Raw genomic sequence first — 576,716 nt, forward strand, 5'->3', positions numbered from 1 at the left:
GATTCTCCAGGCAAGAACACTGGAGTGGGTTGCCATTTCCTTCTCCAATGCATGAAAGTGAAAAAATAAAGTGAAGTCGCTCAGTCGTGTCCGACTCCTAGCAACACCATGGACTGCAGCCCGCCAGGCCCCTCCGTCCATGGGATTTTCCAGGTAAGAGTACTGGAGTGGGTTGCCATTGCCTTCTCTACCTAAAGAAACTAAAGACCTATATATAGAAAACTATAAAACACTGGTGAAAGAAATCAAAGAGGACACTAATAGATGGAGAAATATACCATGTTCATGGATTGGAAGAATCAATATAGTGAAAATGAGTATACTACCCAAAGCAATTTATAGATTCAATGCAATCCCTATCAAGCTACCAACGGTATTCTTTGTAGAGCTAGAACAAATAATTTCACAATTTGTATGGAAATACAAAAAACCTCGAATAGCCAAAGCTATCTTGAGAAAGAAGAATGGAATTGGAGGAATCAACCTGCCTGACTTCAGGCTCTACTACAAAGCCACAGTTATGAAGACAGTATGGTACTGGCACAAAGACAGAAATATAGATCAATGGAACAAAATAGAAAGCCCAGAGATAAATCCATGCACCTATGAACACCTTATCTTTGACAAAGGAGGCAAGAATATACAATGGATTAAAGACAATCTCTTTAACAAGTGGTGCTGGGGAAACTGGTCAACCACTTGTAAAAGAATGAAACTAGAACACTTTCTAACACCATACACAAAAATAAGCTCAAAATGGATTAAAGATCTAAATGTAAGACCAGAAACTATAAAACTCCTAGAGGAGAACATAGGCAAAACACTCTCCGACATACATCACAGCAGGATCCTCTATGACCCACCTCCCAGAATATTGGAAATAAAAGCAAAAATAAACAAATTGGACCTAATTAAACTTAAAAGCTTCTACACAACAAAGAAAACTATTAGCAAGGTGAAAAGACAACCTTCAGAATGGGAGAAAATAATAGCAAATGAAGCAACTGACAAACAACTAATCTCAAAAATATACAAGCAACTCCTACAGCTCAACTCCAGAAAAATAAATGACCCAATCAAAAAATGGGCCAAAGAACTAAATAGACATTTCTCCAAAGAAGACATACAGATGGCTAACAAACACATGAAAAGATGCTCAACATCACTCATTATCAGAGAAATGCAAATCAAAACCACTATGAGGTACCATTTCATGCCAGTCAGAATGGCTGCGATCCAAAATCTACAAGCAATAAATGCTGGAGAGGGTGTGGAGAAAAGGGAACCCTCCTACACTGTTGGTGGGAATGCAAACTAGTACAGCCACTATGGAGAACAGTGTGGAGATTCCTTAAAAAACTGGAAATAGAACTGCCATATGACCCAGCAATCCCACTGCTGGGCATACACACTGAGGAAACCAGAAGGGAAAGAGACACGTGTACCCCAATGTTCACTGCAGCACTGTTTATAATAGCCAGGACATGGAAGCAACCTAGATGTCCATCAGCAGATGAATGGATAAGAAAGCAGTGGTACATATACACAATGGAGTATTACTCAGCCATTAAAAAGAATACATTTGAATCAGTTCTAATGAGGTGGATGAAACTGGAGCCTATTATACAGAGTGAAGTAAGCCAGAAAGAAAAACACCAATACCGTATACTAACGCATATATATGGAATTTAGAAAGATGGTAACAATAACCCTGTATACGAGACAGCAAAAGAGACGCTGATGGATACAACAGTCTTTTGGACTCTGTGGGAGAGGAAGAGGGTGGGATGATTTGGGAGAATGGCATTGAAATATGTATAATATCATATATGAAACGAGTCCCCATTCCAGGTTTGATGCACGATACTGGATGCTTGGGGCTGGAGCACTGGGACGACCCAGAGGGATGGTATGGGGAGGGAGGAGGGAGGAAGGTTCAGGATGGGGAACACATGTATACCCGTGGCAGATTCATTTTGATATATGGCAAAACCAATGCAATATTGTAAAATTAAATAAAATTAAATTAAAAAGAAAAATAAAGAGGCTTTCCAGGTTGCTCTGCTGTTTAAGAATCTTGCCAATGCAGAAGGTGCAAGAGACTGCGGGTTTGATCCCTGGGTCAGGCAGATCCCCTGGAGGAGGAAAAGGTAACCCATTCTACTATTCTTGCCTGGAAAATTACATAAACAGATGAGTCTGTCGGGCTGCAGTGTATGGGGTCACAAACAGTCAGACATGATTGAGTGGCTGAGCACACAATGACATAAAGTTATTAATAAAATGTATAGTTCTGCTGAATGTATTTGATATTATGCAGAGATGCTGTCTGAAAATCAGGATACACACAAAATTACTCTCTTCAGTAACAGGATTTGTGATGAAGTTTAAAATTCCAGATTCCCTAGAGTTGTGGAACCAAGTACTTTTTGTGATGACTCCATTATTATATGTGCAATCGACAGCCAACTACTTTAGGGGTATTCAACTCTTTGGAGTTAAGAAACAGGCCCAGGTGATAGCTGCAGGGCCGTTTCAATATTTAGATTCTTTGATTCATTGCTGTCAAGATGCAACCCTACCCCAAAGCTACTTTCTGTTTATCCATATTTTATCATTCCATGAATATGATTCAGATTGTGCATTTGCATTCCAGGTAAACATATGGGCAAAGGCAAACATACACACCACACTCTTTAAATTGTTAAATAAATAAATGACAAATCAGCCATTTTGATACTGAAAATAATGCATTACTAAAGACTGAGGTTGGAAGGAAAAATAACCTGAATATGAATTACTTTGAGATTCCCTTTGCTTTGAAAATGATCTCCAGAGGCATTGAAAATGGAAATTAAATTCTAAGGAAGTTTTAGGTGGTCTTTTTCCCTACAATAAATAAAATTATCCAAGTCATTTTGATTTCAATGATTTCATCTACTGAATCTATAAATTGCAAAATAGAGGCAAAGTGACTCTCAGTTTTCTTTAGCCAAAATTGCATACATAAAATAAATCAGAGCAATACGTACCTGTGGCAGATTCATGTTAATATATGGCAAAACCAATACAATATTGTAAAGTTAAAAAATAAAAAAAAGAAAAAATAAATCGATAATTGGTCATTTTCAAGCTCTGCCTCTTACTGAATGAAGAGAGACATAAAGAGTATCAGTGTGCAATATCACATGAGCTTTGACATTGACCATGCAACTTAAAAAAAAAAAGATTCAAAGATGAACAGAAACATTTAATATTTAGAATTTGTTATTTCCTAATTAGAGAGAAGAAAAAGAATCAGAGAAACCATATGAATAAAATATGTAAACACATTAAATGAAATGTAATATCCTTCTTTTCCATTCATCTTACAGCAAATGCAAAATTTATCTCAATGTTCCATGGGTTAGTTGCTTTATCTTTTTAAAAAAGTGCATAAAATCATCATTTTTCAGGTGTTATTTTGACACGTCTTTTAATAAGTTCTAATTAAATCTCTGTTTAAAATTAATAGACAAAAATAAACCAGAAAACCTTACTCAAAACAAACAAAAATAATACACTGAAGGTCTTTTGAATGTCTTATAGGAAACAGTCCTGTTTTCTCTTCTAGAACTGTCATTTTTCAGAATTCTCAGATCAAAATTCCATAGGAAAGAGAACGTCCTTGATTTACCTTGATGCAAACTTACACCTAAGAGACCCATTTCTTTCATTTTGCTTTCTATTGTATCTTTTAGAGTTAATATTTACCACCCTTTCTTCTCTCATTCTTTTTTGTCTATCTCTCAATAGATGATAGATAAATACATAGATAGTTTTCTTCTAGATATTAAACATCTCTCTTCTAATCCACACTCCTGATATTATCTGGGAATTGCTTAAATATATTTGCAGCCACGATTAGAAAAATAATTAAACCTCTCCTATTTTACTAAGGGAGAAGGCAATGGTATCCAACTCCAGTACTCTTGCCTGGGAAATCCCATGGATGGAGGAGCCTACTGGGATGCAGTGCATGGAGTCGCTAAGAGTTGGACATGACTGAGCAGCTTCACTTTAACTTTTCACTTTCATGCATTGGAGAAGGAAATGGTAATCCACTCCAGTGTTCTTGCCTGGAGAATCCCAGGAACAGGGGAGCCTGGTGAGCTACCGTCTATGGGGTCGCACAGAGTCGGACATGACTGAAGCGACTTAGCAGCAGCAGCAGCAGCATTTTACTGAGGACAAAGTAAAACCGGCATAAACAAATAATCATCAAATAATAGATGTTATTGACACATTTATATTCCTCAACCTGAAATATTTTCCTCTTCTAGCCTTATCCCTTGGTCCAACACCATTTAGGTATCAAATAAAATATAATTTCTCTTATATAGTTCTAAAGAAGGCTGAGCAATGAAGAACTGATGCTTTGAACTGTGAATATTCATTAGAAAGACTGATATATTCCTAGTGAAATAGGAGAATGAAAATATGGCTTAACATTCAAAAAATGAAGATCATTACATCTGGTTGTATCACTTCATTGCAAATAGATGGGGAAAGAATGTAACCACTGACAGATTTTATTTTCCCAGGCTCCAGAATCACTGCAAATGATGACTGCAGCCTTGAAATTAAAAGACACTTGCTCCTTGGAAGAAAAGCTATGACCAACCTAGACAGCATATTAAAAAGCAGAGACATTACCAACAAAGGTCCATCTAGTCAAGGCTATGGTTTTTCTAGTGTGAGTTGGACCATAAAGAAAGCTGAGCGCTGAAGAACTGATGCTTTTGAACTGTTGTTGGAGAAGACTCCTGAGAGTCCCTTGGACTACAAGGAGGTCCAACCAGTCCATCCTAAAGGAGATCAGTCCTGGGTGTTCTTTGGAAGGACTTATGCTGAAGCTGAATCTCCCAGTACTTTGGCCACCTGATGCCAAGAACTGACTCATTGGAAAAGATCCGGATAATGGGAAATTTTGAAGGCAGGAGGAGAAGGGGATGACAGAGGATGAAACGGTTGGATGGCATCACTGACTCGATGAATATGAGTTTGAGCAAGTTCTGAGACATGGTAAAAGACAGAGAAACCTGGCATGCTGCAGTCCACGAGGTCAAAAAGAGTCAGACATGACTGAGGAACTGAACAACAACAATTGAAAAAAATCTGGCTGCAATGCAAGAGACCCGGGTTTGATCCCTGGATCAGGAAGACGACCTGAAGAAGGGGATGACTACCCAGTCTAATATTCTTGCCTCGAGAATTCCATGGACAGAGGGGCCTAGTGAGCTGTATATTCCATGGCATCACAGAGGGTTGGATGTGACTAACACTTTCATGCGACTAACACTGGAGTGGTGGTGAAATGGTGCAGGAGCCGCTGTGAGGAGATACCCCAGTCCAAGGACAGAGAAGCTCCAGCAAGACAGTAGGCACTGGAGCGACTTTGAGGAGATACATAGCAGAAGCCCCAGCAAGATGGGAGGAGGGGCAAAATCACATTTAGAATCAAATTCCATACCCACCAGAGGTGCTCAGATGGCTCAAACAAACCTTGTGTGAACCAGGACCCAGAGACCCCACAGAGACTGAGAGAGAACTGTGCTTGAGTGTCTCCTGTGGTGGTATGGGTCAACAATGCACTGCCACAGAGTCAGGGGCTTTGGGTGAAGTACACCTGGGTATGGCATAAGCCCTCTTGGAGGAGTTTCCCATTAATCCCACCATAGAGCTGCTAGAACTTACACAGGACTGAGGAAATAGACTCTTGGAGGGCACAAATAGAACTTTGTGTGCATCAGAACCCAGAAGAAAGGAGCAGTGACCTAACAAAAGACTGACCCAGCCTTGCTCATGAGTGTCCAGGAGTGTCCGGCAGAGACATGGGTCAGCGGTAGTCTGCTGCAGGGTTGGGGGCACTGAGTGTAGCAGTGCATGCATGGGACCTTTTGAAGGAAGTCGCCATTACTCTCATTACCTCCACCATAGTTTGGTCTCAGGGCAAACAACATGGAGGGAACACAGCCCCACTCATCAGGAGAAAATTGGATTAAAGATTTACTGAGCATGGCCCCTCCCATCAGAAGAAGACCCAGTTTCCCCCTCAGTCAGGCTCTCCCATCAGAAAGCATCCATAAGCCTCTTATCCTCCTCCATCAGAGGGCAGATAGACTGAAAATCACAATCACAGAAAAGTAACCAATCTGATCACATGGAACTCAGCCTTCTCTAACTCAGTGAAACTATGAACCATGCCATGTAGGGCCATCCAAGATGGAGAGATCATGGTGGAGAGTTCTGACAAAACATGGTTCACTGGAAAAGGGAATGGCAGACCACTTCAGTATTCTTGCCTTGAGAACCCCATGAACAGTATGAAAAGGAAAAAAGATAGGACACTGAAAGATGAACTCTCTAGGTTGGTAAGTGCCCAATATGCTGCTGGGGATCAGTGGAGAAATCACTCCAGAAAGAATAAAGAAATGAGGCCAAAGCCAAAACAACACCCAGCTGTGGATGGGACTGGTGATAGAAGTAAAGTGCATGCTGTGGGAGCAATATTGCATAAGAACCTGGAATGTTAGGCCCATGAATCAAGGCAAATTGGAAGTGCTCAAACAGGAGGTGGCAAGAGTGAACATTGACATTTTAGGAATCAGTGAACTAAAATGGACTGGAATGGGTGAATTTAACTCAGATGACAATTATGTCTACTACTGTGAGCAAGAATCCCTTAGAAAAAATGGAGTAGCCATCATAGTCATCAAAAGAGTCCGAAATATAGTACTTGGATGCAATCTCAAAAACAGCAGAATGATCTCTAACTTTTCAAGGTAAACCATTAAATACCAGAGTAATCCAAGTCTATGCACTGACCAGTAATGCAATGCTGAAGAAGGTGAAGTTGAACCATTCTATGAAGACCTACAAGACCTTCTAGAACTAAAACCCCCAAAAGATGTCATTTTCATTATAGGGGACTGGAATGAAAAAGTAGGAAGTCAAGAAATACCTGGAGTAACAGGCAAATTTGGTCTTGGAGTACAGAATGAAACAAGGGAAAGGTTAATAGAGTTTTGCCAAGAGGACACACTGGTCATAACAAACATCCTCTTCCAGTAACGAAAGAGAAGACTACACATGGACAGCACCAAATGGACAATACTGAAATCACATTGATTCTATTCTTTATGGCCAAAGATGGAGAAGCTCTATACAGTCAGCAAAAATAAGACCAGGAGCTGACTGTGGCTCAGATCATGAACACCTTTTTGCCAAATTCAGACTTAAATTGAAGAAAGTAGGGAAAACCACTAGACCAGTCAGGTATGACTTAAATCAAATCCCTTACAATTATACAGTCAAAGTGACAAATAGATTCAAGGGATTAGATCTGATAGAGCGCCTGAAGAACGATGGTCAGAGGTTTGTGACATTGTACAGGAGACGGGGATCAAGAAAATCCCCAAGAAAAAGAAATGCATAAAGGCAAAATGGTTGTCTGAGGAGGCCTTACAAATAGCTGAGAAAAGAAGAGAAGTGAAAAGCAAAGGATAAAAGAAAAGATATACTCACTTGAACGCAGAGCTCCAAAGAATAGCAAGGAGAGATCAGAAAGCCTTCCTCAGTGATCAATACAAAGAAATAGAGGGAAACAACAGAATGCTGAAAGACTAGAGATCTTTTCAAGAAAATTAGAGATGACAAGGGAACATTTCATGTAAAGATGGGCACAATAAAGGACAGAAATTGTATTGGCCTAACAGGAAGAATTCAGTATCTCTTCTAAATATATGCTGAGTGCTGTTATTACATGTTGGTTTTTAAAAATACAAAATTAATTATGTGCTTCAAACAAATTTTTAATTTATTAGATATTTCACCTTTTTTGATCAGTCTGAAGCTTTTCAATAGATTTTACAGTAAATGCTGCATATGTACAATTTGTTAAAGTATGTGTATTTAATGAGATTTCACCCATAGCTGTTTTAGTTTCTGTCTTCAGGAACTCAGGATAAATACTAATTTATTCTCTTTTGCCCTTAGAGGCACTCAGCCAAGCAGTTAGAAAAACTATGTTCCCTTCCAGCTATGTAACTTTATAATAGGTTACTTGCTTTGTTAATTTACAGAATTACAGCATGCTATACTTTTGACAAATTAAATCAAAAATAGCAAATGTAAAGAGAAGAAGTAGTAAATTTAAGAAGGTTAATGATACTGTACCATGGCAAAAACTTATAGAATTCATTGTTCACATGTCACATCATGAGTTACATGTCAGTATATGAATGTGTCATAACAAGTTTAACTCATAAATATATGATAAAGAATCTAGTAGTAATTCCATAAGTTAAAGAATTTGAAATCATAGAAAATTTGTCTCCCAAGAGCATTCTTCTGTCAGTCAGAGGAGTAGTTTTGGGAAATATAAAAATGAAGTCTTGTTCAAGGGTTTCAAAAAGCTTGCCCTGAATGTAAATATAATGGTTTATGATCTGAATTTCAATGTAGGCCACCTATCAAGTACAGTGGTTTGTCTGATGCCAGATGATTGTTTTTGCTGTTAAACCATAATCATCATTAGCATTTTAATTCTAATCATACAGACATAATTTATAATTTTTATTAGAATGTCCTTATAGACACAGTGGGAGAAGGCAGTGGCACCCCACTCCAGTACTCTTGCCTGGAAAATCCCATGGATGGTGGAGCCTGCTGGGATGCAGTCCATGGTGTCGCTAAAAGTCGGACATGACTGAGGGACTTAACTTTAACTTTTCACTTTGATGCATTGGAGAAGGAAATGGCAACCCACTCCAGTGTTCTTGCCTGGAGAATCCCAGGGATGGGGGAGCCTGGTGGGCTGCTGTCTATGAGGTCGCACAGAGTCAGACACGACTGAAGCGACTTAGCAGCAGCATAGACACAGTACAGGGCTTCTTTCGCTTATAACTTTGATAGTTAACTGGGAAAATGACTTATTTGACCAGTGGTATTCCTAATAGGGTCAAGGGATAAAGCTAAGGTGTTTGGTTCCATAATTATTTAAAATGCCCTCAATTCAAGATTGAGCCCATCTTTGCATGAAATGTTCCCTTGGTGTCTCTAATTTTCTTGAACAGATCTCTAGTCTTTCCCATTCTACTGTTTTCCTCTATTTCTTTGTATTGATGACTGAGGAAGGCTTTCTGATCTCTCCTTTGGAACTCTGCATTCAAATGGGTATATCTTTCCTTTTCTCCTTTGCTTTTCACTTCCCTTCTTTTCACAGCTACTTGTAAGGCCTCCTCAGAGTGCCACTTTGCTTTTTTGCATTTCTTTTTCTTGGGGATGGTCTTTATTCCTGTCTCGTACAATGTCATGAACCTCCATCCATAGTTCATCAGGCACTCTGTCTATCAAATCTAGTCCCTTAAATCTATTTCTCACTTCCACTGTATAGTCATAAGGGATTTTATTTAGGTCATACCTAAATGGTTTAGTGGTTTTCTCCACTTTGTTCAATTTCATTCTGTATTTGGCAATAAGGAGTTCATGATCTGAGCCACAGTCAGCTTCCAGTCTTGTTTTTGCTGACTGTATAGAGCTTCTCCATCTTTGGCTGCAAAGAATATAATCAATCTGATTTTGGTGTTGACCATCTGGTGATGTCCATGTGTAGAGTCTTCGTGTGGATCACAATACACTGTGGAAAATTCTGAAAGCGATAGGAATACCAGACCACCTGACGTGCCTTTTGAGAAACCTATATGCAGTTCAGGAAGCAACAGTTAGAAATGGACATGAAATAACAGAATGGTTCCAAATAGGAAAAGGAGTATGTGAAGGCTGTATATTGTCACCCTCCTTATTTAATTTATATGCAGAATACATCATGAGAAACACTGGCCTGGAAGAAGCACAAGCTGGAATCAAGATTGCCATGAGAAATATCAATAACCTCAGATATGCAGATGACACCACCCTTATGGCAGAAAGTGAAGAGGAACTAAAAAGCCTCTTGATGAAAGTGAAAGAGGAGAGTGAAAAAGTTGGCTTAAAGCTCAACATTCAGAAAACGAAGATCATGGCATCTGGTCCCATCACTTCATGGCAAATAGATGGGGAAACAGTGGAAACAGTGACTGACTTTGTTTTTTGGGGCTCCAAAATCATTGCAGATGGTGACTGTAGCCCGGAAATTAAAAGATGCTTACTCCTTGGAAGGAAAGTTATGACCAACCTAGATAGCCTATTCAAAAGCAGAGACATTACTTTGCCAAAAAAGGTCTGTCTAGTTAAGGCTATGGTTTTTCCAGTGGTCATGTATGGAAGTGAGAATTGGACTATAAAGAAAGGTGAGCGCCAAAGAATTGATGCTTTTGAACTGTGGTGTTGGAGAATACTCTTAAGAGTTCCTTGGACTGCAAGGAGATCCAACCAGTCCATCATAAAGGAGATCATTCCTGGGTGTTCATTGGAAGGACTGATGTTGAAGCTGAAACTCCAATACTTTGGCCATCTGATGTGAAGAGCTGACTCATTTGAAAAGACCCTGATGCTGGGAAAGATTGAGGGCAGGAGGAGAAGGGGACAACAGGGGATGAGATGGTTGGGTGGCATCACTGACTTGATGGACATGGGTTTGAGTGGACTTTGGGATTTGGTGATATGTAGGGAGGCCTGGCGTGCTGTGGTTCATGGGGTCGCAAAAAGTCAGACATGACTGAAGGGCTGAACTGAACTGAATAGTTCAAGATTGATCTCACTTTTTAAAATGATCAATCTATGTCTATTACATGATACAGAATAAGGTGATCTATTAATATTCTGAAAGCAAAATGCCATGTGAATGCCCATTTTTACAGAATCCAGGAAATAATTCTCAAAAGGGTTCATAAAGTTTCAAATATGTTAGAGTTCACAAGAACTCTTTTTAAAAAGCATTTCCAGAATTGGTTCTTCTGATTTGAGGAAACCCAGAGAGTGATGAAACCTTAGAAATATAAACCAAACTATGTGAGAGCCTTATAGTACTAGCAGACTTGTAACGATGATTAAAGATTTCAGTTACAGGCCATCCTGTTAAAGTCACATACATATGATACTGCAAAACTAGTGACCTCCAGTTCATGTTTTTATAATGTGTGTTAAATGCATCATTGGTTAAATAATCAGATATTGTTTTTCATTAGCGTAACAACATGCTGTTTGTTTTACCAGACTATCAGTAGTCTTCATGTTTATTCACTTGCTCATTTTTTGAGAAAATATTTATTGAACAAGGCATGATAACTATGTCAGTCATGGTAGACAGACTCTGCTTTCTTGCTCAGAATATTGATAAAGAAATATGATTAAAAAGCAATGACAATCAACTATAGTAAATGTCACAAGGGAAATATAATTACATTATATTATTTTCTAACTGTTTCATGGAGTGATAAAGACTACTCTTGTTGCTGTTTAGTTGTTCATTCCTGTATGACTCTTTGTGAGCCCATGGACTGCAACACACCAGATTCCCCTGTCCATCCCCACCTCCTGGAGCTTGCTGAAATTTATGTTCATCGAGTTGGTGATGCCATCCAATTATTTCATTCCCTTCTCCTCCTGCATTCAAAATTTCCCAGCATCAGGGTCTTTTCCAATGAGTCAGTTCTTGGCAACAGGTGGACAAAGTCCTGGGAGATTCAGCTTCAGCATCAGTCCTTCCAATGAACATAAAGGATTGATCACCTTTAGGATTGACTGGTTTGATCTCCCTGCAGTCCAAGGGACTCTCAAGAGTCTTCTCCAAAACTACAGTTCAAAAGCATCAATTCTTCAGTACTCAGCTTTCTTTATGGCCCAACTCTCACATCCATACATGACCACAGGAAAAACCATAGCCTTGACTAGATGGATCTTTGTTGGCAAAGTAATGCCTCTGCTTTTTAATATGCTGTCTAGGTTGGTCATAGCTTTTCTTCCAAAGAGCAAGCATCTTTTAATTTCAAGGCTGCAGTCACCATCTGCAGTGATTCTGGAGGCTTGGAAAATAAAATCTGTCACTGGTTTCCATTATTTCCCCATCTATTTGCAATGAAATGATGGGATCAGCATATTAAAACCAATACTCCAGTACTTTAGCCACCTTATGTGAAGAACTGACTCATTTGAAAAGACCCTGATGCTGGGAAAGATTGAAGGCAGGAGGAGAAGGGGATGACAGAGCATGAGATGGTTGGATGGCATCACCAACTCAATGGACATGAGTTTGAGTAAACTCTAGGAGTTGGTGATGGATAGGGAGGCCTGGTGTGCTGCAGTTCATAGGGTCTCAAAGAATTGGACACCACTGAGCGACTGAATTGAACTGATGGGACCAGATGCTATGATCTTCATTTTCTGAATCTTGAGTTTGTAGCCAGTGTTTCATTCTCCTCTTTCACTTTCATCAAGAGGCTCTTTAGTTCCTCTTTGGTTTCTGCCATAAGGGTGGTGTCATCTGCATATCTGAGGTTACTGATATTTCTCCAAGCAGTCTTTATTCCAGCTTGTGCTTCATCCAGCTCAGCATTTTTCATGATGTACTCTGTATATAGGTTAAGTAAGCAGGGTGACAGTATACAGCCTTGATGTACTCCTTTCCCAATTTAGAATCACTCTGTTTTTCCATGTCCGGTTCTCACTGTTGCTTCTTGACCTGCATATAGATTTCTCAGGAGGCAGATATGGTGGTCTGGTATTTCCATCTCTTTAAGAATTTTGGTTATCATTATGGTTATCCAGGACATTATGACCTTTTTTGTAGAAATGGCAACCCACTCCAGTACTCTTGCCTGGAAAATCCCATGGACGGAGGCACCTTGTAGGCTACAGTCCATGGGGTCACAAAGAGTCAGACACGACTGAGTGATGACACATTTGACAAGACACTTCTGTGTATTTTTGCCATCTCTTCTTAATATCTTCAGCTTCTGTTATGTCCATACCACTTCTGTCCTTTATTGTGCCCATCTTTGCATGAAATGTTGTCTTGGTGTCTCTCATTTTCTTGAAGTGATCTCTAATCTTTCCCATTCTATTGTTTTCATCTATTTCTTTGCACTGATCACTGAGAAAGGCTTTCTGATCTCTCCCTGCTATTCTTTGGAACTCTACATTCTAATGGGTATATCTTTTCTTTTCTCCTTTGCCTTTCACTTGTCTTCTTTTCACAGCTATTTGTAAGGCCCCCTTAGACAACCATTTCACTTTTTTGAATTTCTTTTCCTTGGGGATGCTCTTGATCACTGCCTCCTGTACAATGTCACTAAACTCCATCCATAGCTCTTCACGCACTCTGTCTATCAGATCTAATCCCTTGAAAATATTTGTCACTTCCATTATATAGTCAAAAGGGATTTGATTTAGGTCACAGCTGAATAGCCTAGTGGTTTTCCCTACTTTCTTCAATTTAAGTCTGAATTTTTCCATAAGGTGTTCCTGAGATTCTTCAATATTCATATAAATTGACACATCAAGATCTGGTGCAAGTGGCCGTCCTTTATTCATTCCATATTCTAATAAGTTTCGACACATTTGTTCAATGGTTTTTTGGATACCTTGGAAAGTTATCTCCTACCCCCATGAATGCTAAAGCCTCAGTTCAAGGAGTACAGAATGAATAGGATCCCAGGTATTTAAAAGAGGAATAGAATGTGCCAGTGACACTTGAACTCACTTAATCCAGGTAATACAGCACCTAACTAGAAATAGAGTTCATAAGCTATTAAGGATTTACTGTTTTTCATCAGAACAAATTAATAATCAGAATCTCTCATTTTAGTAGCATGCTACTGCTAAGTCACTTCAGTCGTGTCCGACTCTGTGCAGCCCCATAGACGGCAGTCCACCAGGCTCCCTTCCCGGGGATTCTCCAGGCAAGAGTACTGGAGTGGGGTGCCATTGCCTTCTCCGTTTAGTAGCATAGATGTTAGGAAATAGAGAGAACTAGAAACTAATGGGAAGAGCTTTTTAGAAATCAATTTAAATATGTGAAAGCCTGCCTTGACTATATCTCCAGCTGTATGGGACACTGCCAATACATTTCAGATATTGTCATTTGTTTTTAGATATTGTAAAATGATTTATAACAATTTTGGCTGCTTGTGATTTTTCTTACTTAGTAGTGCTTTCTTCCAGATTTTGAGAACATTTTATTCTTTATTATTTGATTTATGTGCGGTGGTAATCTCATCAATGCTAAGATTGGCTAATAAGTGTTTTGAAGTGCTTTTTTTTTCTTCTATCTTATGTTTCATCTATTAAAGAAAAACAATTTCCAGAAATACATAAATTTTGGACTTCTTGAAATTGCTAAATGAAATATTTCCTGAAAAACTTTGTTCTTTGTTGGATTTTCTTTAATCTCCAATGTATTTAATGTGGGTGTTCGTGTTTTTATTTTCTATACGTCTCCAACGTTTAGTGAGACATATTTATCCTAAAAATAGTTCACTTTATAATCAGAAATTCACATTTAACTGAGTATCCTGTATTTCACCTCACAATCTCATGCTAACTAAATAATATATCCTAAATATATTCATGATTAAAGCTGTTCTTCAAAAATAATTCTTTAGGGGACTTCCCTGATGGCCCAGTGTTTAAGATTCTGTGCTTCCACTGAAGAGGACACAGGTTCAATCCCCATGACAAATTAAAGCCTCATAACATGTTAAAATGCAATTCTTTTAAATTAAGAGTATATAATAATATATATAACAAAATATATGATCAGTATAAAATATAACCCTGAGCACCAGAATCCTGTTTTTTCAGAATTTCCTCAGAGATGTAGTTATTATTATTTTGTTGTTGTTCTTGTTGGTTCTCCTGGTAATAAGAATTTATCACCTGCATGGAGAGTAAATGGAGAAATTTTTTCAAAACATCTCAAAAAATTAAACATCATATAACTGTAGATTATGAATAGATGATCAAAGAGTAAGGGCAGGTTTTGGAGAAGCCAAATCAAAACCATTCACTCTTAAGGAAGTGTCTTGCTGTTCTTATTGTTCAGTTGCTAAACTGTGTCCTACTCTTTGCATCTAAATGGACTGCAGCATGCCATTGTTCCTGTCTTTCACTATCTTCTAGAGTTTGCTCAAATTCATGTCCATTGAGTTAGTGATGCTATATAACCATCTTATCCTCTGCTACCCCTTCTCCTTTTGCCTTCAGTCTTCCTTAGCTACAGGGTCTTTTCCAATGAGTTGGCTCTTCCCATCAGGTGGCCAAAGTGTTGGAGCTTCGGCTTTAGCGTCAGTCCTTTCACTAAATATTTAGGATTTATTTCTTTTAGGATTGACTGCTTTGATGTCCTTGCAGTCCAAGGGACTCTCAAGTCTTCTGCAGCACCACATTTCAAAAGCATCAATTCTTCTGTGCTTAACCATCTTAATGGTCCAACTCACACATCTGTACATGACTATTGGAAAAACTATAGCTTTGACTATATCTTTGTCAGCAAAGTGATATCTTTGTTTTTTTAAAACACAAGTGTCTAAGCTTAAGTAAACACTAGCAGCAACAAGAGAAGCTTGAAAAAAAAAATTCTAGGGCAAATCCCCCAAGTCAATTTGGGAACAAAGAAAATATTTGGGATAACAAAATAGTGTAAAAATAATTGAAAGATGGAAGTCAATGGAATAGCACAAGCTTTATGTAGGATATTATTAAACTTTGAGAGGGAAAAGAGTCCTATATGAAACTACCCCAAGGACAGAAAAACTCAAGAATCTCATCTGTTCACTCCTGCAACATAAGTAGGAAGCTTAACTACCACCACCTTCAGAAAACCATAGCTGTTCTACAGAAACAGCTTCCAGAAAATACCTTGGAGAGAAAAAGCAGAACATATCAGAAGTTAAAATATAGTACAGAATTCAAGAACTAGAGGACAAAATCCAAAAAAAAGTTAAAGTCTCATAAAACTCTTCTGTTTTAAAATGATAGTCCATGGTTACTTAATTACTCTTAATATTTTAGAAAGAACTCTTTCTGGAGAGAGACACCAGTTGCCAACTTGGAGAGACATATTGAGATAAGTGAACTGGAATGTGGTTCTGCTTCAAAGGCAATATCCTAGAAAGTATGTTTATCACATATTTTCAGAGAAAGGAGCTCTAAGCTATGGGGACTTTATATTTCTTTTTCCCACCATCACTGATGTGCTACTCTATACTTTTTACTTCTTAATGAAATGCATGAGTCTGTGTTGCAAAATATTGGTCAGTGTCAGGTCCAGTAGAATATCTACCTTGGATTTGGAAATTGGGGAGGCTATATTACATCCTTTTTACATGAAAAATAGTGTGTGTTACAATGATGCCCAAACCCCAGATCTTTGCAAACATGTCTTTTATTAATTGTCCACAGATGGCACTCCCCTCTTTATGAGTTTGGACTTTCTACTCAACCATGGAAATCTAGATCCCCATCCCTCCCTCCACCTCTGATTTCAGTGACCTGCCTTCACCTGGGCATAGTCTTTATGAAATTTTACCTGGAATAAGGGGTCTGACTTAGAATCTTTAAGTGTATATACATAAACACATACCTTAGAATTTCAACTCTAAAGTTTGCAGTTACAGTAAATAAAAAGAAAACATTCATCACACACGAAGATCACTTTAAATTTTAGAATCTTATGGATTTAGCTACTCAATACAATTTGTATCCTGTACCTCATGTAAACAAAGATATTTAGAAATTATAATAATTATACTCATACGTATATGCTTTGTACTCTTGCCTTCAAAATGATTGCAAATGATATATTTAACTCAGAAACTGAACTTGTTTCTTTGAACATTAAATAAATCCGTATTTGTAGATTCTAATACACCTGCTGAAAAATCTTTTGCATTAAAGATGCATATTTGATTTGTTATGCATACCTCAGATTAGTGGCTTTAACCTGATTTCCCAGCCAACAAATAATCTCAATTTTTGTATTTACAGTAGATAAATCATCCTCTGTTCTTCCCTTAAAAATACTTTACAATAAATAAAAGGTAGTTGTCTTCTGAAGCACAATCATTTGCTGCTAAAATTTAGTGTACAAAGCCTCAAATGGTGAAATGGTAGACATAAAGAACAAATGATGCTTTAATTCCTTCACCTTAAATGTTTATAAGAAAAAGTATTGCAGGCCTGATGCGGGGACGTCTTGTTTCTTTTACTGCAATCTCCAGCAAAATTATTGTTAAATGCTTGGCTAAACTGCCCCATTTACAAAATAAGTTCTTATATTACTGCAATTTCTTAGTTTGATGGAGCTATACATCCCTGGGTATGTGCTGAAACAGAGCCTATTCATGTTATTAAAGCTATATGACCAAGTTGTCAAATAATTTGTGTCCTAACTACTACAACATCTAAGGGAATGTGCTTCTTTGAGTTTTTCTGAGTCAGGCCCTAGAATAAGAAAATGGCAATGTTGAAAATAATCTTTGAGCTCCTTATGGGTATAGACAATATTATCTGTTGTACATAGTCATGTTAGAATAAACAAAAGCAAGCCCATCCAAAGAACTTTGTAGGTATTTAAGTTTAGCTTGGGTCTCTAAAGCAAATGGATCATATTCTGCTGTAGGATACATGCATATGCTATACTCTATAATTATCTTCTATCATCTTTACTCAGATATAATTAGCATTACCATTGGAGCATTTTGTTGGCAGAACCAATAAAAAAAAAAGGGGTATAATATTTAAAGGCCAGTAAAATTCTGCACGCTTACTATTGAGAAGAATTATTTTTATTTAACCTAAAAATAAATCTATTTGTTTTGTTATCTTTAAAAATACTTTCTTACTTTCTAAAATTTTCCATAGACTAGTCAAATAAAGCCAAATCTTGTTATATTATTTGCTAAATATAAAGACGTCAATATGAATAGCATTCTCTATTTTGACTTACTAAATTTTCAAGGTATTTTATCTATATTAAGGGTCACTTGAATGTTTACTATTAACATTCCCACCTAACCATGTTTTTCTTTGAGTTAGTGATAACCCTTGTGTTGTGGATCTCTAGAAAAATATGTATATATATATGCATACACATGTACATACACGATTACATCTGAACATGACCTAAATACACCTAAACTCAGTACAGAGGAAAAAGCTTATAAGACTCAGTGTCAAAGTAGGGAATGGAAAAGATGTATCTTCTAGCAATCATGAACAAAGGAATTTTATACAAAGAATGAAGTGCTCACAAACTCTTACAAAAGATGGAGGAACAAAATTCAGGCAAAGTCATCTCCAGCTCTCAGGCTGGCCTTAGAGCTGAGGGAACATCAATGGTGAGAGGTGACTGTAATCCACGAAAATCACTGAGACTACTCTAAAACTATGTATCTGCCAAACCCTTCCATATATCCTGAGGCTTGTAGAAAGAGAATGATAACTTCTTTCTCTCTTTTGTCTTCCAAATGTCTCACTAGTACTTTCTCATTAGAGCATTTGGTTTCCAGACATCCAACCCCTTCGATACAGGAAGTATTTTGAAAGGGGTGGAGACCAAATAGTGAGGAACATCCATGGCAACATGTGTCAGATTCTCAACACCAAACTTGACAAATAGTAAGGAATAAAAACAGTAGTGTGTGATTTTATGTCCTCAGTTCTCTGATGGGTTGAAAAAAAATAAACTGTTTTTTTTGGAGTTTTTGCCTGATCAGCTAATTCTCATTATAAAACAGTTTTGGTCTACTGAAACTTTATACAATAACAATTAACTGTGGAATCAACAGCTTGCAAAATCAGTTTTGATTCTAGGTCTATCACTTAGTTTGAGAGCCACTTTTACTGTATGGTGTTTTCTTTTATCTGCATTTTCATTCTTTCCTGCTATTAATAAGTACATATTTTCTGTGTATATGCTCAATAAATGTTTATAAAACTAAATTACAAACTAATGTTGTGGCCCTTCTACTGAGAGATAAAGGAATCAAACCTGGGGATGACAGAAACCTCAGAATGTCTCATACAAAGCTGGATTAAACACAGAGTTAAATGGGATATTTTTGAGATAATCTGAATAATTCATAATTTTCAACAATTTGCAATATCTCAGTCAAAGTGGCCTTTTTTTTTGTCTTTCATTTAAGAAGGTCTTATTTCGGCTCTTTCTTTTACTTTGAAGAAAATATCTTCACACCTATGGCTAGAAGAGTCAATTCACACCCATTTTTAATGCAATTTTGAGAAATACATCCTTTGTTTTTCACTTTAAAATCCTTGAATTCAATAGTGTTCATGTTTTTAAGAAGCCTTATTAAAGAAAGAGGAAGTGAAGTTGTTCAGTTGTGTCCAACTCTTTGCGACCCCATGGACTGTAGCTTGCCAGGCTTCTCCATCCATGGAATTTTCCAGGCAAGAATACTGGAGTGGTTTGCCATTTCCTTCTCCAGGGGATCATCCTGACCCAGGAATCGAACCCGGGTCTCCTGGGCTGCAGGGAGACTCTTTACTGAGCCACTAGGGAAGCCTTATTAAATAAATAGTCAAAAAGTTAATAGTGATTTTGATATAAAAAATAGAAAGTGGTTTGCTCCATATCTTACTTCTATCACCCTAACTTGCTTTTATGGCATGTTATGCTATTTATTTTATCTTTTTATGGAAGTTTATTTTTAGTATAGATTGTTGAATTTCAGGCAGGTGTATAGATTTGGTTTTTGCTAAGAATGACAAATTATCTTTTGCAACAGAGAAGTTCATCTGTATCTTGCTGTCAAGCGTGGTTATAATAATTATTGATGCAAATAAAGAGGAAATTAGCCTAGAAAATAAAACATAATAACGTTGCAAGCAGTTACATAAATTGAGATAGAAGTCTGAATTGGTAATGTAGCTAAAGCAGTCTTAAAAGAGATATGTTTAAATTGTGTTGATCGTTGGAATTCTCTGGAAAATAAATAACTGCATTCTAATTACCATATCTAAACCAAAATATTTGGGGGTAACTACAGGGTTTACTCATAAAAGTAGATCTTAAATTTTACTTAGAGATGAAAATCAGTCAAGACAGGGAAATTTTTCTAGTTGAACGAGAAATCTTTTGTTAATTACCACATAGCATTTAACATAAATCAATGTGAGGCATCAATAAAAGGACCATAAAACAAAGACTTTTTAAATTTTACTATTTTGATCCACCTTATATAAAACAAACTGCAAATGCATTATACTTTATTTGTTAAAAATCTACAGGATGCTTATCATTCAAAGGCAGTGTTTATCATATTCAATTTGTGGGCAGACCTAAGTATTTCTCAAACTCTTGTCAGATTACTACCTGTATCAAAAGCATCTGCTTTGCTAATTTATTGTGTTGACTTTTTGACTCCTTCCTAGACTTATGAAATGAGAATGTGTGGGATATGTACTGAAATTCTAGACTGTCAGCAGACTGACTTTCCTTATCACACTGAAGTTGAGAATTACTATTCTATAAAAGACTGACTATTTGGTTTCTATCAATTCAGGCATATTTGTAAATCAGCAAGATTTCGTAATAAAAGTGATAATATAAGGTAACTTTCAGATGGAAAAAAAATCCACAAATTATAGACACCTTATGTATTAGATATAAATAGATATAATACTGAAGGGAGAAGAACAAAAGTAAGTAGTACTTATTTATTCATTTATTCAAGAAATATTTATTAACCTCCCACTGAGGGCAGTGTTATAGAAAGTGGTGTTCAGCATTAAAAAGAGTACTATGCTCTTATGACACTTACAGAAAAAATTCAGATAATAAAAAAGACAATAAAATGGGAAAGAGAAGAAAATGGAACTGAGTAAGGATCATCAAGACTGTCAGGGAGACAAGGTAGTAGAATTTAAAACAGTGATCAAAGGTGACCATGTTGAGAAAATCTTTGAATCAAAATTTGAAGAAAGTGATGGGTTTAGTCATGATGAGCATTCCAAGAAGAAGAAGCAATCCATGCAAAGGCCTTATAGACTATACCTTCTTTATAGATAGCCATATCTTTTTTGATTATCACTCATTTCACCAAAGGAAAATAACTTTTGACATATATTCTCTTGATCAAAGACCCCTTTGATGCTGCTGTAGTTTTTCATTTATGTGAATTTCTTCCTGGAGGATTTCAAATACCAATTAAAGACTGATCTATCTTTCCTAGGAACAGAGCAAGGTTAAGTTATATACTCTTGCTATATACTCTGCAAATCTAAACTGCATTATAAACAGTATAATAGATGCTAACTTAGGGGTTCATTGATGAGAACAGCTGCTGCTGCTGCTAAGTCACTTCAGTCGTGTCCGACTCTGTGCAACCCCATAGACGGCAGCCCACCAGGCTCCCCCGTCCCTGGGATTCTCCAGGCAAGAACACTGGAGTGGGTTGCCATTTCCTTCTCTAACGAAGAAAAGTGAAAAGTGAAAGTGAAGTCGCTCAGTTGTGTCTGACTCTTAGCGACCCCATGGACTGCAGCCCACCAGGCTCCTCTGTCCATGGGATTTTCCAGGCAACAGTACTGGAGTGGGTTGCCATTTCCTTCTTCAATACATGAAAGTGAAAAGTGAAAGTGAAGTTGAGAACAGCAGACATAACTGTGAATTATGCACACAATGTAAATTCTTTATGATTGTCTTGCTCTTCTCTTTTTATATTTTAATATCTCTTCACATAAAGTATAGTTAGATTTTAGTGCATTAAATGTTTATATGATGACAAACCATTTTACCAATGGCCTGAGCAAAAGTAAATAGCTCTTTACCTATGGATGATATTGTGTTAATCAGAACCCATGTAAAGTATATGTTCAAATTCAGTGACAGATTTTTTTTATTTGTGACAAAATCAGATATATAAAGAATATAAGAAGCATAGTAAGATGAAGAAGAAAATAGAAGAAATATGTATCTTGAAAAATAGCATTAGTTTTCACATGTCAATCCTTAAAGTTAGAATTTATTTTATTGACTCTTCATCACCATAATGAAATCAACATGTCTCCCAGGATAGTTTTTCTTAAAGATTTATAGTACTAGTAATATTCTAGTAACTATATGGAACAAACTAATTTAAGTCCATGATGAAACATTTATTCACAATCTTGATTAACAGTATCATCAACTCAGAAAAAGAATGGAAAATCTTTTCATTCTCATTTTTCAAATAAAAAAATTAGTCTCAAAAATTAAATTAAATTGTGATATAATAGTTGATTTTCAAACTGAAGTCTTTCCACTTAACAGCTGCACATTTTATGTTTGCAAACTGATTTTGATTGTGATTTATAGTAAAGGAAATATTTTATCTTGTGATAATCTGTGGTAGCCAGTCTCCAAGAAGGTACACATTTCCTTCATTTATGAAATTATGACACAACATTAAGTTTCCAATGAAGCCTGAAAGAGAATCACTAACTCCTGCCATTTTCACCATCCATAGTTCTTTTCCACATTAAATAGGGATGACTTTTCTAACTGAAAGGAAATGATGAAATTGATGGAGTGTGCAGTCAAAGGTGACTCACAAATGACATCAAGGATTCTATCTTGCTTTTTCTTTTGATCATCATGCTCTGGAGGATCAGCTGTTATGTCAAAAGGAACTGAGGCTTCCTGTGAAAACTACTTGAGTGTGCCATCCTGGAAACAGATCATCCAGTCTGAGTCAAGCCATCATATGGCTCCAACTCTGGCCATCATCTTTAAAAAAAAAAAAAAAAAAAATTATTGGCTGTGCTGGGCTTTTGCTGCTGCACAGGCTTTTCTCTAGTTGTGGTTAGCAGGGGCTACTCTTTGTTGCAGTGTGTGGGCTTCTTATTGTGGTGATCTCTCTTGTTGTGAAGCACAGGCTGTAGGAGCGAGGGCTTCAGTAGATGCAGTACCTGGGCTCTACAGCACAGGCTCAACAGTTGTGGTGCACGAGCTTACTTGATCCCCAGCATATGGGACCTTCCTGGACCAGGGATGGAAACCGTGTCTCCTGCATTGTCAGGCAGATTCTTTACCACTAAGCCACCAGGGAAGCCACTGACCATCATCCTGATCGAACCTCATGAAAGAATCTGCATTGGATCTACCACATAAACCATTCCCAAACTCCTGACTGAATGACTCACTGTGAGTGGGTCATTTATTTTATTTTAAGCCACTATTTTGGAGGATAATTTGTTATAAAGAAATATATAACTACTATTATCTATTTGCGCATATGTAAAAATGTAAATAAAGTAAACATTTCCCCAAATCAATACTTTCCCTTAAAATGTATAATTTATTTTTCAATCCTATTCTCTTATATTAAAATTATTCTGTTTATGACTCCTAAAAAGGCATTATTCCATGGGTTGATCATCATTATCATTACTATTCCACAAAGAGATTCAGTTGAATGAAGCTTCAAGTCTTGTTATAACTAGTTTAATGTTCTTGAACCATTTCCTCAGAGACCTTTTGGGTATTCACTGCTTGCCATTTATATCATTTGTTTATGAAATTGTGACATAAGATTACATTTCCAATGAAGTGCAAAACTAAAAGAAAAAAACAGTTCCTTCCTTAGGAAATATTTTATGTTGAATTGAAATGTAACTTTTAACCACTGGTTCAACTCTTTTTATGGGAATAGCACAGTAGAAAACTATTCAATTTTACATGTCAGTTATGCATGTATTCAGGTCTCCCTGGTGGCTCAGATAGTAAAGAATCTGCCTGCAATGCCGGAGATCTGGGTTCAATCCCTGGGTTGGGAAGTTCCCCTGAAGAAGGGAAGGACTAGCCATTCCAGTATTCTGGCATGGAGAATTCCATGGACAGAGGAGCCTGGAATGTACTTAATTACTCTTCTGCTTTCCTTGAGATGTCTTTACAAGAACTGACTTCAGAAGTCTTCCTTTCCTTGGTCCACATATTTTGGAGTTATCTTTGTTGATTTTCTTTTTTATTTTTTTATAGTGTATCTTAGATGATAAAGATATTCTCTGGTAGCTCGGCTTGAAAAGAATCTACCTGCAATGCAGGAGACCCCGGTTCAATTCCTGGATTAGGAAGTTCCTGTGAAGAAAGGATAGGATACCCACTCCAGTATTCCTGGGCTTCCCTGGTGGCTCAGATGGTAAAGAATCTGCCTGCAGTGTGGGAGACCTGGATTCGATCCCTGGGTTTGGAAGATCCCCTAGAGAAGGAAATGGCAACCCATTCCAGTACTCTTGCCTGGAAAATCCCATGGGCAGAGGAGCCTGGTAGGCTACAGTCCATGGGGTTGCAAAGAGTCAGACACGACTAAGCGACTTTACTTTATTTTACTTTACAGGAGAAGGAAACAGCTACCCACTCTAGTAATCTTGACTGGAGAGTTCCATAGACAGTGGAACCTGGCAGGCTACAGTGCACTGAGTTATGAAGAGTTGGACACAACTGAGTGACTTTCACTTCACTTCTTAGATGATAAAAGATTGGCAAAAATCATGCTAGAATTAGAATTTTAATATGAATCCCAATCATATGAATGCCTTCTGAGGCAATTTTCTTCATTATAAAGTGGCTTGAAATGGCAACCCACTCCAGTACTCTTGCCTGGAAAATCCCATGGATGCAGACGCCTGGTAGGCTACAGTCCATGTGGTCACAAAGGGTTGAACACTACGGAGTGACTTCACTTTTCTTTCATGCTGCTGACTAATATTAAATTATGGCAAATCAGTAATTGTAGCCATACTTTTTTCCCATATTAGAAATCATCATGTACTTTCCTGGTAGTCCAGTGATTAAGAATCTGCCTGCCAACGAAGGGGACAAGGGTTTGATCCTGGTCTGGGAAGATCTTATATGCCTCAGGGCAACTAAGCCTGCGTGCTGCAACTGCTGAAGCCCATGCACCCTAGAGCCTGTGCTCTGCAACAGGAGAAGCCACTTCAGTATGAAACCCAGGCACCACAACAAGAGAGAACTACCTACTTGCTGCAAAAAGAGAAAGCCCTGGTGCAGCAAAGAAGATTCAGCACAGCCAAAATGAATAAATTAACTGAATAATTAATTAAATTAAAAATCAATTATCAATTAATGGTACCCTTTTCGTTTACTTGAACACTATCTTTTTAGCCTAGTTTTACGTTTTTTTGTCAAGCAAGTGACTAGTGTCAATTACAACTCCTGAGCAATGAGAATTTACTATTGTAGAGACAAAATGATATTGTGGTTAAACACTTGCACTCTGATGTCAGACTTCTTGAGTTGAATCCTTAGTCTTCCATCAAGAAGTAGCGTTAAGTGTTGGGGAATTACTTATATGTGTTTTATATGTGTACAATGAGAATAATAATAGCTGCCTCTTGGTATTGTTACAAAGTTTCTACATTTTTTAAAAGCAGTTTGTCATCATCTTTCATCTTAAAAAAGGTCATGGGATTGGTTCCCATTCAAGTGAGCTTAAGAAAGAAATATACCAAATGCAGTCTGTCAAATGTAAAGTACATTTGATATTTGGCCTTATCATGTTTCTCGCTCAACTCACCTTATAAAATAGCTAGTAATTACTTAATTTATGTTAATAATAGACACTACTGAATGTTCTATATGTGTTACTTACTTTAAAATTCAATCTTGTAAGAAAATCATTATTCCCATTTTCTAGATAAGGACATTAAAACTTAAAAAATTTAAATCACCTTAAAGATGACTTTTAAAGGACAGTTCAACAAACTCAGTATAATTTGTAAATTGTCTAGATTATCCAGAAGATCAGCTACTGATAACCTGAGACTCAGTTTGAAGATAATGAAAAGTTAACCCAGAACTACTGGGAAAGTCAGAGAAAGCCTGTTCCAGTTCATGCTAGGGATCCTCCCAGCTCTTGGTCTGGAACCCCTGCATTTTCTAGGTAAACCTAGGGTGGTTAAAAAATCTCTTCTCTATTTATCTTCAGTGATATCACTTCAAAATACTTGGGGTGAAGAAGCAGAATAAATTTTGAAAGAAATAAAAAAAGGAAATCTTGTTGAAAAATGCAGGTCAGATTATCCAGATAATCTTATTGAAAAAAAATTACACATTAATAAGAAACTTTCAGATTAAAATATTATTAGGTTGTGTATCTGAATGATGGACTACTGTGGTTACTTACTATTCTCAGAGAGACCATTTGCTTTTTATTTATAGAAACTTGGCCATCATCCCTTTTTGGAATTTACTGAATTCATTCCCCCTTCGAGTGTCAGCCTGCATCCAGTAATTGATCCATGTGGGAACACAAATGCTTGAGTCTTTTCCCAATTTGGGACAGCTTTGAAGGGTTATTCCATCTTAACAATTATCCATCTGTAGCATTAGTTCAGACTTTCCACAGATACCCTCTCACTGCTTTACTTATCCTCTGCCCACTCTTTCCTTCATTTCCTTTCTGCAGATGTTAATCATAAGACATTGCTAATAGATCTTTGGCATGCTAATCATATCAGAATTCATTTCCCAGAGATCCCAAGCTGACTAGAGCATGGTTATTAGTAAAGTATATTTTCTCTCTAAGCAAACCTTTCACCAAACAAGTTTTATTATCAAATATTTTACAGGCCATGAGCTAAGTGGTATAGATTTGGAGCAGTACTTCACTGAAATACTTTATTTTGTTGTTTCATTTTGATTTTCAGTGTTTTTTTTTTTTTTAACATGTCAAACTAGCTTAATTGACTTAGAGCATTAGACTTAAAGGAGTTTAATGCTTCTTTAACTTCTTGGTACACTGAAGGCTGTTTCTGCTTCTAATTTTTGCAAATTCCAGATAATCTTTCTTCATAAATTGTTTTCTTGATAATTTCTAACTTTGGATTTCAGCCACCCGTAACAGAGAGTTTTGAAATATATATCATGTTTGTATAATAGAGAGATTTGGAAAGACAATATTAATATCTATCTCCTATAGAAAATTTAGATATTACAAATCCAATTTAGTTTATATTTCTTTTTATTTGGAATTTCAATTATATATAAATCTAAGCCTTTTGGCAGAGGCTAAAATTCATTTCTTGCTTTTGAATTTATGTTTAGCTTTAAAAAAATCCCTTGTGATCTGATCTTTCCTAATTCTTAACAACTTATTCCCACTGTTATAAATACCAAGCCACCATAAGAAGAAGAATTTGCTTTCTGCTCATTTTTTAAAATTTCATGTTAATAAGAAACAGAATTGGATTTTAATGACTCAACATAAGCAGAAGGCAAAGGCACAATCTTCTAATCTTGTAATATGAAGGCTAATTACGTGGAAGGTGATGGCCAGATGTCCCCTCTTCCCATTAGGCACAGAACAAGGATAAGGAAGCTTAAGCCTAACATGAGGGATTCAGAAAATCACACTCAGAAAATCATTAAGCATCTAGGCTATTCTCAGAGATGACTGCACTGAAACTTCACAGAAAGAGGAAAAAACAATCCTTTGCTGCAAACCCTTATTTAAATGAAATCCTACATTCAAGGCAAGACAAATGAAAAAGAATTGACATATAGAAAAATGTGTGTGGATTGCCGAGTAGAAGGGCTACTGAATTTTTCTAAGTATTGTTCATAATATATTACATTGGTTCAAATTTTAATGAATCATGATTGTTGCATTACTATTTATTCAATTTTATACTAGGGAAAGGAATAGAAGTACTTCGGATTTTTCCGACACTTGTAATGTAATGTTCAATTTCAGCGCTTATTTGAAAATAAAATAATGGAGTCTAAATTACCTTCTGGATATAAAGCAAAAGAGACTATTTTCTAGACACTGTATGAGAGGGCTTCCCTGGTTGTCCAGTGTTTAAGAATCCACCTTGCAATGAAAGGGACACCGGTTCTCACCCTGGTCTGGGAATATCCCGCAAGGAGTGGACCAAGTCCATACTGCACAACTACTGAGATGCAGCTCTAGAGCCCACGAGCTGCAATTACTGAGTCCACTTGGTGCAGTGACTGAAACCCTGCACCTAGAGCCTGTGCTCCACAAGAGAAGCCACTACAATAAGACGACCACAATAAAAAGTAGCCCCTGCTTGCCGCAACTAGAGAAAGCCTATGTGCAGTAATGAAAACCCACTACAGCCAAAAAATAAAATAAATAAATAAGTCTTCTAAAAAAGAAACCATATGAAAAAATATTGCCACAAACGATGATGAAAGGAAGTATATAACACCTAAAGGGTTAAAATCAATGATGAACAATGAGTTTGTTTCAATACATAATCAATACAAAACACTCAGTAGAAAAATTGGCAATAAAAAAGGTAAATTACTTGACAGATTGGTAAATTTATAGGTAATATTAAAATGTACTTGGGAGAAAATATTTGCAAACAAAGTGACCAATGAGGGATTGCTGTTGTTCAGTCACTAAGTCATGTCCGACTCTTTGCAACCCATGGGCTGCAGCATACCATGCTCCCCTGTCCTTCACTGTTTCCTGGAGTTTGCTCAAATCCATGCCCATTGAGTCAGTGATGCTATATAACTGTTTGATCTTCTGCTGTCCTTTTGCCTTTGTACTTTCTCCTTTTGCCTTCAGTCTTTACTAACATCGGGGTTTTTTTGAACTAGTCAACTCTTTTCATTAGGTGGCCAAAGTATTGGAGTTTCAGCATCAGTCCTTCCAATGAATATTCAGAGTCAATTTCCTTTAGGATTGACTGGTTTGAGCTCCTTGCTGTCCAAGGGATTCTCAAGAGTCTTCTCCAGCAGCACAATTTGAAAGCAAAAATTCTTCAGTGCCCAGCCTTCTTTATGGTCCTAGTCTCATATCCATCTTTGACTATATGAACCTTTGTCAGCAAAGCAATGTTTCTGTTAAAGAACGTTTAGTCTCCAAGATATTCAAGCAGCTCAATATCAAGAAAAAAAAAAAAAAACAACAAATCAAAGAATGGGTGAAGACCTAAATAGACATTTCTCCAAAGAAGATGGCCCAAAAGCAAAAAATACATAAAAATATGTTCAGCATCATTAATATTGTTGTTGTTCTTCAATCACCAAGTTGTGTCTGACTCCAAGACCCCATGGACTGCAGCATGCCAGGCTTCCCCGTCCCTCTCCATCTCCTGGAGTTTGCCCAAGTTCATGTCCATTGAGTCAATGATGGCATCCAACCATCTGAACATCTGTTGCCCTCTTCTTCAGCCTTCAAGCTTTCCCAGCACCAGTGTCTTTTCTAATGAGTTGGCTTTTCGCATCAGGTGGCCAAAGTATTGGAGCTTCAACTTCAGCATCAGTTCTTCCAAAGAGTATTCAGGGTTGATTTCCTTTAGGATTGACTGGTTTGATATCCTTGCAGTCCAAGGGACTCTCAAGAGTCTTCTCCAACACTACAGTTCAAAAACAACAGTCTGCCTTCTTTATCATCCAGCTGTCACATCTGTACATGACTACTGCAAAGATCATAGCCTTAACTATATGGACCTTTGTTTGGAAATGTGATGTGTTTGATTTTTAACACATTGTCTAGGTTTGTCAAGTTTTTATGTCAAGAAGCAATTGTCTCCTAATTTCAAGCCTGCAGTTGCCATCCACAGTGATTTTAGATACCAAGAAAAGGAAATCTGTCACTGCTTCCACCTTTTCCTCTTCCATTTGCCATGAAGTGATGGGACCAGATGCCATGATCTTATTTTTTTTAAATATTCAGTTCTATGCTGGCTTTTTCACTCTCCTCCTTCATCTTCATCAAGAGGCTCTTCAGTTCCTCTTTGCTTTCTGCTGTAAGGGTGGTGTCATCTGAATATCCAAAGTTATTGGTATTTCTCGCAGCAGTCTTGATTCCAGCTTGTAATTCATCCAGCCTGACATTTCTCATGATATACTCGGTATATAAATTAAGTAAACAGGATGACAACATATGGCCTTGACATACTGCTGCAAGGAGATCAAACCAGTCGATCTTAAAGGAAATCAGTCCTGAATATACATGGGAAAGACTGATACTGAATCTGAAGCTCCAATACTTCGGCCACCTGATTCAAAGAACTGCTGCTAAGTCACTTCAGTCGTGTCCGACTCTGTGCAACCCCATAGATGGCAGCCCACCAGGCTCCCCCATCCCTGGGATTCTCCATGCAAGAACACTGCTGTGGTTTGCCATTTCCTTCTCCAATGTATGAAAGTGAAAAGTGAAAGTGAAGTCACTCATTCATATCCGACTCTTAGAGACCCCATGGACTGCAGCCTACCAGGCTCCTCCATCCACGGGATTTTCCAAGCAAGAATATTGGAGTGGGGTGCCATTGCCTTCTCTGCAAAGAACTGACTCATTGGAAAAGACCCTGATGCTGGGAAAGATTAAAGGCAGGAGGAGAAGAGGACGATAGAGGATGAGATGGTTGGATGGCATCACTGACTCAATGGACATGAATTTGAGCAAGCTCCAGGAGTTGGTGACGGGCATGGAAGCATGGCATGCTTCGGTCTATTGGGTCTCAAAGAGTCAGACACTACTGAGCAACTGAACTGAACTGATCTTAAAACATGTGGCTTCAATGGTCATTTTCAGCTAAGAAAAATAAGAAGGAGGTGTGGAGATTTGGAGCATAGGATATTTATATTGCCCAAGCTTAGAGATGGTGTATCTTCCTATTTTATCAAAGCATGTCTATGATGCAGCAGCAGTAGCTCCCCTGAGGGTTTGCATAAATTCAATTGTAAAAGCTTCATTCCAGAACTACTGAATCAAAGTCTGCATTTTAATATGATCCCAGTAATAATAGAAGCACGCCGGCTGCAACGGACCGCACAAAAGCGTGGCCAAGAGGAGCTACCCCACGTCTGAAGTCAGGGGCCGCAGCCGAGAGTGCCAGGCTGTGACAGCACAGGAGCTACCCCACATCCGAGGTCAGGAGCAGCGGCCAGGAGGAGCTACCCCACGTCCAAGGCCAGGGGCGGCTGCCGAGAGGAGGAACTCCACGTCCAAGGAGCGGTGGCTGCATGGGCGCAAGAGGGCTGAGAGGAGCTACTCACTATTCAAGGTCAGGAGGGGTGGCTGTGAGGAGATACCCCTTGTCTAAGGTAAGGAGCAGTGGCTGCACTTTGCTGGAGCAGCCGTGAAGAGATACCCCACGTCCAAGGTAAGAGAAACCCAAGTAAGACAGCAGGTGTTGCAAGAGGGCATCAAAGGGCAGACACACTGAAACCATAATCACAGAAAACTAGTCAATCTAATTGCACAGACCACAGCCTTGTCTCAATCACTGAAACTAAGCCATGCCGTGTGGGGCCACCCAAGACGGGCCAGTCATGGTGGAGAGGTCTGACAGAATGTGGTCCACTGGAGAAGGGAATGGCAAACCACTTCAGTATTCTTGCCATGAGAACCCCATGAACAGTATGAAAAGGCAAAAAGATAGGACACTGAAAGAGGAACTCCCCAGGTTGGTAGGTACCCAATATGCTCCTGGAGATCAGTGGAGAAATAACTCAGAAAGAATGAAGGGATGGAGCCAAAACAAAAACAATACACAATTGTGGATGTGACTGGTGATAGAGGCAAGGTCTGATGCTGTAAGAACAATAATGCATAGAAACCTGGAATGTCAGGTCCATGAATCAAGGCAAATTGGAAGTGGTCAAATAGGAGATGGCAAGAGTGAACATTGACATTCTAGGAATCAGCGAACTGAAATGGACTGGAATGGGTGAATTTAACTCAGATGACCATTATATCTACTACTGCGGGCAGGAATCCCTCAGAAGAAATGGAATAGCCATCATGGTCAACAAAAGAGTCTGAAATGCAGTACTTGGATGCAATCTCAAAAACGACAGAATGATCTCTGTTTCCAAGGCAAACCATTCAATATCACAATAATCCAAATCTATGCCCCAAACAGTAATGCTGAAGAAGCTGAAGTTGAATGGTTCTATGAAGATCTACAAGACCTTTTAGAACTAACACCCAGAAAAAGATGTCCTTTTCATTATAGAGGACTGGAATGCAAAAGTAGGAAGTCAAGAAACACCTGGAGTAACAGGCAAATTTGGCCTTGAATAGGGAATGAAGCAGGGAAAATACAGTTTTGCCAAGAGAATTCACTGGTCATAGCAAACACCCTCTTCCAACAACACAAGAGAAGACTTTACATATGGACATCACCACATGGTCAACACCGAAATCGGATGATTCTATTCTTTGCAGCCAAAGATGGAGAAGCTCTATACAGTCAGCAAAAACAAGACCAGGAGCTGACTGTGGCTGAGATCATGAACTCCTTATTGCCAAATTCAGACTTAAATTGAAGAAAGTAGGGAAAATCACTAGACCATTCAGATGTGACCTAAATGAAATCCCTCATGATTATACAGTGGAAGTGAGAAATAGATTTAAGGGACTAGATCTGATAGAATGCCTGATGAACTATGGATGGAGGTTCGTGACATTGTACAGGAGACAGGGATCAAGACCATCCCTGTGGGAAAGAAATGCAAAAAAGCCAAATGGCTGTCTGAGGAGGCCTTAAAAAAGCTGTGAAAAGAGAAGTGAAAAGCAAAGGATAAAAGGAAAGATATAAGCATCTGAATGCAGAGTTCCAAAGAATATCAAGGAGAAATAAGAAAACCTTCCTCAGTGATCAATGCAAAGAAATAGAGGAAAACAACAGAATGGGAAAGACTAGAGATCTCTTCAAGAAAATTAGAGATACCAAGGGAATATTTCATGCAAAGATGGGCTTAATAAAGGACAGAAAGGGTATGGACCTAACAGAAGCAGAAGATATTAAGAAGAGGTGACAAGAATACACAGAAGAACCATACAAAAAAGATCTTCATGACCCAGATAATCACGATGGTGTGATCACTCACCTAGAGCCTGACATCCTGGAATGTGAAGTCAAGTGGGCCTTAGATAGTGTCACTATGAACAAAGCTAGTGGAGGTGATAGTATTCCAGTTGAGCTATGCCAAATCCTGAAAGATGATGCTGTGAAAGTGCTGCACTCAATATGCCAGAAAATTGGAAAACTCAGCAGTGGCCACAGGACTGGAAAAGGTCAGTTTTCATTCCAATCCCAAAGAAAGACAATGCCAAAGAATGCTCAGACTACCGCACAATTGCACTCGTTTCACATGCTAGTAAAGTAATGCTCAAAATTCTCCAAGCCAGGCTTCAGCAATACGTGAACTGTGAACTTCCAGATGTTCAAGCTGGTTTTAGAAAAGGCAGAGGAACTGGAGATCAAATTGCCAACATCTGCTGGATCATAGAAAAAGCAAGAGAGTTCAAGAAAAACATCTATTTTTGCTTTATTGACTATGCCAAAGCCTTTGAGTGTGTGGATCACAATAAACTGTGGAAAATTCTGAAAGAGATGGGAATACCAGACCACCTGACCTGCCTCTTGAGAAACCTATATGCAGGTCAGGAAGCAACAGTTAGAAGTGGACATGGAACAACAGAATGGTTCCAAATAGGAAAAGGAGTACATCAAGGCTGTATATTGTCACCCTGCTTATTTAACTTACATGCAGAGTACATCATGAGAAACGCTGGGCTGGAAGATGCACAGCTGGAATCAAGATTGCCGGGAGAAATATCAGTAACCTCAGATATGCAGATGACACTACCCTTATGGCAGAAAGTGAAGAGGAGCTAAAAAACCTCTTGATGAAAGTGAAAGAGGAGAGTGAAAAAGTTGGCTTAAAACTCAACATTCAAAAAACTAAGATCATGGCATCTGGTCCCATCACTTCATGGGAAATAGATGGGGAAATAGTGGAAACAGTGTCAGACTTTATTTTTTGGGGCTCCAAAATCACTGCAGATGGTGATTGCAGCCATGAAATTAAGAGATGCTTACTCCTTGGAAGGAAAGTTATGACCAACCTAGATAGCATATTCAAAAGCAGAGACATTACTTTGTCCACAAAGATCTGTCTAGTCAAGACTATGGTTTTCCAGAGGTCATGTATGGATGTGAGAATTGTACTATAAAGAAAGCTGAACACAGAAGAATTGATGCTTTGACATGTGGTGTTGGAGAAGACTCTTGAGAGTCCCTTGGACTGCAAGGAGATCCAACCAGTCCATTCTAAAGGAGATCAGCCCTGGGATTTCTTTGGAAGGAATGATGCTAAAGCTGAAAGTCCAGTACTTTGGCCACCTCATGCGAAGAGTTGACTCATTGGAAAAGACTCTGATGCTGGGAGGGATTGGGGGCAGGAGGAGAAGGGGATGGCAGAGGATGAGATGGCTGGATGGCATCACTGACTCAATGGACGTGAAGTTGAGTGAACTTCAGGAGTTGGTGATAGACAGGGAGGCCTGGAGTGCTGCAACTCATGGGGTCACAAATAGTCAGACACGACTGAGTGATTGAACTGAACTGAACTGAACTGCAAGTTTGCTTACTTTCAACATTTAAAGGAAACTTTTGTAACAATCATGGTTCATTTATTATTTAACATACTCATATATTGTGGATATTCTTAATCAAAGGCTAGGATAATTCTAATTTTGAATATAAATCGCATGAGCCATTTGTTTGTAAAATAAAATTTAGTGAATTGATTTTTGGTCAAACTAAATATTTTATTTAACTGCCTGGCTATTTTTGTAAGTGGTTATCCCACCACTTGGCCATGTGAAAGAAAAACCAATGATCAAAAAGTTTAGAAAATTCAAACTAAAAGGACTACTCTATTTCAGTGCCCCACTTCACCCACAATTTTATAAGGAATTCAGCTTCAAATTAGAATTGCCTTTAATTTCTAAAATAATTTTATTTGCACATGTTGACATCTGAAAAATATCTTATAAAAAATAAATAAAAGTGATTTCCCATAGAGCAAAAGGGTGAACACCATTCTTTTCTGGTCCATTTTAAATGTGTCACCATTTCTTGGAAATAATAAGGTAGTAAAACTTTACTACAGTAAGGGTGTAAAGGGTATCCTATCAAAGGCTTTTCACCCACCCCCCACCTTTGTATTGTGGTAGTTATTTGGAATCATTAGGAAAGACTCATTTTAGGATAAAGAGCATATATGTGTATATGAATCAGCCAATAAGTGCTTTTTATTGTAAATATCCTTTCCTTATCCCAGGTTTTATGACAAGGTAAGACAGTAGACTTGTAAACATAAATATTCAATTCCATCATGATATCTGGGTCTCTGAAAAGCTTTCTTTATAATAGAAGATATATTTCAGTGGTAAAGCTTGTATGTTTACAAAGCATTTCATCAGCAATGACAGGAAAATGGAATAGAAAATTTCTAGATGAAACTTGCATATTAAGAGTGTGATTGCATTCAAAATGATGAAGCTGACAGTGTATAAGAAGTTATTCACCAACAATGAAATTATATTATCTATCAGCAAAGAAGAGAAACTGACAAATCTGAAATGAATTGATGCATAATTCTTGGCCTCCTAGGAAAACACAAGTTACCTGGGAAAAAAAAACAGTAGCTATATATTTAATTCAATATTAAATAATGGAATGAAAACTTGTGAAAAGAGACTGCAGTTTTTGTTCAAAAGAATCAGTTCTACTAAAGCAGATTAGACACACAAACAAAACTGAGGCAGTCATATTTTTTAAAAAAGACCAAGAAGCCATTGAAAACATGCAGAAAATGACCCTAACCACGCCCGTCAGTTGTATAAGTGAAGTCGTTCAGCGTGTCTGACTCTTTGGAACCCCATGGACCTCCTACCATGGAGTCTGGTAGGAGGAGCCTACCAGACTCCTCCTTCATTGGAATTTTCAGGCAAGAGTACTGGAGTGGGTTGCCATTTCCTCCTCCAGGAGATCTTCCCAACCCAGGGATTGAACCTGGGTCTCCTGCATTGCAGGCAGACGGTTTACCGTCTGAGCCACTAGGGAAGCCCTCAGATATTTAGTATAGAGAAAATCAAAATAGAGGACTTGCAGGATATGTTCTATGGGCAAATGTTACAAAAAATAAAGCCAAGAATATACATTTGGAAAAATTAAGTTTTAAAATTTAAATTTACTTTGAAACATAAACCATGCATACTCTTCTTAGAGAGCTTTCCCAGGGCTAAGACTTGTTTCTCAGTAAACTCAGGAGAGGTAAGCAAAAGAGATTCAAGCAGCTGAGAATCTTGTCTTAAGCTTCAATTGCAAGTAAAGGTTTCTTGACTCAGGATATGTATGTGTGTGTGTGTGTGTGTGTTAGTGGCTCAGTTGTGTCCAAATCTTTGGGACCCCATAAACTGCAGCTCACCAGGATCCTTTTAACAGTGCCTTTGTTTGAGCATACTGATTAGAAGGTTATCTAGTGAAAGAAGACATTTAGAAAAGGCTGTTTTGCCAATGTTTCCAAAGTAATAAAGAGATCAAAGTGGTACAGATCTCATTGGAAATTCTATTCACTTATAACTGCTATTCTGCTTTAATCATCTTGTCCTTAAGGGCAGAGGGGTCAAGTGAGTTTCTGAAAATTTGGTACTTAGCTAAAGGTGCAAACTTATGCTAAAGTTAATTTTTTCCTTTGAATAATTAAATCTCCCTTTTTCATACCAGGAGGTTTTTATCTCTGATATGCTCAAGAGTGATAATTTTTCAGTTAATTAAAAAGTTAATCTAGAAAATCACAACTCTCAGTACATAAATACATATTTTATTTTAAATTTAAACAAACACAGATATACACAAATACAAAAATACTATTTGATGTACTGCTAAGGCCAGTCTAGGGCTGTTAAGTCCCCAGTTGGAATGCTACATGATTTTACATTATCTAGTGTCGCTCATCATTTATAAATTAATTTTTTAAAATAGAGTAAGAAACAAAAGATTATTGCAAAGCAATCTGAGGGAAAAAAATCATCTAGAATTTTGTTTGTCTCCAACCTCTAATATTTTACAACAAAATCAGCCATACTTCAGTCAATAGATTTTTTTTTCTATTTGTCTTTATTGAGTAAGCTCAAAACATTGCATTAAGTTTTCATAGAACAACTCTTTCCAGTGTTACATGTGTGTGATTTGCACAAAATAATCAAATTACATAATTTCAAATAGTTTGTGTAACTGGCTTAGTGACCAAGATAGTTTGAATATTCATTAGTAAACATTACCTTACCTCTCCCTCCTACTGTGAACATAGCCTGCTTCTATATTCCATTGAGACTGGGCTTGGGTATAGGACATGATTTGGTCAATGAGATGTTAGTGGATGTGATTTCAGTATAGGCTTGACATACGCTTGCTCTCTTGTCCTTCTGTCATCACATCGAGAATAACATGCCTTGTGTAGCTGCTTCTGCCAGAAAAATGAGAAAAGATTTGAGTAGAGCCACCCTTATGAACCCACAAATGCATAAAGTGTATAAGAAATACTACTGCTGTATACCACTGAGTTTTGAGGAATTTGTCAGCACTAGTAGATGGAAAGTAGAGAAATAAACTCAAATGACTATAAGGAAGCATTCTATTCAGCTTGTTAAAGCATATATATATATATATATGCTTTAACAAGCTGAATATATATATTAATTTGGACTTCCCTGGTGGCTCAGACAGTAAAAAATCTGCCTGCAATGCAAAAGACCTCCATCCAATCCCTGGGTCTGGAAGATTCCCTGGAGAAGGGAATGGCTACCCACCCCAGTGTTCTTGCCTGGAGAAATCCATGGACAGAGAAGCCTGGAGGGCTTCAGTCCACAGAGTTGCAAAAAGTTGGAAAAAAACTGAGAGACTAAGCATACCTGCAAGCACATCATGGAATTAAAAAAAAAAAAAAAAACTAAGAGAAATTTATTTCTATTTATCTCAGGCCTTTGTATCCTTTGCTTGCATAACTCTTCTGCTGCTGCTGCTGCTGCTAAGTCGCTTCAGTTGTGTCTGACTCTGTGGGACCCCATAGACGGCAGCCCACCAGGCCCCGCAGTCCCTGGGATTCTCTAGGCAAGAACACTGGAGTGGGTTGCCATTTCCTCCTCCAGTGCATGAAAGTGAAAAGTGAAAAGTGAAAGTGAAGTCGCTCAGTTGTGTCCAACTCTTAGCGACCCCATGGACTGCAGCCTACCACGCTCCTCTGTCCATGGGATTTTCCAGGCAAGAGTACTGGAGTGGGGTGCCATATAACTCTTCTAATAAAAAGTAATTTGGCCAGAAGTGTTTACCATCATAGTGGGTCTTTAGATTGGGTCTAAAGTGTGGCTCAGCTGGTAAAGAATCCTCCTGCAATGCTGTAGACCTGGGTTGGGAAGATTCCCTGGAGAAGGGAAAGGCTACCCACTCCAGTATTCTGGCCTGGAGAATTCCATGGACTGTATAGTCCATGGGGTCACAAAGAATTGTACATGACTAAGAGACTTTCACTTTCACTTTCAAAAATACAGGACACACATATGATGATACAATGTTATTTGAAAGTTAATGAAAAGAAAACACTTTAAATTTTTTTTTTTTTGCTACAGCCATTATTGGTAAAGTCTGTCACTGGAGTTGCCTTCTCAAAATCTTAGGGAGCTTGGGATCTTTGTTGAAAATAGCCACATAATCTTTCTCTGTAAAATTTTTATAAAAGTATGTGTGAAGAGATGCAAGAACTCAGATATTGTAGGATATTATTTTAGCCTTGAGACAACACAGCATATCCATAAAAAGTCACAGTTTTTTTTTTTCTATAGTTCATCTAATGTGATATTAAGACACCATTGCCCATTTTGCTTTTTCTATGGATAAGTACTAGAAAGATATAAATATATATTAATTATGACCAAATATTAACATTCATTCAATATGCTTATGATTCATATTAAAGTAATGTATTCATTTAGTTATGGCCCTTTTGTTCAATTTAAAGACAATTTTAAAGAACAATATTTTGAGGAAAATTGGAAGTCTTCATGTTTTTCTGTCTCAAATATAAATGTTAAATATGTAAGAAAATACAAAATTCAGGATATTGACCTGAAACCAACTGCCAAATATTTCTCTAGAAATAACAGATTTACTTGGGATCGACAGAGAATTGCGATTTGGGGTCTGCAACCATGAACAGGCATGTTCTCTATGTAAGAACATGCAAGTTCTCACATAGAGGGGTAAAGGAAGTTAAGAGGGACATAGCAAACACAGAGTCCATGCCTTTTTGTTGGGTGAGTCCTTGCTAGGAAAGGACTGTCTTTTTCCTACTGAGCGCTGTTATCCTCACAGAGCATAGGATCCCCTTCTTGTCTCTCAATTATATTTAATTGAGGTTTGTGTTTATTACATTACATTTCCCCTTTCTGATCAAGGTCTTTCTCTGAAGCATCACTGGTCAACAGGAATGTCAATGTCAGGAAAGACCTTTCCTGAATGTAATGTCTCACATAGGAAGGAAACCTATTAAGGCCACGTTTGAAAAATAAGGAGGGGTAAGAGGGAAAACTCTTAGGTCCTCTTTATCTAAAGTTCATCTGTTATTAAGATCCCAGACACTAGAGACAGTCTGAATTGTTATGTCATCAGCAAAGTTTTGGCGACAAACTTCCAACAGCCTATTCGGGATATATTGGGAGAGCTGTCTTATCAAATGTCATCTGCTTCAACTCTGGGAAATCTTTACTTTCAGGTCACCGGATAATGGACAAGTCCAATCAGGGTTCTGTGCTTTCCTCAGGTGTGCCATGTAAATACAAGGGTCTATCCCTTGGAGTTTAACGTCACAAGGATTGATTAGCAGTACCTGAGAGGAGCATTTCTAGTGAGGTTAAAGAGAGTTCCTCTGGAGGTATTATTATTATTTTTTTTAACTAGAAAAAACCTCCAAGTTGCAAACTGTGATGATTAAGGTCTTCATCTCTTGAGAGCATACAACAGAAAGGTTACTCTATGAAAGCAAAGTTATTTTTAATAGAAGCAATTAGACTTCTGCAATATTGGAGTATCTCACCTTTATCACCTGTGGGTCAGAAGAAGCAGGAACCAAATGCACTGGGCATCCTGTGATTATCGCAAAGGGTGAAAGTTCATGAGTTCCAAAAAGGGTGGATCTGAGGTTAAGAAGGACCAGCAGCAATAATTCTGGTGATGGCTCATCAGTAAAGAATCCACATGCAATGCACAAGATGTGAGTTTGACCCTTGGGTCAGGAAGATCCTCTAGGGAAGGAAATTGCAGCTCACTCCAGTATTCTTGCTGGAAAATCCCATGAATGGAGGAGCCTGAAGGACTACAGTCCATGGGGTCACAAAACAGTAAGACACAACTAAACAACAGCACATTTTGCCAGCTGAGTGTTAATAACTGAGACCAAATGATTGAGTCTTACTGTGTCTGAGTAAATCAGAGGATTGAGGTTGGTAAACACAATCAAAGTATTGTAAAACGGCAAGACTTCTCAGTAAAACAGGATCCTCAATCACGGTACAGTTTGAGAGACTTCCCCAGGTGGAGAAAATCTTTTCCAAGACAACTTTAGCTACAAAGGATACAGTAGCCTGGCTACAAAGGAAGGCTTCAGTCCAGTGTGAAAATATACACACCATGACTAAAATATATTTATATGCTTAGATGTAGGAAGTTGTAAGGAATTTATTTGCTAGACCTCTAAAGGTTCATTAGGCAAGTATCTTGTTAGAGCTTTTTAGCAACTATTCCGTTTTCATCTTCAATTTCATCATATTCTTTCAACTTCATTAAGAGTGTTTTATCAATTGAATATACAACATTGGTTTATTCTACCTTATATTGGGAATATATTCCTTGCTGCTGCTGCTAAGCCGCTTCAGTCGTGTCCAACTCTGTGCGACCCCAGAGACTGCAGCCCTCGAGGCTCCCCCGTCCCTGGGATTCTCCAGGCAAGAACACTGGAGTGGGTTGCCATTTCCTTCTCCCGTGCCTGAAAGGGAAAAGTGGAAGTGAAGTCACTCAGTCGTGTCCGACTCTTAGCGATCCCATGGACTGCAGCTTACCAGGCTCCTCTGTCCATGGGATTTTCCAGGCAAGAGTACTGGAGTGGGGTGCCATTGCCTTCTCTGAATATATTCCTTAGGCAACTTATTTTTCTTTCTTTAAGAGCACAGGTATCGTTGTACATGAAATGGCAAGTGGTATCCTAACAATACTTTATTGTTCTTTGTTTTCCGACAGATGAACTAAAACTATATCTTTGTGGAGAATATCTCATCAATATTCAAGAGATCAGATCAGTTGCTCAGTCATGTCTGACTCTTTGCGACCTCATGAATCGCAGCACGCCAGGCCTCCCTGTCCATCACCAACTCCCGGAGTTCACTCAGACTCACGTCCATGGAGTCAGTGAGGCCATCCAGCCATCTCATCCTCTGTTGTCTCCTTCTCCTCTTGCCCCCAATCCCTCCCAGCATCAGAGTCTTTTCCAATGAGTCAACTCTTCGCATGAGGTGGCCAAAGTACTGGAGTTTCAGCTTTAGCATCATTCCTTCCAAAGAAATCCCAGGGCTGATCTCCTTCAGAAAGGACTGGTTGGATCTCCTTGCAGTCCAAGGGACTCTCAAGAGTCTTCTCCAACACCACAGTTCAAAAGCATCAATTCTTTGGCACTCAGCCTTCTTCACAGTCCAACTCTCACATCCATACATGACCACAGGAAAAACCATAGCCTTGACTAGATGAACTTTGTTGGCAAAGTAATGTCTCTGCTTTTGAATATGCTATCTAGGTTGGTCATAACTTTCCTTCCAAGGAGTAAACATCTTTTAAATTCATGGCTGCAATCACGATCTGCAGTGATTTTGGGGCCCAGAAAAATAAAGTCTGACACTGTTTCCACTCTTTCCCCATCTATTTCCCATGAAGTGATGGGAACGGATGCCATGATCTTCATTTTCTGAATGTTGAGCTTTACCAACTTTTTCACTTATCACTTTCACTTTCATCAAGAGGCTTTTTAGTTCCTCTTCACTTTCTGCCATAAGGGTGGTGTCATCTGCATATCTGAGGTTATTGATATTTCTCCAGGCAATCTTGATTCCAGCTTGTGCTTCTTCCAGTCCAGCATTTCTCATGATGTACTCTGCATATAGGTTAAATAAACAGGGTGACAATATACAGCCTTGACGTACTCCTTTTCCTATTTGGAACCAGTCTGTTGTTCCATGTCCAGTTCTAACTGTTGCTTCCTGACTTGCATATAGGTTTCTCAAGAGGCAGGTCAGGTGGTCTGGTATTCCCAACTCTTTCAGAATTTTCCAGAGTTTATTGTGATCCACAGAGTCAAAGGCTTTGGCATAGTCAATAAAGTAGAAATAGACGTTTTTCTGGAACTCTCTTGCTTTTTCCATGATCCAGCAGATGTTGGCAATTTGATCTCTGGTTCCTCTGCCTTTTCTAAAACCAGCTTGAACATCAGGAAGTTCACGGTTCACATATTGCTGAAGCCTGGCTTGGAGAATTTTGAGCATTACTTTACTAGTGTGTGAGATGAGTGCAATTGTGCGGTAGTTTGAGCATTCTTTGGCATTGCCTTTCTTTGGGATTGGAATGAAAACTGATCTTTTCCAGTCCTGTGGCCACTGCTGAGTTTTCCAAATTTGCTGGCATATTGAGTGCAGCACTTGCACAGCATCATCTTTCAGGATTTGAAATAGCTCAACTGGAATTCTATCACTTCTACTAGCTTTGTTCGTAGTGATGCTTTCTAAGGCCCACTTGACTTCACATTCCAGAATGTCTGGTTCTAGGTGAGTGGTCACACCATCGTGATTATCTGGGTCATGAAGATCTTTTTTGTACAGTTCTTCTGCGTATTCTTGCCACCTCTTCTTAATATCTTCTGCTTCTGTCAGGTCCATACCATTTCTGTCCTTTATCAAGCCCATCTTTGCATGAAATGTTCCCTTGGTATCTCTGATTTTCTTGAAGAGATCTCTAGTCTTTCCCATTCTGTTGTTTTCCTCTATTTCTTTGCATTGATCGCTGAGGAAGGCTTTCTTATTTCTTCCTGCTATTCTTTGGAACTCTTTATTCAGATGTTTATATCTTTCCTTTTCTCCTTTGCTTTTTGCTTCTCTTCTTTTCACAGCTATTTGTAAGGCCTCCCCAGACAGCCATTTTGCTTTTTTGTATTTCTTTTCCATGGGGATGGTCTTGATCTCTGTCTCCTGTACAATGTAATGAACCTCATTCCATAGTTCATCAGGCACTCTGTTAGATCTAGGCCCTTAAATCTATTTCTCACTTCCACTGTATAATCATGAGGGCTTTGATTTAGGTCATACCTGAATGGTCTAATGGTTTTCCCTACTTTCTTCAATTTAAGTCTGAATTTGGCAATAAGGAGTTCATGGTCTGAGCCACAGTCAGCTCCTGGTCTTGGTTTTGCTGACTGTATAGAGCTTCTCCATCTTTGGCTGCAAAGAATATAATCAATCTGATTTTGGTGTTGACCATCTGGTGATGTCCATGTATAGAGTCTTCTCTTGTGTTGTTGGAAGAGGGTGTTTGTTATGACCAGTGCATTTTCTTGGCAAACCTCTATTAGTCTTTGCCCTGCTTCATTCTGTATTCCAAGGCCAAATTTACCTGTTACTCCAGGTGTTTCTTGACTTCCTACTTTTGCATTCCAGTCCCCTATAATGAAAGGGACATCTGTTTTGGGTGTTACTTCTATAACGTCTTGTAGGTCTTCATAGAACCTTTCAACTTCAGATTCTTCAGCATTACTGGTTAGGGCATAGACTTGGATTACTGTGATATTGAATGGTTTGCCTTGGAAATGAACAGAGATCATTCTGTCATTTTTGAGATTGCATCCAAGTACTGCATTTCGGACTCTTGTTGACCATGATGGCTACTCCACTTCTTCTGAGGGATTCCTGCCTGCAGTAGTAGATATAATGGTCATCTGAGTTAAATTCACCCATTCCAGTCCATTTGAGTTCGCTGATTCCTAGAATGTTGACATTCTCTCTTGCCATCTCTTATTTGACTACTTCCAATTTGCCTTGATTCATGGACCTGACATTCCAGGTTCCTATGCAATATTGCTCTTTACAGCATTGGACCTTGCTTCTATCACCAGTCACATCCATAGCTGGGGAAATGTTTTTGCTTTGGCTCCATCCCTTCATTCTTTCTGGAGTTATTTCTCCACTGATCTCCAGTAGCATATTGGGCACCTACTGACCTAGGGAGTTCCTCTTTCAGTATCCTACCATTTTGCCTTTTCATACTGTTCACGGGATTCTCAAGGCAAGAATATTGAAGTGGTTTGCCATTCCCTTCTCCAGTGGACCACATTCTGTCAGATTTCTCCACCATGACCCGCCTGTCTTGGGTTGCCCCACGGGCATGGCTTAGTTTCATTGAGTTAGACAAGGCTGTGGTCCTAGTGTGATTAGATTGAATAGTTTCCTGCGAGTTTGGTTTCAGTGTGTCTGCCGTCTGATGCCCTCTTGCAACACCTACCATCTTACTTGGGTTTCTCTTACCTTGGGTGTGGGGTATCTCTTCACGGCTGCTCCAGCAAAGCACAGCTGCTGCTCCTTTCCTTGGACGAGGAGTATCTCCTCACTGCCGCCCTTCGTGACCTTCAACGTGGGATAGCTCCTCTACGCCCTCCTGCTCCGCCCAGCCACAGCTCCTTTGACGTGGGGTTGCTCCTCCCACCCGCCGCCCCTGGCCTCCGGCGTGGGGGCGTGGGGGTAGGTCCTCTCGGTGGTCGCCCCTGACCTCGGAGGCAGGGTAGCTCCTCTCAGCTGCCGCCACTGACCTTGGAATTGGGTAGATCTTCTCCGCCATTCCTGCGCTGTTGCAGCCTGGCACTCTCTGCTGCTGCCCATGACCTCGGACGTGGGGTAAGTCCTCTTGGCTGCCGCCCTTTGGGCATGGGGTCCTCCCGGCTTCTGCCCCTGACCTCGGACGTGGGTAGCTCCCCTTGGCCGCGCTTAGTGTGCCGGTGGCAGCCACCCGCACTTATTCTGATGCTTATTACGCCTTAAATGGACAAACTCAGATTATGAAGCATAGAATTATGTGTCAAGTATGAGTGCCAGAGTCTTTTGGTATAGTGGATATTCCTTCAATATGTATGATTGATGAATTTTAGTGCATTATGTCTAATGACACCAGTATTTTTTTCTTGGTAGTCATTAGTTATTTGCTTTGCTCTATTATATAATATTTGGAGAAGGAAATGGCAACCCATTCCAGTGTTCTTTCCTGGAGAATCCCAGGGATGGGGGAGCCTGGTGGGCTGCCATCTATGGGGTCGCACAGAGTCAGACATGACTCAAGCGACTTAGCAGCAGCAGCAGAATTATATAATATTGTGGGAGAATGTCTACATATATGATTCATTACTATTCTATTATACACATTAAATTTTGTATTCTGGAATGTTTCTAACAATAGAGTTGTGATTCCTTTTGTCTCTTAAAGCTATCAAGTTTGAGGGCATAGAAAACATAAAAATATTGTGTGCTTGGGATTTGTAAAAAAATTAATAAAGGATAGACATTCCCATAGAAAGCCAGAATGACAGGTGTTAAAGAGCCCATATCTTGGCATCAACAGATCTGACTTTCAGTCTTAGATCCACTACTGACTAACAGAGAGACTGGGGAAGATATTTCATGTCTTTGAATAACTTCCTTTCTGTGAAGTGGTAATGAAAATAACTCACCTCCTTTTTATGATAATTACACAATAATATAAAAAAGTGTAAAAATAGCTGTGAATTCTGAAGACTTTTTTTGGTTAAATGATTGGTTAAATGTTCTACAAAATAAACATTTTTCAACATAATCCACAACAGTGCACTCCTGTATCTTTGAGAGGATAAGTCATTACTTAGCTCTTTATATTACCTACTGTTCTTTTGTGAAACTTTTGATTTCTCAAGGTTGGTTTTGAATTAGAATCACAGATTTGTGGCTTGCATTTATTGAGTGTCTTGCATCCCATGATTAAAGTGAGTACTAGAGAGTGACAAGCACAGAAAATCTACTCCTTATGTTGGCTCTATGTTCTGGCAATTTACAGCACCAATGGATGATCTCTTAGTCCTGGTTAGAAACTACTATTCATAATCCTTATCAGTTGAAGTGTTAAAAGGATCAGTATTTGTAAAACACCTTTAAAATCCCAGTCTAAAGCTATTTTATGAGTATCAACAAAATCATTGCAGGAGTTTAATTTGCAATTCCACTGGAAAGGATATACAAGGACTCTATTATTAAATAAAAGTGTTAGATGACCCAGCTTAGTTTGATCTTAAGTGCCTACTGACTAATGTAAATTTCATTCTTATAATGTTTATTGATGGAGGCTTTTACACTACACACTGCACAAACAACTGGGATAATAAAACTGGACATTGAACCAGAGTGTTCAAAGCAGTGATGGGCAAAATTCTCTAAAAGGATTTCTGTGAGAAATTGCAAACAGAAGTCTGTTATTCCTAAAGTTAACCTTTAAAAGGGAAATTATACCATAGCACGAGTTTGTCTAGTCTCGAGACTTGAATAAACTTTCAAATGTACATATACTTATAATGCTCCATTCCCTATCATTCACACAAAGCTTTATTCTTTTTTTTTTAAATTTCTATGTGATAAGTAAATACAAATCATTTTATATGGAAAACAAAAGAGTAAATGAAAAGAGTAAGTGAAACAAGAAGGGAGATAATATTGCAGATGTACTAAAGAGAGTGATTTTTATTTATAAAAACCAAGACTGATTTAAAATAAATCATGAAAATGAAAACTGTAGAAACATTAATTAGGTTAGAAGGGAATTTCATTATGTACACTGCAAGCCATGTGAAGTGATCAAAACCATCTCATACAGTTGGTGGTTGGAAATAAAAACTAAATTTTATGTGAGGATATTATGTAAATAAGAGATAGTAAACATTATGTGAAAATATATTCAATTTTATATTACAAAGAAGAAATTTTAAAAATAAGAATACACTTGAAAGACATAAAATAGAACAGTATAAAAGCAGAAGTCCCACACCCCATCCCATTACTCCTCAATCTTATCCAATGATTTACTAGATTTTGAGTGCATTATCATGATTAAAAAAAAAGAAAGAAAGTTAAAGAGCCCTTAACCATTACTGCATCAGAAATTTAATTCCAAGTGAACTCATGGAAAAGCATATATTTTCAGGCAAGGACAAATATGAAAAATAAACAACATAATTACAATACCTCAAAAACAGGTGAATATAATGAGTATTTAACTGAAAATCCATAGGTTTTTATTTAGATTCATATCTACTCATATTTTAGTGATGTTTATTTTGGGGGGCTCCAAAATCACTGCAGATGGTGACTGCAGCCATGAAATTAAAAGATGCTTACTCTTTGGAAGAAAAGTTATGACCAACATAAATAGCATATTCAAAAGCAGAGACATTACTTTGCCAATAAAGGTCCATCTAGTCAAGGCTATGGTTTTTCCAGTAGTCATGTATAGATGTGAGAGTTGGACTGTGAAGACAGCTGAGCACTGAAGAATTGATGCTTTTGAGCTGTGGTGTTGGAGAAGACTCTTGAGAGTCCCTTGGACTGCAAGGAGATCCAACCAGTCCATTCTGAAGGAGATCAGCCCTGGGATTTCTTTGGAAGGAATGATGCTGAAGCTGAAACTCCAGTACTTTGGCCACCTTATGTGAAGAGTTGACTCATTGGAAAAGACTTTGATGCTGGGAGGGATTGGGGGCAAGAGGAAAAGGGGACGACAGAGGATGAGATGGCTGGATGGTATCACTTACTCAATGGACGTGAGTTTGAGTGAACTCCAGGAGTTGGTGATGGACAGGGAGGCCTGGAGTGCTGCGATTCATGGGGTCACAAAGAGTCGGACACGACTGAGTGACTGAACTGAACTGAACTGAGACTGTTCTTTAATAGTTCAACCTCAGACTTTTTGTAGGTAAAATAGAAATGATAATTGCTGTATTATCAGAGTAGCAGGACTGATGTGAGAATGCAATAAAATAATAGGTGGGAAATTACTTTGGAAAGAAAATTATAATATTTACATGATCTAGATAAGGCTACATGATAAATTCTCTGTAGAATACATGGGAACTCTGTAGTATCTATGTAACTTTTCTATAATTCTACATAGGTTTCTGAGCATCAGATTCCATTTTATACTCAATTGATTTAGGCAGGAATTTTAGGCCAAAGAAAATATTTGAGAAATATGTTTGCTACACTCTACATGCAAAGATTGGATTGTGTTCTCAAGACAAACTCTTGGAAACTTTGTGGTTACTTTGTCTCTTTCTTTTTGTTTACCTGCAGGGGATTTTGTAATTTTATCCTATCAGTACATACCAACTTTTCAATTGACTTTTTTTTTTTTTTTAATTAGGAACAAACATAGGTCCAAGCTATTTCTCAATAGCCTCTTATCCCTATTGATCAGAGGGCAGACAAAATGAACACCAAAATACAGAAAATTAACCAAACTTATCACATGGACCACAGCCTTGTCTAACTCAATGAAACTATGAGCCACCCAAGATGGGTGAAACTAGGGCCACCCAAGATGGACGGGTCATGGTGAAAAGTTCTGACAAAACGTGGTCCACTGGAAAAGGGAATGGCAAACCACTTCAGTATTCTTGCCTTGAAAACCCTATGAACAGTATGAAAAGCAAAAAAGATAGGACAGTGAAAGATGAACTCCCAAGGTCAGTAGGTGCCCAATATGCTACCGGAGATCAGTGCACAAATAACTCCAGAACGAATGAAAAGATGGAGCCAAAACAACAACACCACCCAGTGTGGATGTGACTGTTGATGAAAGTAAAGTCTGATGCTATAAAGAGCAATATTGCATAGGAATCTGGAATGTTAGGTCCATGAATCAAGGCAAATTGGAAGTGGTCAAAAAGGAGATGGCAGGAGTGAACATCAACATTTAAGGAATCAGTGAACTAAAATGGTCCAGAATGGGGGATTTAATTCAGATGACCATTATATCTACTACTGTGGGAAAGAATCCCTTAGAAGAAATGGAGTAGCCATTATAGTCAACAAGAGAGTCCAAAATGCAGTACTTGGATGCAATCTCAAAAATGACAGAATGATCTCTGTTCCTTTCAAAGGCAAACCATTCAGTATCACAGTAATCCAAGGCTATGCCCCTACCAGTAATGCTGAATAAGCTGAATTTCAATGGATCCATGAAGACCTACAAGATCTTCTAGAACTAACACCCCCCAAAGATGTCCTTTCCATTATAGGGGACTGGAATGAAAAAGTAGAAGTCAAGAAAAACCTGGAGTAACAGGCAAATTTGGCCTTGGACAACAAAACAAAGTTGATCAAAGGCTAACAGAGTTTTGCCAAAAGAACACACTGGTCATAGAGAATACCCATTTCCAACAACACAAGACAAGGTTCTACATAAGGACATCACCAGATGGCCAATACTGAAATAAGATTGATTATATTCTTTGCAGCCAAAGATGGAGAAGCTCTATACAGTCAGCAAAAACAAGACCAGAAGCTGACTGTGGCTCAGATCATGAACACCTTATTGCCAAATTCAGACTGAAATTGAAGAAAGTAGGGAAAACCACTAGACCATTCAGGTATGACCTAAATCAAACCCCTAGAGGTTATACAGTGGAAGTGACAAATAGATTCAAGGGATTAGATCTGATAGACAGAGTGCCTGAGGAACTATGGTCAGAGGTTCAGAACTTTTCATAGGAGGCAGTGATCAATATCATCCCCAGGAAAAAGAAATGCAAAAGGAAAATGGTTGTCTGAGGAGGCCTTACAAATAGAAGAGAAAAGAAAATAAGCTAAGGCAAAAGAGAAAAGAAAAGATATACCCATTTGAATGCAGAGTTCCAAAGAATAGCAAGGAGAGATAAGAAAGCCTTCCTCATTGATCAGTGCAAAGAAATAGAGGAAAACAATATAATGGGAAAGACCAGAGATCTCTTCAAGAAAATTAGAGATACCAAGGGGACATTTCATAAAGATGGGCACAATAAAGTACAATAATGGCACGGAACTAATAGAAGTAGAAGATATTTTAAAAAGGTGGCAAGAAGACACACAAAAACTACACAAAAAAGATCTCCAGTTGAGCTATTACAAATCCCAAAAGATGATGCTGTGAAAGTTGCACAGTCAATATGCCAGCAAATCTGGAAAAGTCAGCTTTGGCCACAGGACTGGAAAAGGTCAGTTTTCATTCCAATTCCAAAGAAGGACAATTCCAAAGAATTCTCAGACTACAGGACAATTGCACTCTTCTCACACACTACTAAAGTAATGCTGAAAATTCTCCAAGCCAGACTCAACTGGAATTCTATCCACCTCCACTAGTTTTGTTCGTAGTGATGCTTCCTAAGGCCCACTTTGCATTCTAGGATGTCTGGTTCTAGGTGAGTGATCACACCATCATGGTTATCTTGGTCATGGAGATCTTTTTTGTATAGTTTTTCTGTGTATACTGTATGTGAACCTTGAACTTCCAGATGTTCAAACTGGATTTAGAAAAGGCAGAGGAACCAGAGATCAAATTGCCAACCTCTGTTGGATCATCGGAAAAGCAAGAGAATTCAAGAAAAATATCTATTTCTGCCTTATTGACTATCCCAAAGCTGGCTGTGTAGAACACAACAAACTGTGGAACATTCTTAAAGAGATGTGAATACCAGACCACCTGACCTGCCTCCTGAGAAATCATATGCAGGTCAGGAAGGAACAGTTTGACTGGACATGGAACAACAGACTGGTTCCAATAGGGAAAGGAGTATGCCGAGGCTGTATATTCTCACACTGTTTATTTAAATTATATGCAGAGTATATCATGAGAAACACTGGAGTGGATGAAGCACAAGCTGGAATCAAGATTACCAGTAGAAATAATCTCCTATATGCATATAACACCACCCTTATGGCAGAAAGCAAAAATGAACTAAAGATCCTCTTGATGAAAGTAAGAAAGTTGAGTTAAAGCTCAACATTCAGAAAACCAAGATAATGGCATCTGGTCCCATCACTTCATTGCAAGTAGATGGGGAAACAGTGGAAACACTGACAAACTTTACTTTTGGGCTCCAAAATAACTGCAGATATTGAATGCAGCCATGATATTAATAGATACTATTTCCTTGGAACAAAAGTTATGACCAACAAAGGTACATCTAGTACCAACTTTGCCAACAAAGGTACATCTAGTCAAAGCTATGGTTTTTCCACTAGTCATGTATGGATGTGAGAGTTGGACTATGAAGAAAACTGAGTGCCAAATAATTTTGATGTTTTTGAACTTTTTGTTGGAGAAGACTCTTGAGAGTCCTTTGGACTGCAAGGAGATCCAACCAGTCCATCCTAAAGGAAATCAGTCCTGAATGTTCATTGATGAAGCTGTTCAGTTCAGTTCAGTTCAGTTCAGTCTCTCAGTCATGTCTGACTCTTTGCAGCCCCATGAATAGCAGCACGCCAGGCCTCCCTGTCCATCACCAACTCCTGGAGTTCACTCAGACTCAGGTCCATCAAGTCAGTGATGCCATTCAGCCATCTCATCCTCTGTCATCCCCTTCTCCTCCTGCCCCCAAACCCTCCCAGCATTAGAGTCTTTTCCAATGAGTCAACTCTTCGCATGAGGTGGCCAAAGTACTGGAGTTTCAGCTTTAGCATCATTCATTCCAAAGAAATCCCAGGGCTGATCTCCTTTAGAATGGACTGGTTGGATCTCCTTGCAGTCCAAGGGATTCTCAAGAGTCTTCTCCAACACTGAAGCTCCAATAATTTGGCCACCTGATGTGAAGAATTGACTCATTGGAAAAGACCCTGATCCTAGAAGAGATTGAAGGCATGAAGAGAAGGGGACCACAGAGGATGAGATGGTTGGATGGTATCACTGACTCAATGGACATAAGTTTGAGTAAATTCAGGGAGTTGCTAATGGACAGGGAAGCCAGGCTTGCTTCAGTCCATGGGGTTGCAAAGAGTTGGACAGGACTGTGCAACTGAACTGAACTGCTTTATTGAGTATTCCAAAGCCTTAGACTGTGTGGATCACAGTCTAAGTGATGGGAATACCATACCACATGACTTGCCTCCCGAGAAATCTATATGAAGATCAAGAGGCAACAGTTGTATGGAAAAGCAGACTGGATTCAAATCAGGAAAGGAGAACATGAAGGCTGTATATTGGCACTCTGCTTATTTAACTTATATGCAGAGTACATTATTTGAAATGCTGGGGTGGATAAAACAAGTTGGAATCAAGATTGCCAGGAGAAATATCAATAACCTCAGATAGGCAGACACCACCCTTATTGCAGAAAGAGAAGAACTAAAGATCCGCTTGATGAAATTGAAAGAGCAGAGTGAAAATGTCAGCTTAAGACTCAACATTCAGAAAACTAAGATCATGGAATATGGTCCCATCACTTCATGGCAAATAGATGGGGAAACAATGGAAACAGTGAGATACTTTATTTTCTTGGGCTCCAAAATCACTGCCAATGGTGACTGTAGCCATGAGTTTAAAAGACTCCTTAAAAAACTGGAAATAGAACTGCCTTATGATCCAGCAATCCCATTGCTGGGCATACACACTAAGGAAATGAAAATTGAAAGAGACACATGTACCCCAATGTTCATCGCAGCACTGTTTATAATAGCCAGGACATGGAAGCAACCTAGATGCCCATCAGCAGATGAATGGGTAAGAAAGCTGTGGTACATATACACAATGGAGTGTTACTCAGCCATTAAAAAGAATACATTTGAATCAGTTCTAATGAGGTGGATGAAACTGGAGCCTATTATACAGAGTGAAGTAAGCCAGAAGGAAAAACACCAATACAGTATACTAATGCATATATATGGAGTTTAGAAAGATGCTAACAACAACCCTGTATACGAGACAGCAAAAGAGACACTGATGTATAGAACAGTCTTTTGGACTCTGTGGGAGAGGGAGAGGGTGGGATGATTTGGGAGAATGGCATTGAAATATGTATAATATCATATATGAAATGAGTCGCCAGTCCAGGTTCGATGCACAATACTGGATGCTTGGGGCTGGTGCACTGGGACGACCCAGAGGGATGGTATGGGGAGGGAGGAGGGAGGAGGGTTCAGGATGGGGAACACATGTATATCTGTGGTGGATTCATTTCGATATATGGCAAAACCAATACAATATTGTAAAGTTAAAAAATAAAATTAAATTAAAAAACAACCAAAAAGAAATAAATAAAAGACTCTTACTCCTAGGAAGAAGAGCTATGATCAACCTAGACATCTTATTAATAAACAGAGACATTACTTTGCCAACAAAGATCCAAAAGCCATAGTTTTTGGTCAAAGCTATGGCTTTTCCAGTAGTATGTACAGATGTGAGATTTGGACTATAAAGAAAGCTAAGCGCTGAAGAACTGGTGCTTTTGAACTGTGGTGTTGAGAAGACTCTTGAGAGTCCTTGGACAGCAAGGAGATCCAACCAGTCAATCCTAAAAGAAAACAGTCCTGAATATTCATTGGAAGAACAGATGCTGAAGCTGAAATTCCAATACTTTGGCCACCTGATGGGAAAAACTGACTCATTGGTAAAAACCCTCATGCTGGGAAAGATCTAAGTTGGGAGGGGAAGGGGAGGACAGAAGATGACATGGTTGAATGGGATCATGGACTCAATGGACATAAGTTTGAGTAAGCTCTGGAAGTTGGTGATGGACAGAGTCCTGGCATGCTGCAGTCCATTGGATCGCAAAGAGTTGAACATGACTGAGCGACTGAACTAAACTAAACTGATTTCTGAATAGTTATTTGTGGATATGTTTCTCTCTTTTTTCAATATCTCTTTGGGCTGCTCCAGATTCTTTTATCTTTTTATAAAGGAGATACTCATTATTTGTGATTGTTCTTTCTTCTTTATATACCTTTTTTTTTTTAATCAGTGTATCAACCTCACTTTATTTTGTTTTTAATTTTATTTTTAAACTTTACAAATTGTATTAGTTTTGCCAAATATCAAAATGAATCCGCCACAGGTATACATGTGTTCCCCATCCTGAACCCTCCTCCCTCCTCCCTCCCCATACCATCCCTCTGGGTCGTCCCAGTGCACTAGCCCCAAGCATCCAGTATCGTGCATCAAACCTGGACTGGCAACTCGTTTCATACATGATATTATACATGTTTCAATGCCATTCTCCCAAATCTTCCCACCCTCTCCCTCTGCAACAGAATCCATAAGACTGTTCTATACATCAGTGTCTCTTTTGCTGTCTCATACACACTTGTAAAAGAATGAAACTAGAACACTTTCTAACACCATACACAAAAATAAACTCAAAATGGATTAAAGATCTAAACATAAGACCAGAAACTATAAAACTCCTAGAGGAGAACATAGGCAAAACACTCTCTGACATACATCACACCAGGATCCTCTATGACCCACCTCCCAGAATACTGGAAATAAAAGCAAAAATAAACAAATGGGACCTAATTAAACTTAAAAGTTTCTGCACATCAAAGGAAACTATTAGCAAGGTGAAAAGGCAGCCTTCAGAATGGGAGAAAATAATAGCAAATGAAGCAACTGACAAACAACTAATCTCAAAAATATACAAGCAACTCCTACAGCTCAACTCCAGAAAAATAAATGACCCAATCAAAAAATGGGCCAAAGAACTAAATAGACATTTCTCCAAAGAAGACATACAGATGGCTAACAAACACATGAAAAGATGCTCAACATCACTCATTATCAGAGAAATGCAAATCAAAACCACTATGAGGTACCATTTCACACCAGTCAGAATGGCTGCAATCCAAAAGTCTACAAGCAATAAATGCTGGAGAGGGTGTGGAGAAAAGGGAACCCTCTTACACTGTTGGTGGGAATGCAAACTAGTACAGCCACTATGGAGAAAGTGTGGAGATTCCTTAAAAAACTGGAAATTGAACTGCCTTATGATCCAGCAATCCCATTGCTGGGCATACACACTGAGGAAACCAGAAGGGAAAGAGACACGTGTACCCCAATGTTCATCGCAGCACTGTTTATAATAGCCAGGACATGGAAGCAACCTAGATGTCCATCAGCAGATGAATGGATAAGAAAGCAGTGGTACATATACACAATGGAGTATTACTCAGCCATTAAAAAGAATACATTTGAATCAGTTCTAATGAGGTGGATGAAACTTGAGCCTATTATACAGAGTGAAGTAAGCCAGAAAGAAAAACACCAATACAGTGTACTAACGCTTATATATGGAATTTGGAAAGATGCTAACAATAACCCTGTGTATATACCTCTTTTTAAAGTAAACTCATTTGAATGAGATCGAGGGCATTCCTTGCAAGGTATATGAGATTATTTTCAGAACAAATATTTTAAATTTGGATTATTCTAGAAGCCAGCAGTTTACAAATGAGTGAAATAGTCTTAATTTAAAATAAATGTCAGCTTTCCATCCATATTAGAAATTTAAAAGTCTTCATTGAATTAGAGTGTTCACCAATCCTCCTTACAATAATGCAGCCTGTAAGTCTAGTTATTATTTTTCTATTAGTGATAGAGATTTTGATATAGAGAAATATATTTTTACTATAGAAATCATTGTTTAAGAAAAAACAATAAGTGAAAATTGATATTTCACATCAGCTGCTGGATAGCTAATAAGGAATTTTGAAGAATGTTTTGAACTGATATGCACATTGCACTTTCTTAAGAGGGCAGTCTTTATTTATTTAATATGAGCACATTTTTGCTTTCCTGAAATAGAAGCCTAGTGATGCCAAACTGCCTGCTATTTCAAAAAAAGATAAGAAATATTATTATTTTTTTAATTGAAATTCAATGTGAATAATCCAAGTGTTGAAAATATGCCCTCCACTTATTTTGAAACACCTTGAAGGCCAAGCAAAATATTCATTTACATCAGTTATAGCCCTTAGAGCAACAATTTTCAGCCTTTGTTATTGAATATAGATTATATGAAACAAATCACCATGCCATCACTTAACATCGGCAGTTCAACTGTTTAAGAAACAAGTGTTTAATAGAGTCATGAGCATAATGGTCCAGCCCATGAGCTACCAATGTTCACAGTTCACCAACCCACAACCAGTCAGCATTCAGTTGTATATATGAAGAAATATATGAAATGACTCATTGGGACAATATTGTTCACAGTAAAGTTGTAAATGAAAATATTGAGCTCTTTGCAACCCGTTGCCTCTTGTTAATCTGTCCTATCATGTTACAAGTTGTTTTCTTGTCATAAATAAAAAAAAGATATTGTGCAAAATCAGTGTTTCCAAATTCATTTAAACTCATATTAATATGAATACATTAAATTTAATCAGATGATGTGACTGATTCATTCCTCTAGATTTCTTGCAAAAAACAAAAATGTATTATCCTCCAATTAAAATAAATTCATTAAAATAATTTGTACTGAAAACCTATTTCTGTACAAAAGTACATGACTCTATTTTTCATCAGAGCTTCATATTTTAAACAAGTTATTAATATGCAATATACATCAAATGGGAGAACAATTGTAACTGTACATCTTGACTTTATACCCATGTAGCCAGCATCCAGATTACCAGAGGCACAGAAATCTTCAGTCACTTTTCTATACCTAGGAACACCTCTATCTTGATTTTAACACTTCTTATGCTGCTTTTGATTATTATATTAATGGAGTCATATCTTAGTTATTTTAATCATTTTGAGTGATTCAAGTATGATGTAAGTAGAAGCATTGCACAGTTGTTGCTCCATACACGATCAATACATTGCATTGTCTTTTTCACATGAGCCATACTACTGAGTTTGTAGTAACATAAAATTATAGTTTCAATTGGCATTTTCCTGTTCACTAGTGAAATTGGTCATCTTTCCATATGTTTACTGGACATTTGGATATCTTTTGTAAAAATTGTTCATCTTTTATTATTTCCTACTTGCATTTTTGTATTTGTATTAATATTCATATTTTAATTACATACAATGACACTTATTTCTTTATAAAGTTTTATTATTTAATTCAATAACCTAAAACACAATAATTTATTATATTAGTAATAGTGGCCCACTCTTTACTCCCATGAAAAAGGCTAGAAACCATTAGTGGTTTATTTTTCCTTTTAAAATTACAGTTCTCAGAATTATTTATCCATATCTGGAGTCTCTAGAAGCAAAATTATGAAAAAGAGAAAACTAGAACTAGAGTATCAGTTCAGTTCAGTTGTTCAGTCGTGTCCGACTCTTTGAGACCCCATGAACCACAGCATGCCAGGCCTCCCTGTCTATCACCAACTTCCGGAGTCCACCCAAACCCATATCCATTGAGTCAGTGATTCCATCCAACCATCTCATCCTCTGTCATCCCCTTCTCCTCCTGCCCTCAATCTTTCCCAGCATCAGGGTCTTTTCAAATGAGTCAGCTCTTCACATCAGGTGGCCAAAGTATTGGAGTTTCAGCTTCAACATCAGTCCTACCAATGAACACCCAGGACTGATCTCCTTTAGGATGGACTGGTTGGATCTCCTTGCAGTCCAAGGGACTCTCAAGAGTCTTCTCCGACACCACAGTTCAAAAACATCAATTCTTCTGTGAACTAGAGTTTAATGAAGATTAATTTATAGTTTCAATTTTAATTTATAAGATATTTGAGTGGCAGTTTAAAGACAGCTTCTTAAGGATTGGGGACATAGTCATTCACAAATTCTTGTCCAAGCTATGAGCAGATTACTTAAACCAATTCAATCACCATTAGAACTAAACTAATATTCTGTATAGAAATCAAAGAAAAATTATTAAACACTCTTCAAATCTAACCCCGAATGGTATTATAAAAACAGAATCCTGAATTAAATGAACTAAATGAAGTCTCTTCTGTAGCTTTTATTTTTGTCACTTGAATTTCCCATAGTCCCAAGTAATCTGTGTCCTGAAAGAGAGAGAGATAAGGTTAGGGAGGCATTGACTGCAGCACTGCATTGATTTCCTATGAACAAATTGCTTGTGATGGTTTGTGATGATGAGTTATGTTCTGTTCAAAGAAGTCCTGCTTCCCTCTAATTTTTCTTGAGGGTTGATAAATCTCCATTGCCTCAGTCCCTGCACTGATTACTGAATGTCTTTTAACCTGTCTCTGGCTCAAAACTCAGGTTGTATATGAGAAAAGACAAAGTATCCAATGTGGAAAAGAAGAAACAAAGAGTGAATATTAGTCACTCTTTTTCACATTAAAGAGCAAGGTTAGTCACAGGTTTTCTGAGTCATTAAAACTAATTAGTTTTGAGATAGCAACTAGCTACTTTGAGACGTGTAAAAAGAAAGACTACATAGAAAAAATTTTAGAATCTTACTCATACTAATGCAGATTCAGTTGTTTAAAAAAATCACACTTATCTAGGATTTAGCAATCATTTCTTGTTTATGACTAGTTTTCTGTTGTTTGTTCTTTGATGATTTACTTTTTAAAAAGAATTTTCAAAAGTATTTTAGGTTTCAGAAAAATTAAAAATACAGAAATTCCTCATGCATTCCCTAACCCACACACTCAGTGCCTCACCAATTATCAACTCACAAGACTGGCATATTTATCACAATTGATGACACTACACTGACACAGTATAATCACCCAAAGGCTGTAGTTCCCTTAGGATTCACTATCAGTATTATAGATGTTTAAAAACATATCCATCATTATAACATCAAACAGAATATTTTCACTAATCTAAAATCCTCTGTGCTTCACCTATTCTTGGCAAAGAATCTACCTGCCAATGCAGAGCAGAAGTTCTTCATTTTAATAGAATCCAGTTGATCAATTATTTCTTTCATAGGTCATGCTTTTGGTGCTGCATTTGAAAAGTCAAACTCGAGCTCACCTAGGTTTTTTTCCAGTGTTACCTTCCAGGAGTTTTAGCTTTTTGCACTTGAGGCTAAAGATCCATGATAATAACATACATATATGTTAAGTTGATTTGACACAATGAAACTTATTTGCAACATATTATCTATCTTGTTTTATTTATTCAAAGCCCTGGAAATACCTTAAATTGTAATTTGTATTGATGCTTGAAATTTTGAATGGTTTTCCAAATACTGTAAGTAGTTGCTAGGTAGAATGTCTCCAGAAACATTCTCACCTTCTCAATTTTTTCATTTACCTCTTTCATCTTTCCATATTACAATTATGTGCCACTATTTATTCTAGACAGGAATATCGTGTTTTCAAATTTGTAGCTATTTTTTTATTTTTTATTTTATTTTTTAACTTTACAATATTGTATTGGTTTTGCCATATATCAACATGAATCCGCCACAGGTATACACGTGTTCCCCATCCTGAACCCTCCTCCCTCCTCCCTCCCCATACCATCCCTCTGGGTCATCCAGTGAAAGAGACACTGATGTATAGAAAATTTGCAGCTATTTTTAAATGACTGTATCATTAGAAAACAAATAAGTTGTCAGTACTCATTCTATTTAATTTTGAACAATAGTATTTTAATTAAAATAATTCCTATATAATGGGGGAAAATGTTTGGACGGACACGACTAAGCGACTGATCTGATCTGAAGTATATTTTTGCATATTATTCATATTTCAATCTCCTTTCTTTAGTGGAGGTGAGGTAATCTCTTATTCTGGAAGATGTCCCCAATTTCCATTGCTGCTGCTGCTAAGTCGCTTCAGTCGTGTCCAACTCTGTGCGACCCCACAGACGGCAGCCCACCAGGCTCCCCCGTCCCTGGGATTCTTCAGGCAAGAACACTGGAGTGGGTTGCCATTTCCTTCTCCAATGCATGAAAGTGAAAAGTGAAAGTGAAGTCGCTCAGTCGTGCCCGACTCCTAGCGACCCCATGGATTGCAGCCTACCAGGGCCCTCCTTCCATGGGATTTTCCAGGCAAGAGTATCGGAGTGGGGTGCCATTGCCTTCTGTTAATTCCACTTTGATTTTAATAAATTGGCAAACCTGAAATGGTGTCATTCTAAGCTATCTGTTAGCAATCTTGAATTACAAACACTGTGCTACTTAATACTAATCAAAACTTTAGGTCATAGATAAACATAAGGATTACTTAAGTGGTCTGAAATCCTTCATTATCTGTATGCAAGTAGTTTACCTTGTATCTTTGCATTATTCCACATCACAACTCCTGTATTTAATAATTAAGCTTTTTGTTCCCTAGATTTATTAAGTTGTGTTTTGCTATTACATAAAAGACATACACTGGAGAATATAATGACAAATACCATGTTATTTTGGTTTGTGTATTTATGGTAAGAAATGTCATTGTCATATCTTTTAATTGTATAGCTCTTTAATAGAAATGAAGAAACATTTTACTTTAGGTTCTAGTAAAGGTAAGTTTTGCTTCTCCTGAGCAAGTTTCATTTTTATTTATTTATTTACTTTTTGTTTTTACACCTTGGATCTTGTAAATCAATGTGTTTATTTTTTTAGAGCAGCTATGAAATACAAAGTCAAAATTTTTATGTAAAGCTGACAAGTTACAGGATTTCCTGACATGTACCTTGAGGGTTAAATTTTATTACTATCTTCATCTGAATCTGATACTCTCACCTTTACATTTTTTGTGTCTCTCAAATCTCACCTACAAATAAAAATTTTAAATCTTGTTTTATTTTTCTTTTGTAAAACTCACAAAATAATTTTTTAAATAAGGAAGAAGGCAAAAAATAAATGTATAAGCTGTTTGTACTCGTCTATCTATTTAAAAATCAAACAATCAAAAAATTGTAACTCAATCATTTCAAATCCCACCAGGAAGAGTTTTAAATAATTTAGTTACTGTCCCTTGAAATTTGTTGATATAGAACATGGAGCACAATAGCAATCTCAGAAGTGATTTAATAGACCATTGATGTAACCCAGAAAAAAGTGGTTTTCCATGTTTTCAAATTATGATTTCTTTGGTAGTATAGACTGAGTCACAAAAGAAAGCAGTGAGTATGAGTGAAGAGACTACTCAAATTTGATTATTGTTCATATGTTTATCAAAACATACTCTGTGCTCAGTTACACAGTTGTGTCTGACTTTAGCAACCTCATGGACTGTAGCCCTCCAGGTTCCTGTCTATGCAATTTTCCAACCAGAGCACTGGAGTGGGTTGCCATTTTCTACTCCAAAACATACTCTAATGTACCTTTATTTAGTTAATCTAAAGCAGCACTGTCAAACAGGAATGTAATGTGAACCGCAGACATAATTTTCTGGTAGCCACGTTAAAGCAAGTAAGAGTTTACATTCTTTGTCTATTTCTTTTTTTTCCCCCTTTGAGCTCTGTGGAGAAGGCAATGGCACCCCACTTCAGTACTCTTGCCTGGAAAACCCCATGGACTGAGGGCCCTGGTAGGCTGCAGTCCAGGGGGTCGCTAGAAGTCAGACACGACCGAGTGACTTCACTTTCACTTTTCACTTTCATGCATTGGAGAAGGAAATGGCAACCCACTCCAGTGTTCTTGCCTGGAGAATCCCAGGGACGGGGGAGCCTGGTGGGCTGCCATCTATGGGGTCGCACAGCGTTGGACACGACTGAAGTGACTTAGCAGTAGCAGTTGAGCTCTGTAAGTCTTGCTTTATGTGTTTTTAAGGTATGTTATTTGCTGTATAACATTTAAGATTGGCATATTTTCTTGGTAAATTACTCTTTATTTATTTTTGTTTCTTTGTTCCTCTGCTGCTTTCTTTCATTGTGATTTGATGATTTTGGTAGTGATATGCTTTGATTCATTTTTTTTTATAGTTTGCATATCTACTATAAGTTTTGCATTGTTGTTACATGGGATAAAAGCATGGTTCTTTTGATAAGCTTGTACTAAAATCTTGATTTTTCAAATTTCTATTAACTCTATCATTTTACCTAACTTGGTTTATGTTTCTTTAACAGTAGGAAAAAAAATGCTTTTCTTTCTTTCCTTCTTTTCACAAATATGCTCGGAATGCCTTATATGTTCAAGGGATATTTCCTTCTCTTCATTAATATTACCTATATATTAGTTTTAACTGTATTGCATTGCTAGTGGATTGTTTGCATATCGTGCAGCAAGTTTACAGTTCATCTTTAGCCCAAGTTGAACCCTCAGCCTTTTATTTTTTTTAATTCTCTGTGTGCTTAGTCACTCAGTCATGTCCAACTCTTTGCAACCCCTGGACTGTAGCCTGCCAGGCTCCTTGACCAGTGGGGATTCTCTAGGCAAGAATACTGGAGTGGGTTGCCATGCCCTCCTCCAGGGCATCTTCCCAACCCAGGAATCAAACCAAGGTCTCCAGGATCATGTGGATTCTTTATCAGCTGAGCTACCAGGGAATCCCTTTGTTGAAAGAAAAGGTAAGACTAACTTTAGAGGGGCTTAGTAAAGCAATCAAGTCCACTATGCATTAGTCACCATAATAAAGACTCAACTTATCTGAAGTTATTCTTCAAAACATGCAATTTTTAGGGTTAATATGAATGTTAACTAAGGTACAGTGTATCTGTAGGACACAGACTATGATTTTCCCTTTTTTCCAGCTTCTAAGAAGCCATACGCATAAAGTGAACTGAAACCTTCCTAAAAGTCCGTCTAAAGCCAAAGATGCTCTGTACACAATATCTCATTTTGCTCCTTTGTACTTCTCAGCCCTCCTCCCTGACAATCTCAATCTTTTAGATAAAGAGAGTTATTGTATTTTTAATATTCTTTTAAAAATCATGTTCTTCTTGCCTACTCTGTGTGCTAAGAATTATAAACATGATAATAAAAACAGGCAAAATGACTAGAAAGAATGTGTAAGTCCTCTGTTCTTGGGTGTGATAGGCTTAGTTGGATTTTATAATATGAACAGCAGGAATAAAGGATTTTTTTTCTTTAACATGCAGCACACCTGGAGGTTCATAACCACTTAGTGTTACAACAAACCATAAACGATTAACATTCTTCACATTGTCTATTTCACTACTGAAATGTACTATGAACTTACTGGCTGTTTCTCTATCCTCAAAAATGAAAAAAAAAATGTATTGTAATTGTAAAACAATAATAGAATTAAAATAAAAAATATAAGACAAGTAAGAGGACATAAATTTGGATTTAAAAAAATTTTTCCCTACAAAATGGTAGAATTTGATGTAGTCTTTTATTGTGCTTGTTTTGTTTTATTTTAGCTGATTTAATATAATAGAACCCTGAAAGAGGATTCTCTATGTTTTGCCTGTTTAAAATGTGCCAAGAACTAAGTAAGTTTTCATTAACCATCTATAATTTTTATTCTCTGCCTTATTACCTTATAGGAAGAATTTTGATAGCACTATTCAATGAAACATTCAAAGAAGTTTACCCTCATGGGTTTACCCATGATACATTCAAAGCAGTTCACCCTCATGGGGGTTTAAGTAAAATTTATATGAACAATGTACTAAAACTTTTATAGTTATATGCCTGGAAGCAGAAATAGACATCAGATTGGTTCCTCAACATCCTTTCACATATTCAAATTGTGTTTTTTGGCGTGCCGTGTAAATTGTTTTTGATAGCTGAACATGATGGACCCCGTAGCAGGGACTGGTATAAATCAGTCTATTTTTAATATGATGGTGCCTTATGGGGGTGGGGAAAAGATTCTGCAGTCTATGATTAAGTGTCACTCCTTTAGTGAGTCTATGCCTCTGAACTGTGAACTTCACAAGTGTTTCTGCTTTTACCCCTCCTTTTGTGTGACAGTATGACTAGAGTCAATAAAGCAGAAATAGATGTTTTTGTGGAACTCTCTTGCTTTTCCATGATCCAGCGGATATTGGCAATTTGATCTCTGGTTCCTCTGCCGTTTCTAAAACCAGCTTGAACATCTGGACGTTCATGGTTCATGTATTGCTGAAGCCTGGCTTGCAGAATTTTGAGCATTACTTTACTAGCGTGTGAGATGAGTGCAATTGTGTGATACTTTGAGAATTCTTCAGCGTTGCCTTTCTTTGGGATTGGAATGAAACTGACCTTTTCCAGTCCTGTGGCCACTGCTGAGTTTTCCAAATTTGCTGGCATATTGAGTGCAGCACTTGCACAGCATCATCTTTCAGGATTTGAAATAACTCAACTGGAATTCCATCACCTCTGCTAGCTTTGTTCGTAGTGATGCTTTCTAATGCCCACTTGACTTCACATTCCAGAATGTCTGGCTCTAGGTCAATGATCACACCATCGTGATTATGTGGGTCATGAAGATCTTTTTTGTATAGTTCTTCTGTGTATTCTTGCCACCTCTTCTTAAAATCTTCTGCTTCTGTTAGGTCCCTACCATTTCTGTCCTTTATCAAGCCCATCTTTGCATGAAATGTTCCCTTGGTATCTCTGATTTTCTTGAAGAGATCTCTAGTCTTTCCCATTCTGTTGTTTTCCTCTATTTCTTTGCACTGATGGCTGAGGAAAGCTTTCTTATCTCTCCTTGCTATTCTTTGGAACTCTGCATTCAAGTGGGAATATCTTTCCTTTTCTCCTTTGCTTTTCACTTCTCTTCTTTTCACAGCTATTTGTAAGGCCTCCTCAGACAGCCATTTTGCTTTTTTGCATTTCTTTTCCATGGGGATGGTCTTGATCCCTGTCTCCTGCACAATGTCACAAACCTCATTCCATAGTTCATCAGGCACTCTATCTATCAGATCTATGACCTTAAATCTATTTCTCACTTCCACTGTATAATCATAAGGGATTTGATTTAGGTCATACCTGAATGGTCTAGTGGTTTTCCCTATTTTCTTCAATTTAAGTCTGAATTTGGCAATAAGGAGTTCATGATCTGAGCCAGGTCAAGAAGCAACAGTTAGAACTCGATATGGAACAGCAGACTGGTTCCAAATATGAAAAGGAGTACTTCATGGCTGTATATTGTCACCCTGCTTATTTAACTTATATGCAGAGTACATCATGAGAAATGCTGGGCCAGAGGAAGCACAAGCTGAAATCAAGATTGCCAGGAGAAATATCAATAACCTCAGATATGCAGATGACACCGCCCTTATGGCAGAAAGTGAAGAGGAACTAAAGAGACTTTTGATGAAAGTGAAAGAGGAGAGTGAAAAAGTTGGCTTAAAACTCAACATTCAGAAAACTAAGATCATGGGATCTGGTCCAATCACTTCATGGGAAATAGATGGGGAAACAGCAGAAACAGTGTCAGTCTTTATTTTGGGGGCTCCAAAATCACTGCAGGTGGTGATTGCAGCCATGAAATTAAAAGATGCTTACTCCTTGGAAGGAAAGTTATGACCAACCTAGATAGCATATTCAAAAGCAGAGACATTACTTTGCCAACAAAGGCCCATCTAGTCAAGGCTATGGTTTTTCCTGTGGTCATGTATGGATGTGAGAGTTGGACTGTGAAGAAAGCTGAGTGCCAAAGATTTGATGCTTTTGAACTGCAGTGCTGGAGAAGACTCTTGCAGTCCCTTGGACTAGTGCATCCTAAAGGAGACCAGTGCTGGGTGTTCATTGGAAGGACTGATGCTGAGGTTGAAACTCCAATACTTTGGCCACCTCATGCAAAGAGTTGACTCATTGGAAAAGACCCTGATGCTGGGAAGGATTGGGAGCAGGAGGAGAAGGGGATGACAGAGGACATGGCTGGATAGTATCACCGACTCGACGCACATGAGTTTGGTTGAATTCGGGAGTTGGTGATGGACAGGGAGGCCTGGCGTGCTGCGATTCATGGGGTCAAAAAGAGTCAGACACGACTGAGTGACTGATGCCTAGAGTGACTTGGAGCTGGGTATTTCCCTTCTCCCAAGTCAGTGAATTTCATATTAACTAGTTTCCCTGAAACCAGGCCTTGTTAAGAGGAAGGAGTTCTTTGCTGTATTCCAAAATGGTTTCTTTTTCCTCCTTTCAGAAGCAGAAGGGAATTTGTGTCAAATATTTTCTGTGGGAAACTGGCCAAGTTCTAGGACGTAAATTTTACAATATTGTGGAAGCATCTATATGACTGGATCCCCTTGGAGATTTTTAACTCTCAGAGTTGTTTACCCTAATTTTTCAGCAATTAATCAACAGTAGTTCAGGTTTTCCCACCCTGGCTCTGTTTTCTCCCATGGCTCAGCTCTTCAGTCTCTACTCAAGTAAGTCATTACCCCCTGTATTTACCTGTCTGTCTCTAATCTTGAGGGCAATGGGTTGCCCTGTGTGCTCTCCTCTCTAGTGGATCCAAGAATTGTTGATTGTTGAGTTTGTCTGCTAATTTTTTCACTTGATGTTAGTAAAGAGTGGCAACTTCCAAGCTCCTTACATGTGGAATAAAAAACCCTCAGTGATGTTCTTTAAATGTAAAATTACCAATGTCACTCCTTGGATTAAAGACTTTAATGATTTATGAAATGTTGATGTAATTTTTTAGGAAACCACTTGTTTCTAACCTACCCAAATCACATTAATTCACATTATTGCTTCTTCTCTATTTATATTCATCTTTGCTGAATATTAGCTCCTCAAATTTGTCATAAGCAAATATTGCTTATCTGTGCAAATAATATGCTGTGATTGGTGGAATCATGAACATGTTTTTATATTGAATTTATAATTTTTTAAAATTTTCTCATTATTCTAAGCATTGCAAATCTGGGTTTCAAAATTATTATATCTCCCAAGTGGTATATTTCATAATAAAATATTAATTTTTCATTGTTATTAATGTCTATGCTCAAAGCAAGATGGGAAGAGCTTTAGGAAAGCCAGAAGTAAAAGCTACCTTTAAGTAGGAACATTCTCTCCTAGGAATAATCTCTTTATTACATCAATAGCTTAGTTCATCCACTAACCCTTTGACTATCAGCACAATTATATCATAGTGAATCAGTGTTTTAAACTGTGTGTGATAGTAACTCAGTTCATAGCACTTTGTACAATAGTACATCAAAAATTCTCAAAAACAAGGAATATGGAGGTAGGCAATTGGGACTAATGCAGGTGATAAAGGACATACTCCACAATCTTTTTTTTTTTTTTCATTCCATCCTGTCATCCTCTCTATGGTGCGCATGTGTGTGTGTGTTTGTAACTCATGCAGAAGAAAAAAAAATCAGCTGTTGTAGCCTCAAGAATCACATCTGTAATCTAAATAATAAAAAGAAATGAGTGTGTCTGTTGCTTAAGTCTAGGATCCTATCATTAGGATCCTATCACCTAATCACTTCTCAGTGTGTTAATCAGAACTATCACTTAGACAGTGAAGTCCAGCCTCAAGGCAAAATATTTTTTAATAGAGGTAAAGTACGGGGGATAGGTTTATTGCCTCAAAACACTACTTCTAATGGAAAGTTACTTGACATTCCTGACTAGGTCAGGCTTCTCTATATGCTTTAACAATAGTAAATCATTGTTCTTATTAGCATGGAATGTCATGTAAATTAGCTATCAGTCAGTTCAGTTCAGTTGCACAGTCATATCAGACTCTTTGCAACCCCATGAACCACAGCACGCCAGGCCTCCCTGTATATCACCAACTCCCAGAGTTTACCCAAACTCATGTCCATTGAGTTGGTGATGTCATCCAACCATCTCATCCTCTGTCCTCCCCTTCTCATCCTGCCCTCAATCTTTCCCAGCATCAGGGTCTTTTGTATTGGAGTTTCAGCTTCATCATCAGTCCTTCCAATGAACACCCAGGACTTATCTCCTTTAGGATGGCCTGGTTGGATCTGCTTGCAGTCCAAGGGACTCTCAAGAGTCTTCTCCAACACCACTGTTCAAAAGCATCAATTCTTTGGCACTCAGCCCTCTTTATAGTCCAACTCTCACATCATACATGACCACTGGAAAAACCATAGCCTTGACTAGACGGAACTTTGTTGAAAAAGTAATGTCTCTGCTTTTCAATATGCTGTCTAGGTGGGTCATAACTTTCCTTTCAAGGAGTAAGTGTCTTTTAATTTGATGGCTGTAGTCACCATCTGCAGTGATTTTGGAGCCCCCAAAAATAAAGTCAGCCACTGTTTCCACTGTTTTCCCATTTACTTGCAATGAAGTGATGGGACCAGATGCCATGATCTTAGTTTTCTGAATGTTGAGCTTTAAGCCAACATTTTCAGTCTCCTCTTTCACTTTCATCAAGAGACTCTTTAATTCTTCTTTGCTTTCTGCCATAAGGGTAGTGTCATCTGCATATCTGAGGTTATTGATATTTCTTCCAGCAATCTTGATTCCAGCTTGTGCTTCTTCCAGCCAAGTGTTTCTCATGGGTTGCATGCTATTTTATAAAGATCTGTCCCCAATAAATTGCAATCTGTAGAAGACACGAATGTGTTTCTTTGTTGTTTTTCTTTATCTTACTATTTTAGCCATAAGTTTTCATATATATTAACATTTAATTGTTTGATTAATACATGCTATGTGCTCAGTTGCTCAGTCATGTCTGATTCTTTGGGATCTCATGGACTGTGGTCTGCCAGGCTCCACTGTCCATAGGATTTTCCAGGCAAGAATACTGTAGTAAGTTGCCATTTCCTTCTCTAGGGGATCTTCCCATCCCCGGGATTGAACTTGCATCTCGTACATCTCCTGCATTGGTAAGTGGATTCTTTGCCACTGAGCCACCTGGGAAGCCCAATTAATACATAGTATATGCTTAAAACAGCCTACTGAAGAGATTGGTTAACATCTGCTTCCATACCCCATTTTCTTTTGAAATTTTCGTATTTTGATCATCACAGAATGTATAGTTTCATATTGTTTGTGTACATGCCACTTAAATTATTCTTATATATCCAATATACTCTAAGTTATTTAAAAGTGAAATAAGACCCTGTTTCTAATAGTTTATTAGTTTTACTATAGCACCTCCTACCTTGCTTAGAGCATAGCAAAAAACACCTTTAAAAACCAATATTTTATTTTAAAGCATTGTTTTTAGTGATATTTAATAAGTTTGAACCTTAAATTTAAGATGCCCAGAATAATAAGAAAAGCTATATTAAAATACAAAAGGGAGGAAATACATGTACACCTATGGCTGATTCATGTTGAGACAGAAAACTACATTTTGACAGAAACAACAAAATTCTGTAAAGCAATTATTCTTCAATTAAAAAATAAATAAATTTTTTAAAATACCATGAAAATTATGGTGATTGCCCCATAGCAAGCATGTGTATAGTTCTACCATTTGAGTATGTTGCTTGGATTATTTTTCCTACATGGACATTTTGATAAATGATCACCTAATTCAATCATACAAGAACAGCTATAGGATGGAAAATATAAATCACTAGTGAGATTGCTTATGTCCAGGTACCAGCAACAATAGATGATTAAATGTATATTTTTAGTTTAGACTAGAATCAAAGTAATAGATGAAAATCAAAATACTGCTGAGGTAATCATTTACCACATTTGGAGGTAAATGAACTAGTTATAGAAAAATAACCAAAAAATCTACCTAGTCTCTAAGCTAAGTGGAAACTCTCCACACACATATCTGATCCCAACTAATATATGAGATTAAAGAACAAATTGGGTAGAGCAGAATCCAAACCTTATATTAGCGTAGTTACCAGGCCAAGGGTAGCATATTCAAAGTAAGAGGAATGACTGAACTTAAATTCATAGGGAAAACCAGTAAGGAGAATGGTTTATTAATTTATTCATTCAAAATGGTTTATTTATTCATTATCTACTACTATATTTGGTCTTAATTATACAAAGGACATCAAGATGCTACCATCTCAGCTATAGTAAAGTTCTCATTTTAGAATAAGAGATTTTTAAATGTTACAAAAGAGAAAATTAAGATGCAAAGTTTTGGGTAGTAAGGTACTGTAACTGGAAAGCTAGCGAAATGTGAAATTAAATGGCTTATCTGAGAAGTAATCATGGGACCGTGCCATTTGTAAGATGTAAGATGAAGGGTGAGGAAAAGAAAAGGCAGGCTGGGTATGGTCAGACTGTAGAGAGCTGTGAATGGCAGCCTAGTTGATGTACATTTCATCTCAGGATGTTTTAAACAAGCTTAAGCAGAAAAGCATTGCCTGAATTGAAGCATTGCCTGAATTGAGCTGTGTAAACATATCTAATTATTGTGGTGACACTGCTCAGGTGAGAATCGCTGAGAAGAACAGTAAGAAGGTAGATCTGGGTAGGAAATCTATTTGAAAATGAATACCCAGAGTTTTTTTGACCTATAATGAAAAGGATCTGTGTAACTGTTTTATCATAAGTCAGAGTAACACCAAAATTAAATGACTCTTGTGGCCTCACATAATCTATGTTGCCTATTAAGCTTATTTTTTACTAGAGCTAGAGATATGGAGAGAAAAGGAGAGAAAGTAGGAAGAAGGAGTGAGATAAAGAGGTTCTGAAGTAAAATATATATTGTACTGAATGGTATGCAGGTCAAGTAGCAACAGTGAGAACCGGACATGGACAATGGACTGGTTCCATATTGGGAAAGGAGTATGTCGAGTCTATATATTGTCACCCTGCATACTTAACTTATATGCAGAGTACATCATGCGAAATGCCAAGCTGGATGGAGCATAAGCTGGAAGCAAGATTGCTGGGAGAGAAATATCAACAACCTCAGATATGAAGATGACACCACCTTTATGACATAAAGTAAAGAGGAACTAAAGAGCCTCTTGATGGAAGTGAGAGAGGAGAGTGAAAAAGCTGGCTTAAAACTCAACATTCAAAAAACAAAGATAATTGCATCCAGTCCCATCACTTCATGGCGAATAGATGGGGAAACAATGGAAACAGTGAGAGACTTTATTTTCATGAACTCCGAAATATCTTTAGATAGTGACTGCGGTCACGAAGTTAAAAGATGCTTGCTCCTTGGAAGAAAGCCTATGATCAGCCTAGACAGCATATTAAAAAGCAGAGCTATTACTTTGTTGACAAAGGTCTATCTAGTCAAAGATATGGTTTTTCCAGTAGTCATGTGTGGACTCAGAATTGGACCATAAAAAAAGCTGAGACCCAAAGAATTGGTGCTTTTAAATTGTGGTATTGGAGAAGACTCTTTTTTTTTTTTTTTAACTTTACAATATTGTATTAGTTTTGCCAAATATCAAAATGAATCTGCCACAGGTATACCTGTGTTCCCCATCCTGAACCCTCCTCCCTCCTCCCTCCCCATACCCTCCCTCTGGGTCATCCCAGTGCACCAGCCCCAAGCATCCAGTATCGTGCATCAAACCTGGACTGGCGACTCGTTTCGTACATGATATTATACATCCCCTGGACTGCAAGGAGACCCAACCAGTCCATCCTAAAGGAAATCAGTCCTGAATATTCACTGGAAGGACTGATGCTGAAGCTCCAATACTTTGGTCACTTGATGGGAAGTACTGACTCATTGGAAAAGACCCTGATGCTTTGAACTATTGAAGGCAGGAGGAGAAAGGGACAGCAGAGAATGGAATGGTTGGATGGCATCACCGACTCAAAGGACATGAGTTTGAGCAAGTTCAGGGAGTTGGTGAAGGACAGAGAAACCTGACGTGCTGCAGTCCATGGGGTTACAAAACAGTCAGACACGACTGAGAGACTGAACTGTACTGAATGGTATAATATTAAGGAAAAACAAAACAAAACTATATAGTTCAAAGAAGTAAGGAATTATATTTGGGGAAACCAAACTCATTAAAAATGCCAATTTTGTTTCTATCCAGAGTGTTATAGGATCCATATTGATGAAAACTGAGAGATGGTATCAAATACTATTTACAAGGAATACTTTAGGAATACATTAATTCTTCACAATATTTTGAACAAAATTTCTTCTACATTAAGTTCTAAAATTATTAAAATTTAAGTTCTAAAATTTGTTTATTGATCTGTGCTTTCTTAAGCCCCAAATTGGCTTTGAAAAACAAATCTGGTGTTTTTTTAAAGTGAAATATATCAGTCCTGTTCAAACCAGGAATGTTCATCTCCATTGTTCCATGTCCAGTTCTAAAATCAGATGCATCCAAAATAAATAAACACAAATAAATAATTTTTTTAAAGCTGTCTATTAGTAACCTGACTATAATCATCACTTCTTCAGGATGGCCCAAAATGCAATGATTATTAAAAAAAAAAAAAAAAAAAAACATCAGGAAACAGATTGACTATTGCTTTTGCCCCTATCCTTTTTGTTTTGTTTTTTTTTTTGCATATTTCCATCTGAATAACCTATCAAATTTGTGAAATGAACATGTTTGCTATAGATGTGGTTCATGGGTGTACTGCTCCTGGCTGTGTGTCACTTTCAATTGTTTTGCTGATGTAACAAATCAATGTGCATGTGGAAATATGTATGATTTCCATTTTACCAAATAATACGGTGTGGCATATTGGTCTTGCTCAAGGTCATAATATATATTTGGGGACAGTGCCATAAAAGTGGCTTCTCACAAAAGAATATGAGGAAAAATAATGTAAGGTGCTATTTTGCCAATAGCACCTGTATAAATATAAAGATTTTTATAAATATAAAGATGTATATTTGTATTATTTGCATATAAATATATTTTATTTATCTACATATATATTTTAATCCTATTTTTAATCAACTTCCTCAAGCTTGAATAATGAATAGATCATTTTAACAAAACACAATTATATTGTTTCCTTTAGAGTAACTTAAATTATATTTATTTTAATGTTAATATTATATGAATAATTAAATGCTTATTCAACTATAAGGCCAAAATAAATGAACAAAGGTATCACAAAACCAGAAAAGCATGTAAAATTCTAATTAACAACAATATTTTGGCATGATGGATGATGTTTTAATTGGAAATAAATCACTGATTTTGGACATAAATAAAAAAATTGTACCATGTCTTATTCTATCTTTAATCATTTGTCTTTACTTTGACTTCAGTAGTATTGTATTTTATACTTTTTGCAAATATGCTACACAACATAAAATTAGTAACTTCAAGTCTTTTTCTGCTAGGTAAAAAGTCAAGCTTCAAACTCACCAAAACCGCATTAAGAAACAATTGCCATTTTTAATGGTGCACTGGGATGACCCAAAGGGATGGTATGGGGAGGGAGGTGGGAGGGGGGTTCAGGATTGGGAACACGTGTACACCCTTGGCAGATTCATGTTGATGTATGCCAAAACAAAAGCAATATTGTAAAGTAATTAGCCTCTAAATAAAAAAAATAAAAATAAAAATGTGCCCTTTGATTACACTGAAGTTGTGCTTTCTAGTAACATACCATTAGACGGTAGTGTTAATGGAAAGTATAGTAATTGAATGTCTAATCTAAATTTTGTTTTAGGAACAAAAATCTATCTCTTTTCCAAGCGTGTATGTTTTATTTTCCAAGGGTATATGCCCAAACTAACTGCCTAGATTACTGTAGCTTGATGTTTTTGAACTGTGGTATTGGAAAAGACTCTTGAGAGTCTCTTGGACTGCAAGGAGATCCAACCAGTCCATTCTAAAGGAGATAAGCCCTGGGTGTTCTTTGGAAGGAATGATGCTAAAGCTGAAACTCCAGTACTTTGGCCACCTCATGTGAAGAGTTGACTCATTGGAAAACACTCTGATGCTGGGAGGGATTGGGGGCAGGAGGAGAAGGGGACGACAGAGGATGAGATGGCTGGATGGCATCACCGACTTGATGGACGTGAGTTTGAATGAACTCCAGGAGATGGTGATGGACAGGGAGGCCTGGCGTGCTGCGATTCATAGGGTCACAAAGAGTTGGACACGACTGAGTGATTGAATTCAACTGAACTGAACTGGCTATTTCTTTTCAAAGTTGTTTTAGCTAGGTTAGGTCCTTGGGCTCTATACACATTTTAGATTCTACTTGTCAATTTCTACAAAAATAAAATTCTAGGATTTTGATTGTGATTGACATGGATTTATGTATCATTTTGGTAGAATTAACATCTTAATAACTTTGAGTCTTCATATCTATGAGTGTAGTATATCTTTGCATTTGGGTCTTTAATTTCACTCAGAGAGGTCTTATGCTTTTTAGTTTACTCTGGTACATGTATTTTGTTAAATCTTTAATATGTAAATTAATTTATAATATATTTGATATTTTAAAATATATTTTTAGTTTTAATTTTCAACTTTTGTCACTAGCAAAAAAATATAATTGACTTCTATATGTTAATCTTTTATCCTTTGATTTTACAAAACTTTCTTAGTAGTTTTAGTAATAATTTTAAAAAGGAATTATTTAATATCAGAGTAGGCATAGTATCACAGTGTATTCTGTTCTCAGACAATGAATGTTCCTTTCTTTTCAAAAATCATATTAGTTACTTCAATGATTTTTTTTCTTTAAATAATTTTTTTAAGATTATATATCTTCTTCAAGCACCCATTTGATGAAACAGGAATAACTATATTGGCCTCAGGAGGAGGCAACAAAAACATAAATATCTTCCAGTGGAACATAGAGTAGTTTCTTCCTGACTCTCTAAGGTAGGTTTCTATAGGATTACATAGGGTGAAAACTGGTCCTTTGAAAACAGTGATATAGAAATCACATAAATAACTAATAGAGGAAAGTTATTGTGCAAAAAATATAAATCAATTAAATGAATCTTTTCCCAAGGACCATTTTATTGTACAGGCCTTGCATTTTCAAACTTCGGGGGAAAAATATGTGGTATTTTAGGTAGGCGAGAGAGAGGTAGCAGTTTAATAAGAACGTATCACCTAAACAACATATAAAATATCCCCAATCAAAAAAATGAGCATATCAACCAAACAATTAAGAAATAGGCAATTCATAAATGTGTGAATAGGTCTAAATAACAGCTATAAATTATTAAAATAATAATTATATTAAAACTTCTACATAGCACTTAGCAACATAAAGCAATTACTCTTTGGGGATCCTCAAGGCAAGCTTAATTACATTGAATTTGACATTAAGGATATTGCTTATCATAATAACAATGGTGTAGAATCTACTATCTGAGCTCAAAACCCTGAGCATCAAGTGGTGACTCTGCAATGACACACAGTACTAATAAACAAACAAAGTGACTTCTTTGCTCCACAGTGTTCTCTTAAAATGTGACACTTGGCCATGCATTATTAAAGAATCATTGTACCAGTGATGTATTGAATAGAACGAACACCAGAGAGTCATTTCCTTTGTGATGTATTGCACCTTCACAGGGTCTTGGAGATCTAAGAACACATTTCCATAGCCAGTCCATGGGCCTATTTAAAGAATAAAATTCATTTTTTCCCTAATAATTTTAAGATTGCAATGACTGCCTATGATAGCCACAATCTCAAGCAATCTAAACTCATAAATAATTCATTTTGCTTGTATTGTGTATATATATGAAAATTTAGTTAACTTTTAGAGGAAAGAAGTTTACAGTAAAGGGCAGACAGAATGAACAAGATGAAGTGTGATTATGGTCCAGGAGATTTATGAAAGCAATATATACGAACATGGGAAAAATAGTCCCCCTAAGAGCTCAGAACTACCATGGGGGAGAAATGATACAATGAAAGGTCTTTAACTTTAAAATAAGTTGGAAACCTCTCTGCCCAAAGCCTAAAATCTGTGGATTCAAACTCACACATTGGTCTTGTAAATGAAACTAAGGACAGCACAAAAAATATGAAGACGAGATGAATAATTTAGTGTGCTTAGCAAAACTCGATATATGTAAAGGTTGTGAATTCTGCCTGGCTCCTCCTCAGTTGCTCAGATAAAACCTATATACACAGATGGATTACTCCATGTCAATATAACCAGTTAGTAGAATCAACTCAGTCAAACTCTGAACGTCATGAATAAAATGGGGACTCATCATAGTCACTGTGTACAAATGCGTGGGTTGGCTCCTGCACGGGAACAAAAAGACAAGGTCTTAGGAGGGTGATGACCAAGGTGGCAGGCGATGTTTGAAATCCAAACCACAGTCTGTTTTACAAGTCCTTGGCTAGGAGGTTCAGCTGAGAAGGGGGACCTTCTTCTAGGTTTTCTAGATGAAGATTTATTCTGGGGTTTTGTTTCCTTCTGGAGTGTCTGTTTGTAATTGTAACAAAAGTATCTTATCTGCCTGTTGGCCCCTGAAATTATTTATGAGTCATGGTCCCCAGGTGGTGACCTGTGTCATGCCAACTTTATAAAGTTTACATCATTGCTTCTTGCTTTGGTGGAATCAGGAATAATATTAAAACGTATAAAATTTCAAAACAATATGAATTTGTGATAATGGCACACTATTTAGGGCTAGAGTTGGGGCCTACAGGCTCCCTGTTTCACAGGAAGCCTTGAATTGACGAGTCATACAGAATCAAGAGATTCCTACAGATAATGTAGAGAGGTTTTAGTTACAGAGGAAATTTGATAGTCTGAGAGAGGCAATCTTTTTTTTTTTTTAATTTTACCAAGAACTCGAAAATATTTTAATATTTTAACAACTACTACAGCTGTTCTGATGCATATTGTAGGATATAAACAATATGAAAGTATCCTAGTTCTTGTATACCACGTCTTTCTTCTATTTATAGTTTAGTTCCCTTTTTTTTGCAGACATTCCTCAATTTTCACTAGCATTACTTTTCCATTTTCTTATCTGGAAAAAATCTTAATTCCTTTCCTAACTAGAAATTGTGAGTCAGCATATATCTTTATATATATATATATATATATATATATATATATATATATATATAAAATTTGGCTTGATTTCATTTAATTTGGATTCTTGTTCTGTAATATAGAAATTCCTGGCTGGTATACCTACTTACTACGCAGAGTTTAATCGAGCAATTAGATGCATTTTTCCTTATGTATATCCAGTATCTCCTTCTACGTTTATTTTTGTCTTCTGTCTACAAACAAAATCAGCTTTTCTCCATCCTAAAATTTTCCTTCATGCCTTCCAAGATGCATGGAGGTGTAGAGCAGGTCTGGAGCTACAGTTTGCTTCTAATGTAGAATAATTGTAAGGATGTAAAGTTGAAGTCAAAATAAATAAGTTAGAAAACTAGAATAATAGTTCATGTGACAAACAGTAAGTGTTGATCACTAGTTTACTAAGACAGTTGGTGTTTAAAACAGATATCAACAAATTATGGCATGTGAGTCACGTTTGGTCCTCTGACCAAATTAAAATTTTATAAATTTATACATTATAAATAAAATTTTACTGGAAGATAGTCATGCGCACTAATTTATGTCATGTTCTTTATGCCATATGCCGCAAAGGACAAGTTGAGTAATTATGGAAGACACCGTATGGTCTTTAAAATTCTCAGATACTTGCCTAGCCTACATGAAGCTTGCCAATGCCTACTTTAAAATCTCTTCCTGTGATTTTCGATACTGTCTATATCTACCAGTTTTGTATATCAGCCATGAACTCTACTCTTGGGTGCAGACTTTCATATAAGACTGCTTTATTTATGATTCCTTTTAGGTGTCATGAAAGTATTTCAACCTAATATGTCCAAATAAATTTTTCATCCTTTTTTCTCCTCTTCTTCATTTCAAGCTGTTTCCACAATAGTCTTTTATAACTTTAAAAACTGTCATGTAAACGGAGTGTTCTCGTCTTGGAATGTACTCTCACTATTTTTAAGACTAAGCTCACATATCACTTTCTCCACGGTCCTACCCTAACCTCTGCCTCAGCATTAAGGATTTACCCTTAGTATTATCTTTTTTATTTTCTAAAGTCTTCATTATTATATGCTTCATATTATCATTTTTGCTTTTCAACTCCTTTTGTCCTTACTAGACTTTGATCTCCAGGAGTAGAAGAACTATTTAAAATACATATCCATCCTACTATAATAGGTGATATTTAATAAGTATATTGGACTTCCCTTTTGGTTCACCTGGTAAAGAATCTTCCTGCAATGAAGAAGACCTGGGTTCGATCATGTTGGGAAGATCCCCTGGAGAAGGGAAAGGCTAACCACTCCAGTATTCTGGCCTTAAAAATTCCAGAAAGATTGAAGGCAGGAAGAGAAGGGGACAACAGAGGATGGGAAGGTTGGATGGCATCAGCGACTCAATGGACATGAATTTGAGTAAGCTCTGGGAGTTGGTGAAGGACAGGGAAGCCTGGCATGCTCCAGTCCATTGGGTCTCAAAGAGTCAGACACGACTGAGCGACTGACCTGAACTGAATAAATATATTTGAACATAAATTTAAGTATTATTCCAAAATATGCCATCTCTTTAAAATATGGGCTTCCCTGATAGCTCAATTGGTAAAAAATCTGCCTGCAATGCAGGATACCCCAGTTCAATTCCTGGGTCAGGAAGACCCACTGAAGAAGGGATGGGCTACCCACTCCTGTATTCTTGGGTTTCCCTTGTAGTTCAGCTGGTAAAGAATCTGCCTGCAATGCAGGAGACATGGGTTTGAACCCTGGGTTGGGAAGATGCCCTGGAGAAGAGAATTCTGGCCTGGAGAATTCCATAGACTGTGTAGTCCACAAGGTCACAAAGCGTCAGACACGACTGAGTGACTTGCACTTTGACTTCTTTAAAATATGCACTGTAGAGTGAATATGTGTGAAGGTGAAGTCACTCAGTCATGTTCGACTCTCTGTGACCCCATGGACTGTAGGCTTCTCTGTCTCCTAGGCTCCTCTGTCCATGGGATTTTCCAGGCAATAGTACTGGAGTAGATTGTCATTTCCTTCTCCAGGGGAACTTCCCGAACCAGGGACTGAACTCAGGTCTCCTGCATTGTAGACAGACACTTTACCACATCCCTCCAAAATTATATGTTGTGGCTAGCACCCAATTTGATGATATTGGGAGGTGGTTAGGTTTAGATTAGGTCATGAGGGAAGGATCCTCGTGATCAGATTAGGGCCCTTATAAGCACGTGAACATTCTTTGGCATTGCCTTTCTTTGGGATTGAGAAAAACATCTATTTCTGCTTTATTGACTATGCCAAAGCCTTTGACTGTGTGGATCACAGTAAACTGTGGGAAATTCTGAAAGAGATGGGAATACCAGACCACCTGATCTGCCTCTTGAGAAATTTATATGCAGGACAGGAATAAACAGTTAGAACTGGATATGGAACGACAGACTGGTTCCAAATAGGAAAAGGAGTACGTCAAGGCTGTATATTGTCACCCTGTTTATTTAACTTATACACAGAGTACATCATGAGAAACACTGGGCTGGAAGAAACACAACCTGGAATCAAGATTGCCGGGAGGAATATCAATAACCTCAGATATGCAGATGACACCACCCTTATGGCAGAAAGTGAAGAGGAACTCAAAAGCCTCTTGATGAAAGTGAAAGTGGAGAGTGAAAAAGTTGGCTTAAAGCTCAACATTCAGAAAATGAAGATCATGGCATCCAGTCCCATCACTTCGTGGGAAATAGATGGGGAAACAGTGGAAACAGTGTCAGACTTTATTTTTCTGGGCTCCAAAATCACTGCAGATGGTGACTGCAGCCATGAAATTAAAAGATGCTTACTCCTTGGAAGGAAAGTTATGACCAGCCTAGATAGCATATTCAAAAGCAGAGATATTACTTTGCCAACAAAGGTTCGTCTAGTCAAGGCTATGGTTTTTCCAGTGGTCATGTATGGATGTGAGAGTTGGACTGTGAAGAAAGCTGAGCACCGAAATATTGATGCTTTTGAACTGTGGTGTTGGAGAAGACTCTTGAGAGTCCCTTGGACTGCAAGGAGATCCAACCAGTCCATTCTGAAGGAGATCAGCCCTGGGATTTCTTTGGAAGGAATGATGCTAAAGCTGAAACTCCAGTACTTTGGCCACCTCATGCGAAGAGTTGACTCATTGGAAAAGACTCTGATGCTGGGAGAGATTGGGGGCAGGAGGAGAAGGGGACGACAGAGGATGAGATGGCTGGATGGCATCACCGACTTGATGGACGTGAGTCTGAGTGAACTCCGGGAGTTGGTGATGGACAGGGAGGCCTGGTGTGCTGCGATTCATGGGGTTGCAAAGAGTCAGACACGACTGAGCGACTGATCTGATCTGATCTGATCTGAAGCACGTGAAAAGATAGAGTTCTGTCTTTCTTTCACTAAGTGACTGCGTTAAGAAATGGTTGGGTGAACCACAGCAAGAAGGCATTTCTCTGCAAGCCAGGAAGAAGGTCTTACCGGAACCAAACCATTCTAGAACTCTGATCTCAGACTTCCAGCCTCCTTTTATATGAGAAAATAAATACTAGCCAATCTATAGTATTTTGTATAGCAGCCTGAGCAGACTAAGACAATATGTAATCCAATAATAGTTATTTCTTCACCACTGGTTTTTGAAGAGGTACATTTTGAAGTGTTATGTATATTTTTACTAAAGAGCATTGTTAACTGAGACTGATAATCATCTATCAGATCAGATCAGATCAGTCGCTCAGTCGTGTCCAACTCTTTGCAACCCCATGAATCACAGCACGCCAAGCCTCCCTGTCCATCACCAACTCCCGGAGTTCACTCAGACTCACGTCCATCAAGTCGGTGATGCCATCCAGCCATCTCATCCTCTGTCGTCCCCTTCTCCTCCTGCCCCCAATCTCTCCCAGCATCAGAGTCTTTTCCAATGAGTCAACTCTTCGCATGAGGTGGCCAAAGTACTGGAGTTTCAGCTTTAGCATCATTCCTTCCAAAGAAATCCCAGGGCTGATCTCTTTCAGAATGGACTGGTTGGATCTCCTTGCAGTCCAAGGGACTCTCAAGAGTCTTCTCCAACACCACAGTTCAAAAGCATCAATTCTTCGGCGCTCAGAAGGCTTCAGAAATCCAAGCATTAATGACATAAGGGCATAGCAAATTACCCATATTGATGGTAAAATATCCATATTAGAACAAATTTTCTGGAGGAAATGACACACTTCATAAAGTTATACCCCACTTGCCACAACTAGAGAAAATCCCAAGCCTCAACAAAAACCCAGCCATCATAAATAGATAAAAAAAATTTAGTTTAACAATTTGGAAAACCTAAAATTTATATTTTATATATTAAAATCACAATCATTTATTGCATAAAAATTAAACTCTAAGGCATGCTTATGGATAAAATGACATGAATTCAACTCAGATTTTTATCTCTGTATTTATAAATAAAATAGCATATTAAGATGACACCACTTTTATACAGATGACACCACCCTTATGGCAGAAAGTGAAGAACTAAAGAGCCTCTTAATGAAAGTGAAAGAAGAGAGTGAAAAAGTTGGCTTAAAACTCAACATTCAGAAAACTATGATTATGGCTTCTGGTCCTATCACTTCACATCAAATAGATGGGGAAACAATGGAAAGAGTGACAGACTTTATTTTTTGGCTCCAAAATCACTGTAAATGTTGACTGCAGCCATAAAATTAAAAGACACTTGCTCCTTGGAAGAAAAGTTATGACCAACCTAGACAGTATATTAAAAAGCAGAGAAATTATTTTGCCAACAAAGGTCCATTTAGTCAAAGCTGTGGTTTTTCCAGTAGTCGTGTATTGTGAAAGCTGAGCACCAAAGAATTGATGCTTTTGAACTGTGGTGTTGGAGAAGACTCTTGAGAGTCCCTTGGACTGCAAGGGGATCCAACCAGTTCATCCTAAAGGACATCAGTCCTGAATATTCATTGGAAGGACTGATGTTGAAGCTGAAATTCCAATAATTTGGCCACCTGAAGGGAAGAACTGACTCATTTGAAAAGACCCTAATGCTGGGAAAGATTGAGGCAGGAGGAGAAGGGGACGACAGAAGATGAGATAGTTGGAGGGCATCACCATCTCAATGGACATGAGTTTGAGTAAACTCTGGGAGTTGGTGATGGACTGGGAGGCCTGGTGTGCTACAGTCCGTGGGGTGGCAAAGAATCAGACATGAATGAGCAACTGAGCTGAACTGAAGATGATACTTTTACTTCTTGCCCATGTTGCATTCATGGACAAAAATGAGAAGAAGAAAGGAGAACTTAGAGATATTTTAGTATTTTTTCATTCTTGTTCTATTAGAAGTTTTTCTTTCCTAGTTAACAAAAAGGATCATTATTATAGCTAATAATGCCAACTACTTTAAAAAGGAAAATAGCATTTATAATAGTGGGAAGTCCTTGAAATCATACACAGTTTGACCGTGATATAGATAAAATAAATTTACAAAAATATCCGTCATCTAGGTGAGAAATTAAATGTAGTTTTCTGTATACTGTGTTTTAAACTGAGTACTCAAATTCTACTTTTTTGTTGCCATTTCTTTTATTCTCAGATTCCTTCAAAGAGATTTATAGTCAGTGCAAATTAAGACTTTTCCAATTATTTGCTCAGGCTAATATTTCAGTGCATTAAACATCACAAATTTTAAGATAATTATTAATAATAAACATCTAAAACAGAAGGAAACATATATTAGAGAGTCAATTCAGCTAAACAGCAATTTTCATCAAAATGTTATTAGAGATTTATGTGTTCCATAGTACTGAGGTAATGATTTCATTTCAAACATCCCAGTTTCCATTTAGATCATAATGTGCTGTTAATGACACTACTAAATTAACACTTTAAGGTGACACTACTAAAATGACACTACTAATAAAGATTCTTTCTGAAACAGACACAAGTGAAAGGAAAGCAATTTGTTAATATTAGAAAATCTGGGCTGAAAATATCCTGATAATTCTTCCCAGTATGACCTAATAATCATTGCCTCTGCTAATTAATATAAAATTATTAAGACTTCATGAAATAGTTTTATATTATTTTAGTTACTCTGGATAAGCAATATTCCCTCCTCGAAAGTTAATGAGCAACTTGAGGCACGAGTTTGGCTGGGTAATTCTAGGCACATCTATCCAATACATATTGCCTCTCCCTAAAAATACCTCTAGGATGCACGCTAAACAATAATGTTTGCACATAGTTCAAAGAGACGTGACACTAAAGTTTAGCATTTGAAATTTGAAAATACTGTAGTGCACATAAATATTTTGATGAAAGATGGTATTAAACATAATCAGACATTAGTTCATGAAAGCTGTGCCATCCTTAGTAGATACGTTTTTCCTATTGTGGCATGATAAGAAATAATTGATGCTTTCATACTGTGGTGCTGGAGAAGGCCCTTGAGAGTCCTCTGGACAGCAAGGAGGTCAAACCAATCAATCCTAAAGAAAATCAATCCTGAATATTCATTGGAAGGACTGATACTGAAGCTCAAGCTCCAATACTTTGGCTGCCTGATGCAAAGAGCGACTCATTGGAAAATACCCTGATGCTGGGAAAGATTGAGGCCAAAAGGAGAAGGGGGTGACAGAGGATGAGATGGATGGATAGCTTCACTGACTCAGTAAACATGTGTCTGAGCAAATTCCGGGAGATAGTGAAGGACAGAGAAGCCTGGAGTGCTGTTGTTCATGGTATCACAAGGAGTCAGATGCAACTTAGCAACTGAATAACAAAAAACAAGATATACCAAGACTATAAAGTGGTGAGATTAGAACCTTCCTTCATATCATACAGAAAATAAAATGCTTCAAAGACCTAAATGTAATACCTGAAATCATAAATCTCCTATAAGTTGAACACAAGCATAACACTTTTTGATGTAACTCATAGCAATATTTTCTTGAATCGATCTCCGAGGCAAAAGAAAAGTAAAATTAAACAAAAAGGACCTAATTAAATTTAAAAGGTGTTTCACAGCAAAGGAAATCATCAACAAAAGAAAAAGACACCCTATAATATGAAATGGGATAAAATATTTGCAAATGAAGTGACAAGGGGTTAATACAAAAATATACAAGCATCTCATAATACTCAATATTAAAAAAATCCAATCAAAATAGATAGAAAATCTGAATAGACATTTCTCCAAAGAAGATATATACTTGGCTAATGGGCACATGAAAATATACTCAACATTACTAATTATTAGAGAAATGCAAATCAAAACCACAATGAAATGTCACCTTACATCTATAAAAATGTCTGTCATCAAAAAACCTAAAAGTAACGAAGAATACGGAGAAAAGGGAATCTTTGTACACTCTTGGTGGAAATGAAAATGGATGAAGCCATTATGGAAAATAGTATGGAAGCTCCTTAAAAAAAAAAAGAAAGAAAGAAAAAGAACTACTATATGATCCAGCAATTCCACACCTGTGTATACAGCTGGAAAAATGAAAACACTAGTTCAAAAACACACACACCCAATGTTCATAGCAGCTCTATTTACAAGAACCTAGCTATGAAAGCAACCCAAGTGCCCAGTAATAAATAAGTGGACTAAAAAGATGTGGAATCTATCTATCTATACACAATGGAATATTGCTCAGTCATAAAAAAGAATGAAATATTGACATTGCAGCAATATAGATGAATCTAGATATTATTGTACTTAGTGGAATAAATCAGACAGGCAAAGTGCAAAACCAGTTCACAAGTGACCTGAATTACTAGCAGTGCTAAAATATACTTAAAAAATGAAGATCACTTAAAATTTTCTTTATTTAGGTTTTTCAATATGTAAGAAAATTTAAGTGCTAAATATGAACATTTGAGCAGTTCAAATGTTTGCCTTTTTATGGAGACCATATACCCCATGGTGAAATTCTTATGTTCTAGATGGGAAATTATAATAATAATGTTATTATAATGTTATTAATGTTATAATGTTATTAATTATAACATTATTATAATTATAACATTATTATAATAATGTAATTAATAATGTTATAATTTTATTATAAATTATATGTATTATATATAATTATATATAATAATATTAATAATTAATAATAATGTTTAAAATACACATATTGTTATTACCTATCAATTATAAAATAGACTCAGATAGGTTAGATATTTTACTAATATTTCATGACTTTCAATAAATCATAAGTATTTAAGGATAATGATTACATTATGTGTAACTGCACACATTATTTAACCACATAAAGAATAGCCATAAAATTTTTCAAAGTGGTAAAACACATATTTGAATGAATGATTGATTTAGCTTTTTTACCCCACAAATTAGAATCCCACATTTTCAATGTACATTATATAATATCAAAAATATTTAATGGTTAAGTTTATGATTGTTTACTTGTTGTTAAATCATGAGACTATAACTACCCAGACAAGTGAAGAAAATAAACAGCAAAGTAACATTTAAATTCTGAAAGTAAATATTTTTCATTACTCATCATATGATGTATATGTAATAATTTCAGAAGCAATAAATTCACAGTGATGCACCTTATTACTATGTTGTAAAATCACAACTAAAATTTTCTATCCGCAGTAGTTAGTATGTATTATCACACATCTTGCTGCTAACTGCAAAACTCCTTTGACTAGGAAAAAGAGGAAGACTGTTGGATACAGGTGACTAATGAAAAGATAACCTAGCTATGTTAGACAGCTCTAGTTTCTCAGCCTTGTTTGAATAATGTAACAAGATAATGGCCCTGCTACTTTACTGAACACCATATAAAGTCAACCATTCAATATTTCTGAAGAATGCCCTGAATTGTATTGGGAATATTTTACTGTCATAATAATGATGAAAATTTTGAGTTCAAATATCTGAAATTTAGATCTGAGAGGGCTTTTTTGGCTCTATAAGATTTACTGATGGGAAAATTAATTATTATGGAAACTGAATCACACATATGCCAAAATACTGACAATAGATTTTTTAAAGTGTTTCCCTGAATCACTGCTCACAAAAAAGAAAATGACATCTAGTCCCAAACTGACTAAATAATATGCATATTAATTTCACTTGATAGTTAACCATGGTTCTGCTGGTGATAGGTTTCAAATCAGTGCCAAATTTAGTACCCATTTTATTTTTCAGACCTTATTATCTTTGCAAGTAATTGATTTTTTATTCTTTGGTTTTGTCTTAATGCATTCAGCTCTGATATTACATCCTTCTCCAATTAAACATCTGTGCTATGCAACTTTGCACTAATCTATTGTGAAAAGTTCCAAAAGGATACATTAATGGTTTATGGATTATCTACACTACTCCCATTAAAATTAATGGGAATTACATAGCTAATTCCCTAAGTGCCAGAATGAAAATTGTCCCATGCTATTCAAAAGCCAACAGTTCTCAATTCTGACCCGGCATTCCAAATGCTAAGTAAATGGTGGTACCTGCTTTAATTACATATTTAAGTAGAAAATAAAAGAATAAAGGTGCAGTACGATTTCACTTGTCATATTTGAATTGAAACCACTTTACAGGCTGGGAATATATTTTGAAATTAATTTTATTGTGAGAAAATTCCTAAAGAACATTCAATTCTAAGCAACACATAAATCATAATACTTTTAGAATATGGGAAAAATATGCACCTTACCATGAAAGATATGTTTGTCTTTGTTACCAACTATGACAGCCAAACATTTGATGTATTGGTTATTGAGACCAGTCCTTATCATCTTACACTTAACTTATTACTTGCTCCTTGACAATTTTTGAGTTATTGGCTCAAAACAAATAGTTTTTGGTGGGTTAGTCATTAAGTTCTGTCCTACTCTTATGAACCTGTGACTGTAGCCTGCCATGATATTAGTCCATGGAATTTTCCAGGCAAGAGTACTGGAGTGGGTTGCTGGTTCCTTCTCCAGGAGCTCTTCTCAACCCAGGGATTGAACTGAAGTCTCCTGCAATGCAGGCATATTCTTTACTGACTGAGTCATGAGGGAAAACAAATAGACTGTCATTTATTTTTTTCAGGAAAAAAACCAGATTTATTCAAGATCAACAATGACTTGAAAATCAGGGTCTGCAACCATGGTGAGTTCCCAAAAAAAAGTAGAGTGGAGATCTCTTTTATATAAGAGGAAATGTAAGTTAAAAGGGCTATATTCAAGGAAGGGTCTATGGCTTCACAATGGCTAAGCTGTGACAATCTCTCATTTGCTGAGTTCTTGTCAGGAAAGAAGTGCAAGCCTTTCTTCCTCCTGGGCTCTCCTATCATTGCAGAGCATGAGAACTCCTTGTTCTGGGCCCTGAATCTATTTAATTGAAGTTTCTGTTTAATAGTTTTTTACAGAATACAAATACATTTATATTAAATGTTAAAAAAAAAAAAGAAACACTAAAAGTTGGCATGATAGTGGCATGAAATTCTCCCTTTGTCCCTTCCCTTCAATCCATAGCCAATAAAACATTCATAGCTCAACAAAGGCAACTACGCTTAACACTACCAAAACAACAGAGAATTTCATATCCTGTATATATAAAGGTGATTGGACTGGAAACAGCAGACATAGGTGAAACTCTGAAAACTGAGAAATTATACTTTTGTTAGAGCAATTTACATTTATAAGGGAAATCTCTATTTGTAAATGTGTGTCTTTCTCCACGTGTACCTGGATGATTAAACCTCAGGAACTCTTATTAATGGAGAAGGCAGAAAGTTAAATCTGCAACATGCAATTGTTTATTTGATTTTTCCTAGTTAGCCAATCAAAACTGCAATGCGGGAAACCCCAGTTCCATCCATGAGCAACTAACACTTTTACTTTCAAGCATAACTAGCCTCTGTCTTCCACCCTCCACCCTCCACCCTCACATACCAACACTTTCTTTTGTTCTTTAGCTAGAGATGGTATTCAAGCAGTGGCTTGGGCCACTTCCAGGAGCTACTCGGTTTTCTGGGCTATCTCCCCTGTATACAGGAGGTATGAAAAGTGAAAAGTGAAAGTGTAAGTCACTCTGTCCTGTCTGACTCTGTGAGCACATGTACTGTAGCCAGCAAGGCTCCTCTGTCCATGGAATTCTCCAGGCAAGAATACTGGAGCGGGTAGCCATTTTCTTCTTGAGGTGATCTTCCCAACCCAGAGTTGAACCTGGGTCTCCTGCATTGCAGGCAGACTCTTTATCATCGGGGCCACCAGAATAACCATACAGGAGGTGCACATGTTATTAAACTTCTGTTTGCTTTTCTCCTGTTATTCTGTCTTTTATTATGGGAGAGGGTCTAAACCAAGAACCTAGTTGAGTAGATGAAAGCATTTTTTTTCCCTACACATACCCCATATCCTTTTCAAGATAAAATATTTTCATCATCCCAGAAAATTATTTCTTATTCCTCCCCAGCCAAACCATGCCCTTCATCCAAGCAAATAATATTTCCATTTCTTTCAACATAGATTCCACATACAGAAATTATGCAATATTCCTTATATCTATTTTCAATTGTTTAGCATGTTTTTAAAATTTATTAATGTTCCATGTGTTAGTACTATTGTTGAACAATATTCAGTGCATGAATATAGTGAAATTTATTTATCAATTCTATTGATACCTCATTTCAGTTTTGACCGTTATGAATAAAACTGCTGTAAATATTCTATACAGTTCATGTATAGACCCATGTAATCAATTCTGAATGGCAAAGTAATTATCCTTCAATTAAAAAAATTAAGAAAAAAGTTTTGAATGGCAAATAACTAGGAGTAGAACTACTGGATCACAAAGGAGGTGCATGTGTAACTTTATAATAAATCCAACGATTTTCCAAAGTGGTGCTACCATTTTACACTCTCATCAGGAAGCTATAAGAGTTGCAAATTGACTCCTAATCATTATTTGAGGTTTTCAAGCTTTTTAATTGACTCTAACCGGTGTGAATTAGCATTTCCTTGTATCTTTAATTTGCACCTCTAGGTGAGTAATTATGGCAAGTACCGTTTAGTGTTCTTACAGACCATCTGATGTTTTCTTTTGCTAAGGAAGTGAAGTCTTTTAACTTCTTCCATTCAAGACTTTTGCCCAATTTAAATTTAGAATAAAGTATAAAAACATTTTGGTTGATGTGCACTTAAGACTAACTTTTTATTGTTTTTGTTTTTAATTTGATTTTACATTTAGTATTTATTTTGTATTTTATTTTGTGTGCTAAGCCCTCTCAATTAGGTTGTTGATATAATCGTTCCAATCTTCACTATACTTCTTAATTTCTAATTGTATCAAATATTGAGAGAGATGTACTGAGACATGTTCGAGATCAAGATGTCCAAACAATTATAAAAAATGAAAAATGCCAAAAGTTTTCATTTGGAATCACAAAGCATAATATCTAACAGTGAGATTCTAGGACAGTAATGCAGTAGTGATGAAAATGGTTCTTTTGGAAGGAAAAGGTATTTAGCAATGAACAAAAATTAAAGGATCTTCCTGACCCAGGGATGTGGGTTTCATCCCTGGGTCAGGAAGATCCTCTGGAGGAGGGCATGGTAGCCCACTCCAGTATTCTTGTCTGGAGAATCCCATGGGAGGGTTACAGTCCATAGGGTTGCAAAGAGTTGGACACAACTGAAAGGACTTAACACATGCATATGGTGGTAAAAAAAAAAAAAAAAAAAAAAAACTGACTTTCTATGTTGAAGCCAAGATTTTACTTACCATCCAATGAGATTGTACATAAGTTTTGCAATCTGGCTTATAATTTCTAAAAATGAAACAAAGTTTACATCAGTTCAGTTCAGTCACTCAATCATGTCTGACTCTGCCATCTCATGGGTTGCATGCAGCACTCCAGGCCTCCCTGTCCATCACTGACTCCCGGAGCTTGCTCAAATTCATTTCAATCGAGTCAGTGATGCCATCCAATCATCTCATCCTCTGTCATACCCTTCTCTTCCTGCCTTCAATCTTTCCCAGCATCAGGATCTTTTCCAATGAGTCAGTTCTTCTCATCAGGTGGCCAAAGTATTGTCGCTTCAGCTCCAGCATCAGTCTTTCCAATGAATATTCAGTGATGATTTCTTTAGGATTGACTGGTTTGATCTCCTTGCAGTCCAAGGGCCTCTCAAGAATCTTCTCCAACACGACAAATTAGTTTTTGAATGTTGATACTGAATCACGTATTAGTCAATTTCTTCAGAGTATTTAGTAACATAACATTCTACCATTTAAAGATAAACATCAGAATCATACACTGCTACTTAAAGGTAATTTCTTATCTATAATTCATAGTTATTTTATGATTTTAAATTTCCCCTAGTTTCAATGTTGGTGTTTTTAAAGCTGTGATTTACTTTTATTTAGAAATATGTGTTGTATTCAAAGGTCAGTATATTTTCATTTCTATAGTATTACTGCTGCTACTGCTCTGTCGCTTCAGTCATGTCCGACTCTGTGTGACCCCATAGACAGCAGACCACCAGGCTCTCCCGTCCCTGGGATTCTCCAGGCAAGAACTCCGGAGTGGGTTGCCATTTCCTTCTCCAATAGTATTACTAAGTCCTTACAAAACGGCTTAAAATATTTATGTATTTGTATGTTTGACATACTTTTTTTCAACAAAAATAAAAAGAGCTAGTATAAAGTACAATACTCAGTGTTGGTGTAGCATTATAATTTATGAGGAGGGAATAGTCTGTTCATGAAATCTCACCATGCTGAACAAGATCCTCTGGGCTTATGCATTGCAAGTACTTTTTGAATCACCTGTTAAGCTTGTTATATTGAGTTCAGGAGAGGAATTATAAAGTCCTCTCTGTACTTTATTTCAGTAAGAATGCTAAGTTATATTACTTTCTTGCACATAGCTAAGGTCTCATTCAATGCAATATAATGATGCCTCCAGCTGGTATGAAAACCAAATGGATAACTGCCTGCTGAGCAAATTGAGTCCAAGATAGAGAAAGTAAGAAAGCTAACATTGTTAAATTCTAGCCTTGAAAGTAGAGGCTTTTTTTAACTAAAATAATCCAAAAGATGGGTAACCTGTGTTAAAGAATAAAGTAGTTTATGCTCCCTAGGGTTTTAAGCAGTTGGAAAAAATATCCAAAATGGTAGAAACTCTGTAATTATATGCATAATTTTACAAGCCCCAATATTCTCACTTCCTCAACCATTCACTATTTTTAAGGTAGACAGCCCAAAGATAACCCTGTATGTTTTACTAAATGTAACGTATACTGAAAGCATGGACCACGATGACAGAATCCAGAATCAGACATTTCAATCAGGCTCCAAGTTAGTTGTTAATACACTGCTTTATTTTAGGGTATGGAAACATAAAATTTCTGAAAAAAAATAAGTCTGTTTCTATATACTTTCTTACATAGGAATGTTACTGACCAAGAGTAGCAATGTACTTAGGCAAATGATTTTATAAAATTGGAACCATGTGGCAGTGCTGGGTGCTGAGTTGATGGAGAAAAAAAAGGATAGAGGTCAAAAAAGAGGCAGGAGGACTAAGTACCCTGAGAATAAGAAGTAGTCCAAATTGAAGCAGAAATAATTTTGTCTTTTTGCTCAAGGCTATTTAGTTATCCCTGTGCCATTTATTTGACTTCCCTGGTGGCTCAGATGGTAAAGCATCTGCCTACAATGAGGGAAACCTGTGTTCAATCCCTGGGTTGGGAAGATCTCCTGGAGAAGGAAATGGCAACCCACTCCAGTATTTTTGCCTGGAAAATCCCATGGATTGTGGAGCTTGGTAGGCTGCAGTCCATGGGTCACAAAGAGTCAGACACGACTGAGTGACTTCACATGCCATTTATTTAAAAATTCATCTTTTCCCACTGGTTTGAAATACATTGTTATCATTAAATTTCCAAATGTGCTTTTCAGATTTTGTGTAAATTTTATTACAATTTGTATATCTCCAAGCAACAAAATCTGGATTTAATTATAAAATTTTTAGTATTTCTTTTAATTAATGATACTGTTAGCCTTATTTTTCAACTAATTTCCAGATAAGGTTGTTTGTGTTTTTCTTCTAGATTAGCATGTTAGTTCTCTGACCTAATTCTTGAAAAAAGAGTTATTTGGGGATCATTTTGGGGTTGTATTAAATTTACAAATAATTTTTGGGAAAAAAAGATGTGAACGCTCCTAGCTAAAAGTCATAATATGGGCTTCCACTGTGTAAATCTACTTTCATGTGCTTCATAACAGTTTTATCATTTTTCTTGTCTAGAAAATATTATGCTAATTTGTTTTTTCTTGTTTGTAAAGCAAAGAAGAACTAAAGATCCTCTTGATGAAAGTGAAGGAGGAGACTGAAAAAGTTGGCTTAAAGCTCAATATTCAGAAAACTAAGATCATGGCATCCGGTTCCATTACTTCAGGCAAATATATGCAGAAACAGTGGAAACAGTGGCTCACTTTATTTTTGGGGGCTCCAAAATCACTGCAGATGGTGATTGCAGCTATGAAATTAAAAGACGCTTACTCCTTGGAAGGAAAGTTATGACCAACCTGCTGCTAAGTCACTTCAGTCGTGTCCGACTCTGTGTGACCCCATAGACGGCAGCCCACCAGGCTCCCCTGTCCCTGGGGTTCTCCAGGCAAGAACACTGGAGTGGGTTGCCAATTCCTTCTCCAATGCATGAAAGTGAAAAGTGAAAGTGAAGTCGCTCAGTCGTGCCCGACTCTTAGTGACCCTATGGACTGCAGCCCACCAGGCTCCTCTGTCCACGGGATTCTCCAGGCAAGAGCACTGGAGTGGGGTGCCATTGCCCTAGACAGCATATTAAAAAGCAGAGACATTACTTTGTCAACAAAGGTCCATCTAGTTCAGTCTATAGTTTTTCCAGTGGTCATGTATGGATGTGAGAGTTGGACTATAAAGAAAGCTGAGTGCCAAATAATTGATGCTTTTGAACTGTGGTGTTGGAGAAGACTCTTGAGAATCCCTTGGACTGCAAGGAGATCCAACCAGTCCATCCTAAAGGAGAACAGTCCAGGGTATTCATTGGAAGGGCTGATGTTGAAGCTGAAACTCCAATACTTTGGCCACCTGATGTAAAGAGATGACTCATTTGAAAAGTCTGTGGTTCTGGGAAAGATTGAAGCTGGGAGGAGACGAGGACGACAGAGGATAAGATGGTTGGATGGCATCACCGACTTGATGGACATGAGTTTGGGTAAACTCCAGCAGTTGGTGATGGACAGGGAGGTTCATGGGGTCGCAAAGAGTTGGACACAGCTGAGGAACTGAACAGAACTGAACAGAACGTGTGCTGTTTATATTTGCTAAATAGTGGTAGAGGAGTGTTATCTTTTACATTAGTACTACAGCTTTCTTTCTTCCTTATTACTAGGTTCTGTTTCTATGCATCAAGTGATTTCATAACATTCTCAGTTCAGTTCAGTCGCTTAGTGGTGTCCGACTCTTTGGGACCCCATGAATTGCAGCATGCCAGGCCTCCCTGTTCATCACCAACTCCCGAAGTTCACTCAAACTCATGTCCATCGAGTCAGTGATGCCATCCAGCCATCTCATCCTCTGTCATCCCCTTCTCCTCCTGCCCCCAAACCCTCCCAGCATTAGAGTCTTTTCCAATGAGTCAACACTTCGCATCTGATGGCCAAAGTATTGGAGTTTCAGCTTTAGCATCATTCCTTCCAAAGAACACCCAGGACTGATCTCCTTTAGAATGGACTGGTTGGATCTCCTTGCAGTCCAAGGGACTCTCAAGAGTCATCTCCAACACCACAGTTCAAAAGCATCAATTCGGCGCTCAGCTTTCTTCACAGTCCAACTCTCGCATCCATATACGACCACTGGAAAAATCATAGCCCTGACTAGATGGACCTTTGTTGGCAAAGTAACGTCTCTGCTTTTCAATATGCTATCTAGGTTGGTCATAACTTTCCTTCCAAGGAGCAAGTATCTTTTAATTTCATGGCTGCAATCACCATCTGCAGTGATTTTGGAGCCCCCAAAAATAAAGTCTGACACTGTTTCCACTGTTTTCCCATGTATTTTCCATGACGTGACAGGACCAGATGCCATGATCTTTGTTTTCTGAATGTTGAGCTTTAAGCCAACTTTTTCACTCTCCACTTTCATTTTCATCAAGAGGCTCTTCAGTTCCTCTTCACTTTCTGCCATAAGGGTGGTGTCATCTGCATATCTGAGGTTATTGATATTTCTCCTGGCAATCTTGATTCCAGCTTGTGGGTCTTCCAACCCAGCGTTTCTCATGATGTACTCTGCATAGAAGTTAAATAAGTAGGGTGACAATATACAGTGTTGACGTACTCCTTTTCCTATTTGGAACCAGTCTGTTGTTCCATGTCCAGTTCTAACGGTTGCTTCCTTACCTGCATATAGGTTTCTCAAGAGGCAGGTCAGGTGTTCTGGTATTCCCATCTCTTTAAGAATTTTCCACAATTTATTGTGATCCACACAGTCAAAGGCTTTGGCATAGTCAGTAAAGCAGAAATAGATGTTTTTCTGGAACTCTCTTGCTTGTTTGATGATCCAGCAGATATTGGCAATTTGATCATAACATTATACATCATTAAGTTATATTATTGAATGCAGCAATATTTCCATAGATATTTTTATTTTCTAAATATAAAATTATATGATCTACAAAATATATAGTTGTACTTCTTTTCCATTTCTTACAACTCTGATTGCTTTTACTTGTCTAATTGAATTAGCTAATAGATCCAACATAAAGTTAAGTAATAGTGGAGAGAATGGTGATCCTTGTCTTGTCCCTCATATTTTTAAATTTTTTGACTGAGGAAAATAAATCATGCTGCAAGTGCATTTGTCTATTTCTGTTTCACTGAGTATGTTTATATGAATGAGTGTTGAATTCCATACAAATTCCTTTTGGCATCTAAGGAGATAATTACATGACTTTTCTCTTTAGTTCTATTCTTAAGTGGATAAGGTGAATTAATTGCCTAACATTGAACCACCTTTTTAGTCATAAAATAAATTCTGCTTTTTCATGGCTTAGTATTTTTTTTAATGTACTGTTGGTTTGGTTTTTGACTGCTAATATAATTTTATTATTTTACATCAATATACATGAGTGAAATTTGGCAGAAGTTTTATATTTTGATATAAACTGCAACAGTTTTCAAAACCAACATCAATCTTTTAAAATGGAAACTTCCACTTAATGTTTGGAGTATTTAAGTCATACAGGCATTATCTGATCTTTAAAAGAAAAAAATAAAGCAATTTTAGCCTGGTCCTTCTTTGGTGAAGAATTATTTGGTATTCAGCAATATTCTCCATTTATTTTTCATAATTAATCTGTTTATAATTATTTCTCTACAAAATTCAATTTTGGAAAGCTTTATTTTTTTCTAGGAAAAAAATGTTTTTTTCATCTATGTTTTCAAATGTGTTCAAGATAAAGAGTTGAACAAATTGGTCTATTATGATTTAAAGATTTTTCTGTATCATAAAATAGAGAAAATACAATGACGAGTGCACTATTCATTTGTATTTTTTCCTAAGAACTAACTCTTGGATTATATGATACATCTACCATTTTTTTCCCTTTCATTACCATAATTATGTGTTTATCTTTATGAATTACTTACTGCTGCTTTCTTTTGGTTTACTCTTCTTTTTACCACCTCTTTTGAGCTGTATTGATCTTGACAAATTGATAAAATGAGACATTTATATCAGGAGTCTTAGTATTTGTAATTGTTTGGAATCTAGAACATCAAAGAGCTCCTACCTATTGAGGCACAAGCATTTCTATAGTTTAAACATTAAGACCAGTTTAAATCTTGGTCAACAGTTCATAGGCATATCCACTTTATCATATACCTTAATTACATCATTGCAGCATGTATTAAAATAACTTGGTCTGAGACTGTTTTTCTATTCAAGTGACCAGGGCAGGGGAAAAGTAATTGGTGTCTAGAGAAACCTTAAGCAATTCTATGTATGAAAAGAGGACACAAGAATCACTACCCCCAAGATGTTTGTAGGAAATCAGATTAGGGGTTTGGATCACATTTATCACAAGCAAAACTAACACCAAAATTTCTTCAGAAATATACCACAACTGTTCCCTTGCGTCTTAAACGAAAGTACAAATTAGCCTTCCTGAATTGTCCACTATGGTGTTTGTGAAACTTCTGTTTTCCTGGATAACCATTTTGATTACACTCGAATCTCTGTCTCCCCACCACTATATATCACATGGACACCTCTCCTCTGTCAGCACCATCACCGTCAATTGCCTAGTAAGGAGAACTCCAGCTAAGTCTGTTGAGAGTTAGGCATCAGAGCTCAGATTTGCTCTTAAGCCTAAACGTGTCTAACTGTTTTACTTCTTTCATCCTGACCAAGAAAATATTGAAAACCAGGAGGTGGGGGGAATGGATGAAAATGAAAAAGGAAAGATAAACTCCCATAAGTCTTGTGCAAAGTAATATCTTGCCCCTTGAACTGAACAATCAAAAAACCACTGATTGGGAGGAGGGTTCAGGATGGGGAACACATGTATACCTGTGGCGGATTCATTTTGATATTTGGCAAAACTAATACAATTTTGTAAAGTTTAAAAATAAAAAAAAAGAGGAAACAAACAAACACACAAACAAACAAACAAACAAAAAAACCACTGATCACCAAACTTTTTTCTATAATTTATGCACTGGAGAATAAATTTAAAAAATTTTTTGAATCTATGTTTGAATGATAGTGTTATTAACTAACATTATGCAAAGAATACCTAAATGCCAATCTTCTGTGCATATTAATATTATTAATATTACTTAAGGAAGAAGAAGAAATGGGGGGAGAGAGAACGGTTAAAAACATGCAATTAAAAAAAAAAAGCAAAAGTTCTCAATATTATCCTCATCAGATGCAAAGAAGCATGTGATAAGTTGCTCAAAGTTAAGGTTTAGGTAATTGTAAATGTAAACAATAATGCTGCTGCTGCTGCTAAGTCACTTCAGTCGTGTCCGACTCTGTGAGACCCCAGAGATGGCAGCCCACCAGGCTCCCCCATCCCTGGGATTCTCCAGGCAAGATCACTGGAGTGGGTTGCCATTTCCTTCTCCAATGCATGAAAGTGAGAAGTGAAAGTGAAGTCGCTCAGTCGTGTCCCAACCCCATGGACTGCAGCCTACCAGGCTCCTCCATCCATGGGATTTTCCAGGCAAGAATGCTGGAGTAGCGTGCCATTGCCTTCTCCAAACAACAATGAGACACTGCTAAACATCAATTTTAAAGGTAAAATTTAAAACACAACACCAAATTCTAGTGAGGATGGCGAAAATAAGAACTCTCATTCATTGCTGTGGGGGAAGCAAAATGGTACAGGTACTCCAGAAGAAAGCTTGACTGTTTCTTAAAAGTTAAATCCCTTTTTACCATGGGATCCAGAAATTGTATCCTTGATCTTTATACAAAACAGTTAACATGTCCAATACATGCTCAGTCCTGTACTCTACTCAGTCCAGTAAACAGTTCAGTTGTGTCCGACTCTTTGTGACCCCATGGACTATACAGTCCATGGACTTCTCCAGGCCAGAATGCTGGAGTAGGTAGCCATTCCCTATTTCAGAGGATCTTCTCAACCCAGGGATCGAATCCACGCCTCCCACATTGTGGGCAGATTCCTTACCTGCTGAGCCACAAAGGAAGCCCAAGGATATTGGAGTGAGTAGTCCATCCCTTCTCCAGTAGATCTTCTAGGAATCCAACCCAGGTCTCCTGCATTGCAGGTGGGTTCTTTACCAACGGAGAAGGCAATGGCACCCCACTCCAGTACTCTTGCCTGGAAAATCCCATGGATGGAGGAGCCTGGTGGGCTGCAGTCCATGGGGTCGCTAAGAGTCAGACACAACTGAGCGACTTCACTTTCTTTACCAACTGAGCTATCAGGGAAGCCTGTCCAGTACACTGCTAGAAGTGCTTAAAGGGAAATTAATGGGTGGATCAAATATACTAGAAAAGAAAAAAGATTTAAAAGCAATAATCTAATTGAATCTATCATCAGATCAGATCAGATCAGTCGCTCAGTCATGTCCGACTCTTTGCGACCCCATGAATCACAGCACACCAGGCCTCCCTGTCTATCACCAACTCCCGGAGTTCACTCAGACTCACGTCCATTGAGTCGGTAATGCCATCCAGCCATCTCATCCTCTGTCATCCCCTTCTCCTTCTGCCCCCAATCCCTCCCAGCATCAGAGTCTTTTCCAATGAGTCAACTCTTCACATGAGGTGGCCAAAGTACTGGAGTTTCAGCTTTAGTATCATTCCTTCCAAAGAAATCCCAGGGCTAATCTCCTTCAGAATGGACTGGTTGGATCTCCTTGCAGTCCAAGGGACTCTCAAGAGTCTTCTCCAACACCACAGTTCAAATGCATCAATTTTTCGGCACTCAGACTTCTTCACAGTCCAACTCTCACATCCATACATGACCACAGGAAAAACTTCGCCTTGACTAGATGAACCTTTGTTGGCAAAGTAATGTCTCTGCTTTTGAATATGCTATCTAGGTTGGTCATAACTTTCCTTCCAAGGAGTAAGTAGAAAACAAAGCAAATTAAGTCTAAAGCAAACAGAAGAAAAAGAGTAAGAAGAATTAGAGCAGAAATAGGTGAAACTGAACACAGGAAATCACTAGAGAAAGTCAACAAACACAAAACCAAGTTCATTGGAAAGATTCATAAAATAACTTAGTCTCAAGCCAGGCTGACTACCAAAAAAAGAGAGAGAGAATATGAATTACTAATACCAAGAAATAAAGAGGAAACAGCGTTACAGAGCCCACAGACATGAAAAGGATGATAAGGGAATATTCTGCACAACTCTGCCCAGCAATTTGACAACCTTGATGAAATGAACCAGTTCCTTTAAACACAATCTGTACAAAATCATTTTAAAAGATATAGACAATCTGAATAAGCCTATATCTATTAAACAACTTGAATCATTAAGTAATAATCTTCTAAAACAGAAAATACTAGGTCTAGATGAGCCATAAACTAAAAGTCCATTTTAACACAAAATATTTTTTTCAAATTTTATTTTTCATTCAGAGTTAATAAACAAAGGCTTCTGAAGTACAATGACTCACCTCCTGTTCATATCTCTGACAATATTAAGGTCAAGAAGTATTTAGTGTCTATGGTGAGTTCACAGCAATGAAACTGTATTGATATTGCACCGACATTTTTTTCTTCTATGCATAAAGCATTATTATTTAGAAATAATTATTTTATGTTGACTGAGCATTTTTTATTCTTTTCTTTTAGTCTGTATATTTATTTGATGTTTTAATTTATGGAAGAAAAGAAGGTAATAGGGTAACTTCATTCATTCAGCAGCCAAATGAAACACCACTGTTAGAAATAGAGTTAGACTAAATGGCTTATTATGATAATACCATGTTCTTTACATACATTTTTTAAACTTAATATAGTGTTCATTTCCCTCACAGCTCAATTGGTAAAGAATCTGCCTGCAATTCAGGAGACCCTGGTTCCATTCCTGGGTCGGGAAGATCTGCTGGAGGAGATGGAGAAGGAAATGGCAACCCATTCCAGTATTCTTGCCTAGAGAATTCTGTGGACAGAGGAGCCTGGTGGGCTTCTGTCCATGGGGTCACATAGAGTCGGACACGACTGAAACGACTTAGCATGCATGAATGCATTGGAGAAGGAAATGGCAACCTACTCCAGTATTCTTGCCTGGAGAATCCCACGGACAAAGGAGCCTGGTGGGCTGCTGTCCATGGGGTCGCACAGAGTCGGACACTACTGAAGAGATTTAGCAGCAGCAGCAGCTGGAGAAGGGATAGGCTACCCATTCCAGTATTCTTGGGATTCCCTTGTGGCTCAGCTAGCAAAGAATCAGCCCGCGATGTGGGAGACCCCGGTTCGATCCCTGGAGAAGGGACAGACTACCCACTCCAGTATTCTGGCCTGGAGGATTCCATGGACTAGTCCACGGGTTGCAAAGAGTCGGACACAACTGAGCGACTTTCACTTTTCATCGTTCATTTCAAAGCAGTACTGCTTGCAGTAAAGCAAGCATCTTGCAGACCATTTATGCAGATCATATTAAAAGAGTAAGATAATTCCTTTTAGCATTGAGATTTCAGTAGAAAGTACAACAGTTTTCTCATATCAATGTTATTTTTTAGCATATCCCCAATTAGGTTGCCTCAGGTTCCAAAGAGACCCCTGGGAAGATGCTTTGTCATGTGTAGAGTGAGCCAATAAAAAAGTAGTTGGTATTTAACTTTATGAGAGGAAAAATTAAAAAGCTTCAACTTTATGTAGAGCTGGTTAATGCCTTTTTTTTTTTAACCAAAAAGACACTAAACCTACTATTATCTCCCTTCCCAGTGTCTACTATTGAAATGAAAATGAAACTAAAAAAAAGAGTAGATAAGAAACCCAAACTGAGTTTGAAGGGAAGCCAATATGGTGTTTTAGCTGAATGTGCCATTAGTTCTTTCATTTTTCTCTGTGCTTTTCAAAAAATATTAGGTTCAATAGGCCAGCATGAAGCATTGCTCTTTCCAAATAATACAGTGTTACATGACACAGTGTCTGTTAGACAATCTAAGATAGAAAATATTCCTGAGTTAGTTATTAAAAATACAAAGAAGTAGCAGACTGGAAGGGAATGAGAAACAAAAGAGGTTCAAGGATGAAGTTGAATTTATTTTAAAAATAGTTATATGTACCATGAATAAAACTGAAATTTGTTGAATCTTCAGAACATTTGAATCCAATTGTTGTCCAACAACATAAAGGCATGATTCTACATTACATCCTTTTATCTTGGCTTTATAGGATGTGTAGATCCATCACTGACTTCTTACGTATGAAGTCATTGCTAAAATTTAATAGAATTTTGCATATTTTAATTTTGTATTTTTGCACAAAACTAGGAGTTAATGAATTTCAAATTTATTGGGAATCTAGTAAGAAAAATATTTAATTTGCTATTATAATCACTTTGGGTTTCCCCTGTGGCTCAGCTGGTAAAGAATCCACCTGCAATGCGGAAGACTGGGGTTTGATCCCTGAGTTGGGAAGATCCCCTGGAGAAGGGAAAGGCTACCCACTCCAGTATTCTGGCCTGTAGAATTCCATGGACTGTATAGTCAATGGGGTCACAAAGATTTGGACACAGACTGAGAGACTTTCACACTTCACTTATAACCATTTTGATCTGCATACCTGAAATCTACATTCATATCTACATTCAATGAATTCATGAGTCCATTCTTTTCTCTTTGTCTCAATTGCTGCCATCCAAGGCATCATCACTTATCTGATGGAGGATTATCATAGTCCCTGCATATATGCTATATGTATATATGGGCTTGCCTGGTGGCTCAGTGGTAAAGAATCTGCCTGCCAATGCAGGAGATGTGGGTTCAATCCCTGGGTAAGGGAAATGAGAGCCCGCTCTAGTATTCTTGTCTGGGAAATCCCATGGACAGAGGAGGATGACAGGCTACAATGCATGGGGTCGCAAAGAGTTGCGCATGACTTAGCGACTGCATAATAAAAACAATATGTATATATAGTATGTTTACTATGTGTGTGTGTGTGTGCTAGTTGCTCAGTTGTGTCTGACTCTTCACAATCCTATTGACTGTAGCACACCAGGCTCCTCTGTTTATGGGATTCTCCAGGCAAGAATACTGGAGTGGGTTGCCATGCCCTCCTCCAGGGAATACGTATCCTATATACACACTACATATGTGTAATCTTTATCTATATTAATTACATATACAAAAAAATAAAATTTTCTTTTTAGACTTCCACCTTCAATCCATTCTCCAGTCAGATCAGTCGCTCAGTCGTGTCTGACTCTTTGGGACCCCATGAATCGCAGCACGCCAGGCCTCCCTGTCCATCACCAACTCCCGGAGTTCACTCAGACTCACATCCTTCGAGTCAGTGATGCCATCCAGCCATCTCATCCTCTGTCGTCCCCTTCTCCTCTCGCCCCCAATCCCTCCCAGCATCTGAGTCTTTTCCAATGAGTCAACTCTTCACATGAGGTGGCCAAAGTACTGGAGTTTCAGCTTTAGCATCATTCCTTCCAAAGAAATCCCAGGGCTGATCTCCTTCAGAATGGACTGGTTGGATCTCCTTGCAGTCCAAGGGACTCTCAAGAGTCTTCTCCAACACCACAGTTCAAAAGCATCAATTCTTCGGCGCTCAGCCTTCTTCACAGTCCAACTCTCACATCCATACATGACCACAGGAAAAACCATAGCCTTGACTAGACGAACCTTTGTTGGCAAAGTAATGTCTCTGCTTTTGAATATGCTATCTAGGTTGGTCATAACTTTCCTTCCAAGGAGTAAGCGTCTTTTAATTTCATGGCTGCAGTCACCATCTGCAGTGAATAGCACATAGCACAAATACTTTAAAAAACTTGCAGCTGCACTAGTAACAGCAATGCACCAGGCTAAACAGAGCACCGTGTTTTCACCCTGTCTTTATCTCTGTCCTAAACATGGGCAACCTCTCTACTCACCTGTCTTGCCAGCCAGTTTACCTTTTCTCAGTTCTTCTAAAATATTATGCTGACCCCTGCTTAAAGACCTTCTTATATTTATTTCCTCTATCAGGATTGCTCTTCCTAAACTCTTCACACTAATGTGTCCTTATCTTTCAGGTAACAGATTAGGTATCACCTTTCCCCAAAAAACTTTTTCTAACCAGTTCCCCATGGTTAACAACTAAAGTAGAAATGTGGTCCATTTATTTCACAACATTTACAGTAATTTGTAATGATATCTATGCCTATTTTTCTTAACATTTTTATTTTGTGTCTCTTAACAGCAATGATTCAGCTGGGTCTGGTCTTTATTGAGGTCTTTTTCATTTACTTGGATGCAGAAAGCCTAGGACATTGGAAGTATTTAGAAACTCAGAAATGCCTTTTACCAGCTGAAAAGATTTGAGATTAGAGGAGATAATTACTAAAAGCTTTTAATGCCTTAAAAGCATAAAGAAGTCCATCATAAATCTAGTGACTTTAGCTTCATCATATCTTTGCTATTCTTTATTGCCGTATCTAAGATTGTTTACAATAAAAATGGTCAATATAATATATCATTATAGGAACTCTCTGTTTTGTAAAACTGTTTTTATATTTTCATAATTTAATAACACTACCAATTTTTAAATGAGAAACTCTGTTGAACCAGAGTCTTGCTCCTTTCCTTATTTTCTTTTTTTAAAAAATTTAAATTAATTAATATATGGCTGTGCTGGGTCTTTGTTGCTGCACAGGCTTCACTCTAGTTGCGATGCTCAGGCTTCTCACTGCGGTGGCTTCTCTTCCCAATGGAGCATAGGCTCTGGGGTGCAGGCTTCAGAAGTTGTGGCACATGGGCTCAAGAGCTGCACCTTCTGGGCTCTAGAGCACAGGCTCAATAGTTGTGGGGCAGGGATTAGTTGCTTGGCAGCTTGTGGGGTCTTCCCAGATAAGGGAACAATTGAGCAAACAAGGAAGTCCCTTCTTCTTGTTTAATTTGTAAAATTCTCTTTGATTGGCTTAGGTTGGATTGGCTTTTGTTACTTTTTTCTTATATTTGGAACTTCTTCACATCTAAAATATAGTAAACATTGCCAGCTCAGTACCATAATTGGTCATGCCAAGGCTATCTTACTAGTTAGAGAGACTAAATGTAAACATGTGGAATGCTCAGTAACAGCACAAAGAAGACAGAAAACTTTGTTTCAGAAGAAATTGTACTCGTTTGTCGTTATTTTACTCTTTAGTACATATTAGTGAGTTATTTCAGGTGGATGCTTTCCTTTGATGATATAACACAGATATGTTGCAATCATGCATTTTACTAAAAGAGAAGCTCAAGGCAGTTTCAATAAAATATGACAAATCTGTGAAGACAAACTTTTATGAAACACCTCTAACTATATATAGAAAAACTAAATTTAAGACAATAAAAATGATTATGATGTTTATTCAAAAACCCCAGCCATAATATTAAAAAATATCCCCTTTTCTATATGTTACCAGTATTTTTATATCAAGCCATTAATTAATCCATATGTTGCAACTCTGTCATAATTTTCAGTTTACTAATATGAAATCTTTGCTTGATTTTAAAACTGTAGGGAAAGAAGTATTTTAGGGCTAGGTGAATAATTACTGTCTCTGTCCTTTACATGTTTTTCAAAGATAAAGAAAGTAAAAATTTGTGTTTATAAGTATACATTATAGAAATTAAATAATGTAATCTAAAAATAATGTAAACATTTTTTAAAAGTCTGTTTTTTTTTTTTTCAGATTCTATTTATAATGCTATGTTAAGCATCCAGTTCTTTTTTGAGTTCAATGTAGATAATAAGCAACCAAAACCTTGAGAAGATTTTTTAAAAGTCACTGAATTTATTGAAATGTTTTTAGGTGCTCTCTGATCTCATTAATAATTTTTATTTTTATTTATGAAATGAAATTCTCTTCAAATATAACTAAAACAGATGAGATTCTCTACTGACAGTTGTTAATATGTTTTACTACTACATTATCATTACCTGGGAGACCATATGATTCAGCAGAAAAAACATGGTCAAAGTTAAAGAGGCTTAGGATTTTGCCTTGATTAACTTTGAGACTACAGGGAAATATTTTTTCCTCTATATGTTTTATTGATAATGTTATTTTTGTTTGGATCATCATTATAAATAGTCTTCACTGTATATGTGAACAGCACCATATTCTGTAAAACCTATAACTTTTACAAGAAAATACAGAACAAATTTCTGTGACTTTGATTCAAACATGCAAAAAAATCACAAACCACTGAAAAGTGATAAATTCTGATAAATTGACATTCATTTAAGTTTATGAAATATATTCTTCAAATAATACTGTTAAGAAAACTAAGAAAGAGAAACTGATGTACATTTAAAATACCTACCAGGTAAATGATTTAATGTATATAAAAAACATATGCATTAATATAATATATACAACATATCCACACACATATATACAAATACATAATTATGTGAAAAATATGTGTCAGGCATTTCACCAGAAAGGAGAAACAAATAGCAATAGGAAATATGCTCAAAATAATTATTAATGAAATGTGAATTAAAGTCACTATTAAATATCAAACAAATCTATTAAAATGGCAAAACTAAACAAAAGCAAACAAAAACTAAGCAAGGCACAAGAAAACTCTAGCTAACAATGCCTTACTGGAGAAGATGAGGAAAACCTAGAATTGTTACTTTGCTCTACTACAAAGTTGGAAAATAGTTGGACAGTTTCTTATTAAGATACCACGTGTTGTTCTTAGTTGCTCAGTTGTGTCTGACTCTTTGCGACCCCATGGACTATATACCGTATAACACAGTAATTCCACTGCTAGCTGTTTTCTTAGGAAGAGTGAAAATATATGTCTACAAAAAGACTTGTGTTGGAAAAAAAAAAACAAATTTCCATCAGTTTGTAGATGGGTAAACATATATGGCATATTCCTAAATGGAATATAACTCAGAAAAAAAAAGCAAATAAATGAATGGATGAAACTGAATAATCAACAAACTGGGTATATCTCAAAAGTATTATGCTCAATTAAAGAAAACAAAGATAGGAAAATGTATGCTCTGTAATTCCGTTTATATGATGTTCCGAGGAAAAAGGCAATATTAAAAAAGAGCAATAATTGTCAAGAATTGAGGGCAGAGGCAGAGGATTGACTAAAAAGGAGCATTAAGCATCTCTTTGAAGTAATGGAAGTATTCTCCATTTTTTATTGTGATGGTGGTTACAGCTGTAAATGTTTGCCAGCACTCAGAATTGTGTCATTAAAAGGGTACTTTTAATAGGATGCAAATTATACCCCAAACTCCAGGAGAAATAGTAGTGATTATGTTAGTCATATAATTTTCAGTAGCAAGAATATACTACAAAATAATATAGTGTCATGTAACTAAAAGATGTTTATTTGCTATACTGTATGAGGAACTTTCCAGTAGACCCTGCTGGAAGTGATGATGGTGCTATCCTAATAGATGTGTTTCATATCTCATTGTGATTTTAGTTTGCATCTCAAGGGGAAGTGGGTAGAGTACTATGAAAAGCTATGTGGGAAGAAGATGCTGGGATTTAGATTATTCCTATTATTGTGACATTTTTCAGACCCACAAGTATTAAAGCCTGGGGAAAAGTGAAGTTGCTCAGTCATGTATGTCCAACCTGGCAGGCCACCGTCCATGGGATTTTCCAGGCAAGAATTCTAGAGTGAGTTGCCGTTTCTTTCTCTAGATCTTTCCAACCCAGAGATTGAACCCAGGTCTTCCGCATCGTGCTGCTGCTGCTGCTAAGTCGCTGCAGTCGTGTCCGACTCTGTGCGGCCCCATAGACGGCAGCCCACCAGGCTCTGCCGTCCCTGGGATTCTCCAGGCAAGAACACTGGAATGGGTTGCCATTGCCTTCTCCATTGTGTGAAAGTGAAAATTGAAAGTGAAGCTTCCGCATTGTAGGCAGATGCTTTACCGTTTGAGCCACCAGGGAAGTCAAAAGCCTCGAGAAGCTAAGGCCAAATTCACAGGAGAAGGACCTCAAATTAGTAGTGGCTTAAAATTATAGATAAAATATCTTTCCTCTATAAAGCTTTCAGATTCTACAAACCATAAATCTATCAATGAGAAAATATTCAAATAACTGAATAGCAGTTCATGTTTTCATGCTTACCAAAGCAAACAAAGCAAGGGTGAGAAAATAGGGTTTATACAAAATGCTGGACTGTATCCTAAGACTGGTTTTCCTGGCAGCATTTAAACACAACTAGGAAACATTCCATAGCCTAGTGATGGCTCAGTAAACATCTCTGGGCAGACTCATTTCTGCTGTATCAAAACATTTCAGGCTGTGCTAATGCAGCCCTGCAAATAAGCATTGCTGAGGGAATGTCAGTGTGTGTCATGGTACTGACAAGTTAAAAGGAACTGGGCTATTCAAGCCTTTTAAATCCAGCCAACACAGGATAATACCTGATTTGTTTTTTCTTTTAAGTCCATCAAATATTCAGCCTGAAATGCCTTCCCTATAATTTCTGTCTAGTGAAGGACACTTCCTGAGTCTCAGATATCACATACACTCTTTGTCCCATTACCTGATCCCTCTTTTCAATCCACAAATCCCACAATTAATGACTTCCTTCAAATATACCTGTATTAGGGCACTTAATGTGATTAATTGTATCTGATCTCTTGTAATGATGGTTATTTACTGCTGCTAATATATTTATTTTTGGCAGTTTTATTGACCATTGTAATAAGTGATTGCTATTTTTCATGCTTAATATTATAATTAACTGATATTTTTCATACTTGATGTACTTCAAATCTATTCTATTATTTGCTTCTAATCTAAATATTTCTACTCTTTCAATAAAAATATACATTTATTCTAAGAGCAAAATATAGAAGGAAAGAAATTCTCACCATTTTGACCTGTTTGAAATAAAATTGTTGCTGGAACCACATCAAGGCTGTTGCTAAAGATTTTCTGCTTATATCATTTTTATTTACAAGAAGTCAGAGTACGGTTTGAATTGAATCCTCCCAATTAATGAACTATAGCAATAAAATCAGCTTCTCTCCATCTATAGTAATCATTTACTTTTCTGTAAAGGGATCTTCATTTAAAGTGGGAAAAGGCAGGTGTTAGAAGAAATTGCTGTCAATTATTTGAACACATTCAGCATCATGGCACAACAGGGAGTCTATTCCATAGTAAGACCTCTTTGAACTGAACATTGGTGGTGGTCATTCAGTCGCTAAGTTGTGTCCTACTCTTGAGACCCTATAGTTTGTAGCCAGTCAGGCTCCTCTGTCCATGGGACTCTCCAGGCAAGAATATTGGAGTGGGTTGCCATTTCCTTCTCCAGGGGATCTTTTAGACCCAGGAATTGAACCTGTGTCTTCTGCATTGCAGGCCGATTCTTTAAAAACTGAGCTACAAGGAAAGTCCAACTGAACAATATTACTGTTTTAATCATTTAGAAAAAAAACATAGGCTTGTCTCAGAGAAAGAAAAGCCAATTAGATAGATGACTCTGATTTCTACCCTACAGCCTAACTTACACACAGATAAATATACTACCATTTACATTATATATTTGTGAGAAATATTGAGTAGATTTTATTTGCCCTTAAGATCACCCTTGCATCTATCCTAAAACCTCACTACTACCTTGATTGTTATTCTCTGCTTTGGACCTTGAGCATCATACTATTTTAATTGCCCTGGAAGCCACACAACAATGAACTTTCTAGATCACATTTCAAGCCACATTAGGCTACATTTTACATTATGTTACACTCCATCTGCTTTTGAATTTCCAATGAGGAGAGAGTACCTTAAAATATAGATAGAAGTTCTAGAAGACTATGTATTAATATTTCACAATACACAGATGCTAATACACATGGAGACCTCATGAGAGAGAGGGGTTAGAACATATGAGTTCAACCCTGTTGACTCCAGGCAAGCTCTTCTAGACTAGAACAATAGACAGTATGTCAATACTTATTCTACAGTGGTTCATACTGTTCTTCCTTGGGTAACATTTGAAGACTACAAATTACTCCTTACTATTGCACTCAGCAACTATTCATTTCCTTGTGCCATATTCCAGTCACACTGAGCCAGCATCTAAAACATTAAAAGTATGAAGGCAGTCACCACACATACTCAAGTAATTTAATTAACTCTAACTCAACACTTTACTAATATAACAAATGCTTATTGAACACGTGCTATTTTCCAGTTACTTGACTATGTAGTGAAGATACAAAAAGATATTCAGTATCTCCCAGAAAAGGCACCATAAAAACAAGTCCTTCAGGTTGCACAGATAATTGCACTCTTCATAAGTTTCGGGTATGCATTCTCAAGGCCACGGATACCACAGTGCTCTTATCAGCCTGCAGTAACTAAGTGCCCAGGTGAACACACTCAGTACACAGGTACTTATCTATCCAGGAAAATAATTTCAGTTAACTAAAAGCTGTAGGCAATCCCAACTACACATCAGATGTGCCCAGATATATCTGGATCCTCAGTTCAGTTCAGTCGCTCAGTTGTGTCTGACTCTTTGTGACCCCATGGACTGCAGCACTCCAGGCTTCCCTGTCCAGGACCAATTCACAGAACCTACTCAAACTCATGTCCATTGAGTCAGTGATGCCATCCAACCATCTCATCCTCTATCATCCCCTTCTCCTCCCGTCTTCAATCTCTACCAGCATCAGGGTCTTTTCAAATGAGTCATTTCTTCACATCAGGTAACCAAATATTGGAGTTTCAGTGTCAGCATCAATCCTCCCAGTAAATATTCAGGACTGATTTCCTTTAGGATTGACTGGCTGGATCGCCTCACAGTCCAAGGAACTCTCAATTCTGGATCCTAGAGAAAGACAAATATTTTATGTTAAACCTCTATCAGTCCCTCTGTATGTGTCTGCTTGGGCATGTATACATTTCTCTTGCATAAGCAAAAAATGTATCAGAAATTTTCCTGAGATAGTTTTCTTGATATGAAAAAAATAAAAAGAAACAATTTATTAAAAGATGAAAAAAGTCATTAACTCTGAAAAAAACTAGCAGAAAAACACTTTCTGATTCTAAAGCTCATTTGGCAGGAACAAATTTTCCTCCAAGGCACAGGTTTTTTTTAAGGTAGTTGAAAAAAAGCAATTTACTTAGAAAAATTGCTATACATTGCAGTAACTATCTTCCAAACCATTAATGTTAATGTAAACATTTGTTTTGATTGTTAGTAATAGCACAATAAAATTCCACAGAAGGATGTAAATAGATTGCTTTTCATGTAATGGGAAATAGACAATTTCCCAGAAACCATCAACAATATTTCACTGATTACAATATTTTACAATAGGAAACCCATCAAAATCCTGTAGTTCATATCACACTGGAGATATTGATCATGGAAAAAAAAAAAAAAGGCCCAGAGGAAATTACTTTCCATATTATCCTGTAATAACCTGCTGTGAATTATGGTTTGTGATTAATAAAGATTCAGTTTGCTAAGATTACAATCCATGGAAGGGAAGCATTGGAAGAAAAGTCTAGACCTAAAGCTGAACTATAATATTTAATTCAATAGGATGGAGGAAATCTAAATAAGAGGAAAGAGAAATCATTAGGAGGATCTAAATTAAAGTAGATGCTTACTGTTTGTATTTAGGAGGCTCTGTACCTTTATATCCATTAAATAATTGCATGTAAATTGAGTCATGTGGAAAGGATAAAGTTTAATAATTTTATGTATCACAAGTATAGAGCTAACCTATCGATCATCTATTGTAATTGAGAGCATCCTTTGCTTCAAATGAACACAGTGGTTCAATCTATGCTCTAATTGCTCTTAACATCTCTCCTAATGGAAACAGGCCAAATCATCTGTCATATGGAGTCAACTTCTCATATTATGATGCATATTTTGATTAAAAGCCCTTTTTTAAAATAAAAACACAGTTTGCTAATAATACCAAAACACTTCAATCTTTTTTTTTTTTTTTTTGTCATGGAAGCTCCCCTTCCAGTTACATTGTATACTGAAAAATAAAGTTAACTGACAAATGTGGAAATGCAACTATTTTTGATAGAGAAATTTTCAGCATGTAAGAGAAGGCTGTTAACATGGAATTTTTGTTTCTGTCCTATATTTTTTTTCTGTCATCTCACTCTATCCTGCCTCAGAACAGACAGAAAATGCTGCACAGTGACTTATTTATAGGGCAAGACTTGATGAATTAAAATATGCAAGTGTCTCTTCATCTAACAGTATGTACATCGGTGGCATTCTTTTTGTGATTGGTATAGCCTTTAAGTGAAGGTTTCATCACCCCTGCTGCTTATATTCCTGTCTTTGAAAGAGATTTAAGGATGGTACAGCCATTGAGGAGAATAGTATGGAGATGCTTTAAAAACTAAAGAGAGCTGCTCTATGATCCAGCAACCCCACTCCTGGGTATATGTCCAGAGAAAACTGTAATTAGAAAAGACACATGCACTCAAATATTCATTAATAAGAGGTGGCAAGAATACACAGAAGAACCATACAGAACAGGTCTTTAATGACATGTATAACCACAGTGATGCGATCACTCACCTAGATTCAGACATCCTGGAGTGTGAAGTCAAGTGGGCCTTAGAAAGCATTACTATGAACAAAGCTAACAGCTGAGTTACTTCAAATCCTAAAAGATGATGCTGTTCAAGTGCTGCACTCAATATTCCAGCAAATTTGGAAAACTCAGCAGTGGCCACAGGACTGGAAAATGTCCGTTTTCATTTCAATCCAAAAGAAGGACAATGGCAAAGAATGTTCAAACTACCTCAAAATTGTGCTCATTTCACATACTAGCAAGGTAATGCTCAAAATCCTTCAATCTAGGCTTTAGTAGTACATTAACCAAGAACTTTCAAATGTACAAGCTAGATTTTGAAGATGCAGAGGATCCATTTATGCAATCCATAAATTGCCAGCATTGGTTGGATCATGGAGAAAGCAAAAGAATTTCAGAAAAAGAATCTACTTCTGCTTAATTGACTATGCTAAAGCCTTTGATGGTGTGGACCAAAACATACTGTGAAAATTCTTAAAGAGATGGGAGTATCAGATCACCTTACCTGCCTCTTAAGAAACCTGTATGCAGGTCAAGAAGCGACAGCTAGAATTGGACATGGAACAACTGACTGGTTCAAAATTGGGAAAGGAGTAAAACAAAGCTGTATATTGTCACCCTGCTTATTTAACTTACATGCAGAGTATACCATGCAAAATGCTGGGCTGGATGAACCAGAGGCTGGAATCAAGATTGCTAGGAGAGATATCAACAACCTCAGATATGCAGATGATACCACTCTAATGGCAGAAAGTAAAGAGGAACTAAAGAACATCTTGAATGATAGTGAAAAGTAGAGAGTAAGAAAACTGGCTTAAAACTCAACATTCAAAAAAACTAATATGGCATCAGGACCCATCACTTCATGGCGAATAAAAGGGAAAAGGTGGAAGCAGTGACAGATTTTGTTTTCTTGGGCTCCAAAATCTCTGCAGACGGTGACTGCAGCCTTGAAATTAAAAGACACTTGCTCCTTGGAAGGGAAGGGATGACAAACCTAGTCAGCATATTAAAAATCAGAGATATCACTTTGCTGACAAAGGTCCATATGAATTTTCCAGTAGTCATGTACAGGAGAGTTAGACCATAGAGAAGGCTGAGCAGTGAAGAACTGATGTTTTTTAATTGTGGTGTTGGAGAAGACCCTTGAGAGTCCCTTGGACTGCAAGGAGATCAAACCAATCAATCTGAAAGGAAATGAACCCTGAATATTTATTGGAATGACAGATACTGAAGCTGAAGCCCCAATACTTTGGTCACCTGAAGAGAAGAGCAGACTCATTGGAAAAGACCCTGATCCTGGGAAAGACTGAAGGCAAGAGGAGAATAAGGTGGCAGAGGATGAGACAGTTAGATAATATCATCAAGTCAAAGCACATGAATTGGGCAAACTCTGGGATATAGTGAAGGAGAGAGGAGCCTGGCCTGCTACAGTCCGTGAGGTCACAAATAGACAGGTTTGATGCAGGATACAGGATGCTTGGGGTTGGTGCCCTGGGATGACCCAGAGGGATGGTATGGGGAGGGAGGTCGGAGGGGGGTTCAGGATGTGGAACAAGTGTACACCCATGGTGGATTCATGTTGATGTATGGCAAAACCAATACAATATTGTAAAATAAAATAATAATAATAAATAAAAATTAAAAAAACAATAATTTAAAAAAACAAAGAGTCAGACATTGTTTAGCAACTGAATGCCCCCAGCATTGAAATAGATAACTACTGAGGACCTGCTGCATAGTACAGTGAACTCCACTCAACATTCTGTAATGACCTATATGGAAAAAGAATCTAAAAATGAGTAGATATGTGTATATGTATAACTGATTCACTTTGTTGTACAGCAGAAACTAATACAGCATTCTAAATTAACTATATTCCAATAAAAAATGTTTCCAGTTAATAAAAAAAAATAAAAGCAGAAAACAAAACAAACAAAAACATGTGCTTGTATTCCCCGAGAGAGAAGACAGTGGCAGAGTTGTAGCTAAAGTTTGACAAAGGCTGGTGGTTTGGTCCTCTGTGATGTGCTTGCATTCTGAGTCCTCCCTGGTGCCAGCACACTATGATGATTAGTCACAGCATTTTACCAGGTCAGTGTAATCTATCATCAACTATTTTCTAACCAGTATTTCTGAGATATGAACCTAAGCCTTCAAAATGAGTTTTCAGTTTAAATAAAAACAGAGCTTTTTTTTTTTTTTCTTATGGAGAAAACATCAGGTCTCTTTTTTTACAAAATTACAAATCCTATACCACAAGAGGTTTGGACTGAATTTCTCTAAATGTGCATAGCTTCCATCTTCTTAACATGTTCATTTTCCTCCTGCCTCCTGTGTGGCATGATTTTGAGAGTCTTATGAGCTAAATCAGCCCACTCCCTCCCAGGAAGTTATTCCAGCTTGTTCTAGCCTGCAAAATGAACCAAAATTATAACTGCCCTTGTACTTAACATTTAAGTTTTTATTTTTTTTTCATGCAGTCTCACTTTGCCAAGTTTTACTGCTTTGATATAGAGGTACAGAAGTCAGACTTTTTAAAATGGTTACTCCATGTCAAGAGCTTTATACTTTTATAATAGATTATATCTTCTTGTAAAATTACTGTAATTATATCTACTGTTTAAAAAAAGGAAGTAGGAATTCAGAAAGATCATGTGAAACAGTTCAGGTCTCTGAATAAGTCTGTTTTTTGTTCACTCAAGAGCTCATGCTCTTGCAGTATGGATGCACATTGATTCTTATAAAATATAAAATTTCTATGTTTTCATTCAAGCGCCTGCTAAGCCATGCCACATTATTATTATTTTTTTACATTCATCTATCTAGACACAAACAAAGAAACTTATATTTACTTTAGTCATATATTCTATATTTGGTTTTGATACATTCTTTCCATATATCAATGCCATTAAAGTATTTGAATATCCCTACTTATTAACTAGCAGTATATCTCATCCTTCTTGTTTCAGATCTCCTGAAATACAAAACGAAGCAGGGCAAGGCTAATAGAGTTTTGCCAAGAATGCACTGGTCAAAGCAAACACCCTCTTCCAGCAACACAAGAGACGACTCTACACATGAACATTACCAGATGGTCAATACCAAAATCAGATTGATTATGTCCTTTGCAGCCCAAAATGGAGAAGCTCTATACAGTTGGCAAAAATAAGACTGGGGCTGACTGTGGATCAAACTATGAACCCTTATTGCAAAATTCAGACTTAAATTCAACAAAGTAGGGGAAACCACTAGGCCATTAAGTTATGACCTAAATCAATCCTTTTCAATTATATGTGGAAATGACAAATAGACTCAAGATATTGGATCTGATAGACAGAGTGCCTGAAGAATTATGGACAGAGGTTCATAACAATGTACAGGAGACTGTGATCAAAACCATTCCCAAGAAAAATAAATGCAAAACGGCAAAATGGTTGTCTGAAATGGGCTTGCAAATAGCTGAGAAAAGAAGAGAAGCAAAAGGCAAAGGAGAAAAGGAAAGATGATATATCCATCTGAATGCAGAGTTTCAAAGAATAGCAAGGAGAGATAAGAAAGCCCTCCTAAGTGATCGATGCAAAGAAATAGAGAAAAACAACAAATAGGAAAGACTAGAGATCTTTTCAAGAAAATTAGAGATACCAAGGGAACATTTCATGCAAAGATGGCCTCAATAAAAGACAGAAATGGTATGAACCTAACAAAACCAGAAGATATTTTTAAAAAGGTGGCAAGAATGCACAGAAGAACTATACAAAAAAGATCTTCATGACCCAGATAACTATGATGGTGTGTTGACTCACCAAGATAGAGCTAGATATCCTGGAATGCGAAGTCAAGTGGGCCTTAGGAAGAATGACTATGAACAAAGCTTGGGGAAGTGATGGAATTCTAGCTGAGCTATTTCAAATCCTAGAAGATGATGTTGTGAAAGTGCTGCACTCAATATGCTAGCAAATTTAAAAAACTCAGCAGTGACCACAGGACTGGAAAGATCAGTTTTCATTCCAATCCCAAAGAAAAGCAATGCCAAATTATATTCAAACTACAGCACAATTACACTCCTCTCACACAGTAGCAAAGTAATGCTCAAAATTCTCCAAGCCAGGCTTTAATAGTATGTGAACCATAAATTTCCAGATGTACAAGATGGAATTAGAAAATGCAGAGGAAGTAGGGATCGAACTGCCAACATCTGTTGGATCATCAAAAAAGCAAGAGAGTTCCAAAAAAAAAAATCCACTTCTGCTTCATTGACTATGCCAAAGCATTTTACTGTTTGAATCACAATGAATTGTGGAAAATTTACCTAAAGAGTTGGGAATACCAGACCACCTTACCTGTATCCTGCAAAATCTCTGTGAAGGTTAAGGAGGAACAGTTAGAACTGGACATGGAACAACAAACTGGTTCCAAACTGAGAAAGGAGTACCTCAAGGCTCTATATAGACACGCTGCTTAGTTAATTTATATAGTCATCATGTGAAATGCCAGGCTGGATGAAGTACAAACTGAAATTAAGATTTCTGGGAGAAATATCAATAACCTCAGCTATGCAGATGACACCACCCTTATGGCAGAAAGTGAAGAAGAACTAAAGAGTCTCTTGATGAAAGTGAAAGAGGAGAGTGACAAAATTGCTTAAAATTCTACATTCAAAAAACGATGATCACGGCATCAGGTCCCATCACTTCATAGCAAATAGAAGAGAAACAATGGAAACAGTGACAGATTTTATTTTCTTGGGCTCCAAAATCACTGCAGATGGTGACTGAATTCATCAAATTAAAAGACGCTTGCTCCTTGGAAGAAAAGGTATGACCAACCTAGACAGCATATTAAAAAGCAAAGACATAATTTTGCCAACAAAGGTCCATCTAGTCAAAGCTATGATTTTTCTAGTAGTCATGTGTGGATGTGAGAGTTGGATCATAAAGAAGGCTGAGCACCGAAGAACTGATGCTTTTGAACTATGGTGCTGGAGAAGACACTTGGGAGTTCCTTGGACTGCAAGGAGATAAAACCTGTTTATTGTAAAGGAAATCAGTCCTGAATATTCTTTGGAAGGACTGATGCTGAAGTTGAAGCTCCAATATTTTGGCCACCTGATGTGAAGAACTGACTCATTGGAAAAGACCCTGCTGCTGGGAAAGATTGAAGGAAGGAGGAGAAGCGGGCAACAGAAGACGAGATGGTTGGATGGCATCACCAACTCAATGGACATGAGTTTGAGGAAACTCTTTGAGTTGGTGATGGTCAGGGCAGCCTGGCATGCTGAAGTCCATGGGGGTCATAAAGAGTCAAATACAACTGAACTGAACTTAAATGTTCTGCCAGTGATTTCTCCACATGAGTCATAATTGACATGTGGAGAGAACTTGGTCTCCCAGGTATGGATCATATGATGTATATGTCCAAAACTTGGTGAAAATTCTTGCTAAGAGTCATTCTTCCAGAAGGGATAAGAAAGGAAATAAAAGTGGGACATGTGTGAGAGACTGCCAGGCTCGTGTACATCACAGAGACTTCCTCAAACTTTGCCTTTTCTTTTACATGTTAAGGGCAAAAAAACTGTCTTAGTCCCAAATTTTCAAAACTGTAACTTCTCTTGAAATATTTCTTTTTATTAAAATTCTACTCTCCTCAATATAGATGCTCTAAATTTAGTCTAAACTGTAAAGCATTTCTGGATTTCTAAATAAACAAGTAACAACCTCCCTCCCCAAACAACTTTTTCCTTCTCCTTGTAATGTGATATATTTCAGTGGTTAATTTTGAGCTTTGGGATCAGAGAGATTTTCTCTAATTCTCTAGTTTTGATACTTAGCTGTTGTACAATTTCATAAAACCTACTTAATCTCTAAATGCCAAAATGTTCAATAAGCAGTTATTGTATATCCCAATCATGATGGTAAGAGTAGCAGAGCTTCAATATTATTAGCACTAAATCAATGCATAAATATTGACAGTCTTCTCACTCTAATCTCACAGATCACTTCTCAGACTGGATCCTATGCTTGTTGCTTCTGACATAAGAATTCTAAATGCTAGTTGTCTCACTATAAGATTCTTTTTCACTTAAAAAAAAAAAAAGATAATATGAAACAGAAAGTAGGGAAAACAAGTAAGGCGAGAGAAAGGAAGAAGAGAAGGAAGAAGGGAAAGAAAAAGAGGAGGAGGAGAATAAGGAGGAATAGTTGACAATTTACATTTGATTTTTTTTTTTTTATTCTTCCAATTTTATTTTATTTTTAAACTTTACATAATTGTATTAGTTTTGCCAAATATCAAAATAAATCCACCACAGGTATACATGTGTTCCCCATCCCGAACCCGCCTCCCTCCTCCCTCCCCATACCATCCCTCTGGGCTGTCCCAGTGCACCAGCCCCAAGCATCCAGCATCGTGCATCGAACCTGGACTGGCAACTCGTTTCCTACATGATATTTTACATGTTTCATTGCCATTCTCCCAAATCTTCCCACCCTCTCCCTCTCCCACAGAGTCCATAAGACTGTTCTAACATTTGATTTTAACATCTATTGAATAATGACACCAGAAGCCGGAGCTACTTTATTTCTGCACAGTTGCTATTTTTATTCACTTAATGCACTTAATTTTTGGTCTTGACATTGTTCATAAGGGTAATTATTTGTTAATTAGCATTCCTGAGTAATTTTACAACTCTAGACCTCTGTGAATTTCTTTCTAGTGACTTGAATGTCATTTCATATTTTGTGCATATTCCTGTTTTTCTCTGAGTTCATTAGAAGCTCTCTGTTCAGCCATATTGCTTTCTGGAATTTGTTCTAGGGATTTCATCAAGGACAATAAGAAAATTTTTGAAATTCTTCATGAATACTTGTGGAAAAAATCCTCTACTTTATTTATAAATAATGTGAATTCATCTTTCATTCCTCTGTCCTTGTTAAGAGGTCAGCTGAATAAGATTTCCCAACAATTTGTCTCTCTTTTTAGAATACTACAGACATTCAAATGAATTTCCTTTTTCAGAGTGTTAATGGCTTGTGAAATTGGACTCAGTGAGATAGCCTGCCCAGCTATATAAAATTCCCCTCCCATACAGACTTTGTGAATGATGGACAGGTTTTCTTCTGTTTAAGAGATGTGTGATAGTTACCAAGAGGATCTGAGAACTATATAAAACAGGGGGAAAAATTTTAAAGTATGACTTTAATTATTTAAGTGGGAGAAGTTATAATATTAAGCTAAATAAAATATAAATATCTGAATTATGATAACCTTAAAGAATGCACAATCACTGTAATACTGAAAAGCAGCAACAACAGAATCTAGATTTTGAGTATGCTGTCTATAAAGTAGAAAAAAAAATAACTTTTAGATATTTCTTATTCCTTCAAAATCAGTATAAGTTGGGAAGTTGTATGTAAAAGCATTTCCATGTCATAGGAATAAAAAATATGAGGCATTAGAAAATGTTCTCAAAGGAGAAAACGACATCTTAGCCTGCAACCTCCACATTAAATTGCCCTGTGCTGGAAGGAAATCTCTTAATTTGCACCACATCACACAAATCAAATGAATATATAGTAAAGGAGCTGAGATTTGCAAGTTTTTGTACTAAAAGCTAAAAGACTTAGGAAACTGAGATATGATTTTGTTAGAATTAATATTTTATATAAAAACCAAATTGCTTTTTATAATGTATCTCACAAGCAAGACCCATTTTTATGAGGGGGTAGTGTCTCTCAAGCCAGTCATTATCCCTAGTTATGAATAATACAGGTAGATTATCCTTAAGAATGAAAGACTCAATCAAATCTGACTCTTCTGGAAAATGCATTTATCCAATATGCTAAGCTGAAGAAGGAAGGCAGGCTGTCATTGTGACTCTTTTCATAAGGTTCTTCTAACTAACAGGTGGAAAATTTTGGAAAAAAAATGACTACATTATCTTAGTTACTGTTAGTACTGTATGGGCTCTATCCCTAGATCAGTTTCATGCTGAGCAAATTTGAATGAATGGAAAATAATTAAATAAATAAAATGAAAATAATTCCCCCAACCATATGATAATATGTACTAATTCTTAGGGTTGTCTCTCATCTCCTGCATTCAGGAGACATATGGTTCTGAATGGAACCTCAACTGAGCCTGTCATACTTGAACAGCTCATCAGTGGGAGGGCCAACACTTCTGGCAATCATACCATGAATCCTGGCAGGAAATTAATAATAGCACTGTCTGAGATTTGCAAGTTTCTAAGTATAAATCAGCAGGAGTACATAAAATGAGGAAACTTAACTCTGAAGTGTGTGAAGTGCTAGCTACTGTGTCATGTCCAACTCATGTGACCCCACGGACTGTAGCCTGCCTATCTCTTCTGTGCATGGAATTCTCCAGGAAAAAATACTGGAGTGAGTAGCCATTCCCTTCTCCAGGGATCTTCCCAATCCAGGGATTGAACCTGGGTTTCCTGCATTGCAGATGGATTCTTTACCATTTGAGCAATCAGGGAAGTCCCCCAACTATGATGCAACTGGCTATTTCTCTGGATGATGTGAACACTTTACTATCCCTGCAATTACTTGTCATGCATTGTGAATATCACAGGAAAATTACAAAAATTAGTCAGCCTCCTAAAATTTCCATTGGCCCATGTACTCTATTAATGACATTTATGAGCACAGTTAAGGGAAAAAAAAGAAAGGAATTGGAAGTGACCATGAAAAATACTTGCCATGATTAGAGAGTTTCTTCCCTTCAGTGAAATAGTTTCAGCTAGATGTACTTAGAAATTTTTTAACACATTTGCATCTCATTCTTCCCTGGTAATTACATGTGCATGCATACACACACACACACACACACACACACACAATCTGTGATTCTTCATTAAGGAAGTATTTGGTGAAATCTTACATATTTCAGTCATAGTCCTAGGTTCTTCTGTGGGAAATAAATGAATAAGGAAAGATCATTGGTCTTCAGATGTCACAACTATGTTACCTATTACTTTATTCTGCAGGTTAATTAATGGAAATGATTCATATCCATCAAAGTTAAGGCATACATTTTGTAGCATTTTTTCTTCTATGGACTTACTTCAAATGTATTGGGATATATTTTCAACCACATTTAAACTATCCATTCTACAATGAAAGGTGTCCATAAATTTAGTTACTGATAGTTTAAATAGAAAGAAAAAGTTAATAAGAATAAAAAAAATATCATTTAACATTTATATGTACAAGTTCTTTAAACAGGTATTATCCATCAAATTAAGAAATACTAGTTGAGCTTCTCTGGTAGCTCAGATGGTAAGGTGTCTGCCTACAACGTGGGAGACCTGGGTTCGATCCCTGGGTCGGGAAGATCCCCTGGAGAAGGAAATGGCAACCCACTCCAGTATTCATGCCTGGAAAATCCCATGGACCAAGGAGCCTGGTAGGCTGCAGTCCATGGGGTCGCAAAGAGTCAGACAAGACTGAGCGACTTCACTTCACTACTAGTTGTCAATTCTTCCTTAAACTATGAGAAGACAGTGATTACATAGAGGTGAATATTGTCATCCTATGGCTCTTGGGAGATCTGACAGCTCTAGTACTCTCACAGAAACAAACACAAACATGATAGACAACTCAGATATTCACTCACATTTAATCCCCTTGGGGTTTCAAGCAACATTTCCATTCTGGATATTTCAAATTATCTAATTAAAATATGTAAATCCAGTTCAACCTATACTTTGTAGTAGTAAGAAACAAATTTGAGAAATTTTAAAAATAAATATAATGAATATGCTAAAAGAGTATTTGATGGAAATGTGCAAAAGTGAAATGAAAGTTGCTCCTAGACAACTTATTAAAAGGCAGAGACATCACTGTGCCAACAAAGTTTCATATAGTAAAAGCTATGGTTTTTCCAGTAGTCATGTTTCGGTGTGAGTGTTGGACCATAAAGAAAGCTGAGCACCGAATCACTGATGCTATTGAATTGTTGTACTGGAGAAGACTCCTGAGAGTTCCTTGGACTGCAAGGAGATCAAACCAGTCAATCCTAAAGGAAACCAGTCCTGAATATTCATTGGAAGGACTGATGCTGATGCTAAAACTCCAATGCTGATGCAAAGAACTGTCTCATTGGCAAAGACCCCTATGCTGGGAAAGATTGAAGGCAGGAGGAGAAGGGGTCAACAGAGGATGAGATGGTTGGATGGCATCACCAACTCAATGCACATGAGTATGAGTAAACTCTGGGAGTTGGTGATGGACAGGGAAGCCTGGTGTGCTGCAGTCCATGCTCTCACAAACAGTAGGATATGACTGAGTGACTGAACTGAACTGAACTGAACTGAACTACCTCGGCTTACCAGGTGAATCACTAGATTTGTTATGCTCTGTGCTGCCACTGGATTGATCTTTTTTTTTTTTTTTTTTCTCCTTGACTTTTACGTAAAAGTAAATGATTTCTGCAGTATCACACACGATTCAATGGGGATGCTGTCATCTCTGTTTAGGTTTATTATCATGGATTTAGGACATATCCTTTTAAAAGGACCCAGAATGCTTCCCTGGTGGCTCAGTTGGTAAACAGTCTGCCTGCAATGTGGATGACCTGGGTTTGATCCCTGGGTTGGGAAGATCCCCTGGAGAAGGATACCCTGAATATTCATTGGAAGGACTGATGCTGAAGCTCCAATACTTCTGCCACCTGATGCAAAGAGCTGACTCATTGGAAAAGACCTTTATGCTGGGAAAGATGGAAGGCAAAAGGAGAAGAGGGTGGTAGAGGATGAAATGGTTAAATAGCATCACTGACTCAATGGACATAAATTTTAGCAAACTCCAGGAGATAGTGAAAGACTGAGGAGCCTGGAGTGATACAGTCCATGGGCTCACAAAGAGTTGGATATGACCAGGGACTGAACAGCAAGAACGGTAAAGAATCTGCCTGCCAATGCAGGAGACATAGGAGACGTGGTTTTGATCCTTGGGCCAGGAAGTAGGAAATGGCAACTGGAGTAGGAAATGGCAACATAATCCAGTATTTTTGCCTGGGAAATTCCATGGACAGAGGAGCCTGGTGGGCTACAGTCCATGGGGTTGCAAAGAGTAGGACATGACTGAGCGACTGAGAGCACACACATGCACAAAGGTGATTAGGGATGAGGAGAGAGGGAAAAGTAGAAGAAGAAATATCAATTTGCATCCAGCTTCCTACTTAAAGAGGTAAAATCACTTGCTGATTTTCCATAGTAGGGATTAAATGATCATGGTTGTATGTTACCTGCAATGGCTTCATGCCTTTGTGGAATCACTTTTTAAAAGCACCCAGGTGGCATATAATGTATTTACATTGAAGGGATGCAAGTCACAGACAAATGTTTATCAAGAGATTTGTTTATTCATGCACCATGTATCCCTATGTGTCTACCCTTGATCTATCAGTACATTTCCCTGATCCTGGGATGTTTCCAACATTGAAAAAAAATATGTTTTTCTTATAAGTGTGATAATGATACATTCCTTTTTGATTTTGCTTTATTTTATACTTGCTTGTTTATTCCTTGAACATTTACTCAATATTTGAATCAGTACCAATATCTATGCCAAATGGTGGATCAGGACTTAAACATTGGTCTGCATGGCTCTAAATTCATTCTGTTAATTATTATGTTAGAAGGTTTCACTGGAGAACAGAATGAAAAAGAGTTCCATCACTTAATGGTGTGACCATGGACTATAATTTTCTTTTATGTGAATGAGGGTTAGCAATAGTGCTTATCTGAGAGGGTTGTGGTATGTATTAAATGAATTGATATATGTAAACCTTAAGGATTCAGTATGTGTTAAGTAAGTCTTCCCTGGTAGCTTAATGGTAAGGAACCCATCTGCAACGCAGGAGACCCAGGTTTGATTCCTGGGTCAGGAAGATCCCTTGAGAAGGGATAGGCTACCCACTCCAGTATCGGGCTTCTCTGGTGGCTCAGATGGCAAAGAATCTGCCTGCAATGAGGGAGACCAGGGTTCAAAAATCCTTGGGTGGGAAGATCACCTGGATGAGGGCATGGCAACCCACTCCAGTATTCTTGCCTGGAGAATCCCCGTGGATGAAGGAGCCTGACAGGCGACAACCCATGGTGTCACAAAGAGTTGGACACAACTGAGCAACTAAGCACAGTACATCTGTTTGGTATTATTTTTATTACCTTATTTTCTTTTTTTAAATTTATTTATTTTAATTGGAGGTTAATTACTTTACAATATTGTATTGGTTTTGCCATACATCAACATGAATCTGCCACAGGTTTACACGTGTTCCCCATCCTGACCCCCCCTCCCTCATCCCTCCCAATACCATCCCTCTCATCCTTTCATATTCTGTAATGAAATCAGTCTTATTTAAACCACAAAATGGTGGCAAAAATGTACTTTCCAGTAAAACACTTCACAGGTATTGCTTACTTGGAACATAAGAGTTGCTGAAACACATGAAAGATGAATTTGGCAAATTAGGTCACAATTCTGCTTGGCACTGACAACTATTAATCAGGGGGTGATTTTCATCATCTGGATGAAAAATACTTATAACACAGACTAGAGTATAGGAGTGAAACTGGAAAAAAAAAAAAGATAATCCAGTGAATGATTTAGGAAGGAGAAATGACAGAATTTAGTGATTGTTGTGACTTTAGAGGGTGAGAAACAGATCCATTACATTAAACAAGAGGCTCAGCTCAGTTCAGTCGCTCAGTCATGTCCGACTCTTTGCAACCCATGGACTGCAGCATGCCAAGCCTCCCTGTCCATCACCAACTTCCAGAATTTACTCAAACTCAAGTCCATTGAGCCAGTGATGCCATCCAACCATCTCATCCTCTGTCATCCCCTTCTCCTCCCACCTTGAATCTTTCCAGCATCAGGGTCTTTCCCAATGAATCAGGTCTTTACATCAGGTGACCAAATTATTGGAGTTTCAGTGTCAGCATCAGTCCTTCCAATGAATATTCAAGACTTATTTTCCTTTAGGATGGACTGGTTGGACCTTCTTGCTGTCCAAAGGCCTCTCAAGAGTATTCTCCAACATCACACTTCAAAAGCATTAATTCTTCAGGCCTCAACTTTCTTTATAGTCCAATTCTCACATCCATACATGACTACTGGAAAAACCATAGCTTTGACTAGATAGACCTTTCTTGACTACTCAGTATATAACCTGAAAGAGAAAGCATCACTACAAACTAGGCTACTGGAGGTGATGGAATTCCAGTTGAACTATTCCAAATCCTGAAAGATGATGCTGTGAAAGTGCTGCACTCAATATGCCAGAAAATTTGGAAAACTCAGCAGTGGCCACAGGACTGGAAAAGTCAGTTTTCATTCCAATTCCAAAGAAAGGCAATTCCAAAGAATGCTCAAACTACTTCACAATTGCACTTATCTCACACGCTGGTAAAGTAATGCTCAAAATTCTCCAAGCCAGGCTTCAGCAATATGTGAACCGTGAAATTCCTGATGTTCAAGCTGATTTTAGAAAAGGCAGAGGAACCAGAGATCAAATTGCCAACATCTGCTGGATCATGGAAAAAGCAAGAGAGTTCCAGAAAAACATCTATTTCTGCTTTATTGACTATGCCAAAGCCTTTGACAGTGTGAATCACACAGAAAATTCTTCAAGAGATGGGAGTACCAGACGACCTGATCTGCCTCTTGAGAAATTTGTATGCAGGTCAGGAAGCAACAGTTAGAACTGGACATGGAACAACAGACTGGTTCCAAATAGGAAAAGGAGTTCGTCAAGGCTGTATATTGTCACCCTGTTTATTTAACTTATATGCAGAGTACATCATGAGAAACGCTGGACTGGAAGAAACACAAGCTGGAATCAAGATTGCCGGGAGAAATATCAATAACCTCAGATATGCAGATATTGCTGGGAGAAATATCAGTAACTTTAGATATGCAGATGACACCACCCTTATGGCAGAAAGTGAAGAGGAACTAAAAAGCCTCTTGATGAGAGTGAAAGTGGAGAGTGAAAAAGTTGGCTTAAAGCTCAACATTCAGAAAACGAAGATCATGGCATCTGGTCCCATCACTTCATGGGAAATAGATGGGGAAACAGTGGAAACAGTGTCAGACTTTATTTTGGGGGGCTCCAAAATCACTGCAGATGGTGACTGCAGCCATGAAATTAAAAGACACTTACTCCTTGGAAGGAAAGTTATGACCAACCTAGATAGTATATTGAAAAGCAGAGACATTACTTTGCCAACAAAGGTTCGTCTAGTCAAGGCTATGGTTTTTCCTGTGGTCATGTATGATGTGAGAGTTGGACTGTGAAGAAGGCTGAGAGCCTAAGAATTGATGCTTTTGAACTGTGGTGTTGGAGAAGACTCTTGAGAGTCCCTTGGACTGCAAGGAGATCCAACCAGTGCATTCTGAAGGAGATCAGCCCTGGGATTTCTTTGGAAGGAATGATGCTGAAGCTGAAACTCCAGTACTTTGGCCACCTCATGTGAAGAGTTGACTCATTGGAAAATACTCTGATGCTGGGAGGGATTGGGGGCAGGAGGAGAAGGGGACGACAGAGAATGAGATGGCTGGATGGCATCACTGACTTGATGGACGTGAGTCTGAGTGAACTCTGGGAGTTGGTGATGGACAGGGAGGCCTGGCGTGCTGCCATTCATGGGCTCGCAAAGAGTCGGACACGACTGAGCGACTGATCTGATCTCATCTGATCTGAAGTAGAAATTTAAGTAGTGACAGGGAATACTCCCATAAGCCATAAAACACCTCTGATATTACTAGAACATGTGTACTTGAATGTAGCAGCTTCCTAAATTATGAAAAGCATTTAAGTAAAAAAAAAAAAAAAAGCTATGTGTTTGGCCATTTGGCTGAAACTTTGCATTTAGTCCACTAACTTTTTGAATTTTTACATTAATTTATTTGTTTTAAGTTTGATGTTGTGGTCTGAGTTAAGATGTTTTATTCAATATTCAAAAAACTAATTTGTTCAATCATTTTGGAGTAGAGGATTTTAAGAATATATTGCTTTTGTTCATTTGAAAGCTATTTCTCTTTGCACAGTAGCGTCTATGGAGTTCCCTTCCTAATGCCTGTACATTAATGCACAAGAGAACATTTATAAATAATGCTCTGCAGCTCATCCATGTTTCAGAACACAGACATATGCACAGTGCAGTGGTAAATCAAAGATTCTGTTGTTAACATTAAAGAAAGCTATAAAAGAGAATGAAATGATCCTTAAAAATAGAACTCTAATAAAAGGTCCAGATAAAGATCTAGACCCCTGGGTTAGGAAGATTCCCTGAAGAAAGAAATGACAACCCACTCCAGTATTCTTACCTGGAGAATTCCATGAACAGAGGTCCCTGGCGGGCCCCAGTCAATATGGTGGCAAAGAGTCAGACATGACAGAGTGACTGATGCTTTCAGTTTCACTAAAAACTACACAATGATTATACAGTAGTTTCTTATGCTCAGCTAGCCCAACTAGTTCAAGAGCCTTAGTTGGTGTAGAGCTTGTAGGAAGACTGTCCCTATGGGGTGAGAGGGTGAGGTCGAGGGATATATGGGAAAATCTCCTTGTTTCTCCTCTACCCACATAGAACTATGCTTCACTTTTCAGACCAAATGTGTGATTTTTCCATCTTTCAAGCAATTCTGTAACACAGGATTTTTATAAGGTTTCATCATATAGGCATGATTATTCATTAACTCCATCTCAAGCCCCTGTCTCCCCTCTGGGGAATGGATAAAGGGCTAAAAGTTCCAAGCTTCTAAACAAGATTTGATCTTTCTAGTGACCATCCCCCATCCAAGAGCCTGTAAGAGTCTTTTCATTAGGGGAAAAAAAAAAATAGATGCTCCTATCATCCAGGAAATTCTAAGAGATTTAGGAACTCTACGTTAGACATTCCTATCACTCAGGAAATTACAAAGATCAGAGACCAATGCATATTTTTTCTCCTATTTCATATGGACGGCATTGTTAACTATGGCAATATCATACCTCTCATAATTGAGAAAATCATTAAAGAGAACTATTGCAAGCTATAAAAGAAAAAAAATGTTCTCTTAATGAGTCAAAGATGCTAGAAAAAGGAACAGAAGTTATAGGTGGTTCCAGTGTATGTAGAGAAACATTTGGCCCTACTAAAGATGTAGTTTACTCACATGCTGTCCCAGTCCTTATGCACACTTGCTTCCTTTGAAAATCCTATGACTCCTGACAGTGAGGTTAAAAGCTGTTACCATGTGATCCCAAGTTCCAAGCAAGATACACTTTCCCTGCTGTCACTCATAAAGTACCAGTTACCTGTGATTAGTAATTTAGCTCCTCTATCCACGAAAGTGAAAACTTTCTCATAAAGTGTAAGACTTTTTCTGTTTTTGTTGTTATTTTTCTTAGCACTGCAGTCTCTCTAGTACTTAAAACACCATCTAACATTTATTGACCATTGTTAATTAAAGACAGATTTATATCCACTCCATAAAGTATTTGCATTCCTTTTCATGGCAGTCTACATTCTCTAAATTCTCTCTCCTTCTAAGCCCTAGGTCAACATTCACAGAAGCTCATGAGATTCACAGAGGTTTGGTTCTCCTCTGATCTCCTACAGTTAGCTATATAAATCACAAATGCCAAATTTCCCAAGATGGGCTCGTGTTTGAGTAAGTTTATTACTTTTATAGACAAGCAAGTTTCAGTCCGTCTGCTATATTGTCCTTCAAAAGTGACTAAAGACACTTTGACCAAATTTGGGATAGGCTACCAAAGACTCTGATGCTGGGAGGGATTGGAGGCAAGAGGAAAAGGGGACAAAAGAGGATGAGATGGCTGGATGGCATCACCGACTCGATGGACGTGAGTTTGAGTGAACTCCGGGAATTGGTGATGGACAGGGAGGCCTGGCATGCTGCAATTCATGGGGTCGAAAAGAGTCAGACACGACTGAGTGACTGAACTGAAATGAACTGAACATGATATGCACACACACACACATACAACACTTCACTTTGTAGGGACAGGGACTTCAAGAAATTATTAACTCACCAAAAGAACTTGCAAGCACAGACTGTGGAAAATCGCTTCACTCAATGGTGTGTGATACTCCAAGGTAATAACAGCAAAATTTCCTTATTCACAAAAGTTAAGAAGCAACATAGAGGAAAGTCAGGTTGTTTTCACTAATGAGATTAAGTATATATAACCTATGCAAATTCTGTATTTCACAATGCGTTTTTCATCCTGGGATCATGTTGGTCTAGCACAGAGCCTGGCACATTATGAATGATTACTTATTGAGTTGTTAGAATGGATCACACAGTGTAGTCTTTGATTTATCTAATTAACTCTAAGCTGTTAGCTATTATTATCCCTTCCTACAGATAAGAAAACTGAGATTAAACTTCTTTCCCTATAAGATACAGTTCTAAGCAATAGAATTAGAATTTGAATCCAGGTGAATCTAACTCTCAGTTCATTCAGTTGCTCAGTCGTGTCCGACTCTCTGCAACCCCATGGACTGCAGCACGTCAGGCCTCCCTGTCCATTGCCAACTCCTAGAGTTTCCTCAAACTCATGTCCATTGAGTAGGTGATGCCATACAACCATCTCATCCTCTGTTGTCTCCTTCTCTCCTGCCTTCAATCTTTCCAAGTATCAGGGTCTTTTCCAATGAGTTAACTCTTTACATCAGGTGGCTAAAATATTGGAGCTTTAGCTTCAGCATCAGTGCTTCCAATGAATATTCAGGACTGGTTTCCTTTAGGATGGACTTGTTGAATCTCCTTGCAGTCCGAGGGACTCTCAAGAGTCTTCTCCAGCACCAAAATTCAAAAGCATCAATTCTTCAGCACTTAGCTTTCTTTATAGTCCAGTTCTCACGTCCATACATGACTACTAGAAAAACCATAGCTTTGACTAGACAGACCTTTGTTGGCAAAATAATGTCTCTGCTTTTGAATATGCTGTCTAGGTTGGTCATAACTTTTCTTCCAAGAAGCAAGCATCTTTTAATTTCATAGCAGCAGTCACCATCTGTAGTGATTTTGGAGCAAAATAAAATAAAGTCTGTCACTGTTGCCATTGTTTCCCCATCTACTTGCCATGAAGTGATGGGACCAGATACCATGATCTTAGTTTTCTGAATTTTGAGCTTTAAGCCAACTTTCCCTCTCCTCTTTCACTTTCATCAAGAGGCTTTTTACTTCTTCTTCACTTTTTGCCATAAGTGTGGTGTAAACTGCATATCTGATGTTATTGATATTTCTCCCACAATCTCAATTCCAGGTTGTGCTTCATCCAGTCCAGTGTTTCCGGATTTGGAAAGTCTGTTGTTTCATGTCCAGCTCTAACTGTTGCTTCCTGACCTGCATATAGATTTATCAAGAGGCAGGTCAGGTGATCTGGTATTCCCATCTCTTTAAGAATTTTCCAGTTTGTTGTGGTCCACACAATCAAAGGCTTTGGCATAGTCAATAAAGTAGAAGTATATATTTTTCTGGAACTCTCTTGTTTCGATGATCCAACGGATGTTGGCAATTTGATCTCTGGTTCCTCTGCCTTTCCTAAATCCAGCTTGAGTATATGAAAGTTCATGTTTCGTGTATTTTTGAAGCGCTTGGACAACTTTGAGCATTAATTTCCTAGCATGTGAGGTGAGTGCAATTGTGCAGTAGTTCGAGCATTCTTTGACATTGTCTTTCTTTGGGATTGAAATGAAAACTGACCTTTTCCAGTCCTGTGGCCACTGCTGAGTTTTCCAAATGTGCTGGCATATTGAATGCAGCACTTTCACAGCATCATCTTTCAGGATCTGAAACAGCTCAACTGGAAATCCATCACTTCCACTAGCTTTGTTCATAGTGATGCTTCCTAAGGCCCACTTGACTTCCCATTCCAGGATGTCTGGCTCTAGGTGAGTGATCACACCATTGTGATTATCTGGGTCATGAAGATAATTTCTGTATAGTTCTTCTGTGTATTCTTGCCACCTCTTCTTAATATCTTCTGTTTCTGTTTGTTCCATACCATTTCTGTCCTTTATTGTGCCCATCTTTTCATGAAATATTCCCTTGATATCTTTAGTTTTCTTGAAGAGATCTCTAGACTTTTTCATTCTATTGTTTTCCACTATTTCTTTGCATTGAACCCTGAGGAAGGCTTTCTTATCTCTTCTCGCCACTCTTTGGATCTCTGCATTCAAATGGGTATATCTTTCCTTTTCTCCTTGTCCTGTTGCTTGTCTTCTAGTCACAGCTATTTATAAGGCCTCCTTAGAGTTTAACTCAATGTCCTTTTAAAGGCAATACAATAAAGCTTTGAATTTCAATATAACTTTCAGAATCAATGAATTAACAAAAACATGCAATTATATAAATTAAAGCAGAGTAAAGGCCCATATTTAAAATGTATGGATTCCATGGCTAGATTTTTTTTAAACCATTCATTTAGTAAATATTGAATACTTGCTGCTTTTTCTTACTAATTTATTTTTATGTCTTATCTTTTCAATTGTTTTCAATGTTCTTTAAAGATTTGTCTTATTTTGTGCCTCATTATTTCATCTTCATTTTGAAAAAGAGACTTCTACCTATTCATCCTTAAACCCTTTTTTGTTGACTATATCTATTTCAACTTAGTAAACTTTTAGAACTGAAACATCTTGTGAATCTTTTTAAATCAAAGCAAATAGATATTTTGTTCAATTGGAGAAAGCAATGTCACCTGGTCATTTCTTAATTCAGGATTGAAACAGACTTTTAAATATATTACCAAAGTTTGAAAAGTATTTTCTAATTTAGCTCTCACAAAAACTGTATTTTAACTTTGCCATGATTCTGCCTTTTCTAGTGTCAAAATCCGAAATCAGTGAAATAAGTCAATTAGTAAAACTAACTTATTCTTTTTGTCACAGGCAAAGATAGGAATTAAGCAATTGTTTAAGAGTATTTCCAGACGGGGTTTGTCTGAAATTGTAGATGCTTTTGAATGGAAAACCCATGACACACATATTAAATTAGTCACATTTAAAAACCAAATCATGAAAGAACAGAAAGGACAAAATAATCCAATGTACTCAGAATTGTGAGTCTTTAATGTCTTATTCATCCATGCAAAGAGTACATTCCTAGTCAGTCAAAAAAACTTGATAGACACTGATCAATTTAAATTTTTCTCCAACAAAAGTAGCTAAAGAAGTGTATGGGGATTAAAGCTACTTAACACTTATGGGAGTCTCCTTTGAAAATCACATGACTATTGTGAAAAATAAGTAGACATAACTAAATAAATGTGCCTTTACTTTTTATATACATTGAAATTAAGAGAAAAACTATAATTCATGTGGTTTCCCTTAATCATGATAAATGGTACTTCAAAGATTGATTAATGTGCTTTCCAAACAAACTTAATCCAAAATAACATTGCCAGCAGCTTCTCTTTCTTTCTTTCTTTTTTTTATTTAGAAAATTCCTTGGCCTGGTTCACATTCTCTGAGTTGTTTTATAAAATCTGTAACTGCCACCAGAGGGGAGATCGAAACTGACTGCATGATGACCCAACTGTAGTTACGACATAAACTGCTCCATCTTGAGCAATATTGAGTCTATGGCTAGCACAGTTCCAAGAACTGGTAAGAGAATAAGATTAACACTGTTGCTCATAATAATCTATATCTTTGTGGCCATCCAAATAACTATAGTTTGTTCTGTCCACATATGTAAATAGGCAACTACAACTGTCAGCCAAGAAATGCTACAGACCCATGGTGACATCTTCCACTCTAAGAATAGGACACCCTATGTCAGCATGAAGAAGTTACAGAAGACGGACCTTTGTCCATGATCTCATAGAAATGGAATAATGTTCTGAGTTATTACAGGTGGGAATCATAAGAAGCTTTGGGCAGGAAAGAGCACTTTGCAAGGAAGAGCTCTCTGCAAGATTCCCCTTTTGTTTTGTCACTAACCAAAACCAAGCATCCCCGTGCTCTACTTCTCTCCAACCCTAGCACATCTTTCACATATTTTTATCACACAACACCTTGCATATCTTATCAGTTCATTCCATACATTGAAGAAGTAGAAATAAACAATAAGTAATTAACAGATGACCAGATCTATTCTCTATCTTCCCCTTTGGTAATCTCACAAATAACTAGTATGAACAACATACCATCAAAAGGAAAATCACAAGAAGTTGACTAGCCTGCAACACGCCTGCACACAGTGATGGATGGCGATGACTCTGACCTCCTATCTCAATGATTTGCTGAGATTTCTTCCCTTTTTCCCTTTAAAAGCTTTCATGACAGAGCAGAATCTTCAGAGGTGACTTCTGGGAGTACTTGAACCCACTGTCTCCCCAGATTGCTGGCATTATGATTCAAAGAAACTTTCCTTTCTACCAACGACTGCTTCTTTGGTATTGATATTTGAGTGGCAAGCAGCCAGATCTGATTGGGTAATAGATCTGGGATCATTTTCAGGTGAAACTGTCAAAAATTTATTGGAAATGATGAATATGCAACTTATTTCTTAAAAACTCATTCTGATAATTTTCTATGTCATATAGTAATATAGGCATTAGTTCATAGAAGAGTCAGATTGGGAAATAAATACATTTTCAATAAGTCAGAAAAACATATCTAAGGAAGAATGGTAGTCATAAGCTTTCAGTTTATTGATAACAATTAAGACACCATTATATATAAAATAAGCTGATAAAGCAATATTAAACTGTGAACTCCTGATTCACACGATATAATATTTCCTTTGCACAGATGGTAAGCTCAGGATGACTGCCAAGAAGAATCTAAGGTCAGTTCACCCAGCAAATGAAAACAAAATATGCTTTTGGCTCCATTTGCTATTGTCCTTATCTTCCCCAAGGCCAGATGATTGGAACAGAACTACAGTGTCATGGGCCAGCTCACTATGTTACAATAAAATTAATCAAATACACAACCAAAATTTTCTCTCATTATTTTATTTCAAAAACTTAACTACCAGGGAAATTTAATGTCTGGCAAAACCAAACCACTTCAATATTCTTACCCTGAGAACCCCATGAACAGTATGAAAAGGCAAAATGATAGGATACTGAAAGAGGAACTCCCCAGGTCAGTAGGTGCCCAATATGCTACTGGAAGTCAGTGGAGAAATAATTACAGAAAAAATGAAGGGATGGAGCCAAAGCAAAAACAATACCCAGTTGTGGATGTGACTGGTGACAGAAGCAAGGTCCGATGCTGTAAACAGCAACATTGCATAGGATCTGGAATGTTAGGGCCATGAATCAAGGCCAATGGGAAGTGGTCAAAGAGATGGCAAGAGTGAATGTTGACATTTTAGGAATCAGTGAACTAAAATGGACTGGAATGGGTGAATTTAACTCAGATTACCATTATATCTACTACTGTGGGCAGGAATTTCTTAGAAGAAATGGAGTAGCCATCATGGTCAACAAGAGTTAAAAATGCAGTACATGGATGCAATCTCAAAAACGACAGAATAATCTCTGTTCATTTCAAGGCAAACCATTCAATTTCATGAAATCCAAGCCTATGCCCCAACCAGTAACACTAGAGAAGCTGAATTTGAACTGTTCTATGAAGACCTACAAGAACTTTTGGAATGAACACCTAAAAAAGATGTCCTTTTCATTATAGGGGACTGGAATGCAAAAGTAGGAAGTCAAGAAACACCTGGAGTAACAGGAAAATTTGGCCCTGGAGTACGGAATGAAGCAGAGCAAAGGCTAATAGAGTTTTGCCAAGAGAACTCACTGGTCATAGCAAGCACCCTCTTCCAACAACACAAGAGAAGACTCTACACATGGACATTACCAGATGGTCAACACCGAAATCAGATTGATTATATTCTTTGCAGTCAAAGATGGAGAAGCTCTATACAGTCAGCAAAAAACAAGACTGGGAGCTGACTGTGGCTAAGATCATGAACTCCTTATTGCCAAATTCAGACTTAAATTGAAGAAAACAGGGAAAACCACTTGACCATTCAGGTATGACCTAAATCAAATCCTTTATGATCATACAGTGGAAGTGAGGAATAGATTTAAAGGCCTAGATTTGATAGACAGAGTGGCTGATGAACTATGGACAGCGGTTCATGACATTGTACAGGAGACAGGGATCAAGATCATCCCCATGGAAAGGAGATGCAAAAAAGCAAAATGGCTGTCTGAGGAGGCCTTAGAAATAGCTTTGAAAAGAAGAGAATTGAAAACAAAGGAGAAAAGGAAAGATATAAGCATCTGATTGCAGAGTTCCAAAGAATAGCAAGGAGAGATAAGAAACCTTCCTTAGTGATCAATGCAAAGAAATAGAGGAAAACAACAGAATAGGAAAGACTAGAGATCTCTTCAAGAAAATTAGAGATACCAAGGGAACATTTCATGCAAAGATGGGCTCGATAAAGGACAGAAATGGTATGGACCCAACAGAAGCAGAAGATATTAAGAAGAGATGGCAAGAATACACAGAAGAACTGTACAAAACAAAATGATCTCAAGACTCAGATAATCACGATGGTGTGATCACTCACCTAGAGCCAGACATCCTGGAATGTGAAGTCAAGTGGGCCTTAGAAAGCATCACTACGAACAAAGCTAGTGGAGGTGATGGAATTCCCATTGAGCTATTTCAAATCCTGAAAGATGATGCTGTGAAAGTGCTGCACTCAATATGCCAGCAAATTTGGAACTCTGCAGTGGCCACAGGACTGGAAAAGGGCAGTTTTCATTCCAATCCCAAAGAAAGGCAATGCCAAAGAATGCTCAAACTACCACACAATGGCACTCATTTCACATGCTAGTAAAGTAATGCTCAAAATTCTCCAAGCCAGGCTTCAGCAATATGTGAACCATGAACTTCCAGATGTTCAAGCTGGTTTTAGAAAAGGCAGTGGAACCAGAGATCAAATTGCCAACATCCACTGGCTCATGGAAAAAGCAAGAGAGTTCCAGAAAAACATCTATTTCTGCTTTATTGACTATGCCAAAGCCTTTGAGTGTGTGGATCACAATAAACTGTGGAAAATTCTGAAAGAGATGGGAATACCAGACCACCTGACCTGCCTCTTGAGAAACCTATATGCAGGTCAGGAAGGAACAGTTAGAAGTGGACCTGGAACAACAGACTGGTTCCAAATAGGAAAAGGAGTATGTCAAGGCTGCATATTGTCATCCTGCTTATTGAACTTATATGCAGAGTACATCATGAGAAATGCTGGGCTGGAAGAAGCACAAGCTGGACTCAGGATTGCCAGGAGAAATATCAATAACCTCAGATATGCAGATGACACCACCCTTATGGCAGTGAAGAGGAACTAAAAAGCCTCTTGATGAAGGTGAAAGAGGAGAGTGAAAAAGTTGGCTTAAAGCTTAACATTCAGAAAACTAAGGTCATGGCATCTGGTCCCATCACTTCATGGGAAACAGATGGGGAAACAGTGTCAGACTTTATTTTTTTGGGCTCCAGAATCGCTGCAAATGGTGATTACAGCTATGAAATTAAACGACGCTGACTCCTTGGAAGGAAAGTTATGACCAACCTAGACAGCATATTGAAAAGCAGAGACATTACTTTGCCAACAAAGGTCCATCTAGTCAAGGCTATATTTTTTCCAGTGGTCATGTATGGATGTGAGAGTTGGACTGTGAAGAAGGCTGAGCAACAAAAAATTGATGCTTTTGAACTGTGGTGTTGGAGAAGACTCTTGAGAGTCCCTTGTACTGCAAGGAGATCCAACTGGTCCATTCTAAAGATCAGTCCTGGGTGTTCATTGGAAGTACTGATGCTAAAGCTGAAACTCCAATATTTTGGCCACCTCATGCAAAGAGTTGACTTACTGGAAATGACTCTGATGCTGGAAAGGATTGGGGGCAGGAGGAGAAGTGGACAGCAGAGGATGAGATGGCTGGTTAAGTTTGGGTGAATTCCGGGAGTCCAAGGTGGACAGGGAGGCCTGGTATGCTGCGATTCATGGTGTTGCAAAGAGTCGGATGTGAATTTTCAAAACTTCTTCCACAACTGTTATTACCATAGCCTAAGGCAATTCAGAGATATCCAGACTTTTGTAAAGTCCTACCTAGTGGATATCTATCCCCTTATTGCTTTAAATACACTGTAATACACTCTTGGTTCAACATATACTGTTTTTTTTTCTTTTTTTTTACTATTTTACTCTGGCACCCATATAAAGTTGCACCCTTTCTGTGATTTCATGCCAAATCACTTGTGAAGCCAAGAAACTTTACTGACGTCTTAGGGAAGAAAAAGCAAACGTTCTATAATAAAAACTACTACCAAACAGTGAAATATTCACCTTTTTTAAAATCTCCTTCAGCTGGACAATTATAAACTTTGATATTACAGGATCCATGGCAGTGAAAGCCCCAAGTCTTAACCACTGAATTGTCAGGGATTTTCCTGAGTTTCTCTTTACTCCTTTTATCTTTGCTCCACTTTCTTTCCTTTATTAGTTTTCTTGTTTTCCATTTCACTGATAAGTTTGTTTCATCTATGCTCTTCACCCTTTTTAAAAATTTTGGGGGACATTTGAAGCAAGTCATTGTAATTCTATTTTTGTTAGTTATCCTTGCTAAGTTGCTTCAGTCGTGTCCGACTCTGTGCGACCCCATAGACTGCAGCCTACGAGGCTCCCCTATCCCTGGGCTTCTCCAGGCAAGAACACTGGAGTGGGTTGCCATTTCCTTCTCCAAAGCATGAAAGTGAAAAGTGAAAGTGAAGACGTTGAGTCGTATCCGAATCTTAGGGAGGCCACGGACTGCAGCCTACCAGGCTCCTCCATCCATGGGATTTTCCAGGCAAGAGTACTGGAGTGGGTTGCCATTGCCTTCTCCTAGTTCTCCTTATGTATACTTAATTTTAAAGTCTAAATTGTAAAACAGCTTATCTTCCTCTCAATAAGAAAAGAAGTTGTCAATTTATTTACTTAGTTATTTAGCATTCATTTCCCAGGCCTTCCCCACATACTTCATTACTATTAAAAAATTTACAGTCACATTTTTTCTAATAGCCAATTTTATCAGCATTTCTATAGATGCATTCATTCCACTGTGTCTTTGGGGTTCAATTCTACTTACTAAAGTTAATCATTTAATACTTTTTCCAAAAAAGTTCTGTGTGTATTTTGTTTGATTTTTTAAGTATATATCAAAATGCTTTTAATTTTGCTTTTATTCTAGTCTGCTATCCTCCCGGGTTATAAACTTCTATTACACTTTAGCCCTTTCGATTGGTCAGTGTTTCCTGGAACCTAATAATCCTGATGAGGAGAAATCTAAAGTCATTCAAATTGTTTTAATATCTTCTTCACTGTGATAATATTCACAATGATGTCCTGCAGTTTCAATTCATTATGAGTCTGGGTGTATTTATTATGTTTTTTATTGACTGGTAATTAGCCAATTATTATTTTTTATTGAAATTATTATATTTTTCATTTTGAGATTTGCAATTGTTTTTCATATTCATCTCAATACTATTTCCTTCTTATCTTTTAATCTTTGTTTAGATTGTATTATTATTTTTTTCATGGCTTTTTAAATTTACTTCAGAGACTATACATATTGATTTTAAATTCATTTTCTAATTTCACTATTATTTTCATGTTGTTCTGAGTGAATAAATATCCAGAATATTATTTTATATGAGTTTACTATTCTTCATCTCCTTACGAATTTTAGATCTTTTACCTCTTGATTTCTGTAACTAGTCTTCCCTGTGTGTGTGCTAAGTCACTTCAGTTGTGTCCAGCTCTTTGCAACCCCATGAACTATAGCCCGCCAGACTCCTCTGTCCATGGGATTCTCCAGGGAAGAATACTAGAATGTGTTGCCATGCCCTCCTCCAGGGTATCTTCCCAACTCAGGAACAGAGCCCTTGTCTCTTGTGTCTCCTACATTGGCAGGTTGGTTCTTTATCACTAGCACCACTTGGGAAGCCCTAGCCTTCCTTATCTAGTACTTATGTTGCAACTTCCAGGTGTCGCTAGTGGTAAAGAACCTGCCTGCCAATGCAGGAGACATGAAAGGGTTTGATTCCTTTGTCAGGAAGGTCGCCTGGAGGAGGGCATGGCAACCCACTCCATTATTCTTGCCTGGAGAATCCCATGGATGCTACTGAAGCGACTTAGCATGCATGCAGGATCCTTGAGTTACTGGCCTAGTAAGCCTATTACAGTGCAATACTGGGACTATGTCAGATCGAGTATTTCAGTTAACAATAATGTTATTCCAAATTTAGGCTGCTAATCTATGTCAGCTTTCTAATGCTGCCTTAAGTAGGAGACTTTGTCAAAACATTAACCTTCTGTTAGTGGATCTATCTCACTTTCAAAAAGTGAGCCTGGATTTTTGATTGCTTCAGATGGGTCGTTTTCTTTAAATAAGACCTTGTATCTGCTCTTTGGACTCAAAGTACAAGATAGCAGTTGCCAATTCTCACATTTGGTGATTAATTTGTTTGTTTCTACCTTCTTCATTTTTCTGCTTGTTTTCTATCACTGCAATCCACTTGGACAAATGGAGTGAGTATAATCCTTTAAACATTAAAATTACCAAAGTTAAAAACCACATTTTTGATAAACTCATTTAATAAAACATATATTAAGCATCATCTCTTCTATATTTCATATCTCCATTCTAAAATAATCAATTATTCCAAAAAGGAAAAAAATGATCAATTCAAGTTTCCAAATCTTGAACTGCTTCAATTTCCCAATTACTAAACTTGGGCATGTTTAGTAATTGAAGAGAATCCCTCTACTACTGCCTGTATCCAGTTGAACAAATCCTTCCTATTAGAGGCTCACCAAAGATAAAACATCATTTTCATTCTTTGCCAGGTCTGTTTAATCTAAATTTACACTGTTGTCTAAACCAAAAATATTTGGTTTGTTTTAGGAATTCTTTTGTTCTTAATTCTATCTCTTGTCAGCAAAAGATGATGCTGCGTGTTAGCAGAAGCTGTTCACCTTCCAGACACTAAGTGATTCAGAAGCATCCTACAACTGCAAATAAAACAGTAAAATGAGTGCAAGCCTCTAAGTAAACTTAATCAAATATTACTTTATTTACTATTTCCATTCAAGTTTTGCTGACTCGAGCAGTCACCAGACCCTGATAACTGCAGTCTTCTGTAATTACTCTGTATCCATGAACAGTTCCAGTTCTATGCCTAAAAGCATTTATTGCCTGGTCACAGAAGGACTATTGTTGACAAGTCCCTTTGTTCCACACCTCCTGGCAGATTGTCTCATCAAACCTATATTTTTATAGACTTTAGTTAATCCTTCTCTGTTTAGAGCTGGTGTCTCACCTGTCATTTCATCATTTAAATTGCCGGAAAAACCACATCTCTAACATGGCCACTTGCCTGGTGTTAATTAGTACAGATCAGAAACAACAGGGTATTTTTATTTTCCAACCAAGAAATTCAATTGCCACTCTAACTGCCACTCTAGTATCCATATCCTGGATACTCTGTCACATTAACTCAAAGAAGTATCTATTGCTTTCAACTTTGCTTTGTCTCCTGTGTTTGAGCTCGAGTTCTATGACTTAACCCTGTCTTTCCATTCCTGTGACAGGCCTTCCTTCCCAAACTGATTAATTTCCATGCTAGTAAATGTAAATGAATTATTCACATGTGAATATTAGCTCCTGCTCTTCCTCAGTAAGCATAAGAATAAATGTGTGTCCTAATCCAGGGGAAAAGTGCAATATCTATTATATATCTTCAATTCAATATTCTTTTTTGTAATATATCACATATTATTGCTTCATAGTCATTAGGGTTTAATTCGCAGTACAGAACAAAAGATACATGGGAAGTCAACAAATAAAAAAGCAAGATACTTACATACATAAACTTATGTATTAGCTATGAATAAAAAGTGTTGCCTGCCCTATCAGTAGTAAAGAAAGGATGTGGAAGCCATAAAGCCACTATAGCTACTCCTACCATGAGCTTTGAGGGAAATCCTGACAGAAATGAACAGGATGCCCTCAATCAATCCCTCAGCCACGGCAACCACTTCCAAAGGTACACCTTGAAGGGACTCAGGATGGGAAAGAACAGAATACTGGCTTTAGATATCTAAAGTTCATATAAAAAGGATGATTTCAATGAACTCAGACTCTGACACTGTCCCAAACTTAGAAAAGTGTTAAATTCATTAACTTGAAATAGCTGATTTTCTTTTAACAGTAATCTTTCAATGGCTACCTTGTCTTGAGTGCAAAAACTCCTATCCATAGTGGCTCTTGCGTCTTCAGAACAGACCCTCAGAGCTATCTGAAAGGCTGTCTTCCAGGTTTGGAAGTTCTCAGAAGGACCATTGAGCGAAACATAATTCTCAACTTTTATGTTTCTCATATTTTTTTGTAGATATGGCCCTTTTAATTTATGATGCTTTAATTTTGTATTCAAATAACTGAATATATTTGCATTTATCACTTGAGTTTCAAGTTATATTTTTTTCCTTCCAGTTTCATTAAGCTATAAATGACATAGAGTACAATAAAAGTTTAAGGTGTATGGCATAATAGTTTTAATATATATATTATGTTATTACCACAGTAAGTTTAGTGAATATCCATCATCTCATGTAAATACAACATTAAAGAAAAATGGAAAATGTACATTTTTCTTGTGATTAAAAAATCTCATGACCTACTCTTAACAACTTTCATACATAACATATGGTGATAGTGGTTTAGTTGTTAAGGTGTGTCTGATACTTTTGCGATCCCATGAACTGTAGCCTGCCAGGTTCCTCTGTCCATGGGATTTCCCAGGTAAGAATACTGGAGTAGATTGCCATTTCCTTCTCCAGGGGGTTTTCCCCACCCAGGAATTGGACCGAGTGTCCTGTATTGCAGACTGTCTTCTGCACTGCAGGTGGATTCTTTATCAGCTAAGCCAACAGACACTCTATATAACATATACTAGTGCTAATTATGTGAAATGCCAGGCTGGATGAAGCACAAGCTGAAATCAAAATTGCAGAGAGACATATCAATAACCTTAGATATACAGATGACACCACCCTTATGGCAAAAGCCAAAGAGGAACCAAAGGGGCTCCTGAAAAAGTGGAAGAGAAGAGTGAAAAAGCTGGCTTAAAACTCAACATTAAAAAAATGATCATGGCATCGAGTCCCATCACTTCATGGCCAATAGATGGGGAAACAATGGAGACAGTGACAGCCTTTATTTTCTTGGGCTCCAAAATCACTGCAGCTGGTGACTGCAGCCATGAAATTAAAAGACACTTGTTCCTTGGAAGAAAATCTATGACAAACCTAGACAGCATATTGAAAAGCAGAGACATTACTTTGCTGACCAAGGTCCATCTAGTCAAAGCTATGGTTTTTCCAGTAGTCATGTATGGATATGAGAGTTGGACTATAAAAAAAGCTGAATGCTGAAGAATTGATGCTTTTGAAGTGTGGTGTTGGAGAATACTCTTGAGAGTCCCTTGGATTGCAAGGGGATCCAACCAGTCTATCCTAAAGGAAATCAGTCCTGAATATTCACTGGTCGCACTGATGCTGAAGCTGAAGCTCCAATACTTTGGCCACCTAATGTGAAGAACTGACTCACTGGAAAAGATCCTGATTCTGGGAAAGATTGAAGGCAGGAGGAGAAGGGGAGAACAGAGAATGAGATGGTTGGAGGGATCACCAACTGGATGGACATGAATTTGAGTAAGCTCTAGGATTTGGTGATGAACAGGGAGGCCTGGCTTACTGCAGTCCTTGGGGTGAGAAAGAGTTGGACACGACTGAGTGACTGAACTGAATGTTAACTATATTTATCATGTTGCACTTTATATCTCTTGTACCTATTTATCTTATAATTGAAAGCTTGTGAAACTGAGCCAGGACCCTGAGGGGTCCTCTTGGGCACAAAAGCCTTTCTGCATCACCAATTACTTGATTGTAGGAAATAGGCTTCTTTTGGCCTTCTTCACTTTCCCTGCATTTCGCAGTGCAAATTCAAACAGTTGCTCATCAGGGAATGGAGAAACAAGGGAGGAGCATACTCAAGAAAAGATAGTGCTGGCTTGAGGTACAGTCCTGGTTTCTCCTCAAGAAATATGTTGTACATAACAGTATCTTGAGTTCTGCAGGAACTAAGGCTCCCACCCACATGGAGGATAGTTAACTTCATGAAGACCACCAGATTTCTGGAGCTTTTCCCTGTTACTTCACCAATAATCAATCAGAATATATGCTGCAGCCCTCACCCCACATTTTGCCTTTTCTCTGAAAACTCACTGGAGAGTTTCAGATTTTTTAGCATCAACCACCTGTTCTCCTTGCTTTGCCTTGCAATAAACCTTTCTCTGTTCCAAACTCTGATGCCTGGATTCGTTTGGCCTTACTGTGTCAAGCACACAAACTTGTGTTAGGTAACATTTGTACCTTTTGATTGCATTCATCCAATTCTCCCTCTGAAACCAGCCTCTGGTAACCACAAATCTGATCTCTTTTTCTACTAGTTTGTTCTTTATAGGTTTCCTTACTTATAAAATAGGGATAATATTACCTATTTCATTCTATTGAAATAATAATTGAATGAAGGAATGTGTCACAGTTTCTTAAACTTTAGTCTGCTGAAAAATCACCTGATATACATGTTAAAATGCAGAATTGGTACTAGCCCATATATTCTCATGCAGGATCCCTGGGATACATATAAGAAAATGAATTTTTAGTAAACCATTGTGATTTTAATGTATGTAGCTAGAGGGAAGTTTGAGAATAATTAAAAAGTGCAATTAAATTACCACAATGTCTCACATATTAAGGATTCTATAGATGCTAATTAATAGGGTTATTTTTAATAAGTACCATGGTGTTGGAACTCTCTATATAACATATATATATAACATATAATATTATATATTATAACTATAACTATAATACTATATAGCTGATGATATCTATGAGTCTTCCATCACCAGACAGTAGGCTCTCCACAAAAGTGGATTTGAAGTGACCCTTGTACTTAGTTATTGTCCTGTCCATTTATGAGTCATAATCCCTGTGCTGAGTGTCTAATCATGCTCTCTAATTGTGAATCTCAAATTCTTCTTGTGTTAATGTTGATATGCTCAATACAAAAGTCTCAGTCTATTCACAGTTGCCCGAAATTACATCCTTAAATATTTAATTAGATTTGGACAACACAGAATTCAGCAACTGAATGTGCATTTTTCTGCTATTTGTGTTTTTAAATGTTTGGAGCAAGTTTGAATGTCTTTGGAAGTAAATCAAGCACTCCTCTCCTGACTGTCTCACTTTGATTTTCTAAATGCCTGAGAATGGCCTCTTATTCTTTGCCTCATCACTCCATTTTGTTTTTTTCACTACAGCCCCACTGATAAAGAAAGTTCTTTCACTGGGAGTAAAATAAAGGTAGCCTGTTTAATCTAGGTAGTGGCCTGATATATGCTCTGTTTTCATGCAAATATTTTCATCATATTAAAATAGTTAGAAAAGCATATTTGGTAGAAAAATCGTTGATTATTACATAAATTAGTATGCTATAGACTTGATTTCCTATGAACTAGAATGGTAATTGGAGAAGGCAATGGCACCCCATGTACTCTTGCCTGGAAAATCCCATGGATGGAGGAGCCTGGAAGGCTGCAGTCCATGGGGTCGCTAAGAGTTGGACACAACTGAGCAACTTCACTTTCACTTTTCACGTTCATGCATTGGAGAAGGAAATGGCAACCCACTCCAGTGTTCTTGCCTGAAGAATCCCAGGGACGGGGGAGCCTGCTGGGCTGCCGTCTATGGGGTCACACAGAGTCTGACATGACTGAAGCGACTTAGCAGCAGCAGCAGAATGGTAATTAATAGAATCATGGAATTTATTGATTTCAAAAACTTTAATAGAACCACTCAAAAGTATAAGTAGAATTCGATAAAACCAAAATTATGCGATTTCTGGGAATTATTCACAGATCATTCTTCATGTGACATTAAACATCCATGTGTAGGTGATGATTTCCTTGACTGAACACACTGCAATTAGATGAACCCCTTATTATTGAAAGCAGAATATTATAACAGGTTGACCCCTTAGAAAAATATGTCTGAAAGTTTGTCTTAAGGCAATTATTTATTCACTGGAAAAGAGTATAGGAAGGTGTGGTTCCTAGTCACTGACTAACCCCTCAGAATGGCATGGACAGAGTTGTCTTGTGGCATCATGTGCCTGGAAGAAGGGAATAATGAGCCAGAAGTAGGGAGATGAACATTGGGGAAAAAAGTTGACTAGATTCATAAAGAAGGCTTAATTACTTCACAGTTGTGTCCAGGTTTTTCTCTGCTCCTAAATAATCTTAAGCAACACATTCAACTGTGAGCTATGCCCAAGAGCTGGTTAGTAGAATTATCCCTACCCTCTGGCCCTATCCATTGGGTAGAAAACATTAGAACAACTAAAAATGAAATTAATGTGCTTTGAAATTGATTTTAGCAAGAGGAGAAATGTAATTATTTGCTAATATTAAATTTGAAAGTATCATTTATTGATACCTTTATTTTTAAAACTTTTAAGTTAAGATGATCAAAAGAATATTTAGAAATCATAAATATAAACCAAGTTGAAGAACTTACACAGCTACTTATATTCTGTCTAGTATCTCCTATATTATGATATTGATAAATGGCCTTCAAAAATAATTGTTATTTATTTGACACCCCATTCATTATATAGAGACATGATGGATTAGATACCTGAAACATATTCATACGAGTTGACTGTAATGGAATGAGAGAACATGAGGAGAGCTGAAATTGGACAAGACCGAGAACTGATCTAGAGTCTAGGCTAGGGGAACTGACGGAATAATAACACTGTACCCTTCAAAAAATTCTTACTTGAATTTCAAAACCATGATAATAGGAGCATACTCTCATCTAATCTGGGCTGATATATACAGCTAAAAGGTCAGATCTTTTAGTTCAGTACACTATACTACGTTAATATTTGTAATTAGAAAAGTAGCCCAGGCCTGTTTCCTGGAATGTGAACCTAGTATGAAGTATGCATTGCCAGGCAACTGGAACAGGAGAAGCCTAAAGTCTTTGTGAGATTGAATGCTACAAAAGAATTTTTGCTTTGAATTATTTTAGCTTGTGACTTTCAAATCCTACAAAATATAACCACATTCTAGTGATAAGATAAATGTCACCTCAGCCAAATTTAGCCAATGAGGATGCCCAGCCTTTAACTAAGGCCTTTATCAGAGCCCCAGAAAATCATCGTCTTCTTTCAAATATGGAGAAAAAAAATAGTATAGGTAAAATTGACTGAATCTTTGAATTGCATAAAAAAAGAAAAATAATTTATGTATTTCAGAAAGAAAGGGGAACTATAGAGGATGAAGTTACTCTTTCTATTGAAGTAATGTTGTGTCTGCACCACAGCTGTTGAGCCAATATCTATTATTATTGGCTTCAGTTTTTGTATGAGCTTCAACAAAAGTTTCATTCTATTAGATCTCACTTTTTCACATTTTTAAATTTTTTTTTAAATTTTATATTATTTAACTTTCACATTTTTAAATATAGATTTTATTCTACTTTCTTTTCAACCTATATTCGTGAAGAGATGATGAATGACATGACTTGATGGGGAACAGTCTGTCAGTGTACCTAACAAGGGATAATGCCTTGATCAAATTATGGTTTAGTGTCCAGATTTCATCCACAGGATAAATTATACTAACAGCTGCTTGAAGTATAGTAGATAATCCTAAGATATGCTTAATAGAGAAGTAGCAGCACCTCTGTAGTTAATACTTAAAAACAAAACATGCCATAGAGGGAAGTGTAAATTAGGAAAAGTCATCAATTTGTGTGTCAAGGTAAATTATGCAAACAGAAGCATAACTAGAAAACACTCTGGATAAGAGACAGGTTGGAGGGACTGTGGAAAGTATAATATGGAAAAATGAAAGCAACTATAAAAATATCTGAAGATATTTCTATGAATATTGAATCTCCTCCAAAATGTTTTATATAGAGGTAAAAAGACTTGCCTTCTTTGGAGGTGAACTCCCTAAAGAGGTGTAAAGGGCTAGAGAGACAATATTTCAGGGTGCTCTTTAACATGTGAATCCAGTAACCTCACTGTCTTGGATGGCTATTTCATGGGGAAGGTTATCAGCTTCACAAAAGACAGTTTAATCTGACTTTCTGAAATAATGCAGCTGTCTGCTCTAAGCATACCACAAAAATACTTTTGGGAGAGAGTAACTTCTTCATTGGAATTTGATTTGGACAATCTTCTTGAAAAACCATTTATTTTCAATATTTGCAGTTGAATTGATGTTTTTGAACTGTAGTGTTGGAGAAGACTCTTGAGAGTCCCTTGGACTGCAAGGAGATGCAACCAGTCCATTCTAAAGGAGATCAGCTGTGGGTGTTCTTTGGAAGGAATGATGCTAAAGCTGAAACTCCAGTGCTTTGGCCACCTCATGCGAAGACTTGACAAATTGGAAAAGACTCTGATACTGGGAGGGATTGGGGGCAGGAGGAAAAGGGGACGATAGAGGATGAGCTGGCTAGATGGCATCACCGACTCGATGGACATGAGCCTGAGTGAACTCCAGGAGATGGTGATGGACAGGGAGGCCTGGCATGCTGGGATTCATGGGGTTGCAATGAGTCGGACATGACTGAGAGACTGAACTAAACTGAACTGAACTGAGGGCATAATGACTCAGTCAAATAATTCCTAAGTTTTTAAATTAGCTGTATTTATATTCTAAGTAAATATTGTCTTAACAATTATATACCATTTAATAAAACAAGCAAAAAGTACCCAGGGTACAGGAATTGTACTATACTCATCCAGAAGAAATGCTATGGCCAACCTGAAAAGCATTTTTAAAAGTAGAGATGTTACTTTACTGACAAAGGTCCATCTAGTCAAAGCTATGGTTTTTCTACCATGGTAGTCATATATGGATGTGAGATTTGGGCCATCAAGAAAGCTGAGAACTGAAGAGTTGATGCTTTTGAACTGTGGTTTTGGAGAAAACTCTTGAGAGTTCCTTGGACTGCAAGGAGATCAAACCAGTCAATCCTAAGGAAATCAGTCTTGAATATTCATTGGAAGGACTGATACTGAAGCTGAAGCTCTAATTCTTTGGCCACCTGATGTGAAGAACTGAGTCATTGGAAAAGACCCTGATGCTGGGAAAGATTGAAGGCAGGAGAAGAAATGGATGATAGAGGATGAGATGGTTGGATGGCATCACCAAGTCGATGGACATGAGTTTGAGCAAGCTCCAGGATTTAGTGACGGACAAGGAATCCTGGTGTGCTGCAATCCATGGGGCTTCAGAGTCGGACATGACTGAGTGACTGAACTGAATCCAGAAATGCTACTCATCTCTTCAGGGCCAAATTCTGCAAGGAAGGATGAGTGGTTAGAATGAACAATACAGCAAATATTATAATAATGATGATGTTTCTGATGAAGTTATTAGTCAGTACTTTATATGAATATCACTTTATGAATGTTATCTAATAAAATCTGTCAAATATATTTATGAAAATATTACATTATCCTAATTATACAAAATAAAAATAGAAGTAAAACATCTATTAACTTTAGCAAGTGTAAGTTTGGTCAAGGATGGAATTGTCTTAATTAATGTAGTTGTAACTATAATCATTTACTTAAAGAAATAGAATGTCACAATTTCTATTGTCAAACTGCTACTAAGGTGTACTGAATATGGAACAATTATTTATAAACTTGTAAATACCTAATACAATAGAATATTTCAAAATGTATTTTATTCCACATCAATAAACTTATCAGAAGCGTCATACATAAATTTGAACTAATATATATTGCAATAAAGTGGTACCAGAGTGTTGAATGACAGGAGGGCTGCCCTGTTTTATTTTTTGTATTGACCAGTTCAAAATTCATGGCTATTCATACTTTAGGTGCTATCGTTAATATGACATAGTAATAATGAAGACAAATGTTTCCTTTTATAAAATAACCCAAGAATGTTACTACTCTTAGTTATAAATGCTCACTTTTTGTTTTGTTTTGGTATTTGCAATTTATTTTGAATATTACACTGGAGCTACTTGATATTCAAATTTTTTAAAGGTAATATTCCAAATCATCCCACATTGAAACATACACATTACTATATGTAAAATAGATAGCAAGTATGGGGTTGCTGTATGACAAAGGAAACTCAAAGCCCTCTGTGACAATCTGGAGGGGTGGGAGGGGGAGGGGGAGCTAGGGGATTATCAGAGGGAGGGGATATATATATACCTATGACTGATTCATGTTGATGCATGGCCAAAGCATCATTGTAATTATCCTACAATTAAAAATAAAATATAATTTTTAGAAAAGCTAATATTCCAAGAGCAATTAAATTTAGTCATTCTACATCACTGATGAAAACAGTGATCTAAATATTTTATAGCAATTTTGTGTTTACTTTTTGCCTCATGATTATGAGTTCCATTTATTCAGCCACACTAGAAATCGACAAGTGTGGCTGTTGCTAGAAAGTAGCACTGTAAATATCATTTTTCTCTCTTGACCCTTCAAGAATCAAATAGTGTTCTTTAATGTGTTCATTCATTTTCAAGCCACTATCTAATGATTACTATGTACCATACCTGATTTTCAACACAGAAATGAAGTAATGAATATGTGGTTCATTCAATAAGCAGTTACTGATCTTTTTCTGGAACTGTAATGTCCTAAACACAAAAGAAAGGGCCCAACAGATAACAGCTTCTGATTAAGTAACTATTGATTCAGTAACTCCCAAAAGAAATACCAAATGCCTGCTCAAACATTCCAAAGATTACAATTTACCAGTACATACAAAAGCTCCTTTTAAAAGAAAGAAAGTAAAAGTCACTCAGTCATGTCCAGCTCTTTGTGACCCCATGGACTGCAGCACGCCAGGCTTCCCTGTCCATTACTAACTCCCAGAGTTTACTCAAACTCATGTCCATTGAGTCGTTGTTGCCATCCAACCATCTCATCCTCTGTTGACCCCTTCTCCTCCTGCCTTCAATCTTTCCCAGCATTAGGGTCTCTTCCAATGATTCAGTTCGTCACATCAGGTGGACAAAGTATTGGAGTTTTAGCATCAGCAGCAGTCCTTCCAATGAATATTCAGGACTGATTTCCTTTAGGATTGACTGGTTGGATCTCCCAGCAGTCCAAGGGACTCTCAAGAGTCTTTTCCAACACCACAGTTCAAAAGCATCAATTCTTCAGTTCTCAACTTTCTTTGTGGCCCAACTCTCATATCCATACATGACTACTTGAAAAACCATAGCTTTGATTAGATGGACCTTTGTTGGCAAAGTAATGTTTCTGCAGAGGTGAGGAAGATATAATAATAGCCATTTCATACATATGGGAGGAAGTTGTAAACTTATTTTGTAAAGGCAATATTTGACAGAATTGCTTGAACCAATTTTAATTTAAAAATTATTTAGAATTACAGATTTGCAGGTCAAAATATTCAATAATTCCAACAGAGCCAGTTATGTTTGTTTGTTTCGTGTATGCACAACTGATCTAATTAAACTTCCTTCATCTGAGTAGCAAATGAAATTATTAAACAATGTGGTAGCTATGCTAGACTTAGAAATTGACTGTAATTCCATTACACATAAATATAGATGTAATTAAAGAATGAGAGAGGAGTATAAACAGAGATGAATTGTGAAAAAACAAGAGTTATGACAACCACCTCATACTCCGTAGAAATTTCATTGGGTAGAGTTGTGAACGTAGTTGATATTCCATTTCTTTGATTTTTATTTACTTTCCTTTTGTTTTCTCTTTTTGGTTAATGGTATTTTTGAAAGTCATAGCTCAGAATGTAGCTGTTTCAGAGTCAGATAAAAATCATGATCATTTCTTTTCACTCAGAACAAAGAAGTGTGAAGAAGTAAACCACATACAGAGTTGAAGCATAATGACAAATCAGTTTCAAAAACAGAAAAAAAAAAAAAAAGACCATTATATTACTAAATATCAAAGTCCACCATTAAATGTCCTGCTAAGTCGCTTCAGACGTGTCCTACTCTGTGTGACTCCATAGATGGCAGCCCACCAGGCTCCTCCGTCCATGGGATTTTCCAGGCAAGAGTACTGGAGTGGGGTGCCATTGCCTTCTCCAACCATTAAACATAGGTAGTACTTAATTGTTACAGAATAGGTTCAAGCAGGGGAATAAAGGGTAGTTCATAAATATCTGAGTACAATAGCAATCATAGATCTGAATACAAAGATGGATTAATTAACTGAATAACATTCAGAGCAGTGGGTTTTACAGTATTATTTCCTGTTCTTAAAATTATTTCTAATATTAACCTGTATTTTTAAATTACATTAAAAAGTAGCAGTGTTTATTCTAGTTATCTTATTTTAAAGTAGTGGTATAAAAGCAATCAGATTCTGACTTTACTTTTGGTAAGCATATGTTCCATTGCTTCAAAACTAATTATTTCAGGTATGAAATTATTATAAGCTGAAGAAACCTTTTACACAGAAATATTGAGTCCATGATTAGGTAATTAGCTTGTGACACACAGGGCCACTGCTTGCCTTTATGATGCCTTTCTAGTAATTTGTAAAAGGTATGAACTCCTCAAGACAGAAGCAGTTCCAATCAGGGGACATGACCTAGAAAATGCTATGTTAGCTGGATTTCAAAACCCTCATCTGGGCTCCGTGGTATTAATGTTAGTTGCTCAGTCGTGTCTGACTCTTTGAAACCCCATGGACTGTAGTCCTCCAGGCTTCTCAGTCCTTGGAATTTCCAGGCAAGAATACTGGAGTGGGTAACCAGTCCCTTCTCCAGGGGATCTTCCCAACCCAGGGATCAAACCTGGGTCTCCTGTATTGCAGGCAGATTCTTTACTGTCTGAGCCATCAGGGAAACTCAAGGATCCAAGGGAACAAACTGCCTAATTGAGTCCAAAAACCCAAAGATACTTTCCCAGTGTTTTAACCTGTGGTTAGATTTGTATTTCACTGCAAGAAATTAACTGTAGACTTCTAATTTTTTTCTGGATTCTTCCAAAGGGCCAGAAGTGAAGTCATGTCAAACACTCTTTTTTAACCTACATGATTATCAATGACTTTCTCTTGTTTATGTTCAAGTATAGATGAGACAACTGAGGCTTAAAGAGTTTATCTCTTTCCTGAGATTACCAGTGATATCAGGGTTATACTGAGGCCTAGCAACTTCAAATTCAGAGGTCTCTATACTAAAGCTCAACCATCTCAAAGAGGCAATGAAAAATGAAGTAATCAATCTTCTTTTATATTTGAAAGAAGTTCCCTAGTGAAATTATTCTTACTGTTTAGTACCTAAATGGATACTTTATGATATATTGTAACCAAGACAATTCAGTAAAACTTTATACTTGATTACCATCTTTCACTCAATAGATGCAAGCAGTTATTTAATTTTTCCATAAACATAGCACTGGGATTTTTCTATAATGATTTTGGGGAATATGTATCAACTAGTTTTGACTTTTCAAAGGGTCAATAATTCTCCAGAGATAAACCAAAAAACTTTTGAACTTTGAATTTTAAAAATAATAAGATAGAAATTAGCTTAATATTTTAAGTAGAAAAGTGTGGTATCTGTTTAAAAATAATGGTAAAACATCAATTACAGATATTGTGATAAGATAAGGCAAGATTCAGTTCACTTCAGTCGCTCAGTCGTGTCCGACTCTTGGTGACCTCATGAATTGCAGCACTCCAGGCCTCCCTGTCCATCACCAACCCCCCGGAGTTCATTCAAACTCACCTCCATCGACTCAGTGATGCCATCCAACCAGCTCATCCTCTGTCGTCCCCTTCTCCTCCTGCCCCCAATCCCTCCCAGCATCAGAGTCTTTTCCAATGAATCAACTCTTCGCATAAGGTGGCCAATCTTTAGCATCATTCCTTCCAAAGAAATCCCAGGGCTGATCTCCTTTAGAATGGACTGGTTGGATCTCTTTGCAGTACAAGGGACTCTCAAGAGTCTTCTCCAACACCACGGTTCAAAAGCATCAATTCTTCGGCACTCAGCCTTCTTCACAGGCCAACTCTCACATCCATACATGACCACAGGAAAAACCATAGCCTTGACTAGATGGACCTTTGTTGGCAAAGTAATGTCTCTGCTTTTCAATATGCTATCTAGGTTGGTCATAACTTTCCTTCCAAGGAGTAAGTATCTTTTAATTTCACGGCTGCGATCACCATCTGCAGTGATTTTGGAGCCCAAAAAAATAAAGTCTGACACTGTTTCCACTCTTTCCCCATCTATTTCCCATGAATGATGGCTCCAGATGCCATGACCTTCATTTTCTGAATGTTGAGCTTGAAGCCAACTTTTTCACTCTCCTCTTTCACTTGCATCAAGAGGCTTTTTAATTCCTCTTCACTTTCTGCCATAAGGGTGGTGTCATCTGCATATCTGAGGTTATTGATATTTCTCCTGGCAATCTGAACTCCAGCTTGTGCTTCTTCCAGCCCAGCATTTCTCATGATGTACTCTGCATATAAGTTCAATAAGCAGGGTGACAATATACAACCTTGACGTACTCCTTTTAGTATTTGGAACCAGTCTGTTGTTCCATGTCCACTTCTAACTGTTGCTTCCTGACCTGAATATAGGTTTCTCAAGAGTCAGGTCAGGTGGTCTGGTATTCCCATCTCTTTCAGAATTTTCCACAGTTTATTGTGATCCACACAGTCAAAGGTTTTGGCATAGTCAATAAAGCAGAAATAGATGTTTTTCTGGAACTCTCTTGCTTTTTTGATGATCCAGCAGATGTTGGTAATTTGATCTCTGGTTCCTCTGCCTTTTCTAAAACCGGCTTGAACATCTGGAAGTTCATGGTTCACGAATTGCTGAAGCCTGGCTTGGAGAATTTTGAGCATTACTTTACTAGCGTGTGAGATGAGTGCAATTGTGCGATAGTTTGAGCATTCTTTGGCATTGCCTTTCTTTGGGATTGGAATGAAAACTGACCTTTTCCAGTCCTGTGGCCACTGCTGAGCTTTCCAAATTTTCTGGCATATTGAGTGCAGCACTTTCACGGCATCATCTTTCAGGATTTGAAATAGCTCAACTGGAATTCCATCACCTCCACCAGCTTTGTTTGCAGTGATGCTTTCTAAGGCCTACTTGACTTCACATTCCAGGATGTCTGGTTCTAGGTCAGTGATCACACCATCGTGATTATCTTGGTCATGAAGATATTTTTTGTACAGTTTTCTGTGTATTCTTGCCACCTCTTCTTAATATCTTCTGCTTCTGTTAGTTCCATACCATTTCTGTCCTTTATTGAGCCCATCTTTGCATGAAATATTCCCTTGGTATCTCTAATTTTCTTGAAGAGATCTCTAGTCTTTCCTATTATGTTGTTTTCCTCTATTTCTTTGCATTGATCGCCAAGGAAGGCTTTCTTATCTCTTTGCTATTCTTTGGAACCCTGCATTCAGATGCTTATATCTTTCCTTTTATCTTTTGCTTTTGCCTCTCTTCTTTTCACAGCTATTTGTAAGGCCTCCCAGGGCAAGATTAGATCATCAAAAATTATGATACTATTAAAACTGTTAAACTGTGATTGATAGTATCTTTTCTCAAGATTAACTGAATTTTCTAAGCAGATACTGAATTTCATGTATAGAAGGTATTGAATTCAATAGTTTATACCTAAATAATCTTAATTCAGTGAATGTAGAAAGATGGATGTCTAATATTTGCCTTGACAGGAAATTTCAATTGCTTAAACTTCCCAAAGAGTATTTGTTTGCAATTTGAAAAATCTATAATGGAAAAGGGTTAGGAAGACCACACATTCACATAAAATGTGCTTTCTTTTGTTGTTTAATCAACAGCTTTTGAGTTCTGGGAAAATGCCACATTTGCAACCAGCAAGCTCTCTGTGCCTTTTGTGATTTTTCACTCCAGGACTATGTATGTGGAACTGAACAAGCTTGTTATAAGTAGTTAGTCATCATCTTTGGCACTGACTATCTATTGTAGCTATTATTGTACTGTCAAGCAAAAGAACTATGAACAATAAACAAGCAAAAGGGTAGTTTACTTGGGGTTTTATAATTACAATTTGGGGATCAGAAATTCTGGAAGAATTGAGAACAGTGTCCCCATTGGGGGTGGAGGGGAGGTGATGAGTAGGATTTTGAAAGAGGAAAAGAAACAAGTTAATTCAGGCCTTTGTGAGTTGTTTACTAATAATTTGGATTAGCGAGTAAAATTGTTCTGCACATCTCAGCGTTACAAGGGAAAAGTATATTTTCTTTAGGCCAGAAAAAGTCCAGTTCTCAGCATTATTCTTTCCTTTTGACAACTCAGCATCTATTCAGCAGTTTTAATTTAGTTATTCGGCATAAGTCAGGCACAGGAAGCAAACATGGAGGTCTTTGGTCACAGCTCAGTCTTTCCTGACACTGTTCTTTTCACAGTTACCTAGCAAATAATCCCATGTCTTAGTGGTTGACAGATTCTATGAGTTAGGAGTTCAGGTAGGTCCAGAAGCAACGGCTTCTTGTCTTGCTCCATGATGTGCTGACAAGTCAAGAAGACTAACTGCTCAGAGTGACTCAATAGCTAGAAAAGAATATGATCTAGAAACTTCCTCACTCTCATGTCTGGTGGTTAATGACAGCTGTCTTCTGTCAGCCTAAATACATACATGTGATCTTTCTATGTGACTTGAGCTTCCTCATAGCATGGTGTTCTCAGTTAGTCAGACTTCTTAAGATGATAACATAGGTCTCTAAAGTCAGTATTCCAACTAGTAAGGCAATTATTTTTCTACAGCAAATCAGACACACATGTAAATCAACCCATACAAACACACACACACACACACACACACACAAAATACATGTGGCTTCTCCAGTAGCTCAGTGGAAAAGAATCTGCCTGCAATGCAGGAGATTCAGGAGATGTGGGTTAGATCCCTAGGTTGGGAAGATCCCCTGGAGGGCATGGCAACCCACTCGAGTATTTTTGCCTGGAGAATTCCAAGGACAGAGGAGCCTCACAGGTTACAATACATAGAGTTGCAAAGAGTTTGACAAGACTGAAGCGACTCAGCACAACACATACAAATTTATATAGAGCTAATCATTTAAATTATTTGGTTTCATAAGCCAGTTTTCTCTTTTAAGCTGTAGTTATTAGAGAGAAATAAGCTATTTTGAGAAAACTGTCCCTCTCATTTTTCAGCTAGCCTGTCATCTTTCCCCCAGCAATTGGCTGAATGTTCCTTATGATCCTACTCATGAGGAACACAAGGAAGATAAGACTGTCAACATAATCCAGGAACACCATGATTCTCTTACAATCCCTCATATATAAATTTAACATAATAAAATATTAAAGGATCCTTTTATCTCTGAGATTTGGCCAATAAGTTCAGAGTTCCTCAGTCAATATACATCTTTGGCATCTGTCTAGTGTAGCTCAGGTGAGTTTAGAACAGAGTGCTTGAAGTTAATTAAAAACTGCATCACAGAGCTACTTGTTGGTTGATGCAGCATTGACGCATCTTGTTTCTTGCATGCAAGTTTCTCTGCTTACATTGACATACCACATTTCTGTATATAAACAGGATCGATTATGTGTAATTACATATAAAATAAGGATATTATCATCATTGTTTTGAGCACCTACGTTGTACTAGGGCTTGACAGCATAGTGATTAAGAAAGTATAATATGAAAACACACTATCTTTGGGAGGATGCCAACTAATATGATCTTAGGCAAATTATTAAACTTTCAGGGACACAGTTTCCTTATAGGTAAAATGGAAGAGAAATAATAGCATTTAACCACATGGTCTCATTAAAAGTATGAGATGAATTAACACATACAAATTGCTTAGAACAAGTGTCAATAAGTATTTAGGATATGTTAACTGTTAAAATTTTATGAATGATGGAATAGCTGCAGTAAGTTTAAGGCACACAGTTAAAAACAGTGGAGCCAAGATTCAGTATTAGGTTTCCTTAGCACTAAAATCACACTCTTCTATATATATGTTTTTAACTTCTTCATTGCCAATGATTTTACTGCCTTGTAATTTCTGATAGTGAACAGACTATCAAGTCAGACTGCTGAGGTTTAAATCTCAGCCTGATATCTACCAGCTGTGCAACCTTGAAAAAATTTAACTCTTTCTACATCGGGTAACATGTTTCTAAACAGTGGATAACAATAACACCTAGATTGGTTGTGATAATAAATTAAATAACTGAAGTGACAAAAATAGTTCCCCATGCATAGTAAGTGCTATGTATCATACTTACATCATCAAGTAATTATCATCCTTATTTACCACTTTTTTTTTAGAATTGTTTTAGGTATCACTTAATCTCAATGATGATTTATTGTCTTTAAGAGAAAAAAAAAATCTCACATAATTCATTGTTGTTATTTAGTTGATCAGTCATGTCTGACTCTTAGCGACTGCCGTGGACTGTAACCCACCAGGCTCCCCTGTCCATGGGATTTCTCAGGCAAGAACACTAGAGTGGGTTGTCATTTCATGCTCCAAGGGATCTTCCCAAACCAGGGAATGAACACTTGTCCTGCACTGCAGGCAGATTCTTTATCACTGAGCCACTGGGGAAACCCCACATAATTCATAGAGTCCTCATTATTCCTATCAATAGGTATTTGGTAAGTATTTATCAAATGATGTTAATTTTCTGATGCTAAAATATGTTATCAGAATATTGATTTTTTTAAAAATTTCTTGACAGTAAAATGATTACAGTGTGGTTTTTAACAACATTTGATAGATCTAAATTTCTAATACTTTGGTTTTCTAAAATGATTACAATTTCTTGAGTTCCAGAAATCAATTCCATAATATTTAAAATCCTTATCATCTCACACTAATACTATACTTTGGTCCCTAGAAATCCCATAATGCAGTTTTCAAAAAGAATTAATGTATTTGATGGGATGGAGAAATCCTTTCAGAGTGCATGTGTATATCAGATCATCACATTGTATACTTAAATATCTTAGAATTTTATTTGTCAATTATATCTCAATGAAGCTGGAAAATAAGCAAATTAATATACTCTATCAAATATCCTGGTCTTAACTGTAGGAATTGCTTAGATACAATGAGAATATGATTCAATGAGAATTCAGAGGAATATTAGCTAACCTTTAACTAATTTTTCCATTCCTTCTTATACTCACACAAAAGCAGAAAAGAGTCATTTTTCAAGGATACAATTATAGTTATTTTTGCCATAAGAATAACCTCTTCAGGAGCTCTTAGTAATGATGCTGGTGAGTTGCAGAAACCTAAGTCCCAAAACAGTAACTTGTTAGATTGTCAATGCCAAGGACATAATCTTTTCTTCTGGGGGAAATTTTTCCAAGTGTAATCAGAGCTTCTTAAAGTTCAACAGGGAGCTGACTTAGACTGGAGAACTTGGGCAAGTTCATATACTAGTACTCAAGAGGAAATACAGAGAAACACTAAAAGAAATGCCTTAAGCTATAAAATCAGCTTCTGCTTGAATGGTATTGCTGTTGTTTTTATTTCAAAGGGAATAGCATAATGAGCTCATTTCTTTCCAGGTTTATTTTATATTCACTAGGAGAAAGGAAAGAAAGAATAGGAGCTTAGAGACTCTTGAGTATGGGTCTAGATAAATCCATTTAAAGTTAGGGAACATGCCTTCAGCAATGGAATGAAACCACCACATTCAAGAAACACATGGCATTTCATTTTACTCACGGGGAAGATAGCAGATGCCCATGAAATGATGGCTTGTCAACAATTAGACAATTTAGACTACAAAGAGAGAGATTATGTCTGAATTCCTTTATAACTTCCAAAAGCATTCAGGGTATTTTACATACTCTGAGATTACATTCACATAAAAATGAGGCATATAAATCACGTGGGAAGTATTAATTGATCAATGACAAAGGCATCCCATAGAATAAATTGAATATGGGAGACTATTTGGTGGTATCTTTGTTCTAGATTTAAAGATTTATTTTACTTATTATTTTTTTCAGAAAGTTTCCCACTACTTTAAAGTAATTTAAATAAATACTTAATACTTAAATAATATTATCTTTGTCATCTCTTTCTTTATAAAAATTGAGAACATTTCCTATTTCTCACATCCTTCTTTTAACTCTTTACTGATAAGCTATGATTTTACCTTTCCAAAACATAAAATATGCAATTATTTGTATGTTTTATTTAAATCCTTCTGGACCAGCTCTTTCTGGGAACACAACCCACCATGCCTCTAATTCATGCTTTCCAAATAAAATAGAAAATATTTGCATATAGTTGCTGATAATAGTCTCTTATGATCCTATGTATTCTGTGTTGTCTGTTGTAATCTCTCCATTTTCATTTCTAATTTTGTTATTTGATTTTTCTCCCTTTGTTTCTTGATGAGTCTGGCTAATGGTTTGTCAATTTTATTTATCTTCCCAAAGAACCAGCTTTTGGCTTTGTTGATTTTTTTCTATGGTCTCTTTTGTTTCTTTTACATTTGTTTCTGCCTTAATTTTTAAGATTTCTTTCCTTCTACTAACCCTGGGGTTCTTCATTTCTTCCTTTTCTAGTTGCTTTAGGGGTAGAGTTAGGTTATTTATTTGACTTTTTTTCTCATTTCTCGAGGTAAGCCTGTATTGCTATGAACCTTCCCCTTAGCACTGCTTTTACAGTGTCCCATAGGTTTTGGGTTGTTGTGTTTTCATTTTCACTTGTTTCTATACATATTTGAATTTCTTTTTTGATTTCTTCTGCGATTTGTTGGTTATTCAGCAGCGTCTTGTTCAGCCTCCATATGTTGGAATTTTTAATAGTTTTTCTCCTGTAATTGACATCTAATCTTACTGCATTGTGGTCAGAAAAGATGCTTGGAATGATTTCATTTTTTTTTTTTTTTTAATTTACCAAGGCTAGATTTATGGCCCAGGATGTGATCTATCCTGGAGAAGATTCTGTGTGCACTTGAGAAAAGGTGAAATTCATTGTTTTGGTGTGAAATGTCCTATAGATATCAATTAGGTCTAATTGGTCTATTGTATCATTTAAAGTTTGTGTTTCCTTGTTATTTTTCTGTTTAGTTGATCTATCCATAGGTGTGAGTGGGGTATTAAAGTCTCCCATTATTATTGTGTTATTGTTAATTTCCCCTTTCATATTTGTTAGCATTTGTCTTACATATTGCAGTGCTCCTATGCATTCCTATACACTAACAATGAGAAAACATAAGGACAAATTAAGGAAACAATCCCATTCACCATTGCAATGAAAAGAATAAAATACTTAGGAATATATCTACCTAAATAAACAAAAAACCTATATATATAAAACTATAAAATACTGGTGAAAGAAATCAAAGAGGACACAAATAGATGGAGAAATATACAGTGTTCACAGATCAGAAGAATCAATATAGTGAAAATGAGTACACTACCCAAAGAAAACTATACATTAAATGCAATCCCTATCAAGCTACCAATGGTATTTTTCAGAGAACTAGAACAAATAATTTCACAATTTGTATGGAAATACAAAAAATCTCAAATAGCCAAAGCAATCTTGAGAAAGAAGAATGGAAATGGAGGAATCAACCTGCCTGACTTTGGTCTCTAGTACAAAGCAACAAGACAGTATGATACTGGCACAAAGACAGAACTATAGATCAATGGAACACAACAGAAAGCACAGAAAGAGATCCATGCACCTATGGAACCTTACCCTTGACAAAGGAGGCAAGAATATACAATGGAGAAAAGACAATCTCTTTAACAAGTGGTGCTGGGAAAACTGGTCAACCACTTGTAAAAGAATGAAACTAGAACACTTTCTAACACCATACACAAAAATAAAGTCAAAATGGATTAAACATCTAACTGAAAGACCAGAAACTATAAAACTCCTAGAGGAGAACATAGGCAAAACACTCTCTGACATAAATCACTGCAGGATATTCTATGTCCCACCTCTCAGAATATTGGAAATTAAAGCAAAAATAAACAAATGGGACCTAATTAAAATTAAAAGCTTCTGCACAACAAAGGAAACTATAAGCAACTACAGCTTTCAGAATGGGAGAAAATAATAGCAAAGAAAGCAACGGACAAAGAATTAATCTCAAAAATACACAAGCAACTCCTGCAGCTCAATTCTAGAAAAATAAATGATCCAATCCAAAAGTGGGCCAAAGAACTGAACAGACATTTCTCCAAAGAAGACATACAGATGGCTAACAAACACATGAAAAGATGCTCAACATCACTCATTATCAGAGAAATGCAAATCAAAACCACTACGAGGTACCATTTCACGCCAGTCAGAATGGCTGTGATCCAAAAGTCTACAAGCAATAAATGCTGGAGAGGGTGTGGAGAAAAGGGAACCCTCTTACACTGTTGGGTGGGAATCCAAACTAGTACAGCCACTATGGAGAACAGTGTGGAGATTCCTTAAAAAACTGGAAATAGAACTGCCTTATGACCCAGCAATCCCACTACTGGGCATACACACCAAGGAAACTAGAATTGATGGAGACACATGTACCCCAATGTTCATCGCAGCACTGTTTATAATAGCCAGGACATGGAAGCAACCTAGATGTCCATCAGCAGATGAATGGATAAGAAAGCTATGTACATATACACAATGCAGTATTACTCAGCCGTTAAAAAGAATACATTTGAATCAGTTCTAATGAGGTGGATGAAACTGGAGCCTATTATACAGAGTGAAGTAAGCCAGAAAGAAAAACACCAATACAGTATACTAATGTATATATATGGAATTTAGAAAGATGGTAACAATAACCCTGTATGAGAGACAGCAAAAGAGACACAGATGTATAGAACAGTCTTTTGGACTCTGTGGGAGAGGGCGAGGGTGGGATATTATGGGAGAATGGCATTGAAACATGTAGATTATCATATGTGAAATGAATCACCAGTCCAGGTTCGATGCAGGATACAAGGTGCTCGGGGCTGATGCACTGGGATGACCCAGAGGGATGGGATGGGGTGGAGGTGGGCGGGGGGTTCAGGATGGGGAACACATATACACCCATGGAGTATCCATGTCAATGTATGGCAAAACCAATACAATATTGTAAAGTAAAAAAATAAAACAAATAATTAAAAAATTAAAACATAAGCTTAGTATTAAAAAAAAAAGAAAACATTTGAACTCAAATTATCTATTTCTTTTCTGTAGATACTGAAGAAAACATTCATTCTCAATAAATCTCAGTTTCTGCATTACATAGTCCCTCAATTTTTTTCTTAATCTATTTCATGCAGCATAATTCATCATCCTCTTTCATCCCTCTATTCCATCTTCAAGCCTCAGCAGGCAGCATGTTTCTCATGTAACTCCCTAATTTGATATCTACATATGCAGGTCTTTCAAGTAGGTCTTATTACTCAGTAAGTTTCATGGGCCAGGAAAATAGCAGGCAGATAGTAAGTCAAGAGAAACCAAAAGATACTTCCTTGATGAGAAAAGGAGTACAATAATAAAATGTGAAGTTCACTATTATGAGGAATTATACAACTGCCTAAAGGGAACAATCCACATAAAACCACTTTTACTTATGACTCCTATAGCACGTTTGAGGGTTTCCCAAAATCACCATCAGTTTTAATTCACTAGAAGTACTCACAGAACTCACTGAAAGCTTTCATACTCACAATTATGGTTATTGCCATAACAAATGAAAATTTGTCAGAAGACTCATGGAGCAGAATCTTGTCCCGTCTTTCTCTCCCTGTGAAGTCAGGCCAGTGTTATTCTACTGACATTGGTATGTGGCTACACATGAAGTATTACTAGATAGAGGTGCTCCTCTGAGCCTTGATCTCTAGAGATTTTATGGAGATTCTACCACATATGCATGGATGACTGGCAATGTGAGTAAATTTAGCCTCTAGTCACTTATGAGGTTTAATTTTTATTGATTTACTATTCCTCCATCAAATCACTTTGAACAAATACAAAGATAAATAAAGTAAGACAAGTTTAATTAGTCAACTCAAATCTTACTTGGGGAAACAGAAATGCAAATATTTCAGGATTAAATGCACAAAGATTCTACAGGAAATCATCTATCATACTTTGTGTGTTTGTGAGTGGTTTGGGAAGATTTCCAAAAATACTCTGCATGCAGTAGTAGAGAAACACTGTTAGGTGGAGGATGCTATGGAAGACACAGATGTCTTAGCATCTGGAAAAGAGGCAATAGCCCTGGTAATGTGCATATAAATGGATCACTGATAAGAGGGTCATAATTAATGAAGTTATAAGAATATTGAATATTAAGATGTTCTTTTCATGGAGATTCAGCTGTCTTGTGAAACTAGCACTGTGCACATAAAAAAGACCACACAAGTGATTTAATAATTTCTATTAGGAATTTTCATTAAGTTGTCAGTAGCTATTGTTTGCTAGGTGATTAATGAGGGCCATGCAATTAAAAGATGGCTTTCACAAAATATTGTAATTTATCTTTTGGGGAGTGTGTTAGTTCAGAGAATAGACCACTTACAACTGCTTCCATTATATTACAAAGATGTCTTTTAGAGGCAGCCATTTTCAGATTGCTTTAATTATATTTTAGGACAGTTTTAATTTGATTAAGATTTATGGAATACAATTCACCACCTTTCAAAGAAAATGAGAGACTCAGTAGACTTGCAATTAAATATAACAACAGAGAAAACAGAGAAAGCAATGTGCAAGGCATATTACTAGACACATACCCATTTTTAAACTTGCAAACATTTTGTCAGAAGTAGAGAAAACTACATTTTGCATGGCCATTGCTTACAGAATTATTTTATCACAGGAATATTTCCTATCTTTAAAAATGAAGATGAGAAATAGAAAAAGTAGCTTATTTTATAGCCAATGTCAAGTCGTATAAGGAGATTATATGTTAAAAAAAAAAAAGCAAAGATTTATCAGAGTTCAGACAATGGTAAATAGTATGGCAAATTGAGCTCTATCTGCATTTTTTTCTTTTCATTTACATTATACATAAAGCAACACTGAGAAAGCAGTTAGTGCTCGGTAACTCTTTAATAATATTTTGTGCTAATCTTGGACATTGGTAGTTTAAAGAAAGAAAGAAAAAGAAAGGTCTATACATTTAAAAAAAAACTAAAACTTATCATTTTCTATGTCATGGAGCCAAGGGATTATTTTGATACAACTAACTGAGCTGATGAGTTGTTTTGGTATCATTTAGACTATTTTTTCAAATGCAGGGTAATAATTCAATAGCATGTGGTAAATTAAATTTAGTAAAATAAATTTAGTGTAGTAAGATAATATAGCATGAAGTAAAGTAAATTTAGTGAAACAATAGACACAAGACTATAATAGATGTCTAAACATTAAAAAAAATTAAGAGAAAAAATAATAGAAAGTATCAGGAGACAGCATAATATGTAAGGGAAAGGGTAATGTAATGAATTGTTATTTTAGGTCTATGGAAGTGTGAGGTGTGTATCTTTGTGGAACAAAGAGAGAGAGGTTTTCCTATAGCAAAACCTTATTTATAGACTTGTATTTATGAAGTTAAACCTTGGGAACAAAAGTGAAGGACAAAAGAGAATGGAATAGAAAAGGAGAAAAAGTTAATGTAATGTAGCATTAGGGATTAACACCACCAGAAATTTTCTGAAGAGCATAAGAATCCCTCTGAGCTTTATCAAGATTGCCAGGAGAAATATCAATAACCTCAGATATGCAGATGACAGCACACTTATGGCAGAAAGCAAAGAAGACTAAAGAGCCTCTTAATGAAAGTGAAAGAAGGGAGTGAAAAAGTGGGCTTAAAACTCAACATTCAGAAAACTAAGCTCATGGCATCTGGTACTATCACTTCATGGCAAATAGATGGGGAAACAATGGAAACAGTAGAGATTTAACTTTGGGGGCTCCAAAATTACTGCAGATGGTGACTGCAGCCATGAAATTAAAAGATGCTTGCTCCTTGGAAGAGAAGTTATGACCAACAACAAAGGTCCATCTAGGCAATGCTATGGTTTTACCAATAGTCATGTACAGATGTGAGAATTGGAGTATAAAGAAGCTAAACACTGAAGAACTGATGCTTTTGAACTGTGGTGTTGGAGAAGACTCTTGAGAGTCCCTTGGGCAGTGAAGAGATTCAACCAGTCCATCCTAAAAGAAATCAATCCTGAATATTCATTGGAAGGACTGATGCTGAAGCTGAAACTCCAATATTTGGCCACCTGATGTGAAGAACTGACTCATTTGAAAAGACCCTGAGGCTAGGAAAGATTGAAGGCAGGAGGAGAAGGGGACGACAGAGAATGAGACGATTGAATGGCATCACTGACTCAATGAACATGAGTTTGAGTAGGTTCCAGGAGTTGGTGACAGACAGGGAATCCTGGCATGCTGCAGTCCATGGCATCCCAAAGGGTCGGACACAACTGAGCAACTGAACTGAACTGAACTGAGCATTATCTTCATAAGGTCAGAGAGAAACCTGTCTCACTTCACTCTTTACTCCACATATGCAGATGATACCTCCCTAAGGACAGTGAAGAGGAACTAAAGAATCTTTTGATGAGGGTGAAAGAGCAGAGTGAAAAGCTAGCTTCAAATGCAGCATTAAAAAACAAACAAAAAAACTAAGATCATGGCATCCAGTCTCATCACTTCATGCAAATAGAAGAGGAAAAAGTGGAAATAGTGACAGATTTTATTTTCTTGGGCTCCAAAATCACTGCAGGCAGTGACAGCAGCCATGAAATTAAAAGATAACTTCCTCCTTGGAAGAAAAGCTATGACAAACCTAGACAGCATATTAAAAAGCAGAGACATCACTTTGCTGACAAAAGTCTGTACAGTCAAAACTATGATTTTTCCAGCTGTTGTCATTGTTCAGTATCTCAGTCATGTCTAACCCTCTGTGAACCCATGGACTGCAGCATGCCAGGCTTCCTTCACTGTCTTTCACTTTCAGATTTTACTCAAACTCATGTCCATTGAGTTGATAATTCCATCAAACCATCTCATCTTCTATCACCCACTTCTCCTTTTGCCCTCAATCTTTCCCAGCCTCAGGGTCTTTTCCAGTGAGTTGGCTCTTTGCATCTAGTAGCCAAAGTATTCGGAGAAGGCAATGGCACCCCACTCCAGTACTCTTGCCTGGAAAAATCTCATGGACGGAGGAGCCTGGTGGGCTGCAGTCCATGGGGTCGTGAAGAGTCAGACACAACTGAGTGACTTCATTTTCACTTTTCACTTTCATGCATTGGAGGAGGAAATGGCAACCCACTCCAGTGTTCTTGCCTGGAGAATCCCAGGGACGGGGGATTCTGATGGGCTGCTGTCTATGTGGTCGCACAGAGTTGGACACAAATGAAGCGACTTAGCAGCAGCAGCCAAAGTATTGGAGTTTCAGCTCAGCATCAGTCCTTCCAATGAATATCTAGGGTTGATTTCCTTTAGGATTGACTGGTTTGATCTCCTTGCTGTCCAAATGGCTCTCAAGAGTCTTCTCCAACACCACAGCTCAAAAGCATCAATTCTTCACCTCTCAGCCTTCTTTATGGTCCACTCTCATATCTATTTTTCCAGTAGTCATGTATGCATGTGAAAGATGGACTGTAAAGAAGGCTGAGAACTGAAGAATTGATGCTTTTGAATTGTAATGCCAGAGAAGACTCTTGAGAGTCCCTTGGACTGCAAGAAGATTAAACTATTAGGTTGGTGGAAAAGTAATGATGATTTCGGACCATGAATTTTAAATCATTATAACTAGGCTCAAACACATATTTATTAATCAAAATAGGAACAATTACAATCAAGACATTTTTGCCAATGAGAAATGTTAGTTTATTCCTGTAGCATAAAAATTCATCAGGATTCGATGAACTCATGGAAAGTATTTTTTGCCTTCTGCTGGTTGTGGAAGCATTTTCCCCACAAAAAGTTGTCCAGATGCTTGAAGAAGTGGTAGTAGATTGGTAAGAGGTCAAGAGAATATAGTGGATGAGCAAAGCTTTGTAACCCAATTAGTTCAACTTTTGAAGTGTTTTTTTTGTGCGATGTGCAGTTATGCATTGTCATGCAGAAGAATTGGGCCCATTCTGTTCATTAATGCTGGCTGTAGATCTTGCAATTTTCAGTGCATCTCATTGATTTGTTGAGCATAGTTCTCAGTTGTAATGGTTTTGCTAGAATTCAGAAAACCATGGATCAAATGGGCAGCAGACCACCTAACAGTGGTCTTTTTTTTTTTTTGGTGCAGTTTTGCTTTAGGAAGAGCTTTGGGGTTTCTTCTCAATCCAACCACTGAAATGATCAGTGCCAGTTGTCTTATAAAATCCAGTTTTCATTGCACAATCAGATCAAGAAATGGTTTGCTGTTGCTACACAGAATAAGAGAAGACAGCAATTTAAAATGACTATGTTTTTTGATGTGTCGTCAGCTCATGAAGCACCCGTTTATGGAGCTTTTTCACCTTTCCAATTTACTTCAAATGCTGAATGACCTTAGAATTGTTGATGCTGAATTAATTGGCAACTTCTTGTGTTGTTATAAGAGGATCAGCTTCAACGATCCCTTCAACTGGTCATTGTCAACTTCTGATGGTCAGCCACTGAACAGCGTATCTTCAAGCTTCTTGTCTCCTTTGCAAAACTTCTTGAGCCACCACTGCACTGTATGTTCCTTAGCAGTTTCTGGACTAAATGCATTGTTAATGTTGAGAGTTGTCTCCACTGCCTTATGACTCATTTTGAACTTGAATAAGAAAATCACTCAAATTTGCTTTTTCCTAACATCATTCCCCTAGTCTAAAATAAATATAACCAGCAAATAAAGCAAAGAGTTGGATATGACTGAGCAACTAACACTAATAAGGCATTAGCAAAAAAGCATAAAGTGAGAAATGTACATTGAAATGTTGTATAACATAATCACATTTATTTAAAAATAAATTCCAATATCAAACAGCAAAGTTCAACAATGCAAAACTACAATTACTTAAGGAAATGGCAACCCACTCCAGTGTTCTTGCCTGGAGAATCCCAGGGACGGGGAAGCCTGGTGGGCTGCCATCTATGGGGTCACACAGAGTTGGACACGACTGAAGTGACTTAGCAGTAGCAGTAATAATCAATTCTAAAGGAAATCAACCCTGAATATTCAATGGAAGGACTGATGCTGAAAACGCAGTGCCAATACTTTGGTTGCTTGATGCTAAGAGCTAACTCATTTGGAAAAGACCATGATGCTGGGAAAGATTGAAGGTAAAAGGAGAAGGGGTGGCAGAGGGACAGATGGCTAGATAGCATCACTGACTAGGATCAGTGGACAAGAATTTGAGCAAACTCCAGGAGATAATGAAGGACAGAGGAGTCTGGCGTGCTGCAGTCCATGGGGGTCACAAAGATTTGGACATGATTTAGTGACTGAACAACTACCACCACTGGTTGGAGATTGTTCTCAGTACATTAATTCATTCCCACTTCAACGAGGTTTTCTGTTGGTATTCACTACACTGGAGAAATCCCAGGGCAACAAATATAAGGTAGGAGGAATGTGCCTGTGCAAGATTTCTACAGCACAAAGTGAATGAATGCCTAGGCATGAATATCTGCTGAGGTTGAAGATGAAATCAAAGGTGAGACCAAGATACTATGAGGCAGGCACCAGTGGTATCAGATAGGATTTTTTCCTAACTACTGAGGTCCATTCATATCTTACACTAAGTTAAATATTTACACCTAAGTTTATCTTACACCTAAGTTTTTCAGGTGATAGCCAGTAGCACAGAATATACTGCTTAGTGATTCTTAAACAATTTTTAAAAGCTAGTTGATATTTTGTGTTATTTTCTCTTCATAGTCACAATATCTATAAACTTCTGATTTCCAGCATTTTGTCATGTTTTTAAAATTTTGCTTACATTATTCTATAGCCCCTGTAATAAGTTATCTGTCGATTCTCAAACCAAAAAGCAGCTATAAGAAAAACAGGAAGCACATTTATTTAAATAGCATTATATTTTCATGATTTTTACAGTTAATTTTTGTGGTATCTTTAAAAGTTATGGCAGACTTTGTTTCTTCACCATCAAAATGCCAAAGATGAAATACTAATTTACCATATCTAGTAAATGCCAAATTGATATATTTTATTTATTTCTGTATGATCATGATATGTGGAAATGAGTTTCCTTGATTGTTTTTATTGTTCTTCTAGTTAGGGATCTAGTATAATCAGGTAGATACTGTGTGGATTATTAAGATTTGCCTCTTTTTTATTCTCATATTTTTCATTTTTTAAAAATATCATGTTTTAGTCTTGTATGTAATTTTAACATTTCTTTGTTCTTTTCCAAGAACTTACTTAAAGAAAAATTAATGACAATCACATAAAATTGATTGGTTAAGATCGAAATGTTGTTTCAGGCTAATTCCTTTTCCTTCCTAGTTTTCATATTTCAAATCCTATAATGATAATTGCTTGTCAGGGTCATCCAGTATCTTTATTTTATTTTTATTAATTTTATTATTACTAATACTTTGAACTTACACATTAAGTAAAATTATTTATATTATATTTAACCATCCTTTACCCAGTAAAACAGTTATTTTAAGAACATTAATGTTGCCAACTTCACAAGATAAAAGAGAAGACAAATATGAATTCCAAACAGAGGAAAAACATCCAAGATAGTTCAAAATTCTACATTTTTCAGAAGCCTTGAAATCTGGTAAATTTTTTTTAAAATTATTTAGGAGGTTAGCTTTACACCTGTTTTGATACTAAAGAAAAGTGGCACAATTATATTTTTTCTTAAACTTTCCAACAATTTCTAAGTACTTTCCAAATATTATTCAAATGATCGTTTTTTTAAGAAATAAAAAGCTCCTTGAGGCTGTACAGAAAATTTATACCTTTAAGCTATCATCTTCCAGTATTGCTATACATTCTTACATATAATGAAAGCAGAAACTTAGCACATGCTATCAACAATGTATTTGGAAATGGGTCAGCACATATGAGAAATATGGCAATAGCCATCAGTCCATTGCGTTTCCTGTGTTACTGTGGATTTCTACTAAATGCATACTCACCTTGTGCTTGGATACCAACACTAACACACAATTTATTGTTTATACTCTGTCTCAAGTGGTTGATTAGAGCTTATTATAAGAGGTATGAGATAATCATTATACCTGGGCTCCTAGCTATGCAATCTGTACCATAGCTTGTCCAGAGTATTGGCTGATGGATAAGGTGTCCTTAACTGCCAGTTCCATCCTAATTATTCCTTGGTCACTGCCCAAAGCTCATTTTGTTCATTGGCTTTATTCCTCAAGCTACTGCTTAACACTTTGTCCAACTCCCTGGTTAAAATTGCAAGCTCACTCTCGCCCCTACACAGTCCCAAACTGCCCATTCAGACACAAAACTGGACCCTATCCTGTGCTGTGCTGTGCTCTGCTAAGTCACTTCAGTTGTGTCCAACTCTTTGCAACCCCATGGACTATAGTCTGCCAGGTTCTCCTGTCCATAGGATTCTCCAGGCAAGAATACTGGAATGGGTTGCCATTTCCTTCTCCAGGGGATCTTCCCGACCCAAGGATCGAACCCACATTTCTTATGTCTCCTGCATCCGCAGGCAGGGTTTTTAGCATGAGCACCACCTGAGAAGCCCAGCACCCTATCCTCTTTAGACCTAAATTTTAAGCTCAGGATAGGGAAGGTGTATCCTAATGATTTATGGATGACCTGGAAGGTCAAGCTTTGCATGACCTTGCTAAGCCCCAAATAGGACTCTCCCTTTGAATGCTATAGATATAGCTAAAAATAATTTTTTAAAAAGACCACTGAATGCCAGAAAAACATGCTTTTATTTTATATACTTTAAAATGTTTTAAGCCTGGAATTTTAATAGTTGCTGCCAGTATAAGATATAAATGGATTTGGCAGTAACAGAATTATTGCAGTGATTCACAGTACTGTTGGAACTGTGAGCTGGAAGAGTAGAAAAGTAGCATGAATTCAGAGATAAGTAAAGTCTCCATATTTTTCAAAAAGGCTATGTATAATTTGGTAATAAACGATTAAAATAATAAGAAAAGATACAATCACCACTCCAGCATGATAAACTTAACAAAAAAAATGGACATTTGGAGAAAAATATAATTGGAAGACAATATAGACCTGCTGATTTTGATTTTGCTAATATTGACTAAGATATGATGAATGGCAAGTCTCTAAGCTGGAAAGGTGAAAATTTCTAAATTTAATACCCTACCTCACAGCATATACAAAAATAAAGTTAAACGTGAATCATTGACTAAAATATGAGATCTAATAATAAAAAATTTCTAGAGAAAAAAATTGGAACAACTATCTTAACTTTATTTTTGTGAAAGCCTAGGGCGTTCTCAATTCTTATCTGATCATCTCATGCCTTGGGCATGAGTGTGGCTTTTTAAATTTCTCAGTGCATGCAGGTGTTTTAGAATGCCCTAATTTCCTAAAGAAACTCTCCCTACCTTTTCATTCTGGGCTTCAGGCCTTCTATTGTGTGTCTCAGTTGTAGTCTTTAGCCCCAGGCGGCTGCAGGTTTTTTTTAATTTATTTTCTTTTTAAACAAGCGGCTGCAGGTTTTTAATTTGCTTGCAATGTTTTCGAGAAATGCCCGCTGCTTCTCTATCCTGAGTGAATTCCATGGTAGGCAAAACAGAAAACTATCATCTTGTGTCAGCCCCTCAGATAATTCAGAATAGTCAAACATAATTACAAATAAGTTCCACCCTACTTCATTTAAAACCAGGGACAAAGGTCCCACACTCGAAACACAGGCTGCCAGCTTCAAGAAGACCATTGTGCCAGGAAGGGAGTGAGACAAGGCCAAAAAAAAAGAGTCAACAATTTCTTAGTTTCCTTTTTCCTAATTTATTGTTCACTTGGTTTCTGTAAACCTTTGCCTATTTCCAGAGTTCTGACAAATTGATTCTGACAGTTTCAACTTGCTTTTCAATATTTCTGTGGAAAGCTGGGAGTTGAAGTTGCTTACTCCAACATTTTTTTCCCCTAAGCTATGTTGTTGTTTTCTAAGCTCAGACATTTTTCTTTAGACTTCACTAAAATTTTGTAGGCAATTTGGGAGTGATAGCATCACCTGTGAACTTTTTTCAGAAGGGCATCTGCTAACCTACATTTCAGTTGTTTATTCCCCTTCCAGCAAGAATTTCAACCTTTACTAACACTAATATATTGACAAATATGATACCTTCTCTTTCTTCTCAAGGAGCAGAGACTGTATATAGCAGGGTGATAGAGGTCTGTGTGTCACAGAGCTTAGGATCAACATCTATCCCTTTCTTTGGGAATTTACAAATTTCAGGGATGGCTATATGGCAATAATAACCAGCTTGGATATATGACAGCTACGCCTTTGTGATTGACTGATAAACAGAGCATTTCTAGTTGAGAAACAGAGTGTTAAAGTTGGTGCAGTTACGTGCTTAGGAATCACTAGTTTTGCGACACTGAACATTTTTAATCTAAAACACAGGTTTTCAAATCATTGCCTATTTTAAAAATCAAAGTTTAAATTTTCATAAAGACGTCATATTATTTGTTTTCATCTTGTGTTGAATATTTAAGTCTGTATAGATGCATTCTTTATATATGTATCTTAGTATATAAAGCCAAGATCATACTAAAAAAAAAAATCAAAGGCTGTCAGTAACTTGGTAAAAGTTTCTGTGAGGGGGTGATTCACAGAACAAGTGGATTGCTGTAATTTCAATTAATTGATCTCTACTTCATTTATTTCATAAGGTTTTTGTGAAGAGCTTTAAAAGAGTGATTTTTCATATACCATTCTCTCTTTGATAGAGGGGAAAAATAAAAGCCCTTTATCAACTAATTGAATTAAAAAATTCAACTCAACCATAATCATGTAGGTGATTATAATTGCACAAACTTAAATGTAATTTCTCATAAATGATTTCTTTTCAAATCAGAATCTGTAGTGATTGACAGTAGGAATTAATTTTACATGTGGGAATTAAATCGCAAAATATTTCAATATAACCAAAGTACATCTTTTTCTAAACCCAGAAGTGCTTTTGTTTCAATAATGGAAAGACATATTTGTATTAATTAAATCAATGAAATCAGATAGCTTTAATACAAGCTATTTTCCAAGGTCATGATCCTGAAAATCATTTGTGTTAGTTTGTATTATATTTTTTGAGAATCTTTATGGATACTAAATTTATGTAAGCATTTGTTTATTTAGTCACTTAGAGTTATTTAACAAATAAATTCAGTAATACCATTCAGTTCAGTTCAGTTCAGTTCAGTCGTTCAGTCATGTCTGACTACAACTCCATGGACTATAGCTCGCCAGGATTCCCTGTCCATAACCAACTCCCAGAACTTACTCAAACTCGTGTCCATCGAGTCAGTGATGCCATCCAACCATACCATCCTCTGTAGTTCCATTATCCTACCCACCTTCAATCTTTCTCAGCATCAGGGTCTTTTCCAATGAGTCAGTATTCACATCAGGTGGACAAAATATTGGAGTTTTGGCTTCAGCATGAGTTCTTCCAGTGAATATTCAGGGTTTATTTCCTTTAGGATGGACAGGTTGGATCTCCTTGCAGTCCAAGGAACTGTCGAGAGTCTTCTCCAACACCAAAGCTCAAAGCATCAATTCTTTAGCACTCAGCTTTCTTTATAGTCCAAAAATCATATCCATACATGACTACTGGAAAAACCATAGCTTTGACTCGACAGACCTTTGTTGACAAAGTAATGTCTCTACTTTTTAATATGCTGTCTAGGTTGGTCATAACTTTTCTTCCAAGAAGCAAGTGTCTTTTAATTTCATGGCTGCAGGCACCATCTGCAGTGATTTTGGAGCCCCCTAAAATAAACTCTCTCACTGTTTCCATTGTTTCCCTATATATTTGCCATGAAGTGATGGGACCAGATGCCATGATCTTGGTTTTCTGAATGGTGAGCTTTAAGCCAACTTTTTCAATCTTTTCTTTCACTTTCATCAAGAGGCTCTTTAGTTCTTTTTCACTTTCTACCATAATGGTGATGTTATCTGCATATCTGAGGTGATTGATATTTCTCCAGGCAATGTTGATCTCAGCTTGTGCTCACCCACCCCAACATTAAGCATGATGCACTCCGCATATTAGTTAAATAAGCAGGGTAACAATATACAGCCTTGATGTTCTCCTTTCCAGATTTGGAACCAGTCTGTTGTTTCATGTCCAGTTCTACATGTTGCTTCCTGACTTGCATACAGATTTCTCAGGAGGCAGGTTAGGTGATCTACTATTCCCATCTCTTTAAGAATGTTTTACAGTTTGTTGTGACCCACACAGTCAAATAATTTGGTGTAGTCAATAAAGCAGAAGTAGATATTTTTCTGAAATTCTCTTGCTTTTTTGATGATCCAACGGATGTTGGCAATTTGATCTCTGGTTCCCCTGCCTTTTCTAAATCCAACACGAACATCTGGAGGTTCACAGTTCAGGTACTGCTGAAGCCTGGCTTGGAGAATTTTGAACATTACTTTACTAGTGTGTGCTGCTGCTGCTGCTGCTAAGTTGCTTCAGTTGTGTCCAACTCTGTGCGACCCCATAGATAGCAGCCCACCAGACTCCTTTGTCCCTGGAATTCTCCAAGTAAGAACACTGGAGTGGGTTGCCATTTCCTTCTCCAATGCATGCATACATGCTATGTTGCTTCAGTCCTGTCTGACTCTGTGGAACCCATAAACAGCAGCCCACCAGGCTCCTCTGTCCACAGGATTCTCTAGACAAGAATACTGGAGTGGGTTGCCATTTCCTTCTCCACTAATGGTGTGAGATGAATGCAATTGTGTAATAGTTTGAGCATTCTTTGGCATTGCCTTTCTTTAGGATTGGAATTAAACTGACCTTTAATCCTGTGGCCACTGCTGAGCTTTCCAAATGTGCTGGCAGATTGAATGCAGCACTTTCACAGCATCATCTTTTAGGATTTGAAATAGCTTAACTGGAATTCCATTGCCTCCACTAGCTTTGTTCATAGTGATGCTTCTTAAGACCCACTTGACTTTGTATTCCAGGATGTCTGGCTCTAGGTGAGTGATGACATTACCGTGGTTATCTGGGTTATGAAGATCTTTTTTGTATAGATTTTCTGTGTATTTTTGACACCTCTTCTTAATATTTTTTGCTTCTGTTAGGTCCATACTATTTCTGTCCTTTATTCTGCCCATCTTTGCATGAAATGTTCCCTTGGGTCTCTAGTTTTTTTTGAAGAGATCTCTAGTCTTTCCCATTCTATTATTTTCCTCTATTTCTTTGTATTAATCACTTAGGAAGGCTTTCTTACCTCTCTGTGCTATTCTTTGGAACTCTGCATTCAAATGGGTATATCTTTCCTTTTCTCCTTTGCCTTTTGCATCATTTCTCTTCTCAGAGCTATTTATAAGACCTCCTCAGACAACCATTTTACCTTTGACATTTCTTTTTATTGGGGATGGTCTTGATCCCTGCCTTCTGTACAATGTCATGAACCTCCGACCATAATTTTTCAGGCACTCTGTCTATCATATCTAATCTCTTGAATCTATTTGTCACTTCCACTGTATAATTGTAAGTGATTTGATTTAGGTCATTGCTGAATGGTCTAGTGATTTTCCCAACTTTCTTCCATTTAAGTCTGAATTTGGCAATTAGGAGTTCATGATCTGAGCCACAGTCAATTCCCGGTCTTGTTTTTACTAATAATATAGAGCTTTTCCATCTTCAGCTGCAAAGAATATAATCAGTCTGATTTTGGTGTTGGCCATCTGGTGATGTCCATGTGTAGAGTCTTCTCTTGTGTTGTTGGAAGAGGGTGTTTGCTATGACCAGTGCATTCTCTTGGCAAAACTCTTGTTAGCCTTTGCCCTGCTTTGTTTTGTACTCCAAGGCCAAAGTTGCCTGTTACTCCAGGTATCTCTTGGCTGTCTACTTTTGTGTTCTGGTCCCCTATAATGAAAAGGACACCTTTTTTTGGCTGTTAGTTCCAGAAGGTCTTATAGGTCTTCATGGAACCATTGAACTTCAGCTTCTTCAGCATTACTGGTCGGGGAATAGAGTTGGATTCTGAATACTCTGATACTGAATGGTTTGCCTTGGAAATGAACAGAGATCATTCTGTCATTTTTAAGATTGCATCCTAGAACTACATTTCAAACTCTTGTTGACTATGATGACTAATCCATTTCTCCTAAGGGATTCTTGCCCACAGTAGTAGATATAATGGTCATCTGAATTAAATTCCCCCATTCTGGTCCATTTTGGTTCACTGATTCCTAAAATGTTGATGTTCACTCTTGCCATCTCCTGTTTGACCACTTCCAATTGCTTTGATTCACAGAACTAACATTCCAGGTTCCTATGCAGTATTGCTCTTTACAGCATTGGACTTACTCCTATCACCAGTCACATCCACAACTGGGTGGTGGTGTTGCTTTGGCTCCATCTCTTCATTCTTTTCGGAGTTATTTCTCCACTTACCTCAAGCAGCATATTGGGCACCTACCGACCTGGGGAGTTCATCTTTCCGTGTCCTATCTTTTTGCCTTTTCATACTGTTCATGGGCAAGAATATTGAAGTGGTTTGCCATTCCCTTCTCCAGTGGGCCACATTTTGTCAGAACTCTCCGCCATGGCCCTTCCTTCTTTGGTTGCCATATGTGGGATGGCTCATAGTTTCATTAAGTTAAAGAAGGCTGAGGTCCATGTGATCAGATTGGTTAGTTTTCTGTGACTGTGGTTTTCATTCATCTGCCCTCTGATGGAGAAGGATAAGAGGTTTATGGAAGCTTCCTGATGGGAGAGGCTGATTGAGGAGGAAACTAGGTCTTGTCCTGATGGGTAGCACCATGCTCAGAAAAATTTCAATCCAATTTTCTGTTGATGGATGGGACTGTGTTCCCTCCCTGTTGTTTTACCTGAGGCCAAACTATGGTGGAGGTAATGAAGATAATGTCAAAATGTCCCATGCTGCCAATACTGTACTCAGTGCCCCCAATCCTGCAGCAGGCCACCTCTTACCCATGCCTCTGCTGGAGACTCCTGGACACTCATGGGCAAGGTTGAGTCAGTCTCTTTTATGGTCACTGCTCCTTACACCTGGGTCCTGGTGCACAAAAGGTTTTGTTTGTGCCTTCCAAGAGTCTGTTTCCCCAGTCCTGTGTAAGTTCTGGTGGCTCTATGGTGGATTAACAGTGACCTCCTTCAAGGGGTCCTATGCCATACCCAGGTCTACAGCACCCAGAGCTCCTGCCCATGCAGCAGTGCACTATTGACCCATACCTCCACAGGAGACACTCAGACACAGTTCTGGCTCAGTCTCGGTGGGGTCTCTGGGTCCTAGTGCACACAAGGCTTGTTTGAGCCCTCTGAGCAACTCTGGTGAGTATGGGGTCTGATTCTAAATTCAATTTAGCCCTTTCTACCATCTTGCTGAGGCTTCTTCTTTGCCTTGGATGTGGGATATCTTTTTTTGGTGGGATCCAACATTCTCCTGTCAACAGTAGTTCAGCACTGAGTTGTGATTTTGGAGTTTTCTCAGGAGAAGATGAGTGTATGTCCTTCTACTCCACCATCTTGGAGTCATTTTAGAATTATACCATTCAGTTCAGTTCGATTCAGTCCCTCAGTTGTGTCCGACTCTTTGCAAGAGAGTCCATGAACTGCAGCAAGCCAGGACTCCCTGTCCATCACCAACCCCCGGAGTTAACCCAAACTCTTGTCCATCGAGTCAGTGATGCCATCCAGCCATCTAGTCGTCTGTCGTCCCCTTCTCCTCCTGCCCTCAATCCCTCCCAGCATCAGAGTCTTTTCCAATGAGTCAACTCTTTGCATGAGGTGGCCAAAGAATTGGAGTTTCAGCTTAAGCATCATTCCTTCCAAAGAACACCCAGGACTTATCTCCTTTAGAATGGACTGGGTTGGATCTCCTTGCAGTCCAAGGGACTCTCAGGACTCTTCTCCAACACCACAGTTCAAAAGCATCAATTCTTTGGCGCTCAGCTTTCTTCACAGTCCAACTCTCACATCCATACATGACCACTGGAAAAACCATAGCCTTGACTAGATGAACCTTTGTTGGCAAAGTAATGTCTCTGCTTTTCAATATACTATCTAGATTGGTCATAACTTTCCTTCCAAGGAGTAAGTGTCTTTTAATTTCATGGCTGCAGTCACCATCTGCAGTGATTTTGGAGCCCAGAAAAATAAAGTCTGACACTGTTTCCACTGTTTCCCCATCTATTTCCCATGAAGTGATGGGACCAGATGCCATGATCTTCGTTTTCTGAATGTTGAGCTTTAAGCCAACTTTTTCACTCTCCACTTTCACTTTCATCAAGAGGCTTTTTAGTTCCTCTTCACTTTCTGCCATAAGGGTGGTGTCATCTGCATATCTAAAGTTACTGATATTTCTCCCAGAAATCTTGATTCCAACTTGTGCTTCTTCCAGCCCAGCATTTCTCATGATGTACTCTGCATAGAAGTTAAATAAGCAGGGTGACAATATACAGCCTTGACGTACTCCTTTTCCTATTTGAAACCAGTCTGTTGTTCCAGGTCCACTTCTAACTGTTCCTTCCTGACCTGCATATAGGTTTCTCAAGAGGCAGGTCAGGTGGTCTGGTATTCCCATCTCTTGAAGAATTTTCCACAGTTTATTGTGATCCACACAGTCAAAGGCTTTGGCATAGTCAAGAAAGCAGAAATAGATGTTTTTCTGGAACTTTCTTGCTTTTTTGATGATCCAGCAGTTGTTGGCAATTTGATCTCTGGTTCCTCTGCCTTTTCTAAAACCGGCTTGAACATCTGGAAGTTCATGGTTCACATAGTGCTGAAGCCTGACTTGGAGAATTTTGAACATTACTTTACTAGCGTGTGAGATGAGTGCAATTGTGAGGTAATTTGAGCATTCTTTGGCATTGCCTTTCTTTGGGATTGGAATGAAAACTGACCTTTTCCAGTCCTGTGGCCACTGCTGAGCTTTCCAAATTTTCTGGCATATTGAGTGCAGCACTTTCATAGCATCATCTTTCAGGATTTGAAATAGCTCAACTGGGATTCTGTCACCTCCACTAGCTTTGTTCATACTGATGCTTTCTAAGGCCCACTTGACTTCACATTCCAGGATGTCTGGCTCTAGGTGAGTGATTATAGCATCGTGATTATCTGGGTCGTGAAGATCTTTTTTGTGCAGCTCTTCTGTGTATTCTTGCCACCTCTTCTTGCAAATCAAAACTACAATGAGATATCTCACACTGGTCAGAATTGCCTTCATCAAATAGTCTACAAAAATGAATCCTGGAGAGGGTGTGGAGAAAACGGAATGTTCTTGCATTGTTGGTGGGAATGTAAATTGATACAGCCACTATAGAAGACAGTTTGGAGATTCCTTAAAAAAACTACAAATAAAACCACCATATGACCCAGCAATCCCACTCCTAGGCATAGACTAGGAGTAATAAATCAAAATTTAAAAAGACACATGTATCCCATTGTTCATTGCAGTACTATTTACAATAGCTAGAACATGGAAGCAACCTAGATGTCCATTGACAAATGAATGGATAAAGAAGTTGTGGTATATATACACAAAGGAATATTACTCAGCTATAAAAAGAACTGCATTTGAGTCAGCTCTCTAGGTGGATGAACCTAGAACCTATTATACAGAGTGAAGTAAGTCATAAAGAGAAAGATAAATCTCTTATTCTAATGCATATATACAGAATCTAGAAAAATGGTACTGAAGAATTTATTTACAGACCAGAAATGGTGAAAGAGACATAGAGAATAGACCAATGGACATGGGGAGAGGGGAGGAGAGGGTGAGGTGTACAAAAAGAGTAACATGGAAACTTACATTACCATATGTAAAGTATATAGCCAATGGGAATTTGCTGTATGACTCAGGAAACGCAAACAGGGGCTCTGTATCAACTTAGAGGGGTGGAAGGGGAGTGAGATGGGAGGGAGGTTCAAAAGGGAGGGGATATATGTATACCTATGGCTGATACATGTTGAGGTTTGACAGAAAACAGCAAAATTCTGTAAAGCAATTATGCTTTAATACAAAATTAATTAATTTAAAAAGATCCAGAAAATAATTATAAAGATTTTCTTTAATGGCTAGTTAATGAAAGAAAAGTCAACTTATTCAAGATTTATTGTTTCATATTTTATTGGATAATTGGCATATGTATTTAATATATTTTATGTGCTTATAAGTATGCCTTAGACCACTTCATAATTTTTTATTGAATGTAAGAATTTCCATTTAGATAATAGTTTATGTATTCTTAATATCCTAAGCTTTTTTTTTTCCTTATAGGAAATTGTACTTGTTTTCTTTGTGTGAAATTGTTTGGCATAACTGTTAATAGGGTAAAAATGATGAAATATTGGTGCTTCAACACTTTGCAGAGAAGTTGAGAGTTTTGATTTTTAGGATGCTTTTGGACTGTGGTGTTGGAGAAGACTCTTGAGAGTCCCTTGGAGTACAAGGAGATCCAACCAGTCCATTCTAAAGGAGATCAGTCCTGGATGTTCATTGGAAGGAATGATGCTAAAGCTGAAACTCCAGTACTTTGGCCACCTCATGCAAAGAGTTGACTCATTGGAAAAGACTCTGATGCTGGGAGGGATTGGGGGCAGGAGGAGATGACAACAGAGGATGAGCTGGCTGGATGGCATCACCGACTCGATGGATGTGAGTTTGAGTGAACTCCGGGAGTTGGTGATGGACAGGGAAGCCTGGCGTGCTGCAATTCATGGGGTCGCAAAGAGTCAGACATGACTGAGTGACTGAACTGAACTGAACTGAAATGTAGATTTTGCTGTGATTTCAAATCTTCAACTCTCTTTACTGTTCTACACACAGCATGATGTAAGAGTTGGAAACCTGACACAAGCAACAAATGCCAAGCTCAATTTTTCTGGCTTTATACTTTAGATTAACCCTATATCTAACATTTTTCAATAGATCCCTACCTGTGGATATTATAATTCTCCCAATATTAAGCACTGTTTTATTATTTCTTCTCCATTTGCATTATAGACATTATCAACCAATCAATGCAAAAACTTGTTGAGTAACATTTTTGCATGACAATGGGCAAAGATACACTTGGAGATGGAGAGAAGACTCAGTTTTGTAAGAACTTGCAATTTTTTTCAAATAGCTGAGATCAATGATCACTTTAACCAAAGCAAGACATGTTTGTATCAATATGTAATTTTTTTTGATAACAATTTGCTTTGGCTTCAATCATAGCATCAAGAATTGACAAAGTTCTGCTTATTTTGTAGGAGATGTAATATAGTGAATAGAGATAGACTGTTGGTGTTTATTTATCCACAATGTCACCAGCACTACAGATCAACAGTATGTATTATACTTGCAAAGAATATGCCCAGCTAGTAATTCATGTGCTGGAGGAAATCCAAAAAAATAAAATAAAATATGATGCCTTTGTCCTCAAAATGCCTGTTTGTTGATGTATCTCTCATGTTGTTTGATCTAGAGTGGACCTTTATTGCATCTAGTTGAAAATCTTTCACTTACCATAATCCCCTGTGGTAGGGAATGGTGTGCCTGAAATTGGTGGTGGAGGATGATTTGCTATACCTTCAGCCTGGTCTACAATTCAGGCCTTCTAATTCTCTTGACTGTATTCCTCTTCCAATGTCACACTGCCTTTCAGGCCTGAAGTTATAAAAAGGTATTTTCCAGGACTTGGAAGCCTCACAAACCCAAGGTAGCTCCATCTGGTATGCATGTAAACACACACACACACACATACACACATACACACACACACACACACACACTGTTTCTTGGCTCACTAGGCAGAAGTGCATTAAGATTTGAACATGAAACAGCTCAAGAAGAAAGTGAAAAGTGAAAGTGAAGTCACTCAGTCGTGTCCAGTTCTTTGTGACTCTGTGTAGCCTACCAGGCTCCTCCCTCCATGGGATTTTCCAGGCAAGAACATTGGAGTGGGTTGCCATTTCCTTCTCCAGGGGATCTTCCCAACCCAGGGATCAAACCCAGCTGTCCTGCACTGCAGGCAGATATTTTACCCTCTGAGCCACCAGGGAAGTCCTGCGGAAGAATAAATACAAACAAAATATACATTGTAAGATACCAGAGAAGGCCATTTTTCACAGAAGGAAGAGATAAGAATGGCCTGGAGTATTTGGAGCAGCCAGTCCATTTCTTTTCAGAGATAAATTTCAAAATATCATCTGGCTGAGAGATTGATTCTCTTGTGGGAAGTGCTATCCATTTATATGGTATTTAATTTGAATTCAGTAAAAAGGACTCTCTCTGGAGTAATCTTTTCTGTATATTTATACCTCAGGGAGTGACAGAGTATGATGTGAACGGGTTCAGTGGCTGACTGTCATGAGGATTTTCATACTAATTTAACTCATTACCATTATCAGCTGCTGTCAAGGGGAGTCTTTAACTTAACAATAGGAAACATGCCTCTGGACAGCACATTTGCAGCATTCATAAACGTCCTCATAATACTTCTAGAAAGGGAAAATCTAATTTCACTGTAAAATTGCTTCTATTGTGTGTATGTTTATTTCAAGTTTGTCAGGTTTTGCCTCAAATTTTAGTTTCAAGAACTCTTCTAATCCATAGCTTTTATGGGTCAGTTAATTAAAAAGTGGTAATATATTTCAATTAGTGTGTATAAATGACTATCCAATGATATACACCATTTACCAGATGACTATATAAATATATATGCTATTTATTCTTATTATTCTCTTTATAAGAATTCATCCCACTGATGTAAAATTAAGTTTAAAAAATATTAACTATTTTATTAAATTATTTTCAATGGTAAATACATTATGGTAGATTCTTGACATTCTCAGGAAATACATATTAATGTTACTAATCCTATTACTTGTTTCCTCTCTGATTCATATTCTTAAATATAACAATTTATATAGCATAATTCCGATGTATAATATAATTAAAAGAAAAAAAAAAAACCACTCTGAGATATGGATGCTGGCAGTAGCTGGATTCACTCACAAATCCTGACACTTCCTTTCACTTAATGGTTTTGCTGTGTGATTACATTTTATGCCTCTGCCAGAAAGCAAGTAATTGCATAATATTGACTCAGGCTCACCCTCAAAAATCAATGATAGAAAAGCTAAAAATCTGAAAATTAGTTTGATTGCTCATAATCACTTTCTAGTGACGCCTTATTTTCAGTCATGATCTAGAGGACTGAGCTTTCCTGAAGACAATCATTAAGTATGTGAACTGTTGCTGCTTCAGAAATTGATTTTACAGAATTTTTAAATGAAAAATTTAAGTATTTGCGTGAGGGAGTTTTAAAGGAGATTTCTCTAAATATTTCACTAAGATGCTCAATAAGCTTGAAATAAAAATCAGTACAAGGTGATAATGACATGCTCACACATTCTTGAACTAAGCAATCTAAAGTAGAGTTTCACATTTTTATAGGTCAAAATTATTTAGTATTAATTAAAATGTGTATATTAAGCATAATGATTAATAACAGCATAGCATAGCATTTGATAGCACAAGTTCTGCAATCAAATAGATAGGGGTTCATTTTCTGACATCAGTATTAACTGGCTGTATGACTTGAAATGTATTAATCAATTCCCTTAAGTCCAGTTTCTTCAGGCAATATATGGATATAATAATCATTTTATCACAGAGTTGAGGGAAAAATAAATCTACATATATACAAATTATTTGTAAAGTAAATTATTTATATATATATATATATATATATATATATATATTATATAGGCATAGACATATACATGGCTTCCCTGGTAGCTAAGATGATAAAAAATCCACCTGCAATGAAGGAGACCTGGGTTCCATTCCTGGGTTGGGAAGGCATGGCAATCCTCTCTAGTATTTTTGCCTGGAGAATCCCCATGGGCAGAGAAGCCTGGCAGGCTACAGTCCATAGGGTCGCAAAGAGTTGGATACGACTGAGAGACTCAGCTCAGCACAGAACATACATCTATAAGGGGCTTCCCTGATGGCTCAGCAGTAAAGCATCCACCTACAAGGCAGGAGACTCAGGAGATGTGGGTTTGATTCCTGGGTCGGGAAGATTCCATGGAGGAGGAAATGACACCCCACTCCAGTATTCTTGCCTGGAAGAATTCCATGGACAGAGGAGCCTGGCAGGCTAGAGTCCATAGGGTCACAAAAACTTGTACATGACTGAGCTGCTAAGCACACATACGTACATATATGTGGGTGGTAGTCTCTCAGTCATGTCCGACTCTTTGTGACCCCATGGACTGTAGCCACCAGGCTCCTCTGTCCATGGGATTTCCCAGGCAAGAATACTGGAGTAGGCTGCCACTTCCTTCTCCAGGGGATCTTCCCAACCCAGGAATCGAACCCAGGTCTCCCGCATTGTGGACAGACTCTTTACCGTTTGAGTCACCAGGGAAGCCCCACATATATAAACTCCATTAAAATATATTTCACATATATATAGTGCATATATATATATATATATAGTTTTTATTTATATTTTTATATACGAAGTTCTTAGAAACCTGCCTGTCACATATTCAGCACTCAAATTGCTAAAATATATGTTCACACTATGTAATTTCACTAAAGTATTAGGGAAAATAGAAAAATATATAGAGAAATGTCTAGTGCCTATTGTAATCTGAATAGGATATAATAATTGCATATATTATTATATATGTGTATACATATATAAATACACATATGTATATTTTATATAGATTTATACATAAATTACTAAGATTTTTCCTATTGTCTTCTTCAAAACTCTACCAACTTCTGCCTATTGCCAATTCCATAGTTACTTCTATATTTTCAGATATTTATTACAGCTTTATCTCACTCCAGGTACCACAATCTATCATTCGCCCATCACTGCTGTAGAAGATTACCAAAGAGTGTTCTAACAATATAAATGTACTATCATTCAGATCCAGAGATCAGAACTATAAAACGGATTACTTTCTTCCTGGAGACTCTAGAGGAAAATCCATTTCCTTTTTCCAGCTTCTAGGTGCTGACTTGATTCCTTGACTCACTGTTATTTATCACTTCTACTCTTATTCCACCATCCCATCTTCTTCTCTAGCTAATTCTTTTGTCTCCTTTTCTTTCCTCCCCTTATAAAGATTTTGTGGATATATTAAGCAGATCTGCTTTATCCCAGTTAATCCCCCATCTCAAGATCCTTGACTTAGTTGGATAAGCAAAGTCCCTTTTCCCATATAAAGTTGCATAATCACAGATTCTGGGGATTAAGATGTGGGAATCTTTGGGGGACCATTATTCTGCATACTATAATAATGATGCATAATTAAAGTAAAATTTTTGTAGTGGAAATCACAGCGATTCTGAATTTGAGAAAAAAAAAGTCATGTTTCTTTGTGATATTCTGAAAAGCATTTTTAAATAGTTGTATAATAGAAAATAGAGAGAAACTAGGAAAGGCTTCAACAAATATAAGGCACAGGAGTCCATAAATGTCTTTAGCCCTTTTTTGCCTTAATAGATAATGGTCTAAATCTTTCTCCCAATTTTTTTTTTTCAATCATGCTACAAGTTCTGTGAATCAAAGCTGCTATGGCCAGTCACTCTTGAACATTCCCTGCTTCCTGAAATCCAGTCAATCAACTCCCTGTTTTTTACTCATCAGCAACTGTACTGCAGTTTTGGAATGACCAACAAGCAAATAGCCAACTGATACTTTGAGTAGAAGCCTTTCAGGTCTGCAGAAACCATAACAATTTCCCAAACAATGACTCTTGAAATCACTAGTTTCTATGACCTTTCCTCTCATCATCAGAGCAACAGTCTTCTTTCTTCACTCAGTCCTTGTATGTTAGAAGTCAGAATGTCAGTGATTATAACTGGAAAGAAGTATGCAAGTTCTTGACAGCCTCTTAATTATTATATTTAATAATGTGCTACTCCAAAAGACACCAGGTTTGGTATTTTTGCTTTTAGGAAACTCATATTTTCAGTGAATGATAATATAAAAATGTGAGACTTTCTTTGTTCATGATCAGTGAGGACCTAAATATATAGACATAAATACTGCAGTTGGTGACTGCAGCCATGAAATTAAAAGATGCTTGCTCCTTGGAGGAAAAGCTATGACAAACCTAGACAACATATTAAAAAGCATAGACATAATTTTGCCAACAAAGGTCCAAGTAGTCAAAGCTATGGTTTTTCCAGTAGTCATGTATGGATGTGAGAGTTAGACCATAAAGAAAGCTGAGCACCGAAGAATTGATGCTTTTAAACTGTGGTGTTGGAGAAAACTCCTGAGAGTCTCTTGAACTGCAAGATCAAGCCAGTCAATCCTAAAGGAAATAAGTCCTGAATATTCATTGGAAGGACTGATGCTGAAGCTGAAGCTCCAATACTTTGGCCACCTGATGCAAAGAACTGACTCATTGAGAAAGCCCCTGATGCTGGGAAAGATTTAAGGCAGAAGGAGAAGGGGACGACAGAGGATGAGATGGTTGGATGGCATCACCGACTCGATGGACATGAGTTTGAGCAACTCCAGGAGCTGGTGATGAACAGGGAAGTCTGCTATGCTGTAGTACATGGGGTCGCAAAGAATCAGACATGACTGAAGGATTGAACTGAGCTGAACTGAACTGAATTATACAGAGGAAATTTAAACAGGACAATAGGATTTAACCTAAAGCTACAATGCTTGATAGAAATTATGATGTTATAAAAAGAAGATAATGCAAAGGGTAAGAATAAATAAAAATGATGATGATGGTGGTGGTGACAGTGGTAATTAAATATTTACATGAATGATCTCAACAAATGTGTAAGTGCTATTACATAAATCCTTTGACACATGAGAAAACTGGGATTCAGAGACTCTGTGTCTTTCTCAAAGTTGTATCACTAGTACATCACATTAAAATAAGTTGATGATTCTCATTTAAAAGAGCTATTTCTCATTCCCTGAATTTCATAATTAAAAATCATAAAGATTTTTGCTATATATAGGATAGAAATAAGAACAGGCAAAATAAGGCAGTGGTTGACCATATTTCTGCACATATTCAACATTTAAACACCTTCATCACAAACGATGACTAACTTGGATTTCATATTTCCTGACTAGCTATTAGAATGTTTATTTATGAGATTCTACAAATGTACTGATTCATTCACCTTAGACAAGTTGGTCTCTATAACTCTTTACTGTTAAACTGTTTTCTAAGTGGGTACAATAATAGGTCTGAATTAATGGTAGGTACTTATCACAGTGTCACCAATATGAACTAAAGGCATTAATTATCACAATCCCTTATATACTATAAACATTCATTTAAAGATAGTTGCTGTTAATAGTAATATCATCATCACTGTTGTAATGTTAAATTATAAATGGATAGTGTCATTTATCTATACCAAGCTCAGCTTCCAGATACATACAGCACTTTGGACTCTGGCACCTGACTGAGATAACTTCTGCTAAATAACCTATTCAGCCCTAGAATTTCTTTGGAAGGAATGATGCTAAAGCTGAAACTCCAGTACTTTGGCCACCTCATGCGAAGAGTTGACTCACTGGAAAAGACTCTGATGCTGGGAGGGATTGGGGGCAGGATGAGAAGGGGATGACAGAGGATGAGATGGCTGGATGGCATCACTGACTCGATGGATGTGAATCTGAGTGAACTCCGGGAGTTGGTGATGGGCGGAGAGGCCTGGCGTGCTGTGATTCATGGGGTCGCAAAGAGTCGGACACGACAGTGGCTTAACTGAAGTGAACTGAAATGAAATAACCTATGCCCATATTTCAAAATTCTGTTCAGTTTTTGTTTCACTTAGTTTTCGCTCTTATTTCCTTCTGAGGTATGTGTTCAACTCAGCATACACATTCTAATTAAGCTGGATTTTAACAGTGTGGCTTGCACTTTCGAGCCCCACTTAGTGTTGATACAGCAATAATACCTTGCAACCTGATATTCTTGTACAGTGAAATTTTGCCCTATACTTGGACAGTCTAGATTATGTCTTCAGCCTTTAGCCTGTATGATTATGCCTTACTTTCACCATTGCTGATCAACCTCCTTTTATGTTTCAATTAAATAAAAATTTGGAAATCACTCTCTACTAACATTTTCACTTTCTTGTGCATATAAACCTCTTAGTCTTCTGAGGTATCTCAAATAGAATCCTGAGAAAGGCTCATCCAGATAATGCTAAAGAAAGAAACAACACTCAACCTTGTATACTTGTCTTTAATTGAGGCTACGATAAATAGAATTGTGGGATTCTGTTGCAATCTAGTTCTTCAAATGTTCTACCAAAAGGGTGTTCAATGTGTAAATACATTATATTCTATCTTCTTGTTTTGGATATGTATTTTTAATATTTGACTAAGCTTTTCATCTTGAGAGAAATGTAGATTCACAGACAATTGTAAGAAATAATACAGAGAGATACTATGTACACTTTTCCCAGTTTTCTCCATGGGTAATGTCTTTAAAAAACAGTATAATTTCATGACCAGGTTATTGAAATCTATTCAGTCAAGATAAAGACTATTTCCATCATCACAGGAACACTAAAATTTCCCTTTTGTACCCACATCCATTTTTCTCTCAACTTTATCCTTTGTAACTCCTGACAACCACTGGTCTGTTTTCCATTTTTATAATTCATCATTTCAAGAAAGTTATATAAATGGAATCATACCATATGAATCTTTTGAGATTGATAGAATAATTTTATCATTTAGTAATTCTCTGGATATTTATTCAAGTTGCTGAGTGTAGCAAGTATTCATTTCCTTTATTTTGGGTTCATATTTTGAAAGATGGATGTAACAGTTTGTTTAACCATTTGCCCACTGAAAGACATCTGGGTTGACTGCAATTTTTTGCTATTAAAAATAAACTGCTATAAATACTCATATTTTTGTTTGAACACAAGTAAGTCATACTTCTCTGAAATAAATACCTAAAAGTGTAGTTGCTGGGTAGTTATATATTTAGTTTTATAAGAAATTGATGAATATTCTCTGAATTATTGTATCTTTACATGTTCTTACCAGCAATGTATAAATGATTCCATTTCTCCACATCCTTGAAAGCATTTTCTGTTGTGACTATATTTTATTTTAGATATTCTGATAGGTTTGTAGAGAATTCTCATTGTGGTTTTAACATGCATTTCTCTAAAGGTCAATGCTGAATATTTTTTTTATGCTGAATATTTTTAATTGTGATTAGTTGCCATCTCTAGATCCTCTCAACTGAAATGTTTCTTCATGTCTCTTCCCATTTTCTAATTGAATTATTTGTTGTGTTACTACTGACGTGAGAATTCCTCATATAATCCAGATATTAGTCTTCTATGAGCTATGTTATTCACAAAAATTTTTCCTTATGCTATAGCCTATCTTTTAATTTTATTAACAAGGTCTTATTAATTTTGATAAAGTGTGATATATCACTTTTTCCTTTTATGGATCTTACTTTGGGTTTCAAGTCTAAGAACTCTATGCCAGACCTTAGAAGTCAAAGATTTTCTCTGATGTGTTATTCTAAGATTTGAATATTTTTACAATTTTGTCTTTAAGTGTGTCAACCATATTAAGTGAGTTTTGATATTGCTTGTGAGAGTAAGGTTTAGAGTCATTTTTTCTGCACAACTTACAGTTACAGTAATGAATACTATATGTGATTATCAGAGGGATAGATCAAAAGAATAAATCCTCTGATAATAAACTTATTATCTAACATAGATCAAGAGAACAAGACAGAAAACCCCAAAATAGAATCATACAAATATGCCCAACTGATTTTTTATAAAGGATCAAGAGTAGTTCAGTGAAGGAAAGGCTTTTCAATAAATGGTACTGTAGCATTTGCTCATCCCGCTGGGACTGTAACAGAGATTAAACCGGTTATATCATTTTAGGGAGAATTGCCCTCTTTTAGTATGCAGACTCTTCCAATCTATGAACAAGATACATCTCCACATTTCTTTATATCATCTTTGATTATGTTCATTAGTATGGTATGGTTTTTATCATATACGTTCTGTACAGGCTTCTTTTTTTTTTGCATTTATATCTTGAGTATTCCTTTTTCATCAGGTTTTGATATATATTCCTGCTGTCCTGAATCCTCGTCTGACTTTATTATGAGACTTCACTTTGACCTGTGGTTTCCTTTGGATTTCTTACACCTAAGAGTTCTTGATGTGCTCCTTTCATTATCGCCTAGGTCCCTCACTCATGATGATACAGGTCAAATATGATGCCAGAAGGGCACTCTCATTTATTATAAATAACTACTCTTATTAGTTACCCATTTCAGCTCCTCTTAGACTCCCAACATCCATGCTCTTTCATTTTCATTTTAATTAGTTCCAGAAGCAGATATCAAGAATGATTGAAAATTGAGAGACCAACTAGTTTGGCATTTCTGAAACTTTATTTTATTCTTTAGTAAAATACTGCTAGAAAAACTTCAATTCTTTTGTTAAATAATGTGCAGAGTGGAAGAAGCAAAAGTGCTAAAATATGTTTTTGTTTTGTTTGTTTTTGCTTCCTAAAATAAAGTCTTAAAATATCGATTCACTGAGAAAGAGAGAAATAGTACTAGTTTCACAGTTTGTCAGGTTCTGAAAGCAGTAATAGAAAAATTTTGTTCATGAAAGTCAGATAAGATTTTTCTGCCCCATTCCAGAATAGAGTAAATGCTTTTTATGAAGACTAGATTTGAGAAATGAAAGAGATATTTAGTCGAGTGATTTGTGTGTCCAGAACAGAGCTAGGAAGGGATGAGAATAAAATCAGGGCAGACTCCAGAATAGTTTGGGAAAATAAAACGGGGCTGGAGAAAACTGCTTTGTGCTATATGTCAGTACAGTATGTACATAAATGTAAATTGTTCAGCTTTTATGAGTGTATTTTGTTAACTGACTTTTATCATGAGCCTTCACTACCAACTTATGATATTAGACCCTTCACTGTGGATATATTTTTGTAGTTCTTATTCTTTATTCAGGTTTTTGATAAACTTTTGCTGAAAATTTACTCATCCCAAATTGAGACATCCCCACAAGTGTTTGGAGTAGTGAAAATAGGCCAGTTGTCAAGGAAAGAGGCACACAATGAAGGAGAATATATGTGACACACACCACATATGTGGAAAGTAGAACTAAATAAACCTTAGATATTTGAATTTATTTTCATTGAGGGATTGAAGCCTAATGTAAATGACAGAGTCAGATACTCCTAGCTTCCCATATACAACTTTCAAAATCAGCAAAGCCATAATCACAAATGACTGAATTTGTAGGAAGGATTTGCGAAATATACTGTGACTCTTCTCTATCGAAGAATGATCTTGAAATTCAAAAGGAGAGATACTAATTCCAGAAGTGAGCCAAGATAAGATTAGGAGAGAACAGTGAAAAGCCATGAAGGCTTGTCCGTAGATACCAGGTTTTGGCACAGACAGTAAGATTTACAGTGAGAGTTTTCAATGACCTACATTTATGTCAAAATTTAGTCATTGAAAATTGTCTCAATGAGATACTAGGAAGAGAACACGTGACAAAAAACAGATTCAAATCACCAAGGGAGAAAAGGAGGACAAAAAAGAAAAACATTACCTGCAGAAGAGTTTGCCATTTCCAAACAGGTTCATTTTCGAGGAGCTTGGAACCGGGGTTAAGTGGTCTCAGTCTCAATCTTCTGGTTTCAGGAACAGAGAAAATATAAACCTTGAAACTGTGGACAAACATTTATGCTGTCCGGCAGGTCTTTTAAAATATTGGGTTGGCAAGCACAGAAATTGAGCATATGGCTTAGCACAGCTGTACACAAGAAAGAATATATAGCTACTAAGAATATAAGTTCAGAATTTAAAAAGAGTTCGGTTCAAATGTCAGGCAAACGTCACTAGCTTATCTTGAAATCTTGAACAAATTGTGCTGTGTTCTCTGATGGTCAGTTATGTCCAGTTCTTTGCACCATGTGGACTGTTGCCTGATAGGCTCCTCTGTGCATGGGATTCTCCCAGCAAGAATACTGGAGTAGGGTACCATCTCCTCCTCCAGGGGATCTTCCTGACCCAGGGATCAAATTCATGTCTCTTGAGCTGGCAGGTGAATTCTAGTACTCTTGCCTGGAAAATCCCATGGATGGAGGAGCCTGGTAGGCCGCAGTCCATGGGGTCGCTAAGGGTCGGACACGACTGAGCGACTTCACTTTCACTTTTCACTTTCATGCATTGGAGAAGGAAATGGCAACCCACTCCAGTGTTCTTGCCTGGAGAATCCCAGGGATGGGGGAGCCTGGTGGGCTGCCGTCTCTGGGGTCACACAGAGTCGGACATGACTGAAGTGACTTAGCAGTAGCAGCAGCATAAGCAGCACCAACTAATGTTAAATAATACCATTTATATTTCCCTAGCATTCAGAACAATAGATCTACTACAAAGTAGGAGCATATGTCATGTGCAAGTTTTATCATATATCTGACACACAGTAGTGCTAAATAAATTTTAACAAAAATAAGACAAAACAAAAATGAAAGACCAGAACTGGCAGGAATTGGGCCTTGTTAAGAATGTAGAGGTGCATGAGGGGTGGAGGAAGATAGTCAAGAGCAGTGAATATGATGAGAGGAAGACCTGAAAAAGATAGAAGGGGATATAAAAGAGTAGAATATTAGTTTTTCAGGGTTTTTCTAAGAATAACTTTTTTATGCTATTTCCCTAAAATGTTGCTTACTAATAAACTATTCTCTAGTTTTCTGAAAATAAGACTGTCCTCTTAAAATGGCTTAGTCTGACAGTTATTCCACTAGAGTTTTACCTCTTTCTGTTCAGTTTATCTAATACTCTGTCCATATTATAATATTTAGTGTGTTGGTCATTTTCTTCCCTAGTGTTCAGCTGAATTATAGAAAGCCTCAACTCAAATTTCATTTCCTGCCTCACTGAGTAAAATAGAAAAAAAAAAAAAAGATAGTTTAGCACCGCTATCCACAAGAGCAGTTGTGATGAAATTAGACTTAATTGTCTCACATATTCATACTTCTCCATCTTTTGCTGCCAGCAATCATTGAAGATTAAAATAGCAGAAACTGAAGCAACGAAATATACCTGACATGGATGATAATAATTGAATTTGGATTTATAGAAATTGCAGAGTCAACTTTGGTTAGGCAAAAGGGTGCGTGTGTGTGTGTGTGTGTGTGTGTGTGTGTGTGTGTGTTTTGCCCACGGTTATAATTTTTCTAAGAGAAGTGGCTTGGTTGTGAAAGATATGCTGCAGCAGAAACTGCTTATTAAGCTATAAGAAAATAGTTTTAGATCACAACATATAACTAACATGGAAACGTGACTTCTTCAGAATCAGGAACTTACTGACAATGACTAAGTATGAGGAGCAACTACACTTCTATGTGACTCTCCCCAGATTTTGAGCTACATAGATTTTTGTTCTGGAAAAAAGTATTCAAAGATGTTCCTTCTGTGCACATAATTGACCTGGATTTCTCTTTCAGGTATTCTGAGAGAATCAATAGCAATATCCTAACTCATCATGTATTCTGAAACATATAACTTTAAGCTATAAAACCATTTTGTTAAATATAAGTCTTGTCCACTGGCATGTGGTATCTAGAAGGTAAAATGAAGGCCATACTGGATCACTATGATTGAAGGAGTGCAAGAGTGTCTGGGATCTGTTCACCCCTATATAGAAGAGCAACATAGTCCACATATTTTTTTTCATCAGTCAGTTGTCAGAATTTACCTTCTTTATTTAACCTCACATAAATGTAGGTTTTGTTTATTACTATGATTCTGAAGATAATTACTAAATCATTTTATCTTGATATATAGAGTTTCTTATAGAATATTTGGGCTCCACAATCACTGCAGATGGTGATTGCAGCTATGAAATTAAAAGACACTTACTCCTTGGAAGGAAAGTTATGACCAACCTAGATAGCATACTCAAAAACAGAGATATTACTTTGCCAAAAAAGGTCCATCTAGTCAGGCTATGGTTTTTCCAGTGGTCATGTATGGATGTGAGAGTTGGACTATGAAGAAAGCTGAGCACTGAATAATTGATGCTTTTGAACTGTGGTGTTGGAGAAGACCCTTGAGAGTCCCTTGGACTGCAAGGAGATCCAACCAGTCCATCCTAAAGGTGACCAGTCCTGGGTGTTCATTGGAAGGATTGATGCTGAGGCTGAAACTCTAATACTTTGGCCACCTCATGCGAAGAGTTGACTCATTGGAAAAGACCCTGATGCTGGGAGGGATTGGGGGCAGGAAGAGAAGAAGACGACAGAGGATGAGATGGCTGGATGGCATCACCGACTCAATGCACATGAGTTTGGGTAAACTCCTGGAGCTGGTAATGGACAGGGAGGCTTGGTGTGCTGCAATTCATGGGGTCACAAAGAGTCGAAAACAACTGAGCGACTGAACTGAACTGAATGATAATAACCTATTAGAAAGTTTTGTAAACTTAAAAAAAAAACAACTCATGCTTGACTTTCAAGATTTATTGTTATGGTTTCCCATGTTTGCAAAGTTGTGTATTTTCTTATTTCCTGACATTTACTTCTGCATAAATTCTGATGCCGTTGCATCATCTAGTCCCTGAGAACTTGCCCCCTTATTGACTTATGGTGTGCCAAGAATTCCAGCTTTTATGTATGTATCATTTCATTCAGGACTGGTTTATATAACAGAATGCCTCCATTTGTTAATTGCACCACAGTATGAAATGCAACAATAATTATACTTCATTATACAAGTATCTAATAAGATGGCTTGCAAAAATCCTCTTAACTTAATTTCTACCACTTTATTTCAAAACAAGAAAATACACTTATCAGACAAACCAAGGTACCATATAATATTATTTTCAAGTACTCTTTCTGCATAGGACCTGAGTTCAAAACCTAATTCTACCATCCTTTAATCTGTGATCTTGAAGGAATTCTTTATATTTCTCATGAGTATTAGATGGCACTGATTTTAAGTTGAGGCATAAATAGATTTCTTTATAAGATACAAGGTTATCAAAGGGGATGGGAGGAATTTTTATGTATCATATGACATATTTTATTACTTGTGTTTCTATTCTGGGCTTCCCCAGCAGCTTAGCAGTAAATAATCCACCTGCAATGCAGGAGATGAGGCATAGGAGATACTGATTCGATCCCTGGGTTGGGAAAATCCCCTGGAAGAGGGCATGGCAACCCACTCCAGTATTCTTGCCTGGAAGAATCCCATGTGCAGAGGAGACTAGCAGGTTATATTCCATAGGGTCGTAAAGAGTTGGACAAGACTGAAGTGACTGAGCACACACGCAAGTGTTTGTGTTCTCAATTTATTTAAAGAGGTATGTTAGTCTTATTTAGATCTATATACATACCATTCTTGTACAGACATAAAGGAAATAAAAATAAATTTGTGATATATTTGTAATTGCTTCTTATTCAGAAACTGAATTTGGGGAATTGCTTTTAGATTTAGAGAAAATGTATAAATAAATAAATATATATATATATATATATATATATACATATATTTCACAATAATGTCACTTGTGCCATAAAGAACACTGGCAACCCAGCATTTCTTTAAAGTGTATTTCATTATTCCACCTGGGGCTGCCTTGTAAATTATTACTGGTGCCACCAACCAAAATGCAAGCTTTCACTTTGAAGTTTTCTTGATCATATGAGAGAGTTACCATGACAAATGCTGTGGAAGACTATACAGTCTTTTTTATTGTGTTGTGAACTCATCCACCAGCTGCAGAGGATGTTGAATGCTCACAACTCACATCCATACTGCTCCCCAAAGGATTAAACTCAGATGATAGAGCCACCTAGCCCAGAGATATCCTGGGGATGCTCCAGTTCAGGGACTTGTGGATACACAAGTATAGCAGTTCTAGCCCCTTGACCCTGGGTAGGACAACTTCTTGATATACTTAGGCATTTCCTATGGATACAGGCTAAGACTTGTCCTACTGTGTAACTACAGGTTAGTCTAGCTCCTTCCAGTATTCTATCCAGCTTCTCTTCTAATCCAAGTGGTTTATCTTGAAAAAAACTCAGTAAATCACTAGTGATTTCCATCTTTTAAGCTTATCATCTAGTTACATGTGTGCTTAGTCACTCAGTCATGTCCGACTCTTTGTGACCCCATGGATTTCAGCCTCCCAGGCTCCTCTGTCCATGGAATTTTTCCGGGAAAGTATACTTAAATGGGTTGTCAATAACTCCTCCAGGGGATCTTCCTGACCCAGGGATCGAACCTGTGTCTCCTGCGTCTCCTGCATTGGCAGGCAGATTCTTTATCACTGAGCCAACTGGGAGGTCCCTAGTATCTAGTTACCTGACCTAAATCAGTAACTTGAAGAACCTTAAGATTACAACCAGAATTCATATTTCTTTTCTCAAAGAGAGTACTTGTGACTTGCTGATTGAAACCCAGTTATTGCAGTTCTCCATTTATGGCCCCAGGCATAACAACAGAGTTGAGCATGTTAGGTGTAAAAATACTCTGGCTTGCTGCTATTAGAGAAAGCCATTAATTGTGAGAAACATTCTTATTTAAAAGATTTTTAAATTGTAAAATATGTGCATCTTAGTATTGAAGAAATATGGTACTTAACATTTTATTACTCAGTTTCCTTATCTGGACATGGAAAAACAGACTGGCTCCAAATTGGGTAAGGAGTATGTCAAGGCTATATATTTTCACCCTGCTTATTTAACTTATATGCAAAGTACATCATACAAAATGCCTGGCTGGATGAAGCACAAGCTGGTATCAAGATTCCCAGGGGAAATATCAACAACCTCAGATCTGCAGCAGATGACACTAACCTTATTGCAGAAAGAGAAAAAGAACTAAAGAGCTTCTTGAAGAAAGTGCAAGAGGAGACTGAAAAAGCTGGCTTAAAACTCAACATTCAAAAAGCTAAAATTGTGGCATCCAGGCCCATCACTTCAATACCAGTAGATGGAGAAACAATGGAAACAAAGACAGACTTTATTTTCTTTGGCTCTAAAATCACTACAGATGGTGACTGCACCCATGAAAATAAAGACGCTTTTTGGAAGAAAAGCCAGGACAAACCTAGACAGCATATTAAAATGCAGAGATATTACTTTAGCAACAAGGGTCCATATAGTCAAAGCTATGGTTTTTAGTTTTTCCAGTAGTCATGTATGGATGTGAGAGTTGGACTATGAAGAAAGCTGAACACTGAACACTGATGCTTTTGAACTGTGATGTTGGAGAAAACTCTTGAGAGTCCCTTGGACTGCAAGATCAAACCATTCACTCCTAAAGGAAATCAACCTTGAATATGCATTGGAAGGATTGATGCTGAAGCTGAAGCTCCAATAATTTGGCCACCTGATTCAAAGAGCCAACTCATTAGAAAAGACCCTGATGCTGGGAAAGATTAATGCTGGGAAAGATTGAAGGTAGGAGGACAAGGGTACAACAGAGGATGAGATGTTTGAATGGCATCATCGGCTCAATAGATACGAGTTTGAGCAAGCTCCTGGGGTTGGCGATGGACAGGAAAGCCTGGTGTGCTGCAGTCCACAGGGTCTCAAAGAGTCGGACACGACTGAGCAACTGAACTGAACTGAACCTCTTTATGGGTAATATAGGTCATTCATTGCTCCTACCTTGTATGATTGTGGTTAAGTATTGCATTAGTAAATGTATATAATGCACTCAGAAAAGTGTCTGGAACAGAGTAATCAATGTTTCATTACTAGTAGTCATACTGTTGTTTATGTTTAGTCGCTAAGTTGTGTCGAACTCTTTGTGACCCCATGAACTAATGTGTCAGGCTCCTCTGTCCATAGGATTTTCCAGGCAATAATACTGGAGTGGGTTACCATTTCCTTCTCCAGGGAATCTTCCTGACCCAGAAACCTGTCCCCTGCATTGGCCTGTAATACTGGCAGATTCTTTATCACTGAGCCACCAGGGAAGCCCCAGTAATAGTTCTATTAATATATAAAAATTTTGGTGTAGAGGTTTACTTTAAGATATATTTCTTATTCAGTTTAGAATAATTTTTTTTTTATCCCAAATCCAAATATATTCATATTTATTTCATTTCTTGTATTATTTCACTTCAAGTTGTGACAGAATCCTTTTAAATCAAGTAAAACTTGTTGATAACCTAGTCCTTGATAAAGGATAAGAAATTGGACAAGAGTTATCTCTGATACATAATTTTTAAAAAATCCCTTGTTTCACGGATTAGAAATGTTAATGTTTCCAAGCAGATTAAGATGCTCATTAGAACTGGAGAGCCCTTTCACCCCAAGAGTTATCCAAGGATGAATTCAGGTATCCAAATTGGAGCCTATTTGGAGGACCCATTATTCTCTTTCTACCTAGGCCATAATTTCTCGGGTTTTATAATCACCTCGTCTTCCTTACTATAGTTCTAAGTGGTATTCCTATTTTAAATTATTAATATATAGTGTAAAAATCAATAGCCTTCATACACACAGAGTGACTAATTAAAAAATGCAATATTAGAGAAAACTCTATTTATTATTGAGAAAAGTATTAAATACTAAAAATGAAACTTAAGAATTCTTCAAAGCTTACAAGAAATAATTCTAACACTCCTAAGAGATGAAAAGTAGATGCTACCAAACGGAATTCAGTTCAGTTCAGTCGCTCGTTGAGTCCGACTCTTTGCGACCCCATGAATCGCAGCACGCCAGGCCTCCCTGTCCATCACCAGCTCCCAGAGTTCACTCAGACTCACGTCCATCGAGTCAGTGATGCCTTCCAGCCATCTCATTGGAATAATACCCCTTAATTTTGGATAGGATTACACAACATCCAGTCCAAAGGCTTCCCTTGTGGCTCAGCTAGTAAAGAATCCATCTACAATGCGGGAGACTCTGGTTCTGTCCCTGAGTTGGGAAGATCCCTGGAGAAGGGAAAGTCTACCCGCTCTAGTATTCTGGCCTGGAGAATTCCGTGGACTAGTTCACGGGTCGCAAAGAGTCGGACACGACTGAGTGACTTTCACTTCACTTCACTTACACAACATTATAAAGATGTCTGCGGCGGCGGCTGCTGCTAAGTCGCTTCAGTTGTGTCCGACTACTCTATGCGACCCCATAGACGGCAGCTCACCAGGCTCCCTCGTCCCTGGGATTCTCCAGGCAAGAACACTGGAGTGGGTTGCCATTTTCTTCTCCAATGCGTGAAAGTGAAAAGTGAAAGTGAAAAGTCAAAGTGAAGTCGCTCAATTGTTCTCAAATCATAGGTTTCATGCTTATTTGTACACAATACAAAGTAAAGCTTTTTTTAATAGAATGGAAATGTTTATCGTAAAATGCATACAAAAAGAAAACCACGCAAAATGACAGCCAGAAAAGCATGAAAAAGGAAAACTGGAAACGGTGACCAGCCCTAGAGATGTCTGGATGTCATCACCGACTCGATGGACATGAGTTTGAGTAAACTCCGGGAGTTGGTGATGAACAGGGAGGCCTGGCGTGCTGCAATTCATGGGGTCACAAAGAGTCGGACACGACTGAGCGACTGAACTAAATTGATTAGACTTGTATGACTAAAACGGGGTGGTGCGTGCATGCATGCACGCTCCCTAGCTTCAGTCGTGTCTGACTCTTTGCAACCCTATGGGCTATAGCTCGCTAGGCTCTTCTGTCCGTGGGATTCTCTAAGCGAGAATACTCTAGTGGGTTGCTATTTTCTCCTCCAGGGGATCTGGCATACAAATAGAAAATAAACCAATGGAATAGAATCTAAAACCCAGAAATGGATTGAATTACAAAAATGGTGACATCTCAAATTACTAGGGCAAAGATGGGCTTTTTACTAAATCATGCTGAAACAACCAGGTAGCCACTTGGGAAGTTACATGTAAACCTTATGTTATACACAAGTTTAGCTTCAAATGGATTAGAGACCTAAATGTCAAAAAAGGATCATGTAGGTACTAGAGTCCTTTGCTGTTGGAGAAAGAAGTTGTAAATAAAGTAAGAAAAGGCTAAAACAGACTGAAGTATTGGATCAGAATTGGAAGCATAGGCATGAACTTATGGTTTTTAATATATTTTAAACATAATATATATAAAATATACAAAATAATATATACACACAAGGGCACAAGAATAAAGCCTCTTTTTATTTGATAGCAACATATACTTAATTTGTCCTTGGGGAATAATATTTTATTTCTCGACTGCAAGTTTTCACCTAGACATGCATGTTACCCAAAGATTTAATATATTTTAATTGTCTAAAAATGAAAAAATGTCACACTAGGCTGCCTCTCAACATTTCTAAAACTAGTTTTTAATGTATTTAAACAAGGTTAAGTATTCATATTTAATGTATTTGGGGAGATGATGACAATGCAATAGTGTAAATAAAAGATTTATAGAAACGTTAAAGCACAATACAAATATATGGCATTTTTGCTACTAAGATCATAAAATGATCTGTGCTCCCTATATCGAGTTTATAATCTTTAGTACAGTTGGCTTATAGGTCACATCTTTGTAGTGAGTTCACTAGGTTTCAAGGCTAAAGAAGTCCAAGTGAAAATATGAGACCCCAGAGGTCATTACAAGTCAATATCTGAGCAGATGAGGAAGCACTGATGTTTCTGTCTGAGCTGTTTAAAATGATTCCCCAGTGATACCCCACCAGATTTTGTCTCCCTTTTCCTCTTTTTAAATTTTTGATCTTGGTCTGGTTTTGAGATTGTATTTCCTTTCTCTCAAGATGTATTGTATTCATAAACATCAATTCAAAAAAAGTGTGGTATAATCTTTAAATATCTAAAATATATATGTATATTTTTAGAATTCCACAACAATGAAAACTAAATCATAAATCTCTGTTGGACATTTTAAAATTATTTATCATCATGTTTTTCTGAGAAAGATAAATTTGAGTGTACATTCAATGGATTAGAAATAAAATGTTCTAAGTGGTTGGCCCAAGGACCTAGGCCCTATGCATTGCATATAAAAGTAGAGGGAATCTATTAGTAGTGTATATGCACCAATCCAAAGTAGAAAGCTTTTTTTTTTTTTTCTAAAATGTCTCTATAAGGGAGACTGTGTAAAAGGTCTGGTTACCAATATTAGGCAATAGTATTCCTGAAAATCGTATTAAGTAAGGCTCATATTCTCTTGCAAATAAGCATGCTGACACAGAAATTCATACAAATATATAAACAGATACATGTTTAACACTGATATATATTTAAGCTATAGAAACATGGTCATAGGTATAGATATACATATAGATCTTATAATAGGATTACTTGGAGGACGCTTTTGAACTGTGGTGTTGGAGAAGACTCTTGAGAGTCCCTTGGACTGCAAGGAGATCCAACCAGTCCATTCTAAAGGAGATCAGCCCCTGGGATTTCTTTGGAAGGAATGATGCTAAAGCTGAAACTCCAGTACTTTGGCCACCTCATGCGAAGAGTTGACTCATTGGAAAAGACTCTGATGCTGGGAGGGATTGAGGGCAAGGGGAGAAGGGGACGACAGAGGATGAGATGGCTGGATGGCATCACTGACTTGATGGACGTGAGTCTGGGTGAACTCTGGGAGTTGGTGATGGACAGGGAGGCGTGGCGTGCTGTGATTCATGGGGTTGCAAAGAGTTGGACACGACTGAGTGACTGAACTGAACTGGAGGACTATTGTCTTTCAAGACTTCATGAAAATAACAAAATTATTTTTTTAGAAAGACTAGAAAGAGAGTAAACGGGCAGGAAATAATAGCACATTAAAATTTTCATTATTGGGTTTCCCTGTTAGCTCAGCAATAAAGAATCTGCCTACAGTGTGGGAGACACAAGTTTGACCCCTGAGTCTGGAAGATCCCCTGGAGGAGGGCATGGCAACCCACTCCAGTACTGTTGTCTGGAGAATCCCATGGACAGAGGAGGCTGGCAGGCTACAGTCCATCGGGTAACATAGAGATGGATACAACTGAAGCAACTTAGCACTACACACACACACACACACACACAATTCACTGTGAGTAATTTATGGAAATGAAAGCAAATGATGGTTTATTTGTTATTTTCCTGGAAAGTGAATAAAAATCTGGCAACACTTAACACTGGACTGCAGAAAACAGACTCTAGCTGTGCATAGTGGAACTTAGAACTGTATGAACAAGGAAGTGCCTTCCCTCTGGTTCATCACATCCTAAAATTAAATCATTTTATGAACCAGATCTAATCCACCATTTGGTGTCCATGGTTGAGAAGGAGTTAGCCTGTCCCCTGGTGTGATAAGGAGGCTAGGTACAAAGCCTGACTGTTGCCTCTCCTGACTAGTATCTGCAAGCCTTTCTTAGCCCTCTACTGGGATTGGAGATTGATGGCTTAGGCATCTAGTTGTAACTAATATCCATGGATATCTGAAGAAGGCCAATTCCCAATTTGGAAGTCCGGCCTATGGGGTATTGTTTTAGACAAATTAACCCTGACCACTCACTGTATCATATTTATATTAATAAAATATGTATAAATAAAATAAAGTGAAAAATATAATATCCAGCTCAGTTCAGTTGCTCAGTCGTGTCCAACTTTTGCAACCCCAAGCACTGCAGCTTGCCAGGCATCCCTGTCCTTCACCATCTCACAGAGCTTGATCAAACTCATGTCCATCAAGTCAGTGATGCCATGCAACCATCTCATCCTCTGTCATCCTCTTCTGTCTTGAATCTTTCCCAGCATCAGGATCTTTTCCAATGAGTCAGTTCTTCATATCAGATGGCCAAAGTATTGGAGCTTCAGCTTCAGCATCAGAGTTTCCAATGAATATTCAGGACTGATTTCCTTTAGGATTGAACGGTTTGATCTTCTTGCAGTCCAAGGGACTCTCAAGAGTCTTCTCCAACACCACAGTTCAAAAGTATCAATTTTTCGGTGCTCAGCTTTCTCTATGTTCCAACTCTCACATCCATATGTGACTACTGGAAAAAGATAGCTTTGACGCTATGGACATTTGTTGGCAATGTTTCTACTTTTTAATACACTGTCTAGTTTTGTCATAGCTTTTCCTCCAAGGAGCAAGCATCTTTTAATTTCATGGCTGCAGTCACCATCTGCAATGATTTTGAATCCCAAGAAAATAAAGTGTGGCACTGTTTCCATTGTTTCCCCATCTATTTGCCATGAAGTGATAGGACAGGATGCCATGATAGTTTTTCGAATGTTGTGTCTTAAGCCAGCTTTTCACCCTCCTCTTTCACTTTCAAGAGCCTTTTCAGTTCTTCTTCACTTTCTGCCATAAGGGTGGTACCATCTGGATATCTGAGGTTACTGAAGTTTCTCCCTACAATCTTGATTCCGGTTTGTGTTTCATCCAACTTGGCATTTTGCATGATGTACCCAGCATATAAGTTTAATAAGAAGGGTAACAATGTATAGCTTTGATGTACTTTCCCAACTTGGAACCAGTCTGTGGTTCCATGTCTGGTTCTAACTGTTGCTTCTTGACCTGCATACAGGTTTCTCAGAAGCCAAGTAAGGTGGTCTGGTATTCCCATCTTTTCAAGACTTTTCCACAATTTGTTGCTATACACTGTCAATAGCTTTGGCATAGTCTTTAGTAAAAATTGAAGCAGAAGTAGATGTTTTTCTGGATTTTTCTTGCTTTTTCTATGATCCAAAGGATGCTGGTGATTTGATCTCTACATCATGAGAAATGCTGGACTGGAAGAAGCACAAGCTGGAATCAAGATTGCTGGGAGAAATATCAATAACCTCAGATATGCAGATGACACCACCCTTATGGCAGAAAGTGAAGAGGAACTCAAAAGCCTCTTGATGAAAGTGAAAGTGGAGAGTGAAAAAGTTGGCTTAAAACTCAACATTCAGAAAACGAAAATCATAGCATCCAGTCCCATCACTTCATGGGAAATAGATGGGGAGACAGTGGAAACAGTGTCAGACTTTATTTTTTGGGGCTCCAAAATCACTGCAGATGGTGACTGCAGCCATGAAATTAAAAGACACTTACTCCTTGGAAGGAAAGTTATGACCAACCTAGATAGCATATTCAAAAGCAGAGACATTACTTTGCCAACAAAGGTTCGTCTAGTCAAGTCTATGGTTTTTCCAGTGGTCATGTATGGATGTGAGAGTTGGACTGTGAAGAAGGCTGAGTGCTGAAGAATTGATGCTTTTGAACTGTGGTGTTGGAGAAGACACTTGAGAGTCCCTTGGACTGCAAGGAGATCCAACCAGTCCATTCTGAAGGAGACCAGTCCTGGGATTTCTTTGGAAGGGATGATGCTAAAGCTGAAACTCCACTACTTTGGCCACCTCATGCGAAGAGTTGACTCATTGTAAAAGACTCTGATCCTGGGAGGGATTGGGGGCAGGAGGAGAAGGGGACGACAGAGGATGAGATGGCTGGATGGCATCACTGACTCCATGGACGTGAGTCTGTGTGAACTCCAGGAGTTGGTGATGGACAGGGAGGCTGTCATGCTGCGATTCACGGAGTCGCACAGAGTCGGACACAACTGAGCGACTGAACTGAACTGCCTTTTCTAAATCCATCTTGAACATATGGAAGTTCTCGGTTCATGTACTATGAAAGCATAGGTTGCAGAATTTTGAGCATTACTTTGCTAACATGTGAATTGAGTGCATTGTGTGGTTGTTTAATCATTCTTTGGCATTGCCTTTCTTTGGTATTGGAATGAAAACTGACCTTTTCCAGTCCTGTGGCCACTGCTGAGTTTTCCACATCATCTGGCTTATTGAGTGCAGCATTTTAACAACATCATCCTTTAGGATTTGAAATAGCTAAACTGGAATTCCATCACCTCCTCTAGTTTTGTTTGTACTGATGCTTCCTAAGGCCCACTTGGCTTTGTGCTCCATGATGTCTGGCTCTAGCTCAGTGATCACACCATTGTGGTTATCTGGGTCATGAAGTTCTTTTTGTATAGTTCTTCTATGTATTCTTGTCACATCTTCTTAATATCTTCTGCTTCTGTTAGGCAGAAGATACCATTCCTGTCCTTTATTGTGCCCATTTTAGCATAAAAGTTTCCTTGGATATCTCTAATTTTCTTTAAGAGATCTCTAATCTTTCCCATTCTGTTGCTTTCCTCTATTTCTTTGCACTGATTTGCCTTTAGCTTCTCTTCTTTTCTCAGTTATGTGTAAGGCCTCCTCAGACAGCCATTTTGCCTTTTTGCATTTCTTTTTCTTTGGGATAGACTTGATCACTGCCTCCTGCCCAATGTCACAAATCTCCATCCATAGTTCTTCAGGCACTCTGTCTATCAGATCTAATCCCTTGAATCTATTTGCCACTTCCACTGTATAATCATAAGGGATTTGATTTAGATCATATCTGAATGGTCTAGTGGTTTCCCCTACTTTCTTCAATTTAAGTCTGAATTTGGAATTTGGCAATAAGGAGTTCATGATCTGAGCCACAGTCAGCTCCCAGTCTTGTTTTTGCTGACTGTATAGAGCTTCTCCATCTCTGGCTGCAAAGAATATAATCAATCTGATCTCGGTGTTGGCCATCTGGTAATATCCATGTGTAGAGTCATCTCTTGTGTTGTTGGAAGAGTGTATTTTCTATGACCAGTGTGTTCTCTTGGCAAAACTCTGTTAGCCTTTGCCTTGATTCATTTTGTACTCATTTTGGCCTGTTACTCCAGGTGTTTCCTGACTTCCTACTTTTGCATACCTTATGCTGAAAAGGTCCCTTATGATGAAAAGGACATCTGTTTTTGGTGTTAGTTCTAGAAGGTCCTGTCAGTCATCATACAGCCATTCAACTTCAGCTGTGATATTGAGTGGTTTGCCTTGGAAAGGAGCAGTGATCGTTCTGTCATTTTTGAGATTGCACCCATGTCCTACGTTTCAGACTCTTTTGTTGAGTGTGAGGGCTACTCCATTTCTTCTACGGGATTCTTGCCCACAGTATTAGAAATAATGGTCATCTGAATTAAATTCCCCCATTCCAGTCCATTTTAGTTCACGAATTACTAAACTGTTGATATTCAGTTCTGCCATCTCCAATTTATCTTGATTCATGGACCTAACATCCAGGTTCCTATGCAGTATTGGCCTTTACAGCATCGGACTTTACTGCCGTCACCAGTCACATCCACAACTGGGCATTGTTTTCCCTTGGCTCCATCTTCATTGTTTCTGGAGTTATTCTTCCACTCTTCTCCAGTAGCATATTGGGCACCTACTGACACGGAAAGTTAGTCTTTCAGTGTCATATCTTTTTGCCTTTTCATACTGTTCATGGGGTTCTCGAGGCAAGAATACTGAAGTGGCTTGCCATTTCCCCTTCCAGTGAGCCACTTTTTCCAGAATTCTCCACCATGACCTGTCAGTCTTATGTAGCCCTACACAGCATGGCTCATAGTTTGTGATCCATGTGTTCAGTTTGGTTAGCTTTCTGTGATTTTCATTCTATCTGCCCTCTGATGAAAAAAGATAAGAGGATTGTGGAAGCTTCCTGATGGAAGAGACTGACTGTGGGGCAATCTGGTTTTTCACTATAACTAAAACTAATATTCTCATTTAGTCCCCAAGATGATATTCTAGAATAATATTATTTTTAATGCAACTTTTATGCTTTATGGACATGTTTTCTAATTCATGATATTGGACTGGATGCCAATGACTACTTAAAATCTTTGGCTAAAGAATCATGTTGGGTCATGTTATTTTGAGTAATTAAATTGCAACCTTCTAAGACAGTCTGAAAAGTTGTACATTTAAAATGATACAAAACAAATTTAGCAATTATATATCTTTAAAATATATTTTTATAATTTTACATTAGAACTCTTCATTAATAATTGTAAAGAAAAATACCATTAAGGCAAGTGAAATTATTTTTATATTAAAACTACTCATATATTCAGTACCTTTAAAATATGCCTCAATCGACCTTCTTATCAAATTAGAAAGGAGTGTAGAATTATCATGTTTGTTCTACTTCCATCAGAAAGTCAAATTTAAATTTTGTCAGACTCTAAGAATTTAACAACTTCAAGCAGCTAGGTGAATTAGTAATAATTCTGCTTGAAGCTGGAAGTCACAGACTGTAGCATCCTCCATCCCAAAGTGTGATGATAGAAGCTTACATTTGGTGTGCATTTTCAGAGAACACTCAAAATTTTTATTGCATTAGACATTAAGAAACCCATTAATACAAGTCCCAGGAATTATCTGTATCTTTTGGATTCCAGTGAGACTAATTGCTGGGCTAGTAAGCTTTTGTCTCTCCAGGTAAAATTCTTAGAAGAACACATGATAATGGGTGAGGGAGACAACAAGATAGATTTTTATTTTTTTAATCAGAGAGTATGATACAATACCTTCACTTTGTTTCAAAGGAAAGGTACCAAAGGATTATTTCAATTATGTGCATAGTCAGGAGCAGGGATGCAACAATGGATTATATGCAGACTGAAAGAATTAAAAAGTTGGCCAACATACATTTAGATGATTTTTTCCCCCTCCATGAAACTGCAAAGAAATCTGTTACTTCTTTGAGTATTTCCAAAGGAGAATCATTCCGTATTTTAAAATACTAACAGTGAATTCAAAACAGGTGTTCTTTTCAAACAAACAAACTAAACTCTTCTGGAGCCAGCCATCTTTAAAAAAATTTTTTTTGGAGGGAAGAAATAAATATTTATTAACTTCTGCGGACATGCTCTTCATTTTACACATATTCTCCCATTTACTTGCTACAGGGAAATCTGTGAAGGAGCCTATATTCCACACCCCCCAGAAAACAAACAAACACAGAAAAAATGCCTTAGGCTCAAGAAGGTTAAGCAATTTAACCGAAGTCACACAGTAAGGAAGCACCAAATCTAGATTTGAACCTCCTCTGTTTTTTTTTTTTTTTTATCCCATTTTACCCTTAGTAGACTTAGACCTGAAAAGTTTTTATCAGTAAACTGCTGTCTTTATGAAAGTAAAATATCTCCTTCTTTTTTTTTTGGATAATTTTGAACAAATGTCATTGTTCTTCATTTTAAATAAAATTGTGCAAATTTAAATTGACTTCCCTTTGCTGTTGCTTCTTTCTCTTTTTCTTTCCCTTCTTTTACTTAGTCTTCATCATTCCTAAATCGATACACCATGGTTTGAGTGCTTTTTTCCTAGAGCATATCTTGCACTTTCAGTTATGTAAACCCTTAGGAGGCTCATAATATCTCTCATATAGGGAGTATTTGGCTCCAGCTGAGCATTTAAACAGCTGCCGATCTACACCACTTCAGTAGCTCACAACTGTACTCAAGCTGGGCCAAATATTTTAATACTTTATGGCTTCATCATTATTTTCCAAATGTGTACATGTCATAGAGGATAAGAATGGGGAAAGAATAAATGGAAAATAATTATGTGATTCAGTCTGTCTCCTAATTCTGTGAAAAAGTCCAGAAAGCATTACAAAGTATTATACTACATAACATGTAATTTATAACACCTATCATACAAAATACTAAGTACATAGATGATTTTTTTTTAATTTTTCCTTCCTATTTTAATCTGTTATATTTTCTAAAGAAAACTCATCAACAAGCTTTGAAAGAGGGATAAATAAGAAATGTGTTTCTGGTGATTAAAGACTGTCTTTGTCTGAGTGAGGCAGATTTAGTTAGAGAAAGAGATTTGACCCAGAAAGCAATGGAAAACAGATTTGTCACATCACCTTTCATGACCCAGTGCAAAGAATGTAGCTTTCGGAATTGTGACCTTGAGCAACTTAATCAATATATAATTTTTTCTCATTTATCAAGTGGGGATAATGAAGATGTGCAAGTTTATTCTGAAGAAGTAAGCTACATTTTTAAAGCTTTTTGATTTGGCACATAATAGATATTTAATACATTTTATCCCCCGTTTCTCCCTCTTTCTGCCAGTCTAATTTTGGGGTCATAGTTAAACACAGCTAGAACCTAAAGAGTTAGAGAACTATTTTGAAAACCATTAATTTTGTTAAAAGTCCAGTATATAATAGAGTTCATATGTTTCCTACTATCAAGAACATTTGAAATTGCATTCAAGCTGAATGTAACTGATTACCTTTAATTTTTGGTTCTCTTATTTCATTTTTATTATCAGCTAAAATTATAATTTAAAAATTATTACTATATTTCCTTAAAACAAAGTTTCAGAATTCCTGAGAGGTCCAGCAATTAGGACTCTAAGCTTCCACTGTAGGTTTGATCCCTAGTCAGCAAACTAGCATCCAGCATGTTGTGCAGCATGGGCAAAACAAAAAAAAGTTTAAGTACAGATATCCATGTTAAAAGCTTAATATTTCCTTGTGACATCTGTTATTGCTCTACTAGGAATTACGATTCTAAATCAGAACTTTTGTTTAGTGTTAGCTACTACTCTCCTTCTCTGAAACTTTCAAATAATAATATCTCATATCTTTATGAAGTTTGATCATGCTTAATATCTAAATTGTAGATCCCAGAGTAATGCTTACCATGGCTTGCTAGATCCATACAGATAGATTCTAACTTATGTAATGCCAGTTTCCTCCAATATCAAGGCAATTTGGATGTGGAGCATCCGAATTAGACATCAAGATTAACATGAGAAACAATATCTCCTCATAAATGCCCTGAAGTCTTGTGACTCTTTTCTAATTATGATCTAACTCTCTAAGTTCTTTTTCCCTTATTTAGATATAATTGTCATATAAGTGTAAGTTTATGATGTACAACATGTTGATTTAGTACATTCATACATTGCAATATGTTATCATCAAAACTTTAGCTAACACCTTTAGCACATCACATAATAATGTGCTTGAATTCTCTCAGTGTTGGATGGGGCTTATTAGCTGCTAGACACCATCAGAAGGCTTTTAGATAGGGAGTTTGACATTTTGTTGATAATCTCTAATTTTCACTTATCAGTCTCCCCATAAGAAATCTACTAGACTCCTATGCTGGTGGGAGGAGAAAGGGCCTAAATCTGGCAGCCAGAACTGGAGAACCCAATCAAGGAAGAGCTTTGGGTATCCCATTCTTATTTCCTTTCAATAAATTTTTCCTATTCCCAATATGGTTCTCTCACCCACAAGCACAGCTCACCTCAGTGTCCCTGAGCCCAGATTTTATACAGAAAGTAAACTTCTGCTTGTATGGGAGAAGGTGGTTATTGAGAAACTTGGTATCTGGGAGGATATCTAAGGATCAAACTAATTATCTTGATGAGCCAGATATGCCTCCTGCATAGCCCAAATTTAAACGCTTAGGTTTCAGTTTCTCTTGCTTGCTAAATCAATTAGCATAGGTCCGCCTGCTTTCTTATAAAATTTTGTAATCTCTCTTGTTATTCACTGCTTCTGGCCTTCTCTACCACTCCTTAGTTACACAAAATTCCCCAGATACCTCATCCCGAGACTCTGTTTAATTTGGAGAACTGAAAATTTTCTTTCAACCAAGAGTAGCAGTTTGTTGGAATGAAGAATACTCCATATAGTTCTCTCATATTAACCATATTATTTTTGTGTGTGTGTTAGATGGTTTAATTCAAGCTAGTTTACTAAATAAATAATTTAAAATCTGCTTTCCTTTTGAAATATGTATATCTTTGGAAATAAATCTGTGTACATATTACATACTCCAGATTTTTCTTTCCTTTTTCTCAACTGAGTATATTATTAAAAAGAAAAGATGAAATTATGACTTTTTAAATATTCACAAGTACTTGGACAAGCAACTCAATCATATTCATTTCATATGTCAAATTGCACGATTAATAGTGGAAATTCTGGAACCATACAGATCAGTGTTCAAGTCTGAGTACCAGAGCCCTTGCTGGCACAGTTAGTTTTGTCTTGGTACAAGTTAGGCAAAGGTTTCCCAGGTGGCACAGTGGTTAAGATTCCACCTGCAATGCAGGAGACGCAGGTTTGATCCCTGGGTTGGGAAGATCCCCTGAAGTAGGAAATGGCAACACACTCCAGTATTCCCGCCTGCAGAATTCCATGGGCAGAGGAACTTGGACGTCTACAGAGCTGGACACAACTCTGCATGTGTACAATTTACAGCAACAAATTAAGCAAAGGTATTCCCTCTGAGTGAAGGCATCCCCAAGAGAGAAGGGGTCAGGAGAGGAATGGGGTTGGATTTAGTTTCCTGTCAAAGACACATTTAAAAGATAAGAATACCAAGAAAAGCATTGGATAGCTGAAAGATAGCCCACCCACAATGTATATTAATATATAGCATAACCAATTCTGACATATTAGATATTAAATGGAATATAATTCACTTCTGCCATTGTCAACCTGGATCACTATTTGATATGCAATTTACATTGAAATGATGCAGAATGAAATTTCTGCTTCAATTTCTTGGCTTTTAACACAATGCACAATGTTTTACAGATGTCTGACTTTTGAATTTTAATTTGTATGCTGTTTTCTCTGAACAAAGACCGACATAAAAAAGTTGCTCTTTCATACAAGAACAATTCCATAATGAGCACATAAAAGATCCTATGCAATGCAATTTTTTCTTAAAAAAAAAAAAAACATGTCTAATATAGCTGTTTCTATAAGTGTTTCAGAATTTGCAGGTAAATATATAAAAGGCAGGATTTGGTAGCAAAGATCCATATTTTTCTTTTTAAGTTTAGCTGATTGGGAAGAAATGTTTAAAGATCCTGATCTTGATTCTAGTTCTTCAGAAAACCTGTCAGCTTTTCTTATACTTTACTTTCCTCATTATCTGTCACTTAGGCCCAGTGATTTTTTTGTTTTGTTTTGTTTTTCTTCTTCCTTCTGCCTTGTTATTCTTATTTCACCTTACCTACCTGTTTAAGATGTTACTATCATTCTTATACTCTTTTCCACATCCCTTAAGATTTCACTATGGGTTGTTCATCTTTGCTGCTTTCTTTCATAGCCTCTTTGTCATAGATTTGCAAATTAATGCCAATAACATTGAAGAGAAAAGCCATGTTCTTTCATATTACTGCATGAATTGTAAGAGATGCTTTTATATGGATGAATAGACTACATATTAATACTTTAAAGAATTTTTTATTGTGGATGATGACATGTATGGAATAATTCTGGGATTTCTCTATATTTAAATAATAACTTTATTAAGAAAAAATTCACATATCTTAAAATTCACTCCCTTAACTTATTCAACTCAGTGTTTTTTGGTATATTCACAGAGTTGTGCAACAATTACCACTATCTAATAACAGAGAATTTTTATTACCCTGCCTACATAGCCATATACGCACTAGCAGTAACTTCCCATTTACCCTTCCCACTCCTAGAAACCATTAATCTGTGTTCTGACTGTATGGATCTGCCTGCTCTGGACAATTCATATCAATGAAACCATACAATATTTGACCTTTTTTGTTTGAAAGTGATTTGTTATATTTTTTTCTCATATAATCACTTTTTAAAGTTTCCCTGACTGACACTAGTCAGTGAAAGTCTTTTAAAAAAAATCAGTTTTTATTGAAAAAAACTGCCCTCACTTTCTGCCCTCATGTAAACACCATAATTTTAATATCTATATCTGCTATAACAAATTTGCATTTATTTGGGAGGCAGTTTCCACTATTTCTGTTGATGGTTTCTCTTTTGATCCATTTCTTATTTGTTCAGATGTATTTTGGCTTAGACTTGGACACTTCCTCACCCACAGAGGGCTTCCCTCATATCTCAGTTGGTAAAGAATCCGCCTGCAATGCAGGGGACCCCAGTTCCATTCCTGGGTCAGGAAGATCCACTGGAGAAGAGATAAGCTTACCCATTCCAGTATTCTTGGGCTTTCCTGGTGGTTCAACTGCTAAAGAATCTGCCTGCAATGCGAAGACCTGGGTTCAATCTCTGGGTTGGGAAGATCCCCTGGAGAAGGGAAAGGCTATCCACTCAAGTATTCTGTCTGGACAATTCCATGGACTGTATAGTTCACGGGGTCGCAAACAGTGGGGCACGACTGAGTGACTTTCACTTCACTTCGCTTCGCTTCACCCATAGAAGCCACTTCCTTTAATTTTTATACTCAAAGCCATCCACTGAATGGTTCACTTTGATGTTATCTTCACAGAAGCTCAGAATTGACTTCTCTCGGAAGCCAGTATCTGCCCTAGTGAGTCTGTTGCATCGTCACCCTTCGTTTCTGAGCAGACTGCCTGGTGCATCTGTTCTTCTGGCTTCTTCACTTCACTTAGCTCCCAGGTCTTTCCTCCCACTCGCCTCCTTGTTGTGACACTCTCCTGCTCCTGTGGTACCTAGGTAACTTTGCTCCGCAAGATATTCTGACACAGCTGCTTGCATAATATCCAACACTAGGTTACTGCTGACTTTTCTGTTGCTCTGCATCAGCCTGTCAATAGCTGTCTATTCCTTTGGACTTAGAATTGCCCCTACTTACATTGCATCTTAATCACAGTTTCACAGCCTGGTTTTGTCCAGAATTAAAATATTTATGTAAAATTTTGCTTTTATTCAAATACCACTTTTTGTGTATATTCCTCACCAAAATTAACCTTAAAATTTTTTTTTCTTAGGATATATTGTTCCAAATTTCTGCCCTAATTATTGCATTTTCCCCTGTTCTGACCAGTGTTATAATACTATTTCCCATCAGCAGGTATTATCCAGTTAATTTTCACCTCAGTGTATGAGCTATTTCGCCTAATACCTAGACTCTGGGCGTGGTTTATGTTGCAGTTATTTCAATTCCAGGTTCAATAATGTTTTCTATGTTGCACATTCAATTTGTTCTATTTATAATCTTACTTCAATGGTTCATTTAATAAAAATTTCCTTTTTTTCTATTATTTCTCAAACTTCTATTCTTCTTTAATTTTTTCTCAATTGTTATTTCAGGTCAATCTTAAAATTTTATATTTTAGCATAAACGTTTTTGATAGTATTATCATTGTCTATCTTTTAAAAAATCAGTTCAATTCAGTTCAGTAGCTCAGTCGTGTCTGACTCTGCAACCCATGGACTGCAGCACTCCAGGCTTCCCTGTACACTGCCAACTCCCAGAGCTTGCTCAAATTCATGTCCATCGAGTTGGTGATGCCATCCAACTATCTCACGCTCTGTTGTCCCCTTCTCCTCCTACCTTTGATCTTTTCCAGCATCAAGGTCTTTTCCAATGAGTCAGTTCTTCACATCAGGTGGCCAAAGTATTGGAGTTTCAGCTTCAACATCAGGCCTTCTAATGAATATTCAGGACTGATTCTCTTTAGGATTGAATGGTTTGATCTCCTTGCAGTCCAAGGGACTCTCAAAATTCTTCTCCACCACCACAGTTGAAAAGCATCAATTCTTCAACACTCAGCTTTCTTTATAGTCCAACTCTCACATCCGTAAATGACTACCGGAAAAACCATAGCTTTGATTAGATGGACCTTCATTGGCAAACTAATGTCTCTGCTTTTTTAATATGCTGTCTAGGCTGGTGATAGCTTTTCTTCCAAGGAGCAAGCGTCTTTTAATTTCATGGCTGCAGTTACCATCTGCAGTGATTTTGGAGCCCAAGAAAATAAAGGCTGTCACTGTTTCCATTGTTTCCCCACCTATTTGTGCTGAAGTGATGGGACCAGATGCCATGATCTTTGTTCTTTGAATGTTGAATTTTAAGCCAGCTTTTTCACTCTACTCTTTCACTTTCATCAAGAGGCTTTTGAGTTCCTCTTCACTTTTAAAATATACACGCTTTTAAATTTATCACAGTTTTGTCGCATACCTGCCATAGCCCAGGGAATTTCCTAGGAGCTAGAGATAAAGAGTCAAGTTGAAAACACTGCACTTTCATATGAACAAGAGTATTCAAGCCCACTCAGGACTTCACTATTAGCATAAGCTATTCCTTTTGACTAAATTATATATAAATGTACATATATAAGAAAAAAGATAAATCATTACCTCAATTCAGGCATACTTTGATGAGATCAATGTGTATTTTTAAATAAGCTCTCCCTTATCTTGCTTTCAAAGAAGCTGATATAAAGATCCCTACATTATTAATTGTGAGGAAAAACAATAGTAATTCTTAAGATTTGTTCATTAGAGGAAAGTGACAGCTTGTTAGACATTTACCAAAATAACCCTTTTTATCTTACAAAGTAATCTGAATCTCCATTTAGAGATCTCCTTTAATAAATGTGTGCCCAGGATATTAGATTTCTATTCTCAGTGTGCTTTCATCAAGTGAAATCCAACAAACTTTTTCTGGTAGAAAATACATCTGCTTTCCAATCAGAAAAAGAATGAGTGAGAGAACAGAAATGAAAATGTGGTCTAGTGCCACCTATGAATGTCTCTTATGATATCATGATATGCCATCCTGGAAGGAAAAAAAAATAAATAAAGATAATGAGAAGAAAATTTGCTGCGATGTACATCGGTTTAGAAATGAGATGCTTTAGAAATGAGATGCTACTCAGAATTATTCTTGATATTGTTATAAACAACAGAAGAGCAAAATAAGTATGCAAAGAGAAGATAATTTATTAATATTTGGTATAGAGTAATATTACATCCTGGCTTGCTGTAAATAGTCCTGGTTTAGAAACGTTATCTAGCATCTTCAATGTATGTTTTTTCCCTCATGCTCTTTCAAAATTGTTCCAAACTGGGTAATAAATTAAACACTAATTACACAAAATGGCATTTAGAATGATACAACTACTTTTAAGCCAATAGTTTTGATCATTACTAATTTTTTCTTTGCTCTCAAATTTTTAAAGTCTCAGTACAAATAAATTATTTTTAAAAAGAATTTTGCTCGGTGTTCCCACATTTTCTGGGATGGTCTTAGCTTTGGGTACTTCCAAAGAAAGGAGCTTGACATGTTTTCATCCTATTCTGATACAATTAATAAATATCTATTTTTATTGTACTGTCCGTTAAATTTTTTCTTCTGCTGTTTTCTAGATATGATTAGAAATGAATCTCATTTCAGTAATGTTCTCCCTTTTACACAGAATGGGTTAGACATAAACAAAACAGCTGGTTAATGTGATTTATTACAGTTTACAATAAATAATTGACAAGAAAAGGACTAGAGATTGTGAATTCTAATTGAAAATAAATTGTAGATGTGGTATTGATAATATATTTATTCAAATCTTGGGTCTACTAATATTAGCTCTATAGTGAAGCGAAGTCGCTCAGTCGTGTCTGACTCTTTGCGACCCTGTGGACTGTAGCCTGCCAGGCTCCTCTGTCCACGGGATTCTCCAGGCAAGAATACTGGACTGGGTTGCAATTGCCTTCTCCAGAGGATCTTCCCAACCCAGGGATCAAACCCAAGTCTACTGCATTGCACACAGACGCTTTATCCTCTGAGCCACCAGGGAAGCCCCGATATTAGCTCTATAAGTCTGTGCAAATTATTTAACATTTAATTCCTTATTTTCCTTATAGTCTTAAGGCTATACCTTCCTTCAAATGGAAAAAGCAAGAGAGCTCCAGAAAAACATCTATTTCTGCTTTATTGACTATGCCAAAGCCTCTGACTGTGTGGATCACAATAAACTGTGGAAAATTCTGAAAGAGATGGGAATACCAGACCATCTGACCTGCCTCTTGAGAAACCTATATGCAGGTCAGGAAGCAACAGTTAGAACTAGACATGGAACAACAGACTGGTTCCAAATAGGAAAAGGAGTACGTCAAGGCTGTATATTGTCACCCTGCTTATTTAACTTCTATGCAGAGTGCATCATGAGAAACGCTGGGCTGGAAGAAGCACAAGCTGGAATCAAGATTGCCGGGGAGAAATATCAATAACCTCAGATATGCAGATGACACCACCCTTATGGCAGAGAATGAAGAGGAACTAAAAAGCCTATTGATGAAAGTAAAAGAGGAGAGTGAAAAAGTTGGCTTAAAGCTCAACATTCAGAAAACGAAGATCATGGCATCCGGTCCCACCACTTCATGGGAAATAGATGGGGAAACAGTGGAAACAGTGTCAGACTTTATTTTTCTGGGCTCCAAAATCACTGCTGATGGTGACTGCAGCCATGAAATTAAAAGATGCTTACTCCTTGGAAGAAAAGCTATGACCAACCTAGACAGCACATTGAAAACAGAGACATTACTTTGCCAACAAAGGTCTGTTTAGTCAAGGCTATGGTTTTTCCAGTGGTCATGTATGGATGTAAGAGTTGGACTGTGAAGAAAGCTGAGCGCTGAAGAATTGATGCTTTTGAACTGTGGTGTTGGAGAAGACTCTTGAGAGTCCCTTGGACTGCAAGGAGATCCAACTAGTCCATTCTAAAGAAGATCAGTCCTGGGTGTTCTTTGGAAGGAATGATGCTAAAGCTGAAACTCCAGTACTTTGGCCACCTCATGGGAAGAGTTGACTCATTGGAAAAGACTCTGATGCTGGGAGGGATTGGTGGCAGCAGGAAAAGGGGACGGCAGAGGATAAGATGGCTGGATGGCACCACCGAGTGATGTTTGAGTGAGTTTGAGTGAACTCTGGGAGTTGGTGATGAACAGGGAGGCCTGGCTTGCTGCAATTCATGGAGTCGCAAAGAGTCGGACACCACTGAGCGACTGAACTGAACTGAACTGATACCTTCCTTACAGATCTGATATGAGAGATAGAAATGACTGTAAATTTCTTAGTATGGAAGAACTCATTAAATTTCTGATCTTTAAAGATAAATGTCAGTCTGTTTTTTCATGTTAGAGTCATGTTCTATATCTAACTCAATTGCAAATTCAACGCACTCTTCCATAATATGACACTGAACCCAGGGCTGGAGAAGAAAATGTGTACATCTGAAATTAAAGAAGAATTCTCCCTTATTCTTTCTGCCCTTCAGAAACGAGAACTCAATTTCTTATCTCCTCAGTGTCCAAGCACCCTCAAGTCGGGTGGTAACAGCTGGAATGGGAGCAAACTTATGGATGTTCCCCATCCTAATGCTGAGGAAGGACATCTTCACTTATTCCTGAGCATTAATATGATTAAAATGATTGTTTATAGACCCACTTCAGGCTTCCCCAGTGGTTCAGAGGTTAAAGAATCTGCCCGCCATGCGGGAAACCTGGGTTCGATCCATGGGTTGGGAAGATTCCGTGGAGAAGGAAGTGGCAACCCACTCCAGTATTCTTCCTGGAGAATCCCATGGATGGAGGAGCCTGGTGGGCTACAGTCCACAATGTCACAAAGAGTCGGACACAACTGAGCGGCTTTACTTTCACTTTCACTTTTCACTTTACTTTCAGACGCACTTCATCCTTGTGTAACAGGCGAGAGGAGTCTCTCCCATAGTATGGTAAGCTGGGCCCTCTACCCAGACTCTTTCCTACCTCTGCCAACAAAGCTGCAATGGAACTCCATGTGGAGTTAAGCTACTCAGAGGTGATGCAGCAAAAGGACCCCTCAATTAGAAGTCCAAAAATTGTTTTGGTTTTATCACAGATTTTCACTGTTTTTTCTACCTTGAGCAATCTTTCTCAAGAGTGGGTCATTTTTTTAAAATTATTATTTTTGTTTTTTCCCCCACATGGTTAAGATCAACTTAAGCATCATAAAATAGGAGCTACTTTTATCCTTTTTTTCCCATGAAGACATCAGGAGTCTAAATCCTGAGTTTCTGATTTACTGTTCTGAGTTACTGAACAGACTGTGATGCTACCAACTAAGATTAAAGTGAAAGTCGCTCAGTCGTGTCTGACTCTTTGTGACCCCCATGGACTGTAGTCCATGGAATTGTCCAGACCAGAATACTGGAATGGGTAGCCTTTCCTTTTTTGAGGAGATCTTCCTGACCCAGGGATGGAACCCAGGTCTCCCGCATTGTGGGCAGATTCTTTAGCAGCTGAGCCACTGGGGAAGCCCAAGAGTACTGAAGTGGGGAGCCTATCCCTTCTCCAGTAGATCTTCCTGACCCAGGAATCCAACCAGGATCTCCTGCATTACAGGCGGCTGCTAAGTCACTTCAGTCATGTCCAACTCTGTGTGACCCCATAGACGGCAGCCCACTAGGCTCCCCTGTCCCTGGGATTCTCCAGGCAAGAACACTGGAGTGGGTTGCCATTTCCTTCTCCAATGCATGAAAGTGAAAAGTGACAGTGAAGTCGCTCAGTCATGTCCGACTCTTAGCGACCCCGTGGACCGTGCCTACCAGGTTCCTCCATCCATGGGATTTTCAAGGCAAGAGTACTGGAGTGGGGTGCCATTGCCTTCTCCCAATTCAGGAGGATTCTTTACCAACTGAACTATCAGGGAAGCCCAACTAAGGTGAGGGGGAGAAAATAATAACTATTTTTACAAAGGATACTTTGAAGTTCATATGAATTTATGAGTTTAAAATTCCATGGAGCATCCTGGCTGGAGATACATATATATTTTTTAAAGTTTCAGTTTTATAAGGCTTTTATCATCTAGGATAGTTCCACCTATGTAATTACTGCTTTAGACTATTACACCATAGATGTAAGTTAGAAATAAGTTCTTACATAAGTTAGCCAAACCATTTTCTGCCTCTCATAATTGCTAGACTTTAGCTGAGCTTATCAATTTTATTAAACTAGCTATCTTTGCAGAAATCAATATACATGGCCTTGTCTCATGCAGCACAATCAGTGCTGAAGTCCTATACTCAGTAAATGGTGAAGAAATATTTAAATATTGACAAAAATTTGAATTTGATACCTCTACAAATAAATTAACAATGTCAAAAACATATTTCATCAGGATAAATCTCTTCAGGCAATAGTAATCAGTATGGTGTACATCTGAATTTTGATATGTATTTTGTTTCTACTAATAATTTCCCATACTACTTTTTAAAATCTGTGATAAGTAAGGTTTCACTCTGAACCTTGAGTCATAAAATACAGTATTTTAGAGATTAAATAATATATAAAAACCTAAATTATGTCACAAATCCAGTGACAAAAACTGACAGCTCTTGAGCTTAAGAAAATTATGACAGACATAAAGGTCACTGATGAAATGTGTAAGATCTGAATAACCAAACCAAAATTCTCATTTTATGTAAATGAATGGTCTTTCCAACCTAGGAATTCCTTCAACAAAAGTCACCAGGTAATATGCCATACATATCAGGAGGATAACAGCAGAGGCTCCAAAAAAACCAATTGTTAAAAATTTTGAGGAGAAAATAATCTCCCCTCTCTGTCCCCAAGCATGTGGGTGATCGCCTTGCTTTCCTTGATTTGGCATCTTAATTTACTAATGCTGGAGAAGGCAATGGCACCCCACTCTTGCCTGGAAAATCCCATGGACTGAGGAGCCTGGTAGGCTGCAGTCCATGGGGTCTCGAAGAGTCGGACACGACTGAGCGATTTCACTTTCACTTTTCATTTTCATGCATTGGAGAAGGAAATGGCAACCCACTCCAGTGTTCTTGCCTGGAGAATCCCAGGGATGGCGGAGCCTGGTGGGCTGCCGTCTCTGGGGTCGCACAGAGTCGGACACGGCTGAAGCAACTTAGCATCAGCAGCAGCAGGGCTATTTTGGAAATAAATGAGAATAATCTCAACTTCAAAGTGAAAGGAAAGGATAGAATCAGACTTTTTATTAGGTAGAAATCATTGTCTTTGGGAAATCAGATAACCTGTCTACTTCATAAATCAACTGCCTTTAAAAAAAACATAGATAAGCACAGTATTTTTCCCCTACAGTAATTTACCCTTAGGGTAAAATACAAAAGCATCAATTATAAATGTTAATCCAGATAAAAAGAATAAAATATAAAATCAAAAGTAGCTGTTAGTAAGTCTTTTATATAGTTTGAAGACAGGTAATTTTATCTATACTAGAGATCCAACTATACAATTAAAACCAAAAAAAAGTCAAACAAAAATCCAACAAAAATTCATTGATAAAATATAAAAATAAGAAAATAACAGAAGCATCATTTTATGAAATCTTCAAGCAATCCAAAAATGTATAGTCCTAAATTTATTTCCTCTTTGGCTTAATTAAAAACATCTAGGAAAGACACTTCCCTTCTGGTCCAGTGGTTAAGATTTTGCTCTTGTTATATGGGGAGTGGGTTTGATCCCTGGTTGGGAAATTAAGATCCTCTATGCTGCACAGTGTGGCTAATTTTTTTTTTTAATCTAGAAAATGTCCTTCTTGCTTTCTTATTCAATATTATATTTTATACGTAACATTGATGCACTTTAGTCACTCCTGGTAGCCTGTACAACTTCTAAAAACTAGCCGATGAAGTATTAGAGAAGCAAGATGTGAGAAATCCAAGAAAGCTGCACAAGTTTGTGCTGTCTAGTATATAACTACAGGAATTAGAAACCAAATTACATTTTAGATGATTATGTTAACTCATTCTACTTAGCAAATCTGCTGCTGTTTTTCTACAAGATTTTATGCCTATGGGGAAAGCACAAGAATAACCTAATTTTCATTAAGATATGTGTACTCTTTTCATATTATTATTTTATCACATATATGGTTTTTCCAGTAGTCATGTATGGATGTAAGAGTTGGATTCTGATTCCCTTCCTATAAATATATAATTTGAAAGTATTTTCCACTTCTTCATATTTGATATTGTATGATCTTGGGACTATAGCATTATATTTTAATCTCTGTTGGAGAAGAAAAAAAAGTCCATCTTTAAACAGAGATTAGTAACTGTGTTTTTACTTTCCAAAATCTCCAAATAAATATAACCAAAAAAGGACTTCATTTAATTTTGTTCTTTTTTATTTTAAAGATAACTTGGAGACTAATAATCTTCTATATCCAAAAAATCTCACTTTCTGAATATGTAAAAAAAATCAAGTCATGGGCTCAGATATAGTGTGCAAGTGACATTTATAAAATAATCACAGGCACGCACCAGGTGAAATTTATCACATATGTCAGAACAACAATAAAACAAGTCAGATAGAAAGAAGACAGGAATACCATTTGCAACAAGCTTAACATCAAGTATGAGTAATAAGGATTATGCCCCAAACAATAAATGGACTTTAGAAGTAATGAATATCATTGCTTTTCTGCTCCAACTAGATGTAGGATGATGGTCTGCCTGAACCTGAAGAGAAAAATCAATGGTGGCAGGTTTTGCAATTGATAAGGGTATATCCTCAATCTGAAGTGGTGTCACAAGACTGCGTGAGAAAAATTTTGGAAGAACAGACAAAACATAATACTGGTGTTTATTTGGTATAATATTTAAAATTGGTGTAATATTTAAAACACTGAAGACATTGTCATACTGTATTCTGAATCAAAAGCATATTAAAGGTAATTTTTTAAATCTTTCACATATTGAAGAAATTTGCTACCACAAAACCCAGAAAAAATAACTAGAAGAGGACACTCAGGGAGTGAACAGTCATCTTTTTGTCGCAAGAAACTGAAACACGAACTGCATAAATACACTTAGATATTTTTCCCCTAGATCCAGTTAAGCAAAAGCATTAATATCTGTTGACCTATCATTGAGAAAAGATAATGTAGCTTTATCAATTTTCTATCAGTGCTGTTTAAAAATTGCAACATATTTAGTGACATAAGAGCACACAAAGTCACTGTATTGCAAGTTCTAGAAGTTAGAAGTTCAAAATAAGTCTTACGAGAGTAAGAGTAGAGTACAGGCAGAGTGGCATTCTGGAGGAGAGAATACATTTCTTGCCTTTTCCAGCTTCTAGAGTCTGCATACCTTCCTGGCTCATGGCTGTATCACTCATTTCTACTTCTATTGTCATATCTCCTTCTGTTATTCTGAATTTCTTGTCTCCTTCTTTAGAAGGACATTTGTGATTACATCCACCTGAAAAGTCCCCACATTAGAAGATCTTTAAACATAATCACATCTATTGAGTCCCTTCTGCCAGACAAGGTAGTCACAGGTTCCAGGGGTTGGGGTGAACATTTCAAGGAAGGAAAATTACGTGTCATAAGGGTACAGAAGTTTTTCAAACAAAGTGAAAATTCATTATATTGTTAGAACCTAACTGCATTGTCAGTCCTCTATTTTACATTTTCCCTACTTAGGATTAGCAATCCTAAAGTCTTTTTGATTCTTTCCTAGAAAAATGTCTTTTTCCTTGCAAGCCCACATCTGCAATCCAGCACCACTTCTAGTCCTTGGTAGAAGTGTCCAAGGCTTTCCCTATTCAAAATTGTTTTTCCTTGCCTGACTCTGAGTTTCTTATCCCTCTTCTCTTCTGGCCATTAACTAGCTGCTGAATCCCAAGACTTTAAAATATTAAAATTGAATACCATGTATTATTTTATGTCTTCAAATTTTTCTTGGCTGTTAGGATGTCTGTCTCTGTATATATGTCAAAGGGTGACAGCTATTTAAGCCTTGGGCTTAGTTTTACATATTGAAATTCCAAAATTCCTCATTTGTTCCTGAGTTCTAGTATCTAGCTTAAGGTCCTCTGACTAAAGGCTGCACAGGATAATCATTGCCCTGCATGCATCTCATTATGCTATTTCTGAATAACCTGAGAGTTGAAACAATTGACTCCATCTGCTGTCAGAGATACTTGAAAATATACAGGCAGTCTGAAAAAACATTTGTGCTAGAGAAATCTGAATATTAAATTTAAATATCTTAAATACAGATAATTTGAAAGTTATGTTTTCTATATTTACTTGTTAATTTGAATGGGCTCATTAATAAAAGCCTAGCTAATAGTCTACATCCAGTTTTGGATTTCGGTGCCTATGCTTTATTATAAAATTTTATAGCTCTATTAAAGAAAAAAAGCATTATAATTGCTGTGATGACCATCTGCTTAATTACCCTCACACTTAATGAGAGATTTTATATGCCAAATATGAATATTAACTTGTGTGCATGAGTGTGAGTGTCTGTGTGTAAAATGTATTCCTTTTCAATGCCAAAGTATAAAAAGTAATTGCTGACTAAACAATAAGGAAATTGATACTTGGAAATATGTGTGTGTGTTTCCCATATGACTCTTTAAATAATCTTTTGCAGAAAAATTTTTTCAATGTCATTGATTTGTTTGAATACCAAGAAACTAGAATTAAAATTATTTTTGGCTGCGGTGATATTTGTGTAGAGGAATGTTTTATTTTCTATTAACAAATACTATTTTCAGAGAAATTCAAATGATAGATACATTCATTTTTTTTATGTTGCTTTTTTTAAATTTATTTTTAAACTTTAAAATATTGTATTAGTTTTGCCAAATATCGAAATGAATCTGCCACAGGTATACATGTGTTCCCCATCCTGAACCCACCTCCGTCCTCCCTCCCCATTCCATCCCTCTGGGTCGTCCCAGGGCACCAGCCCCAAGCATCCAGTATCGTGTATCGAACCTGGATGGCAACTTGTTTCTTACATGATATTTCACATGTTTCAATGTCATTCTCCCAAATCTTCCCACCCTCTCCCTCTCCCATAGAGTCCATAAGACTGTTCTATACATCAGTGTCTCTTTTGCTGTCTCGTACACAGGGTTATTGTTGCCATCTTTCTAAATTCCATATATATGCATTAGTATACTCTATTGGTGTTTTTCCTTCTGGCTTACTTCACTCTGTACAATAGGCTCCAGTTTCATCCACCTCATTAGAACTGATTCAAATGTATTCTTTTTAATGGCTGAGTAATACTCCATTGTGTATATGTACCACTGCTTTCTGACAGTAATATTTCTCCCTTCCCAGTTTAGATACCTTTTATTTCATTTTCTTGTTTGATTCCTATGGCTAGGACTCCCAATACTATGTTGAATAAAAGCAGCTGAAAAGACAGCCTTCAGAATGGGAGAAAATAATAGCAAATGAAGCAACTGACAAACAACTAATCTCAAAAATATACAAGCAACTCCTACAGCTCAACTCCAGAAAAATAAATGACCCAATCAAAAAATGGGCCAAAGAACTAAATAGACATTTCTCCAAAGAAGACATACAGATGGCTAACAAACACATGAAAAGATGCTCAACATCACTCGTTATCAGAGAAATGCAAATCAAATCCACTATGAGGTACCATTTCACACCAATCAGAATGGCTGCGATCCAAAAGTCTACAAATAATAAATGCTGGAGAGGGTGTGGAGAAAAGGGAACCCTCTTACACTGTTGGTGGGAATGCAAACTAGTACAGCCACTATGGAGAACAGTGTGGAGATTCCTTAAAAAACTGGAAATAGAACTGCCTTATGATCCAGCAATCCCACTGCTGGGCATACACACCAAGGAAACCAGAAGGGAAAGAGACACGTGTACCCCAATGTTCATCGAAGCACTGTTTATAATAGCCAGGGCATGGAAGCAACCTAGATGTCCATCAGCAGATGAATGGATAAGAAAGCAGTGGTACATATACACAATGGAGTATTACTCAGCCATTAAAAAGAATACATTTGAATCAGCTCTAATGAGGTGGATGAAACTGGAGCCTGTTATACAGAGTGAAGTAAGCCAGAAGCAAAAACACCAATAGAGTATACTAATGCATATATATGGAATTTAGAAAGATGGCAACAATAACCCTGTGTACGAGACAGCAAAAGAGACACTGATGTATAGAACAGTCTTATGGACTCTGTGGGAGAGGGAGAGGGTGGGAAGATTTGGGAGAATGGCATTGAAACATGTAAAATATCATGTATGAAACGAGTTGCCAGTCCAGGTTCGATGCACGAAACTGGATGCTTGGGGCTAGTGCACTGGGACGACCCAGAGGGATGGTATGGGGAGGGAGGAGAGAGAAGGGTTCAGGATGAGGAACACAGGTACACCTGTGGCAGATTCATTTTGATATTTGGCAAAACTAATACAATTATGTAAAGTTTAAAAATAAAATAAAGTTTAAAAAAAATAAAAATTAAAAAAAGAAAAAAAAAGAAATTAAAGAATTTATATTATTAACAGTCCCATCAAAAAAATGAAATACCTAAAAATAAATTTAACTAAAGAGATAAAAGATATTTACTCAGAAAATTATAAGAAACTGATGAAAGAAACTTAAGACAACACAAACAGATGTAAAGATATATCATGCTCATAGATTGGAAGAATTAATATTTTTAAAATGATCGTACTACTACTCAAGTGTAGTTGCTCAGCCATGTCCAACTCTTTGTAAACCATGGACTGTAGCCTGCCAGGGTCCTTTGTCCATGGAATTCTCCAGGCAAGAATACTGTAGTGGGTTACCGTTATGTTCTCTAGAGGGTCTTCCCAACCCAGGAGTCAAACACAGGCCTCCTGCATTGCAGACAGATTCTTTACCATCTGCACCATCAGGGAAGCCAAGGAAGTCCTTATCAAAATATCAAAGGAATTTTTTCAAAAGTGGAACAAACAACTTTAAAATTGTCAGGAAACACAAAAGACTCCAATAGCCAAAACAATCTTGAGAAAGAAAAGAGCTGAAGGAAACATGCTCCCTGACTTCAGGCTATACTATAAAGCTATAGTAATCAAGACACTTGCTCCTTGAAAGGAAAGCTATGACAAAACTAGACAGCATATTAAAAAGCAGAGACATCACTTTGCTGACAAAGGTCTGTATAGTCAAACCTATGGATTTTCCAGTAGTCATATATGGATGATAATCTGGACAATAAATAAAGCTGAACGCCAAAGAATTGATTCTTTAGAACTGTGGTGCTGGAGAAGACTCTTGAGAGTCCCCTGGACTGCAAGGAGATCAAGTCAGTAAATTCTAAAGGAAATCAACCTGGAATATTCATTGGATTGAAATGTACACACAAATTAAATATTATGCAGTCATAAAAAGGATATCCTGTCATTTGCAGTAATATGAATAGATCTAGAAGGGTGTTATGTTACATGAAATACTTAAGATAGAGAAAGACAAATACTGTATGATATAACTTATATGTGGAATCTAAAAAAGAAAAATTCAGAAAAATAAAGAGGACAGAGGTGGTTACCAAGAATTAGACAGTAGGGGAAAAGGGGAAAAGTGTCAAAAAGTACCAACTTGTACTTATAACATGATTAAGTTCTGGAGGTATAGCATGGTGATTATATTTAATAATACTGTTTGTATATTTATAATTTCCTAAGAGGTAGATTGCTGGGAGAAATATCAATAACCTCAGATATGCAGATGACACCACCCTTATGGCAGAAATTGAAGAGGAACTAAAAAGTCTCTTGATGAAAGTGAAAGAGGAGAGTGAAAATGTTGGCTTAAAGCTCAACATTCAGAAAACGAAGATCATGGCATCTGATCCCATCACGTCATGGCAAATAGATGGGGAAACAGTGGAAACACTGTCAGACTTTACTTTTTGGGCTCCAAAATCACTGCAGATGGTGATTGCAGCCATGAAATTAAAAGATGCTTACTCCTTGGAAGGAAAGTCATGGCCAACCTAGATAGCATATTCAAAAGCAGAGACATTGCTTTGCCAACAAATGTCAATCTAGTCAAGGCTATGGTTTTTCCAGTGGTCACACATGGATGTGAGAGTTGGACTGTGAAGAAAGCTGTGCACCGAAGAATTGATGCTTTTGAACTGTGGTGTTGGAGAAGATTCTTGAGAGTCCCTTGGACTGTAAGGAGATCCAACCAGTCCATACTAAAGGATATCAGTCCTGGGTGTTCATTGGAAGGAATGATGCTGAGGCTGAAACGCCAATACTTTGGCCACCTCATGCAACAAGTTGACTCACTGGAAAAGACCTTGATGCTGGGAGGGATTGGGGGCAGGAGGAGAAGGGAATGACAGAGGATGAGATGGCTGGATGGCATCACCGACTCTATGCATATGAGTTTGGATGAACTCTGGGTGTTGGTGATGGACAGGGAGGCCTGCGATTCATGGGGTCGCAAAGAGTCGGACACGACTAAGTGGCTGAACTGAACTGAGGAGGTAGATCTTAAATGTTATCAACACCCACACAGAGACACAAAATGGTAACTATAGGAGGTAATGAATGTGGTAACTAACAACAACAACAAAAACTATGTGAGGTGATGGGTGATGAGTGTGTTTACAAGCCTTATTCTATAATCACTTGGCAGTATATACCTATGTCAAATCATTATAGCATATGTCAGTTATATTGCAATACATCTGGAGAAAAAATGAATTCAGCTTTTTATGGGGGATTGTTGTCATTACAACATGATTACAATAGTACTGCAAATTAATTTGGCTGAGTTAAAGTAAAACAAAGGAACACATAATAAGATGTAGTTTGGCAAATATTTCCGTACCAAAAGAATTATTTTGAAGTCAAAATTGCTATTAAATTGTATTTTATTAGCTGAATTTGTAATTTGTGGTGACGTTTATCCTTTGATTTTAACCCATGTTCAAGCCACATCTTAAGAAAACTATAATATTTTTTATGTCTATGCCAATTTCCTTCTCACTTCAATTTTCTACACTTCTTTTATTCTGACTTACATGATTTCATAAACTAATTATGCAGTTGCCTTTCTTTCATCTTTTATGTCTCATCTCAAATGCTCCGTGCTCTGAGAGCCATCACACCTTTTGCTGATAGTCATTCTGAATTAGAGCATCCCCACAACTAGCTCAGTGCCTTGATTTATTATCTTCCCAGCACTTATTCATTGTCTAATGCCTTCCAAGAGAATGTAAGCACAATGAGAGGAGGAATCTTGTCTTTTATTCTCTGTATTGTCTGCCACATAAACAGAGTTCACTGTCAATAATTATTGTTACATGAATCAAATGAGCCTTTTTATAGACAGCAAAGGTTAATGCAGTTAGTGTTTATCTCCTCCTTGCAGGTGCCTAGGATACACAAGAGAAGAAAAAGTATCTACAAATGTACATTAGTAACTCTTTGACCTGCTGAGATTTAGTGTAGCACTCTTATCTCTAAGATAATTATTACCATTTGCACAGTCTATTACAGCCAGGCAGGTTCTTTCGGAAAAAGTCAAATAGGCTGTGGGAAAAATAACTTAGAGATAACTAAACTGAAACATAAAAGCTATTTTACACCTTGCCTCCAAAAATAAAAATAAAAAACCCTGATTTATTTTTTAAACTTTGGAAAAATAAGTCTAAAGATAAGGTAAAAGGTAATTCACACTTATTCATATAATATTCTCTTTACAAATAGAAACGTAGAATTTGATTTAGTTATTAGAAGACCTAAAAGGCAATAAAAAGAGCTGTCCACATTTTAATACAATTTTTTATTACACATACTTTTTTCCTTTCATATTTTTGTCTACACAATATTTCATGTAATTCTTAAACATTTTGAAGTGGATGAAATTGTTATTTTGGTCTTTCTTGCAATGAAAGAGTGCTCAAATCAGTGAATGAAGCTGCTGAAGTGATGGATAAATCCCACTGAATTTAAGAGGAGGATAAGAAAGCCAGGCCTTTTAGCAAATGAGTGTATTGAAAACTAGAAATTTTGTAACTAAGAATACTTTCTTTGGTATTAGTTGTATATTGTCAGTTTTACTTCCCTTTTATTCTTTCTCTGTCTTTATTATTATTTTTTTTTTATTTTACAATATTGGATCGGTTTTGCCATACATCAACATGAACCCACCACGGTGTACATGTGTTCCCCATCCTGAACCCTCCTCCCTCCTCCCTCCCCGTATCATCCCTCTGGGTCATCCCGGTGCACCAGCCCCGAGCATCCTGTATCATGCATCGAACCTGGACTGGTGATTCATTTCATATATGATATTATACATGTTTCAATGCCATTCTTCCAAATCATCCCACCCTCTCCCTCTCCCACAGAGTCCAAAAGACTGTTCTATACATCTGTGTCTCTTTTGCTGTCTCACACAGGGTTATCATTACCATCTTTCTAAATTGCATATATATGCGTTAGTATACTGTATTGGTGTTTTTCTTTCTGGCTTACTTCACTCTGTATAATAGGCTCCAGTTTCATCCACCTCATTAGAACTGATTCAAATGTATTCTTTTTAATGGCTGAGTAATACTCCATTGTGTATATGTACCACTGCTTTCTTATCCATTCATCTGCTGATGGACATCTAGGTTGCTTCCATGTCCTGGCTATTATAAACAGTGCTGCAATGAACATTGGGGTACACATGTCTCTTTCAATTCTGGTTTCCTCGCTGTGTATGCCCAGCAGTGGGATTGCTGGGTCATAAGGCAGTTCTATTTCCAGGTTTTTAAGGAAACTCCACACCGTTCTCCATAGTGGCTGTACTAGTTTGCATTCCCACCAACAGTGTAAGAGGGTTCCCTTTTCACCACACCCTCGCCAGCATTTATTGCTTGTAGACTTTTGGATCATAGCAATTCTGACTGGCATGAAATGGTACCTCATAGTGGTTTTGATTTGCATTTCTCAGATAATGAGTGATGTTGAGCATCTTCTCATGTATTTGATAGCCATCTGTATGTCTTCTTTGGAGAAATGTCTGTTTAGTTCTTTGGCCCACTTTTGGATTGGGTCATTTATTTTTCTGGAATTGAGCTGCAGGAGTTGCTTGTATATTTTTGAGATTAGTTGTTTGTCAGTTGCTTCATTTGCTCTTATTTTCTCCCGTTCTGAAGGCTGTCTTTTCCCATGATTTGTCACCAAATATCTTCGATCTCTCTCCACTTATTATTTTATATTCTATTTCTTCAGCAATGAATGATAATCCAGAATCAAAGTGCCTGTATTTATGTAAAAGCCTATATTTATATTTAATATTTGTACATTTTCATAGTTAAGACAGCTCATTAAACTGTCAATAAATTCATTCTCCATATATGGTTATGATATGGTTTATACTTATAAACTTTTCTTGAAATTCCTATATGAATCCTTTGTATAGATATACCATAATGTCTTTTGCTTCTGTCTCTTTGAACTTTTTGTTTAAATATCAATTTTTATTTAGTTTTATTTACTCCCTCCTCTATGGACTGACTAAATTTGAAGAGCAAGAAAACCTATTTAACATGCACTGGGACCAAATAGAAATGAAAAAAAAATAATGAGCCTTTAATGCTTTCTAATTAACATAGAATATTTAGATTAGTTATAACCTCTGCTGTCAAAGATCTGCCCAAACAAGATTCACATCAAACAAAGGTCTAATGTTTATTTGTTTTCCTGAATGACGTCCATAGTAATGTTAATCTGTTTCAGCCCACTGCTTGGGCACCTCAAATTATTAAAAATGTGAAGTTATTATAGACACTAACAGACTATTTTCATTGTCACCAAAGGATGAGAAGAGTCAGGAACTAACAAAGATACAGGTTATTAGGGCCCAGAGATTGTGACTGGCTTACTAAAAGCAACCAGCGAACAGCAAAGGCAATGCTGTAAACTAAGTCCATTTCCTCAGGATCAGGGTTTACAAAACTATGCACTCTCTGAAGCAGCGCTCTCTAAGGAAATACTGTTACCCATTTCTCTTGTCATTCAGCTAAAAGGAATAGACATGAGCACTGACTATAATCTAATAGATGTTACAGGAACTTAAGCAGAACTCTGATTGACCTAAGAGAGATAAATGAAACTCATTCCACCCACCATCCTTTGTCACTGCATCTATGTAATGTTAGAAAGAAAGGCAGAAAGAAATGGGATAGAGACTCCCAGCATTGTCTTGGGAATCAGATTCATACAGAGAAGGATGCAATGCATGCCTCCAACATTTCTGGGAAAAAAATAAAGTCACATGTGAAGAACTCCTGCTACTGCTGCTGCTAAGTCACTTCAGTAGTGCCTGACTCTGTGCAACCCCATAGACGGCAGCCCACCAAGCTCCCCCGTCCCTGGGATTCTCCAGGCAAGAACACTGGAGTGGATTACCATTTCCTTCTCTAATGCATGAAAGTGAAAAGTGAAAGTGAAGTCACTCAGTCGTGTCCGACTCTTCACAACCCCATGGACTGCAGCCTACCAAGCCACTCCATCCATGGGATTTTCCAGGCAAGAGTACTGGAGTGGGGTGCCACTGCCTTTTCCGAAGAACTCCTAGTATTGTTTTATTTGGAGATCTGATTTGTAGGAAATACAACTAAGAATGGAAGATCTGTAATACCACATGTGAACTTTACTTTCCTGCACTCCTTCAAAACCAGTCAAACGTTCCCCACCTTTTGCCAAGGATTTATTACTACCATGAAATTACACCAGATTCTTCATGTAGCAAGAGGATGCACCAGAAATATTGTATTAAGTATTATTTGTATTATTTGTATTAAGTATTGTATTATAAGTATATTATTTGTATTTGTTAATCTTCTAGTTGTTTTTAATTTTAATACTAGTATCATGGTGCTAGTGGTAAAGAAACTGCCTGCCAATGCAGGAGACATAAGAAATGCAGGTTTGATCCCTGGGTTGGGAAGATCCCCTGGAGAAGGGAACAGCAACCCACTCCAGTACTGTTGTGTGGAGAATCTCATGGACAGAGCAGCCTGGTGGGCTACAGTCCATGGGGTTGCAAAAAGTCAGACACAAATTGGACATGACTGAAGTGACATAGCACACAAAGAAACTGATGTAATACAAAATCTTAGAATTTATCAAAACAGTTTATAAAGATGGCAAAGCAACTTCTACCAATTCAATGATAAATATACTTCTCAGAAAGGATAAGATCCATTATACATTGACTAACATTTATGAACCTTTACTCTTAAGGCACTAAATATTTCCTGGTACAACCTGTTGGTGCCAACCAATCCCAGAATTGCCCATGAGTTGATCACACCCAGCTCCTTGAACACTATAAAACTCTTTACCACTCTTTCCAGGGTAGGTCACACAGTCTTGAGGACATTAACATGCTGTAGCCCCCACTGTGGCCTTTGCCCAGCAAAGCAGTAAAAGCTACTCTTTTCTATTTACCCCAAATTCTGTCTCTGTGTTTATATCTGGCATAGGTGAACAGAGGCCAAATTTTGCCAACATATCAGCCAAAGAAAATTCCTTAAAGGTATCATGTGATTAGGTTAGGCCCACAGAGGTAGTTTTCCTTAAAATAAACTGAGACATATATGCTAATCATTGGAGTGAAATTCATTACATTTAAAGTCCTGGAGATTATGCAGAGTATGTGTATTGGGGAGAGAGGTGAGAAATCCTGTAGACCATTTTAGAATTTGGCTTGCTACAGTCCGTAAGGTCTCTGAACTTTCAACAGTATTTCTAAGAGAAATCACTAATTCCTTTACCAGCATTGGAAAAGGAAGATATTTGCATATGTTTTTCACATACCTAAACTGAAAGCTGTATCAGGAAATATCCTACCTATTGATTTCAGCTTTTTAAAACAGAATGTGCTTGCTATATCACAACACATTTTTACATCAAGTTTCAGTTCAGTCAGTTCAGTTGCTCAGTTGTGTCCGACTCTTTGTGACCCCTCTTTGTAGCACAGCAGGCCATCATGTTTAAGGCTGTCTTTTATTTTTGTGGGGCTCATCATCTTTGGAGATAAAGGACAGAAAAAATTTCCTGCTGCTACAAGTAGATGACAGCAAAGCAAATTGATCATTCCCCATGTATACCTGGGAGGGCTTTCCTCAGTGGGCTTAGAGAACAGCAAATCATGCCAAATAAGTCTGTTGTTTATTTATTTTTTAAATACTCCTATCTCTAACTGACTACTGTACTCAGTGGCTCCCGGAGGCCTAGTATTATCAAAAATCCATATATTTTCTGCCATTAAAAAGTCAAACTACTCATCTGTGGTAGATATTATGTCTATATTTCATTTTACAAAAACACATGACCATGTTGGCCTTTTTCATGAACTGTGTTAAAATTCAGTTCAGTTCAGTCGCTCAGTCGTGTCCGACTCTCTGCAACCCCATGAATCGCAGCACACCAGGCCTTCTTGTCCATCACTAACTCCCGGAATTCACTCAAACTCACGTCCATCGAGTCGGTGATGCCATCCAGCCATCTCATCCTCTGTCGTCCCCTTTTCCTCCTGCCCCCAATCCCTCCCAGCATCAGAGCCTTTTCCAATGAGTCAACTCTTTACATGAGGTGGCCAAAGTACTGGAGTTTCAGCTTCAGCATCATTCCTTCCAAAGAAATCCCAGGGCTGATCTCCTTCAGAATGGACTGGTTGGATCTCCTTGCAGTCCAAGGGACTCTCAAGAGTCTTCTCCAACACCACAGTTCAATAGCATCAATTCTTCAGTGATTAAAAATAGTAATGATTAAATGTATCATCATTACATTTTTCATATACCAAGAAAAGTAACAATGTGACTTAAATTAGCGATTCAGCAAATTTAGTTTGCTAAATCTTCAGAAGCTGTCAGTTTAATGACCCATTCTAATAAAAAAGAGCATTGATCAGTAGATCAATATCAAGTTGACAAAAGAACAAGAGAAGAAGAAAATGTTAATTAATCAGTTAAAGCATCCATTCAACAAATGGGTGCTGACAGCCTTCTGTGTGCCTGGTAGACAGAGGGCTTACAATGGTGAATAAGACAAGGCCCTTGACCTTAAGTCATTTTTCACCTGTTTTATAGAAATGAACAAGCAAACCATCAATTACAACAACAATTAAAAATGTGACTAAGGGATTATATGCTCTGTGGCTATGTATTATGAACATCTGGTGTTATATTAAGGACCACTGGGAGAGGCTTGAGCTGACAGTGAAGGTATAACAATTTGCAAGTGTCCTGTGCTTTTGAGTGTATCCTTAGTTAACATGGATGAAAATAGCAAAGGCATGCCTATCAAATTTCTGGGTAATTCAAAACTGAGAATGATTGCTGCTTGTAAAAAGAATTATATTTCAAAATATACTTCAAAATAACTAGCTCACTTCAGCTAAAATAAATGTCCACTACCAGGAAAAGAAAACCTAGAATAGAAAGAAAGATAAGAATCATTAGTTTTAAATCATTACACTTATATATAATGATATTTAAGGATAATAGGAACTTGTGATGATTTCTTTGCAGCCAAAGATGGAGAAGCTCTATACAGTCAGCAAAAACAAGACCAGGAGCTGACTGTGGCTCAGACCATGAATTCCTTATTGCCAAATTCAGACTTAAATTGAAGAAAGTAGGGAAAACCACTAGACCATTCAGGTATGACCTAAATCAAATCCCTTATGATTATACAGTGGAAGTGAGAAATAGATTTAAGGGCCTAGATCTGATAGACAGAGTGCCTGATGAACTATGGAATGAGGTTCGTGACACTGTACAGGAGACAGGGATCAAGAACGTGCCCACGGAAAAGAAATGCAAAAAAGCAAAATGGCTGTCTAGGGAGGCCTTACAAATAGCTGTGGAAAGAACAGAAGCAAAAAGCAAAGGAGAAAAGGAAAAATATAAGCATCTGAATGGAAAATTCCAAAGAATAGCAAGAGATAAGAAAGTCTTCTTCAGTGATCAATGCAAAGAACTAGAGGAAAACAACAGAATGGGAAAGACTAGGGATCTCTTCAAGAAATCAGAGATACCAAAGGAACATTTCATGCAAAGATGGGCTCAATAAATGACAGAAATGGTATGGACCTAACAGAAGCAGAAGATATTAAGATGAGATGGCAAGAATACACAGAAGAACTGGGAAAAAAAAAAGATCTTCATGACCCAGATAATCACGATGGTGTGATCACTGACCTAGAGCCAGACATCATGGAATGTGAAGTCAAGTGGGCCTTAGAAAGCATCACTACGAACAAAGCTAGTGGAGGTGATGGAATTCCAGTTGAGCTATTCCAAATCCTGAAAGATGATGCTGTGAAAGTGCTGTACTCAATATGCCAGCAAATTTGGAAAACTCTGCAGTGGCCACAGGACTGGAAAAGGGCAGTTTTCATTCCAATCCCAAAGAAAGGCAATGCCAAAGAATGCTCAAACTACCACACAATTGCACTCATCTCACATGCTAGTAAAGTAATGCTCAAAATTCTCCAAGCCAGGCTTCGGCAATATGTGAACTGCGAACTTCCAGATGTTCAAGCTGGTTTTAGAAAAGGCAGAGGAACCAGAGATCAAATTGCCAACATCCGCTGGATCATGGAAAAAGCAAAAGAGTTCCAAAAAAACATCTATTTCTGCTTTCTTGACTATGCCAAAGCCTTTGACTGTGTAGATCACAATAAACTGTGGAAAATTCTTCAAGAGATGGGAATACCAGACCACCTGACCTGCCTCTTGAGAAATCTGTATGCAGGTCAGGAAGCAACAGTTAGAACTGGACATCGAACAACAGACTGGTTCCAATTAGGAAAAGGAGTTCGTCAAGGCTGTATATTGTCACCCTGTTTATTTAACTTATATGCAGAGTACATCATGAGAATTGCTGGACTGGAAGAAACACAAGCTGGAATCAAGATTGCTGGGAGAAATATCAATAACTTCAGATATGCAGATGACACCACCCTTAAAGCAGAAAGTGAAGAGGAACTAAAAAGCCTCTTGATGAAAGTGAAAGAGGAGAGTGAAAAAGTTGGCTTAAAGCTCAACATTCAGAAAACGAAGATCATGGCATCTGGTCCCATCACTTCATGGGTAATAGATGGGGAAACAGTGTCAGACTTTATTTTTCTGGGCTCCAAAATCACTACAGATGGTGACTGCAGACATGAAATTAAAAGACGCTTACTCCTTGGAAGGAAAGTTATGACCAACCTAGATAGCACATTCAAAAGCAGAGACATTACTTTGCCAACAAATGTTCATCTAGTCAAGGCTATGGTTTTTCCTGTGGTCATGTATGGATGTGAGAGTTGGACTGTGAAGAAGGCTGAGTGCCGAAGAATTGAATTGAAGCTTTTGAACTGTGGTGTTGGAGAAGATTCTTGAGAGTCCCTTGGACAACAAGGAGATCCAACCAGTCCATTCTGAAGGAGATCAGCCCTGGGATTTCTTTGGAAGGAATGATGCTGAAGCTGAAACTCCAGTACTTTGGCCACCTCATGCAAAGAGTTGACTCATTGGAAAAGACTCTGATGCTGGGAGGGATTGGGGGCAGGAGGAGAAGGGGACGACAGAGGATGAGATGGCTGGATGGCATCATCGACTCGATGGATGTGAGTCTGAGTGAACTCCGGGAGTTGGTGATGGACAGGTAGGCCTGGGGTCACAAAGAGTCGGACACGACTGAGTGACTGATCTGATCTGATCTGTGACATTTGGTTTGAAGAGTGAGACAAAGATGAAGAGAAGTTGGGCTGTAAATCAATCAAATAATAGCTACCATGTATGCAAAACCTATCTTATACTTACCTCACCAATTTATAGGTCAGTAAATTAATAAATTTCTATAAGACATATTGGCGGTAATTCCTGAAACCAGTATTTGAGTCTAAATCTTTCAGTGACAGACATGGATTGATAACATAATTTAGGAGGTAATTTATGGTATTAAAATAGAAGAAATTACAGTACATTAAAACAATACAGACTGTACTTGATAAAATATACTTGAATAGGAATACTGTATGGGTTTATAGACAGTAAGGGGTATTTTATGTGACATATATAGTCAGTGTAAGCTATATTATGCCATGTAGTAGAGAATATATGTTTCAGGACATGAGGAATTGATTTAAAAAAAAACAAATTTGGAGGACAAGGCTACAAATTACAAATAGAGGAATGATATGAGCTGACCTCACAGCTAATAATTCAGTCATATGAAGCAAATGTTCCAGCTAAAACTAATTCCATTCCAAGATGGCCATGATGTAAGAAGCTCTCTTCAGGCTGATGATACAATAATTTGAAAATTTATAGAAAATTACCATTTCCCATTCAAGAAATTGTGTGAGATGAGTTTAACAGTGTTTTGTGCAACAACAACAACAACAAAAATAAATGAACTGAGAACAGGTATGGTTTATCTATCAGAAGGACAACAGAGTCTGTGACATTGAAAATTTCTTAAATAATTGAAGACTGTTTTAACTATACTGTCAATGTCAGTAAGGTCAGTGTCAGTAAGTCAAGTTTCATGAAACATGTTCCACTGGATGGAATTGCAACAAGGAAAAGCCCCTGCCTTGGTAAATAGGGATGCTCATTGTCTTGACTCCTTTCTGTGAAATGCCTTGTGTTGCTATCAAATACGGCAGCTTACAGTCTTGATTGTTTCCCTGCCCTTTGCTAAGACAAAAGATGGAACTAAGAATTTGGGGTAGTGAAGGAATCCAAAATAGTCTAAATACAAGAGGTTTAGAAGGTATACAATGGGCCTCTTTAGATGTATAATTACCTTTTTTGAGTGTGCAGCAGTGCATTTCTTAAAGTTATTCTTGCTTCAGAAGGTAGAACAAAACCAATGGGTGAATTTTATAAAAGAGTAGTAAAGAGTAATATTTTAGATAAATACTGTGTTAATTTTGAATACTTTCATTTTTCAATAAGACTGTAAGTCCTTTGACCTGTTCCATTTTCCCCATCATTGAAGTAATTAATCAGAAAGGGAATGGAGTGCTTTGTCAGGAAGCTGTGCAGGAAATTTCTCCTTTAGATAGACAGTTATATAAATTGATGTTAAAACCCCTTCAGACTCCAAATAATATTATTCCAAGTGTATTTTCTTCATAATGAAAAAAATAAATTACACAAGTTAATGAATAAATAATTAGATGTCAAACAATGTGGGTGGAAAGGAAAATTACCAGTTCTGTAAATAAAGCCTATAATAAAATCTACTTCCTTTATATGAATATGTTGCCAAGGGGCCTGGATTCATTATTTAGAATAAAGAAACATTCTCTTCTTTTCACTGAAATACCTCTTAATAGAGAATTATTAGGCAGAGAAATGAAAAAGTATGTAATACCATGGTAACCATTAGAGTAACTAGGAAAAAAGACTCACTAAATTAATCAAAATGCTAACACAATCATCTCAGGAAGAGTTCAGGACAGACAGGAGGAAAAGTGTTCATTTATATGAGTAATCATATTTAACTCATTATACTAAAGGTTCTTTCCATTTAGATGACCTAAAAAATTGCTTACATCTCATGGAAAGACTTTAGCATTCCATTAGTAAAATATTTAATTTTCATTAAAGCTGTATATTGGTGAAAATCATTCAAATAAACTTTGAAGCTCACTCTGATACATACAAATTTGATCTAACATCACCACATTTATCCTAGCCTTTTTCCTGTCTACATTTGTTAAGTCTCTTCTCTGAAAGTGAGAAACTTGGCAACTCCGGACCCATTTAATCTCAGTAAGTTTATACTTACTGGTTTAGCACCACTGTATATATTTAAACTTCAAGCTGGTTTCACCCAAAGTTCATTCAGACACCCTGCCCACCACTGATCTCCATTTGGTGAGCTCTAGAGATATCACTCTCTATCTCCTCAGAAGGCATATCAGACTAAATCTGGATCCTAATCAACCTGACACCTTTACATCAGGTATACTGAGTTGGTTGATAGCTCAATTCTGATAAATGAGAAGTGCAAGAAATATTAGGTTAAATTTTTATGCAAAAACATTTAAAGATTTCCAAAGGTTAACCTGCTAATTAGGTTACCTTTGCCAACTGCTTTATTACCATAAGTTAATGTCCATGTCTGAACATTCTTTGGCATTGCCTTCTTAGGGACTGGAATCAAAACTGACCTTTTCCAGTCCTGTGGCCAATGCTGTTTTCCAGATTTGTTGGCATATTGAGTGCAACACTTTCACAGCATCATCTTTTAAGATTTGAAATAGCTTAACTGGAATTCCATCAAATACACTAGTTTTGTTCATAGTGATGCTTACTAAAGTCAACTTGACTTCACATTCTAGGATGTCTGGCTCTAGGTGAGTGATCACATCATCATGGTTATCTAGGTAATGAAGATCTCTTTTCTATAGTTCTTCTGTGTATTCTGCCACCTCTTCTTAATATCTTCTGCTTCTGTTAGGTCTCCATCATTCCAAGTCAGGCTTCAACAATATGTGAACCATGAACTTCCAGATGTACAATCTGGATTTAGAAAAGGCAGAGGAACCATAGATCAAACTGTTAATATCCATTGGATCATAGAAAAAGCAAGAAAATTCCAGAAAAACATCTACTTCTGCTTTATAGGTTATGCCAAAGCCTTTGACTGTGTCCATCACAACAAACTGCAGAAAATTATTCAAGATATGGGAATATCAGATCACGTTACCTGCCTCCTGAGAAATCTGTATGCAGGTCAAGAAGTAACAAGTAGAATGGGACACGAAACAACATACTGGTTCCAAATTGGGAAATGAGTACGTCAAGGCTGTATATTGTCACCCTACTTATTTAAATTGTATACAGAGTACATCCTGTGAAATCCCTGGCTGGATGAAGAACAAACTGGAATCAAGATATCCTGGAGAAATATCAATAACCTCAGATATGCAGAGGACATCACCCTTATGGCAGAAAGCAAAGAGGAACTAAAGAGCCTCCTGATGAAAGTGAAAGAGGAGAGTGAAAAAGCTGGCTTAAACCTCAACATTCAAAAAACTAAGTTCATAATATCTGGTCCCATCATTCCATGCAAATAGATGGAGAAAAAGTGGAAACTGAGAAACTTTATTTTTTAGGCTCAAAAATCACAGCAGATCATGACTACAGCCATGAAATCAAAAGATACTTACTTTTTGGAAAAAAAAAAAAAACAAACAAACAGCTATGATCAACCTAGACAGCATATTAAGAAGCGGAGACATTACTTTGCTAACAAAGGTCCATCTAGTCAAGGCTATGGTTTTTCCAGTAGTCATGTATGGATGTGAGAGTTGGACTATAAAGAACGCTGAGAGCCGAAGTCTGAATTTGGCAATAAGGAGTTCATGATCTGAGCCACAGTAACCTCCCAGTCTTGTTTATGCTGACTGTATAGAGCTTCTTCATCTTTGGTTGCAAAGAATATAATCAATCTGATTTCGGTGTTGACCATCTGGTGATGTCCATGTGTAGAGTCTTCTCTTGTGTTGTCAGAAGACGGTGTTTGCTATGACCAGTGTGTTCTCTTGGAAAAATTCTCTTAGCCTTTGTCCTGCTTCATTCTGTACTCCAAGGCCAAATTTGCCCATTATTCCAGGTGTTTCCTGACTTTCTTCTACTTTTGAATTACAGTCTCATATAATAAAAAGGACATCTTTTTTGGGGTGTTAGTTCTAGAAGATCTTATAGGTCTTCATAGAACTGTTCAACTTCAGCTTCTTCAGCGTTACTGGTTGGGGCATAGACTTGGATTACTGGGATATTGAATGGCTTGCCTTGGAAACAAAAAGAGATCATTCTGTCATTTTTGAGATTGCATCCAAATGCCAACATCTGCTCGATCATCAAAAGAGCAAGAGAGTTCCAGAAAAACATCCATTTCTGCTTTATTGACTATGCCAAAGCCTTTGACTGTGTGGATCACAATAAACTGTAGAAGATTCTGAAAGAGATGGGAATACCAGACCACCTGACCTGCCTCTTGAGAAACCTGTATGCAGGTCAGGAAGCAACAGTTAGAACTGGACATGGAACAACATACTGGTTCCAAATAGGAAAAGGAGTACGTCAACTCTGTATATTGTCACCCTGCTTATTTAACTTATATGCAAAGTACATCATGACAAACGTTGTGCTGGAAGATGCACAAGCTGGAATCAAGATTGCTGGGAGAAATATCAATAACCTTAGATATGCAGATGACACCACCCTTATGGCAGAAAGTGAAGAGGAACTCAAAAGCCTCTTGATGAAAGTGAAAGAGGAGAGTGGAAAAAGTTGGCTTAAAGCTCAACATTCAGAAAACAAAGATCATGGCATCTGGTCCCATAACTTCATGGGAAATAGATGGGGAAACAGTGAAAACAGTGGCAGACTTTATTTTTTGGGGCTCCAAAATCATTACAGATGGTGATTGTAGCCATGAAATTAAAAGACGCTTACTCCTTGGAAGGAAAGTTATGACCAACCTAGATAGCATATTCAAAAGCAGAGACATTACTTTGTCAACAAATGTCCATCTAGTCAAGGCTATGGTTTTTCCAGTAGTCATGTATGGATGTGAGAGTTGGACTGTGAAGAAAGCTGAGCATCTAAGAATTGATGCTTTTGAACTGTTTTCTTGGAGACTCTTGAGAGTCCCTTGGAGTGCAAGGAGGTCCAACCAGTCCATCCTAAAGGAGATCAGTCTTGGGTGTTTATTGGAAGGACTGATGTTGAAGCTGAAACTCCATTACTTTGGCCACCTCATGCAAAGAGTTGACTCATTGGAAAAGACCCTGATGCTGGGAAAGACTGAAGGCAGGAGGAGAAGGGGACGACAGAGGATGAGATGGCTGGATGGCATCACTGACTCGATGGACATGAGTTTGAGTGAACTCCGGGAGTTGGTAATGGATAGGGAGGCCTGGCATGCTGCGATTCATGGGGTCACAAATAGTCAGACATGACTAAGTGACTGAACTGAACTGAACTGAACTGCATTTTGGACTCTTTTGTTGACTATCATGGCTACTCCATTTCTTCTAAGGGATTCTTGCCCACAGTAGTAAATATAATGGTCATCTGAATTAAATTCCTCATTCTGGTCCATTTTGGTGCACTGATTCCTAAAATGTTGATGTTCACTCTTGCCATCTCCTGTTTGACCACTTCCAATTTGTCTTGATTCATGGACCTAATATTCCAGGTTCCTATGCAATATTGCTGTTTACAGCATTGGACTGTGCTTCCATCATCAGTCACATCCACAACTGGGTTTTTTTGTTTTTTTTTTTTTTACTTTGGCTCCATCTCTTTATTCTTTCTTGAGTTATTTCTCCACTGATCTCCAATGGCATATTGGGCACCTACTGACCTGGGGGGTTCATCTTTCAGTGTCATACCTTTTTACCTTTTCATACTGTTCATGGGGTTCTCAAGGCAAGAATACTGAAGTAGTTTGCCATTGCCTTCTCCAGTGGACCACATTTTGTCAAAACTCTCCACCATGACCTATATCCATCTTGGGTGGCCCTACAGGGCATGGCTCATAGTTTCATTGAGTTAGACAAGGCTGGGGCCCATGTGATTAGATTGGTTAGTTTTCTTGATTGTGATTTTCAGTCTGTCTGTCCTCTGATGGAGAATGATGAGGCTTATTGAAGCTTCCTGGGGAGAGAGGCCAGGAATTGATTGGCAGGGCCATGCTCAGTAAATTGTTAATCCAATTTTCTGTTTATGTGTGGAGCTGTGTTCCCTCCCTGCTATTTACCTGGGGCCAAACTACAGTCAAGGTAATGAAGATACTGGTGGCCTTCCTCAAAAGATCCCATGCATATAGTGCTATACTCAATGCCCCCAATCCTGCAGCAAGCCACCACCGACCCACGCCTCTGCTGAAGACTCCCTGACACCCACAGGCAAGTCTGGGGCAGTCTCCTGCTGGGTCACTGCTCCTTTCTTCTGGGCCCTGGTGCAAAAGATTTTGTTCTGCCTTCTGAGAGTCTATCTCCCAGTCCTGTGTAAGTTCTGGCAGCTCTATGGTGGGGTTAATGGTGACCTCCTCCAAGAGGGCTTATGCCATACCCAAGTCTGCTACACCCAGAGCCTCTGTCCCTGTGGCAGACCACCCCCAACCTGTACCTCCACAGGAGACACTCAAGCACAGTTTTGTCTCAGTCTCTGTGGGTTTCAGGGTCCTGGTGCACACAAGGCTTGTTTGGGCCCTCAGAGTGTCTCTGGCTGGAATGGGGTTTGATTCTAAATGCGAATTCGCTTCTCCTACCATCTTGATGGGGCTTCTGCTTTACCCTTGGCTGTGGTGTATCTCTCACAGCTGCTCCAGTGCCTACTGTCATACTGCGGCTTCTCTGACTTGGACTTAGGATATCTCCACACTGCTGGCCCAGGGAAGCATAGCTGCTGCTCCTGACCTTGGACGTGGGGAATCTTCTCTCAGCGCTCACCAGTCCAGCAAAGTGAGAAATAGGTTTAAGGGACTAGATTTGATAGACAGAGTGGCTGATGAACTACGGACAGAGCTTCATGACACTGAGGAGACAGGGAGCAAGAACATCCCCAAGACAAACAAATGCAAAAAAGCAAAATGGCTGTCTGAGGAGGCTTTATAAATAGCTGTGAATAGAAGAGAAGCAAAAAGGAAACGAGAAAAGGAAAGATATATCCATTTAAATGCAGAGTTTCAAAGAAGAGCAAGGAGAGATCAGAAAGCCTTCCTCAGTGATCACTGCAAAGAAATAGAGGAAGACAACAGAATGGGAAAGACTAGAGATCTATTCAAGATGATTAGAGAAACCAAGGGAACATTTCATGCAAACACAGGCTCAATAAAGGACAGAAATGGTACGGACCTAACAGAAGCAGAAGATATTAAGAAGAGGTGGAAAGAACACAGAAGAACTGCACAAAAAAATTTTCATGAACCAGATAACCATGATGGTATGATTATTCACGTAGACTCAGACATCCTGGAATGTGAAGTGAAGTGGGCCTTAGGAAGCATCACTACGAACAAAGTTAGTGGAGGTGATGGAATTCCAGTTGAGCTATTTCAAATCCTGAAAGATGATGCTGTGAAAGTGCTGCACTCAATATGCCAGCAAATTTGGAAAACTCAGCAGTGGCCACAGGACTGGAAAAGGTCAGTTTTCATTCCAATCCCAAAGAAAGGCAATGCCAAAGAATGCTCAAACTGCCAAACAATGGCACTCATCTCACACACTAGGAAAGTAATGCTCAAAATTCTCCAAGCCAGGCTTCAACAATACATGAACCGTGAACTTCCAGATGGTCAAGATGGATTTAGAAAAGGCAGAGGAACCAGAGATCAAACTGCCAACATCTGCTGAATCATCAAAAATGCAAGAGAGTTCCAGAAAAACATCTATTTCTGCTTTATTGACTATGCCAAAGCCTTTGACTGTGTGGATTACAATAAACTGTGAAAAATTCTGAAAGAGATGGGAATACTAGACTGCCTGACCTCCCTCTTGAGAAACATGTATGCCAGAGAGGAAGCAACAGTCTTAGAACTGGACATGGAACAACAGACTGGTTCCAAATAGGAAAAGGAAAATGGCAAGGCTGTATATTGTCACCCTGCTTATTTAACTTATATGCAATGTACATCATGAGAAACGCTGGGCTGGCTTAAGCACAAGCTGGAATCCAGACTGCTGAGAGAAATATCAATAACCTCAGATATGCAGATGATACCACTGTTATGGCAGACAGTGAAGAGGAACTAAAGAGCCTCTTGACGAAAGTGAAAGAGGAGAGTGAAAAAGTTGGCTTAAAGCTCAACATTCAGAAAACTAAGATCATGGCATCCAGTCCCATCACTTCATGGCAAATAGATGGAGAAACAGTGGTAACAGTGTCAGACTCTCTTTTTGGGGTCTCCAAAATGACTGCAGATGGTGACTGCAGCCATGAAATTAAAAGACACTTACTCCTTGGAAGAAAAGTTATGACCAACCTAGACAGCATATTAAAAAGCAGAGACATTAATTTGTCAACAAAGATCCATCTAGTTAAGGCTGTAGTTATTCTAGTAGTCTTGTATGGATATGTGAGTTGGACTATAAAAAGAGCTGAGTGCCAATAATTGATGCTTTGAACTATGGTGTTGGAGAAAACTCTTGACAGTCCCTTGGAGTGTAACGAATCCAACAAGTCAATCCTAAATGAAATCAGTCCTGAATATTCATTGGAAGGACTGATACTGAAGCTGGACCTACAATACTTTGGCCACCTGATGTGAAGAGCTGATTCATTTGAAAAGACCCTGATGCTGGGAAAGTTGAAGGTGGGAGGAGAAGGGGATGACAGAGGATGAGATGATTGGATGGCATCACTAACTCAATGGATATGAATTTGAGCAAACTCTGGGAGTTGGTGATGGACAGGGAGGCCTGCATTCCATGCGGTCGCAAAGAGTCGGACATGACTGAGTGACTGAACTGAACCGAGCACTGAAGGATTGATGTTTTTGAACTTGGGTGTTGGAGAATACTCTTGAGAGTCCCTTCGACTGCAAGGAGATCAAACCTGTCAGTCTAAATGAATTCAGTTCTGTATATTCATTGGATGGACTGATGCTAAAGCAGAAGCTCCAATACTTTGGCCACCTGATGCAAAGACCTTATTCATTGGAAAAGACCCTGATGCTGGGAAAGATTGAAGGCAGGAGGAGAAGGGAACAATAGAGGATGAGATGGTTGGATGTCATCACCGAATCGATGGACATAAGTTTGTGCAAACTCTGGGAGTTGGTGATGGGCAAGGAAATCTGGCATGCGGCTGTCCATGGGATCACAAAGGATTGGACAGGACTGAATGACTGAACAAATGTCCACATTGACTCTAACTCACCAACTAAATATTTTTAAGAATATCAAATTCAATATGCCAAAGGAAGGGGTCATTAACATTTAAATTTTGTATTAATAATACCATTGACCTTCCAGTTTTCTAAGATAAATTATTTCACTTCAGTTCAGTTCAGTCTCTCAGTCATGTCCGACTCTTTGAAACCCCAAGAACCACAGCATGCCAGGCCTCCCTGTTCATCACTAACTCCCAGAGTCCACCCAAACCCATGTCCATCAAGTCAATGATGCCACCCAACTGTCTCATGCTCTGTCATCCCCTTCTCCTCCTGCCCTCAATCTTTACCAGCATCAGGGTCTTTTCCAATGAGTCAGCTCTTCACATCAGGTGGCCAAAGTATTGGAGTTTCAGTTTCAGCATCAGTCCTTCCAATGAAAACTGATCTCCTTTAGGATGGACTTGTTGGATCTCCTAGCAGTCCAAGGGACTCTCAAGAGTCTTCTCCAACACCACAGTTCAAAAGCATCAATTCTTCAGCACTCAGCTTTCTATATAGTGCAACTCTCATATCCACACCTGACCACTGGAAAAACCATAGACTTGACTAGACGGACCTTTGTTGGCAAAGTAATGTCTCTGCTTTTGAATATGCTATCTAGGTTGGTCATAACTTTCCTTCCAAGGAGTAAGCGTCTTTTAATTTCATGGCTGCAATCACCATCTGCAACGATTTTGGAGCCCAAAAAAATAAAGTCTGACACTGTTTCCCCATCTATTTGCCATGAAGTGATGGAACCGGATGCCATGATCTTAGTTTTCTGAATGTTGAGCTTTAAGCCAACTTTTCCACTCTACTCTTTCACTTTCATCAAAAGGCTTTTTAGTTCCTCTTCACTTTCTGCCATAAGGGTGGTATCATCTGTATATCTGAGGTTATTGATACTTCTCCAAGCAATCTTGATTCCAGCTTGTGCTTCTCTTTCAGCCCAGCGTTTCTCATGATGTACTCTGCATATAAGTTAAATAAGCAGGGTGACAATATACAGCCTTGCCATACTCCTTTTCCTATTTGGAACCAGTCTGTTGTTCCATGTCCAGTTCTAACTGTTGCTTCCTTACCTGCATACATGTTTCTCAAGAGGGAGGTCAGGCAGTCTGGCATTCCCATCTCTTTCAGAATTTTCCACAGTTTATTGTGATCCACACAGTCAAAGGCTTTGGCATAGTCAATAAAGCAGAAATAGATGTTTTTCTGGAACTCTCTTGCTTTTTCGATGATCCAGAGCATGTTTTCAATTTGACATCTGATTCCTCTGCCTTTTCTAAAACCAGTTTGAACATCTGGAAGTTCACAGTTCATGTATTGTTGAAGCCTGGCTTGGAGAATTTTGAGCATTACTTTCCTAGTGTGTGAGATGAGTGCAATCGTGCGGTAGTTTGAGCATTTTTTGGCATTGCCTTTCTTTGGGATTGGAATGGAAACTGACCTTTTCCTGTCCTGTGGCCACTGCTGAGTTTTCCATATTTGCTGGCATATTGAGTGCAGCACTTTCACAGCATCATCTTTCAGGATTTGAAATAGCTCAACTGGAATTCCATCACCTCCCCTAGCTTTGTTCGTAGTGCTGCTTCCTAAGGCCCACTTGACTTCACATTCCAGGATTTCTCCGTCTACGTGAGTGATTACACCGTCGTGATTATCTGGGTCATGAAGATTGTTTTTGTACAGTTCTTCTGTGTATTCTTATTTGACTTAGTCCTCTCTTTATCTTCTATATTCAGATGGTTGTCAAAACCTGGATGGTTTTAATTCATTGACCATATCTATCAAACATTTGTAGGGTATTGTTTTAGCTGATCTAAAAAATAGATTTTCCTAACTAAATCATTGCTTAATGAAGATCACCATTCATATCTCTAGCACTTGTAACTCAGTACAGCTATTCCAGAAATACATAAAGTGACTTGATTGTCTTTAGGGCCTAAGTCTCTAACCCTGATTGATCTGAACTATATCCCCAGTTTTCCTAGATCTCCAGATTATAGATGGCCACCATGAAACTTCCCAACTCCATATTTGTATGTGCCAGTTCTTTATAATCTATCTCTCTTCTGCTATCTTTTTCTGGAGAATCCTAATACAGCATATTGTATGCAATGGGATTGTTATTATTATCACCATTCTTACAATTATTATTAACATTATGTTGCACATTCTACTAGTTGCTTTGGGAAAACAGAAATAAACAAAGCATGACCATGGTTCACCAGGAATTTATAGACTTATAAAAGAGGGGAAAAAAACTGAGTAAAATTTGATATTAATTATTTTTTAAAAAATAAAAGTGATGAATAAATAGAAGAAGTTATATCCAAGTAAATGCCTAATATTTGGTTGTATATACAAAGAAAAACAATATTACATATCTAACTTCTGTAGTTAGATATTCAAGGAGGAGCAATTTTTTCTGTTTAATGGTACCTGAATAAAAGTCACTGACTCTTACCTTGTACTCAGAGGGATTTATTCTACAATTATTATGAAACTGATCAAAGAAGTGCACTTCTGTGTAAAGGGGGTATTGATAATTGCTTTGGAACAACAGAAACTAAGACGGCCTTGGGCAAATGAGAATACTTATGTCTCACATCAGTCTTTCGGCTTCTAACCCTGCTCTAGAAGATGGAACATCATCTTCAAACAAAATCATCTCCAGTTCTCCAAATCTGTCACTTCAGTTATTTTGGCTTATAAAAATAATGGAATGAGTCAAACAGTACAAGTTAAAGTTAAAACCAGAGGACAAAGATATCTCAAATTTGGCACAGGCAAAATGAAATATTAAGAATATATTATAGTAAAGGTCAAAACTCATGTTTAATTTCAAGCCCTCTAAATTTGTAAGGCATTCATTGAAGTACTTTGATATGAAGTCACCAACCTGACAGAAAAAAAGTAAGAACTGGATCCTACGGATGGGTTTCAACTGAGCTACTGCTATTGTGTGCTTGGGATGAGAAGAAAGAACTGACTTTATTTACAGTCCTGCCAAAGAACTAATTGTGCTCAACTGTCTGTTTTATTGCCATTGAAATGCCCAGTGGTGAAATAAAGTCTGTATATAACACATTAGCATAAATGTTTTAGAAACTATTGATTTGTACAGAAATGAAACCTCCAGGAAGGAATAAGGGTTTTGATACCTGAGTTTCTATCACCCTGAATTTTCCAGGAAAGTGTGGGTTCCTCAAACATTTTCTGGACTCTTGAAAAGAGAAGAGACACAGTGATATGCTTGCCTATTCACTTTAGAAAAATAACTACTTGGCTATTCTGCATTTTGTTAGTCTTACTTTTCCCCTGGGCATCTAAATATATTTTGTCAATTTATATAATGAAATACAACCATGTGTGCATTCTCAGTTGCTCAGTCATGTCCGATTCTTCACAACCCCATGGACTGTACCTGCCAAGTTCCTCTGGCCGTGGGATTATTCTGGCATGAATACTGGAGTGGGTTGCCATTTCCTTCCCCAGAGTATCTTCTCCACCTAGGGATCAAACCCACATCTTCTGCAGCTCTGACATTGGCAAGTCACCTGGGAAGCCCAAATACAAGATACTCACAAATCTTTCCTAACTAAATAGGATACTTCTTCTGGACCATATGGATTTAAAAAATACAACAAACAAAAAACAAACCTTCAGATATCACATCATAAAAAGAATACATACTCAATATCCCATCTCTGGTAAGAGCTAAGAACCTAGGAAGAGAACTTCATTAAAAAAAAAAAATCCTTTCTGAAATGTTAGTTAGAGACCATCAATTTAAGACAATATGTTTTTCTCTATATTTACACTTTTAAAAGGTATAAACTAGAATTTTAGAATACCAGGGATTACTTCTATTTTAAAAACTTTATCCTGTACTACCCCATTCCCAGAATAAAATCTAGAGATAAGAGAGGAAGCCTATTTATTCTAATGGTAGGAAGAAAATAACTAATTTTAAAATGACATAGCAGAATTAAATTGATAAAAATGAGCATTTTCCTCTATATTTTTCCTTTGATTAAACATAATCACATTAGCCTGACCCCTTTTCCCAAGTGTTGATGGAGTATGGGTTTCTGCCTTGTCTGAGATACGTTCTTTGAAGAATCTTCAGAGTATGAGGTCACATACTTCAGAGTATGAGGTCACAAGTCTATATCCTCTATAGTCTATATGAGGTCTATATAGTCTATATGAGGTCTATATAGTCTATATAGTCTATATGAGGTCACATACTTCAGAGTATGAGGTCACAAGTCTATATCCTCCATAATGGCAAGTTAACACTTAGCCAAACTTGCTTCTGAGGCTACTGGAAGATTGGAAGCTTTGCATCATCACCATCATAGTCTATTCTTGCCTTAAAAGACTCCAGCCATCCTTCTTTTCCTTCAGGGTTATGGCATATCAAAATATCCAATGACAGAATTTAACCTTACATGTACCGCAGGGAAGAGTCATATGTCTTCTACTATAGTCAGGGGTGTTTGCAGTTCTCTCACTCAGCATATATTGTCTTAATCTGGGAAAATACTTGACAAAGACAAGTGTTAGTTAGGTAACTCAAATGTGTTAAAGTAACTCTTGTCTCAGCTTATATTCATTACATACTAAGGTTTGTCTAGTCAAGGCTATGGTTTCTCCTGTGGTCATGTATGGATGTGAGAGTTGGACTTTGAAGAAGGCTGAGCGCTGAAGAATTGATGCTTTTGAACTGTGGTGTTGGAGAAGACTCTTGAGAGTCCCTTGGAATGCAAGGAGATCCAACCAGTCCATTCTGAAGGAGATCAACCCTTGGATTTCTTTGGAAGGAATGATGCTAAAGCTGAAACTCCAGTACTTTGGCCACCTCATGTGAAGAGTTGACTCATTGGAAAAGACTCTGATGCTGGGAGGGATTGGATGCAGGAGGAGAAGGGGATGACAGAGGATGAGATCGCTGGATGGCATCACTGATTCGATGGATGTGAGTCTGGGTGAACTCCGGGAGTTGGTGATGGACAGGGAGGCCTGGCATGCTGTGACTCATGGGGTCGCAAAGAGTGGGACACGACTGAGCGACTGAACTGAATTGAACTGATGCAGTTTTCAGTGGCAGAATTCAGCCATAGATCAAAAAGCTATATATTTAATCTTATAAAAGTCTACAAGGCACAGAGAAAACATCATAATTCTACTTGTATAGTGAAACTATTTATATTCCAGAATGTAATTAGCATGTCCATATACATTTTGATTCCTGATAGAAATGGGACTTTTCTTGTTATCTCTGCATATTTGCTGGAATGCAAATACAAGATTAAGAGATGATAAATCACCCTTACCTACAACCACACAAAACACAAATTCTGAAGAAAGGTCTTACAGAAAGACAGCCAAAACCATTTTTGCAATACTACTCTTTACCCTGCTGTTGTTTAGTTGCTAAGTTGTGTTCGACTCTTTTGAGATCCCATCAACTATAGCCCACCAGGCTCCTCTGTCCATGGGATTTCCCAGGTAAAAACACTGGAGTGGGTTGCCATTTCCTTCTCCAGGGAATCTTCCTTACCCAAGGATCAAACCCATGTCTCTTGCATTGACAGACAGGTTCTTTATCACTGAGTCACCAGGGAAACTCCACTCTTTATCCCACCTCAGGCTTTACATGGGAAAAATAGAGGCTTTTATCCTTCGAAGGACTATGTGGGTATGTGTGTTTGTGTGAGATATTGTGTGTGTGTGTGTGTGTGTGTGTGTGTGTGTGTGTAGAGGTGAGGGGAGATGTCTTTCTCTTACCGGCTAGAAACTAGTTTGAATATGAATTTTCCTTTAAGAGAAAAGAATGCCATGTGGCTGATATCATTGGCTGGAAAACTGTTGAGACCCGAATTTCACTGGCTAGACCAACTTCTTGCACTAGAAACACCCAGCAAAAAAGTTTTATGAGTGCCCATCACTTTGAGGGTTGGGCGCAACAAGAATGTATACAATTTCAAATGGGCATAGCGAACACCACAGAAGCAGTCAGCCTTGCTTGTCTGGAAGGACCCTACTAGAGAATGCTATGTAGTGAATATTGGTAGCTTCAGCATAAATAAGCTAAGAAGTGCTGGGATTTTACTGGAAAGTTGTAGTGGTCAGCCTAAATAATGAAATCATATAATTTAAAATTATCTAGAACTAAATTAAAAACTTAGCTAATTTCATTAATTGCTCAGTTTTGTCCAAATCTGTGATCACGTTCATTGCAGCTAATTTAAATCAATCATGGAATGAAAAAAGAAAAATCTAGTAATCTACCTCAGTGTTTCCAAATACCAACATAAGGAGACTTTACTGGAATTGCCGCCTTGTGTTTTAGTTACATTTCACTGTGTGTATGCTGCAGGAATATAAAATGCTTTAGGGCAACATTATGTTCAGATGTGTTTGTAGCTTATAATGCTTAACACAGTATTACTAATTCTATAGTTATTCAGTTATTCTTATTGACTTGACACTATACATTATACATTGCAGGAAGCTTTCTGTGTCATCAGATATTTTCACAACTGATAAAATACACAATTTATATGGCAAGAGAATTATTTGGTTTTGCTTGTACCATGCTTTACGTGTGTGTGACTAGGTGTGTTTGAACTATTGTATACATGTGCATGTATATGTATGTTAGTAATTTTATAATCTATCAGTCCTGAAGAGCACCAGTTCCTTTTTTTCCTCCTGAATATATGGGATATTATGGGATATTACAATGATTTTTATTAGTTTTGATAATCAGATGAGTTTCTGTATTTCTAAAATACATAAAAAGTGTAATGCTTTTATTCATGGTAATATAAAATGAGCCACCTATGCAAAGTTCCTGGTACAAAATATGTCTACTATTATAGAAGGAGGAGAAAGAAGAACCATAACAATGCACTATAAAGTTCAAAGATAAGTAAAGCATCACTTTTATTCTGATCTAGTAATCAGCTATAGGAGACAAAACCACAAAACTCAGTAATTTTCATTACTGATGGTAGTTATTAATATATTCTATACTCACTGTAAACAATTAATGAATACCAAATCATTCCTCTTAGTGGAAATAGAGTTAGTATTCTAAAAGCCTTTGGTCACATTTTTATCAATGTATCAATTCATAATCTTACCATATATGCATGCATATATATATATATGTGTGTATATATATATATAAGTGTGTATATATATATATATATCTGTTTAAAGACACTTTATTGCTAATAATTAGCTTGGAACTCATAGCCAACAGCACTATAACTCATGCCTGAATGAACCTTATATAATACATGTATATTCTTCTTATGGCATATAACAGTCTTCCTGCACTTAAAAACACTAGACAGGACTTAGGTACTACCCTGGGGAGAGATTTTAAATGGCAAAATCACCAATAATAGACATAAAATATAAAAAATGTAGTACTAAATAAAAATGAAAAGAATGCTTGTTTGTATGAACTGAACCAAGAAGGCAGAGTGTTGCCTTGTCCATCCTCAACTGGGAATGTACCTTTAGATGATTCAGATATTTTGCCACTCTGTTCATGTCTGCAAATTACTGCAAAAGTTTCATAAGTATTGATTTGGGGGTTACAAATTTAGCAAGTAAGTAAATCTGGAAATAACAAAGACCATATTTTTTTTAAAAAATGCAAATTCTGATTGGTAGAAAAATCTACAGTAAGTGTCTCCCTACCTCTTATTTAATGCTAGAATATGCAGTGTAGATATGCCTACAAATATCTAGAAAATCTTTTTTATGCAATTTTATTTACACACTATTATTTAAAAACTATAGCTTGGTTATACCAAAAATGTAGTTTAAGCTTCTGAAATCTATCCATTATTGAATCTTAAATTCAGATTAGCTGTTTTCATTGACATATATTTATCATGTTTTTGGTTGTTCTTGTTTGTTTTCAATAATGTGTAACAGTTGACTATTTTACAGGTTACTTGAAATTAACACTTCTAATACAATAGTTAAAAATATGAAAATGATGTTGGGGCTGGTGCACTGGGATGGCCCAGAGGGATGGTATGGGGAGGGAGGAGGGAGGAGGGTTCGGGATGGGGAACACATGTATACCTGTGGCGAATTCATTTTGATATTTGGCAAAACTAATACAATTATGTAAAGTTTAAAAATAAAATAAAATTAGAAAAAAAAAAAAAAGAAATAGATTGGTCTACCAATAGCTGTACTTACAATATAGCTTATGGAGAATAAAAAAAAAAAGAAAAGAAATTGAAATCATTATCTTCTCTCCATTACTTTCAATGAACATTTCTTTGCCTCTTCATATAAAACCAAAAGGCATTTCAACCCAGTTATCCGTAGTAAAGTGCATTGATGACCATTCAAAAGTACAGCTGAATCCGCAACTTGAAAATTAGCCTAATGATCTCACCACCTGTCCAACTGTTAGTGAAAGTAAATGGGCCTTCATAAGCAGCTAGAAAAATTCAATTACCTGTATTACATCCCCCATGAGGATAAACCAACTAAGCCATGCAATTCAATTTGGCCAAATATTTATTACATGTCTACAATTTGCCGCTATGGTAGACACTGAAAAGGGTTCAAAGCTGAGTAAGCTATGTATCCTTAGAAAACTCATCTTCTGGTTATAGAGATCAGAGACATATAAAAGACTAGAATGCAGGACAACCTAAGAAGATTGGCATAGAAGAAGCTCATGCAAATTTTTGCAGCAACTCAGAGGGGAAGGAATATTCCATTTGGGAAACAAAAAATATTTCATGGGTAAAGGTATGCACAATGGACCTTCAGTAGTTGGAATAAACTTTCATCTGAAAGGTTGGGAAAGAGGAGTTCAGTTAGTGATAAAGGTTTAACTTAATATGTAGAAACATGGAACACTGGGGGTGCTTAGGGAGGACATGCAATCTAAAAAGAGGTTTTATGGGAGATGTGTATGTGTGTGTGTACTGGGAACTTGTCAAGATTTGTCAAAGACTTTCAATGCCAGAATGAAAAATTAAAACCCAAATTGGAAAAATAAAGCTAGTGTTTTGAATAGGAGAATAAAATAACAGTCAGGAGCAATGTGTCAGAATTATTTATCAGGGATAAAATAGTAGGCAAGTTTAGAAGAGAAAGATATAAAGGAGTATAAATATATAAGTAGGAGATAAGTTTTAGATACAATGTGCTTTACATTTATTTTTCTGTTGGATGTCCCTCAAACCCTTTTTAAAAGTTGCAAAAATTATTCCTGTTTTATAAAGGCTTAAAGACTTTTAAGTAAGTTTCTCAAAGCAATAGAGCTAATAAATGATGAGCTGAAACATAAACTATAGTCTTTCAACTAAAGGGCATAGAAAGTCAATGTTGTTTGAATAACTAAGGAAATGAATGAATAAATATTTTGTGAGTGAGTATAATTCCTTAATAAGTTTATTTCCTGTCTCCAAGTAAATTTGTAATTGATTTTTCTTGAAAATATTTCCCTTTATACTTTTCTTATACAGAGAACTGTAGGAAGGTTCCCAGCAAATCAAGTGACTTTTTAGAATCTCAGCATGTTTCTTGGGTTTCAGTTCAGTTCAGTTCAGTCGCTCAGTCGTGTCTGACTCCTTACCACCCCATGAATCACAGCACGCCAGGCCTTCCTGTCCATCACCAATTCCTGGAGTTCACTCAGACTCATGTCTATCGAGTCGGTGATGCAATCCAGCCAGCTCATCCTCTGTTGTCCCCTTCTCTTCCTGTCCCCAATCCCTCCCAGCATCAGAGTCTTTTCCAATGAGTCAACTCTTCGCATGATGTGGCCAAAGTACTGGAGTTTCAGCTTTAGCATCATTCCTTCCAAAGAAATCCCAGGGCTGATCTCCTTCAGAATGGACTGGTTGGATCTCCTTGCAGTCCAAGGGACTCTCAAGAGTCTTCTCCAACACCACAGTTCAAAAGCATCAATTCTTCAGCGCTCAGCCTTCTTCACAGTCCAACTCTCACATCCATACATGACCACAGGAAAAACCATAGCCTTGATTAGACGAACCTTTGTTGACAAAGTAATGTCTCTGCTTTTGAATATGCTATCTATGTTGGTCATAACTTTCCTTACAAGGAATAAGCATCCTTTAATTTCTTGGGTTTAGACACAGTTAAAGATTTCAAACTACAATTATTTCCAAAAGCTCTGTTTATTTGCATTGTCTTTACTAAGTGAGTGATTCCTAAGAAATTCTTGAATTTCATCTCCTCTGAGCTTTCATGCAGTAAGAGCCCTAGAGAAACACTCCAAGGTACTGCTTGGACTCTAGAAAAGGGCTTCCCTTCAGCATGACTCAGTAAGTCTAGGACATGGGATTCAAACAAAAAAAAAAAAAAAGGGAAAAAACACTCAGAAAAAATAAAAACAAAACAAGCAACTTGTTGTAAAAGGTTAAAATCCAATGATCATCCAAAAATAATATTAATATTTCATTGAAAGTCCCAGTATATTGCTTGAAAGTTGCATTCGAGTGAGTACATGAGAGGGAGACAGGTTTATCCAGAAACTAATTCCCTCAAAGGAGTCCACATTAGGTACATGAGCTACATTTTATGGGTTCCTTTAAAACACTAAAACATTTGATTCCTCATAGGAACAGGAAATCTGACCCTACAAAGCAAATGAAACACAGTGAATCTCAGTGAGGATGACTATCATAGAAACACTCCTGCTGTTCTTCAAAGGAGCTATGAAAGAAACAAATTTGTCACTGACTAAACTAATCCCCAGAGAAAATAGCATTAGAGTTTAGTTCTTGGTCTCATATTTATTTTTCATATTCATCACATTAGAACTATAATTTTCCTTAAAAATCATTTTTTTAGAAAAAAATTTTTAAAGTATTATGAGCAATTACCTGTGGCATAAGCCTTCCATAAAACTAAAAGGAAAGATGCAGTTGGTGAAAAAAATTTTCAAGAGGCACTATCCAGCAAAGATGTTGAATTACAGAGCTAATATATATTGAAACATTCCTATTTTAGACACAGTGTTTCATTATCTTTTCATTTCTCCATTAGTACAACTCTCTCGATTTACTAGTAAAATTTGTGAAAATAAACAGCCATCATCTATGGAAGATAAATAATTATAATACCACTTTCTTTTAAAAATATCCATGAACTTTGTGAACAAATCTTTATTTTTAAAAGAAGTATTATTTAAAAATCTTTAAAATAATATTTTTACTTATAGGTGAAGCAAAATATGTAGTAGTTTTTATAAAAAGTATTACCAGGACATACCAGTTGAAGAGGTATCCTACAGAAGGTGATATAAATTTGCTCAATTTATATATATATAAATTTGCTCAATTTAGCTCAATTGTTGCTAAAAAAGATGGTTACATTTAAAATGTAACAAAATGCAGGATTTGAGAACATAAGACAGAACTTTCTTAAAACTGGATTTCTCCCATAATTAGAAAAAAAACCACTAAAGTTTACTTATACCAGATTTATATTAAATGCTTTATTATTATCTCCTTTCCTATGAACAACCTGTATGCAAAGGACTATATCTCTTCTTTATATAAAAGAAAAAACTGACACATGGATAGTTTAATAAGTTTGTTCAAATGTCATATGATTTTCTTTTTTTTTTCTTTTTTTTTAATGTTCATTTTATTTTTTTTATTTTATTTTATTTTTAAACTTTACAATATTGTATTAGTTTTGCCAAATATCAAAATGAATCCATCACAGGTATACATGTGCTCCCCATCCTGAACCCTCCTCCCTCCTCCCTCCTCCCTCCCCATACCATCCCTCTGGGTCGTCCCAGTGCACTAGCCCCAAGCATCCAGTATCGTGCATTGAACCTGGACTGGCATCTTGTTTCATACATGATATTTTACATGTTTCAATGCCATTCTCCCAAATCTTCCCACCCTCTCCCTCTCCCACAGAGTCCATAAGACTGTTCCATACATCAGCGTCACTTTTGCTGTCTCGTACACAGGGTTATTGTTATCATCTTTCTAAATTCCATATATATGCGTTAGTATACTGTATTGGTGTTTTTCCTTCTGGCTTACTTCACTCTGTACAATAGGCTCCAGTTTCATCCACCTCATTAGAACTGATTCAAATGTATTCTTTTTAATGGCTGAGTAATACTCCATTGTGTATATGTACCACTGCTTTCTTATCCATTCATCTGCTGATGGACATCTAGGTTGCTTCTATGTCCTGGCTATTATAAACAGTGCTGCGATGAACATTGGGGTACACGTGTCTCTTTCCCTTCTGGTTTCCTCAGTGTGTATGCCCAGCAGTGGGATTGCTGGATCATAAGGCAGTTCTATTTCCAGTTTTTTAAGGAATCTCCACACTGTTCTCCATAGTGGCTGTACTAGTTTGCATTCCCACCAACAGTGTAAGAGGGTTCCCTTTCCTCCACACCCTATCCAACATTTATTATTTGTAGACTTTTGGATCGCAGCCATTCTGACTGGTGTGAAATGGTACCTCATAGTGGTCTTGATTTGCATTTCTCTGATAATGAGTGATGTTGAGCATCTTTTCATGTGTTTGTTAGCCATCTGTATGTCTTCTTTGGAGAAATGTCTATTTAGTTCTTTGGTCCATTTTTTGATTGGGTCATTTATTTTTCTGGAGTTGAGCTGGAGGAGTTGCTTGTATATTTTTGAGATTAGTTGTTTGACAGTTGCTTCATTTGCTATTATTTTCTCCCATTCTGAAGGCTGTCTTTTCACCTTGATGATAGTTTCCTTTGATGTGCAGAAGCTTTTAAGGTTAATTAGGTCCCATTTGTTTATTTTTGCTTTTATTTCCGATATTCTGGGAGGTGGGTCATAGAGGATCCTGCTGTGATGTATGTCAGAGAGCGTTTTGCCTATGTTCTCCTCTAGGAGTTTTATAGTTTCTGGTCTTATGTTTAGATCTTTAATCCATTTTGAGTTTATTTTTGTGTATGGTGTTAGAAAGTGGCCTAGTTTCATTCTTTTACAAGTGGTTGACCAGTTTTCCCAGCACCACTTGTTAAAGAGATTGTCTTTAATCCATTGTATATCCTTGCCTCCTTTGTCAAAGATAAGGTGTCCATATGTGCGTGGATTTATCTCTGGGCTTTCTATTTTGTTCCATTGATCTATATTTCTGTCTTTGTGCCAGTACCATACTGTCTTGATAACTGTGGCTTTGTAGTAGAGCCTGAAGTCAGGTAGGTTGATTCCTCCAGTTCCATTCTTCTTTCTCAAGATAGCTTTGGCTATTCGAGGTGTTTTGTATTTCCATACAAATTGTGAAATTATTTGTTCTAGCTCTGTGAAGAATACTGTTGGTAGCTTGATAGGGATTGCATTGAATCTATAGATTGCTTTGGGTAGTATACTCATTTTCACTATATTGATTCTTCCAATCCATGAACATGGTATATTTCTCCAATTATTAGTGTCCTCTTTGATTTCTTTCACCAGTGTTTTATAGTTTTCTATATATAGGTCTTTAGTTTCTTTAGGTAGATATATTCCTAAGTATTTTATTCTTTCCGTTGCAATGGTGAATGGAATTGTTTCCTTAATTTCTCTTTCTGTTTTCTCATTATTAGTGTATAGGAATGCAAGGGATTTCTGTGTGTTGATTTTATATCCTGCAACTTTACTATAGTCATTGATTAGTTCTAGTAATTTTCTGGTGGAGTCTTTAGGGTTTTCTATGTAGAGGATCATGTCATCTGCAAATAGTGAGAGTTTTACTTCTTCTTTTCCAATTTGGATTCCTTTTATTTCTTTTTCTGCTCTGATTGCTGTGAACCTTCTCCAGGATAGATCACATCCTGGGCCATAAAGCTAGCCTTGGTAAATTCAAAAAAATAGAAATCATTCCAAGCATCTTTTCTGACCACAATGCAGTAAGATTAGATCTCAACTACAGGAGAAAAACTATTAAAAATTCCAACATATGGAGGCTGAACAACACGCTGCTGAATAACCACAAATCACAGAAGAAATCAAAAAAGAAATCAAAATTTGCATGGAAACGAATGAAAATGAAAACACAACAACCCAAAACCTGTGGGACACGGTAAAAGCAGTCCTAAGGGGAAAGTTCATAGCAATACAGGCACACCTCAAGAAACAAGAAAAAAGTCAAATAAACAACCTAACTCTACACCTAAAGCAACTAGAAAAGGAAGAAATGAAGAACCCCAGGGTTAGTAGAAGGAAAGAAATCTTAAAAATTAGAGCAGAAATAAATGCAAATGTCATATGATTTTAATACCTGATTTGAGATGAAGTCAGTATTTGAACTAAGCTGATTATTAGACCACTAAACAAATCCATGACTTTGTCTCTGAGACCTTAGCATTGACATGTTAGGCAGAAGAGTCACTGAAAATTTCTGAAAAGACAGCTAACAATGAGGAAAAGACACTTCTGGGAGGTCGGTATACAGGAAAAAATTGAGAGAGAGAAAGGGAAAGAGAGAGGTCTTGGGGTCAGTCTGGGTGTTACCAAGGCTATGCAGTGATACAGGATTGAAGGAACACTGAATAATAACATATAAACACTTTATATTCCTACGAGATTTTGACAGCATCTCCTCACAACAACCTTATAGGACAGGCACAATGTTATCCAACTTAAAAGATAAATAAACTAAAGCTTTTAAAAGGTTTAGGTATCATTCAAGGCTGCACAGCTAATAAAAGATGAAGGTTACTAGGCCTGGGTTCAAAACCAGGCCTATCTGATTCTATTAAGTACCAAGCTATACTGATCATATTATTAAGTCTATTAAGTACCAAGCTATACTGATCATATTATTAATATGTTATATAGATAAAACTGTTCTGAGACTCACACCATACTTTGAAGTACACTGAGCCTTGGAAAGTTTAAGGGACTTTGAAGTCACATAATTCAGATTCAAACTAAGGCTTATTTATGGTTTTGAGTCTATTAAGTACCAAGCTATACTGATCATATTATTAATATATTATATAGATAAAACTGTTCTGAGACTCACACCATACTTTGAAGTACACTGAGACTTGGAAAGTTTAAGGGACTTTGAAGTCACATAATTCAGATTCAAACTAAGGCTTATTTATGATTTTGAGTGGAGTTATATAAAATATACAATTGATGTAAACTACTTTCAAGCAAATTATTAAGCTAAGAAAGTATCTAATGTTCTTTCTTCATAAAAGACTGGATCTCAGTTCTAAGACCAAACATTCCTTTAGGGTTCAGTTCAGTCACTCAGTCATGTCCGACTCTTTGCGACCCCATGAATCACAGCACGCCAGGCCTCCCTGTCCATCACCAACTCCGAGAGTTCACTCAAACTCATGCCCATCGAGTCGGTGATGCCATCCAGCCAGCTCATCCGCTGTCGTCCCCTTCTCCTCCTGCCCCCAACCCCTCCCAGCATCAAGGTCTTTTCCAATGAGTCAACTCGTCGCATGAGGTGGCCAAAGTATCGGAGTTTCAGCCTCAGCATCAGTCCTTCCAATGAACACCCAGGACTGATCTCCTTTAGGATGGACTGGTTGGATCTTCTTGCAGTCCTTTAGGGTAGTTTCAACAATAAAAAAATGTTCCCCACCACCCCCCCGCCGCCCCAAGACCGTTTTATATTTATCATCTGAAAGTTCTCATGTACTTATTGCTGAGTTCACTGAGGGTAGCATTCCTGAAATGAAGGCATTAATCCCAACAGCACTGGGGTATGGAGGAGCCTAGTAGGCTGCAGTCCATGGCGTCGCTGAGGGTCAGACACAACTGAGTGACTTCACTTTCACTCTTCACTCTCATGCATTGGAGAAGGAAATGGCAACCCACTCCAGTGTTCTTGCCTGGAGAATCCCAGGGACTGGGGAGCCTGGTGGGCTGCCGTCTATGGGGTCGCACAGAGTCGGACACAACTGAAGTGACTTAGCAGCAGCAGCAGCAGCAGCAGCACTGGGGTACTGTTGTTGTTTGTTTCTTTTTTCCATAAAAGGAGGGGGAAAAAAGCCATAAAAACTAAACTGTGTTTCTCATGATGTTTTTCTATAAATTACATGAAGAATTCTTATATGAGAAGCTGCAATGCCAGTCCCAGCTTATCTCAGACCATACATGTACATGCTACCCTCCCATACTGAAAAAACGGAATAGCTGTGTCATGTTATAGCAAGACCCACCATCAGGGTTGATGAACTTACATATGGGATAAATACTGGAGGGATCTGAAATTAGAGAATCAGAGTAAGTCAACAAAAGGAAAACAACAACACTATACTTCTTGGAGGTTGGTAGGGACTTCTCTTGTGCTGGTCAACTTGATCCCTTCTTTGTCTTTCTGCATTTGGAAATTGCAGGGCAGTTTGCTCAAGCATACCATGCTGTGACTGGATGGATTGACAAGTCTACTAAGATAGTAATTGGCCTTGGCTTCCTGCCTACTAACAGCTGCAAGCACAATTTAGAGTCTGACCCAACACTTGACTCCATGTTTCCTTGACTTATGTTTTCCCAGAACAGTAGGATTTTTGTTGTTATTCTTAAAGTCATGTTTCAAATAGTGTATTGTAAGGTTAACCACTTTAACTCAAAACTTGTAAGTCCTGTTAAGCATTATAGAAGGGTTTCCCTAGTGACTCAGTAGTAAAGTATCCACCTGCGGTGCAGGAGATGTAGGTTCAATCCCTGGGTCTGGAAGATCCCTGGAGAAGGAAATGGCCGCCCATTCCAGTATTCTTGCCTGACAAATCCCATGGTCAGAGGAGTCTGGTGGCCTACAGTCCATGGGGTCACAAAAGACTTGGACATGACTTAGTGACTAAACAACAACAACACAAAGCATTATAGAATGACTACAAAATTATACATGTATAAAACTCATTGAAAATAGTTATTAGGATTTCTTCTAAATTTCTCTTTGGCATGAAAAATTCTCTCCAGTTGCTCCTTGCCCCTTTCAGAACTATGACAGATAGATACTGCAATGGATCCTGATGCTGGTTTTCCTGAACTTGAACATGGCAGTCATGTCCAGGCAGCTAAGTATGTATCTATTTATTATCCTTGCTCTTGTTCATGCCAAAATACACAGCGCAAACAACAGACATGGCTATACTGAAAAAACTCAATTTCTGAAATCCTGGAGGGAAGGGTTAACTGTACACTTAGAATCACCTTTAAGTCAACATAGCTTTTTTCTTTATACCAAATCCAAATGATTTTATGGTTTCCTCTGATACAAAATTAGCCATAGCTGTATGGGTTTATTTCTGGAATCAATTCTATTGCTTGGATATATATGATTATCTTTATGCCAGCATCATGCTGTTTCAATTACAGGAGATTTTCAGTAAGTTTTGAGATTGGGAATTATAAGCCCTCCCCGCCAACCTTGATCTCTTTTAAAGGTCCTTTGGACTATTCTAAATCCCTTGCCTTTATATATAGCTTTTAGAATTAATTTGTTAATTCCTACATAAAAGTTATCTGGGATTTGATAGTGATTGCATTATATATTTTCCTTTTTATATATTGCTGAATATGATTTGCAGTTTTTAAAAAATATATATTTTTGTTTCCATGATTCTGAGGTATATTGATCCACAGGATTTGTTTCTTTAATTGATTATTAGGTTTTGTTATTACACTCATGAAAAGTCAAGTGAAAGTGTTAGTCACTCAGTCATGTCTGACTCATTGCAACCCATGGATTGTGGCCAGCCAAGCTCCTCTGTTCATGGAATTTTCCAGGCAAGAATACTGGAATGGGTAGCCATTCCCTTCACTAGGGGATCTCCCAGACCCAGGGACTGAACCCAGGTCTCCTGCCCTTCAGGTAGACTCTTTACCATCTGAGTCACCAGGGAAGCCCATCATACTAACAAGGACCTCTTAAAACTATTAATAGTTGAGAATTATCCCACATCTTCCATTTCTGGCCTTGGGTAAGATTGGGCATATTTCTTACATTAAATATTTAATAAAGTTTACCAATGAAAGCATCTGGTCTTGAAACTTTCTTTATTGAAAAACTGACAAAGATTGAAAACATTAATGCATATAGGAATACTTCAATTTTCTATTTCAGCTTGGTTTTATGTTATAATTTTCAAGGATTATATGGCATTTAAGTTTGAATTAATCAAAGTTTTTTTGTACTGTCTTACTGTGCTTTTCATAGTTCTAGGATCTGCAGTGATGTCCCATTTTATTCCTTTTACTGATAATTTTGTGTATTCTATCTTATGGTTTAGTGTTTCTAGTGTTTTATTGATTTGATTTTGTAATTAAAATTGCTTGTCTTTATTAATTTTCTTTATTATAATCTATTCTTTAATTTCTTTTTTTTTTCATACTATTCTGCTTTTAATTTGCTCATTTTTTAAAAAACCTCAATGTGGGAGTTTAGATAATTAATTTTTAATATATTTTATTTTCTGAGGCAAGTACATTTTTAAAGTCTCATCTAAATACTACTTTATCAACATCTTCAGCATTATGATATGTTATATTTTTATTATTTAGTTCAAAATATTTTTAATATGGTTGTCTAGATGGGTTACATAATTCTCAATTATTTGAGTCTTTTCTATTTATTTTGTTTTTGTTTATTTCTATTTAATTATATTAACTGGTAAGACATCTTACTCTATATCTTTCAAATTTTGAAATTTAAATCTAAAATACATCAATGTCTATTTCATAAGAAAAAGTATACTCTCTTTTAAACTTATAAGACTTTTATCAAAATCCACAAATAACACTAATATGATGATATTATCTAATCTTAAAACCATATTAATATTTTACTAGTTATCGTATCAATGATCCATAAAGCCAAAACAAACAAAAAACTGAACTTAGTTTACATTTAGGATTACATACTGCATTTAAATACCATGGCACTTCATTCTTCCTTAATCACAGCTTCTCAATCTTTTTTTCAGTAACATTGCTGTTTCTCTGATATTTCTCATGACTAAATTCAAATTACGCATTTTAGGAAGTAATACGGAGAAGGCAATGGCACCCCACTCCAGTACTCTTGCTTGGAAAATCCCATGGACGGAGGAGCCTGTTAGGCTGCAGTCCATGGGGTCGCTAAGACTCGGACACGACTGAGCGACTTCACTTTTACTTTTCACTTTCATGCATTGGAGAAGGAAATGGCAGCCCACTCCAGTGTTCTTGCCTGGAGAATCCCAGGGACAGGGGAGCCTGGTGGGCTGCCATCTATGGGGTCGCACAAAGTTGGAAACAACTGAAATGACTTAGCATAGGAAGTAATAACACAAAATTGTTGATATCTTCTTCTCTGTGCATCCCATCATCGTGAAGATGATAGTTTTATCTTATTACTATACTATATATATCATAATACATAAGTTATATACAACATAAGTTTAAGTCTATTAGAAGAATTATGTAAATTCTTGTAAAGAATTAACAGTGCCTGGAACAGAGTAAATGCTCAATGAAAATGAGCTATCATTTTTATGATGGTTCTGCCTTCTTAATATTATCTTTATATGTCCTTTATTCACTATTACTTTCTATTTTCTCTGCTATCTTACTCTGACTTTCTTATTTGATTTGATCATAACAGGTATGATATACATATATTATAGTAATATATTTAATTCCCACATCCAGTAAAATTTTTATGCCATATTTTCCTAATTTTTCAGTTTCCTTATTCACCACCGCTAGCTTTTTAGGCTCCAATTATATTTTATCTGACCTAGAGGATAAGCTTCTAATTAATCCTATAATAATCATTCTGTACTCTACTTCAGACTGTTATGAGTAAATCATAGAATGCGTAATTTTTTCCTTAGATCTCAAACTTATGAAAGGTACTTACTTAGACTACCTTTTAAATTCTTTTATGATCTAATCTAAGTATATCATACCAGCCTATTTCTCATAAAACTTAAATGAGAATATGGAATTCCAGTTGAGCTATTCCAAATCCTGAAAGATGATGCTGTGAAAGTGCTGCACTCAATATGCAAGCAAATTTGGAAAACTCAGCAGTAGCCACAGGACTGCAAAAGGTCAGTTTTCATTCCAATCCCAAAGAAAGGCAATGCCAAAAAATGCTCAAACTACCACACAATTGCACTCATCTCACACGCTAGTAAAGTAATGCTCAAAATTCTCCAAGCCAGGCTTCAGCAATATGTGAACCGTGAACTTCCTGATGTTCAAGCTGGTTTTAGAAAAGGCAGAGGAACCAGAGATCAAATTGCCAACATCTGCTGGATCATAGAAAAAGCAAGAGAGTTCCAGAAAAACATCTATTTCTGCTTTCTTGACTATGCCAAAACCTTTGACTGTGTGGATCACAATAAACTGTGGAAAATTCTGAAAGAGATGGGAATACCAGACCACCTGATCTGCCTCTTGAGAAATTTGTATGCAGGTCAGGAAACAACAGTTAGAACTGGACATGGAACAACAGACTGGTTCCAAATAGGAAAAGGAGTAGGTCAAGGCTGTATATTGTCACCCTGTTTATTTAACTTATATGCAGAGTACATCATGAGAAACGCTGGACTGGAAGAAACACAAACTGGAATCAGGATTGCTGGGAGAAATATCAATAACCTCAGATATGCAGATGACAGCACCCTTATGGCAGAAAGTGAAGAGGAACTAAAAAGCCTCTTGATGAAAGTGAAAGTGGAGAGTGAAAAAGTTGGCTTAAAGCTCAACATTCAGAAAACGAAGATCATGGCATCTGGTCCCATCACTTCATGGGAAATAGATGGGGAAACAGTGGAAACAGTGTCAGACTTTATTTTTCTGGGCTCCAAAATCACTACAGATGGTGACTGCAGCCATGAAATTAAAAGACGCTTACTCCTTGGAAGGAAAGTTATGACCAACCTAGATAGCATATTCAAAAGCAGAGACATTACTTTGCCAACAAAGGTCCATCTAGTTAAGGCTATGGTTTTTCCTGTGGTCATGTATGGATGTGAGAGTTGGACTGTGAAGAAGGCTGAGTGCCGAAGAATTGATGCTTTTGAACTGTGGTGTTGGAGAAGACACTTGAGAGTCCCTTGGACTGCAAGGAGATCCAACCAGTCCATTTTGAAGGAGATCAGCCCTGGGATTTCTTTGGAAGGAATGATGCTAAAGCTGAAACTCCAGTACTTTGGCCACGTCATGTGAAGAGTTGACTCATTGGAAAATACTCTGATGCTGGGAGGGATTGGGGGCAGGAGGAGAAGGGGACGACAGAGGATGAGATGGCTGGATGGCATCGCTGACTTGATGGACGTGAGTCTCACTGAACTCCGGCAGTTGGTGATGGACAGGGAGGCCTGGCGTGCTGTGATTCATGGGGTCACAGAGTCGGACACAACTGAGCTACTGATCTGATCACTTATTTCTGTAAAAAGTATTGGATAATGCAATACTTCTGTTCAAAACTCACTGCAAAACTCCTTCCCCACCCACCAGAAAAAGTTTCCATAAATTCTTTTTTATATTTTATTGTATTTTCAAACTTTACAATATTGTATTGGTTTTGCCATATATCAACATGAATCCTTAACTTTGTGTATTTAATTACGTCTATAATGAACTTTGGAGAAGGCAATGGCACCCCACTCTGGTACTCTTGCCTGGAAAATCCCATGGAGGAGCCTGGTAGGCTGCAGTCCTTGGGATCGCTAAGAGTCGGGCACGACAGAGTGACTTCACTTTCACTTTTCACTTTCACGCATTGGAGAAGGAAATGGCAACCCACTCCAGTGTTCTTGCCTGGAGAATCCCAGGGATGGCGGAGCCTGGTGGGCTGCCGTCTCTGGGGTCACACAGAGTTGGACACGACTGAAGCAACTTAGCAGCAGCAGCAGAATGAACTTCTCACATATTTCACTTGTTGAAATCTTGGTACTTACTAAAGCCTATTTCTATTAACATTTCTATATTGAAGCCTTTTCCTGTTTCTTTAATCATTTTTCCCCTAAGCTATCATAATTTTATGATAATTATTACATACATAATTATTTAATCAACCACAAAGTCCTATTGTGCTTATAAAGGCAGTATACATAAATTAGTGATTAGGAGAAATGTGGACTGAAGTAAAATATCTTATGCATAAAACCAGCACTACCACTTCTAACTATATAATGGGAACTCTCACTTTTCTGTGACTTAGAGAGGTTACAAACAACGTTAAGTTTAAGTCTATTACAAGAATTAAGTAAATTCTTATAAAGAAGTTAACACAGTGCCCTGAACAGAGTAAATCCTCAATCAAAATGAGCTATCATTTTTATGATGGTTCTGCCTTCTTAATATCATCTTTAAATGTCCTTTCTTCACTATTACTATTTTCTCTGCTATCTTACTCTGACTTTCTTATTTGATGATATGCTCTCAGGGCAGTTTCCTGAGCTTCCTGCTGTACAAGTGAAAGCCACTCAGTTGTGTCCAGGTTTTGCTACCCTAAGGACCATACAGTCCATGGAATTCTTCAGGCCAGAGTAGGTAGCCTTTCCCTTTCCAGGGGATCTTCCCAATCCAGGGATCAAACCCCTGTCTCCCACATTGTAGACAGATTCTTTACCAGCTGAGCCACAAGGGAAGTCTTTGCTGTAAAAACTGCATTCTAATCTATACTGATGTCACAGTGGTTTTTTCAAGTGTTAGTCTCATCCTGTTTCTCAAGTATTCTCTTGCTTAAAATAGTTTAGAGCATCCACATGGCTCATAAGATAAAGTTAAATTCCCTCAGCATGACTATTTATCTTCATTTTACTTTCATTTTGCAATTTTACCACTCTTGTTAGATTCCTGAATTTTCTATAATGTTTCAGAAGACTTGTCTTTGCTGACGAATCTGCCTTTTTGGCACTGCTGTTTTAGAGGCATATTCTTTACCCATCTCTCCTATTAAATCCAATGGAGGGATCTTGCACACATTCCAAGTTTCACTGAAACATCACCTTCCTTATCATTTCTTTTGAACTCTGAGAAGTCAATCAGTTTGTCTTACGATTGCATGCTATACCACATGCCTACTGCTAACAATGAACCTACAACTTTACTATATACATATCTATCTACTCCTACTAGCCCATCAAAACTTGAAGATAACAATTGTATCCAATTCGACATTTCATCCCTGGTTCTTATTATGCTTAATATGGTGGTTTGGCCAGAATACTCAGCATTTTCTGAATGAATAAATAAAGTTAATAGTGTAATTATCTTGGTCAATTTTTTTGGTCAGGATGGGCTCAAGGAATTTGAACTTCCTTTAATCAGAAGGGGTCCATGCTAGGTTATACCTTCACTTAAAAACTCAGCTTGTTGGGGGCCCTAGATCTGTAATATCGTTGGTTATTAGAGAAGAGGAAGGAGCATGGTGAATACACACGGATGCTTAAAGACTGTCACTTGAAGTGACAGGGCGCACTGCTGTCATATGTCACTAGAATGGCTCAATTCTACTATGAAAAGAAGTAGAATATTGTAAAACAGATCTATTTTTTGTAAAATCACCACGTACCACGTTAGGCCACGAACTTCCTAAGGGCAAAAAATACATTCCGTGAGTCCTTGTATGTTTCAAAAAAAAAAAAAAAAAAATGAAATGCTGCCCAAGCAATTACGCAGCAAATGCTTTTGTAATGAGTGAACAAGTGATCTCATATTGATCTTAAACATCAGTCGAAATAATGATGATGATTTCAGCGAAGAAAATATATCAATAAAATTAACTAATTCAGAGGGCTTCGTTTAACTACCATGTTCATTGACTCACTTCACTTTGATTTCCCATTTTCTTAAATTTCAGCAGTTTCAATCCAGCAAACATTAATTGTATTATATGGAGCCTCTACTCTAGAGTATAATGAAAATAATCCTTGGGATTTTGCCAAAGCTCTTCGTTATTATTTTGTCTATAAATAGCTGAACTTCTGATGGTAAAACACTGTCATCAACAGACATTAATCATGTGTCACTAAGTCACTTCAGTAGTGTCCGACTCTGTGTGACCCCACAGACGGCAGCCCACCAGGCTCCCCCGTCCCTGGGACTTTCCAGACAAGAACACTGGAGTGGGTTGCCATTTCCTTCTCCAGTGCATGAAAGTGAAAAGTGAAAGTGAAGTCACTCAGTCGTGTCCGACTCTTAGCGAATCCATGGACTGCAGCCTACCAGGCTCCTCTGTCCATGGGATTTTTCCAGGCAGGAGTGCTGGAGTGGGGTGTCATTGCCTTCTCCGTTAATCGTGTGTGGAATGGCTTAAAAGCACTTTTTTTCTGTGGGAAATTAGGTGTTTGTTTCAGTGTATACTAAATATAAACCTCTTTCAATCTAACAGTCACTGTGGATTTAATTACATTTATGTAGAAAAATTACTATTTGAACCCCCATTGTAGATTCTTTCCAAACATTTGATTCTTTTCAAATTCTACTCTAATGAGTCATGAATGGGTAGAACCGTACTGAAAATGGTATGATAAATATTTCCAAGTTTTACACTTCAACATTGATAATGTATAATTAATGTGCTGTGACAAGAATTTCTTTCTTGATATAAAACTCTCAATATTTTTAAGTGATTCAAAGAAAAGTACAATAAAAGAAGAAAATTACACAATAATTTTAATGTCACAAGTGACTGTCCTATATTAAAATATATTAATACAAAGGGGAAAATTGTCTAAACACTTTTCTCCCCAGATAATGTTCCATGATAATCTCTTCCCTCTGATATTTTGTTTACTTAAATTTAGAATGGCATACCTGACATACATTATGTGATTTCTGATTCTGCTACCTATGTAATAGTGTAATAGGGAAGAGTCAATTTCGACTCTTCCATGCTAAAACTATTTCTTTAATTTTAACTCTTTTTTTTTTCTGCTTTGTTATTAATATAATCATACATAATGGCTTACCTCAGAGAACTCCCTCCCCTCATCCTCCTGATCCATAAAGTGCCTTAGTTTAGCTCGCAGGGAGATAATCTGACATCTGCCCACCTGTAAATGACTGTAAGAAAAAGAAAAACATTCCCCTGCCCAAGGTGTGCGAATCTAGGAAATATCTTTAAGAATTAAATATTGGGGGTTTTTTGTTGTTTTTTTTTTTAACTTTGCTTCCTCACCTCTCCTCATATCTGTTCCATAAAAGACCTGGCGTCCAGACCCAGGGAAAATGGTTATTTTGAGACATTAGTCTGCCATTTTCTCAGTAAGCCATATTTCTGAATAAAGTCATATTCCTTGCTTCAATACCTCATCTCTCTCGGATTCATTGGCCTCTCATGTGGAGAGTGGAGAGAGCTTGGAACTTGCTTTCACTGGTAGCAATAAGGCTAAACACAAAATTAGTGATAATATGAATAATATTATTATTATTGTCTCCTTACAAGTTTACTTTTAAATATTTGAAACTAAGATATAGGTAGTTTGGTTCAGGGAGAAATTGGATCATAAAATGTTCTTCCTTCTTTTCCAGGCTTCTTCTCTATTCAGTGGGCTTCCCTGGTGGCTCAGATGGTAAAGAACTTGCCTGCAGTGCAGGAGACTGGGATTCAATCCCTAGGTCAGGAAAATTCCCTGAAGAAGTACCCATTCCAGTACCCTTTCCTGGAAAATTCCATGTACAGAGGAGCCTGGTGGGCTACAGTTCATGGGATCACATATAGTTTTACTCAACTGAGCAACTAACATTTCTGCTTTCATTCTTCTCTATTCAATAACACCAAATGGTAGCAAATTGCCATCTCAGTTAGAACCCACACAACAACCACAAAAAAAGAAAAAATTGGAAAGCAGCACATATCAAGTATTGACTAGGCAAGAAACAGTTTTTCTGGCAGGGGCAGAAATGTGTTGATAAAACCATTTGGGAAAGTATTACTAGAAGTTAGTATGCATATACATAATGGAACAATTGCTTGTTCTTTGATATAAATTCTAGAAAATCTTGAAAACATAAGTATAAAGACAAGTACAGATGAAAAAACATCATCAAGGCATTGTATGTAATAGCAGAGAGCTAACTAGGAAATGGATACATAAATATGGTAGATGCACACTGCAATGCTTCTATAAAATGCAGTAGTCAAAAGAGTGAAGAAGGTGTACACATAGAAGCATAGAGCTTAAAAATAAAGAGTTGAATGAGAGAGGTATGGGGAAATACATAAAATTTATTATTTACTCTTAAATGTTAAATATTAAAATTGATCTAAAAACTCCACCACCTGATATACAAGCATGGTTTATATGAAGGGCATATTTGCAAACCATTAGAGTGATTTGATTCTGATTAACTGAGTCATTCCTATGAACCCTTTCATTAAGAAAAACTAGATTAAGTGGACACACTGTCACTGAACAAAACTATAATAAATGGATAATTTTTTAAAAAAACTTTTTTTAAGAAGATACTGGACAAGTATCAAAGCAGAAAATAATTACAGTGTATAGAACTGGGAAGCTCATAGATAGTTTTTTTAACATAATCAAATGTCCACACACCTGGGAGTACAAAAATTGAAATGTACAACCTTAAAAAGTGGCATACAGTACTGCAGATTTCAATCTGTGTCTTAGAGGAGGAGCTGTTGTCAACAGGTTGGCTATGATCTTGCTCAAGCTCTGATTTGCTCAGAAAAATGCTAGAGAGCTTTCCTCAGTAGACTGCTGCTAAGTCACTTCAGTCATGTCCAACTCTGTGCGACCCCATAGATGGCAGCCCACCAGGCTCCCCCGTCCCTGGGATTCTCCAGGCAAGAACACTGGAGTGGGGTGCCATTGCTGCCGGGGTCCAGCCCCGGCTGATCCAGGGTATTCGAAGGGGAGACGGCTTCAGCGACTATTTAAATATTCATCAAAGATATAAAGAGTAATAGAATGAGGATAGATAGCTCAGTAGGAAAATTCAGTGGAGAAAAGAGGCTGAGTAGCTTGGTTTACGCGGGAGACCAATAAAACTTCAAGACAAGAAGCTTGCACCACTTACGTAGGCCGCAGGCGTCCTTCCGTTCTCCCGAAGAAGAGGAGACACTGAGGCCTCCCCGGTCAGATCTTAGAAGCCCACGCATAATTAGTAAGCATGGCCGGTTCCGCGCTCCAGATGGAGACTCAGCCAGAGTGAGAGAGAGAGAGACATGGGGAGACCAGTCTTTCGAGGAACTGATCCCAATTCTTTATTTTCCAGAGTCTGTTTTTATACACTGAGATGTTATGCAAAAGTCATGTGGGGACAGCAGTCCTGACTTTTATTAAAGTCAGGTGCTTCACACAAATGTATACAGAGGTCTTAGGGGTGTTACATCATCTTCTGGCCAGGGGGGCCTGCTGACAATTTATGACCCTCTCCTTGTGACAGTGGTCAGTCAACCAGGACACTTATTTCTCCAAGGGTGAGTATTCTTAAAACAGACGCCACCCAAATAAAGTTACATTCCTATAGGGTGAGGGTGTAGTGGGTTTTAGTTAAGGAAAGAATTTACTTAGCCTAAGGTCTAATGTGATTTATATCAAAGGTTAATACTTATTTCTTCTATATATTCATTAATGTGTGTAAGGGCAGGGGATGTGGAGACTTAGCAACAAACATTGGCTCAACAAATGAAAAACCCTTCACCAATACAATTTCTAATCAGCCCATTATACTTATACTAATAGTTTTCTAACTTTTCTAAGGAACCTGTTTTTAGAAGGTTTAAAGCATCTCGTGCCTCTCACGGTTGGGAGGCTGTGAGCAATCACATGTGGCCGGACAAGCCTGTCAGGCAGGCTAGAGAACCTTCAGAGGAGTTTGTAGGTTAAAACACTCTTATCACGCCCAGGAATTATTATTAACTGGAGCTCTAAGTTAACTCCTTCTCCGAAAGAGGTGGTGGGGGACAGCCCCCCATAAAGTCAGAGGTGTAAGTGAGAGCACAAAGTAGTAAAGTAGGCAGGCTCTGGTTATGGGGGTAGATGCTTGAGAATTTCCAGGGGGACTCCTGAGGCTCAATCCCGCCTTTGCATATGTCGAGCCTCCTTCCTCATGACCTTTGTCATGGGCAGAGTGCCTCACGCCGGCCCCCAACACATTGCCTTCTCCATTCCTCGATAGATCTGGGGTCAAAGACTAATACACTGATATATGCCTGTCCCCAAGGTAGGTGGGGTCTACATAATATCCACACTGACAAACAAGTTATAACAGTATAACAAAAATAGCCACTCCTCAGCATAACCCTGCAATCACTTGGAAAGGGACAGCAAATTTCTGTAGTATTGAATGCTCTAAATGGTACTGAAATTACTCTGACAAAATTTGCCACGGGGTGCAAAAAGGTATACTAATTGAATGAATTCTAATGACTATAATCAAATGGATCCTATTTGTTTTTGTGGTTCACTTGCTAAGTCCCATCTGACTTTTTGTGGCCCCATGGACTGCAGCATGCCAGGCTCCCCTTTTCTTCACCATCTCCACAAGTTTGCCCAGATTTGTGTCCATTGACTCAATGACGCTATCAAACCATCTCATCCTCTGCCACCAGTCTCCTTTTGCCTTCAGTCTTTCCTCGCATCAAGGTCTTTTCCAATGAGTCAGAAGAGACTATATATCAGACACCAATTGAAATGTCTACACTAGAATCTAACCAAAGTCCTCTTCTCCCATCTAGTGACAAATTTGGAGAATGCAGAATTAAAATCCCTGAGATAGTTAAATACAGATTGGTGTACCATGGTAGATGAGAGGCTTTAAAAGTACAACCCAGAAGGATGCAGTCAGAGATTTTGCAAAAAGTTTGTCTCTAAAATACATAATCAGAATCACTACTCAGAAAGTGTTTTCCTAACATTGGATATCTCAAAATTGTTTACAACAAATCATTGAAAATGCCTTTAAGATACCACAGAGTTGGTTTGTTTACAACAAATCATTGAAAATGCCTTTAAGATACCACAGAGTTGGTTCAGAGAAACAAACCTAGAAGCCCAGTGTGAAATATACAATTTCTGATCACCCTATCATTCAAATGTTTTTAATTTGATTTTCTTTTCAAAAGGTCTTATTGAGAATGTGCTCTTATTGAGAATACTCTAGTTGACTATTTTCAAATAAGCTACATCTAGAGTTATCTTGGCAATATTTACATTGATCTTTTTTAGTTTTTTCATGTATTCTGAATCTCTTTGAAAATGACAATCTTAGTTTAGAATTTAACCTTCCAAATGGTCATTATAAGTATAGTCCTTTGATCTAATAATTCCCTATTACTGAACAATAAATGATATACACTGATATTAATATAAAAATATCCATCATCAATCTTTTCCATAATTATGAAAAGCTAGAAGTTAAATAATAATCAGTAACTATCGCAAGGGTTTCCCCGGTGCCTCAATGGTAAAGAATCTGCCTGCCAATGCAGGAGGGGAGGGTTTGACCACTGCGTTGGGAAGATACCCAGAAGAAGGAAATGGCAACCCCCTCCAGTGTTCTTGCCTGGGAAATTCCATGGACAGAGGAGCCTGGCAGGCTACAGTCCATTGGGTCACAAAAGAGTCAGACACGACTTAGCAACTAAACAACAACAGCTGTTAAACAAATTATACTTTCTAAATAATAAAATAATAAAATTATATTTTTTATATAACATGGGAAAGTGCTTTTGATATAGTAAATGAATACAAAACAGAATGGATTACTGTATGAATCAATTTTATAATAAGTAAAATATGTGTATGGGAAATATATTTATGAACATAAATATGTATGGAAATATATAATATGTAAAATACATAGCTGAGTGGTATACATTTGTATAACAAGATCAAAGTAAATACACAATAACATTATTATACTGATTTTTTTCTAAGTTGTGAAATTATAAGTGATTTTAGGCTTTTTTGTACTTATCTTCTAGTTTTTCAATATTGATACATATTAATTTTAGAATTTTTTAAAAAGAAACTTAGATGCCATCTTTTGCAATCAACCCATTTTATAGGAGATAGAAATTAAGGCCTGAAGTCACATAGATAATTCATGACATGGCCAGTATTTGAATTGATTTCTACTGATACCAGAGGTCTGTAGGTTTTTTACAGTCCAAAACCAAGCTGTAAAACCCAAAGTTATGATGCCTGACTTTGTGATCTTCTCCCACATCCATTTACAATTGGACTTTTTCCTGAAATAGTAACAAACATTGCTCAATTCTGCATCTAGCAGATGCTTTTCAGAGGATGGAATAAAAACCATAACTCACATTTCAAGAGCCCACCAGTCATCAGACATTGATATCCCTGAAAACTGCTGCAAACTTAAATCTAACACAGTCAGCTGGAAGGAAAAGCTCTCTGGAGCCCTTCCTCTGCTTTAAGATCCATATTACAATTATTTGAGATGCTGTTAAAATAGAGTGTAAAATTGTAGAAAATTCACTTGCTTTTCTAAAGGTGTTATTTACACAAAATAATGTGTAATTTGGGAAAAAAGTGAAACAAGAGTATGAATAATTTAGCATATTTATCTTTGTTTAAAATTTTTAAATATTCTCCCCCATTTTAATCATTTAAATATATATTTATTTATTTATTTATTTATTTTGGCCACACCACACAGCGTTTGAGATCTCAGTTCCCTGACCAAAGATTAAACCTGTGCCCTCTGCAGTCCTAACCACTAGACCACCAAGGAATTCCCTCATTATTAAATAGAGAGTTAAATGATTTGACAGGGCTGGAAGGATTGGAAGAGGAAACTTATACAAAGACTAGTTAACATTCTTCCCTCAAAGAAGAGAGTCTTTGTTTTGCTGTTTAAATGAGTATTATATTCTACTGAATCTCAATTTTGTTTTGCTGCAAAACCCTCTCTTAAGCTAGGATTATAGATTCTAGAGCTAGAGACCCCACAAAACACCATCTGTTCTCTCTTTCTAGTTTAAGTCAAGTTATACTATTATAACATATTGCAGATAAAATAACAGAAGTCCATAAAGATCAAGTGAAACACTTAATTATCAATAATAAAAAATGGAGAGAAAGAAACCAGTACCCATATCTGCTTCTTTCTTCCAATTTATTGTTTATTCCATTATATGCTATTGAATATTTTAAAAATTCTACAACTTCAAAATCTAGAGAAGTAAAATATTGGTAACAGGATGAATTTGAGCAGGCTAGAGAGAATATGTAAATGAAATAAAAAAAATCAGAATCCACTGTTTCTTTAAAACTGCATTATAATTATGTAATATGTATTATAATTGTTTAAAAATCATATTCTAGTCAAGATAGTCTAAATAGTTAACATTTAACATTGCAGAGGTGGAGCTTTGAGGATCTAGGTGGGAAAAGCCAGAAAGTAATACAGCTTATGTTCATACACTAAAGTATTCTTAAGGTTTCCAACTGTATCCAGGCTTGTGGAGGGAATCTAATTGAGACATGGATAAGAAAGCAGTAGGAAACTATACTCGTATGAATATCAGAATCTAAAAAGTGATTCATTTAGTCATAATCCTGATGCCAGGAACCTGGAGAAAATAGATGAGAAAGAAAAACTAACTGTAATGACAGTTTGACCATGAATAAAAGTATTAAAAATTTTAGTAGCTGCTACAACTATCAATTCTAAATAAAAATAAGAGGGATGCATTTTCTAATAGTGGGATCATATTAATTAAAACTATATGCGTGTTACCATTTATGCTTACTATAACCCATGAAGATATCTATTTCCTCTAATATTAGCTGAGTGTATACTATATACCACTTACATGTTATCACAGACTACAAAGAGGTAAACAAGATAAATATAGTCTCTATGTTTAGGGAATTTAAATTTTAAAGAGAGACAAGATATTATACTGGTACTCATCAACGTGAGTAGCAACAAAAACAACAACAACAAAATACTCCACAGCGGAGAAAAAAAAAGTATGAAAGAATACAGGAGGGAATCTAAGTTTAGATTTTCACATAAGAGTAGGGACCTAAAAATGGAAAAGAGACTAGCTTCTAAAGTGTGTGTGTGTGTGTGTGTGTGTGTGTGCATGAGTGTCCAATAGGGTGCAGAGATAACAACATTGTATGAGGTTATCTAACTCAAGAACTTTGAACGTTGTCTGCTGGGGAACACAGTATGTTTCTTAGCATTCTGAGGCTAAAATGATAGGCAAAGACAAGATTATGCAAGATCTTGTGGACTATATATGAATTATTTAATGTTTCTATTTAATGATAGAAATTTATTTAGCTATTTTTAAAGGAGATTTTTGGAGAGGGAAATGACAATCCACTCCCGTATTCTTACCTGGAGAATCCAATGGACGGAGGGTCCTGGTGGGCCACAGCCCATGGAGTCACAAAGAGTTGGACACGATTGAAGTGACTGAGCACACAAAGGAGGCTTTGGGCTTCCCTGATGGTGCTAGTGGTAAAGAATCCACTTGCCAATGCAGGAGACAGACATAAGAGACATGGGTTCTATCCCTGGAGGAAGGCATGGCAAACTACTCCAGTATTCTTGCCTGGGAAATTCCATGGACAATGAATTCTGGTGGGCTACAGTCTGTGGGGTCGCAGAGTCAGACAGGACTGAAGTGAATTAACACAGAGGAAGGCTTGTCTAATTCATGGTATAGCTAATTATCGTTGTTAATACACAAACAACTTAGAGAAGAATAAAATTCCTTGGTGGGTAAGCAAATCCGTAAGAAGTCTGTGAAACACACAGCCACTTCCAGTTTTACTTACAGAGAAGAGAACAGACCCAAACCTGAGACATATGTTGCTATCAGCCACAGAAACGTGCCCCAGGAACCTATGACTCCCCAATAGTGTTAGAATTGCACTGCTGTTCTGCTCAACCTATCCTATGCCCTCTGGAGATTTTTTTTTTTTTTCAAGAAAAAACCAACACAGTTAATAAACAATCTACATGATTGTCATTTTCAAAAAGCCTTTAATTACAACTATCAGTCATTAAAGCCTACTTGCTACTTCTCTCCATTCCTACTTCATATATTCCATTCTACAGCCCCTTCCTTAAGTTTCAAAATTTGTAACTACCTTTTTTTTTTTCAGAAAACACTGAAAATCCTAACATATATAAAAAACAAAACAACTTCAAATATCTTTCAAATGAGATAGGAAAGATTCCTGGAAAAAGCATGGTGTTTGGACTCTTGTGATAACTGAATTTGACAGTTGAAAAAAATTAGTCATTTGCTTCCCTGAATAAAAAATACAAAAAATAACTTCTACTCACTCAGAGTATACAGCAGGAAAACTATTGACTTGCTTTATTAGATTAAAACATTATAAAATACTAAGTTTAGAGGTATAAATAGAAGAGTGGATAATTAGAACTTGTACAGTAATCAAAAAACTATTTCTGAATCACATGTTTAGCAAAGTGTAGGATAACTTCATCTTTTGATTCACCCCAAAAATTCTCAGTTTATGCCTAAGGTCTTCGCATAATTATTAATAAACCATTTATTCTCAAAAGTTTCCCAGTTTGGACTATAAATTGCATGCTTCCTGTGCTAGTGATAATTATGGGCATATGAGAACTTGGATAATAATAATATTAATTATAATAAAGGTACTAGATATAACTATTACTTTGAAAATTTTGACAATGAGTTATTAGATAACTATTACTACTAACTCATAATTCTTTATTGTCAAAGTTTTCATTTATAAAATGAGGAAAATAATTCCTACATCATAAAATGTTTATTTTGGGTGTTAAATGAGATCTATTTTGTGTTTGGCCATTTTGTACCAAAAAATGGAAGCTACTTTAGAAAATGCATAAGTTTTAAAAGGTTCTTTTTCCATATATTTGAGTGAGATACACTTCTTGGAAGGTCAACTTTTAGTTTACCCTCCTAATGTAGACTTCCCTCATAGGAGAGGTCAGCTCTTTTTACTCTGGTGGAAGTGATGTGGTACCTTCTGCCTTGAACCTCCCCCCTTCAGTTTCATGAGAGGGATTACCATTCACAGATGTGACTGAGACAAGGGAAAGAAAGTACGAGGACTGTTAAACAAAAACGTGGACATTTCCCCAGGAGTTCTGTTCCTTTTGTTCTTCTCTTTTCTAAAAGTATTAAGTGCTATACTTATCCTTAAGGAGCATGTCTAAAAAAGGGTTAGAAGAGAAAATTTCGCTCTTCCAAAGCTTCCAGAATTTCATTTTAGTTCCTAATGGATTTTGAACTAAGAGCAGAAATAGAATCCTCAGCTAAAAGCTCAAACACAAGCCAGAAAATCATATTTCCTTTAAACCATAAACACTTATGGCTATTTTCTCCAACTCTGTTTCGTAAAAAAATGGTCAATTGGTCATTTTAATCAAATTGGTCAATTTCATATAAAATAGTCAGTTTAAAAATAAGTTTTCATTCTCTACTCTGTGAAAAGCACTTTACTTAATAAATACTAAGTGGTTAAAAAAAAAGAGCTCATGTCATAGTTATGACTTGAATCCTTAAGTTCAAATAGGGTGCAAAAAGATTGGTGAAAATCACTGTGAGATAAAATAGATGAAATAAACCCCACAATAATTGTGAAGATAAAAATTTAGTACAGCTCAGGGAAAGGATGGGTAACTTCTGACTGTAGAATTTGTTTAAGGAGATGGCATTTAAGCTGTATTATAAAACTGTTAACATGTGACGATGGAGAAAAAAGGCATCACAATTGTAGAGTGCTTATAAATTCAAATCTCAAAGTTGAGAAATTGAAGAGAATTTATTGGGAGGAAGTAAGAAGCTCAGTTTCACTTAGAACTTGAAGCAAGTATGATAAAAGAACAGTGCATAAGGATGGATCTACTTCTGTTCTGGAGTCAATTGTAGGATAAGTTTTTAGAAAGTGAGAAAAATTCATTTGAAGGTTTTATTTTTGCTTTTATTATGCCAATGCTATTTAAGTTATTGCAAAAAGGTAAACATGGCAAATGTTCAGAATGGCTTGGGCATCTGAGTCATTAAAAACGGAGTAAGCTTAATTAGGTCCCATTTGCTTATTTTTGCTTTTATTTCCAATATTCTGGGAGGTGGGTCATAGAGGATCCTGCTGTGATGTATGTCAGAAAGTGTTTTGCCTATGTTCTCCTCGAGGAGTTTTATAGTTTCTGGTCTTACGTTTAGATCTTTAATCCATTTTGAGTTTATTTTTGTGTAAGGTGTTAGAAAGTGTTCTAGTTTCATTCTTTTACAAGTGGTTGACCAGATTTCCCAGCACCACTTGTTAAAGAGATTGTCTTTAATCCATTGTATATTCTTGCCTCCTTTGTCAAAGATAAGGTGTCCATATGTGCGTGGATTTATCTCTGGGCTTTCTATTTTGTTCCATTGATCAATATTTCTGTCTTTGTGCCAGTACCATACTGTCTTGATGACTGTGGCTTTGTAATAGAGTCTGAAGTCAGGTAGGTTGATTCCTCCAGTTCCATTCTTCTTTCTCAAGATAGCTTTGGCTATTCGAGGTTTTTTGTATTTCCATACAAATTGTGAAATTATTTGTCTACAAGCAATGAATGCTGGAGAGGGTGTGGAGAAAAGGGAACCCTCTTACACTGTTGGTGGGAATGCAAACTAGTACAGCCACTATGGAGAACAGTGTGGAGATTCCTTAAAAAACTGGAAATAGAACTGCCTTATGATCCAGCAATCCCACTGCTGGGCATACACACTGAGGAAACCAGAAGGGAAAGAGACACGTGTACCCCAATGTTCATTGCAGCACTGTTTATAATAGCCAGGACATGGAAGCAACCTAGATGCCCATCAGCAGATGAATGGATAAGAAAGCAGTGGTACATATACACAATGGAGTATTACTCAGCCATTAAAAAGAATACATTTGAATCAGTTCTAATGAGATGGATAAAACTGGAACCTATTATACAGAGTGAAGTAAGCCAGAAAGAAAAACACCAATACAGTATACTAACACATATATATGGAATTTAGAAAGATGATAACAATAACCCTGTGTACGAGACAGCAAAAGAGACACCGATGTATAGATCAGTCTTATGGACTCTGTGGGAGAGGGAGAGGGTGGGGAGATTTGGGAGAATAGCATTGAAACATGTATAATATCATGTATGAAACGAGTCGCCAGTCCAGGTTCGATGCACGGTACTCGATGCTTGGGGCTGGTGCACTGGGACGACCCAGAGGGAGGGTAGGGGAGGGAGGAGGGAGGAGGGTTCAGGATGGGGAACACGGGTATACCTGTGGCGGATTCGTTTCGATGTTTGGCAAAACTAATACAATATTGTAAAGTTTAAAAATAAAATAAAAGTTAAAAAAATAAAAATAAAAATGTAAATCAGAAAAAAAAAAAACGGAGTAAGCTTTTTTACTATGAGATAGATAAAGAGAATTTGAAATAGGAAAATGTTAGTGGAATTGTGAGAAGAGCGGTAATTTTTGTAATATCAGAGAGGTAGAATAAGAAAGGATATGAAGAGAGGACGAAATTCAAAGATATTTTCAGTGGTTCAAATTTCAGTTGTTGGAAAGATCTAATCTGAAAGAAAGCAGTCAAGACAAGGAACAAAGGTAAGTTTTGTTCAAAGAGCTGGGAGAGTTATTCTCAGTATTATCCATGTTGAGTTTGAGATGATTACTGCAGAAGGAAATCCAGAAAAACATTCTGCAGGTTATTGTATTTCTATTTTCTTCAATTTTTTTATTATCTAGAAGCTTCCAAATTATACTGATCAGCAAGGATGATAGTAATAAATTTATCTTTTTAAAAACATTATTTTTAACAGGAATGGTTGTTAAGTCATTATTTCAAAAGCAGTTGCTGTTGTTTTTTAGTAGTAGGCAGATTCTTTACCATCTGAGCCACCAGGGAAGCCCAGTAGGTTGCCATATTTAGTATCCTATTTATGCCATATTTATTATCCTCTTAGACTTAATTTTATTTGTAAATACATGTATGCATGGGTCTAGAGTTCTCAGGAGAAGTCTTGGTGGGAATATGAGTATTATCACATGAAAGAGGGAGTGCTGAATTTATGAGACTAAATCAGGGATAATATAATACCTCTTGGGGGTAAGGTAGAGAGAGAAGATAAGAAAGCCAAGGGAAGATACTTATGCATTTTTAAAGTGGAAGAATAAAAATAAGACAGAGATATAACAAGAATATTAAAACAGAAGAGAATAACAGATCTTCAAATTTTGGAAACAGAGAGCATCATGAAAACATACCACATTTATTTGCATATGGTTAAATGAAAATGGGAATAATTTTAGAAATTCTTTCTACTTTATCAATATATTTTGTTAATGCTTTTTAGAGTATGACTTAAGAAGAATGAATTTATATAAAAATAAACAAATCATAAAATTTTTGAAGTGACTTTTTGGAAGATATTAATATCTTTTGCATAAATTTTATTATATATGTTACATTTTGAATATTTCATTATTTCTTGCCACATGTTGACATGACTTAAAATAGTCTCTTTAGTTGTTTATAGATATATACATGTGGAGATATTAATATATTTGTCTTTTTTCTTCAAATTTATATTTTATTTTCATTATATTATCTAAAACCTCTAAACAATAATAAATATCAATTTTAAGAGATATTTGCCTTATTTTCCTTTTAATGGTTTTCTAGTCATAATTTCTTACAAAATTGCTCTTGGCCTTTTTTATGGTTGCTGGTATATTTTAGCAATTTTTTCTACACTTATTTTGTAAAGTCATTTGATTAGGGATGTTTTCTATTTCTTAGTCACTTGATATCTGTTGATATTATAATTTATTATCTAATATTTATTTTATTTCTTCATATTAAGGGTCATCAGATTTAATTAACTTTGGCATGTCTTCCCCATACACATACTTCATGTCACACCATGACAGTTTCCCCTGTTCAGGAAATAGAATATCTTTACTGGAGTAAGGGATGCACAATACTGGATGCTTGGGGCTAGTGCACCGGGATGACCCAGAAGGATGGTATGGGGAGGGAGGAGGGAGGTTCAGGATGGGGAACACATGTATACCTGTGGTGGATTCATTTTGATATTTGGCAAAACTAATACAATTATGTAAAGTTTAAAAATAAAATAAAATTAAAAAAAAAGAATAAAATGAAAGAAAGAAACATAGAAATCAATAAAGTTAACACTTTGCTCCTATATTGTAAATGTCTAAGCTTTGAAAGACTCAAGGCATGAGTAACATATTTCAAAAGAAAAAAAAAAAGATTAAGAGAAAAGGTATTCTCATTCCATGGTGAAATTAGACTCTCTGGAGTAAACGAAATAAAAGATTTTCAGGGAAACATTGAAGTATGTCCTTGGGAAAGAGGTCTATACCCTGACTTATCCCTATACATTGAGCCAATCAATATGTGTGTGGGAGGGTAGAGGAGACTAGAGGACTTCTAGTGTAGTGGAAAGCCCATAGAGATTTTAGTTCTACCACAGTAAAGGGAAAGTTGCCTTCTTTCTCAGAAAGTCTGTGAATATGTATCTGATTACCTATGTTTTACTTTGCAAAGGGTCCTATAAACAAAAGCAATAAATGATAGTTTAAAAAGAAATAACGACTCTTTATATGTGAAACAAGAGAATGCCATATTCGGTACAGTTCAGTTCAGTCGCTCAGTTGTGTCTGACTCTTTGCAAACCCATGAATTGCAGCACACCAGGCCTCCCTGTCCATCACCAACTGCCGGAGTTCACCCAAACTCATGTCCATTAAGTTGGTGATGCCATCCAGCCATCTCATCCTCTGTCGTCCCTTTATCCTCCTGCCCCCAATCCCTCCCATCATCAGAGTCTTTTCCAATGAGTCAACGCTTCGTATCAGGTGGCCAAAGTCTTGGAGTTTCAGCTTTAGCATCAGCCCTTCCAAAGAACACCCAGGACTGACCTCCTTTAGAATGGACTGGCTGGATCTCCTTGCAGTCCAAGGCACTCTCAAGAGTCTTCTCCAATACCATAGTTTAAAAGCATCAATTCTTCAGCATTCAGCTTTCTTCACAGTCCAACTCTAACATCCATAAATGACCACTGGAAAAAACATAGCCTTGATTAGATGGATCTTTGTTGGCAAAGTAATGTCTCCGCTTTTGAAAATGCTATCTAGGTTGGTCATAACTTTCCTTCCAAGGAGTAAGCATCTTTTAATTTCATAGCTGCAATCACCATCTACAGTGATTTTGGAGCCCCCAAAATACAGTCTGACATTGTTTCTAATGCTTTGCCATTTATTTCCCACGAAGTGATGGAACCAGTTGCCATGATCTTAGTTTTCTGAATGCTGAGCTTTAAGCCAACTTTTTCACTCTGCTCTTTCACTTTCATCAAGAGGCTTTTGAGTTCCTCTTCACTTTCTGCCATAAGGGTGGTGCCATCTGAGTATATGAGGTTACTGATATTTCTCCTGGCAATCTTGATTCCAGCTTGTGCTTCTTGCAGCCCAGCGTTTCTCGTGATGTACTCTGCATATAAGTTCAATAAGCAGGGTGACAATAGACAGCCTTGAGTTACTCCTTTTCCTATTTGGAACCAGTCTGTTATTCCATGTCCAGTTCTACCTGTTGCTTCCTGACTTGCATGCGTGTTTCTCAAGAGGCAGGTCAGGTGGTCTGGTATTCCCATCTCTTTCAGAATTTTCCACAGTTTACTGTGATTCACACAGTCAAAGGCTTTGGCATAGTCAATAAAGCAGAAATAGATGTTTTTCTGGAACTCTCTTCCTTTTTCAATGATCCAGCAGATGGTGGCAATTTGATCTCTGGTTCCTCTGACTTTTCTAAAACCAGCTTGAACATCTGGAAGTTCACGGTTCACATATTGCTGAAGCCTGGCTTGGATAATTCTGAGAATTACTTTACTAGCATGTGAGATGAGTGCCATTGTGCAGTAGTTTGAGCATTCTTTGGCATTGCCTTTCTTTGGGATTGGAATGAAAACTGACCTTTTCCAGTCCTGTGGCCACTGCTGAGTTTTCCAAATTTGCTGGCATATTGAGTGCAGCACTTGCACAGCATCATCTTTCAGGATTTGGAATAGCTCAACTGGAATTCTGTCACCTCCACTAGCTTTGTTCGTAGTGATGCTTTCTAAGGCCCACTTGACGTCACATTCCAGGATGTCTGGCTCTAGGTCAGTGATCACACCATCGTGATTATCTGGGTCATGAAGATCTTTTTTGTACAGTTATTCTGTGTATTCTTGCCATCTCTTCTTAATATCTTCTGCTTCTGTTAGGTCCATACCATTTCTGTCCTTTATCGAGCCCATCTTTGCATGAAATGTTCCTTTGGTATCTCTGATTTTCTTGAAGAGATCCCTAGTCTTTCCCATTCTGTTGTTTTCCTCTATTTCTTTGCATTGATCACTGAAGAAGGCTTTCTTATCTCTTCTTGCTATTCTTTGGAACTCTGCATTCAGATGTTTATATTTTTCCTTTTCTCCTTTGCTTCTCGCTTCTCTTCTTTTCACAGCTATTTTTAAGCCCCCCCCCCCAGACAGCCATTTTGCTTTTTTGCATTTCTTTTCCATGGGGATGGTCTTGATCCCTGTCTCCTGTACAATGTCATGAACCTCATTCCATAGTTCATCAGGCACTCTATCTATCAGATCTACGCCCTTAAATCTATTTCTCACTTCCACTGTATAATCATAAGGGATTTGATTTAGGTCATACCTGAATAGTCTAGTGGTTTTCCCTACTTTCTTCAATTTAAGTCTGAATTTGACTTGGAAAAACCAATGACCCATACTAAATAGAGATACTAGAGATACCATGGAAGGCAAAGGAAGAAGGGAATAAAAATAACTCATCCAAGATAGCAAAGGAATATGACAGGGAGACCACTTTCTTCCCCACAAATTCATCAAAAGATCATTTGAATACTGAGCAACTTCCAGAAAACTACTTCTGAACACTGGCAGAGGACACCAGGAACCCAGAAAGGCAGCCCATTTGTCTTCAAAAGGAGGCAGGACAAAATATAAAAGACAAAAATAGAGACAGAAGAGTTAGGTATGGAGACCTGTCCTACGGAAGGAGTAGTGAAGGAGAAGTTTTCACACAGTAGCAAATCCTCTCACAGGTGGGTCTGTGGGGAGTTTTGGAAATCTCAGAAGGAAACATAACCGGGAGAAAAATTAAAAAATAAAAAGCCCACAGAACACATGCCTAACCACAACTGTGGAAAAGAGAACTTTCCCACGAAACACTCTAACCTAACAACCTAATGCACAGCCTGGCCTGCTCACAGAACAAAGGATTGAGAGAGTACCAAAGGAGAGTTAGCAGGGCTGCTTACCAGGCCCTCCCCAGAGGCAGAGAGGCAACATTGCAACAGTTGGAGCCAGAAGGCAAGGGCTGGTGCAATCTCAAAATTAGAGAATGCATCTTCCGCTGAACTGAGCAGGTTCTCAGCTGCTAACCACATCTTCCTGAGATCCTGGATGGTTGACATCTGCCAGGAGGGTCGAAGCCCGAGATAAGCTCACCAGAGGAGACATGCGACACACCTGAGACAGTGCTCTTGCAGTGTGCCCAGAAAACCTAGTGTCTGGGACTGGGGAGGTGATTAAGATACACAGCCCACCTGGGAAAGTGTGCTAGCCAAGCACCTGGTACCCTGAGCTGCTCAGACCTAGAAAGGGCAAAAATCACACTCCCAACCCACAAAGACTGAGCCAGAACTGTGGCTGAGTGTCTCCTGTGGAGGTATGGTTCAGCAGTGGCCTGCTGCAGGGGCAGGCACTCTAGGTGCAGCAGACCTGGGTATGGCATAAGCCCTCTTGGAAGAGGTAACCACTAACCCCACCAAGAGCCACCAGAACTTACATAGAACTGGGGAAACAGAATCTTGGAGGGCACAAACAAAGCCTTGTGTGCACCAGTACCTGGGAGAAAGGAGCAGTGACCACACAAGAAACTGACCCAGACATGCTCATGAGTGTCCAGGAGTCTCTGGCAAAGGTGTGGGTTGGTGGTGGCCTGCTGTAGGGTCAGGAACACTTAGTACAGCAGTGCATGCATGTGACCATTTGAAGGAGGTTGCCATTATCTTCATTACCTCCACTATCTTCAGTTCATTCTAAAGGAAATCAGTCCTGAATATTCATTGGAAGGACTGATACTGAAGCTGAAACTCCAATACTATGGCCACCTGATGCGAAGAACTGAATCATTGGAAAAGACCTGATGCTGGGAAAGATTGAAGGCAGGTGGAGAAGGGGATGACAGAGGATGAGATGATTGGATGGCATCACTGACTCAATAGATACGAGTTTGAGTAAACTCCAGGAGTTGGTGATGGACAGGGAGGCCTGGTGTACTGCAGTCGTTGGGATCGAAAAGTGTCAGACATGACTGAGTGACTGAATTGAGCTGAGCTGATCTTCATTTGATTTAGGTCGTACCTGAATGGTTCAGTGGTTTGCCCTACTTTCTTATATTTAAGTCTGAATTTGGCAATAAGGAGTTCATGATCTGAGCCACAGTCAGTTCCCTGTCTTGTTTTTCTTGACTGTATAGAGCTTCTCCATCTTTGGCTGCAAAGAATATAATCAATCTGATTTTGGTGTTGACTATCTGGTGATGTCCAGGTGTAGAGTCTTCTCTTGTGTTGTTGGAAGAGGATGTTTGCTACGACCAATGCGTTCTCTTGGCAAAACTCTACTAGCCTTTGCCCTGCTTCATTCCGTCATCCAAGGCCAAATTTGCCGGTTATCCCAGGTGTTTCTTGACTTCCTACTTTTGCATTTCAGTCCCTTATAATGAAAAGGACATCTTTTTTGGGTGTTAGTTCTAAAAGGTCTTGTAGGTCTTCATAGAATGGTTCAACTTCAGCTTCTTCAGCATTATTGGTTGGGCATAGTCTTGGGTCAACGTGATATTGAATGGTTTGCCTTGGAAATGAACAGAGATCATTCTGTCACTTTTGAGATTGCATCCAAGTACTGCATTTTGGACTCTTGTTGACCATGATGCCTACTCCATTTCTTCTAAGGGATTCCTGCCCACAGTAGTAGATATAATGGTCATCTGAGTTAAACTCACCCATTCCAGTCCATTTTAGTTCACTGATTCCTAGAATATCGACGTTCAATCTTACCATCTCCTGTTTGACCACTTCCAACTTACCTTGATTCATGGTAAACTGTGGAAAATTTTGAAAGAGATGGGAATACCAGACCACCTGACCTGCCTCTTGACAAACCTATATGCAGGTCAGGAAGGAATAGTTAGAACTGGACATGGGACAACAGAATGGATCCAAATAGGAAAAGGAGTACGTCAAGACTGTATATTGTCACCCTGTTTATTTAATTTATATGCAGAGTACATCATGAGAAACACTGGGCTGGAAGAAGCACAAGCTGGAATCAGATTGCTGGGAGAAATATCAATAACCTCAGATATGCAGATGACACCACCCTTATGGCAGAAAGTGAAGAGGAACTAAAAAGCCTCAATGAAAGTGAAAGAGGAGAGTGAAAAAGTTGACTTAAATCTCAGTATTCAGAAAACGAAGATCATGGCATCTGGTCCCATCACTTCATGGCAAATAGATGGGGAAACAGTGTCAGACTTTATATTTGCGGGCTCCAAAATCACTGCAGATGGTGATTGCAGCCATGAAATTAAAAGACACTTACTCCTTGGAAGGAAAGTTATGACCAACCTAGATAGCATATTCAAAAGCAGAGACATTACTTTGCCAACAAGGTCCATCTAGTCAAGGCTATGGTTTTTCCAATGGTCATGTATGGACGTGAGAGTTGGACTGTAAAGAAAGCTGAGCATCAAAGAATTGATGCTTTTGAGTTGTGGTGCTGGAGAAGACTCTTGAGAGTCCCTTGGTCTGCAAGGAGATCCAACCAGTCCATCCTAAAGGAGACCAGTTCTGGGTGTTCATTGGAAGGATTGATGCTGAGGCTGAAACTCCAATACTTTGGCCACCTCATGCGAAAAGTTGACTCATTGGAAAAGACTCTGATGCTGGGAGGGACTGGGGACAGGAGGAGAAGGGGGACAACAGCATGAGATGGCTGGATGGCATTACTGACTTGATGGACATGAGTTTGGGTGAACTCTGGGAGTTGGTGATGGACAGGGAGGCCTGGCGTGCTGCAAAGAGTTGCAAAGAGTTGGACATGACTGAGCGACTGAACTGAACTGAACTGATCTTCATTACCTCCACCATAGTTTGGCCTCAGATCAAGCAACTGGAAGGAAATAGAGCCCTGCCCCTCAACAAAAAATTGGATTAAAGATTTACTGAACATGGCCCTGCCCATCAGAACAAGACCCAATTTCCTCCTCAGTCAGGAAGCTTCCAAAAGCCTCTTATTGTTATCCATCAGAGTGCAGACAGAATGAAAACCACAATCACAGAAAACTAACAAAACTGATCACATGAACCACAGCCTTGCCTAGCTCAATGAAACTATGAGCCATGCCATGTAGGTCTCCCCAAGTTGGATACGTCATGGTGAAAAGTTCTGTCAAATGTGGTCCACTGGAAAAGGGAATGGCAAACCACTTCAGTATTCTTGCCTTGAGAACCCCATGAACAGTATGAAAAGGCAAAAAGGTTTGACACTGAAAGATGAATTCCCCAGGTTGGTAGGTGCCCATATACAACTAGAGAACAATAGAGAAAAAACTCCAGAAAGAATGAAGAGACAGAGCCAAAGAAAAAACAACACCCAGTTGTGGATGTGACAGCCGATGTAAGTAAAATCAGATGCCATAAAGAGCAATATTGCATAGGAACCTGGAATGTTAGGTCCATGAATCAAGGCATTTGGAAGTGATTAAACAGGAGATGACAAGAGTGAATATCGACGTATTAGGAATCAGCAAACTAAAATGGACTGGAATGGGTGAATTTAACTTAAATGCCCATTATATCTACTATTGTGGACGAGAAACACATAGAAGAAATGGAGTAACCATCATGGTCAACAAGAGTCCAAAATGCAGTACTTGGATGCAGTCAAAAAAGACAGAATGACCTCTGTTCATTTCCAAGGCAAACCATTCAATATCACAGTAACTCAAGTCTATGCCCCGACCAATAATGCTGAAGAAGCTGAAGTTGAACAGTTCTATGAAGACTTACAAGACCTTCTAGAACTAACACCCAAAAAAGATGTGCTTTTCATTATAGGGGACTGGAATGTAAAAGTAGGAAGTCATGAAATATATGGAGTAACAGGCAAATTTGGCCTTCGAGTAGAAAACAAAGCAGATCAAAGGCTTATAGAGTTCTGCCAAGAGAACACATGGGTCATAGCAAACACCCTCTTCCAACAACACAAGAGAAGACTCTACATATGAACATCACCTGATGGTCAATACTGAAATAAGACTGATTATATGCTTTGTAAAGATGGAGAAGCTCTATACAGTCAGCAAAAACAAGACTTGGAGTTGACTGTGGCTCAGATCATGAACTCCTTATTTCCAAATTCAGACTTATACTGAAGAAAGTAGGGAAAACCACTAGACCATTCAGGTATGACCTAAATAAACTCCTTTATGGTTATACAGTTGAAGTGATAAATAGAATCAAGGGATTAGATCTGATAGAGTGCCTGAAGAAATAAGGAAGGAGGTTCATGACATTGTACAGGAGGCAGTGATCAAGACGATCCCCAAGAAAAAGAAATTCAAAAAGGCAAAATGGTTGTCTGAGGAGGCCTTACAAAGGGCTAATAAGATAAAAGATGTGAAGTAAAAGGAGAAAAGGAAATATATACCCATTTGAAAGCAGAGTCCCAAAGAAGAGCAACGAGAGATAAGAAAGATTTCCTCAGCAATCAATGCAAAGAAATAGACAAAATCAATAGAATGGGAGAGACTAGCAATCTCTTCAAAAAATTAGAGATACCAAGAGAACATTTCATGCAAAGATGAGCACAATAAAGGACAGAAATGGTATGGACCTAAGAGAAGCAGAAGATATTAAGAAGAGGTGGCAAGAATACACAGAAGGACTGTATAAAAAAGATCTTCATGACCGAGATAATCACGATGGTGTGACCAGTCATGTAGAGCCAACATCCTGGAATGTGACGTCAAGTCATAAAGAAAGCTGAGTGCTGAAGAATTGATGCTTTTGAAATGTGGTGTTGGAGAAGACTCTTGAGAATCCCTTGGACTTCAAGGAGATTCAACCAGTCCATCCTAAAGGAAATCAGTCCTTAATATTCATTGAAAGGACTGATGCTGAAGCCAAAACTCCAATACTTTGGCCACCTGATGGGAAGAACTGATTCATTTGAAAAGACCCTGATGCTGGGAAAGGTGGAAGGCGGAAGGAGGATAAGGGGACAACAGAGGATGAATAGCTGGATGGCATCACTGACTTGATGGACATGAGTTTGAGTATGCTCCAGGAGTTGGTGATGGCCAGGGAAGCCTGTCATGCTGCAGTCCATGGGGTTGCAAAGAGTCGGACATGACTGAGCAACTGGACTGAACTGAGAATAGTTATATCACATAAGAATGAAAATCTTTCACACGAAGGATCACCTAACACTGGGTTTACCAAGCAATGAGGAATGTACTCATGAGAAGATACCTTCATCACTGACAAGCTTAAATGTGCCTATCCTCCCCAGGCCAGAACTAAGACTGGAAAATGACATCACTAAAGTTGGCCTCCTGAGAAACTAAAAGTATAAGAAATGCAAGAAATATTAGAGACTTTGTGGCAATATTTAATCATTAGAAGGAAGTCAGATACAATTATTACAGTGAGTTACATACAGTGGTCATCAACCTTTTTTGCCACTTAAATCAATTTTGTGGAAGACAGTTGCTTTCATGGAATAGCATTGGGAGCGGGGGAGGATGGTTTTGAGATGATTCAGACACATTACATTTATCATGCTCTTTTTTCTAATTGAATGCCACTGCCCATCTGACAGTAGATATCAGTCCACCACCTGGAGGTTGGGTAGCCCTGAGTTACAAGATTAGACTAGGAGTCAGGAACACCTGAACCACACAGAGCTCCAGAGATGTTACTAGAACATGGCATATTATGGACAAGACGTATGTCTAACCAACAAGGATTTTTTCAATTTATAGAACCAAAGGAAATTATTACATATATAATCAGATGACTGAGGGAAGATAATAAACGATCACCAGACCTTGCTATGGAGAAGGCAATGGCACCCCATTCCAGTACTTCTGCCTGTAAAATCCCATGGATGGAGGAGCCTGGAAGGCTGCAGTCCATGGGGTCGCTAAGAGTCGGACTCGACTGAGCGACTTCACTTTCACTTTTCACTTTCATGCAATGGAGAAGGAAATGGCAACCCACTCCAGTGTTCTTGCCTGGAGAATCCCAGGGACGGGGGAGCCTGGTGGGCTGCCTTCTATGGGGTCTTACAGAATTGGACACGACTGAAGCGACTTAGCAGCAGCAGCAGCAGACCTTGCTATTTAGTTCTTTGATTTGTGGGATAAGAGATATGGTAGTATGAGAAGGCAAGTTGAAGCCTCTGAAGCCAACATAGAAAAACAAAATGGATAGTTCCTTCCTATCCTGGAAGGCACTGCAGACTTTATCATTACAGTTAAAAACCTAAAGGATGTAGGGATAGTGAGCCTCATTATGTCCTTGTTCAGTTCACTAGTCTTGCTCCAGCAAAAGCCAGGCAGCATAAAGGATAGCAGTGGCCTTTCATAAACTCAACCAAGAAGCAAATGCCTATAACAGCATAGGCTTATGCACTAACTTTGCTGAAATATATGAACACTGCCTCATGCACATGATATTGGGCCGTTGATATAGCAAATGTATGGCTGTCACAAAACAAACCAGAAACAGTGTGCACTCACTTGGGATAAATGAAAGTATACATCTATGGTCATTTCCCAGGCCTTTGTTACTTTTCCACTCTCTATGATAATAGAGACTAACAGAACATATGCTATTTGGCCATGCAACATAATATCATAATTGGTTCAATAAAAGTACACTGATGCTGCTGTTTAGTCACTAAGTCATGGTCAAATCTTTGTGACCACATGGACTATAGCCCGCCAGGCTCCTGTGTCCATGGAATTTTCCAGGCAAGAATACTGCAGTGGGTTGCCATTGCCTTCTCCAGGGTATCTTCCCAACTCAGGGATTGAATCTGCATCTCCTGCCTAGCAGGCAGATCCTTACCAGCAGGCAGATCCTGAAATACCTGGGAAGCCACTAAATCATACCACGTAAGCCGCTGCCGCCAAGTTGCTTCAGTGTCTGACTCTGTGCGACCCCATAGAGGATAGCCCACACGGCTCCCCCGTCCCTGGGATTCTCCAGGCAAGAACACTGGAGTGGGTTGCCATTTCCTTCTCCAATGCATGAAAGTGAAAAGTGAAAGTGAAATCTTTCAGTCGTGTCTGACTCTTTGCGACCCCATGGACTGCAGCCCACCAGGCTCCTCCGTCCATGGGGTTTTCCAGGCAAGAGTACTGGAGTGGGGTGCCATTGCCTTCTCCAACCATGTGAGCAAGAGGTAGCAAATACATTGGAGGCCTTGGTTAGACACACTTCAGAGGATGAGAGATAAAGTTTGTGAAGATTCATGGTTCTGTCATATTTGTGCCATTTTAGGAGTATAGTGGTTCAGGGGATGCTGGTGTACTCCCTCCAAGGTAAAGGATAAAATATTGCATCTCTATTATAATACCAATACATTCTTAGGAAAGAAGTTATTATTTGCAAAATAGCTTTAGAAGTATAACCTAAAGTTTTTGTAATTAACATAAATCAAGTAATGACAGGCAATTTGGAGGCATAATTCTTATATATTTCCCTCCTTTTGAGGGGAAAATATTGTTAACAGAAAAATGTCAAATGGGATTCTACATAATAGCCCAGCATAGATATCATAAATCTATATATGTCTGAAAATTTTGAAATGCTATTTTTTTAATGTATAGCTCTGGAATATTCAGAGATCCAGGAAAATTCTGCAAAGGGACAGTTACTGTTTACTGGGAACAAAGGCAGCAATAGTGTCTCTGATTTAAGAAGTTCTACAAAGAAAAAAAAGTGAAACAGCAGTTTAATAAAAATAAGAGCTAAAGTTTATAGAGAACTTAACACTGGGGCTTCCCTGGTGGCTCACAGGGTAAGGGATTTGCCTGCCATGCAGGAGGCCCAGGTTCGATCCCTGGGACAGGAAGATCCCCTGGAGAAGAGCATGGCAACCCACTCCAGTAGTTTCGCCTTGAGAAGCCCGTGGACAGAGGAATCTGGTGGGCTATAGTCCATGTGGTCACAAAGAGTTGGACACGACCGAGTGACTAACACACAATCAAGTCTCAAGCACTGCCCTAAATACAGCTTTACATTCATTACCTCCTTTAAGTCCCACAACTCCACGAGATAGTTCATTCATTAGTTCCACCCTTTTATAAGGTGGCAACCAAGTTAGATGACTCCCGTGTAACCTATCCACATTCCCACATGTAAGAGGTGGTAAAGCATGGATTGGTACCAAACAATTTAATTCTTATGTATACATATATATGAAAGTGAAACTCGCTCAGTTGTGTTGACTCTTTGTGACCCTGTGGACTGTACAGTCCATGGAATTCTCTAGGCTGCAATACTGGTGTGGGTAACCTTTCCCTTCTGCAGGGGATCTTCCCAATCCAGGGTTCAAACCCAGGTCTCCTGCATTGCAGGCAGATTCTTTACCAGCTGAGCCACCAGGGAAGCCCATATATATATATATATATATATATATATATACATACATACATACATACATACATACACATACATACATATACATACATGGAACATTACAGATATATGCAACCTTACATATATATGGAACATTACATATATTTGGAACATAACACTTCAATTTTCACTATTGAAAACAATAATAATTAAAAAAATATTCAGGAGATATGGGGATAACAAAGTAAATCTATCAAAACAACAACAGAGTCACATATATTCTGAATGTGGCTAAATAAATACTATACTCCTTTATGTTCTGTCCCTAGCATTTTGATTGTCTTCAACATAATTAAACCAGTGTTTTCCTGTGAACTCTGGAGGCCTTGTAAGACACTATACCAGAAGCAAAACTGTTTGCTGGTGAAGTGAAAAGTCTCCTTTGAGATTTTATTCTTTGGGTAGTTAGCATTCAGAAATGTAGGTGTCAGTGTTGGTTGACTCTCCCAGGACTTATTTTTTCCTTGTATTAAGGACATTTCCAGTGTACCCTCTCTCACCTGCCATTCAAAACTTCCACATGCATGCATTTCTTTTGGGGAATTATTTCCTCATGTCCTATTCCATATTATTTTCATGGGGTTCAAGGCAAGTCTTTAGCTGACTGCAATCTATTTCCCCACCTCATATAACTGTGCAGGGAAAGGTTGTCTGCAGTAAAAGAGTGCAAGATGAGGTCTAGAAAAAGAGAGAGAGAGAAAATTTAAGTCCCTATTTCATATAGTGTGAAGGTCACTTCATTCCTAAATTTTCCTTATTACACTATTCTTTAAATTCTCTTTTTCCCTAAACTAACCCCAGTTTTTCTCACTTTTAAACAAAAGGGAAGTAAAAGGAAAAAGGGTAAAATATTTCAGTTCCAGTGACAAATTCTTATAATGTTTCTGGCTGCAATGAATATATTGGTGACTTCTCACCATTACTGTGCACCTAATATCATTTAACATCTACGAAACATGTTATGTCCAAATTAAAAATGGGCACAAAACAAAGCCCATGGCTTTACTCTATCATAACAAAACAAAACGCAGCATTAGTTACTACTGTCCATTCCTCGATGGCACATTCTGTGGTATTTGGATTTCCCCGAATTTCAGGCCACCTCCAATGGCATCTCTGTTGGAAACCCCCACCACCCCAAACATCAAGAGTGTAGCTGAACTGAGCTTTGACTGTTGCATTCTGATCTCTGGTTGAAATCAGAAGCACTTATTTTGGGTGTCATTACTGCTGGAGTGTCTTCTAATGAAATATCCTGATTTAATCAGGTTATGTGTTGAAAAATTATCAGAAAAGAATGCTAAAAACACTTAAATCTCAAGCCCTACTCATACCTTCTGGGACACAAACTTTTTGAGGTTGGACACAGGAATTTGTTTTTGGATAAAGTGTCCAATGTGATTGTGATGCTCATGTCTAATTAAAAATATTTGCCATACTCTTTTGGTACATGTGTCTCAGCAAAGCAAAAATGGCTAACTTTATTCTGGAATTAGCAAGACTTTATAATCAACTAGATATCATTAACTACATTATCTATAATTAACAAATGCACAATGGTAGCAGTCAATACAGATGCATTATATAAATGAACAAATGAATGAATGAATATGCTAAATGTTATACATCATAACCAAGCTAAATAAATGAATTTGTTAATTTTGACAGCTACCAGAAAGTAAACAAAAATATGTTACTATTGTTACACATTTTTATAAAGTGCAATACTATCCCTAGAATACTGTAGCATCCTTTTAATCTCTTTTACATAGAAATAAACTATTATAGTCCATGCCACTTTTTAGTTTAATGAGTATTTACTATTTGTGGATGATACATGATGGTGAAGTTGGCAGGGTACAGGACAATATAAGAACATAATAGTGGCTAAGATAAAGCCCCAGTTCCTACAGAGCTTATATTCATACACTTAACACTCAGGTACTTTTATATAGAAATAAGCAGATTTGGCCAGACCTGAATATGAATCATAAAACCAGGATGGAAGGAACAATGTTTATTAACCATAAACTCAGAAATGAGAACAAAATTGTGAAGACTGGGCAATGACAAAGGGAGAATTCTACATTCAACAAAATTCAGAGAATCATGCATACATGCTATTTTTAAAGCAAGTGTACCTACAGTTTATATCCCTGGATGTGAGGAATAACTGGAATACTTCATTTCTGTTCCAGAATAAAATTGACCATGACAAAGATTTAATCATGAAATTTGTAAGAAGAACATGCACCTTTAAGACCACAACTTCCACCTCAGATGATTCATTTTATGAAATTCAACAAAAAAGCAGTACAGTAAATAGCTGCGGTGTTTGTTTGTCAACATTCATTTCCCCTTCATCTTTCTTATTTTCCTCTGGAAAAGTAAATCTCCCCCATTCTCCGTTCTCAATCTCAGAGAACTTTGGATAACACCAATGGCCACAACATTTTCATTGTTATATATAAGCTATAGCTGCTGGTGAATTTTCAGTATACTGAAGTGGTCTACATACAGAGGGAAACAGAGGCAAGAGAGAGTGAGGGAGAGTGAGAAAGGATGGGAACGAGAAAGAGAGGGAGAGGGAGAAAGAGAAAATGTTCATAGTCTAAATTCCTGTGTTTGAATCTCTCAGTTACATGATCAATGAATTCCTCATTTAGTTTTAAGAAGGTCTGATTTTCGATCTTGTTACTTGCAATAGACAAATCCTGCTAAGTGCAATATTCCAGATGACTTAAATCAAGGCTACTCTAAAGGAGATTTGAGGATTAGGCTAGGTTTCAGGAAGAACTCAGTGTATCAGTCACCACTTCTGGATTCCTGAAATTCCTCTACAAAAAAATCAGCAAAACAATGGACATCTCTGAGGAGGAGAAGATGAATCCATGCACTGAGATCACAAAAGTAGGGCAACCTTATCATTCTAATTCATTTACTCTGAAAGGGAAAGGGAATTCCACTAAAAATTACCTCCGAACAGTAGGAATTTACAAAAATTATTCCAGAAAAACCAAGATGTATAGTCATTTTACAATGAAAAAGAAGATCCTTGGATATTTAAGGCATGTAGCTCAAGTTCAAATCCTGTCTGTCAGGGCACACTATTGAACACTTTGGCACTTAGACCTTCATTCGCTTCACTTAAAACATGGAGATGACATTTTGTCTTTTATGTGACTATAACGAGGATCAAATGATATACTGGCTATGAACATACTTACAAACCAAACTGTCCCTTGTTACTTTTTATTTTCTTGAGGCCTGACTCTAACAGAAAGGAAGGAATAAAAGGAAGACAAAAATAAAGAATACAGGAGGAGAACTCACAGTGAGAGACAGTGAATCCTGAGAATGGATTTTAAATTTTCATCAAGATGTCAGTTGTAGACTATTTTGAAGGCAATGGAGAAGCATGGAGTGAGCATATTGGTACAGTTTCTGGTTTTCCTAGCAGAGGCATTTTGTAAACACTTCCTTCAGGAAAATTGCTCATTGGAGGGCAGGTGGCCTCTCCAGTTTACTATCCAGAGTGAACGCAGCCCTTCTGTGATCCATATAAACACTTGGCTATTCTGTTATCCATATACATATTATACATTCTACTTAAGGAAATACTTGTAAGAAAACCTCCCATTTTAATTATCCTTTATTCTACTATTTAGGGACAGATTGGTGTGGGTAAGAAAAGGATTAGAGTCTTTGGAAGCTAGATGCATTACTGGCACTTATCTTTGTAGCTTAACTAGGTAATTCTTGATGTTTCATTCACTAAAATGAGTGTGTTGCAGAACTGTAGTACAGCCTTTAAAAAAAATAATTGTCTCCCTCTTGAAGAAGGTCTATTTATATTGACCTCACTCTCCATTTAAATTTATCTTCATAAATCCATATTAAAAACAGATAAATCTGAAACTTTCAAAATAACTCATATCAAGGAATGCTCTCAAATCCTTAGTTCGGCTTCTTTGGTGATTGTGAAATCTTAAAATTTCTTCTTACAAATATATATAGTTATAATATATCATATGAATGTAGTATATAGATTGTGGAAAGTCATTCACCTATTTCCATCTGTTTATGCATTATTTGACACCTAACCTAAAAGTTTCACACAGCTAAGAGATCAAAATATTGAAGTCAGAAGAGACAGACTTGAAGCGTCATGATAATAAAAGAAGAAGTGAAGAAAGACCACAAACAGCAGGATTACTGCCAAAAGAAACAGATACTGATAAAAGTTTCATCCAAAGTCAATGAAGCATAGCAATGTGAACATAATCATACATGTGGTTTGGACTTGCAAAGATTTAAAGAGTCAGAGAATTGGCTTTGGATCTTTTAGAAACAACGTGGTATTAGGAAGAACACCAATTTAGGAATCATGAAACTGGGATTCCAGATACACGGTTAGGACTAATTCAGAGTTTAAGCTTAGCTACTCATTTAATGTGGCTTCATCCTGAATACATCAGAGAATTGGGTGCATTTTAAATCTTGTCCTGACTTGAAAAAAAAGTCCTGGTTTGAAAAAAGACCCAGAACCTTCATCAGAGTCTAAGGGGGTCTATAAGTTCAGAATGTTTAAGAATCACTGGATTACATAATTAAATGACTTATTTCACTCCTCACATGGGAAAATCCATATTACTAATAAAAATAACGTTCAAACTTTTAGCTATATTATATGGTGAAATTCACTGATGATAAATAAACACTGTATCACAACGAAAAAGCAGTATGCCTAGAGCTCATTCAAAACCTGTATGAAGAATGTGTGTGTGTGTTCTCTGTTGCGTCTGATTCTTTGTGACTCCATGAACTGTAGCCCACCAGGCTCCTCTGTCCATGGGATTGTCCAGACAAGAATACTGGAGTGGGCAGCCATTTCCTCCTCCAGGGGATCTTCCCAATCCAGGGATAGAACCTGTGTCTCCTTTACCTCCTGCATTGCCAGGCAGATTCTTTACCACTGAGTTACCTGGGAAGCCCATATAAATAATATAAAGGAGGGCAAATATAACATTTCAGAACTGGCCCTTTTGTGCTGATCTATAAAGCAGTATACTTCAATAAATTTTATGTTTTCATTAATAACAGAAAAAGGACACTTCAACCATAGGTCTGATTAAAATAAAATATGCAAATAATAGGCATCCCTTGATAGGCCCAACAGATGTTTAGTGGAATTCAGTTTTCAGTGACATTTCTTCAGGAGGCTGACCTAAATTTGCTGGTGCACTGGGACGATCCAAAGGGAGGGTATGGGGAGGGAGGAGGGAGGAGGGTTCAGGATGGGGAACACAGGTATACCTGTGGCAGATTCATTTCGATATTTGGCAAAACTAATACAATACTGTAAAGTTTAAAAATAAAATAAAATTAAATTAAATTTTAAAAAAAATGAAAATGACTAAGAGAGTTGGTTAACCAACTCTGTGACCCCTGGAGCTCTAGGAGTCTTTGTGGCACTATCCTCATTTCAAAGCATCCATTCACTTGTAACTCTTTAAATAGTGGTTCCTTTTAAGATCTATTTGACTATGTGAACGAGGTCCTAAATTCAGCAATGTTCATGCAAGCCATTGTCTATGACTTATTCTAAAGATAAGAAACTCTGCAAAGTTATTTCTAAGAAAATACCTACTGAAAGCAAAGATCTGTGATGTTTCCTAATTTTTACATAGAACTGATGTTTAATCATTTCAGCATGGTTTTCAGATATTACATATCATTTTCACATCTTCAAAATATATTCACTTCTTTCACGTGATTTACAGAACTCCATAAATTATGGAATCATATGCTGCCTGAGGTAATAAGAAGAGAAAAGGGTTTGGTCAACTGCTACTGTTTCATCTTTGGCTTTTCGTGTACACACTTGACAACTAAAATACTACTTTTAAATAGCAGATAGCATAAACTATATGTGTCTCAATCTAGATGAAATTTTCTTTTTGCATTCATCTATATGAGATGTTTTTTTCTGAGATATCAAAGTGAAATTTTTAGTTACAGAACATCACCCCATTATTTCAATTACATGTTAACAATTACATTAATTATTGGTTAACTGATTGATGTTTTTAGTCTATGTGCTTCATTCAAAAAGAGAAAGGATATTTCTTTTCTCCTTGAACTTTCTTTCAGGACACTTTTGTTAATACAACTCTATTTTGCCTGATGACAACATGTGGTCTGCTTAGCCCAAAGGAAGGCTCACAAATGCCACATGTGGCCACGTGTTACAGAAATCTGACCTTTAAAGAGAAGAACTGACTTAGGTACACTCATTCCAGGACTTTATTGTTCATAAGAAACCCACATTTCTCACACTGTGCCAAAACTTATTATGAAACATGTTCTCCAACCAATGACCCTAGTGTAAAAATAATTTCTTGACTATGAATTGCTGCATTAGAGCTTTAAGAACTGTGAAGGTGACTTATTTCAACAGTAAAAGGGTTGTTAATGCAGGCAGTGTTTTCTCTCAGAGTATTAAAGAAGGTTCTGAAAGAGGAAAAAGTTAAGTGAGGGGGAAATAAAGCATAAAAATGCTGCTTTAAGAATAGAGAATATTATCCTAGTATTGTTTTTATTAAAACACTTTCCTTCACAATATTCTCCTTATGAAGAAAATAGGTAGGTCCTTTATTGGTTATAACCTGATCTATTAATGTCATTCAGGTTTCTTCAGGAAACATTCTAACTGGCTCAGTGTCATTCTCTTTTGAAAGTTCACACATAAATCTTGATGTGTATTCTATGCTTGCAAATGCTCATGCTTATGTCACAGTGTAATGGAGGAATGAATACATATTCTTTGCAGTTCTTCTAACATATCATCTCATGTCTTCCACATACTCTGTCTCTTCTCTCTCTGCTCCTTAAATCTTGAAAACTCCTCTTCTACCTTGTCAGCATATAAATATGACCACCCTTCAAGACTCAGCACAAATGTTATCCTTTCAAGGAAGTATTTTTACTCCCATTACCCATTTTGTCCCAGAATAAAATGCTACTACTTATTTGAGGAACTTCTAATCATAACATCTGCAATTTCTTAGTACATTCATATTTACATGCTTCTCCCCAATTAGAATGTAAGCTCATTAGGTCATGTGGTCTTCATTATTGTAGCCCAAGGTGTATCAGAGTGCCTGATAGAACTAGTATTCCACAGTTCTGGAATGAATAGAGATAATGTGAATGCCATAAAGTCATGACAATTGATAATCTGGCTTTCTCCATAATTTTTATATTAAACATTCCCACAAAGCTGAAAAACCTTAAAATAATCCAATTCTACACTTTAATTTTACATTAAAAATTTTTTAAGCAAAATTTTTAAGCAAATTTTCCAAAACAAACTTAGTGATTATCTGGGATTAGAACCTACAACCATTCACTTCCAGGTCTTTCCTGTGTATAATATTACATTTCCTTTCTACAAAAGAGTGCATTTAAATGATCGTCAAAATGACATAGGTCTATTATTTTATTGTCATTTTGTAGAAGCAATCTTTGTAATACTGAAGTATTACTGAATACTGAAAGTGAAGTCGCTCAGTCGTGTCCGACTCTTTGCAACCCCATGGACTGCAGCCTGCCAGGCTCCTCCGTCTATGGGATTTTCCAGGCCAGAGTACTGGAGTGGGTTGCCATTGCCTTCTCCGACTGAGCCACTGAACTGAACTGAATATCTTTCTTTCTTGCATGCCTGCATGCTCAGTCACTTCAGTTGTGTCCGACTCTCTGTGACCACAGGGACTGTGGTCCACCATGCTCCTCTGTTCATGGGATTTTCCAGGCAAAGATACTGGAGTGGGTTGCCATTTCCTCCTTCATTCTTTCTTTCTTACTTACTTATTATTGGTCTATTTTCTACCAATGTGCTGGATAAAGATAACTTTTCAATCTGAAATTCTCATCTTTCAGTCATAGAAATTTACTTGGATTAGACTTTGATGATTTCTTTCCCTCCAGTTCTTTCCACAATCCCTAGAATGCTAGAATGCATACAAGAATACTGGAGTGGCTTGCCATTTCCTATCCTGCGGCATCTTCCTGACCCAAGGATCAAACTTATCTCTCCAGCATCTTCTGTGTTGACAGGCAATTCTTTACCATGGTGCTACCTGGGAAGCCCCACTCATTAATTACAAACCTTGAATTAATCCTCTCTTATCTTATAATATTTTCTCTTCTATTTTATATCTCTAGATACCCTGGATGATATTTTCATCTTATCTTTCAATCTATATATATTTTTTTCAAATTTGTTCTCATGTTTTTAATTTTCAATACCTTTTGATTATGTGATTAAATCTTTTGTTGTTGACTACAACATCTTCTTGATGTATATTAATATATTTGGGATCATTTAAAATTTTTTCCTACATGATTTCAATTTCATCCAAATTGTTATGCCCACTTATCATTGTTTTTAATTTCAAAAATTATCTAGTGATCCCAGGTTGTATAATCCTACTTAAAAATTGGTTAATTTAAAATAGTCTGAAACATCTGTGCTCTGGGTGGAGCTAACTGACTGAATATGCTGTTTCATTGAGGAATCCTGTGTCATTTACTCTCTTCTCTAGAATAATGAAGATCCGTCCTCTATTTCAACCACTGTCATATTTTTTTTTCCCTCTGCGTGGAAGACAAATATCTGCATGGCAAGATTTTGTAAATTAAGTGAGAAGAGATGGAGTGAGTTTGTCTAAGAGAGGGGAAACCCAATATTCACTATATAAGCTTTCATTTTGTCCTCCTGTTTTTCAGTGTGGTCCCTCTAACTTCAACAGTGATTTTTATCTCCAGCCCAATTATCTTGGTTTGTGATCAGTTTTCTGCCAAAATGAATTCACCAACTATGTCTAGAAGTCTTACTGAAAAATCCACAGTAACAAGTCTCACAGTATCTGCCAAGAAGTTTGGAGCCTAGTCCTTGAGATTATAGCAATGTGCTTGACAAAGTTTGCATAGTTATAACCATGCATTTCTCACAGTATTGCAAAAGAAAATGAAGAAATGCAATCTCTTCTAAAATGTGTATGTACATTTTCCATTGAAACTTTAATTCACCTGTTTTAATCCATCTGTTAAATCTGAATAGTTTTATACATACCTATGTCTCTACATAATAGCAGGAATAAACATATTACAAGGTAAAAGCTTGAGTTACAGTAAGAACATCAAACCTATAACATACAGTATTATTCTCTTAAAAGTGAAATCATGAGACACTAGCTGTTAGCTACAGTATCACAAAACAGAAGATCATATATTCATAACCCTGCAGAGTGAAATGCTACAAAATATGGAAAAGGGCTGACAGCGTATAAGTTACATGGGTTTTGAATATTTTCATTCAGTGCAAATAGGAACTTCCTGTGAAGTACATTTGTCAAATATTTTTGTCAACATTGTTGCTTTGAAGTTATACATTTATATTCTGAAATAATGCAGTAGTGGAGAATTCCATGGACTGTATATCCCATGGAGTGGCAAAGAGTTGGATACGACTGAGCGACTTTCACTCTCAGGACTTTTAAACACAAGAAACCAAATATCAAACTGGATTTTAGCTATATGATCTTTGAAACTCTGGTCAATTCAGCAAAACAGAAGCAATATCAATGAAAGAATAAATCTATTTTTCTTATGCAGAAATTATGTATTTTTTTCATTTTCAATTGATTGCTCTGATTTTATGAAGACTTCATACCTAGGTTAAACAAACTCTATACTAAAAGTTGCTGATATTTAATATTAGTTTTTTGGAGGGGCTTCACTGGTAACTCGGCTGGTAAATAATTGAACTGCAATACAGGAGACCCGGTTTGATTCCTGGGTCAGGAAGATCCCCTGGAAAAGTGATAGGTTACTCACTCCAGTATTCATGTATTCAGTATACAGTGTTCAGTATATATATACTGAATATATGTATTCAGTATTCAATATACCATCCAGTGGCTCAGACTTTAAAGAATCTGCCTGCAATGTGGGAAAACTGGATTTGATACATGGGTTGGGAAGATCCCCTAGAGGAGACCATGGCAACCCACTCCAGTATCCTTGCCTGGAGAATCCCCATGGATGGAGTCTGGTGGGGTACAGTCTGTGGGGTCACAGAGAGTCAGACAGACACAACTCAGTACAGCATAGCTTGTCAAGTTTACTAAAGTGAAAGTGAAGTATCTCAGTCGTGTCCGACTCTTTGCCACCCCGTGGACTGTAGCCTACCAGGCTCCTTCCTCCATGGGATTCTCCAGGCAATACTGGAGTGGGTTGCCATTTCCTTCTCCAAGCACCATTACAAATAACAAAGGTAAATTACCAATTTAGATTTTGTGGTGGAGTCTACACAAGTAGTATGATTTATCTTATCTAATTGCAATGGCTAATACTCATATGACAATGTTGAAACATCACGGAGAGAGTACGTACTTTCTCCTTATTTCCAGTGTTAGTAGAAATACCTAATGTCTCTAGTGTGTTTCCCTAATATTTAAAATACCAGCTTTGGGAAATTTATTATTTCTCAATTCCTTTTTAGTTAAGCATTTTTACTAGAAGCAGGTGTTGAATTCTGTCAGTGACTTCTTAGCATTTATGCAATTTCATTTTAGTTCTACTCCATCATGATACATTCTATTCTTGATATATTATCTATGTACTATGTACAGTGTTTGATATAATCAGTATAATATTGTCTCTTAATATTTTATTTTATATTTTATTGATGCAAAAGCATGATAATTGCAGATTTATTTTGGTACCGTTTTATCAGTTTTAAATTTAAATTCCTACTTATTATAGGAATTGGAAAGAGTTTTTTTTCTACACTATGGAATGTAATACTATGAAATATTTTATAGAGCATTGTAATGATTTAGTCTTTAAAGGTTTAGTAGAATCCCCATGTGAAATCATTTTGGGCCTGGTGCTTTTTGATGATATAATTTCTTAAAATCTTTCTCTCTTTGAGATTAAAATAAACGTCTTCTTTGGTTACATCTTCCTCTCCTCAGAGCTCTGAATACAAGTTTTTGGGAGACAAAGGACATCTAAGAAGTAATCAGTGTCATAGATTGGGCTGTATTTGGCTTTGCTATTGTACTGAATAATATCTTTAGATACATTGGAGGTAATATATTTTGTATCCTTTGAGGATAAATTTATTCTTCACCTAAATATGCTGCATAGTTTCCTTTATACATGTTTAAAGTATAGGTTATAGAGTTAAGGCTACTAAATTTCTGAATGTGTCTGCTGTTAACTTTATGCACAAATGTCACACATATTCAAGGCATAAATTTCTCCTGTGGGAGTCTGAGCATAAGAAATGGAAGATGGAGTAGAATGATGAAGTAGATGACATCTGATATTCAACTCAAACAAAACAAAAACTGAGAAATATACTTACCATCTCAAGTAATTATCAGTGGATTGAGCAACCTATTTTTCTTAATCTCAAAAAACCAAATTCAAATTGAAAAATTCTAATAGATTTGGACTCCATTTGCAGTGCAGAAAAAATACATTTCATTTTTTAAAAGTTGTATGCTTTTTCTTTACCTGAGAGTATTTCCTTGAGTATTTCCATAAATCAATTGGGATATTGTTTTATTCCAATGGGGGGGGGGGGCAGCAAAATGGTCATCTCTACCACTTTTTTGCAAGTTGACATTGGCAAATAAAGACTAAGTTAACTGAATAGAGAATAAAATACAATCATTATTGGTGCAGAGTCACTAGGATTATTTATATCATTCAGTAGTAAAAGAATCTAAGGGAGGGGTATCATTTAAGAGGTGCTAATGATGAACTGGGAATATCAGTTCCTAGGAATACCAGTTCTGGGAATACCAGACCACCTGACGTGCCTCTTGAGAAATATGTATGCAGGTCAGGAAGCAATAGTTAGAACTGGACATGGAACAACAGACTGGTTCCAAATAGGAAAAGGAGTACGTCAAGGCTGTATATTGTCACCTGTTTATTTAACTTATATGCAGAGTACATCATGAGAAACACTGGTCTGGAAGAAGCACAAGCTGGACTCAGGATTGCTGGAAGAAATATCAATAACCTTAGATATGCAGATGACACCACCCTTATGGCAGAAGTGAAGAGGAACTCAAAAGCCTCTTGATGAAAGTGAAAGAGGAGAGTGAAAAAGTTGGCTTAAAGCTCAACATTCAGAAAACAAAGATCATGGCATCCGGTCCCATCACTTCATGGCAAATAGATGGGGAAACAGTGGAAACAGTGTCAGACTTTATTTTTTGGGGCTCCAAAATCACTGTAGATGGTGACTGCAGCCATGAAATTAAAAGATGCTTACTCCTTGAAAGGAAAGTTATGACCAACCTAGACAGCATATTCAAAAGCAGAGACATTACTTTGCCAACAAAGGTCCATCTAGTCAAGTCTATGGTTTTTCCTGTGGTCATGTATGGATGTAAGAGTCGGACTGTGAAGAAGGCTGAGCGCCGAAGAATTGATGCTTTTGAACTGTGGTGTTGGAGAAGACTCTTGAGAGTCCCTTGGCCTGCAAGGAGATCCAACCAGTCCATTCTGAAGGAGATCAGCCCTGGGAATTCTTTGGAAGGAATGATGCTGAAGCTGAAACTCCAGTACTTTGGCCACCTCATGCGAAGAGTTGACTCATTGGAAAAGACTCTGATGCTGGGAGGGATTGGGGGCAGGAGGAGAAGGGGACGACAGAGGATGAGATGGCTGGATGGCATCACTGACTCGATGGACGTGAGTCTGAGTGAACTCCGGGAGTTGGTGATGGACAGGGAGGCCTGGCCTGCTGAGATTCATGGGGTCGTGAAGAGTCGGACATGACTGAGTGACTGAACTGAACTGAATGATGAACTGGACATGGAACAAAGACTGGTTCCAAATAGGAAAAAGAGTACGTCAAGGCTGTATATTGTCACCCTGCTTATTTAACTTCTATGCAGAGTACATCATGAGAAACGCTGGGCTGGAACAAGCACAAGCTGGAATCAAGATTGCCCGGAGAAATACCAATAACCTCAGATATGCAGAAGACACCACCCTTATGGCAGAAAGTGAAGAGGAACTAAAAAGCCTTTTGATGAAAGTGAAAGAGGAGAGTGAAAAAGTTGGCTTAAAGCTCAACATTCAGAAAACGAAGATCATGGCATCTGGTCCCATCACTTCATGGGAAATAGATGGGGAAAGAGGGGAAACAGTGTCAGACTTTATTTTTCTGGGCTCCAAAATCATTGCAGATGGTGATTGCAGCCATGAAATTAAAAGACACTTACTCTTTGGAAGAAAAGTTATGACCAACCTAGGTAGCATATTGAAAAGCAGAGATACTACTTTGCCAACAAAGGTCTGTCTAGTCAAGGCAAGTCAAGTCAAGTCAACTTGAATGTCTAGTCAAGTTTTTCCAGTGGTCATGTATGGATGTGAGAGTTGGACTGTGAAGAAAGCTGAGCACTAAAGAATTGATGCTTTTGAACTGTGGTGTTGGAAAAGACTCTTGAGAGTCCCTTGGACTGCAAGGAGATCCAACCAGTCCATCCTAAAGGAGATCAGTCCTGGGTGTTCATTGGAAGGACTGATGCTAAAGCTGAAACTCCAATACTTTGGCCACCTCATGCGAAGAGTTAACTCATTGGAAAAGACCTGATGCTGGAAGGGACTGGGGGGAGGAGGAGAAGGGGACACCAGAGGATGAGATGGCTGGATGGCATCACCGACGCGATGGACATGAGCTTGGGTAAACTCCGGGAGTTGGTGATGGACACGGAGGCCTGGAGTGCTGTGATTCATGGGGTCACAAAGAGTCAGACACAACTGAGAGACTGAACTGAACTGAACTGAACACAGTTCTTTATAAACTTAAATGTGCACTTGAATTACCTACAGATTTTGATTGTTATGTCTGGGGTGAGACTGTCCATTTTTAACAAGATTTCAGGTAATTTCAATACTGTCTGTCCAAGGATCACCTTTTGAGACCTAAGTTTCTTCCCATTGGACTTTCCACTCCAGGCTGCCTCATATAGGCTTCTGTTCTCCTATATTATTCCCCATTAGACATCACCCTATTTTAGATGAAATGAGAAGAGAGTAGTCAACTTTTTTTACTCCTTTGGTCCTTGAACCTCAAAACTGCATGCTTGAGTTTCCACCACTGTCTTCAAGTCCAGCTAATTCACCTATGTCATCAGTACCAGCATGATTTTATTCAAGTAAATGAAATTAATTTGAATCTATGAGCTATTAGCTTTTCAATCTAAAAAATAAATCTACCATTTTTTCTTCTATGTCTGGAAGCATAGTGGGTAAAGAGTACTGGCATATTTGGAATACTTCATTTAGCATCACATGCATATTTCAGAATACATTATAAAAGAATACTGATCTTCAAAATGCAAAGAATATGTTTTCTAAAATTATCACTATAAATATGTCTTCTATCCAAGATTTGAAAAAGTGAAACTAAGAAACTCCTCAATACATCTCAGATATTGATGAGGTTGTGGTTTCAGAATATAAATTAACTCAAGTTGGAAATGACAAAAACTGTTAAAAAATAGAACACTGATAAGACCTAATAATTCTAGATTTAAAAGATACCTAAAGGTTTGTGATTTCAGTGCTTATATTTAGAATGTTAAATAGCTATATAATCCAAAGAGTTCAGGCTTATAATTCACAGTCACTTCATTCTCTGAAAAATTCTACAGACATAATATTTATTATTCGAACATGTACTCTAGTAAAATGGTCTTGTAGGAACAATAAATCATAAATTTTTACTCCGTATATAAAATTCAAATTTAATATGGTAGTGGGTAGAAGACATTTTTTACAGTAATGGGCTATTACACTAATGTAATCCATTGTATGTATTAATTATATTAATGTAATTTAAGTAATGGAACATATATATAGCAATGATTCATATTATGCACAACATCATAAATATTCTAGCTATTTGTTGAAGTTAGTTTAGGAATAGCCAATAAATTTTATTGACTAGATATTTATTTATTTAACTTAGATTTCAGATTAGAAAGTAAATGTAATTTCAAAGAATATATGATAAGGGTATAAGCTAAGTATTGCAATATCAAGTGATATAACTAATTATTATTCTCTCTTCTTACTTACAGATATTAATTCTGGGTGACCTGTGACAAATGACTCCTCAGATCACCCTAAAATCTTCTCAGTCAAGTAAAATTAAGTTTAATAGACTTAATATGATTCAATAGACTTAATATGATTTAATAGACTTAATATGATTTAATAGACTTAATCAGATTGATTGTGTCCTGTATTATATCAAAATGAGGAAACTAGTGAAGACTATTTAAAGAGTCTTAAGGCTTGATATGACTGAAATTAAGGCAAGTCTTGCAAGATAGGGACCTAGTTTTGATGAGGCACAATTGATAACAAAGACAGCTCTTGACTGGTAGACAGAGTGAGATAAAGATCTGGAAACAAGTATTAAAGAGCAAACTGTTAAGCATGCCTTTATAATACAAACTTTAAACAAAGTTGTTTTAGTTAGTTCACAGTGTTATGTTACAGGAACAGATGTTTCTTGGAAGAGGTATCTAAGTTACTGTTGTCTAGTTTCATATTGTTTAATGTAAGGATATAAAAGTATATCTGATATATTATCTTTTAACATAAGGATATAAAACTATGTCTGATATATTATTGTTTAATAGAGGCACACAAGTATAACTCATTATGGTTAATTTTTAAATTATTTAACAGCTTTATGGATATTTTATTCACATAACATATAAAATTCTGCCATTTAAACTTTCAGTTCAGTAGTTTGCTGGTATATTCCAATTCTTTGTGAACCCATGGACTGTAGCCCACCAGACTCCTCCATCCATGGGATTCTCCAGGCAAGAATACTGGAGTGGGTTGCCATTTCCTTCTCCAAATTCACATGTTATTTGCCTTTAAATGAAAGGTGTCTCTCCCCACTTCCTTATATAATTGCTATGAGTAAACTTTCTGATGGGAGTCTTTCCAATCTCCTTAAGAATCAGATTTTCTTGTTCCTTATATTGGAAAGTTAGCTGTTTGGATCTTTGCATGGGTCAGAGGTTATGCAACAGCATTTGAGATCACATACATGAGACTTGAAACAGAAAAATACTGATAAAGATTACAAGAGTTTGTAATTCACTTCTAAACCAAGTGTCATAAGTTAATTAGTTCAATTAAAAACAAACCTATTTCTTCAATATAAAGAGGCTCCATAAAATATAGTAATATTGACCAAATTACCATGTTTTATGACTCCTTTTAATTTTTTCATTTATTTTTAGTAACTGTAGTGATATTAAAAAGGTGGAAAATGGAAAGTACAAAACTTTCTCCCTAAGGCAACATAATTTGCACCTCAAATGGCCAATATTATATTGAGAGAAATTTTATTTTAAATTGCTGCTGCTACTGCTGCTAAGTCACTTCAGTCGTGTCCGACTCTGTGTGACCCCACAGACGGCAGCCTACTAGGCTCCTCCGTCCCTGGGATTCTCCAGGAAGAACACTGGAGTGGGTTGCCATTTCCTTCTCCATTTAAATTGCAACATGTCTAAAATCATGAAACTCTCAGAAAGCAAGTTTTATGGTTTAGTAACATTGTTAGTACTCTTCCAATTTTCTGACATATATTATCCTAATTTTTCATGCCATTTGTAAAACATGAAATTCAGAGACTTCAGGATAAAAGAAAGCAGAACATTCCCCTCTAGGTATTAAAATTATTGCAATTAAATTATGTGCCCATTTTCTATTATTCTTCAATTAAAAAAATGTAAAACTTTTCTTTTCCAAAGATAAGAATATGAGAGCCAAAATATACCCTAGATTATATCAGGAACTGTCCTGCGTACTGGTAACCCCCCTCTATCTAGTTGTATGTGTGTATTAGTCATTCAGTTATGTCCAACTCTTTGCAACCCCATGGACTGTAACCCACCAGGCTCCTCTGTCCTTGGAAGTCTCCAGGCAAGAATACTGGAGTGGTAGCCATTCCCTTCTCTAGGGGATCTTCCCAACCCAGGGATCCAACCTGTGTCTCCCGCGTTGAAGGCAGATTCTTTACCATCTGAACACCAGGGAAAACCCCTATCGAACTGTGGGTAGCAGCTAATTTTCTATATTGAAAAATGAGTACCATCATTATGAACCAATCAGTCATTTTAAGGTTAAAATAACCCTGCTTTATTGAATAATATTATAATAGCTTGCAATAATTCATCAAAAGTGCATTGCAGTGTCAGGTGATCAAATATGTACATGGGATATCATTGGTTAGATATTAAAAAAAAAACAATTCAAGCTAGATAGTGAGTCTTTCTTACAAGATTCATAAAAATGAGAGAGCCTCTGAATATACTTCATCTGTTCTCCAGCTCTATTTCTGTAAAAGTTTGATTAGGGCCTAGCTTCTATAAAAGGTTCCATAGTGTTGTTTATGTGGTAACTGTAATCTTTAGCTCTATGTATATGGTGTTAAAATGTTTTAGACTTCGATATGTCTGGGCTTAGTTTCGTTTTCTATCTAAAAAGTAGCTAGTGATTAAGTCTAATAACCAAGGATACTAACTGATTACTATAAGAAACTGGAGTTCAAGAAAACTGAGTGGTTTTTAAAGGAATGTTCATACAAAGTCAATAGTAAGTTTGATTGTATAGAAGATCCAACTAGTCGATCCTAAAGGAAATCAGTCCTGAATATTCACTGAAAGGACTGATGTTGAAGCTGAAACTCCAATACTTTGGCCACCTGATGCAAAGAATTGACTCATTTGTAAAGGCCCTGATGCTGGGAAAGATTGAAGCAGGGAGGAGAAGGCGACAACAGAGGATGAGATGGTTGGATGGCATCACTGACTTAAGGGACATGTGTTTGAGTAAACTCCGGGAGCTGGTGATGGACAGGAAGGCCTGGCATGCTGTAGCTCATGGGATCACAAAGAGTTGGGCACAACTATGGCAAACTCAGATATACATTCCACATTTTCCCTAAGGGCCACTGCTCATTTAACAAACAAAGCAATTATTAAAATAACTTGGAAGAATGACAAGCTTATTTGAACAGAGCAACGGCCCCTTATGAAAGAAAAATTACAGGCTACTAAAGAACTTATAGATGCACAATTAGAATTAAAACTTATTGAGGAATCTTGCTCTCCTAAAAAAGAAATCTAACAAATGGCATCTTAACAGACCTTAGAAAAGTTAATGCATCTATGAAACCTATGGGTGCATTACAACCAGGGATCCCATTACCTACTACTATTCTCGAAATTGGCACATTAGTATTACTGATTCACAGGATTGCTTTTTTAATATACCTTTACACCCTTTAGACCGGGAGAGATTCACTTTCTCTCTCCCTTATCCTAATCAAATCGGGCCTCATAAAAGATTTCAATAGACTGTGTTACCTCAAGGCATGCTTAACAGTCCTACTATTTGTCAAAATTTTGTATCCAAGACTTTACATCCAATGTGACAACAATTCCCTCATGCATATATCATTAATAATATACTGTAACTACAAAAAGGAGAAATGATATTTTTTGACACTGAATGGCCATGATATTCTTTAGACTCTAGAGGAAACTGATTAAAATAAAATCTTTTTTGTAATTGCAAAACCGATTCTTCTTACACATGCAGTTAGGAAAAGGTTAACTTGTTAAAATACTTTTTTGGAACTCCAATTCTGCCTGGGAAACAAAAATAGGCCTAAGGAAATAACCTAAAGTTAACTCTTATTATGTCCTTGGGATACACAGCCCACTCTATCTAGGACTCCAGCCATAAACAAATTCAGTTCAGTTCAGTCACTCAGTTGTGTCCGACTCTTTGCGACCCCATGAGTCACAGCACACCAGGCCTCCCTGTCCATCACCAACTCCCGGAGTTCACTCAGACTCACGTCCATCGAGTCAGTGATGCCATCCAGCCATCTCATCCTCTGTCGTCCCCTTCTCCTCCTGCCCCCAATCCTTCCCAGCATCAGAGTCTTTTCCAATGAGTTAACTCTTTGCGTCAGGTGGCCAAAGTATTGGAGTTTCAGCTTTAGCATCATTCCTTCCAAAGAAATCCAAGGGCTGATCTCCTTCAGAATGGACTGGTTGGATCTCCTTACAGTCCAAGGGACTCTCAAGAGTCTTCTCCAACACCACAGTTCAAAAGCATCAATTCTTTGGTGCTCAGCTTTCTTCACAGCCCAACTCTCACATCCATACATGACCACTGGAAAAACCATAGCCTTGACTAGATGGACCTTTGTTGGCAAAGTAATGTCTCTGCTTTTCAATATGCTATCTAGGTTGGTCATAACTTTCCTTCCAAGGAGTAAACGTCTTTTAATTTCATGGCTGCAGTCACCATCTTATTTAACTTCTACGCAGAGTACATCATGAGAAATGCTGGGTTAGAAGAAGCACAAGCTGGAATCAAGATTTCCAGGAGAAATATCAATAAACAAATTGGTGGAACTCAAAAAAAAAAAAGATATTTTAAATTTCAAGTGGAAAACTATGTCTGTCTGTCTATCTAAAATTATCTATGCCTCAATGTATGTCTTTGTTTTTGGATTATATGAAGTTAATGAGCTCTATTTAAATTCAAGTTCACATGAACTGAAAAATATTCAATATTAATGTTTATTTAAATATAAATATATAATTTAAATATAATTGCTAATCTAATTAAGACGTGTCTTAAATCATGAACACTATGTAATGCTTTCATTATGCCTAGATTTAAGGTAAACTAAATTTGTCAACAAAAAGGTAACTCTCTCTCTCTCTCTCTCTCTCTCTCTCTCTCTCTCTATATATATATATATATATATATATGCTGCTAAGTCGCTTTAGTCGTATGCAACTCTGTGCGACCCTATAAACGGCAGCCCACCAGGCTCCCCGTCCCTGGGATTCTCCAGGCAAGAACACTGGAGTGGGTTGCCATTTCCTTCTCCAATGCATGAAAGTGAAAAGTGAAAGTGAAGTCGCTCAGTCGGGTCCGACTCTTAGCGACTCCATGGACTGCAGCCTACCAGGCCCCTCCGTTCATGGGATTTTCCAGGCAAGAGTACTGGAGTGGGTTGCCATTGCCTTCTCTGATATATATATATAAATAAGATGAAAAGTTTTAGATAAGCTCCATTACAAATAATTATATTTTAGAAATTATAAACTAAATGATAAAAATTTATTAAATAGCTAGGTCATTTCCAAATGAAGTACGATTTTAAAACATTAATTACTGAACACTAACTTCCTCTTACAAAAAGTTTTTCTTACAGAAAAACTAAAGAGATTTTAAACTATTAAAAAAATATACAAATATATATAGAGAGATAAATATATATTTTAATATATAATACATATAGTCACCAATCTATAAAATACTAACATACAAAAGACTTCATAATTGCTAAAGAAAAGTAAGATATATGCTTTTAATAACAAGATATAAGGAATGGCAAATAAAATGATGAATACAAAAATATATAAAAAAGGTTTATAACAAATGAAAGAAAATTTTATGGCAAATGGATATAACTCATTGCCCTGAACTTTCTTCCTCTTCCTTCTTATGTGTCTCGATTGATACAAATTCTTCTTTTATATGGGCCACACTTCTCCAAGGTGAAACTACTCAACATATTATAATCCACCTATTAACTTACTTTGCAATAATGAGAACACTTCATTCTTCATTGGAAGAACTGATGCTGAAGCTGAAACTCCAGTACTTTGGCCACCTCATGCGAAGAGTTGCCTCATTGGAAAAGACCCTGATGCTGGGATGGATTGGGGGCAGGAGGAGAAGGGGACGACAGAGGATGAGATGGCTGGATGGCATCACCGACTCAATGGACATGAGTTTGAGTGAACTCCGGGAGTTGGTGATGGACAGGGCGGCCTGGTGTGCTGTGATTCATGGGGTCGCAAAGAGTCAGACACGACTGAGCGACTGAACTGAACTGAACTGAATTCTATAAAAACAGACAATGGTCTGCCTATATTTCTAATCAGTTCAAACAATTTTTACATTCTGTCTCTAGTAAAGAGATTACAAACATTCCTTATAATCCACAAACACAAAACACAATTAAACAAATGCATTACACACTGAAGCTACAAATAAAAAATTAAATAAGAGGAAATATACATGAACACTTTTATCTTCCTTATCCAGAGCAAACTTTACTAGATTTTAACACAATATATTCTTTAAGCCTATAATTACTGTTAATATAGCTTTATTTCTGTTTCTAGTCTGTAAGATTCTTAAAACAAAATAACATCAACTTCAGTGCCTGTTTCACAATACAAAACAAAACCAATATTAAAAAGACACCATTTGCCAAATAAGTTATTTGTTCCTAAGAGTATCAAAAGTGCAAAATCATCTTCTTTTCAGGTCCGTCTTGAAAGTACAATCATCTTCCATAACACACTGAACAGAGAGATTCAACGGCTGCCAGGCTGCATTTCTTTTCCAGGGACAAGGTCAGGTATTTGGATGTGAACAACGTTTCATTTGTCAACTTGTTCTGCATCAGCTTTTCAGTAATTTCACTTAGGAAAAAATGTTTGACTGTTTGCTCCTAATCCTTTGCCCTAAAAAACAGAAACCATTTAAAACACAGTCAGATCCCATTTCTTTTTATGTCAAGAAAAATGTATGTACTGAATGAGGACGAAATCAACCTATTAATTCAAAACCACAACGAAATACCAGTCCCAAAATAGATCTCTAGATGATTTTTTTTGAACTAAAATATTTCCTAGAAATGTTTTCATCATTATCGCTTTCCTGTCTTTCTATAACTATTGCTAATATACCTTTATTTATTTTAAATTTTTTAAACTTACCACAAGGAGATATTTTGACAAAAACAAAAAAACATTTTGAGACATTGAAGGACACCTCCGTTCCTTTGCCCATTTGGTATCAAGATGGGTTAACTAATCAATGGAAAGCTAAGAAACTAATCTTACAGGGAAAGGGGTATGCTTCTATTTCTCCAGATGGATCCAACAAAGTCAAATGGCTTCCTCTTCAGAAGATTCAACCTAAGGGGCCCCCCAGCATTCAAACTAGAGATGAAACAACAAAAACCCCATGAGAAAGAAATTCCAGTACAAGCCATGGCGGCTTTAAAATTTTCCGAAAAGTGCCGCACTCGACGTCATCGACCTCATGATCTCCCTACTTGGGGACAGATAAAAACCCTTACTAATCAAACTGAAAATCTGATTTCTCAACAGGGAATGCCTCAGAATCCTGAAAATATCTTTGTCGCTATGCTTGCTTTGCTTGCTTTTGCTTCCCCTGCTCAGACTGACTTGATTGATCACACTTATTGGGCTTATATACCTACCCCCCCCTCTTTTATTATAGGTTATAGAATGGACAGATATAGGACCAATCGTATCCACTAATGACTCAACACATATGCCCCCTCCTTGGAGCTTGGAGGGGCCCTCTGATCCTGAAGAAGAAGGAAGACTAATTAACATTTCTCTGGGTTATGAAATCCTTCTTTTATGCATGGGCCCAATAAAATTATATATTAATGTTAATCGACAAACATGGGCTTTCATCCTGCCTCCAAAAAAGGAACTTCCACACATTGCTTGGACTGTTTACTGCCCTGTCCTTTTATAAAAACCATGTCAATACTACCAAAGCTCATTAAAATGTATGGGGTTTACTTATAAAGACTTTAAATGTACTCCTATTTATTGAGACAAGTGTCAAGCCAAATAAGGGAAATTAATGTTTATGGCCAATTACACCATTGTTGCTTGGGGACCTCATGATATGTGGGTTAGATATGTGGATATCTAACTGCTCAGATGATATTAATAGCTCTATGTGTGACTATACTACTCAAATAACATAAAAGGTTACTAACACGTCAATGGAACATTACCATGACAAAGGACTTCTTAGATGGCTTGATGATGGAATGGCCCCCACCTCATCTTCAAATCGTCCTCGATAAACAGATTGGGCCTAAACAATGAGACATCTGGAAACTTGCTGTGAACACCAAAGAACTTGAGACTTGGACTGGACATTTCACAGGGACCAATCTTAATCATAGTAATATTTCTTTCACTATAATCAATCATATTTCATACAAGTCTGTGTTCCACTCCCTTTTGTTGTAGCTATAAGAAATTTACAATTCAATAAGACTTTAACAAGTTCTGTAACTTGTATAAATTGCAAATTATATGCTTGTCTTAACTCTTCTGTTTCCTTAAGAAATGAATCCCTTTTGATCTCAACATAATCTGTGGTTACCAATAAATCTCCAGTGGCCCTGGAAAGCCTGCGAAGTCCCATGGCTGGACTTGCTCCCCTGTTACTTACTAAATTGCTCCGGCAATCTAAACGATTCATTGGATGGCTGATTTTTGGCATTTTGGGATTAATAGCTATTTGCACCTCTGCTGCCGTCACTGGCATTACTTTACAAACCTCAATTCAAACACATAATTTTATCCAAAATTGGACGAAAGATGCTCATACTATGTAGGCCACTCAGGCTCAGACAGATGAGGATATTCAAGATGAAATACAGAAACTAAAAACAGCCATGAAATGGGTGGGAAATCAGTTAACAGATGTACAAAAACAAGTGATGCTAAAATGTGATTGGAATTCTACTCAATTTTGTGTTACTCCTGTTCAATTCAATAATAGTGCCTACAACTGGAAACAAATTTCATTTACAAAACATACATGATAATGCCTCTCTGAACGTACAATTATTAAAAAAGAGAAATCTTTGAAACCTTTTCTAAAAATCTGCCCTCTTCCACTAATTTGAAAACTTTAGCTGAACAACTAGCTGATCAATTATCTGGGCTAGACCCACGCAGATGGTTTCAAAGCATTACTCACAACATCGGGTCTGGAACTGTAATTTTGGTGATTGTCTTAACAATTATATTTGTCTTCTACTGTTGCCTTCATGCAAAAATTGCTAAAACTAAACACACTCTAATGGTCTAACCCTTTTTACAAATATTGTGAGTAAATAAGGGGGAATTATCAGGGAATGTTTAACAGGAGGATTCCTACGTGCTGTTTCTCATAAATCCTCTGTTCCTTATCAGTTTCTGCTATCAGAAACTAGTGGAACAGCAAGCTGCTCCCAGGACTGAGGTCATTATGTGAGACAGGCTTGAATCTCCTTCAGTAAACATTCTCCTTACAACAAAACTGCTTAGTCTCAATCCCCTTTCTTGAGATATGGATTGTCTCCTGACCTTCTGACCATTATTAATCCCTTGTTCCCTTGGTAACAGTTGCTATATGTTTGGTTTTCTGATCTTTATCATTGTCGAAAGAAATTTCTTGTACAACAGCCTATATATACTCACAGAGAGATCATTAAAGCACCTTCTCTCCATCAGAGCTTGGGTCCCCGTGTCTTCTTTCTTTCTCTCTCTCTCTCCCTCCCTCCGGCTCTCTCTCTTTCACTTTTTTATCGTCAACTCCGGACTGCCAGGTCCAGGTCCATTAAAGGATCCCAACACTGAGCGACTGAAATGAACTGAACTTTAGCCAAATTATAAACAAAGTCAAGTCAGTTGTAGAACTCATATCAAGGTATGACTATGAGTGTATAAAGCATTTAGGGATAGGATCTTTATAGCTATCATAATTTAGGCTGCTGCTTCTAAGTCGCTTCAGCCATGTCTGACTCTTTGCATCCCCATAGTCTGTAGCCTGCCAGGCTCCTCTGCCCATGGGATTCTCCAGGCCTGAATACTGGAGTGGGTTGTCATGCCCTCCTCCAGAGGATCTTCATTCCAGGAATTGAACTTGCATCTCTTACATTTCCTGGGTTGGCAGGCAGATTCTTGACAACTAGCACACCATAATTTATGATAAGGCGTTAACATGACCAAACCATAAACCAGCAAAGAAAAAAGATAAATTTTAAGGGTCAAAATGCCTGTGGGCTTTGGGTGGAACTTATCAACTCCATGCCATTGTCCATTTGACCTGAAAATCTTGAGTGAAGGATTGTCTGATTATTAAGTATTTCTAAGACACCCCACACTTGAAATACACAACAAGAGGAAACAGTTTGACCAACTGCTGTGATGTTGCTTTGCTATGTGCAAAAGCTAGATTGGTCTGGAATAGAAAATGCTTTGTGAAAGTCCACAAGCTCTACAAGGGATTGTGTATGGCTAAAGGGACAGACATGAGAGAGGGGACAAGTGACCAAGCAAGAAGTTTAAATCGTCTTATATAAATATGACAGATAACTTTCTTCTCCGTCTCCTCAGGAAAGTGAGCAGAATCCACATTAGTCACTATTGCTTTGGCAATCTGATGTGGGATGGGGAAAAAGGAATATGACAAAGCACTGAATTAATACCCTGGATTAGCAGAGGGTCAAGCTAATCTGCCAGTCACATCATGATCATATTAATTTTTTTTAAATTATTTGTACATAAACATCAAATACTGGAAGATAAATTTTATTTCCAAGAAATTTTGAATTCTTCCTATTGTTAGCTTCTTGCTTTTGAAATAACATATAACAAATAACATCTAACACTTACTTAGTACTGAGGGCATGCTAGGTACCATTTGAGTATATTATATGAATTAGCTCATTTAATTTTATGAGGCTGGAAATCATATTTCCCCATTTTACAGAATAAGAAACTGATGTTCTCAACACCTAAGGTTACTTACCAAGTCAGGGTAAGGAGCAGGGTAAGGATCCAGGCAACTAGGCACAGAGTGCACCCACTCAACCACTGAGCCATAGTGAGCCCCACAGTGGGTTATCAGATGCTGAATGAATGAGAGGAATCCATTCTTGATGCTTTGTAGATACTTATAATGAGTATATTCAAGGTTTATTTTTGAGCTTTTCAGATAAAATTGTATAGAAAAATTAGGACTTCTTCCCTAACCATTTTTACAGCAGAGACAGAAAATAAAGATCTACGAACCAGAATCAGTGTCTTCAAGCTTCTCTTTTTTGTTGGAGTTTTAAATTTCACCTCAGCAAATTGACCACATTCATGCTCAAATGGTCACAAACAAAAGGACATAATAGGCAGTGAAGATAGAGTCATTAATGTTCAGAGAAATTAAAGAACGGGAGCAAACCCAAGGATTCAGGAATACTGTTAGTGCCAGGCTGTACATCAGTAATAATGTGGCTGTGTGATGTATGGGGAAAACAATGGTAGTAAAATTCTGAGGTATAGCTGATGGATATAAATTATCACCTTATTTTTCCAGTTGTCATATACTGAAATATTTCTGAGAAATAAAGGATCAGAGCAGAGTGCATTCAACTGACAAAAGAAAAAAAAGTCAATTCAAGAATGTAATAAATCAAATAGAAAAGAAGTCAAAACAATTGGCAGGAAACAAGATTTGGTCTAAATCTGCAGGACCAAAATTAATTTAAAATAATACAGCTCAGCTAAAAATTAAGTCCTGTTATTTTCCCTAATTTAATTACCCAGTCAGTAAAATGCAATTAAAAAAAAAGATATAAAATATATTGGGCTTCCCTGGTGGCTCAGTGCTAAAAACTCCATCTGCCAATGAAGGAGACACAGGTTTGATTGCTGATCCAGGAAGAGCTCACATGCTGTGGAGCAAATTAAGCCCCTGCACCACAACCATGAGTCTGTGCTCTAGAACCCAAGAACCACAACTGCTGAGCCCACCTGCTGCAACCACTGAAGCCTGCGTGGGCTGGAGTCTGTGCTCCATGAGGAGAAGCCACTGCAGTGAGAAGCGCATGTACCACAGCTAGAGAGTAGCCCCCATGCCCCACAACTAGAGAAAACCACACAGCAAGGAAGACCCAACAGCCAAAATAAACAAATAAATATTAAAAGAAAATTATTTTAAAAAATCTTACTTGAGCCTGCTTGGTATGTCTAGAGGTAAAAACACAGTTTACTAACAAGAGGAAAAAAATCAAGTTCTAAAATCATGGAATCATATAAACATGGACATAAGAATAAAATCAAATAAACTGTGGAACTTATTGAACCCTACTTTCTAGATTTATAGCTCTGTCTTCTATCCTAATATCTTTCCAGACTTCTACACTCACTCATTGTTAATTTGCAGCTCTAAATTTTATGGAAAGCATGTTTTGAAAATCGTTATGATAGTTTGGCTTAACATTAAGAAAATAAAAATTATCCACACTACACTCATTAGTGATTCATTCCTAAATGGATAATTTTTATTGGCTTGACGCAAAGCCAAACTACAGTAACAGTTTTCAAAACATGTTTTCCATATAAGTAAGAGCTGCAAATTCAGAGAAGCAGCTGTTTCGAAAGAATTAAAAACAGATCCAAATAAAATAGTAATTAGTAGAAAATATGATTACTTATTAATGTCAAGATATTTTTGTTACAACTCACTGCTATTGAGTAATAGTAAAGTCTTGCTAAGCACTGACATTCAATATGATACGCAGCATGGAGTGGGCAAGGTTAGAGGCTGGAAATAATGGCATCTGGAACTTTTCAATGAAAAGTTCTGTATGGTTGAAAACTAGATGAGGCAGCACAGAGTAGTGCTATTAACATAGACTCTGGGTATTGACGTCCTGGTATGAGTTCTGGGTCTTTCATATTTTACTGGTACTAACTCTTTCTGATTATCAGTTCTGTCATCAGCAAAGTCAGAACATTATAGGATACATCTCATATTCACTTATGAGGATCAAATTAGATGACATTTATATAGAATTTAGAATCATACCTATACCTAGTGGTCAGGATATCAACTGAGTGCCTTCAGTTCACTTTAGTCGTTCAGTCGTGTCCGACTCTTTGCCACCCCATAGACTGCAGCACGCCAGGCCTCCCTGTCCATCACCAACTCCTGGAGGTTACTAAACTCATGTCCATCGAGTCGGTGATGCCATCCAGCCATCTCATCCTCTGTTGTCCCCTTCTCCTCCTGCCACCAATCCCTCCCAGCATCAGGGTCTTTTCCAATGAGTCAACTCTTTGCATGGGGTGGCCAAAGTATTGGAGTTGCAGCTTCAGCATCAGTCCTTCCAATGAACACCCAGGACTGATCTCCTTTAGGAGGGACTGGTTAGAATTCCTTGCAGTCCAAGGAACTCTCAAGAGTCTTTTCCAACACCACAGTTCAAAATCATCAATTCTTCAGCACTCAGCTTTCTTTATAGTCCAACTCTCACATCCATACATAACTACTGGAAAATCCATAGACTTGACTAGATAGACGTTTGTTGGCAAAGTAATGTCTCTGCTTTTTAATATGCTGTCTAAGTCGGTCATAACTTTCCTTCCAAGGAGTAAGCTATTTTAATTTCATGGCTGCAGTCACCATCGGCAGTGATTTTGGAGCCCTCAGAAATAAAGTCTGCCACTGTATCCACTGTTTCTCCATCTATTTGCCATGAAGTGATGGGACCAGATGCCATCATCTTGGTTTTCTGAATGTTGAGCTTTAAGCCAACTTTTTAACTCTCCTCTTTCACTTTCATCAAGAGACTCTTTAGTTCTTCTTCTTTGTCTGCCATAAGGGTGGTGTCATCTGTATATCTGAGGTTACTGATATTTCTCCCAGCAATTTTGATTCCAGCTTGTGCTTCATCCAGCCCAATATTTCTCATGATGTATTTTGCATATAAGGTAAATAAGCAGGGTGACCATATACAACCTTGACATACTCCTTTTCCTGTTTGGAACCAGTCTGCTGTTGCATGTCCAGTTCTAACTGTTGCTTCCTGACCTGAATATAGATTTCTCAAGAGGCAAGTCTGGTGGTCTGGTATTCCCATCTCTTTCAAAATTTTCCACAGTTTATTGTGATCCACACAGTCAAAAGCTTTGCCATACTCAATAAAGTAGAAATAGATGTTTTTCTGAAAATTTCTTGCTTTTTCCATGATGCAGCGGATGTTGGCAATTTGATCTCTGGTTCCTCTGCCTTTTCTAAACCCAGCTTGAATATCTGGAAGTTCACAGTTCATGGATTGTGGAAGCCTGGCTTGGAGAATTTTGAGCATTACTTTACTAGTGTGTGAGATGAGTGCCATTGTGCAGTAGTTTGAGCATTCTTTGGCATTGCCTTTCTTTGGGATTTTAATGAAAACTCACCTTTTCCAGTCCTGTGGCCACTGCTAAGTTTTCCAGATTTGCTTGCATATTGAGTGCAGCACTTTCACAGCATCATCTTTCAGGATTTGAAATAGCTCAACTGGAATTCCATCACCTCCACTAGCTTTGTTCATAGTGATGCTTTCTGAGGCCCACTTGACTTCACATTGCAAGATGTCTGGCTCTAGGTGAGTGATCACACCATCGTGATTATCTGGGTCATGAAGATTTTTTTTGTACAGTTCTTCTGTGTATTCTTGCCACCTCTTCTGAATATCTTTTGCTTCTGTTATGTCCATACCATTTCTATCTATTATTGAGCCCATCTTTGCATGAAATGCTCCCTTGGAATCTCTAGTTTTCTTGAAGAGATCTCTGGTCTTTCCCATTCTATTGTTTTCCTCTATTTATCTGCACTGATCACTGAGGAAGGCTTTCTTATCTCTCCTTGCTATTCTTTGGAACTCTGTACTCATATGGGTATATGTTTCCTTTTCTCCTTTGCTTTTTGCTTCTCTTCTTTTCACAGCTATTTGTAAGGCCTCCTCTGACAGCCATTTTGCTTTTTTAAATTTCTTTTTTCTTGGGGATGGTCTTGCTCCCTCTCTCCTGTACAATGTCATGAACCTCCGTCCATAGTTCATCAGGCACTCTATCAGATCTAGTTCCTTAAATCTATTTCTCACTTCCACTGTGTAATCGTTAGGGATTTGATTTTGATCATACCTGAATGGTCTAGTGGTTTTCCCTACTTTCTTCAATTTAAGTCTGAATTTGGCAATAAGAAGTTCATGATCTGAGCCATAGTCAGCTCCCGGTCTTGTTTTTTCTGACTGTATAGAGCTTCTGCATCTCTGGCTGCAAAGAATATAATCAATCTGAATTTGGTGTTGATCTTCTGATGATGTCCATGTGTAGAGTCTTCTCTTGTGCTGGTCAGCAATGAGTGCCTTGGTGTTGGCTAACAGAACTGGCATGAATTTTAGCACCTCAGCAAAGGTGCTAAAAAAGCACCTTGTCTTTTTTGCTTCAATATAAAACCAATTATCTCAAATACTGCATTAAAATCAAGATTTTCCTATTAAAACTATTAAAAATTATAAAGGACCTTTATTGATAACTATTCAATACCCAAAAAGAAGTGGAATAAGAATCAGAGATTTCTACAAGCACTGTGCTGATTATCTGTGTTCTTTTAAGACAACTTCACATGCATTTTCTACAAAATAGAAACGGTAATAATTTTGACTTCAAACTCCCCAATAAGACCTATAAGGGCAATTCAAAATTCAAGTAATGTTGGGTTTATCATCTCTGCAATAAACAGCAGCACCACCTGAACAAAATATCTGTTGATTTTTAAAGGGATGGGGATCCAGGACTGATATTTACACAGTTTGGGGACTAACCTCAAGTAGTTTGAATGGGCATTTCACTGAGTATCTAAATGTAATTTGGCAAAAATTCACAAAATAATGGTTTAAGATTCGATTGAAATAGAAAGGTGAGGATGTTGAAATGAGTCTGAATAGGCAAACCACTGCAGCTTGCCTGTTAAAGCAATCTGTTTGTTGTCATGAGAACAAAGCTGTGCAGATGAACAACTATTGTCCTAAGAAGAAGACTGTTTGAGTAGTCTATTATTTGTATAAACTGATTTTTAATAAGCTACTGCAGCAAATAAGACATTTACTTGTTCACAGTCTTATCTACCTGGGTAAGAATTTCCTGAAACAAAGAGTAAACTCACATTGATGAAGGCATTCTTAGTTGTTAGTCTTATAGGTAAGCTGTAAAGATTCAGGCAGTCTCAATTCTCACTTTGTAAAAAGGAAAATAACTTCAGAAGGCAGAGCCAGATAAAAAATAATAGAACTGTGTAGTGGAATGGGACTTTAGAAATCACCTCATTCACATCAATCTCCTCCCTCCCCAGTTGATGCATGAAGAACATGAAACTCAGAGGAAGAACAAATGAGTTCCCCACATTCTGCCTCTGGAGTGACTCAGTCTTGACACCCTGAAGTCAATACTTTACTGGTGGGTCCCTGACCTCATTATCTAATCAAACGATATAATCGAAATCCAAGCTCACCGCATAGTGCTGCTTCTCTTAAATTTTCATCTCTCCCTAACTTCCATCCAAAGACAAACTTCAAAGTATTTGTCTGAAAGAGAGAAGATCCAAAGCAAATAAAATTGGTCAGCTATGTACAAGTGAGGTCACATCCACATTTAAATACACACATTCAAAAAAATCCCCAAAGCCAAACAGAGATTTAAGTTAGTAAAATTGCATTCAAATTAAACAGGGAAATATTCTCACAGTTTTATTCATTTCCTTACTGACCATAGAGCTGATCAATATACAAAAAAAGCTGTATATTAAGGAGTTTCTTTTAGCCCTAAATTGCCTGCCAAAAAAACACAAAGCAATCTGCACTTGGCAGATTGTTTTACAAAGTTATTACAACTGAAAATTTAAACCCACATATTATGTATAATAACCTAATGGTTAACTTCCCATTTGATAATATTTAAAGCTGATTGTAAATAAACATCTGTTCTTACTTATATATTTAAGAAAACCCAGTTTTTCTTATATAATTCTTATTTAATTAGACCAGAAATGCACCAGACTCTATCCAGTTCATTTTTAGACTTTTACTTTAGAGTTTAACTTTGTTATTTTATTTTTTTTCCATCTGAAGTGACTTCTTTCTTTTTTAAACTTTAAGTGGTTGGTCAGGAAGAACTATTTATTTTCCAAGGAGGCCACATACCATAGTACATAGTTAGATAAGGGGCTCCACAGTTAGTTGGTATACTGCAAATTGTGTTTATTTTTTAACTATTAGGCATATTAGTGCTGCCATGAAATTAAAAGATGCTTGCTCCTTGGAAGGAAAGCTATAAAAACCTAGAAAGCATATTAAAAAGCAGAGACATCACTTTGCCAACAAAGATCTGTGCAGTCAAACCTACGGTTATTCCATTAGTCATGTACTGGTGTGAGAGTTGGACCACAAAGAAAGCTGAGCACAGAATAATTGATGCTTTCAAATTTGGGTGCTGAAGAAGACTCTTGAGAGTCCCTTGGACTTCAAGGAGATCAAACCAGTCAATCCTAAAGGAAATCAACCCTGAATATTCACTGGAAGGATTGATGCTGAAGCCGAAACTCCACCACTTTTGCCACCTGATATGAAGAGCCAACTCATTGGAAAAGACCCTGATTCTGGGAAAGATTGAAGGAGGAAGGAGAAGAGGTAACAGCGGATGAGATGGTTGGATGGCATCATCTACATAGTGGACATGAGTTTGAACAATCTCTGGGAGATAGTGAAGGACGTTGAAGCCTGGTATGCTGCTGTCCACAGGGTCACAAAGAGTCTGACATGACTTAGTGACTGAACAGCAAGTCATGTGGGGCTTCCCTGATAGCTCAGTTGGTAAAGAATCTGCCTGCAATGCAGGAGACCCCAGTTTGGTTCCTGGGTCAGGAAGATCCACTGGAGAAGGGATAGGCTACCCACGCCCGTATTCTTGGGCTTTCCTTGTGGCTCAGCTAGTAAAGAATCCACCTGCAATGTGGGAGACCTGGGTTCGATCCCTGGGTTGGGAAGATCCCCTGCAGAAGAGAAAGGCTACCCACTCTAATATTCTGGCCTGGAGAATTCCATGGACTGTATAGCCCATGGGGTCACTAAGAGTCAGATACAACTGAGTGACTTTCACTTTCACAACAAGTCCCGTGACCTTGGAAGAATTACTACTCTCTCTGCTTCTTAGTTGTCTCATTTGTAAAATGAGGTTTCTGTTGAAATTTTACATGAAATAATATTTGAGAAGAACCTAAATCCTTAATAAATATAAATTATTATTATTTACATTGAAAGTTTTTGTATGAAAACATCAATCATTTTATGGAAAGCAGAATTTCCCAGTTATATAGAATATTATACTATAGTACTGTAAGTTTATTTTTCTGAAACCTATACAACTGTTTTCTACAATAGTCTGCTTATGATTCCCTACCCTTATAAATGAAGCATTGACATGTATAATTAAAACTTTTGAATCATTAGTTGTATAATGAACACACTTTGTTGTGCTGATTTCTACATATACTTTCTTAATTGTCTTTCTTATTTTTCAAAGTAGCTGTCATGGTGGGAACACCCAATTCTGATTCACCTACTTCTGCATGTGCCACTCACAGTACCTGACCATCTAATGAGCTTTTGATATGGCTGAGATCCTTGGGCTTCAATATTATCCAGAGCAATCTGAACCTTTCATCCAAATATTACTAGGTGATATATACCAATTGCATCTTCCACATAAATTCAATGTTACATAAACTATAAGAGCATATAAGAATAGACATAAAAGTGTTTTTAATATAAAAATAGCTAGGCCATTTTTCTTGCCACTCTACATTTTAGCCTGTGTATACACACACTTTCTCAGATACAGCATTCTACCTGAAAATGTAGCAAAAACTGACCTCTCTTTCAACTATTGCTTTTAAGGCATGAGAAATTGTAACACCTTTAAGAAATAAAATTTATTATAATCACTTATTCCTCCATGGTCCTTCAACATTCCCTCATGTTCCTGTTAGGACTGCAACCATATGTTTTAAAACTTCCGTCAGCATAGCTAGAACAGTGATTTTAGATAGGTCAGCTTCAATCCAAATAGAATAAATGCCATCTTTGTAGTAGAATTATGTTGAAGGAGGGTTTCTTTCACCTGAATCTGATATTATATCTAAAATTCCAATACTCAGAGCTCCACATTTTTGAATTTCTAGATAAAGCCATTTCAAATGCCTGGGCCTCCTTAACTAGTAACATGTGATATCATTCACAGTCATTATGTTTTTAGTGGGGCTGAGTATAAAAAGGTATTTTATAATCATTAGAGCAAGATGGGAAGCGATAGTATAAAGTCAAAATTTAAGAGACAACTTTTTGCCAATACAGTGTTTTATTTAGAATGAGCAGTTTTAGGGGCACGCTAAATGCTATATAGCTGGGATCTAGAATGTGTGTGCAGAGGAGCTTCCAGAAATAACCAAACTATTTAAAAAATAAAGAAAGCAGTGGTCACAGGCTCTCTTGCCAACTAAACCATTTTGCTTTCTGTGTAATTAGTATAATCTGTGTAATTCAGAAAAACACACAGCAGTGATATATGAGTCCTATCCTTCCTACATTTTTATAGTCACATTAGTAGGCTCTGATAGCACTGAAGTACAAGTGTAAAGACAGAATCATTTTTATTGTAAAATAATATTTTATAGCTCTATACACCCTGTAAAGCAAAACTTTAAAAAGCAACATTATGTTTTCCTTAAGGGATATTTCTTTGTCTCTTGACATGTTTAAGATTTAGAGGGTGCCAGGCAATGGCACTCCACTCCAGTACTCTTGCCTGGAATATCCCATGGACGGAGGAACCTGGTGGGCTACAGTCCATGGGGTCGCTAAAAGTCGGATACGACTGAGCAACTTCACTTTCACTTTTCACTTTCATGCATTGGAGAAGGAAATGGCAACCCACTCCAGTGTTCTTGCCTGGACAATCCCAGGGATATGGGAGCCTGGTGGGCTGCCGTCTATGGGGTCACACAGAGTCGGACCCGACTGAAGCGACACAGCAGCAGCAGCAGTAAATGCCAGTTTTCAGGATCTAGGAAGACATATTTACCAAAGCCTTCAGAAAGCTATAATTTTTAAGGACCTAACACCTGTGAGTTTCATTTCAGAGGAAAAATACATTTTTTTGGTATGATGAAGTACTTCAAGGTCTCAGGTATATCACTATGGAAAACACTGGCAGATCACTTTTAATGGGTAATTTTTGCTTAATTATCTTCATCTCCTTGTCACCACTCCCTGGTAGCTCTTGTAAAGAATGCGCCTGCAATGCAGGAGACACTGGTTCAATTCCTGGGTCAGGAAGATCCACTGGAAAAGGGATAGGCTACCCACTCCAGTATTCTTGGGCTTCCCTGGTGGCTCAGACAGTAAAGAATCTGCCTGCAATGTGGGAGACCTGGGCTCGATCCCTGGTGTGGGAAAATCCTCTGGAGGAGGGCATGGCAAGCCACTCCAGTATTCTTTCCTGGAGAATCCCCACAGACAGAGAAGCCTGGCGGGCTACATTCCGTGGGACAGCAGAGAGTCGGACATGACTGAGCGACTAAGCACTCCACTAAGATCTGGATCACTCCATTAGAATCACAAGTGATTTAGGACTTGAGTTCTAGAGGGCTCATTTGAAACAGATTACAAAAAACAACTTGAGAAATATTACAGAAAATTTAAAAGAACAAAAAGAATTTTCCATACACAGGCTAAATTACTGGTGATTTTTCATACATATATTTCATTAAAAAATATGAACATTATACTTGTCTCATATTTCCACAAAAGGAATATTTAAAATAAATGAAATAATGTTAATTTACTTACATGAAAACCTAGTTTTGAGTTTTAGAATTACAAGTTTATCTAAATGAAAATGTTGAAATGATATTACACCAAAACAAGAGGATTCAAAACAGTTTATCAAATGACATTTCCTCATCATTTAAAAATAAATATCTTCACTATTCCTATTTGTAGTAGAAAGTTTTGTCATTTCAAAAATTTCTAAATGAGCTTCCAAAAAGAAAACCATTCATTACTCTTTGACTATACCAAAGGTTTTTTTTTTTTTTATCTGGTTCATTTATTCAGATATTAAACTCTCTTCCTTGATGAGTCAGCTAGGTATTTCTATCTCTCTCTCTTTATTTTCCTTTAGCTTTCTAAGTGGGGAATGACTTACCTGAAAAATGGAGGAACTATTTGATTTTAACTGAAAATGACTATCTCTGTCCTTCTCTCAAGAGTCATTTATTTTAAACTTTTAATATGAAACATTTATCTTAAAAAGTTCCAGCTGAATGGACTAATCTCTGCTCTGGGAAAAGAATGTTTCTTTTCAGTGAGAATATCTAGATAGATAGGAAATTACCCCAGAGAAAGAATATTTTCTACCTCAAAGCCAAAATTCTCCCCAATAACCACAATTAACCATAATTGTTACTATGTTTTCTCAGTTTAAAAATTGTCATTCCAGAGTTTTAATTTTTCCTTTCATCTTCCTGGTCTATCATTCTGAATAACAATTTGAATTAGGTATTGAGATATAATGAATTCATCAGAATTCTAGAACAAGCATTTAAAACAAGCTATCAGTTTCCCAACTTTAGAGTATTTCAGTAGCTTCTCTTAGAACAAAATCCCAATTCCTCCTTAGTAAAGAGGAAAAGATTTTATGTGACCTGGGTCCAGCTTACTTCTATAGTCTCAAATCATTATATGTACATGCTAAGTTGCTTCAGTTGTGTCCCATTCTGCAACCCTATCGACCTAGCCTGCCAGGTTCCTTCTGTCCATAGGGTTCTCAGGCAAGAACTCTGGAGCGAGTTGCCGTGCTCTGCTCCAGGAGATCTTCCTGACCCAGAGATCAAACCCACATCTCTATGTCTCCTGCACTGGCAACCAGGTGCTTTACCACAAGCACCACTTGGGAAGCCCAAGTCATTATGTTTCCTCCTTAACTCATGTACTCCAGCAATTTGACCTGATTTTATTCTTCAAACATGCTAACCTCATTCCTTCCTTAGAAGCTTTGCATTGCTTGTTCCCCAACAGACTTTTTATAGTTGACTCTTGCACTGTGGCAGTCTCAATTCAAATGCTATATCCTTCAGGGAAGGAAGCCTTCTCTGTCTTCTTATCAAAAGTGTTAACTTTATGTCAGTTACTCTGTAATTTTTCCCTTATGGACCCAATAAGAATCTTAAACTAGCTTGCTTTTTATTTACTTTGTCTGTTCATTTTGTCTTTCTCAACATGAGCATGATCTACTTGGCAACAGGGTTGAGATATAATACTTAATTTTATTGTTCATTTGTGAATTTCCTGAGCCAGGAACACTGCCTGGCATTTGAAATGCCTTCAAGAAGTATTTCTTAAGTGAATGATGGAGTGTCTGAGGGAATGAACAAAAGACACGTCCCAGACTGGAATCAATTCCAAAACTTATTGCTTACAAGTTGTATCTGTACACACCAGTTCTAGATCTAAATAAATGAGAATTCTTTCATACCCCTCCCCGTAATGAATAAAGTATAAACTGAATATTGCAATCATTGATTCTAAAACACTACTGGAACTCAAGATTAAAAATAAAAACTTTGCCAATCAACAACCCCTCTTTCATCAGGAGATCCAAACTATGAATTGTGCTTACTAAGTTCTCAAGTACATAATGAGCACAAAACTTATTTACAAAATTACTTTCATTATTATCTCATATAGAGTTGGCCAAAAAGTTCATTCAGGTTTTTCCATAATTTCTTACTATCTTCTGTCTGTCTCTCTCTTCGTCTCTCAGTCCTTGCTATAATTGCCAAAATCCAGTGCTTTCTTTTTAATTCTCACACTGTTAACTTCTAAATTTTGGTCATCAGTGACAAAATTCATGAAATATAGTATTGAAAACTATGGAAGAAGTAGCCTTATGTGGTCACCTTGTGATAGATAGCATTTTTAGGTGAGCCTAGGACAAGCTGGAATCAAGATTGCCAGCAGAAATATCAATAACCTCAGATATGCAGATGACACCACCCTTATGGCAGAAAGTGAAGAGGAACCAGAAAGCCTGTTGATGAAAGTGAAAGAGGAGTGTGAAAAAGTTGGCTTAAAGCTCAACATTCAGAAAACTAAGATCATGGCATTCTGTCCCATCACTTCATGGCTAATAGATGGGGAAACAGTGGAAACAGTGTCAGATTTTATTTTGGGGGGCTCCAAAATCACTGCAGATGGTGACTGCAGCCATGAAATTAAAAGATGCTTACTCCTTGGAAGAAAAGTTATGACCAACCTAGATAGCATATTGAAAAACAGAGACATTACTCTGCTAACAAAGGTCCATCTAGTCAAGGCTATTGTTTTTCCTGTGGTCATGTATGGATGTGAGAGTTGGACTGTGAAGAAAGCTGAGTGCCAAAGAATTGATGCTTTTGAACTGTGGTGTTGGAGAAGACTCTTGAGAGTCCCATGGACTGCAAGGAGATCCAACCAGTCCATTCTGAATGAGATTAGCCCTGGGATTTCTTTGGAAGGAATGATGCTGAAGCTGAAACTCCAGTACTTTGGCCACCTCATGCGAAGAGTTGACTCATTGGAAAAGACTCTGATGCTGGGAGGGATTGGGGGCAGGAGGAGAAGGGGATGACAGAGGATGAGATGTCTGGATGGCATCACCGACTCGATGGACATGAGTCTGAGTGAACTCCGGGAGTTGGTGATGGACAGGGAAGCCTGGCGTGCTGCAATTCATGGGGTCACAAAGAGTCGGACACAACTGAGCGACTGAACTGAACTGAAATCAAGTGTTTAGACCACCTGGCTCCCTCTCCAAATTTGATTGCTTTCCATTTTTAAAATCAGGCTTCCACACAGGACTCTAAGAAATGGAAAGTCTACTCTACTCTATTTTACTATAAAGAAATGGAATAAACAAGCTCATTTTTCCAAGGGAAAGTGTGAACACACACACAGAGAAGCCTTCCAATGTAGAATAATAATCACCTCCTCACTCAAGTCTATGCTTCTTCCCATATCATTGCCATTAAATTATTAACATAAATTCATAGAAGCAATATGCCAAAACCCAAACAAACTTGCCCCTTTTAAGGTAAGATGATCTTGTTTTACTTTACGGCTCCTAGTTTTTCAAACTAATTGAATACTGTATAGATGTGCCTTTTGCAACCTGAACTATAAATAATCCCCTTCATTCTAACTCTTTTCATGATATTTCTTTTCCTGTGAATTATTCTCAACAAGATTCAAAGAGAAAATGAGTTTATGTATTTGAGGAGAAAAATCAACTAGAATCTGCATCATTTTTAAGGGCTGATTATTAATTTGTGATTGTCATAGCTTAAGTATTTATCCTAGAATGGATCATATTTGAAATACTTTGATAGTCTAAAAGAGTTACATAGTAAGTGGGAGGATAAAAGAGGACAGAATCTTTTCAAATTAAAAAAAAAAAAGTTTCAGGGAAAAAAATAATATTTAAAAAGCAGTACAGTGTCTTAAACTACAGTAAATAGTTTAGTTCAATCATAAATACTGTGGCCTGATAAAGTAATTTATACAACTATGACTCAGTTTCAGTTCAGTTCAGTCACTCAGTCACATCCAACTCCCTGCGACCCCATGAATCATAGCATACCAGGCCTCCCTGTCCATCATCAACTCCCGGAGTTCACTCAAACTCATGTCTATCAAGTCGGTGATGCCATCCAGCCATCTCATCCTCTGTCGTCCCCTTCTCCTCCTGCCCCCAATCCCTCCCAGCATCAGGGTCTTTTCCAATGAGTCCATTCTTCACATGAGGTGGCCAAAGTATTGGAGTTTCAGCTTCAGCATCAGTCTTTCCAATGAACACCCAGGTCTGATCTCCTTTAGGATGGACTGGTTAGATCTCCTTGCAGTCCAAGGGACTCTCAAGAGTCTTCTCCAACACCACAGTTCAAAAGCATCAATTCTTCAGTGCTCAGCTTTCTTCACAGTCCAAATCTCACATCCATACATGACCACTGGAAAAACCATAGCCTTGACTAGACAGACCTTTGTTGGCAAAGTAAATGTCTCTGCTTTTCAATATGCTATCTAGGTTGGTCATAACTTTCCTTCCAAGGAGTAAGCGTCTTTTAATTTCATGGCTGCAGTCACCATCTACAGTGATTTTGGAGCTGAAAAGTTAGAGTCTGACACTGTTTCCACTGTTTGCCCATCTATTTCCCATGAAGTGATGGGACCAGATGCCATCATCTTAGTTTTCTGAATGACAAGCTTTAAGCCAACTTTTTCACTCTCCTCTTTCACTTTCATCAAGAGGCTTTTTAGTTCCTCTTCACTTTCTGTCATAAGGGTGCATATCTGAGGTTATTGATATTTCTCCCAGCAATCTTGATTCCAGCTTGTGCTTCTTCCGGCCCAGTGTTTCTCATGATGTACTCTGCATAGAAGTTTAATAAACAGGGTGACAATATACAGCCTTGACGTACTCCTTTTCCTATTTGGAACCAGTCTGTTGCTCCATGTTCAGTTCTAACTGTTGCTTCCTGATCTGCATATAGGTTTCTGAAGAGGCAGGTCAGGTGGTCTGGTATTTCCATCTCTTTCAGAATTTTTCACAGTTTATTGTGATCCACACAGTCAAAGGCTTTGGCATAGTCAATAAAGCAGAAATAGATGTGTTTCTGGAACTCTCTTCCTTTTTCCATGATCCAGCGGATGTTGGCATTTTGATCTCTGGTTCCTCTGCCTTTTCTAAAACCAGCTTAAATATCTGGAATTTTGTGGTTCACATATTGCTGAAGCCTGGCTTGGAGAATTTTGAGCATTACTTTACTAGCATGTGAGATGAGTGCCATTGTTTGGCAGTTTGAGCATTCTTTGGCCTTGCCTTTCTTTGGGATTAGAATGAAAACTGACCTTTTCCAGTCCTGTGGCCACTGCTGATTTTTCCAAATTTGCTGGCATATTGATGCAGCAGTTTCACAGCATCATCTTTCAGGATTTGAAATAGCTCAACTGGAATTCCATCACCTCCACTAACTTTGTTCGTAGTGATACTTTCTAAGCCCTCTTGACTTCAAATTCCAGGATGTCTGGCTCTAGGTGAATGATCACACCATCGTGATTATCTGGGTCATGAAGATCTTTTTTGTACAGTTCTTTTGTGTATTCTTGCCACCTCTTATTAATATCTTCTGCTTCTGTTAGGTCCATACCATTTCTGTCCTTTATTGGGCCCATCTTTGCATGAAATGTTCCCTTTGTATCTTTAATTTTCTTGAAGTGATCTCTAGTCTTTCCCAGTCTGTTGTTTTCCTCTATTTCTTTGCATTGATCGCTGAGGAAGGCTGTCTTATCTCTCCTTTCTATTCTTTGGAACTTTGTATTCAGATGCCTATATCTTTCCTTTTCTCCTTTGCTTTTTGCTTCTCTTCTTTTCATAGCTATTTGTAAGGCCTCCACAGACAGCCATTTTGCTTTTTTGCACTACTTTTCCATGGGGATGGTCTTGATCCTTGTCTCTTGTACAATGTCACTAACCTCCATCCATAATTCATCAGGCATTCTGTCTATCAGATCTAGTCCCTTAAATCTATTTCTCACTTCCACTGTATAATCATAAGGGATGTCAAAAATTACAGAATGATCTCTGTTCATCTCCAAGGCAAACCATTCAATATCTCAATAATCCAAGTGTATGTCCCAACCAGTAACACTGAAGAAGCTGAAGTTGAACAGTTCTATGAAGACCTCCAGACCTTTTAGAACTAACACCCAAAAAAGATGTCCTTTTCATTATAGGGGACTGGAATGCAAAAGTAGGAAGTCAAGACACACCTGGAGTAACAGGCAAATTGGGCCTTGGAGTACGGAATGAAGCAGGGCAAAGACTAATAGAGTTTTGCCAAGAGAACGCACTGGTCATAGCAAACACCCTCTTCCAACAACACAAGAGAAGGCTCTACACATGGACATCACCAGATGGTCAACACCAAAATCAGATTGATTATATTCTTTGCAGCCAAAGATGGAGAAGCTCTATACAGTCAGCAAAAACAAGACTGGGAACTGACTGTGGCTCAGATCATGAACTCCTTATTGCCAAATTTAGACTTAAATTGAAGAAAGTGGGGAAAACCACTAGACCATTCAGGTATGACCTAAATCAAATCCCTTATATCTCAGTTTACCATCTACCAAAAGAGTATTACATCCTGTTTCAAATGCAATGGCATTTATAGAAATAATGGAATAAAACAGAAATAAATAGAACTGTTTAATGGAAGTACTTTTTGAACTCTAGACCTATATTTAAAGAAATATATACTTAATATAAATCATTACTACTGTGGGTTTCAGTTTTCCCACCTATTCTAGTGCCACTTCTCTGACATGAAAATATAAACTTTTACAAAGTATTGTTCTAACTAGGTCAAGGACTGTTCTTGTTCACATACGAGCACGCTTTTAGAAGAAATGACCTCTCAAAGCCTTTACTGACACTGAGGTGTGGGATAGGAAGCCATTTAAAACCACATGACTCACTGAGCCAGTTTCTATTTTTTTACTTTCTTTTTTTAAAATTTATACATTTATTTTAAATGGAGAAGAATCACTGTGAGCCACAACTTTTTAAACCATAGCTGGTCAGCAGCTACAGCCTGGTGTAGTAACAAATTCCTTCTCTTAGTCATACATTCTGGAGATAAACAATGGATTTTCAATTAAAAGTGGGATAGGAAAAGGAATCACTATGCTTCTGATCACACACAAATGCAACTTGCATGCGAGTATGCTAAGTTGCTTTGGTCATGCCCAACTCTTTGCGACCCTATGGACTATAGTCCACCAGGCTCCTCTGTCCATGGGATTTTTCAGACTAGAATACTGTAGTCAGTTGCCCATTTCCTCCTCCAGGGGATCTTCCCCACCCAGAGATTGAGCCTCCATTTCCTATATCTCCTGCGTCTCTTGAACTGCAGGCAGCTTCATTACCCACTGAGCCATCAAGGAAGCCAACACACATGAAGCTCTAGGATAATCTAGGAAAGTGCTGTTCTGCAAAGAGAGAGAAATAACATTGTTCTAAAGACACAGTTCAGCCCAAGAAATATTAAAGGAGGACGTACTGCATCTCCCGTTAAAAGGCAGAATCTGTTTTGCCTCCCATTCATCATGGCTGGTCTTGTGACTTGCTTTTACCCACAAAATTTACAGAATTGAACAACTCTGCATAGTTACTTCAGTTACCTTTATCTCAGTTAAACACACTTTTTACCATTTCCTTAACATTTGTGGATCTTATAATTTGGCACTTTGAGATTCTTTTCATATTTAAAATGATTTTTAAAATCAATGACAAAAATAGCATTTAACTTACTATAAATTTTTCCTAATTTATAATTTGAAAGTCTGCATTTGGTTAAAACGAATTTACATAATGCAAAAGCTGACAAAAAATAGGTTTCATGAACAACAGTTTTTAGAAAATGCTGATCTCTAACAAAAAGGAAATGACTAATCAATTTTTGTGCTATCCATTGTCATTGCCTTGTTCTTGCAAACGTTTCAGAGAAATATACCACAAAAGAGAACATAAGCAGGAATAAAATGCAATAAACAATCAAAAATTCAGTTAATAAAATGAGAAATATTAAAATGAATACTCAGTCTTAGAAGAGTCAAATAATTAGAAAGTTGATATACAAATACTTGAAAAATGAAAATAAGTTCACAGATTTCTAACAGAGTATAAAGGACAGCATTTGAAAAAGACCAGGCAGAGTTGCAGAATTGCAAATTGTTTAAAGATGTCATGACAATTATGAAGAAGAAAATCAAAAGTAACCTCAAAAAAGAACATAAAAAATCCTGAAAACTTGGCTACCAATGTGCACTTTAAATTTTACTATTTTCCACCATTATTCTGGATAATATGAAGTTTTGTTGATATTATTCTCTTGCAAATTATTTTTTATTATTTCTAATTATTACCCAGTTATTATCATATCACTGGCGATAGATGTACAAAAAAAAAAATCACAAAAAAAATGTGTTTATAGGTTCTCTGAATTCAAGGCCTTCCAGAGCTGAGTTTCTTTTTGACCAGAGCTCCCCAATATAATGTTCAATGTATGGATGGAGGGAGTATCAGGGCATTATCTAAAACAAATACTTCAGTTACTTCCAAAAGGCTTTGGTCTAATTTCAACATAAACAGGTACATGTCAATATTTTTCAAGGATTTGAATGTCGGATTCAATGTTTAGGTTACTGAATAAAGAGAAAATGCTTACCATACAATCATTCCTGTCCAACTAACTGGTCCTATATCTGATCATCATTTTGAATCTCAGTGGAGTTTACTTCAACCTCCAAATATTTTTTTCTTCTCCAAATGATCTACTTCTTCATCCCAATGCTAATACCATCTGAAGAGAATTGACCCTAAGGAGAGTATAGTAAGCAACATTCCCTGTACCTTTATGAGTCTTCCTTTTACAGAACCATATACATGTTCATCACAAAGTACTTTAGATCCTTAATAACACGACTAGAGCAGTTTGGATTTCCAAATGACTTTTCAGTGGCAAAATTTCTCTCAACACTAGTCAGAAACAGTGAGCTCTTTGCTTCTTTCTTTGTCCCCTACAGACTATTCTCAACACTGTAGCCAGAATTAACTTCCATGTCTAAGCAGAGTTTTCAATTCTGCTGAAAACTCTACAGTAGCTCCTATCTATCTCAGTATGCAAGCAAGTGAAAGTGAAGTCGCTCAGTCATGTCCTACTCTTTGCGACCCCGTGGATTATAGCCCACCAGGCTCCTCCATCCATGGGATTCTAGAGGCAAGAATACTGGAGTGGGTTGCCATTTCCTTCTCCAGGGGATCTTCCCGACCCAGGGATTGAACCCAGGTCTCCCACATTGCAGGCAGACGCTTTAACCTCTGAGCCACCAGGGAAACCCGTACATACTTATAAGACTGTCTTACCACTGATTATTTTTCTAATGTCATCCCTTATTCCACTCCAGCTCTTAACTCTGCAGTGCTCACTCAAGATACCAAACAGACCACTCCCATTATGGTTTGTTCACTTATTTCCTTGACCTTTTCACCTTCACTTTTCATGTCACCTTATCAGGTTTTCCTATTCAGGCACTTGTTGCCAGGGTACTTTCTGCTCATGAGTCCCTGAGAAAGGAAATCTTATCTACTACTGATAAAGATAAAAGATGGTCTAACCACTTCAGAAGAGAGTTTGGCAGTTTCTTACCAAACTAAATATATCTTTAACACTTGATCCAGCAATCTTACCTCTTGATGTTTATCCAAATGAGTTTAAAATTCATGTCTATACAAAAACCTGTTCATGGTTGTTTATAGCATCTTTATTCATAACTGACAAAACTTGGATACAGCCAAGATTTTCTTTACTAGGTAAATAGATAAATAAACTATGGTGACTCCAGACAATGAAATAGTATTCACAACTAAAAAGAAATGAGCTCTGAAGTCATAAACAGGCATGGATGAACATTAAATTCATATTTATAAGTGAAAGAAGGCAATCAGAGAAGACTACATATTGTATAATTTGAATTATATGACATCGTGGAAGAGAGAAAACTATGGTAACACTAAAAAGATCAGTAGTTGTCAGCTGTGAAATAGAGGGGGACAGGAATAAACCCGATATAGGGGAAGTTGGGGGAAGTGAAGTTACTCTGTATAGTATTAAAATGATAGATATATGTCATTATACTTTTGTCCAAACTCATAGAATGTACAGTACCAAGAGGGAACCCTGGGTAAACTATGGACTTTAGGTGATTATGATGCAGCAATGTAGCGGCTGTGGCTGCTGCTGCTGCTAAGTCTCTTCAGTCGTGTCCGACTCTGTGGGACCCCATAGATGGCAGCCCACCAGGCTCCCCCGTCCCTGGGATTCTCCAGGCAAGAACACTGGAGTGGGTTGCCATTTCCTTCTTCAGCGCATGAAAGTGAAAAGTGAAAGCGAAGTCGTTCAGTGGTGTCCGACTCTTCGTGACCCCATGGACTGCAGCCTACCAGGCTCCCCCGTCCCTGGGATTCTCCAGGCAAGAACACTGGAGTGGGTTGCCATTGCCTTCTCCAATGCATGAAAGTGAAAAGTGAAAGTGAAGTCACTCAGTGATGTCCGACTCTTAGCGACCCTGTGGACTGTAGCCCACCAGCCTCCCCCATCCATAGGATTTTCCAGGCAAGAGTACTGGAGTGGGGTGCCATTGCCTTCTCCAGCAATGTAGGTGCAACTTTGATTAAAAAAAAAATAATTGCCTTTCTGGTGAATGATGTTGATAATAGGGGAGTCTATATATGTGTGAGGCAAGGAAAGTGAAAATGAAAGTCACTCAGCCATGTTCAACTTTTTGTGACCCCATGGACTATACAGTCCATGGAATTCTCCAGGTCAGAATACTGGAGTGGGTAGCCTTTTTCTTCTCCAGTGGATCTTCCCAACTCGGGGATTGAACCCAGGTCTCCCAAATTGCAGGCAGATTCTATACCAGCTGAGCCACAAGGGAAGCCAAGAATACTGGAGTGAGTAGGCATTGGAGCATATGATAAGTCTCTCTACCATTCTCTCAATTTTGTTGTAAACCTAAAACTTTTCTAAAAACTGTCTTAAAATATATTACTCCAACACTGGGAGAAAATTTGGATGACAAGAAGATGTACATCAAGAATAAAGTTTTCACTGAAATTCTTCACAGTGACCAGAGAATGAACGTATTGGGATGAATGGGAACGTATTGAATAGCACAGGAAAAAACAGCAGACAAAGTGGCTTAAGAAAAAGAGCAAGAGAATATCCATTTTCAGGCACAATAGAGATGCCTCAGTTGCCCCCTTGAACTTGGATGGAAGAATTTGAGGCTGATAGTTCTACCTATTTTTACCTGTAGCAGCTAAGCATCAGAGATACAATTTTATCACTGCTAATGCAACCATATTGTACTGAGCAGCAAGGTACCAAATCAAAGAAATTGAAGCTCAAGGCAGTGCAACAACTGAGAAAGTAGATAGAAAATGTATTGAAGACAAATCTGACCTCAGAGCTTTGTTCAGAATCATTTGTTTACTTTATTCATTTCCTGTGGCTGTTGTAACAAATTACCACACATTTGGTGGCTTAAAATGGCAGAGATTTATTTACTCATAACTCTGGAGGCTGGAAGTCTGAAATCAGTATCACCGGGCCAAAATCAAGGTGTGAGCTAAGCTGTGCTCTTTCCAAATGCTTCAACAGTCATTTGGCTGTCCAGCTACTGGCAAGCTTGGCTTCTGGTGGAATCACTCCGTTCTCTGCTTTTGTGGTCAGATAGTATTTTCCTCTTCTGTGTGCCAAATATTCCTCTGCTTTCTTCTTAAATGATACTTGTGATTGCATTTTGGGCCCACCCAGATAGTATCCAAACTACTTTCCCCATCTCAAGATCTTTAAAATATCTGCAAACATCTCCAAAGTCCTTGTTTTTGTTTTTTTTTTTTTCCTTCATATAACGTAACATTCACAGGTTCCAGGGATTAGGTTCTGTAAATTTTGAGGAGTGCAGCATTATTCAGCCGCCACATTCCCCTACTAATTATATGTCAGTTCAAACCATAGATATAAGGCCCTATGCCAAACAATAGAGACTTTTACCACCATCAGTTAAATCTACCATAGCAGAATGAGAAGCAGAAAGTTTTGCCTGATGGCTAAATCTGGAAATATAATACACTTACTGTAAGTTTTTCTCATAAATCTGTTTAGTTATAACCTCTAGTTCTCTATACTCTCTATACAATATAAAATACAGCCTTTATCACACAAGATTATTTGATATACCTTATGATTTTCTTCTGTAATTAAACAATTTTCTCATCTTTTGAGGAAAAAAAAAATGTAAACAGCAGAACCCTCTGTTGCACCCAATGTTAACATATATACCTAGAAGGCTCTTACACTTCTTAGCATTTCCAAAACAGTTGTCAAGAATCTAAGAAAATCTAATTCCTTTTATGCATTTAATAAAACAGAATTTGGAAAAAACAACCCAACAATTTGACATATGCACTTTGATCTCATGATCATATCTGTAACTCAGAGGCAGTCTTTGGGAAATGGAAAACTAAACAGAGGGTGAGACACAAAGGAATTTAGAGTAAATAAATGCAAGATATATAAAGGATTACAGAGTTGTGAAGTACTTAGGAGTCAGAATATCACTACGGACCTTGCAGAATTTTTATTAAATTATAAGGCAATAATGTTAGTAATTGCATGCCACAAATTTGGTAACTTAGATTAAATGCAGAAATTACCAGAAAGATACAAACTACCATAATTGACTCCAGAACGAAGAAAAATATGAAGACATCTATCATAAAGAAATTGAATCATAAAAATTTTAAACTTCCCACAGAGAAACACCCAAGACCAAATGCCTTCATTGATGAATTTTACTAAATATTTAAAGAATTAATACCAACTCTTTAAATTGTTTTAAAAAATACAGGAGAAGGGGGTGCCTCCTGGCCCATCTTTCAGGCTATTTTTATGCTGATACCAAAAGCAGAGAGATATATTATGAGAAGAAAACTACAGACATATATCCCTATGGACAAAGACAAAACAAATCTTCAACAAAATACTAGGAGACTGAACCTTCTGTTCAGTTCAGTTCATTTCGGTCGCTCAGTCGTGTCCAACTCTTTGTGACCACATGGACTGCAGCACGTCAGGCCTCCTGTCAATCACCAACTCCCAGAGTTTACTCAAACTTATGTCCATTGGGTCAGTGATGCCATTCTACCATCTCATCCTCTGTTGCCTCCTTCTCCTCCTGCCTTCAGTCTTTCCCAACATCATGGTCTTTTCAAATGACTCAGTTCTTCACATCAGGTGGCCAAAGTATTGGAGATTCAGCTTCAACATCAGTTCTTCCAATGAATATTCAAGACTGATTTCCTTTAGGATGGACTGATTGGATCTCCTTGCAGTCCAAGGGACCCTCAAGAGTCTTCTCCAGCAGCACAGTTCAAAAGCATCAGTTCTTCGGCACTCAGCTTTATTTATAGTCCAACTCTCACATCCATACACGACTACTGGAAAAACCACTGCTTTGACGAGATGAACCTTTGTTGGCAAAGTAATGTCTCTGTTTTTGAATATGCTGTCTAGGTGGGTCATAACTTTCCTTCCAAGGAGTAAGCATCTTTTAATTGATGGCTGCTGTCACCATATGCAGTGCTTTTGGAGACCCAAAAATGAAGTCTGCCATTATTTCTCCATCTATTTGCCATGAAGTGATGGGACCAGATGCCATGATCTTAGTTTTCTGAATGTTGAGCTTTAAGCCGACTTTTCCACTCTCCTCTTTCACTTTCATCAAGAGTATCTTTAGTTCTTCTTCACTTTCTGCCATAAGGGTGGTGTCATCTGCATATCTGAGGTTATTGATATTTCTCCTGGCAATCTTGATTCCAGCTTGTGTTTTTTCCAGTCCAGCGTTTCTCATGATGTACTCTGCATATAAGTTAAATAAGCAGGGTGACAATATACAGCCTTGACGAACTCCTTTTCCTATTTGGAAACAGTCTTTTGTTCCATGTCCACTTAACTGTTGCTTCCTGACCTGCATACAGATGTCTCAGGAGGCAGGTCAGGTGGTCTGGTTCCCATCTCTTGAAGAATTTTCCACAGTTTATTGTGATTTGCACAGTCAAAGGCTTTGGCATAGTCAATAAAGCAGAAATAGATGTTTTTCTGGAACTCTCTTGCTTGTTCCATGATCCAGTGGATGTTGGCAATTTGATCTCTGGTTCCTCTGCCTTTTCTAAAACCAGCTTGAACATCTAGAAGTTTATGGTTCTCATATTGTTAAGCCTGGCTTAGAGAATTTTGAGCATTACTTTACTAGCATGTGAGATGAGTGCAATTGCCTGGTAGTTTGAGCATTCTTTGGCATTGCCTTTCTTTGGAATTGGAATGAAAACTGACCTTTTCCAGTTCCATGGCCACTGCTGAGTTTTCCAAATTTTCTGGCACATTGAGTGCAGCACTTTCACAGCAGCATCTTTCAGGATTTGAAATAGCTCAACTGGAATTCCATCACCTCCATTAGCTTTGTTCATAGTGATCTTTTCTAAGGCTCATTTGATTTCACATTCCATGATGTCTGGCTTTAGGTGAGTGATCACTCAATTATGATTATCTGGTTCATGAAGAACCTAGTAACATATTAAAAATATTATGCATAAGGTAGATTAATGATACAAAAATCCACTACTATAATAGATCAATAGAATAAATGACAAAAAGCATGAATGATCATTTCATTAGATGAAAAAAAAAAAAAAAACCCTGACAAAAATCCAATACCTCTTTACAATAAAAACATTCAACAAGTAACAGAAGAGACCAGCCTCAGCTTAATGAAAAGCATCTATGAAAATTCCATGGATATAATACTTAATAGTGAGTCAGATTTCCCCCATGGTCAGAGACAAGGGAATATTCATCTTTGACATTGTTATGCAACACTGCATGGGTGGTTATTTTCAGGACAATTAGTCCAAAAAAAGGAAAGAAAAAGAAAGAAAAGTTATCTTGATTGGAAATTAAGAAGTAAATTATCTCTATTCACAGGAGACATGACCCTGCACACAGAAAATCCTTAGTAATGCATAAGTAATTACTAGAACTAATAACAAGGTCCATATAGTTAAAGCCAAGATACAAAATAATTTGTATTTCCATACTATCAATGAACAATACATAAATTAAATTAAAAAGATAATTCTATTTACAATAGCATCAAGAATAGCAAAATACTTAAGAATGACTTTAACAAGAGAAAACTTATATACTATGAAAATTTTAAAATATCATGTGAGAACATAAAGAATAATTAAACAAATAGAAAGATCTAAAATGGTGATATTCTCCAAACTGATCTATAGATTAAATGTAATTCCTATGAAAATCCCAGTTTGAAGCTGCCTTTTGTTTTTTGCGGAAATTGACAAGCTGATCATAAAATTCACAGGGAAATGCAAGTGACCCTGAAGAGCCAAAATTGTCCTGAATAAAGGTACAAAATTGGAGGACACACACTTCTCAATTTCAAAATGTAGTATCAAACTACAGTACCCAAGACAATGTGGGGTAAGCATAAAGAAAAATATATAGACCAACGGAATAGAAGCCAGTCAGGTCGTCCCTGGTGGTCTAATGGTTACGAATCTGCTTATGCAGGAAATGTGAGTTCAATGCCTGGTCTGGGAAGATTCCATATTCCATGGAGCAACTAAACCTAAACACCACAGCTACTCAACCCACAAGCCAACTACTGAAGCCCATATGCCCAAGAGCTAGTGCACTGCACCAAGAGAAGCTTCTGCAATGAGAATACTGCACACCACAACTAAAGAGAAAGCCTGCATACAGCAACAAAAGCCCAGAGCAGCCAAAACTATACAAATAAAATTCTGAAATAAAAGAGTTCAGAAGTTAACCTTCACATGGCCAGTTGTTTTTTAAAAATGTTAAATCTTATTTTTCAACAAGACAATTCAATAGGGAAAAAAAAATCTTGAAAAAATGGTGCTGTGACAGCTTAGTATCCACAAACAAAAGAATGAATCTGGAACCTACCCTCAAATCATACATAATTCAAAATGGATCAAGGACCTAAATGTAAAAGCTAAAACAATAAGGCTCAGCACTGAAGAATTGATGCTTTTGAACTGTGGTGTTGGAGAAGACTCTTGAGAGTCCCTTGGACTGCAAGGAGATCCAACCAGTCCATTCTAAAGGAGATCAGTCCTGGGTGTTCATTGGAAGGAATGATGCTAAAGCTGAAACTCCAGTACTTTGGCCACGTTATGCGAAGGGTTGACTCATTGGAAAAGACTCTGATGCTGGGAGGGATTGGGTGCAGGAGGAAAAGGGGACGGCAGAGGATGAGATGGCTGGATGGCATCACTGACTCGATGGACATGAGTTTGGGTAAACTCCGGTAGTTGGTGATGGACAGGGAGGCCTGGCGTGCTGCAATTCATGGGGTCACAAAAAGTCAGACACGACTGAGCGACTGAACTGAACTGAAAACAATAAAACTTTTAGAAGAAATATTAAGTGTAAATCTTCAGGACCTTGGGATAGGCATTGGTTTCTTAAATATAAAACATCAAAAGCACAAACTACAGAAGAAAAAAATAGCCACACACACACAAAAAAGATTACTTCATCAAAATTTAAACTTTTGTGCTTCAAAGGATACCATAAAGAAACTAAAAGATAATACGCTGCTGCTGCTGCTAAGTCACTTCAGTCGTGTCCGACTTTGCGACCCCATAGACAGCCCACCAGGCTCCCCTGTCCCTGGGATTCTCCAGGCAATAATACTGGAGTGGGTTGCCATTTCCTTCTCCAATGCATGAAGGTGAAAAGTGAAAGTGAAGTCACTCAGTCGTGTCCGACTCTGAGCGATCCCATGGACTGCAGCCTACCGGGCTCCTCTGTCCATGGGATTTTCCAGGCAAGAGTACTGGAGTGGGGTGCCATCGCCTTCTCCGAAAAGATAATACACAGAATGGGACAAAATATTTGTAAAATGTACATCTGAAAAAAGATGTGTACAGAGTATTTAAAGAACTACGTTCAGAGTGTTCACACTATATCCTATAGAATCAGATCAGATCAGATCAGATCAGTTGCTCAGTCGTGTCCGACTCTTTGGGACCCCATGAATCACAGCACGCCAGGCCTCCCTGTCCATCACCAACTCCCGGAGTTTACCCAAACTCATGTCCATCGAGTCAGTGATGCCATCCAGCCATCTCATCCTCTGTCGTCCCCTTTTCCTCCTGCACCCAATCCCTCCCAGCATCAGAGTCTTTTCCAATGAGTCAACTCTTCGCATAACGTGGCCAAAGTACTGGAGTTTCAGCTTTAGCATCATTCCTTCCAAAGAAATCCCAGGGCTGATCTTCAGAATGGACTGGTTGGATCTCCTTGCAGTCCAAGGGACTCTCAAGAGTCTTCTCCAACACCACAGTTCAAAAGCATCAATTCTTCGGCGCTCAGCCTTCTTCACAGTCCAACTCTCACATCCATACATGACCACAGGAAAAACCATAGCCTTGACTAGACAAACTATAGAATACTACCTATAAATAATGACCATTATGGTCAAGCAGATAAACTCAATGTAACATGTACATTTTAGGCATTTACTTAAAAATTGTAGATTATATAATTTTGTAGAAAAATTTTATGGTTAATATGTTAACCCCATTTTCCTTATGCTAAGTTGCTTCAGTCGTGTCTGACTCTTTGCAACCCTGTGGACTGTAGCCCACCAGACTCCTCTGCCATGGGATTCTCCAGGCAAAAGTACTGAAGAGGGTGGCCATGTCCTCCTCCAGCAGATCTTCCCAACCCAGGGAATGAAGCCACATCTCTTGTCCCCTGCATTTGCAAGCAAGTTCTTTACCACAAGCACCACCATGCCTCAATTATTTCCCTTACAAGCAATTTGCATAAATGTTATTCTTAAATGTTTCAGTATCACTTGGAAAAGTAATTAAAAATTTAAAATCCGAATTTTTTTAACTAAAAGATACATGGTCATTGGTGCAAATTGTAAAAACATTTGTTTTTCTCCATCTCTAGCCTTAAAGACATTAAAAATTTGGATAAACATTCATTGATATTTTTTCTCTTAGTCCAGGGAAAATTTCCTGAAAAGTATGATTGAGCTCTCTTTATATAATTTATTTCATAGATGCAAAACATATCCTAAAAAATATTATTATTATTAAACCATTTCAGCAATTTCCCCCAAAAGTTGTAATAGCAACTTGTGGAAATGCAGAGATTTTTTTGAAGTATCTTTTTGGTGAGGAGCATGGGGTTCAAGGGAAGGAGAAATAAGGTTATATTTTATGCCAAAAAATGAATATTAGGACTATATGTGTGCAACTGACACATATGGTATAATTGACATGGGATTCTTCAAAATTCATTTCAGGCAGGATTTGCTTTCTGAAAAGCCCTTTTATAAAATGCTTACGATCCAAAGCACTAGCCCAAAGTCTCTTTGCAAAGATAGTATCCTTGTGAATTCAAAATAAAGTTTGACTTCCATTTGACTTTTCAGAGCAAGCATTATAATAGAGTAATCTCCAGTTAACATGGTTTCTACCATTTATTTGGAAAAGGATTCTGTTTTAAAGTACCCTCAAGAAGATTCTCCTTACAGGTCAGCAGCAAATAGACCTTAGCAAGGCTATTGTAGAACTGCATCAGTGTTTTGTCAGGCTCATTACACAAAAACACTAGGAATAATAGTTGTAAGTGAAATACTACCTAATCCTCAGAGGCTTTAATGAGAGGGGTGGACTCGTGGATCAAGAAGGGAACACTCCTCTTCCCTTTCAACTGGCAGCATCTTTGCCCATCCCGGTATGGTGGATCCCTGATGGGTCAGCTTTAAGACTTCTGATCTATTCAGAAAAGAATATTTTTTAAAAAGAATCACATCAGCTTAATTTGCATAAAAGAGGTTATACTGAGAGCAAAATTCACTGATCTCATAAATAGACACTGATAAGTTCAAAAGAGCTTAGTATCCTTGAATTTGAATCTAGGGAGAATAGCTCACTTTAATGTTAGTAATTTTCAAGGTTTTTTATCTAGTAGCTTATGAGATGAGCTTGCTCCAGGATTCTAGATAATCCTGTTCCCTTGTAAATGCCCTTGGAAATGTTATGTGGGTTGACTGCAGAATTACTTCTGGCATGAAGATAGGTGCAGCAGGCTTTGGAAGTTATTTACTTCACTGCTACAGCATTCCTAGACAGAGTGCCTGGCAGAGGCTTTATACCCACAGTGGTGAATGTGGGATTGACTACAACATACTTGAATATTTATGGTTGAGATGTACTATTTCCTTTTTCTAATTTTGAGTATCATTGCAGATATTCAATTTTCCCTAGAGACTGTCACTGGATTATCATTTAAATTGCCCACTGAATCACACACAAGAAAGCAATGACTAATGTTATTTTTAACCATTTAGCATAATTCCTTATATCATTTTCATTTTACTTGAATGCAGGAACATTAAAATTGTAATAAAAATAACTTTAGATAGAAGCAAGTTTATTCAAAAAACTATAGAGGAAAAACCTCTGACTTTCATCTGACCTTTCATCTGGCCTTGTGTGTGTGTGTGTGTGTGTGTGTGTGTGTGTTAGTCACTCAGCACTCAGTCATATCTGACTCTTTGCAACTCCATGGATGGCAGACCCAACAGGTTCCTCTGTCTATTGAATTCTTCAGACAAGAATATTAAAGATTCCCTTTCCCAGGGGGTCTTCCTGACCCAGGAATCAAACCTGGGTCTCCTGAAATATTTCCAATAAAAGTTATTTTTTTTTAATTTTCAAGAATCAATTACTATAACAAGTGTCATATCTTATGTACTGTGAGAGTCACACAGTAGCGTAAGATACAAAACCTTTATAATGTAGCTGATGGGAAAACCACCTATACACAAATGGTCATTCAGACCAAAATCGTGTCTGACTCTGCAACACCAGGGACCGCAGCATGCCAGGCTTCCCTGGCCATCACTATCTCCCGATTTTGCTCAAATTCATGTCCACTGAGTTGGTGACACTATCTAACCATCTTAATCTCTGTTGCCTCCCCTTGCCCTTTTGCCTTCAATCTTTCCTAGCATCAATGAGGAGGCTCTTCGCATAAGGTGGCCAAGGTATTGGAGCTTCAGAATCAGTGCTTCCATGAATATTCAGGGTTGATTTCCTTTAGAATTGATTGGCTTGATCTCCTTGGAGTCCAAGGGACTCTCAAGAGTCTTCCAAACCACAATTCAAAGGAATCAATTCTTTGGCCTTCAGCCTTCTTTATGGTCCAACTCTCACATTCGTATATGACTACTGAAAAAACCATAGCTGTGACTGTGTAGACCTTTGTCAGCAAAGTAATGCCTCTACTTTTTAATATGCTATATCATATTTCTTGTCATAGTTTTTTCTTCCAAGGAGCAAGCATCTTTTAATTTCATGGCTGCAATCACCATCCACGGTGATTTCAGAGCCAAAGAAAAGAAAATCTGTCCCAGTTTCCACTTTGCCCCTTCTATCTGCCATGAAGTGAAGGGACCGGATTTCATGATGTTAGTTGTTTTTAATGCTGAGATTCAAGCCAGCTTTTTCACTCCTCTTTCACCCTTATCAAGAGATTCTTTAGTTCCTCTTCATTTTCTGGCATTAGAATGGTATCATCTGCATATCTGAGGTTGTTGTACTACAAGCACTGAATTTCACGCTCTTGTTGATTACAAGGGCTATTCTACTTCTTCTAAGGGATTCTTGCCCACAGTACGTAGATATAATGGTCATTTGAATTAAATTCACCCATTCCCATCCATTTTAGTTCACTGATTCTTAAGATCTCAATGTTCACTCTAGCTGTCATCTGGTTAACTACATCCAATTTACCTTGATTCATGGACCTAATATTACAGGCTACTATGTAATATTGTTAGAATGTGGTCCTGACAGAATGTGGCCCACTGGAGAAGGAAATGGCAAACCATTTCAGTATTTTTGCCTTGAGAAGCCCATGAACAGTATGAAAAGGCAAAATGATAGGATACTGAAAGAGGAACTCCCCAGGTCAGTAGGTGCCCAATATGCTACTGGAGATCAGTGGAGAAATAACTCCAGAAAGAATGAAGGGATGGAGCCGAGCAAAAACAATACCCAGTTGTGGATATGACTGGTGATAGAAGCAAGGTCCCATGCTGTAAAGAGCAATATTGAATAGGAACCTGGAATGTTAGGTCCATGAATCAAGGCAAATTGGAAGTGGTCAAACAGGAGATGGCAAGAGTGAATGTCAACATTCTAGGAATCAGCGAACTGAAATGGACTGGAATGGGTGAATTTAACTCAGATGACCATTATATCTACTACTGTGGGCAGGAATCCTTTAGAAGAAATGGAGTAGCCATCATGGTCAACAAAAGAGTCCGAAAGGCAGTACTTGGATGCAATCTCAAAAATGACAATGATTTCTGTTCGTTTCCAAGGCAAACCATTCAATATCACAGTAATCCAAGTCTATGCCCCAACCAGTAACACTGAAGAAGCTGAAGTTGAACAGTTCTATGAAGACCTACAAGACCTTTTGGAACTAACACCCAACAAAGATGTCCTTTTCATTATAAGGGACTGGAATGAAAAAGTAGGAAGTCAAGAAACAACTGGAGTAACAGGGAAATTTGGCCTTGGAGGATAGAATGATGCAGGGCAAAGGCTAATAGAGTTTTGCCAAGAGAACGCACTGGTCATAGCAAACACCCTCTTCCAACAACACAAGAGAAGACTCTACACATGGACATCACCACATGGTCAACATCAAAATTAGACTGATTCTATTCTTTGAAGCCAAAGATGGAGAAGCTCTATACAGTCAGCAAAAACAAGACCAGGAGCTGACTGTGGCTCAGATCATGAACTCCTTATTGCCAAATTCAGACTTAAATTGAAGAAAGTAGGGCAAACCACTAGACCATTCAGGTATGACCTAAATTAAATCCCTTATGGTTATACAGTGGAAGTGAGAAATAGATTTAAGGGATTAGATCTGATAGATAGAGTGCCTGATGAACTATGAAATGAGGTAAATGACATTGTACAGGAGACAGGGATCAACACCATTCCCATGGAAAAGAAATGCAAAAAAGGAAAATGGCTGTCTGTGGAGGCCCAACAAATAGCTGTGAAAAGAAGAGAAGCAAAAAGCAAAGGAGAAAAGGAAAGATATAAGCATCTGAATGCAGAGTTCCAAAGAATAGAAAGGAGAGATAAGAAAGCTTTCCTCAGTGATCAATGCAAAGAACTAGAGGAAAACAACAGAATGGGAAAGACTAGAGATCACTTCAAGAAAATTAGAGATACCAAGGGAACATTTCATGCAAAGATGGGCTTGGTAAAAGACAGAAATGGTATGGACCTAACAGAAGCAGAAGATATTAAGAAGAGGTGGCAAGAATATACAGAAGAACTGTACAAAAAAGATCTTCACACCCAAGATAATTATGATGGTGTGATCACTCACCTAGAGCCAGACATCCTGGAATGTGAAGTCAAATGGTCCTTAGAAAGCATCACTATGAACAAAGCTAGTGGAGGTGATGGAATTCCAGTGGAGCTATTTCAAATCCTAAAAGATGATGCTGTGAAAGTGCTGCACTCAATATGCCAGCAAATTTGGAAAGCTCAGCAGTGGCCACAGGACTGGAAAAGGTCAGTTTTCATTCCAATCCCAAAGAAAGGCAATGCCAAAGAATGCTCAAACTACTGCACAATGGCACTTATCTCACACGCTAGTAAATGCTCAAAATTCTCCAAGCCAGGCTTCAGCAATACGTGAACCACGAACTTTCAGATGTTCAAGCTGGTTTTAGAAAAGGCAGAGGAACCAGAGATCAAATTGTCAACATCTGCTGGATCATGGAAAAAGGAAGAGAGTTCCAGAAAAACATCTATTTCTGTTTTATTGACTATGCCAAAGCCTTTGACTGTGTGGATCACAATAAACTGTGGAAAATTCTGAAAGAGATGGGATTACCAGACCACCTGACCTGCCTCTTGAGAAACATGTATGCAGGTCAGGAAGCAACAAGTAGAAGTGGACATGGAACAACAGACCGGCCCCAAATAGGAAAAGGAGTACGTCAAGGCTGTATATTGTCACCTTGCTTATTTAACTTATATGCAGAGTACATCATGAGAAACGCTGGGCTGGAAGAAGCACAGGCTGGAATCAAGATTACTGGGAGAAATACCAATAACCTCAGATATGCAGATGACACCACTCTTATGGCAGAAACTGAAGAGGAACTAAAAAGCTTCTTGATGAAAGTGAAAGAGGAGAGGGAAAAGTTGGCTTAAAGCTCAACATTCAGAAAACTAAGATCATGGCTTCTGGTCCCATCACTTCTTGGGAAATAGATGGGGAAACAGTGGAAACAGTGTCAGACTTTACTTTTTGGGCTCCAAAATCACTGCAGATGGTTATTGCAGCCCTGAAATTAAAAGATGCTTACTCCTTGGAAGGAAATTTATGACCAACCTAGATAGCATATTCAAAAGCAGAGACATTACTTTGCCAACAAAGGTCCATCTAGTCAAGGCTATGGTTTTTCCAGTGGTCATGTATGGATGTGAGATTTGGACTGTGAAGAAAGCTGAGCACCAAAGAATTGATGCTTTTGAACTGTGGTGTTGAAGAAAACTCTTGAGAGTCCCTTGGACTGCAACATCCAACCAGTCCATTCTAAAGGAGATCAGTCCTGGGTGTTCTTTGGAAGGAATGATGCTAAAGCTGAAACACCAGTACTTTGGCCACCTCATGCTAAAAGTTGACTCATTGGAAAAGACTCTTATGCTGGGAGGGATTGGGAGCAGGAGGAGAAGGGGACGACAGAGGATGAGATGGCTGGATGGCATCACTGACTCGATGGACATGAGTTTGAGTGAACTCCAGGAGTTGGTGATGGACAGGAACGCCTGGCGTGCCTTGATTCATGGGGTTGCAGAGTCGGACACGACTAGCGACCGAACTGAACTGAACTGATGTAATATTTTTCTTTACAGTATTAGATTTTATTTTCACCCCCAGATACATCAACAACTGAGTGATATTCCCACTTTTCCCAGCCACTTCATTCTTTCTGGAGCTTTTAGTAATTGCCCTCCACTCTTTCTCTGTAGTGTATTGGACACCTTCCCACCTTCTCTTTTTAGTGTCATATCTTTTTGCCTTTTCATAATATTCATAGTGTCCTTCTGGCTTGAATACTGGAGTAGTTTGCCATTTCCTCCTCCAGTGAACCACATTTTGTCAGAACTCTTCACTATGACTCTTCTGTTTTGTGTGGCCCTGCACAGCATAGCTCATAGCTTCACTGAATTACAGAAGCTCCTTTGCCACAAAAAGGCTGTGATTCATGAGACTCTAGACCTGTGATAATCCAAATAGAGCTTTAATCTAGCTGAGCCAGGATATACTCAGACTTCTGATCAACACGTATATAAGGTGATAGACCTATGCTATTTTAAGCTGCCTAACTTGTGGCAATTTATTACAACAGCAACAGAAAATTAGTATAATCAATTTAATATTGAGCAAATTTTAAAATAAAACTTTAAACAGAGATGAATAAATATAAAATTTTGAAAAATTTATAAAATAATATTTGAAAAAAAGTTTCAAATCTGAAGCATTTTTAAGGATGAATGACCTTGTCCATCTTTATAAGTGAGACTTGTGTTCTTCCTTGTATATTCTCTTAAAATTTCTCTCTTATACACTGCCTCAATGATAGGATTTCCATAAATTTACTCAAAAGATAAAGGAAAAGTTCCTAATTGCTCTTATCTTAGACATCACTTGTTCCATAGCATAGGATTTGCTGTTTATTCATTTCATTTACTTTCAATGTTTTATATGATACCTATCATTAGCATAAATCTTTAAATTTGTTTTCAGGTGCATCACTAAACTAATAACCTTTAGCACTTACAAAAAATACATAGTAATTCTTAAAATTTCAGCGTCCTTGCCCCTTGCTTCTACTTCAATGCTTTTCAGCTGAGCCATGCTAAGTTTACTGCTGCTAAGATATTTCCTTGTTATTTAGTCACTAAGTCATGTCTGATTCTTTGTGACCCCATAGACTGCAGCCCACCATGATCCTCTGTCCATGGGATTTCTCAGGCAACAATGCTAGAGTGGGTAGCCATTTCCTTCTCTAGGGGTCTTCCTGACTCAGGGGTCAAACCCATGTCTCCTGCATAAACAGATGGGTTCTCTACTGCTGAACCACCAGGCAAGCCCGAGATTTTTTCTTACTAACACACAATTGATATATTCATCAATATCATCTGATTAGCACATTATTAATAATGAAAATCATAATCTATTAGGAGTGTAAGTGAAAGGTCTTTAATTCAATCTAACTCCAACCTAGCTACATTTGGACTGGGTAAATATGTGACTTGTGACGTTCTGGGTTCCCTAGCATAGTTACCATGATGAGCAGAATAATGCTTCCCAGAGATTTTCATGCATAATCCCTGGAAAATAAATATTGTATGCAATATACAAGATAGAATTAAGTTTTCAGATGGAATTAAGGTTGACCATAATATAAGGAAATTATCCTGGATTATTTGGAAGGCAGACTTAAAGATCCTAGGGTTCTTTAAATATAGAAGATGGAGGCAAAAGAGTAAGGTGCAAAGAGAGATCTGAGGATGCTATGATGCTAGCTTTAAAACAGAGAAATATATAATAGATCAAGGATTGCAGGTGGCCTCTAGAAACTGGAAAAGGCAATAACATGGATTTTCTTTAGGTTCTTCAGGAAGAATGTAGTCTCTCTGATCCTCTAATATTAACCCAGTGAGACCCATGTCATACTTCTGAACTTTAGGACTGTAAGATAATAAATGTGTGTTTTCCTACTCACCATTGAGCTTGTGGTGATTTATTGCAGCAATAATAAGAAACTAATTCAGTCAATATTGACGTAAAGAACACTGAAGAAAATCCACACATCCTAGAAGTACCAGGGAATCATTGTCTATTCTAGAAAGATCCATCTTTATATGAGTTTATTAAATCCAGATTTTCCTCCACATTTTCAAAAAGAAACAATGTGCATGGTTGGCATTACCAGAACTACAGCAGATGACCAACATTACAAATGATTATTTGCAAGAAACAGAAATCATTATCACATCTTCTCCAAACAGGGTTCTCTGATCTAACTGCCAGCTGATGGATTCCAGTGGTCTTTATTCTTAATTGGCGTCTGCATACAAGAAGGTAAGCTAACAGCAAACTCAGCCCCACTCCATCAATCCTCTTCAATGTCAGCCTATAATTTTTAGTGCTCCTCTTTCTCTTGAAATCCTATAAGAGCTCAAAAATAATTGGAAGCACTCCATAAATTCTTCCTTTGAACATACTGATTGATCTCAGTTCAACTTCTTCAAACATCCCTAGGTATTCTATTATCAGAAATTTTCAAAAGACCTCTTTTTCTGATTAAAATGATACTTTTTAAATGAAACTGAAGTTTCTAGAAATATAAAGGACCTGAGCTGGTTTTTTTCAATAGGATAGCCTACTCCTCAAATACACAACAATCATTAGATAAGCCTTCAAATTATGTGCTTATTACCCTTAACATTTTTGCAGTTGGCACTTAGTCAAGAGATTCTCCTTAGAATCAAGGAATGTAAGCTCTGACAGAGACTAGCAAAGCCTTGGGCAGCTGGGAAGTTCATTTATCTTTCTCTTCCGTTTTCCTTCAAATTGAGTTCATAATTTCTGCCAGGAGTGGTGTGAGACTTAATTGAGTGTTAAAATAAAGAACTACTGGAGTAACCTTTGGAACACTGTGACATGTACCTACTAACTTTCAATTCAGCTCTTCATTTTTTAACCATCTTCCCTGAGTAAAACTTCATTTATCAATTTACATAACTATGTTAATATCTATACTCATATATTAATATCTTGAACTAAATTGAGATGCAGTTCTATGCATTATTTTCCTACAGAAAATTTTTTTAAAAAATTCTCTTTATAATTTGATGCATTCAAAATGCTTTTTGTATGTATACCAATGCTTAAAACAACATAAAATAAACCAATCAACTAAATAAATACAACCTCACCAGCTACTTTTCTGCCAAAAAAAACCTTAGACTATGAAAATAATAACATTAATTTAAAAATTAGTAATTATAATAAATCTAAGATTTGTTTTATTCTCCTCCAAGGTATTATTTTCTTTAATCATCTTTTTCAAAAAGTTATTAAGGTATAAATTGTATATAATAAAATGCATCTATTTAAATGTTTAATAAGCTATAAAATATATATATACCTATGTAACCAAAACCAAAATCAAGTCATAGAATATTTCTATAACTTGAAAAGTCCCCTCATGCCCTTTTGCAATAAATTACTCCCATCAGATAATCCACTAGGCTCTTCCTTCTTACGTTTGCTTGTATCTTTCAAGAAGTTATATAAATAAATCATTCAGTATGTAATTTTAGTGTTTGGATTCCTCACTCAGTATCTTTTAGAGACTCATTCATGTTGAATGCATAAGTTGTGTGTAACTTTTTGTTTATCAGTAGTATCATATTGTATAGATATATTTTCTTTATTCTTTCATCTGTTGTTGGACATTTGAGGTGTCTTCAGTTTCTGGCTAATAGGAATAAAGTTACCAAGAAAATTCCTGTATAAATGCTTTTGTGGACCTAAGATTTTATTTCTCTTGATAAATACTTAGAAGTGTCATTGCTAGGTTGTAGTTTAAGCGTACATTTAACTTGGTAAGGTACTACTAGTGTTTTACAAAGGATATCATTTTACATTCTCAATAGCTGTGCACGAACATTCCAGTGGCTTTATATTCTGGCCAATACTTGATATTGTCAATCTTTTAAATTAGAGCTGTTCAAATGAATGTGTGTGGCATTTCATTGTGATTTTATTTTGAATGTCTCAGTGATTTTTCATGTGCTTTTCTGCCTTTCATATGTGTTTTTCTATTAAGTGACTAAATATTTTGCCTATGTTTTTAGTAGGATTTTTGCCATCTTATTATTGTTTTGATAGATATTTATACAGTCTAGATGCATTTTTTTCATACATCTATTATATTTTTTCTAATGTGTGCCTTGAAAGTGAAAAAGTGAAAGTCGCTCTTTGCGATCCCATGGATTATACAGTCTATGGAATTGTCCAGGCCATAATACTGGAGTGGGTAGCCCTTCCCTTCTCCAGGGTATCTTCCCAACTCAGGTTTGAACCCAGGTCTCCCACACTGCAGTCTGATTCTTTACCAACTGAGCCACAAAGGAAGCCCAAGAGTACTGGAGTTGGTAGCCTATCCCTTCCCCAGCGGATCTTCCCAACCCAGGAATCAAATCGGGGTCTCCTGCACTGCAGGCAGATTCTTTACCAACTGAGCTATCAGGGAAGCCCTGAACTGTGGCTTACCTTTTCAATTTTTTATGGAGTTTAAATATAATTCATCATTTGCTTCTTTTTCTGTTTGTTCTTTTCGTGTTCTAAGAAACCTTTGCTCAGCCCAAGGTTTCAGCATTATCTCTCTTTTATTGTATTAGCTTTTAGATTTAGATCCGTGATACATTTTAAGTTAGTATTTACATATGATATGAGGCAAAGGCAAAGGTTCATTCTTTTGTATGAAAATACAGTTATGTTAACACTATTTATTTTTTCCCACACTGAGTACCTTGAAGCCTTTGTCAAAATTAATTGACCACATACTTCCACATTTTCAGGTCTGCTCTATTGATTTATATGTCTATATTTATGCCAGCACCACACTAACCTTATCACAGTCTTTATTACTCTAACCTTATAAGGAGTAATAAAATCAGTAGTATAAGTGCTATAACTTTGCTATTTTTCAAAACTGCTTTCCCTATTCTAGGTCCTTTACATCTCCTGTACATGTTAGAATCAGTATGAACCTATGTGATCACAATGGGTTCACTCTCTTTAAAAGACAATCTCTTATATTTGAAATGATTTAATAACATACTCTTTATTAAATTGTAATAATTTATTTTGGTGAATCATGTAAGTTTATATATTTTACTTTAACATGGTAAAATTATGAGATGAAATACTTCCAATTTAAATACTTTGCTGTAAAAATAGGAGGAAGGGATAAAAGGATTAAGAAAACAAAGGAATTAAAAGCAAAATAAGCATTTTTTCATATAACACTAAAGAGTTTCTATAAAAACAAAAATAATTAATAGATATGAATTTCTGTTTTTATTTTTAACTCTGCTCGAGATGAGACATATAAATGGTAGTATATTCTCTGAAGGAACATAAAAAACAAAAAGATGGAGCTAATCAAGTTTCCCCAAAATGGTTCCAACATTCACTTACTATATGATAGTTGAATAATAAGACAAAAATAAAATTTTATTTAAGACTTTATGCTATATGAGAATGATGTAGATGTCAATAATACTCTACATATCTAATTTTAGGTTTCCAGATTCAACTCTGTAATAAATAAGCTGTTAAGCTTAGGAAGCCATTTTACTAAATTAAGTCTCAGTTCTACAGCAATAAAATAGGGCATGATAGTGGAGTACAATATAATTCTTAAAATTCTGAATAGCTTTGAAAATATAAAGAAAAATTTCTATAAAGTTCACACTAGCTCAATTGTCCTAGGTTCTTCAATCATAGTGTTATATTTTACTACTCCATGAAATCCTAAAGTCTAAACAACTATTTATTAACTGAGTAATCTATGTGGCTGACACTGTCAGAGCCATGAAACAAACAAAAACAAAGTGAATAGCATTTTCTGCTCTCAATATTCCGATATAACTCTTAGAAAAAGAAAAAAAGAAAAATCTGCCCTTGATAGAGGACAGAGTAAATAATCAAGTTTCAACATTAGTATCAGACAAATGTTGGAAAAGTTTGGAAAGGACAAACATTGGGAGTTGAGATCATTTTCAAACAATTTCCAAACCATCAATTGCTATGCGTTGCTCCTGCCTTTTCACCTGCTCCTTAACCATGGGTAGCTGGCCTTTCAGTCTTTCTGACTTTACTCTCAATGCCATTTAACTTAGCCTATCTAGTTTCATCTTATAAAATCTGTTGAGAAGTCAACATACTTGCAAATTATACTGTCACCCTGCTAACTTGTATAAGTAGGTCAACATAAAGCAAATTATGTCCTTCTTTCTGGAATCTATCAAATACATGAGTATATATCTATGTTCCAACCTACAAGTGGAGTTGAAGGAATGAGTCTCTTTTGGGAGATATTTAGAAAAATGTGAACGCACAAAGTGTGAATTTATAATGTATTCATTTTTCTTTGTCTGGCTCACATAGTTATTTGACTTTGAAAAACATATTAGTAAAGATAATGAATTAACAGGAAGACTTGTCAAATAAGTATTTCTTCCAAACTAATTGAAAACTCTGAGATTCTCCCAACAAGGATATTAATTTGTTCTAGTCTGACTTTGCCATCATTGTTAATGATGTTACCATGTTCTAAGATCTGCTGCAAAGTGAGATAGATTTTTAAAATAACTGTGTTCTCAAAGTGGAATACATTCTCATATTTATGAACTAATTTATGTTCATATAGGTGGTGCAGGAAGAAAGAGTAATAATTACATAGTATCCCTCACTTTTTAAATCTACTTTAAAAAATTGTGTTAAATAAAAATGAAGTAATAAATCATATGACTATTATAGAAGTGAGATGAGTATAATAAGTGACATTATCCTAAAGAACTCAAAGCTGAAACTATCGTCTGAACAAAATTCTACAGAGACAGTATGATTAAACATGTTTGGAATGAGTAAAGAAAATGTAGAGCAAATAAGGAGATGATCAGTATTTGTGGGATGGAAAGAAAATGTGAATCCCTAATCCAGGTATCAAGATATCCCAAGTTTTATCTCAAGTAAGCAGGGTTGAACTGTATTTTTAATATTTTGAAACCTTACCCACTACATTGCATTCTACCTAAAGAAAACTTGTGTAAACAACAAGAAGGCACAGAGCCTGAAAGTTAGAAAAAAGAGCCCAGCAAATACAAGGTAGTGTGGTGTATCTGGCATCCTTCAGATTGAGACACTAAATTTGAGCAACCCACATAGAGTCATTGGAAATAACACCTCGTTTACAAAAAAGGAATACATAATCAAGTGTCACTGTAGTCCAAATGAAAAGTCTGTCATGATATTTCACCTTACTTTACTTTCATTTTCATTTCTAAGCAACATTCCATTTATAATTTGATGATAATGAAAGTTGTGACCTACCTAGGCAGTTTGAACATTGCAGTTAATGAAAATAATATTCTTCACTGTCAGTTAATATATTGACCTTGCTTATTCTCTAGGATATTTTGACCACAGGACTAGAAGAGGTCGATTTTCATTCCAATCCAAAAGAAGGGCAATGCCAAAGAATGTTCAAACTACTGCACGATTGCGCTTATCTCATACGCTAGCTAAGTAATGCTCAAAATTATCCAGCCAGGCTTCAACAGTATGTGAACCAAGAAATTCCAGATGTTCAAACTGTATTTAGAAAAGACAGAGGAACCAGATATCAAATCACCAACATTCATTGGATCATAAAAAGCAAGAGAATTCCAGAAAAATATCTACTTCTGCTTTATTGATTATGCCAAACCCTTTGACTGTATAGATCACAACAAACAGTGGAAAATTCTTCAAGAGATGTGAATATCAGACCACCTGACCTGCCTCCTGAGAAATCTGTGTGCTGGTCAAGAAGCAACAGTTAGAAACAGACATGGAGCAACAGACTGGTTCCAAATTGGGAAAGGTGTACATCAAGGTTGTATATTGCCACCCTACTTATTTAACTTACATGCAGAGTACATCATGCGAGATGCTGGGCTGCATGAAGCACAAGCTGGAATCAACTGTGCCAGGAGATATATCAATAACCTCAGATATGACTTCCTTGATGGTTCAGATGGTAAGGCATCTGCCTACAATGTGGGAAACCCAGGTTTGATCCCTGGGTCAGGAAGATCCCCTGGAGAAGGAAATGGCAACCCATTCTAGTACTCTTGCCTGGAAAATCTCATGGGCAGAGGAGCCTGGTAGGCTACAGTCCATGGGCCTGTGAAGAGTCAGGCACAACTGAGCGACTTCAATTTTCACTTTCAGATATGCAGATGACACCACCCTTATGGAAGAAAGTGAAGAGAAACTAAAGAGCTTCTTGATGAAAGTGAAAGAAGGGAGTGAAAAAGCTGGCTTAAAACTCATCATTCAAAGAACTAAGATCATGGCATCCTGTTCCATCACTCCATGGCAAATAGATGGGGAAACAATGGAAACAGTGACAAACTTTACTTTCCTCAGTTTCAAAATCACTGCAGATGGTGCCTGCAGCCATGAAATTAAAAGATGCTTGCTCCTTGGAAGAAAAGCTATGACCAACATAGACAGCATATTAAAAAGCAGAGACATTACTGATCAGTCAAAGCTTGGTTTTTCCAGTAGTCATGTATGGATGTGAGAGTTGGACTATAAAGAAAGCAGAGTGCTGAAGAATTGATGCTTTTGAACTGTGGTGTTGGAGAAGATTCTTGAGAGTCCTTTGGACTGCAAGGAGATCCAGCCATTCCATCCTAAAGGAAATCAGTCCTGAATATTCATTGGAAGGACTGATGCTGAAGCTGAAACGCCAATACTTTGGCCACCTGATGGGAAGAACTGATTCATTTGAAAAGACCCTGATGCTGGGAAAGATTGAAGGCAGGAGGAGAAGGGGATGACAGAGGATGAGATGGTAGGATGGCATCACCGACTTGATGGACATGAGTTTTAGTAAGCTCTTGGAGTTGGTGCTGGATGCAGAAGACTGGCATGCTGTTATTCTTGGGGGCACAAAGAGTCAGACATAACTGAGTGACTGAACTGAACTGAACTGAATGTGAGTTGTCATCCCTTGTTCCACTTAACATAAGTACCCTAACAAAGGCCAAATGCTGAACAACAGGTAAATTATCCCAAACATTTACATGCAATCAGATCCCTTAGTGAACATTCAGCTATCCTCTCTTGATAAAGCAAACTTTGTTCCAGTTCCAGTTCAGTCTCTCAGTTGTGTCCGACTATTTGCAACCACAACACTCCAGGCCTCCCTGTCCATCACCAACTCCCAGAGTCTACCCAAACCCATGTCCATGTTCCCAGGTTACAATCCATGGGGTTGCAAATTGTTGGACATGACTCAGCGACTGAGCGCACTGAGGGCATCTATACAGTGCTATATATATTACATGTAATATGTATAATTCACTGCAGATGGTGACTGCAGCCATGAAATTAAAAGACGCTTACTCCTTGGAAGAAAAGTTATGACCAACCTAGATAGCATATTCAAAAGCAGAGACATTACTTTACCAAGAAAGGTCCATCTAGTCAAGGCTATGGTTTTTCCTGTGGTCATGTATGGATGTGAGAGTTGGACTGTGAAGAAAGCTGAGCACCAAAGAATTGATGCTTTTGAACTGTGGTGTTGGAGAAGACTCTTGAGAGTCCCTTGGACTGCAAGGAGATCCAACCAGTCCGTTCTGAAGGAGATCAGCCCTGGGATTTCTTTGGAAGGAATGATGCTGAAGCTGAAACTCCAGTACTTTGGCCGCTTCATGCAAAGAGTTGACTCATTGGAAAAGACTCTGATGCTGGGAGGGATTGGGACAAGGAGGAGAAGGGGACGACAGAGGATGAGATGGCTGGATGGCATCACTGACTTGATGGACGTGAGTCTGAGTGAACTCCGGGAGTTGGTGATGGACAGGGCGGCCTGGCATGCTGCGATTCATGGGGTCACAAAGAGTTGGACACGACTGAACAACTGATCTGATCTGATGGTTACCTTTGGGAATTCATCCTGAAATGGAATGTGGAGTGGTGGTGGTGGGGAGGGGTGTTTTGAAGTGGTCGCAGTGTTCTTGTTCTGGCTTCCAGTTACACAGGTGCATTCGGTGTGTGACATTTTCTCAATCTATGTAAACAAACCAGGGATTTTGGAAAACAAAGTACTTCTGGACTATCTGACCATGGGTTTCAAATGTGGTAGAGAACTCTAGTTCTGGTGTTCTGCAATGTACTGTTTCTTCATTATAGTTTTTCTCACACTACATTATACTTGCTTCTTTGGTAGGTGTTTTTCCACTCATCTGTATCCCTATGAGGGCAGAAGCTGTCATTCTATTGCTAATTAGTGCATTCTGCAGCACACAACACAGTATTCAGCATATCAAAAGTGATCAGTCAACTATTTTGCTGAATGTTGACACGAACCAGCAAATAGACTATATAGGAGGAAAGGGAAAAGATAGCAATAATAAAGGCAATAAGAATCCCAAGACCCTCTTGATGCCTGGGACAAGGCAGTGTTCAAAATCTACCTATCAGAAGTGTCATAGACAATCAAGTTTCCAGATCTCTCAGCCAATCAGTATCCAGTCAGCTATGTGTCCTGAACAAATTAGGCTAAACCTAGATCTTTCACACAGGGTCACATAAAAACCTGAAGACAAAGAGGTAAAAGTAGCCCCATGGTCAGATTTTTTTGTTATTAAATGTTTTCTCTCCCTACTTGATTCTGCCCCTCCTCTTCAGCTTAGGAGGAGGTTGTGACCTGTGACCTTGTAGGTTGTCTGGCATTTACGCTCTTGTAGTTCTTGTGGCTTTTGACATGATGATAACCCTGACCAATGTGTTATGATTCTAGCCTGCCTAACTTCCCTGTTTGGCTTTAAAGTCTAGATAGAGGTTAAATTAAGCATATTTCTATTTCCTGTACCTCACTAGCATGGCTGTCTGATTTCCTGATGAAGCAGAATTTTAGAAGTAAAGCTACTTTATTTATTTATTTTTTTTAAAGCTACTTTAGAAATCACCAAATTTAATGCTCTAATTTTATATATACACACATGGAAAACCAGAGAGTTTAAATGGCTCCAAGACAAGCCACATATATATGTAAAAAAGAAATAGATTTTAGAAGTTGTGCCATCTAACAGGTTGTATAAAATACAGTTTAAGAAAGCAAACCTCCAGTTTGGGCAAGTTGGGATTTAAACCACAATTTTGTCAGTGTTACTTCAAGCTTATCTTCTGTAAATCATGTTAATATTATTCTGTACTTCTAGATATATTGTGTATATTAAATGAGATGCTATTTGTAGACCTCTAAGCTAAACTTGGCACATTGCTATCATTAAATAAATGGTAATGTTAACCCTCTGATTTTCAGGTTCATTCTCTTTCCAGGAAGCCATAAAGTCTCTTGATAAAACTGATTTTTTTCTAGACAATTTTTAGTTGATAAATGAAATAGTTAACTATATTTCTCTTATTGGACGTCATCATTTTTTTTTGTACTTAGCCAGTTTCATAAAGTGAATGACTTATTGTTTTATTGTTTCAACCACTGCATCTCATAATGGATTTGCCATACAAAATATGACAGGTAATTAAATTTGAATGGAAATTCACTTTAAGTGTGTGTCTTGGATTTTAATTTGCTAAATCTGGAAATTCTACCTCACAGTCTATCAAAGTAGATTTTGCAAAATTCAATTTCATTTTATGAGCAAAGACAACTTCAGACAAATACCAATTAAAGACTTATTTCAGTAAAATTTTTCAATATTACCTCAGGTTTATTTACTCAATACTTCATTATTTTAATAAACGTAAATACACCAAGCTTAAACTTCAGTGAGTAAGCATATCCTTTAGATACAAATCTCTCTTATCAATAATTTTCTTTTTGTGAAAATTAACATTAGTGATCCCACAGGAAATTCTAGTCCATACAGCCTTATTTTTTTTATATTTCCCCATAATAACTGTGAGATAAAATAGAAATTTTAAATAAGAAGTTTAAAATACTCCCTATTAAAAATAAAGAAGATATTCCCTCCCTTTTTTCTTATAGTATTTACTTAAAATATTTTTAATTGAAAGTTTTCATTTTTTTTTAAATGTAGGTAAACCACTAGACCATCCAGGTATGACCTAAATTAATTTCCTTACAATTATACAGTGGAAGTGACAAACAAGTTTAAGGGATTAGATCTGGATAGACAGAGTGCCTGAAGAATTATGGATGGAGGTCCGTGACATTGTACAGGAGGCAGTGATCAATATCATCCCCAAGAAAAAGAAATACAAAAAGACAAAATGGTTGTCTGAGGAGACCTTACCAGTACCTGAGAAAAGAAGAGAAGCTGAAGGCAAGGGAGAAAAAGAAAGATATACCCATTTGAAAGCAGAGTTTCAAAGAATAGCAAGGAAAAAACAACAAAGAGACTAGCAATAAGAAAGCCTTCCTAAGCGATCAGTGCAAAGAAATAGAGGAAAACAACAGAATGGGAAAGACTAGAGATCTCTTCATGAAAATTAGAGATACCAAGGGAACATTTTATGCAAGGATGAGCACAATAAACCACAGAAATGGTATGGACCCACATAAGCAGAAGATATTTAAAAGAGGTTGCAAGAATACACGGAAGAGCTAAACAAAAAAAGGTCTTCATGACCCAGATAACCACGGTGGTGTGACCACTCATCTAGAGCCAGACATACTGGAAAGCAAAGTCAAGCGGGCCTTAGAAAGCATCACTATGAACAAATCTAATGGAGGGGATGGAATTCCAGTTGAGCTATTTCAAATCCTGAAAGATGATGCTGTAAAAGTGCTGCACTCAATGTGCCAACAAATTCGGAAAACTCAGCAATAGTCACAGGACTGGAAAAGATCAGTTTTTATTCCAATCACAAAGAAAAGGAATGCCAAAGAATGATCAAACTACTACACAATTGCAATCATCTCACACACTAGCAAAGTAATACTCAAAATTCTCCAAGCCAGGCTTCAACAGTACATGAACCATGAACTTCCAGATGTTTAAGCTAGATTTAGAAAAGGCAGAGAAACCAGAGATTAAATTGCTAACATCCATTGGATCATTGAAAAAGCAAGAGACTCCCCAAAAAACATCTACTTCTGCTTTATTGACTATGCCAAAACCTGCCGAGGTCCAGCCCCGGCTGATCCAGGGTATTCAAAGGAGAGACGGCGTCGGCGACCTATTTATTTAGATATTCATCAAAGATATAAAGAGTAATAGAATGAGGATAGCTCAGTAGGAAAATTCAGTGAAGAAAAGAGGCTGAATAAAATTCCAAAGCAGGGAATTTACATCACCTACAAAGGCCGTGGGGGTCCTCCCATTCTCCCGAAGGAGAGGAGACACTAAGGCCTCCCCAGTCAGATCTTAGAAGCCCAGGCAAAATTAGTAGGCTTGACGAGCTTCCCCGCCTCAGAGGAAAAATTCATCCAGAAGGTGAAAGAAAGAATGACATGGGGAGACTAAGTTTCGGTGAACAAGACCTGCACTTTATTTTCCAAAGTAGTTCTTATACCTTAAGTTATGCATAGAGGATAATGGGGGAAGGGGTAGAGTCATGCAGTAAGCCAGGCTTTCTTCCTGCAAACTTGTCATATGCAAAAGTTTAGGTGATTTGCATCATCTTCTGGCCCGGAGGCCTGTTAACATTTTAAGACCCTTTCTTCAGAAAACTTATTTTTCTCTAAAGGTGATTAGTCAGGCGCTACCCTCCAAAAGCATTAAAGTTGCATTCCTATAGTGCAAAGGTGTGGTGGGCTGTAACAAGAAAAAGAATTAACTCAAGGGTCCAAGGTTACAAACATTAAAGCTACTACTTACACCAATTATATTAATCAATACACTGCCAGGGACACAGCAGGTAAGGGATATGGAGACTTAGCAGCAAACATTGGCCCAACAAGTGAAAAGCCCTTCACCAATACAATTTCTAATCAATCTTTTAACTGCTCAAAGGAATCTGTATTTAGACAGTTTAGAACATCTCATGCCTCTCACAGTTGGGAGGCTCTGAGCAATCACATGTGGCCGGAAAAACCTATTCAGGCAGGCTAGAGGACTTCCAAAGGAGTTTGTAGGTTGAAACACTATCACACCCAGGAACTTTATTAACTGGAGCTGTAAGTTAACACTTTTTTTCAGAGAGAGGTAGGGGGGAACAGCCCCCCGTAAAGTCAGAGGTGTAGGTGAAAGCCCAAAGCAGAAAGTAGGCAGACTCTGGTTTTGGGGGCAGATGCTTGAGAATTTCCAGGGGGACTCCTGAGGCTCGATCCCACCTTTGCATATGCCAAGCCTCCTTCCTCATGACCTTTGCCATGGGCGGAGTTCCTCACGCTGGCTCCCGGCAGTGATAGAATTCCAGTTGAGCTATTCCAGATCCTGAAAGATGATGCTGTGAAAGTGCTGCACTCAATATGCACTATGCCGGGAGATGGCTCCTGGCAAAAACCTTTGACTATGTGGATTACAACAAATGGTGGAAAATTCTTAAAGAGATGGGAATACCAGATCACCTGATCTGCCTCCTGAGATGTCTGTATGCAGGTCAGGAAGCAACAGTTAAAACTGACATGGAACAACAGACTGGTTCCAAATTGGGAAAGGTGTACATCAAGGCTGTATCTTTTCAACCTGCTTGTTTAACTTATATGCAGAGTACATCATGTGAAATGCTGGGCTGGAGGAAGCACACGCTGGAATCAAGATTTCTGGAAGAAATATCAATAACTTCAGATATGCAAATGACACCACCCTTATGACAGAAGGTGAAGAAGAACTAAAGAGCCTCTTGATGAAAGTCAAAGAGGAGAGTGCAAAAGTTGGTTTAAAGCTCAACATTCAGAAAACTAAGATCATGGCTTCTGGTCCCATCACTTCATGGTAAATAGATGGGGAAACAATGAAAACAATGACAGATTTTATTTTGGGGGGCTCCAAAATCACTGCAGATGGTGACTGAAGACATGAAATTAAAAGATGCTTGCTCCTTGGAAGAAAAGCTATGACTAACCCAGACAGCATATTAAAAAGCAGAGACATTACTTTGCCAACAAAGGTCCATATAGTCAAAGCTATGGTTTCCAGTAGTCATGTATGGATGTGAGAGCTGGACTATGAAGAACACTGAGCGCCAAAGATTTGATGATTTTAAACTGTGGTGTTGGAGACTCTTGAGAGTCCCTTGTACAACAAGGAGATCCAACCATTCCATCCTAAAGGAAATCAGTCCTGAATATTCATTGGAAGGACTGATGCTGAAGCTGGAACTCCAATACTTTGGCCACCTGATGGGAAGAACTGACTCATTTGAAAAGACCCTGATGCTGGGAAAAATTGAAGGTCAGAGGAGAAGGGGATGACAGAGAATGAGATGGTTGGATAGCATCACTGACTTGATGGACTTGAGTTTTAGTAAGCTCTGGGAGTTGGTGATGGACAGGGAAGACTGGCATGTTGCAATCCATGGGGTCACAAAGAGTCAGATATGACTGAGCGACTGAACTGAACTGAAACCTTTTTTAAACTACATATGCCTCTTGCCAGCCCTATGACCCAGGAATGTGTTTATCAAGGGCCTGGGAACTCGCCTTAATATGCAGTCCTACAGGAAGTCAGTGACTATCTCCGTTATCATGAATGGTGGGAGCCTAACTTCAGTCAGCACCCTATTGAAAACTTTCTCCTCTTATAAAGATATGAGTTTAGTTTTTCTTTGGATAAAGCCAGTTAGCAAACACAGATAGTCACTTCAATTACCAGGTGATTTTAGGATGAAGTATGTGTGAAAATGTTTCTGTTAAGTCCTATTACTTGAGGACTATTTATTTTTATCTTAAGAAGACATGTTTCTGCTTGGTCTATAAAAGAGTGCGATGTCTTTCTGTCTTTGCACTCTTTTAGCAGATTGTAGCAATGCACTCTACATTCTGGTTTCATGTTTGTTTAAAAATAAAATTGTTTTCTTTCTTTCCTACCTCTGTGGAGAGGCTTTTCTGAGTTGAAAGGATATTTCATATTAAATTCTATTTCCCTAACAGTATTTTAATCTGGGGCTTCCTAAGTGGTGCTAGTGGTAAAGAACCCACCTGCCAATGCAGGAGACTTAAAAGACATGGGCTCCATCCCTGGGAAGATCCCCTGGAGAAGGAAATAGCAACCCATTCCAGAGAATAGTAGACAATCCCATGGACAAAGGAGCCCGGCGGGCTACAATTAATGGGACCGCATAGAGTTGGACAAGACTGAGTGACCTGAACACACAAACAACATTATTTAAATCTAGGCTCTGGTGAATCTGGGCTGGTTCCTCTGGTCTATTATACAAATTTTTGGTATAAAAGTCAAAGGGAAGATTGTATGTGAAATTAATTTTTTAAATGAATACATCAAAAAGAGTTTTTCACAAATTAATGATAATTTTCTGGGCTGCCTAGTCCTACACTATAGCAATAATATTGTGCCTTCTTAATTCCTATTTTTTTTGAATATCATTTTTAACCTTGGAAAATAATTCTGAAGATAAGATATAAAGTAGCTTTGCTCAGCAGGAAGTGTTTGTTTCAGGAAAGACCCAAGCAACATCATAAATGATTTTGAGATTCATAAGTAAATATCTAATGGCAACTAAACGTTAGACAGAAAACTCTTCTTAAACTAGAGTCAATAATTGAAGTAATTATATGCAATGAACAAAAATCTTAAAATAAGACAATTTTCTGGATGAAATCATTTTCTTCACGGAAATTCTCTCTTCACATTGTTTGCTATATAGTTTACCTCACATGTAGAACAAGCACAAAGGTTTTGGAAGAATTTGTACAAATAAAAATTACTGATATTCATAAAAGAATGTTTTAATATTGGTATACTTTAGTTAGAAAAGAAACACAAGGTAATTTCAACAAGTTACATCCTGAGTTTCCAGGCTAATATTTGTGTCTGTCATCTGCTAACGGCAAATTAGTAAACTGTGTGGGGCTTTCCTGGTGTCTCGGAAGGTGAAGAATTGGCCTGCGATGCAGGAGATCCGAGTTTGGTCCCTGGGTTGGGAACACCCCTTGGAGAAGGAAACAGCAACCCACTCCAGTATTCTTATTTAGAGAATTCCTTGGACAGAGGAGCCTGACGGGCTACAGTTCAGCGTTTCACGAAGAATCGGACACGATTGAGCAACTAACACTCACATGGTGCTTTCTGCCTGAAATCAGTAGATTTCTTAAAATTTTGGCATTACCAAAAGGATTGTAATACTGACATACTTTAGTTTGCCCATATTTCTATCTTTATCCTCAATAGCAAAGGAAAAATGTGCCTGTTTCATCACTTTGTCAGCCAGGTTATATCAATTGACATAGAAAACTTCTTGTTAGCCTACACTTAAGTAAGACGTCCTCCATAGTAAATAAAATTCACCTACAATGCAAACCAAGGCAATCATAAATTGGCAGGACTGTGAAGCTAAAGAAATGATGCTCCTCGTTCCCTATCATAACATTGCTACAACTCATAAATTTGGTGTAAAAATATTGGCTTTTTTTTTTTTCAAGAGAAGGGTATCAAATGATATATATACATAAATATATATATATATATATATATTTTAGAAATAAGCACTGTCTGATTTTTGTTCTTTAACCTTTTATTTTATAGAAGAGTGAAATCAATAATCTACTTATTCAGCCAAGTGAAAGGTAATTTCAAACAATTTCATAAGAGATTGAACTTTTATAGTTTTTTCTCTCCCACAAATTCCAACAAAAAATAATAATAACTTTTCAAAGCCTGGACAAATATAAATTGTCAAATCTTGGCAGTCTTTCAAATACATGAAATAACATCTGTTCACAAGTGAATAATCTTACTAATAATCTTACTAAAAGTACTGCTTTCTGCAAGACATGAAGTAGTTTTTAGAACAGATTACTGGCATACTCTAAAGCTGAATATGATTGGGCTTCTGTATTTTACATGGTCTACTAGGCTGACTTGAGAATTATGACATTTGCTTTTTTGGTTAGGGCTCTCTTTCTGGCTTATAGATGGTGCTTTCCAGCTAAATCCTCACAATGAAGTGTAATGAAACTGCAGTCATGTCTGTAGAAGCTCAATCATGTCTGACTCTTTGCAACCCCATGGTCTGCAGCCCACCAGGCTCCTCCATCCATGGAATTCCCCAGTAAAGAATACTGAAGTGGGTAGCCATTCCTTTCTCCAAGGGATCTTCCCAACCCAGAGACTGAACCTGGGTTCAATCAGGGAGATTCTTTACCATCTGAACCACCAGGGAAACCCAATCCTCACATCACCTTTCTGCAAGGCCTGAACTCTCAAATAGTGAGCACACTGGTGTCTTTTCTTATTAGGATACTAATCCTATAGGATCACATCCCTCCCTTTATGACCTCATTTAAAATCATTTTCGTTGTTTTTTTATTTCCTTAGGTTTTTATTGCAATAAAATTGGTATAAAAATTTATCTTTTAGGTATACAACAATACATTCTGACAACTGTATTTATTAAAATAGTGATCACCAGCAAAAGTCTAGTTACAACCTGTCACCAAACAAGTCACCTCCTTCACTTATTTCACCCACCCCCAAACACCTCCCTCTTTTAGAAACTTTTAAAGAGAATAATATATTCAACTAGAAATTTAGACAATTGAACAGTTAAGAGTTAAATGTTTTGTACTGAGAAGCACCAGCGTCACCTCTCAAGGAATGCTTTTAAGTATTTCTGTTTCTATTATACAATCTTTTTCCTCTTTTCCTTCATTTTTAAATCATTTTCATTCCTCTTCTGATTAATGTACCAAAAGGAAATAATATGATAGCAAGCTTCCCTGATGGCTAAGTGGTAAGGAATCCCCTTTGCCAATGTAGGAGACACGAGTTTGATTCCTGGTCAAGGAGGATCCCACATGCTGTCAATCAGCTGGGCCCATGTGCCACAACTGCTGAGGCCATGATCTAGAGCCTGCCAGGCACAGCTAATGAAGCCTGCACGCCCCAGAGCCCACACGCCCTGGTTCAGTTCAGTCCAGTCATTCAGTTGTGTCGGACTCTGCGACCCCAAGAATCGCGGCACACCAGGCCTCTCTGTCCATCACCAACACCTGGAGTTCACTCAAACTCATGTCCATCGAGTCAGTGATGCCATCCAGCCATCTCATCCTCTGTCATCCCCTTCTCCTCCTTCCCCCAATCCCTCCTGGCATCAGGGTCTTTTCCTATGAGTCAACTCTTCGCATAAGGTAGCCAGAGTATTGGAGTTTCAGCTTTAGCATCAATCCTTCCAAAGAGCACCCAGGACTGATCTCTTTCAGAATGGACTGGTTGAATCTCCTTGCAGTCCAAGGGACTCTCAAGAGTCTCCTCCAACACCACAGTTGAAAAACATCAATTCTTCAGAGCTCAGCTTTCTTCACAGTCCAAATCTTACATCCATACATGACCACTGGAAAAACCATAGCCTTGACTAGACAAATCTTTGTTGGCAAAGCAATGTCTCTGCTTTTGAATATGCTATCTAGGTTGGTCATAAATTTCCTTCCAAGGAGTAAGCATCTTTTAGTTTCATGGCTGCAGTCACCATCTGCAGTGATTTTGGAGCCCCAAAAAATAAAGTCTGACACTGTTTCCACGGTTTCCCCATCTATTTGACATCAAGTGATGGGACCAGATGCCATGATCTTAGTTTTCTGAATGTTGAGCTTCAAGCCAACTTTTCCACTCTCCTCTTTCACTTACATCAAGAGGCTTTTTAGTTCCTCTTCAGTTTCTGCCATAAGGGTGGTGTCATCTGCATATCTGAGGTTATTGATATTTCTCCTGGCAATCTTGATTCCAGCTTGTGCTTCTTCCAGCCCAACGTTTCTCATGATGTTCTCTGCTTACAAGTTAAATAAGCAGGGTGACAATATACAGCCTTGACGTACTCCTTTTCCTATTTGGAACCAATCTGTTGTTCCAGGTCCAGTTCTAACTGTTGCTTCCTGACCTGCATACAGGTTTCTCAAGAGGCAGGTGAGGTGGTCTGGTAATCCCATCTCTTTCAGAATTTTCCACAGTTTATTGTGATCCACACAGTCAAAGGCTTTGGCATAGTCAATAAAGCAGAAGTAGATGTTTTTCTGGAACTCTCTTCCTTTTTCAATAATCCAACAGATGTTGGCAATTTGATCTCTGATTCCTCTACCTTTTCTAAAACCAGATTGAACATCTGAAAGTTCACAGTTCACGTGCTGCTGAAGCCTGGCTTGGAGAATTTGGAGCATTACTTTACTAGCATGTGAGATGAGTGCCATTGTGCAGTAGTTTGAGCATTCTTTGGCATTGCCTTTCTTTGGGATTGGAATGAAAACTGACCTTTTCCAGTCCTGTGGCCACTGCTGAGTTTTCCAAATTTCCTGGCATATTCAGTGCAGCACTTTAACAGCATCATCTTTCAGGATTTGAAATAGCTCAACTAGAATTCCATCACCTCCACTAGCTTTGTTCGTAGTGATGCTTTCTAAGGCCCATTTGACTTCACATTCCAGGATGTCTGGCTCTAGGTGAGTGATCGTTGTAAAAAGAACAGCCCCCTCAATGAGAAGCCTGCACACCACAACTATGGAGTGGCCTCTCTCACCACAATTAGAGTAAAGTCCATGCAGCAAGGAAGACCTAGCACAAAAATAAAATAATTTAAAAAAATTATATGATCACAACTTTATTTTGTTACTTTAAACAATAATTTCTGTCTCTTCATTATGTAAGATGGTATTTTATTCCTTCCTTTGGTGTCTACTAGCCATTTCACAGCCAGTTTCTTTCAATTTTATATATATATATTTTTTACAGTGTTAAGATTGATCACATATTTCTTTGCCAACAAAAGTATGTTACAGATTTTGGCAAAAATTGATTTTAAATTATAAAATCAGTAAATGCAATTTTACATTAAAGTATATACAAATACTGATCACTTATGGACCAAGTGATATACTAATATTTTATAATCTTTTGTAAGATTCTAAGGTTAGATCTTACATTGATGCTATTTTAAGATAACTGTTTGTAGGCACAAAGTTAAGTAGACCTTATTTTCTACAACTTATCAGTTGATCATGTCATGTTCTACTTCACTTCTTAGTTGGAGCATAGCTTAACCAGACATTTCCCCTCACCTTCACAAATCTCCAATGGTCTTTCATTTTTTCTTGCTGATAAAAACATAATACAATGTTATCAAGTTCCTGAATCTCATCCCTTAATATATTTATTGCCCCAAATCCATTTTTTTCCAATCAATTTGATCAACCATGAAATGACCCAGTCTGTTGCCAGTTTTATATTATAATCTAGCTTAGTCGTGTCTGATTCTTTGCTATCCTGTGGACTGTAGCCTACCAGGCTCCTCTATCCATGTGATACTCCAGGCAAGAATACTGGAGTGGGTTGCCATTTCCTTCTCCAGGATTATAATGTGATAATTTCCATTTATTCAACTGATGAATCAGTACCTTATTTCCTAGAATCTATGACTCTCCTTAGTATTCTATCTTGCATTTCTGGAGTTCATTCTCAGTTATTTCTCAGGAAACATGTACATGAGTTACATTTTATGAATCCTTAAGATTCTTTATTATATCTTCCTGTTTGATTGACTTTTTCATAAATAAAAGTAAATTATTTTCCCAGAGGATTTGGGATTTCTACAACTTAATTGTGCTATCCTATTTTATGGCTTATCTTTTGACTGTGGATGCTTTTTTCCCAAAACTTTTCAGAATGAATGTTCTTTACCTTGGAATTTGAAATATTTATCATACAGAGTAAAGAACTTGGAACTTTTAAAATCTCTTTTAGATACAAAAGTTTATGCCCTTCTTGAAATTTTAGAAATGCCCTGTTACTTATTGGAGTAACTTCTTTTTTTCATTTTCTTTGTTCTCTCTTTTAGGATCTCCTCAGACTTAAATTGAAGAAAGTGGGCAAAACCACTAGACATTCAGGTATGACCTAAATCAAATCCCTAATGATTATACAGAGGAAGTGAGAAATAGATTTAAAGGACTACTAGATCTGATAGACAGAGTGCCTGATGAATTATGGATGGAGATTCGTGACATTGTACAGGAGACAGGAATCAACACCATCCCCAAGAAAAAGAAATGCAAAAAAGTAAAATGGCTGTCTGAGGAGGCCTTACAAATAACTGTGAAAAGAAGAGAAATGAAAAGCAAAGGAGAACTGGAAAGATATAACCATTTGAATGCAGAGTTCCAAAGAATAGCAAGGAGAGTTAAGAAAGCCTTCCTCAGTGATCAATGCAAAGAAATAGAGGAAACTATAGAATGGGAAAGACTAGAGATCCCTTCAAGAAAATCAGAGACACCAAGGGAACATTTCATGCAAAGTTGGGCACAATAAAGGACAGAATGGTATGGACATAATAGAAGCAGAAGATATTAAGAAGCGGTGGCAAGAATACACAGAAGAACTGTACAAAAAAGATCTTTACGACCCAGATAATTATGATAGTGTGGTCACTCACACTCACCTAGAGCCAGACATCCTGGAATGTGAAGTCAAGTGGGCCTTAGAAAGCATCACTGCGAACAAAGCTAGTGGAGGTGATGGGATTCCAGTTGAGCTATTTCAAATCCTAAAAGATGATGCTGTGAAAGTGCTGCACTCAATATGCCAGCAAATTTGGACAATTCAGCAGTAGCCACAGGACTGTAAAAGTCAATTTTCATTCCAATCCCAAAGAAAGGTAATGCTAAAGAATGCTCAAACTACTGCACTATTGCACTCATCTCACATTCTAGTAAAGTAATGCTCAAAATTCTCCAAGCCAGGTTTCCACAGTATGTGAACTGTGAATTTCCAGATGTTCAAGCTGGTTTTAGAAAAGGCAGAGGAACCAGAGATCAAATTGCCAACATCTGCTGGATCATGGAAAAAGCAAGAGTGTTCCAGAAAAACATCTATTTCTGCTTTATTGACTATGACAAAGTCTTTGACTGTGTGGATCACAATAAACTGTGGAAAATTCTAAAAAAGATGGGAATACCACACCACCTGACCTGCCTCTTGAGAAACCTGTATGTAGGACAGGAAGCAACAGTTAGAACTGGACCTGGAACAACAGACTGGTTCCAAATAGAAAAAGAAATATATCAAGGCTGTATATTGTCACCCTGCTTATTTAACTTGTAAGCAGAGTACATCATGAGAAACGCTGGGCTGGAAGAAGCACAAGCTGGAATCAAGATTGCTAGGAGAAATATCAATAACCTCAGATATGCAGATGGCACCACCCTTATGGCAGAAAGTGAAGAAGAACTAAAGAGCCTCTTGGTGAAAGTGAAAGAGAGTGAAAAAGTTGGCTTAAAGCTCAACATTCAGAAAATGAAGATCATGGCATCTGACCCGTCACTTCATGGCAAATAGATTGGGAAACAGTGGAAACAGTGGCTAACTTTATTTTGGGGGGGCTCCAAAATCACTGAAGATGGTGACTGCAGCCATGAAACTAAAAGACGCTTACTCCTCGAAAAGAAAGTTATGACCAACCAGACAGCATATTAAAAAGCAGAGACCATTACTTTGTCAACAAAGATCTGTCTAGTCAAGGCTATGGTTTTTCCAGTAGTCTTATATGGATGTGAGAAGAAGTGATGTAACTCAGTCATGTCTGACTCTTTGCGACCCCATGGACTATAGCCCACAAGGCTCCTCCATCCATGGGTTTTTCCAGGCAAGAATACTGGAGTCGGTTGCCATTTCCTGTCCGGTGGATCTTCCCAACCCAGGGATCAAACCTGGGTCTCCCTCATTGCAGGCAGATACTTTTAAACTCTGAGCCACCAGGGAAGCCCAAGAGTTGGACTATAAAGAAAGCTAAGCACTGAAGAATTGATGTTTTTGAACTGTGGTGTTGGAAAAGACTCTTGAGAGTCCCTTGGACCATAAGGAGATCCAACCAGTCCATCCTAAAGGACATCAATCCTGGGTGTTCATTGGAAGGACTGATGTTGAAGCTGAAACACCAATATTTTGGCCACTTGATGCAAAGAGCTGATTCATAAGAAACGAATCGCCAGTCCAGGTTCAATGCAGGATACAGGAAGCTTGGGGGTGGTGCACTGGGATGACCCAGAGGGATGGTATGGGGAGGGAGTTGGGAGGAGGGTTCAGGATGGGGAACACATGTACACCCATGGTGGATGCATGTTGATGTATGGCAAAACCAATACAATATTGTAAAGTAAAAAAAAATAATAATAAAATAAAATAAAAATGAAAAGACCCTGATGCTGTGAAAGATTGAAGGCAGGAGGAAAAGGGGACACTAGAGGATGAGATGGTTGGATGGCATCACCGACTCAATGGACATGAGTTTGAGTGCATTCTGGGAGTTGGTGATGAACAGGGAGGCCTGGCGTGCTGTGGTTCATGGGTTCACAAAGAGTCGAAAACGACTGAGCAACTGAACTGAACTGAACTGAACTGATTCACAGATCTCCTTAGAGTAGAAAATGGCAACCCATTTCAATCTTCTTGCCTGGAAAATCCCATGGGGTGAGGAGCCTGGTGGGCTACAGTCCATGGGCTGCAAAAAGTCAGACATAACTGACCAACTGAGCATTTATAGATATCCTATTCCAGAATAGACCTCTTGAATTTCTTATCTTTCCCTAGTAATTTCAATTCTTTTTTTTATATTTTAATGTTCTGGAAAGTTTCTTAAACTTTACATTTCAACTCATATAATAATGTTTTATTGGTGTTTATTCACTAGGTCATATCCAACTCTTTGTGACTCTCATGGACTGTAGCTCATTAGGCTCCTCTGTCCCTGGGATTTCCCAGGCAAGGACCCTAGAATGGGTTGCCGTTTCCTTCTCCAGGGGATCTTCTTGACCCAGGGACAGAACCTGTGTCTCCTGCTTGGCAGACGAATTCTTAACCATTGAGCCTCCTAGGAGATCCAACAAATGCTTAAACATTGAAAATTATATTTTTAATTTTCAAGAGAACTTTTGTGTTATTTATTTTTTGTAGCATATTATGCTTTTTATGAATAAAACATCTTGACAAATGACACTAAGGGTCAGAATTAGTTTTTTTTTTTTTTTCTCTACTATGCCTTGTGTTTAAGTTCTTTAAGTTATTTTGTTTATTAACCAGTCTTTTTCATTTGCCTGAAGATATTCAAAAATGAAACAAGCAAAAATAGTGTTCTATATATCTATTTGTGTTTCATTAACTGGAAAAGGTATAAAAGGCTTTGTTTCCTGAGTATACCTCTTCTCAGACTGGAAAGTTAAATGACATTTCCAAGTACACATGTCAGGGGTTTTGGACTGGAAGGATTGCTTTAGATACAGGATCAGGAAGTCAGCTGACCAGTCAGTCTCTTCCAGCTTCAGACGTGCCTGAGTTTTTTATCTCAGGTACCAACATGCATCCTAGCATCCCTAGCATTTCTATAGTGGTTATTTAAATATCTTTAGAAAGAAATCCTCTGGGGTGTGTGTGTGTTGTTGTTGTTGTTGTTTTTCTCTCTCTCTCTTTCTTTCTTTTTGTCTGTGTTTGTTTCTGTTATGTTGTTTCTAAATTAATTGTAAAGGCCAGGGTGCATGAAGAAAGAAGGAAAAGGAAGAAAAGAAAAGGAGAAAAAAGAAAGGAGAAAAGAGGATAATATGGCTGAAGAGCACAGCTATTCTTCACACAGAGGTCCAGTTAATCCAATTATTTTGAGTTCCACCTCTTATTTTTGTGCTGAATTTATACCAAATCTACATCCTATAAAGCATCCTCATCCACAGTCTTAGCTATGTTATCTGTTGACTTGTCTTCATACAATTTCTGACTTCAAATACTGTGCTGACTATATATTCTGGTATTGAACTTCCTTCTTTCTCTTTATTATTATACAGGATTTTTGTATTCATTCCACTGGGACATAAAACACATAAACTCAATCTAATATGTTTAGAAAATGAATACCTTCTTAATAGCCAATATTCATATGTCACAGTAGGGTCATCCAGTTGAGTACATAAGCCAAAATGGTCCAACTAAGTTTTCATTGACACTGTTATTGAAAATTTTTTGAAATGTGCTTACAGTCAGGGGGCCCCATCAGAGAACTAGCCCCAGAAGCTGAATAGTTTCTCATATGTTATTAGTTAATGTATTTATTCAATATTTTGAGCACCTATTTAATAACAGATCCTGCTTAAAATGTTCACAATAGATCAACACCAAAAGGAAAAAAATTATAGTATGTCTTAATGCTTTTATTCAAATAATATCATATTAGTATAACCATGAAGGCCATCCTGAAATGTGAAAACAATTACACAGGCACAGAGAAACAGGTTCTGCCCTAAGATAATTTCTTCCTAACAAAGTCTGTTAGAGGAAAAACATTTTGGAATTTTTGTTGTTTTTCAGTCACTAAGTTGTATCTGACTCTTTGCAACTGCATGCACTGTGGCACATCAGGGTCCTCTGTCCTCCACTATGTTCTGGAGTTTGCTCTAATTCATGTCCATTGAGTCAGTGGTACTGTGAGATGGTTATCTCATCATCCTCTGCTACCTCCTTCTCCTATTGCCTCCAATCTGTCCCAGCATCAGGGTCTTTTCTAATGAGTAGACTCTTCACATCAGGTGGTCACTAAGTATTGGAGTTTCATCTTCATCATCAGTCCTTCCAATGAGTAGCCATGGTTGATTTCCTTTAGGATTGACTGATTTGATCTCCTTGCAGTCCAAGGGACTCAAAAATCTTCTCTAGCATCGCAATTTGAAAGCATCAATTTTTTGGCCTTCAGCCTTCTTTGTGGTCTAGCGCTCACATCTGTACATGACTACTGGAAAAACCATAGCTTTGACTATATGGACCTTTGTCAGCAAAATGATGTCTCTGCTTCTAATACACTGTGTAGGTTTGTCATAGCTTTCCTTCCAAGGAGCATTTTTTTAATTTCAAGGCTGCAGTCACTGTCAGCAGTGATTTTGGAGTCCAAGAAACTAAAATCTGTCAACACTTCCACATTTCCCCTTTTTATTTGCCATGAAGAGATGGAACCAGATGCCATGAACTTACTTTGTTTTTAATGTTGAGTTTCACGTGAACCTTTGGTATAAATACACACACACATGCACACACATATACACAAGCAAATAAATAAATACATCTTAGGCTAACCAGACTGATCCTTCACCTTCTAAAAATGCTCTGGCAAGATAATTCAGACTCTCTGGGTTCTTGCCTGTACATAGTGCTACTCCCCATACTCACATAATTCTACATTTTAGAAAAAGAACAATATAACATTTCACTTCTGAGCTCTGTAGTTTGAATTCAGGCTGCCTTGAGCAGGCAGTTTGGTTCTCCCACTTACCTGCTATGTAATATTGGGCAAATATCATATCTCTTTAAGCTTAAATTTCACATAAAAATTAAGTTTTTAATAATATATACTTCACAGCTTGTTTTGAGATTGAAATAAACAGGACACGTAAATGTTGGTAACATAGTAAATGCCTAATGAATTCCATATAATGCATCTTTTTTGTTATTTTCTATTTTGCCTCATTTATCCCAAAGAATATACTATTTTCAATTCGCTTACACTAGATTTAGATAATTGTAGTAAATTTTAAATATTATCATTGTATAAGACTCTATACTTTAAAATGTTTGTAATTTATTGTTTGTCTTAGTCACTCAGTCGTGTCTGATTCTTTGCAACTCCATGGGCTGTAGCCCACCAGGCTCCTCTGTCCATGGGGATTCTCCAGGCAAGAATACTGGAGTGGGTTGCCATGCCCACCTCAAGGGAATCTTCCCAACCCAGGGATGGAACCCAGGTCTCCCACACTGCAAGAAGATTCTTTACCATCTAAACCACCAAGGAAGCCCCTGTATTTTATTATATGGATTTTATTTGGTTTCACTGTGCTGAGTTCTGCTCCCTCAGCCTGAAATTACATTTGGCTGGAACCAAGAAAATTCTCAGTGAATTATATGACCCTTTGGGGCCAACCAGGGCATCCCTGGTGGCTCAGATGATAAAGAATCTGCCTGCAGTGTAGGAGATCTGGGTTCAATCCCTGGGTTGGAAAGATCCCCTGGATAAGAGAAAGGCAAACCACTGCAGTATTCTTGCCTGGAGAATTCCATAAACAGAGGAGCCTAGAGGGTTACAGTCCATGGAGTCACAAAGATTCAGACATGACTCAGTGACTAACACCTGAGACCAACTAGAGCACTGCTCTATATTATCTTCAATCCTAAATCCATTCAGTCAAAGCAGACTTTATGTGAGTGTGTTGCTAGTCAGTGGTACAGAAGTAAAAGGGAAAGGTGAGACCACATGCTGGCTTTCATAATTTCTCCTCGAAAGTGACACATGTTACTTAGATTCTTATTCCAAAGACCTAAGTCTCTTGGCTAAGTTTATTATCAATGGGCAATGAAGTATAATTTTTTCCTCTGGAGTATAGAAGCGAATATGTGTGAATAATCATACAATTTATTACACTGAGTGGGAATATAGGTATATCCCAGCTTCACTATGTACACTATATTTTCTACATGCATTATATATTTACACTTGCAATAATTATGTGAAATAGATAGCTATTGTTATCTCCACTTTCAATGTGAGGAAGCTGATTCAAATGAACAAGGTGAACAAAGGCAGAATTCTTGAAACTCAGAGTTGCCTGAAACCAGTTTAAGTTCACTGGGTCTTACTGGGTTCCCTGTTCCTGAAAATAGTTAAACTGAACGAGAATGACTATTCAGTGGGAGTGATGAATAAGGAAAAGATCTATGAATTCTGCAAATAGCTGGACAATAAGTTTGAAATTGCTTTTATCCTTGAGATTTTGCAAGTTGTCTAAGATCATACAGCTTGAAGAAGCTATTAAAGGAAAAAGTCATTTCCAAAGAATTGACCTCATTTACAGGAAGAAGAAAAGAGACTTCAATGTGATTTAATAATCTAGTGTTCAGGAACTATTGCTGTGAAACGCAGAAGTTGAAGAGGTTTTATTATAGATCACTTCTCAGCCAGTATGCAGAAATAATCCTTTGATTTGGTGACGGAAAATGCTATGGGTTATTATCAGTATTATATTGAATCTTCCAAATACCCTTGAGATTGCTGTCCAGACATGTTTATAAATAAAATATGGCCTACTGGCCATATTTCTACCATTACCCAAAAGTAAACATTTTCTCGGGTTGCATAATAAATAAACAAGTGTTCTAATGGAGAGTGAAAACAAGTACTTCTTAGGTCATTATTTCAAATAAGATTCTTCAAAATAATGAGCTATACTAAGGTCTTGCTTTCTAAAGATATTTTTAGGAATTTCATAAAGAATCAGCTCACATATTGATGACTATCCTTTCTCATCACAGATTCCCAAGGGCTTTATAGATTTAATAGCTCTAGAGTGCTGTGATTGTTCTTTCAATTATTTTAGTTATATAGTAATGGTTACTTCATGCAATGGTTTGAATTTTTACCATTTGTCAAGTGAAAAAATAAATAATGAAAATAAACAGAGAGATTAAATCTAAATATAATTTTTAAAGTCAGGCAAAGTTTTAAAAAGTCTATCATTTTTATTTAATGACTCACAATTTATAAGCTAAGACAGTGCAAATCTGCAGAGTGATATGCATTTCCTTATTTTGCATATCAATATACACATATACATAAATGAGAGATAGTAAAAATACTAGATGAAAATATAAATGAATATATAATCTGACCAAATGCATAAAATTGTAAAGGAAAACAAAATGTATTTTATTCTAGTAATGTAACACAAGAAACACTGGGCTGGAGGAAGCACAAGCTGGAATCAAGATTGACAGAAGAAATATCAATAACCTCAGATATGCAGATGACACCACCCTTATGGCAGAAAGTGAAGAGGAACTAAAAAGCCTCTTGATGAAAGTGAAAGAGGAGAGGGAAAAAGTTGGCTTAAAGCTCAACATTCAGAAAACGAAGATCACGGCATCGGGTCCCATCACTTCATGGCAAATAGATGGGGAAACAGTGGAAACAGTGTCAGACTTTATTTTTGGGGGCTCCAAAATCACTGCTGATGGTGACTGCAGCCATGAAATTAAAAGACGCTTACTCCTTGGAAGGAAAGTTAGGAGCAACCTAGATAGCATATTCAAAGCAGAGACATTACTTTGCCAACAAAGGTCCATCTAGTTAAGGCTACGGTTTTTCCTGTGGTCATGTATGGATGTGAGAGTTGGACTGTGAAGAAAGCTGAGCACCGAAGAATTGATGCTTTTGAAGTGTGGTGTTGGAGAAGACTCTTGAGAGTCCCTTGGACTGCAAGGAGATCCAAGCAGTCCATTCTGAAGGAGACCAGCCCTGGGATTTCTTTGGAAGGAATGAGGTTAAAGCTGAAACTCCAGTACTTTGGCCACCTCGTGTGAAGAGTTGACTCATTGGAAAACACTCTGATGCTGGGAGGGATTGGGGGCAGGAGAAGGGGATGACAGAGGATGAGATGGCTGGATGGCATCACTGACTCGATGGACATGAGTTTGAGTGAACTTCGAGAGTTGATGATGGACAAGGAGGCCTGGCGTGCTGCAATTCATGGGGTCACAAAGAGTCGGACACGACTGAGTGACTGGACTGAATGAACTGAACATAATACAATTTATGTGCCTAATAAAACTTTAGTAGAAATTCTATTGGCTCTGCAAGTCTGTCAAGTTTACTTATAACCAGCCTATATATGTCCTCTGCCTTTAAAGAATCTACAACTTAGCACATATCTTCAAATAAAATAACTTATAAACATCTGTAAAAAAACATAAGATGTATTAAATCAAATATAGTCTGTAGTCCAAGTCAAGTTAGGCCAACTGTGGAACAGAATTATATGAAATTAAACTAAAAATTGTTCAGAATACTATTAATTTCTATTTGTAACACATTTCCCAAAGGCACTAACTAGAATTGTTAAAAATTACATAAGAATTTTAATATTCTTCAGAAAATGAAGATTATTTATAAATCAAATATATATGTAGTTTTCTGATTTTTAACTTACATTCTTTTATATATCTGTTATAAGACCTAGGCATAAAAATGGCCCACTGAATTTTTCTTGCCAAATAACAGGAAACTGGAAAGCTTCTACATAATCCCATTTGCCAGCATTTTTATAGTCCTATCAGACACTCTTCTGTGTCTTTTGGTATTTACTGTGCTGTATCAAATTGTATGCCAAATTCATTTTCTAAAGAGTTAAATCTGAATTATTTTTCAATTAACTTGTCATATTACTGAAATTTGAATTATGCCATCAAGGAATGCTATCCAAGTGAGCAGTTATGCTTCTGAGTCATTAAAGTTCATGCAAGCATGACAGATATAGCTATTGAGGCTTCAAAATTTTGGATACTATTAACTTACAGTTTAATCAACTGGAGAATTTACAGTTCTATCATTGTTACAAAGAACCCCAAGACATATGTTCAAGAAATGATAACAGGGTGCAAGTTTATAGTGATTTGGTTAAACATTCCAAGTTCTTTATAATCATCTAATTCACACCTCTGAAGATAGTTATATTACCTTTACCCTTCTAAGCAGAGTGATTTTATTTTTATTGCTGAATTTGTTAAACTAATTCCTTTCTTAGTTACTTGATTCTTGTATCTTCTGACTGGAAAAATTTACTTGAGATTTTTCTGCATCTTTTTTATTCTTCAGATTCCAGCTCATTTTTATTTTAGAGCAATTTTACAAAAGTTTGCATAGACAGTACAAAAAGGCCCCATATACCCCAGGCCTGTTTTCCCCTAATATTAACATATCACACTGCTGTTGCTTAGTCACTAATCATGTCCCACTCTTTTGCAACACCATGAACTGTAGCCCACCAGGCTTCTCTGTCCATGGGATTTCCCAGGCAAGAATACTGGAGTGGGCTGCCATTCCCTTCTCCAGGTGATCTTCCTGACCCAGGGATCAAACCCTTGTTTACTGCATTGCAGACAAGTTATTTACAGCTGAACCACCAGGGAAGCCCATTTGTTACAATTAAAGAAATAATATTGATACACTATTATTAACTAAAGTCATACTTCATTCAGATTTTTTTTTTTAATTTCCCATTTTATTCTCCAGTAAGTAAGTGAAGTCGCTCAGTTGTGTCTGACTCTTTGCAACCCCATGGACCGTAGCCCACCAGGCTTCTCTGTCCATTGGATTCTCCAGGCAAGAATCCTGGAGTGGGTTGCCATTTCCTTCTCCAGGGGGTCTTCCCAACCCAGGGATCAAACCCAGGTCTCCCGTATTGCAGGCAGACACTTTAACCTCTGAGCCAGCAGGGAAGCCCTTTATTCTCCAGGGTCCTCTCCAAATACCACATTACATTTAGCCATCATATGTCCTCTGTCTCCCTTTGGCTGTGACATTTTCTCGGATTTTTCCTGTTTTTAGTGACTTTGATAGTTTTGAGGAGTACTGGTCAGTTATTTTGCAGAATATTCTTCACATTGTATTTGCCTGTTGGTTTTCTTATAATAGGATGGGTTATGCATTTTTAAGAGGAAGAGCACAGAGGTGAAGTACCAACTTCATCACATCATGTATTAATAAACCATTAATTTTGATCACCTGGTTGAAGCAGTTTGCCAGGTTTCTCATCTGAAAAGTTACTCTTTTTTATATGGTTTCATGCTGTACACTTTAGAAGATAGTCACAGCAGGCAACCCGCACTTAGGAGGGAAAGCATTACTTCTTGGGCACAGATTTGCCTATTCTTTGTATCCATTCATCTGTTCAATCACACATTTATACCAGCATGGACTATGGATATTTATTTTATACTTTCACTTATAATCTAACATACAATTATGTATTGTGATGTTCAGATTGTTTTAGGGTGCTCTTGCAGTTGGTTCCTGTGTTTGGTATACTCCAACAATGTGGACCTCTTTCTTGTGCACTTCCTTATTGCAAAGTCACCTTGAATATTTCTTGTCCCAGTCTTAGAGTCAGTTATTTCTTCAAGTACCACTAGCTTCCTATTTTGAAGAATTGTATTAAAAATCAAGATATGGGCACTAGGTATGCTACTGAGGTATCATTGCTTCTAAGATTATCAGATAACAGAACAAGAAAATGCATGTAGGTATATTACATGTATTCCCACTTATACACACATATCTACAAATAAGTATTTTTGTAAGCCATCTGCTTTTATGTGTGAGCTAAAGTACATGAGTGTATAGCGGGGTCTCCAATTCTAAATACTTATCAAATGGATCATTCTAACCTCTGCCCATTATTATCTATAAGCTAATATTCCAATAATGAGAAATCTGACATTCACAATTCATTAAATTAATTGTTCAATTACAATGTAAGAATATAATGCTATCAGAAATGTGACGCTGTACTCCTATGGAAAACAATTTTATCAACTACAGTAGAAAGCTTATATAGTTTCCTTTGTCTTTAGTCTTACAGACTGCACTTATTTCCAAAGTTGCTTTGTCAAACCATTTCTCCTCACCTGCTCTAGTGAGACTGTTTCATATATTTTTAATATAATTTGATTGATTGTGTGATCACTTTGCATTCCTTCCTGAGATTCTCCAATCTCTGAGATGATTTGTAAAACATATATACCTTAAGGTTCATACATTGTGTTGTAAATTTCTACAGGTTTTCAAGATACATAGGGACGTTTATCCACTATTACAATAGCATACTATTACAATAGCATACAGATTAGCTTTATTGTCCTAAAAATCCCCTGTGCTTCACCTATTCAACCCTCTTCCTCACCCCCTGGAACTCCTGAGACATGTCATTATAGTTTTGCCATTTCCAAAATGTCATATAATTTTAATTATAAAGTATGCAGCCTCTTCAGACCAACTTCAATATGCATTTACAATTCATCCATGGTACAATTAGCCATGGTATTATTGGTTTATTTTACCCTGGGGATTCTATGTTTGAGAGGAATTCAGCTGAGCTAAATATGCCTGTAGTATGTAAGCATCCATGATTACCAATTAGATTCAGGGAAAACTTGCAAAAAAATACTGAACCAGCACAAGTTAGTCTTGTTAAATACTGTAATAGAATATTTCTTAGTTTTTGAAAACTTTTCATATTTTTTGTAATTCATACTATAATTTGAAGGCAATCTCAATAAAATAAATTGTTATAAAAGGAGAGATTCAGAGTTACAAAGTATAATAAAGTTCTTGAATCTCACAACTGTATTAAACATAACACAGCAATTTAAAATAAAATAGCTGAAAAAACCTGACTATATGAGGATTTTTATTTTGAACATATGAATGAAAAAAGTGTTGTAATCTTTACTAATAATCATTTACTATTAAACCAAAAACACCAGACCAAAAAATAGGGTTTTAAATTCCAAGACTACAAAACAACCAATTTTGTACATTATATGTGATTTTTAGATGCACAATCAAATATTATCATCAAAAGTGGAGAAAGAAGAAAGAGATCTGAATGTAAGATTAAAAGTTCAGCATGATCTGAGAGAAATTATCCAGCATTGGAATTTATAATATTTGATCTTCAGAACCAACATTAACTGATTATAGGACTCTGGATGTTAACTTGAATCTCTGACACCGCCTGTCAACTCTACACTAAGCTATCTGTATCAAATGGATGGTATGAGGATAAAATGAGGAAATAAATGTGCATATGCTTTGAAAAGTCAGTATGCTATACAAGGGTAAGTTAGTAGCAGTAAATGTGGTGAGCTTGCCTGTCTGCCCCCACACACTCTCACATATCACATTTCACACCATACTGCTCCTCTGGCTTCAGCCACACATGCCTCCATTCTGTTTCTCAAGGCATACTTTCTCTTGTGAATGGTTTTTGCACATGCAGTACTTTACCTGGAGTATGCTTTCTTTCAGAGTCTTATAGACATCCTCCAATCCCTGCTTTCAATACCCTTTATGTGGTTTAATTTTATTCACCCTTCATATATGAGCTCAAGTTACACTTCACAGGGAAGCCTTCCCTGACAGCTTGAAAGACGAAAACTCAAGTAGAATTTCTGTGTCGCAGTCTAGAGGCAGAAGTATGTCTTCTTCAGAGATCATTGGCCTCTTATAAACTTCAGCTGACTAAAACCTACTCAACATCACAGACAGTAGTCTACTTTGGTCAAAGTCTACTGATTTAAATGCTAATCACATTTTAAAAAATATCTTCACAGCAACATCTAGGCTGGTGTTAAACCAAACAAATGGACAAAAGTCCCTAGCCAAACTAACACATAAAATTAACTATCTTAGGTACATATACCCACATGCCTCACTCTTACCGCTCTCAACTCTATTCTTAAATGTAATCTTAGAGAGTACTTTCCAAGCCAGCTTATTTAAAATTGCAACCTAGCCGCCTCCATGTCACCTTCCTTCAAACTATACCTACTCTTATTTCCTATTTCATTTTTTTTTCACAAAACATATTGCTAATGGACATCAGATCAGATCAGATCAGATCAGTCGCTCAGTCGTGTCCAACTCTTTGTGACCCCATGAATCACATAACGCCAGGACTCCCTGTCCATCACAAACTCCCAGAGTTCATTCAGACTCACGTCCATCAAGTCAGTGATGCCATCCAGCCATCTCATCCTCTGTCGTCCCCTTCTCCTCTTGCCCCCAGTCCCTCCCAACATCAGAGTCTTTTCCAGTGAGTCAACTCTTCGCATGAGGTGGCCAAAGTACTGGAGTTTCAGCTTTAGCATCATTCCTTCCAAAGAAATCCCAGGGCTGATCTCCTTCAGAATGGACTGGTTGGATCTCCTTGCAGTCCAAGGGACCCTCAAGAGTCTTCTCCAAGAAAAATAAAAGAGTCTTCTCCAACACCACACTTCAAAAGCATCAATTCTTCGGCGCTCAGCCTTCTTCACAGTCCAACTCTCACATCCATACATGACCACAGGAAAAACCATAGCCTTGACTAGACGAAACTTGGTTGGCAAAGTATTGTCTCTGCTTTTGAATATTCTATCTAGGTTGGTCATAACTTTCCTTCCAAGGAGTAAGCGTCTTTTAATTTCATGGCTGCAGTCACCATCTGCAGTGATATTGGAGCCCCCCAAAATAAAGTCTGACACTGTTTCCACTGTTTCCCCATCTATTTCCCATGAAGTGATGGGACCGGATGCCATGATCTTCGTTTTCTGAATGTTGAGCTTTAAGCCAACTTTTTCACTCTCCACTTTCACTTTCATCAAGAGGCTTTTGAGTTCCTCTTCATTTTCTGCTATAAGGGTGGTGTCATCTGCATATCTGAGGTTATTGATATTTCTCCCGGCAATCTTGATTCCAGCTTGTGTTTCCTCCAGTCCAGCGTTTCTCATGATGTACTCTGCATATAAGTTAAATAAACAGAGTGACAATATACAGCCTTGACCAACTCCTTTTCCTATTTGGAACCAGTCTGTTGTTCCATGTCCACTTCTAACTGTTGATTCCTGACCTGCATACAGATTTCTCAAGAGGCAGGTCAGGTGGTCTGGTATTCCCATCTCTTGAAGAATTTTCCACAGTTTATTATGATCCACACAGTCAAAGGCTTTGGCATAGTCAATAAAGCAGAAGTAGATGCTTTTCTGGAACTCTCTTGCTTTTTGAATGGTCCAGTGGATGTTGTCAATTTGATCTCTGGTTCCTCTGCCTTTTCTAAAACCAGCTTGAACATCAGGAAGTTCATTGTTCACATATTGCTGAAGCCTGGCTTGGAGAATTTTGAGCATTACTTTACTAGCATGTGAGATGAGTGCAATTGTGCAGTAGTTTGAGCATTCTTTGGCATTGCCTTTCTTTGGGATTGGAATGAAAACTGACCTTTTCCAGTCCTATGGCCACTGCTGAGTTTTCCAAATTTGCTGGCATATTGAATGCAGCACTTTCACAGCATCGTCTTTCAGGATTTGAAATAGCTCAATTGGAATTCCATCACCTCCACTAGCTTTGTTCATAGTGATGCTTTCTAAGGCCTACTTTACTTCATATTCCAGGATATCTGGCTCTAGGTGAGTGATCACATCATCGTGATTACCTTGGTCGTGAAGATCTTTTTTTGTACAGTTCTGTGTATTCTTGCCATCTCTTCTTAATATCTTCTGCTTTTGTTAGGTGCATACCATTTCTGTCCTTTATCGAGCCCATCTTTGCATGAAATGTTCCTTTGGTATCTCTGATTTCTTGAAGAGATCTCTAGTCTTTCCCATTCTGTTGTTTTCCTCTATTTCTTTGCATTGATCGCTGAAGGCTTTCTTATCTCTTCTTGCTATTCTTTGGAACTCTGCATTCAGATGTTTATATCTTTCCTTTTCTCCTTTGCTTTTTGCTTCTCTTCTTTTCACAGCTATTTGTAAGGCCTCCCCAGACAGCCATTTTGCTTTTTTGCATTTCTTTTCCATGCGGATGGTCTTGATCCCTATCTCCTGTACAATGTCATGAACCTCATTCCATAGTTCATCAGGCACTCTATCTATCAGATCTAGGCCCTTAAATCTATTTCTCACTTCCACTGTATAATCATAAGGGACTTGATTTAGGTCATACCTGAATGGTCTAGTGGTTTTCCCTACTTTCTTCCATTTTGGTCTGAATTTGCAATAAGTTCATGGTCTGAGCCACAGTCAGCTCCAGCTCCTGCTGACTGTATAGAGCTTCTCCATCTTTGGCTGCAAAGAATACAATTAATCTAATTTCAGTGTTGACCACTTGGTGATGTCCATGTATAGAGTCTTCTCTTGTGTTGTTGGAAGAGGGTGTTTGTTATGACCAGTGGATTTTCTTGGCAAAACTATTAGTCTTTGCCCTGCTTCATTCCGTATTCCAAGGCCAACTTTGCCTATTACTCCAGGTGTTTCTTGACTTTCTACTTTTGCCAGTGGATATACAGTATAATTAATCTACACACATATATAGCTGCAATAGAATATAAGTTTTTTAAGGACAAGTATTTTTTGGTCAGTTTTATTAACATGATCTTTGTGAGGTATATAATAAATACTTATTGAATTAATGAATAAAAGTCATAAATAAGATTTGATTACTAAATATCTCATTTACTAGTTACACACCTTGATAAATTAGTGTTTCCAGGTCTAGGCTTATTAATCTATAAAAGAGTTATTATAATACTATTCAATTATATACTTACTATAATGACTGGCACAATAGCACTAATGCTAGAATTACCTATACTTGACAAGATACATAAATATTTAGAGAACTGTGAAATTGCTTTGATTTCTTTTTCACTGACCATCCTTACATTGGCTTTGCCAGGCAGGGAAGTGTAGGCAGGGAAGAGAAATAAACTTTGATACTATTGATAGCAGATTGATCAATAATCAAGTGTTTATTAAAAAGAAGTATGGTTTTGGCCTTTTTTATTGGTGCTGTCTAGATAATGTTATCCTTTTCAAAGTATAATAAATTCTGGCTGAAAATGCTATGGTACACTCCCTAGATCTTGAGATTGCAATTTTGCCTTCAAGAGGATGAAAGAAGGTAAGAGCCAATATTACACAGTGACTGTGAATACAGACCTTGAACTTAGGTTTTATAGACTCAAGAAGCTTCATCACTAACCAGCTGTGCAATTCAAGTGTATCAAGTAAACTCTGGAAATGTGTTTCCTCAAATGTAAAATTAGAGTAATAACAAATATATCTATCCTATAGGATTGCTCTAAATACTCGAATATATAATATTTGCAAAGTACCTAGCACAAAATTTCATGCACAATAGGGACAAAAATTTGTTTTTGTTGTTTCTGAGGGCATTATTCTGTCATGTGATCATCTTCAAAACTGAGGAAAATATAAAGGCATTGATCTTACTCCAAGGTTTTCACTAGAGTAATATTCTGACCTTGAGGGACACCTTATGTTACCTTCACTATATGAAACACCATGAAGCCACTTGGGTTTCCCTAGTGGCTTAGCAAAACCAATACAATATTGTAAAGTAATTAGCCTCCAATTAAAATAAATAAATTTATTTATATATATATATATTTTTATATATATATAATAATTATATTATATATAATATATATAAATAAATTATATATATAAATATATATAATATATATTATATATATTATATATATATATAAATTTATATATATATATATATATATATATATAAATTTGCCTGCAATGTGGGAGACTTAGGTTCAATCCCTGGGTTGGGGAGATCCCCTGGAGAAGTGAACAGCTACCCACTCTAGTATTTTGGCCTGGAGAATTCCATTAAGTGCATAGTCCATAGGATCACAAAGAGTCAGACATGACTGAGCAACTTTCACTTCACGTGAAATATTACTTTCTAAAATTAAACAACCTATATATTAATATTGTACTATGTGCCAAATCCTAAGCAAAGTGCATTTAGTGTGTGCATTGAGGTAAGTGCCTGATACAAAATATTTCAAACATAACCTCTTGATGCAAGGGGTTCAAAATTTATACTGTAAGACAATACAAAAACAATAATTTGAAAAGATAAATGCACTTCTATGTTCATTGCAACATTGTTTATAATAGCAAAGGCATGGAAAAAACCTAAACATCCATTGACCAATGAATGTATACAGAAAATGTGGCAAATATATACAACAGAATATCATTCACCCATAAAAAAGGAATGAATCTTGACATTTGCACAATGTGGAAAACCTTGAGGGCATTATGTTAAATGAGATAAGTTAGAAAGGAAAAGATAAATACCTTTTGATTCCACATATGATCTTATATGTGGAATCAAAACCAAAACTAAATAAAACAAAATCCAAATTCATGAATAAAGAAAACAAAAAAGATTGGTGATTGGCAATGGATGGTTGGGGAGGGCAAAATGGGTGAAAGAGGTCAAAAGGCACAAATTTCCAGTGATAAAATGAGTAAGTCATAGATATATGATGTATAACATGGTGACTATGGTTAATAACACTGTATTCCATATTTAAAAGCAGCTAGTGAGTGAATCTGTAGTTTTTATCACAAGAAAAAAACATTTAGCTATGTGTGGTGACAGATGTTAACTGGACATACTGTTGTGGTACTTTTGCAAACATACCTTCCTCAACATAAGATGGGGTTACACACTGATAAACTCTTTGTAAGTTGAAAATAACCTAAGTTAAAAATGTTTTTAATACACTTAACCTGCTGAGCATTATAGCTTAACCTGCTGCTGCTGCTAAGTCGCTTCAGTCGTGTCCAACTCTGTGCAACCCCATAGACAGCAACCCACCAGGCTCCGCCGTCCCTGGGATTCTCCAGGCAAGAACACTGGAGTGGGTTGCCCCTTCCCTTCTACAATGCAGGAAAGTGAGAAGTGAAGTCGCTCAGTCGTGTCCGACTCTTCGCGACCCCAGGGACTGCAGCCTACCAGGTTCCTCAGCCTACGGGATTTTCCAGGCAAGAGTACTGGAGTGGGTTGCCATTGCCTTCTCCATAGCTTAACCTAGCCTATCTTAAATATGCCAAGATTATTTACATTAGCTAACAACTGGACAAAATAATCTAACACAAAGCCAATTTTATAATAAAGTGCATATATTATAATAATTTATTGAATACACAGCTCCACCCATCAACAGAAAATTGGATTAAAGATTTACTGAGCATGGCCCTGCTCATCAGAACAAAACCCAGTTTCCCTCTCAGTCAGTATCTCCCATCAGGAAGCTTCCATAAGCCTCTTATCCTTATCCATCAGAGGGCAGACAGACTGAAAACCACAATCACAGAAAACTACCAATCGGATCACATGGACCACAGACTTGTCTAACTCAATGAAACTATGAGCCATGCCATATAGGGCCACCCAAGACAGACGTGTCATGGTGGAGAGTTCGGACAAAACATGGTCTACTGGAAAAAGGAATAGCAAATCACTTCAGAATTTTTGCCTTGAGAACCCCATGAATAGTATGAAAAGGCAAAAAGATGAACTTCCCAGACCGGTAGGTACCCAATATGCTACTGGAGATCACTGGAGAAATAACCCCAGAAAGAAAGAAGAAATGGAGCCAAAGCAATAACAACACCGAGTTGTGGATGTGATGGGTGATGGAAGTAAAGTCCAGTGCTGTAAAGAGCAATATTTCATAGGAACCTGAAATGTTAGGTCCATGAATCAAGGCAAATTGCAAGTGGTCAAACAGGAAATGGCAAGAGTGAATGTCAACATTCTAGGAATCAGCGAACTCAAATGGACTGGAATGGGTGAATTATCTCAGATAACCATTATATCTACTACTATGGGCAAGAATCCCTTGGAAGAAATGAAGTAACCATCATAGTCAACAAAAGAGTCCAAAATGCAGTATTTGGATGCAATCTCAAAAACGACAGAATGCTCTCTGTTCATTTCCAATGCGAACCATTCAATATCACAGTAATCCAAGTCTATGCCCCAACTAGTAATGCTTAAGAAGCTGAAGTTGAATGGTCCTATGAAGACCTGCAAGACCTTCTAAAAGTAACACCCCAAAAAACTGTCCTTTTCATTATAGCGGACAGGAATGCAAAAGTAGCAAGTCAAGAAATACCTGGAGTAACAGGCAAATTTTGCTTTGAAGTACAGAATGAAGCAAGGCAAAGGCAAATATATTTTTGCCAAGGGAACAAACTGGTCATAGCAAACATCCTCTTCCAAAAACACAAGAGAAGACTCTAAACATGGACATGACCAGATGGTCAACACTGAAATCAGATTGATTCTATTCTTTGCAGCCAAAGATGGAGAAGCTCTATACAGTCAGCCAAAACAAGATCAGGACCTGACTGTGGCTCAGATCATGAGCTCCTTATTGCCAAATTCAGCCTTAAATGGAAGAAAGTAGGGAAAACCACTAGACCATTCAGGTAAGACCTAAATCAAATCCCTTTAGATTATACAGTGGAAGAGACAAATAGATTCAAGGGATTATATCTGACAGACAAAGAACAATGGACAGAGGTTTGTGACATTGTTCAGGAGGCAGGGGTCAGGAATATTCGCAAGAAAAAGAAATGCTAAAAAGCAAAATGGCTGTCTGAGGAGGCCTTACAAATAGCTGTGAAAAGAAGAGAAGCGAAAGGCAAACGAGAAAAGGAAAGACATACCAATTTGAATGCAGTTCCAAAGAAAAGCAAGGAGAGATAAGAAAGCCTTCCTCAAAGATCAATGCAAAGAAATAAAAAAAAAAAATAGAATGGGAAAGACTAGCGATCTCTTCAAGAAAATTAGAGATACCAAGGGAACATTTCATGCAAAGATGGGCACAATAAAGGACAGAAATGATATGGACATAAAGAAGCTGAAGAAGATATTAAGAAGAGATGGCAAGAATACACAGAAGAACTGTACAGAAAAGATCTTCATGACTCAGATGATCATGATAGTATGATCACTCACCTAGAGCCAGACATCCTGAAATACAAAGTGAAATGGGTCTTAGGATGCATCACTACAAACAAAGCTAGTGGAGGTGATGGAATTCCAGTTGAGTTATTTCAAATCCTAAAAGATGATGCTGTGAAAGTGCTGCACTCATATGCCAGCAAATCTGGAAAACTCAGTAGTGGCCACAGGACTGGAAAAGGTCAGTTTTCATTCCAATCCCAAAGAAAGGCAATGACAAAGAATGCTCAAACTACCATACAATTGCACTCATGTCACACAATAACAAATTAACGCTCAAAATGCTCCAAGTTAGGCTTCAAAAGTATGTGGACTGTGAACTTCCAGATGTTCAAGATGGATTAAAAAAGGCATAGGAACCAGAGATCAAATTCCAGACATCTGCTGGATCATTGGAAGAGCAAGAGAGTGCCAGAAAAAACATCTAATTTTGTTTTATTGACTATGCCAAAGCCTATGACTGTGTGGATCACAACAAACTTTGGAAAATTCTTTAAAAAATTGACCTGCCTCATGAGAAATCTGTATGCAGGTCAGGAAGCAACAGTTAGAACCCGACATGGAACAGACTGGTTCCAAACCGGAAAGAAGCACGTCAAGGCTGTATTGTCACCCTGCTTATTAACTTATATGCAGAGTACATCATGAGAAACGCTGGCTGGAGAAGCACAAGCTGGAATCCAGATTGCCAGGAGAAATATCAATAACCTCAGATATGCAGATAACACCACCCTTGTAGCAGAAAGTGAAGAAGAACTAAAGAGCCTCTTGATGAAAGTGAAAGAGGAGACTGAAAAAGTTGCCTTAAAACTCAACATTCAGAAAATTAAGATCATGGCATCTGGTCCCATTACTTCATGGCAAATAGATGGGGAAACCATGTAAACAGTGAGAGACTTTATTTTGGGGCTCCAAAAGCACTGAAGATGGTGTCTGCAGCCATGAAATTAAAAGGCGCTTGTTCCATGGAAGAAAAGTTACTTCCAACCTAGACAGCATATTAAAAAGCAGAGACATTATTTTGACAGCAAATGTCCATCTAGTCAAAGCTATGGTTTTTCCAGTAGTCATGTATGGATGTGAGAGTTGGACTATAAAGAAAGCTGAGCACATAATTCTAAAAGAAATGAGTCCTGAATATTCATTGGAAGGATTGATGTAGCTGAAACTCCAATACATTGGCCACCTGATGCAAAGAACTGACTCATTTGAAAAGACCCTGATGCTGGGAAAGATTAAAGGTTGGAGGAGAAGGGGATGACAGAGGATAAGATGGTTGGATGGCATCACAGACTCAATGGATATGAGTTTGAGTAAACTCTGGGTGTTCGATGGACAGGGAAGCCTGGCTTGCTGCAGTTCATGGGGTCGCAGAGTCAGACACAACTGAGTGACTGAACTGAACTGACTGAATGCTTTACTGAAGATGAAAAACAGAATGGTTGTATGAGTACAGAATGGCTGTGGATGTATCAGTCGTTCACTCTTGAGGTCCTGTGTCTGATTGGGAGCTGCAGCTTATTGCCACTGCTGCTACCCAGAGTTACAAAAGAGTACTGTAATGCCTATGGATACCCAGATAAAAGATAAAAATTCAAAATTCAAAACATTGCTTCTATTGAATGTGTATAACTCTCATACCCTTGTAATTTAAAAAATGATAAGATGAACAATCACAAGTTGGGATTGCCAGTACTGTATAAACAAATATGAAAACACTATATTGTGCACCTTGAACTAATATAAGGTTATATCAATTGTACCTTAATAACAGAAAATGTTCGCATTTGAATCAGTTCTAATAAGGTGGATGAAACTGGAGCCTATTATACAGAGTGAAGTAAGCCAGAAAGAAAAACATCAATACAATATATTAATGCATATAGGTGGAATTTAGAAATATGGTAACAATGACCTTATATGCAAGACAGCAAAAGAGACACAGATATAGAGAACAGACTTTTGGACTCTGTGGGAGAAGGAGAGGGTGGGATGATCTGGAGAATAGCATTGAAACATGTATATTATCATATATGAAATAGATAGTCAGTCCAGTTTTGATGCATGAGACAGAATGCTCAGGGCTGGTGTACTGGGATGACCCTGAGGGATGGAATGGGGAGGGAGGTGGGAGGAGTTTCAGGATGGGGAACACATGTACACCCATGGCTGACTCATGTCAATGTATGGCAAAACCCACTACAATATTGTAAAGTAATTAGCCCCCAATTAAAATAAATAATTTTTTTTTTAAAGAAAATGTTCCTACAGATGCTGTAGTTGAGATAAAGGAGCCATTTCCCATCCTAATTTCTATTTTAGAATTGGAATTAAATTAATTCCAGGTTTAATTCCTTAACAAAATGAGAAGAAAGGCTGTTGTTACATCAGCACCTTTGTTAATTTCTGAATGTTGCTGCAGGTATTTTTCTAGTCCGGAGCAACTCTACTATTTCATCTTTTCTGTTTGCATGGTTGAATTATGGTCCAGTTGATTTTCATTGGAAATGCTTTGGGTCTTGCTTTTAAGAAACTTTGCCTATTTGGGGGGATTTTTTTTTTTTTTTGGACCCTTGGGTATATTATGCAAAGAGAACCCTCAGGTTTATTTTGGCTTCCTTCTGAGTTTGTTGAATCAGCTTTTGCCATTTGGATTTAGCATCTGAGTTTTTAACCAACAAGTGTATATGTCAATTTACGTTAGACAACCATATGCCACGTAAAGAATTCTAAACTCTTCTATACATATATGCTAGTACTTAATGGATTTAGTGAGTGCATTCTCAGTCACTAAGTTGTGTCCAACTCTTTGCAGCTCCATGGTTTGCAGCCCAATAGGCTCCTCTGTCTATAGATTTAGACAAATATTTAAAGATAACTCTTAATTCAGCCCAGCTCCAAGGTGTAAACTCCTAGTTGCCTGTACACCTGGCTCATGGGAGGGATGGATCTTTATTGGTAACTGGCAATTGTAGTTTTTGGAGATCACTAATTAAAGCCAGGAATTCTGGACAAGGGGAAGAGAAGGGAGAAGTTGACTGAGGTGTAAGAGGCAGATCAGAAGGAAAGGGGAAAAAGAGAATGCTGAATACAGAGAGGCAACTGAAGGATAAGGAAGGGGAAAGTTTGCTAGGAAGAGTCTAGCTTGCTAATTGCTTAATAGCCAACATCCCTTGGATCATTGAAAAAGCAAGAGAGTTCCAGAAAAATATCTATTTCTGCTTTATTGACTAAGCCAAAGCCTTTGACCATGTGGATCACAACAAACTGTGGAAAATTCTTAAAGAGATGGGAATGCCGGACCACCTGACCTGCCTCTTGAGAAATCTGTGTGCAGATCAGGAAGCAACAGTTAGAACTGGACATGGAACAACAGACTTGTTCTAAATCAGGAAAAGAGTATGTCAAGGCTGTATATTGTCACCCTGATTATTTAACTTACATGCAGAATACATCATGAGAAATTCTGGGCTGAATGAAGCACAAGTTGGAATCAAGATTGACAGAAGAAATATCAATAACCTCAGATATGTAGATTACACCACCCTTTTGGCAGAAAGTGAAGAACTAAAGAGCCTCTTGATGAAAGTGAAAGAGGAGACTGAAAAAGTTGGCTTAAAACTCAACATTCAGAAAATTAAGATCATGACATCTGGTTCCATCACTTCATGGCAAATAGATGGGGAACAATGGAAACAATGGCAGACTTTATTTTGGGGGGCTCCAAACACACTGCAGATGGTGACTGTAGCTGTTAAATTAAAAAATGCTTGCTCCTTGGAAGAAAAGCTATGAGCAACCTAGATAGCATATAAAAAACAGAGACATTATTTTGCTAACAAAGGGCCATCTAGTCAAAGCTATGGTTTTTCCAGTAGTCATGTATGTATGTGAGCATTGGACTATAAAGAAAGCCGAGAACTGAAGAATTCATGCTTTTGAACTGTGGTGTTTGAGGAGACTCTTGAGAGTCCCTTAGACTGCAAGGAGATCCAACCAGTCCATCCTAAAGGAAATCAGTCCTGAATATTGATTGGAAGAACTGATGTTGAAGCTGAAACTCCAGTACTTTGGCCACCTGATGCGAAGAATTGACTCATTTGAAAAGACTCTGATGCTGGGAAAGATTGAAGGTGGGAGGAGAAGGGGATGACAGGATGAGATTGTTGGATGGCATCAGCAACTCAATGGACATGAGTTTGAGTAAACTCTGGGAGTTGGTGATGGACAGGGAGGCCTGGCGTGCTGCAGTCCATGGGGTCACAAATAGTCAGACATGACTGAGCAACCGAACTGAACTGACTTAGGCAAAAAATCTTAGTGAAGACATTTTTGATTCAGAATTTCATCTGGAGGACTTTGTGAAGCTGCACCTTGTATTGTATACACTCAGAACCACAAAATACAAACAAAATAGAAAGAAAATGATTCACCAAGACCCTCCCAAGCTTGCTTTGCAGAGTACCAGAAAAACAACACATAAGAAAACAGCTTGTTGATGGCCCCTTCTGCTGTACATCTGGGAGGCATTTTGTAGATAAAGAAAAACTGATAATGAATTTTAGATATCAAAGGTCAAAAATCTACCACATAAAATACACTGGGATATCATGTAAACACTGAACTTCACCGCTGAAAATTAGCACATGAAGCACATGAAAAACAGTCCTGGTTGTGCAGAGAACGCTTGAAATTTCCTATCACTTTCCACCACCCAATGCCTAGCCTTCTCCACCTCCTACACCCTACTTAATGCAATAAATATCTCACTAAATGAGCCAGCTGAAGAGACAGATCTGATCGTTGCTCCCTCACTTCTTTGCTTGACCAGCCACCCCACAGTAAAGCTTTTTTTTTTTTTTTTTCTCACTGCAAAGGCTGTTGCCTCAGTATTTGGTCTAGACATTAAATGGCAGGCAAGGAGCCCACATGCTCCATCACATCTTCATGTCGACAAAACTGTTGCCCAGCTGGTCCTGAGGAATCTTAGTCTTTACTTTTCTGAAGTGAAAGAAAGTGAAAGTCACTCAGTCGTGTTGGACTCTTTGCGACTCCATGGACTATATAGTCCATGGAATTCTCCAGGCCAGAATACTGGAGTAGGTAGCCTTTCCCTTCTCCAGGGGATCTTCCCAACCTAGGGATTGAACCCAGGTCTCCCGCATTGCGGGCGGATTCTTTACCAGCTGAGCCACAAAGGAAGCCCAAAGCACTTCCTAAATGAACAGTTTTGTTCAAAATAAATGTTCTCCAGAAGAGAGAAGACCCAAATCATCTTTAAGGGAAGTTATGCTATTTAGAAAAAGAAATCCAAGAGTTAGTATGTGTGTATATATATATATATATATATATATATATATTAGTTTTCCCTGGAAGGGAGAATATTTAGTCTTCAATGATCCCATAAAAACTGGCTACCATTGGAAGGATTATAATGCTTGTGCACCTTGAGTCTCAGGTCCCCAATCTTACAGTTGGTCATCTCTGAACACATATGACAATCTGCATGCCCCAGCAGAGGAGAAAACCAAAGAGAACACTCTCTCTGGATCAAAGCCAAGATCTCAAGACCAAAACACCAGGTGAAAGGAAAACCTTTTCTGGTTGTATTGACTCAGCAAAACTTCTCCAAACAGAATCAGGAAGAACAGCAAACTTATTAGTCTGGGTCTGTGAGACCAGCTTGAACAGGTTTGTGCCCTATATCTACATCCTACCTTATGATTCTTCTTCTTATGGTAAATATTTTAAAATAGCACAACACAAGCTAGTACCAAAGAAAGCAAGAAGGAATGAAAAGGAATGCCTCATTCTAGCAAAGATGCCAAACACGTGGAAACCAAAAGCAAAAGCCAGGTACCAAACTACAAATCAATAGCCGTTTACTGATAAAGGAACTCATCACCAAAGAAAGAGGAGGAGTACAAAGCCCATATTGACTCACCGTATCAGCATAGACTTATCAAGCCACTCACAGGAAGGAACAAGCAGCCTCTGTGGGTAACATACCTGGAGACAGGCTGGGGTTCACAGCAAAAGCAATGCAGATGTTGTGTTGGTGGAACCTCTAGGAAGTCAATAAAAATTAAGATCACCCAAATGAGGTTATGTACTCAGAGATCACTATAACGAGGAATCAGCTATCATTATATATGTTTGGCAGAGACTCAAAGGCAAGCAGGAGACTGGGAAATCTTTATAGTGGAAAAAAAAAAAAAAGGACAGGTTCAGGTATGCTCTGATTTGAGGTTGCTGGCATGGGAATCTGGAGGAAAGTAAAGTGGAAATGGGGCATCCTATGTGATTGGTCTGTGAAGCATTTATCTTTCTCTGGGTGGTCCTGAGTTGGAAGTGGGAGCAAAAGTCACAGATGTTGGGAGTTACTAAGTCAAAAAGCCTCTTGATGAAAGCGAAAGTGGATAGTGAAAAAGTTGGCTTAAAGCTCAACATTCAGAAAACGAAGATCATGGCATCTGGTCCCATCACTCCATGGGAAATAGATGGGGAAACAGTGGAAACAGTGTCAGACTTTATTTTGGGGGGCTCCAAAATCACTGCAGATGGTGACTGCAGCCATGAAATTAAAAGACGCTAACTCCTTGGAAGGAAAGTTATGACCAACCTAGATAGCATATTAAAACGCAGAGACATTACTTTGCCAACAAAGGTCCATCTAGTCAAGGCTATGGTTTTTCCAGTGGTCATGTATGGATGTAAGAGTTGGACTTTGAAGAAAGCTGAGTGCTGAAAAATTGATGCTTTTGAACTGTGGTGTTGGAGAAGACTCTTGAGAGTCCCTTGGACTGCAAGGAGATCCAACCATTCCATTCTGAAGGAGATCAGCCCTGGGATTTCTTTGGAAGGAATAATGCTGAAGCTGAAACTCCAGTACTTTGGCTACCTCATGCGAAGGGTTGACTCATTGGAAAAGACCCTGATGCTGGGAGGGATTGGGAGCAGGAGGAGAAGGGGACGACAGAGGATGAGATGGCTGGATGGCATCACCAACTCAATCAGACTCAATGAGTCTGAGTGAACTCTGGAAGTTGGTGATGGACAGGGAGGCCTGGCATGCTCGATTCATGGGGTCACAAAGAGTTGGACACAACTGAGTGACTGAACTGACCTGAACTAAATCCAAGTCTCCTGTATTGCAGGTGGATTCTTCACCATCTGAGCCACCAGGGAAGCACAAGTCCTAACCACTTTTGGCCAACTGCTGTAGAAGTTGTGGTTTGACTTCCCCAGTTGGTTGCTTTAGAGGTTGTGAGTTAGAGTTTTATTTTTATTTGTGGTCTAGTGACTGTCCATTTGTATCTTGAGTCTCTCAACTATAAAATTTCTGGAGGAAAACATAGAGGAAAATGTTTTTACCTTGGGTCTGGCAAACATTTCTTAAAGTTGACACTAAATGCACAATACATAAAAGAAAGAAGTTGACATATTGAACTTTAAGAACTTCTCCTTTATGAAAGACAATGCTAAGAGAATGTAAATATAAACTCCTGATCAGAAGAAAATATTTGCAAATGATATATCTGATAAAAAAACTTTATTCTAGATTATAGAAAGAACTCTTAAAAGGTAATCAAAAGAAAACAAACAACCCAATAAAAAATGAATAAAAGATTTGAACAGACACATAAAACAATAAAATGATGTTCAACATCCTTAGTCATTAGGGAAAAGCCAATTAAAACTACAATGATCCTACACTACAAACCTATTAGAATGGCTAAAATGACTACCCATACCAAGTGTTGGTAAGATGGGGAGGAAAGGAAACACTAATATACTCTGGTAGGAATACAAAGTACAGCCATTTGTAAAAGATGTCTGGCAGTCTTATACATTTATCATATAACCCAGCCATTCTACTCTTAAGTATTGAAAAAGACAATATGTGATTCACTGCAGATGGTGACTGCAACTATGAAAGTAAAATATGTTTGCTCCTTGGAAGGAAAACTATGACAAACATAGACAGCATATTAAAAAGTAGAGACATCAGTTTGCCAACAAAGGTCCATATAATCAAAGCTATAATTTTTCCAGTAGTCATGTGTGGATGTGAGAGTTAGATCATAAAGAAGGCTGAGTGCAAAAGAATTGATGCCTTCTAATTGTAGTGCTGTAGAAGACTCTTGAGAATCCCTTGGACTGTCAAGGGAGATCAAAGCAGTCAATCCTAAAGGAAACAAACTCTGAAGATTCATTGGAAGGATTGATGCTGAAGTTGAAGCTCCAATACTTAGTGATCACCTGATGTGAAGAGCTGGCTCACTGGAAAAGACTCTGATGCTGGGAAAGATTGAAGGCAAAAGGAGAAGAGGGCAGCAGAGGATGAGATGGTTAGATGGTACCACCAACTCAATAGATATCAATCTTAACAAGCTCTGGGAGATAGTGAAGGACAGGGGAGCCTGGCTGCTACAGCCCTTTGGGTTGCAAAGAGTCAGACATGACTTAGTGACTGAACAAAAACAACAACAAATGATGTATGACATGAAGAGTGTAGAAGGTCTCTGTCAGCGAGAATACATCAGGTGTGTGCTCAGTCAGGTCTGACTCTCTCCAATCCCATGGACTGCAGCATGCCAGATTTCTCTGTCCAGGGAATTTTCCAGGCAAGAATACTGGAATGGGTTGCCATTTTCTTCTCCAAGGGATCTTCTCAACCCAGGGGTCAAACCTGTGTCTCTTGCAGCTCCTGCATTCTTTACCATTGGTGCCAGCTGGGAAGTCCTACATCTGGCATAGAAATCCTTATTAACAGGTAAAGTGGGCTGGTTTTAAAGAAAACTTTTCAGCCCACAATGACAGAAACATGGTTAAAGTATCCTGCATTGACACTGAAATTACTTGACACTAAAAATTTTGGAGGGAAGTATTTGTAAAATCCCAAAGAACCAATTATTCTGCCTCATTTCTTGAGAGTGATCCAGTCTATGTATATTCCACAGCCATTCATACAGACCGTGGCTCCTCTAATGATTCTACAACACACCTACAATGACCCTTCATTGGCCAATGAACTTAGAGATAATAACCACCATGGTAAGAGTCATTTTTCGTTCCCTGTCTCAGAAATAGTGTACTTAATCTCAACTTTTCTGGTTAGCCATGCACAAACTTGGCATATTTCTTGTACTGTCTATATGCTTTGCTTTTATTTTTATCATATAATTTATTTTTTTGCTTAAATAAAAGGAAAAACAGCCTCCCTGGTTTGGAAGCTTGGTAAATTATTAACATTCATATCACAACTCGAAGAAAAAGATTTTAAATTTTACTGATACTTATTAAATCTTATTAAATAGCTAAATCCTTCAGCCAAGAATAAATTGTTGTCTTCTTAAAAAAAAATTAGACTAGTGTTACCTATTAATACTTGAAAATCGCATCGTCTTTAAAACTCATCTTATTCATAAGACAGTCTTATTATTTAAAAATAATGATAAGGATATGCATAAGAATATTATTTTTTGTCACCATATTTGAAGGAGGAAAAAAAGAAAATAGAAAAATAATAAATTAAACCCATCATGAAGTAAATGAGTAAGTTGATTGATAAATTACATATACCTATCAAGAAATATTGCACAGCCATTTGGAAGAGGGAAGGACTGTCCTTCTCAGTAATTTAATGAATTAGGTTGGTATTGAAACTCTCTCTAAAAATTCTTAGAGAGGTAGATGTTGAATTTAAAAATAGCCATGTGTTTTTCTTGTTTTTTAAAGTTTATAGCTGAAAGTTCAAGAAACAAAAATATTCAAGTACCAGATGCAAAATATAATGAAAACTAGAGCAATAAGCATGTGAGCTGATATTTCTGCAGCCATGAAACAGCTAGAGATTCAGAAATGATGAGAGGATTAGATTTTAACATCCACTTCTTCAAGGAATAAGACACCAGGCTTCAATCCATAGTTTACCTGGATTTACAACTTAAGTCCTTATGAAAAAATCAAGGCACTTTAAGGAATATATTTCTAATTAAACAAGGAATAAAAACATGATACATTGGCCCAGAAAATGTACAATATCTAATGCATTTTCTTGATACTGGGTAGGAAAAAAAAAAAACAAAAAAACTATCCTATGCATAATGAAACCATATCTCACAAAGTTGGAGTTAAAATCAGCCAATTTATTATAAAGCAACCCAAAGTTAAAATTGTTATTTTAAGAATTTGTCTCAAACAAACTTGTCTCAAACAAGTGATGATATCAGAAAAATATAAGTTCAATTGTTCTGGAACTACACTTCAGAAACAGAGGCCATATAAGACTCTATGAACAAATAAAAACCAATATGCACTTTAAAATCATCTTTACCCAGTAAAATCATAAAACATGAAGAAAAAATACAAAATGAGTAGGAGTCAGAAGATGCCATTAATTAAATGATTAGGATACTAAAAAGAGAGAAAGTGTGTGAGCTATCAAAACAACCTACATTAGACAATTAAACAAGTATATATGAAAGTTTTAGTATATACCTTTTAAATATATATAAACTATATGTATACAGAATGCTCAAACTAGTGCACAATTGCATTCATCTCACACGCTAGCAAAGTAATACTCAAAATTCTCCAAGCAAGGCTTCAACAGTACGTGAACCGTGAACTTCCAGATATTCAAGGGATCTTGATTTAGAAAAGGCAGAGGAACCAGAGATCAATTGCCAACATCCATTGGATCATCAAAAAAGCAAGAGACTCCCAGAAAAACATCTACTGCTGCTTTACTGACTATGCCAAAGCCTTGAACTGTGTGGATCACAACAGACTGTGGAAAATTCTTAAAGAGATGGAAATACCAGACCACCTGACCTGCCTCCTGAAAAATCTGTATGCAGGTCAAGAAGCAACAGTTAGAACTGGACATGGAACAACAGACTTGTTCTAAATCAGGAAAGGAGTAGGTCAAGGTTGTATATTGTCACCCTGATTATTTAACTTATATGCAGAGTACATCATGCAAAATGCTGGGCTAGATGAGGCACAAGCTGGAATCAAGATAACCGAGAGAAATACCATTCACCTCAAATATGCAGATAAAACCACCCTTATGGCAGAAAGTGAAGAAATACTAAAAGGCCTCTGGATGAAAGGGAAAGGGGGAAGTGAAAGAGTTGGCTTAAAACTCAACATTCAGAAAACTGAGATCACGGCATCTGGTCCCATCACTTCATGGAAAATAGATGGGGAAACAATGGAAACAGTGAGAGACTATTTTTTTTTTTTGGCTCCAAAATCACTGCAGATGGTGACTGCAGCCATTAAATTAAAAGACGCTCGCTCCTTGGAAGAAAAGTTATGACCAACCTAGACAGCATATTAAAAAGCAGAGACATGATTTTGCCAACAAAGGTCCGTCTTGCCAAAGCTATTGTTTTTCCATGAGTCATGTACGGATGTGAAAGTTGGACTGTAAAAATAGCTGAGCACCGAAGAATTGATGCTTTTGAACTGTGGTGTTGGAGGAGACTCTTGAGAGTCCCTTGGACTGCAAGGAGATCCAACCAGTCCATTCTAAAGGAAATCAGGCTTGAATATTCATTGGAAGGACTGATGCTGAGGCTGAAACTCCAATATTTTGGCCACCTGATGCAAAGAACTGCCTCATTGGAAAAGACCCTGATGCTGGGAAAAATTGAGGGCAGGAAGAGAATTGGGTGACAGTGAACGAGATTGTTGGATGGCATCACCGACTTGATAAACATGAACTTTAGTAAGCTCTGGGAGTTGGTGACGGACAGGGAACCCTGGCATGCTGCAGTCCATGGGGTTTGCAAGAGGCAGATATGACTGAGCAGTTGAACTGAACTGAGGATTAGATAACTGGAAGGCTTTAACACCTTCAACATCAAATTGTGTGTGTGTGTGTGTGTGTGAATGGAAGAAGCATAAAAATAGATTTCAAATTGTTAACCGAGGCAAGGAAGACAGAAAATATATCAAAAGTAAATATAATATTAATTAAGATTAAAAGTAAATATTATTCAAAGAGATACATTTGAAAATGATAGCCATATTTTCAATGGAAGTCATCTTCAGGTGACTTCAAATGATATGCACTCTACTCTTTAAAATTGTATAGAAGGTCAGAAGGCTTTAAATTGAGCATGAACTACTTATGTAATTAAAAATAGGCTATTTGTGAAAAAAATTTTTTCCTCATTATTATTCCATCTCTGCCATCCACCAAGTCCCTAAAATTTTAACAATGAAAGAAGGGAAATTCTGTGGGTTTTTTTTTTTTTCCTCATGTTGACTTCTACCTTGCAGAAATCTAATAGCCTTTGCTCAGATATCTCAGTGTCTTTTCACTTCTCTTTCACTTATGACTTGACTCTGCACATCACCCTATATCTTTCACTGGACTGAAAAACTTTCAATTTCAGCTACTGAAATATCCATTTCCATAAATAATTTATAAAAATAACTTTACCAAAACATATTTTCTTCAATGACTAAAATATTTTCCATGAAAAAGGACCATAAAAAATCATCTTCACAGATGATCAACATTAGTTACCAATTGCATGAGGATTTTTTTCTATCACATCTCTACAAGGCTTAAAATTTATTTTTGGCATTTTCATGCAATAAAAACTGTATATAATTGTGTATATATATATATATAGTATAATTGTATAAATTATATATATACATTTGTATAAATATATATTTATATATGTATGTCTATATACAATTGTATAAATGTGTGTGTGTGTGTGTATATATATATATATACATTTTTATAAAGTAAATTATACAAAAATACTTGAATAAGAGGTACATAAGACTTTAGGATCCTCCATGAGGCTGCTAAGTCGCTTCAGTCGTGTACGACTCTGTGAGACCCTATAGACGGCAGCCCACCAGGCTCCGCCGTCCCTGGGATTCTCCAGAGAAGAACACTGGAGTGGGTTGCCATTTCCTTCTCCAATGTATGAAAGTGAAAAGTGAAAGTGAAGTCGCTCAGTTGTGTCGGACTCTTCGTGACCGCATGGACTGCAGCCTACCAGGCTCCTCTGTCCATGGGATTTTCCAGGCAAGAGTACTGGAGAGGGTTGCCATTGCCTTTTCTGAGGTTCCTCCATAAAACTCCTTTAAAAAAAAAAAAATGCACCCTTACACACACACGCACACACAAAACCCATTAACGCCAGACTTTACTATACTCACTGAATACAAAAACCAATGATTTCTGAAAGCAGCAGTGTAAGTCATACTGTTATTATAGTTTGTTTTTCCCTTCTATTTTACTTTTATTTAGTTCAGATTTCCACCTTAGTCCCTGAAACCATCAAGGAAGAGCAGAAGACATATGACTCATTTTATTACACATACAATTATCAATTTTGCTTCCTCGTTGTGAGGTTGATTACTTTGATTTTCAGGTAGTTGAGGGTTTCTTTATTTGGATTTTAATGATGACATTAGACCTTTAATATCCCTGTTAATGAATCTGCATTCTGTCTTTCATCTTGTAGAAGATGACATTCTGCCACAGACAATGGTAGAAACTATTTGTATTAGAATATCAGCAAAAATTGTGTGAGGTCCTCTGGAATCTCTTCCTACTGTTAATCTGTCTAAAGATTTTGCAGAATGAAGAAATTGATTTGATCAAAGGAACACTTGTGATGACAGTTTCTCCAAACTTATTCTTACTATAAACAATATCCTTTTATGAAAAGTGTGCCAAAGTACAACTATAGATGTTGTAGACTCTAAGGGAAACAATTGCACAGTAGACACTTAGAAATGTAGAACTTCTGCAGCTTTGAATCATTATTTCCTTAGATCCAAGTAAATATAATGATATCATATTTATATACACAGCAAGTCTAGATGTTTCCCTTGTTTCAAATCTTTCAGGTAACACCTACTCTCAAGGATAGCACAGATCACCACCTTCATTTTCAATTATGTCTTTTCCAAAATAATCAATACACTGTTAAATATAGTGAAATAGAGGTTACCATGACATCTGGGGAATGTATCAATACATATTTCTACCAGGAATACCAAAAAAATAGGTTATGTAGGTTATATAATTCAACTGAATAAGGACACTGACAGATAATAGCATTTCAAAAACCATAGAATTGACTTGAAAGATATAGCATTTGGCATCTGGAAAGAGAAGATATGGCCTAGAAGTGGAACGTTGTTAATTATAAGCATTTTCCTGGGAATAAGTAAAAGATCTTTGTTAAGGGTAGCTTCAACTACACTTGGGAGAAAATTCTGTATTTCCCTTTTAAGAGATGGGCTATTCAGCAGAAGCTTTCCTTCATTTCCTTTCTTTCCCCATTGTTCTTAAGGGTTAGGAATTTCAAAAGCCTTGACATCTTGAATTTCCTTATCTAAGAAATCCACTAACCATCTTTCCATTTGTCTTAGAATATTTAGCCCTGTTCCTTCTCACTGATAGGTGAAGTCTATGGAATGTACACGAGTCAGAAAAAGCTCTGCCACTGGATGGGTGTTTAGGAAAAAATGGTCTTGCACAAAGCCACTGCAACCTCTGAAGGAATATGGCTTTGCAAATAGTTAACTATGTGCAATGTAAATACTCAATGGTACTTGGCTTCCTTGGTAAGATTTGTGCAAATTCTCTATCTATTCATTTTATTTCCTTCTGACATGGTGCATCAAGTTGCGTGCTATTAGTTTATTACTCTGGAACAATTACCACAAAATTAGCAACTCAAAAAATACACATATGTTGTCTCACAGTTTCACAGAAGAGAAGTCTGGGCACTACAAAACTGAATCCTCTACTCAGGGTCTTATAGGCTGTGATCAAAGTAACAGCCAGGGCTATATTTTTATCTGAGGTTCAGTGTTCTGTCTAAGCTCACATGGTGTGGGCAGAATTCAGTTCCTTGAGGTTGTAGAACTGAGGCCCTCAGGATTTAAAAGACAAACAGAAAAATTATTAAAAATACTCAAATGAAAATTCTAGAAATGAAAAATAATTAATTAAAAAGAGAAATTGGGCATTATTTCTGACAATTTTTTTAAATTATTGAAAGATATCAACCACAAAATTAAAAGATAATTTTAAAGGATATTCATTAAATATTCAAGAAACAATATATCACAAACAACATAAATATAAATATCATTAAAACCAGAAATATCATAGAAAATTGCTGAATATTAAGTTCAGAAAAAAGATATAATCAGTTTATTGATTGTTTAAATTATCCAGTTTATGGTCATTAAACTACCTTGGATATTTTACTGTGAGCAGCTCTTTAAGGAAAGAGCCCTCAACAGGAGGCCCCTTTTCTTGTCACTTTAGTAATGTAACTAACTTTTAAACCAGCAGCTCTATTGATCACCATCTAACCTATTTTAGAGTTCATAATTTCAATTTGAAGGCTTGCAATATGAAATGCTGGCTTTCATGGAACACAACTTTAAGAAGTTACTCTTGAAAAGATCTCAGATTCATAAATATACAGCAAGTCTTCACTGTGAGCAGAAGTTCCAAAGTGGACATATGTAACATCATCACTCCTATTACAACACCAGATTAAAACTCCTAATAATTCAATGTATTTAGCTCTAGATTAAGACAACTACTAGATTCAATTTTATTAGTGAAAATCAGTCATTGGTTTTAAACTGATTTACTTAATAGGACCAATTACAAAACTTGTACTGTATTCTAATTTTTTTCTTATCTGTGATGATCACCAGGATAGTGATAATACAGGATGGAGAGTTTATTTCACTCATGCACACAACATTTGAACCATACATTATCCATAACAGCATGCTATATATGCAGTTGTGATGTTTGTAACTTCATACAATTGAGCATTAAATGTAAGTGGCTATGATACCAACTCATTCATTTCTAACTCTGTGAATTACAGCTTCCTGTCAGAGCCCAGAAAAATGTACTTATTCTTTCTGATATTCTGCAGAAATGATCTACTCTGTGGGAAAGACAAACATTTTAACTTTCATGAGCTGTATAAAAGGCAAAGTTTCTTTTTTTATATAATAAAAAATCATTCCCTATAGCAATTTCTATATATCACAAAGTTAGGGATGAGCCTCCTCTTGATTTACATTTACAAAACATGCAGAGCAGTACACTATATAATATAACTGGCTTCCAGATATTTTTGTATAGAACATATTCATTCTGCCTGGATATATTTCTTCTCAGTGGTACTAATTGTAGTCAGAAAAGCAAATCCTGATGTTCTGCTGCCTAAAGAGAAAATCATATCTTCTACCAAACAGTATCAGATGACCAGGATTTACAGTCTTCCCTGCTACAGCATTGCTTTTTGACAGGTTTGCATAAAGTCAAGGCTCTTTTTCTCTCATAGGATGCATTGGCAAATCTCAAATCTTTGATTAGATGAAAAAGGGGTATACTGGGAGCACTGGTGGGCTTCCCAGTTGTTGCTAGTGGAAAAGAACACACCTGCCAATGGAGGAGACATAAGAGATGTGGGTTCGATAGCAGGGTTGGGAAGATTCCCTGAAGGAGGGCAGGGCAACCCATTCCGGGATTCTTCCCTGGATAATCTGATGGGCAGAGGAGCCTGGGGGGCAACAGCCCATAGTGTCACAAACAGTTGGACACAACTGAAGCGACTTAGCATGCATACCTGGGTGCACTGGTAAATTCTAACACGGGTAAATTCTAACATCCTATTACTTTACAATAAAATAACGGATACTTTCATCAGGCAGGTATTGCTGCGGTAAGATTTTCTATAGTATCTGAAAGTACCATTAGAAATAATGTTGTTAAATACTTTTTGGTTAGAAATTACAGGTATCCATCTTGAACCAGCTTAAATAATTAATTTAAAGATGCTGGTTCAGTTAAGTTCAGTCGCTCAGTCATATCTGACTCTGCGACCCCATGGACTGCAGCACGCCAGGCCTCCCTGCCCATCACCAACTCCCAGAGTTTACTCAAACTCATGTCCATTGAGTCGGTGATGCCATGCAACCATTTCATCCTCTGTCGTCCCCTTGTCCTCCTGCCTTCGATCCTTCCCAGGATCAGGGTCTTTTCAAATGAATCAGCTCTTCATATCAGGTGGCCAAAGTATTGGAGATTCAGCTTCATCATCAGTCCTTACAATGAACATTCAGGACTGATTCCCTTTAGGATGGACTGGTTGGATCTCCTTGCAGTCCAAGGGACTCTCAAGAGTCTCCTCCAACACCACAGTTCAAAAGCATCAATTCGTCAGTGCTCAGCTTTCTTTATAGTCCAACTCTCACATCCATACATGACTACTGGAAAAACCATAGCTTTGACTAGACATACCTTTGTTGGCAAAGTAATGTCTCTGCTTTTTAATATGCTGTCTAGGTTGGTCATAACTTTTCTTCCAAGGAGCAAGAGTCTTTTAAGTTAATGGCTACAGTCACCATCTGCAGTGTGTTTGGAGCCCCCAAAAATAAAATCTGTCACTGTTTCCATTGTTTCTCCACCTATTTGCCATGAAGTCATGGGACCAGATGCCATGATCTTAGTTTTCTGAATGTTGAGTTTTAAGCCAACTTTTCCACTCTCGTCTTTCTGTTTCATCAAGAGTCTCTTTAGTTCTTCTTTGCTTTCTGCCGTAAGTGTGGTGTCATCTGCATATCTGAGTTTATTGATATTTCTCCCAGCAACCTTGATTCCAGCTTGGGCTTCATCCAGCTCAGCATTTCTCATGATGTACTCTGCATATGAGTTAAATAAGCAGGTTGACAATATACAGCCTTGACCTACTCCTTTCCTGATTTAGAACTAGTCTGCTCTTCCATGTCCAGTTCCAACTGTTGCTTCCTGACCTGCATACAGATTTCTCAGGAGACTGGTCAGGTGGTCTGGTATTCCCATCTCTTGAAGAATTTTCCACAGTTTATTGTGATCCACAAAATGAAAGGCTTTGGCATAGTCAATAAAGCAGAAGTAGATGTTTTTTCTGAAACTTTCTTTTTCTATGATCTAATGGATGTTGACAATTTAATCTCTGGTTTCTCTGCCTTTTCTAAATCCAGCTTGAACATCTGGAAGTTCACACTTCATGTATTGTTGAAGCCTGGCTTGGAGAATTTTGAGCATTAAGATATCTTAAAAAACTCAAGAAGATAAATGAGCCTGGGCCTTAGCAACAAGTTAGAAAACTGAGCTCAGAACACTATCAGGACCATCTGGCTCTTTTCCATGCATGCATGTGTGCACATGCTTAGTCGTGTCTGACTTTGCAACTCCATGGACTGTACCCTGCCAGTCTCCTTTGTCTATGGAATTTTCCAGGCAAGAATACTGGAGTGGGCTGCCATTTCCTACTCCAGCAGATTTTTCTGACCCAGGGATCAAATCCACGTCTCTTGAGTCTCCTGCATTGTCAATTGGATCTTTACCACCTAATTCTAAATCTCTTTATCTATTCATTCCCTCTTCTCTCTACCCCTGGGCCTCTCATGGCAATATACATTTAAAAATACAAATCATTTTACAGGCAATTGATTATAAAGTCCCAAAAGGGCACATGACCTCAAGCATGTCAGTCACTCCCTGACTAAAATTTGAAAGTTGGGCCAGAGAATGAGAGATCAATATATTTTAGGATTGCTGGATATAACAAATAAAAACATATGGTTCCTAGTCACACTTGAATTTCAGATAAAGGACAAATAATTCCTGGTACACATTTATGTAAAAATTATTCATTGTTCAAATAAAATTCAAATGTAACTGAGTGTTCTGTGTACTATCTGACAGTCCTATTATTTCTTGATTTATTAATATAAATTAGGAGACCTGCTTCTAATGGCCATTCACTGTGGTCTTCACCTTAAACTGCCTCTATTCAGAATTTAAGGCAGTGACTAAGTTCTAACCTCTTGAAATATTCCACCGCTTTCTTCAAAAAAATCATTTAATATTTTAAAAATGTGCTCAAAACAGTGAATAGCTGTTTTAACTTTAGATTTTTAAAGAAACAGAATATGTAGGGTTATTTCCACATTCCCTAATTTCTATGTATATTTCCTATTTCTAACTCTTTGAAAGCATACACCACAGAAAGTATTTGGAAAAGTTCTTAAATAAATTTTAAAAATTTATTTTTAAAATAAATTTATTTTATTTTCAGAGCATCAGGATGGGAAGGTGATGCTCGTGAAGAAGTAACTAACTTAGCCCACTTAGATAAATAGAAAAAGAAGTTAGTAGAAAGTGAATGTTTATTGAAAGATTTCAGTATGAAAGTTTAACCTGCTTTGGGAATGAATACTAATCCTACTGTGCAGTTGGTCTCACTACCAGTTTGAGTTATTGCCCTTTTCCTGAGTGCCTCTCATAAAAATCCAGTAAATATACATTAGCTAAAATAAGATCTCCTAGGATTAGCCAATGCTAATGAAAGAAAAATTAAAGGTTAAAATAACTTCTACAGACTTTTGTTCAGCAATTTCCAAGTTTACTAATTAAAAGTACTACTGACATAATCCATATAAAAATATCCAGGATTGTCATTTATAAAATTGATTTATATATCAAATATGAATGCTGTTCATAATCCAATTTTCACTTAATAATTTGGGAAATGTCTAAAATATACAAACATTTGCCTTTTAAGCTCATTAATTTGTAAGGCTAAGGGTGTAGTATTAATATCATTGCTTTCAGAAGATTCCTTAAGAAAGATACTGTTGGAATAAGCACAGAATTTTTAAAGATATTAAAACATTCTAAACATCTATATAACTAATAAGGTTTAGAAAAATGTGATATTTTTCTAACCAAATTTTTGTTCAGAAAGCAAAAGTTTTATTAATCTCATGAAAAGAATGATCTTTAAAATACTGGGTTAGTGAAATCAATCTTGTTGCTTCCAAAAAATAATGTAAAATTAAAATTTCATTTTGAAAATATTAAAAACATAAGAATTTTCAGTTACTAGCAAGTTAGTTTGGAGAAGGCAACGGCACCCCACTCCAGTACTCTTGCCTGGAGAATCCCAGGGATGGAGGGGCCTGGTAGGCTATAGTCCATGGGGTCGCTAGGAGTCAGACACGACTGAGCGACTTCCCTTTCACTTTTCACTTTCATGCATTGGAGAAGGAAATGGCAGCCCACTCCAGTGTTCTTGCCTGGAGAATCCCAGAGACAGGGGAGCCTGGTGGGCTGCCGTCTATGGGGTCGCACAGAGTCGGACACAACTGAAGCGATTTAGCAGCAGCAGCAGCAAGTTAGTTAACCTCATTGATTTAAACATCTTTCTAATGAAACCATAATCAAGGATTCTAGCCACAGTACCTAAGAGGATATAAAGTCAAGTACCTTGGACTTGGGTTCACAGTGCCTGGAAAAGAATTTTAGTTATGTCCTTGTCAAAATGAGTAACCTTGAGCAATTCATTTATGTCCTCAGTTCCTTTATCTGTTATATGGGATAATAATACACAGGAACTTAGCCAGTGTATTATGAGGCTCAAATAAATAACCTGTAGCAAGGTTATTCAGATCCTCATACTTCTCTCAGGTGCATCAGCACTTTGCAGTCTTTACTTTGGCCATGCCCTCCAAACTCCATTTCTCTATTCCTATAGGCTCACAACTTGATTACCTTTCATAGACTCCACTGCAGGGAACACTTCAAGAAATAATAAATGCTACTCCCAGACCTGACCATTAAAACCCTGCATGATCATCTGTGATGTTTCTCCACTCTCTGGAAAATCAAATGCACAGAACCCAGTGGAGGATTCTAAACCTCAGGGGATTTGCACCAAACAAGAGCATCAGTTCCTGAATAATTGAAGATGAGTCCCCTGAAAACCTACATTCTAGAAAAAAAAAAAAATTGCACTACATTCAGTGACTGAGATGTGGATGTTACTAATAGCTGGCCAATGTGATCAATATAAGGCAAAGAATAATTCACAGATCCAAACTTTTCAAGTAAATGTGCATAATAGACCCCACAACCTACTACTGGTAGATAATTTTAAGCATAGATTCAACTGCTGTAGGGTCATTAATATCATTCACATATACTCCTTCAATAATGGTGCAATATTATATAATGAAATAATAATTAACATTTATTGAACATAGATTATATGCTGAGCACCATTTAAACATATTACACGACTGATCTCAGTTAATACTCTCAACAAGTGTATGAGGCAGGTATTATCATTATCTCTTTGACTGTTGGAAATTTGAGGCTAATGGTAGTTAAGTAACTTGACCTATTCATCCAGCTGGTAAGTAGTAGAAAGATTTTAAAGCATGCTGTATAAAGACAGGCCCATGGAGTTAACCATTTCACAAAGCTATACAGCATGCAGAAGAGAGCTGGAATGACAGCCAGGACTCTGGAAATCCAAAATCCAAACCTAGCTCTAAGGCTGTGTGATCCCAAGCAGAAGATTTTGCCCATCTGTGCCTTAGACTTCGATGGTTTCTTTTAGTGGCACTTTTTTTTTTTTTTGGTAATTCTTGTCCAGGATTAGAAAAATTTAAATCACTCAGAGATCAACCACTTGTAAATCAGCTTTGCTCATGCTTATGTGTTTATCTCCTGGAATAGAGGATATTTCTTAAAATTCTAATCATGTGACAAGAAAATTGAGATGAAAAGCTAATGTCAATCTGTGTTTAGGCATTTTCCTACTCAGAATACTATTATGATGTGTTTTCCTTGGGGAAAAAAGTGAAAGTCACACATGTTTAGAATTCTGTATCAAAACCCACTTCTGTTTAAAATGTTGTACAATGAATCAAAGACAATTTTGGTAAGTTAGAAAAATGTATAGACAGAGATCGAATTAGAGGAATCATGTGTTTCATAAGTAGAGTTGCAAGATTCCTGTATATATAGGACATCTCCAATAATTAATGATTTTGTCCTGCATCCTGTGTTGGCTTTTTCAGAATGTCTTAAAGGCTTTGTATTCAGCTTTTCTCAATACTTTAAAAAATAATCATAATTATTTTTAGGCTATAGTTATTAATGCTTAAATCACTTAAATAGCTACAATAAGTAAGAATCATACCACCACAAATAAAAATCTGCATATTCCTTTTGTTCTTCCTGAGAGTCTAGTAGAAGAGAAAGAATAAAATGAGGAAATGAGAATTTAAAATATTTATATTTCATATTCAAGAAAGTACAAGACTGTTCTTTAGCTAAAATCTCAGGTGCTGAGCCAGGGGTAACCACCTTTAGAGAAAACTAGATCAGTGTGCCTTCTCTAAAAGTCAGCCAGTCAATGACAGCCCCTTATTCTGTATAACAGCCAATTAGCAACTGCCTTGTTTCAGTGCCAAAGTGTCTGAAAGGCAAACATCCATAGCAGACTTACTCCCAAAATCATACTAACAGGGCTTCTCTCGTGGTCCAGCAGGTTTGATCCCTGGTCTGAGAAGCCCACATGCTGTGGGGTTCTGAAGGCTTAGTCACCTATTGCAACTTAGACTCCATACACCAAATAAGTAAATAAAAATTAAAAAACAAACACACTACACAGATGCAAATCTGTCAATCCCTAAATAAACACTTTTGTTTCTGAAAATTTACCAATCCCTGAATACCAGCCTTCTCAAAATTTTATGTAAGATTGGAGAGATGGTGTCTTCCAAATACATTTCTTCCTTGAAGGCAAGTGGGAAGTTCCCCATTTTTATATCAGAATGAGTTTGACTTATAAATATGCATGTTCCCCAGTTTTTCAATAATTCAACACCTATTTACTGTTAGTTATAAGTTCAAACTTGTGAATAATAGATACACCCATTACTATGAGATAATCAAATTCAGTGTCCAATTCTTCTGGTTATTGCTATTATCTTATATTTTTTTCTAGTTTTTGTATATATGAAACCCACAATGCCAAAACACTTGGTAGTGTGTAATTCTGAATTAATTTTATGAGCATTTATTAAATGAGGAAAAATTTATTTTGAAGTAATTTGCACAGCGTGCAATTATTCATCCAAAATCAAAACTGGTGGAAAGTCAGATATAAACCAATATATACTAATAGCTAAGCATGTCTTATTGATTCAGCTAGTACCAAAATAAGTGTCAAGATAAAATTTTTGATAGAGAAATTCAGATGAAGACAATGAAATAATCACAGTAGGAAAGTTTTAATTAACCTTCCACACTATATAATATTATCAGTCTTTCTATACCCCAACAAAACTATTTTCAATTCCAAGCAAGTTTTCAATTGCTAGGAAGATACATGCTAGAATAAAAAAGCAAACAAATAAACAAAAAAGTAATGGCTCTTTTTACTCTTAATGGCATTATCAAAGATCTAAATGTCTCATTTTTTAAATGGCATATCCAAGGATGGAAGTAATGAAAACGAGTCTCCCTAAAACTGAGTTCTTCTACTGAGTTTATGATTAATCTCTCTTCCAAAACTTTACCTCTTTCCTTTTCCTGAAACTGTTCTCCTCAAGATTAAGGAGTGTCAAAGACAAGGGCCTGATAGAAAATGTAAACAAGCACCCATGTCCCTGTCTTTGGAAGTAAAAGGCTTTTACAGCCTCAAAAGGCTGACTCAAGAGTTAATCATATTAAAAAAAAAAAAAAGAGTTAAACATTAGAAAATGTGAAGATGTAGAAATAAAGAATAGCCATTGGGCCAGGAAACTGGTAACAATTTATACTACATATCTGCCACATGGCAGAATCTCTAGATCAGTTTCTTGAAAGATATAGGACTGACCCACATTCCTAAATTGTTTTATAGGAAGCAGACCCCATCAGATGAAAATTGGTAACTGCAAGAACATAGACCGTTGACTGGTTGAAATCAGAAAGTTAACGATTCTTGAAACTTTACCTTGAGGTCCACCAGAGAACTGTGCACGAGCTGATTATGTACCCTACATTCCCCTCCCTTACAATTCCTTTCAAATCCCTTCCTTGAAAGCCTTATGGGAGGTCTTTTGAGCATGAGCTGTCCATTTTCATTGTTTGGTGCCCTGCAATAAACATTATACTTTCTTCACCACAACCCAGCATCAATAAATTGGCTTAACTTGCACATGGCTGAGCTGACCCAAGTTTGGCTTGCTAACAGTAATAATAATGCAGTGCGTTTTTTTTCTTGTAAAAAGGCTCCCTTATAAGACTATTGTGAGTAAAACCTTATCCAGATGAGCCTTGAGAAAAAATACTATGCAGAGTCTCATTAAGTTAGAAGTAAATGAGAAAAATTGTATTGTTTTTGGTAAAGAAAATACATATTTTTGTGAATGCAAAAAGGTGCAGACATGTTATTAAGTTGAAGCAAACCATGACTGATTCTATAGAAGGAGATAACTATCCATCCTTATTTTCTAAAACATTATTTAAACAGCATCTGATGACCTTTCTATTGACACTGAAGTAGTTGTCTTCTTCCTTCAGTAGTTATACAGTTTGAACCAAGCAATTATTTTTATAGATTTGTTATCAGTATTTTTCAGTTCTCTTACTTTTAAAACTCCATTTGTCCACCTTAACAAACATAGTTAAGAGATATCTGAGTCTACTTGAAGTACTGAATTATACTTCACTTCTGAAGAAAAGAGGCAAAAGTTTCTTGTTTAAAACAATACTAATAATAATAATAAAACTATTGAATGAACTCTTATGAGAGAAAGCAAAGAGGAACTAAAGAGTCTCTTAATGAAGGTGAAAGAGGAGAATGAAAAATCTGGCTTAAAACCCAGCTTTCAAATACTAAAATCATGGCATTCAGTTCCATCACTTCATGGCAATTAGTTGGGGAAACAATGGAACCAGTGACAGACTTTATTTTCTTGGGGTCCAAAATCACTGCAGATGGTGACTGCAGCCATGAAATTAAAAAACACTCCTTGGAAGGAAAGCTATGTCCAACCTAGACAGCATATTAAAAGACATCACTTAGCCAGCAAAGATCAGTTTAGTCAAAGCTATGGTTTTTCCAGTAGTCAGGTATGGATGTGAGAGTTAAACCATAAAGAAGGATGATGATTTTGAACTGTGTTGTTGGAAAAGACTCTTGAGAGTCCCTTGGACTACAAGGAAATCAAAACTGTCAATCCCAAAGGAAATCAATCTTGAATATTCATTGGAAGGACTGATGCTGAAGCTGAAGCTCCAATACTTTGGCTACCTGATGTGAAGAGCCAACTCGTTGGAAAAGACCCTGATGCTGGGAAAGATTGAAGGTGGGAGGAGAAGGGGATGACAGAGGATGAGATGGTTGGATGACATCACTGACTCAATGGACATGAGTTTGAGCAAGTTCCTATAGATGGTGAAGAAGAGGGAGGCCTGGCCTGCTGCAGTCCATGGAGTTGCAAAAAGTCAGACATGAATGAGTGACTGAATGCAAATTGAATGAGCTCTACTTACTTATTGTTTGTTAATATCCAAAATCACTTTAGTAATATAATTATGCAACTTGAGAGAAGTACAATCAATGTTATTAAAAGTATCTCATTGCTTAAATTTGTTGAGTACATTAAAGAAAGAACTGCTAAACTTTGTATACCTTTAAGTATGAGGCTGTACTTAAAATGGAAAACATTGCTTATTAATAGGAAAAGAAATTCCAATTTAAGGTGGATAATTATTATATCATAAAATGGTATTATGCTTCAACAAATCAAATTTATAGAGCAACTCTCACAGTTGTTAACTTTATGTCAGTACATGTTCAGTATACTGGATCATGATGCTAATTATGAGTGTATTTTCTCACTAATAAATATTCAGTGAGTAAAGAATAAAATAGGTTGAATGTGCACAGTAGATGTTATGCTATTATGGAAATGGAACATATATTGTAACTGCATGGAATTTTCTTACAGCAAATTTTGCAAAACAAGTAATTGTTAAGGAGAGATAAATTATCAGAGGCATATAATCAAAAAACTGTAACTTAGGGGCAATTTATTACACATTAATAATGTTTTTTTTAATATAAGTATGGTTCATATCATACTTTTATTTTACCTCAATGAGCCTATGGATAAGGCAATTAGGAGTAATTTAATGGGGCATCCTACTTTTTTTTTTTTTTGCTAAATTTGGCAATTCTCTTTATAAGATTGTTTTCTTTTTCAAGTTAAATAAATTAATTGAACCACTCTGCTAGGAAAAACTACCCTTTGAATAAAATGTATACTTCTAATGTAGCAATGTCAGGAATAACAAATCAAGAAAGGGCTTATATCTTTGCTGGATGGAGTAAGACTGAAGTGTTACTCCTTGAGACTTCTTCAAGGAATATATTGATTTTGAAAGAATGCTTGGAGACAGAGTTAACCTTGACATTTTTTCCTATGACAACAAGTCAAACAATGGCAGTCTCATTGGCATAAGTATCCTATGAAAACATGTCCTTCATGAGAAATTTCCTGCATAAACAAGAGGTTAATGAACAGGGATATGGGGGACTGATGATACATCATAAAATATACTAAATCGGCTTCCTTTTCATTGTTAGTAATTTGTATTCTGATTATGCCATGTAGGTGGAGAAACAAAAAGTATAATAGAATGTTTGTAATATATTTAAGGTATGTGGATCATCTAAGAAATGATCCTTTAGTATTTGGTCTTAGGTATGAGTGCTGAGGAAGAAGGAGATAAATAGAGAGAGAGAGAAGGAGGGAGGGGAAGGGGGCAAGAGAGAGAGGGAGAGAAACAAAAGGGAAAAAGGAGGAAAGGAGGGATGGAAGGATGGAGAGAGATTTACTTAACCCATGGGTAAGAATACAATGTATGAAGTGATTCTCAGAGTCACCCTACACAAATTATTAGGCCATCCAAATACTTCTAAGCTATGAACAGCTATAGCCAACTGCACCTTGGAGTTGTCACACATCACAATACAATTGAGACATTTTCCAATAACATTACTACTAGGAATATGAGATAAGGAGCACATCCAAAAGCTGTGCGAAGTCTGCTTTGGATCAAGCTGAGTTACAGTTACTCCTAACAATGGGGAATAAAGGGAGAACAGAAATTTTCATTCTTAATTAGATCAAAGTAAAAGGTAAATAGCGTCACATTTTTCACAACTGTCAGAGCTATTAAAACTATAACACGAACATATCATTCAAGCTCACCCTTTAGCTTCACTATCATTTGGTTACTGCTCACCTACAGTGGTATTGGTTTCTTGCTTACACATATATGAAAATATTTAGAAAGTTCCAGAATTTTGCTAAGTGTGGAATGATTCATAGTCAATTCTTACTTGCACTCATCTACCAGTGTCTTGATTTCAGGTGTGGCTTATTTTCTCCATTAATATCTCAAGGATCAATTCTGAGGGAGCTGATGAACCAACTATTCTCAAATCCTTGCCACAAACTTCATTAATCTCATAGTGAAATCATATTTAACTTTAAATATTAATTGCTTATGACTATGTCTTTTCCTCATCAGATAATAGGTATCTTCATTATCCCTGGTAAAATCTAGTCGCACTTGGGTTTTGCCCTCACTCAGAGTTCATCTGCCACTTGATCCTGAACTTCTGATGCTTTCCTTATGCAGCTTTAACATCTGCCTTTACTACTCAGTCCATGTTGTTTAGTCACTAAGTTATGTCTGACTCTTTTGTGATGCCATGGACTTTAGCCCTCCTGACTCTTTGTCCATGGGATTTCGCAGGCACGCTTACTAGAGAGGGCAGCCATTTCCTTCTCCAGGGGCTCTTCCTGACCCAGGGATCAAACCCACGTCTTCTGCATTGGCAGATGGATTCTTTACCACTGAGCCACCAGGGAAGCCATACTCAGTCTATGTACCCATACTCACTATAGCCATTTTTTACCTCCCCTTTCTACGTTTTGCCTTTTGCATCTGCTTAATTTTAAACTTTTCACATGTGTTCCTCCATTTTCAGTACCTCCTGTTATCCAAGATGAAGACTTCTTTTCAGGGGGTCCAACATAACTGTCATTGTCCTACTCCTCATTTAATGAACAAATCAAGACAGCCTCTACCCAGTTCCTACTCAGCTCAGTGAGAATGCTAAGATTCGATAATATGCTCTTAATTACTGGACTGTAGGTAAATTTTAAGTATCCAACACCATGCTATGACTAAGCTAGTATCCATTGGTAATCACAGTTAATTATGTGTAAGATGGTTTCTCATATTCTTTCTTTTTTTATATAAATAGTACTGTTTATTAACTAGAACATATCATCTTTAGTTATCAAGTACTAGTTATCTAGTACTTGATATATGTAAATGAGAAAATAGGCAGGCAAAATAAATAGCCACTAATGCAAAGACAGGCTCTAGTGACACTAATTAAATAAAATACATTCTAATCATGAAAGTTCTTTAACATATATTTATAGCTAATGACCAACTCTTCTTTTCACAGCTATTTGTAAGGCCTCCTCAGACAGTCATTTTGCATTTTTGCATTTCTTTTCCATGGGGATGGTCTTGATCCCTGTCTCCTGTACAATGTCAAGAACCTCCGTCCATAGTTCATCAGGCATTCTATCAGATCTAGTCCCTTAAATCTATTTCTCAATTCCACTGTATAATCATAAGGGATTTGATTTGGGTCATACCTGAATGGTCTAGTGGTTTTCCCTACTTTCTTCAATTTAAGTCTGAATTTGGCAATAAGGAGTTCATGATCTGAGCCACAGTCAGCTCCCAGTCTTATTTTTGCTGACTGTATAGAGCTTCTCCATCTTTGGCTGCAAAGAATACGATCAATCTGATTTCGGTGTCAACCACCTGGTGATGTCCATGTGCAGAGTCTTCTCTTGTGTTGTTGGAAGAGGGTGTTTGCTATGACTGGTGCATTCTCTTGGCAAAACTCTATTAGCATTTGCCCTGCTTCATTCCATACTCCAAGGCCAAATTTGTCTGTTACTCCAGGTGTTTCTTGACTTCCTACTTTTGCATTTAAGTCCCCTAGAATGAAAAGGACATCTTTTTTGGGTGTTAGTTCTAAAAGGTCTTATAGGTCTTCATAGAACCATTCAACTTCAGCTTCTTCATCGTTACTGGTTGGGACATAGACTTGGATTACTGTGATATTGAATGGTTTGCCTTGGAAATGAACAGAGATCATTCTGTCGTTTTTGAGATTGCATCAAAGTACTGCATTTCGGGCTCTTTTGTTGACCATGATGGCTACTCCATTTCTTCTAAGGGATTCCTGCCCACAGTAGTAGATATAATGGTCACCTGAGTTAAATTCACCCATTCCAGTCCATTTTAGTTCGCTGATTCCTAGAATGTCAGCGTTCACTCTTGCCATCTTCTGTTTGACCACTTCCAATTTGCTTTGATACATGGACGTGACATTCCAGGTTCCTATGCAATATTGCTCTTTAAAGCATCGGACCTTGCTTCTATCACCAGTCACATCCACAGCTGTGTATTCTTGTTGCTTTGGCTCCATCCCTTCATTCTTTCTGGAGTTATTTCTCCACTGATCTCCAGTAGCATATTGGGCATCTACTGACCCGGGAAGTTCCCCTTTCAGTATCCTATCATTTTGCCTTTTCATACTGTTCATGGGGTTCTCAAGGCAAAAATACTGAAGTGGTTTGCCATTACCTTCTCCAGTGAACCACATTCTGTCAGACCTCTCCACCATGACCCTCCCTTCTTGGGTGGCAACACACAGCATGGCTTAGTTTCATTGAGTTAGACAAGGCGGTGGTCCGTGTGATCAGATTGGCTAGTTTTCTGTGATTAAGGCTTCAGTGCTTACTCCTTGGAAGGAAAGTTATGACCAACCTAGATAGCATATTGAAAAGCAGAGATATTACTTTGCCAACAAAGGTCCATCTAGTCAAGGCTATGGTTTTTCCAGTGGTCAGGTATGGATGTGAGAGTTGGACTGTGAAGAAAGCTGAGCCCCAAAGAATTGATGCTTTTGAACTGTGGTGTTGGAGAAGACTCTTGAGAGTCCCTTGGACTGCAAGGAGATCCAACCAGTCCATGCTAAAGGAGATCAGTCCTGGGTGTTCATTGGAAGACTGATGCTAAAGCTAAAACTCCAGTACTTTGGCCAGCTCATGCGAAGAGTTGACTCATTGGAAAAGACCTGATCCTGGGAGAGATTGGGGGCAGGAGGAGAAGGGGACAACAGAGGATGAAACGGCTGGATGGCATCACCCACTGTATGGACTTGAGTTTGAGTGAACTCCAGGAGTTGGTGATGGACAGGGAGGCCTGGCATGCTGCGATTCATGGGGTCACAAAGAGTCGGACATGACTGAACGACTGAAGGGAACTGAACTGACCAACTGGTAATCATTTCGTGATTATCATTTACAGGAGAAAGTAAGAAGCTTAATACTCCTATCCTTTCTGATTGAATACACTTTATATTTTTAGCCATCTAAATAATATGACTTTCAACATCAGGTGAAAATCCAGTAAACTGGTATTTTTTCTTCAAATGCCTTTTGTATGCTATGTGTTATCAAACGAATGCTATAGTGGGTCAACCTTAGCTTATTGACTTGTGCTATATGAACCACATCTTCTTGGACGACATAATTTTAAAAATTATTTGCAAGTACTTAAAATTTGGTAAAATTCCAATGTAAATCTGTTTCATAATTTAAACAGTTTGACTATCTGTCAATACTAGGCCTCTTTCCTGCATGCTATGATCCACCCTACCACAGTCTCCACTATTCCTTACTCTTCTATCTGCACCAAAGTGTAGTGTTGATTGTGATGTTATACTTATTTTTATAGTAGGGTCTAATAAAAAATGAAGAGGAACTAAAAAGCCTCTTAATGAAAGTGAAAGTAGAGAGTGAAAAAGTTCACTTAAAGCTCAACATTCAGAAAACGAAGATCATGGCATCTGGTCCCATCACTTCATGGGAAATAGATGGGGAAACAGTGGAAACAATGTCAGACTTTATTTTTTTGGGCTCCAAAATCACTGCAGATGGTGACTGCAGCCATGAAATTAAAAGACACTTACTCCTTGGAAGGAAAGTTATGACCAACCTAGATAGCATATTCAAAAGCAGAGACATTAGTTTGCCAACAAAGGTTCGTCTAGTCAAGGCTATGGTTTTTCCTGTGGTCATGTATGGATGTGAGAGTTGGACTGTGAAGAAGGCTGAGCGCTGAAGAATTGATGCTTTTGAACTGTGGTGTTGGAGAAGACTCTTGTGAGTCCCTTGGACTGCAAGGAGATCCAGCCAGTCCATTCTGAAGGAGATCAGCCCCGGGATTTCTTTGGAAGGAATGATGCTAAAGCTGAAACTCCAGGACTTTGGCCACCTCATGCGAAGAGTTGACTCATTGGAAAAGACTCCAATGCTGGGAGGGATTGGGGGCAGGAGGAGAAGGGGACGACAGAGGATGAGATGGCTGGATGGCTGGATGGCTGGATGGCATCGAGTCCACAGATTCGATGGACGTGAGTCTGAGTGAACTCTGGGAGTTGGTGATGGACAAGGAGGCCTGGTGTGCTGCGATGCATGGGGTCGCAAAGAGTCTGACACGACTGAGTGACTGATCTGATCTGAGTATAAAATAATTAAATGTTTCTTCTGTCCAATTCTCAGAAATGAGAAAATAAAGTAAAGGTGTGTTTAGGAAAAAGAACAGAGCATATATTCTTCTTATAGAAGCCCAACTCTTTACTACCCAAAACAAGAGTCTTCAGGTAAAGACAAATGCACCTGGTTTGCTGCATTCATGCTTTCTATTTAGCCACTGTGAGTATTATTACTAAATTTTGCTGTAGATCAAGGTTCTGTAAACTACAGCTTGACATTCAAGTCCGGCCTATTGCCTATTTTTGTTAATACAGTTTTATTGGGACACAGCCATGCTCAGTCACTTACATATTGTCTTTGATCGCTTTCACATGCAATATAAAAGTTGAATAGCTACCAAAAAATCTAAGCCCCAAGACATTTACTCTCTGGCTTTCAGAGAAAGTTTGTTGAATCCCACTACAAAAAATACCCAACAAGTTAGCAGCTCCGAATCCGATGGATCTTAAAATCAAAAATAATGACTAGCAATAATATAATACAGCATATAATCAATTACTGAATTTCCTGAGAAATACCTATAAATATGGTGAAACTTTTAAAAAGTATGAGATGAATATTAATATTATTAAATTTGGGAAGGAATTTATGAAGAATATATCTAAATATTTAATAGTAACAAATATAAATGCTTCCAATTTGCCTAGGTTAGAAAGCTCTTTCATAAAGCTCTTGCTAGAAACAGAGAAGAAAACAATAATATTAATTATAGCTCAATGAAACATTTATGAAGACAGATGACCTTGGTAAAAAGAAACATATAAAAGCTAAAAATGATGTGCCTTGATTTAAGATAATTCATGCATTTTCATCTTTATAGTTCTCAATGGAATGTGAATTAATATATTTTGACTTTTAAGAATTGATGATTGAAAATAAGATATTATCTCAATATCAAAACAAGATATTCACAAAGACATGAATATATTATCTGTGCACATATTATTATCAAAATTAAATCATTTTTTACATTTTAGACAAAAATCTTCACCTTTTCCAATATATTTTAAATATTGCTATGCTGCTGCTGCTGCTAAGTCGCTTCAGTCGTGTCCGACTCTATGTGACCCCATAGACGGCAGCCCACCAGGCCCCCCCGTCCCTGGGATTCTCCAGGCAAGAACACTGGAGAGGGTTGCCATTTCCTTCTCCAATGCATGAAAGTGAAAAGTGAAAGTGAAGTCGCTCAGTCGTGTCCGACTCCTAGCGACCCCATGCAGCCTACCAGGCCCTTCCGTTCATGGGATTTTCCAGGCAAGAGTACTGGAGTAGGGTGCCATTGCTTCTCCAAAATATTGCTATGACCAAGTAAAAAAGTTTTGCCAAAGAGAAATTATGATTGTGGGCAAAGCATTTATGAGCATTTCCTATTTATCACATGTTAATACACTCATATCTATAAGACATTATGTGAAATCAATAAAGTGATATAAAAATAGAATCTTCATTTTCTAATTGTGAGGAACAGAATAAAGATTATTTTTGAAGAAAAATAAATTATTTTGAGAGGGGCTGTGTTCACTATTATTTGGTTTATAAATTGTAACGTACCGAATTTTTAAAATATATATCAGATTCTGTTCCCTAAAAGACCATCAGTTTTACAAGATTCTAAAAAGTATGACTCTTAAATTAAATGAAACAGCAGTAATTGTGCTTGAGTCAACTCCCTGGCAAACAGTGCATGAATTAATAAAAGATGACATTTGTACATCATTCATCGCCTTGCATGATATGAAAGAAATTCAATCACATAATTACATTAGCTATGAACTGTTGAGAGGGCAGAATGAGTGAAACTTGTAATTTGAGATTGAGATGGAGACAAAGAATAAGTACATGCCAGGCTAGCAAGGTGCTGGTGCTATAGTGGATTTTCATATAGAAGAAATGGTTGAAGGAAAAAGCATTTCTCTAAAAATTATCGCCTATAAATGTAAGGAAGCTCAGGTGCTCATAGTTTTCAACTCAGCTTTTGTGATTTGTAACTCTCTTCCTTCAGAAAAACAGAAACAGTAGGAGCTGCTATTAGTAACAGAAAAATTCTGTGCTGAAAATAAAATATGTATAATAATTAAATCTATACTTTGTGCCACTTTTCCATATGTGTGGTGACTTTTTTGTCAGGATCAACATTTGTTTCTTATACAAAATATATAGAATATGATTTCAAAATTATGTGGGAAAATTAATTAAGGTCCAATTACAGATTATCCATTTCTAACAACATCCTTTCTTTTCTCAGAATGAGTTTAAACCAGATAAAATTAAAAGAAAGGGGAAACACGTTTGAGATTTTAGACCAAAATTGAATTAGCTTGTGTTTGTGCTTATTTCAGGTCTTATTTTCATAAGGTGTTGGGGTATTTTTGGTTCAGCCCCTTAGCCTGACCCAACTAACCAAGTTTGAGGGAAAGCAGATGACACTTGTGAAAGGAAAGCTGTTAGGATTAATCTGTAACTAGCTTTGGGCTCTTGAGTTTGCCCTGCAGCACTGGGACACTGCTCAAGTAAATGCCCCTGTCTGCTACACCAGAGCTGACAGGAAAATCGGTTTACAGTTCTATAAGCTCACAAGATCCCAGCTCCTTCCTTTTCTCTAATAGTTCTTCAGATTGCTAATCACTCACTCGTGTCCGACTCTTTGTGAGCCCATGGACTGTAGCCCACCAGGTGCCTCTTTCCATGGAATTCTCTAGGCAAGAACACTGGAGTGGATCACCATTCCCTTCTCCAGGGAATCTTCCCGACCCAGGGGTTGAACCTGGGTCTCCCACATTGCAGACAGACTCTTTATTGACTGAGCCACCAATTCTTCAGATTATCATAGAAATATTTTTATCTTGATATTCAGCAGTTGCCAGGCATCGTGTTTCAACAAACCTTTTATATAATTTAGTAGTAGTAGTACTAGTGGTAGTGTTAGTCACTCAGTCGTGTCCAACTCTTTGCGATCCCACAGACTGTAACCTGCCAGGTTCCTCTGTCCTTGGGATTCTCCAGGCAAGAATACTGGAGTGGACTGCAATTCCCTTTTCCAGAGGATCTTCCTGATCAGGATCCTAAATTCTAAGTACAAGTGCTTCTCAGGTGGCTCAGTGGAGAAGAACCTGCCTGCCAATGCAGGAGACTTTACAGATGGGTTCAATTCCTGGGTGAGAAGATCCCCTGGAGACGTAAATGGAAACCCACTCCATCACTCTTGCAATGAAAATTCCATAGAAAGAGGAGCCTGATAGGCTACAGTTCATGGGGTGACCAAGAGTCAGACATGACTGAGCAACTGAGCATTCGTGCACAGCCAATTCCAAGTAGGCTACCACCAAAAGTTTTCATTTGCTAAAGTGACATTAGCAAGCCAGCTAATATTTGAAAAAGTAAAAAGAAGAAAGTGACTTTGTGGATCTAATCATGTGTTAACATTAAAGGAGGATTTTAGGAAGACATCTGGCAGGATTACTGAGGTATGGTAAAAGTCAGAAAGTTTTATCTAAAAATTGATTCAACTAGCTAGCTAGTTCAGTTGGGTAGAGCATGGGTACTCTAGAAATAGAAACTGTTTACTTTTTGGGTCTTTGTCTTTTTCTCTGTCTTGCTTAAAATAGGTACACTATTATGTAATGTACAAAGAATCCATAATTTTTTATTTAGTTTACAATTGATGCTTTTGAACTGTGGTGTTGGAGAAGATTCTTGAGAGTCCCTTGGACTGCAAGGAGATCCAACCAGTCCATTCTGAAGGAGATCAGCCCCGGGATTTCTTTGGAAGGAATGATGCTAAGGCTGAAACTCCAGTACTTTGGCCACCTCATGGGATGAATTGACTCATTGGAAAAGACTCTGATGCTGGGAGGGATTGGGGGCAGGAGGAGAAGGGGACGACAGAGGATGAGATGGCTGGATGGCATCACTGACTCGATAGACTTGAGTCTGAGTGAACTCCGGGAGCTGGTGATGGACAGGGAGGCCTGGTGTGCTGCGATTCATGGGGTCGCAAAGAGTCAGACACAATTGAGCGACTGAACTGAACTGAACTGAGTATTTCAGCTAAGGTCTTGCTTTTTATTTTCATTTTTAAATTGAGATATAATTGATGTATAACATTAAAACACATTTTTTAGTGAGCAGTCTGATCACTCTTATGTAATCTTATTTACCTATTTATTTATTTCTTCCTTCACATTTGTCATTTGCTAGGCATTAGAGAATGCTCCTAAACCAATGGCATTGCTACTAAGTGACCTATTCATCTTCCTGTTCTCCCCACAGGCCTGCCTTAGATAAATTCAGCAAATTGACAGCTCACACAGTCCTTGTATGAAATAATATGCTTCCTTGCTTATTAATTCCATTTCCTTAAATCTGTTCCTTCAAATTCTGCAAACAAAATAAAAGTGATAAAAGTTTTAAAATCTTCATATCTTTGGCATGATAATCTTGCTCTAGTCACTTCCACAATATTCCCAGAATGGTAGATGAATCCCAGAGTGGCCCTGAATAGTAAATGCCCCTGCTGTCATAAGTGCTCAGCTTTCAAGGCTCACTGTTTATGAGACAGGAGGAGTTTATTGCTTTATGCATTGTCTCCAGCCATGGGATTTTTGCTTACACTTTTGACTGGTTTGAAAATGAGTCTTGGCTCTTCATAACCACAGGTGGGCACTTCTCTCAACAATAGGATGATATACATAACATGAAAAGAGGATAAAAGACTTATGCCAAGACATTAACTTGGTTTTATTACTAGCCTCAGAATAAAAAAAATTTTTTTATTGAAATAGTAAATATGAGATGTAATAAGAAAACGTATTTGGATACATGAATGAAAAATTATAAATATTTTACAGGAACATAAAATATATATTTTAAAACTTTTCCAACATATGCCTATTTGAATGCATTTTATTTTGTTTTAAGAATTATTAGTTATTTAGAAGCTAGTGTATCCCTGTGATCAATGGATTTCAATACATATACAAATGAATATTTTATCAGGCTGAATTTATTAAATAAGTTCTCTAAGTCACATACTCCTTGGAAGGAAAGTTATGACCAACCTAGATAGCATATTAAAAAGCAGAGACATTACTTTGCCAACAAAGGTCCGTCTAGTCAAGGCTATGGTTTTTCCAGTGGTCAGGTATGGATGTGAGAGTTGGATTATAAAGAAAGCTGAGTGCCAAAGAATTGATGCTTTTGAACTGTGGTGTTGGAGAAGACTCTTGAGAGTCCCTTGGACTGCAAGAAGATCCAACCAGTCCATGCTAAAGGAGATCAGTTCTGGGTGTTCATTGGAAGGACTGATGCTAAAGCTGAAACTCCAATTATTTGGCCACCTGATGTGAAGAGCTGACTCATTTGAAAAGACCCTGATGCTGGGAAAGATTGAGGGCAGGAGGAGAAGGGGACGACATATGAGATGGTTGGATGGCATCACTGACTAGATGGACATGGGTTTGGGTGGACTCCAGGAGTTGGTGATGGACAGGGAGGCCTGGCATTCTGTGGTTCATGGGATTGCAAAGAGTCGGACATGACTGAGTGACTGAACTGAAGTCAGATTGGGTAACTGTGATGTTATCTGTTATTGTTGACATAGCGTTTGGTTTGTTTGTTTATAGTCTTATTTGAAGAGTCTAAAATCAGATATTTTATTATTATTTATGACATTATTTATTATTATTTATGACTAAGAATTATTGAGGAAGGAAGTTTTCAATTTTCAAGCAGTTGTAGGTTTGACTTTTTTACATTGAGTATTTAGTATCATTTTTATTGTTAGAAAACATGAATGATTTAGTATTAAATTAAAGGGATTAATTATACATCTGTGTCTCTTTTGCTATCTCGCATACAGGGTTGTCATTACCATCTTTCTAAATTCCATATATATGCGTTAGTATACTGTATTGGTGTTTTTCTTTCTGGCTTACTTCATTCTGTATAATTGGCTCCAGTTTCATCCACCTCATTAGAACTGATTCAAATGTATTCTTTTTAATGGCTGAGTAATACTTCATTGTTTATATGTACCGCACTTTCTTATCCAGGCTGGTACACTGGGATGACCCAGAGGGATGGTATGGGGAGGGAGGTGGGGGGTGGGGTTCAGGATGGGGAACATGTGTATACCCATGGTGGATGCATGTGGATGTATGGGAAAACCAATACAATATTGTAAAGTAAAAAAAAAAAAAAAATTGTAAATAAATAAATAAAATGTAAAAAAAAAAAAAGAAAACACAGCAAAAAAAATTAAAGGGATTAATTAAGTTAAATTAAGTATTAAAGGGAGTATTATTCAAAGTCGCTTTATTTCTATTTTTTAGTCTGTTTAATCTATCAAAAGATGAGAGAACAAATTTTAAGTTTTATTATTTTTCTCCATGTTTCAAATAGTTTGAAGTGTTATTATTTATTAATTTATCCACTTATTCCTGTAGCCATGAACATTTTATTAAACATAAAATTATACCTAGCTTTTTTAAGGGAAAAAAAAAACAACCTGGGGATAGAACTTCCTGCTTCATGGGGTATTTTTTCTTAAATAAGGGGAAATAAGGGAGAAACAAGGGAAAATAAATAAATGGATAATTCTTTCAAGCACTGAGACATGCTATGGAGGAAAATAAAGCACAGATAGGGAAAAAAGGAATTGAACATTGCCATTTAAAATCAGATAGTCAAGAAAATACCAGCAAAAATCTTTCTATTTCAGTAGACTCTTGAAGTAGGGGAAGAAGCAGAATTCAGAAATCTCAGTCATGAGATTGCAAGCGAAAGGAAAACAAAGACAAAGCCCCAAAGTAGAGATTTTTCTTGGAGCACTAAAGAAGTAGCAGAAACTGTGTGCCTAGAGCACTGCGGGAAAGGTGAACAGTGGCAGGAGAGGGTGTGAAAAAGAGGACATGGAACACTTAGGGGAAGGCAAGAAAGGCAATGGTTCTAATGGGCTACTCCTCAACCATAAAAAAAGAATCAAATCCTGCTATTTACAGTAACATGGATGGACCTTGAAAGTATTGCTATGCTAGGCTAAGTCACTTCAGTCGTGTCCGACTCTGTGCGACCACATAGACGGCAGCCCACCAGGCTCCACCATCCCCGGGATTCTCCAGGCAAGAACACTGGAGCGGGTTGCCATTTCCTTCTCCAATGCATGAGAGTGAAGAGTGAAAGTGAAGTCGCTCAGTTGTGTCCGACCCTCAGCGACCCCATGGACTACAGCCTTCCAGGCTCCTCCATCCATGGGATTTTCCAGGCAAGAGTACTGGAGTGCGGTGCCATTGCCTTCTCCGCCTTTAAAGTATTATGTGAAGGTAAATCAGATAGAGAACGAAAAATACCTTATGATTTCACACATATGTGGAAGCTAAAAATAAAACAAATGAACAAACAAAAAACAAACTGAGAACAGATTAGTGGTGGTTGTTCTTTGATTGTCCAGTCGTGTCCAGCTCTTTGCAACCCCATGGCCTGCAGCACGCCAGGCCTTCCTGTCCCTCACCATCTCCTGGAGTTAGCCCAAGTTCATGTTCATTGTATCAGTAATGGTGTCCAGCATCTCATCCTCTGACATCCTCTTTTCTTTCTGCTATCAATGTTTCCCAGCATAAGGAACTTTTCCAATGAGTCATTTGTTCGCATCAGATGACCAAAATACTGGAGCTTCCACTTCAGCATCAGTCCTTCCAGTGAACATTCAGGGTTTATCTCCCTTAAAAGTGACTGGTTTGATCTCCTTGCTGTCCAAGGGACTCAGGAGTCTTCTCCAGGACCACAGTTCAAAGGCAACAATTATTTGGCATTCCACCTTCTTTATAGTCCAGCTCTCACAATCATGCATAACCACTGGGAATACAAGACCATAGCCTTAACTATACAGACCTTTATTGGCAGAGTATTTTCTCTGCTTTTCAACACACCATCTAGGTTTGCCATTGCCTTAGGTTAGTGATTACCCAAGGGGAAATGAAGAAGGGTGGGTAAGTTGGGTGAAGGAGACAATGTATGGCGACTACATTTGTAGTGATGATCACTCTGTAGTGTACATAGATGTCAAATCATAATGCTGTACTCCTGAAACTTATTTTTTAAGAAAGATAAAAATTAAAATTGTCAAACAATATCGGCTCACAAGAACTATTGCAATACAAGCCAATGATTGTTTAAAAGCTTGCTGCTTGAAAAGAAATGCATTTTACATACATTATGCTATTTACCTCTTTCAAGCACTTGTAAAGACAATATTTTAATTTTTACAACATCACATTATTAGTAAAAACTAAATTGGTGTAATCTTGGTCTCACTGTGAAATGTTTCTGTGCATTTGCTGCTTGCTTGAGTTTTAGTTTGCTGTTCAATAATTAGTAAGTATACATCACTTATAATATATGATGTATTTAGTTAAAGACACCATCAGCATCTCCTGAGTAATACAAATTGCAAACTCCATCTAAAATCTACTCTCTGGGAATTGCTTTAGCTACAACTTCAGGAAAAGAATATAGAAAGTTCCCTAGGATATCCTAATGTTCCATCAAATTTGAGAACCACAATGGCAACCCACTCCAGTATTTTTGCCTGGAGAATCCCATGGACAAAGGAGCCTGGTGGGCTACAGTCCATGGGGTCACAAAGAGTCGGGCATTACTGAGTGAGTAACACACACATACACACACACACACACACACACACAAACCAGATTAAAAACTTTTCTTCAGTAGGAAAAAAGTATCAATTTCAGAAAAAATAGATAATAGCATAATATTCAGAGAAGAACTAACTATACAACTAAAATGGTGAAATCAGAAAAGATTTATGAATTTGCAACCTATGATTTATAAAATGTGAAGTTTTAAATAAGGACTAGTTTGCATATTTGCTCTACAGCAGATCTTTGAACAATGTTGTGGTTAGGGGTGCCCATCCCTGCACAGTCAAAAATCTGCATATAACTTTGCAATTGGCCCTCAATATTCATGGCTCTACCTCTCTAGATTCAGTCAACCACAGACCGGGTGGTACTTCAGTATACACTTATGTTTTAAAATCCAAATATAAATGGAGCTTTGGAACACAAAACTGTGTTGTTCAACTATTAGCTATAACTTGAGACATATCAATTTAACTCATTCAGTATACTATGTAAAGTTCTCATTATAGACTGTGTCTAATGATGCTCAACTAATACTTCATGGTTATTAAAGTTTCAAGTTAAAGAATTCCTTCAAGGATTAGTTTTGTTGTCAAACCAGATTAACCAAATTATTAGCTGTAACAAGATAATGGCATCCAGATTGGACAGATAGAGTTATCAGGATATTTAACAGATGCTAATTTATCAAGAAAAGTTTGTTACAGTCTATGTATATGATCAGAGAAGGCAATGGCACCCCACTCCAGTACTCTTGCCTGGAAAATCCCATGAATGGAGGAGCCTGGTAGGCTGCAGTCCATGGGGTCGCTAGGAGTCAGACACGACTGAGCGACTTCACTTTCACTTTTCACTTTCATGCACTGGAGAAGGAAATGGCAACCCACTCCAGTGTTCTTGCCTGGAGAATCCCAGGGACGGGGGAACCTGGTGGGCTGCCGTCTATGGGGTCGCACAGAGTCGGACATGACTGAAGTGACTTAGCAGCAGCAGCAGCATGTATATGATAATCTTTAAATAGATCTAAATAATTCTTCTATCGAATCATGAATGTGAAGAACTCAGAAAAGAATTCCTCATGTCTCAAATTCTTCAAAAGGGACATTTTCTTAAAATATGAATACCAAAATGTAGGCATGATTTCTGTGGTACTCATGAGGTAGAAATTATTAGGCAGTCAGTGTAGGACTCTGAGACTTTAGTCTTGCTTTCATTAGCATCTCACTCTATTAACCTAAAGCTATACCCTTTGCCCTGAATTCCTCAAATGTGTCCTTGGTCTGACAAATTATCAGCACTCAGATCCAGGGATGGGCAGTAATTAACATCTGTTCCATATGCCTAGGGGAGAAATAACAGGTGATAATTAATCTTAAACTCACACATCTGGTCCACTGTAAAATGGCCAGGGGGCATGAAAAAGGGTGGCAACTTAACTTGAGAATCAAGAGAAACCAGAAGATGCTAAGGGTCTTGATCTTTAAAATGATTGGCTAAAAATAATATATTTTAAGGACAGGAGGCAATCAAAAATGTACAGATTAAAGATATAAAACTGCTGTAAGTCTCTCCTTTGGGGGACTCTTTACCCCCTTTCAGTGCTTTCAATGCTGAGAGGTTTATACTTTCCTTCTCTTTAATAAATTCTATTCCCTTACTACGATGAGTGTTTGTGTGCTTGTGAAATTCATTCTGTTAGGTAGGTAGAATAGGGAAAAGGAGTCCAAAATGGCGGTGGCTAAAAGACAAGGAAGGTCGAAGGACCAGAGTGAAGACTTCAGGCAGAACAAACAGCACTCCTGGCTAAGCTCAATTTGCATAGGGCAGGCCCAGATGGAGGAAAAAACATATAAAAGGAGGAGCCAAAGGGCTTTCTCTCGGACTCTCTCTCCCGTGTGCATGCACGCGCTCTCTCTCTCTCTTTCTCTCTCTCTCTTTCTCCCTCTCTCTCTTTCTCCCTCCCCACACACTCCTCCACTCTCTTCTCTTCGAGTCTTGGATTCTCCTGCTATCTTATAAATAAAAATGGAGCTGTAACACTGATTTGCCTAAGAGCTGTAGCACGGTTTGTCCAAGACCCAAGAGCTGTGACGCGCCGAGGGCTTTAATGTCCGTCGCTCCAAATCTTTGTTGTGATGAGACAAAGAACCGAGGAACATACACTCTTGTGACAATTCTTTGGTTCCACGAACAAGAACTTAGATTCTCCTTTCATTCATTAGGACTAATTATGAATATTTTTATTTTCTCCTCATGAGCATATACCAGAATTAAACTTTCTTTGTTCACTTGAATTTTGACACAGCCATGCAACTCTCTTTGGCCAATGAAAACGTGAACAGTAGTGTCTTGCATCACTACCAAAAAAGAAGCCTTAAGAGATAGCACATTTATACTACATTGTCTTTGGCTCCAACATAATTTGAAATGTCTCAGATGATTATTATACTACCCTAAGTGTTTCCCAACTTATAGTGACCCATTTGCATATCAAAAGGTCTCATAAAAAAAAACATAAAAAATAAAATTAAAAAAAAAAAAAAAAAAAAAGGTCTCATGCCTTTCCTTAAAATATATGTCAACACCAAAAGGACCAAAATGGTCCTTTTCAAATTCAACTTAATTTGAAACTAATGGAAAAAATAACAACTATTTTTACAACAATCTTCTAAGAAAACTCAGCTAGAGTGAGTTGCCTTGTCCTTCTCCAGAGGGCATGGAGAATTCCTGGAGAATTCCATGGACCAAGGAACCTGGCAGGCTACAAATAGGGTCTCAAAGACTTGGACATGACTGAAGCAACTAGCACTTATGCACAAGAAAACTCCAGTTTATATAAATGTGTAATTCCCTAACAATTGTGGGGTGAAATATCCAGAAGAAAAAATGTAACTTTTTGTAGTGAATGTTAGAGTTATGCAAAAGGAACAGAGCAGAATTTAGCCTTGTTAACAACACAAAGCAATGGCCTTAAGGCTTTCTGAAAAGAAAGGGCAAAACTCTTCAGGCTGCAATCAATAGACAGTGTCAGCCAAGATGCTGTTTAGTGCCTTAAGTTTAAAAGACAAATTGCTCTTTTATTGACAGCCAGTCTGCTGTGACCTGTCTGAAAGACTTAAAGGAACCAGTGGGGCTTCAAAATTAGCAGCAAAACAAATTCATCTCAAAAGAAAAACATGCAAAATCACAAATATTTTTCTTAAAAAAATAGTTATAAAAATGCCTGATGATCAACACTCTCTTCAAAACAAGTTAATTCCAAAATTCTGAAACTCTGAAGACTAGTCTGGAAGGGTCACAGCAGCTGTTTTTTCTTCCCAAGGATTATTTTGATTTAAGATTAATTTTCACAGGAACTTGCCTCACCTTCTTTAAGCTGAAATTTCTCATCTTTAGAAGCATTTCACTGTTGATTTTTGAAGTTGTAGATATATGGAGTTTGCTCACAATGGCATTAACATTAAGAATTCAAATATCCATTTTTTAAAATTCAGGTCAGGTAGGGACTTCGCTGGCAGTCTAGTGGTTAAGACTCCATGCTCCCCACGCAGGGGGCACAGGTTCTATACTGGTACTAAGATCTTGTATGCATTTAAATCATACTACAGCACTGTGAATGCTGGTACATAATATTCCTCTATTCTGTTTCCAAATTCAAGAGAAATGCATTCCATCTTAATTCATAATTTCATATTTCAGGCTTTGATATAAAATACAACTGGTCTTTGACATAAGTCATTCCTGTTTAGGGCCATAACCACTAGTATCACCTGGCTTTCATTTTTCAGGTCACATTTTTCCCACATAAAAGATTTATGGTCAAACTCCACAAAGAAAGAGGAAGTTTTTTATGTTTTTATAAGCCACGATCTTGACCAGTGCAAAATATTCAATTAATTAGACAAAAAATGCCCTCTTCTATTTTTTAGTCAAAAAAATTTTGTGACTTTCCATTAATATGTATATTATGTAAACTATATTTTACGGCAATACCATACTAATGAGACTGAAAGTCTGATATGAAGTATGACAACAAAGCCCCCAAATCCCTACTTTCTTTTTTTTTTTTTTAATTTTCTTTTTTTTATTATTATTTTATTTTATTTTTAAACTTTACACTATTGTATTGGTTTTGCCAAATATCGAAATGAATCCGCCACGGGTATACATGTGTTCCCCATCCTGAACCCTCCTCCCTCGTCCCTCCCCATACCATCCCTCTGGGTCCTCACAGTGCACCAGCCCCAAGCATCCAGTATCGTGCATAGAACCTGGACTGGCAACTCATTCCATATATGATATTATATGTATTTCAATGCCATTCTCCCTACTTTCTTTTGATTAAACAGAATGAGTAGTACACTACACCTACTTTTCCAGTCTACAAGCAAATTAATAGACACACTTTCTACAGAAGGCAAATTCCTCTTTCTAAAGCCATAGACATGAGAAAATGGATGATGGTGATGATAAAGAAGTAGGAGGAAGATAGATATATAGATAGATATTAGATAGATGATAGATAAATAGAGTAGCTAGATGGGTAGCTAGATAGATGATAGATAGATAATTAGATAGATGTGAGTAACCAATTACAGAATGCAACTCTCCTGAACTGCTCATTTTTTAGAGAAAGGGTATGATGGATGATATATTTCTTTGGTAATGTTTTTACCAAAGAAATAAATTCTGAAATAATAGTATTCTCTCAAAGGAAAACTGAATGAGACGGCATAGCATAATATTTACACATTTAATAAATATTACACAAATGCTTCATGTATAAGAGGGAAATGCATACATCTAGACTTACAACTCCGGATTCTAATCCTAGCCTCTACTATTTAGCCATGTCACTTACAGGTAAACACTAAACCTACATAAGCCTTAGTGAAATTATTAATAATTATGCTACATAGCTGAGCTTGGAACAAGTAGGAATTCAATAAATGTTAGTTTCTAGGGTGGATTTTACTAGTGCTGGCCAATATCCAGGTTATTTTTCTTCCTGAAACATACAAGGTTATACTTTCCACCCTCTTACAGTTACTCATCACCATGTGACTAGTTCTAATCAAGGTACTATGAGCCAAAGTGCTAGTAAAGGTAAAAAAAAAAAAAAAAGGAGACATCATATTTCACATAGTGAAACTACAAAACCAAGTAATTATGATCACTCTAGTTTCCTGAATTAACCATATTTAACAGAGCTACACTCCAAACAAAACCAATATAAATAAGAAATAAATGTTTATTGTGTTAATCCAGAAGCTGGTATAGTAGTAGGTTGCTATCATGAATTAAAAAACTAAAATATGTAGTATTGGATAAGACATTAGATGGAAGATAGGAAAAAAATACTATAATTGGAGAATGCAATATGGAAATTGTCACCATAGGTGAACTGGTAAGCACAGGTTGAAGCTAGTGAACTTGACCTTTTAGGAAAAGAGAATAGAAAGCAAAACGATAGCGTACTGATACCTGGCATGCAGTATCATATCATACAGTATCTGACTGATACTGGCAGCATTTAGAAAGATACTAAAAGAAATGGATGAGCTCAGGAATGAATTATAGGCATAAATAAATGGGAATAGAGAGGTATATAGTGTATTTGTATAGTCCACTTGTTCAGAAATCAAATGTTTTCAGAATTGGCTGAAAAGTCATTGCAAATTTCCTATTTACATCTCTTTACTTCCATTTCTTTTCAATAATTTCAATAATAGAATATTACCTATTTTATTGCTAAAAGATAAATTTTCTCAGATGATTTGTTTGTGTTCTAAGAAATCCACTTCTAAAACTCCTTTTAAAAAAATTGTATCTGTGTAGGGTAAGAACATAAGTTCTGATGTTAGAAAATTCCCAGTTTCAAATAATTTTTGACAGTGTGTGAGATCTTGAGCATGTAATATATTATCCTTAAGCGTCAATTTTATCAGCTACAGAATAAGGATGATACTTAAAACACACTTCTGGGTTTATTATGAGGAATAAATATATAGCCACAAAATGCCTGGCATGGGCACATAATAAATATTCAGTACACAATATATATTACTATCTTTATGCTGGGATTTACTTTTCATTGTAAACTTAAAAGTCTTACTGTGCACAACAATGCAGCTAAAGAATCATGTCATGTTGCCATATTTATCTGAACTACAGATCACGTAACACTGCAAAATTTTCCTTTAAATCTTCTCACAAATGATAAAAGTAATTTTATTTGAACTACCTAGGATTTAATCTCATTTTTAATGTATGAAAAAGGAATTAATAAAATTGAGAACTAACATATTTTCTCTTTTTGAACAGAATACAAACTAATGCTTGTCTTCCATTTTATTAATATTAAACATCATCATGCAATAGGCATGTACTTAAATCTTATCAGCTCGTTTTCCTTCCTCCTTGACTTATTTTGACAGTTAAAGTACAGTCACTGGCAAAATTTGTGTTGTCAAATTAACGCTTAAGTTTCTCATTTTGGAAAGAACCAGAAATACATCTCAAGTGTTTTGGAGTCATCTGGAATCCACTGAGGAGGAAGCAGACCTCAGAGATAGGAAGGAAATATTGATGTGATTCAGTGAAGGTTATGCTTGGTGGAAAGATGAAATGTACTTGCTGCTTCAAGGAGCCAGTTAAATGTGTTAGTCTAGATGGATGTGAACGAGCTCTAAAAAGGTTTTCTTAAACTTTTACCCCTTGCATAGTTTGTTGCTGCTTTCTTTTCTGACTATATTCTTACCAGGTACAATGTTCAGAAGGCAGAATTATATTTTGTAAACATGTAGTATAAATGTCAGACTTTATAAAAGATTATATAGATGCCTTAGATAAATGGGAAAGTAGGGATTACCTCAAACCAACCAGTCAATGCATCAAGAGTAAGTAATCAATCCATATATAATCAATCTAGAAACTAGAACATTGGACAAAAAATTACAGATTTGGGAAACATATCTCTTAGATGAGAAAGAACATTTCCCCATGATAAGTAATATCTTTACCATGCTTACTAGCTATATAAGAAATTATTAGTTTTATTTTTCAGAGGGTGAGTCACACAGGTATAAGTTGTATATTCTAGTTCTTGGAATATAATTTTTTTTTTCAGTTTCTCATTCTCTGACATTTACTAGTGCATCATGCAATCTCCAAAATTCAGGGTTCCCATTTTCAAGGCACTGTCTAGCAAATATTAAGGGAAAATAACAAAAGTCAAGTATATATTAATTAGTTGCATCTTATTTTGAGTTAGAACACCAAAGTCTTTTATATAAAAATTAGGTAATATTAAGAGCCACTTTCTACAACAAGAAGTTTTAGCATTTGCATGTAAACTATTCTTTTTGCTATCCACAAAATAGTCCTAATTTTTTCATAGAAATAAAAGTTGGAAGGGAGCCCTCCCACACTGTTGGTGGGGATGTAAATTGATACAGCCACTACAGAGAACAGCATGGAGGTTTCTTTTTTTTTTTTTTTTTTTTTATGATCAACTTTTTAATCTCCTCCAGCCAAAGGGACAATGATACTGCAAATCAAATCTATGGTCTAAATCTGCAAATTTTGGAATTATAAATAAATTTTTGATTTTTTAGGTTTTCTAGTCTCTTGTGTGTGATTTTGTTTTTTTTTATTTTATTTTATTTTTAAACTTTACATAATTGTATTAGTTTTGCCAAATATCAAAATGAATCTGCCACAAGTATACATGTGTTCCCCATCCTCAACCCTCCTCCCTCCTCCCTCCCCAGAGGTTTCTTAAAAAAAAAAAAGAAAAGCTCTCATATGACCCTGTAATCCCATTCATGGGCATACATCCAGAGAGAAACATGATCCAAAAAGATCCATGCATCCCAATGTTCAATGTAGCACTTTTTACAATATCTAAGACATGGAAATAACCTAAATGACCATCAAAAGAGAAGCAAAAAAGATGTACAATGGAATGTTACTCAGCCATTAAAAAGAAAGAAATAATGCCTTTAAGTCAGACAGAGAAGGAGAAATATCATGTGATATCCCTGAGATCTAAAAATAAATGATACAAATTAACTAACTTACAAAACAGACAGACTCACAGACTTAGAGAATGAACTTATGGTTTCCAGAGGGAAGGATGGAGGAAAGGGATAGTTAGGGGTTTGGGATGGACATGTAGACACTGCTGTACTTAAAATGGATAGCCAACAAGGACCTAGTGTATAGCGCATTGGAACTCTGCTCAGTGTTATTCAAAGCCTGGTTGGGAGGGGAGTTTGGGAGAAAACGGATTCATTTATATGTATTGTTGAGTCTTGTCACTGTTCACCTGAAAGTATCACAAGATTTTTAATCAGCTATACCCCAGTACAAAGAAAAAGTTAAAAAAAGCAAGTTGAAGATGCAACAGATTGAAAAACACAGACTGTGTAGTTGCAATACACATCTAGGCCTGTAACCAACTCTGGCCTGGAGTCTTTTGTTCCTCTATCCAGAAAGCATAATAGATGAGAAATTGATTAAATCACAGTAAAAGTTTAAGATTTGAGGATTTTTATGCTTTTTACTTTATTATCTTCATTTCTCTAACACTCTGAGTCACTGCCCCCCATCCCCCCCCAAAGAAAACAATTTCCTCATAATATTGGCTATTAGATTTCTTGTTGCATGTGTGTTAGTCTTTCAGTCATGTCCAACTCTTTGTGACCCCATAGATTGTAGACCACTGGGCTCCAGGCAGGAATACTGGAGTGGGCTGCATTTCCTTCTCTAAGGGGATTTTCCCCACCCAGGACTGAACCTAGGATCCTTGTGTCTCCTGCATCAGCAGACAGATTCTTTATCCCTCATGTCACCTGGGAAGCCCCTGATTTCCATTTTTGTTTTTGTTTTTAATTAATTTTATTTTATTTTTAAACTTTACAATATTGTATTGGTTCTGCCATATATTGAAATGAATCTGCCACAGGCATACACGTGTTCCCCATCCTGAACCCTCCTCCCTCCTCCCTCCCCATACCATCCCTCTGGGTCGTCCCAGTGCACCAGCCCCAAGCATCCAGTATCGTGCATAGAACCTGGACTGGTGACTCGTTTCATATATAATATTATACATATTTCAGTGCCATTCTCCCAAATCATCTCACCCTCTTCCTCTCCCACAGAGTCCAAAAGACTGTTCTATACATCAGTGTTTCTTCTGCTGTCTCGTACACAGGGTTATTGTTACCATCTTTCTAAATTCCATATATATGCGTTAGTATACTGTATTGGTGTTTTTCTTTCTGGCTTACTTCACTCTGTATAATAGGCTTCAGTTTCATCCACCTCATTAGAACTGATTCAATGTATTCTTTTTGATGGCTGAGTAATACTCCATTGTGTATATGTACCACTGCTTTCTTATCCATTCATCTGCTGATGGACATCTAGGTTGCTTCCATGTCCTGGCTATTATAAACAGTGCTGCGATGAACATTGGGGTACATGTGTCTCTTTCCCTTCTGGTTTCCTCAGTGTGTATGCCCAGCAGTGGGATTGCTGGATCATAAGGCAGTTCTATTTCCAGTTTTTTAAGGAATCTCCACACTGTTCTCCATAGTGGCTGTACTAGTTTGCATTCCCAGCAACAGTGTAAGAGGGTTCCCTTTTAACTTGACCTATCTTAAAATGTTGCATGCTTCAAAGTTATGTCTCTTCTTTCTTTTTCAAAAATCCACCATTCCACAAAATAGTCTAATTTTGATATTAGAGAGAAAAATCTGATTAAACTAAGTCACTCTAAATAAAAACTTTTCTATGACACTTTATTTACCTAAATTTGCAGATCTTGCCAAATACATTCACTTTTTAATTGTAATGATTTTCAGATTATATAAATCTCAATGAGATATATCTATTTTTCTATTTATTCTATTTTTAAATCAGTTGTTTTCAAATATCTTTTTCAACTAAAAAAGTATTTTCTGGAAGATTATGGCTGGTTGTGTTATTGTAAGACTGCACCTATAATCACTGAAGTAAATAGACAAACAATTACTTCCAAACAATTTAGAGTAACAGAGATTACCTTTTCCCTCCTACCAAAAACAATCAAATAAATAGGTAAAATATATGCAATATTAATTTTCAAATCCTTGACATATGGCAAAAAAGACAGTGGGGTCTGAGCAACAAGAAATAATGAAATAATACTTATAATTGCTCTAGTTTACTGAATCAAGACATAGTAAAAGAGAGGCGAAGGGACCTAGGCAGAGAAAAGCAGACTCAGGTTGAGATGTTGCTGAGATTACAGGGTAACTGAAGCAGATAGAATTCCAAAAACAAAATACCAGAGAGGAAGAAGTTGGAAAGAGGGAGAATGTTGAATGTATACAGAGTATTTCCCTTGAGAATTCAGTTGAGTACTGAATAGAACATATGTGTAAGGAAACTACCAGAGATTGGAAAAAATCACCCATAGGATTAGAAGGAAAGGTATATAGTAGGAAAAGACGGCCAGGCACAGTACTTATTCCCACTGGTAAAGTTCATAATTCAAAGGAAATTAGAGTATGCAGAAGACTCTTTCCTAGTTAGTGGGGAAAGGTTAGCCCTCGAATAAATATTGTTCTGGTTCATTCTATCAAGACTCAAAAGATGAAGTAACTTTCCTTCAACCTATAACAAGTTTAAGAATACATATAGGAAAACAAAAATATCCAGCATGTAAAAAGGTGAAATTAATAATGCCTGGGATCCAATTAAAAAATTACCACATATGAAAAGAAGCAAGAAAAAAAATGACCCATAATAATCAAGGGAAAGTACATTAATCAATTATATATAAAAACCAATTAATCAACTTAATAAATAAGCTTTTCCATAATCCCAGATACTTAAGCTATAGATCTGCATACATCCTCGATTCCTCTCTTTCTCAAATAATCCACATCCAAGTTATTAGTAACTATTGCTGTTGCTTATTCCTTAAATACATATTCTGAATCTGTCTACCTCTCTGTATATAATCCACATATGCCTGTTCCAAGCCACCATTAGTATCTCCTGTCTTATTTTTTATTCATTTTTTATTTTTAATAGGAGAATAATTGCTTTACAATGTTATATTGGTTTCTGCCATACCACAGTGTGAATTAGCCATAAGTATAATCACAATCCTCTTCCTCTTCAGCCTCCCTGCCACATATCCCTTCATCCCCTTCCTCTAGGTCATCACAAAACACCAGACTGTGTTCCCTGTGTTATACAGCAACTTGCCTGTCTTCTTTCAATATCCTTCTAATGGTTCTCTTCAATTTAAGTCTGAATTTGGCAATAAGGAGTTCATGAGCTGAACCACAGTCAGCTCCCGGTCTTGTTTTTGCTGACTGTATAGAGCTTCTCCATCTTTGGCTGCAAAGAATAGAATCAATCTGATTTCGGTGTTGACCATCTGGTCATGTCCATGTGTAGAGTCTTCTCTTGTGTTGTTGGAAGAGGGTGTTTGCTATGACCAGTGCATTCTTTTGGCAAAACTCTACAAGCCTTTACCCTGCTTCATTCTGTACTCCAAGGCCAAATTTGCCTGTTACTCCAGGTGTTTCTTGACTTCCCACCTTTGCATTCCAGTCCCCTATAATGAAAGGACATCTTTTTTGGGTGTTAGTTCTAAAAGGTCTTGTAGGTCTTCATAGAACCGTTCAACTTCAGCTTCTTCAGTGTTACTGGTTGGGGCATACACTTGGATTAATTGTGATATTGAATGGTTTGCCATGGAAACAAACAGAGATCATTCTGTCATTTTTGAGATTGCATCCAAGTACTGCATTTCAGACTCTTTTGTTGACCATGATGGCTACTCCATTTCTTCTAAGGGATTCCTGTCCACGGTAGTAGACACAATGGTCATCTGAGTTAAATTCACCCATTCCAGTCCATTTTAGTTCACTGATTCCTAGAATGTTGACATTCACTCTTGCCATCTCCTGTTTGACCACTTCCAATTTGCTTTGATTGATGGACCTGACATTCCAGGTTCCTATGCAATATTGCTCTTTACAGCATCGGACCCTGCTTCTATCACCAGTCATATCCACGACTGGGTTTTGTTTTTGCTATGGCTCTATCTCTTCACTCTTTCTGGAGTTATTTCTCCACTGATGTCCAGTAGCATATTGGGCACCTACTGACCTGGGGAGTTCCTCTTTCAGTATCCTATTATTTTGCCTTTTCATACTGTTCATGAGTTTCTCAAGGCAAGAATACCTAAGTGGTTTACCATTCCCTTCTCCAGTGAACCACATTCTGTCAGACCTCTCCACCATGACCACACTAAACTGGAAAATTCTGAAAGAGATGGGAATACCAGACCACCTAACCTGCCTCTTGAGAATCCTATATGCAGGTCAGGAAGCAACAGTTAGAACTGGACATGGAACAACAGACTGGTTCCACATAGGAAAAGGAGTACGTCAAGGCTGTATATTGTCATACTGTTTATTGAACTTATATGCATAGTACATCATGAGAAACACTGAGCTGGAAGAAGCACAGGCTGGAATCAAAATTTCCAGGAGAAATATCAATAACCTAAGATATGCAGATGACACCACCCTTAGGCAGAAAGTGAAGAGGAACTAAAAAGCCTCTTGATGAAAGTGAAAGAGGAGAATGGAAAGTTGGCTTAAAGCTCAACATTCAGAAAATGAAGATCATGGCATCTTGTCAAATCAATTCATGGGAAATAGATGGGGAAACAGTGGAAACAGTATCAGACTTTATTTTTTGGGGCTCCAAAATCACTGCAGATAGTGATTGCAGCCATGAAATTAAAAGACGCTTACTCCTTGGAAAGAAAGTTATGACCAACCTAGATAGCATATTCAAAAGCAGAGACATTACTTTGCTAGCAAAGGTCCGTCTAGTCAAGGGTATGGTTTTTCCAGTAGTCATGTATGGATGTGAGAGTTGGACTGTGAAGGGAGCTAAGCGCCGAAGAACTGATGCTTTTGAACTGTGGTGTTGGAGAAGACTCTTGAGAGTCCCTTGGACTGCAAGGAGATCCAACCAGTCTGTTCTAAAGGAGATCTGTCCTAGGTGTTCTTTGGAAGGAATGGTGCTAAAGCTGAAACTCCAGTACTTTGGCCACCTCATGCCAAGAGTTGACTCATTGGAAAAGACTCTGATGCTGGGAGGGATTGGGGGCAGGAGGAGAAGGGGACAACAGAGGATAAGATGGCTGGATGGCGTCACCAACTCGATGGACATGAGTTTGAGTGAACTCCGAGAGCTGGTGATTGACAGCGAGGCCTGGCGTGCTGCAGTTCATGGGGTCACAAAGACTCGGACATGACTGAGGGACTGAACTGAAGTGAACTGAATGGTTTTCTTCCTCCTTTTCACCAGGCTCTTTCTCCCTTCCTTGCCTTCTCATCATAGCACTTCTGGTACTCTAAACTTTTTTTTTTAATTCTTTATTTTCTTTATAAAACTGTAGAAAGTTAGCCCATAAAGACAATAATCTTAGCCTGCTTTACTCACTGGTTTACATATTTCCAAAGCTTAGAACTCAACAAAAGTTGTTGAATAAATGAGTGACTGGTGAGCAATAAAGACGTCTGTCCTTGCATGCCATGATCTTCCTGGAAAACCAGATGATTAATAGCCTTTGTTAGAAGACAGGGCTCTCACGGTGGCTCAGATGGTAAAGAATCTGCCTGCAGTGTGGGAGATCCGGGTTCAGTCCCTAAGTTGGGAAGATCTCCTGGAGAAGGAATGGCAACCCACTCCAGTATTCTTCCCTGAAGAATCCCATAGACAGAGGAGCCTGATGGGCTACAGTTCATAGAGTCACAAAGAGATGGACACGACTGAGTGACTACCAGTTTCACTTTCAGTAGACAAAACACCCAGCTTTCTGAGTTTCCATGGCACAACTTCCTGCTCTGTTCAGTTGCTTATTCTCCCCACTGGACCAAAAAATATCTTCCTTTCTCTACCTTGTCTCCTCCTCAAGCCAGTTCTGGGCTTTTTCTCCCCAGATAATTTTGGATAGTTAATTTAGCCCTTGCTGGATGAATATAGTTCCCAGAGTTGAATTTTTTCCTAGTTCTGTGATGGAATTCTCTAGCCTCAGCTCATTCTGGAGACCCTTTCTGAAAAATCATTTCACTCTCTGGAAGCTGGGATAGGATAAAATTACCTGCAATGAGAACTAGAAATGTGAGTTTTATTGTTCTTGTTATTATTACTGATATTTTAATTCCAACCTTTCTTCTCATACATGTCTATCTGCTATGGGACACAATAATGCACCTATTCAGGTCTTTATTTATTTCTGGGTCAGTTATAGGACGTGTTGGTAATCAAAGTCTTCCATTTACTTTAAATCAAAGGCAGGCTCTGACTTCAAAGAGTGGAATGGAATAGAGAGTTTGTCCCTTGGTCTCAATAAAAGTGGACATTAAAGGCTAATGTACATTTTTACGATTCCTGTGGGCCATGGGAAAGTGCAGATAGGAAATTAAAGGCCCCTCAGAGCAACACTGAGGAACCATATAGTCCAAGGGCAGGGTAGAGACATCGTTAATGTAGGAAATATTATTTCTAAATATGAACTAAAAGTATATAATCTCTTAAAATATTAATATTTGTCCTTGGAAAAAAAAGGTAATTATTGAATAGGTCAGTATCTATTTTGTAGTAGTAAAAAACCAGCAAGCTGCTGCTCCCATGAGAAGGAACATTGTAAAGGAAATTTTAATTGAAAGAAAAGTACTTCTCTGGCCCATGGGAGTGGCACAGGATCCCACTTAGATCACTCACCAATCCTCCAAGATACTTGGAAACTAAGACCCAATCGATATTAGTGTTAGGTGTATCTTGTAAAGATGTCACCCACAGTGGAGGTTGGCACAGGGGGAAGGTGGAAGAACAGGAAACAAGCTCTCTCACTGTGGGAAAAGATGTGAGCTTTAGACAGAGTGGCTTGATAAAAGGGCCTCTAAGAAAACCCATGCCAACTTGAAGTGAAGATCAGGTCATGATGAAGGGCTCTCCACTGGAGACCCTCATTTGGACCCTCAGAGGTCCAAGAAGAGACCAAGTTAAGCAGAATTTTAACCTTTAACTTCTTACAGTGTAATTTCCTTCATAAGTTGCTCAGAGCCTTCAATAAAGAAATGTACATATTAAAAGTTGAATGAATAAACCCTCTGACTACATACTAAAGGCTATGATATTCCCAGTGGTCTCTTACAGTTGTGAGAACTGGACTGTAAAGAAGGTGGAGCACTAAAGAATTGATACCTTTGAACTGTGGTGCTGGAGAAGACTCCTGAGAGTCCCTTGGACAGCAAGGAGATCAAACTAGTCAATCTTTAGGGAAATCAATCATGAATACTCAGAGGAACTAAAGCTGAAGCTGAAACTCCAGTATTTTGGTCATCTGTTGTGAACAAATGACTCATTGGAAAAGTCCCTGAGACTGGGAAAGATTGAGAAGAGAAGGAGAGGAGGGCTTCAGAGGATGAGGTGGCTGGATGGCATCTCTGATGCAATGGACATGAACTTGGGCAAACTTGGGGAAATGGTGAGGGTCAGGGAGGTCTTGCATGCTGTAGTCCATGAGGTCACAAAGAGTCGAACATGACTGGGCAACCGAACAACAACGTGCTAAATAGCTGTGTTAAATTAACAATTTATCCCAAGCCAAGCCTGAATATCACTAGCATATAATAAATATTTGAGATGTATTAAAAAAGCTGAAATGCATTCCAAAATTGTAGACTTACAACTCTATGATTTTTTAAAAGGGTAGTGTTGAGAACTTTTTGCTTACTATTTTGACTTTACAAAAAAATATAATGATCAACACTATTTCTTGCTAATTCCTCCTGCAGACACTACACTGAATATTTTTAATGCTAAATAGATGATAGCTGTAATTTAAATCATTGAAGAAGTAAGATATATTTTGGTTCAGCTAAACCTCAATAGATTATAATCGAGTGGTCCTGCCACAAATTTTTAAGTTTTCTTTTATCTCTAATAACCAGAGACAACTTTTCTTTAGACATGAAAATTTGGTTGACTGTAGTACTTCAATTTTGTTCCCTGAAGCAATCCCACAAACTAAAGCTCTGTATATAACTTGAGAAGACACTTTGTATTTACAGAGGTAGATATATTACTCTTCACTCTGATTTTTATTTCTGACATTTTAAAATGCATTTAGGCTGCATAACACAGTCATTTGAGGAAACTACCCTTAAATCTTTAATTTATAAATGTCATAATGAAGCTATACATTTGACTTTGATGATAGTAAAATTGCCCCTGAATTCCAAACTGCTTCTCAGATTTAATAGCATGTCTACTAATATTAGCATTTTTTGCCCTAAGCATAAGGCACAACATCACATAAGAAATGCCTGAGCATAGCAGATGAAAGTTTGACTTTGTGGTTCAATGTTTTCTGGTGAACAAATTTCTTTCTTTCAAGGAGTCCTTGATTGTCAATAAGAGTACTTTGGCCTTTCCAGGTGGCTCAGGAGTAAAGAATCTGCCTGCCAAAGCAGGAGATGCAAGTTTGATCCCTGGGTCTGCAAGATCCCATGAAGAAGGAAATGGCAACCTACTCTAGTATTCTTGCCTAGGAAATCCCATGGACAGAGGAGCCTGGAGAGCTACAGGCATTGGGGCCACAAAAGAGTCACACATTACAAGTCTGCTTTGGTATACACATTACTTAGCGACTAAACAACCACAAGTCTACTTTGGTATTAATACACCATTTGTTCTATTTCTATTTCAGTAATTGTATTGGCAAAGCATTATATTCAAATCTTTTTTTTTTAAGGAATCTGTTAAACATGTAATCACCACTCTTTAGATATTTGAACATTTTGTATAAGTGCATGATAAAGAGTTTCCAGTTGTTTTTGCATATTGTACAAATTTCCATAGTTGAAGAGATGCAAAGTGAAAGTGAAAGTCACTCAGTCCTGTCCAACTCTTTGCAACCCCATGGACTATACATTTGATGCAATTCTCCAGACCAGAATACTGGAGTGGGTAGCCTTTCCCTTCTCCAGGGGATCTTCCCAGCCCAGGGACTGAACCCAGGTCTCCTGCATTGCAGGAGGATTCTTTACCAGCTGAGCCACAAGGGAAGCCCAAGAATACTGGATTGGGTAGCCTATCCCTTCTCCAGCAGATCTTCCTGACGCAGGAATTGAACTGGGGTCTCCTGCATTGCAGGCAGATTCTTTACCAACTGAGCTATGAGGGAAGCCCAAAGAAGATGAAAGTGGTCCATTTTCTCTTTGCTACAGTGAGTCATTCTGCAATATGTACCCTGCTGCAACTGCATTCTAAACACAAAATTGGGCATTGGTAGTATGGTATGCTATTGGTACTGTAGTATATGGTATGCTATTGGTAGTATGGTATGGTAGTATGGAAATATGGTATGCTTCCAAAATGACTGATAACATTCTGTGTTTGTTCTGTACTTGATGATATTTGCATGGAGTAGATATTCAGTTATTCAGCAACCAAAAGCCAGAAACAAAGGGCAAGTAGTTGGCTTTGGCCCTCTATCATGAAATAAGTCAAAATCTGGTGCCTCCCCCTGTAACACTACCTTAGATGTTAGCCTTGTAGGTACTAAGAGACAAAGAAGCAAGAAAGGGAAGCATACTCCACTTCATCTCTTTGGCCACAGTGGAGAAAAGCACTTGCACAATGTGTAAATAGGCGCACAGAGAAACCAGACATTGATCACTGTCACAAGAGAGTGACCCATGACAAAAGTAAGAACAACACTGCCTGGAGGGGCATTCCAGGCAGTAAGCATGAAACACTGAATGCATGAAAAACCTTTCGATTCGACTGAAGACTGGAGAAGGAGCTTCCTTTACAGGGAAGGAGAAAGGGCCAGCATATTAGTTACTGTGACTATATTTGACTGAAATCCTAATTGTTTCATATAGTATATATAGAAATACACAAATAAACTAGTATAAAAAAGAAACAATGCTGCTACTAATATCAAAGTTTTTTAACCTTTTTTTACTTAGGTCTAGAAAGAAAAAAAAATCTGCCTACTTAATTGAAAGTCTATGATATCCTCTTATAATAGGAATTAAGTTTCTAGTGGTTAAATATCTTCTACCCTATATAACATGGCTGGGAGAAAAATAAGCAAGTCTTCAACAAGACACATAAATAAATGGAGGATAAAAATATCTAACCAACTATACCATTTATTTAAGGAATTAAAACTCACTTTTAAATGTTGCACTCATTCCAGACATTCACTTTACATTTTATGCTTTCATAGGATTTGTGACAAGACTTTTTTTTTTTTTTCTCTCCAATTTTATTTTATTTTTAAACTTTACATAATTGTATTAGTTTTGCCAAATATCAAAATGAATCCACCACAGGTATACATGTGTTCCCCATCCCGAACCCTCCTCCCTCCTCCCTCCCCATACCATCCCTCTGGGCCGTCCCAGTGCACCAGCCCCAAGCATCCAGCATCATGCATCGAACCTGGACTGGCAACTCGTTTCCCACATGATACTTTACATGTTTCATTGCCATTCTCCCAAATCTTCCCACCCTCTCCCTCTCCCACAGAGTCCATAAGACCGTTCTATACATCAGTGTCTCTTTTGCTGTCTCGTACACCAGGTTACTGTTACCATCTTTCTAAATTCCATATATATGCGTTAGTATACTGTATTTATGTTTTTCCTTCTGGCTTACTTCACTCTGTATAATAGGCTCCAGTTTCATCCACCTCATTAGAACTGATTCAAATGTATTCTTTTGAATGGCTGAGTAATACTCCATTGTGTATATGTACCACAGCTTTCTTATCCATTCATCTGCTGATGGACATCTAGGTTGCTTCCATGTCTTGGCTATTATAAACAGTGCTGCGATGAACATTGGGGTACACGTGTCTCTTTCCCTTCTGGTTTTCTCAGTGTGTATGCCCAGCAGTGGGGTTGCTGGATCATAAGGCAGTTCTATTTCCAGTTTTTTAAGGAATCTCCACACTGTTCTCCATAGTGGCTGTACTAGTTTGCATTCCCACCAACAGTGTAAGAGGGTTCCCTTTTCTCCACACCCTCTCCAGCATTTATTATTTGTAGACTTTTGGATCACAGCCATTCTGACTGGTGTGAAATGGTACCTCATAGTGGTTTTGATTTGCATTTCTCTGATAATGAGTGATGTTGAGCATCTTTTCATGTGTTTGTTAGCCATCTGTATGTCTTTTTTGGAGAAATGTCTATTTAGTTCTTTGGCCCATTTTTTGATTGGGTCGTTTATTTTTCTGGAGTTGAGCTGTAGGAGTTGCTTGTATATTTTTGAGATTAGTTGTTTGTCGGTTGCTTCATTTGCTATTATTTTCTCCCATTCTGAAGGCTGTCTTTTCACCTTGCTAATAGTTTCCTTTGATGTGCAGAAGCTTTTAAGGTTAATTAGGTCCCATTTGTTTATTTTTGCTTTTATTTCCAATATTCTGGGAGGTGGGTCATAGAGGATCCTGCTGTGATGTATGTCGGAGAGTGTTTTGCCTATGTTCTCCTCTAGGAGTTTTATAGTTTCTGGTCTTACGTTTAGATCTTTAATCCATTTTGAGTTTATTTTTGTGTATGGTGTTAGAAAGTGGTCCAGTTTCATTCTTTTACAAGTGGTTGACCAGATTTCCCAGCACCACTTGTTAAAGAGATTGTCTTTAATCCATTGTATATTCTTGCCTCCTTTGTCGAAGATAAGGTGACAAGACTTTTTATGTGAATTTGTTACAACACACACTGTTTTAATAATATCATAGCTCACATCACTGAGAGTATCATAGCTCACAAATATTATTCATTTTTATGAGTTAACAGAAAGGATTAAATTTTCAAATCAGAGAGAATCAGATCCAAAATGACTGATGTCCTTATTAGAAAAGAAAGAGAGCAGCAGTAAAAAGGTCATGTGAACCCTCAGTGAGAACTCAATCATCTGCACAGAAAGAGAGAGATCTCAGGAGAAATCAAAGTATCAACACCTTAATATGTTATTTCTACCCTACAGAACTGTGAAACAATAAATTTCTATTGTTTAAGCAACTCAGTCTGCAGTATTATATTTTGCTATGGCATCTATTCAACAACACTGAAAGTATGTCCTAGACTGACCATGAGATCAGAAGTATCAGTCTATTCTTTTTCTAGGCTCTTTTCCTGCAGGCTTTCAGGTTTGTATCTTGCCATGTTGTTTATGAATCAAGTGTTTGAAAATTATTTATATATCTTATATTATCTTATCATTTCTTGTAACACTGCCTCTACTTGAAAGCTATCTACTTCATTTAATTTCTGCTGCTTAAACCAGATAATAAATTTCTGTTGCTAGTCTGAGATATTGTTGTATGGAAAGAAACCTCAGCAAACTAATAAACTCAATATCAAATTATTAATAATTTTAAGAATTTAAGAAGCAAGAAGTACAGGAAAAACAGAGTGAGGTCTATTATAATTTGCTTGGCTCCCCAGGGCTTCCTTCTTACATTAAGCATATACTTTCTGGCCAGAATCATAGATAAGGTCTTTAAGTTAGGTTGTGAGCTGTCTTACAAAACAAGGAGTGTTAAAATTATGAACCATCTGCATTTTATATCCCTAAGAGTTGTAAAGCTTATGTGTCATTCTTCAGGGAGGTATGGTACATAAATCTATACTTTGTAGGTTTGTTTACCATAAGGAAATGCAAAACACAGACATCCCACTCAAAGCACTTTATAGATAAGAATTCACCTCCTAGTAAATACTGGTATATTGCCCTAAAGGTCCAGTTACCATGTATACAAGAAGAGTATACTAATTATCTGCCTTGTTTCCATTTTTCTCTTGAAATATCTCAGTAATTTTGAGAGAAACAGACTACACAACAACTGCTTTAAATCTTTCTTTCCCATATTCAAATCCTAAAAGTTAATGCTGTTAAAATGCTGTACTCAATATGCCAGTAAATTTGGAAAACTCAGCAGTAGTCACAGGACTGGAAAAGGTCAGTTTGATTCCAATCTCAAGGAGAGAAAATGCAAAAGAATGCTCAAACTACCACACAATTGCACTCATCTCACACTAGCAAAGTAATGCTCAAAATTCTCCAAGTAAGGCTTCAACAGTACATGAACCAAGAATGCCCAGATGTTCAAGCTGGATTTAGAGAAGGCAGAGGAGCCAGAGAACAAATTGCCAGCGTCCACTGGATCATAGAAAAAGCAAGAGAATTTCAGGATACTTCTCCTTCATTGACTATGCCAAAGCCTTTGACTGTGTGGATCACAACAAACTGTGGAGAATTCTTAAAGAGATGTGAATACCAGACCACCTGACCTGCTTCTTGAATAACCTGTATGCAGGTCAAGGAGTAACATTTAGAACCAGACATTGAACAATGGACTGGTTCGAAATTGGGAAAGGATACCCCAAGGCTGTATATTTTCATCCTGCTTATTTAACTTATATGCAGAGTACATCATGCAAAATGCTGGGCTGGATGAAGCATAAGCTAGAATCAAGATGACTGGGAGAAATATCAATAACCTCAGATACACAGATGTCACCACCCTTATGGCAGAAAGCGAAAAGGAACTAAAGAACCTCTTGATGATGGTGAAAGAAGAGAGTGAAAAAGCTGGCTTAAAACTCAACATTCAAAAACTAAGATCATGGCATTTGGTCCCATCACTTCATAGCAAATAGATGGAGAAACAATGGAAACAGTGACAGATTTTATTTTCTTGGGCCCCAAAATCACTGCAGATAGTGACTGCAGCAATGAAATTAAAAGATGCTTGCTTTTTTGAAGAAAAGCTATGACAAATCTAGACAGCATATTCAAAAGCAGAAACATTACTTTGCCAACAAAGGTCCATCTAGTCAAAGCTATGGTTTTTCCAGTAATCATGTATTGATGTAAGAGTTGGACCATAAAGCTGAATGCCGAAGAATTGATGACTTTGAACTGTGGTGTTGTAGAAGACTCTTGAGAGTCCCTTGGACTGCAAGGAGATCAAAACAGTCAATCCTAAAGGAAATCAATCCTAAATATTCATTGGAAAAACTGATGCTGAAGCTCCAATACATTGGCCACCTGATGTGAAGTACTGACTCATAGAAACGACCCTGATTCTGGGGAAGATGGAAATCAGGGGGAGAAGGGGATGACAGAGGATAATATGGTTGGATGGCATCACCGACTCAATGGACATGAGTTTGAGCAAGCTCAAGGAGATGATGAAGTACAGGGAAGCCTGGCATGCTGCAGTCTGTGAGGTCACAAAGACTCAGACATGACTAAGCAATGAACAACAAATCCAATAAACTTTGGTAAATTTTCTTTGGATTTCATAAGCTTCTCTGAAGCTTTTGACCAAAGAAATTGCTAATTCTAGCTGAACTATAACTGAAGTAGAATAAACTTGAATTTAATTTCTCCTGTGATCATTTCTGAATCCTATTTATTATTTACATATACATTTTAGGTATTTTCACTATTTACATACTGAATACATATTCATTGAAAAATTAGAAAATATAGATAGCAAAATAAAAAAAGCATTGGCAAAAGTAGAATTAACACACTCATGTATAATTAGCCTGATATTTTCCTTATGTGTAAACATAAGGTTTATTTACAAATATTATATTTTTGTTTCATAATCTGCTCTTTAAAAAAGATCTTATACATGTTTCAATGCCATTCTCCCACATCATCCCACCCTCTCCCTCTCTATGAAATGAATCGCCAGTCCAGGTACTGCCAGCAGCAGTACCTCCAGAAATCATTTAGAAATAAAGATACTCCTCATTTTGTTCATAGGGTCAAGAGAGCTCCTAAATTTTGTCTGCTTCTGAGGTTACTGAAATATCACAAAACAAGACAATACCCATCCTCTACCCAGCTTGTACCCAGCTAATTTCTCTGCTCTATTGTTGATGTCAGAGCATTTTTCACATTGTCATATAACTTTGGTACTCAAAGAACCTTTTAAATTATGGAGTTAAGTTTCTTTTTTATATGAATACAGATATGAATGCTAGAGAAGTTAGAAAACTTGTCCAACATCACAAAGGTAGCTTTTTGCAAAACTAGGATCAGAATTCATAAATCCTATGTCCTAATTAAGTATGCTAGTATATTTTCATTTGCTGAAAAAATGAGTATGGAAAAGTGGAAGGAATTCTATCCCAGCAATTCTAACCCTAAAATAATTACTTTCCCTATCTTCTTTTATGTCTAATGTATTCCAATGCACACAACTCATTCCAATCACCCAGGCTAAATTTTAATTGATAATTTTTTCAACAGTCATTTATTACTCATCAAGAATATACTGATTAGTGTGCCAAGTGCTAAGAACAAATGCTTAACAGAATACAGTTCCTGTCCTAAAAGAGATTGCAGTTGGTAAATAACCAATTTACAGATGTACTTTGTACAATAAGGATAATTATGGACTTATATGATTCAAGTCCTCCTTACAATCGTAAGGTCAGAAAAGCTTCCTGGAAAAAAAAAATGATATCAAATGTAAAAGAGTCAGAAAGGGGAATAGAGAGGATGGGGAAAATTATCACCTTCAGGTTTAATGAAACTTGGAAGAAATGCTAGTCTTCACCTTGTCCCTAACCCCCCAGGACCCTTGCCTACTCTTACCTTCCTCATATTCTCTTTCTCCTAATCCAATCCCCATTGTAGGCAACACAGTAATGCTAGCTTATAGCAATTGTAAACATTAAGATCCTATTCAAAGAAAATAACTAGGAAAAAAACTTTTTTTACCCTGCATTTACATCTCTTCTTTATCATAGCATTATTTTCTCTAAAAAATGTAACTGTGTAATGCTCAAAATATTGAGGCTTCTTATGCATGAAGGACTATGATTTTCAAACACTGCTGAGTAGATTCTTAAAAGTTAATGAGGCATTCAATAATTGGTATAAATTTGAGTATAAGAAAACTGAGGAAGCAAAGAAACCCACAGAGTGGTCTCTAGATTATGAATAATCTTCTCTTCCAGTGTCAACAATTAAATAAGGACTATCTCTGATTGATAGTACAAAGGCAAATTATTTCACATACTGCTATACTTTGGAGGAAAAAAATCTTTGAAATATAGTTTTTAGGTTTATTGCATTTCATTAACACACATATGTTATGTGCCTTCGTATATTTCCATAAAATACAAAATAATTTTCTATATATTAGAAACCAACAGAGGATGAATTTTTTAAATCTATATATTATAAATATAAAATGATGACTTACAAAGTACCTGTGTTAATAAAATATAGTCTTTTTAAAAAGACATTTTAACTATAATATTGAAATATCACTAGCCAAATGCACTATTTTCAATATACTTCAGAATGGCTTAACAAAGTTTCAACTAAATATTATTAGGAACAAAATAAGAACATATCTAATTATTTTTTGCCGATTCCTATTTTAATTTATTATTAATGAAGCTAAAGGACTTGTGCTACAAACAGATATGGAGCAAATTACTTTAAAAACATCTTTTGGGAGAAAAGTCTCCTAAATAATTTAACATTTAAGATTAGATGTTAAGATTAGATTAAGATTAGATCAACTGATCATATTTAGGACAATCAGATTTAACATAAAAATTACAAAATGCCAAATATCATTAAAAATGCTTTGAGCTTAAAAACCAATAAGTAGTCAACACGAAGGAATATATGCTAATCTTTTAAATAGGACAATATTGACTCTCAGAGTAATGATGTGTTTAAAGATGCAGCTATTTAAAAGACTTCTTAAATATTAAACTCATAAGGAAGCAAAACTCTAAAGGTTTGCTGTTTCCATTGTTATAAAACATTAAAGCTCATACTATTACTTCACAAGGAATAGTTTCAATACTTCATTGGGTGTTGCTTTTCCATCAGCTTAGTGTCATCAGCAGATTAATAGATATCTAGATTGCTAAACTTAGTAAATATACAAATTTAAGTATAGAAAGTTAATCAACTTTTGTATTCTCAATGCTTTTATATGGTATGACATATATATGTAAAACAACTAGTAATTCACTGTTAAATATAATATAAAAAAGAGTAAGAAAAAAGTTCTAATTATTAATATGGACTATAATATGTCTTATAGAAAGCATTTTCAACTAATAGAATTCAAGTGTTCAAATTTAATTCCAAAATTATGATACTTCTTTGAGATAAATGTTTTCATTCCATTCCCAACTTCCCCAACTAAATTTCTCACTTTCATCCTAGTGATTTGTTTACAAGCATATACTATCTCTCAGGAAACACATGAAGAGCTCAATTCTTATTTAGAACACAAAGAAGTTCCTTATAAACACCAAACTGATGCTTCTCCCTCCTAAATTAAATTTCAAGAATTCCAGAAACAAAATCACATCTTTTGTTGGTATCAATTAATCCTTAATGGATTAAACTTTTAAAAGTATATCCTGCCCCATAGTTGATGTCTTTGGCTGCATTTTGTATACCCTCTTTAAAAGTCATATATGAGCCAGAAACCTTTCCATGATGTATTTTGACCCATGAGAAGCTATATAATTTACTGTCAAGTCAGCTGCAACTACAGTGTGGTTTACATAATTTCCTTCCAAAACAATACAGTACCTACATTTTAACTACTGGCTTCCATCTCATCTATCCTGGTCAATATTTTTGTCTGGGTTCTTTCTCCTACTAGCCAGTTGGCACCTCTGGTCAGTCTGTTTATTCTGATTTCTCTAGAAACATCCCTTCCTTTCCAGATTTTACTCAGTTTTCCTATTCCAAGTGCCCAACTCAAATTTAACTGTTCTCTTAGCTATTTGAAGCATCTGCCCATATTCTTTTATTAGTCATACTACTCAAGAATATGTGCATTCCTTACTAAAGAAGTCCTGTGCATCTAATCTGCTCATTATAATCCCATGATATTTCTGCTATTTTATTTGGAGCTCAGTAATGTCATTGGATCCAGGTGACCTCTATAATATGACAGCATTTTGAGTTGTTAAAGGAATTGCCATTATTATTTAAATAACATTCGGATGTATATTAATGTTAATTCTTCAATTCTCAAAAAAATTAGCACATGTTCTTTAGTTTCCAACACTATTGAAACATATTTAGGATTATCAACAGTGACCTAGGGACAAGATTCAGCAAGTGTTTTCTTTAATTCTATTTGCTAAACATGTCTGGTTCTCTGCATTCTGGGCACATAGTAATACTTCATGCTATTCCATCTCCAAAGTTAGGCATGGCCATATGACCTTTTTTGGCCCTTAAAATGTTAGCAAAAATGTCAATTCCAGACAGTAGCTTGAGAAGCCAGTGCTAGATTCAGTATTCTTCCTCCTGCTAGATGAGAATGGAAAGAAGAGTTAAGAATTCCTGTCAAACTGGGTAACAGGTGAAAGGAGCCCTTGCTGACATGTTGGACATACAGCATTAATGAGAAATAACCTTTTATTGGATTAAACTACTGAGATTTTAAAGATGTTTAATTCTACAGCATTGGGTAGCCCATTTTGACTAAGAAAGCTACTAAAGACAGCCTGAATAAGTTAGTTACACACACACACACACATATAATAATTGATAGCCTTTACAATCTAATTTATACCTACTACTTTTAGCATGAGACAAAGTTCAAGATTGACACCTATTAATATTTAATTTCATAAAGAAAAATAAGCATTTTCTCCTATTTTTCTGAAAATAATTATGCAAACTTTCTCTCCAAAACATTGTTATCCTCCCTTCTAAAATAATGGTGAAAGAGACCAAGGTCAGCCTATTTCAAATGCCTATAACAGAACTGCTTAGATCCTTGGCTGAATTGCAGTGTAATTATAAGAGCAGGATTCACAAACAGAACAAACGTTTTTGAGAATAGTAGGTATAAAGTCAAAATATGTTAAAACTTTTGTGCTAGTGAGCATTTTATTTTTATCTTTTGTTGTTAGATGTGTCAGGCAAAGGACCACACTTTTGAATGCTGTTGAAAATATGTGAAGTCAAGATCTAATACAATAATTCTACATCTAACCAAAGATGAGGAGATGTAAGATTTATCGATGCCTAAATATTTCCTTGAACTATGGACAGAGGTTCATGACATTGTACAGGAGACAGGGATCAAGACCATCCCCATGGAAAAGAAATGCAAAAAAGCAAAATGGCTGTCTGGGGAGGCCTTACAAATAGCTGTGAGAAGAAGAGAAGCAAAAAGCAAAGGAAAAAAGGAAAAATATAAGCATCTGAATGCAGAGTTCCAAAGAATAGCAAGAAGAGATAAGAAAGCCTTCCTCAGCAATCAGTGCAAAGAAATAGAGGAAAACAACAGAATGGGAAAGACTAGGGATCTCTTCAAGAAAATTATAGATACCAAGGGAACATTTCATGCAAAGATGAGCTCAATAAAGGACAGAAATGGTATGGACCTAACAGAAGCAGAAGATATTAAGAAGAGGTGGCAAGAATACACAGAAGAACTGCACGAAAAAGACCTTCATGACCAAGATAATCACGATGGTGTGATCACTCACCTAGAGCCAGACATCCTGGAATGTGAAGTCAAGTGGGCCTTAGAAAGCATCACTACGAACAAAGCTAGTGGTGATGGAATTCCAGTTGAGCTACTTCAAATCCTGAAAGATGATGCTGTGAAAGTGCTGCACTCAATATGCCAGCAAATTTGGAAACCTCAGCAGTGGCCACAGGACTGGAAAAGGTCAGTTTTCATTCCAATCCCAAAGAAAGGCAACGCCAAAGAATGCTCAAACTACCGACAATGGCACTCATCTCACACGCTAGTAAAGCAATGCTCAAAATTCTCCAAGCCAGGCTTCAGCAATATGTGAACCGTGAACTTCTAGATGTTCAAGCTGGTTTTAGAAAAGGCAGAGGAACCAGAGATCAAATTGCCAACATCTGCTGGATCATTGAAAAAGCAAGAGAGTTTCAGAAAAACATCTATTTCTGCTTTATTGACTATGCCAAAGCCTTTGACTGTGTGGATGACAATAAACTGTGGGAAATTCTTCAAGAGATGGGAATACCAGACCACCTGATCTGCCTATTGAGAAACCTGTATGCAGGTCAGGAAGCAACAGTTAGAACTGGACATGGAACAACAGACTGGTTCCAAATAGGAAAAGGAGTACGTCAAGGCTGTATATTGTCACCCTGTTTATTTAACTTATTTACAGAGTACATCATGAGAAACACTGGGCTGGAAGAAGCACAAGCTAGAATCAAGATTGCCGGGAGAAATATCAATAACTTCAGATATGCAGATGAAACCACCCTGAGGCAAAAAGTGAAGAGGAACTAAAAAGCCTCTTGATGAAAGTGAAAGAGGAGAGTGAAAAAGTTGGCTTAAAGCTCAACATTCAGAAAACAAAGATCATGGCATGTGGTCCCATCACTTCATGGGAAATAGATGGGGGAACAGTGGAAAGTGTCAGACTTTATTTTTCTGGACTCCAAAATCACTGCAGATGGTGATCACAGCCATGAAATTAAAAGATGCTTACTCCTTGGAAGGAAAGTTATGACCAACCTAGATAGAATATTCAAAAGCAGAGTCATTATTTTGCCAACATAGGTCCATCTAGCCAAGGCTATGTGTTTTCCAGTAGTCATTTATGGATGTGAGAGTTGGATTGTGAAGAAAGCTGAACGCCAAAGAACTGATGCTTTTGAACTGTGGTGTTGGAGAAGACTCTTGAGAGTCCCTTGGACTGCAAGGAGATCCAACCAGTCCATTCTGAAGGAGATCAGCCTTGGGATTTCTTTGGAAGGAATGATGCTAAAGCTGAAATTCCAGTACTTAGCCACCTCATGCGAAGAGTTGACTCATTGGAAAAGACCCTGATGCTGGGAGAGATTTGGGGCAGGAGGAGAAGGGGATGACTAAGGATGAGATGGCTGGATGGCATCACAGACTCAATGGACATGAGTTTGAGTGAACTCCGGGAGTTGGTGATGGACAGGGAGGCCTGGCGTGCTGCGATTCATGGGGTCGCAAAGAGTCGGACACAACTGAGCGACTGAACTGAACTGAACTGAAATATTCACTTAAATCATAAATATGGCCCATTAGACTATACATGAAAAAGAATAAAATTTCTAACTCAAAGTCAAGTAAACTTTAAGTCTACAGCAGGGTATCATTTATCTCATACATCCTTGCATCCTTCCCCATGCATGAACCATAATGCTAGGTGCTAGCCCATTTCTCTCCATTCTGTCTTCTACTCTCCCCTTCTCACCAGCAACATCTCACAACTTGATATATACAGAAGCCTCTGACAGGCTTTTGTGCAATGTAAACATTTCTATATTCATCTTTCCTGATCATCTATCATTGCAGACATCTCCTCTGGCATTCCTTTAAAAGATGGTCTCAGCTTTGTTCATATATCTTCTTGAAAATTTTCAGCCACTAAATTTCATTCAAAAATTTAATGAAATCTGCCTGTGTGTATTAGTTTTAGTTCTTCTCAGTGTAGTGACACAAATTAAAGTTATCTTTACCATTTTAAATCTGTGAAGATCTTGCTTCCTGGAATCTCTTCCATATTTTAGTTCTCCTAAATATTGCTCATATGGCCTGATTTTCAGATCCATTCTCAATCAAATTTCATTTTTTTCTTTTTTTTTTCCTAAGGACATTTCACTTGTCAACATCTCAATTAATAAATGACAGCGAAAGAGATAACTTCTGGAATAACAGTGTGAGAAGCTCTAGACTCTCTCCTCAGTGAAACAATCATAACTATTGAAAAGTATTAAAATAACACACACAACTAAAGTGTCTGTAAATTGTCCTAAGGGCATATTAACCAAGCAAATCCACTAAATTCAGTAGAAATTGCAAGAGTCTGTGACATTTAACCCACAATCTACTCCCTCCCCATCTCTCCCACTTGAAATAATAGGAACTCTACCTCTAAAGTTGCAGCCAAGAACACAGTTTTCCTTTAACTCCCAGTGTAGGGTTGTGGTTTTTCCTTGAGAGAGTCAGAACCAACAATGTTTACAATATAGACCCAGGCTCTGTGTTGCACCTCTACTCAATAAGAGCAGCTGAGAAGCCTGGGGCTGTCTTACTGAGCCTCCTCTTACGGGGCAGAAGGACCCTACCAGGCACTTTAGATGCCTTATTGGGGCCCTTATTGTCCTTGCCCATTACCCTACCAATAAAGCTAAAGTGGAATTTTAAGAGAAGAGGGTGACTGTCTTTCTGGAATTTCCTTGAAATATCATGTCTATTACTGTTATCCAGGAATAAGATTCATCTGAACCTGTTGATGTAAACTCATTTAATAGTTAAAATTAAAAATCAACCTCTTGTGATTTAAATTGTTCCTGAATATTTCTTTCTACTTTTCTAGTCTACACATTATCTTTTAACCTAACCCTAGTAAACTTTACTCTGTCTCTGCCATATTTTTCATGTATATGTAATCACCCTAAGTGATGTTTCTCATCCTCCTTTCCTCTCTATTTCCAATGCAGGCATCATTACTCAAATGCTCATTGTTTCTTACCAGCACAAATAAAATGAACTCTTAACTCAAGTTTATGCTTTAATAGACTGTAGATATCTTTGCCAAATTAATCTTCCAGAGTTCATAAGGAGTCATTTTCCTCCAAGAAATCTTCAAAGTTTCTTCACTGCCCTTATCACTGCCCACAGAACAAAATTCAAGTAAACTTTACCCTTACTTTATTTCTCCTCATTATGTGGCCTAACCTTTCTTCTCCAATCTAATCCCCAACTGCTTCTTGAATTATATTTTAGGAGTTAATAAAGAACCACTTCCAGAAAACATGACTGACAAATCACACTTGCATGAGTTACAAATTAAAAAAAAAAAAAGCTGAGAATGGTGTAGTTAAAAGCTTAATCAGTTAAAAGAAGTCACATAATGAGATTATCATTATTTATCCAATTTCTTGAGATTCCTGTTTAAACAAGTGCTAAAGAGAAAAATCCTTGCTTCAGTTCAGTTCAGTTCAGTCGCTCAGTCGTGTCCGACTCTGCAACCCCATGAATCGTAGCGTGCCAGGCCTCCCTGTCCATCACCAACTCCCGGAGTCCACTCAAACTCACGTCCATCGAGTCAGTGATGCCATCCAGCCATCTCATCCTCTGTTGTCCCCTTCTCCTCCTGCCCCCAATCCCTCCCAGCATCAGAGTCTTTTCCAGTGAGTCAACTCTTCATATGAGGTGGCCAGCTTTAGCATCAGTCCTTCCAAAGAACACCCAGGGCTGATCTCCTTTAGAATGGACTGGTTGGATCTCTTTGCAGTCCAAGGGACTCTCAGGAGTCTTCTCCAACACCACAGTTCAAAAGCATCAATTCTTCAGTGCTCAGCTTTCTTCACAGTCCAACTCTCACATCCATACATGACCATTGGAAAAACCATAGCCTTGACTAGACGGACCTTTGTTGGCAAAGTAATGTCTCTGCTTTTCAATATGCTATCTAGGTTTCTGCTTAATTCAACCCTTGTTACTAAAAATATTTATTAAATGTTGTAGGCACTTAACAACATATTCCCAAAAAACTTTCCTACATAGCAATGCTTTGTCAATCCTTTTTGTCACAGTGCATTTTGTTATAAATTGGAATGGAGGGGGGACATGAAAGGGTAATTGCAAAATGGCTTAAATATTTTTAAGCCCCAAGAAAGTTTAAGACTCAAATATTTAAGGAGAGAAAATTACAGTTTTCAGTTACTATATAAAAAAATACTTTGAGTCATAAAAGATCACTAAAAATGAACAGGGTTTTTAATACTAAGGAAGGTATCTTAAAGGTATAAAGAAGATAAAAACCACAGTTCAGCTCAACAAACCTGTCTGTACTGAATATCCACCACCCCATTATTTCAATAAATAGAAAAAAACTTGTCATAAACATAATGCTACCATAAATAAACAAGTTAGGGCAAGCTAATTTAACTTAAATAAAAGTAAAATATATTAAAAAAAGAACACACATCTTTGAGCTCATGCAACCTGATTTGCTATAATTTCAGGGCCTTAATTTCTTCCTCTATAACATGAAAGGGCTGGTCATGAAAATTTCAGACGTTCCTCAAACTATCACTCAAAGTAGATGTTTGTTCAAATAAATTAATTTATATACTAATAGTATTATGAATACCTAACATGCTGAGTCCTGAAAACATGCAAAGGCCTATACCAAATGCTATATGTGCTATATCTAATTTAATCCTCCAAAAAAACTTATGAGGTACTTTTATTTCCATTCATGTTATAAAGGCCAAAACAGCACAAGAAGTTTAAGTAACTTTTCAAAAAGTCTAATGAGGAACTCAGGATCCTGAGCGATAGACTATGTTTCTTTGGTAAATATGTCATGCTTGGAAAATAATGTAAATTATGTACAAGTAATTACAAGTACACAGACTATCACATGTAATATCTGTGATGGTCCATGGAAGGGAGAAGATTTTATGCTAAATAAGGAAACTGTGAGGTGATATGGAAAGTCCATGCACAGGAAAACTTTGGTTTGAATCGCAGTTCTGCCAGAGCAAGTCCTGATTCCTAGTTCATTTCTCTTTCACCTATTTCATGCTGTCTCCTGTGAGTTTTCCCAAGATTACAGGCTTAACAGTTACCTGAAGTGATTATTTGTTTTAGAAATAACACTTACCTCATGTCTGGAGAGTTTCACAAGTAGCTGCCTCCCTAATTGGATTCTTATTTCAACCTAAACTCAATTTAAACTAAAACTTAATTTTAAAAAATCTGTGACATTTTGCAACTTTTACATCCTCACAAGACCTTCTGTAAACAAAAATCTCACCCCACAAATAATACTCATTTTCTTAATCTAAACATTTATTAATCTAATAGTCAAAATTATTTATATCACAAAAAATCTATTACATGTACACACTTTTCTACTACTATGTATTCCTCAAGTGTTGCTTGTTCAAACAGCTGGTCTCAAATCACCTTCCAAAATGCTTCAAGATCATTTGCATGTTTGTCCTAATAATACTAAGCAAAATGAAAAACAATTCAATTACTATTATTTAGGGCCACTTTGATCTAAGGAAAACACCTTCAAAGAGTCATGCACTGTAATAGCTTTCTTCCAAAGTCCTTCTAATAAGGAATTAACCCAGAGGTAATACCATCATAAGTTATTGATAAAATCCAGTCGATTTCCTCCCTTCAAGGCCCTCCTCCAACCGACTCAGGCCTTGAAATGGGAATGCAAGCATAAAACTTCAATATAATCCAATTTGGTGGAAGTATGAACAATAGGAGGAACATAGACTGTGTGTAGGTTTCTTTAATTAAATAATCTTTATATAATTTTTAAAAGTTACATTCCATTTACAGTTTTGACAAAATATTGGCTGTATTTCCCATATTGTACTGTACATCCTTGTAGCCTATCTTACACCCAATAGCTTATACTCCTACTCTCCTACCTGTATATGGCCCCTCCACCCTCTACTGGTAACTACTATTAACAGTGTGTTCTCTGTATCTGTGATTTTGCTTCTTTTTTTGTTATATTCACTAGTTTGGTGTATTTTTTTGATTCCACATGTAAACAGCATCCCTCAGAAATTTGTGTTTGCCTGACTTATTTTGATTAGCATAATGCCGTCCAAGTCCATCCACAATCCTGCAAATGGAAAAACTTTGTTCTTTTTATGGCTGAGCAGTATTCCTGTGTGTGTGTGTGTGTGTGTGTGTGTGTGTGTGTGACACCTTCTTTATTCGTTCATATCTTTACAGACACTTAGATTGTTTCCATATCCTGGTGATTGTAAACAAAGCTGCTACGAACATTGGGGTGCATGTATGTTTTCAAATTTGTGTTTTTGCTATCTTTGAATTAGTGTTTTTACTTTTTCCAGATATACCCAGGAGCAGAGTTTCTGGGGCATATGGTAGTTCTATTTTTAGCTTTTGAGAAACTTCCATATGTTTTCCACAGTGGCTACACCAATTTAGATTCCCATCATCAGTATGCACAAATGTTCTCTTTTCTCCCACCATCAGTGTGCACAAGTGTTCTCTTTTCTCCACATCCTCACCAACATGGCTTTTAGATGATAATCATTTTAACAGATATTAGATGATATTTGTGGTTCTGATTTACATTTACCTGATGATTAGCAATGCTGAGTATCTTTTCATGTGTCTATTGGCCATCTGCATTTCCTCTTTGGAAAAATGTATTTTCAGTTTTTCCGCCTATTTTTCATTCAGTTCTTTGTTTTCTTGACATTGAGGTATATGAGCTATTGATATATGTTGGATATTACTCTGTTATCAGTCATATCATTTGCAAATATTTTCACTCATTCAGCAGGTTGTCTTCGTTTTATCAATGGTTTCCTTTGCTATGCAAAAGCCTGGATTTAAGGACAGCAACATTCAAATAGAGACTCTACCATTTCCCAGTTGTGTGACCTTAACGGTAAAAATAGAGATAATGGGATCTAACTCTTGGTTTATTGTGAAGGTAAAATAAAATAAGGTACTAAAAGAAAAAAACTTGTAAGTTTAGTGCTTGAAATGAAATAGGCATCCCCCCCCACCATGGGAGTAATTATTGATAAAATAAATAGGAAAAGAAGGATGATGATAATTCACTGCTTTCCAAACAAATTGGATTGTGTGGAGATTCATGGGGATGTTTTTATTGCTGAATTTAGGAAAACAATAATTCAAGCCCTAATCTGAAGTATTAATTTCTTAAGATTCATCTATCCATTCTCGGATCTGGGACTGGCCAAAGAGATTTCAAATAAGTCCAAGGTGATTTTTTGATGAAAGATGGAGTTTTGCTTAAAGAGATCAGTAAGAGATTGGGGCCCAGTAGTGTGCAAAACAAGAAGGATAGAAATAAGATCTAATGTCAGGGCATAAAATAAGGAATAACTATCCATGACACATAGTGATAACCACTATTTTATCTTCACCCACCTCTTGCAGATTTCACTCTTGTCAGCCAGAAGCTGAAAGAGCAGAGCATCAATACTGCACGTTATATAGTATGTCTTTTATCTGCCCCTTTGCCCATAGTGGATTTTGAGGACCTTTGGGGTAAAAAACCCCAATAGTAGAAAGCTGACCAGACAATGTAATTGAAACTTTGTCTAAGCTACATAACTTTTGAGAATCTCAGTCTTTCCCAGCACCAAGAAAAGGATATTATACAAAATGTCCAGTTAGATAAGGTGAGTACTGAGTAAATGCTTATTAGCAACAGGATCACCAACATCACAGAGCATTTTTCTGAGGATTATATTAAAAATACCATAGAAGTCTTAGGAAAACCTGACACATACTGAGCAAAATTAACTATTTCAACTTATGCAAGAACTTACTCACTAGGTCCTAAAAGCTGTTTGTTGAAAATACAGCTGCTTGCTGATTTAAAAATAGTTGTGCAATCCAAATCTCTAAGTTTCAGGACAAACTTCCTGGAGTGCTGCCATACTAGACACAGCTGAGTAAAATGACCCTGGGCATTAGTTTTGCATCTTGCAACTTTATCAAATTCATTAATGCACTCTATAGTTTTCTGGAGTGTCTTTAGGATAGTCTGTGTATAGTATCATGTCATCTATAAACAATGGCAGTTTTATGTCTCCTTTTCCAGTATGGATCCCTTTTGTTTCTTTTCCTTCTCTGATTGTGATGGCTAGCATTTCCAAAACTAGGTGGAATAAAAGTGGTGAAGGTACATCCTTGTTTTGTTCTTGATCTTAGAAGAATTCCTCCAGTTTTTCACCAAAAAGTATGATAACTGTGGGTTTGTGATATATGGCTTTTATTATTTTGAAGTTAGTTTCCTTTATGCTCACTTTCTGGAAAGTTTTTATTATAAATGAACATTGAATTTTATCAAAAGATTTTTTATGCATCTATTGAGATGATCATAATGATTTTTATGTTTCAAAATTTCAGGATACAAAATTAACCCATGGAAATCTATTTCATTTTTATACACTAACAATGAAAGATAGAAAAGAAAATTAAGGGGAAAAAATCTCAATCATTAAAAAAAAATAAAAATACCTAGGAATAAACCTACCTAATGAACCATGAACTTCCAGAAGTTCAAGCTGGTTTTAGAAAAGGCAGAGGAACCAGAGATCAAATTGCCAACATCCGCTGGATCATTGAAAAGGCAAGAAAGTTCCAGAAAAACATCTATTTCTGCTTTATTGACTATGCCAAAGCCTTTGACTGTGTGGATCACAATAAACTGTGGAAAATTCTGAAAGAGATGGGAATACCAGACCACCTGATCTGTCTCTTGAGAAATCTGTATGCAGGTCAGGAAGCAACAGTTAGAACTGGACAAGGAACAACAGACTGGTTCCAAATCGGGAAAGGAATACATCAAGGTTGTAAAGTGTCACCCCGTTTACTTAATTTATATGCAGAGTATATCATGAGAAACACTAGGTCTCTCATGATATGCATATATGCAGATGACACCCTTATGGCAGAAACTGATGAAGAACTAAAGAGCCTCTTAGTGAAAGTAAACGAAGAGAGTGAAAAAGTTGGTTTAAAGCTCAACATTTAGAAAATTAAGGTCATGACATCTAGTCCCATCACTTCATGGCAAATAGATGGGGAAACAGTGGAAACAGAGGCAGACTTCATTTTCGGGGACTCCAAAATCACTGGAGATGGTGACTGCAGCCATGAAATTTAAAAATACTTGCTCCTCTTTCACTCTGTATAATAGGCTCCAGTTTCATCCACCTCATTAGAACTGATTCAAACTATTATACAGAGTGAAGTAAGCCAGAAGGAAAAACATAAATACAGTATACTAACGCATATATATGGAATTTAGAAAGATGGTAACAATAACCCGGTGTACGAGACAGCAAAAGAGACACTGATGTATAGAACAGTCTTATGGACTCTGTGGGAGAGGGAGAGGGTGGGAAGATTTGGGAGAATGGCAATGAAACATGTAAAATATCATGTAGGAAACGAGTTGCCAGTCCAGGTTCGATGCACGATGCTGGATGCTTGGGGCTGGTGCACTGGGACGGCCCAGAGGGATGGTATGGGGAGGGAGGAGGGAGGAGGGTTCGGGATGGGGAACACATGTATACCTGTGGTGGATTCATTTTGATATTTGGCAAAACTAATACAATTATGTAAAGTTTAAAAATAAAATAAAATTGGAAGAATAAAAAAAAAAAAAAAATACTTGCTCCTTGAAAGAAAAGTTATGACCAACCTAGACAGCATATTAAAAATTAGAGACATTCCTTTGCCAATAAAAGTCCATCTAGTCAAGGCTATGGTTTTTCCAGTAGTCATGTATGGATGTGAGAATTGGACTATAAAGAAAGCTGAGCGCCAAAGAGTTGATGCTTTTGAACTGTGGTGTTGGAGAAGACTCTTGAGAGTCCTTTGGACTGCAATCAGTCCTAAAGGAAATCAGTAGTAAATATTCATTGGAAGGACTGCTGCTGAAGCTGAAACTCCAATACTTTGGCCACCTCATGCGAAGAACTGACTCATTTGAAAGACCCTGATTCTGGGAAAGATAGAAGGCGGGAGGAGACAGGGATGACGGAGGATGAGATGCTTAGATGGCATCACCGATTCAATGGACGTGAGTTTGAGTAAACTCCGGGAGTTGGTGATGGACAGGGAGGCCTGGCATGCTGCACTCCATGGTGTCGCAAAGAGTCAGACACGACTTAGCAACTGAACTGAACTGAACTGAACTGAACTGAAGGAGATGAAAGGCCTGGACTGCTGCAGCCAACACAGCAAGTAGGGATTGAAAGTGGTCGATGCACAGTTTGGGAAAAGAAACTAGAGACAGAATTAAAGTTTTAAAGGTGGGCCTGGGGGCCTCAACCCCCTTGGGCCAAGAGCCCTGTTTCTCGGAGCCACATCACTTTTGTGTCTTGGCAAGCAAAACGTATCTATTGTGCTATGATGAAGTCAGCCTCCTGTGTCCCGGTCACATCTCCCATTTTATTGATTACTTTAAACTATCTCTGTTATTTTCTTGTACAATGGCTATCACCTAACTGGAGGTCATAGACCCACATATGTGTTGGGAAAACATCTTATTGTGTACACAAGCAGTGTTCTGAACTTGCGCTGAACTGGCCTTCCAAGGTCCACACCATGTTTTTCCTTAGCTTAGCAGGGCATGACAACCCAACTTATCAACTTGATGTACTTTTATTTGGGTTATGTTGTATTGTTATATTTTGCTTTTATTCTTTTCCCATTGTGATTTTCTCATGGCTTAGCCAGAGCAACAGGTGGCTGAGTATTAACCCCTGCACTATACTCCAAAAACTACAAGAAGCTGATGAAAGAAATCAGAGGACACAAACAGATGGAAAGATATACCATGTTCTTAGATTAAAAGAATCGATATTGTCAAAATGAAAATAATACCCAAGAAAACATACAGATTCCATGTAATCTGCATTGAATTACCAATGATATTTTTCCAAGAACTAGATCAAAAAATTTTAAAATTTGTATGGAAATACCAAAGGCCCCAGATAGTCCAAGTAATCTTGAGACAAAAACACAGAGCTAGAGAAATCAATCTGCCTGAATTTAGACTATACTCCATGAATTTCCAGTAATCAAAACAGTATGTTACTGGCACAAAAACAGAGATATAAATCAATAAAACAAGATAGACAGTGTAGAAACAAACCCACACACCTATGGTCAACTACTCTATGGCAAAAGAGGCAAGAATATATGATGGTGAACAGTCTCTTCAATAACTGCTTCTGGGAAAACTGGACAACTACATGTAAAAGAATGAAATTAGAACACTACCTAACACCATACACAAGAATAAACTCAAAATGGATTAAAGACTTAAATCTAAGACCTGGCGCTATTAAACTCCTAGAAGAACACATAGGTAGGACATTCTGTTATAAATCATAGCAATATCATTTTTAGATCCATCTCTTAGAGTAATGGAAACAAAAATAAAAATGGGACCATTTGATTGCCATAATCTGCAGTTTTCAACATTTAAAAGTTATAAAATATGTGCACTGAAATGCTCTGACATTCATGATGCTGGCTCACATAAAATGAAATAAATTTATAACAAAAAAATTGGGGATTCCTTAGTCTAAACAAATATAGCATAATATACACAGGCATCTTAATTTTATCTCAAAGAGATAACTATTTGCTGACCACCACTATTTTTAGCAGAAAAACAAGGACTAGAAGCCAGGGTAGGGTGGCTGATGCACAATCTCCTGCAATTTCAACCATCGTAGTTCTTCCCTTGTGCTAGTCTTAATTCCTTGCCTACAACAGCATGCAAGCCCAATAAGAGTTATCAGGAACAATACCAACAACTGTAGACTAATATTTATCAAGGAATTACTATACACTAGACAATCTGTTACATGTTTTGCATTTGCGACCTGCGCACTAAGCGCGATGGTGGCTGCGATTGGCACACCAGTTGCGGCCAAGAGGAGCTACCCCACGTCCGAGGTAAAGGGCAGTGGCCAAGAGTGCCAGGTTACAAACGGAGCAGGAACGGCAGAGAAGAGCTACCCAAGTCTGAGGTCAGGGGCGGAGGCCAGGAGGACCAACCCCACACCTGAGGCCAGAGGTGGTGGCCGGGAGGACCAACCCCACGTCCAAGGAGTGGTGGCTGCGCAGGTGCATGAGGGCCTAGAGGCGCTATCCCACATTGAAGGTCAGGAATGGCAGCAGTGAGGAGATACCCCTCGTCCAAGGTAAGGAGCAGCGGCTGCGCTTTGCTGGAGCAGCCGTGAAGAAATACCCTACATCCAAGGTAAGAGAAACCCAAGTAAGATGGTAGGTGTTGCAAGAGGGCATCGGAGGGCAGACACACTGAAACCATACTCACAGAGAACTAGTCAATCTAATCACACTAGGACCACGGCCTTGTCTAACTCAATGAAACTAAGCCATGCCCCTGGGGCAACCCAAGACAGGCGGGTCACAGTGGAGAGATCTGACAGAATGTGGTCCACTGGAGAAGGGAATGGCAAACCACTTCAGTATTCTTGCCTTGAGAACCCCATGAACAGTATGAAAAGGCAAAATGAGAGGATACTGAAAGAGGAACTCCCCAGGTCAGTAGGTGCTCAATATGCTACTGGGGATCAGTGGAGAAATAACTCCAGAAAGAGTGAAGGGATGGAGCCAAAGCAAAAACAATACCCAGCTGTGGATGTGACTGGTGATAGAAGCAAGGTCCAATGCTGTAAAGAGCAATATTGCACAGGAACCTGGAATGTTAGGTCCATGAATCAAGGCAAATTGGAAGTGCTCAAACAAGAGATGGCAAGAGTGAATGTCAACATTCTAGGAATCAGCGAACTAAAATGGACTGGAATTGGGTGAATTTAACTCAGATGACCATTATATCTACTACCGCCAGCAGGAATCCCTCAGAAGAAATGGAGTAGCCATCATGGTCAACAAAAGAGTCCGAAATGCAGTATTTGGATGCAATCTCAAAAACGACAGAATGATCTCTATTCATTTCCAAGGCAAACCATTCAATATCACAGTAATCCAAGTCTATACCCCAACCAGTAACACTGAAGAAGCTGAAGTTGAACAGTTCTATGAAGACCTACAAGACCTTTTAGAACTAACACCCAAGAAAGATGTCCTTTTCATTATAGGGGACTGGAATGCAAAAGTAGGAAGTCAAGAAACACCTGGAGTAACAGGCAAATTTGACCTTGGAATACGGAATGAAGCAGGGCAAAGGCTAATAGAGTTTTGCCAAGAAAATGCACTGGTCATAGCAAACACCCTCTTTCAACAACACAAGAGAAGACTCTACACATGGACATCACCACATGTTCAACACCGAAATCAGATTCATATGTTCTTTGCAGCCAAAGATGGAGAAGCTCTATACAGGCAACAAAAACAAGACTGGGAGCTGACTGTGGCTCAGATCATGAACTCCTTCTTACCAAATTCAGACTTAAATTGAAGAAAGTAGGGAAAATCACTAGACCATTCAGGTATGACCTAAATCAAATCCCTTATGATTATACAGCAGAAGTGAGAAATGGATTTAAGGGCCTAGATCTGATAGAGTGCCTAATGAACTATGGAATGAGGTTCATGACATTGTACAGGAGACGGGGATCAAGACCATCCCCATGGAAAAGAAATGCAAAAAAGCTGTCTGGGGAGCCCTTACAAATAGCTGTGAAAAGAAGAGATGCAAAAAGCAAAGGACAAAAGGAAACATATAAGTATCTTAATGCAGATTTCCAAAGAATGGCAAGAAGAGATAGGAAAGCCTTCCTCAGTGATCAATGCAAAGAAATAGAGGAAAACAACACAATGGGAAAGACTAGAGATCTCTTCAAGAAAATTAGAGATACCAAGGGAACATTTCATGCAAAGATGGGCTCGATAAAGGACAGAAATGGTATGGGCCTAACAGAAGCAGAAGATATTAAGAAGAGGTGTCAAGAATACACAGAAGAACTGTACAAAAAAGATCTTCACAACCCAGACAATCACGATGGTGTGATCAATGGCCTAGAGCCAGACATCCTGGAATGTGAGGTCCAGTGGGCCTTAGAAAGCATCACTATGAACAAATCTAGTGGTGATGGAATTCCAGTTGAGCTACTTCAAACCCTGAAAGATGATGCTGTGCAAGTGCTGCACTCAATATGCCAGCAAATTTGGAAAACTCAGCAGTGGCCACAGGACTGGAAAAGGTCAGTTTTCATTCCAATCCCAAAGAAAGGCAATGCCAAAGAATGCTCAAACTACCGCACAATTGCACTCATCTCACACGCTAGTAAAGCAATGCTCAAAATTCTCCAAGCCAGGCTTCAGCAATATGTGTACCATGAACTTCCTGATGTTCAAGCTGGTTTTAGAAAAGGCAGAGGAACCAGAGATCAAATTGCCAACATCTGCTGGATCATGGAAAAAGCAAGAGAGTTCCAGAAAAACATCTATTTCTGCTTTATTGACTAAGCCAAAGCCTTTGACTGTGTGGATCACAATAAACTGTGGAAAATTCTGAAAGACATGGGAATACCAGACCACCTGATCTGTCTCTTGAGAAATCTGTATGCAGGTCAGGAAGCAACAGTTAGAACTGAACATGGAACAAAAGACTGGTTCCAAATAGGAAAAGGAGTTCGTCAAGGCTGTATATTGTCACCCTGTTTATTTAACTTATATGCAGAATACATCATGAGAAACGCTGGACTGGAAGAAACAGAAGCTGGAATCAAGATTGCCGGGAGAAATATCAATAACCTCAGATATGCAGATGACACCACCCTTATGGCAGAAAGTGAAGAGGAACTAAAAAGCTCTTGATGAAGGTGGAAGTGGAGAGTGAAAAAGTTGGCTTAAAGCTCAACATTCAGAAAACGAAGATCATGGCATTGGGTCCCATCACTTCATGGGAAATAGATGGGGAAACAGTGGAAACAGTGTCAGACTTTATTTTTCTGGGCTCCAAAATCACTGTAGATAGTGATTGCAGCCATGAAATTAAAAGACACTTACTCCTTGGAAGGAAAATTATGACCAACCTAGATAGCATATTCAAAAGCAGAGACATTACTTTGCCAACAAAGGTTCGTCTAGTCAAGGCTATGGTTTTTCTTGTGGTCATGTATGGATGTGAGAGTTGGACTGTGAAGAAGGCTGAGCGCCGAAGAATTGATGCTTTTGAACTGTGGTGTTGGAGAAGACTCTTGAGAGTCCCTTGGACTGCAAGGAGATCTAACCAGTCCATTCTGAAGGAGATCAGCCCTGGGATTTCTTTGGAGGGAATGATGCTGAAGCTGAAACTCCAGTACTTTGGCCACCTCATGCGAAGAGTTGACTCATTGGAAAAGACCCTGATGCTGGGAGAGATTTGGGGCAGGAGGAGAAGGGGATGACTAAGGATGAGATGGCTGGATGGCATCACAGACTCAATGGACATGAGTTTGAGTGAACTCTGGGAGTTGGTGATGGACAGGGAGGCCTGGCGTGCTGCGATTCATGGGGTCGCAAAGAGTTGGACACGACTGAGCGACTGAACTCAACTGAACTGAATCATATAATTAGTACATCAGAAGTACAAATATCGCTATTTTACTGATAAGGAAGCTTGCACTGAGAAAGGTTAAGAAATTTACTCATGGTTACAAACCAAGAAAATGCCAGTTAACTTTGTTTAAGGACCAGTCTATGCCTTTGACTATTATATTTGCTGTTCCTTTCTGATGTTAACATTCTCTTTTTATACTTTATCCACTGTCAGAATATCTTAATTGCTTCTCAAGAATTACATTGTTTCAGCCAGTAAATAATAACCTGAATACACTGGAATCATTTCCAAATGTAAAGGACAGAAAACTTACATAAAGCAGCTCTGTTAAGAGATTTTTTTCTTACTTGGGCACATTGATTTACATGCCCAGTTAAAGAAATTCAGTATGGTATCACAAAAGGTATTTGCCATACCAGAAACAAAGATGTAAACTGTTTTGGGAAGCAATGATGTATATTTTATATTTGATCCTGAAGCAAAATTAGTTACCTTAAAAGTCATAACAATGACAACAACTAATATCCAGTAATGCTAAGTTCATTTCCTTGGTAATGCCATTCAATAGAGTGAGATTCATTTTCTCCAGGCTATGAATTCACATTTATTTTAAAACACAAATAGAACAATGCACTAAATGGTCAGAGGCAGAAGACTGGGGCAACTCCCCTAGATTAGTAGGGGATATGCTGCAAAATTATTCCTTGATGCTTAGGGTGATTAGTGAGTAATTACTCTTCTGAATATGAAGAGACATAGACTAGTGTTCTGGACATACATATTTTTAAATACGGTGATCCCTAAACTAGCATAGACTAACCACTCAATAAAGGCTGCTCACTACATGCTACTCACACTTTCTTGAACGATTCAATTTTACTCTAACTTTGCATACACTAGTTATATGCAAACGTTATTATCTTTAAAATTTGGGCTTTTATACTTACAGCCTAGATTGAAAACTAACATCTTTATAAGATGTTTGCTCATAATTTATATGCATTAATAAAAACATATCTGGTCCACTGCTCACGACAAAAAAGTGCCTGAGAAAATAAAGGGGACTAGAGACTTTTAAGCAAAGACAACCATACATTCTTAGTTTTTGACTGTCATTTAGAGGTCTGTGAGTCCAATCTAGTGGAGGTGATGGAATTCCAGTTGAGCTATTCCAAATCCTGAAAGATGATGCTGTGAAAGTGCTGCACTCAATATGCCAGCAAATTTGGAAAACTCAGCAGTGGCCACAGGACTGGAAAAGGTCAGTTTTCATTCCAATCCCAAAGAAAGGTAATGCCAAAGAATGCTCAAACTACCGCACAATTGCACTCATCTCACACGCTAGTAAAGTAATGCTCAAAATTCTCCAAGCCAGGCTTCAGCAATACGTGTACCATGAACTTCCTGATGTTCAAGCTGGTTTTAGAAAAGGCAGAGGAACCAGAGATCAAATTGCCAACATCCGCTGGATCATAGAAAAAGCAAGAGAGTTCCAGAAAAATATCTATTTCTGCTTTATTGACTATGCCAAAGCCTTTGACTGTGTGGATCACAATAAACTGTGGAAAATTCTGAAAGACATGGGAATACCAGACCACCTGATCTGCCTCTTGAGAAATTTGTATGCAGGTCAGGAAGCAACAGTTAGAACTGGACATGGAACAAAAGACTGGTTCCAAATAGGAAAAGGAGTTCGTCAAGGCTGTATATTGTCACCCTGTTTATTTAACTTATATGCAGAGTACATCATGAGAAACGCTGGACTGGAAGAAACAGAAGCTGGAATCAAGATTGCCGGGAGAAATATCAATAACTTTAGATATGCAGAGGACACCACCCTTATAGCAGAAAGTGAAGAGGAACTAAAAAGCCTCTTGATGAAAGTGAAAGAGGAGAGTGAAAAAGTTGGCTTAAAGCTCAACATTCAGAAAACAAAGATCATGGCATCCGGTCCCACCACTTCATGGGAAATAGATGGGGAAACAGTGGAAACAGCGTCAGACTTTATTTTTCTGGGCTCCAAAATCACTACAGATGGTGACTGTAGCCATGAAATTAAAAGATGCTTACTCCTTGGAAGGAAAGTTATGACCAACCTAGATAGCATATTCAAAAGCAGAGACATTACTTTGCCAACAAAGGTTCGTCTAGTCAAGGCTATGGTTTTTCTTGTGGTCATGTATGCATGTGAGAGTTGGACTGTGAAGAAGGCTGAGCGCCGAAGAATTGATGCTTTTGAACTGTGGTGTTGGAGAAGACTCTTTAGAGTCCCTTGGACTGCAAAGAGATCCAACCAGTCCATTCTGAAGGAGATCAGCCCTGGGATTTCTTTGGAAGGAATGATGCTAAAGCTGAAACTCCAGTACTTTGGCCACCTCATCCAAAGAGTTGACTCATTGGAAAAGACTCTGATGTTGGGAGGGATTGCGGGCAGGAGGAGAAGGGGACGACAGAGGATGAGATGGCTGGATGACATCACTGACTCGATGGACGTGAGTCTCAGTGAACTCCAGGAGTTGGTGATGGACAGGGAGGCCTGGTGTGCTGTGATTCATGGGGTCGCAAAGAGTCGGATACGACTAAGTGACTGATCTGATCTGATCTGAGTCCAATCCCCTACTTGATGCCTGTTGTCTTTCATATAAATGCTATTTGAATATTTCTACCTATGAGGAGACACCTGAGTCCTTTAATTTTTCATTAAGCCTAATCATTAGAAAGTTCTTCCTCATTATTGTGGAGAATCATGGGAAATCCTCTTCATGAGGCATGAGATCTTCTGGCAGCAAGTAACAGTTTTGTATTTTCATGGCAACCAGAATTAATATTATTACCTGTAGGTTTTAAACAAGGCACAAGTATGCTGTGCCCTGTCTCTGTGTGTAGACTACATACATAAAACTAGGGAGAAGAAGGCAGAATGTCTGAAGATCTCATGCTTTTGAGCCCCTTTGTGTAGACATCATGTGTGCTTTATTTTTAATTTCAGTGTAACAAATGATGAATGGGAGTTGGGCTTAATTGTAGCCACATGGGCACAGTTTCTGCCCAGAGAGAAGCAATTCAAGGCTTCAGAGTCTTCCACTTCCACCAGTCCTGCAATGACTGATTGACCAATGCTGCCAAAGGCCTAGATGTAGTTAGTGGACCCACAATAAGTCATCTATCTTCCCATTGAGCCATGCCAGCTCTGGGTCCCAGCACAGGTTAGCTAGGGGAAGAGAGCCACCCTCACTCAGTGAGCATAATATGAGCATATGATGCTGGGGACAAATTTGGTATAAATTAAAACAATGAAATAGTCTGGCCACTGTCTACTTTCTAGTATCTTGAAATATCCTTTACAGTTAAAATTATAAAGGAAAAAATGCCTTTTGGCCAAACTCATCAAAGTGTACACATTAAATATGTGTAGTTCTTTATATATCAATTATGCCACAATAAGGTTGCTTTTGAAAAAAAAAAAAAAGTATAAGCAGTCATCTGAATAAGATAAATTATTCTATCAAAGCAAAATAACCCCCAAATCCCAGTTGCTTAGCTCAACCAAGACAAATTTCACACTCCATGGTTATTATAAGTTAGCATAGTTACTAAGAGACCCAAGCAGGTTGAAAATTCCCCACCATTAGCCTCACTACCTTGAATGTGTTGCCTCTTCTATGTAAACAGGAGGGGGAAAGAGAACTGAGGCACTTCCCAGCAGTAGTGAGCTGGTACAGCTCAGAAACAGTACACACTCTTTCTCTGGTCATGTCCCACTGGCTGGAAATAATCCCATGAAAATGCAGTCCTCTGTGTGCCAGGAGAAGAAGCAAACTTGATATTGGTAATGGTAATGTCTATCATATTACTTAGGTCTCCTAAGACCTTTAATTCTCCAATCTGCTGCTGCTGCTGCTGCTAAGTCGCTTCAGTCATGTCTGACTCTGTGCGACCCCATAGACGGCAGCCCACCAGGCTCCCCCGTCCCTGGGATTCTCCAGGCAAGAATACTGGAGTGGGTAATTTTCCAGTCTAAACATATCTAATTCTTTCACATGTTCTTCACTGACATGATCTCCTCTACCCTTCTTCCCCTGGCTTCCTTACAACTGCTACTCTAATTTAAAGATGTCCTAACACTAGTCTGTGAACCCTATGATTTCACAGGCAGGATTTTGTGACAATGCTAATTATGTAAAGGACAAGGGATATAGCTTTTAATAAAGTCTCAAAGAAGTAATCCTAAAAGAAGCTAAGGATCATTACTCAGATATTTCATCATTTGCTTTCTAATATATTATACTCCATAGTGCAACATTCTGGCCAAGTTCTGCATACCATTGCTCTACTATCTATTCACATATGTTCAGTGAAAAGGACATTAGAAAAGAAAATTTGCATCCAATTTTTTTTACAGACTGTTGTCACATACTGAGTTGATGGACCAAAAAAAAAAAAAGAAATGTAAACCATTTGCATTGCTGACAAATGTTGCTTTTTCTTAGTCAAATTATTTAGAGTGGCTTTTGTTTTTATTGATCTTTTAGACTATATGCAGAACTATTCATTTTTGTTAACAAGAGCTCAACGTTTCACATTATGTTGAATATTGATTCTAACATCAACTGCACTATCGATCTTTCCCATCTGTTTCTGAGTGTTCTGCAGGTCATTGATATACTCATATAAATCATCTACAACAGCACTGACACACATTGGGACTCAAAATATTTTGGTTCTTATTTTCATGGTTGTTACAGAAGCATTGAAAGGTTTCGAAAAACTGCAGTAACTAAACCTATTTGGCTTTGTCCAGCCAGTTTTCTTCATATACTTTGACACCAGAACAATTACTTTTCACCCAACATCTTTCACTTCAGGAAATGTGGTACCATTTACTTCCTTTAACCTAATTCCAGGATCAGCAAATGGTCAGAATCAGGAACAAGGTAGAAAATGACCGCTTTTCACGTTGGTAAGAGAATCATGCTGTTTTCTTACTTCAACTTCTCCCACAAGTGTCTGTCTGACTCTCGCACTGCATCTCACCAGAAACAGTTAATTTATCCTGTACAAATACAGCATCAAACATGGTAATTATCTCAGTCTTCTATGAGGGGGTAGGTGTGCAAAATAACACACTCTATCTTCTATGTTCCTCTTATTATGCATGCTAAGTTGCTTCAGTCGTGTGCAACTCTTTCCAACCCTATGGACTGTAGCCTGCCAGGCTCCTCTGTCCATGAGATACTCCAGGCAAAAGTACTTGAGTGGGTTGCCATTTCCTACTCCAATATTCTTATTATATCAAGACACAGCTTTTCTGTGCACACTTGTGAATAACAAACCTGCTGAAGTGATTTCAAGGAGAGGAAGTCAGTGTTTTCTTTTGTTGTCCTCTCCATGATAAAAAAAGCACACATTTCCATTCTCCAAGGGTAGAGTCTAACTTCCCTATATTTAGAAGGGTAGGATTAAACCTAATATGTACTTACTGGATATTAATAAACTACTTTGTGAGGATTCTTATGTAAGATACAGAATTGGCTTCCCCAGTGCTATGGAGGCTATGACTTAGCAGTATTAGTTTAATAAAGAGCAAACAAGGTCTGCCCTTTGTAAAAAGAAGAGCATCTCAGAAACCCCTCAGAAGGGGCAGCCTGTGAAAGTCTAGTTCTTCCTGTCTAATGAATCCACGCTGATACTTATGAGGCTCTCCACATCTCAACAAAATGGAGATTATTAGATACCTGGCACTTTGGGACAACTATGTTATCCAGAAGAGATAAACAGAAAAACTGCATTCTGTATTTTATCAGAAAGCACATGAAATGCAAATTACTTTAACAAGGGATTTTAATCTATCCACACTTTAAAAATATCTGCCAAGTGGTTTTTTAATCTGACTATTTAATAGTATGTGAAGATTCAAGTGACATTAAACACTGCAGCCCAGAAAGTTATCTGCATAACAGCTCTCAATATTCCTCAAAGGTAAAGATGCCCTGGTTATAGCAATGATGATTGTCTACTTCAAAAACATGAATTGGATTAGTATTAATTTGAAGGTAGAGAATATGCACCGTTTTGACAGTTGAGAAATCACACTTGCTTCAGTCTTCTAGAGTATTAATGTTAAAATCCATATTTTCTGTATGGCCCAAATCCTGTCAATTCTGCTCCCTTAATACTTGGAATTCTTTTTCAATCCTGCATGCTGGCACCACTGCCTGAGTTCAGACACTCCTCATGCCTCACCTCACTCATTGCAGCAGTTTCCTAACTGGTCTATGTTCTCTGCCTGCCCTCCTCCCCCACAATCCCTTCAGTTCAGCATCTCCATGACTCCCAGAATGAGGTTTCTAAAGTACAGAAACCAATTAAAACCCTTCAGTGTTTATCCATTATCTTCTGGGTAAAATTCAAACTGCTCAGTAGCCACAAAAAGTATTTTGTGACCACCTAGGGCATGTCAAGGAGAAGACAATGGCACCCCACTCCAGTACTCTTGCCTAGAAAATCCCATGGACGGAGGAACCTGGTAGGCTGCAGTCCATGGGGTCGCAGAGTCAGACACGACTGAGCGACTTCACTTTGACTTTTCACTTTCATGCATTGGAGAAGGAAATGGCAACCTACTCCAGTATTCTTGCCTAGAGAATCCCAGGGATGGGGGAGCCTGGTGGGCTGCCATCTATGGAGTTGCAGAGTCGGACACGACTGAAGCGACTTAGCAGCAGCAGCAGCAGGGCATGTCAAATGCCAGGCTGGATGAATTAAAAGCTGGAATCAAGATTGCCAAGAGAAATATCAACATCCTCAGATATGCAGATGATATTACTGTAATGGCAGAAAATGAAGAGGAACTAAAGAGCCTCTTCATGAAGGTGAAAGAGAGTGAAAAAGCTGGCTTAAAACTCAACATTCAAAAAACTAAGATTATAGCATCTGGTCCCATCACTTCATGGCAAATACATGGGGGAAAAATTAAAAGAATGACATTTTGTTTTCTTGGGCTCCAGATCACTGTAGACAATGGCTGTAGCCATGAAATTAAAAGATACTTGCTCCTTGGAAGAAAAGCTATGACAAATCTAGACAGTACATTAAAAAGCAGAGACATAGCTTTGCTGACAAAGGTCCATGTAGTCAAAGCTATGGTTTTTCCAGCAGTCATGTATGGATGTGAGAGTTGGACCATAAAGAAGTTGGAGAACAGAAGAACTGATGCTTTCAAATTGTAGTGCTGGAGAAGACACTTGAGAGTCCCTTGGACTGCAAGGGTATCAAACCAGTCAATCCTAAAGGTTGAAAACAACCCTGAATATTCATTGGAAGGACTGATACTGAAAGTGAAGCTACAATATTTTGGTCACCTAATGTGAAGAGCCAACTTATCTGAAAAGACCCTAATGCTGGGAAAGATCGAGGATAGGAGGAGAAGGGGATGACAGAGGATGAGATGGTTGGATGGTATCACACAATGGACATGAGTTTGAGCAAACTCCAAGAGATAGTGAAGGACAGGGAAGCCTCAGTTCAATTCAGTTCAGTCACTCAGTCAGGTCCGACTCTTTGCAACCCCATGAATCACAGCACGCTAAGCCTCCTGTCCATCACCAACTCCCGAAGTTCACTCAAACTCATGTCCATGGAGTTGGTGATGCCATCCAGCCATCTCATCCTCTGTTGTCCCCTTCTCCTCCTGCCCCCAATCCCTCCCAGCATCAGAGTCTTTTTCAATGAGTCAACTCTTCACATGAGCTGGCCAAAGTATTGGAGTTTCAGCTTTAGCATCATTCCTTCCAAAGAACACCCAGGATTCACCTCCTTTAGAATGCACTGGTTGTATCTCCTTGCAGTCCAAGGGACTCTCAAGAGTCTTCTCCAACACCACAGTTCAAAAGCATCAATTCTTCGGTGCTCAGCTTTCTTCACAGTCCAACTCTCACATCCATACATGACTACTGGAAAAACCCTGGCCTTGACTAGATGGACCTTTGTTGGCAAAGTAATGTCTCTGCTTTTAAATATGCTGTCTAGGTTGGTCATAACTTTCCTTCCAAGGAGTAAGCGTCTTTTAATTTCATGACTGCAATCAAAATCTGCAGTGATTTTTGAGCCCCCAAAAATAAAGTCTGCCACTGTTCCACTGTTTCCCTGTCTATTTCCCATTAAGTGATGGGACCAGATGCCATGATCTTAGTTTTCTGAATGTTGAGCTTAAGCAAACTTTTTCACTCTCCTCTTTCACTTTCATCAGGAGGCTTTTTAGTTCCTCTTCACTCTCTGCCATAAGGGTGGTGTCATCTGCATATCTGAGGTTATTGATATTTCTCCCAGCAATCTTGATTCCAGCTTGTGCTTCTCCAGCTCAGCGTTTCTCATGATGTACTCTGCATAAAAATTAAATAAGCAAGGGAACAATATACAGCCTTGACATACTCCTTTTCCTATATGGAACCAGTCTGTTGTTCCATGTCCAGTTCTAACTGTTGCTTCCTGACCTGCATATAGGTTTCTCAAGAGGCAGGTCAGGTGGTCTGGTATTCCCATCTCTTGAAGAATTGTCCACAGTTTATTGTGATCCACACAGTCAAATGGTATGCTGCAATCAATGAGATCACAGAGAGTCGGACACACCTTAATCATTAAATAACAACAAGGCATGGCAACCCACTCCAGTACTTTTGCCTGTAGAATCCACATTGAAAGAGGGGCCTAGCAGGCTACAGTCTTTAGGGTCCACAGAGTCAGACACAACCGAAGCGAATGAGCACACACACATGCATGCACACCCTCTTCTTAATTCCAAGCTTCATCTCTCAGCACTTTCTTCTAGCATCTACTTTCCCTGCCTCTTGGCTTCCCCTAGATTGTTCTCTTCCCTACTTCTTCCTATTGCTAATTCCTACTTACCCTTCAGTATTCAGATCAGACTCCTCCAGTATGATCTCATACACACACTCACATACACTCACAGTCACTTGAGGTTGGGCGCTCCTCCTTGACATCCTTAGTGCCACATACCAGTGTGAATTTTGGCAATTTTCACTGTGCATTGCAATTATCTGCTTTTCCTTCTTTTCCTGCTTTTTTACTTCCTTCCCTCCTGACTCCTTATTTCCATATTAGATTATCAGCTTCTATATTGAATTACAGTAGATTGGAGACAACTTTTCATGCCCAAAACTTCAGGAACAGATTTTGTCAGCATAGTTTTCTAGATAAAGCAATAATATCATTCTGAATAATTATCCAATCAATATTTGCTTATCGCTTTTGTGACTAATATGACCTTTATTTAAAATAACAAAATAAATAATAATAGGCAAGAAATAAATGTCTTTAAATAAAGACTAATTAATAAATTAGTTTTTAAAAGGCCTCAATGGAAGCCTTTCTTTCACAGAAATTATTCAGCTAAGAAGCACTCCACATCACTTAAACAGACATATTGTGTGTTCATAAGCTGAAATACTCAAACTGTAAACTACATATTGCCTATCTCAGCTAGTATAACTCTTCTGACGATTAAATCTGGACTGCCTCAGCATTGCACTACTCGTGGCTGTTGAAGTCAAGCAGAAAGGACATGTGCTTCTTTCACCACAAGATCCTCATGAATCCCCTGAAGGTACTATTAAGAAATCAAGGCTTGGTAGGCTTCTGTTTTCGATGTTTACTAAGCCACACTGTTGGAAACTGTTTCAGAGATCGCTGTCCTGCCGATCCACAGTACCATCTGTACTCCAGATCTTAACTCCAATAAGTGTGATTTCATATTTTTTTATTTTGTTGCAGTGGCCAAATACTAAAATTTCCATATTATAATCACATTGCATGTGTATGCTCAGTAGGGTCTGATTCTTTGTGACCCCATGGACTGTAGCCCACCAGGTTTCTCTGTCCATGGAATTTTCCAGGCAAGAATACTGGAGAGGGTTGCCATTTCTTTCTTCAAGGATATAATTACATTAGAGGTGATAATTTAAAAATATTCTTATGTTGGCAGTTTGTCAGAGGAGAAAGGTAGCATATAACTCATGTCAAAGGAATCAGCAACTAATTAAAAGCTGGAAGAATGGATGAACAAAAAGAAAAAATTATATTATAATCACCATGAGAACAAATCAAAGATATAGGAAAAGACATGGGATATTTCTAGATGTTAGTGGAGGAGAATGTTAATGCTTACTAAAAGAGAAGAAACTTTGAGCATGAAGACCTTTCTTTCTGACTCTTTTAACCCAATACATAGAAAATTCTTGGCACTTAGTCAGTACCCAAAATATATTTGATGAGTACATCAATGCATGAAGAGATGAGAATATGATTTTATTGAGTAAAATGTGGACTGGGTAATAAAAGAGGAACAGACAATATTAAATTTGCTAAGGAGAAGTAACAGGTCTGACTGAGCCCTCAAATTTAACTCTTTTATAAAATGGGCACCTAAGACTCCTCATTACCAGAATTATTTCAAAGAGTTTCCTTTATGAACATTTACCCTATGATTTCCTCCACTTTTCTGGAAATGCTTTTTATCTGGAAGCAAAGGGAGAAAGAGACTCTTTTAAAATTGTCCATATGTTTTCATGAGTCTAGCTGAGATCCAAAGCAGAATCAGGGCCCTTTTTGTATTAATTGCTGGATAGGAGCCCCCAGATCATCTTCTCTACCACAAAGCCACCCAGATCAAGTAGGGAGGGAAAGAACATAAAGGAGAACTGAGTTCTGCTTCCCCATGCACGCCCCATAGATCTTCAGAACATTGTACAGCTTTCAAATAGCCTTCAAATTTTGGGCATACAGACAATAACACTTTTAAAGCACACAACTTTGAGGTCATGCTATCTCAGACTTTTATATAAACATACACCAGGCCAACTGTGGAACCTTACACAAGCTACTTAAACTCTTCGAACCTCATCAGTATTTACATAAATAAAATGGAGAAAACAGCTAACACCTACCTCATCACTCCTGCCCATTCTCCAGCCCAGTACTGGTCTCTTCAGAAGTCAACTCATTTGACCTCTTTTTTTTTTTTTTTTTTTTTTCCTTTTACTCTTCAAAAGCAACCCCTGCTGCTTATCTTACAACAGCACTCCATCTTCTCTATAACATGGAACATTTACAAAACATTGACACGACCTATAAGGAACTTATTGTGCTCTGCACAGAGTGAGTTCTTCATTAAAGTTTGCTATTTTGAACTGAATTAATCAAATTGTAACACCAAATAATTGCTCCCAGGTTCAAACTACAAAATTAGGTCTATCAAGAAAATGAGCCATTGACTATCTGCTATAAAGGGACCCAGTGAACATCGAATCCTACTCATATGTATATATGTATATATGGATGTGTATATATTATGAAAGGATGCCAGTAAGGTCACATGAGTCATCTAATATTAAACAGGCAGTTACTAGCAAGCCTAAAAAAGACCTTTATTGCTAGATATATATGAATGATGAATGACTAGGCTTCCCAGGTGGTGCTAGTGGTTAAAAAAAAAAAAAAAAAAAAAAAACACCTGCCAGTTCAGGAGACATACAAGACAAGGGTTCAATCCCCGGATCAGGAAGATCCCCTGGAGGAGAGCATGGCAACCCGCTCCAGTGTTCATGCCTGGAGAATCCCATGGGCAGAGGAGCCTTGCAGGCTACAGTCCATAGGGTTGCAAAGAGCTAGACATGACTGAGTGACTTAGCACACACACATGAACTGAATGACTATTCATTAGACAATGTGGTGAAATAATGTACCACCAAAATGTGGTACTATATGGTAAAATAATAGACTTCTCACTTCTATCCCAGTCCTAGCATGACAATTCTTCGTTAAACTGTGCGTTTAATGGAAAGAACTTTCATAAAGACGATGGGATTACAGGAAGTAGGGATGGGGCTTGTGAAGTAGTAAGGTTAGACAGATTTCAGTTCAGTTCAGTCGCTCAGTCGTGTCCAACTCTTTGCGACCCCATGAATTGCAGCACGCTAGGCCTCCCTGTCCATCACCAACTCCCGGAGTTCTCTCAAACTCATGTCCATCGAGTCAGTGATGCCATCCAGCCATCTCATCCTCTATCATCCCCTTCTACTCCTGTCCCCAATCCCTCCCAGCATCAGAGTCATTTCCAATGAGTTAACTCTTCCCATGAGGTGGCCAAAGTACTGGAGTTTCAGCTTTAGCATCATTCCTTCCAAAGAACACCCAGGGCTGATCTCCTTTAGAATGGACTGGTTGGATCTCCTTGCAGTCCAAGGGACTCTCAAGAGTCTTCTCCAACACCACAGTTCAAAAGCATCAATTCTTCAGCGCTCAGTTGTCTTCACAGTCCAACTCTCACATCCATACATGACTACTGGAAAAACCATAGCCTTGACTAGACAGACCTTTGTTGGAAGTGGTCAAACAGGAGATGGCAAGAGTGAACGTCAACATTCTAGGAATCAGTGAACTAAAATGGACTGGAATGGATGAATTTAACTCAGATGACCATTATATCTACTACTGTGGGCAGGAATCCCTTAGAAGAAATGGAGTTGCCATCATGGTCAACAAAAGAGTCTGAAATGCAGTACTTGGATACAATCTCAAAAACGACAGAATTACCTCTATTCATTTCCAAGGCAAACCATTCAATATCACAGTAATACAAGTCTATGCCCCAACCAGTAACGCTGAAGAAGCTGAAGTTGAACAGTTCTATGAAGACCTACAAGACCTTTTAGAACTAACACCCAAAAGAGATGTCCTTTTCATTATAAGGGACTGAAATGCAAAAGTAGGAAGTCAAGAAACACCTGGGGTAACCGGCAAATTTGGCCTTGGATGACGGAATGAAGCAGGGCAAAGGCTAATAGAGTTTTGCCAAGAGAACGCGCTGGTCATAGCAAACACCCTCTTCCAACAATACAAGAGAAGACTGTACACATGGACATCACCAGATGGTCAACACCAAAATCAGACTGATTATATTCTTTGCAGCCAAAGATGGAGAATCTCTATACAGTCAGCAAAAACAAGACCGGGAGCTGACTGTGGTTCAGCTCATGAACTCCTTATTGCCAAAATCAGACAGATTTCAGATCCCTCCAAATATCACTGAAAGCATAAACGTCAACTTTGAGCAATCAAGAAGGACCTTTACATGAGATAGCTCTGTCATTTGTCATAATGAGTTATAATAAGACACAAAATAATCCTAAAATGTAGTCATGTTATTTACAATCCCCAATATGTTTGTTGCAGTTGAGCCAAAACCAAATGAAGTGTCTATGTTACCCAAATTCCTAATGAAATTTGAAATTTACTTCAACTTACAGAAAATGTTTATTACTCTTTTGCCCATTCCCCCAAGAAATAATTCAGTCAGCACAGACCCCATGAGCACAGAAAATACATACATATTATGGGAAACAAATGTGAATTAGGCTTCAGGCACAAGTTTGATGCTATCACTCACATGAGTGACCTGGCCAAAAAAGAAATCACTTGGCAAGAGATTTCTCAGCTCTGAGATGTTCTACATGCTAATTAAGGGCTCTGTTAGGAACCTGACCTTCAACGAAAAGGTGCTTATTAAACCCCTTTGGTTTCTACCTCTGACTGTGACACGATAAGATAAAAATCTTCCTTAAATGTTAATAAGAAATTATTTTAGCTCAGAACTTTGATGTTGCCTGTGCACAGTGGATATGAAATTCTAACTTAATATATAATTGACAGAGTATCCCTCCCCCTGGCTTCAAGAAGTAGATTAAAACTTAAAAAATTTTTTTTCTTAATAAAATTTGCTATATTGGCTTTAAACAGATTTAGTTCAATTTATTATAAGTATGTAGATTTTCTTTTTGCATATAATTTAGGTAAACACAAGAGTTATTAAGATCTAAGATGGATGACAAAAATATTAAAAAAAAAAAAAGTATGACTAATAAAACCAGGAATCAAATGATCAGATTTAACAAAAGCACAAAAAGTTGTTGAAGCCAGAAAATAAGAAAGGAAACATTAGCACTGTTAAGTAATAAAAGTAAAAGTATGGCATTTCTCTAGTAGATTCCAAAAATCATCTCTATCAGAATCACTTGTGTTTATTTTCTCAACTATATAGATATTTGGACTCCATGCTTCATGTCCTGCATCTCTATCTTGGTAGTCTGCATTTTAATAAGTTGCCCAAATTAAAAACCACTGTTTCTGACAACCACTATTACAAAGAGACACAAAATTATTTTTCTATCTACCCAAGTACATTCATTCTTAATGGCTAATAAAGGGTTTTGCCCTTGAAAGAAAAAATTTGCTTTATCCAATCACTTTACAATATCTTCATGTACAAAATGAATCAGTAAATATTTTAATAAAAAATTTTTACTATTTTCCCATAGTTTCTAATGTTCTTTTTTAATTTAGCAATAGGAAGTAAATGTTAGTCGCTCAGTCGTGCCCGACTCTTTGTGGCCCCATGGACTGCAGCCCACCAGGCTCCTGTGTCCGTGAGATTTTCCAGGCAAGGATACTGGAGTGGGTTGCTATTTCCTTCTCCAGGGGATCTTCACAACCCAGGGATCGAACCCAGGTCTCCTGTACTGCAGGCAGATTCTTTACCGACTGAGCTACAAGGGAAGCCCAATTTAGCAGTATAAAACACTAAAAGCAGAAAGGCCAAGAGGGGCTGCTGCTGTGGAGTCAGTCACTTCAGTCGTGTACAACTCTGTGCGACCCCAGAGACGGCAGCCCACCAGGATGTCCTGTCACTGGGATTCTCCAGGCAAGAACACTGGAGTGGGTTGCCATTTCCTTCTCCAATGCGTGAAAGTGAAAAGTGAAAGTGAGGTCGCTCAGTCATGTCTGACCCTCAGCGACCCCATGGACTGCAGCCTTCCAGGCTCCTCCATCCATGGGATTTTCCAAGCAATATAAAACACTAAAAGCAGAAGGGCCAAGAGGGGAGACTACCTTTATTCACACGTGTACCTATACCAAATTTATAGGGTTCCTGGAGGAGTGGATGACGACTATGCAAGGATAGAATGCTATAACACAGAAAAACAATAGATGGATGAAATAGGTATTCTAAATACTGTTCTAAGTGAAAAGTGAAAGTGAAAGTCACTCAGTCGTGTCCAACTCTATGTAGCCCCGTGGACAGCTAGATAGTCCATGGAAATCTCCCGGCCAGAATACTGGTGGATAGCCTTTCGCTTCTGCAGAGGATCTTCCCAATCCAGGAATCGAACTCAGGTCTCCCTCATTGCAGGAGGGTTCTTTACCAGCTGAACCACAAGAGAAGCCCAAGAATACTGGAGTGGGTAACCTATCCCTTCTCCAGTGGAAATTCCCAACCCAGGAATTGAACTGGGGGTGTCTCCTGCACTGTAGGTGGATTCTTTAGCAATTGAGCTATCAGGAAGCCCACAGCTCTAAGTAGTCCGAAGTGATTGTAAGTCATTTATCCTAGTACTTAATATGGCAAAGGTTTATTATAGGGGGATATAGAGAAGTCAGTGGAAGAATAAGTGGAGAGGTGCAATGGGTAAGACACCATCTCTCCTCTGGAATCCTATAAAATTCAAGCTTTAACTGCACCTGTGAAGGACGTGCTCTACTAATGTACTTCCAGTATATGTTTGTTCTACAAGGTATCAAGTTTGAAACATACTCTGTGGAAGAGATTTTTAAAAAGGTGTTGCATTTCAAAGGATGATTTTAGTTCTCAATCACTATATTCGTCATCCTGGTCTGGACAAATATATGTATTACTAGTACAAAAAGGGAATCTTTGTGATGAATATTTATAAAACAGTTATAGGACAATTATAGCAAAATTAAGAATTCCTATGATAGTATAAGCAGTTTACTTTTTTCTTATTGAGAAAATTGTTAACAAAATTAATTTTCCATTCATGCCAAGATGTAATGAATAAACATGCTATATTAATGTTATAATGTGCTTTTTATAGTCAGTCTGTCAGTAGTAATGTATTATAAAATATGTGCCTCATCGACTTCAATCCCCAAATAACAATCTATTACTTCTGTTCATGATGCATGTAAGTACATCAGGCAAAATTATGTTATCTTATAGCAATCTATTTAATTTTACCAGTATAGTAGATATTGAAGCATAATCCTCTTAAGTCAAACACATTTTTAAATTGATAATTTATTCATTTAGAAAGGGAAACACAATAAAGAGCTACCAATTTAAATGGATGATTCTTGATATTAACATAACTGCAAATTACTGCAATTTATCACCCTTGGATAACTTTCATGACAGGAAAATCTTTATGTGCAGAAACTTGCTTCTCTCAAAGACTGTTTTTTAAAATTTTTTTGAGAGGTGGGTGCACTGAGAAGAACGGAAAGAGATAGAAAAGAAGAAATCTATCATTATGATGTTGCCTGCCAAATTTTCTAATAGTGAAATTTTAATCCTTTGAGAGACCCAGCAGCAGAACAAAAAGCAAAAATCCAGAATTTGAAATCATACTAAGGGTTCCTCTGTATGAATAGAGATATCTAATAGACTTTCTCTTTCTTTGTGATTGAAAAAAAAGTACAAGTTTTGCTAATAACATAAGACCTTATTTCTATTTTAAAACTTTCCACCATGGCATAGTCTAGTGAGCTATTGGAATTATTTTAATGTTTTTTAGTAACTTCAGAGTTGGGCTTCCCTGGTGGCTCAGATAATAAAGAATCTGCCTGCAGTGCAGGATACCTGGGTTCAAAACCTAGGTCAGAAAAACCCCACTCCAGTATTCCTGCCTGGAGAATTCCGAGGAAAGAGGAGGCAGGTGGGCTACAGTTCATGGGGTTGCAAAGAGCTGGACACCACTGAAGTGGCTAACACTTTCACTCACTTCACTTGCAACTCTAGAGTCAATTTGGCAACTGCGGAAGAACTGAATATTAATGTATCTACAGACCTTTGCACCCCACTCAGAAGACAGCTCATGACAAATGGGCAGAGCAGTCATATTCCTTTAGGCAATTCATTTTGCTTATGTAGGAGTAGATTTCTTTTATTATGTGTTTTTTAACTTATATCTTATTAAATATACACTTAACCTATAATATTGTATAAATTTAAGGTGTACAACCTGTTTATTTGACACATTCATATATTATTAGCTAACATTCTCCATAATGCTGCATCATTATAATTTATTTTTATGGTGGGAATAATAGAGACCTAGTTTCAGGTTTGATGACTGTAATATATGCTGCTATCTATATTAACTATATACTGTGCATTAGATCTCTAAGACTTATTTATCTACTTGTTTCTAATTTGTGCCTTTAAATAACATCTCTCCTATCCCCCCACCCTCTAGCCCCTACTAACATTTTACCCTGTTTTAATGAGTCTGGCTTTTTTGGATTCCACATTTAAGTGATATCATACAGTATTTGTGTGACTTATTTCACTTAGCATAATGCCCTCAAGGTTTCTCCATGTGGTCAAAAATGGAAGGCTTTTCTTCTTTCTCATGAATAATATTGATAGATAGATACATACATAGATAGATAAATGATAGATCAATCGATCATTCTATCTTGGCTACTGTGAATAATGCTATAATAAGTGTGGTGGTGCATATATCTCTTTGACATCCTTTGAGTATATACCCAAAAGTGGAGTTGCTGGATCATATGATAGTTATACTTTTAACTTTTTGAAGAAACTCTTTATTGTTTCCCATAGTGAGTGAACCAATTTACATTCCCATCAATGGTGGACAAAGATTCCTTTTTATCCACATCTTTTCCAACACTTGTTATTTCTTGTCTTTTTGACAATAGCCGTTCTAACAATCGTAGGTAATATCTCAGGCTTTTGATTTTCATTTCTCTGATGATTATTGATGTTTAACATTTTTTTTATTTAACTGTTGACCACTGGATGCCTTTTTTTGAAAAATATCTATTCAGATCCTCTATCCATTTTTTATTCAGATTATTTGTGGAATTTTTTTATTGTTATTGAGTTGTACAATTTTTAAAATTATTTTAGATGTTAACTTCTTATCTGAATATGATTTGCAAAAAACTTTCTCACATTCTGTTGGTTGCCTTTTCATTTTGCTATTTCTTTTACTGTGGAGAAACTTTTAAGTTTGACATAGTTCCACTTGTTGATTTTTATTTTTATTGCATATCCAAAAAATCACTGCCAAATAAAACTGTCATTATTTTCAGATGATATGATTTTATGTATAGAAAATTTCAAAGACTCAATAAAAATACTGTTAGAACTAATCAACAAATTTAGTAAAGTTACAAGATATAAAATAAGCATACAAAAATTAGTTGCATGTCTATACACTAGGAATGAAACATCTGAAAACAATATAGAAAGCAATGCCATTCACAATAATATCAAAAACAATGAAATACTGAGGAACACATTTAACCAACCAAGTGAAAGATATGTACAATGAAAAAATATAACACCTGCTAAAGGAATAAAATTAGACATAAACAAATGGAAAGACATCCTATATTCATGGATCAGCAGAATTAATATTGTTAAAATATGCATACTACTCAAAGCTACCTATATAGTCAGTGCAACCCATATCAAAAACCCAATAGAATTTGCCACAGAAATAGAAAATCAATCCCCAAATTGTACTGAACCACAAATAATCCTGAGTAGCTAAAGCAATTCTGAGAAAGAACAAAGCCTTAGGCATCACATTCCTGATTTCAAATCAGGAATATACTATAAATTCAACAGTAATTAAAACAGTATTAGTATTTCTCTAGGGAAATTTAAGAACATTCACTGTAAGTGGAATATATAAAGATCTTAGGTTACATTGTGCTGCCAAACACAATTTTAAAAAAAAGTTTCATTTTTCAGAACTTTTTATACATTTGGAGTTATGGATAAGGGATTGTGGAACTCTATGAAGTTTCATTAACGGTGGGTATAAAAGCTTCTTCCATTCCTATGGGATCTTTTCATCCCTTTGATCTCTCCTGACTGTTCTGGGGACTGTGTCGATGCCTACCTCCTACCAGGTTCAAATAATCAATTTTGTAACATGTAACTGCATTACTGAGGGTTTCCTACAGGCTGAGTGAATTAAGCCTCTTTCCCAGACACAGCACTTCTGAGCAACAGCACATTTCAGGCTTGCCTGAACTCTACTCCTAAGTGGCAATCCTAAAGACAAAAAAAAAAAAAAAAAAGTGGTAGAGCTGGAGACAAGAAAGTACAGTGAATTGCAGTGTGGTTTTAGACTTGGTTTCATTTTTACTACTCACCACTAACACATTGTTCCTGGTCTAGTCAGAAATTCACATAGAGTCAATGATTACTATGTCAGGCACCCAGTTCCTACAGATATGTCAATATAACTGCATTTATACACCGTAGCAACTCAGAGATGTGATCCTTCCCTACACTATTTAGGTTAGGAGACTGAGATTCAAAGAGAAAAAATAACATAGATAGGTTGAACAGCCAAGAATTAAGTAACTGACTTGCTTCCATATAAGCAAAATAATTAGTGCAATTATTCCTAGTCACAGGCTTTTTGCGTCCATGTCAAAATTCAATGAATTTTAAAATGTATTGGATTCCAAACAGCTTATTTTTCAGGATAATATATTTAAATTGTCAAAGAAGTTAAGACCTCCTCTCCATGTCCATTCTCAGATGGCATTTGGAAGTTCCAGAATCAATATTTCTTTAAGCATCAAAATGGCCCAGAGCCGACTGGTGAGACAACAAACTTCCTTTCCCCAATCCAACTCATCAGCATTTAACTGTGCCAACATGGCACAAACGTACCTTGGATGAGAAGTAAAACATTCAGTCCAAATCAAGAGGGTTTTGACCAACATGATGCCTAATAGCTTGTGTGATTTTCTCTCTACACATATGCCAACCCCCTAAGAACTGTCTAGGTCCTCGTGACCTCAAATAAATGACTCCTTGTGAGTTTGGATATTCACTTTAGGTGAAAATAAGCTCTGTAGACCATAAAACATGTTTCTATCTTTCTGTGAAATAAATGACACATTAACAAATGCCAAGAAAAATTATCATATTACCTTCCCTAATAACTCACTTGTCTAATAATCCATATTATTCCTTCTAAGCTCCATTTTGGTTTGTATATCCTTCTAGGTGAATATCCGGTCTTCTTAAAGATGCATTTCCCAGAGTCAGTGGGGAAGGGGTTTGGGTTCAAAACGACTGACCCCTTCATTGGTCTCAAGCCAGTGACAGCAGAATCAGTATATTCTGGACCAATTTAAACTGAACTTATACAATTTTAAAACATAAGAATGCAAGCAAGCTACTATCAGTCTTTACCTTTAATCTTCTTTCAACATTTCTATTTTAATTTTTAAAAGAGGTCTTTTAAATAATTGAAGCTCTTTCATTTGCTTTACCAATAAATATAGGTATTTTTCATATCTATATCTCATTTCTCATAAAATTATATCTCACATTTGATAAAAGCCTTATGAAAAAAGCATCACAAGTAAACAGAAACAGAGTACCTCGATCAGTTCAGTCCTCAGTCGTGTCCGACTCTTTGCGACCCCATGAACCGCAGCACGCCAGGCCTCCCTGTCCATCACCAACTGCCGGAGTACCTAGAGGCTTCCCCAGGTTCTCTCAGCTTGTAGGTGACAGAGCCAGGACCTGAATGGAACTTTCTACCACCAAAACTTCTGCTCTTCCTCTTTATATTTTGGATATAAGGGAAAAGGACTAAATTGAAAAAGGCTCACATGGCTAGCCCCTGAAGGTATGAGCTTGGGCAACCCACTGAGCATCTCTGTGCCCCAGATTCTTCCATCAAAAATAGGAATAGCCACAATCTTTCCCTGCAGAGGGATCCCCTGGTGGCTCATACAGTAAAGAGTCTGCCTGCAATGCAGGAGACCTGGATTTGATCCCTGGGTTGGAAAGATCATCTGGAGAAGGAAATGGCAACCCACTGCAGTATTCTTTCCTAGAAAATCCCATGGATGGAGGAGCCTGGCATGCTACAGTCCATGGAGTAACCAAGAGTTGGACAAAACTGAGAGACTTCACTTCACTTTCCCTGAAGAATCTTCAGCTTGGCTTCCTGTTTTTACTCTTGCCATCCACAATTAATTCTTCAAGCTGTAGCCATAGCAATATTTTTGAAACATTAATGCCCTTTGCTTGCTTCCCAAGGTGTCTCAGTGGGTAAATAATCCACCTACAGTTCAGGAGATGCAGGTTTGATCCCTGGATCAGGAAGATCCCCTGGCAGAGGATGTGAGAACCCACTCCAATATTCTTGCCTGGAGAATCACATGGACAGAGAAGCCTGATTTGCTACAGTCCATGGGGTCACAAAGAGTCAGACACAACTGAGGTGACTGAGCATGCATACATTCCTACACACACCCTCTAATACTTTGTACATAGAATCAAATAATGAAAAATGTTTACTCTTATTTACAAGGCCCTACAAGATCTAAAGCTCAACATTCAGAAAACTAAGATCATGGCATCTGGTCCCATCACTTTATGGGAAATAGATGGGGAAACACTGGAAACAGTGGCAGACTTTATTTTGGGGGGCTCAAAAATCACTGCAGACGGTGATTGCAGCCATGAAATTAAAAGACACTAACTCCTTGGAAGGAAAGTTATGACCAACCTAGATAGCATATTGAAAAGCAGAGACATTACTTTGCCAACAAAGGTCCATCTAGTCAAGGCTATGGTTTTTCCAGTGGTCATGTATGGATGTGAGAGTTGGGCTGTGAAGAAAGCTGAATGCCGAAGAATTGATGCTTTTGAACTGTGGTGTTGGAGAAGACTCTTGAGAGTCCCTTGGACTGCAAGGAGATCCAACCAGTCCATTCTAAAGGAGATCAGTCCTGGGTGCTCACTGGAAGGACTGATGCTAAAGATGAAACTCCAATACTTTGGCCAGCTCATGTGAAGAGTTGACTCGTTGGAAAAGACTCTGATGCTGGGAGGGATTGAGGGCAGGAGGAGAAGGGGATGACAGAGGATGAGATGGCTGGATGGCATCACCAGCTCAATGGACATGAGTTTGAGTGAACTCCGGGAGTTGGTGATGGACAGGGAGGCCTGGCGTGCTGTGATTCATGGGGTCGCAAAGAGTCGGACACGACTGAGCAACTGAACTGATCTGAACAAGATCTAATCTACATGGCCTCTTTAATTTTATTGTTTGAAGTGAAGTGAAGATCACTCAGTCATGTCTGATTCTTTGCGATCCCATGGTCTGTCCATGGAGTTCTCCAGGCAAGAATACTGGAGTAGGTTGCCATTCCTTTCTTCACGGGATCTTTTCAACCCAAGGATCGAACCCAGGACTCCTGCATTGCAGGCAGATTCTTTACCATCCGCGCTACCAGGGAAGCCCACTCCCTATTCAGTCACTGCACTACAGCTACCCTGGCCTTTTTCACATTTCTCAAACAAGCCAATCTCATTTTTGCTTCACAGTTTTTACTCTTACAGTTGCCTCTGTCTGGAATGTTCTCCCCATGGCCAGCCCATTCTTCTTGTTCAGGTCTCACCTTAAAATCCATCTCCACAGAAAGGGCTACTCTATTCTATCAAAATATCTCTGTATAATATCTATCTATGCCCTTCATGTCAATCTTGACCCATCACCCCAGTTCTTTATTTCCATAACACTTCTCATAAATTACCTTGTTTCTTTGTTGGCTTTTCATCTATTTCCCTTCTTCCCATTCTCCGCCCCTTAACTATGATACATGCTCGGTGAAAGCAGAGACTATCAGTCTTATTTACCATTCCATCTCTATTCTCAGTGTTTGACACATGATAGGAGCTCAAAAAATATTTGTTAAATGACACCAAGCCACCTGTAAAAAGCCACATAAATAAAAGATTACCAATTCAGATCTCAAATTTATGAGTATTTTCTTGGTGTCTCGGCCAAAGCTAATTGTCCCACTGTTTAAAAAACTAGTATTGTTAAGTAAGGGTTTTTAGATAATAAATTTTGGAGAAAATTATTTTTAAGTATTAATGCAGCAACTGAGGTCACATGTGCCATCTGTAGAAAACAGCCTTGACACTAGAATAAGACTGTAAGACTATAGGACCTGGATTAGTCAAGGTGCTTAATCATTAGATTACAATTATAGATTTACTTTAAGGAAATGAAACAATACTTAGTTTTCATTCATTCCTCTAATTCTAACTTTATCAATTTAGAACACCTATGCTGCTGCTGCTGCTAAGTCGCTTCAGCCGTGTCTGACTCTGTGCGACCCCAGAGACGGCAGCCCACCAGGCCCCCCGGTCCCTGGGATTCTCCAGGCAAGAACACTGGAGTGAGTTGCCATTTCCTTCTCCAATGCATGAAAGTGAAGTCACTCAGTCGTGTCCGACTCTTAGCAACCCCATGGACTGCAGCCCACCAGGCTCCTTAGTCCATGGGATTTTCCAGGCAAGAGTACTGGAGTGGGGTGCCATTGCCTTCTCCAAAGAACACCTATAGATGCACAGAATTTCCCTATTAAAATTTCCTCATCTTATCCACCTCCTCCTTTGCCTTCCCTTCCCAAAACTCTTCAGGATTACGAAAAATTACTCTGCTATCTTAGGCAAGAGAGGAAGAGAAGACTCAGCCCTAGAAAGAAAAGATCTCCCTACTCTCCCTACCCTCTAGGAGTGAAACAGAAACTGATACCAAAGTATTGAGCTACCAAAGATGACTCCAACTCAAGATTTTCCCCTTCTTTAAACTCCATATAGACTTCTAGCTGGGGCCAAGCAACTTGTTTTCAATGATTCTCTATATTCATTGAATCCTAAGTTTTTTGTTTGTTACTTGTTTGTTCTTAATTTATTTTTAATTGGAGGATAATTGCTTTACAATATTGTGCTGATTTCTGCTGTATAAAGACATGAAACTGTCATAAGTATACATATCTCCCTTCCCTCTTGATCCTCCCTCCCACCATCTGCCATCCCAGCCCTTTACATCATGACAGAGCACTGAACTGAGTTCCCTACACTATACATCTTCCTGATAGATTGAATCTTGAGCTTATAATCATAACTAAGTGGTTAATACCTTTGAACAAGAGCTATATCTCATATTTTAGTCCCAAAGCATAGGACTTAATTGATGTCCAAAAACACTTATATTTAATTTCTATCAGTTAATATAAATCAAGCATATCTAATTATATTCATCTTCTTTGATATTCCCTACATCTCTCATAATCTCATTATTAGGCCTACAAAGAGAAGACCAAGTACTGGAATGTAAAATACTGAAGTGCAGAAAAGATTCTCTAAAAAAATTGCTTTACTGCAGAGCTTGTAAAACTTAACATTAATTGATGCAAATGTGCTTACATATATTTTAATGTTTTTATTTTGAGGTTAATTTTAAAAGTGTTGATATTTTATTTTTCAGAAGAGACATTTTCTTTATGCCTGTGTTAGCTTATTCTAATATTGCTATTCGTTTAATACTTTTCCACAAGAAGTTTATTTATACCCACTAAACAACTCAGAAATGACTTTGCCAGAAAGAAAACCATGTAAAAATAAAGCAATGAGGAGAAAGGAAAGAATCATTCATTAATAATATTTTTAAAATATAATGTCTTTTACTATTATTGTAAATATTAATTCCTTGAGGTTCTCATTAATCAAATCATAGAAGCTAAAGGAATTATAACAAGAGATTACTTCAGCTCTCCTCTCACTTCCCTTAGTCACTAAAAAATGTGATATATTCCTTTTCATCTCCAACCACCAGCTTCCGTGAGGAATTTTCCCTTGTGAGGATTCTCTCTCATTTTGAAAACATTCCCTCCCTCCCCTAACTTTGTAATCTTTAGGGAAACTCTTTAGAAAATCATTCCTATTAGTCTGACAAAATGTTTTTTTACCTCAAAGGCTTTACTTCCCAAGCACTACCTTTGAGCTAGGAAGTATCAAGAAGCTATAAAAGATCCCTTAAACAAGTAGAAGGCAGGAACTCTTAGTCAAGCTTCACTGCTTTTGTAGCTACTTTTATTTCTACTGCTAGACTAAGCTTTGGAATTAACAATAACTGCAGTCAGAAAGCATAAAACCTTAGATAGAGGAAATTAACCAACTATTATTTACATACAGCTTTGGTCTTCTTTTTAAAAATAAAACAACTTGATTTCAAAACACGGTCTTCGAAGATTTTTTGAATATTCACAGAAAAATAATCTTATTTTTCTCAAATAGCTGACCTATCCACCTATATTCAAAGAATTATTACCTGTCATTAAGTTAAATAAAGTATCCCTTTGATACCTAAGCTACCTTGGCGGCTGAGAGGGTAAAGCATCTGCCTGCAGTGCCGGAGACCAGAGTTCGATCCCTGGATGGGGAAGATCCCCTGGAGAAGGAAATGGCAACCCACTCCAGTACTCTTGCCTGGAGAGTCCCACGGCTGGAGGAGCCTGGTAGGCTACAGTCCATGGGATCGCAAAGAGTCAGACACAACTGAGTGACTTGACTTTCACTTTGATACCTAAGTTGAATGAAAACACATAAGAAGCCCATCTGAGGAGTATCTCAATTGCAAATCACACCTTCATTTTTAACCTGTGACTTTTAACTTGTGGTCTTAAATTTTGTTTTATTAAAATACCATTCCATACCAGTCAGGTAAACTGCTGCTTTTTGTTCACTATTTTTGTTTCAGTGACTGCTTTTTCAGATTTTCAAATGTACCCCAGATGTCATAAGTGATTGATTCATATCTCATCTTTCAAGCCATATTAACATGGAGTTCCTATTTAACTTGAGATCTCTTGAATTCAGTCAGCAAAGCTGAAAAGAGTAAGCATTAAGGACATTTTAATGGAGAACTTTATCTAAAACCTGCTGAACTTTTTATAAATATCAAGGTCTTCATCCCCATCTTTTGGAGAGGCAAGCACAAAAGACTCTGTTAGAACACGTTTACACAGCCATGAATATTTGTCTCTAGGAACAAATTTTGGGAGTTTTAATATAAAAAATATTATAAAATAACTATAAAAATATCAATAGCTTGAGAGAAGGATGTTGCAATGTCAAAGGAAAATAAAGTTAATCTGTTGAAACAGACAATCTGAGGTGAAAGCTCTGCCCTGGACAGGCTGGTCCCTGAGCCCCATTTCAAGTAGAACTTGATCTCTACAACTGGCTGTATTGTTCAGACTTTAGGAGGCCCTCTCTGTAAAGTCACCTGCTATTAGCTCCCACTTTACTGTTTGATATTATAAATTCCAAATCCATAATTTTGAGTAAAAAATGCACAGGCACAAATTAGCTTACTTTAAATTTGCTTAGAAGGACAGACTTCCCCTGGCTGTCTTAAATATTTCCTAAAAAACTGAAATTAAGGCTTGCATTCAAGGGACCACTGCACACCCAATTAGGAGAACTGTTAAGATTCTAATAATACTACAATCTTCTGATTTAAATTTGGCAAATATTTTTCTGGCATAAAGAGACTTTAGATATTTTAGTTATAATCTGAATCAACTTTAAAGTTTCTAATTATCAGATTCATATATTTCACTCTGGTCAGTGAGATTTAGAATTTCTATATAGACTTACTTATCTCCAAAAAAAGTCTGTGTCTGAGACTAATGTCTTTGAAGAGTGCACAAAATATGGAATCAGACGGCCACATGAGGAAATATCTGGCCACATATTTGAAGGGCAAATCAAAGGAAGCCAAGAGGCAGCATCTGGTATTTGTCAGCTGGCTTGCCAGGAGGAAGCAAGAGGTCTATGAAGGAGTTGCTGAGATGCCAGGAAAATCTGAATTAGAACAGAAGATTGACTTAGGATGCGATGAAGCAGCTAGACTGATAATAGGAAGACAGAGACAACAATTTCTATTGCCTCTGGACAGGTAATTATGATCCAAAGAAAATTAAGCAGACTATTAGCAGATTTTCCCTTTTTAGCAATGGCAGATAAAACAAAACACTGAAACATTTTCCTTCAATCCCACTGTAAATAATCTATTTTAAGAAGAGGAGCAGTGGACAAGTCAAGTGTATTTAGGCATTGTTTATGATGATGGGCTACATGGTGGGGAACATTAGTTCACAGCAGAACTACAGAAAGCCATTGCCAGTACCCAAGGCAAGCATGTGAGATGAAATATATTAACCAAAATCTAGAATCTAAACTGATAAAGTAAAAATATTACAAGCATGCTCAGCCCCACATGGGCTATCACTTAAAACATCAAATAAAAGACAACTTAGGGTCAGCTGGAAAGGCTGATTTATAAGAAGTAGTTATCCATTATGAGTCTACTGTATTTTTAATATTTCAAAACCATCTGCCATACATCTTCTCATTTGATTTTCTTAACTACTCTGAGAGGTAAGCTAAGGAGGTATTATCTCATTTGAAGATGTATAAAACAAAATTAGAGAGATTCAATGATAGAGAAAATATTGTATTGGATTTAATAAATGGCTGGGAAGAAAGGTCACCATAAAGAGTGGTAAGGTTTTACGTCAGATGCTCCTGACAAGCAAAAATAAAGAATGTACTTATTTTTGTAAGTACTAAAGAATGTACTAAATGTACTTATTAATATTATTCTCCCAATTCATTCGAGTCTGCTGTATATCCAATAATTACCTCAGTTAAAATGACACTCGGCTCCCATGTCTTTCTATATTCTTACTATCCCTTCTTTTTCTTCATTGTCCTTATTAAAACTTTCTGATGTATGCATTTATTAACTATTTGCCTTCTGTACATTTCACTAGAATGTAAGCTGCATAAGAGCAGTGATGCTTTCTGTGCTTTTTCCTGTCATATTCACAAATATTTATTAACCTTATATTCATTGATATGATCTAGGGATTAAATATAAGGTTAATAAATATTTGTGAATTTGTGAAATAATAATAGATGATTTGAAAGTCTCATATAGAGATCATCTTACTTATTGGATCCAGATCTTTCAAATATCAAAAGATGATGCTAGACCTAAGAGATCAGTGGTATATTGTTGAGACAGTTCTGTTTATATTTACCCAGAAAAGATTTGGATATACTGACTTTTGCAAAAGTTTCATTTTTTTTTTTTTTGGAAGATGGCTGTCTCCAGTAGCAGCACTTAGCTGTCTTCAACTTCATTTGAAACAATTTTGTTAGACTGTATTGTGACAGCTGTCATATCAGTGTGCATTTAAAAAAAAAAAAACTATCAAATCTGGTAATTTTTTTGCATAGCTTTTTTAATATTAAATGTAGGAGAAAAATCAACATTTTGGTATATTATGCTTTATTATTTCAAAAAAAGGTAAAACTGATACACACAAGAAAAGATTTACGCAGTGTTGGCAAAAATGTGACTGATTGAACATGTCAAAAGTGGTTTGTGAAGTTTCATGCTGGCAGTTTCTCACTGGATGATGCTCCATGGTTAGGTAGACCAGTTGAAGTTCATAGCTATCAAATTGAGACATTAATTGAGAACAATCAGTGTTATACCACGTGGGGTGATAATCAACATACTCAGAATATCCAAATCAAGTGTTAAAAATTCACTTGCACCAATTAGCTTATGTTAATCACCGATGTTTGGGTTACACATAAGTTAAGTGAAAAAAAACCTTCTTGACCATATTTCCACATGTGATTCTCTACTGAAATGCAGTGAAAACATTCTATTTTTAAAACAAATTATGGCACTTAGTATGCCAACAAACCAGAAAACTCAGCAGTAGCCACAAGACTGGAAAAGGTCAGTTTTCATTCCAAATCCCAAAAAAAGGCAACGCAAAAGAATGTTCAAACTACGTCACAATTGCACTCATTTCACATGCTAGCAAAGTAATGCTCAAAATTCTCCAAGCTAGGCTTCAACAGTACGTGAACAGATAACTTCCAGATGTACAAGCTGGATTTAGAAAAGGCAGAGGAACCAGAGATCAAATTGCCAACATCCGTCGGATCATAGAAAAAAATAAAGAACTCCAGAAAAATATCTACTTCTGCTGTAGTCATGAAATTAAAAGACACTTGCTCTTTGGAAAAAAAGCAATGACAAACCTGTTGCTGTTGCTCAGTCACTCAGTTGTGCCCGACTCTGCAACCCAATGGACTATAGCACATCAGGATTCCCTGTCCTTCACCACCTCCCAAGCTTGCTCAAACTTATGTCCGTTGAGTTGGTGATGCTATCCAACAATCTCATCCTCTGTCATCCCCTTCTCCTCCTGCCTTCAATCTTTCCCAGCATCAGCATCTTTTCTGATGAGTTGGCTCTTCACATTATGTGGCCAAAGTATTGGAGCTTCAGCCTCAGCATCAGTCCTTCCAATGAATATTCATGATTGATTTCCTTTAGGATTGACTGGATTGATCTCCTTGCAGTCCAAGGGATTCCCAAGAGTCTTTTCCAACACCATGGTTCAAAAACATCAAACCTAGACAAACCTCAGTTCAGTTCAGTTCAGTCGCTCAGTCATGTCCAACTCTTTGTAACCCCATGGACTGCAGCACCCCAGGCTTCCCTGTCCATCACCAATTCCCAGAGCATTTTCAAATTCATGTCCATTGAGTCAGTGAAACCATCCAACCATCTCATCCTCTGCTGTCCCCTTCTCCTCCTGCCTTCAATCCTAGATGGTATATTCAAAAGCAGAGACATTACTTTGCCTACAAAGGTCCATATAGTCAAAGCTATGATTTTTCCAGTAGTCATGTGCATGTGTGAGAGCTGGACAATAAAAAAGGCTGAGTGCTGAAGAACTGATGCTTTCAAACTGTGGTGCTGGAGAAGACTCTTGAGAGTCCTTCATACTGCAAGGAGATCAAACCAGTCAATAACCCAATATATTCATTGGAAGGACTGATGCTGAAGCTCCAATACTTTGGCCACCTGATGCAAAGAGCTGACTCATTGGAAAAGACCCTGATGTTGGGAAAGATGGAGGGCAGGTAGAGAAGGGTACGAAAGAGGATGAGATGGTTGGATGGCATCACTGACTCAAAGGACATGAGTTTGAGCAAACGTCGAGAAACGGTGAAAGACAGGGAAGCCTGGTGTGTTGCAGTCTATGGGGTTGCACAGAGTCGGACACAACTGAAGCGACTTAGCAGCAGCAGCAGCAGCAGAGCAACTGAAAAACAACAATGACAGGTGATAAAAAGTGGATACTGTACAATACTGTAGAATGGAAGAGATCATGGGCAAAGTGAAATAAGCCACCATCAACCACACCAAAGACCACTCTTCATTCAAAGAAGGTGATGTTGTGTATATGGTGGCATTAGAAGGGAATCATCTTCTTTTATGAGCTTCTTCTGGAAAACTAGACAATTAATTACAACAAGCACTGCTCCCATTAGACCAACTGAAGGCAGCACTCAACGAAGTGTCTGGAATTAGTCAACAGAAAATACACATGATCTTCCAGCAGGATATCTCAAGACTGCATCTTTCTTTGCTGACCAGGCAAAAACTGTTACAGATTGGCTGAGAAGTTCTGATTCATCCATGGTATTCATTGCACATTAAACCTTCAAATGTCCATTTATTTCAGTCTTTATAAAGTTCTCTTATTGGAAAATAAAACTTTCAACTCCCTGGATGACTATAAAAGTCACCTGAAAGAATTCTTTGCTCAAAAAGATAAAAAAGTTTTGGGAAGATGGCATTATGAAGTTGCCTTTAAAAAAAAAAAAGGCAGAAGATAGAAGATAGTAAAATAAAACAGTGAATACATTGTTCAATAAAATTCTTGATGAAAATTTTTAAAATGTGTCTTATAATTTTACTTAAAAACAAAAGGAGCTTTTTGGTAACCTAATATTTAATAGATATGGATGATGGGAGAAGGTAATGTTGGACATACTTTTGATACAGTTCAATATGGATTTCTTCATGGAAATTGTCCTGAAAATGAGGCCAAAATTATCTCATTCTGACCACTAACTGAATGCTTTCAAGAGGAAGGTAACAGCTGACTGAATTTTAATTACTTGAAACTACCTCTGGCTGCAAAAAGGTAGAGATTCTAACAAGTAATTAACACTTGAAGTTTTATATGTGCATAGCAAGACACTTCAGGCTTCCCTGTAGTTCAGCAGTAAAAAAATCTGCCTGCCAGTGAAGGAGACACAGGTTCAATCCCTGAGTTTGGAAGATCCTCTAAAGAAGGAAATGGCGGCTCACTCCGGTATTCTCTGGGAAATCCCATTTACAGAGAAGCCTGGCAGGCTACAGTCGATGGGGGTCACAAACAGTTGGGCAGGACTTAGCAACGAAACAACAACAAGAAGACACTATTTGTTGAAAAGGCCTCTGAAACAGTGGAGCGGGCACAGATTTGGAAACAAAGGATCTACAAGGACCTCAAGTGTGTTAGTTGCTCAGCTGTGTAAGTACCTCAAGTCTCCACTTATTCCCAGCTGTGGGACCCTGGGTGATTCACTTCATATTCTTGAACCTCCATTCTTCCTCTGGAAAATGGCACTGTGAGTGTCTACTCACAGGGATGCTATAAGGGCTACATGTAATCTTATGTGTGAAAGTGGTCAGATTACTAAAAATTGATGACAGCGATAGAATTTATGCTTATGTCTTTGTAATCAAAGAATAATGAATCAACTGATTTGATTTATGACAGAAAGTTAAATAAATTAATTCAAAAGGAAGAAGGGAAGTAATTGGAAGACCTTAAATCAAAAAACAAAAACCATATTTGAAACTTAACATCTTTTCCTTGCATTAAAAAGAACCAAATACCTGCACATTGTCATCAAAAATAGAATGGCTTTCAGGCAGATTCAAAGTCTCTCTCTCCTGGTGTCTGAGTTCAACTGTGGCCTCTCCTGAGCTCTTCCATAGCAAGAATTCTTCTCCTTACAAGCGTTTTTCAGAACAACACAGAAAGCGTCTGTTCCTAAGCTTCAGAAACGCTGGATTTTGAGGAAGCTCCTTTGAAAGATATCAAGGGAGGCATTAAATTAACATGAATGAAAAGGGGTTAGGCACATGGTTTCTACAAGTTAGTGACTCTTTTCGCTGGTTATTGAGAGAGTCCCTCCCTTATAGGTCCAAGATAGAACAACGTTCCCTAAAGCTTAAGAAAGCAGGAGAGAGATGAAGTTAAAAGTATACCCCACTTGAACGCTGGAAAAGGGGGGTGCCCAGAGGGCACGCTGGCATCACAGGCTTGGTGAGTGACACCTGAGCAGTCACACCGGGCCCATAAGTCACAAATGTCAGGACCAATCTGTTTCAATGCTGTGCTGCCTCTGCCTTGAAATTATTAAGCTTTTCATCAGGGGCCCACAGTGTCATTTTTCTCTGGGTCGCTCAAATCACAGAGCGGGAATGGCCCAGAGGAATCTCAGGGAGCCCTCCAGCCTTCACAAGAAATTGACTGACTAAAAGCAAAAGAGCTGCCAAGAGGGGCTGCGGTGACTGTTTCCATCCCGAGACACCACCAACACCTCCGGGGTCTCCTGTGCTAAACCTGCAGGCGTCCCTGTGGTCCCCACCCCACCTGAGAAAGCCTCACAGGAGCAGGTCTGGCCACTTGCAGACCCGGGAGGGCTAAGCGGTTCTCTAGAAGAGCCGGCCTGGTGAGGCGAGGTGGGCGGTAGACAACACAGGCTAAAAGCGCTCTCTGCGGCGCCCTGCCGGGTCCTTACTCAGCGCCCGGCTGTCCGGGGCAGCTGGAGGAGCCGCGTTCCGCGGCCCACGCGCCTCTGGGCTGTAAGCGCCTCTCCAGGCCCAGCTCCGGGCTGCGTTGGCCTTAGGAGAGGCCTGGGGCGCTGCCCTCCGCGCTCATCTTTCACCTCGAAGCCTGAAGGGACACGCCCGGGGCGCGCAGGCTCAGTTCCCTGTCAGCCCCAGGTCGCAGAGCAGCTTTCCCCAGCCAGCCACTGCCAGCGCACACCTGTTCTTCTGCAACCGCCTTCTGACCTCAATTTCTGCATTCGCCGGAACTCAGTCTAGCAAAAAAAAAAAAAAGGAAGAAGGCATTTTGTAAAAGTGACGAATCGGGATGAAACTTTTTTTTATTTCTTTCGCCAGTTGCCAACTCCTCTAGTCAGTCATCCCTCTGGTTGCACCCAAGCCCCTCAAAGGAGTCCGGGTGCCCGAGTGTTCCCCTGGCAGCACCCTGACCCTATCCTGTAATCTCCTGGGCGTGAATCCTGGTTAATCTACGTTCTCAAACAACAGAAACTCAAACTGTTCCTCAGAGAGAGTCCAGTCCCTTCAGAATCTCCCCATTTTTTTTTTTTTTTTTTAACGTTACAATGAACTGTGATGTTGGAGAAGATTCTTGAGAGTCCCTTGAAGAGCAAGGGGATCCAACCGGTCCATCCTAAAGGAAATCAGTCCTGAATATTCATTGGAAGGACTGATGTTGAAGCTGAAACTCCAATATTGGGCCACTTGATGCGAAAAGCTGACTCATTGGAAAAGACCCTAATGCTGGCAAAGATTGAGCGCGGAAGGAGAAGGGGACGACAGAGGATGAGATGGTTGGATGGCATCACCGACTGAATGGACGTGAGTTTGAGTTGGTGATGGACAGGGAGGCCTGGCATGCTGCAGTCCATGTGGTCACAGAGTCAGACATGACTGAGCGACTGAACTGAACTGAACTGAAAAAGGGAAGTGAGAAGAGGAAAGAAGAAAGGAGCGGGAAATTCAGTCCGTTTCAGTCTAGGCTGCCTGGAGGTGTTCAGCTTGCAATGACGACGCGATCTGCGCTCCAGGGATTTCACAGCCAGGATGGAGATTTGCGCGATCCCAAAGTGCCATCTAGAGGCGGGCCTGCAAAACAACAGCCTCCTGATCCTTTCTCTGCTGTTGTTATTTGCAAAAACGCACGTTCAGGATCACATGACACATTTGTACTTTCTCTTCTCAAATCAGCCGGCCTAAACATTCATGACTTGGAGGAAGGGGAAATCTTCTGGGTTTTAGGATAGAAGAATGGAATAATATAGCTTGGCATTTTGAAAGGCTCCCTTGGGCTACTATGTGGCATGTAGTCGATGAGAGTGGAATCCGTTGGGAGAACAGGCAGAAAACGCATGCAACAATTTAAACAGAAGATGAGGGAGAACACTACCGGAGGGTGGCGTTTGCGAGAGAAATGGTTGGATGCAGGAGTATTTTGAAGGATTTCGTGAAGAATTGGATGTGGCACATTGAAGAAAGATAGGGTCAAGGATTATTCCAAAGATTTTACCTGAACAACTAAAACAGCTATGTTGCCAGTTCCTAAATTAGGCACCACCAGAGGCAACTCAATCCAAGGGCATCCCGTAACTCTATACAAATAAAACCCAAGTAGGTAAAATCTTACATGAGGTGAGGTAAGAGAAGCTGGCCATCCCCGAGTCCCTGACTGAGGATGCATCCTTTTTTTGTCAGAACTGAGCCAGGGAGAAGGAGAAACCTCAGTGTTAAAATAAGTTCAAAGTATATAATCTCATATGAGAATGTAGATTATAATCATAACTCATATCACATTTGTCTTATTACATCAGAGCCATTGAAGAAATATTCCAACAGAGAGAATTTCAAAGTGAGAGTGGGAGGTAATAAAGCTGGTTGATATTACTCTCCCATGAGTCTGGCTTTTTCCATATTAACCGTGTAAAAACTCAAGGATTGCTAGCTATTTTTATCATGTATGCATCCCTCATTGTGCTTTATAATGCCTTGTACATCGGATGCCCTCATGTTTTTATTTGCTTGTACGAGTATTCAGTGAGCAACTGCTATGTGCCCAGATGTTTGGGGGACAGAAATGAATAAGACCTGGCTCTTAGGGACACAAAAACTTAATGGATGATATCACCAGTAGCCAGGAAAACTACAGTATACTCTTTGAATGTCACCAAAACTAAGGGAAGATTGTCAGGGAAACTGGAAAGGGACCCAATAAAAAAGCTATTTAACCTACTCAAGAAATATGTTATCTTTAATGTGCATTTCTTTTGTTACTTAATGAAAATACCTACATTTAGAAAACACAGCAGTGTTGGATTTGGATACCAGAGAAATTCCATGAACAAGGGCGAGTAGCTCTCTTTTAATGTTTGGAGAGTGTGGATGTCCCCAAAACACATTTCAAATGCTGGAGGGCAGCTGCTTTCCCCCAAGAAAGCACTTCTCACATCCCAGAGTCTGGCTTTTGGGTAGACCTTTCAGTGTTCTTTGGTTCTGTCTAGTCCCAGTCTTCCTGATAAGCACCCCATTTCAATTTACTGGTGCTTGAATGCTATACTAAGTAATTCATGTTTTAATCTTTAAAATTTCAGTTCAGTTCAGTTCAGTCACTCAGTCGTGTCTGATTCTTTGCGACCCCATGAATCGCAGCACGCCAGGCCTCCCTGTCCATCACCAACTCCTGGAGTTCACTCAAACTCACATCCATCGAGTCAGTGATGCCATCCAGCCATCTCATACTCTGTCGTCCCCTTCTCCTCTTGCCTCCAATCCCTCCCAGCATCAGAGTCTTTTCCAATGAGTCAACTCTTCACATGAGGTGGCCAAAGTACTGGAGTTTCAGCTTTAGCATCATTCCTTCCAAAGAAATCCCAGGGCTGATCTCCTTCAGAATGGACTGGTTGGATCTCCTTGCAGTCCAAGGGACTCTCAAGAGTCTTCTCCAACACCACAGTTCAAAAGCATCAATTCTTCGGCGCTCAGCTTTCTTCACAGTCCAACTCTTTAGCCCCAGCTAAAATACAGGTGTCTCTAAACAGAAAGAATATGTGTCAGGAAAATAAAATTTGAAACAAAATCTTCTTCCAACCCAGAAAAATCTCTCCACAAAAGTAAAAGAGAAATAAAACAATTGAATTATTGAGTAAGTGTTAGAATGTGATGAGCGTTACAGGAAGTCCTTGAAGACATTGTAAAGACAGAAATAAAGTTCACCCTTCTAGGTAGCTGGGCAGATATAACACATTACATACATGTGTTCAAGACAACTGATAACTAGCTATTAAGGAAGAGGATTCAACAGCATTATTTTTCATTCAGTCTGTGAAAGTTGGACTGTAAAGAAGGCTGAGCACCAAAGAATTGATGTTTTCAAACTGTGTTGCTAGAGAAGACTCTCGAGAGTCCCTTGGACTGCAAGGAGATCAAACCAGTCCATCCTAAAGGAAATCAGTCCTGAATATTCATTGGAAGGACTGATGCTGAAGCTGAAACTCCAATACTTTGGTCACCTGATGAGAAGAGCTGACTCACTAGAAAAGACCCTGATGCTGGGAAGGATTGAAGGCAGGAGGCAAAGGGGGCAACAGAGAATGAGATGGTTGGGTGGCATCATTGACTCAATGGGCATAAGTTTGAGCAAACTCTGCATGATAATGAAGGATAGGGAAGCCTGGCCTGCTGCAGTCCATTGGGTTGCAAAGAACTGGACATGACTTAGTGACTGAACAACAAGAATCCTATATTCACAAGGTAATCACCACGACCATCTGTGTTTATTACTTGGCTCTGTCTAAAATAAAAGTAAATTTCTTGTATCATTATGAAAGGAGGTATCTTTGCAACTAGAAGTGAAGTGCTCACTGAGGATAGACTTCTACTCTCCCACGGAAACCGGGGGACTGGAGTGTCATCTTTGCTGCTGCTGCTGCTGCTGCTGCTGCTGCTGCTAAGTCGCTTCAGTCGTGTCCGACTCTGTGTGACCCCATAGATGGCAGCCCACTAGGCTCCTCTGTCCCTGGGATTCTCCAGGCAAGAATTCTCCCTTGTAGGTTGCCCTTATAACTACTGGTCAATCACACATAAGTATGCTGGAACTTTATAGGCAATTGTCTGAAGGCAAGTTCTCATAGAGAAGAGGAAGGGACTGCATGGGTACCAAGGGGCCTTTCCTGAGTACAAAAGGGTTGCGCTGAAGCTGCAGAACAGAGAGAAGACCGAGGTCAGCAGCTGGACACAAATCCTATTTCATCATTTTTCACTTGTCATTTATTTCTGAAACTCATTTGAAAATTCTTTCCTTGATCTTTCCTCCAGTGCCTGAAAACCCAAACTTCCTCTTCAAAAACAAATAACAAATCATGCTAACAGATCTAAGAAACTGCCCTGACTCAGTTTGCCTAGTGAGATCAGTCTTTCAGTAGTTTTCAAGACAAAAGGACTCTGCTGCTGCTGCTGCTAAGTCACTTCAGTCGTGTCCGACTCAGTGTGACCCCAGAGACGGCAGCCCACCAGGCTTCCCCGTCCCTGGGATTCTCCAGCAAGAACACTGGAGTGGGTTGCCATTTCCTCCTCCAATGCATGAAAGTGAAAAGTGAAAGTGAAGTCGCTCAGTCGTGTCCGACTCTAGCGACCCCATGGACTGCAGCCTACCAGTCTCCTCCGCCCATGGGATTTTCCAGGCAAGAGTACTGGAGTGGGGTGCCATTGCCTTCTCTGAAAAGGACTCTGAGACACTACAAATTCAATAAACACAACAATGTTTAGAACCTTCAGCTCAAAAGTGTACTGCTGAAGACTGTTCCATGACACATCAAAAGACGTTTCTGGCTCAGAGAAGCTGCTCTCACATGTACACACATTATAGCATCAGTATGCCTTAAATATAATCCTACCTAGAACTTTAGGTCCCTGAGATTTGGTAAAATGTTTCATGGCCCATTTTATATTTACAATTCTCTAACATCAGGAAATTTGCCATTGTTCTTCTGGACCCAAATCTTAGAAAATAATATCAGGGGCATGCATCCATGTGTTCATTCAGCCATCACTTGCTCTGTGTCAAGTATGTGCCAGCAAATGTCCTGAGCCCTGGGGAGAGTAAATGAAAGACACAACGCCTGCCTTCTGGGAACTCAAAACATTCTCAGATTCAAAGAGGAATAGGACTGTAGGCTAAAAGTCAGGCAACTAACTACAAACTACTCAGACTTGGTAAAAGTGGGATTTTCAAATGGCTGACTGATAGACAAGGTACAGGATGAACTGAAGAACAGGCTGTGTGAGCAGTCCAGACTGTTGGGCACTTTCTTCCAGGTCAAGACAGTTAATGGAGGAAAAAGAATCAAAGGGAAGATTTCCAAAGAAGAAATCTGAGATAGATATATTACTTTCTTCTACTGTAACTTTCTTGAACTCTATGTGCACAGGTTTCAAAATTCAGCTCTGCAACCTACTAGATCTTCAAAAATTTAGCCTTTTTAATTACAGTTTTTTCATGTGTCATGTGGGGCTAATAATAATAGTTATCTCAGAGGGGTATTGCAGGTACTAAGTCAAGTACTTTTGGTTTAGAACTTAGCAGAGTTCCTGCTACACAGAAAAGATAGCTGTTATCAAATTATGATTGCTGTTAATTTGATTAATAATGCAATAATAATAATAATACATAATACAAATGAGACCAACTTAATTTTCCCTTAGAGGTAATAGTCTTCCTTTTTTATTCAAAATATATTTTAAAATTCTAGGTGAGTATTTAAGTAAATTCACTGCTACATATAGATATCTTTGGAAGATATGTAAGAAACAAAAGAACCTCTGAGAAGACAGAAATTACCCGGGGTCAGAAATGAGAAGAAGACTAAACTTATTTTAGAGTTTTGTGGGTTTTTACCCTGTAAACATCTTACCTACTTAAAAAAAATTTTAAAAACATGCATATAAATTTTTGGCTGTGCAGAAAAATTATACATGAAAGGTCTTTATATGAGAGTCATGATAACACTTTTAATGAATTAACATTCATTGATAGCATTTTATATGCCTGGCACTTTTTTAAACCACTTGATGTCTGTTTGCTTGTTCAATCCTCACACACAATGAGAGGAAATGTCAATTTCTGGAAATAAACAAATGAGACCCAAGAGGCTGAATAACATGCCAAAGATTAATCAGCTAGCAAAAAACAGCTGAGATACTGATCCATACAATCTGGCTATGTGTGTGTTGTATGATATAAACCAAGTCTCTGTATGACTGCAGTTGCATGTGACCCCAGGATTGTCAAGGGCCAACAGAAAGCTGATGCTTTGCTACTTCTCTTCACTAGCCCAAGGCTGCGGGCCATTGACTGGACACATTTAAAAACCTATTGATATCCATGACTCTTAAGTGAATTCCACAAATTGGACTCATTTCACAGGGGAAATAAAGAATAAAAATTGAAGAACTGAAAAAAAGTATCTTTTGTCTGAGCACCCTAAACTACTGTATCATCCCTTTATCCAAATTAAATGTCAGAATCCAAAAGCTAATAAAAATCAGTGAGTCTTTTTCCTGGCTCTTGCAACAATCTGCACATTATTTTTTGAGATCTGTCTGCTCTGCACCTGCCAAGTGAATTATTAAATTTATGAGAGTGAAGCTAAGCCAGAGTTACTGATCAGTGAAATTGGTTGCAACTGGGTGGAAGAACTGCACTGCTGAGAACTCCAGCAAATGGCAACATCACTCAAAGCATGTAGGATTCTGCTGTGCAAATGTGACCAAATCACATGCACTTGGATGCCTGAATGCCAGGGGCTCAGGGGACAGATTATTTTACGAGCCTTGTAAAACGTGTATACAATGCTGGGCTGATTACTCCTCAAAGTAATAACATTAGAGTTTATGAGAATTTGGCTCAGCTCTGGAACTGGCCTTTGTTTATCAAGATGCATTAAATAAAAACCTACTTTTTAGAGAACATCCTAGTAAAATAACTTTTACACAAGGAGAAAAAAACACTTTTTTCTCTTTTTTGCATCTATATGAGATGAAGGATGTTAAGTAAATGTATTGTGGCAATCATTTCGCAATATATGCAAGCCAAATAATTATGCTGCGTACCTTAAACTTACACAATGCTGTATTTCAATTATATTACAATAAAACTGAAAAAAATAGTTTGCATTTATTTTAAGACCTAATTTCCAGAACTTAAACCTATTATTTGTAACTACTTTTTTCACAGCTTATGTAAATCATTTTTGAATTTTTTTATTTCTTGTTCAAGAGTTCAGAGTTCAACAGTACAGTAGAACCAAAAAATAATTCTAACAGACATGACAAGTGCTGGTAGAAGAATGATCCTTCCAGAAGTCCACACTGTTGACAGATACCTGGTCATTGATTCTGCTCTCTCCCTCGAGGCATGATCAATGTTCTGTTCGAGCACCGGGAATGTTATAAATGATTCTCTAAACTGAACTGCAAGATTGCCAGGTTCTTTGGAAATAGAGATGACAACTCCAAGAATAAATGAGCAATGGTGTACAATAACTGGGTTTCCTGATTTGGCATGGCCAACATCAGCCATGTTGAAATTTGTTAGTGGTTTATCAGCTTATTGGCCTGGTATCAGCACATCCCAAATGAGATCCCATGATGGACTGAAATCTCATTCTGCTTCTGCTTCATTGACCACGCTAGAATATAAACTCAGCCCTTCTAAGAGCCACAGAGAAACATCTCACCAATGAAAAATTCCTGGTGAGTTATACATTATTATAACTGGTGCATGATTCCTAAATTTATGGGTTAGGGGGATTTTCTAAACTCTCAGCTAAACCCATGCTATTTCATTTCTATTTTAAATTAATTTTTAAGCTTTATACAAAAGATTACCTATATGTAGTCATTTTCCCTTTCTCTCAAGAATGTTAATAAGGGCTAACATTTTTCTGATATGTTAGGAAGTTTTCAACTCATTCCTTATATTCAGCTATTTTACAAAATCTTTGCAGTGCACAAGTGGAGATTGGTATACATTTTCAAAAATAGAAATTTCCTATTATCAAGGTAATCTTTAAGATTAAATGTTCCAGAGTCATCAGTGTATATACATGAACCATTTCTCATTGATAAAACAACAGTAACAGCTGATATGTCACATAATCCTAGCAGACCAGAGTAAGCAGAGTTTGCCCTTCAGACCATAATATTAGAACATGGATTTGGACGTGTAAAGCCCTGGTTTACCTTGAATTTAATTTCTTCCATGAAAAATTCCATTTAATCCTCCCTGAAAGAATCTCAAACTCCATGTGTCTAAGATAGCTCGATGAAATTTATAGTGCGAGGAACCATGGAGAAACGAGGACAGTGAGATTGCTAAAATCTTAACCGGCAAGCAAAATTCTAGAACAAATGGCATTGTCTTTAATTAATAGAAATTAATGTGCAAATCTGAGTGGGAGAAAAAGAGTTCAGAGATACTCAGATCAGAACAAAATAGACCAAAGTGGCTGAACGCTCCATGACCGCCCTTCTAGCTTCACCTCCATTGAATTTTGCCAGCTAAGATAAATTAGGCTCCTAAAACTTTAAAGTGTGTAGTTTAAAAGAGCATGTTAAACTGATAACTGATGGCATTATAAAAATACCATTTGTTGAATTCTTATAAGTTTGATATAAACAGAGATGGCCTGGGTAAGCTTACTATTACGTTTTCAAAGCTGGTCTCCAGCTGTCTCATTGGTCCAAAACTGGAGAAAGGACTTGGGCTGAATCCACTCATAGAATGAGAATTGTAGATATAAAATGTAAATTAACTCCACATAAGAACGGCTCTGTGGTCACAGACCCATTAATATATCTGCTTGTAATTAAAAAACAATAAAGTGTTATACGCAGCTCAATGGCTCACCAATGAAAGGAAATGGATGATATACTAGGTATTTGAGAAATATGAAGGAAGTAGTATCTATAACAGCAGTAGAATTGTGTGACTCTTGCTAAACTCAACTAAAGCCTTGCAGAAATGTGAAGAGAGCTGAGAGTAGTTTAATTGGTGATTTAACGCTTACTCCCTGGAAGGAAAGTTATGACCAACCGAGATAGCATATTCAAAAACAGAGACATTACTTTGCCAACAAAGGTCCGTCTAGTCAAGGCTATGATTTTTCCTGTGGTCATGTATGGATGTGAGAGTTGGACTGTGAAGAAGGCTGAGTGCCAAAGAATTGATGCTTTTGAACTGTGGTGTTGGAGAAGACTCTTGAGAGTGCCTTGGACTGCAAGGAGACCCAGCCAGTCCATTCTGAAGGAGATCAGCCCTGGGATTTTTTTGAAGGAATGATGCTAAAGCTGAAACTCCAGTACTTTGGCCACCTCATGAGAAGAATTGACTCATTGGAAAAGACTCTGATGCTGGGAGGGATTGGGGGCAAGAGGAGAAGGGGATGACAGAGGATGAGATGGCTGGATGGCATCACTGACTCGATGGACGTGAGTCTGAGTGAACTCTAGGAGTTGGTGATGGACAGGGAGGCCTGGTGTGCTGCGATTCATGGGGTCGCAAAGAGTCAGACACAACTGAGCGACTGAACTGAACTGAAAGCTACATTGTAGCATATAGAAAACTCTCATTCCCTTCAGTGAAAAGAAAGAGAAAGCTGAGGACATGACTCAGGAATTAATTTTAGGAATAGCCAAGCTCCAAAGAAAGGTAAACTCAAACAAAGCAGGTCTGTTGTGCCTAGACGAGGGTTCTGGTTGGAAAAGAATGGAATCTTGAAAGTATTTATTAGAACTGCATTGCAGGTTAACTTCTCTCTGCTCTATCTTGCTTCCTTTTTTACCCTTCCACAGATGTGAGCCCCCCAAATTTCCCTTATAAATATCTGGTATGTTAACTTTCATCTCAGAAAGAAAAACAAAACCCCTCAAAAAACAAACAAACTGAAACAAGCAACAGACACCATGTCTAAAGACTGTGTAAACCTGCATTAAAAGTGCTATATGTTGTTCAGGCATATACATATATAATAAGGTTATGAAATGGGTCAAGGAATGAAAAATACCCCAACTGACTATAGAGGTTAAGTCTGAGAAGGAAATCAGGGGACTAAAATGGGGCCTCTGTCCAAATCTGTAATGGGTGTATTTTTAAAAGGGAAAAAGAAAGAAGGAAGGAAGGAGAGAAATGGAAAGGAATAAAGAAAGCAAGAAGAAAAAGAAAGAGTCAAGGAGGGAAGGAAGAAAGAATGGAGGGATGAAGAGAAGGAAGGCAGAGGGAGAGAAGGAAAGAAGGAAATCACAGTATAGTGAAATGTTAAGGTTTGGCGAAGCTGAGTGATGACTGAGATTTTATTTTCTTTGTATTGTTTCAAACAATACTAAAAGGCTTTCATTTTTTAAAATTGGTAGAAGCCCAATATTTGAAACATAAAATCTAGAGTGGCTCTGAGTCCTGCCCCCTCCCTCCCTGGCCCGGGGCCTTCATGAGGCTCAGTAGAACACACTTTATAAAGGACTCAACTGAAGGGTGAGATTCAACTGAAGGTGAATCTCACCTTTCACATGTCATGTGATAAAGGACATGAACGTCTAGGGCCTTAAGTTTTGATTTGGACTCTGACACAGACCACCTATGTAACCCAAAGCAAAAATTATAATTCTTCAGGGTTTAAATGATCTCTAAAGTGAAAGAATTAAAATAAAAATTGATCAGCCGTAACTGACTCTGCAACCCCATGGACTATACAGTCCATGGAATTCTCCAGGCCAGAATACTGGAGTGGGTAGCCGTTTCCTTCTCCAGGGGATCTTCCCAACCCAGGGACCAAACCCAGGTCTCCCCACATTGCAGGTGGATTCTTTACCAACTGAGCCACAAGGGAAGCTCCAAATTAAAGAAAATGAAAGTGAAAGTCTAAAGTCCCACCCATATGTAGTTAAGAATCTATGAACAGAGCTGTCCCTTCTGCTATGAGGCTTTCTACTGCTTATTGTACTGGATAATGAAACTGTGATCTGTGTATGCATGCTCAATTGTGTCCAACTCTTTGTGACCCTGTGGACTGTAGTCCACCAGGCTCCTCTGCCTATGGGATTTTTCAGGCAAGAATACTGGAGTGGGTTGCCATTTTCTACACCAGGGGATGTTCCTGACCCAGGGATCAAACCGCATCTTCTGTGTCTCCTGCATTGGATTCTTTACCACTGAGCTACATGGGAAGCCCAGCTTATTGCACTGGATAATAAAATTGTGATCTAGCTTCTAGTAACTATTTAACAGCAGCAACACCACCTTTGGCAGCTGTGCCAACTCTCTCACATAGTGCCCTAGGGCACCATGGCAGCCACTAAATAAAGAGCACGCTAAGTAAAGGAGAGAAAGATCCTGTGACCACAGAAGCCTCTTAAGGAAGTAGCCTGTGACCCATTCAGGTAATTAATCTGCTCTGTTCCCTTAGTGCACTGCTGAATGTGGGAGCTCTATGATAACCCTCGTCTGATTAATCCAGCCTTTCCTTGTTTCTCTTAGGATGTGTTCCCCTTAACCAGATTATAAACTACATAAGGCAGGAGAAGAAAACTGTATCCCACAAACCTATTCTGTCCTGTAGACTTTTTTTTTTTAAGCTGGCTGTTGTTTTGTTTAAAATTTCAGTTTGGATATCTTCAGATGGAGTCAAGATTTTTACAATCACCATGAACTCTCCTATACAGCCTCATTAACCAGTATTATACTCAGTCTACATTTCCCAGGTAGTTGAGTGGTAAAGAATTCACCTGCCAATACAGGAGACTCACTTCGATCCCTGGCTTGGGCAGATCCCGTGGAGAAGGAAATGGCAACCCTATCCAGTATTCTTGCCGGGGAAATCCTGCCAGGCAGAAGAACCTGGTGGGGCTGTAGTCCATGGGGTCACAAAAGAGTCAGATGTGGCCTAGTGACTAAACAACAATAACCACAACATACTCAGTCTAATTGCCTAGATTGGTGTTGCCTCCCCAGCCCCAGAAGTTTATGACATATGTCTAAAGGCAGGGATTATGCCTTCATTCATTTAATTCTTAATCAATAATATCACTAGATGCCAAGAACTGAACTGTTTCCTGGGGCTAAAGGCATTAAAAAAAAAAATCTGTTCCTGCTTTAGAGCTCACAGGCTGTTATTAGAGACAAACATTAGAAACATGTATAAGTCATACATTTCTAAGAAAGTGAAGGAGGGCTAAAGCCATTGGAAGATGGGAAAGAGGCTATCAAGACAAGATTCCAGGAAGCTTTCCTAAACTACATTTAGAAAATAGATACCCAGGCAACTGAAGAAAAGACAGAACATCATTTCTATAACTACAGGGGCAGGAAATGTAAAGTGAGGCAGCCTGGGTAGAACATCACACGTGAGAGAATGCAGTTTTAGAACACTGCAAGTTCTAACATTTACTAGATAAGTAGCCTCGGACACTTTGCTCAGCCTCAGCTATGAAGTGCAGATAACACTCCTTTCTTAATATTTTAGTAAGGACTCACTATGATAACATGTATTGAAGTCCCTGCACAGCATCTGGCACATGAGATGCACACAAATGTGGGCTCAGTGCTATTCACCTGGCAATGCTTGGCTACTGTCACCGTCAATGGACTGTCTATGGATCTCCATATGTCATTCCTAAAGGATACCACCTGACATGTTTCTTCAATTATCTGCCGCTAGATTGTACGATCCTTGGGAGCAAGGTCTTTGCAAGTTTTATTCACTCTTGAATCCCCAGAATGTCAAACAGTATCCCGGACATAAAGAGCACTCAGTCAGTATTTGTTAAATGGATGAATAGAAGTGTGCACTACAGACCTGAATAGAGAATCTTAAAACAAACTAACAAAAAAAAGCCTCTGAAATGAAGCAAAAGTCCTAAAGCAGTTTAATTAAATAGTTCTTTATGATCTGGTCTCCAAGTACAAAGGTCCCTGTGGGCAAAGGCCAGACTGTCATCCTAGCTGGTGGTTCCACTGACCAAGGGAGGAGATAAATATTCCAGAGAGGAAGCCTGAGAAAGGCCAAAACCCAAAGCAGACAGAATTTAGTGATAAACTAAAGCCTAAGAAGCTGGAAGAAGCGTTTGGAACACGGTGCAGCCAATTGTTCAAAGTATGTAATCATATTTGAAACTTGCTCCAAGTGCTGGAGTAAGTAGCACATTGAACAGACAACTTAAAAAAAAAAAAAAAAGACAACAACTAGAAATGGAGTCATTAAGCATAGTCATAGGCCATGCCTTGTTCAAGAAGATGGAGGGTAAGCTCTCAGTACAGGAAACAATAATTTTCAAACGTGCGCAGTAACTTCTGCTGGCTTCAGCAAATTCAGCAGCTGGGGAAAAGTATTATTATGTACTGTTTGTGTATCCTCTTTTTTTTTTTTGGCAACAAAACCTCTAATTTTACTTAAAAGTTGTTTTTAGAGTATTGAATCTATTGCTCTGCAATCCTGGCAGAATTCTTTGTGGAATTTCCTTATAATACTGCCACTTAGGCCATCACAAAAAAAATCTGAGGCAGTGGGTCTCAGGTGGAACCCAGGAATAGTCATTCTGTGTGTTGTTGCTGTTTACTTATTAAGTCATGCCTGACTCTTTCGCAACACCATGGGCTGTAGCCCGCTAGTCTCTGTCATGGGATTTCCCAGGCAGGAATACTGAAGTGGGTTGCCATTTTCTTCTGCAGGGGGATCTTACTGACCCAGGACTGCACCATGTCTCCTGCATTGGCAGGTGGATTCTTTACCACTGAGCTACCAGGGAAGCCCCACTCATTCTGTATACGGACATATTTTTCATTCCATAGAGTAACAGATGTCCTCATCCATGCAAGGCTCTGAGTTGAGTTCCGTATTGAAGATTTAGAAGTAACCTGTGGTTCCTGCCCCTAAGAAATATACAACTTACATTTTGTTTATCACAGGACAGTAGGATTATGGCAGCTATTAATTATCTTTCTTTTGTTTTTCAAAATTTTCTAAATCTTTAGTAATCAATATGTATTGTTTTGTAATAGAAGGAAAAACAGTTAAAAAAAATACAAATGCCTGGAATCTTTTTGTCTTCCCCTGTTTATTTTGCATGTAAGTCAGAAAATGTATTCATCAATATCTATGACTAATGGCATGTAGCTAATATTGTACATAATTTCTATAGACAATGGTGTGCTGTATTTTAAGAATCAGGGGATCTTCCCAAACCAGGGATCGAACCAGGGTCTCCTGCATTGCAGGCAGATGCTTTACCCTCTGAGTCACCAGGGAAGTCCTTGACTTTGACTTCGACCTTTGACTTTGACTTTTCCTTTGACTTTGATCAAAGTCTTAGCTAAATTTTCTTCAGTGTTTCTTATTTTACATTCAGTCTGATACATGGAGTGACCTAGAAGTTATAATAGATAATGCATTTTGTTCACTTGATATTTGCCTTATTTTTTTAAAAAGAGTTGTTTATATTGGGTGCATATATATTTATGATCATTATATCTTCTTCTTGGATTGATCCTTTGATCATTATGTAGTGTCCATCTTTGTCTCTTTTCACAGCCTTTGTTTTAAAGTCTATTTTATCTGATATGAGTATTGCTACTCCTGCTTTCTTTCAGTCTCTATTTGCATGGGATATCTTTTTCCAGCCCTTCACTTTCAGGCTGTATTTGTCCCTTGTTTCGAGATGGGTCTCTTGTGGACAACATAGATACGGGTGTTGTTTTTGTATCCATTCAGCCAGTCTTTGTCTTTTGGTTGGGGCATTCAACCCATTTACGTTTAAGGTAGTGATTGATAAGTATGATCCCGTTGCCATTTACTTTATTGTTTTGGGCTCGAGTTTATACGCCCTTTCTGTGTTTCCTGTCTAGAGAAGATCCTTTAGCATTTGTTGGAGAGTTGGTTTGGTGGTGCTGAATTCTCTCAGCTTTTGCTTGTCTGTAAAGCTTTTGATTTCTCCTTCATATTTGCATGAGATCTGGGCTGTAGGTTTTTTCTTTCATCACTTTAAGTATGTCCCAACATTCCCCTCTGGCCTGAAGAGTTTCTGCTGAACAATCAGCTGTTATCCTTATGGAGATCCCCTGGTGTGTTATTTGTTGTTTTCCCCTTTCTGCTTTTAATAATTAAAAGCTTCTGCACAACAAAGGAAACTGTAAGCAAGGTGAAAAGACAGCCTTCAGAATGGGAGAAAATAATAGCTAACAAATCAACAGACAAAGAATTAACTTCAAAAATATACAAGCAACTCCTGCAGCTCAATTCCAGAAAAATAAATGACCCAATCAAAAAGTGGGCCAAATAACTAAACAGACATTTCTCCAAAGACATACAGATGGCTAACAAACACATGAAAAGATGTGTTTTGATGTGTTTTATCTGATAATGATAATCACTCATTATCAGAGAAATGCAAATCAAAACCACTATGAGGTACCATTTCATGCCAGTCAGAATGGCTGCTATCCAAAAGTCTACAAGCAATAAATGCTGGAGAGGGTGTGGAGAAAAGGGAACCCTCTTACACTGTTGGTGGGAATGCAAACTAGTACAGCCACTATGGAGAACAGTGTGGAGATTCCTTTAAAAACTGGAAATAGAACTGCCTTATGATCCAGCAATCCCACTGCTGGGCATACACACTGAGGAAACCAGAAGGGAAAGAGACACGTGTACCCCAATGTTCATCGCAGCACTGTTTATAATAGCCAGGACATGGAAGCAACCTAGATGTCCATCAGCAGATGAATGGATAAGAAAGCAGTGGTACATATACACAATGGAGTATTACTCAGCCATTAAAAAGAATACATGTGAATCAGTTCTAATGAGGTGGATGAAACTGAAGCCTATTATACAGAGTGAAGTAAGCCAGAAAGAAAAACACCAATACAGTATACTAACGCATATATACGGAATTTAGAAAGAAGGTAATGATAACCCTGTATAAGAGACAGCAAAAGAGACACAGATGTATAGAACAGTCTTTTGAACTCTGTGGGAGAGGGCGAGGGTGGGATAATATGGGAGAATGGCATTAAAGCATGTAAAATATCATACGTGAAATAAAACAAAACAACAAAAAAATGACACAAATAAATTTATTTACAAAACAGAAATAGGCTAACAGACTTCAAAAACAAACTTATGGTTACCAAAAGGGAAAGGGGGAGGATAAATTAGGAGTTTGGGATTAACAGATACACACTACTAAATATAAAATAATCAATAAGGAACTGCTGTATAGCACAGGGAACTCTGCTCAAGAATCTGTAATAACCTAAATGTGAAAAGAATCCCAAAAAGAATGGATATATGTACATGTATAACTGAATCACTTAGCAGGACACCTGAAACTAACATAACTTTGTAAAACAGCTGTACTCCAATATAAAACAAAAATTTAATAAAAAAAAAAAGAGTTGTTTGTTTGTTTTCAGCTGAGAGTGTATATGTGTGACCCCAAGACCTTTCTTTGAAAAAATGTTTGTAAGGTAGAAAGACAGTGTCCTCACTTTGGGATTTAAACTATGAAAATGATGAAGAACTTGCTTTGTAAATATACTATCTAAAAAGAAAGAGCTTTTACTGAATTAGACCTAGAGGACGCTTGACAATCAATTATACCAGTTAACCTCAAAGTAGGGGAGGGCGATAAAATCATATATTTGTGAGAGGTGGACTTTGGAATTGTTGTATAGCACTGATTGATTATTTTTCTTTTTTACCCAATTGCTTCAGTTTTCTATTGATTCAACTGCAGTGATCTTCAAATTATCTGGTAACATTTGCTTACCTGTTTCACTCCCTTGCTTAAAAGCTTTCAATGGTAACTACAGAAATAATAAGCAACCCTTATTGTGGGACTACTATGAACCAGATTAAATGCTTTTTATGTAATAACTTGCTTATTCCTGCAACAATTCACTGAGAATTGCTTTTCCTAGTTGCATTGTTTTCAGAGAACCAAAGCAAAGAAAAAGTGACTTATGCAAGGTCACATTGGGAATTGAGACCAAATTTATCACCTAATACTTAACCACTGTTATTTTTGTTCAAAATCCTCCATTTTTGTAGAATATAAGCAAAGTGCCTTAGCATTGTATTTAAGAACTTTGGTCTTACTGTTTCATGAACTCAAGGACAGAAATGGTATGGAGCTAACAGAAGCAGAAGATAGTAAGAAGACGTGGCAAGAATACACTGAAGAACTATACAAAAGAGAATCTTCAGAACCCAGATAATCACCATGGTGTGATCACTCACCTAGAGCCAGACATCCTGAAAGGTGAAGATAAGTGGACCTAGGAAGCACCACTATGAACAAAGCTAGTGGAGATGATGGAATTGAGCTATTTCAATCCCTTATGATTATATAGTGGAAGTGAGAAATAGATTTAAGGGAATAGATCTGATAGATAGAGTGCCTGAGGAACTATGGATGGAGGTCTGTGACACTGTACAGGAGACAGGGATCAAGACCATCCCCATGGAAAAGAAATGCAAAAGAGCAAAATGGCTGTCTGGGGAGGCCTTACAAATAGCTATGGAAAGAAGATAAGTGAAAAGCAAAGGAGAAAAGGAAAGATATAAGCATCTGAATGCAGAGTTCCAAAGAATAGCAAGAGATAAGACAGCCTTCCTCAGCGATCAATGCAAAGAAATAGAGGAAAACAACACAATGGGAAAGAATAGAGATCTCTTCAAGAAAATTGGAGATACCAAGGGAACATTTCATGCAAAGATGGGCTCGATAAAGGACAGAAATGGTATGGACCTAACAGAAGCAGGAGATATTAAGAGGTAGCAAGAATAAACAGAAAACTGTAAAAAGAAGATCTTCATGACCAAGACAATCATGATGGTGTGATCACTCACCTAGAGCCAGACATCCTGGAATGTGAAGTCAAGTGGGCCTTAGAAAGCATCACTATGAACAAAGCTAGTGGAGGTGATGGAATTCCAGTTGAGCTATTTCAAATCCTGAAAGATGATGCTGTGAAAGTGCTGCACTCAATATGCCAGCAAATTTCAGCAGTGGCCACAGGACTGGAAAAGGTCAATTTTCATCTCAATCCCAAAGAAAGGCAATGCCAAATAATGCTCAAACTACCACACAATTGCACTCATCTCACACGCTAGGAAAGTTATGCTCAAAATTCTCCAAGCCAGGCTTCAGCAATATGTGAACCGTGAACTTCCAGATATTCAAGCTGGTTTTAGAAAAGGCAGAGGAACCAGAGATCAAATTGCCAACATCTGCTGGGTCATCAAAAAAGCAAGAGAGTCCCAGAAAAACATCTACTTCTGCTTTATTGACTATGCCAAAGCCTTTGACTGTGTGGATCACAATAAACTGTGGAAAATTCTGAAAGAGATGGGAATACCAGACCACCTGACCTGCCTCTTGAGAAACGTATATGCAGGTCAAGAAGCAACAGTTAGAAGTGGACATGGAATAACCGATTGGTTCCAAATAGGAAAAGGAGTATGTCGAGGCTGTATATAGTCACCCTTCTTATTTAACTTATATGCAGAGTACATCATGAGAAACACTGGGCTGGAAGAAGCACAAGCTGAAATCAAGATTGCCGGGGAGAAATATCAATAACCTCAGATATGCAGATGACACCACCCTTATGGCAGAAAGTGAAGAGGAACTAAAAAGCCTCTTGATGAAAGTGAAAACGGAGAGTGAAAAAGTTGGCTTAAAGCTCAACATTCAGAAAACTAAGATCATGGCATGTGGTCCCATCACTTCATGGGAAATAGATGGGGAAACAGTGGAAATAGTGTCAGCCTTTATTTGGGGGGGGGGGGGGGGGGCTCCAAAATCACTGCATATGGTGATCACAGCCATGAAATTAAAAGACACTTACTCCTTGGAAGGAAAGTTATGACCAACTTAGATGGCATATTGAAAAGCAGAGACATTACTTTGCCAACAAAGGTTCGTCTAGTCAAGGCTATGGTTTGTCCAGTGGTCATGTATGCATGTGAGAGTTGGACTGTGAAGAAGGCTGAGCGCCGAAGAATTGATGCTTTGAACTGTGGTGTTGGAGAAGACTCTTGAGAGTCCCTTGGACTGCAAGGAGATCCAACCAGTCCATTCTGAATGAGATCAGCCCTGGGATTTCTTTGGAAGGAATGATGCTAAAGCTGAAACTCCAGTACTTTGACCACCTCATGTGAAGAGTTGACTCATTGGAAAAGACTCTGATGCTGGGAGGGATTGGGGGCAGGAGGAGAAGGGGACAACAGAGGATGGGATGGCTGGATGGCATCACTGACTCGATGGATGTGAGTCTGGGTGAACTCCTGGTGTTGGTGATGGACAGGGAGGCCTGGCGTGCTGCGATTCATGGGGTCGCAAAGAGTCGGACACGACTGAGCGACTGAACTGAACTGAACTGAAGGAGAGAAGAAAAGAAGGTGGAAGAGAGGAGCAAAGAAAGGGAGGAAGGAAGGAGAGTGGAGGAAAGAGGGGAAAAAATCATTAATTTGGGGCTGGCTTTAGAGAAGGAAACTATTCAATTTCAGAGCACTGTGGGTTTGAAATAGAGAATCAACCCCTGACTTCAAACAGACTCCAATGATAAAAGCTCTATGGTGATTTTCTACCCCCCTCCTTTTCTTTTTTTTTTTTCCTGCAGTATTATAGATACTATGGTTGCAAAAAAATGTGTTTTTGAAAATATCAGAAAAAGTTTAAAATTCTGCCATATGCAAAAACGATTCACTTTTACTTTCAACCAATTCCAGAAAGTGTTTATAAAATGCAGTAATATTTAAAAGTTCTTTTATGTAACTTCCTCATATAGGTGTGGCCACTGAACACACAAAGGAAGCTAGTGTACAATGAGTGAGGAGCTGCCTTAGCTGTTCAGCTGCCTGAAGATGGGCTTTCATGTATTCTATTTGAAATGCTCTTTCTCCCTTGTCATATTTTTCTTTATTTATAATTATCTCTTTAAAAACACAATTCTTCACTGAATTCAAAGGCACATAGGCAGAAACAGTAAATGTCTGGAGATATTAATAAGCTTCCTGCAGACTTCATAGGTTAAAATGGACATGGGTCAATTATATATGCAAACACCTCCAGATAGTTATTTCCATTCTAACATCTTGATAGCTGCAGAATCATTGCTTCTAAGCCATTTAATTCACTTCTAGATAGCACTAGGGTGCTAGGGCATAAAAATGGATGAAGAAGAAAATTAATAAAAGTAAAATATTCCATCAGATTGCAGCAAGTACAAGTAAGACTTACTCCAGATTTCATATGATCGTAATCATCTTATCTCAAGGCTGGAAGAATGAGAGCTTTGCAAGGCCTTACAAACTGTCTACATTCCTCTCTAGCATATATTCATGAATGTACATTAGGTGCAATGAAATTTTAAAAACAATGGGTTGCCATTGCCTTCTTCAATGTAGATATATAGACAGGCAAATATTTTTTTTTCTGCTTCTGAGTTTAATCATAGAAAAAGCATTGTGTAGGTAAAAATAATAAAATATATCACATTTAATTGTGCACATTTAATAATTTTCTTACTGAAATAGTGGCTTTCTAACTATCCAGGATATGCCATGTCTGAAGCCACACAGGGTCCTGTGCTGGGCTAAACAGTTAAGATTAGCTACCAGCCAGAAAAAGTGTGAGAAACCACTTACAGTATGTACTTCTCTGTGCCTTCATGCTCAGGCCAAACTCGACTCAAAGCAATCAGCTCTCACAGATTATATAAACTCTAAAATCATAATATGAGAAGTTGTACAATGTTGCAATCTATAGAGAGGTAGATAGGTAATATTTAAAGGAAAAGACAGCTTACTGCTGGTTTACTTTTTTGGTTTAAAATATCTTTCTCATATCTTAATAGTCCAAATAAATGATTTCCTGGATTATCAAGCTTCAAAAATTCTAATATCCCAGTGAACTGAGAACACAATGTAATTAATATAGAGTATTTTGTGTTGGCTTCTGATCTAGGGCTGGACTTCAAGGGCATTCAGTTCTTTGATACTGCTGTTAAGAGTCTCAGATATACTTTTACATCCTTTGTGGATGAAAAGACTGATGGTGAATCTGTTAAGAGACCACCAAGAAAAATTGCTGAGATAAAATGTCAAAAATAAGAATATGTAAAATTTATAAGAATTAGCTCAGATGGTGTGGTCATTCACCTAGAGTCAGATATTCTGGAGTGTGAAGTCAAGTGGGCCTTAGGAAGTATTACTATAAACAAAGCTAGTGGAGGTGATGGTATTCCAGCTGAGTTATTTCAAATCTTAAAATATGATACTGTTAAAGTGCTGCACTCAATATGCCAACAAATTTGGAAAACTCAGCACTGGTCACAGGCCTGGAAAAGGTCAGTTTTCATTCCAATCCTAAAGAAAGGCAATGCCAAAGGATATTCAAACTACCATAAAATTACACTAATTTCATATGCTAGCAAAGTAATGCTCAAAATCCTTCAAGCTAGGCTTCAAGTATGTGAATTGAGAACTTACAGATGTACAAGCTGGATTCAGAAAAAGGTAGAAGAACCAGAGATCAAATTGCCAATACCCGTTGAATCATAGAAAAAGCAAGAGACTTCCAGAAAAGCACCTATTTCTACTCCATTGACTATGCTGAAGTCTTTGACTGTGTGGATCAAAACACACTGTAGAAAATTCTTAAACAAATGGGAATGCCAAAACACCTTACCTCTCTCCTGAGAAACCTCTACGCAGGTCAAGAATCAACATTTAGAACCAGACATGTCCCAATGGACTGGTTCAAAATTGGGAAAGAAGTATGTCAAGGCTGTATATTGTCACCCTACTTATTTAACGTATATGAAGAGTGAGTATATCATGTGAAATGCCGGGCTGGATGAATGACAAGCTGGAATCAAAACTAAGGAGGGAAATATCAATAACCGCATATATGCAGATAATACAACTCTAACAGCAGAAAGCTAATAGAACTAAAGAGTTTCTTGATGAGGGTAAGAGAGGAGAGTGAAAAATCTGGCTTAAAACTCAGCATTCAAAAAACGAAGATCATAGCATCTGGTCTCATCACTTCATGCAAATAGATGGAGAAACAATGGAAACAGTGACAGATATTATTTTCCTGGGCTCCAAAATCACTGTGGATGGTGACTACAACCTTGAAATTAAAAGACTCTTGTTCCTTGGAAGGAAAGCTGTGACAAACCTAGGCAGCATATTAAAAAGCAGAGATATCACTTTGCTGACAAAGGTCCATCTAGCCAAACTATGGTTTCTCCGCTAGTCATGTACAGATGTGAGAGCTAGACCATAAAGAAGGCCAAGTCCTGAAGAACTGATGCTTTTGAATTGTGGTGATGGAGAAGACTCTTGAGAGTCCCTTGGACTGCAAGGAGATCCAACCAGTCCATCCTAAAGGAAATCAGTCCTGAATATTCACTGGAAGGACTGATGCTGAAGCTGAAGCTCTAATCCTTTGGCCACTTGATGTGAAGAACTGACTCATTGGAAAAGACCCTGATGCTGGAAAGATTGAAGGCAAGAGAAGGTGATGAGAGAGGATGAGATGATTGGATGGCATCACTGACTCAATGGACATGAGTTTGAGCAAGCTTCCAGGAGTTGGTGATGGACAGGGAAGCCTGGTGTACTGCAGCCCACGGGGTCAGAAAGAGTCGGTCACGACTGAGTGACTGAACTGAGCTGAACTGTCTCTACTATTACGAGTTCTCATTTGCTCTCCTCAGAAAGAAACTGGGGATAGTTTGAACATTACATTCACATGAGTAATCTTAACAAGATTTGGAAACTTGAAAAGAATCAAGATAGTCACAAAGCCTTTCAATACTGAAATTTGAATCTTAGAATTGAAACTAAAACAGCACTCTATCCAAAGCAGGAAGAACAAGGAAAAGCCAGAGGAACAGAGACTCTGGTGTCGCCAAAGTAGATAAGAGCAAATACTAGGCCAAGTGGTATCTATGGGAGACAAACCTTAAGGCCAAGTGCCAAGCAAAGGGGAAAAAACGATACAGGACTAGACTTAGAAGAAAAGTAAAAAGTGTTCCAGGCAACTGTTGTTGTTGTTGTTGTTGTTTTAATATTCTTTTATTTTTAATTGAAGGATAATTACTTTACAATGTTGTGATGGTTTCTGCCATTCATCAGCATGAGTCCACCCTTTCCTTTTAAAACCCACTCCCACCTCCCTCCCCATCCCATCCCTCTAGATTATCACAGAGCACTGGCTTTGTGTTCCCTGGGTCATCGAGCAAATTCCCACTAGCTTTCTACTTTACATATGGTAATATATATGTTTCAATGCTACTCTTATAAATTTTCCCACCTTCTCTCTCTCCCTCACTGTGTCCAAAAGTCTGTTCTCTATGCCTACATCTTCATTGCTGCCTTGTAGATAGATTCATCAGTACCATCTTTCTAGATATCATATATATGTGTGTGTGTTCCCAGGCAACTATTTTAATAAAACTGAAAAGTCCTAAATATGAAAAGGTCAAGATTCTTTAAAGGTATAAGATCAAATAAGACTATGAAGATATTTTAAATATCCTTCCCTGATACAGGTGGCCAACTATTTGCAATAAGAGGTATATTTAAAGACTTTCAAAAAAGTAATCTTCACTATAACAAGTACTATATCTCTTTCATCAGTAACGTTTCTTAATGATCATATAATGTAAATATGCCTGGCATGCAAGGTTTGAAATGGGCTAATCAAGGTACCTCATGGCCTTATAATATTGTCCATGACTAATTGGACCAGTAGTGAATGGTCCATCCAATAAAAGGAAATTAATTTGCTATTCAGCAAATTGTATATAATTCTCAGTGGAAAATAAGGGTATCTATTTCTCCATGGCACAAGATGAATTCTAGATGAGTTATCAAAAAAAAAAGTTGAGAAAAAATTACATTGTTTTCACATTAAAAAAATAATAGATAAGTTTGCTCCTGAAATTTTAGGGTAAAAAAAGATCCAGAAGTAGAAGAATCTCTGCCTAAAAGAAAAGTCTTTTTAATGATCTTGAGTTGAGGTGTGCAAAAATCAAAAAAGGAAGAGAGACCTAATTTATCAGACAGTCATTTTCAGGTTCTACATAAAGAACCAGAGATAAACAATCAAATAAAACCATATTTAAATGTACACTTGACAATCATTTAGGTGTTTTTGTTCTTTCCAACAAAGTAAATTGTAAGAATCCATTCTTCTTACTCAATGGGAGAAAAAAACTTTAGAAAAAAATGATGACTAAAAACCTAGGGGCAGCATTCTATATAAATAGAAGAGCAGCAGGCTTTATCTGCCTGTCATATCTGATACGGCACTAACTGTGACACCACAAAGATTTTAATAAAACCAATTATTTCCAGAGAACACAGAGCATAAAGGACAATTCATATCAGCTTGAAAGAACCGCTGAAAAGGAAGACAGGAAGCTGTTCAATGTAGTCTCACATCAAAAGTCTTTTGCTTTGCTTCAACAGAACAGGTGTCTTGGTGGCTGAGTTTACATGCTTACATTGGTAGGGTTTCTTCAGTGAGTGAAGAAGAGCTTTATACGATCATAATAAACACTATGTGAACAGCATGCCCATAAAGAAAATTTTTCTTAACAGATATTTCTGTAAAAAGGACAATATATGTTAATGCTGGACACCAACACTCTGGCCAGAATAGGTAGAAAGAGTATTCAGTATGGATATTTTACTCATAACTATACCTGAGGGATGATTTTTAAATCTGAATTTTAGGAAGTTTAGTTTTCAAAGGATTTAGGGAAAAACTTTAACCTAACCTAATGCTGATAGAAAAATTGTATACATGTTTAACATACATTAACTTAAGCATGAAAAGTGAAGTGAGTTTTAGTCATTCAGTCGTGTCCAACACTTTGCGATCTCACAGATCTCACTTGCCCACCAGGTCTGTTCATAGTATTATTCAGGGAAGAACACTAGAGCGGGTAGCCATTCTCTTCTCCAGGGAATCTTTCCAACCCAGGGATCGAATCTAGGTCTCCTGCATTGCAGGCAGATTCTTTACCATCTGAGCCATAAGTGTATATAGTTGCAATGAAATACTATCAATATTAAGTAGATTGGTATTGATTGAGAAGGTACAGCTATGTTCTCTGAACTTTGTGCGTGCTAAATCAAATCAGTCATGTCTGCCTCTTTGCAATGCTATGGACTGTAGCCCACCAAGCTTCTCTGTCCATGGGATTCTCCACGCAAGAATACTGGAGTGGGTTGCCATGCCTTCCTCCAGGGGGTCTTCCTAACCCAGGATTTCCATGTCTCTTATATCTCCTGAATTGGCTGGTGGGTTCTTACCACTTACCACTAGCACCACCTGGGGAGCCCATCTGTGAAGCTTAAGATACTTGAATTAAGACGCAGATTTGTTGAATAATACACACTATTGGCATTGACTTTGGGCAGTCTGCCTTCCCAATTTCCTTGACCACTGAATGGAAATGAGTACCTACCTAATACTCTTGTTGAGTAAATTGTACAGAATAAGCCAATTAGCATAAATTTAACTCACATGAGGTACTTAGTACTAAAACATAAAGATCATAATGACATTAGTCTCTGACTCCTCCTCATAGTGGATCTGCTCTGAGTATTCATTCTCGCCTGTCTCCTAATTATAAACATTGTGATGTTCCACCATTTCTTTTTTTCAATGGCAGGCATGTTCTTCTTCAGTGTTTATTACTCTTCATAGGTAGCTCTTTTGATATTACACTACAGATACATAAAGTTCTCCTTCAACATAGTCCCTGCAATAACTTTTCTTTCCCCTACTAAGCCTTATAAAAGTGAGTGGCTCATTTTACTCGCTAGCATAGGAATGATATAATCTGCTCCTTTGAAACTATAGTTCTTTGCTACCTGTGTTCTCTTGTATGAAAGTATTCAGTTCACTTTTAGAACCCTCCTCATACTAATTTATTAGTACTCACTATTTGTGCTGCTGCTGCTGCTAAGTTGCTTCAGTCGTGTCTGACTCTGTGCGACCCCAGAGATAGCAGCCTACCAGGCTCCTCCGTCCCTGGGATTCTCCAGGCAAGAACACTGGAGTGGGTTGCCATTTCCTTCTCCAATGCATGAAAGTGAAAAGTGAAAGTGAAGTCGCTCAGTTGTGTCCGACTCTTAGCGACCCCATGGACTGCAGCCTGCCAGGCTCCTCCATCCATGGGAGTTTCCAGGCAAGAGTACTGGAGTGGGTTGCCATTGCCTTCTCCGATAATTTGTACTAATCGTGTACAATTAGTACAAATATGATTCTTCCTGTGTAACACTTGCCCCTGACAGTAAGTATATCATGGCTACTAGTCTGCACACTAAGCTAAGCATTGAAATCAAATACTTGTCCCAGAATTGTTCATTGAGCTACATTATAGTAGATCATGAATTATCATCATATACTGATACGTCAGAAAGCCATTGGACAATCTTTCTTAAACTTACTGACATCTTGGCCATTAGTTGTATAACTATGCTTCCTTCATTGAAGAACTCATAAACTTGATCTAATATCAGTAGGAGACTATGGTGCTACAAAGTTCAGGCTATCCAATTCCCACAGGCCACTTATGTAATTATAATGAGTGAAGGGAACAAAAACATACCAGTTAATTCAGTCCTTATGTCCAGCTCTAACATCCTGTGGATTTTGCATATTTGCCCCATTGGAATATTTTCATTAATGAATAAAAGAGGATCTTGGCTCATATCCCAAATGAGAAAGGAAATGTTTCCACCTGATGTCATCGTTTTCAATTACATTGACTTCTCAAGGGGAAGCAGATAAACTGGAGACCAGGGAAGTTTACTGAAGTCCATGCCACAGAGCTGGGACACAGTGAACCCCAGTTTGTCTGTCCTTTCTCAGACAGAGAGATGTAGTCTCCACTGATCTAATGTTTGAAATGTTTCAGGGAAAAGAATGTCACCACTCAAGTTGAAAAAGTAGTAAAGGTGAGGGCTGATTGTTAAATATGTTATTCTTAAGTAGAAAATAGAAAGACCGTGTTTCAAAACCAACATGAATTGTATTGTGAGGAAGCTGAAAGTTACAGACTTAACAAACTATTATGTCTAGACTAACTAGGAAAGGAGGGAGAGCCAGTAAAGATTCATGAAATGGGACAAATAGAGGAATCAAGGAAAAGAAACTTTCCTGGAATTTGTGGAAGAGATTTAGTAGGAAAATTGGAATAGTAAAAATAGAGTAATAGGAAATCATGATCATAAAAGACAATACTTATTAAGATTTTAGAAGTAACAAATGATGGCATTGGACAATCAGAACTGCACTAGGGAATGATAATGGAAATATAGAAGAGGAAGGGCTTCAGGAACTTTTCAGAAGATAGGATTGACAATTAGTGAATGTTTGGTCATGAGGAATGAAGGAACAGAAGTTCCTTCAACCTGACTAAAAAAGTCTAAGTGAATCATGGGAATTCATAGAGAGCATGTTTGATGTTTTAGATGTGATGAGTTTGAGATTTGTCCTTGTCTCTCACTCTACACTGTACTTCCATGTGAGCAGGGCCCATGCTTTTCCTGTTCCCATTACAACTCCATCATTAACCACAGTGTCTGGGATACAGTAAATGCTCAAAAAATATTTAACTGAATGAATTCAAGGGAATATGCATGCAAAGGATGAAAATAACATAGCCGATAAGTGAAATCATTTCAATAAATTCTGGTAGGCTATATAATGGATTATTTTCTAACATATGCATTTATATATATTTATATGTAATACAGCATTATAATATTTAATAACATAAAATGAGTAGAAAAAAATAAGTAGAAGGAATAATAAAATAAGTAGAAGGAAAAGTAACAAAATTATATCTATTTAAGTACAATAAAATACTTTTTGGTAAATAACTTATTAAAAGACAGCAACAAATAATATTGTTTATATTTGAATGGTGAAATAATGAATGATATTTATTTTCATATTCCTGATCATCTCTATTTCACATAGATGAACCATTAAAATTGACAGATTATTAGTTTCCTTTGTTTTTATTAAAGATAAGCAAATTGGAATCAAACAGAAATACCTTTGTTACAATCATTGACTAATTTGCTAATGTATGAAGCAAAAAGCAAAAGCTGACTTTCATCAATGCTGAAAAAATTAATGAAATTGGTAAGAATTAATCAAATTTTTTCTCTAAGCTGAAGCTACTTACTTGAAGGAAAAACAATTCGGCAATTTCAGGTTTTGATTTTGTTGGTGTCACTTGGTGTAGTTTAACTTTGATTTGTTTGGGCAGCAAACAACCGATGAAGGCTTTTTTATAGTATTAATTTGTTAGCCACAATAATAACAACCTCGGCACTGATAGGATCTTATTTCCACTTATTCATTTTCCTCCCCAGCAGTTTTGTGATAAACCTTTTTGCAAAAGGACTTTTAAAAAGCAATAAAAAAGATCATTTCTTCTTTCTCACATACTCAATAATTTTCCTTTCCACTCTGATGGAGCTTATATGTCCTTAAATGATCTTATCATCTCTAGCTAATATATATATATGTATATATATTTTTTTATCTAGTCCTTTATAATTGGTTGATGGGATTCAAAAGGGGATAAAAGTGAGGTTGCCAAATTCCAAAATATAGAATAACTGACATTAAAATGCCTTTAAGGCTAATCTTAACCAACCACCTTATTTTATGAATGAAAAAACTGAGGCAAAGAGAAAAAAAAAATGCTAGTTAATCCTATTTTACTAGTTAGTGAAATAGTCACTAACTATTTGCTAGTCATTTGCTAGTCACTGTCTACATGGCTAATTAGTCCTTCTTCACTAGGTTGTTGCTATGGCTATTTCCCTTAGGAACAGGAATTTAGCCTTTATAAAATACATATGCCAAATGCCAAGAAAGCAAGCAAGACAACACTGTATGGGAGACATGCTGATCACTGTCGAGTATCATTAATTAAGATGTCCTCACTTATTGGTTTTCCACAAGGGTCAGTCTAGGATCCAACAGACTCACATTTCATTGGTGACATATTTAACACAAACAAAAACAGAAAGAAAATAAGAAGCAGTTTCAAAAAAATCAGAAATTTGGAATATTCTGAAAATCTGCTGCCTATATCCAAGGCATCATAAGCATACAGATTCTATTTTTTTTATGGGAATACATACATTTAAAATTTGGGGAAGAACAAAAGAAATATGGTCATATTTATAAGATATATCTACATGTACTACCTGAAGTGGCTATAAAGTTTGCCTTCAGAAAGCAACTTTGATTCCTTACCTGGCCAATTGCTTCTCTTTCTCTAGAAGAGAAACCAAATTACCTCCCAAAGGTCAACGTTAATTTGTCAATCTGAATTCCAGGCTTATATTCATATTTTGCCTCACATAAAGCCTAGTTGATAATACTTAAAGGGAAAAAATAGAGAATGTGTGACTTTTTGGTGTATAATATGGCTTTGGGGTAATTATTTAAAAAGCTTTCACAGAAAGATCAGAGGTATTCATGAAAGCTTTAAGGAACTGACCAGCCCATCTCACCTGTAACAGAAACTGGAACCGAACCAATGGTCCTTGAAAGTGTGAGGAAAGTTCTCTGATGCTCTCATGGATTTCTCTCACCCAGATCATAGTGACAAGAGCTAATTACTTAATTTTCAGGAATTTTATGATCCAGTTGTTAAACAGAGCCATTATTAAAAATGTAATTATGCAAACGTACAACCAAATTAATTTTGTTAAAATCTAAGGCAATAAATATGCAAAACTTAGCAGTTCATAATTAGATTACTACATCTTACCATTCATTATCTGTGCTCCTGTGATTAATTGCTTCCATTGTAACTGTATGGTAGAAACACTATAAAATAGTGTCCCCCACACAAATAGTCTCTCACTTCTTAACTGCATGTTCAATAATCTCATAGCGATACCTTGATATCAGATCAGATCAGATCAGATCAGTTCAGTCGCTCAGTCGTGTCTGACTCTTTGCGACCCCATGAATCGCAGCCCGTCAGGCCTCCCTGTCCCTCACCAACTCCTGGAGTTCACTCAGACTCACATCCATCAAGTCAGTGATGCCATTTACAGCATACTAACCATCAAATTAAATAACTCAGAGCTTGAGGTATCATTTTATTGTTTTTGACTAAGAAAGTGATGGAAAGATGTTATTAATGCAAGCAAAAGTTAAAAATATGTTGTATCTGCTGCTCTTACATTGTGCATAGAACAAAAAATTGAGGATTTGGTGTTATGGCATTCAAAATTATATTTTGATATTATTTAACAAACTCCCTTGCTTTACTGATGAATGAGTAAAGGTCTGGTGTACATCCCTGATGTTTCATTTTCATCTTATTCATTAATGTAAATGAAATGTCAATCAACATTTATGTCACAACTATACTGATGTATCAATGCAATCATAGTTTATCTATAGATACATGAAAGTGAAAGTGAAAGCGTTAGTCACTGAGTCATGTCCAGCTCTTTGAGATTGCATAAACTGTAGGCTGCCTCACACCATGGGATTTCCCAGGCAAGAATACTGGAGTGGGTTGCCATTCCTTCACCAGGGGATCTTCCCAAAGAAAGGTTTGAACTGAGGTCTCCTGAATTGCAAGCAGATTCTTTACTGTCTGAACCACCCAAGAAGCCCATGGATACAAGAATGTAGCAAAAATTGATGAAAGCTCTCTGGAATAATCAATTGGCAATGTGGAATTTATAATGAAATATATCAGATATTTTATTATTATTTATAAATTGAGCTTGATGTGTGTTTTATATTAGTAAAAATTAATAAAATTGGTGAGCTTATATATATATATATATATATATATATACACATGTGTGTGTATATATATATATCAATTCAGTTCAGTTCAGTTGCTCAGTCATATCCAACTCTTTGTGAACCCATGGATGGCAGCATGCCAGGCCTCCCTGTCCATCACCAACTCCCAGAGTTTACTCAAACTCATGGCCATTCAGTCAGTGATGCCATCCAACCATCTCATCGTCTGTCATTCCCTTTTCCTCCTGCCATCAATCTTTCCCACCACCATAGTCTTTTCGAATGAGTCAGTTCTTCACATCAGGTGGCCAAATTATTGGAGTTTCACCTTCAGCGTCATTCCTTCCAATGAATATTCAGGACTGATTTCCTTTAGGATGAACTGGTTGGATCCCCTTGCAGTCCAAGGGATTCTCAAGAGTCTTCTCCAACAAGACAGCTCAAAAGCATTCTTCAGTGCTCAGCTTTCTTTATAGTGCAACTCTCACATCCATACATGACTACAGGAAAAACCATAGCCTTGACTAGACGGACCTTGGTTGGCAAAGTAATGTCTCTAATTTTTAATATGCTGTCTAGGTTGGTCATAACTTTTCTGCCAAGGAGCAAGCTTCTTTTAATTTCATGGCTGCAGTCACCATCTGCAGTGATTTTGAAGCCCCCAAAAATAAAGTCTGCCACTGTTTCCATATTTATTTGCTATGAAGTGATGGGACCAGATGCCATGATCTTCATTTTCTGAATGTTGAGCTTTAAGCCAACTTTTTCACTCTCCACTTTCACTTTCATCAAGAAGCTCTTTAGTTCTTCACTTTCTGCCATAAGGGTGGTATTATCTGCATATCTGAGGTTATTGATATTTTACCAGCAACCTTGATTCCAGCTTGTGCTTCATCCAGTCTAGTGTTTCTCACGATGTATTCTGCATATGAGTTAAATAAGCAGGGTGACAATATACAGCCTTGACGTACTCCTTTCCCGATTTGGAAACAGTTTGTTGTTCCATGTCCAGTTCTAACTGTTGCTTCCTGACCTGAATACAGATTTCTCAAGAGGCAGGTCAGGTGGTCTGGTATTCCTATATCTTTCAGAATTTTCCACAGTTTTTCATGATCCACACAGTCAAAGGCTTTGGCATAGTCAATAAAGCAGAAATAGTTGTTTTTCTGGAACTCTCTTGCTTTTTCAATAATCCAGTGATTGTTGGCAATTTGATCTCTGGTTCCTCTGCCTTTCTAAAACCAGCTTGAACATCTGGAAGTTCACGGTTCACATATTGCTGAAGCCTGGCTTGGAGAATTTTGAGCATTACTTTGCTAGCGTGTGAGATGAGTGCAACTGTGCAGTAGTTTGAGCATTCTTTGGCATTGCCTTTCTTTGGGATTGGAATGAAAACTGACCTTTTCCAGTCCTGAGTTTTCCAAATTTGCTGACATATTGAGTGCAGCACTTTCACAACATCATCTTTCAGGATTTGAAATAGTTCAACTGGGATTCCATCACCTCCACTAGCTTTGTTCACAGTGATTCTTTCTAAGGCCCACTTGACTTTGCATCCCAGGATGTCTGGCTCTAGGTGAGTGATCACAACATGGTGATTATCTGGGTCGTGAAGATTCTCTTTTGTATAGTCCTTCTGTGTATTCTTGCCACCTCTTCTTAATGTCTTCTCCTCCTTTAGGTCCATACCATTTCTGTCCTTTATTGAGCCCATCTTTGAGTGAAATGTTCCTTTGGCATCTCTAATTTTCTTGAAGAGATCTCTAGTCTTTCCCATTCGATTTCTTTCCTCTATTTCTTTGCACTGATCACTGAGGAAGGCTTTCTTATCCCTCCTTGCTATTCTTTGGAACTCTGCATTCAAATGGGTATATCTTTCCGTTTCTCCTTTGCCTTCTGCTTCTCTTCTTTTATCAGCTTTTTGTAAGGCCTCCTCAGACAGCTGTTTTACTTTTTTGCATTTCTTTTTCTTGGAGATGTTCTTGATCCCTGCCTCCTGTACAATGTCATGAGCCTCCATAGTCCATAATTCAACAGGCACTCTGTCTATCAGATCTAATCCTTTGAATTTATTTCTCATTTCCACTGTATAATAGTAAGGGATTTGATTTAAGTCATATCTGAATGATCTAGTGGTTTTCCCTACTTTCTTTAAGTCTGAATTTAGCAATGAGTTCATGGTCTGAGGCACAGCCAGCTCCTGGTCTTGTTTTTGCTGACTGTATAGTTTCTCCATCTTTGGCTGCAAAGAATGGAATCAATCTGATTTCAGTGTTGACCATCTGGTGATGTCTATGTGTAGAGTCATCTCTTGTGTTGTTGGATGAGACTGTTTGCTATGACTAGTGAGTTCTCTTGGCAAAACTCTATTAGCCTTTGTCCTGCTTCAGTCTGTACTCCAAGGCCAAATTTGCTTGTTACTCCAGGAGTTTCCTGACTTCCTACTTTTGCATTCCAGTCTCCTATAATGAAAAGGACATCTTTTTGAGTGTTAGCTCCAGAAGGCCTTGTAGGTCTTCACAGAACTGATCGAGTCCAGCTTCTTCCGCGTTACTGGTCGGGGCATAGGCTTGGACACTGCTGTTTCTTGTTGGGCCTGCACTCAGTTCATCCTCAAGGAAGAAGAGTATTTCTCTGGATCAGACAATTGTCCTTGTATGGGCATCAGTCAAAAGAGTTGAAGATTATGCACATAAATATCTGCTCTGTCTTCTGATACTCCAGTTTCATGAAACCTGAGAAATAAGGCAGCAACAGGCTAAAAACCTGGCCATCTCTGTTTCACTTGGCTGCCTTCTCCCTTTTTCAACCTATTTCATTCCACTTGAAAAACAGTGGGCCTGAGAACTCCTGTAACATTTGCTTCTAGCTGCCTCTGACTCTTGCCTTTAAAGCAGGAAGATCTGAGACTAAGGGGTGAGTTCCAGGGAACGGAAGCAGATGATTTTACATAAACTGCATTAGAGACTTCCAAGTCTACTCTTGGTATAGGCAGATTGTTTCTCTGTGGGCAGTAAAGTTCTAAATTGCGTTCTGGAACCTAGTCTACAGCATAATGAAAAATTCTCTCTCTCCATCATCTTACTCTGGCAATATATATTCTCTTTGGAAACTCAGAGTACTTCTGAGTACTTCTTAAATGTCTTTTTTCAAATAGCATCTTAATCTCACCCTCTTTCCCCATTATAGTTCTCACAAATTTTAGAAATGACATTTCTTCCCAAATGTGCCCATCTCCCTAACCTGAACTCAGTCTTTAGTACCATTTGAGCTGGAAGACAAAGTCTGGCTCCAAAATCTAAATCATCATAATGTAGTTCCTTGTGACACCAAGAATGATAAACAAAGAACCATGACATATTTCAGAGGTGTGAAAAGAATTGGCAAAATTTCTATTAGCTCTGTAATTTGTCATGGTGCTAAAAAAAAAAAAAGTGCAAATTGTTCTACAGGCAAAACATCACAGACTCTTTGTCAAAATAGAAAATTAAAACAAAAGGCAACCATACTGGGAGAAGTTTGACAGTCGTCATCAGTACTTCCTGTTAGGAAGACAAACTATGTCCTTGATGACCAAAAATATCATATTTTTTGTAGCCACAAAAGCTACCGATAAAAGGAGGAAGACGCTTAGAAACAAGGAGCACAGTAACCAAGATATGCTTTTGAATGTGACATTTCTGACATACAGATGAGTGGATGTAAGGAATCCAGAAAAATAGATTTCACAAGAAAATCACATGACTATTTCTGAAAACATATAATGCTCTTACTGTCTTTTAATTCCTCACGTTTGAGGAGCAAGTTTTATAAGCAATGTTTCATTTTCCTTCTAGCCCTACTATAACAGAAATAGCTATAGCATGATTATAAAGGGCAACTAAAAATCTCATCAGAGGAAAAGTTAGAAGAAAAAAAAAAAAGAGGATACATGGCAGACTAGAGAACTCTTTCTAAATGTAGCAGCTATCACTCAACTTCATACAATGGTTCTGTGTAGAAATACAGGGCCAGTGTTGCAATGGTTCTGTGTAGAAATACAGGGCCAGTGTTGCCAAATCTTTCATTCTCTTAGAGTCAAAAATCCAGATATTATTAGAAATATCTGAGTTCTAAGTGTTGAGACTTGCCAATGATTAAAGAAAGCACAAATAAAACTTTGTAGACCATACACATGCAGGCTAAACAAAACCTAACTGAAGGTCAATTTTGAGATATCAGTTTGAAGATGCTATCAGAAATTCATAAGGTATTTAAAAGGCCATGAAACTTATCTTGTTTTACTACAAAAACTAAACACAAACTATTTATAAGGACATAAAATGTTATGATTTAAGGATGATTGAAGGGAGTGAGTGAGCTCTTCACTACATAGAATCACCTTCCTGCTTCCAAGTCAAATGATGTTAGTGATTTTCCATTTTTCCAAAGTGTCAGATGGCCCGATTACTATACCTCAGTCAGGCAAAGTAGTGATTCAGTTACCTGATAATGCAAGATGAGAGATTTCATGCACTCCACTGACATTTTAATTACAAATTTGACAAATTCAGTCATTGACACACATTCAGTATTCACACTTACTGGGCAAAACCATAGAGTTATGTGATTTTTCAGGCAGTCATTGTTTGTAAATATCTTTTATTATGAAATGAGGTTTTATTCTGATGGACTAAAAAAAAAACTCTCTTATCTAGCCAGTCATTATTATATGTTCACATTAAGTAAAACCAATTCAGTTCAGTTCAGTTCAGTCGCTCAGTTGTGTCCGACTCTTTGCAACCCCATGAATCACAGCACACCAGGCCTCCCTGTCCATCACCAACTCCTAGAGTTTACCGAAACTCATGTCCATTGAGTCAGTGATGCCATCTAACCAACTCATCCTCTGTCATCCCCTTCTCCTCCTGCCTTCAATCTTTCCCAACAGCAGGGTCTTTTCAAATGAGTCAGCTCTTCACATCAGGTGGCCAAATATTGGAGTTTCAGCTTCAATACTAGTTTTTCCAATGAACATCCAAGACTGATTTCCTTTAGGATGGACTGGTTGGATCTCCTTGCAGTCCAAGGGACTCTCAAGAGTCTTCTCCAACACCACAGTTCAAAAGCATCAATTCTTCTGCGCTCAGCTTTCTTTATAGTGCAACTCTCACATCCATACATGACTAACTGGAAAAACCATAGGCTTGGCTAGATGAACTGTTGTTGACTAAGTAATGTCTCTGCTTTTTAGTATGCTGTCTTGGTTGGTCATAACTTTCCTTCCAAGGAGTAAGCGTCTTTTAATTTCATGGCTGAAATCACCATCTGCAGTGATTTTGGAGGCCCCCCAAAAATAAAGTCAGCCACTGTTTCCACTGTTTACCCATCTATTTGACATGAAGTAAAACCAATTACTTAACAGTCAAGAACAAGATAGAAGTTTGTTTTCTTGAATAAAGTAAATCTTCACATTTAGTAAAAACAAGCAAATCATAACTGAATAATAAATAGATTGATAAGTCTGTTCCTCATCTTCTTCATTTTTACCAGTGGCAGCCTGCACTTGATACCTAGCAGGACCCTGTGGGGTTCCTCAGCACAAAAGACTTCCTATGTCTCCCATTTCTTAGATTACAGGAAATAGGCTTCATTCAGCTTTCACGACCTTCCCTGAGTTCCAAAAAGGGCAAGTTCAAACAGTTGTTAATTAGGGAAGGAAGAGAATGCAAAAGAAGGGAGGAACAGTCAAGAGAAACAATAGTGCAGTGTTGGGGCAAGGCCTTGGTTTCCTATGAAAGGATATATACAAGAATATCTTTGAACAGTGTTGCAGATACTGAAAACCCCACCTGGTGGGAGAAGTTAGTGGTTAGCAAAGGTATGTAGACTGATTGGAACCAGAAGGTCAATGATGCTGATTCCCCCTTACCCTACCATCAACCAGTCAGAGAATGTCCATGGACTGATCACACCCTCCTTGAATCACTACTATAAAACTTCTCACCATCCCCTCCAGGTTGGTACACACAGTTTTGAGGGCATTAACCTATTGAGGTCCCCTTTGCTTGCCAAAACAATAAAGCTTTTTTGCACCCACTACACCAAACTCTGCCTCCAAGATTTAATTTGATGTCAGGGTACAGAGGCTGGATTTAGGGGCTTCACTCCCTAGTGATTTTAAACTTTCAGTAACTGTGCATGTGTGCCTGCAGTCACTCAATTTTGTCTGGCTCTTGGTTGCTCAGTCCTGTTTGACTCTTTGTGACCCCATGGACTATAGCCTGCCAGGCTCCTCTGTCCAGGGAATTTTCCAAGCATGAGTACTGGAGTGGGTTGCCATTTCTTCCTCCAGGGGATCTTCCTGACCCAGGGATTGAACTCATGTCTCCTGCAATTCCTGCATTGGCAGGCAGATTCTTTGCCACTGCACCACTTAGGAAGCTATATTACCAATAAAAATAGTAATTACATTACAAATAAAAAAGGCTCTTCCTGATAAACTTAGAAGCCAATTTTCAAAAGTAACACATTACTACTTCTATACTGTCCAGTGAACATTTTTCTAATGTTCTCCTTCAATGAGAATAAGAAACACAAATGCAGAACAATGTTCCCTTTGACTGTTAGAAGAGCATTATTCAACACTAATGGCAAGCATATTCACACGTTGCCAACAATTCCATCTCTAAACTAAAGCTATAAATGTTTGACTAACTTCCAATGAAATATTTATAACAGTTTCCCCCTGAGAAATAATTGTAATCTCCATAAATGCCTGCAATAAGATAATGTAGTTTGAGTAATGTATGTTTCTTTACAGTTCAGCAGAAGTTTAGAATCAGAATGTCAGTGACTATCAGGAGTTTTGGTCACTCCTACCCTATAGTCTGCACATTAGTGATCTGCAAAATGTAAAGGTTCAGGCTGCTGTGAATATTTGAATATCTTTCTTGCTGAGGAAGTTTTCCTGAAGATTTTATACTTTTATTGTTTCTGAAATCTAGCCATCTTATGTAAACTGGATCAAGATCACCAAAAATTTTGGAAAGCTGAGCAAGAGTATTTTCTAATGTATGCATTTATGACATTGATTAGAGAAAACAAAACACCACCAATACAGATGTTTATTTCTTGAATTCAGCATTTATTTTCCTTGGGCTATAGTAATGGATGTGTTACTAAAGACACTGAAAGAGATATTCTGGTAAAATTTAATACAAGAAAACAAAACAGAGGTATGTGGTATGTTTAGCTAGTCCAGAGTTAATAAATAAGATGCCTTCCTCCAAATAAAAAATGTTGTCCTCTGGATATTTTTTGATAACTGAGGCTAGCTAGAGTTACCTTGTCAATATGTGTACTTAAAAAGTAAAATTAAGTGGATTAGAAGAGTTTTGGTGCTTCATGTTATTAACTTATAGGTTCAATTTATTTCTTTTTTTTTTTAACCCAACTGACTAGTTAGTTGTTAGACACAATTTATTAAATCGAGTAGTAATTTTAGTGTACTGACATAATACTAAAATAGTTGAGCTTAAAGAGAAGAGTAAAATCAAGTGGATTAGATTCACACACATTTGGGTGATTGATATAAATTTTCACATTTTAACCTTCCATTGCAGTGTCTTAGAGATATAGGTTCAACAGCAATCCCATAAAACTCCAAGACTTGTTCTCATAGAAAAGTGAATGTTTAAGATGAAAAGACAGGATTTTTCCTCTATAGTTGCCAGGGTTAAACATACCATTGAGAATATTTTATTCAGCTTCTCTATGCCTGCCCCCAAGACAATTATTTCCTTATTATTGAGTCCTGCATATTAGGCAAAGAGCCTAGCCAGCTCAAAACAAAATTGAGAAACAGACAAAAACTGGTTTGATCTCTTAACAAGAGCTCTTCTGCTTCAGGATAACTTCTTGCCTGTTCCCATGTTGGTCTAAGGGTGACTAGGGATTTAGATCTATACTGTATTCAGGTCAGTATTTCTCAAGAGGATTCAAGATCTAAAAAAGGTCTTTTTCAACTCTGATTAACCCAGTGCTTTAACTCAGTTCTTTCCTGATGGCTTCTGAAACTCTACTAAATGATTTGAATCTGTAAAATTAGAGTCTATGAATGACTTACATTCCATATGGCTTCCCTTTCACCCACGAGTCTTTGACACAAGAAATGACCATTGAGAAGAGTTTCATATTTACTATTAGGCTGAGAGAGGATGGATTTGGAGACTGGGGTTTTTGACTGCTTCTGAAATCTGGCATGATGGAGCTGATTTTTATTCACTTACAAAGTTCCTCAAGGGTAAAAGTCTGCACTTCAAACTCACCTGTGTAACTTTTCAAATACACATGTTCCAGATATTCTTACTAGTGGCTGGGATGAGGTTGTATCCAGAAACTTGCGTTGGTTTAAAGCAAAACAGTTATGGAGCCACAGAGTTGAACTTGGATCTAAGTTCTGGTTATTACATCATTAAAAAGGTCTATTCTGTAACTAAATTCTCTCTCTCAAATCTTGAGAGTGAAAAAGAAAAAATGCACTCAATTGTTTTGTCTATCAATCTTTTCTTAGGACATGAAGACTTCAAAGCAAATATTTTCAGTAGCAAACATGATATTCTGTCAGGGTTTAAATCTAGATTTTCATTTTCTCCAAATTCTTACTATTGATGAATGAGCCAGCAGAAACCCTAGTTGATCGTACAGTTGTCCCTCAGTATCCCGGGGGATTGGTTCCAGGATCTGTGCAGATCCTGAAATCTAAAGATGCTCAAGTCCCATATATAAAAATTGGTATTCACATCCTACCTAATACTTGAAATCATTTCTAGATTACTTATAATATCTAATAAAATGTAACTGATGTATATATATATATATATATATATATATCTACATATCATTACTAAAATGAATAGGCAGGGACAGGGGAGCCTGGCATGCTGCAGTCCATGAGGTCACAAAGAGTCAGATATGACTTAACGACTGAACAGCAACAAAAGTCTTCTATCAGGCCTAATTTTTACTTTCCATGGCAAGGGTCAATTCGGTGTTTATTAAAAGTGATGCTAAGTTGCTTCAGTCATGTCCGACTTTGTGCAACGCCAGAGATGGCAGCCCACCAGGCTCCCCTGTCCCTGGGATTCTCCAGGAAAGAACACTGGAGTGGGTTGCCATTTCCTTCTCCAATGCATGAAAGTGAAAAGTGAAAGTGAAGTCACTCAGTCGTGTCTGACTCCTAATGACCCCATGGACTGCAGCCCACCAGGCTCCTCCATCCATGGGATTTTCCAGGCAAGAGTACTGGAGTGGGGTGCCATTGCCTTCTCCAGTTAGAAGTGATAGGAAACAACAATTGGAATAACTGGAAATAAATACATATATATATATATATACACATATGTGTGTGTGTGTATATATATACATATATAAACGTAACCTGCTTGAGGCAAATTCATATTTCCTTTTCGGAACTTTCTAGAGGTTCTGTTTTATTTTGTGTTTATCCATGGTTGGTTGAATCTGCAGATGTGGAACCTGAGGATACCAGAAGGCTGAATGCACTCCATTACCAAAATAAATAGGCAGATCTCTTCAAATACCATCCCTGGCCAAGTCATTGATATTGTTAAACCACCAAATTCCCTGTAGACTGCAAAGTGCATGTCTCTTTCAATCAGAACATCCTGTTTGGGTAACTAATTAAGAAAGCCCATCCTTGTCAGAATAAAAGTGATCTAAGCAATAAACATTGATAGGTGAGCAAATATTAACAAGAGCACTTCTGCCACCTAGTGACCAAAGACTGCAGGAATATTCTCAGCATTTGGAGAGAAGCAGCTTTTGCCTGGAAAATCCCATGGACTGGGGAGCCTGGTAAGCTTCAGTCCATGGGGTTGCTAAGAGTTGGACACGACTGAGCACTTTCACTTTCACGCATTGGAGAAGGAAATGGCAACCCACTCCAGTGTTCTTGTCTGGAGAATCCCAGGGACGGGGGAGCCCGGTAGGCTGCTGTCTATGGGGTTGCACAGAGTTGGACATGACTGAAACGACTTAGCAGCAGCAGCAGCAACTCTTCTATAGGGTTTTCCAGAAGGTTCAGTGGTAAAGAATCAGCCTACAATGCAAAAGATGTAGGTTCAATCCTTGGGTCGGGAAGATCCCCTAGAGGAGGAAATGGCAACCCGCTCCAGTATTCTTGCCTGGGAAATCCCATGGACAGAGGAGCATGGTGGGCTACAGTCCATAGGGTCAAAGAGTTGGGCACAAATGAGCAATTGAGCACACAGTTCTTTTATCTCATTGGAAAAGACCATAATGCTGGGAAAGAGTGAAGTCAAAAGGAGAAGAGGGCAGCATAGTATAAAATGGTTAGATAGCATCATCGACTTCATGGACATGAATTTGAGCAAACTCCAGGAGATAGTGAGGGACAGGGGAGCCTGGCACGTTGCAGTCCATGGGATTGCAAAGAGTCAAACATGACTTAGAAACTGAACAACAACAAAGCTCTTTTATCAGGCCTTATTTTTACTTTTCGTGGCAAGGGTCAATTCGGTGTTGCTTAGAAGTGATAGGAAACAGTAAATATTTCTGGAAATAAGCCTGTAAATTTGTTCACACTCATTCAAAAACCAAATTGGAGTCTAATAAATTAAATCATTAATGTCATGATTCATTTGTGTGACCCACATGCTTAACTTTGGCTCCATAAAATAGGCTACAGACACCAAATGTCTTTAGAGCCCCACCCATGCTATAGGCAACAGTGTGTGATTTCTATATAAAGTTTATATATTTCATAATTTTTGCTCTAATTTGGAAGAGAATAGAGTCTGGGCAGTTATAATAACTTTATTTAACTTTCAGTAAGAGGTTAACTGTGAGAACTGCGTAAATTTGGTGCTAAAATTCACATTTCGTAAAATATAATTCACATCAAAATACTCTGTCCCTACGAAATGCCTTTGGCTCACAGCTCAGAGGACCAAGCATCTTTATCTCCCCTTATGATAATGACAAAGACATTTAATCTCTCACTTTGGGTTCCTGAGCAGAAAATGATAAGCCCTAACTTACTCTCAAAATCAAGCAAGTGGTGAAAAATAGCTACTCCATAGCATATGTCTTACATTTTAAAAGATATGAAAGCATTGTGGGCTGAACCAATTCACTTATCTCTAGCCAGAATAGGAGCAAAGAAATAATTAATGAGAATACAGATAGTTCTCTGGGTAATGAATTCAAAGAAAAGAGTTTAAAGTTATAAACTTTTCTCTTGATCCATACAATTGAACTCCTCTTTGTCAGAGATTTTTTAAAAAGTAATTATAGCTAATGACTATCATGATTAAGAATTTGCCAAAACCATCATTATGAGATGTGTTGTTGTTTACTTTCTGAGTCTTATCCAACTCTTTTGCAACTCCATGGTCTGACTGTAGCCCACCAGATTTCTCTGTCCACAGGATTTCCCAGGCAAGAATAGTGGAGTGGGCTGCCATTTCCTTCTCCTTCCCAATGATCTTCCCTACCCAGAGATTGAACCTGCAGCAACAGGCAGATACTTTACCACTGAGCCACTAGGGAAAACCATTATAGAAGTAGTCTATACCTAATCCTTTCCCTTGCTACTGTAGGAGAGCCAAATTCGTGTCTCTTTAGCATGCAGATTATTTTAGTCTGAAAACAATCAAGCCCGAAAAAGCTCAGGAAGAGTATTTGACATTCCCCTGAGCCTAAAAGAAGTTAGATAGAGCACTTTTCACCACAGCTATCACCAGAGGTATCTGCAAAGAATATGCACTAGGTGAGGTACGGCTTCCCACGTGGTGCTATGATAAATAATCCCCCTGCCAATGCAGGAGATACAAGAGATGCGGGTTCAATCTCTGTGTGGGGCAAGATACCCTAGTGTAGAAAACGGCAACCTACTCCAGTATTCTTGCCCGGGAAATTCCATGGAGAAGCCTGGCAGGCTACAGTCCATGGGATCACAAAGATTTGGGCGCAACTGAGCACGCATGAGATGCGATGGAAGGGGAACTTTGCCAGGCTTAGAGATCAGGGTTTATTCTGTGACCCATTGTCTCTGCAAGCCCAGACACATTTGTTAACCAAGCGCTTGTTTTTCTGTCTCCATGTGAATTACCATCATCCCCTTTGAAGTCCCCCCCAACCTGTACACCAACATCCTCTTTTGTTGTTAGCTGAAGGTGGTATTCAAGGTGAGGGCTTGGTCCAGTTTGGTGAGTTACTCAGTTTTCCTTGGTCTCTTCCACATATAGAGTCGGACATGCGAGAGTCACACAAAGAGTCAGACACACAAGAGTTATGCAAAGAGTCAGACATGACTGAGCAGCCTTCACTTTCACTTCCATGTATATATGCTATGGTGGCGCTAGTGGTAAAAATGTGCCTGCCGATGCAAGAGACACAAGAGATGCAAGTTTGACCCCTGGGTTACGTGCCTGCCAATGCAAGAGACACAAGAGATGCGAGTTTGACCCCTGGGTGGGGAAGATCCCCTGGAGAAGGAAATGGCAACCCACTCCAGTATTCTTGCCTGGAGAATCCCATGGACATAGAAGCCCGGCGGGCTATAGTCCATGGGGTTGCAAAGAGTCAGACATGACTAAGCATGCACGATAAACTTTTGTTTAATTTTCTCCTGTTTAGTGGGGTCTCATATCAATTTAGTTCTAAGATGAAACAGAAGAATCTAGAAGGTTAGAACAAAGTATTTTCCTCCCCCAACAGTTACCATCATTTTCAAACAAAGAAAGCTAAATATTGTCCATTATGCATCTATTATATGCCACACATTTTGGCATATCTGTGTATCTCAATACAAAGAATAATTACTTCTATTTACCAACGACGAAATTGACATTCAGCTACAAGTAGCTATATCATGTAGCTGCATCAAGAAAATGATAAAGTCAGAATTGAAATCAAACTATTTGATGCCAAAAAAAATTTTTTAAATATCACATTTTTCCAGTATCTAGGAAATTTCAGGGTTCATAGGGAACAAGAACATTCAAAGTTCTAGCTCCCCCCTCTCCTCCCAAACTCCCAAAATCATGTTTTGCACTATAATCTCCTTAACTCTCATTGCTAGAAAAAAATAGCCTGAAAGAATTTCAAGTTATCCAATACATCTCAAATATTAACTTCTCTCAACTTGACAATAAACAATACATTCCTGATTAAAACATGTTTTAAGAAAATATTCAAAATACATTTAGCTAATGCTGGGAATTTTTCAAGAGTAACACATATACTTTAGTGCATTAGGACTTCAGCCCTATCAATTCTACTCAAAACTAAAATTTCTAAAACACTTATTTCATCGGTTGCTTAAATGTTCTAAGGCCTTCAATATTTACTGGTAGTTTAGAATAAAACCCAAATTGTTTAACTGAGTATTTGAGGGGTTAAAGAGAAAACCCATAGATCCAAAATGGTGTTACTTGTGCTAAAGACCATGATACCAAACCTAGATTTAATACATGACATAGTTGCAGTTTCAACCTCCACCAGAAATACAGTCTTAATCAACTGGTCTGGAGCTTCCTAGTTAGCACCAATGAGGCAGTCTTCCATGTGGGCCCTCTTTCTCCCCTAGAGGAAGAAGAAATGACCTACGCAATAAAATCCTTTCCAGTTCATGCCCCCCTGCCACCTCAAAGATGTCTAGGCCTAAAAATTGTCCCCTCTTTCCTTTTGCCAATAGCTCCCTTGCTTCCTGTAAAAATGTCCCTTTAGTTCATCCCTCAGAGCACTCTTCTAGTTGATAGATAGGGTGCTGCTCAACTCATGAACCACCTAATAAAGCCAATTAGATCTTCAAATGTACACAGTCGAATTTTGTTTAACAGAAGTGAGTGTTAAATGAACTTATACCTAGCAGGCAGCTGCTGCTATTCTCCATTTTATAAAACTTCCTTTCTCATCAGTTTCTTTTATCAACTCATCAGCACATTCTCTTGCTTACCCTTTTCTATTCCTTTGCTTAAGAAATTCCCAAGTATAGCACAATTTTCCTTACCCTGTATGTGTGTTCAGATGCTCTCATATTTGTAGAGTCAATCTTTTTTGAACGTTTATCATGTTAGCTCTCAATAGTCACTGTGTACTATAGTATCCTATGCATGTGTTAAGTTTCTTCGGTTATGTCCAATCCTTTGTGACCCAATGGATGTAGCCCGCCAGGCTTCTCTGTCCATGGGATTCTCCAGGCAAGAATACTGGAGTGGGTTGCCATTTCCTACTCCAGGGGATCTTCCTGACCCAGGGATTGAACCCAGGTCTCTTATGTCCCCTGCACTGGCAGGCAGGCTCTTTACCACTAGTGCCCCTGGGGAAGCCTAGCTCTAACTTTTTCTTACTCATTGTAGAGCATACTTCTATGTGCATACATGTTTATCCCCATTGTACAATAGATTTTTTAGGACAAAGATCCAATTCTATTTAATATAGTGCTATATGTATTCATCATCTACTGTTTAATAACTAGGCACTGTTTAGGGGACGTCACATTCCTATTTAAAATATATTACCTGACAAAGGATCCAAAGAAGGTGATCACAAAGTATTTGTAGAAGAAGAAGAAAAAAAGAAACTAGTATTTTCAAAGGTACATTATGATTCCAGCACTGTAATAGATATTTTCATAGACTTTATCTCAGTTCTAACTACAATCCTAGAAATAAGGCTATTGCCTGATTTTTGTAAATATTCATTACTCATTTCTCAAAGCCTGCTGATGTCTCTGTATATAGTTCTTCAATGAAGTACTCTTGAATTAAACCTTCTGAGTGAGCCATCTGCTTCCTGCTGGCCCCTGACTGATACACATAATTAGAGTAAATTATGAAGAATGGCTATAATTACTTCACTTTTGGCTCTCCTATTACTTCAAATTTATATCCAGAATCTACAATACAGATTTGTATAATTCATTTTACAACCCAAACATCACAGACTCATTCCTAATTCTTGGCTCTGAATTATTTCTCTTAGAGAATAATATTTTAGTTATTAATCAAAGAGAGTCTCTTCCTTTCTATTGGTACATAAAGACAAAAGCATTTTCTGTCTTAGAATCATAGACACCCATATCTGACTTAGTCATAGGAGATATTTCTTGCACTTCCACTTCCTACGAGAGATAGTGGAAGATATAGTCCAATCCACATGATAAAAAGTACAGTGTAAATAGTCAATTGAAGCTAAAGAAAAACCACTTGATAGATACTGTCTCTTAAATTTTTACTTTAAATCCTTTGTTAGTTAGTATTAGTCACTCAGTCATGTCTGACTGTTTGCCACCCCACGGTCTCCAGCTTGCCAGGCTCCTGGCAATTCCAGGCTCACGGAATTCTCCAGGCAAGAATATTAGTTAGCTATAAGTGTTTATAAAAATCACAATCAATGTGTCCTTAAGGACTGAACATTTTTTGCTTTGCCAGGTTTGCTATTTTTTTGCCCTCTATCTTCATGAGAATATCTTCATGGGAATTGATTTCAAATATGTCTTGTATGGCATAGGGCACTTTGGTTCCAGGCCTATCAGTCTGTTCCTCTGGGCCAGGTGATTTGGGAAGAGAAAGAAAGCAAGAGAGATTGGGTTGAGTGGGAAAGAAGCTGCATCGATAATTCTTACACTAGCTAATTTGGGGGCCCAGGGCAGGCCACCCCAAAATATGCTTTAGTGGCATATTGATTATTTTGAATTAAAGTTACTTAGGAAATGAGCAATTTAGATCCTTTATATTCTTCACCTCAAACCAAAGTTTCTTTGATTCCTTTATGTTAGTTTCCCACTTCATCATCAATTATATCTAAGTGTCTTTGTAGATTGCAGGAAATACATGTAGACAGCAGGAAATATATTTACCTCTTTAATATACTTTTAATCAAAAGTGGAATGGAATACACAGGGCACAGTTATATCAGGAGCGTAGGGAATTTGACTAACTTCTTGTTTGCTTATGGAACTATTGACAGAGAGAATTTTCAATATTAATTTTGATCTTTAGTAAATCTCTTTTCCTATAAAGAAAGCCAATACCTGACTGAAGGTGACAAGGCAGATGTATTCTCTATTTATACATTCTCAGCACAAAGGTAGGAAAAAAAGATAAAAAGGAAAGATTGATTTTTTTTCTCTTATATGAAACTATACTGTGATCACCCAGTAGTGTTGTGTGCACAGAGATGTCTCTAGAAATTTTGTTTATTGAGATGATCATTCTCAGCTGTTACTATATGACGCTCCACTATAATTTTGATAAGGTAGCTCTCCAAAACAATGTAAAAGAGAATTCTGAAGCATGTTAATGTTTGCTATAAGTTTAAAGTGGCCTTGGAAATTATCTTTGTAAATCATCTCCACACCCCTGATCTCTAGTTTAGGAAACTATGCCACTGAAAGGATCTCAGAAACGATAAAGTAATGACTGCAAGTTTCTGTTTCCTGACTTTTAACCCTAAGGCTCTTTGAAGTCAAATATCTCTTAGCTCATTTAGCTAGCTGGAAGCACAGGATGGTATCCATCTAATAGTTCAGTTCAGTTCAGTTCAGTCAGTCAGTCGTGTTTGACTCTTTGCAACGCCATGGACCGCAGCACGCCAGGCTTCCCTGTCCAACACCAACTCACGGAGCTTGCTCAAATTTATGTCCATTGAGTCGGTGATGACATCTAACCATCTCATCCTCTGTCATCCCCTTCTCCTCTCTCCTTCAATCTTTCCCAGCATAAGGGTCTTTTCAAATGACTCAGTTCTTCGCATTAGGTGGCCAAAGTATTGGAGTTTCAGCTTCAGCATCAGTCCTTCCAATGAATATTCAGGACTGATTTCCTTTGTAATGGACTGGTTGGATCTCCTTGGAGTCCAAGGGACTCTCAAGAGTCTTCTCCAACATCACAGTTCAAAAGCATCAATTCTCCAGCACTCAGTTTTCTTTATGGTCCAACTCTCATCCATACATGACTGCTGACTGCTGGAAATACCACAGCTTTGACTAGACAGACATTTGTCAGCAAGGTAATGCCTCTGCTTTTTAATATGCTGTCTAGGTTGGTCATAGCTTTTTTTCCAAGGAGTAAGCATCTTTTAATTTCATGGCTGCAGTCACCATCTGCAGTGATTTTGGAGCCCAAGAAAACAAAGTCTCTTACTGTTTCCACTTTTTCCCCATCTATTTGCCATAAAGTGATGGGACCAGATGCCATGATCTTCATTTTTTGAATGTTGAGTTTTAAGCCAACTTTTGCACTCTCCTCTTTCACTTTCATCAAGAGGCTCTTTAGTTCCTCTTTGCTTTCTTCCATAAGGGTGGTGTCATCTTCATATCTGAGGTTATTGATATTTGTCCCAGCAATCTTGATTCCAGCTTGTGCTTCATCCAGCACGGCATATTGCATGATGTACTCTGTATATAAGTTAAAAAAACCAGGATGACAATATACAGCCTTGATGAGCTCTTTTCCCAATTTGGAACCAGTCTGTTGTTCCATGTCTGGTTCTAACTATTGCTTCTTGACCTGCATACAGGTTACTCAGGAGGCAGGTCAGGTGGTCTGGTACTCCCCTCTCTTTAAGAATTTTCCAGTTTGTTGTGATCCACATAGTCAAAGGCTTTGGATAGTCAATAAAGCCGAAGTAGCTGTTTTTCTGGAACTCTCTTGCTTTTTCTATGATCCAGTGGATGTTGGCAATTTGATCTCTTTTCCTCTGCCTTTTCTAAATCCAGCTTGAACATCTAGATGTTTTCAATTTACAAAGTGTTGAAGCCTTATTTGGAGAATTTTAAGCCTTACTTTGCTAATGTGTGAGATGAGTGCTATTGTGTGGTAGTTTGAATACCTATTATTTAACATCTGAAATGTGCAAGAATGAGAGAAACCTTGTCACAGGGTGCGAGATAATTCCTAGCCAAGCTATGAAATGTGGCAACAAGGACCAAAGAACTTCTTTTGCAGATATAGAGGGATTAGCTAAGTCTCCACAAGGTGCAGGCTTCGAGAGTAACAGATGGGCACAATTCAAGGGATTTCAGCTCTCCTGGGTGGAATATTCATGCAGTGAGTGAGAAAGGAATTAGGCTTGTGCAGGACATTCTGATAGCTTCTGAGATGGAATAATACAAAGGAAATAAAATATATGTTGTCTGGTAAGGTGAAAAAACAGAGTTTTAATGATAAAAGTTGATGAAATATTAGCTGAATTGTGACCCCTGAATCCTTATCCACAAAACCTTTGTCATTCTCATTTCTCATTAGTTAGAGAGGAATTTGGATCTGTTTGGGGGACTGTATAAAATTGAATCTTTCTTCAAAGTGGGTCTCAGGCTAGAAAAATGTGTGCCCACAAGAGCCCTGCCACTCCTGCCACACATAAATTGAAGCTTCCCAAACTATCGGTAGAAGCATGTTGGGTTCTGAAATATTGATCCTCATACCCTCTTGAGGAAGCTGGATGGAGCTCAAAGCTACCAGAGCTCCAGACTAGGAAATAAGAAATATGCTTTCAGGGATGGGTTATAAAATAGGAGATAAGGTGATGAATCTGGGAAGCATCTGGGGCTTCCCAGATGCTGTAGTGGTAAAGAAACTGCCTGCCAATACAGGAGATGCAAGAGTTGTGGGTTTGATTCCTGGGTTGGGAAGAACCCCTGGTGTAGGAATGGACAACCCCCTCTAGTATTCTTGACTGGGAAATCCCATGGACAGAGGAGCCTGGCAGGCTATATAGTCCACAGGGTCCCAAAGGGTCAGATGCAACTGAGCACACACACACAATGAAATAAAATGACAATAAGCCAAATACACATTTGAATTCTGTGGTCACTCAGGAATCTACACGCATAGTGAGGAGGGACAACCCCATAGGAAAGCACTTGGTCCTTGCTCCAACTCTCCTTCCATGCTTGAGGTCATTGGGCGGAGTGGAGGGGACTCAGTTGAAGGGCAGCAACTTGACTATCAGGCACTGATGCTGACTTGAAAATGCTCTAAGTAAATGACATATGAGCTCGGGTCACTGGCTTTTCCAAACATTTCTAATAATCAGGAATACCTTGTTGTCACTCTGTGAACAAGGGTATTTCTGCTTTCTGGAATCAATATGAAATTTGTATGGTGAGAGAGGCAGGCCCTCTCTCTTGGAGCACTTCCCAAGGGGCATCTAGTTACATCCAGACACAACTTTCTGTGCATTCTGCCAATTTTTTGCTTCCCCAGCAAGCCTGACATAACCCAGGAAAAAGTAAGTCTCCTTTTTCTATGATTATACTCTGGCCTTAAACTAAACTAAAATTAGTTGCAGAAGGCAGAATGGCAGAATGGTTTGGAGTCATACCAGTCTTGAATTTTGAGCAGTGTCTCTAGCATATAATGCATATGATTTAGGGAAATATATATAATTTAGGGTAGGAATATTGGTGATAGTAATGTCTACCCACTAGATTCATATAATAAAGATTGTATGATTCATATAGAATAATAATTCTCTCTATATAAATCTATTCATAATAGATTCATACTAATAAAGAACTGTACTAGTCCTCGTGTGAATCTACTGGGTAGACATTACTATGACCAATATTCCTACGCTAAATTATACATATTCTCTATGGCTTTTCCAATAGTCATGTACGGATGTAAGAGTTGTACTGTAAAGAATGCCAAGCACCAAAAAAATGATGCTTTTGAATTGTGGTGTTGGAGAAGACACTTGAGAGTACCTTAGACTGTAGGGAGATACAACTAGTCAATCCTCAAGGATATCAACCCAATCCTAAATACTCATTAGAAGGACCAATGCTGAAGCTGAAGCTCCAATATTTTGACCACCTAATGTGAAGACCAAATCATTGGAAAAGTTCATCAGGCACTCTGTCTATCAGACCTAGTCCCTTAAATCTGTATCTCACTTCCACTGTATAATCATAAGGGATTTGATTTAAGTCATACCTGAATGGTCTAGTGGTTTTCCCTACTTTCTTCAATTTAAGTCTGAATTTGGCAACAAGAAGTTCATGATTTGAGCCACAGTCAGCTCCCAGTCTTGTTTTTGCTGACTGTATAGAGCTTCTCCATCTTTGGCTGCAAAGAATAGAATCAATCTGATTTCGGTGTTGACCATCTGGTGATGTCCATGTGTAGAATCACATCTTGTGTTGTTGGAAGAGGGTGTTTACTATGACCAGTGTGTTCTCTTGGCAGAGCTCTATTAGCCTTTGCCCTGCTTCATTCTGTACTCTGAGGCCAAATTTGCCTGTTACTCCAGGTGTGTCTTGACTTCCTATTTTTGCATTCCAGTCCCCTATAATGAAAAGGACATCTTTTTTGGTTGTTAGTTCTAGAAGGTCTTGTAGGTCTTCATAGAACCATTCAACTTCAGCTTCTTCAGCATTACTGGTCTGGGCATAGACTTGGATTACTGTGATATTGAATGCTTTGCCTTGGAAATGAACAGAGATCATTCTGTCATTTTTGAGATTGCATACAAGTACTGTATATCAGACTCTTTTGTTGACCATGATGGCTATTCCATTTCTTCTAAGGGATTCCTGTCCACAGTAGTAGATATAATGGTCATCTGAGTTAAATTCACCAGCCCATTTTAGTTCGCTGATTCCTAGAATGTCGATGTTCACTCTTGCCATCTCCTGTTTGAGCACTTACAATTTGCCTTGACTCATGGACCTGACATTCCAGGTTCCTATGTGATATTGCTCTTTACAGCGTTGGACTTTACTTCCATCACCAGTCACATCCACAACTGGGTGTTGCTTGTGCTTTGGCTCTGTCTCTTCATTCTTTCTGGAGTTATTGCTCCACTGATCTCCAGTAACATTTTGGGCACCTACCGACCTGGGGAGTTCACCATTCAGTGTGCTATCTTTTTGCCTTTTCATACAGGAGTGGTGGCTGCACTTTACTGGAGCAGCTGTGAGCAGATATTCCACATCCAAGGTCAGGAGTAGCAGTTGTACTTCACTGGAGAGGCCTTGAGGAGATACCCCATGTAAGAGAAAACCCAGTAAGATGGTAGGCACTTCAGCAGCTGTGAGGAGATACCCCACTCCCAAGGGCAAAAGAGACACCCCAGCAAGATAGCAGGAGGGGTGAATTCACCTTTAGAATCAAACCCCATTCCCACTAGAGATGCTCATAGGGCCAAAACAAACCTCAAGCGCACCAGGACCCAGGAACCCCACAAAGACTGAGACAGAATTGTATTTGAGCATCTCATGTGGAGGTAAGGGTCAGCAATGGACTGCCACAGGGACAGGGGCCTGGGTGCAGCCCACTTGGGTATGGCATAAGCTCTCTTGGAGGAGGTTTCCATTAACCCCACTATAGAGCTGCCAGACTTTACACAGGACTGGGAAAAGGACTCTGCGAGAACGCAAACAGAACCTTGTGTGCACCAGGACTCAGGAGAAAGGAGCACTGACCCCACAAGAGACTGAACCAGACTTGCCTGTGAGAGTCCAGGAGTCTTCAGCAGAGGGGTAGGTGGGTGGTGGCCCACTGCAGGGTTTGGGACAGTGAGTGTACCAGTGCATGCATTGGGTCTTTTGAAGGAGGTCATCATTATCTTCACTACCTCCACCATAGTTTCAGTTGAGTTCAGTCGCTCAGTCATGTCCGACTCTTTGTGACCCCATGAATCACAGCATGCCAGGCCTCCCTATCCATCACCAACTACCAGAGCTTACCCAAACTCATGTCCATCGAGTTGGTGATGCCATCCAGACATCTCATCTTCGGTCATCCCCTTCTCCTCCTGCCTTCAATCCCTGCCAGCATCAGAGTCTTTTCCAATGAGTCAAATTTTCGCATGAGGTGGCCAAAGTATTGGAGTTTCAGCTTCAGCATCAGTCCTTCCAATGAACACTCAGGATTGATCTCCTTTAGGATGGAGTGGTTGGCTCTCCTTGCAGTCCAAGGGACTCTCAAGAGTCTTTTCCAACACCACAGTTCAAAAGCATCAATTCTTTGGTGCTCAGCTTTCTTCACAGTCCAACTCTCACATCCATACATGACCACTGGAAAAAACCATAGCCTTGACTAGATGGACCTTTGTTGGCAAAGTAATATCTCTGCTTTTTAATATGCTATCTAGGTTGGTCATAACTTTCCTTCCAAGGAGCAAGGGTTTTTTAATTTCCTTGCTGCAGTCACCATCTACAGTGATTTTGGAGCCCTAAAAAATAAAGTCTGACACTGTTTCCACTGTTTCTCCATCCATTTCCCATGAAGTGATAGGACCAGATGCCATGATCTTAGTTTTCTGAATGTTGAGCTTTAAGCCAACTTTTTCACTCTCCACTTTCACTTTCCTCAAGAGGCTTTTTAGTTCCTCCTCACTTTCGGCCATAAGTGTGGTGTCATCTGCATATCTGAGGTTATTGATATTTCTCTTGACAATCTTGACTCCAGCTTGTGCTTCTTCCAGCCCAGCGTTTCTCATGATGTACTCTGCATATAAGTTAAATAAGCAGGGTGACAATATACAGCCTTGACGTACTCCTTTTCCTATTTGGAACCAGTCCGTTGTTCCATGTCCAGTTCTAACTGTTGCTTCCTGACCTGCATATAGGTTTCTCAAGAGGCAGGTCAGGTGGTCTGGTACTCCCATCTCTTTCAGAATTTTCCAGTTTGTTGTGATCCACACAGTCAAAGGCTTTGGCATAGTCAATAAAGAAGAAATAGATGTTTTTCTGGAACTCTCTTGCTTTTTTGATGACCCAGCAGATGTTGGCAATTTGATTTCTGGTTCCTCTGCCTTTTCTAAAACCAGCTTGAACATCTGTTCACATATTGCTGAAGCCTGGCTTGGAGAATTTTGAACATTACTTTGCTAGCGTGTGAGTTGAGTGCAATTTTGCTGTAGCTTGAGCATTCTTTGGCATTGCCTTTCTTTGAGATTGGAATGAAAACTGACTTTTTCCAGTCTTGTGGCCACTGCTGAGTTTTCCAAATTTGCTGGCATATTGAGTGCAGCACTTTTACAGCGTCATCTTTCAGGATTTGAAATAGCTCAACTGGAATTCCATCACCTCCACTAGCTTTGTTCATAGTGATGTTTTCTAAGGCCCACTTGACTTCACATTCCAGGATGTCTGGCTCTAGGTGAGTGATCACACCACTGTGATTAGCTGGGGCCACCATAGTTTGGCCCCAGGTAAATAGCAGGGAAATGAAGATCATGGCATCTGGTCCCATCACTCATGGGAAATAGATGGGGAAACAGTGGAAATAGTGTCAGACTTTATTTTTGGGGGGACTCCAAAATCACTGCAGATGGTGACTGCAGCCATGAAATTAAAAGATGCTTACTCCTTGGAAGAAAAGTTATGACCAATCTAGATAGCATATTGAACAGCAGAGACATTACTTTGCCAACAAAGGTCCATCTAGTCAAGGCTATGGTCTTTCCAGTGGTCATGTATGGATGTGAGAGTTGGACTGTGAAGAAAGCTGAGCACCAAAGAATTGATGCTTTTGAACTGTGGTGTTGGAGAAGACTCCTGAGAGTCCCTTGGACTGCAAGGAGATCCAACCAGTCCATTCTGAAGGAGATCAGCCCTGGGATTTCTTTGGAAGGAATGATGCTAAAGCCATGCATACTGAGCATGGCTCTGAACTGAAATAGCAGGGAGGAACACAGCTCCACCAACTTAATCCAATCAACAGAAAACTGGATTAAAGATTTACTGAGCATGGGCTCTGTCCATCAGAACAAGACCAAGTTTCCCCCTCAGTCAGTCTCTCCCATCAGGAAGTTTCCATAAGCCTCTTATCCTTCATCAGAGGCCATATTTAAAACCATAATCACAGAAGACTAACCAATCTGATCACATAGTCCACAGCTTTTTCTATCTCAATGAAACTATGATCCATGCCATGTAGGGCCACCCAAGACAAGACGGGTGGGTCATGGTGGAGAGTTCTGACAAAATGTGGTCCACTGGTGAAGGGAATGGCAAACTACTTCAGTATTCTTGCCTTGAGAACCCCATGAACAGTATGAAAAGGCAACTCAACTTACCTCAATTCAATTCAATAGACATTAGTTTTCTTTAAAACATCTGCTTTCTTCAAGAGATTGTGTTCAACAATGTAAGGAAAAACTAAACAAGATATAATCATTGTCTTACCTAAAACATGGGGTTTCCTTGAGAATTATTAATAAATAACTTGATATTTTTCATAAATGACTAGTTCATGAATCTTTCTATTGTAAATGACTAAATCAACTTAACTAAACAAACACACATAAAGAGTGGGGAGTGGGGCTTGGTAGCTCCAGCAATCCAAGTCAAGACTGTCTACGTTCAGGCATGGCTAGATCCAGAGTCTCAAGAAAGTAACAAATAATCTGCATCCTTCTGTTCAACAGCTCTGTTCTAGTTCTGCCTCCTGTGTGTCCTCTTCATTTTCAGACTCATTTTCAGTCTGACTTTATTTCAGACTTAATTTTGTATTGCCAAAATGGCCAACAGCTGGCACAGACTCACATTCTCACAGTTCAGCAACCTAACTACAAAACAAAAATATCTTTCCCATGCTTCCAGCAAAAGCCCCTGCACTGGGTCTCATTACAGTGACTCTGTTCAGACAACCCTCTGTGAGTGAATCATGGAAGTAGATGGATGACTTGAATTGGCCCAACTTATGTGAGAAAAACTTTGTTGTTGATATTAATCTTCTTCATTTCTTTTATTTTTAAAATTATCAGGTAGGGATTAATATCAAAAGTTTATATCAAGAGGACATTCAGTAATTCATTTAAACAGAAAAAAACCTTGCAGATTTCTTTGGCATTTTAATTAAAGTCTACTCTTACAGCAATATCTTTCAATTATAACCAACCTAATCTGAATTCTTTAGGTAAGTAAACAAGAATGTTAAGTGGCTTCAGTTGTGTCTGACTCTTTGCGACCCTATGGACTATAGCTTGCTAGCCTCCGCTGTCCATGGGATTCTCCAGGCGAGAATACTGGAGTGAGTTGCCATTTCCTCCTCCAAAACAAGAGCATCTCTGAATAACTACTGGGTGGGTAAAATTATTTTTATAACTGCTTCTTAGGAAAAAGATGTCATCTGTTTTTCTGTCCAATGGGATACATTTTCATGTTAAAACATGAGCAAGAAATTTACATTTCTCAACAAGACTCAAATTAGTTTAAAGAGAGACCAAAAAAAAAAAATCTAAGTCTATACAACTGAGATAGAAACTAGTGTTGTCATTGATAGATAAACTGGAGCCACTCAAATTAGCCAGAGGTTGAGGATGTTTGGCTATTTTTGTGGCTGAACAGTGCTCTTTTCTTAGTGTTCAGACATAATTACAGAGTGGTCATGTTTGTATCTTGTTTGACTACAGTCCCTGGTAGCCTCTGATTATTGATAATATTCTTTGAAAAACACTTATATTCTGAGAAAGCAGTATGTTGTTAGCAACCAGGACAATTTTTTTTAACCTTCTAGAGTTTCATAATTTCAAAACCATAGGATTCTTTCCCCATTCTTTCCCACTTTTTCTTAAGGATTATTAGTCAGAGAGTTTCATCAAAATTAATCATCTATAATTTCCCATGTCAGCCTCTGATATAAAATCAATTAGAGTTGGCAAGTTAAAAGCACAGAAGCATTCAAGATCTATTTGCAAGATTCATTTGTAGTAGAAAGTGATGAACCATATAAGATTTATGCGTAGCATATTGAAACACGCATCACTTTTCTATTAGAAAAATTTACTTAACTAGCTGTAACACCCTCTGCAAATCAAAGGAAGCAAATAAATACTGCAATTAGTACTCTGATATACAATAAGCAATTACCAAGTGAAATGTGATGGATCTAAAAGCTAGAACACAACATTCAGCAAAATAAGACCATGGCATTCAGTCCCATCACTTCACGGCAAATAGATGGGAAAACAATGGAAACAGTGACAGACTTATTTTTAGGGGCTCCAAAATCACTGCAGATGGTGACTGCAACCATGAAATTAGAAGACACTTTCTCCTTGGAAGAAAATCTATGACCAACCTAGACAGCATATTAAAATGCAGAGACATTACTTTGCCAGGAAAAGTCCATCTAATCAAGGCTATGGTTTTTCCAGTTAGTCATGTATGGATGTGAGCATTGGACTATAAAGAAAGCTGAGCGTGGAAGAATTGATGCTTTTGAACTGTGGTGTTGGAGAAGACTCTTGAGAGTCCCTTGGACTACAAGGAGAGCCAACCAGTCCATCGTAATGAAAATCAGGCCTGAATATTCATTGGAAGGACTGATGCTGAAGCTGAAACTCCAATACTTTGGCCACTTAACGTGAAGAACTGACTCATTTGAAAAGACCCTGATGCTGGGAAAGATTGAAGGCTGGAGGAGAAGGGGACAACAGAGGATGAGATGGTGGATGGCATCACTGACTCGATGGACATGAGTTCGAGCAAGCTCCAGGAGTTGGTGATGGACAGGAAAGCCTGGCATGCTGCAGCCCATAGGGTTGCAAAGAATTGGACACGACTGAACTGAACTGAAAAGCTAGAAAATTGGAGTTAGCTTCTAGCTAATGAGGAATACTAATTTAGAAGTCCTTTAAATACTGTATGTCCATGTGTGACTCAGAATACGATATATTTAATAATTTACACTTGTTAACATTTATTTTTACTTTATCTTTTAAGATACTTTCACATATACCTTTCCCACTCCATTTGCTTCCCTAAAATAATCATAAGAGCCTATAGTGTTTAGTACTTAAAAATGTGCTAATTTTTGCTTCATTTAAACTTTACAAATAGTGTACAGAGGGTGCATTTATTATAGTTATGTTGGTGAGGAAATCAAGTATTAGAAAAAAATGGTCATGATAGTCAAAGAAACGAAATAGAAACCAAAAAACTACTATAAATTTGCCATATATTTTACAACCATATTATATTCCTTGCCAAAGTGCAGGAATTTGTATGAAATTATTAATATAAAAGGGATTAGCAAACTGGAGCTACTGTTTAATTTTCAAGCATTTAAGATGAGATGCAGAAAGATCTCAAGATCCCACAGAGCACTTCTGATTGTTTCTTGGATTTTGTGGTAATGCAATGTGGTGTCCAGGTCTCCACATATTGTCTTGGCCATATGTCAAAGAATGAAACGGCCTTCAGATGTATAGTGGAAGCTTTATAAAATGACCTCTGCTTGACTGACTACCTGAATAAATCAATACTCTCCATTCTTCTACAAAACATCCTGACTGATGGTCTTAGCAAGTTCAGTGTTCCAAGGTAGGAAACTACTCTGACATAAGCTTATAAACTCTGCTCTGTTTACACAATCATCTTCCAACACGTGTTTTGTCTGAAACTAGTAACAAATAAGTGACAAATCCAACAGATTCAGACTTGGCAAAATAGAATTCCCTTTAATTAGAATTTTTCTTTCCTTACATGTCACATAATAGAATATTCTGTTTGGTGAAACAATTTGATGCACTGAAAAAGATTCAGTAATATCTTTTAGGATAGACACTGCCTTGTTGAGACTAGGTGAGATTATCACTTGCTTTCAGTGATAATCATGGTTGAATTTTCACAGTTGTGTTTGAAGGCTTTATAAGTTGAATTTCTCACTAGAATATCAATTCTATTAGGAAGGATTCTTTTCTGGTCTGTTCACTGTTGGTTCCCTAGTACATATCATAAAGCAGGTATATAGTAAGATTTGTTGAATTCACAAATTCCAAGTATCTCTCACTATTATCATGCATTTCTTACATAGGGACAAATCTCCAAGTGAAATAACAGCCCCATAGAAGTTCTATAACCCCAGAAAAATTCATCTCATTACATTAACGTTTTAGTTTAAATGCACACACACACACACACACACACATATATACATAAGCATACATCCAGCAGCATAGAACAGAAGGTGATTCTTAGTTCATTAGATTCTTACAGTTTCAAGTAAATACTCTTGGTTAACTTGTTCTACTATAAGAAGTAAGATGATAAAAGAAATATTGAGTTTTGCTGACTGCTAGTTTTTTTTGTTTTGTTTTGTTTGTTGTATATTTGCTATGATCTCCGAATAAAATAAGGAGCTTTCTTTCATAACAAAGTAATAGATATAGTCAAAGCTATGGTGTTTTCAGTATTCATATATGGATGTGAGAGCTGGACCATAAAGAAGGCTGAGCGCCAAAGAATCGATGCTTTTGAACTGTGGTGTTGGAGAAGACTCTTGAGAGTCCCTTGGACAGCAAGGAGATCAAACCAGTCAATCCTAAAGGAAATCACCCATGAATATTCATTGGAAGGACTGATGCTGAAGCTTTAATGCTTTGGCCATGTGATGTGAAGAGCCAACTCACTGGAAAAGATTGTGATGCTAGGGAAGATTAAGGGCAGGAGGAAAAGTGGGTAACAGAGGATGAGATGGTTGGATGACATTACCAACTCAATGGACAAAAGTTTGAGCAAACTCTGGGAGATACTGAAGGACAGGAAGCCTGTCACGGTGCAGTCCATCTGGGATATAGTGAAGGACAGGGAAGCCTGTCACAATGCAGTCCATGGGGTTGCAAAGAGTCGGACATGACTTAGCAACTGAACAGCAAATAGATTCTATTTCCAGATAAGTTTTAGACTTCCCCTTTTAAAAGAGGCTATAAGAATACTGGAGAAAAGGATTCCTTGAAGACGACAAAGATGATTTGATTTCCATTTAGATACCTTAGTATCTTGAGTAACTTATTAAAGTTATCTTAGATTTAAAATCTATATTCTTAACCTTTCTGTTCTTTAGGCTCTAGATAGGTTTTGACTTTTTATTTGTAAAATCAAAAATAGCAAAATCGCAACTTTGACCAGAAAGATTTTAAATGTTAAAGTAATGCTAGGTCTTGGAACAAATCTAGAAAATTATGAATGGAAGCTAATTTTTCACCAACAAATTTACAAACTGACAAACTACTCTGGAAACTGCTGTCTTCTAAGAGGAGATAGTAAATCAGTCTTGAGAGATGAGTGAAAGGATGAATATATCCTAGGCAAGGGGATGATGTGCATAGAGGCACTGCTATGAGTATCCATTGTGAGTCTGGAGGTTGTAGGGTCACCAAGTTATAAGTAAAAGACAATTTACATTGACAGAAGTAAAAATGGAATTATAGTTCACACAAGTAAATACACACAACGGAAACATCTCCTAATATACCTCTCAATCATTCCAGACTGTAAGTTCCAAAGTGTCAAAGGCAAATGCAATTTTTGTTTACAGGGAGTCAAGGCATGGGTACACAATCAGAACTCTCTTCCAATCTCTGGGCTCTTAATTATTTAATACATTGACTTCATTCTCAAATAGGTGTTTTATAAGCAGCAGAAAGGATAGCTATTATCAATCCCAAGCCTATCCTTCCCTTATACTTTTTTCTTGAGTCCATGGAGCTAATCTTAAGAGTGACTTGTCAACTTTTCCTAAGTGAATCGTCCATCACTGAAACAATCATGGTGATCTAAAAACTATAATATATGTGCTGAACACAAATATCATGCCACTTCTCATGGAGTAAAGGGGAAGCAGTCCATGGAAAAGATTCATCATGGAAAAGAGAATTTCATCTACTAGAAGCAGGAGGGACTAGATCCTGGAGAAATTAAAACATCCAATGCTCAGTACATGGAAGTCTAAATAGGCTGTCCTGCCAGAATGAACATGTTCAGCGTGGAGTCACAACCAATACGAGAGGAAAGTTAATTCAGAGTAGATTGTGGAAGATCTTGAGAACAAGTGTATTTTTAGTTGACACTGCTTTATAATAGAGTATGATGCTGTAAAAGTCATATATTAAGAAGATTCATCCAGTAGTAGAATAGATAGCAATAAGGAGTGAGGGATAACAAGCAGAGGTCTTAGATTACTTTGAACACCCAGGGTTGAGGTGATAGTGCTTATGGCTGTGGAAATAAAACTGAGAAAGCATATATGAGATGCTGAAAAAGAAAACTTGACATGACTTTTTGAAGTCTGGGTTAAAGAGAGAGAGAAAAAATACTGGTAGGGAGACTTCAGGGAAAACACTAGACTGAACCCTGGGTTATAGGGAAAGGAATGTTTAACTGTGTTTTCTTTTTTATGTGATTCTTAAATCTTAATGCAGTGCTACAAAACTAAAGACATTGTGAATATATGTGTAATTTTTATTTTTTTAATAGTTCCAGTGAATACTTCTAGGATACTGTTGCTATGCTCAACAACTCCCCATATATACAGCTTCACAAACTCCTGCCTTTTTGGTCTGTGAATTTTTGTAACTTTGTAAATTCAAAGCAGTATACCATACTGAAATATAAGAAACCTGAGAAGTTGGATAATATAAGTTATATCAGAAAGTAACTTAAAACTCTGAGGGGCAAGGGTCAAAAGCCGTTGCTTACTTTGAATGTGTATTTCTAAATTTACAGAAAAGAGGACTCTTGAGAAGACAAATTTTACCCACATATACAGTATATGATACATATTTATTGATACTGGTAACAGAGAAGTTATGTGTAATAAGTAGAAGACAGACAAGAGATGAGGCCTTTGGCTCTCAGAAAGGGTATACCAACAAAACCCCCTACTTAAAAATATCACATAGTATTCAGAATAGGGCATTATGCTCTTTTAAGTCTCTCGGTTCTTATCCCAGAGCCTGACGCACAGCAGCCTCAAGGAAGTAATGTACAGAACGAGTCAACAAGTCCGGGGATGTGTGAGGACTCAGTGTAGCCTTTGGCCCCCTGCAATTCTGAGTTAGGTCACTAGATGGCAGGACGAACCTGCAATTTCTCTTTGGGACCTGGCTTTGTGGAGGATGATCCTCTGGAAAACTGTCAGGATGGCTTCTTGGAAGCCATTCAAAGCAACTGGAAGGACAGAATCCCCCTCCCCACCATCCTGAATCTTTAACCAGAGGAGTCAGCCAGAGGGCCGGGTGTCAGTCCTGGTTACGTGAGGTTTCCCGTGAGTCTGTTCCCCTACCTACTGCAGGAAGCTCTCATTCCTGGTCCTCTTTCTGCCAGGGAAGTTATTTTCTCAAGGACTAGGGTCCTCAGATGAATACGACGCTCTGTTCATCCCTCAACATATTTCTAGCTTTAAGTATCTTTCTTATGTCCATTTAACAGCTTGAGGACTGAGAGTTACAGGGTGAGCGGATTTGCCTAAGTCACAGTGCTCAGGTCAGAATGGAGTAGAATCAGATGTGTGTACGTCCCCTTCCTTGCCCTCCCTCCTGCCTTAGGGGCTGGTGACTAGGCACTGGAAGGAATGTGGAGGAGGGGCAGCTGGTATCTAGTTCAGCCATCCCTGGATGGAACTCGCTTTTCCTTGGCCCTTCTAGCAGAGAATGTCTTTCTTACTCCTCTCTGTCTCCCATTCTACTGCCCAGCAACTCTCCTCCTTATGGACCTTCCTATCCAGGAAGGTCTCACCTGCATCCCCAACTCCCATTCAAGAGAAGTGATCTCATGGACTGGTTGGGTTCCTCTGACCTCAGTTCAGTTCAATTCAGTTCAGTCGCTCAGTCATGTCTGACTCTTTGCGACCCCATGGACCACAGCACACCAGGCCTCCCTGTTCATCACCAATTCCCAGAGTTTACTCAAACTCATGTCCATTGAGTCGGTGATGCCATCCAACCATCTCACCCTCTGTCATCCCCTTCTCCTCCTGCCTTCAATCTTTCCCAGCATCAGGGTCTTTTCCAATGAGTCAGTTCTTCACATCAGGTGGCCAAAGTATTGAAGTTTCAGCTTCAGCATCAGTCCTTCCAATGAACACTCAGGACTGATCTCCTTTAGGGATGGACGGTTGGATCTCCTTGCAGTCCAAGGGACTCTCAAGAGTTTTCTCCAACACCACAGTTCAAAAGCATCAATTCTTTGGCACTCAGCTTTCTTTATAGTCCAACACTTACATCCATACATGACTACTGGAAAAACCATAGCCTTGACTAGATGGACCTTTGTTGGCAAAGTAATGTGTCTGCTTTTTAATATGCTGTCTAGTTTCCTCTGACCTAAGAGGGTTATCAGTCTTCTTGGGCTGCCATAATAAGATATCACTGAATGGGTGGTTTAAACAACATAGACTTATTTTCTCACATTTCTGGATACTAGAAGCCCAAGATAAAGGTGACAACAGAGATTGT

The sequence above is a fragment of the Bos taurus genome, chromosome 26 (assembly GCF_002263795.3).
Source record: "Bos taurus isolate L1 Dominette 01449 registration number 42190680 breed Hereford chromosome 26, ARS-UCD2.0, whole genome shotgun sequence".
Lineage (NCBI taxonomy): Eukaryota > Metazoa > Chordata > Mammalia > Artiodactyla > Bovidae > Bos > Bos taurus.